Raw genomic sequence first — 571,444 nt, forward strand, 5'->3', positions numbered from 1 at the left:
GTGGGTTCCATGTGGCAGCTGGGACCCCCACATCACCTCCATCCCTGTTTGAGCATGGAGAAGGTGCATTGTACCTCCCATGTTGTGTCCTCCAGCTTTCCTCACCCTGAAAACTTAAATCAAGTGACTGATGGGAGCCACAGAAAGTCTGAGATGGATGGATGCATCTCATCTTCCACCCGTGGTATCCATCAAACCACTGGATTTTGTGTCTGGGCCCCTTTAAATAAGGCTCCTTGCTTTGCACTGGGGAGGGAAAAGAAGGGAAAAAATCGATTAAAAAGAAAAGAAGGTGAGGAAGAAAAAAGTTAATTATGTCCCACAAAAATTAAGGGAAAGAAAAATGATGTAAAAAAATCCCTTCTCGTATAAAAAGGGTATTTTATAATAGACCTTTAAAGCTTTCCATCAAGTGAAACCAACACATTTACTCCAAGTGTTAAAGAGGAGCCTTCAATCAATCAGAGAACTTCATTTTTACTCTGTAATGAATTCAATTGACCTTGGTGTTGCAAAGATTCAGCAGTGGAGGCAGGGGGGAGGCTCTGAGACACCCCCTTGTCCCAGCAGCTGCCAGGGCCAGCCTGGTCCCCTCAGGAGAACCCTGGCAGCTGCAGCCCTGCTCTGGAGCTCTGGAATTTTGGGATGCTGTGGATATGGCACTTGGGGAAGGGGACATCACTGGTAGGGCGACACTTCTGTGTGAAATCCTGAGCTGAAAGCTCTGCTCTCAAAGCAATTATCAGCAGCTAATGGGAGCTGGGAAATCTCCTCTCCCTTCCCACTGATGGAAATCCCACCTTGTCCCTACATGTTGCACATGGAAGGGCAGACACTTGATAACCCATGGAAATCAGAGGTTTTGTCACTTGCTAACCCATAGAAACCAGAGTTTGTGGCACATGGAAGGGCAGACATTTGCTCACCTGTGGTGTTGTGAGGTCCCCAGTACGAGGTGAGATGAGAATTTGACTCCATGTTCTCAGAAGGCTGATTTATTGTTTTATGATATTTTATTATGTTAAAAGAAATGCTATACTCAAACTATACTAAAGAAAGGAGACATCAGAAAGCTAGAAAAGAATGAATAATAAAAACCCATGACAGACTCAGAGAGTCTGACACAGCTGGACTGTGATTGGCTATTAATTAAAAACAATTGACACGCTGGATAAACAATGTCCAAATCACATTCCAAAGCAGCAAAACATGGAGAAGCTGAAGCTTCCCAGGAGAAGAAATCCTGACAAAGGGATTTTCATAAAATATCACGGTGACACTGACCCATGGAAATCAGAGGTTGTGGCACATGGAAATGCAGTCACTTGCTAACTCATGGAAATCAGAGTTTGTGTCATTTGGTAACCCATGGAAATCAGAGTTTTTGTCACTTGCTAACCCATGGAAATCAGAGTTTTTGTCACTTTCTAACCCATGGAAATCAGAATGTGTGGCTGCAGATTCCCCACCCATGCATATTTTGGAAGGTCACACGGATGTGGAGCCAAAGGGATTTTGGGACATGGATTAGGGGGGGAAGGACCTCAGGCCTGTGAGGTTTTTGGGGAGACAAAACCCTCTGTTTTTCCACACCAGACCCCTGAATCCCCCAGTGACACTGAAATGTCCCAACCCCACCATCAGCCACTGGTCCCAGTCCCAGGGAGGCTCTGGGAGGTGCAAACACCCAAACTCAGCTGCTCCAGGGGTGAGTGCAGCCCCCAGCCTTCCCTCTCATCTCTGCACAAGTACTGATAAAAGAGTGGCTAAAAATACAGAAAAAAGCATTTATTTCTGAGGGAAGAATCCCTTGAATTGCACCCCCGGCTAATTAACATTTATCCAAAGTGCACTCATCACAAACATACATTAACCTTTGAGGCATCCATAAGAGCAATTGGAAAATATATAATGAGAGTGGAGAGAACCCAGAGCATGAGACCTCCCCTCTGAAAATGCCACCCTGGCGTCCTCCTGGATGCATTTTCAAGCGGTTTCCCCTCAATTCCTGGTTTTTCAGTGCTCCCCAAGTGGGTCCTTGACCCCCCTGAGCTGCCCCTTCCCTGCTCAGAGCTGGGACAATCACCCACCCCCTGTTCCCCCCTCTCCTCTGGGGACCAGCGATCAGTTCCTGTGGTAAGCCCAGAGAAAAATGAAGGATTTTGTCCAAGATTTAAATTAAACCAGCAATCAATATTGCTGCTGAAAGCGGAGAAGAGCAGCCATGGTGCTGAGATGTCCTTAATGATTCCAGTCAAAGTCATTAGCAAAGTTACTTCCCTGGCTTTTTTTTTTTTTTTTTTTTAATAGTAATTGGGAATGGTGAGAGAGCCCCTCATCCTCAAGGAAAGACACAGAAACATTAAAGGCATCAGGGAAGAATTGGAGCTGGAGACATAAAAGGTGGAGTTGGTTTCCATGTGCCAGCTGGGCTGGGAGAGGGAAAATCTTCAGAAAAAAATTCTGCATTTCTTGACCCCACTTTTTACCCCATGTGGGGAGGAAATGGCTGAGTGGCCACTGCCCTCCCTCATTGAACATGAAATTAATGAGGATCGACGCTCAGCCTCGTCTGAGATTTATTTTATTTGTTTTATAGATGTTTTTACATGTAAGTATGTGTAAATAATATATAAAACATAGTATATATATGACATATTTCTAAATAATAACATGTAATCCATAAATATAAATATATATAGATATAAATAAATATATATAGATTTAAAAATATATATATGTAAAATATTAAATAGAAAACATATATTTTATATATCTGATATATTTAAATATATAACAATAAAATATAATGTACCAATAAATCATATATATTTATGTAAAATATTTATATAATATAGTTATTTGATAATGCAGTTATTTAATAATACAGTTATTTAATACCATTATTTAATATTTAGCTTAAATGCTTATTAATACAGTTATGTAATAATATACTTATGCACAATATATTTACTTACTAATAAATTTTTATATAACATATTTTATATTATCATTTTTATATTATACCTATATTTCTATATTATATTATAACATATTATATAATATATTTTATATTATATATACTATATATTATATTTTATATATTATACAATAGATATTATAATATCTAGATTTTTATCTCATAGTATTTAGTCTTTATATATAGCAAATACATATATTTATATATAGCAAATATATGTAATATACATATATTTATACCCACACCCATTATGTGTCTCCTTGGGGGTTCAGGGCTCTTTTGGGGGCTCACTGCAGGACCCCAGGAGAGGCCAGGGTGCCCCAAACTCCTCATCCTGCCCTGAGCCCAGGTGGGGCTGGGGAAGGAGAGGCTGGGCAGGATTCCCTGTGCATCCAGCACCCAACCCAGGTTTGCTCAGCACTCAGGTTCCAGTGGGATGCAATCCCCAAAATCCTCCCTGAGCCAACAAAACCTTCTGGAGCAGGAGTGGGAAGGAGCTGGGGCGTGAAACTTCCCCCAGAAAAAGCCAGGAGTGGCTGCACTGGGCTGGGATCTGCAGCAATCACCGACAATTCCAGAGGGGCTGGGTGGCACCGAGGGAAGATTGAGATGTTCTAATTACTCCTGTGAATACCAGGGGTGCTGCTGATGAGGGAGGCAGGCACATGCACATCCACACACACACAGAGCTAATTAGGGAGCAAAAACAGCAGCAAGGAGCCTGCAGGCTCACAGGGATTTATAACTGAGAAAAAAGATGGGTAAGCTGTAGGTCTGGCTGTAAACTGTGACCATGGACAAGCTGGGAGGGTTTTGATGGTCAGTGGGCAGGAGTCTGATGGTCAATGCCTAAAATTCTGATAGTCAGTGCCCAAAAATTCTGACGGTCAATGCTCCAGAGTTCTGATGGTCAGTGCCCAGAGCTCTGATGGTCAGTGTCCCAAAGTTCTGATGGTCAGTGTCCCAAAGTTCTGATGGCCATTGTCCAGAGTTGTGATGGTCAGTACCCCAGAGTTATGATGGTCATTGCTCCAGAATCCTGATGGTCACTGCTCCAGAGTTCTGATGGTCGCTGCCCCAGGGTTTTGATGGTCACTGCCCCAGGGTTTTGATGGTCAATGCCCCAGAATTTTGATGGTCACTGCTCAGGTCAGGCCAGGAGAGGACTCAAGCCACCAGCCCCAAAGACACCTCAGTCCATTGTCACAGCCTGTACCCCCAGGGCCTGGCATGGCACCATTTCCAGAATGGGATCCCTGTGGCAAATCCAGGGCTTCAGCCCCTTTCACCTGCTTGTCTAAGTCTGAAAATCATGGATGGGCTCAACAGGACATGAGGTGGTTCTTTCTGAAGAAAGAATTCTGAATTTTGGGGATTTTGGAAGGAATTTTGAATGAGGAAATACACACTGGATTCTCCAGCCCTGGCAGCTTAGCTCCTCCTCTGCACAGCCCCAAGAGCTTAGCAGGCAGCCCTGAGAAGAGGCTGAACCACACAAAAATGTACCTTGGGAGCTTGACAGCTCCATTCCAAACCCTTTTGGTGAGATTTTGTGTGGTTCTTCGTTCCTCTTTCCCAAGAGCTTTCCCCACACCTTCCCTGGATATTCCACAGCCAAGACCCTCCTGCCCACAAAATCTGTGAGCAGAGCAGAGAAAAATCTCCCTGCAGCAGCCTCATTTCATACCCATGTCTAGAGCTCTGAGCTGGAAATCAGCTGGAAATCAGCTGGAAGATCTGATTCCATCCCACCTTTCTGTCCTGACCAGTCTGAAATTCACAGGGCTCGACAGGTTACAGGTGCCTCTTTCTGTCCTTTCTGGCAGCCATGCCCTGCAGGGACCTGGAATAAAGAATTTAAGACTGCAAAACCAAAGAGGGCTTCAATCCTGGCTGGAAATGTGGGAATTCCCCAGGAAATCCAGCAGCAGAGGTGCTGTGAGCAGGGAGAGGCTGCATGGAGTGAATTCTGCAAGGGGAGGCCCAGCAGTGATGGGAAAGGAGTTCTGGTTGGCCAAAAAGTGCAGGCAGCAGCGTTTTAAATTTTTAATTATTTTTCTTTTTTAGCCTGGAGATGCAGTGCTATTATCAATGTTATCACCAATGTTATTTTTCACAGCAAGTGGCATTAATATTACCACACTTATTAATACATAAAGCTGTAGCATTTTTACTAAACCAGCTACAAAACTCTGAGTTGCAATTAATGCTGACATGAATATATTAATAATACATTAGCCCTGGTTTGTTTTGTGGCTCCCACTTCCCTGAAATCGTTTTTTGCTTTAACTCTTGATCCTGCTTGTTCAGTATTTTGGCAAGGAATGGGTCTAATCAGTGATCATAGAATCACAGAATCATTGAAGCTGGGAAAGACCTCCAAGAGCATCCAGTCCAGATCAATCCCCAGCTTGTCACCCAGTGTCACCTCCAGCAATTCCTTGGACACCTCCAGGGATGGGCACTCCAAACGTCTCTGTGCAATTCCAAGGTCTGAACACCCTTTCCATGGGGAAATTCCTGCTGGTGTCCACCCTGAGGCTCCCCTGGTGCAATGTGAATCCATTTCCTCTCCTCCTGTCCCATTCCCTGGGAGCAGAGCCCAGCCTGGGGCTGTCCCCTCCTCTCAGGAGGTTGTGGACAGAACCCATTTTTGTTGGATGCCAAACAAGGATGTGGAACAGCTTCGGTGCTGGGGGAACAACTGGCTTTTCAACAGAACCACCCAAAAAGGCACATTTCAGAGGGTTACCACAAAACAGAGGCGTGGGTGCTGCCTTGTGGGGCAGCCACCACTTCACACCCCTGGGCATGGCACCTGAGAGGAATAGTGGATTTGTGTTTCCAAACCAGCTGTGGGTCTGCTGGGAGATAAAAGAAACAATGGGAAGGATTTCACTGATTCATGAATGGAAAAAGATATTTGATTTTACAAATAAACTGCAGGTTTGCTGATAAAGAAACAACAGGGAAGAAAAACCCCTGAATTGTGTAAGAATTAAAAATTAAAAGGGAGGGTTGTACATTAGAGTTGAATCTTTGGGATCAGGCGTTTTGGGAGGTCTGAACCTCTCAAGTACCTCAGAAATGGGAAACCCCCCCTCAATTCCATCAGAATTAAATATTCAAAGGGAGGGTTGTACATTAGACTTGGATCTTTGGGATCAGGTGTTCTGGGAGGTCTGAACCTCTCAAGTACCTCAGAAATGGGGAAAGAGAGAAGGGAAATGCAGCTGGGAAATTGGGATAAAAAGGAGGCTGCGTCCTCCAAAAATTGGAGAGACCCCAGGGGATGCCCCATGGCCTCTCTCTTGATTGGAATAAAGCCAGAACGGACTCTTCTGTCTCCTTTTTGGGCATAAATCTCTGGTGTTTGTGGATGAATTTTCCTAACAGCACCCACACCAGAGCCACATGGGCCACCCCAGCAGAGCAGCCTGGCGCGGTGCTGTGTGAGCAGAGCCTCATCAATCCTGGCAGAGGGTAAGTGACGTTCTGCTGGGCTTTCTCCCAAATCACACTCATTCCTCAGGCTGCAGTCCTCCCCTGCCTTGGCAGCAGAGCTGCAGAACCGAGCAGGCACAGCTCTGTGGGCTTGTGCAGGGGGAAGGCAGCGTGACAGGAGAAATGAGGCTCTGCTGGGCTCCCAGGGAACCTCAGCGTGTCTGGGCAGGCAGAGTCAGGCATGATTGAGTTGGGAGTTACCTAAGGATGAACTGGACCTTTAGAAGAGCATGAGCCATTCATCCTGGACATCAAGAAGGATTTCTTCATGGAAAGGGCTGTCAGGAGCTGCCTAGGGAGGTTTGGAGTCCCCATCCCTGGTGGTGTCCAAGGAAGGATGTGGCACTCAGTGCTCTGGGCTGGGTGAGGCCAAGGTGGGGGTGACAATGTCAAGGTTGGACTCAATAATCATGGAGGTCTTTTCCAACCCCAATGATTCTATGGCAGAGCAGCCAGATGACATCAGCTGCCCTCCAGCCACTGCTCTGCTCCTCTGAGATGGTCACCAAAGCCTCCCTGCAACAGCTGCAGTGTGCAAAGCCACCAAGAAGCTCCTTGTGCAGTTTAGTTTTCACCCAAGGACGCAGAAATCAGCTGCTCTGGCTCAGCCCCACTGGATTTAACTCTGAAAAGCAGAATTTCCACAGTCCCACGTGGAGGAAGAGTCTGTGAGGGCTGAGGATGCCCCTGGAGCCAGGTGATGGTGCAGGAATCTCAGCTTTGGTTTTGCAGTGATGTTTCCCTGGGTGGATGAATGCTGGGAAGTCTGGAAGATTTCACAAGCAGAAGACAAACACAAGGATCAGGATTTCCTTTGTCAGTGATATCCTCAATTACTGATTTATTTGGCAGGGCCTGCAATGGGTAAGGGCTGCTGGCCATGGAAGTTACAGTACAGGAAGGGAGAAGTGAGGGAAAAGGACTTTGTAGTGCAGGAAATGGCCTGTTTGAAATGCTGATTTAGCTCGTGCCTTAGAGTAATGCAGGGAACCTCCTGCTCCCCTCTTCTATTTAGAAAACTGCTTCTTGAAACTGATAAATGCATAATGGAGAAACTTTTCATTTCCTCTGTGGTCAGGGGCAGATATCTGCATTAACAGAGATAAGAGTTTGATGTTGTGGAGAAATGCAGACTCCTGCTGTCCAGAAAGGAGACGTTAATGCAAATTCCTGTCAGCTTCCACATTTAACTAAAGTATCACTGCTCCCATCTTGTCCCAGAGAGTTCTCCCAGCAAACCTCAGCACAGAGAGATTTGATGATCTTCTGCCCTGGTGGGATGGATGGATGGATGGATGGATTGATGGATGGATGATGGATAGATGGGGGATGGATGGATGGATGGATGGATGGATGGATGGATGGATGGATGGATGGATGGATGGATGGATAGATGGGGGATGGATGGATGGATGGATGGATGGATGGATGGATGGATGGATGGATGGATGGATGGATGGATAGATGGGGGATGGATGGATGGATGGATGGATGGATGGATGGATGGATGGATGGATGGATGGATGGATAGATGGGGGATGGATGGATGGATGGATGGATGGATAGATGGGGGATGGATGGATGGATGGATGGATGGATGGATGGATGGATGATGGATGGATGGATGGATGATGGATGGATGGATGGATGGATGGATGGATGGATGGATGGATAGATGGGGGATGGATGGATGGATGGATGGATGGATGGATGGATGGATGGATGGATGGATGGATGGATGATGGATGGATGGATGGATGATGGATGGATGGATGGATGGATGGATGGATGGATTGATGGATGGATGGATGGATGGATGGATTGATGGATGGATGATGGATAGATGGGGGATGGATGAATGGATGGATGGATGGATGGATGGATGGATGGATGGATGGATGGATGGATGGATGGATTGATGGATGGATGGATGGATGGATGGATGGATGGATGGATGGATGGATGGATGGAAGGATGGATGGGGGATGGATGGATGGATGGATGGATGGATGGATGGATGGATGGATGGATGGATAGATGGGGGATGGATGGATGGATGGATGGATGGATGGATGGATGGATGGATGGCAGGCATTGGGGGTGGCAGCACTACCCTGCCCACTCCAGCCCTCAGCCCTGCTGTTTGTGCTGCCAGGTTCCCAAATCCAGGCTGGGCTAATCCCAACCCCAATCCCAACATTACTCTTGGTGCTTTACAAGGTGAAACTCACAATTTAACCGCTCCAGAACTCAGGAGTTGGACTTTGATGATCCTTGTGGGTCTCATGTGCAGATGTTGCTTCTTGAAACATTGGGTGGGGCTGGAAACCCCAGGATTGGATCTGCTGAGAGGGACAGACAGACTCCACTGCCCAGGGCAGGGCAGACACGGGGCTGCCCCTCCACCTCCAGCATCAGCTCCAGCATGCTGCTCCCTTTTCCTCTGCCAAGAAAATAGCACCTGTTTAGGAAGGCCTTTAAAGTTACCTGGCAGCAAGCTCAAATCGAGAAGAAAGCAAAACCCTCAGATCTTAAACATAAAGGATCAAAAACCCTCCTGAAAAAAAAAATTAAAAAAATCTGAAAAATTAAAGAAAAAAATCGAAAACCACACAGCTGACTTTTAACCTCTACGCTCTAAAGTCCACGGAGAAACCTCTGTTGCTATTGATTTCCATGGGAAACTCTCTGATAAGCCCCGGATGGGTGGCAGGATGAAACATGAGGATCCAGGCGGGGATCGCGACCCCGCGGCCTCCCACGTTCCACCCACACCCCGCCAACGCCAGCCTGGTGGCAGCTACTTTGAAATTCATTCTGGGCTCAAACAAGGCCAGACACGGGGTGCTCCTTGCTGTGGTTCCTTTGAATCCAAGTTTTTTTTGCAGCTGGAGCTGGGGATGGGCAGAGGAGGAGCTGTGGCTGCTGCAGCTCCCTGGGCTCGGGCTGCCGGAGCTGGCTGAGTGTAGATACTGCAAGTTGCCCAAAAATCCTCACTTATCTGGCTGGGGAGGAAGTGCTGCCTTAAATTCTGTGTGTTCAAACAGCAAACACTCTGAGTCTGGGTCTCTGAAGGGCTCTGCACACAGCACAGCCTTGTTTTTAATTTTGGAGGTTTTCCCTCCCCCTGCAATAAAAAAATTCCCTATCGTTATTCTTTTAGGATTTTTTTTCACACATTTTCCTCTTTCTTTCTCTCCTCTGGCTTCTCTCCTCTTTCTCTCCTTGCCAAGGCTTGGAGCTTTAGGCTGTGTTTTCACAAAGAGTTTAGAGGAGGAAAAGAATTCCACTGCTGTAAAACCACCAGGTTTAAAACCCCAATTTCCTTCCCAGCTCCATCACTGAATTAGAGGAGAATCCAGCCATTAGTGACTTGCAAAGGTTTATGGTGAGAATGGCTAGAGCTGAGTGGGGATTGAAGCCTGGATCTCCATTGAAACCCACTTTCACTCCCTTGCTTTGATTCCAGAGTGTATGACCTGCACTCCTGCACTGAGTGAGCTGGAAATAAGGATTGACCCTCCTTTACTTGACTAAATGAAAGATATTATCTGAAAATGTCAAAACTTGCATCAAAATGAATGAGACTTGGATGCCAAAATAGCTTTGTGTATGTGGCCCTTTAGGTCTTTATCTTGATTCAATATTCTTGGGAAGTCAGTGTGGAGTGAAGGATGGGTTTTTGTCTCAGATTTTGCTGACTAAAAGTCATGGGCTGTAGGTAAATCTCACCTGGTAATATCTTACCCGTCAGAGCCCCTTCAAAACCCTGGGTAGCACAAGCATCCATCAGGGCTGACACATTAATTCAAACAGTCTTATTTTCACATCATTTAAGGCCACTCTTCCCACTTTTGTTTTGCAATTGGAAATATTTTCGAGGCATAACACAAACCACCATCCTCACACTGCTGCCTGCAAGCACAGGGCCCTCAGGGACTGTTTGCATTCCAGTCAGAATTCACCATTTGAACGGGGTTAGATTTAATCCCATCCAAATACCCATTTTGCTGAGGAGAAAAGGAAAAATAACATTCTCTTGCTGAGACAAATCGAGCTCAGGTGATGCTGAGGGTGATGGGGGTTTCTCTGCACCTCATCTCATCTGCAGGGGGAGGTCACAGGAGCTGGGAGCTCTGGGCACAACCTCAGCTGTCAAAGTGGGATTGATGGGCAGAGATGTTCACACCCCAGATCATCCCAGTGCAGAGGGGACAGAGGATAGGCAGGATCTGCTTGGGACCAGGAGGAGATTTGCTCTGGAAGCTCATGACAACTTCAGGAAAATCAGTGGCCAACCAGACCAGCCCCAAAGGTCCTGGGTGGTCCTGCTGGGTCCCAGCAAGGTTGGTGTAGGTGACAGAGGATTTTTGTCCCTTGTTGAAGATTGCAATGCAAGATGTTTTCCCTTACCATCTGTATGACAGATTATCTTTTGTCAAGTGGGCAGTTTGCCTTATCTCTCTCTTTGAGTGACCACAATCATTCCTCCCTCGGGAGGGGACACTGCTGATAACAGCTATTGAATGTCCCTGCATGGCTGATAAGAACTACAGCATCCCATTGGCAGATGGGAGCCCAGGGGGAGGAGCCAAGCATTCCTACCCGGATAGAATCTGGAGATTCTGGAACACCAGCACCGCTTCTGCACTGGATTGCCCAGAGGAACAGCAGCTGCCTCTGCCCCTGGATCTTCAGAGGCAGAGACTGCACCTTTCTCCAGGATCCCTGCTCCAGCAGAACCAGCCCTGACACTGCAGGAGGGCTGAGCCACAATTCCAATGGCACTGCTGCCAACAGCCTGACCCACAGGGTGTCAGGTTGGGTTCTGACTCTGGCACTGTTGGTTTACTTCACTGCATTGTTTATTTTATCCTTTTATATTTTTTTCCTTTCCCTGTTGAAGAACTGTTATTTCCTGCTCCCATACTTTTGTCTGAGAGCCCCTTAATTTAAAATTTGTAGCAATTCAGAGGGGTGGGGAGGGTTTACATTCTCCATTCCAGGGGAGGCTCCTGCCTTCCTTAGCAGACTCCTGTCTTTCCAAACCAAGACATCCCTCCAGTGGGAACACAGAGGATGCCAAGGCTTGGGGCTTGGGGTGAGCAGAGAGGGAGAGGCTGGTGCTGCTCATGAGTCCCAGTTTGGGATTCAAAGGATCTTAAAGGATCTTAAAGTCATTCCAACCCCTTTCCATGGGCAAGGGCAATCTCTGCTGATTCCAGGCAGAGAGAAATTCCCGGCTGTCACTGCAAGGCTGTGCCCACAGGGATACCCCTACCAGCAGCACTGCCTGGCAGGACACAGCACTGCTCCCAAAAATCACAGACCAGGGGCACCACAAAGCTCAGCACAGGGGGCAAACGTTGCCTCTGGAGTCACTCACCCTCTTCTCTGCTGGGTTTAATTCAGTTTTCATTTTTCAGCCAGATTTGGAACACCTGAAAACCAAATTTCCTTTGAGGATCTCACAAGCTTCAGGTAGAGAGACACAAAATAGGTCCCAGATGGAAAACTGGGGATCGGCCATACAAAAAGCTGCTTTGGTCATGGGGTGAGGACCTGGGGCTCCAAGAGGGGTGGGCTGAGGTTTTCTCATTCTCTTCTTGCTGAAGCTCGGGAAAGTCCTGCTCTGGAGCTGCTACATTGCCCCCGAGCAAAGGGAGAGACTGACACCAGCCAGGGAGTCTGATCCAGCTGGTTTATGACAGGCAGAAAAGTCAAATTGCTGAAAATGAAATCTGGAAGTTAAAAAAATGGAGACATACCCAATGAAAAATGAAGCATTTACTTTCCTAACATCGATTTTTTCATCAGTTTAAAAAATGTTCATTTTGAACACTTTCTTTCTCCCATCAGTACAAAGAAATAAAATCACACTACATAATAAACATTTCCCTGCTAAAAAAGTTGATTTTGATGCAGCTCCATAGTTCATTTGTTCAGCAGTAACTGCTCCGCTGGATATTTGGATGAACATTTAGGGATGAAATTTAAGGAAAAATACTTTGCTGAGATTTTTCTTCTCCTGGGTCATATCCAGTCTGTATTTAGGGAAGGAGCAGCACCAATTTGCTTTAATGGGAAGTCAGCATTCCCCTTGCAAGCAGCACAACCAGCTGGATGTGGGCACTGCTGCATCCCCTGGGATCAGACACGACCCAGAGCTGCCCTGGTCACACCAGCTACAAACAACCTCCCTGCCAAAACGCCTCTGCTCTGCACTAATTAGAAAATTAACTTAAACAAGCATAAAATGAAGTCTATGGAGCTGAACTGTTGGACAAACAGGAGATGGAATTAAGTCCCAGGCAATGCACTGAGGGGAAGATTGGGATTGTTTGGCCTGGAGAAGAGAAAGCTCAGGGGGATTGATGGCTTCTAATTGTGGCTCCTAAAGGAGCTGCAAGAGAGATGGAGTGTGACTGTTTACAAGTGACAGGACAAGGGGGAATGGCTTCAAGCTGGAAAAGTGGAGATTTGAGTGGGATATTGGGAAGGAATTCCTCCCTGTGAGGGTGGACAGGGTGCCCAGAGAAGCTGTGGCTGCCCCTGGATCCCTTGGGGTGTCCAAAGCCAGACTGGACGGAGCTTGGAGCACCCTGGGATAGTGGAAGGTGTCCCACCTCTGTCAGGAGGAGCTTCAAGGTCCCTTCCAACCTAAACCACTCTGGGATTCTCTGGAGATGAGTTACCTTGTGCCCACACGCATCCGGTGTGGGGAAACTCCCCGGGTGTGACTCAGTTTCTCCTTGGCCACGAACCAACCTGAGCCACCTCCCAAGGGCTGAAGGCAGAGGAAAAGCCAGAGCAGAGAGGTCCCTTCAGGCTGGGGAAGTGGCTCCTGTCCTGCCCCACTCCCATTGCTGCTCCTGGAAGGAACAAACACAGCCCTGCAAACAGACACTTGATTAAGGGTTCTTAGCTCCTACATTGAAACTGAATACAAAGCTTCTTATTTTTTTTGGTCCTAAGAAGCAGAAAGGAGCTCTTGGATCCACTCCCTTTTCTCATCCCTTTGTGTGATCAATCATGGCAGCATTATTCTGCCCTCAAATGCTTCCAATGAGAGGGGATATCAAAGTGGGGTTTCCTGGGTGAGCTTTAAAATGTCTTGTGGTTTCTCAGCCCATTTTCTTCTCTTTGTGTGGTGCATCTCTCTCCCTCCTCTTCTTTTCTTCACTCCAGGAAGGCTGAGATTTCTTTTTGAGAAAAGAAGTGCTGGGTTTTTTTCTGTTTTTTTCCTCTTCTTCATTCTGCTGCTGCTTCTTTGGTGATTCCTCCTTCTTCTCCCAGGCCCCTGAAGCAGCACAAAGGGTGAAATTCTGGAGAGTTTCAGGCATCATGGGGTCCTTCCCGTGGGCTGTGGAGGGCAGAGGGTTGGAGGAAGGGCTGGCACAGACCGAGGCGAGCAACTCCTTCCAGCACAGGGCATCCATGGGCAGGAATTGTGGAAATCAGCTGGGAGGCCATGGCAGGAGCTCTCTGGCTCTGCACTGGCGGCAGAAGGGCTGGAGCTCCCAGCTGAGCCCACACAAGCGCTGAATGTCTGCAGAAGGAGACTCCTCATCCTCCCTAGGCAGCTTTCCCAGTGCTCTGACAGCCTCATGGAAGGAAGCTGTCCCTCAGTTCTTCTCTCGGGTTTTGGTTATTAATTTCTGCCCCGAGATGTGCAGGATGTCTCTGCTTCAGCCCGTGCAACTGAAGAACGAGTCTGGACTCTTCACTTTTCGGTCTTGAGGTTGTTTATTAATTCTTATCTGTAAAATTTTCTTTCTGCCCAGCCGAGGTCGGCTCAGCAGGGCAGCCACAGGCACTCTGTGTTGTCCTTGTATACTACAAACTATGTGTAACATATTTACACTTAATTCCCAATACCCATCACCTATGTTAGACAGTGCACTTCTACTCTAAACCAACCCCAAAGTGCCAACATCACTGCAGGAAATGGAGAACAAGAGGAAGAAGAAGAAGAAGAAAGTTGGACATGCCCAAATTCCTCCACCTTGTCCCCATAACGCCCATACCAAAAATCCTAAAATCTACATTTTCACCCTGTGATTATTTTGTTATTACACTATTCAAAGCTGTGTGGCTTTCAGGTCCTCATACAAAGCTGGTAACTTGCTCCAGGGGTCATAATCAAATCCCCAGGTGTTTTGGGCTTTGTGCCAGGGTCTCTGAGCCCCCTGATGGGGCCCTCAGCAACTCTGGACACCCGGAGGGATGCACTGAGTTCCAACATTCCTCCTGCTCCTTCACCAGCCCTGTCACACCCTGTCACCCAGCACAGCAGGGCTGTGACCTCCAGCAGCTCCTCCATAGCAATTAAACACCAATTTCTGAGCCCAATGTCACAAGCATCTCACCCTCAGTAACCCCAGCGGCAAACCCAGGTTCAGGGCAGAGTCTCCAGTCAGGATGATTTATTCTGGCAGTGATTAAATGATCTCAACAATATTCCAGACAGCCATCATAGATCCAAGCGTGTTTATGATGAGGACCAGGAAGAAAAAGCAATTTGTTTAGTTTGTTTTTATCAGGATGGGCCCAGACACCCCAGAGTTGTTAAGTGAAGAAAAGTCAGCTCCAAAAAAGCCAGAGCTGCTTGATTACAACAGGCACCATGAGTGGGCTTCTTCCAGCACAGCAAAAGACTTTCAAAGGGCATAAATCAAAAACTGCAGCAGCGTGAAATTTGACCAAAGCAAGTCAAATGAGGTGTCCAAAGCCCTGGGCACGAGGGGCTTTCTTTAATAGCTTTGGTGACCTTTAGGGGTGGGCAACTCTCATGAAATGAGAATTTCTCTGTTTGCATGGCTTCTCTGTAGGTAAGCCGTGTGTGTAAGCTGGGAGAAAGGGAATAAGGGAGTGCTGGGGATGGGAATCGAGCTTTGAATGAGAGCAACCAGGAGAGCTGGAGTGCCATGAACACACATCAGCTGGAAGAGCTCATGGCCTCAAACCACCCTGCAGGTCCTGCGTGACCTTGGGAAGTCACAGTGAGGATGGCAGCAGAGTTGAAGAGCTGGAACACCCCATTCCAAAGGCGCCAAGATCCAGCTATGCTCCTGCTCATGGCGCCTTTGGAATTGATTCAACACCATCACCAAAGCCTCAGGGCTCTGCTTTTCCCAGCCTGGCGCTGTCACATGGGCACATCAGACACCACAAACTCCATGTGCAGAAGCATCTTTGGTGTCCCATCCCCAGGAACAAAGCCCTGCTGAACAAACCCGCACATCCCGCGGAAGCTCGGCTTCGCCGCCAGCTCCGGGAGTGCAAAAGCACTTTGCAAATCCACACCTCATCTTCTATTCCATTTAAATGATCTACCATCTTTAGCAGGGCTGAGCCTCTCCAGAGCCTGTATCCAAGGCAACGAGAGCTACCAGGGAAAAAATGGATCCAAGAAGTTATTAAAATCACAATATCCTTTCTGAGCAAGGTAGAGATAATGAGCGTGTTCCACCATGGGCTGGCTCCCAGCTCCTGCTAGGTGCAGCTCCTGGCTGCTGACCAAACTCCAGCTTGAGGGAGGCATTTAAGATCCGGAAGTCACTGAGTGTGCTGTCCACACCTCCAGACCTCAGCCTAAACCCAGGCAGCCCCAGAATTTATTCACTGCCTGAAGAATCGCTCTCCAGTGTGGAACAGCAGCGTTTCTAAGAGTTAGGAAGGGGCCTGGATTTCAAATTTACGGATATTTGGGGAATTTTAAGGCGCTGGGGAATCGGTAGGTTGCAAGAGGAAAATGAAATAGTGCCCTTGTGGCACCTTAGATCAATGAGCCATAGGTGAGGCTGGGACACCAGGATTGCTCCTGGCTCCATTCCTTGGCATGTGCTTCCCTTTTCCACAGTGCTGGACTGTGAAGAGCCCAAACCCCGACGGTTCTGATGTTTCTGATCCCAGAAACGCCCCAGACTGGGGAGCCTTTGCTGGGAGAGGCCAGGAGCCCTGGCTGGCAGCTCCGTGTGTGCTGCATGCCAGCTCCAGTGCTGTGCTGCAGGAATGAATCACCCCGGTGGGCGCTGCCAAGCGCGTTCCTAAATCCCGGGATTAGCGGAACACGTCCGAACGCTCCGCGTGCGCCTGGCACGGGGCAGCTCCTCCCGCAGGCACGCTGAGACAGCGATCGTGGTGGAAATTTGTTTTAGAGCCTCCAGACCCTGCAGCCTCTGGTTCCATCCCAGAAACTCCCGTGGGAGTTGAAGACGAGCTCCTGCTGATTTTACAATGAAGGGCAGCTTTGCCTTGCAAGCTCAAAGTCAAAATCAGGGATTATCTTTCCTCCCCACCTCTCCAGAGTGACGCGCCACGGTAAAGATTTGATTTGCAAAGAGATTGTGCAAACATTTCCCTTTATCCATCCTCTGTTTGAGCTCAGAGATTTTAAAGCAAAAGGCTGAGCTCTCCTGGGATTTATACTGAAACCAACAGAGTCGGCTGAGCATCAATTCTATAAACTGCATCCGTATTTGCTAAAAAAAGGGACTGGATTCTCCTCAAAATAAGCCCAGGAGCAGCCAGAGAGTGGAGGTGACCATTGGAAGGGCTGCCAGTGCCTCTAGCAAACCCACAGCAAGCCTTAGTGCTGAATTCCCAAGTATAACGAGATCATTGTGGATGCTGAATTTTGCCACAAATATTTACAGAGTCGCAGTGAGCAGGTTCCAAACAGAGCCAGGTAATTAATAGGCAATTAATGCCTGGTATTAACGTGCAGGCTGACACCTAAACCACCTCCCTGGGCAAAACTGTGGCAGCTCCACCTAAGCCACCTCCCACATCTGCATTTCCTGGCTCCACCGAGGGCACCAGAGCAATTTGTACCAGCACCACTGCATCTGCACACAGTCTGTCTTGTATAATTACAGCAGCAAAACAACTGGAACACTTTATGATATTCCTCAGCTTGCAAAATTCTACCAGGATTGCTTTTAAAGTGATGATCAACCAGAATTCACAGCCTCAATCACTGAATCGTTAATTCGATGGTTTTTAGTGTATTTTTCAAATGAAATGCTCAGCAAAGAGTATTTATTCATCCTTCATTGCTTTCTAGCTGTAAAAATAATCAAATTAAATTCCACTCTCAAATTCAAACAAGACTTTAGAGGCAGAGACAGTCAAAACAAGCGTACGAGAACAGCACAAATGTTCACGGCGTTTGCCCACCCATCTCAGATCAAAACTCCAGGCTTTGATCACTGGGTTAGTTTGGCAAATCCTGCTGGAATAATAGGAGCAAAACTGCCTCATTAGAAAAGTTTGGACCTTTTTCCCTGCTTTTCCCTCACTCCAAAATCAATATTTTGGAGGCAGCGCTCGTCAGACAATGTGTCAGCAGCTTCCCCGTCACGCCGCAGCACCAAGTACCAGCACCACCTCTGTTTCTCTGAAGAGATGATCACAGCAATGCCCCAAAGGCCCAAACCTATATTTGTTTGTCTTCCTTTCATCCTCCCCGAGCTAAAATATTTATGAGGTTTCTCTAAACTGCAGGCCCGGAGGGTTTACATCTGCTGGGTTAAACACCCACACACCCGCTTGGAGCTGGTCTTTGGGCTCTGCTGCCCCTCCAGCCTTGCTGTGTGCTCTGGAATGTCCCTGTTCCTCCCCTTTCTGCTTCCTGCGGTCCCTTCCTGGTGCCCAGCACCCAGGGACAGGCTCTGGCACAAGGAGCATCACCCCAGCACCATCCTGAGGTGCCCAGGCTGTGTCCTTGGCAGGTCAGTGCCGTGACAGGGGGTCAAGCTGGCAAAGGCAAATGCAAAGCTGCTGCTATTGAGGGAATCTTCCAGGAAGCCTCCGGGCTTCTTGTCTCACGCCTGATTTGGTGCTGAGTTTACTGGAAAGTGAAAAAGGGGGAGCTAAATGAGTGGACATGTCCCTCCCTCCGCTGCCCTCAGTTTTTCTGGGGGAGCAGCGTCTGCAGCCCAAGATTTGAGGTTTAGGGGGAAGTTTTGGGGTCTCAGCCCTGTCTCAGTGATTGCATTAATTTCCTCTGCCTCCAGACAGTGACAGAGCTTGCAAGGAACCAGGAGGAATCTCCTCTGCAAGGGGCAGGAGGGGAGGGAGATTTTCCTGTTCTTTTGCCTTTTCTTAAAGGGATGCAAATAAGGGAAGCAGCAGCAATCAGGCTGCCGGCCCCAGAACAGCTTCTCTGGAGCTTATTCTCCTCACCGTGGGGGTTTGATGAAGGCAAACTTGCCCAACTCTCAGCAGCACATGCGGGAAGAGCCCGTTTCCAAGGAAACAGAGATCTTTTGCATGTCCAGCATGTGGTCAGAGGAGGAGAAAGGTTGTGAAGGCAGAGCCTGCCCTCCTCCATGGCTGCTGCTGCTTTCCTTCCCTCCCTCCTTCCCAGGCAGCATTCCCAGCTTCCCTGCAGTGCTGGGGTGCTTGTTTTTAATTTGGAGAAGTAGGAGATGAGCAAAGTTCATCTCTGCATCACCTGTACATTTTAGGGACCACAGCATCCCCCAAAAAGCAGCACCTGCAGCCATAAGGAGGCTGAAAGTCCAGGCAGGACCAGGTTGAGCCAGGAGCCAACCCCAAGGTTTTTTCACCTCTCCAGGCAGGAATAGCAGTAAAATCCTCCCTGAGATCTGTGCAGGGAGGTGTTTGCAGGGGCACAGGTTGTTTTTGGTCACCTTTTGGGGCAGATACTGCCAGATATTGCCAGAAAGTCCCCCAAAAAAGCAGCACCTGCAGCCATAAGGAGGCTGAAAGTCCAGGCAGGACCAGGTTGAGCCAGGAGCCAACCCCAAGGTTTTGCCACCTCTCCAGGCAGGAATAGCAGTAAAATCCTCCCTGAGATCTGTGCAGGGAGGCGTTGCAGGGGCACAGGTTGTTTTTGGTCACCTTTTGGGGCAGATAATGCCAGAAATGAGGGGTTTTGCCCACAACAGATGTGATCCAAGCTCTCTCCTGCTGGGAAGCTCCTGGCTCTGAGCTGTGTGTGGCTCCAAACCCGGCTGCATCTGCAGCTCCACGTTTGCAGACACTGTCTGTGTCTATAATTAATTAATGTTTGCACAGTGCTTTTAAGATAAAGTGCCATCTAAGTACCAACTATCATTATTATTAGGCCCATCGTGATTCAAAGCCATCAAAAGGCAGGAAATTGGGGGTTTAAGAGCCTGGCAGCCTGGTCACACCAGAGCTGCTGCAACTCCCAGCTTTGTGCTCAGGGTTTTTACTCGGTGGAGTGAGTTAACTCACAAACGTCAACTGGAGATTTGCAGGCTGAGCCCAGAATTTACTGATTTTGTGTCTTGAGGGGAGAAATCTCTGGTGAAAGGGACCTTTCTCAGGGAATCAGACAATAAAAATCTCCTTAATGCATTAATCCAAGGGACCTTCAAGGCCCTTTTCCCAGGCAGGTGCACCCAGGCTGGGTGGCAGCAGTGCCTGCCCTGCTTGGTGGCACCCGGGACCTGTCACTGTCACCAAGCAGGGGTTTGTCCCCTCTGTGTTCCTATTATCAGCGCTGAAAATCGACTAGAAAAGCACTAATTTCAGCTGAGTTCATTTGAAATGTCAGCCTCTAAGAGTTGGGAAGGACTAATTAGGAAGGGGGAATGGGAAGGGAAACGTGGGGAGCTTCAATTTCACTCAGTGCAGCCAACCCTGAAGGGAATCCGCAGCTCCTAATTAGCGACATGCCTTTAATTTGACTCCAAATTTGAGTCACTAACCCTGACAAAGGCTTGCTAATGCCAGGCCCAGGTGTCCTGGGGCAAGAGGCTCATTGGGGGCTTCAGTGGGTGAGTCTGGGGATGGACAAACCATCCCAACCTCTGGTTTCACTGGGGTGCAAGAGGGGCTGGAGGCTGAGACCCCTGGCGCAAGGAATAACAAAGAGGTGTCAGAAATGTCACTTTATTGCTCCTGCACTCAGTCTACCCAAGTTCTGTGCCAGGAAAGGAGAGAAAGGAAGGAGAGAGGGAGAGGAACACAGAGAAGGGAGGGCTGAGAGGGCAGAGGCTGCTGCATCCTTCCCCCAAGCCAAGGCTGGCACGCAGGTGCTGTGAGCGCTGGCACGTCCCCACCTTGTGCCTTGCCTGCTGCTCTCCACCTGGTCACCAGCAGAAAGAGAATCATTTATTCCTTTTGCTTCCAGGACTGCTTTTATCCCGTTTCAAACCTCTTTGTTTTGTGCAGGATGCTGGATCAGCACAGGCTTGGGAACAGCTCCCCTCCCTGTCTGCAAATCACAGATCTGGAGCTCAAATGGACACAACCAAATCCTACAACAACCCCTGCAGCCCCTTCCTCCATCTGTCCCACAACTCAGAGTGTTTCCAGCCCCTGCTCCATAAACCCTGAGCCGTCTTTCCAGTACCAGCATCCACGTGGGATCACAAATGCCCCAAAATGTTTGGACAAGGTTTGGACCTTCCTGTGCCTCCTGGATCCTGGAGAACCCAGCTGAGCAATTGGTGGTTCTCATAATCCAGCTGGTGTGACCCTCCTGATTCTGGGCAGTGGGGCTGAGATGGCAAAGCCAAGAGCTGGTGGGTCCTGGGCCTCCCTCCCTGTCTTAGCTTTTCCTTTCACCAAACACATGTTAGAAGGTGATCCAAAAAGTTCTTGGATTTCTGGAGGTTGTGGGACTCTGACACTGAGCTCCTTAGGGATCCATGGCCCTTGTGGAGTCCTGTGATCTCAAAAGCAGCCAGAGCCTTCAGTCCAGCTGCGCATCCCAGGAGTTTTGCTGGATTATTCCCAAAGCCTGTGTTCCTCTTCAAAACATTCCCAGGAATGGAGGAATCAGTTTCTGAAGTGTCCATTAGTTAACTGCATTCCCTGTTAAAAAAGTCATCACCGTGACTGGCTTGGATAATTTGAATTTCCCTGTTCATTATTTTAACACCTCTGTGACACATTTTTAACCCCTCTGTGACTGGTTTCTCTCAGTGCAAGCACCTGCTGTGTGCTGGAAATGCTCCTCAGAGCCCACCCAGGCTGTAGGGGGGTCCTTCCTCACCCTCAGGGTGAGGCTGAAGGCGGGATCCTGCCTCCACACTCACCCTTCACGTGCCAGGGCTGGGATGTGGTTTCAGAGCTGCCCGTGAGAACTGCTCTTAAATATCAATGCTATAATTTTATCTCCCCGCACAATTGACAGGCATATTTCAACAGTGCTATATTATCAATTATAAGCCTAACAGAGCATGTTCTCCCATCTGATTGTTGGAAAAATCACTTGTCAAGGGCTGGTAAAGACCACAGCTGTCTGAGAATCACAGAATCACAGAATACTCCTGGCTACAGACAGCCCTGTGCGAAGTTCCTGCTGTACAATGCTTTCTCTTTTGCTCCCTTTCTTCCTTTTTTTCCTCTCTGCTTTCATAGGGGAGAACTGAAAAAGGTGATTTCTGTAGTGCCTTTACCCCGACAGTGCTTCCCCCAGCAAAGCCTCAGATCCTGGCAGTGCAGTGCCAACGTTAATCAAACACTGCTAATCAAACACCGTTAATCAAACACCGTTAATCAAACGCCGTTAATCAAACATGGCTCTGGGTGTGGGGATGGCTCTGAGGGGAAGAGCTGAGACAGGACCCTTCCCTTCCTCCCAAAACAGGGGCTTTGCTGTTTTCACAGCAGGCTCCTACACAAGAGGCCATAGCCAGGGCACTCCAGTTCCTCCTGGGAGCAGAGCTGGAGCCCCATCCCTGCTTTCCCACCTCAATGAGCCCCGTCCCTGTTCTCCCACCTCAGTGGAGCCCCATCCTTTTTTTCCCACCTCATTGAAGCCCCATCCCTGTTCTCCCACCTCATTGGAGCCCCATCCCCATTTTCCCACCTCATTGAAGCCCCATCCCTGTTCTCCCAACTCAGTGGAGCCCCATCCCTTTTTTCCCACCTCAGTGGAGCTCCATCCCCATTTTCCCACCTCAGAGGGGCTCCATCCCTGTTCTCCCATCTCAGTGGAGCCCCATCCCCATTTTCCCACCTCATTGGAGCCCCATTCCTGTTTTATTGCCTCAGCTGGAGCCCCATCCCTGTTTTTCCTCCTCAGTAGAGCCACATCTCTGTTTTGCTCCCTCAGCTGGAGCCCCATCCCCATTTTCCCCTCTCAGTGGAGCCCCATCCCTGTTTTCCCACCTCAATGGAGCCCCATCCCCATTTTCCCACCTCAGCAGCACCCAGGGGCTCATCCCTGGGGCATCACCTCTCCCTGCCAGCCCTGAGATGATCCCCTCATAGCACAGGCCGTGGGTCTCCCTCGGAGATAAGGAGTGACAACATTTCCCACCACGTTCTGTGCTCTGGTGTGTCACCATCCACGAGGACATGATGCCAATTAGAGCTCCTCACAGGCAGGGCGATGCCAATTATAACCACTTACAAACAGGACGGGGGGATTTCTAATTATTAAAAAGCTTTAGCGCCTTAAAAAGCTACAACAAGAGAGTGAGAAAGAAAAGACTTAATCAGTTTTGCTTTGGAGTTGCCTCAAATTTGTAATTCAATCAAACCTCCCATAGCAGGAAGGATGTCTTTCTGATATTCACAGGAGCTTTCCAGGGGCTATAATCTCTGAGAGATTTATTCATACTTTCTGCATTAGCTTAAGACTGTTTTGGAAGAAACATCTCTCCCTCCCTCCCATCAGCAGAGCTCGAGAGAAGACATTAATATTAAAACAATTCAATTACTCTGACTCGGGGAGAACACGGGGCCTGGGGAAGGGCTGCTCGTGCCAGGCCAGCCCTCTCCTCTGTCCTGATTCCCCTGCTCCTTGTTCTCAAAGAGTTTCCTGGAAAATGGAACAGAGCCCCTGAAGAGGGAGAGGAGAGAGCCCAGCTGCCTCTCCTCGCTCACAGCTGAGGGTGGCACTGCTGTTTGTGAGCCCTGAGCTCCTGGGGACAGCCAGGTGACACCAAGGCTTCAGGGCATCCTCCCAGCCCACACTCTTCCTCCTGCAGCAGGAACCCCAAACTAATTCAATAATCCTCAAATCCCAGACAGGTTTGGGTTGGAAGGGACCTTAAAGCTCATCCCATTGCATCCTGGAAGGGCAGGGACACCTTCCACTGTCCCAGGTGACCCCAAGCCCTGGCCTGGGACAGGCAGCAGCCCAGGATTCCAGTAATTTGAGGTGCTTAAAGAGCCAGTCCTGACTTTTTGTGGTTCCAAGCCCCTGGGAGGATGGGTCCAGCCCCTTGGCCATCAGCAGCACCTGGCAGGAAGCAGCTGGGATGAGGAGGAGGAGGAGGAGGAGACTTCGAGGTGGGGAGAAGGATAGGGAGTACTTTACACTTCAAAAGACACATCATCCCCTTGCTTCACAAGATCACAAGGAAGAAGGAATAGCAAGGCTGGAGGATAGATTAACCTTCCTTCTCCCTGCTGCTTCCTTGTTCTATCCAATCCATCCTTCATGCACCAGCTAATTAAACATGAAACAAGGAGAGGGGGGTGCTGAGCCTCATCAGCTCAGCTCTACGTGCAGCACTCCTGCTGCTTCAGCCTTGCAGCAGGGAATGCTGTGGTGCAGATGGAGCTGCAGGAGAGCCACAGCATGGGGAGGCCCAGAGGGGACACCCCTGTGTGAGAAACCCTGTTTATCACACCCTGCATGGGACACCCCTCATGGGACACCTCTGCATGTGCACCCTCACAGGCAGCCCTGCCCATCTCTTACCACTCTTCTGTGCCTTTCTGTCACAGAATCCCAGAATTCCAGGATGGTTTGGGTTGAGAAGGTCCTCAAAGATTTTTCCAGGGCCACCATGGCAGGGGGCGGCACTGGAAAAATCTTTGAGGATCTTCTTTCCAACTTTCCGCTGTGCCAGGTTGTTCCAAGCCCTGTCCCATCTGGTTTTGGACACTTCCAGAGATGGGGCAGCCACAGCTTTTCTGGGAATTCCATCCCAGCCTCTCCTCATCCTCACAGCCAATATTTCTCCCCAGTATCCTATCCAACCCTGCCCTCCTTCACTGAAGCCATCCCCTCTTGTCCGGTCACCCCAGGCCCTTTCACTGAGCTGAGCTGAGAATCCCTCTCGTTGTTGCTGTAATTTCTGATGTAAGAACTCAGCCTCAGCAATCAAATCAAACCCCACAGCTCCTGATTTACAGCAGAACAGGAGCTGGAGAGGAGCATTCTCACGACCTGAGCTGGGTCCCAGTGGGGTCTCTCTGCTGCACATTTGTTCTCAGCCAGATAAATCCCACACACGACCCTGCATGGCCAAGGGAAAAGCATTTACAGAGGGAGGGCAGCTCAGACACGACCTCTGTGCACTCAGGGGATGTCCCTGTGCTGGTGATAGTAAAAGATTTTAAAATCACAGAAAATTCAGGGAGCTAGAAAGAAAGTTAGGCTTGGTAGGCCCTGGGTAATGTTAGGCCTCGTGTTTGCCAGATCATGTGAAACTGCACCTGTGTAGTCAGTATATGATAAATGATATAATTGTTAAATTATGTTGGGGGTTTGAGGGGGATCATGAGGAATCCATGCTTGGATGAAATTAATGTATGCAATAGAACAATGTAAGTTTAATAATGAATATGTAAGTTATATAATGATGGAATATAAAACATGTTCGGCCCGAAACCACGTCAGAGTCAGATTTGGGTTTGTGTACTCCAGAATAATATATAATACATATAATAATATAAGCACCTGCATAGAACCATTCTGTGATGATGTGTTCCTGAACACTAACACTGGTTTTGTTCATGAATTCACTGCAGAGACCCAACAAGCTCATTGGAAATGGAGCCTCGAGTTCCCCACACTCCCAGCTCTGCCAAGGGAGTCAGGAGTGGCACGAAATCCAGCTGATGGCAAGGAATAGGGATCAGATTTTGCAGTGGAAAGGAGTCAGGCACGCAGCTGTCACACTCATCTGCACATCTCTATCCATAAATCCAGAGCTCTGACATCTACAGCCCTCGCTATCAACATCCATATGAGAACGCAGAGGACTTGGAGAGGGAAATAACATCGCTGGGATGAGATTGTTTTATCTCCCTCCCTGGCTCTCAGGGGCGGCAGCCTGAGAGCTGGAGATGTGCAGAGCAACTGCCAGCAGAGGGGAGGGAGGCACCAACACAGGAGCCTCTCTTTTCCCTGAGGATGCTGTTATTTTTCCAGCTTGCCAGTTCCAGTGAGTGCCTGCTGCATGTGTGTGCATATGCCAGCACTCTGCCCGGGAGAAAATGTGCTTTGGAAGCATCCAGCAGAGGCACAAACACACGCAGCCAGGCTGAGGCTGCCCCAAACACAGCTTGGCATGGGCACAGGTGTTGCTTTGTTGGGTTTTTTGTAAGTTCTTTTAAGCTTTGTGATGTTTACATTTTTTGTAATAAATAATTATTGTTTTACATTGTTCTCTGGATGAGAAATTTGATGAACACTTATCTTGTCCAGTGTCATTGGAGAGGTGGCACTTTTGTAAATCTATAAATATTGGAGTCAGGAAATAAACTTCCCTTCTTTTTCTTCTTCTTACCTCAGAATCCAGTGTCTACATCGTTTTATTTCATGTCCTGTTGTAACACACAGGCAAGAAGAGGAGCTGGGATTCTGCTCCCTGCTGTGGGCATTGGTGCTTTCCTGCCATCAGGACCCATTTCTCACCTGCCAGGTGAGAGCTGGAATTCTGCTGTGCCACAGGGGTGGAAAAGGGGAGATTCCTTCATCCCTGCAGGCAGCAAGAGCAGCTCCAGGCATGGGGAAGGGCCAGGACCCAATTCACTGCCCACGCTCTTTGTGAGTTTCTATTTTTAACCTAATGATGGGTCTGTTCTGTTCCCTTCTCTGGTGTCACCTCACCAGATAACAGCAAATCCCAACCCTACACCCACCACTGGTATGAGGTGGCCAAGGAGCCTCTCAGGATTTAGGCCTGACCTCCTCCCTCCCTTTGTGACTCGGGAAAAGGGGAATAAAGAGACTTTGCAAAGGGAGGTGAGACCTTCAGGAGAGCGAGAGTGACAGACTTCTCTGGAACACGTGTGAAGCACAGTGTATTTTTATTTATCAGGGAGTCTGGAGCACAACTTGCTGCTCCCCACATCGACACCTCGGCGTGTTTGTTTCTCTGCAGAAAGGAGCCGTCTCTGCCACTCCAGATTTGGTTGCTTGGAAGAAAAGCAGGAAGTTTTTTTGTTTTTCTATTGCTGCCACCCAGCCCATTTTCTCTTGCTCTCCCTCCCTCAAACATCAATGCCTCACCTCAAAAATATCCCTGCTAGGAGTTTCCAGCTTTTGTCTGCTTCGCCAGAACAATCAGATTTTCAGGTTTTTTGTGTGCTAAAAATGTGTTTACCTTGTTATGATCCTGAGTGGGTCATTCTGAGGACTATCTAGATCTGAGGATTACATAAATCAAGTCAGACCACACGTCTGAGGCTGTGCCCAGAGCAGCAGGGCTGGCAGCTGATCAAGGCAGGGAAATGCCCTTTCAGCTCTGCTCTCACCTGGCTGAGCCTGGCTCAGCAGCTCTTCACAGAGGGCTCTTTATTCCCCAAGCTTTGCCAACACAGAGGTTTGGGTTCTGCAAGGCAGCACAATGACCTCGGAAAAGACAACAGGAATGATTTGACTGGAATGGAATCAAGGGACTGAGCTGCATTAACAACAGGAAATTGCTCAGAGAAAGAGCTTGCAATAACAGGCAGTTCTCCTGTCCCATGGCAACTGGGGATTAAGTGTGCATGTAGATAGGGGATAAACATGCAGATCTGATCTGAAAAGCAGAAATTTACCTAAAAACAGTTCCACAGTTTTCAAATCTCCCTTATCTGCAGTGTTTTTCAGAGCCACCTGCTGTTATCTCCGAGGGGCTTGCTGGTTCCACATGGGAAGGATTCACTAAGGAGGAAGGGCAGCTCCAGCTTATCCAGCATTTTCTGTCTGTCCCAGAGGTGCAGCACATCTGGAAAGGAGTGCTGGCACTCTCTGGGAGCTGCTCAGGCTCCCAAAGGAGCTTCCTTAGGAGCAAAACATTTTGTACCTTCACAGCAAGTTCCAACCCCTTCCCTGACCTTGTCTCCCAAAGGATCGGGGCATTTCCAGGGAATATCCCAAACCACAGAAAACAAACTCCACAATTGCACCCAGTGATCCCCTGAAGAAGAGAAGACCTGGATGAACCACAGGCCCAGCTGTACCCCTGAAAAATGGCACAAAATGGCTGCTGGCAGCTTTGAACTGCTGCAAGGCCTCTGAGTTCACAAAGTCCTCTCCCTGTTCACATGAAAACTTTGTCTTGAAAAGCCTGATATTGTTCTGAGGATGATCTTGACCTTCATGGGCCTTGAAGGTAAATTCCCCCTGCTTGGTTCCAGCTGTACAATGCAATTATCAGCTTATTCTAATGGAATTCACCCCAAGCAGAGAGGCAGCGTGAGGCTCCACGTGCTCAGCCAGGTTCTGTGCAGGGGCTGGGAATGAAATTCAGCTTTTTCTTCACTTCACGGGTCAATTCCAGCTCTTTCAGGCCTGCATGTGAAATCCTTTTTTAAACAATTGCTGCCTAATTAGACAACTCTGGGATCATCCCATGCTCTCAGGGCAGCAGAGTTTCCTCAGCAGCTAACAAAGAGTTCACTTTGCTTTTTCCATACCTCTGGTGCCTAAAGCCTCCCTGGACAAGAAACAACTCAAAATTATGGGCAGAGAGCTCTTGTTTCTGAAATTCCTGGCTCTTGAGAGCTCTCCACTCCTTACTGTCATATTGCTTCAGTCTTTGGTGAGGTTTCCTCTCCTTTTCCAAGTTAGCAAGGCTGTGATCAGCTAATAGCTTGAAAAGGTATCCCCTAAATTTTAACTCCTGTTGAGAGTTTCAAAAACCATCTCTGGTCTACATTTGGAGGTGTAACTTGTCCTGTGATGCCCTGAAATGTCCAAGCATTGGTTCTGAGCTGGAAGGAAATAATTAATGAGATAATTAACATGTTTGGGGGTGCTGTCAGTAGCACACCAGGTGTGCCTGCAGTGACCACCCTTCCCTGCCCTACCATGCCTGGTCACAGTGAGGGACCTCAGGAAAGCAGAGAGGTTGGAAGAGACCAGCAGTGAAAAACTGTCTGGGTTGAGCAAGAAGAGCCCCCAAATTCTGCAGCTTTGTGGTGAGGAACAATGTCTGAGTGAGTCCTGTGGCAGCCACGTCTCCATTTCACTCCCTGCATCTCCATCCAGCCCAATTCTCTTGGACAGCAAAGAGAGATGAGCAATTAGAGCCCTAATCAATAACAACCAGAGCCCTCCCTGCTCTGAGCTCCTTAATTGCCATCCTGGCATCAGGGCTGTGAAAGCAAATGGGGGCAGAGTTCCCAGTGCAAAGTGCAAACAAATCCCAGAGCAGGAGGTTCTGCTTCAAACCAGGTTTTGTTCAATACCAGCAGAGAGGGGAGTGATGGTGGTGCCTCAGGTTTTAGCTTTGATATTTTTCAGATCCTGTGCTGCTTTGGTGTGTGGGTCTGCGCTTCATATCAGGGATGGTGAGCTCTGTGCACAGAGCAGGGAGACAAAACAATTCCTGCTATAGCTGGGCACCAAGGACAAATGATCCAAATTTCAGGCCCAAAAGCACAAACAATGTGGGCTGAAGAGAGAAAATCAAGAAGGATGGGACTTCATAACCTAAAGCTGTAATTGGACAATTAACTTAAATATGCTAATGAACAAGAACTTATGAAAGAGAGAGACCTCATGACCATTTGTCCATTTTTGTGATCATTTTGGTTCATGCTGGTGCAGCCCTGGCTGGGCTCTTGTGCTGCCCAAGGTGGATCCATTGAGGAGATCCTTTTAATAAATCCCTGCTTTATTCTTTAACTCTGCCCAGCCTCTGTTCTAGCTCAGTCTTCACCAGGCATTACTGGGAGTAGATACAGGTTTGGTGCTTCTGCTGAGGATAAACCCAACCCACAGCTGGCCAGGTGTGCTCTGTGCAAATAGCATGGATGCCCACAAATCCCATTTTGTGGCATTCTCTGGGGATGTTTCCAGGCCCCACAGCCCAAACAGCACCTCCTGCCAAGGTTGCAGCCTTGGCCCTGTGGAGGCCCAGGTGACTGTGAGGAAGCAGCTGCAGGCACAGCTGCCCAGGGGTGGCCCCATCAGAGGTGGCTGGGCATCTCCAGCCACATCCAGGCCACCACCGCAGCAGGATCACATCCCATCCAACATTCCAGCAGCATTCTGGTTCCTTTCCTCAGCTGCTGAAACTGGGAAAGGGTCCAGGCAGGACTGGGTCTGTGCTGCTTTCTCTCCCCAGTCACTGCCACCAGAGAGACAATTCCCAGCCAGGCCACCTCTCCCACATCCCAATGCTCCTCAGCTCCTCCCAGGCCCAGACAACCCTGATGAATTTTCTGAAATAGCCCATATAAAACAGAAAACAAGTCTGGAAGGTTTTGTCTCTGAGGTAATTTACTAAATAGTCCATAAATGTCTAATTTAACAGGAGCCATCCTACCTTGAAATCACTGCCTGGAGAGTTCAGAAGCGTATTTCCTTTTTGTGGTAGAAGGGATAGAAAAAGAAATTCAGCAACCTCCTAAAACAGATGACTTTGTTTAAATTCCTTCCAGAATTGTGGTTTCATACCAAGAGACCCAGGCTTGCTACCAGGACATCTTTTTTCCAGGAAGATGACAATTTAATTGAGCCAGCATTCTCCATGCAGAAAAAAAGGGCATGGGGATATGTGAACTGACACAGGAGCATTTCTGTAAAACACTCACATGCTCAATGCTGAGTGTGTGCCCAGCCCTGCTCCTGCTCCTCGTGGCAGGAATGCCATGCCAGCCTGCAAACCCAAGTGCAGCTTAACAGATGAGCCTGAGGACCTCAAAGGAGCAGCAGGTCAGACCCCATCCCTCACAAACTGCCTGCTTGCCGCTGAAAGTGAGGCCAGCTCGTCCCAGATGAGGATCCATCCTAAGATTTCCTGCTGAAGCATTAAATTGGAGCTGTGTCCTCAGCAATGCTGCTCCCAGCAGAGGTGGAGGTGCCACAATCACCAGGGATCTGCTTTGCCCTTTCCCTCCACTTCAAATGTCCCATCCCAAGTGCCAAAGGTGACGTTAACAAAGCTCTGTTGTCCCTGCCCTTCTCCCTGGCTATGCTGGAAGCCTGAGGCAGCACTGAGTGAGGACTGTCAGCATTCACACTCTTGTCACTGCAGGCTCCATCTGGGACAGAAGTAAGCAGAAATTAGTGGCAGATAGGAAATAAAATCTTAATATATCCACTTGCAAGAGGGAGGTAGCTTCAGAGGGTCTGTGAGGCAAAGCAGCAGCAGCCCCTGGGTAAAATCAAGTCTTGCACAGCCAAGAGCCTCCATGGGCTGAGCAGAGCTGGAAAAGGCACCTGAGGAGCTGGGGCTGATGTGGCTGCCCAAAATCCTTCAGGATGGGGGTGATGGGGTCATTCCCACTGGTGCTGACAGCAGCACGAGGAGGTTTGGTGTCCTGGGCTGAGCACAGAGGTGAGGAACCCCAGGGCACCGTGATGGTGAGTGTGGGATGTGGTTCCTTCACCCAGGCTGCAAACAGGGCCTGAGGCCATCAGGGGGGTTTTAACAGAATAGGGGAGCACCAAAGGTTAATTCAGGTCCTGTTGTGGTCACACAGTAAGGCTTTGGCAGACTGGGAAAGGACAAATTCGTAAAATCATTATGGAATCATCAAATCCCAGAGTGGTTTGGGCTGAAGGGACATCAAATCCCAGAATGGTTTGGGTTGAAGGGACATCAAATCCCAGAATGGTTTGGGTTGAAGGGACATCAAACCTCAGAATGGTTTGGGTTGAAGGGACGTAAAATCCCAGTGTGGTTTGGGTTAGAGGAACATCAAATCCCAGAGTGGTTTGGGTTGAAAGGACATCAAATCCCAGAGTGGTTTGGGTTGAAGGGACATCAAATCCCAGAATGGTTTGGGTTGAAGGGACATCAAATCCCAGAATGTTTTGGGTTGAAGGGATGTTAAAGCTCATTCCACCCCTCTGCCACGGACAGGGACACCTTCCACTGGACATCCAGCCTGGACTTGTCCTCTGGTTTTCCCAAACCCATAAAGCACAATCCCAGCTAAAAAGGCACCACAAACTCGTCCCCACCTCTTCCCCTCCTGCAACATTTCCCATTTCAAGAGGAGAGATTATTGATTGTTCAGCTTGTTGTACAGGCTGGCATGATTTATTTAAGCATTTGCCAATAAACACCAGGATGGGAGGCTGTTTTTCCAGCATTCCCACAGTGGAGCACTAGAGGAAACAATAATCAGCCCTGTGATTGTTACTGTGGGACTTCTCCTGCCAATTACACTGAGTTACAAGTTTCAGTTATGGGATATAAAATAATTAACTTCATAAGGTCCAAGAAGAATTGCTTGCTCTCTAGGAAGGATCTTCTTCCTCTGCTTTTTTATGCCAACACAACGTATAATGACTGGAGGTTAAAAAAACACTCTGCAGACTCCACAGAACTCAGTATTTCATCACTTCAGCTGCTCAGCACCATTTTAATAACAAAAACAGGTTGTCAGGGTCATAAACCCCAGGTGAACATTCCCTTCCTGCCCACATTCCCCTGGCAGGAACAGGACTCTCAGCCAGAAGAGCACTGCATGAAAACAAAGTGCATTTAGCCACAGCTCTGGGAGATTTGTCATATAAGTTTGTGCTTAATGAAAATAAAAATCAAATTAAGGATCTTGCAAAGTCTTCCTTGGGATTTTTCAATGAGATTTAATTAAAAGTAAGCAAGGAAAAAGGAAAGCATTGCATGGACTGAGAGGAATAACGCAGAACTGCATGCAGGACAGTGTGGGCAGACACTGGGAGGGAAAATGAAGAGCAGTGAGCCCTGGTGGGGAAGGATTTTTCTCAGGGATGATTTCACCTGCTCAGAGCAGCCTGAGGGATCTCTGCAGACTGGAGCAGCCTCCTCCTATACTGGTTTAACTGGGATGGAAAGAGGGTGAGGGTCGGGATGCAACAAAAGGGTGCTGTGGATTATTGATTTATATAAAATCATGGAATCATGGGGTGGTTTGGGCTGAAAGGGACCTTAAAGTTCATCTCATTCCACCCTTCCACACTACCCCAGGGTGCTCCAAGCCCCGTCCAACCTTCCAGGGACACTTCCAGGGGCAGCCACAGCTTCTCTGGGAATTCTATCCCAGCCCCTCCCCACCCTCACAAGGAGGAATTTCTCCCTAATCTCTCACCTAAACTTCCCCTCTCTCAGTCTGACTCAGACTCACATCCATTTATTGACTCCTTTCAACCCTAATAAATATCTGAGATGTGTAGCTGAAGGTTCAGATTACATTTTGGATCCAAACTAGGTCACATTTGCTTCCAAAGCCAAAAATAAGCTCTTATTCCAAAACCATAGGATAAACAGAAGCCTTTCCATCATCATGGAGCATTCTTCAGCCTGATGTTCCTTTCAGAGCACAGACCCTCTCATGCATAAATGCCATGGTAGGACAAGGATTCAGGAGTGGCGGGTTAATGTAATAATGTTTTGCAAAATGAGAAAAATAATCAAATAAGCCCTCAAATGGAAATGTTGGCATTCACTCCCAACAGTGCAGTGTCAAAAAAGGAGATTATAATTACCTCTAAGGCTCACAACAGCAAATGCAGTTTCCCGCTGGAGTTTTACCTCTATATTAAAAAATCTCCAAATTTACACGTATTGGCTCCAATAAGCCCTGTGGAAATCCTGCACTGTAAAGCTCATAATCCTCCCCTCAGACCTCCCAGCACCAGGGGGGTGTCCCCAGCTGAGGAGCAGGAAAATCTCTGCACCCGGAGCAATTCCCTCCCTTTCATAGGATGTGCTGAGCAGCGACGACAGACGCCCGTGGATCCTCTGGGAGCCCTCAGCTGCAGGATCTGATTTCAGCTCTTACAGGGTGATAATCCCTGCTGCAACAGCCACAGGCCTGGCTAAACATGAGAGGAAAGACCCAAATTTCCAGGTGATGCCTCAGGTTTAGCTTTGATGTTTTTCAGGTTCTGTGCTGCTTTGGTGGGTGGATCTGGGGTTCAGATTAGGGGATGGTGAGCTCTGTGCACAGAGCAGGGAGACAAAACAATTCCTTCTCTAGCTGAGGACCAAGGGCAAATAATCCAAATTTCAGCCCCAAGAGCACAAACAATGGTGGAATGAAGAGAGAAAAACAAGAAGGATGAGACTTCCTAACCTAAAGCTGGAATTGGACAATTTACTCCAATATGCAAATGGAGCAGAACTGATAAAAGTGAGAGACCCCGTGACCAGGTGTCCATTTTGTGACCATTTTGGTTCATCTTGGGTGTAGCCCTGGCTGGGCTCTTGTGGATTCATCAAGGCTTTCTAATAAATCCCTACTTTATTCTAATAAATCCATACTTTTATTAGAATCCATTCTGGATTCTAATAAATCCATATTTTATCACCTGCCCAAGGTGGATCCATTGAGTCCTTTTAACAAATCCCTACTTTATTCTTTAACTCTGTCTAGTCTCTGTTCTAGGTCAGCCTTCTCAAGGCATCACAGGGGTGGGGTCTGAGCTCAGCTCAAGGGCTGGTTTTGCTCCTAAGGGAGACTCAAAGTCTTTTTTTTTTGGTTACTTCATTCCTGTTGTTCAATCCAAGGTGAAAGATCCCACCCTGCCCATTCATCCCCAGGTTATTTTCTGGCAGCTGGGCATAACCAGGGATGGAGATGGTGTCAGGAATCTCATGGGATTGCTGCTCCTGTGCTTTTAGCTCTGAGAAAAAGCTGAAGGGCTCAGAATCTTTCAGACAAGTCCCTCACACACCCAGATCCAGACACCAGTTTTGGTGTTCAGGCTTCCCAGTAACTCTTCACATTCTGCAGCTGCCTCCAGATTGGCAATTTCCTTTTAAAAACACCAGTTTTATAATGTGTCTTTAAGATCAGAAAATAAAGATGTGGAATTAAATAAAACCCGCACCAAAACAGAAAATAAAGATGTGGAATTGAATAAAACCCACACCAAAATAAAACCCATAGCAGAACCCTGTTGACCCACAGACTCCAGGACTTCAGGAGGAATTTGCAGGCAATTTTGTGGCTCCTCTCCTTTGCCTCAGCTCCAACCACAGCCTCAGCACTACTAAATGTGTTTACAAGTGGTTTTTGCTCACTCCATTGAATCAGCGTGCCCAGGGTGAGTTTCCAGGTCCTGACTTCCCCCTGGGATTTTGGGAAGGGGCTGGCTGCTGGCTGAGGTCTCTGATTTAATCACTCAACCTTACCCTTCTCCTTCATTTGCAAACCCACAAGGGCGTGTGAAGAGGTTGAGTCATCTCTGAGTCAGCTCCTCTGAGCACACAGAACCTGAGGCCAGCAGCTGCAGAAAGGGAATTTTTCTGGATGATGGAGAAGGAACCATCCTGGCACGAAAGGTCTGAGGCTCCAGGCACGGTGAGTCCTTGCAGAGGTGACTTCATTTAAAGGGAGAGTGAATCCTCCAGCAGCGCTGGGGATACGGGGAGAGGGGAAATGATGGATTTTTCCTCACTACTGACCCCAAGGAGGAGCCAGCATTCCTCAGCCTCCCCCTCTGCAGGCACCAGTGATGGAGCAGCAGGACCTGATGGGATCCCTCCTTGTGCTGCTGAGCAAGAAAACATCACAGTGTGAAAAATGTGTATTTTATGATTGGCTTTTCACAAGTATTCAAATGAATATTCTGTGTGTTGTGTTAGAAAGTGATGCTGGATTAATTCTCTTAAATAGTGTGTTAAATATAGTTTTAGGTTATAACAAAATGTTAAATAGAAACTATGCTATGTAGGATACTTTTTTAAAGAAAGGACTCACTGTGATAGCAGCCACAGGACACCTGAATCTTTCAGAGAAAGAGAATTTATTGCTCCATTGTCAGAAGAAACGAACTTCTTCCTGCCTCACTCAGGTAGGACGACACCATCAGGATTCAGAGGAAGAAGCTGACACTGCCCAGACAGAATCCTGTGTTTGAATGGAATTTATGCATCATGTATGAAGTGTATGAATATGCAACAGGTTATTGTTTTTAAGGGTTAATCCTCTGTTAATGTGGGTCCTTTTTCGGGCTTATTTTGCCCAGAAAAAGGTACCTGGACTGTCTGTAACTCTTTGTTTCTATTGTCTCATATTGTTCTAATTCAAATTGTCCAAATTGTTATTGCTCTAATTGTATCATTATTTTTATAACATTTTATTACTATTAAACTTTTAAAATTTTAAAAACAAGTGATTGGTGTTTTTCACAACAGATATCTTAGAAACAGAGAGTGGTTTGGGCATAGGGAACCCTTCAACCCAAACCATAAACCAAAACCCTTGTGGCTTTTGGAGGGACCTTAAAGATGGTCTGGTTCTAAACCCCCACCATGGGGGTTGATTTCATCTTAATATGATTAGAAAGGTTGTGAGAGCAGGGTGCTCAGGGGAAGGGTGAAATGGTGGGGCAGGAAAGATCCACAAGTTTTTGGGATAAGAACCACTCAGGGGTGACTACAGGCTGTCATGGACATATTTTCTGAAAAATTCTTTGCTAGGATTTTTTTCTCCTGAGAAGCTGAGAGGCCTCAGAGGAAAAGAAAAATCAATAATTATCTGCTGCTGTGGAATGCAACAGGTGCATCTTTGATTGGTCCATGGGAGTTGTTTTTGCTTGATGACTAATGTCAAGGCAGTGAGAAGTCACAAGATTTTATTATAATTCCTTTCTATTCCTTTCAAGCCTTCTGATGAAATCCTTTCTTCTATTTTTTTAGTATAGTTTTAGTATATTGTCTTTCAATTTAATATATATCATTTAATCACATAATATCATAATACAGACATTTTCTTTGAATATAATATAGATCATAAAATAATAAATCAGCCTTCTGAAACATGGAGTCAAGATTCTCATCTCTTCCCTTGGGATCCCTGTGAACCCCACCACAACAGGCAGATGGTGGAGGTGGAAGGAATGATGGAGCAGAAGGAGCAGAAGTGTCCCTTGCAACTGGGAGGGAGTGGAAACCAGGGCTGGAGAGGCTCTGGAGCCAAGAGCACAGCACAGGCCTCGTTCCTGGCACTGAATTCCCATGGAATTCATCCAGCCCTGATTGCAGCAGGTGTCAGAACAAACCCCTTCAATTAGAGCAAGAGAGAGAGAGGCTCGATGGGGAGGATGAGAAAATCAAGAGAGGCCATTTCATGCCAGAGCCTCTTGGATCTGGCTCTGACAGATCCCAGCTCATCCCACTGGGGTTTGATTCCTTGTTCCTCCTGCTCTTCTTCTCTTCTCTGGATTTCTGACATTTAGGGAATAACCAAATCATTCCCATTATTTGGGGAATAAATGGAGCAAAACTTCCATTTCCTCAGCTTTCCTCATTACTGCTTCTTAGGATTTTAAGTTTTCAGCCATCTGATAAATAAAAATCCTGCCTTGCCCACACAGCTCTGTGTCCTACACCCACCAACAAGTGAAAATAATAATTTTCTTATATGAAAACCAAAGAACAATCAAACAGTGTTTTTCTAGATGCCTGCTCATACTCCAAGATAGGAAATTAATTCCAGAGAGAATCAACTCCAAGGCCTGACAAACTTTTCATCCTGTAATCATTTTTCAGAGGAAGGGAAAACAAAATACATAAAACAGACAAATGGAAATATCACTAATCCCATCATGGCTGCAGAGGAAAGGGTAATAAGGAGGAAGATGACAGAGTGGAATTGTGCCACAGGGAATTTTCAGCTCAGCTTTTCCATCTCCTGAGCTTTCCTGACCACTGCCTCACCTGGGAGGCACCTGGAGCTGCCACCACCATCTGGGACAGAGGAAGATTTTGGGGTTCAGACTGAAAAATGGGGAATTTTGGTTAGATATAATAAAGGAATTGTTCCCTGTGAGGGTGGGGAGGCCCTGGATCCCTGGAAGTGTCCAAGGCCAGGTTGGACAGGGCTTGGATGGAACTGGGATAGAGGAAGGTGTCCCAGGGGATGGACTGGGGTGATCTTGAAGGTCCCTTCCAACCCAAACCACTCCATGATTCTGTGATTCTATGATTTGTGGGTTTTTATTGAATTGTAGCAGGTTTTTGTTAATACAGAATCTCATTAAGGCTGGAGAAGGCCTCCAGGATCAAGCCCAACCCTAATCCAACCATGCCCTCTAAACCACATTGTGACATGAGGAAGACAATTGCCAGCTTTCTTAGAGGAAGAAAATCCCCAATTTTGGTGGGAGTGGAAAATTTTAGGAGCATTAAAAGCCACCAGAGTGAGCATTAGACACCCACAGCCCATTTACACTGTGCACAGCAGAACTGGACTTAAACCCTGGCTTAACTGGGAGGAAAAGGTTGACATGCTTTGATGAATTAAGGTTCTTCAGAAGGAACAGAAACTCTCCTCAATAAAGCATCACTGACTCAGCTCCAAACATGAACCACCATTCAGGCAGCCCTGTCATTGAGCTGTGGCCATCTCTTCTTCCTCTCTGAAGTCTGAGGATCTGAACTGCAAAGAAATTACCCCCTCTTCCACAAAAAACCCACCCAAAACCCCCAAATCATTCCCCAAAACTAAATTTTCAAAAGTCAGCAACCAACCCTGTCAGCAAACTTTTCACATCCACCAATTATAGCTCAGCCCCCCTCACTTTGTCACTCAAGTATCACCTGCAAGATCAACCAGACCTTTATCCAAGTGTTTGGCATCTTTCTTGCAGAAAGATTTAAGGGATCTCGCAGAGAAAAGCTGTTCTCAGTTTTATTTTTCTATTTTAAGTCCTGCTTATTTAAGAATATTTGTCTCAGTGGTTAAACCCCTGATGTTTTACCTGTTGCAAAGGAGAAAAAAGCAGCAACACTTGCTCAGGAAAGTAGCTTAAAAAAAACCTCTCAGGGGTCCAAATGATTTATTCTCTCTTTGGTCCTTCAGCCTCCTCTTCTATTAAAACATGGGTGAAGTTTAGCCCTCTGAAAATTAATTGCTGACAAGTTCCTGCTATGATGTACCTCTCCAGAGGTTTTGTTGGCACCTGAGAGCTGCGGCTTTGCACATCTGTACTAAAAACTGTCTGCTGGCCATAAATCCTGCCCTCTGGTCCTTTTTATATTCCAAATGGGAGTGAGGGCCAGCTGGAGAGGGGGAATTAGCCAGGCAGGCACTTCCCAGGCAGCCACAGAGCTGGGCTGTGCCTCCAGCTAACGAGGAGGGAGAAGCAGAGACTGCCAGAGCTTTATTGATGATTTGGGACGACCATCAGAAAGCCCCAACAATAAAATCACTGTAATTGCTGCTTCGTGCATGCAGGTTAAACCTCCTCCAGCTTTCCCCATCATTTCATTTCCCCCCCTTTCCCCTTCAGGTGAAAGGAAAAAGCTGTTTTTGAGCAGAACTAAAAAACCAGCAATGCTACCACCAAGGAAAAGCTGTCAAACTCCAAGCTCAGAGAGCTCAGAACTGCTTTTGTTCTTTTGAATGGGGCAGGGAAAGAAGTAATGCATGAAAAATGGAACAAGGTGTCAGTATTTATATCCACAAAGGCAAGGCAAAGGAACAGCTCCTTGATAATGGCTTTCCTGCCACCAGCCTGGGAGCCCTCAAAGGGAGGGATAAAAGCAGGGCACGATCTGAGCAGCTCAGCTCATGCAGAGGAAGAAACTCATCTGAGACACATTATTTGCCAAGCATGACCTTTGTTGGCTTGATGGGGACCTCATGAGCTGGAGGTCTAAAGGTCTTTGGCACCTGGAGGGGGAGCAGCATCCGCCACACGAGTGGATTTCCAGCCCCACCACAACTGCTGCTTCAATTTTCCCTCTGGTTAAGAGCTGATCCTTTTGCAGGTGAGGAGAAATGAGCAGAAAATCGTGGGTGTAGCTGGGATTGACATTTTTCACTTGGCTACTGTGAATTATTTCAATTTCCTTGTCCCACCTCTGGCAGAGTTGGCAATTCCAGGAGGGAATCACTGCTCAGAGTTCTCCTCCTCACCCACCTTGTTAAAATCCTTTCTCCACAGCTTGGAATCCACATCTTGGTGCAGATGGGAGTGGAGGTCCAGGGAAGCATCACCCACCCCTTGCAAAGGAGGGCTCCAAAGTCTCCATCCCTGAGTTTATTTTAGGGGTAAGATCTTGCTTTCCCTTGCAAAACGTGGGTGTAGCTAGGATTGACATTTTGGACTTGGCTACTTTGAGTTTTTTCGATTTCCTTGTCCCACCTCTAGCAGAATTGGCAATTCCAGGAGGGAATCACTGCTCAGATGTTGTTGTTATCTTATTGTATTTCATATTTCTCGAGTCCCATACTCTTGTTATGATATTCCTAAAGTCCATACCTTCTAGCTGGTTTTCTACCATGTAGCTCTTCACTGCTGTGCAGTTCCTCATGGCTTCACAGGGGCTCCTCCTGGGCTCTCGACCCACCCCGCTTTTATCCCAGTTATCTTTGCAAGCCACAGCTGCTGCCCAACTAAGGACAGCTCCCAGCTGTGGCTCATTTAGAGCAACTAGGACCCACTTATCCAATACATAGGACTCCCCCTTTTTCTATTACTAACAGATGTATTCAAATACAATATAGATATTCAAGTACAATATATTCATTTCCTTTACAATACATGTTTTATCCCAAGACTCAAAGGCCTCATACACCACACAAGTACAATACACACAATCTTCCACAGCTCTTCAGGCTGCTACAGCTCTCAGGCTGTCCTATTTTCCACAGCTCTTCAGGCTGCAAACATCCATCACATCGGGGTCACCAACTGTTGTTGTTATCGTATTGTATTTCATATTTCTCGAGTCCCATACTCTTGTTATGATATTATTAAAGTCCATGCCTTCTAGCTGGTTTTCTACCATGTAGCTCTTCTCTGCTGTGCAGCTCCTCATGGCTTCACAGAGGCTCCTCCTGGGCTCTCAACCCACCCCCTTTTATCCCAGTTATCTTTGCAAGCCACAGCTGCTGCCCAACTAAGGGCTTCACAGCTGTGGCTCATTTAGAGCAACTAGGACCCACTTATCCAATACATAGGACTCTCACTACATTTCCCCCTTTTTCTATTACTAACAGATGTATTCAAATACAATATAGATATTCAAGTACAATATATTAATTTCCTTTACAATACATGTTTTATCCCACGACTCAAAGGCCTCATACACCACACAAGTACAATACACGCAATCTTCCACAGCTCTTCAGGCTGCCCTATTTTCCACAGCTCTTCAGGCTGCATACCTCCATCACGTCGGGGTCACCAATTGTTGTTGTTATCTTACTGTATTTCATATTTCTCGAGTCCCATACTCTTGTTATGATATTCTTGAAGTCCATGCCTTCTAGCTGGTTTTCTACCATGTAGCTCTTCTCTGCTGTGCAGCTCCTCATGACCTCACAGGAGCTCCTCCTGGCTCTCAACCCAACCCCTTTTATCCCAGTTATCTTTGCAAGCCACAGCTGCTGCCCAACTAAGGACTCCACAGCTGTGGCTCATTTAGAGCAACTAGGACCCACTTATCCAATACATAGGACTCTCACTACACTCAGAGCTCAGAGTTCTCCTCGTCACCCACCTTGTTAAAATCACCTTGTTAAAATCCTTTCTCCACAGCTTGGAATCCACATCTTGGTGCAGTTGGGAGCGGAAGTCCAGGGAAGCATCACCCACCCCTTGCAGAGGCAAAGGAGAGCTCCAAAGTCTCCATCCCTGAATTTATTTTAGGGATAAGATCTTGCTTTCCCTTGCAGAAAGCAGACACAATGAGGACATCAAGCAGCAGGGAGGAAGGGTTGTTTAGCGTGTAAACAGGAATAATAATATTATTAAAATGAGTGATGGAGAACTGAAGAGGAATATCAGGGGAAATATCCACCACAGAGAATCACTGAGCTCTGCCAGTGTCTGATGTGGAAAACACTCCTTGGCATGGGGAGAGCATCAGCCCTGCCCTGCTCCAAAGATTGCCCCAAAACCAGAGTTTTTTGGTCAAATCAAAAGCTACAAAACCTCCCAGCCTGTGCCACCTGTGTTCCCAGGGCTGAGGAGATCTGGGGAGTCTGGATCTCCTTCTACCCATGGAAAATCAGTGTTTTCATTAAGGTGAACAGCTCCTGCCTTTCCTACCTGCAAACTCTGCAGTGTTTTCCAGCAAGAGCTGCCCCAGGAATATAAACCAGGCGCATTTGTGCAGAAAGAATGACAGGATTAAGTTTTGTTTTATGTTTCCTTCCTCTCAGTGTACTCCTGATGCCAAGAAGAGATGCAGATGCAGAAGGAGTGGAATATGACTGTACAATAAAACAACAATAGGCTGGATTGAACCATTTTAGGAGAAAGAACAAATTTACAAAGGAAAAAAAACCCAACTTAAAATATAAATAGCTAAAGCAGGAGCACATCCCAAGGAAGCAGATGGTACAGTCTGTTTTACTAATTAGTTTTCAGACCCAGTTGTAGAAATTGGAAGTGATAAACAGCATTTCTCTGTCAGGATCCAAAAGTGTTTGAAACAGTCTAACAGAGTGGAGTAATTGCAGGGGAATGTTCACAGAGGGATCTGAAGTCACTATTTTAGTACAGTGTGGTTTTTATTTCTTTAAGTGAGTAGTGACAGGGCACATTCCTTCATGTGAGAAGGAAAACAGAATCAGGAAATCATGGAATGGTTTGGGTTGGAAGGGAATGTGAAGATCATCCATTCTCATCCCCCTACCATGAGCAGGGTTATCTTCCACCAGAGCAGGGTGCTCCAAGCCCTGTCCAACCTGGCCTGGGACACTTCCAGGGATGAGGCAGCCACAAATTCTCTGGGAAATCCTTCCCAGCCCTCACCACCCTCACAGGGAAGAATTTCTTCCCAATATCCCATCTGACCTTGCCCTCTGGTACTGGGAACCCATTGCCCCTTGTCCTGTCACTCCAGTTCCTGATGTAGAGTCAGTTAGAATTCATTTAATTCCGATTTTAATTAGCATTTTTTAATTATCTCCTTATTTATTCCATTCCTTTCTCCACACACACTGCCCAGGCCCTCTGACAGATGTGGTCACACTGGACAGGCCAAAGTTTGGGGGGTCCACAGACATCTCATCCTCACAGACAGCCCCCCAGTTCTTGATCCCCTCTCTGTCTGGAACACATTCCCTCAGCTCACAAGAATTAATCAATCTCCAGCTCCTGTTCTGTAGAGCAGACAAAACAAAACGTTGCAATTCCCATTTCTAGGCTCACAGATGGGCTGTGCCTTCACAGGAGCATTGACAGCCCCACCAGGCCCCCCCAGCCATCCATAATTCAGGGAGGGAAGAGAGAGGCAGAGTTTAAATTCTCCCCAAATTCATGGCTGTGCCTGCATTAATGACTTTGCAAAGGCAAGAAGAAGCAGAATTGTTCAGAACGATCCTTTCTTAGCCCAAATGCACAGAGATGGAATCAGAGAATCATTAAGGTTGGAAAAAAACTCCAAGATCATCAAGTCCAACCTTTGAAAATCTTCAAAATCTGCATGGTTTTAGTGCCTATCAAGAGAACTTTCTGCAGCCTTTCAAAAATTAGCAGAACAGCACTTTTGGGGCAGAAATCTGCAGTTTGGCATAGCAAGGATTTGTTTCCTTTTGTGTTGGAACAGGCAGTACAAAAAGAATGGGCTGACATGAACAAAGAAAGGCATTTAGGGTAAGTCAGAAACAAAGAATGGGTTTCCTTCCTGGCGGACTGTGAGGCACTGCAGGGAAAACAGCCCTGCCATGAGGAGAAATGCTAAATCCAAAGATGTTTTTTGGGAAAATGGCACCTCCAGCTCCAGCACTGAAGTATCCCCTGGCTGTAAAATTCCCACCACATCTCCACACATCACAGCAACCTCTGTTCTCAGGGCACCAGGGAGGAATGGCCTTGGATCCCTGGGAAAACCAGGTGCTTCAGGCAATCTGTTCTATTTCAAGGAGAAGAAATTCTATGAGGAAAAAGAAAGGAAAAAAAGCAAAAAAAAATCAATGATTCTCAGTTGAAAAATGGTCACAAGTCATAAATCCCATTTTGCACCAGCACAGCTGGGCTCGGTCTCTGCTCCCTCCTGCTCTCCCTGGTTGCATGGGGGGTTGAGCTCCTTGATTTCAAACAAATTTTCAGGAAGAGCAGAGCAGGCTGCTGGTAGCACACTGCACCCTGCTTTGGCTGCGCTGAAGACTTAGAAAAGCAGAGAGCTCAGGGCTTGCACCTCCAGAGCTTTGGGCAGGGCCAGCAGCACAGCCCAGGGGTAGGACCACACCAGAGACAGAATCACCACGTTGGGAAGGCTGGAAATGCCCTCCAGGATCATCAAGTCCAACTTTTGACCAAACTGTGCCCCCTTAACCACGTTGTGAAGACTTGGGACACAGGCTGTCCCTGCCACAGACACGTTTAATGAAAAATCCTTTCCTTAGGATTTTTTCTCCTGAAGAGCTGAGAGGCCTCAGGAACAAAATGTAAACATTGATTATCTGCTGCTGTGGAATGCAACAGGTGCATCTGGGATTGGTCTCATGTGGTTGTTTGTAATTAATGGCCAATCACAGTCAGCTGGCTCAGACAGAGAGTCCAAGCCACAAACCTTTGCTATCATTCCTTCCTATTCTATGCTTGGCCAGCCTTCTGATGAAATCCTTTCTTCTATTATTTTAGTATAGTTTTAATGTAATATATATCATAAAATAATAAATCAGCCTTCTGAAACATGGAGTCAGATCCTCATCTCTCCCCTCATCCTCAGACCCATGTGAACACTGTCACACTGTCCCCACAGCAGCATCTCCTGGCCCAGGACCAAAATCTGCCAAAATATTTCCAGCAGGCATTCAGGAGCCTCTCTGGCACAAACACACACCTGGAGCCATTTCTGTGCAACCATTTCTTTTTAAACCCAGCAGGAGAGAACAGCTGTATTTTATAGGGTTTAGGCTTTATGGGGAGCAGTGAATTTGTTTAATTGCAGCGTGGCAAAGGCACAGTTCTGCTTCTCACCTCCAAGGAAAAGCTGGAAAAGTGTCCAGGGCAAATTCCCCAGAGCGTGGGCAGAGCTGGTGACGTTACACACATCCTTACTTTTATTAAAAGCCTACAGTAAATGGGGATTTAATTCCATCTGCTTCTCTCAGTGCCCTCCCTGGAGTGCTCCTGTGCAGGTTAAGGTGACAGGCACAGCTTGGTTGTGGCACTCAGCCAGGGTGCTGGGCTTGCTCCAACACTGAGGGACCCAAAAGGACCCAAATGTCACCTCTTGAGTTAAAAACTTCAACACTGCAGCTCTGGAGCAATAAAAGAGCAGATGGAAGCAGGAGATCAAAGAGGTTGTGCTGCAGAGAGCTGCTTCCAGCAGAAGTTACTCAGCACCTTTTGACTTGCAAAGCATCTTATTGTGGCAGGAGGGTTGGGAGAGAAGCCTGGAATGTCAGAGTGGGGCAGGTTTATGGGGCCACAGAGCGTCACCTGCTCCAGCAGGGCCATCCCAGGGCACAGCAGAGAGCTCTGGAACAGCTTCACCTGGGAATCAGCCACATAAACTCATTTTGGGGGATGAATCCCAGAGTGGGACAGGGTTATGGGGTCACAGAGGGTCACTTGCTCCAGCAGGGCCATCCCAGGGCCCAGCAGTGTGTGCAGAGAGCTCTGGAACAGCTTCACCTGGGGATCAGCCACATAAACTCATTTTGGGGGATGAACCCCACAATCCCAGAGTATGGGACCACAGGGCCCAGCCCAAGTGCTGGGAGGTCACAGCCACCACCTGCTGATGGCACGGGGAGGGATCCTTCACTTCAGCTCATCAGGAGTTCTGCATCCCCAGCCCAGAGAGGCAACAGGGACAGCCAGGAGCCATCTGTGACCTGGCAAGGTGATGGCCTTGGTGACACCACTGGAGAATGTGGCAAAATGATTTCCTTGTGAATGAAACACAGAGAGAGCTCTGGGTCAGCTTCACCTGGGGGTCAGGACATATAAACTCATTTGGGGGATGAATCCCAGAGTGGGGCAGGGTTATGGGGCCACAGAGGCTCAGCTGGTGCCACCTCAGGGCCCAGCAGTGTGTGCAGAGGGCTCTGGAATGTCCCTAGGGAGGGACAATGCACAGCCAACCCTCCCTGGGCTCTGTTCCAGTGCCCTCAGTGCAGTTCTGCCTCCTGGGCAGGGGAATTGCCGGGCCCAGGCCCTGCCCGGGGCTCTGGGGCCATCGCTGGGCCTGCTCTGAGCTCTGCACACAGGGATGGACTGGGGACACAGGGACGGACAGGGGGACACAGGGATGGACACGGACAGCCAGGGATGGACAGGGACAGACAAGGATGGACAGGGACGAACAGGGATGGACAGAGACACACAGAGACCCAAGAGGGTCATCCAGAGACACAGAGGGCCACATGGGGACACTCAGGGACTCTCAAGGACAGACAGGGACACCCAGGGACACAACAGGGTAAGATGGGGACGCTCAGGGACACAACAGGACACCCAGGGCTGAGGGCCCCTCTCAGCATCTCCTCAGCCCCAGCCCCCTCAGCCTTTCCTGCTCCAGGCTCTCCTTCAGCTCCACAGCTTTCCAGGAACTCCTAGCCCTGTCCTGAGGAGCCCAGGAGTGGACACAGCACCCCAAGGACAGCACTGACCAGCAGATGGGACAGTGCAGCTGGGATTTGGGGTGTGACAGTGCAGCTGGGATTTGGGGTGTCACCAGCAGGTGGGATTTGAGGTGTGACCAGCAGATGGGACAGTGCAGCTGGGATTTGGGGTGCTGGGAGATCACCCCCATGGATTTCAGTCCCACTGTTCCTGCTGCCTTCAGTCTTGCAGCAAACTGCAGCATCCCAAGGCAGCTCCTTCAGCCCCACTGACCCATCCAAGCCCCAGCAGAAAAACACCCAAACCAAGCCCTGCCCCATCCCTGGAGAGGCCAGAGGTGTTCTATTTATAGAACACCTGATTGCAGCTCTCTTTGTACCCCCCCCTTTCCCATTACCTCATGTCTAGGGCTTGATTTCAATCACAGCCCTATTTTCACATAAAACCCCAGCTATTTTTAGGGCTAAGTAAGTAAATGGCTCATAAATAGCTGCTTGATTCCTACCAGTTCATGTTGCTCTTACATGTCCTACTTCTCTCCTCTGAAACTTTTGTCCCTCCCTGGTGACAACGTGTCACAGGGAGCTGTACCTTAAGTGTTTTCTAATAAAGGAAGTCAGGGAGGGAGAGGAACCAGGTTCCTGTAATTGCTTCAGCAAACAGCCCAACATGCACTTAGACAGGAGGATTAGGGGGCCTGGGTGACAACTTAATTTCACACCTCTCATGATTAGAGCTGGTAGGAGAATTGATTTCTCTCCCTGCACTGCCCACATTCCAGTTCGGAACGAGCCACCCAAACTTTTCACAAAGGATAAATGGATAGGGGAAAAATTATTTGAATTGACACAGTTTGGGTTTGCTTCAGCTAATTAAAGGCAGCATCCTAATTAAAGCAGTGTGTAAAGAGCAGAGAGAAAACACAACTGTCCTGTCCTGATGCGTCCCACCTGGATGGATTTACCTGCTCAGCCTGGAGGACGCTCTGCTCCATGAAAGAGTGTGGAATCCTCTGCTGCAGGGCTGGGGGAAGGAAGGAGCTGCCTGGTTCCTGCTGGGCAGCCCCCAAAATGTGGGTTTAAGTCACAAACCCCAAAAATGTGGATTTAAGCCCCCAAAAATGTGAATTTAAGTCACAAACCCACCCTGGGTCTGAGACGTTGGGGTGAGGAGTTGGAATATTTGACACTGCACAGGTTTCCAGCTGGGAAACAGGGACAAGCCCCCTTCCCTGCCAGGGATCCTGATTCCCCAGGGATTACTGCCCTGGAACATGTGGCACTTGGGGACAGTTGTGCCACTTCAGGCTGGGCCATTTTAGGCCCTGGAAGCTGAACATCTCCCACAACATCCATCCCAACCACCCAGCTGCAGCAGCAAGTCCCTAACCCCATACCCAGAGTTCTGTGATCCCATTGCTTATTTAAGAATAACCTTCTTTAAAGAAGCCCAGCCTGACCCCCAAACCAGGGTGAGAATGGCCTCCCCTAACCCTGAGACCTTGGAGAGACTTTAAAACACTTTAAACACTGAATAATACACCAAGCAAACTTTAAACACTGAAAAATACACCAGGCAGCAGCCAGGCCAGGAGAAGAAACTTGTTCATAATGGTGACAGCAATAAAGCTGCAGCACGATTTGCTGCTCTGTGCCACACATTTGTTTGGAGTTAATCTTATTTGCTTTTGGAGGGTTTCTCAGCTTTTCAATAAGCAGAACATGAAAGCAGTGACAGGTTCAGCAGGTGCCTCGTTCCAGCAGGGAAATCCTGCTCTGGCAGTGAAGTGCTCAAACCACAAAGAATACTCTGTGCAAATTCTCCAGCACTGCTCCCACATTTCTCTGTGCTGCCATCCCATTCCTTTGTAGGGTCCTTGGGGGTCACCCCAGCTCTGTTTGGAGCTGGGCTGAGCAATCCCCACTGCAAATCTCTGCTGGCCCAGGACCCCTGAGCTGCCCCAGGTCTCCCCCAAATCACAGTGACACCATTTCACAAGCTGTGTCACTGTGCACAATGGGGAAAAAACCCCACAACTCAGGGCCGTGGAGTCTCCAGAAACATTTTTGGGACTGCAGGAAATACAGGCAGCTGCTATTATGTCTCATCTGAGCTCTCTGTCCCAGAAAAGGGTTATCAACAACTTTATTTGTATATTTATTCTTCAGCATAGAGAGCTGTCCTAGAGAGGTGCCAAGTGACATTTGATGTGGCACCCTTAAGCTGAGAAGAATTGCTCTGTAGTTAGCAACTTAGTGTACATGTTTGCTTGTCAGGGAAGGCTACAAACCCATTTTAATTAAAAAGTGGAGCTGGGGACTGACAGCTGAACTGAGCTGCTTTGAAAAGAAGTGCTGAGAAGAGGCTGGGAAGGAGTTTTAAGTTTCTAAAATAGCCCCATGTTTTATATCAAAGGGAAAAAGGAACATCCCTCAATGGCATTTTACACAGTCAGCACAGGACAATGGACTGAAAGTTGAAGGTTCAGAATAATTCCACTTGGAATTAACTCTCCTGGGGATGTTTGTTTTATCAGCCACATCCCCAATGCTCCTTACACTCCTTACACAAGCAGCACAAATCCCCTTCCTCCCCCCAGCCATCAGAACCACGGGGCAGGGAGAGAGGAAGAAAATTGCTTTGATTTGATACACTTCAACTGGATTTGGCATTTTAAGGAATAGCTGCACTTTTCAATGGACAACAAGCTGAAAATGAAGCCCTGGGGATCCCTGCACAGCATCCTGAGGGGAAAGGGAGGAATTTCATCTCTTGCTGTCCTTTGCTGACCCCAAAACCAAGGCTGAGGACCACCAGTGGCTCTGTGCCCATCACAGTTTGATCCTACAAAAACATCTTGCACCAGCTCTCCAAGCAGCCCCTAATTGAAACATAAAACCACACTCCAGCTTTTTTATAGCACATACAAATACTGCTTCTCCTCCTGGAACATTTGAACATTCAGGGGGAGAGCGTGGATCAATAATTCCTCTATTAGATAATTGAAACATGCCTCTTGATTTACACTAATGCACTTGTTAAGCAATAAGTGATGGGGCTGTGGGCAGGTCTGCAGTGCTGGAGCTGGGCTTTGATTCATGGGCTGGCCCAGCTCATCTCAGCCAAGCCCAGCTTTGCTTTTCAGAGGGTTTTACCCACCCAACATCTGGCAGGGCAGCTGGAACCATCAGAGCAATAAACTCTGACTCTTGGATTTAAGGGGTCATTCTCTCTACTTAAATAAAAGCATTTTTAAACCTCTGCCAGCGACCAAAGAGCCCAAAGGAGGCTCCTCCAGGCAGCCCTGGTGCTGATTCCCCTTTCAGAGCCCCTGCTGACTTTTCACAGCCCAGGACAGGGCAGATCCCGTGTTCAGCAGTCCAGGGATGCTTTGAGAAGGCTGAGCTAGAACAGAGGCTGGAGAGAGTTAAAGAATAAAGCAGGGATTTATTAAAAGGATCTCTTCAATGGATCCACCTTGGGCAGCACAAGAGCCCAGCCAGGGCTGCACCCAAGATGAACCAAAATGGTCACAAAATGGACACCTGGTCATGAAGTCTCTCACTTTTATAATTTCTGATCCATTTGCATCTTGGAGTTAATTGTTCAATTACAGCTTTGTTATGCAATCCCATCCTTCTTGTTTTTCTCTCTTCAGCCCACATTGTTTGTGCTCTTGGGCCTGAGATTTGGATCATTTGTCCTTGGTCCCCAGCTAGAGCAGGAATTGTTTTGCCTCCCTTCTCTGTCCATTACCTAATCACCATCCCCTAATATGAAGCCCAGAAAGCAGCACAGAATCTGAAAAATATGAAAGCTAAAACCTGAGGCATCACCAGGGAGCCCTTCCCGAGGTCCTCACCCCAAATGCAGAGCAGGACAGCCTTGGGAAGTCCTTCCCTGACACACAGCAGGCCATGCCAAGGCCCAGCACTCAGCCAAGCAATTTGGTTCATCAAAGAGAAACATTTTGGCACTGCCTGGAGGGAGGTGGGAGCCCAGGAGCACCACAGGACACTGCAGCAGCTCAGCCCTGGCTCAGGGCACAGCTCGTGGTGCAGCTCTCATTGACTGCATCACTCCTGGCTCAAACTCCATGAAAAGTTCAGCTCAATTGTACTTTGTGGAAAGTGAAGCCATAATCAATGCATGAGCAGGCAGGCTGGTTCTGCTCCAGCACTGGGAGGATTAATTCCCATCGGATGGGAAGCAGCAGGATCTGTCTTGCACTCATTAGCTGTTACTCAGCCCCTCAAGGAGCAAACACTTCATGTGCCAGTTTTTGGTCAGAACTGCCTGATCAGTCATCCCCAGTGCCTCAGGGGAAGTCATAAATGCAGGACTTTTGCTCGCTAGAAGGGGTGGGTGCAAACATGATGCTCCAAGGTCTGCCCAGAACAGGAAACAAAACCTGGCAGAAAGGTTCACCTCGAGCTGGCTCATGAATCACCTGCAGCAGGAAGGGACCTTCAAAGGCTGTGCCCAGAGGCGCTGGCAAGCACAGCTACACAAACAAGGTTGTGAAGATCAGCTCCAAAAAGCCACCTGAGCTTTGTGGCTTCACCCCAGCCTTGCCTTTGCCTTGTTTACCCAGCAGCTCAGCCAGAAACAGGTTGGAGAATGGAGTAAATCCCTTCTGCTGCACTGGAGCAGAGGAATGGTGACCTGTGGAGCACAGCCTCCAGCTCCTCCAGAGGATCTCATCACCCTGGATTATTCACTGGGGACAACAGGAGGACAATGCCATGATTTTCCTGCCCCGAATATACAAACGTGCTCAGGCATTAAGGTGAAGCTGCCAGGCAGCCATGGGAGGTGTAATTAATAACCCCTTGCTTATTAAAGCCTCTGGCATCTTAAAGAAATGCTGACAGCATTCCATGAGCAGTCATTCCATGAGGGTGAGTCCTTCCCCAGCCCCTCCTCACAGCAGGGCCTGACTTGTGAGAGGTGGGTTTTTAATAAAAGCAAGGTGGGTTTGGGATGTACTGCAGAAATGTCACCAGGGTGTCACTCAGGGTCCACCCATACCCCCTCAGAGAAAGGACTCAAATATGCAGATTATTTGGCTCAGGTTGGTTTAAAGGCTTTTCAGTTCTTTGTATTTTCTCTTTCTGAAAGAGTAAAGGATGAGGAGTCACCTTTTCCCCCTTTGGAGGATCCCAGTGCTCCCCTCCAGCCAGGAGATAACCCTGGGGTTTGTTCAGATCTCCTCCCACTCCCCTGCTTGTCCAGCAACAGCTGAAGAAGCGCCCATGTGCTCCCAGCTCAGGACAGGAAGGTGCAAGGACATATCCCAAAGAAATTTGGATAAATAGAGCTCCCCCCACAGCACCCCAACCCTCCCAGCACAGCAGGCACCAACGATTGCACCAGCCTGGAGAGTTTCCAGCTGATGTCAAAGCCCAGCTGGACACAGTTAGCTCAGCCTAAGCCTAATTGTGCACAAAAAAATAAATCCAAAAAGCGAAAATCTGCATGTGCTTCAGTGACCAACTACTGTGAGCAGGCAGGGCCAGGGGATCTCTTCACATTCTTTGCTTCAGCAACTGCAAGTAAATACATCAACATCTCCTCAAGAGCAGAGCAGGAGTCAGGACAAGTCCCTGCAGCTGCAGGAATCTGTGGGAAGTTCCCAGCAGACTGTGCAGGCTTTATTTCTCAGGAATGAGAGGGAGGTTATGGTGACAATTAAAAATGAAGAGAGCTGGCAGAGCTGCTCTTCCTTCAGCGGGGCCCAGATCCTGGAGTTAAATGCAGGCGTTTCATGAGAAACCTGCATTGAGGTGTTAAACACAGGTGTTTTCATGCATTAAGTCAGGTTTTAAACCCAGGTGTTTCATGAGAAACCTGCATTGAGGTGTTAAACACAGGTGTTTTCATGCATTAAGTAAGGTTTTAAACCCAGGCGTTTCATGAGAAACCTGCATTGAGGTGTTAAACACAGGTGTTTTCATGCACTAAGTAAGGTTTTAAACACAGGTGTTTCATGAGAAACCTGCATTAGGTGAGGTTTTAAACCTAGATATTTTAATGAGAAACCTGCATTAAGTGAGATGTTAAACAGAGGTGTTTTCATGAGAAACCTGCATTAAGTGAGGTTTTAAACACAGATATTTTAATGAGAAACCTGCATTAGGTGAGGTGTTAAACAAAAGTATTTTCATGAGAAACCTGCATTAAATGAGGTATTAAACACAGGTATTTTAATGAGAAATTTGCTTTAAGTGAGGTCTGGGCAGCACACAAACCACTGCTGATAGGGACTGAGAATGCCAGGATGGTTTGGGTTGGAAGGAACCTCAAAGATCATCATGTTCCACCCCCTGCCATGGGCAGGGACAGCTCCCACTGTCCCAGGGTGCTCCAAGCTCCATCCAGCCTGATCTTGGATACTTCCAGGGATGGGGACTCAATCATGGTCAGCCCCAGCCTCCCTGGGAGCATCTTGAGAGGGGAGAAAAGCCAGAATCATCCTCCTTAATGAGGATCCAGCATTAATTGTGGATCTCAGTCAGGGCCAGCTGAGCTGGAAGGTGCTGAGGTGTTGCTCAGAAATGACCCAGCACTGATGGGTCTGACAGGGTGGCACCAAACCCATGGTGGCACCAAAACACCCCCATGCACAGGTCACTTGGGGTGGCAGCTCAGCTCTGGACTTTAAAGGGGACAGGGACAGCAGAGAAGCTGCAGGAGTGGCTTTGTGCCTGCACAGGACTCCAGTGCCTGCTGTGCTCTCCCTCCCAAATGAGGAGTTCACAAAAACCACAAAAACACCCCCAGGCCTTGCAGACACAATCTGCTCTGTCTCCCTTTTTTTTTTTTTTTTGGACATCCCAGGGGTATCCTTTCCCTGTCACTTTGCTGGATCAGCTCCTGAAGTGATACTTACAGGAGTTATTCAGAAAGTGAACAAGGGGTTTCAGAGTGGAACATGAAATTGCTTTTATCCGCTGCACAAAATGACAAATCAGGCAGCAGCACTGATGACTCCCTGGGAAAATCCACCTCCAAGAAGGCTCCATGAGGGTTCCTAATGCAGTCAGGGAAAGGAGGGAGGCGAAACAGGGGCCAGGAAGAGCTGCCTGGTCTCAAACATGCCCCAGAGCAAGTGTTCTCAGCTTGTTTGCTAATCCCCTGTGACCAATTGCTGAACCAAAATCTTCCTTCCCGGACAGAGAAGGGAAGAAAAAACCCAAAAAGGACAACACTTCAGCAATAAATAGGGTGTCAATTAACCATGAGAGCGTTCACCTGCACAACCAGCTCGAGGAAGAGTCAGGACAGCACAGCCCTGGTTATTGTGATCCCTGTGGAGGTGAAATGTCTGAAACCCCCAACAAGCAAAGAAAAGCTTTCACAGAGAGGTCAGTGCATCTCCTCTTCGCTAATTGGTTCTTTTTATTTAGGTAAATAAATAACAATGTCACTGTGGCTTGCAAATGGATTTGATGGAGAAATCTGTGGGGTGAGTTAATTCACAGAGCTCTGGCTCTGCTCCACCTTGTCTGGAGCAGATCACCTGGACATTTTACAGCTCTCCAGGTCCCCAATACCTGGGGGAGGAATGTAAATCTTCAGATTTGTGTTGAAAGCCAGAACTCAGGACTTTCTTAAAAGGAGGTCCCAAATGTGGGCTGTGTCCCTTCAGCCTTGGGCAGGGAGCACATCCAGCCTGGCCAGAGATGGGATGGGATTCCCTGCTCCAGGGCTCCTTCTCCCACCTCCAGCTGACCAAAATCCCATATTTTTGCTCATCATCCATATCAGACTTTAGGCTTGCAGAAGTTCCCCAGGACAGACTGACTGTCTTGATTATGCAATTAAGACATAACACAATCCCAAGGAAAGGTAGGGAAGCATCTTAACTAGATTTCCCCCCTAAAAGTTCTATTTCAATGGCATTTTAAAGAGTCAGCAAATCCAACAAAACGTTTTGAATTCTGGAGCTTCTTTAAATTTTGATGAGAGAAGGGAAAGGGAAAAGTTGCACAGGGGCTGTTTCTCAGTCACATCCAGGTTGCTGGATTAATTCCTGTGGCTGGATTTCCTTCCTCAAAGAACAGAAGAATGGAATAATTTCTTCATTTCATCATAAGCTTAATAGATGTTTTCTACAGAGAAAATCCAGGCATAGAAAGGAATTCCCTCAATACCCAATGTCAGCTTTGCAGAGCAGCAAGAATTCACTGGGAGGAAGTGCCTGGATGCAGCCAGAGCCTCTAGATTGATGCCAGGCCCTGGTGTGACCCATTGGGCACCTTCATTGTGGGCCATAAAGCACTTTGGGGTGAGCCTGTCCCTCTGTGTGTGTGCAGCAGCACCCCCAGGCTGTGGCAGCCTCCTGGGAATGGTGAGCTGAGCACACAGATGCACACATGGGCTGAAATTGCAGCTCCTGGGCGAGCTCCAAAACACAGGTGGTGATTTCTGGACACTGGATATGTTATCTGCTGAAAAGCAGAAATTACAGTGATCAAGCAGAAAGGAGAATTATTTTCCTTCCATCATCTCCCCCACTCTGGAAACCCTCAACAGGTCAGCTGCTTCCCAGCCTGCCCTGATCAATCACTGCAAACACTAAAAGCAGGGAGATATCTTCCTTCCAGCCATTTGTCAAGTGGGAGCTGGCAGGTTTTAGTCCTTTTATTAGTTCTGCTTGTGAGAGAAATTCACTTGAAGCCAATGCTTAATGCAGTGAGGACACAGCACATATTTCTGTAGGAGAGAGAGAGCTGTTATCCAGCTGGGAGCAGGGCTGGGAAGGGAATTAACAAAACCTTGGGCTGGAAGAGAAAAGAAGAGAGAAGAAGAGAGGTGTCCCTTGCCTTGACCTGCTGTCCTGGACACACATTCCTTCATGCTGCACTTCAGCCTCTCTGAAATGAGAGAGGAGAAATAAAGCAGGTGTGTGGTGGTGGAAGGAAGCAGAGAGCCTGACTTGGGGATTCTCACTGCTCAGAGTGACTTCAAGAAAATGTTAGAAAGTCTCTTTTCCCAGCCTGGTGCTGGAAGAAGGAGTCAGAGCTCTTCAGTTCCAGTCTCAAGGTTCCTTATCTATAAAATATTATCTTCTGTCCAGCTGAGGTCTGTTCAGCAGGACAGTCCAGGCACTCTGCCTGGATAAATTTTTATATTAAAAATTGCATGTAAAATATTTACAATAACTTCCCAATACCTATCACCTATGTTAGACAGTGAGCTTCTACTCCAAACCAATCCCAAAGTGCCACCATCACAGCAGAAGATGGAGGCCAAGAAGAAGAAGGAGAAAGGCTGGACACGCCCAGTTCCCTCCATCTTGCCCCCTGAACCCCCATACCAAAAACTCAAAAAATCTATTTTTCACCCTATGATAACTTCACTATTATTCTACTTAACTGTCGTGGCTTGCTGATCTTCATAAGGTTGGTCATTTGCTCCATGGGTCATGATCAAACCCACAGGGGCATTTTGGGCTCTGTGCCAGGGTCTCTGAGCCCCCTGGCAGGGATCCTGGCTGCTCAGGACAGCCAAAGGGAAGTCCTGGGTTCCAACATGAGCCCAGCACCCGCTGGTTTTCTCCTGGATGGAGAGAGAGGATCCAGAGGTGCAGCAGGGATGGTGCCACAGGCATCCCAGGGGCTTTTCACCTGTCCAAGTCCACCCAGACTGCCTGGCATGGGTTGTTAAGGCTGGAAAAGGCTTCCAGGACTGTGGTGGTGTTCACAGGGGTCCCAGGATGAGGGAAGAGATGAGAATCTTGACTCTGTGTTTCAGAAGGCTGATTTATTGTTTTATGATCTATATTATATTAAAACTGTGCTAAAAAAATAGAAGGATTTTATAAGAAGGCTGGACAAGAAAGAATGATAACAAAAACTTGTGATTCTCAGAGAGTCTGAGCCAGCTGACTGTGATTGGCCATTAATTAGAAACAACTCACATGGACCAATCCCAGATGCACCTGTTGCATTCCACAGCAGCAGATAATCAATGTTTTTCTTTCCCTCTCATCTTCTCAGGAGAAAAACTCCTAACAAAAGGATTTTTCATAAAATATCATGGCTACACAGGACCATCAAGCCCAACCTCTGATTTAATACCCCAATGGCCACTAAACCACAGCATGAAGTGCCACATCCCTGTGCCCCTCCACTGTGGCATTTCCCAGCGTCACACACAGCCCCAGAGCAGGATCAGCTGTTCCTAAACCCCTCCAATATTCTTTAAGCCTGGAGAGCTCAGGCACAGAGGGATTAAGAGAACTGCCCAGAGATCACACAGAGGAGTGCGTGTCAAATTTGGGAATGGAACTTTTATCTTTTAAAAACCTCTCTGGATCAGTGCTCAGTGGTTTATGTCAAACCTTTTTTTTTTTTTTGGGCTTTCCCCTCCCAGGCATTTACACCGTGCCCAGCCCTGCTGCTGCTGCAAACCCAGCACTTTAATAACCCCCAAAACGAGCAGAGCTGGAAGAACAGCGAGACAGGAGGATCACAAATGGGACAGAACCCATCTGGGACTGCTCTCTGCTCCCTCCTTGCTGGCAGCTCTCATTATTCTCCAGCAAGGGCAGCCGTGTTTGCCTCTCTCTCGCCTGTCAGCACGAGCTGACATTTGAGCTGTGCTGATGAGACCTACCAGGGTGAGACACATGTTTGTGGTCGCTTTGGGCGACCAACTGCCAAGGCCTTGAACTGCTCCTTTTTGATTTTCCTGCTCTCTGCTTCCCTGGCAGTTGGAGCCTGGCTGCCTCCCGGGGATCTGAGCAGGAGCAGGAGCTGCTCTCACCTCAGCCAGGCTGGGATGGGAAGGGGCTGATGCTGTGTCTGGGGGTGCAGAGATGCTGGCTCGGGGGTGGCTCTGTCCTGCTGCACCCTCAGTTTTTGGGGTTGATGCTCTGCTCTGCTCTGGGATGGGCTGATGCTGTGTCTGGGGGTGCAGAGATGCTGGTTCAGGGGTTGCTGTGTCCTGCTGCACCCTCAGTTTTTGGGGAGCACAGCCATGCTGAGCTGGTTCTGTCCCTCTATCTCCAGCAATCCTGATTAACTCCAGGCAGGGATCTGGCCCCAGAAATCCTTCCTAAGGCACGTGAGGACATTCCCTGGCAGTTGGAGCCTCTCTGCCTCCTGGGGATCTGAGCAGGAGCAGGAGCTGCTCTCGCCTCAGCCAGGCTCTGCTCTGGGATGGGCTGATGCTCTGTCTGGGGGTGCAGAGATGCTGGATCAGGGGTGGCTCTGTCCTGCTGCACCCTCAGTTTTTGGGGAGCACAGCCATGCTGAGCTGGCTCTGCCCCTCGATCTCCAGCAATCCTGATTAACTCCAGGCAGGGATCTGGCCCCAGAAATCCTTCCTAAGGCACGTGAGGACATTGCCAGGGTGAGCTCTGCCAGAAGCTGTGATTGTGATGCCACTCTTTGGCACAATGTCACTCTCCCACTTGTCCCAGTGGGGAACTGGCCGGTCCTGTGGGACTGACTGGGCAGGGAGGGGACTCTGCAGGGGGACAAGGCTGCAAATCCCATCCTCAGCACCTGGACAGTGTCTAACATCAAATTCTGTCTGAGCTGCTGTCAGTCACCAAATCCACAGTGCCTGAGCCAGCCACGTGTCACATCCCAGGTCCTGTCACATCCCAGATCCTGTCACATCCTGGGTCCTGTCACAACCTGGATCCTGTCACATCCCAGGTTCTGTCACATCCCAGGTTCTGTCACAGTTTGGATCCTGTCACATCTCAGATCCTGTCACATCCCAGGTTCTGTCACAGTTTGGATCCTGTCACATCTCAGATCCTGTCACATCCCAGGTCCTGTCACATCCCGGGTCCTGTCACATCCCGGGTCCTGTCACATCCCAGATTCTGTCACATCCTGGGTCCTGTCACAACCTGGATCCTGTCACATCCCAGATCCTGTCACATTCCAGATCCTGTCATATCCTGGATCCACTTCCCAGGTCCTGTCACATCTCAAATCCTGTCACATCCCACCCAGGTCCTGTCACATCCAGGTCCTGTCACAACCTGGATTCTGTTATGTCCCAGATCCTGTCACATTCTGGATCCTGTCACAACCTGGATCTTGTCATATCCCAGATCCTATCACATCCCAGGTCCTGGCACATCCTGGTTCCACTTCCCAGGTCCTGTCACATTCCAAATCCTGTCACATCCCAGATTCTGTCACATCCCAGATTCTGTCACATCCCAGGTCCTGTCACATCCCAAATCATGTCACATTCTGGATCCTGTCACATCCTGGATCCACATCTCAGATCCTGTCACATCCCAGATTCTGTCACATTCTGGATCCTGTCACATCCCAGATCCTGTCACATCTTGGATCCTGTCACAACCTGGATTCTGTCACATCCCAGGTCCTGTCACATCCAGTTCCTGTCACATTTTGGATCCTGTAACATGCCAAATCCTGTCACATCCCACCCAGGTCCTGTCACAACCTGGATCCTGTCACATTCCAGATCCTGTCATATCCTGGATCCACATCCCAGGTCCTGTCACATCCCAGGTCCTGTCACATCCCAGGTCAGTGGATGGGATGCTGTGGTGGTGCTGCTGTAAGTTTGGGGGATTTGCACCACAAACACTTCAGGCTCAGCTTGATTCTGCTTTGCACATTCCCTGACAATTTACATCAGTGCATAAATCAGAAATAAAGCAGAAACTCTCATTTCACTTTCATGGATGGGTTTCATATCCATTTTGCAGGAGTATAAATAACGACACAAGATGTGGGATGAAGGAAGCTTTAAGGCAGAGATCCCAGCTCATTTAACCCAGTGGAAATGTGACCTGTGTTGAAGAAAGCCCCACACTCATGACCCAAGAGAGAGGGGAATAACCAAATGACAAAAATAAACCCACAGCATGCCCAGATCATCTTCCTTAGCTTCCTCCAGCTCTAATACTCCCAGAAAAGGCAAATAAATATAACATTAAAATCCAATCTGCCCTGTGTGAGCACTGATGTGTGGCACAGATTGAGGACAGCTTGTTTTCCCCAGCATAAAGCTGGGAACGATTTCTGAACTGGAGCTGCTCTAATTAGTAAGAACATTTAGGTCAATTACATCAGTGTGCTGGCCACTACAATTACTGTTATTAATTGTATTCGATTCCACATTTGCAGCTATTAAATACAGCATCTCCCAAGTACCTGTGTGGAGTTTTAACCCAGCAGAAAACAGGGAAAAGTATTTAACACAGAGAAACGGCCAGGTAATGACAGGCTAAATCCACCCCAGCCCCATGCATCATTTATCTCCTCTCTGCGTGTGCCTGGATGATCCAGCACATGAGAGACTCAAAGGATTTGATTTCCTTCATCCTCTTTTCTCTCTGGACCAAAGTCCTCTTTCCTCTGCTGTCCTGTACATGCTGAGGCTGTTTTACTGCCCAGCCACGTGGACAGCACCTCACAAGGGCAGGACAGGTGATTTATCTCTCTCACAGGTGCCCAGAGCAGCAAAATGCTGCTTTGTGGAGGTTCTGGCCCAGCTTTCACATGGTTACAAAAGGCTTGTGCTTTCCCTCCCCCACAGCCAGGACTTTACACTCCTTAAAAAAGAAATTCACTTTGAAGAAGTGTTTCTGTGTCCTACGATGTTAAACTGCTAATGGGAAAGGAAATGTATTCATGATTCACTGTATAAAAGCAGCCTTGGAGGAATGCAGATTGTATTTTCCCTCTGCAAACATTTGATCATCCCAATAAAAGAGCAGCCCCACCTTTCCCACCAGCTCGGTAAATCACAGGGAATGGAAACAACAGGTTTATGGTTGTCACGACGGTCGTTAGCACAGGGTTTTATGGGTTCTGAGAGAGGGGGGGAGCCTGCTCACGGGCACGAGGTGCTCCTGAAGGACTGCAGGACTCTCTCGAACTCATCCTGCTGCTCCAGGCTCTGTTGAATATGGAAATGATGCTCCTGATTCAGGAGCTCCAGGCTTCCCTTCCCAGGCAGGGAATGAGCAGAGCCCAGAGGCTCCTGGCTGTTCTCCAGCCCTCATGGAAATCCCTGCACTGAGATCTCATGGCCTGGGGCTGCTGAAGCCACCCACACACCTGAGCCACTCCAGGGGACAGCTCTGAGCTGCCGCTGTTGCCATTAATTAATTCTGTAGTTTGGGATTTGAGCTTACAGCAAGGATCAAGCTTACAGCAAGGATCTACTCCATGGCTGGGGGAGAAGGCAGCTTCAGTCCAGGAGTGCTTTTTATCACCATGTCCTGGCTCCCTGAGGAGCTGGACACTCATCTGGAACCACAAAATATCCTGAACTGGAAGGGACCCACCAGAATCCTCAAATTCCACCTCCTGGGACCAGAACCTGGTACGTAACTCCTGGAGGAATCCACCTGAGCCACCAGCAGCCCTTAGGAAGGAGATCACCTCTTCCCAGGCATCTCCAGAGGGAGCTGGCAGTGAGCACCCCGGGCTTTTCCATGCCCTGAAATGTGCTGCAGCATTTTGTACCTGCAGTTTCCTCCCAGCCTCCAGAGCTCCGAGGAGACGCCGGCTGCTGCCTGGGCCATAAATCAGGCAGGGAGTGCTGAGCCAGAACGTGTGGCAGTAATTTGGGGGATGATTTAAGGTCTGAATGCTCCTCCCAAAGCCTGTTCACCCTCAGTGATGCTGACAGAGCCAGGAGCTCATGGGACAGCTCACACTGTCCCCTCCACCACCCCTCTGCCTGTAGGAGCTCTGTGTTCCTCTACCAGAAAAAATTTGCATCATCCCAGCCTGTGGATTCCCTGGCTCTGTTGGTTTCCCTCAGCTCTCAGGACACAAATCCATGCATGAACATCTCCTCACCTGCCCCACGTGAACGCAGGTGGGTGCAAAGCCCCTCACACACAGGGTAAAGTCATCCCCACTGCTCTGCCTGTGGACTGCAGACCCCTGCTCTGATTTCTCTGAGTTTCTCCCTACAAGAAGTGTCTTGCAAAGAGACCCAAACCCAGCTGACAGCGAGTCCACACTCCTGGGTTGTTCAGTGATTCGCTACCCCATTGAAAATAAAACCCCACACATTATTTTGAATTCAATTTTAATTTCCACTAAGAGATTCTGTCTCTGCTCATCTCTGCCAGGTTAAAGAGCCCTCAGGATCTGATAGTTTCTTCCTGTGAAAGTGCTTGTCCACTATAATCAAATTACCTTTTGAATTTCTTCCTGATAAGTTTAAAGAGATTTCACCACAGTGAAATATCCCTATTGTAACCATTGGAAATGGTTTTGTTTCATTGGAATCCCCTGCCACAGGAAAACTCTGTGTTCCTCTACCAGAACATCTTTCTTCCTTTCTCCACAGGATTTAACCCTCTGGAATGACTCTGTACAGTGAAATATCAGTACTGTAACCCTTGGAAGTGGTTTTGTTTGACTGGAATCCCCTGCCTGTTTTATGGGCAGCTCTGCAGATGAGCTGACGATAAAGGAGGAGGAGGAAGAGAAGTGTTTGAGCGGGGCTGGGCAGCTCCAGCTCCTGCCAACTCAGTTCTTCCCAATGAAGCACTCAGCATCTGGCAGGATTGAGATTTTGCCTATTTTTTTAAACTCTCCCCCTCCTTTTTTTACAGTATAAATGAATTTTAGCAGCAGAGTGAGGGTGCAGCGGTGCTCAGGGCAGGATGTGCTAACGAGCTGAGCCTCCCTGTCCACCTCTCCTTCTGCCTTTTCTGCATTTTAATACTTAGCCTTTTCTAAAAATAGTCCTTTTAATACAGCCTTCATAAAAAAAAAAAAGTAGTTCTTAAAGTTCTCTAAAAGCTTTGCTGTGGATTTAAGAAGCTGGGCAAAGTTGTCATGCCAGGAAATGGCAGCAGAAACACCAGAGCTGCTGGTGCAGGGCTGATCTCAGAGCCTGAGCACAAACATTCCCCACAGGGTGATGCCAAGCACAGCTGCCTCAGTAAAATAATGAAGATAATAAATCAGGGAGCCATTTAGCACCTTTTCCCCCAGTAGCTGTTCTCCATCTTCCAGCAGGCAGGGAAGGAATGCCAGATGGAAGCTGACCTGAGCCATGGGAGCAGTGAAGAGGTGTTCCAGACCAGGAGGTGTGAGGAGCTCTCTGCCTGCTTTCCCCAGGCTCAGCCACACCAGCTTTGCATCAGAAAGGTGGTGCTGCACTTCAAATTTGGGTTCCAGTCCCGCAGCTGCTTCTGAGAGGTTTCCCTCCATAACCAGGTTGGGTTCTCTGAGCAGTTCCTCGCTGGTGTGATGTCCTGAGCTCCTGCCCCACCTGAGCCAGCACAGGACCTGACCCAAGCCCTGGGCTGTTTCTGAGCTCAGTTTAACAGCACTGCACCCATTTGCAGTGTCTGTGCATTCTGGCAAGTCACAGATCTGGAGAGAAGGGCTGTGAGTGACTCAGGCTCGTGGAAATAAACTGCTTCAGAATGGACACTGTGAAAAGATTAATCTCTTTAAATTTATCAGGAAGAAATTCAAAAGGTAATTTGATTATAGTGGACAAGCACTTTCACAGGAAGAAACTATCAGATCCTGAGGGCTCTTTAACCTGGCAGAGATGAGCAGAGACAGAATCTCTTAGTGGAAATTAAAGCCAAATTTGAATTCAAAATAATGTGTGGGGTTTTATTTTCAATGGGGTAGTGAATCACTGAACAACCCAGGAGTGTGGACTCGCTGTCAGCTGGGTTTGGGTCTCTTTGCAAGACACTTCTTGTAGGGAGAAACTCAGAGAAATCAGAGCAGGGGTCTGCAGTCCACAGGCAGAGCAGTGGGGATGAATTTACCCTGTGTGTGAGGGGCTTTGCACCCACCTGCGTTCACGTGGGGCAGGTGAGGAGATGTTCATGCATGGATTTGTGTCCTGAGAGCTGAGGGAAACCAACAGAGCCAGGGAATCCACAAGCTGGGATGTTGTTTATTCCAGAAGAGGAAAACAAATATAAAGAGGACCCTCAGAAGCCACCCCAGCACAAATCCCAGAATCACAAGGATGCATCATTCCAGGTGTTCTGTCAATGGTGCTCCTGTTGGCAGGATCTCGCTCAGGAATGGAGGCACTTTAGAACCCATTATTTCCCTCCACAGCAAATTAGCAACAGAGTTTGGATGTTCATTGACAGGAAAATCTTCCCATCCTTTATAGACTCCTGGGTGGCTTCCCCCTGAATCCAAATATCACATCATTTATTTAACTTAGAGAATAAAGTAATTAATACCAGGGAGTTCTGACTGCTTGGCAGGATGTGCTGTTACAGCTAACAAATTTTATGTCTTTAGGCTTCACAGCAGAACTTGATTTAATTTGTCCCAAGGTTAAGAAAGACAGCGAGGAAATTTGATGGCTCCAGATCACAAATTCACTACAATTTATCACCTTCCCCATGTGGTGTGGACAGACACCACTTCCAGGTGGAGATGGCAGAAGTTTACTCAATCATCTTTGCTTTAATCCTGCATTCATCCATTATCTGCCACCATATGTCCCAAATATTCTGTGTCTCCCTGGGAGCTGCCTCCAGCCATGCCCAGCACCAGCCTGGCACATCCTTGGGATGAGGATCCCCCAAATTTTGGGATTATGCAATTAAGACATAACACAATCTCAAGGAAAGGTAGGGAAGCATCTTAACTAGATTTCCCCCCTAAAAGTTCTGTTTTAACAGCATTTTAAAGAGTCAGGAAATTCAACAAAATATTTTGAATTATGGAGCTTCTTTAAATTTTTGTGAGAGAAGAGAAAGGGAAAATGTTGCACAGGGGCTGTTTCTTAGTCACATCCAGGTTGCTGAATTAATTCCTGTGGCTGGATTTCCTTCCTTAAAGAACAGAAGAATGGAATAATTTCTTCATTTCATCATAAACTGATGTTTTCTACAGAGAAAATCCAGGCATAAAAGGAAGAGCACACCAGGGACACACCAGCCCTTGGGTGTGGTGGCTCTTTTGGGACACACTGGGACAATTTCCTGGGTCTCATTCTAATTATTTCTCATTAATCTGAGGGTTAATTATCTCAGGAGCCTCTGTGCCACCTCCTCCATGCTCAGAAACCTGTCACAAACCCTTGGCAATGTTTCTCCATCACAACCCAAGGCCGTGGCTGCTCCTACACAAACCACCTCACTGCTTCTTGCACTTTTTATCTCACTTAGTTCTTGTCTCTCATAATATTTAGAGGCTCTTTGGGATACAAATAGTATTGATTTGTATGTACAACCACCTAGAACAAGGAAGGTTCGAGTCCTCAGCCCAAATAATAAATAATAGTTAATATAGTTCAGACATGACCGGCCAGTTTCTACCTAAAAATGTCAATAAAGCAGGGCCATATTGATGCAAAGAGACATAAAATGTGAACTCCTTCAATCCAGGCACTTATTTGTCTCTGTTTCCGAGGCCAGGAAGGAAAGAGCTGTTAGCAGTGAATAGTATTTTATTAGCATCATAAACCCCAAGAGCAAAGTTTGTGTCACAGAGAACTGCACATGCATTTGAAGGCTTAATTTATGTTCTTGACTCCTTTTTCTTTTCTTTTTTTTTTTTTTTTCCCATAGAGGGGCATAATTTAAAATAAAGCCCAGTAGTGCCTGAGGGCACCTTTGGGTGAAGGGGATGTTGGTGCAAAACCAAACCCACACCCTACAGAAATCCTGTCTGGGAGAGTTCAGTGGAATTGGAACATAAATCCACTCTGCAGAGCTCCATGGAAGCTTCAGGAAAACCACATTTTATGTTCACCAGATACTGGGGAATGCCAACAGCCCCAAGTAGGGGAAGAAGTGACTTCCTGAGGAACTCCAACAAATTAGCAGTGGCAAACCAATGAGGACAGAAAAACCAGCATGGCTTTGGTGGCTTTCCATGAATTGGAGTTCAGCAGATCTTGAGCTGATGGGAGGCACAGCAACCACACCAGCACAGCCCCATCTCCACCCAAACCAATCCAGCACGAGGGGTCAAAACTCCTGCAGCTCCAGCTCATTCTCCTGCATTCCCAGCATTTTCCTCTGATCTGGCTCCTTTGGAGAAGGGTTGAGTTTCTGGGGATGCTTGGGAACAGATATTGCAATGCAACCACAATCAAGCCCTGGTAATCAGCAAATTACAGCTTTCCATACATCCCAAAGCTTTTAACTCCCAGCTGCTTATCATGGTGTGTTTACATGGTGACAATTCTGCAGAGCACGTTCTGTGCCTGTTCCAGAGCTGTAAACACAGCTTTAACGACCAACAGGCATTTATTTAACATTCTGCCTGTTTCAGAGAGAGAAAACAGACAAGGTGAGTGCTGGAAGCACAGAATTAAGGGTTTATGGCAAAGAAAAAGGCTGCACAAGGAGCTGTGGGAAGGCAGAACAGCATGGGGCAGCTTCTTCAGGAGCTGCCTACAGAGCAGGGAAGGTATTTGTGGCTCTGAGCAGTGAGGGGAGGCAAATCTCCTCTGTCACTGCACAAACACAAAGGTTGGGGAGTTCGGGAAAGAGCAGCCTTTGTTGGTAAAAATACTCCTAAACTCTCTGCTCAGGCAAGGGCTGCGAACTCACACAGCAGCTCTGCACCTGGGAGGGAAGCGTGGAATGAGAGCTGAGCCCAGCTCTGCTCACTCATGGCAGGAGAGACCCTGAGGGGCTGGAGAGTGTCCGGAGAAGGGAACAGAGCTGGGAAGGGGCTCAGCCTGGAGAAAAGGAGGCTCAAGGGGGACCTTGTGGCTCTGCACAGCTCCTGACAGGAGGGGACAGCCCCAGGTTGGGCTCTGCTCCCAGGGAATGGGACAGGAGGAGAGGGAACGGCCTCCAGTTGAACCAGGAGAGATTTAAATTGGATTTTAGGGAAAATTTCTCCATGGAAAGGGTGGTCAGGCATTGCCCAGGGAGGTTTGTGCCCATCCCTGGAGGTGTCCCAGGAAGAGCTGGATGTGGCACTGAGTGCTCTGAGCTGGGCATGGCTCAGCACACCCAACACAACTTTGTCACTGCCTTTGCCTTTGGAGCTCTCTCAGCACAGCCAAATGTTGTTTGCTGTTTACAGGGGCAAAACCACCCTGCAGAAAAGGCTGAAGCCCCCATTAAGACTTGATGATATTTTTAATTACCTGCTGTGTGCTGGTGCCTGGGGAGTTGCCTGCCCTTTCCAGCAGGCTCTGGAGTGCCGCGTGCTGGGCCCTTTGCTGCTCAGCCACAAGACAAATGGGGTTTGCTGCCACAGGGATTTCACTTTCAGGGCAGCAGAGCACACAAGAGCTTTAGGATGTGATTTGCAGAGCACCACAAAGGTTGGTGGTGTATTTCTTCAAATGCAAACTATTCGTATGGCCACCAAATTGGGCTGAAACAAAACTGGCAGGGTCACCACTTCCTATCTGTCCTTCTGAAGGAGAAAAGAGCAATTTCATAGTCCTGGAATGGTTGCAGGAAAAGGAAATGAGAAAGGATCATTCTACTTGTCCTCCACCTTGAAACTGCAGATATAAAATCACAGTATAGAACAGCATCTTTCTCCTTCCCCCTCTTTTTGCAATTTCTACATTTTATTTTTCTCCCTCTTTTCTTTCACAGCTTTTAACCTTACCAAATTGTCCCTCTTAAATAATAATTAACTCCCTGGTTCAGCTGGGGAAGTGCTTTAAGGCTCCAGCAATTTTATTTTCCGTGTGACGCAGTGGGAGAGGACGGGAGGGAAAAGTTAAATCAGGAGGTTCCTCAAGAGTTGCCCCTCTAGAAAAAGCATTCCATGCCTGTTCCTGGTGAAAGGATCCTGCCAGTTCCCAGAGGAACCAGCAGAGTTTGCTTGGTAATTAATGGGGAGAGAGGAGAAAAAAGGAAATACAGGAGCAGGCAATGCTGGTGCTGCGCTCTCCAAAATGTTCTCTCCTAACAGAGCTACGTCGTGAGTTATGATTCCACACAACAAAATCATGGTGACCCAGAAAAAAGAGGAGAAATTAGGTGTCCCTTGTGCTTTGGGGCTGAACACGGCACTGAACAATTTGGGGCTGCTCTGCAGCACGACATGGGTGGAAAAACCCAACCACGAAGAGTTGGAGAGCACTTCCTTTAATTACAAACTGGACCAAATAAATTACAAATTCAATCACAGCAGTGCTTGCCAACAAGGAACTCAAACACTCAGGCTCTGAGTTCCATGAATTAACTCTGAGTTCCATGAATTAGGAGAGAGCAGGATTTGTGGGGAGCCACCCTGAACCCTCCTTGTGATGCCTTGTGAGGGCTGAGCTGGAACAGAGGCTGGACAGAGTTAAAGCAGGGATTTATTAAAAGGATCTCCTCAATGGATCCACCTTGGCCAGCACAAGAGCCCAGCCAGGGCTGCAACCAAGACGAACCAAAATTGTCACAAAATGCACGACCAGTCACGAGGTCTCACTTTTAAGTTCTGCTCCATTTGCATATTGGAGTTAATTGTCCAATGTTCAGGTTATGAAGTCCCATCCTTCTTGTTTTTCTCTCTTCAGCCCACGTTGTTTCTGCTCTTTGGGCCTGAGATTTGGATCATTTGTCCTTGGTGCCCAGGAATTGTTTTGTCTCCCTGCTCTGTGCACAGAGCTCACCCTCCCCTGATATGAAGCTCAGAAGTGCACACTGAAGCAGCACAGAATCTGAAAAACATAAAAGCCAAAACCTGAGGCATCGGTTGTAATGAAATAATGAGGTCTGAAGTGGGGCAGAGTGTGCTGGGCACAGTCTGAGACACTCACTGAGAACCAGAGAAGCAGCAGAATGTTCACTCAGAGCATTTTTCTCCTGCTAAATTGCTCATTCAGCTACCTGTGTGTTGGGGAAGGGAGACCTGTTCTGCTGTAGAAGCATCTCTGTGGTTACAGAAGTGTTGACAGCAAACAAAGCAGCCTGACCTGCATCAGCCCAGGGGCTACAGCGTGTTCCAGGCACTGAGCCCTCAGGGGAGCTGGGTTCTGCACATCCCCGGTGAGAAAAGCATGTCTCAGCTTTGCCACCACTGAAACTGAGAGCAAAATCCGAGCCCTGAGGTTCCCCTGGTTCCTTGCCTCGAGCAGATAACCCAGGAGCCAGGGATTCTTAAATCCCATCCCTCTGCCAGGTCGATATCCGAGCTCTCTCCTCTTGCTGACCTATCCCACCATGAATAATGCACGAGCTGCCGGTGGGGCAGCTCTGGCTGGAGCCCGGCCAGCCAAAGGGCTCTCTCAGCAGATCAAAAGCCAATCAAGTTCATTTCAATATTTATGTTTAATCCTTCATTCTGAAATGATAAATATTTCATGCTACGCCCTTACAGGAAAGCAAAGCCAAGCAAAAGCAGAGGAGACACCGGCCCAGACAGAGCAGCTCTTTCATGCTAATTCCTGTCCAGGCAGACACAGCTCCTGATGCCATTAATATTCCTCAATCAACATGGATTATTTATTTGAGTCCTGACAGAGCCTGCAAGGACAGAGGTCAGAGCTGAGGAGCACAGGAGGCATGGAGGCAGCTTTGATTCCTGGAGCCAGGGTTCATTTGTGGAGCCACGTTTGATTCCTGCAGCCACAATTCATTCCTGCAACCATGATTCATTCCTGGAGCCAGGTTTGATTCCTGGAGCCAGGTTTGATTTCTGCAGCCTCAGTTCATTCCTGGAGCCAGGTTTGATCCCTGGAGCCAGGTTTAGGATTGATTCCTGGATCCAGGTTTGATCCCTGCAACCATGATTCATTCCTGCAACCGTGATTCATTCCTGGAGCCAGGTTTGATTCCTAGAGCCAGGTTTGGGATTCATTCCTGCAGCCAGGTTTGTTTCCTACAGCCAGGTTTGATCCCTGGAGCCATGATTCATTCCTGGAGCCGGGGTTCATTCCTGGAGCCAGGTTAGATTCCTAGAACCAGGTTTAGGATTCATTCCTGCAGCCAGGTTTGATCCCTGGAGCCAGGATTGATTTCTGGAGCCAGGTTTGATTCCTGGAGCCAGGTTTGATTCCTGGAGCCAGGTTTAGGATTAATTCCTGAAGCCAGGTTTGATTCCTGGAGCCAGGTTTAGGATTAATTCCTGGAGCCAGGTTTGATTCCTGGAGCCAGGTTTGATTCCTGGAGCCAGGTTTAGGATTCATTAGGAGCCAGGTTTGATTCCTGGAGCCAGGTTTGATTTCTGCAGCCTCAGTTCATTCCTGGAGCCAGGTTTGATCCCTGGAGCCAGGTTTAGGATTGATTCCTGGATCCAGGTTTGATCCCTGCAACCATGATTCATTCCTGCAACCATGATTCATTCCTGGAGCCAGGTTTGATTCCTAGAGCCAGGTTTGGGATTCATTCCTGCAGCCAGGTTTGTTTCCTACAGCCAGGTTTGATCCCTGGAGCCATGATTCATTCCTAAAGCCAGGTTTGATTCCTGCAGCCATGATTCATTCCTGGAGCCGGGGTTCATTCCTGGAGCCAGGTTTGATTCCTGGAGCCAGGTTTAGGATTAATTCCTGAAGCCAGGTTTGATTCCTGGAGCCAGGTTTAGGATTAATTCCTGGAGCCAGGTTTGATTCCTGGAGCCAGGTTTGATTCCTGGAGCCAGGTTTAGGATTCATTCCTGGAGCCAGGTTTGATTCCTGGAGCCACAATTCATTCCTGTAGCCAGGTTTGATTCCTAGGACCAGATTTAGGATTCATTCCTGCAGCCAGGTTTGGATCCTGCAGCCAGGTTTCATCCCTGCACCCAGGTTTCATTCCTGGGGGCTTCCACCCAGGTATCCTTTTCTGGCCTGGTGTGAGAATATCCCATGGCATCATCCTGGTGCTGGCAATGCCCAAATACCCAAATACTCTCCCCATCCCACCCTGGGATTCCCCAGGATTATCCCAACCCACAGATCCCCTCAATAAACCCCTCAATCAGGGTTTTCCCAGCAGCTCCTGTCAGAGCCCTACCAAAGGTTTGAATATTTTGATATCTGATATTTTCAGATCTATTTATCACAGCAGACAAACCCCTCAGGCTTTTTTTGCTGATAATCTCCATCACCTGTCCATTCTCCACACACTTTGACCTGGGAACAAAGCCAAGAGTGGATGCAGGAGGAGGCAGCACCCTGTGGGTTTTGTTGGCAATCAAACCCTGCCCACATGGGAAGCAGCGAGGAGGAGAACCCTGGATTAAAGAGATGTAAATGAGCTGAGGATGCAGGAGAAGCTGCTGAAAGGTAACTCAGAGTTTTCTCAGAACCCACCTGCTGGCTTCTCTAATCATGATTTAAAGGCAGCACCCAGTTCCTAACCAACAGTGTGAGGAACAAAGCCTTTTTGATGGGGATTCTGTGTTCCAGGGAGAACCATTTAATAAGTTGCACTCAGGAAGTCTCTGTTCCCAATAAAGACTTAACAAAGTTAATTAGACTAAACAGTAATTATCATGTCTCTTCATTGTTCAATTATCTTGCTGAACTGGTGTTTCCTGATTAATTTTCTGATTAAAATGTATTAAATTGAAAAGCACTTGCAAACATGAGATGACAGGCTGTCTCCCACGCAGCAGGATTTCCGGAGGTCAGGGAGGCAGGGATGGTTGGCACTCGCCCCCAAACAGGCCAGCTCCACACCCCACACAGCCAGGAGCCCAAATCAGAGCCTTCACTGATGTGATCTCCAGTTTGAGATCCACCAACTCATCCCTGGTGTGTTCCTGCCCTGCACAGCTCCTGTTGCCTCTTCCAGGCTCTCCTCTGTCCCTGCACTGAACAGAGCAGCTGGGGCCACATGCAAGGCCAGGCTGGATGGAGCTTGGAACATTCTGGGACAGTGGAAGGTGTCCCTGCCCATGGCAGGGGGTGGAACAGGATGGGCTTTAAGGTCCCTTCCAACCCAAATCAATCTGGGATTCTGGGATTCCCACTCCTCCACAATTTTACCTTTCTCTGAGGATTTTCCACAAGCACAGCTGCAGTCCCCGTGCTGGGAGGAGCCCTGCAGCACAGGAAGGGGGTCATGGAGCCCTGCAAAGCTGTTTCCAAGTCCACTTTCTCTGGACCATGGCAGGGGTGGAACAGGATGGGTTTTAAGGTCTCTTCCAACCCAAATCAATCTGGGATTCTGGGATTCCGGCTCCTGCACAATTTTACCTTTCTCTGAGGATTTTCCATGCACAAACACAGTGCAGTACAAGCCCCTGTGCTGGGAGCAGCCCTGCAGCACACGAAGGAGGTCCTGGAGCCCTGTAAAGCTGTTTCCAAGTCCACTTTCTCTCTTTCACTGGATCCCACAGTCTGGGCTCGCTGAGCTCCCACCCAGCTCAGGCTGTGCCTCCCATCTGTAAAACCCCACAGAGGAACTTTCTGCTCTCCCACCCTGACAGCAGCCAGCACAGAGGAGGAATTCCCACAGCTCAGCTCACCCATGGAATCTCTCCAGCCCAGTGAACATCTTTATGTCTGGCACTGCATGTCCTGCAGCCTCCAGCTTCGTTCTGCACTTCTCCCAGGAGCTCAGCTCCCCTCTGATTGTGTTTAACATCCCAGCCTGCCTGACCAAGGCCACCCCTTGCATCCCTCAGCCAGATTCTTTGATGGGATCAACAGATTTGCATGGATCATTCCAACCTGCAGCACTTTGGTATCAAGCAGAGACAGCTCTGGTGCTCCTGAGCCACCACAGCCTCGTTTTTCAAGGCCCTGCTTTAGTATTCACCCGTGGCAATCCAGAAATCACTGGCATTTTGAGCAGCTCCTCACACCATTTGCATATCTTTTATAAGACAAATCAGAAAAGGGGATTAATTTTCCTTTCTTCACTCGAAGATCACCTGTGGCTGGCAGGAAACAAACAAATTCATCGCCTCCTTCCCCAAATCCTTGCGATTAGGTTATTAGAGCCCCAGACTTATTATAAATTATTGAAAGGACACAGCTGAGCCCAAATCCCACAGAGGGCTCCCTTTGTCTTCCACAAGGCTGGCAATTCTTGATTAACTCCCGTGCAGCACGAGGCAGGAGGGATGAGCAGCACCGCAGACGTTCCGCGGCGCCGAGCGCGGTGCTCGGCTGTGCAGGGAATCTGAGCTCCCAGCACACAGCCCAGCAGCTACAAAGGAGTTTTCTTCCTTTTCTCCTCACCCTCTTGGAAATTCAACACAAGCATTGCTGCTGCTGCTGCTGGGACCAAGCCAGGCTGGGGGGCTTGGAAAGGCAGAGAAATGTCTGTTCCTTTTGGATATCCATCTTCAGTCAGGAGGTTCAGCTCCTGTCAACTCCACAATTTAAGGAGTTAAAGGAGTTAACTCCACAATTTCAGCTCTGAAGGAGTTAACTCCATAGCTTCAGTTCCAAGGGAGTTAACTCCACAGGTTCACCTCCAAAGGAGTTAACTCCACAGGCTGAGCTCCAAAGGGGTTAACTCCACAATTTCAGAAGTTTAAGGAGTTAACTCCATAGTTTCAGCTCCAAAGGAGTTAACTTCACAATTTCAGCTCCAAGAGAGTTAACTCCATAGTTTCAGCTCCAAGGGTGTTAACTCCCCAAGTTGAGCTCTAAAGGAGTTAACTCCATAGTTTCAGCTCCAAGGGTGTTAACTCCACAATTTCAGCTCCAAGAGAGTTAACTCCATAGGTTCAGCTCCAAAGAAGTTAAATCCACAGGTTCAGCTCCAAAGGAGTTAACTCTACAGGTTCAGCTCCAAGGGACTTAACTCCATAATTTCAGCTCCAAGGGAGTTAACTCCATAATTTCAGCTCCAAGGGAGTTAACTCTACAAGTTCAGCTCCAAAGCAGTTAACTCCATAGGTTCCAGCTCCAAAGGACTTAACTCCATAGTTCCAGCTCCAAGGGAATTATTCCATGGTCTCACACACTCCAGATATGTAAACCTGGAGGGGAGCAGCAGGGTTTGAGGTTCCTCCTGCTCAGTGCCTTGTTTTGCCCTAAGTCACTAAAAAAGCAGGGGACGTTCTGATAAGGAGTTAACTTTGTTTGTCATGTAGAAGCCTCCAAAGGGAGCTGCAGCTCAGCTAAGAATAAGTCTCTGTCTATGAGCTAAGAGCTCACACCTCCAGATAAGATAGAGACAGAAGCAGCATTTACAGCAGCTCCATCAAACACACTTAGGCTGAAGTGTTGTTACAAACACTTAGCACTGGTTTAGACTTATTCCAGAAGCCAAGCCAAAAAGAAATTGAAGCCAAATAATCCAAGTAGTTTTGCTTTTCTTTCTGATTTTAATTTTTTTTTTTATTTTAAAATAATCATATAATCATAAGAAGTGAATCCAAGGACTTCCTGAGCTATCATTTGGCAAACAGCTCCAATTATAAACCCCAAACCTAATGACTGGGCTCTGCCAGTGCCCCTCTGTGCTCACAGGAACATTTCTCCTGCACCAGGCTGAAAGGAGATGCCCACAGGGAGTTTGCTGTGAAATGCTGGATTTCAAAAGCCTGCAGCAAGTTGATTCATGTCTATTTAATTTCTCCAGGCAGTTTCACTGGAATGCTGTATATAAATCAAATCCAAGGCTAGCAGCAGAGATGGACCAAGCTGTGGAAGGACTGTATGATTTTAATTAAACTACACACACAAATCAGGCAGGAGTGAAGGTGGAAGAGGAGAGAGAGAGAGAATTCTATCACTGGGGATAAGCCAATATTTTTGAGCAGGGAAACAAATAACCATTTACTGTGAAAAGTCTGATTTCAAAAGCAGCGTTTTGTCATTGTGCTGATTTTCATAATCAATTTAAATCTGGAAGAAACCAGGCTTGAGCACAGCAAACAAAGAGCCTGAACGGAAGTTAATTAGACTGTATCAGCTCAGCCTCCTCATCCTTTACTCACTGTGGAGCTTAATGGGCTCCAGCAGGCTCTTCACTGCCAACCCCGTTTGGAGACAGCTCTGCTGGGGCCACAAGGCCATGTCCTGCAGTGTCCCGTGCAAAATCCACAATCCCAGAGTGGGGCAGGGTTAAGGGACCACAGAGGCTCAGCTGGTGCCACCTCAGGGCCCAGCAGTGTGTGCAGAGAGCTCTGGAACAGCTTCACCTGGGGTTCAGCCACATAAACCTATGTGAGGGGATGAATCCGAGAGTGGGGCAGGGTTATGGGGTCACAGAGGGTCACTTGCTCCAGCAGGGCCATCCCAGGGCCCAGCAGTGTGTGCAGAGAGCTCTGGAACAGCTTCACCTGGGGATCAGCCACATAAACTCATTTTGGGGGATGAACCCCACAATCCCAGACTGGGTAGACTGGGAGGGCCCACAGAGGCTCAGCTGGTGCCACCTCAGGGCCCGGCAGTGTGTGCAGAGAGCTCTGGGACACCTTCACCTGGGGATCTGCCACATAAACTCATTTTGGGGGATGAATCCCACAATCCCAGAATGGGGCAGGGTTATGGGACCACAGGGCCCAGCCCAAGTGCTGGGAGGTCACAGCCACCACCTGCTGATGGCACAGGGAGGGATCCTTCACTTCAGCTCATCAGGAGTTCTGCATGCCCAGCCCAGAGAGGGAACAGGGACAGCCACGAGCCATCTGTGACCTGGCCAGGCCTTGGTGACACCACTGGAGAAGGTGGCAAAATGATTTCCTTGTGAATGAAACACAGAGAGAGCTCTGGAACAGCTTCACCTGGGGATCAGCCACATAAATTCATTTGGGGGATGAATCCCAGAGTGGGGCAGGGTTATGGGGCCACAGAGGCTCAGCTGGTGCCACCTCAGGGCCCAGCAGTGTGTGCAGAGGGCTCTGGAATGTTCCTAGGGAGGGACAATGCACAGCCAACCCTCCCTGGGCTCTGTTCCAGTGCCCTCAGTGCAGTTCTGCCTCCTGGGCAGGGGAATTGCTGAGAGTTTTTGGGAGCCCAGCAGCTCTATCCCATGGCAGAAGCGTTTTCACAGCTCCCAAAACCCTGCAGCACTGGAAGGGAGCAGAGGGCTTGGCTGAGTCCAGTGTGTGGAACTAACACTGCTCTGCCAGGTGCTGCACCGGCTTTTACAGCAAAAACAAACAGGGCTGTAAAAAAGGAAGAGGCTCTCAATAAAAAAACAGGATATTTGGAGCTGAAAGGTTGTTTTCCTACTCCAAGAGAAGCTCCCACGAGGCTTGGAGTTGGTGATAGGGGCTGGAATTGTGAGGCTGTGCCAGGGAAGGGTTTAGGTTGGATTTAGGGAAGGGTTTTTCCCTCAGAGGGTGCTGGGGCACTGAAATGTCACATTCCTGAGGCGGCCAGAGCTTGGACAATGCTCCCAGGGTGGGATTCTGGGATGTGTGCACGGCCAGGGGTTGGACTGGATCATCCTCATGGGTCCCTTCCACGATTCTGTGATTTTTTTCCAGTACAGGGTTGCTCCCAGAAGAAAGAAGAGCTCTTCCAGCTTTTTCTTTCCTGCAGCACTGCAGATGCAGGTTGGCATTTTTGAAAGAACACTGGAGAATTTTCCCCACTCCTCTTTGAAAGCCCCTTTGAGTCCTGTCCTGTGGATGCGCAGAGGCCCAGAAAATGAAAGTTCTCCAGCCCTGCTCCATTCAGAACCCAAGGCAGGGAGGGTTTCTGGGGTAAATTCTCTCTTTGGGTGAGTGCTGTGCTGCCTGACAGCAGCAGCAGCTCCAGCCCAGCTGCTCCAGCCTTGCAGCTGAGCTGATCAGCAGGAAAATGGGCCTGGGCTCCATCCCTGGTGCTTCCTGAAGCGAGTCCAGCTGTGACCTGGAGATGGTCTCAGCTCATGGCCTGCCTTGGAGCTGTGCCCTGCCACCTGCCTGCCTGCTCAGGCTGCAAACTGCACCTTGGGGGCTGCCTCTGCCCCTCACAGAGCAACCCCAGCTGCAGCCTTCAGATAACGCAGAACTACAGAGAAACATCAGCCCTAAATGCTCCCAGAAGGGATTTACTCCTCCAGGCCAGTGATGCTGCTCTGGGGCTTAAATGGAGATACTGGGGAGGGAAAACCATGGATTGCATTCAAGTCCAGCCTGATCCTAAGCAAAGGAGTCATTAAGAGCTGGAATATTTCAGTAAACTCTAAATCTCAAGGAATAAATGTTCCTGGTGTCTTTACCCCAGCTGCAGCCTTCAGCTAATGCAGCACAACAGAGAAATATCAGCCCTAAATGCTCCCAGAAGGGATTTACTCCTCCAGGCCAATGATGCTGCTCTGGGGCTTAACTGGAGATACTGGGGAGGGAAAACCATGGATTGCACTGAGGTCCAGCCTGATCCCAAGCAGAGGAGTCATTAAGAGCTGGAATATTTCAATAAACCCCAAAACCTCAAGGAATAAATGTTCCTGGTGTGTTTACCCCAGCTGCAACCTTTAATGCAGCACAACAGAGAAATATCAGCATTAAATGCTTCCAGAAGGGATTTACTCCTCCAGGCCAGTGACGCTGCTTTGTACAACCATGTTGGGCACAAATGGAAATACTGGGAAGGGAAAACCATGGATTGCACTCAGGTCCAGCCTGATCCCAAGCAGAGGAGTCATTAAGAACTGGAATATTTCAATAAACCCCAAAACCTCAAGGAATAAATGTTCCTGGTGTGTTTAACAGCACACCAGCCTCCGGTGTGTGGAAAGAGCAAGGCAATTAATGAGGTAAATTTAGCACTCCAGGCTGAAGTGTGCAGCTCCCACAGCAGCTGAAACACAGCGCCTGAAATAACATTTATCAGAAAGATCAGCCTGCCTGAGCTGGGGCTGCTGCTCCTCTCACCTGGGAGCCCCTTCTCACTGCCTCACCTGTCCTCCAGGAGCCCCAGGGCAGGGATCTGAGGGTGGCTGCAGCTCACACAGAGGGTTTGGGTGCTCTTGGACACCCCTTGGAGACCCCACTGAGACCTCCTGGGCTTGTGAAGAAAATATGGAATGAGCAGATGGTGCTTTCCCCCCACTGCTCAGTCCCCACTCAGTTCAAAACCAAGGGAAGGAGAGGCCTTTTGCAAAATAAAAAGGAAAAAAGAAGTAGAAACAAAGTTTTCCAAGCTGTAGGATGCCATGGATGCAAAAGTTTTCATGGTCTCATAAACCAGCTTGTTAAATTTGTGGGACATAAGTCCTGTCAAGAAAACAGACTCACAAAGCTGATCCTCATTTCAACATTCAAGGCCAGATACCTGAATAGACAATAAAAACCACAACACCTTTAAACAGCTGGCAAACCTGACTAAATCCTGACTAAATCCTTGTATTCCACACTAGCTGTGCCATGAGAACATCAGCCATCCTGTCCAGCATAATGCAGGGCCTTCCAGTAAAATGTGACTTTTCCAAGCATTAAAAAGATTTACATGGTGTTGAATATTCAAGGACAGGCAGAGGGACTGATTATAACAATAAATGTTTGGGATGAGGTGGGAAACTTCACATTTCAGTGTTGAGAAGGTGTTCTGATTCCAAAGGGACACAGCAAGGCTTCCTTGAGTGAGTTGGCCCCTGCTTGGGCTGGGATCAGGAGGGGATCAGCAGGAACACTTAAATAATCATCATTTTCCCAGAAAAATCCCACTTTTCCCCTCAGAAGCAATGATGCCAATTGTCCCACAAAGACAGAAACCCGCCTGAAACACCACAAACACCACACCCATGGCAGGGAGGGGACACAGCAACACCCACCCCATCAACCTCAGCCTAAACCCCTCCAGTGCTGTTTATACCAGTTATTATTTCAACTTTTGGTAATTAAATATCCTCAGTTTTTATCAGAGCCACTCAAAAGCCCAGCAGTGGGGACTGCAGCTGCCTTTGAACAGATGAAATGTTTTCCCTGCCTTTGAACACACTCTGCCTGTTCCCAGTCTGTGGCCACCCAGTTTGCCCCGAGGTGCCTGGCACTGGAGTCTCCAGGATAAAAGGAGCAGCTTGGAAGTGGAATTAGTGTCCTGCATGGAAGGCTGTACTCCAGGCAGAATCAAAAGAAGAAATAAAGACCTGAGCTAAGCAAAATCTGCATGCAGATAATTAGTGAAACTTCCGAGTCTTGCCATGGAGCTTGTGGAAACAGAATATTTGGGAATCATGCAGTCTGTAGCAAGGAGAACCACTAGGTTTGAGGGCTAAAAAAAAAACATGCCTAGTTTTAAGAAAATCTAAAAAAAATTTTTGAAATAGAGTCTATTGAATTAAAAAAAAATTATAGGAAATACCTAAATGTAGGAAAAATGTAATACCAAAATATGAAGTAAAAAAAAGAATGAAGAAAATAAAATGAAGAAAAAAAAGTAATATAAAAATGAAATGAAAAAAAAAGGAATGAAGAAAAAAAGATGAAGAAAAAAAGTAATACAAAAAAATGAAGTAATAACTTAGGGAGTACAATCCACTATGAAATTTCTTGAGGGCTAGTATGGACCTGAGAATATTCTTGCTAAATCAAAAATATGCATACTGTGGTTGAGAAGCAATACATCAGACTTTCCTTAAAGGCCCATATTTATTTAGATATAAATAAATATATATATATTTATATATATATATATTTATATACATAAATATAAATATATATATATTTCCTGCCAAGCAAAGGTTTGGGGGACAGCTCCTGTGTGGGGTTGTTTTATTGTGATTTTAAAAGTGTCTGCAGGACTTTGGGTGTAACTGAGGAGTGACCTGCTGGTGCCCTGTTCTTTTGAGTTCTTCTAAGCCTTCTGATGTTTACATTCTTGTAACAAATTTTCTTTTATGTAAATAATTGTTTTGCATTCTTTTCTGGTGGAGGACAAATTTGATGGCCTGTTGGTTTGTCCAGTGTCATTGGAGAGGTGGCACTTTCACCCTGCAATCCACTGTCACTTTTGGAAATCTATAAATCTTGGAGTCAGAATTAAACTTCCCTCTTTTTTACCTTGGAGATTCCAGTGTCCACATGTTCCAGATTTCAAGGCAGGATGTGTTCTGTTACCATCCCTATGGCAGCTGTCTTTTGTCAAGTGGGCAGTTTGCCTTATCTCTCTCTTTGAGTGACCACATTCACACCTCCCTAGGGAGGGGACACCTGCTGATAACAGCTATTGAATGTCCCTGCATGGCTGATAAGAACTACAGCATCCCATTGGGAGATGGGAGCCCAGGGGGAGGAGCCAAGCATTCCTACCCGGATAGAATCTGGAGATTCTGGAACACCAGCACAGCTTCTGCACTGGATTGCCCAGAGGAACAGCAGCTGCCTCTGCCCCTGGATCTTCAGAGGCAGAGACTGCACCTTTCTCCAGGATCCCTGCTCCAGCAGAACCAGCCCTGACACTGCAGGAGGGCTGAGCCACAATTCCAATGGCACTGCTGCCAACAGCCTGACCCACAGGGTGTCAGGTTGGGTTCTGGCTCTGGCAGTGTTGGTTTAGTTCACTGCATTGTTTATTTTATCCTTTTATTTTCTTCCCTATTAAAGAACTGTTATTTCCTGCTCCCATATTTTTTGCCTGAAAGCCCCTTAATAAAAATTTATAGCAATTCAGAAAAAGGGGGAGGTTCATTTTCTCCATTTCAGGGGAGGCTCCTGCCTTCCTTATAGACTCCTGTCTTTCCAAACCAAGACACCACATTATTCTATTTCATGTCCTAAAGTGACAACCTGTCCTTGAGGCAGCCCCAAAAGCAAAGGAGGGGGACCTGCTCTTGGTGGAGAAGGTGGAAATTGCCCAATCTTATTTTCCTGCTGGCATATGCACACCCAGCCCCTGCAGCAGGGTTTGGTGAGCCTGGCACCCCCTGGCACACTCCAAAACCCCATCCCCAGGCACCCAAAGGGAACTGTGCTCCCAGCAGAGAGCCTCTTTCCAAGAAACTTCTGGGAACAAACATTTATGGCTCTCAGGCTTCAGGAGAAGCTGACAGCAGGGAGCTGCAGACCAGCCAAGTCCATGCAGGGCTCTCACAATCAGCCAACACTCACAAACATTTCCCTTCCTCCTGGAAATATTTTTCCCAACTCTCCCCTGCACTGCCAAACACTCGTTTTCCTCCTGATAAAATCACACCTGCAGCCCAGGCTGAGGCAGCTCAGTGCTGACCTCAGCTCTCTGCTCCCCAGGATCTGACAAAACCGTGAGAGCTCCTCAGATTGTGGAACAGAACATCTGTTTCCTCTGGAGCAGCTGCCACCTGGCCAGCACAGAGCTCTCCTGAGCAGACCTTACCTGCCTGTGGAGAACACAGCCCCTCTTCAGGCACCACCACAGCCCTTGAAGGGACTGGAAACACCACAGTAGCCCCAGAGGATGAGGAGGGGCTTTTTGGAGGGAGACAGGCTGCCTTCCTTATCTTTTATAGTGATGGTTTTCACAGGGGTCTGAGGAAGAGGGAAGAGGCAAGGATCTGACTCCATGTTTCAGAAGGATTGATTTATTATTTTATTATATTTATTATATTAAAACTATAATAAAAGAATAGAAGAAAGGATTTCATCAGAAGGCTGGCTAAGAATAGAAAAAGAAATAATGATAACAAAGGCTTCTGTCTCAGGCAGAGAGTCCAAGCCAGCTAACTGTGATTGGCCATTAATTAGAAACAACCACATGAGACCAATCCCAGATGCACCTGTTGCATTCCACAGCAGCAGATAACCATTGTTTACATTTTGTTCCTGAGGCCTTTCAGCTTCTCAGGAGGAAAAATCCTAAGGAAAGGATTTTTCATAAAATGTGTCTGTGACATTTTACATGTTCAATATTTGGTGGGTGATTTACTCATTGCATATTCCTTTTACTGTCCCAGGGATGGGACACTGCCAGGGATGGGGCAGCCACAGCCTCACAGGGAAGAATTTTTTCCAAATGTCTCATCTCAACCTCCTCTCAGTGTGAAGCCATTCCCCCTGTCCTGTCTCCACACGTTCTTGTAAATATTACCCATGGGGAGTCACTTGTCCCAGGTGGAAGACTTGACGCTCAGCTGGGGTGGCAGCTCTAGGAGAAATATTAAAATGCAGCTTGTGTGGCTGCAACAGAATAATCCTCATTTGGAGTTAGTTCAGGTAATTTATTTTTAAAAATTGATTTATTTTCCCCTTTCTGATTTTGGGTGTGAGGATGGTTTCTCCTGGCAAGGTATGGGAAGGGTCTGAGGACACTCCAGCCTCCCTTTGGGCAGAGGAGTTTTGTATTTGCAGAGATCCCCGTGGCAGGAAGGAATGATGAATCTGACTCCATGTTCTCAGAAGGCTGATTCATTATTTTATGATACTATATTATATTAAAGAATACTAAACCACCTAACTAAAGAATACAGAAAGGACACTTACAGAAGGCTAAAAAGATAATAATGAAAACTTGTGACTCTTTCCAGAGTCCTGACACAGCTTGGCCCTGATTGGCCAATGAGTGAAAACAACCCACTGCAGAATGCAATGAAACAATCACCTGTGGGTAAACAATGTCCAAACACATTCCACATGAGCACAACGCAGGAGAAGCAAATGAGGTAAGAATTGTTTTCCTTTTTAAACACATTCCACATGAGCACAACACAGGAGAAGCAAATGAGGTAAGAATTGTTTTCCTTTTTAAACAAATTCCACATGAGCACAACACAGGAGAAGCAAATGAGGTAAGAATTGTTTTCCTTTTTAAACAAATTCCACATGAGCACAACACGGGAGAAGCAAATGAGGTAAGAATTGTTTTCCTTTTTAAACAAATTCCACATGAGCACAACACGGGAGAAGCAAATGAAATAAGAATTGTTTTCCTTTTCTCTGAGGCTTCTCAGCTTCCCAGAAGAAAACTCCTGGGTGAAGGGATTTTTTCAGGGAATGTGAATGCCCCAGATGAGCTGCTGGGACACCTCGGTGTCACCTCTGGGGTGGGTGATGGTGGTGGGTGGCTCTCCTGAGCTCTGATACCTCAGCAGAGGGATTCCTGCTGCTGCACCTCCTCATTCTGCAGCCCCTCATGTCCCTGGAGGCAGGGATGCATCCCCTGGCACGTTCCTGCCCACGGAGTTTAGTCAGGATGTGTCCCTGGAGCCAGGCAGACACTGACTCAGGGCTGAGTCACTCCAGGCAGGGTTTATTCCCTGACTTTCACTCCTCACTGATCCTGCTGCTGCTCAGGAGCCAAGATGAGCCCTCATGAACATCGATGGTCACATATTCCACCTGGGACAAGTGACTTCTCCGTGGGTCATATTTACAAGGGCATGTGGTGACAGGACAAGCTTCACACTGAGAGGAGGTTGAGATGAGACATTTGGAAAAAATTCTTCCCTGTGAGGCTGTGGCTGCCCCATCCCTGGCAGTGTCCCACCCCTGGGAAGGTGGAAGGTGTCCCTGCCCTTAACAGGGAGTGGGATGGAATCATCTTTAATGTCCCTCCCAACCCAATTCCATGATTTTCTGTCTCTGTGATAACTGATCAGCAACAATGAAAGGAAAGAGACCATTTGGATTATAGGAATTAAAGCTTTAGAAAGGGGTAAGATAAGAAAAAGGGGAAAATGGAAAAGATATCGGCTATTCTGAAGCAAACAAAAGCCACTATAGATTAAACAAACAATGCAGCCCAAACTTCTCCTTACAGTGGTCTGACAGATAAACAGCAGCCTCCAATAATTAATTGTGTGCTGGCACAGCTGAACGAGCCACCATATGGGAGTGGTGACAAAACCACCTCTGTTTTTTGGTGGCAAATTGTGCAAATCGCCGAGTCTGTCTAGAGCTGAGAACTGACACACCTCACTCCAGAGCACACAAACCTGGGAGGGACAGGGTTCCTTGGGGGCACTGGAAATGACTCCAGGCAGAATTTAGGTTTTCATGCAGGTGAGAATTCACACACTGAGAGGACACTGCTGGGGGAAGCCCATGAGCTGTGGTCACGTCCCCTGTGCTCACTGAGGGTGGCTTTGTCACCCTCAGAGCCAAGGAGGAGGTGGCAGCATGGCCACAGGGGGAGAGGCTTGAAGGAGCACTGCAAGGGAGCCTTGGGAATGGATTTTGTGGGGCTGGTGGCAGAGCAGGAACTGCAGGAAGGAGAGGGAACATCAGCCCAGCTCAATCCTTGTGCTGACTTTCTGATTCTCCACGAGCACTGAATTTACTCATTTTATTTTCTCCAGAGGTATCCATGAAAAATTGCACTTGAAATGGCTGAAGAAAAACGATCCAGCAAAGCCAAGGAAGCATCTTGGAGATGGTCCAGCCTGGCAGAGCTGAGATGCAAATGTGGAGTGACTCTTGTGGGGTTGGGTCGGACATAAATCCACAATTGCTCAATTAAATCTGCTCCCAGTTCACACCACAGCCAGGCAGCCATGTTCCAGAGCTGGGACTGATCCTGAATTTCCCCCTGAATAAAAACAGCCCCTTGGAGAACAAAATGCTGGCACTCCACGTCACACTCACAGCTCTGCATTTTCGTTTCAAATGAGACAAAGCACCACTGTCCATTTGGCAGCCAATGATGCCCTTAAAGCCACCTGCCCCTGGCTCCATGCTCAGCCCCAGCTGCAGGCAGGGCCACACACACCTGGAGCAGCAATTAGGGGAAAGCAGAACCTCCTTGGGAGCACACAGAGAGGCTGTCCCTGACCCCAGTGGTGCCATCCCCACCCTGGGGGCAGTGCAGGACAGCTTTAATGGGCGGGTGATTCACCAGTGCAGTGTCTCTGTAATGAATTGCTCCTAACTCCCTCCTCTTCCCTCCAGGAATCCCCTGAGCACCTTTAATTTAGAAGTGCCATAATCCACTCGCCTTCTGCTGCCTCTTAAAGTTGATTTCCTCCTCGGTGCTTTGCAGCCATGACATTTTCATGCTCCTTTTGCTTGGATCACTTTGGGATGAGGAGCCATGGGCTCCTGTCTCTGCTCTGGCCCTGACATGGATTCCTTTTGAATTTTCTGCCTTTTTTTCCACAGCTCAAAGACACAGAAACTGCTGTGAGAGACTGGCACATTCCCATCTATCCCAAGCATCGTTGGAGTTTATGGGCTCACTGTACAGGAAGAAATTAGGTCATAATAAAAAATACACACCAAAAATACTCGGCCATAACAAAAATTGATCCTGCCCTATGGGATATTTTAGTGCCTCATTATGGCACCCAGAGCTCACAGAATGGTTTCACTGACAGCAGAGGGGGTTTAAATAAACCAGTGGGAACTTGCTGGCTCCAGCCCCATGAATCCTGGTTCCCCCCTGACTCCCAGCCCAGTTCCCACAGCCCGTCCTTCTGCAAAGGTGTTTCCCATCCCACAGGAACCTCCAAGATCAGGGAAACAAAATGTTTTCTTTGGTCCTTCTTTTGAAGGGGTCAGGGAGAGGATGACAGAAGAGAGAGCTGTGGATCTAAATGTCTAAACACGATTTAGGAAGAGAAGAGGAGGGTTCAGGTCACGGAGGAGGGGCTATGCTGGATTTTAGCTGTTGTATTTGTTAGTCTTTCCAGCCAGGTCAGTCACAGCTCTTTTGGCACAGTCCCCTTGTCCTTCCTCACATCTTTAATGACAACGGCAGCACAGAACTCCTGGAAAACACAAACTCTGGTCTCCAGAGCCCTCCAAAGCTCCAGCTCTCCATCCCAACCCAGCAGGGACTCAGGCCTTTTGTTTTGCTCAGATAATCCAAGGTACCTACTCCAGCTCTACACCTAATGTGGCATGTGTCTCCAGGAGATTATTTGAAGTGGTTATTTTTATTCCTGAAACCTTCAAAGGCAGAGTTATTAAGTGTATTTAAAAGGAAGAACGGGCCCAGATAAAGCAGGGATGTAATTAGTTACAAGCTACTGTACTTTGATGACAAAGCAGCATTTCTGTGGAGCAGCAGCTCGGTGGGGTGTGCTAATTACTGATAGCAGTCCCAGCCAGGGGAAGCCTGACACTCCTCTGATAAAGCAGAGCTGTCCACAACTCCACAGGCTGGGCTTAACTCGTGGGGTTGGAGCCAAAGCCTGGATTCTGTAAAACTCAGCACGTGCTGGAAAGGGCAGAGGGGAATAAAGCCCACATTTTCAGTGTAGTGAGAGGCCAGGTTACAGCCCAGGGTCCTTGAGGGACACCAGGGTGAGCAGAGGGATGGAGCCCTCCCATGAGGAAAGCGAAACCAGCTGTGAGCTCACCTGGAGAGGGGAGAGAGGAGCAGAACCTCCTCACACAGACATCCAAATATCACAGACAAGGAACACCCTCCTCACCTGGAGGAGCAGAACCTCTCCAAAGCCTTTCCTTCACACAGACACCCAAACATCAAACACATGAGGAACAGCCACTGCTCACCTGGAGAGGGAAGAGAGGAGCAGAACCTCCTCAAAGCCCTTTTTCTTGCACAGGCACCCAAACTTCACACAAGGAACAGCCCCTGCTCACCTGGCAGCCAGGTGTGTGCTAAGGGGGAGAACAGATGTGCCAGGGGTTTTGATGAACCAAGAGATAAAAATCCCCCAAACTCCACTAAACCAAAATATCAGAGCAGCCCTGTCAGGATTGATGGGATCACAGTTCCCAGCAGAGTGTCTCTGCTCCCCAGGCTAACAACCCTGCAGTGATAAAATGAAATTATCTCTCCATTCTGATGCTGGGGTGACTTTTCCAACTTATCAAAGTGATGGCCTTTCATTACAGTTTTGATAGGTTGGAGTTGTTTGGCCTCTCTGGGAGGACCTGAGGGTCTAAGGGCTGCCTTATAACTCAGTTTTGTGTCTTCAGAGTTCACCTTCTTCCTTCCAGGAGCTGCCTTCTCTCAAATCCAACTCCCAACACCAGCAGGTGATGGCTGAACGGCCATTCTGCAAACACTGAGGCGCAAATCCTTTCATCCAAGAGACATTTAAAGCCAAAACCATGAGCTGAAGGCACACAGGACACATCCATGGCTCACTGCACTGGCTCCTGATCAAGGAACTGTTTCTCCAAGGGGCAGATGAGCCATGGAAGTGCAATGTCCAAAGGCAGACAGAAAAATCACATCCTCCTCAAAGTGCAACTTTGCCACCCAAAAGTCAGGAGACACAATTTACACCCAATGTGCCTGAGGAGCAGAGCAGGGAGTGGAGCTCCAGGACCATCAGGACTGAAATGGGAACTTCCATGGGCACCAGGACATGGAATTTCCCCTGAGGATCACTGAGTGCTTCCATGGGCACCAGGACATGGAATTTCCCCTGAGGATCACTGGGTGCTTGCATAGGGAACATGGAATTTCTCCTGAGCATCACTGAGTGCTTCCATGGGCACCAGAACATGGAATTTCACCTGAGGATCACTGGGTGCTTGCATGGGGAACATGGAATTTCACTGAAGATCACCGAGTGCTTCCATGGTGAACATGGAATTTCACCTTAGGATCTCTGAGTGCTTCCCAAGACCAAAGTCTGATGGTTGTGTTGCTTCCTCCACCATTCACACATTTCCAGGAAAGTAAATTATCCAGAATGTCTTTCTGAGTACTTTAAATCCAATTATCTCCTTCCAGACTCTGTTCCAAAAGGATTTGTATTATTTCTACCCCTGACCTGAAGAGGTGATAACAAATCTCCTGACACCAGGCAGGGCAGGACCTGGAAATTTCTCTTGCCACACCAGTGATGGTTCCAGATTTCCCAGTGCAGTGAAGACAAGAAAAACAGGAACTATTTCCATATTTATTGACAAATTCAATTTACAGTCTGCTTCCCACTTTGGAGAGAATATAAATTTCCTCTCTCTGTGTATCAGTCTTTAGCAGAGGCTGGTGATGATTTCTGTGCCTGCAGACACATTTACACTGCTACAGCACATTTATAAGTAACACTTTTGAAAGAAAACCCCATTAAATTCTCCTCTTTAGGAGGGAGCTGTAAATTAGATGTTACTGAGCAGACACAGGGTAGAAGCAAACCCTGTTTGTGTGTTTGTGGCTCTGGGTCAGCCTTGCTGGGCCAGCTGAGCCTCCTGTTCTCACCCAGAGCCTGACAAGAGTTTGACTCACTTGCCCTCCTCATGTTGAAGCAGGTGAGGAAAAAAACCCAGAGAATGTTCTGGATGGTTTTATCTGGCTGTTTTAGAGCACTTGATAAAGAATTAATTCCAGTGTGAGCCCAGCCCTGCCTGGTGTGGGTTACAGCAGCACAGCTGCAGGGACCAGGTTTTGGGCCATGGGATAAAGCTGACAGAAATTCTGTTTATGGCTGGTTTCTTCTGGGAAATTCTTCCCTGTGAGGCTGGGATGGACTTCCCAGAGAAACTGGGGCTGCTCCATCCCTGGGAGTGTCCAAGGCCAGGTTGGGCAGGGCTTGGAGCAGCCTGGGATAATGGAAGTGTCCCTGCCCATGGATAATCTGAATAACCTTTAAGGTCCTTCCAACCCAAACCGTTCCATGATGCTACAAAAATTCAGGATTCTCAGTCTCACAATGTGATGCTTTTTTTGGAAAGCATTTCTTCCCCACCTACTTTTGCACTCCAGCAGTAAAAAGGTTCCTTCACCTTTGTGTTTACAAAGTGAACATGAGAAAAGAACCCTCAAGGCCAAAAAAAAAAAAAACTCAAAAAAAAAAAAAACAAAACAAAAAACCTGAAAAAATTAAAACAAACAATCCCTTCAATTCATTTTAACTGCCCTGGTGTGTGCTTACTTCATGATGGCAGGATTGCTCTGCAATGTGTTCATTTTTTTTAATAGCTGGATTGTGATGCCAACAAGGACACAGAATAAATGAGATTTGTTTTTTCTTAATATCATAGATGGGTCTTCAGCTGTAGAAACTGGCACTGCTCCTCCAGAGTTGTCAGAGCCAAATTACGCTTACTCAGGGGCTGGCCTTGGGACAAAAATATCTTTTTAATTTCCATCTTACTTCAGGAAGAGCCTTAAAAATGCCCCTTTCTGTTGCAGTCCCAGCCGAGCATTTACAGCTTTGCCAGTGGCCATCACACACTGCTAACAAATCAGGGCAGTTCTTTGGGTTGGAACAAGATTTTGGAGAATTTTTGGGGTATCCAGAGCAAAGTCAGGCCAGGCTGCTCTCCCAGAGCACCCTGTGTGACCATAATTGTGCTCATCCCCACTCTGATGGGGCTGGAGGGACCTCCTCACTTCTCAGAGTGTTATTTCCTTTAACTGAAAGATTCATCCTCTATTTTTTAGCAAGAAAACAATGAGCAGGTAGCCCTGGAAGCTGGATTTGCTGTGCGTCAATGCTCATTTAGTTGTCTCTTTCCTTCCTTCAGCAGGGCCATGGCATTTCCTTGATGTGCTGGTCAAGGTCTGCTCTTGAAGAAGTCATGAACAATTTTGGCCTCAGGCACGTGATATGGGAGAGACACTGATGATTCTGCCAGAGAAAGAGTGAGAGAAGATTTAAAACATCACCTGAGCTCTTTATTTGATAACAAATATCTTTATTTTCATGGGTTACAAAAATACCTTTAACAGGTCCTTCAATAACAATGGCCTTGCACCCTTCAATCCTCAATAAGTCACATTGGGTCAAAGAAAACTCCAACCTTGTGTGTAAATTCTTTTAATTTCTTCTCTGAATTTCTGGACAGTTTATACCCCTTTACATATAAAGAATTTAAGTTTTACCTTGTAGAATTTGCAGACAACCCCAACAAAGGAAGAGATGAGAATCTTGACTCCATGTTTTAGAAGGCTGATTTATTGTTTTATGATATATATTATGTTAAAAGAAAATTATGTATTAGAACTAGACTAAAAGAATAGAAGAAATGATTTCATCAGGAGGAAGGGAAGGGAAGGGAAGGGAAGGGAAGGGAAGGGAAGGGAAGGGAAGGGAAGGGAAGGGAAGGGAAGGGAAGGGAAGGGAAGGGAAGGGAAGGGAAGGGAAGGGAAGGGAAGGGAAGGGAAGGGAAGGGAAGGGAAGGGAAGGGAAGGAAAGGAAAGGAAAGGAAAGGAAAGGAAAGGAAAGGAAAGGAAAGGAAAGGAAAGGAAAGGAAAGGAAAGGAAAGGAAAGGAAAGGAAAGGAAAGGAAAGGAAAGGAAAGGAAAGGAAAGGAAAGGAAAGGAATAAAATCTTGTGACTCCTCACACAGGTGGCTGTCATTGGTCATCAAGTAAAAACAATCCCACATCCTGGGTAAACAATTCTCCAAATCACATTCCAAAGCAGCAAAACATGGAGAAGCTTAAGCTTCCCAGCTTCTCAGGAGAAAAGATCCTAATGAAAGGATTTTTTCATAAAATATGTCTGTGACATCACGTCTAATAAATCATGGTAGCCATGCAGGAAGTGGGAGAGGGGGAAACCTGAAGCTACCAGGAGATGAATGACAGGGACAGCAGAGCAGATGTGTGGGGATAGAAAATGAGGCCACTTCAAACTTTCTATAAAAGCAAAGAGAAGAGATTTTGGTGCAGCAGAAAGCAGCAGAGACCCAGAGCTGAGGGGTACAGGTGTGACACCCCAGCTCTGTGCTCTCAGACAGCAAAACTCAACAAGAAACAGCTCCTAACTCTGGGGAAATCAGATTATGGAGTGGTTTGGGTTGGAAGGGACGTTAGACCTATCTTGGGGACACTTCACCAGGCCAGGGGGCTCCAAGCCCTGTCCAAGCTTCCTGGGTCCAGGCCCTGCCCGGGGCTCTGGGGCCATCGCTGGGCCTGGGGCTGAGCCTGGGCCTGCTCTGAGCTCTGCACACAGGGACAGACAGGGGGACACAGGGACGGACAGGGGGACACAGGGACAGACAGGGGGACACAGGGATGGACAGGGACACAGGGATGTACAGGGGGGATACAGGGATGGACAGGGGGATACAGAGACGGACAGGGGGACACAGGGGGACACAGGGACGGACAGGGGACACAGGGATGGACAGGGATGGACAGGGGGACACAGGAACAGACAGGGGGACACAGGGACACACAGGGGGACACAGGGACACACAGGGGGACACAGCGACAGACAGGGACAGACAGGAATGGACAGGGATGGGCAGAGATGGACAGGGGCACACAGGGACAGACAGAGGGACACAGGGATGGACAGGGGGGCACAGGGAGGGACAGGGACAGACAGGGACACACAGGGACATCAGGGGACAGACAGGGACAGACAGGGGGACACAGGAACACACAGGGTGACACAGGGAGGGACAGGGGGACACAGGGACGGACAGGGACAGACAGGGGGACACAGCGACGGACAGGGACAGACAGGGGGACACAAGGACACACAGGGACCCCAAGGGACAACCAGGGACGCACAGAGACACACAGGGAGACACAGGGACAGAGAGGGGGACCCAGGGACAGACAAGAACGGTCAGGGACACACAGGGACAGACTGGGACAGACAGGGACAGACAGGGTCACCCAGGGACACCCAGAGACAGACAGGGACACCCAGGGACACCCAGGGACAGACAGGGACACCCAGGGACAGACAGGACCTTTGCCCAACAGTTGCTGCCCTCCCAGACAGGAACAGGCCTTGAGCTGCCCAATTTCCCTCCTTTCCACCCTCCTGGCCCCAGCCCTGGCTCCCTGGATGTTCCAGCCCAGGCCACCCTGCAGGGGAGGCTCCGGCTGTCCCTGCAGGACCCAGGGTGGACATTCTCCAGCACCATCTGCTGGTTTCATTTCTATTCACAGGCGAGTGACACCGCAGCCACTCCGAGAGGGAGGAACTCGTGTGCCACCTGCACCACAAGCACGCAGGTGTTTTCCTGTGAAAAACAACAGCTTTTGGTAAATGAGATGTTTTACCTGGGCAAATGTCACTGCCTGCCTGTATTTTTCAGTGTGGGATATTCCCATGGGAGAAGAAAATGTTAATTCTCACTGTATTTTTATTTGCTGATTCTTGGGAATTGTAAAATGAATTATTTTGATTATCTGGGAAAGCAATAAAGAGAGAATTTTGTGTTTTCTTTTTTTCTTTTTCTTTTTTTTTTTTTTTTTTTTTTTTTGGCAGAAACTGTTTGCTGAATCTGACCCAAATTCACAGACAGCTCTGCCTCCTCCACTCCAAAACTGCATTTCTAGTGAGTAAAACTCTTTGTCACACAAATTACCCAGGTCTGCTGCTGCCACTGAGCCACCCTCTCCTAGCAGAGTTCAGCCTGCCTGCTCCTGCTGGGCAAAACAAAGGCTTTAATTTGGGATTAATTCTCTTGGAGCTGAAGAGGGGAGGGAGGGAACATTTCCAGGCAGTGCTGGTATCAGGAGGGCTGTCTGCACTTGTCCCCTTCCCTCAGGGTTACAGCTCTGCCTCAGCCAAGGCACCACACAAATCCACATTCTCTTCCCTCATTCCTTCTCAGTGGATGAAGCAGAACAAAAATAAAGAACGCAGGTGTGGAATTGGAAATTCAGTTTGCGGCTCAGTGCCACAAGTGAACCTGTGCCCAGCATCCCCGTCCACACAGGAGATTTATGGTCAGACTGCAGGTAAAACATTGCAACTCTCAGGATACTCAATCACAGAAATAAATCAGCCAGAGACAGCCCAGAGGTTGAGGAGCAGGTAACAAACTCTGCCCACCTCTCCCTTGGGCAATGCAGCTGAGCCCTTCCCATATTTTATTCACCGTTTCACCTTTACCTGGGTGAAATGGTGAATAAAACCCTTATCACATTTTCCAGACAGGAGAGCTTTAAGTACAGCTTAGACAAGACCCCAAAATGACTTCACTGGGTTGTAGTAACCAAAATCCCAGTGCTGAACCTCCATCTGCACCACCCTGCCCTGAACCCAGGCCGAGGAACTGGAACAGCAACGCTTCACACGCTTGGGTGGCACTGAGGAGTAGGAAACCAGGTCAAGAGGCAGAACTCTGGATAAATAAAGTCACTCCATAGGAGGACTCTTCAAGAGGGTCCCCAGAGTGCTGTCACTGCAGGGACCAAGCCCTCCACACACAATTTCCATCCCTCCTCCCCTTTGTGCCCAAGCTGCCCAAAAGAGAAGCCTTGCCTTTAATCTGAGGCAAAACTGAGATCTTCACATATCACAGGAGACTTCACACACAATAGGGATGAATAGAGCATAAGAAAAAAGTAGATGGACCTAAACAGATGGATTCTATATTGGCATTAAAAGTCAAACCTCATTTTTCATCCAGTCCTGCCTGTAAAGCACTTCCGATGGAATCCGCTCAACGCAGTCGTTCCTATTTTACCCTGTGTTAGTAAATCTTCCTTTGTGACAGGGCTGGAGATAGCAATCAGTAACCTCTCTGCTCCATTCTTCCTTCACAGGCCTCCTTTTGAGGGGAATAAAGAAGAGCTCGCAGGAACAGGAGAAAAATGGGCTGATCTATTTTGCCATTAAAGCCGAGCTTGGCTTGGGGTTATCGTCAAAGCAGCTCCCCAGAGAAAAGCACATCTCACTTCTCCCCATCCCCAGCCCTGCTGCTGGCATACATCAAACTCACCAAACTGAGAAGTCAAAACAAGATTACCCCGTCCTAATAAATATTGATCACCTTACAAGTCCTTCTTTTAAAGCCCTTAATTAAACACAACACCCAACTTTGCCTGTTTCCCCGTAGAAGGGGATCAATATTTTATCATGAATGCAGCCAGAAGGAAAGAGAATTGTCCACCCTGTGTGTTCCAGGTGAGTTGTGAGGAGCCCTGGTGAGGCTCAGCCCTGCCTTGGAGCTGTGTTTGCTCCAACTCAACCAACACCACACCTTTGAGCACCTCTCTCCCTATTTCACATTAATTAATCCCTGATAGGAAGCTTGATCAGCTCCCAGGGGCTGGGAAGGGAGGCAGGCAGGCAGGGAGAGGTTCCCAAAGCTCACCCCAGTGCTCAGCACTCCTCCACTCCCAGAACAGGTCTGTGCACTCTCCTCACCCCCATTTGCACCTTCTTAGCCCGAGAAGGAGCCACAGCAGCTCGCACCGTTTGACAGGAGATATTACAGGTGTTGTCATGGCAATGATTTATGCAGGAATTAGTCACTGCAGCACTTCCACAATAGACTGAAGAACAATAGGAAAAACCACACATTTCCAAGTTCCTGTGATACAGAGGCTGAGGGTTGGGGAAAAGAGATTAAATTCCTTTCACCCCTCTGATTCCGGCGGTGACATTTAAACAGCTCAGGGACAAGTCAGTGCCTAATCATGAGTGTTATTAATAGCAATGTGACAATAACCCAAACTTCATATTAAACTCTGCTGGCAGTTGCAATTGTATATTCACTACTGGCCCATTTCTGAATTAATCGGGGATTGAGTAACAACTGGAGCAGAGAAGAAATTATTACATTTGCATTGTTATATAATGAGGAAAGAATCAGAGTTTACTGGCACTGGAGTGGTTTATCCCATGGGCCCCACTGCTGTCAAAAGTTCTGCTGACTGTTTTAAGCCATGGATCTGTGCTAGGTTATATTAAGCTTTAGGGGAAAAAAAAAAAATCACATAAAATTGTAAGAAAGAAAAAGGTTCAAAGTGTGAGCACTCAGAAGCTGGGAAACTCCAGTGCTGAAAGTGAACCACCTGAATTCCCACTTTGTTATTATTTATTGGAATTTGGTTTTTCATTGAAGGATGTGTTGGTTCATATCTATTTTGGCAAAGGCATGAGCCAGGTCAAGCAGGGCTGGCACTCAGATTTAAAATCAGAGCTTCTCCCTATAATGCAGGGAATGATTCCTGACTGCCCCATGCTGATATCTCCAATCCCCTCACTGCTCCCATCTCCTGGGAATCAGCTCTGAGGCTCCCAACAGGCAGGGTCAGAGCAGAACAAAACCCAGCCAAAGAGATGAAAAGGTTCTGTAGAGCTGAGCTTGGAAATCTGCACCTCCCAGTCTTCCTGTTCTCAGGAATTACAGTTCTCTTCTCCTCTTAATACCTGGAGCCTCAGGTGGAATTTCCCATTTTTGTGGAATTTCCCATTTTCACTGAATCACAGGGTGGTTTAGGTTGGAAGGGAGCTCAAAGTTGGCCCAACCTCCTGGGTTTGAGGCTCTCAGGGTCACACTTTCAAGCTCACTTCACATTTAACAACTTTGGCCAAATCCAAAAATGAGCCCACGGGCTGCCACTGCATTTCCCAGCCCATGGCATCAACAATCCCTACATTTCACCAGCATTCCTGAGTCAGGGCAGTCACTGCCACACTCTTCCTTCTTTGTTTTGGGAATCTTTCCCAACTTTTTTCTGGTTTCCCCATCAAACTCAGCAGTTCTGTCCAGTGAAAGCAGCTGAGCACAGAAGGTACTTGCCCAAATGACACCAGGTTGTGTGGATGCCTCTTCAGGAAAAGGAAATTTTCTCTGGTTGCTTTTCATTTGTTTCCCTTGGAATGTCTCTGAATTGAGGGAACACCTGTCAGGATTGAGGAACTGGGCAAGGAGTGGTCAGGCTTTGCCAATTTAAAGCTCTGAGCAGGAGAAAATAAACATAATTTTGTCCTTATTCTCCTTTATTCTTCCAGCCTTCTGCACCATTTCCATTCACAGGAGTGCTTTGTGCCCTCCAAATTTAACTCCTGACAGGAGAGAAAAAATAAACACAGAGCAGCTGCTGAGAATTTAGGGATGTCAATGTTCCACAGTAAACATGACAAACTTTGATGATGGGTGGGAATGCCCTTTCCCTGGAAAATCCCCAGCTTCAGGCATTTCACACTTGAAAAAAAAATACAAAACAACCAAAAACCAAAAGTATTTTGGGGGAAATATTTTGATAGGTGGCACATGGAGATGTAAATTTGGAAGAATCCAAACCAGCACTGGGCATCCCTGTGTCCTCACAGGCTCCTTGGAGCTGGCACTGAGCTGGAATTTCCTCTGTGGCACATGGAAATTCTCCAGCTGTACAAAACCTGTACAAAACCTGTACAAAACCCAGCAGCAGGAGCCCTGTGCAGCACTCAGGAATGCAGAATGGAGCTGGATGGGGGAGCACTCCTGTGTTTAGCAGAGGAAATGTTTTCCCTTCAGTGGGAAATGGAGCTGGCACTGCCATCCTGGGGAGCAGCAGATGGGACAGCAGAGCTGGGAGCCAGATCCAGGCACTTCCAGCATTTCTGCACGAGGAGCTGCTGCTGGCCAGGTGCTCCAAAAAACAGAGGTAGGCAGGGTAAAACTGCCAAGCAATCCCTCCAGGTCTGCACTCACCCTGGCTCTGCAAACAAATTTGGCAAATGTCAGAACCCAGGATGTCCCTCTGTCTGTCCTGAGCAGCCAGGACCCTGCCAGGGGGCTCAGAGCCCAAAATGCCCCTGTGGTTTTGATTATGACCCATGGAGCAAATTACCAACCTTGTATGAATATCAGCAAGCCACAACAGTTCAGGTAGAATAATAGTGAAGTTATCACAAGATGGAAAATTAGATTTTAGGGTTTTTGGTATGGGGGTTCAGGAGGCAAGATGGAGGGAACTGGGCATGTCCAGCCTTCCTCCTTCTTCTTCTTGGCCTCCATCTTCTGCTGTGATGGTGGCACTTTTGGTGGATTGGTTTAGAGTAGAAGCTCACTGTCTACCATAGGTGATAGGTATTGGGAAGTTATTGTAAACATTGTACACGTAGTTTTTAGTATAAAGACATAACACTGCCCCAGGGGCAGGCAGAGTGCCTGGAACTGTCCTGCTGGATGGACCTCGGCATGTCAGGAGAGAGAATTTTATAGATAAGATAAAATAAACAACCTTGGGACCGAGAAATGAAGAGCTCTGACTCCTTCTTCAAGCGCCGGGCTGGGAAAAGAGACTTTCCAACTTTTCTTGGGGTCACTCTGAGCAGCAGAGATCCCGACAGGCAAATTGGTAAATTCTGAGGGGAACAGAGCAGCATGGCTCTGCAGCAAGGCTCTGTTTCCAACCCAGGCTCAGCTGCTGGGATGAACCCAATGCAGCAGCAGCAGCAGCACTCAGACCCCAAAGTCAAATCAGCAACCAGAGCCCCTGCAGGAGGAGCAGGCCAGGCTTTGCCCAGTGCAAGCTGTGATCCCACTGATGTCCAAAACCCTGGGCTGCTTTGTGTCAGCTGAGAGCCAGCTCCTCATATTTTGCATTTTTCACTTTGTTTTCTCTTCCAGCTCTCCTGGCAGCACCTGCCTGCAGCAGGGAGGACTGGGGGAGCAGAACTGCCAGCCTGAGCAAACAAATGAAAAACAACCAGAGAAAATTTCCTGAAGAGGCATCCACACACCTGGTGTCATTTGGGCAAGTACCTTCTGTGCCCAGCTGCTTTCACTGGGCAGAACTGCTGAGTTTGATGGGGAAACCACAAAAAAAAAAAAAAAGATTCCCAAAACAAAGAAGGAAGAGTGTGGCAGTAACTGCCCTGACCCAGGAATGCTGGTGAAATGTAGGGATTGTTGATGCCATGGGCTGGGAAATGCAGTGGCAGGTCTTGGGATCATTTTTGGATTTGGGCAAAGTTTTAACAATGTGAAGTGAGCTTGAAAGTGTGACCCTGCTGTAGGCTTTGGGGCAGACCTATTGGGATGGTCCTGCATGGGTTTCCTGGGTCACAGTAATTGGTTGATTATTGTGCTGGATGTTCCCAGGTTTCCCGCTGGACTTGGACACCTTGCATTTGCTCTGGGTGGATTTTAGAATGACAGAATTCCCTTTTAAGCTCCCCTTTTTAGAAGGGAATTTAAAGGTCCTCCAGTTCCAACCCTTTCCAAGGGCAGGGACACTGAAGTCCTCATGGTTGTGTTCAGTTAATGGCTTTGCTCTCCCTCCTTTCTGCTTTTTGACCACTCATCCCAACCCATCCAATGTGTGATTCATTGGAGTGGAGGCTTCCAGACCTGCAGGTCAAGGACTCGTGTCAGGTCCTCCACTTTCACTGATCTGCCACTTCCTCACACAAATATCTTTCCTGGGTGGATGAAGGATGAGAATCCAAGAAGAGCATCCCAAATATCTGCCAAGCTCTGAGGAACATAAACACTCCACTGTTAAAACCTCTGATTTTAAATAATCCTGCTCTGAATTACCTCAGCACTCCTCACTTCCCTTCTCCAAGAAAAAGTCTCCTTTTGCATTTATTCCCCGAAAACCACTCCCTTCCTACACACTGACTGACACAACAATAGCTCCAAGCACAGCCCTCGGTGCTTTCCATGAGGAAATAAAGGGAGAATTTGCTCTCACAGCCCAGCCCTGCCCTTCCCAAAGCTGGGTGAGGTGGCACAGCTGCCTCTGTAATGGCACAGGGCACAATCTGACCCTGCCAGCTGAGCCCAGCTGCAAAGGGAAGGAGTTCAGCAGTTCTCCTCCAGTGGCCACTGCAGCCCAGCTGTGCTGACATTTGTTCATGCACGCACACAGGTAAAAAACAGGAGGAAAACTTGGCTGGGAACCTTGTTGGCTGACAGAGATTTTATGCAGAGCCTGGAAATCTGCAGCTCTGGACATGCCTGAGCACACAAATGCAGCGTGGCTGGGTGGGGAGAGGCACAAAGCAGGAGCTGGGTGTTTGATTTTCCTGAGGGTTTTAAGGGAAGGCTTGAGGCAACATCAGAATGTGCTAATTGGGATGGAGGAGGCAAAGGGGACTTGGCACAGAAACAGGATAAGCTGGAATCCCTTGAAACAGGAGCAGGGAGCTGCTGTCCCCTCCACTCTCTCTGTGTGACATTGTGGTGTGACGTGGATGTGACAGAGTGACAGCTGCAGAAGGCAGGCAGCAGGAGAGCCCTGATGGAAACAGAGCCACTGATGGAGCAGGGGAGGGATCAGGAACACAACGGCCAGAAGGGACCAAGGGCTGTGCCCAGAGCTCAGGGGAGCTGCAGGGCTGGGTACCTGAGTGACCCACACGGGTGTCCCAGCAATGGGGGGATCCCACAGTGACCCCCAGCACTGGGAGATCCAACAATGACTCCATCAGTACTGGGGAGATCCCATAATGATCCCGTCAGCACTAGGGGGATCTCACAGCCCTGGGGAGACCCCATAGTGACCCCAGTAGCACTGGGAGATCTCACAGCCCTGGGGAGATCCCATAATGATCCCATCCCATCTCCCAGTGCTGCGAGACCCCACAGTGACCCCACCAGTACTGGAGAGTCCCTACGACGACCCCCAGCCCTGGGGAGATCCCACAGTGACCCCATCAGCACTGGGGAGATCCCAAAGTGGCCTCATCAGTACTGGGAGATCCCACAGCAATGGGAAGATCCCACAATGATCCCCAGCACTGGGAGATCTCACAGTGACCCCATCAGTACTGGGAGATCCCACAGCACTGGGAGATCCCACAATGATCCCGAGCACTGGAGGGATCCCACAGTGACCCCATCAGCACTGGGAAGATGCCACAGCCATGGGGAGATCCCACAGTGACCACGGCATTGGGAGATCCTACAATGATCCCCAGCACTGGGAGATCCCTTAGTGACCCCAGAAACATTGGGACATCCCACAGGAATGGGAGATCCAACAATGACCCCATCAGTACTGGGTAGATCCAACAATGACTCCATCAGTACTGGGAGATCCCAACGTGACCTCATCAGTACTGGGGAGATCCCATAGCAATGGGGATATTCCACAGTGACCCCCAGCACTGGGAGATCCCACAGCAATGGGGAGATCCCAACGTGACCTCATCAGTACTGGGGAGATCCCATAGCAATGGGGAGATCCAACAATGATTCCCAGCACTGGAAGATCCCACAGAACTCGGAAGATCCTACAGTGACCCCATCAGTGCTGGGAGATCCCACAATGACCCTCAGCACTGGGCAGATCCCACAGCAATGAGGAGATCCCACAGTGACCCCATCAGTGCTGGGAGATCCCATAATGATCCCACAGCACTGGGGAGATCCCACAGAAATGGGAGATCCTACAGTGACCCCATCAGTGCTGGGAGATCCCACAATGATCCCATCAGCACTTGGAGATCCCACAGTGATCCCCCAGCTCTGGACACTTCCCACAGCACTGGGGAGATCCCCATTGCCCCCCCAGCACTGGACACCTCCCCATTGCCCCCCAGCACTGATGTCCTGCCTGTCCCCAGCCCCACTGGCAGTGCCACACTCAGAGCTGGGTCCCAGAGCCCCCTCACGGTGCCAGGGGCTCTGTGGCACTGTGACAGCAGGGTGGGTCCCCCTCCATCCTCAGCGTGAGGGAACAAGCAGAAACACTTCCAGGGAAAATGCCTTTCCCTGTGCATCCCCAATGCCATCGGGGTGGGGTATGCAAAACTGCACGAGCTCTAACGAGGTAATTACGTTGCTGCTAATGTCTTCAACTGGTCTGGCAACACACGCTGGCATGAGACCAGAAAGTTATAGCAGCAAGGTGATTAGGGACAGGTAACGGCTAAAAATACAGAGGGAGATTAATTAATAATTGATGGTGTAGGTAGAACACTGCAGAAAGTATAATTAATGCTGAACAAACTTGATATAACTCTGTCTTGTTAAAGGCTAATAAAATGTTTCAGTGCTCTTCTGCATCTGGGCTTTAAAAGCTCCTGGGATCAGCCCGTCCACTCAAGGGGGTCTGCAGGGCTGTCCTGAGCAGGGCACACCCTGCTCTGTCACCTGGGGGGTCAAAAAGGGACATTCCTGAGCACAGAGTGACACACACAGGGTGACATACACAGAGTCCTGCTGGACAGAGCCCATGGAGGATGAGCAGAGGGATGGAGCAGCTCTGCTGGGTGGAAAGACTGGGATTTTCTCTGGAGAGGAGACCAGAGGTGATCATTGTGGATGATTCTTGGGGTCTCTTCCAGCTCTGGACATCCCATGATCTCCTGAAGGGTGTCTCAGCTGCCAGCACCCCGTTATTCAGTGCCAGCACCCCATTATTCAGTGTGGTGACCCCATTGTGGATGATCCTTGGGGTCCCTTCCACCTCTGGGATCAGCCCATGACTCCCTGACTGGTGGCTCAGCTGCCATTATTATTATTATTATTATTATTATTATTATTATTATTATTATTATTATTATTCAGTCTGGTGACCTCATTGTGGATGATCCTGGGGGTCCCTTCCAGCTCTGGACATCCCATGACCCCTGACTGGTGGCTCAGCTGCCAGCACCCCATTATTCACTGCCAGCACCCCATTATTCAGTGTGGAGACCTCATTGTACATGATCCTTGGGGTCCCTTCCAGCTCTGGACACCCCATGGCCCTCTGACTGGTGGCTCAGTTGCCAGCACCCCAATATTCAGTTCTAGCACCCCATTATTCAGTGTGGATGATCCTTGGGGTCCCTTCCAGCTCCGGGACCAGCCCATGACCCCCTGACTGGTGGCTCAGCTGCCACTACCCCATTATTCAGTGCCACCACCCCATTATTCAGCCTGGGGACCCCAAACAGTGGCACTCAGGACATCCCCACCGTGACTTTGCTCTGCCCGTGTTCTGAAGGAACCCAACTCTCCGCACCCAAGCGTGAGGATTAATCAGGTTAATATTGACAAAGTGCTCTCAGCATGGAAAACTTGAGCTGCTGGGGCCTTTGTTTACTCATCTGCTAAGTCAGGAGCATAATACCCAGCCCAGAGGGCTCACAGGAGGCTTAGGGAGGTTTTGTTTGCAGAGCACTCGGAGATCCTCGACCAGAAACGCCGCAGGAACATCAAGGGTTGTTGTGCTCAGCCAGGCAGGCACTGGAGACTTCTTGGCCAGCTCTGGGTTTCAGGAATAAAGTGGGAACAAATCAAGGCTGGCTCTCAAGCCACGGCTGGCTTTGTTGTAGCAGAGGGTGAAGAACAATGGATGGACCAGGGGGGCAGAGGAGGATTCCAGCCAAGGCCAGCTGGGAATGTGATGGGCTCCCAGCCACCTCCCCCAGCAGGCCTGGCTAAAGCTGCACCCACTTGTCGCAGACATCTTTCCATTAAAAATCCTTTATTAGGATTTTTCTTCCTGAGAAGCTGAGAAGCTTCAAGAACAAAATGTAAACATTGATTATCTGCTGCTGTGGGATGCAACAGGTGCATCTGTGATTGGCCCATCTTGGATGTTTACAATTAATTGCCAATCCCAGCCCACTTAGCTTGGACTCTCTGTCTGAGACACAAACCTTTATTATTCATTCCTTTCTATTCTTAGCTTAGCCAGCCTTCTGGGATGAAATTTTCCTTCTATTCTTTAGTTTCGTTTTAATGTAATGCATATCATAAAATAATTAATCAAGCCTTCTGAACATAGAATCAACATTCCCATCTCTTCCCTCACCTGAAAATCCCTGTGAACACCGTCACACCCACTCACCTGCTTTGCAGCAAAATAGCAAATAAAGCATTTTAAACCAACATTGGTGGTTATTTCCTGGCTTCTTTCCTGCAGAACCACGAGGCTCTGCTTTAATCACCACGAGCTCCTAACGGATGCTCCAAGGTGTTTCCTTCCATCATGGGGCTCTGCCAGGTGCCTTCAGGCTCCTGAGGAATGCAGTGATGAAGGGAACTGCAGGAGGGCCTCTCCTTCTTGCTCTGAAGAGAAATGCTTCTCCTTCCTGGAGACACCTCACCCCACCAAAGCCTCCTCTGCTCGGCATAATGAGGGCATCACTCTTTGCAGGTAGTTTTTGAAGCAGCTAATTATGCTGTGCTGTTGGGAAGCTGCTGCACATTCCTCATGTTCTGGGTGATCCAGGAGAGTTTAACTAGGAATAATGGCACGGAACTGTGCAGGGAATGTATTAAGCTGAGCATCAGGCAGGGATGCACATCCTGAGGAGAGACAGGAGTGGGATTATTTTATACTGGGCAGGAGCAGCAGGATGGGAACATCTGAGGGAATTAAGGAGACCAGCTTCACACAATAAAAAGTGTGCACCCTGTCGCAGGGAAAATCCTTTCCTTAAGATTTTTCCTCCTGAAAAGCTGAGAGGCCTCAGGAACAAAATGTAAACATTGATTATCTGCTGCTGTGGAATGCAACAGGTGCATCTGGGATTGGTCCATCTTGCATGTTTGTAATTAATGGCAAATCACAGTCAGCTGGCTTGGACAGAAAGCCCAAGCCACAAACCTTTATCATTTTTTTCTGATGAAATCCTTTCTTCTATTCTTTTAGTATAGTTTTAAGGTAATATATATCATAAAATAATAAATCAAGCCTTCGGAAACATGGAGTCAGATCCTCATCTCTTCCCTCATCCTCAGACCCCTGTGAACACCGTCACAGACCCACATGCAAGGAGTAAAAGGTAAATTAATAATGAAAGAACAGCCTGGAATGGGAGAGCTGGGAAAGGGAAAACAATAAAAAGACCTTGTGTTCACTGAGCAAGGGCAGGGATCACAAATAGCCTTTCTCTCATCACATTTCAAAATTCCTGGGGCAGAGAAGGAGCAAGCACATGGAAGGACTTCTCTGGATCTCACTGTGAGGTCTCAGGGCTCCTTTGCCCAGTTTGGGAAGGTCTTGCAACACAGAGCTTGGAAAAGGCACTGAGAGCTCTTGAATTAAATCAGGAGAAAGCAAAACACACTTTCTGGCAAGCTCTAACCGAAGCAGAAAGCAAAGCGTGCAAAGGAATTCAGGAGTTTGTGCCCAAGTTTTCTGCTGTCCCCCACAAAGCCAGGGAGAAAGGAACATTTATCTGCCTGCTGACATTCTCAGGTTATGCGTGGAAGGAAGAAATCTTTTTTTATCCTGAAATTCTTCTTTTTTTTTCTTTTTTTTTCCCTCCCTGCAAGTCACATCACTTCTTTTCATCCCTGGCTAAACACTCCAAAGTTGTCAGCAGCTCAGCAGTGTTTTAACTGCTAATAACACACAGCAGCAAACACACCCCAGCAGAGCTGCTCTTTCCCCTCGCTGCTCTAATGCTCCTGACAGCCTCTTCTCCAACCTCTTCACACCCACCCGAGCTGAGCTGGCCTCTCACAGCTGACCTGGGCTCCTTGTGAGCTCCACTCCAATGCAAATATTCCTCAATTCAGCCCTGGAAATGCCGCAGTTCTCCAGGGGAGCCCAGAAGATGCACTCTGATGGATTTTAGGATGAGGTTCCAGCAGGGCTGGGTCTAATCAGCAAAAATCAGGGCTTTGCTTCCTAAGGGGTTTTGTTTTGTCTGTTTGTTTCACGTGAAAGGCAGAGCAGAACATTTGAATAACTCAGGATTAAGGAAGGATAAACCTGACCGGCAGGATTTAACAACCTCAGAGCCAGAGAGCAGTGTCAAGAATCTCAGGGAGCTCCAAGCAAACTCTGCACCAGAAGGAGATGCTGCTGACAGGCTGAGGATGCTCTGCCCTTCTGGGAAACCCAGTTAAAAATGGGGAATCCCAGCAAAAAATGGGGAAACCCAGAAAAAAAATGGGGAATCCAGGCAAAAAAATGGGGAAACCCAGCAAAAATGGGGTAACATAGCAAAAAATGGGGAAACGCAGAAAAAATACAAGGAATCCCAGCAAAAAATGGGGAAACCGAGGAAAAAATGGGGAAACCCAGCAAAAAATGGGGAAACCCAGCTAAAATGGGGTAACATAGCAAAAAAATGGGGAAACTCAGCAAAAAAATGGGGAAACTCAGCAAAAAAATAGGGAAACTCAGAATCCCAGACTGTTTTGGGTTCAAAGGGAGCTTAAAGATCATCTTTGGATGCTCTGCCCTCCTACATCTTGAGAAACCCAGCAAAAAATGGGGAATCCCAGCAAAAAAAATGGGGAATCTCAGAAAAAAATGGGGAATCTCAGCAAAAAATGGTGAAACCCAGCAAAAAATGGGGAAACTCGGCAAAAAAATGGGGGATCTCAGCAAAAAATGGGGAAACTCAGCAAAAAAATGGGGGAACTCAGCAAAAAATGGGGAAACTCAGCAAAAAAATGGGGGATCTCAGCAAAAAATGGGGAAACTCAGCAAAAAATGGGGGATCTCAGCAAAAAATGGGGAAACTCAGCAAAAAAATGGGGGATCTCAGCACAAAATGGGGAAACGCAGCAAAAAATGAGGAAATCCAGCACAAAATGGGGAATCCCAGACTGGTTTGGGTTCAAAAGGAGCTTAAAGATCATCTTGTTGGTTTGCTCCAAGCAAACCTTGCACCAGCAGAGCCTGGAGATGCTGCTCACAGGCTGAGGTTGCTCTACTGGGAATCCCAGCAAAAAAAAATGGGGAAACCCAGCAAAAAAATGGGGAAACCCAGCAAAAAATGGGGAAATCCAGCAAAAAATGGGGAAACCCAGCAAAAAAATGAGGAACTCCAGCAAAAAATGGGGAATACCAGCAAAAAATGGGGAATCCCAGAATCCCAAACTGCAACATTCCCTGAAAATAATTTAAAAAATTTTAAAAGATTTAAAAATTAAAAATTCAAAAATAAAAATAATAAAAATAATAAAAAAATCAAAAATAAAAATAATAATGATAGAGCCCCAGCCCGAATCCCAGCACCCTGTAACCCAGAGCCACCTCCACCTGCTGGCTGTGAGGCTCACCAATCACTCCCCACCCCAGGGAGGATGAAGGGTGTGAGGCTGCAAGCAAACACAAAAGGTTATTTTCATGTTTTATGCGTTTCAGGCTTTGCCTGAGGCACTCTCAGGCAGCCTGCAAAGCTGCCTGGAGTCCCTTGGTGGTTGTTAGCAGCTGGCAGGCCCAGCAAGTGGCAGCAAAATGAAGAGTTTAACTGGAAGAGTGGATTAAAAAAAAAAAAAACCAAAAAACCAACTAACCAGAACACCAAAACCAAGCTGCAGACACAGCACAGGGATGGCTCCACACAACTACAGGCTCTGAGTCATCATCATCTTCATCATCATCTTCATCCTCCTTGTCCTCGTCCTTGTCCTCTGAAATGATCACCTATAAGACGTATCCAGCAGAGTCCAGCTGCAATATTAACTACTTCTTCTTCCTCTTCCTCTTCTTCTTTTTCTTCTTTTTCTTCTTTTTCTTCTTCTTCTTCTTCTCCTCCTCCTCCTCCTCCTTCTTCTTCTCCTTCTCCTTCTCCTTCTCCTTCTCCTTCTCCTCCTTCTCCTCCTTCTCCTTCTCCTTCTCCAGGGCTGTCCCAGTAAGGACAGGAGCCACAGCCATGTCCTCACCTCCAGGAACCCTCAGATTTACAAGAAGGTTGTGATGCCTTGAGAGGAAGCTGGAGCAGAGGCTGGACAGAATTAAAGGAATAAAGTGGGGATTTATTAAAAGATATTTACAGGATCCACCTGTAAATCTCTTTTAATAGATATTTTTAGGAGCCCAGCCAGGGCTACACCCAAGACGGGCCCAGGATGGATCCAAGATGGACCCAAATCAAGAGTTTTCACACTTTTATGAGTTTTGGTCCATTTCCATATTGGGTTAACTGTCCAATTCCAGCTCAGGTTCTGCAGTCCCACCCTCCCAGTTTGTTCCCCTCCATTCCCTGCTGTTTGCACTTTTTGGGGCTGAGGCTGCAGCGGTGTCCTTGGTTCTGGGGCTGGAAATTGATTGTTCTGTGTGACCGAGCTGTGAGGAGACCTTGCTAAAACACTTTATATAAAGTTCAGAGTCACAAGCCAATGCAGAATCTGGAAAATCTGAAAGCTAAAACTTAAGGCATCAGAGGAAATGCTGATTTTTGGCAAGGGAAGGATGCAGATGAGCACATGCAGGTGCCTGCCCTCAGCTCTGCTGCCCACAGCTCTGCCCCAGCTGGGCTCAGCAGGGAGAGGTCCCCTCTTGGACCAGCAACACCTGCAACAGCAACGTGACTTCTCTCCAGGGAGAACAGGACAAAAATCACCCAAGACATTTGGATTTTGTTCTTTGCCTGTGAAATCTGACTGCTCCACACTGTCTGGGTGGTGATTGTCCTCACAAGACCCTCAGAAAAAGGACAGGACAACAATAAACTGCTGTTCAGGTTCAGGAAGCTTTATATCTCTTGGAGCAATATTTAGATGGCCTAAATCCCACCCACAAACTCTTCTGTCACCTCCAGGTTGCACGAGCACCTTTCTCAAATAAATGTGGCCCTGTGGCCCCAACCCCTGGGTTCCCCATCCCCACCAGCCCCTCAGAGCATTCTCCAGACACAATTTCAGATCAACTTCCACGGAAAAGGCCATCAATTGTGCCTAAATAAAAATTAATGACACTAATAATGAAGAGAACACACAAATCTGCAGTGAAGCTGGTGGGTATTTGGGGAGACAAATGACTCAATTAGGGAGGCTGCAGAGGAGCCCTGAACCATGGCCACGGTGAGCACAAGGCCCTGCTGCTCCCTGCAGCCAAGGGAACGGGGCCACTTTGCTTCCTGGGTTTTCCAAAAAAGCCTTTAATGGCTGTACATGGCCTGTGCTTGTCCCCCAGTCACTGCAAATGACAATAAATAATCACCAGCCTGTCACAGCTGAGGTTATGCATCGTGCAATCGACAGGAGGAGGGAAGAAAAGGGAAAAAAATAAACAACAAAACCCAAACTGAGAATCCAAATTTACCCTGCGAGGCAGGTCCAGCAGAGGTGAGCCCCAGCTCAACCTCTACAGCCTCCACCATGAGGGGCCAGGACTATCAGAGAGCAACATCTGCCTGCAGCTGCATCCCTGCCATGGCAGAAATGCCTTTGGGGCCACCTAAAAACAGAGGCCAGACAAAATTAAGGCAATAAAAATCAGTTCTATTTATTGAAAGCCTTCAGGGACATTTAGGGCATACAAAGGCCCCCAGGGGCTGCACCCAAAATGGACAATGGCTCACAGGTTTTCACACTTTTATAATTTTGATCCATTTGCATGTTGGGGGTTAATTAATTCAATTTACCCCAAATTTGCTCCCCCAACTCACTTTTGTTCACATTTCTCAAGGCTTGAGGCAGTGAGGTGTCCTTGATTGCCAGGCCTGGAGAGGAATTGTTGTGTCTGCCCAAACTGGGAAAGCAGCAGCTCACACTGTGTGTGGAGTTTGGAGTTACACACTAAAGAACTGCAGGACTACAAATATATTAAAAAATAGAAAAGCTAAAATCCTAAAGCATTAGCAGGGGGTGGGACTGGATGAGCTTTAAGGTCCCTTCCAAGCCAAACCACCCTAAAATTCGGTGATCTCTATCACAACCTGCAGCTCTAAAATCTTCCCCTGAAGGGGGAAAAGGGAAAGGGAAAGGGAAAGGGAAAGGGAAAGGGAAAGGGAAAGGGATAAGGGAAAGGGAAAGGGAAAGGGAGAGGGAGAGGGAGAGGGAGAGGGAGAGGGGGAGAGAGAAGAGAAGAGAAGAGAAGAGAAGAGAAGAGAAGAGAAGAGAAGAGAAGAGAAGAGAAGAGAAGAGAAGAGAAGAGAAGAGAAGAGAAGAGAAGAGAAGAGAAGAGAAGAGAAGAGAAGAGAAGAGAAGAGAAGAGAAGAGAAGAGAAGAGAAGAGAAGAGAAGAGAAGAGAAGATCCCCATCCCTTTCTCCTCATTGCCCTTGCTCTGAGCAGGCTCAGCACGCTGATGTGTGAGACACAAAAGCAATTTCCAGCACTACAAGGCAAATCTGCCCATCTGCAATGCCCTGGGAAGTGAATACATCCCTGTCCCTGCCTGCTGGGAAATTTCCATGGAAATGGGGCTGTGGATGCCTCCTCACAGGCTCTGTTCCCTGGTGCCCAGAATTATGCAGAATGGGCCCTTGCAGATATGAAAATCTGCCACTTTTGGCCACTCTGTGAAGTGAATTCCCTGGCTGCACAAGGAGTGACAGACAGGTGAGGGACAGTGATTGGCAGAGTCATTGAAGCAATGTCCCCTCAGTGAGGAAGGGATTGTGGAGCACCTGTATCCTCCCCAGGGACCCCGTGTCCAATCTTCCCTCTCCTGCTGCCTGCCTGCAGCTCCTCAGGGCCCACGGGAGGCAGACGTGAAGGAAAAAAACCCTAAAGCCTAAAAAAAAAACCCTAAAAAACACAGCAGGAGGGAAATGGCAGGTCCAGGGTGGGCTGGAAATAGATCACAGAATTGCCATGGAATGGTTTGGGTGGGAAAGGACCTTAAAATTTAAGATCATTCCAGCCCTGCCATGGGCAGGGACACCTTCCATTATCCCAGGGTGCTCCAAGTCCTGTCCAGCCTGACCTTGGACACTTCCAGGGATGAGGCAGCCACAGCTGCTCTGGGCATATGAGTGTTCAGCAGATCTCTCTCAAAAATTATTTATTAAATATACATTTTCTATATCCATTATATATATATATATATATATATATATATATATATAAAATATCTATATATCTAAATATTTATGTATAGATATTATATATATATTTACATTATATATATATGTGTGCATATATAAAAATACACACACACACACACATATATATATATGGGTATATATATATATAAAATGTAAATATACAATGTGTGTGTGTATTTTTTTTTTTTTTTGACACTTCCAGGGATGATGAGGCAGCCACAGCTTCTCTGGGCATATGAGTGTTCAGCAGATCTCACTCAAAAATTATTTATGGAATATACATTTAAATACATTATATATATATACATATATATATATATATATATATATATATATGTATATATATATATATATACACATTATATATATATATACACATTATATATATATATATACATTATATATATATACATACATATATATACATATTAATATATGTATATATTTTTATATATTAATATATTTATTTATTTATTTATTTATTTATTTATTTATTTATTTATGGGATATACTTTTATCATTGATATGCATTATATATATATATATATATATATATATATCAGATTCAGCAGATCTCAGATTCAGCAGATCTCTCTCAAAAATTATTTATGGAATATATATTTGTATACATTATATATATTTATATATATATAATTTTATATATAATTTTTAATATATATACATAAAAATGTAAATATACAATGTGTATTTTTTTTTAATTTTTAATATGCATTTATCCATCCCAGCACACCAGCAGGGATAAAACCTGCACCTGTTTGTGGCTGGATGCAGAGCCCTGTGGCTGTGCAGAGCATCCTGAGGAAACAGAGCCGAGCATTCCTCCGGCCCCAGAATGGCTGATCCTGGCCCGGGATCAGAGAGCAGCGATCAGGAGGCCTCAGGAGCAGAGACAGCCCTTGTTTGTAGCACTGAGATCTCCTGAGAACCCCCAAATCCTGCCCAGCCCAGCTCACAAAGCTTGGCAGGCCCTCTGGATGCTGCGCTGGGTTCAGAGCCACCACCAGGCCCTGGATGTCACCACCTGCCACCAGCAGCAGGGCCCAAAGGCCACATCCTCCCCGTGGCACAGTTGCAGAGCTTTGCTCCATCTGCCCCTGCTCAGGGGAGCCCTGCAGCTCCCAGGGCTTTGGTTGCAGTGCTAAAAACAGAAATGCAAACAGCCCCTGAGCTCATCCATTCCCAGAGCAGCCAATTTGTCCCTGGAGGCAATGGGGGGAGGGAACCAGCACTCTCCCTTCTGTTATAAAAATAACAAAAAGTGATGAATGACCCAGGCGGCCCAGGATGGGAAGCAGCAGCTTTTTCCAGCCCGAGATAAATTACTGCTGTCACTGCAGGTAGAGCTGTGATTTACCCACCATGTACCCGGGCCAACTCCTTGGCGACCCAGCCCTGCTTATCTCATCTCCAGAGGGTCTGAAATCCAAACTGAGAGCAACTGGGGAGCAGGAGGAGAGGAGAGGATGGCCAGGGATGGCAGGAGGAGCATCCACATCTCCCTGTGCTGTGTCAGAACACAGGAAATTCCTCTGGATGCCTTAAAGGGCTTGAGCCCCTGCCCAGGGGGCTCAGAGACCTTGGCACAGAGTCAAAACCACCTGTACCTTGGAAATAACAATTACCAGCCTTTATATGAAAAATTACAAGTCAAGAAAGTTTGAGTAGAATAATAGTTTGTCATGGAGTGAAAAATTGATTTTTGAGGTTTTTAGAATGGGGGCTCATCTTAAGATGGAGGAATTTGGGTGTGCCTTGTCCTTTTTCCTTCTCTGTCCTAGCCTCCATCTTCTGGGTGATGTTGGCATTTTTAGGTTGGTTTAGAGTAGAAGCTCACTGTCTAATAGGTGATAATATTGGGAAGTTATTGTAAATAGTATACACGTAGTTTTTAGTACAAAAGATAACACCAGTGTGCCTCAACCCGACCTGCCAGACAGACCTCAGCAGGTCAGAGAAAGAATTTTATAGATAAGAAACAATAAACAACCTTCTGAACAAGAATAGAAGAGTTCTGATTCCTTCTTTGACTGGGAAAAGAGAACTTCTAACACATCTTGGGGTCACTCTGACCAGCAAAGGTTCTGAGATGCAGGAAGAGCAAATCCAGGAGCTCATCTCCAGGAGGAGAATTTACAGCACACAAGGACGAGTTTCCATCATTCCCACCCCACCTATTCCCTCCTCCAAGAATTCCCAAGCGCCATCTATTGGCTTTTCTTCCCATTAACTTTCCCCAGCCCAAAGCGAGAAAAGGAACGTTCTCCTCACAGGCAGCAACTGAAGACTTGTGGTGTGGTTGTGTTTGTAGGAATGAGGGAGGAGATGAGAATCTTGACTCCATGTTTCAGAAGGCTGATTTATTATTTTATGATATATATTATATTAAAAGAAAATGTTATATTACAACTATACAAAAGAATAGAGGAAGGATTTCATCAGAAGCCTAGAAAAGAAAGGAATGGAATGGTAATAAAATCTTGTGACTGCTCACAGCCTCGACACAGGTGGCTGCCATTGGCCATCAAGTAAAAACAACCATATGAAACCAAAGATGCACGTGTTGGTGAAGCATCTCCAGACCATGTTCCACAGATAATTACTGTCTACATTTAATTTCTGAGGCCTCTCAGCTTCTCAGGAGAAAAAAAATCCCGGCAAAAGGATTTTTCATAAAATATGTGTGTGACGTTGTGGCTCAGGTGGAAAAGCTGAGAGCACACAGGAGACAATCCCAGTGCTCAGTGCTGGGTTTGCACAGGGCTGCCTGGGTTTTCCTTGCTGGTTTTATGTGCAACACCCCTTATCTGCCAGGCATCTCACCCCACCTTAATAGATTCATTTATTCAGGATGGGGAATTGATAGATTTAGTTTGATTTTTGTTTCATAAGCCTCCCTCCCCGAGCTACGTTTCTCTTTTCATTAATGTGCTGATGGAGGAATAAACTTTTAACTCCGAGGATCAGCCCTGTCAAACAGAATCTCCTCTGCTGCCTGGGAAGGGGAGGGAGCTGGGCTGGAAAAGGGCTCCCAGCCAAGGGAGCAGCCTGGCAGGTGATTTTAGGAGAGCTGCTGAATCCCATTTCCTTCCTTTCTCCGTCCTCTTCCTCCATGGAAGCTTTTAGTTGCGGTTTTTACTCGCTCCTCCGCAGTGTCTCACACAGAGCTTGCTGCAAAACCCTCCTGGGAACAGGAGTCCTTGGGGAGGGAGGGGATGGGCACAGAGTGGGGAGAAAGGCGTGGAAAAACAGAGATTTGGGCAAATATAAACGGGAGAAGGAAAGCCTGGGCTTATGGCAAGGGAAATCGCGAGAAAATCCAGCTGAAGAAATGAGTGTCTTTTATGAGGCAGTAATGATGCCCCAAAAGAAATTCCTCCTGAGCCTGACCTTCAGGAGCTGAGTTTTCTCCCAAACCTTTGGGATTGGGGTTTCTCTCCAAACCTTTGGGATTGGGTTTTCTCCCCAAAGCTTTGGGATTGGGTTTTTTCCCAACCTTTGAGATTGGGTTTTCTCTCAAACTTTGGGATTGGGTTTCCTCCCAAACCCTTTGGGATTGGGTTTTCTCCCAATCCTTTGGGATTGGGTTTTCTCCAAAACCTTTGGGACTGGGTTTTCTCCCCAAACCTTTGGGATTTGGTTTCCTCTTAAATCTTTGGGATTGGGTTTTCTCTCCAAATCTTTGGGGCTGGATTTTCTCCCAAACCTTTGGGAGTGGATTTTTTCCCCAAACCTTTGAGATTGGGTTTTCTCTCAAAACCTTTGGAATCGGTTTTTCTCTCCAAATCTTTGGGACTGGATTTTTTCCCCAAACCTTTGAGATTGGGTTTTCTCTCAAAACCATTGGGATTGGGTTTTGTCCCAAACCTTTGGGATTGGGTTTTCCCCCATCCTTTGAGATTGGGTTTTCTCCTCAACCTGTGGGATTGGGTTTTCTCCCCAAACCTTTGGCCCCAACATTTATCCAAATTCCCAACTTATCCAAACCTTTGGGATTGGGTTTTCTCTCAAAACCTTTGGGATTGGGTTTTCTCTCCAACCTTTGGGGTTGGGTTTTCTCCCCAAACCTTTGAGATTAGGTTTGGATGAATTTCCTTAGTGCTCCTCCACAAAAAGCACAGTTTATCTTCTCCCACTTTGCATAAAAGATGGAGCTTTCCCATTTTCATGCAGGCACACAGCCTGTGCTCATGCATACATTCATCCAGCTCCCCTTCCAGAGTGGATTCCTTCCGAGAGCAGATCTCTTATGGCAACGCAAACACCAAACACACAAAGATGTTTCCAGATTTTCCCCATCCCAAACACTCTTTACAGATGACACCTAAATCTGCGGGTGATCTCTTCACATCCCTGGCTCACCTTGGAAATGAAAGATCCCCAGTAAAAACCCCGCTGGACTCAGCCTGGTAAAACCAGCTGTTAAAACCAGCTGTTATTCCTCATTCCACGTTTTTGTTCCACTTTAGCAGCTTTAAGGCCAAGCAGAGCAGAGCCAAGCTCTGATCAATAGGATCTGACAATAAAGCAAGCAGCTCTTTTTCACTCCTCTGCTCAACTCTGGGCCCTTCCCATCGCTGTGCTGCAAAGGGAAAGGATCCAAACCCTTCTCCTGAAGGATCCAGGCAGGAGATGGAGCTTTGCTAATGAGAGCTTTATCCACACCAATAAAAATCCCTGGTGAGTTGGGAGTTCAGTTCTGAGTCACAGCCAGGAATTCGGGCAACGAATACAAAGGCTGAGCCAAATTAGTAAGAAAATAATGAAAATTTTCGAGCTGGGGCTATTTCTGTGCAGGAGCTGTGAGACCCAAGGGGAAAAAACAACAGAGCCCCCAAAACCCCTCATGGAGACAGATTGGCACCAGATTAAATCAATTTTCTCCTCAAAACAAATCCTCCTGAGCAGATCGAGAGGCGATGTCCCCAGTGTGACAGTGAAGGTGTTAATTCCTCTGTAAATAGGGTGTGAAATGCCACAACATCAGATGGGGTTTCTACTCACTTTGCTAATTATGTTCGTCTGTCATCGTTGCGTGGTGCAGCAGGAGAAGGGCTCGGCTCCGGGAAGCAACACACAATTTTTAGATTGGAGTGGAAAATTTGCCAGAGGCTGTTTTGTCAGAAGGGGGAAAAAAAAAAATCTAACATATGATCTACCAGCATTACTGCAAGGAGTTCTTTTTTAGAGTCCTAAGTCAGAAATCCTGCTGGGCTTACAGAGATGGACAAACAGGGGAAGCAAAGAACGAGTTCATAGTGAGCTAAGCACCCTGACATTTTCCTGACAGAACCTTGCTCTATTCCCACCGAATATTTTTGTGCAAATTTGGCTTTTTAGGTGCCACAACTGCAGCTTCACCTTGGAGCTGGCTCAGGTGCAAGGGTGACTAAATTCTGTCACTGCACAGTGCAGGGTCTGTCAGGTTGATCTGGTGGCCCCAACAGCTCCAGCTCATCCAAATTCCCATTTATTTTCTTTGGATATGCATTGGAAACCTCACTGAGCTGTGTTGGTTTGATGCAGAACCCAGAAATTTGGAAAGTTTTTCTCTTTTACAAAGGCCTGGAGTGACAGGACAAGGGTGAATGGCCTTAAGGTGAAGGAGGGCAGGGTTAGATGGGATATTGGGATAAAATTGCTCCTTGTGAGAGGATGGAATGGATTTCCCAGAGAAGCTGTGGCTGCCCCTGGATCCATGGAAGTGTCCAAGGCCAGGCTGGACAGGGTTTGGAGCAGCCTGGGACAGTGGAAGGTTTGGGGTGGGACAAATCTTTAATGTCCCTTCCCACCCAAACCATTCATTGACCCCAAACCCTTCACTGATGATCCCAAACCATTCCATGATCCCAAACCATTCCATGATCCTAATCATTCCATGATCCCAAACCATTCCATGATGATCCCAAACCATTCCATGATTCCAGACCATTCATTGATCCCAAATCATTCATTGATGATCCCAAACCATTCCATGATGATCCCTCATTCATTGACCCCAAACCATTCCATGACCCCAAACCATTCCATGATCCCAAACCATTCCATGATCCCAAACCATTCACTGACCCCAAACCATTAATTGATCCCAAACCATTGATTGATCCCAAACCATTGATTGATCCCAAACCATTCCATGATCCCAAACCATTCCCTGGCCCCATGGCTGCTGACTTTACCTCCATGCAGAAGAGGGGGCAGGGATGAATCCCTTCATTTGCCACCCTCAGTTCTCCCTCTGCCGCAATGCCAGGACCCAGGAGAGGTGGGATAATCCTGCCTCAGCCTCTCCTGCCCCATTCAGAGCCTCCTCCTCACCCCCTGGAACTTTCCAGAATGCTCCTGCCCTTCCCAGGCTCTCCCAGGGTTAGCAAGGTGGGAGGTTTGTGTGCAGGGAGTAAATAATGAGTAAATAATGCTCATTTAGGATGATGCTCTGCCTGCCACAGCCCACGGACTTTCCTCCTCCTGCCCAAACAAGGGCAGGCTCAGGGAATGAGCTGAGATTGGGAAAATAATTCTGCAGCCCCACAGAGTCCATTACAGTCCCTGGTCAGTTGTTCTGCCATTAATTCTCCTCAGAAGTAAAAAATATTCACTTCTTGATTTGAATTTCTCTCAGCTGAGCTCCTTCCTCTTGTTTTATCCCAGGAAAGGAGGAAGAAAATTACCTTTATTGACTCAGAGCAGGTTACTCCTGGTTTATTGCAGGTATACACAGGGAGAATCAGCCCCTCTGGAGTTATTGCTGATTTACAACGGGGAAGTAGGTACACAATTACTTGTGGTGATTTACAACCCAGTTACCTGTTATTTATTCTAGGTATTTAAGGGTATATCCACATGGGGGCCCTAAGGAAAATTAAACCAAATTAATTTTAAAGTAGATTAGTTAAACTGTGTGACACCATGACACAAACCCTCCTCTTCTGAATTAAAGAGGCCTTAATGCTTTGGAGTTCATCTTAACTCTGTCCCCAGTGAGAAGCAGCTCAGCCCAGGCAGTGCTACCAAGGAATTGCCAGGGCCAAGGAGGAGGAAAAAACAGCCCTGCTTCTTGGAAAAGGGATCCCTGCTGCTTTCCAGCAGGAAAAAAAAAGTGAATCCCACAAAATTCAGTGGTGCAACACCTGTGGCTTGCACTGGAGAGCCTGGGCAGGTTGTTGGAGCTCAGAACTGATCACAATTTATATGAAATTCCCATCAGCTCCTTCCCTCAGCCCTTCCCAGGCTGAAATTCTAGAGGAGGATTTATTTAACATCCCTGTTTAACACTTTAACATTCCTGTTTAACACTTTAACATCCCTGTTTAACACTTCATTCAACATTCCCGTTGAACACTTTATTTAACGTCCCTGTTGAACACTTTATTTCACGTTCCTGTTCAACATTCCCTGGTTTGGCTGCTTCATTTCTCCTCCCAGAACTTCAGTTTTTCTCAGAGGCCAAAAATTACAGAATTCTCCAATGTTTAAGGCTGGAAAACACCTCCAAGATCAAATCCAACCTCAGCTGGACTTGCTGTGCCAAGGCCTCACCATGGCCCTGCCAGGACCATTTTGGGGATGATGGGGACTGTGGAGGCTCTGGAAGAGGAGGCCACAAGTCTCCTGCACCCTCCAGGCACACAGCAGGGATGATCTGGTGGCCCTGGGAAGGGATGGGATGTCCAGCGAGGTTCCTCACAGAAGGAGTGAGGGGATTTCCAAGCAAACCCCATTGGAGCATAAGCCTGGCTGGAGCAAACAGATCGCCCCAATTCCCAGAGCCCAATCCCTGGTAGGAGGGGCAGTGCCAGCCTGGTGGGGACTGAAGTGGGGATGAGAACCCCAGGAGGGACTCCCTCAATCCCAATTGAGGGATGAGAACCCCAGGAGGGGATCCCTCATTCTGCTGAGAAAGGAGAACCCCAGGAAGGGGATCCTTCAATCCCAATTTAGAGAGGAGAACCCCAGAAAGGGATTCCTCATTCCCAGCTGTGGGATGAGAACCTCAGGACGAGATCCCTCATTCTCAGCTGAGATAGGAGAGCCCCAGAAGGGGATCTCCCATTCTACTGAGGGATGAGAACTCCAGAAGGGGATCTCTAATTTCCAACTGAGGGATGAGAATCTCAGGAGGGGATCCCTCACTTCCACCTGAGATAGGAGAACACCAGAAGGGGATCCCTCAATCCCAGCTGAGGGATGAAATCCCCAGGAAGGGATCCCTCATTCTACTGAAGGATGAGAGCTCCAGGAGGGAATCCTTCACTCCCAACTTGGAGAGGAGAACTCCAGAAAGGGATTCCTCATTCTGCTGAGAGAGGAGAGCCCCAGGAGGGGATCCCTCATTTTGCTGAGGGATGAGAACTCCAGAAAGGGATCCCTCATTCCATATTTAATTGGAACGATTCCTCATTCCAATTAAATCCCCAGGAAGGGGATCCCTCATTCCCAGCTGAGGGGTGAGAGCCAAAGGAAGGGGATCCCTCATTCTACTGAGGGATGAGAGCTCCAGAAAGGGATCCCTCACTCCCAGCTGAGAGCACATCACAGAGCTGACCATGGAAAGCCTCCATTCTCCTCCATCTTTTTTTCCAAACTCCCTTTTACCTCCTTACTCTTTTTCTTGCTCCACATCTTCCTCTCCCTTTCCCTTCCACTCTCCCACCACATTTTCCTTCTGTTTCGGGCTCCCTGCTCTGCCTCAGCTGGCTCCTGTTATTCCTTGTGCAGACAGCAGAACCTCCTCCTCTCCCCCCCACTCACTCCTCTTTTCTCTCACATCTTTCCTGTCTTCCCCGTGACCTTTTCCTCCTGCTGCTGCTCTCCCAGGCGTGCCCAGGGAATCAGAGCTGGGAGAAGCAAAATCGCCTCCCAGCCTGCCCAGGTGAGGGATGGAGGGGGACACAGAAACACCAGCAAACACCAAAACCAACAAATCACCCACAAAACATCAACAAAACATCAACAAAACATCAACAAAACCAACAAAACACCAACAAAACCAACAAAACATCAACAAAACACCAACAAAATCAACAAAACACCAGCAAACAACAAAACCAACAAAACACCCACAAAACCAACAAAACACCAACAAAACCAAGCTGGGGAAGAAACATTTTCCAGCAGAAAGAGCAAAATGTTTCTATTCTCTGTCAGCATTTAAGATTTATGAGGTTGCAACCTGAACTGGAGGTGGAAGTGGCTCTTACCACGTGACAGAATCTTCCTCAGGGCCTTTTCTTCTCCTCATTTAAGGAAAAGTCATCTCCTGGACAGAGGGAAAAGCTTTCCTGCACTAATTATGTTTGTAAGCACTGTGTCAAACTGGGCTGCACTGGGAGCACTGGTGTGGCGGTGTCCACAGGGATCCCAGGATGAGGGAAGAGATGAAAATGTTGACTCCATGTTTCAGAAGGCTGATTTATTATTTTATTATATATGATATGATATGATATGATATGATATGATATGATATGATATGATATGATATGATATGATATGATATTATTACTATACTAAAAGAATAGAAGAAAGGATTTCATCAGAAGGCTTGAAAGGAAAGGAATGGAATGAAATGGAATGATAATAAAATCTTGTGACTCTCAGAGAGTCCAAGCCAGCTGACTGTGATTGGCCATTAATTAGAAACAAACCAACATGGACCAATCCCAGATGCACCTGTTGCATTCCACAGCAGCAGATAATTATTGTTTTTCTTTTCCTCTGAGGCCTCTCAGCTTCTCAGGAGAAAAATCCTAGGAAAAGGGATTTTTCCAGAAAATATCATGGCTACACACTGCTGGTGACCTCATGGATGCTACAAAATGAGCCCTGAGAGCTGCTCAGGTGTCACCATTAGGTCAGACATGGCATACACACATGATCAAGGTCAAAGAAGAAAAAAGTTATTTTGCATGTTCTCCAGCTTATACACTCTTAACAAAGCATGATCTCAAGTCATTAACTACATCACAATAACTTATTTTATTCATTGGTGCAAAGCAATTAACGTCAATATAATTGGCAAAAGTTTTACAGAAATTTAATAATACACATTTACTTAAGCACGTAGTTTAGCTTACAAAAATATTAGTGTATCTTTTCTAATCTGTTTCCATGCTGATGGCCTTGTCTTCTTCCTTGCTATGGATACACTCAAAAACCATCAATTGTTATTTCTTTGTTAACTCAGCTTTGCTTGCAGGGCAGCTGTCAAAGCCCTCCACACTCAGGCCTGGCTCTGTGGCAGCCTCAGGATGGCTCAAGGGTCCCTCACACTCCCTGTAACCATCTCAGAGTCATAAATTCCAAATTATATTAATGACTCCAAAGATATTAATTCAAATTCCCCTTTAGATTGCAGGGCAGGAATGTGTCTGGGAGTGCTGATGAGCCAAAACAAGGGCAGCACCCAGGGAAGTGTTTGAGTCAGAATAATCTCTGGAGACCTCTTGTCTTGGAAGTGTGTGGGGTTTGGGATGTGAATTTACCTCCTGGTTTTGACTTCAGAATCTGCACCCCAGCCAGACCTCTGCTTTGGAAGGCTATGAGGGTTTGGGAAGTGAATTTATCTCCTGGTTTTGACTTCAGAATCTGCATCCCAGCCAGACCTCTTGTCTTGGAAGTGTGTGGGGTTTGGGATGTGAATTTATCTCCTGGTTTTCACTTCAGAATCTGCATCCCATCCAGACCTCTGCTTTGGAAGGCTGTGAAGGTTTGGGATGTGAATTTATCTCCTGGAAGAAGTGGAGGCCCTGTGCAGAGGGGAGGCTGTGCTTCATGGCTGCCCTCAGCACCCAAACCCCCCAACCTGCACTCCAGAGGAAGACGAAGAGTTCCTGGAACCACAAGTGCTCGATGTGAATTTAAATTCAGCTCTTAGACAGCACAGCTGGAGCAGTCCCTACATTTAAAGCTCGTCCCAGGCAGCAGCAGCAGCACCCTTTAAAATGCAGGTCAGCCTTCCTCCAAGGGTGACCTCTCCTCTCTCCTCCTGCAGTTTGAACATTGACACTGGAGTTGCATTTCCAAGACTTTCTTCAAAGGCCCGGGGATGGGAAGCTGAATTTTTTGTTCTGCTCTTTTGAAGGCTGAGTGTCTCATGAAATAACATTACAGCAGGAACTGGGAGCAGAAAAATTAACATGATCAAAGGTGGCAGAGTCTGTTAGATTTGGCAAATGCCTTATTTGATTTGGATCTGCAGCAGTGGTCGCACTGCTGTGTGCTCAGAGCCTCACACATCTGAGAGCTCTGCTTCCCCAACTTTGTGAGTAATGTACACTCACAGCTTATTGTGAAAGGGCAAAAAAAAACCCCCAACCAAATCCTCTTGCAGGCTTTAAAGCTTTTTTTTTTTTTTTTTTTTTTTTTTAATAAATGAGTGTTGTCCCAGGTGGGCAGAATGAGGATGAGGCACACTGAAGTCTGACTCAAACAGGTGTCAGACAGCCCCTAAAGGACACTTGGGACTGCTGCTGGTGGCTCCTGTGTGTCCCAGAGAATTTTTCCCCAGGGAAATATTTTTATTTTCAATATAAATGGAATGTATGTGGGATATTCAATATAAATTGAATGGAAATGTGGTATTATATAGTGCATTTCTTGTTGAATTTTCTTCCTTTCAAACAGAGGTAAGTTCAACCAGCCACCTGAATTTAGGCCACCCTTAATCTGTCCCAGGAACACACAGAGCCTAATCCCTGTTGCAGAGCTCCAGAGATTATTCTGAGGCAAAAACAACCAAAAAGCTGCTGTGGCATCACCCCTTGCTCGGAAATCCCAAATTTTCAGAGTTATTCCAACAGAAACTTGTGCATATTTTGAAATGTGGGAGATGCACGAGGTGGAAGCCCTAATCCAGGTGGCAGCACTCCTGGGGTCCCACCTGTGATTCCCAAAAGCAGAAATTTCCTCAGGGAAGCAGCAGCTGAGTCTGCACAATCCTTTAATCCCCGCGTGGAAGATCCCCATTATCTGTCCAGTACAAGACACATTATTAAGGGATTATGTTTGCAGCAGGTAAAGGTCACTTTTAATGCTTTTAATGATTTAAAAATGGATTTTTCTTTTCAGATTTACTATTTTCAAGCAGCTTGGCTGCGAAAACCCTGCCTGGTAAGTGATATGAATGAAAAGGGAGAGCTTCAGTTGCTCAGTTCTCCAAAAGAGAGCCCAAAAGGGATCAATTTTGATACATGGTGACCCAGTGCAGATGTGGGAGCCAAAAAACACAGGCCAGGATTTTAAAAACCCCTCCAAAATTCAAAACTTCCCTTAAAGAGCAAGTTCAGACATATTTGCTGTCCTCCCAGCCAGTAGCAAGTGGCTCTGGATGGCCAAATCCCATTTTTGGCTGCACAAATATCAAAGGGCCTCGTTTATTTGGTCTCTCCTGCATAAATTGGGGCAGGGAAACACAGACACCTTCCAGGGAACAATTCCTTCCCTTTCCATTGTACATTAGAGGGGAATCTTTGGGATCAGGTGTTCTGGGAAGTCTGAACCTCTCAAGTACCTCAGCAATGGAAGAGAGAAGGGCAATGCAGCTGGGAAATTGGGATAAAAAGGGAAGCTGTGTTCTCTAAAAATTTGAGAGATCCCAGAGGAATGCCCCATGGCCTCTCCCTTTATTGGAATTAAGTTCCAGGACTCCTCTGTCTCCTTTTTGGACACAAATCTCTGGTGTTTGTGGATGGATTTTCCTGAGAGCAGCAGGAAGGAGAAGGAGCAGCAGAAATGCTGCTCAGCACCATTCTCTGTCACTGATGAACCTGCCAGGTTCCTCACACAGCTCCTAAAGGACATTTGGGACAACTCCTGGTGGCTTTGGGCATTCCACAGAGCAGTTTGCTGTTACAATTCCATTTGTAATGGTAAATGAACATTACAGTGCTCCATCCCAGCTCCAAGAGCCCCAGGGATTTCCCCAAGGCACAGATCTCAGCCCTGTGAGTTTATTTGCCATGTCAAGCCTGTCCTGGAATGAAGGAAAGCCGCTCATTTCTGTGGCACCTTCCCTGCCCTGAGCCCACTGCTCCTGTCAGGCAGCAGGAGTCAAAAATCATCACATTTCCTGAAGAGTTACATAAGGAATTGATGTAAAATAAAATACTCCAAGTCCTGCTTTTGGCAAACAAGTCTGGCTGTGCTGAGGCCAGGCAGGGAGGGGACAGCAGAGGGTGACAGGCAGGGCCAGAAAGGAAAGGAAAGAAACAGAAAGGAAAGGAAAGAAACAGAAAGGAAACCTCCCTGAGCTGGGATGTGGCACTGCTCTGCACCTCTGGAATTGATAAAACTGGCAGGATTGGGATTGTCCAGCCTGGAGAAGGGAAAGTTCTTAGGGGAACCTCATTGCCCCTTCCAGTGCATTAAAAAATACCCACAAAAAAGATGGAGAGAGACTTTGGATGAGGGATGGAGGGACAGGACACAGGGAATGGCTTGGAAAGAGGAAGACTGGGTGGAACATTGGAAAAGAGGAGATTTGGGTGGGATATTGGGGAAGAGGAGATTTGGGTGGGATATTGGGGAGGAATTATTCCCTGGGAGGGTGGGAAGGGGCTGGGAATTCCCAGAGCAGCTGAGGCTGCCCCTGAAAGTGCCCAAGACCAGGCTGGACAGGGTTTGGAGCAGCTGGGACACTGGAAGGTGTCCCCGTGGCAGGGGTGGCACTGGAGCTGCTTTGGGTCCCTTCCAGCCCATTGTGGGATTCCCCTGGGGAGGTGCTGAGAAGGACAAACTGAACACCACAACCTCAGACCCACAAATCAGTTTTTTATGGCTCATTTTCAGGGCTGGAGGGTTTCCAGCTGGCTGGGCACAGCTTCCTGGTCTCCCTTCACCTCATTACTCTTTTCTCCCATTTGCTGGTGGTGGGGAAATCAATCCACGGGGTTCTGGTTTTTCAGCAGCCTTCTCCCAGCTGTGGCATCAGAACTGGCACCTCCAGTGGGGTTTATAAAACAGAAGAGTTTTCCTGTTGGAAAGGAGGAAAGTTTGACAAGAAGGTCTCACAGATATGTGTGCTTGGCAGAAAGATTTTAAAATGTAGAGTCAGAAGAAGGAACAGAGATGGAAGCAAGTTTTGGTTTTGAAGAAAAGAATTGCTGAGCCATTCTTACTGGATAACCAAGGAGGCAAAGGGAGTGTTAGTTATTATGAGGGGTGTTTATGGCTTAGAGCAAAGGATAAACCCATCCCAAACAAGAAGATGTTTTTCTCAAGCAGAAGGATAGCACAGGCAAAAAAGCCAAGCAGAAAAAAGGTCTCAGAAATTTCCACTGCAAGAAAACTGAAAAACAGCTTCTAGTTTAAACTGTAATGCACTTACTTTTAGTAACTGGAGAACAGTAACATGAATATGGTAATTACAGTAGTTATGATGGGCTATAGATAAAAGTTAAGGTATAGATTGGTTCTACTGGGTTAAGATGCTCAGCAAAGAAAAGTATAGAATGCATTGTAACCAAAAGAAAAGTATATAATGCATTGTAACCTAAACCAAAGGGTCTCCAGGCCTGCCTGCAGCAGGAGCTGACAGCTATGGGCACAGCTCTGTCACCCACCACCCTGAATTGCTGTAATGTCTTGCATGTACTAAACTGCATTTTGAAGAGCCCCTGGAGTCCCACATCTCTCATTTTGGCTCTTACAGTGGCGCCCAACGTGGGGCGCCATTAGTAAGAGCCTGAATGAGGGATGCAGGACTCCAAACCTGCCTGCAGCTGGAGCTGACAGCTGTCTATCACCCATGACCCTGGACTGCTGTAACCTCTTGGATACAATAAACTGCATTTTGGAGAGCTGTCTGGAGTTCCACATTCCTCATTCAGGCTGTTACATCTTCCCCTTTCCTGCAAGGATCTCCATTGCAATTGTGACTCCCTGAAACATTTCAAGAGCCCTTTTCAGCACAATTCAGAGCAGCAAGAAGCTCAGGTGTGGCACATTTGCAGGGATGCAACTAAAACCTTCCCCACAGCTTTGGTCAGCCTGTGATTTACAACTTAATTCCCTAAAAATGGTGGTTGGAGCATAAAAAAAGGTGACACTGGAATGAAATGTTTTCCTAAAAATGGCTGTAGGTCAAAGCACAAGGGAAAGGGAACACTGGGATGAAATGTAGGAAAAGAGAAACACACGGAAAAAGAGAGTTGGGGTAAAATAAAATCAAATCAACAGCTGCCATGTCAGTGTGTCCTGTTCTCTGAGGATGTTCAGTGACCTTAATGTCACTAAAAGGCACTTCTGTGCTGTCTCTGGCACTGACTGAACATCCAAAAGCTTCAAACCTTGTTTTCTTTTTGTGTTCAAGTCCTAAGAGAGGAAGGACAGATTGAGCTACTCCTTACCCTTCCCTTCGTACATAATTTATCAAAAATAACAACTCCCTTTTCCCTACAACTGCTTTGAAGGTTCTCTGTGTTGTGTCACAAAGAACACAAAAAAACTCCCCTTTTTACAAACACTGACAAGATTCACACCAAGATGCAAAAATCAAAGCCTGAATCCAACTGAAATTACCTCCTTATGTAACTTTTTGTTTGCAGCAATGGTGTGGATGAAGTTTGGTTGGTTTTATTCGTGTTTTTTGAGGGGATTGAGATCTTGAGGTTATTTTTCATGTTATTTGTATTAATGCTGTGCTCAGGTTCATTTATTTTCTTGGTTTTTGTTGTATGCCAGCCTCTAAGAGCCTCTGGGATGATTGTTTTGGGGTGGGGGGAAGCTGCATTTGTAATTTTTGCCCAAGGAAACTCTCCCTGCACAGACACAAACCTCAATCTCCACCTCCAGCACAACAAACACCCCATTCCACATGGATTTTCCAAAGGTAAAACAGCTGCCAAACACCCTGAGATCAGCTCCTGCTCCTCCCTGCAACACCCACTGTGGCATTCACATTTTCTGGAAAATGCCTTCACTCAGGATTTTTCTCCTGGGAAGCTGAGGAGCCTCAGAGAAAAGGAAAACAATTCTTATCTCATTTGCTTCTCCTATGTTGTGCTCATGTGGAATGTGTTTGGAGATTGTTTACCCACAGGTGATTGTTTCACTGGATTTCTGATGTGAGTTGTTTTTACTCATTGGCCAAGCTGTGTCTGGGCTCTGGTAAGTGTCATAAGTTTTCATTATTATCTTTTTAGCCCTCTGTAAGTATCCTTTCTGTATTCTTTAGTATAGCATTCTTTAATATAAAATAGTATCATAAAATAATAAATTAACCTTCTGAGAACATGGAGTGAGATTCATCATTCCTGCCTTCATCTGGGGGCAAAGCAAATAAAATACACCCACAGCTAAAAATACTCTAGCAGCAAAATTCTGGTTTTAATCTAACACTGGCCCTCAAGTGTCTCAATGTCCTTCCCAAACTGAGGGCCCAGAACTGGACACAGCCCTCGAGGTGTGGCCTCACCAGTACAGGGGCAGAGTGACCTCCCTGGTCATCCTTTTAGAGATGGAAAATGGGATAACAACATCCCCATCCTCATAACTACATTAGAATTTAATCTGCTGCTGAGAGACCCCTCAGCAAGGTCCATTTAATGCTGGGTGTGAGGAGGAGGATGAGGGTGAGAATTCCTGAAGGATTCAGCTTGAGGCTTTGGGTCCATCTCCACATGAAAGATTCCCATCAATGCTTTTATGTACCTCAAGTTTGGGAAGAACGAGAAATAAAGAAATAAAGAATATATAAATGAGAATAAAAAAGTGAGAATTTCAAGGTCTGAGCATTTGGCAGAGCCACCCTTGTCACACTCAGGTTGTGCAGGGCAGAGTCCCCAGGATGTGACAGTGACAACAAGACATGGAACCAGCTGAGGGAGATTCCCCTGCCCTAAACTGGCTCATCTCTGGAAAAAGGAAAGGTAAAAACCTGTGTCCAGATGCAACATCTTAAAGAGGAAAACGCTGGGGCTGTGCAGAACAGGATGGCAGTTCCAAAGACATCTGCTTTTGGAATATAAAAAAGATCTTTATTCCTGCTCTAAAGTGCCCATAAAACTATAAGGATCCATGAGAGGCTCCAATAAATGCACCAGATCTTTCCTACAGAGTGTGCAGAAGGATTTTTTTAAAGTGCATTTTTAATTATTAAAGTCATGAAAGCAGCATATTTCTCTGTGCAGCAGCACAAAGATGTTTTGGGGAGGAAAAGGGCCTTTTTAGGTGCAAGCCAATTTGATGAAGGTGAATTCTTTCAGGGAAAGGAGAGAAATTGCACTGGTGAATCAGCTCCCTGTGCTGTTCCTTTTGAAAAGGGTTCCTCAGAAAATAATAACTCTGGGCAGGTGATGCCCCTTCCTTGGTCCTAAAATTAAGGGCCAGACCCTGTTAAGGGATATATAAAAAGAGGTAAAAAAATCATCATGGCATCACAGGAATGGACCCACACAGGCAGCAACAGCAAAAAACCCCACAAGACTTTTCCTGGAAGCCTTAAAGAACAGAGGTGGGAATTACTGTCCCCACTTTTGTCCCAGAAAATGGCCTGGGACAAACAGCACAGAGAACAGGGAATTATTGTCACTTTTGTCCCAGAAAATGGCCTGGGACAAACAGCACAAAGGACTGGGAATTACTGTCCCCACTGTGTCCCTGAAAATGGCCTGTGCAGGGACAGGGATGGGAATTATCGTCACTTTTGTCCCTGAAAATGGCCTGGGACAAACAGCACAGAGAACAGGGGTAAGAATTACTGTCCCTACCTTTGCCCCAGAAAATGGCCTGGGACAAACAGCACAGAGGACAGGCAGTGCTGGTGGAATTACCCAGGAGTGCTGGCAGGAGAAACCCTCAAAGCAAAGCTGTTCCCACAATTTCTTGGAAAACCACAAGCTGGTTTTGGTCTGATTTCCCTGAATTTTCCCAACAATCACAATTTAGTCCCAAAGGCTCCTGACCAAGCCAAAGGCAGGCCCTGGTGGGGCTGCAGCAGAGCTGGACATGAATGTTGGTCACTCCACAGCTCCTCTGGCTCAGACAGAACTAAAAACTCAATTTAGAGTAACTCAAGAATCAGTAGAAGTGTCCAAAGGAGGCTGCAGAAATGGGGAAGGGTCTGGGGGGCACAGGAGGAGTGGGTGAGGGCACTTGGGGTGTTCAGCTGAGGGCAGAGCTCAGAGGGGCTGCAGATCCCATTCCAGGCAGGGAATTCCCTTTCCTCCTACCAAGGTGCTGCTTTGCCCGTTCTCCAGGTGGAATTTCAGGGAATTTCACCTTTTAGAGGGTCCAGAGGAGGGCCAGGAATGGTGAAGGGGCAGCTGAGGGCACTTGGAGAGGAGGAGATCGAGGGCAGAGCTCAGAGGGGCTGCAGCTCCTCCTGATGGAAAATGAGGATGGATTTAGGACAAGGCTCCTCCCCCAAGAACCTTGGAACATTCCCAAGGCTGCCAGAGCTCCAGGAGTGCTTGAAGGGTGGGATTTGGGGGTGTCTGTGCAGGGCCTGGGGCTGGAATCAATGATCCTTGACCCTTCCAGCTCATGACTGGATCATTCCATGAATTCACTCCACGATTCAAGAAATTGAATTGTGAATTGAATGGAATTAATTGAATCATCCCATGATTGAATAAATCCCCCAAATAGCCCAGAAGAGGAATCTCTCAGGAGAATCCTTCTACATCCTCACTCAGGTGTCCCCTCAGCCTCCTGGCTCCTCCACCAAGAAAATAAAGTTAACAACAGTTTCCATCTGCTGGAGGCACAGTGAGTGTAATTTAACTGAACTCTAAAAGGTGTTCACATCTGCTGATAATTAAGTTCAGCTGAGTTTCAATAAGCTGCTAAATCTGCCCAAGGAAACCCAGGAGTCCAGGGCAGAGGAGCTGGAAATTCAAAGCTGATTCCCCAATTCAAGAGCTCAAATGGAATATTAGCTTTCCTCTTTTTTAAAAGAGAGAAAAAGATACATTTACCAGTCTGAAGAAACATATAGAAAACAACAACAACAAAAAACCCTGACAAAATGACACAGCTTCCCAAACAGACAAGAAATAAAAAATTTAAACACCATTCCCTGAAATGCAAGTTGTTCCTGAACAGATGAAATAAGGGAGGGGGTGTAGAATCAAAGCCCAGAACTCTGGAGAGCGCCAAGCACTTCCCTGCTGAAGAATAAAATGCTTTCTGAAAAGGTTTTGTTGAACTCATTTATGGGTAATGTAAGTTACAGCTTAGTAGTGAGGTATAAATATTTTACATGCCACGACAAGGAGCTTTGTGCTGAGAGCCCAGGAAATGGGGAGGGGGGGTTTATTTGCCACAGTTCTGCAGGAATCAATTCCAATTGATCTGTTTGGAAGTGCCAGGGCTGCTCCCAAGGTTCCCACAGTCCCTGCTGTTGGTTTAGCTGGGTAAACTGTGGGGTTGGAAATGGCTTTTTTGTGGTTGCACAAGCAGCAAAGAGGAGCCACTTCCTTCACCTCCTCCAAGGGAAGGTGTAGTTTGTGTTGTGATTTCAGGGTTTACCCAGAACCTCGGGTTCCTCCCCTGGTGATTCCCTCCCAGGTGTGTCAGTCCCCTCTCCTTTCCCCTCCCAGCACTGTCTGTCAGTCCTGCAATTCCAGAAGGGCCCCGAGGGACTGGCAGATTCAAAGGATGCACTCTACCCCTGGCCAAGCTGGCTCTGGTTATTTGAACTTGAGCTGGGGGGTAAGAATTGACATAGAATGACAAAAAAAAGCCAAAAGAAGGGTTTTTCCAGAAGGGAGAGTTACTGCCTCTGCCCCTCAATAACCGAGCAGCTCCAGCCCCTGGGCTGGGCCCACACAGGCTTTGAGGTGATCTTCAAGGTCTGTGTCACATTAACATTTTCTGAAAAATCCCTTCCCCCAGGAGTTCTCTCCTGGGAGGCTGAGAAGCCTCAGAGAAAACAATAATTATCTCATTTGCTTCTCCTGTGTTTTGCTCCTTTGGAATTTGTTTAAAAAGGAAAACAATTTTTATCTCATTTGCTTCTCCTGTGTTGTGCTCACGTGGAATGTGTTTGGAGATTGTTTACCCACAGGTGATTGTTTCATTGGATTCTGCTGTGAGTTGTTTTCACTCTTTGGCCAATCACGGCCAGGCTGGGTCAGACTCTGGAGAGACTCACAAGTTTTCATTATTAGCTATTTAGCCTTCTGTAAGTATCCTTTCTGTATTCTTTAATATAAAATAGTATCATAAAATAATAAATTAACCTTCTGAGAACATGGAGTGAGATTCATCATTCCCGCCTTCATCTGGAGGGAACACAAACACAATAGGTGTGCACTGGGCTGGGAGGGCACAGACACAGAGTGTGAACACCGACACCCACAGAGCAGTGACAAATTCCTCCTGCTGCTGCTGCTGAGTCAGAGCCAAATGACAAATCAGTCCCAAAGCCAGGCCAGAAGTCACTTCAGAGTCCTTCAGTCCTCCCCTATTTCCCAGAACAAACTCCCATCCCTCCCAGCCTTACGGAATAGAACTGTTTAAGGAAGGACAGCTATTTTTACATTTCAATTTCTCTTGGCACGTGTCTAAGCAAAGCAACACGAACAAAAAGGACCTGTCTTCAGCTGATCATAATGCCATCAAATTAAAAGTTTATATGTTCTTTAAACACAGCAATGCCTGTCTTTGATGCCTCCACAAAACCCAAAAAGTGGCTCACAGAGGAAATCAGAGCGTGAGCAGGAGTGGAGGTGGGAACCAGGTGCATCAAAGGAGGGAAACAAGCACTGAGCTAATGAATGTAAAGGCTCTGACTTGGCTGAGTGGGATGGGATTTGTCATCCTCCAAAGCATTGTCTTTGTACTGGAAAAACAGAATATTTCAAGGTAGTTTGGGGTTTTTTAAATTTTTTTTTATTTCTAACAGGACAAAAGATGAGATGCACCACTGGCTGTCACTCTGAGGCTGGAGTTGCCACTGAATTTATCAGCTTGATGTAAGAATTTCCCCTGGAAATTCTCATCACTTTAATGCCTGCCCATTACATATTGTAATTGTGGGGTGCCCCGATGAAGGGAGGAATGATGAATCTGATTCCATGTTCTCAGAAGGCTAATTAATTATTTTAGGGGGTGAATATTTAAAAGAATACTAAAGAATATTTATATGTTCTTTAATATGTTATATTAAAGAATACTATACTAAAGAATACAGAAAGGATACTTACAGAATGCTAAAAAGATGATAATAATGAAAATAATAAACTATAATAATGAAATATAAAAGACAATAATGAAAACTCGTGACTCTTTTCAGAGTCCTGACATAGCTTAGCACTGATTGGCCGCAGAGTGAAAACAACTCTCAGCAGAATCCAATGAAACAATCACCTGTGGGTAAACAATCTCCAAACACATTCCAAAGGAACAAAACACAGGAGAAGCAAATGAAATAAGAACTGTTTTCCTTTTTAAACACATTCCAACGGAGCAAAACACAGGAGAAGCAAATGAGATAATTATTGTTTTCGTTTTTCTCTGAGGCTTCTCAGCTTCCCAGGAGAAAAATCCTGGGTGAAGGGATTTTTCAGGGAATGTGAATGCCACACATTACACAGCAGGAAGCACCACAGTCATTCCCAAGAGAAAACTGCATCCTAAAGGTTCCTTACTCCCCACTCCATCCCATCCTCCTGGGAATGGAGTGAGGAACCACTGGAAACACCTCAGCAGGGGATGAAGCTGCCTCATCCTCACCTGGAGACTCAGAATCCCACCTGGATGGGGCTCCCTGGCAGGTGAGGTGATCCTGTAGCTCACCCTGCTCCTAAAAACCTCAGGCTCCCCTGATTCCGTGGCATCATTTCCCAGGATGTGCTAAAATTAGGGGGGGGGAAAGGTGCCCTGATTGAAATTCACCCTCCAGGCAGGCTCATTTCAGAAACTGCAGCTACACACTCTGAAAACATTTTGGTCTGGAAAATCTTATGAGATTCCAAATGTTTTATACATTTTACTGCTGAGTGGGCAAGAAATACAGACTTGTCCTTTCAATTTTATCAGCTCGTGTTCAAAATGATGGAGAACAGGGAGAGCTGTGACAGGGAGGCTGCTGGAGCTCTGCTGCAATTTGGGAAGTGTTGGGGTTCTCATCAGGCCCCTGCTGAAGATTTAGGGCTGCTCCTATTTTACCAAGCCTCACTCCTGCACACCACAGTTCACTGGAATTGTGTCCTGTGCTGGGAATAAGAGAAATAAATAAACCCAAACCAGACACAAAATAGAAGTCACCTCCATGATGAGCACCCTTCCCTGGCAACAGCCTCATTGCCTTCTCCTCTCAGCTAGAAAAAAGAAAAAAAAAATCTAATTGCAGCAGCACATTTAGAAGGGGAAATAAAAGGCTTTTTATGCTGCTGCTGCTGCCCACAGGGTTAACATTTGCAAAGGGCTGAGAAAGAGCCTGAGGACATTGTAATTAACGGCTCTGAGGGCTCCTCCCAGCACTCTCGGGGTCACCGAGGTTCCCGCAGCTCTTTGGGCTCCACAGAATTCCAGCACATCCCGATTGTTCCAAAAAAACCACGAGCCTGGCTGGGGCTCTGAGCTGAGGGATGCAAAGCTGCAGCACCCAGCAGCACAGCCTTGCTGCAGGACCTGCCTCAAGCTGTGCCACGGGAGGTTTAGATCACGTTTTAGGGACAGAATTTGTCACCAAAAGGGTTGTACAGCATTGGAATGGGCTGCTCAGGGCAGTGGTGGAGTCACCATCCCTGGAAAGGCTCAGAAATGTGTGGATGTGACACTGGGGACATGGCTTAGAGGTGAGCACTGTGGTGCTGCTGGGCTGAGGGTTAGACTTGGAGATCTTAAAGGTCTTTGCCAGATTTATGGATTTATGAACCATCTCCCAGAGGCCTTGGGATCTCCCTTGAGCTCTTCTCAGGGACAGCAGCACCTCCCTGCATGCCAGGAGTGACAGCCACCCTGTGTGTGCCCTTCTCCAGGTGCTCAGGAGCATCACACCTCCTTCCATTCATGCCAGGAGGGAGCACGTGGTGACAGCCACCCTGTCCCTGCCCTCCTCCAGGTGCTCAGGAGGATCTCAGCCCCTTCTCTGCATGCCAGGAGTGACAGCCACCCTGTGTGTGCCCTTCTCCAGGCACCCAGGAGCATCTCAGCTCCTTCCCTGCAATCCAGGAGGGAGAACACGGTGAGAGCCACCCTGTCCCTGCTCTTCTCCAGGCACCCAGGAGCATCTTCAGCCCCTCCCCTGCATGCCAGGAGTGACAATCACCCTGAGTGTGCCCTCCTCCACGTACCCAGGAAGATCAGAGCTCCTTCCCTGCATCCCAGGAGGGAGAGCCACCCTGTCCCTGCCCTTTTCCTGGTACCCAGGAGGATCACAGCCCCTTTCCTGCATCCCAGGAACATCACAGCTCCTTCCCTGCATGGCAGGAGTGACAACCACCCTGTGTGTGCCTTCTCCAGGTACCCAGGAGGATCCCAGCTCCTTCCCCGCATCCCAGGAGTGAGAGCCACCCTGTGTGTGCCCTCCTCCAGGTACCCAGGAGCATCACAGCTCCTTCCTGCCCTTCTCCAGGTACCCAGGAGCATCACAGGTCCTTCCTGCCCTTCTCCAGGTACCCAGGAGCATCACAGGTCCTTCCTGCCCTTCTCCAGGTACCCAGGAGCATCACAGCTCCTTCCTGCCCTTCTCCAGGTACCCAGGATTATCACAGCTCCTTCCTGCCCTTTTCCAGGTACCCAGGATTATCACAACCCCTTCCCTTCATGCCAGAGCAGGCCTGGCTCTCAAATCCTTCTTTCTGCCTGTAAAGGGTACAAGTTTGCTAAGATGAAATCAAGGAAGAATGAACGTGGAGCGTTCAGGAGAAATTTCCATCCCCGGCACACCTCCCTCACTCCCGTGCCTGCCTCATTAAGGAGGTTTCAATGAAATCCTTTCAAAAGCACATGGCACAAAAACAATGGAGTGATTGCAGTTTGTGAGGCGCTGGGATGCAATTAGCATATGAACATCAAAATGCTTCTGCAACCTTCAGCAGCTCCCTGCTGTCTATATCTTTTTACATTCCCAGGTTTTGGGGGGTTTTGGGGTTTATTTTTTTGCAATTTTATGCCAATTCCTACCCCTCAAGTGAACCTGAAATAAGCAGGGCCAGGTAGGGCAGGGCTTGGAACTGGTCTGGTGGAAATGTCCCTGCCTTGGAATGAGATGTGTTTGGAGGTCCCTTCCAAGCCAAACTGTTCCAGGATTTTGTGAACAGCAGGAAAAGTGTCCTGGGAGTGGTGCCAAGCAGCAGAAACTCCCAGGGGATTATCCAGGGGTTCCTGTCACCACCCAGGAGCCCCAGAGCACAGGGTTCAGGTGACATGGACAGGTGAATAAAGTGTCACCACTTGGAACATCAGCCCAGGTCTGGAGACAGCTGCTTCTCCTGGGATCTGTCAGGGACAAAGCTTAAGGGGTTTGGATCTTCACTCCCTTGACACACACAGGAGCTCCCTGGGCACAGACCAGGGGTGCAAACAATGAAATCTTTTGTAAATGTCACTGAGTGTGATATGGAGTGTGCAGATCACTGAGTGTGACACAGAATGTGCAGATCCTGGGTGTGATTTAGAGTGTGCAGATCCTGTGTGTGACACAGAATATGCAGATCCCTGGTGTGACAGAGTGTGCAAATCCCTGGGTGTGATTTGGAATGTGCAGATCCCTGGGTGTGACACAGAGAGTGCAAATCCCTGGTGTGACAGAGTGTGCAGATCCCTGGTGTGACACAGAAAGTGGAAATCCTGGGTGTGATACAGAATGTGCAGATTCTGGGTGTGATTTGGATTGTGCAGATCCCTGGGTGACACAGAGTGTGCAGATCCCTGGTGTGACAGAGTGTGCAAATCTCTGGGTGTGATTTGGAATGTGCAGATCCCTGGGTGTGACACAGAGAATGCAAATCCTTGGTGTGACAAAATGTGCAGATCCCTGGTGTGACACAGAGTGTGCACATCCCTGGGTGTGATTTAGGGTGTGCAGATCCCTGGTGTGATTTAGGGTGTGCAGATCCCTGAGTGTGATTTAGGGTGTGCAGATCCCTGGTGTGATTTGGAATGTGCAGATCCCTGGTGTGACACAGAGTGTGCAGATTCTGGGTGTGATTTGGATTGTGCAGATCCCTGGGTGACACAGAATGTGCAGATCCTGATGTGACACAGAGTGTGCAGATCCCTGGTGTGACCCAGAAAGTGGAAATCCTGGGTGTGATACAGAATGTGCAGATTCTGGGTGTGATTTGGAGTGTGCAAATCCTGGGTGTGACACAGAGTGTCACACATATTCTGGGTGTGGCAGAGTGTGTAGATCACTGAGTGTGACAGTGTGTGCACATCCCTGGGCGTGATTTGGAGTGTGCAAATCCTGGGTGTGACAGAATGTGCAGATCCTGGATGTGACACAGAAAATGCAGGTCCCTGGGTGTGGTTTGGAGCGTGCAGACCCCTGGGTGTGGTTTGGAGTGGGCAAACCCCTGGGTGTGCCCCAGAAATGTGTGCAGCTGCCTTTGCTCACCCACACCAACACAAACTGCTCTGACCCATCCAGGCACACCCAGAGCAGCCCTGCCCAGCAGGGCTGGGGGAATGAGGGGCTGGAAGTGCCCAAGGCCAGGCCTGTGCCTCTACAACTCATCTCCATGTGGAAATCCATAGGGAAAACTCAATATTCCCTGTTCCAACCCCATTTCCCCAGAGTGGCTCCATGGCTGGGGCAGGAAGGGCAACACTGGCAGCACTTCCTGGGCACTGATGGCGTTTCTGGAAAAGTCTGGTGTTCAGGTGACTTCAAATGGGCATAAATAATTAAAATAAACCCCCTGCACACGTTGGACAGGGTGGGGGAAACAAAAAGAGGCTGCAAAACACCTTGTGTTTATTTAAAAACTCACTTTAAATCTACCAGGAGTAGAAATAATGCAGTTAATTTAGAAATCCTTTCATTTTGGAAGCCCCAGGACAAACAGATTGGGAGCTGCAACTCTCTGGGTGTCACCAAGGGTGCTGCACATACACCAAGGCCTGAGATGCAAAAAAGCAGGAAAGGATTTTTATTTATGGCTCATCCAGCACATTATTGTACCTTGCATTAAAGATCCATCCCCAAGCTGGTCAGATTGATTCCTCCCCTTTGCATTAATGCACAAACAAAGAAATTATTGTCATTTCTCAGTGCAGAGTGGCCCTGGCATGCAGTGCTGTTGAAGCTGTAGCACAAACACTTGCAGCTCTCAGAGAACACAACAGCCAGGAGAAGGTCACCTGCCAGGTCACAGATTTTTCCTTTTACCTTGTTCACTCAATAACTGCAATTTCTGCCTTTTTTCCCCCTGATGTTTGTACATTCCCCCGTGCCCTTTGTGGTGTGTGTGATTTTCCAGATTAGCATCCAGCCCTCTGTTGTCCAAATGACAAGTTCCACTCCAGTAAAAGCCACACCCTGCATTTTGGGGCAATTTGGGGGAGGTGCTGTTTCAATCCTGGGCTGGATGGAAGACACAGCACCTCTGACTCCTTCTGCAGAGGCAGAAAATGCTTTTGGGCCTGCAGGGGTTGCACAATGAGATGCAGAGCCAGATTTGATATCCTGGAATGTGATATCAGCCAGATTTGATATCCTGGGATGTGATATCAGCCATATTTGCCATACTGGGATGTGGTTATCAGCTGGATTTGCCATCCTGGAATGTGGTATCAGCTGGATTTGCCATCCTGGGATGTCATTATCAATTATTTGCCATCTTGGAATTTGATTATGAGCTGGATTTACCATCCTGGGATGTGGTATCAGCCAGATTTGATATCCTGGAATGTGGTATCAGTCAAATTTGATATCCTGGGATGTGATATCAGCCAGATTTGAGATCCTGGGATGTGATTATCAGCCAGATTTGCCATCCTGCCTCCTGCCCACTGCTAACACCTTGAGGCTGACCTTCCTCATGTGATTGCCACATTCCAGAGGGTCAGTCCTGTGCCAAAGCCCTGAGCCCATCTGACCCAGGGGAGTGCTCCCAGCATCTCCCTTATTTTGGACATTGCAGAGAGCCACAGGGATGAATCCCACATGTGGATTATGATCCAGAGCTCAGCTGAGCCCAACAGAGGATCCTCACACCCCATAAACCAGAATCCTCCACAAAACCAGGAAAATATTCATAATTCCATTGTGGTTGTCTCCCCAAAGCAAATTCCAGAGTTTTCCAGGGGAATTTCCTTGGAGCAGAGAAATCCAGCCCTCCCCACCCCTGGCACCATGGGCAGAGCAGGAGTCCTGGCTGTTGGAGCTGCTGCTGGTTCTATGAGGATTCTTCTGAAGTTCTTTCCAAGCCCTGTTTTGGCAACCAGCCAGCACTATTTGCTTCTCAGGCAGAGGATATGGAATTACCGTAAATTATATTGAAAAATTAGATTTATTCACCGCTGTGATAATTGATCTCCCCAATCGGTCTCGGAGAGTTAGCAGCTGGTAAGAAAATAAAATGCAATTTAAATTTTTATTTATTTTTCAAACCCCCCCGCTTTAATTCAAGTGTGACAACAAACAAGGGGGAGAGGAGAGGGTGAGTTTCTCACTTGCCAGTCCTCATATTAAATCCTGATGATAAGAAGACAAAGCAAGAGGTGATTGCAGAGGTGGATCAGAAATTCACAGTTTGCTGGCATTAACCAGCACAGGCTCTGCAGGGGGGTTTGATACCCTTGCTCATAATTATGTGTAATTGTAGCTCAGCCCTGAGCAAAGGGATTATGGCCAAGGACGTGCCTGGAGTAGAATCCCCAGGCTGGGCTGTCACTCTGCTGGAGCTGCTGCTATTGATGCTGACAAACCAACATTCCACAAGTGACTCGAGGAATTCAGCTCCTCTGTCAAAGCCTCTGTAACTGGGCCCATCAAATCTCTGAGTGTTTTCTCTCAGGCCCTCAGACGGAGAAGAACCAGCCCCAAAATCTGGCGTTGGTGATGGCTCCTCTCATTAAGGCTCTTCTCTGTCAGCCCCTGCTCAAATCACATCACACATTACAGATGGAGACAGGATTTGGGTTTTACACCGAGATTAGCTCTGAGGAAATGTATTTTTATCTGCTGGGAGCAGAAAGAAAGAACTCCATAATTCACCATAACCCAATCACTTACAAAGTGATTGGCCAAACTGCGTTTGCAAGGGCTTGAAAAATCTCACGCTGTCATGAGTAATAAAATAAGAGTGATAATCCTGCTCCCTGGCTGAAGGGAGCACAGCAATGGACACGTCATTGAAAGGCAGGAGAATGGTGTGAGGGAGAGAGGGAGATCCTGGCTGGAGCCAGGGCAGTCTGGCAGCTCCATTTACAGCAGCAGATAAACACCACAACATCCTAAAACTGCCAACCCTGCAATTTCCAGCGTGGAGCAACTCTGACTTCATTTCACAGAATCTCTGATGCTGGATGTTCTGGTCTGAAAGCAAAACCAATGAGAGGCTCCAAGTCAGAAATACAATTTATTAGGAAAAGAAAAAAAAACCAACAAAACCTAAAATACATGCAATAATACAAAAGAAAAACCACTGACAGAGTCAGAACACAACTTGACACCCTGTTGGTCAGGGTGTTGGTACAGTTCAATGGGAATTGTGGCTGCAGTCCTCTTGGAGTGTCAGATGTGGTTCTGTTGGAGCAGGGATCTTGTAGAAAGGTGTAGTCTTCCTCAGAAAATCCATTGGAAAAGGCAGATACTCCTCTGGGAATCCAGTGGAGAAGCTGTGCTGGTGTCCCAAAACCTCAGTTTATATCCAGGTAGGAATGCTTGGCTCCTCTGAGGGCTGTTCTGGTGTCCCAAAACCTCAGTTTATATCCAGGTAGGAATGCTTGGTTCCTCTGAAGGCTGTTCTGGTGTCCCCAAACCTCAGATTATATCCAGGTAGGAATGCTTGGCTCCTCTGAAGGCTGTTCTGGTGTCCCCAAACCTCAGATTATATCCAGGTAGGAATGCTTGGTTCCTCTGAAGGCTGTTCTGGTGTCCCCAAACCTCAGATTATATCCAGGTAGGAATGCTTGGCTCCTCTGAGGGCTGTTCTGGTGTCCCAAACCCTCAGATTATACCCAGGTAGGAATGCTTGGTTCCTCTGAAGGCTGTTCTGGTGTCCCAAACCCTCAGATTATACCCAGGTAGGAATGCTTGGTTCCTCTGAGGGCTGTTCTGGTGTCCCAAACCCTCAGATTATACCCAGGTAGGAATGCTTGGCTCCTCTGAAGGCTGTTCTTGTGTCCCCAAACCTCAGATTATATCCAGGTAGGAATGCTTGGCTCCTCCCTCTGGGTGGAGCATCTCCAATGGGATGATGGAATTTTATCAGCCATGCAGTGACATTCAATGGCCCATTAACAGCAGATTCTCCTCAGAGGGAGGATTGGTTTGTGGAAGAGATAAAGAAAATTGCCCAATGAACAGAAGATAACTGCCACACCCCTAACAGATGGCAATAGAATACAAATGGCACTGCAATCTAGGGCACTGGAAAAGCCCTGCAAGGCCACCAAACCCAACCTGTGATCAATCCCCACCCTGTCACTGAGTGCCACCTCCAGCCCATCCTCGGACACCTCCAGGGATGGGGAATCCAAACCTGCCCATTTCCCTCTGTCCCTCCGGGGCATGAGGAGCAGGGAGGTTTGGGGGAATTGGGCACTGAAAGGGAGGTTTGGAAAGATCCAGATCTGCCCCAGCCAGTGTGGGAAACAGAGGGGGAAACAGAAGGGAATAGAAAAAATTAGAAGGATACAGAAGGAAACAGAAGGAAACAGAAGGAAAACAGAAGAAAATAAAAGGAAAGAAAGAAACAGAAGAAAATAAAGGAAACAGAAGAAAATAAAAGGAAACAGAAGGCCTGACCCTGACACTCAGGCCAGCAAGTCAGACTGAAATGTTTCACCAATAATTCATGACTATTGGACAAATATAATTCATGCTGGCTGTGTTAGAAGCTTTGATACATCAGGAAACAAATTATTAGCCAGAGTGACCTTTTATTTTTTAAATTATACCAAAGAAATAAAAAACAGGGCAGAGAATCCTAATGTAGCAGTAGCACCACTAAAACCCAACCTTTCTGGTGGCACACAGAGGGTTAATCAGTCTGAGAATTCAAAATCATTTTCTTCCACACTTGTGCTGTGGCATTTACACAGATTATCAGTGGGGTACAGCAACAAGAGCAGATCATGTAGCTTAAAAAATACATTATTTATATATATATAATATATATAATAGCATGTAATAAAATAACAAGCACCCAGGCAGGCCAAGTGTATTTTTGTTCTCTAATCTTCACATCCAGAAGCCACCTCACTCGCAGGATCATCCTTCTCTGTCTGCAGTATTGTTCCAGCAGTTGAGTAGGTTAAGAACATTTGTATTATTATTATTATTCCCACTATTTCTGATTTACATGCTAATAGTTATCTAGCAGTTCAAATCTCAATTAGGAGCCCACACAGGCAAGAGCAGCACAATTCACGGCGAGGTTGTAAATGTGGAAATGTACTCAGGCTCACAATGAAGGCAGCTCATCACCCAGCACTGGGGTTTAGTATTATTAATTTGGTGTCATTGAAAGGCTTCAGAGTGCTTGCTTCAATTAATGCACGCTCCTGGATACATTGGCTGCTTTTTATTGTGATGGATTTTATGTTTCAATCACACAAAGTTGCCCAGGGCCTTTCAGCGGGGCTTTTTTTTTTTTTTTTTTTTTCTTTCATAGAATCAAGGAGAATGAAATGTGTTGGTCCATCAGCACCTCTCCATCAGGATTTGCCTCACCAGTACTTGGGATGGAGCAAACCCTGAAAAACTGATACAAAAAATGGAATTCCCCAAGCCAGTCCTGAGCAAGAGGTGAGGAGGCTAAATGGGGATTAATTATTGCCTGGATAAACTCCCATCCCTTAAAATCACATCATCATCATCATAATCATCATTATCATCAAGTCCTCATCCGGAACTTCCCAATTCTTCCGTACACCTTTGGAAAAATCCTGTTGTCCTCCAACACTCAGTTTTTCCTGGTTTTTCCCAATTTTTTGGGCTTCTCAGCAAGGCCAGCATGACCTGCAGTGCACTGAGGGCTGTGGAAAAATCTTGTTATCCTCCAGCGCTCAGTTTTTCCTGGTTTTTCCCATTTTTTTTTTGCTTCTCAGCATGGCCAGCATGACCTGCAGTGCACTGAGGGCTGTGAGAAGAGGAGGAAGAGCCAAGGGCAGCACCAACCTCTGCAGAAAAAGCACAAACACTGAAACAAAGGGAGCTCAGCCCGGCTGAGGATAGAGCCGACTCCTCCTGCTTATTTAGGATGTTTTAGTCATGGTGTCAACAGGTTATTGGGACATGATTTCAGTGCTGTGTCCCCCAGCACGGTGACAAGAGCCACCTCAGCAGCTTCTGACACGCAGGAGCCTCTCCTTCCTCCCTTCCTGCAACCTGCAGGTAATTATCCACAAGGGCAGAGCCCCAGGAAAAGCCATTTCTCACTCCACTGCTGCTCAAGGGCCAGCGGGTTAAACAAGAGATGGAAAACCTCGGGGAGCTGCTCTCCTGCTCCTCCTGTGCACGTGGGGGCCGTGTCCTCCACCCCAGGCAGGGTTTGGAGGGGGTTGATGACACCCTGGGGAGGGAATGAATTGGCAGCAGCACAGGAGCGATCCAGCTTGTGGGCAAATAACTGTCGCAGACATCTTGTATGAAAAATCCTTTCCTTGGGATTTTTCCTCCTGAGAAGTTGAAAGGCCTCAGGAACAAAATGTAAACATTGATTATCTGCTGCTGTGGGATGCAACAGGTAGATCTTTGATTGGCCCATGTTGGATATTTCTAATTAATGGCCAATCACAGCCCAGCTGACTCAGACAGAAAGTCCAAGCCACAAGCCTTTCTTATCATTCCTTCTTTTTCTATTCTTAGCCAGCCTTCTGATGAAATCCTTTCTTCTATTCTTTTAGTATAGTTTTAATGTAATATATATCATAAAATAATAAATCACACCTTCTGAAACACAGAGTCAGATCCTCATCTCTTCCCTCATCCTGAGACCCCTGTGAACACCATCACAAATAACAGCTGCAAGGAGGGAGGAATTGGGTAAAAATACTGCTGAAAATGTTTTTGTAACAGCCACTAAGCAAGAAAACAGGTTTTGGGGGAAATCACATTCCAATTTAGCCAACTGCAATATTGGAAGTGTTTAAGGACCAGTGTAACCCCACAGAGCTTCTGCTTCCACAGGCACTGGAGAGAATCCCTTCCTGGGACAAGGAGTATTTGCAGATGGAAAATCCACGCTCCTTCCCACCAACCACCTCTGAAGGACTCTAAAAATGCAGAAAACAGCCCCAAAAGGAAGCAGAGCAAACAAAAGGAATGGCAGGGCTGGAGCAGCACAGGCTCCTCCGGGGTTCCTGCCTGGATTTTGGCACCTCCTGAGCAAAGCAAAGGATCCAAGCACTGGAGTGCTCACCAGAGCCCTGTGACCATCAGCCCTGCCAGGACTCCACAGGATTAAACACGACTCAAAGAAGGTTTCTTAATCGTGACTTATTGCTATGGTAACAGCAGGCAGGCAAAGGGAATTATGCAAGGTCCACCCCAGGGGTGGGAGAGGGAGAGGCAGCTCCGCTCACTGAACACCTGGAGCTCAACAGGTGAGGCAGGGAGGGAGAACAGAGAGAAAAACCTGGTTTTCCCCACTAATCAGCAGCTCAATAATTAATCTTGCAGAGGCACCTGGAAGCACAATCTTTCCCTGGACCACTGGGCTTGGTGATGTACAAAGCACAGGCAGCTCAGAGAAAGAATTTTGGTTGTAAATCAAAAGGCTGAGGGAATTGGGATTGTTCAGAATGGGAAACAGAAGATTTGGGGTGCCCTAATTTTGGCTTTGCAGTGCCTGAAGGGAGCCCACAAGAGGATGGCAGGGGGTGGAAGGAAAGAATCCATGAGGTCCCTTGGAACCCAACTCATCCTGTGATCACATCTTGCAATAAACATCAAGTTTCTCACTCCTGAAGTGAAAGAGAATGAATTTACCCCAAACCATGGATTTCCCTACTTGGACATTCCCTTAAAGCCTGGATGGGGTAGGGCACTCTCCCTGGGCTGTCAACACAGAAATGGAGCTATTATTGTTATTTCCGGGCTTTGTTTCACACCACAGCCTCCAAAAAGCACTTGTTGCTTTATAAGAGGGGGAATAAAACCCCTTTTATATCCCTACAAGGAAATGATTAGATAATTACTCAGCACTAAAGCAGAACACATAAGAAAGTGCTGTTCTCATCATCATTCCTTGAAGCATCTTGTCATTATTATTAAGAAATGATCTATTTGTGCCAGGCTAATTCATATGGATTGTAATTCCAGGACATAAATTACCCTGCCATGTGTACTCAGAGCAGAGAAACAGCAGCAGAGGTGCTGAATGTTCAAACCAATTTGCTAACAGGCTTTTCCTCCCCAACCTACTGCCCTCCTTTCTAATCTGCTGCATCCCAAAGAGTTTCCAAGGGCAGATATCCATATATATTTATTAGAAGGCCGTGCCCTAAAACATTTGAGGTTACCTCTTGGAACTTATTCACAGGCTCTGTCACAGGGAGAGTGGTTTAATGGTGCAGGAAATACATCTCTATAAAGCTGTGTACATCCTGCTTTAGTGGTGACACACACATTATGGTCCATCAAATAAGTAAATTAATTTAGTGCATGTGAAGGAGGATGGGAGCAAACAGAGAATTCCTCTTGTGGAACTCATTGCAAGCACCAAGCTCCTCTTTCCTTGTCTACAACCACTGGACAGCTTCCAGGAGTTTTCCAGAGTGGCCCAAAAATCCACACAAAGTGTCTGGAAGGTTCTGGGAAGGCTGGGACTGAACTTCTCAAGTCTCAGTGGTCAAAGAGTTTTTCCTCCTTGCCCACCTGGCACCCGTTCCAAGGTGAGGAACTGCAGGGACTTCTCCCCACAAAAGGATGACAAATTCCTCATCCCTCATGTCCCAGACTGCAAGGCAGGATGCGTTCTATTACCATCTGTATGGCAGTTCTCTTTTGTCAAGTGGGCAGCTTTCCTTATCTCTCTCTGAGTGATCACAATCACTCCTCCCTCCAGGAGACACCTGCTGATAACAGCTATGGAATGTCCCTGCATGGCTGATAAGAACTACAGCATCCCATTGGGAGATGGGAGCCCAGGGGGAGGAGCCAAGCATTCCTACCCGGATAGAATCTGGAGATCCTGGAACACCAGCACGGCTTCTGCACTGGATTGCCCAGAGGAACAGCAGCTGCCTCTGCCCCTGGATCTTCAGAGGCAGAGACTGCACCTTTCTCCAGGATCCCTGCTCCAGCAGAACCAGCCCTGACACTGCAGGAGGGCTGAGCCACAATTCCAATGGCACTGCTGCCACCAGCCTGACCCACAGGGTGTCAGGTTGGGTTCTGACTCTGGCAGGGTTGGTTTAGTTCACTGCATTGTTCATTTTATCCTTTTATTTTCTTCCCTACTAAAGAACTGTTATTTCCTGCTCCTGTAATTTTTGTTCCCTGAGAGCCCCTTAATTTAAAATTTATAATGATTTGGAGAGGGCAGGGGTTTCATTTTCTCCTGCTTTCCTTAGCAGGCACCTGTCTTTCCAAACCAAGACACCTCCCCATCAGAACCTTTCTCCTCATGCTCTGAGCACAGATGGATCAGCTCTAACTGCCTTGGGTATTTTATTTATTTATTTTTTTAAAGCCATGTTTCACTTTCTTCAACCATTTCTCACCGAGAGGGCGAACAGAGGCGAATTTCAAACAACCCCGAGCTGTGACTTCGCTGCCTTTGGCATTTCCCAGCCCTGTTCTCACTCTGTTAAACACCAGCTCTTTGCAGGGGGGGAACTGGGGGCTGACAATCCGTGGCTTTGCATAACAAAAACCCCGTTTAGCCGAGCAGTGGGGGACGGAGACACTTCAGGAAACCAGATAATCCAGAAACTGGTGCTAATAAGTTATTGACTTTCCCACTGCTCTTCCAGGAGCAGCTCATGGCTTCCTGTAATCGCTTTGCTTCCACCCTCAGAGTCCAGCTGTGGCTCTTGGAAGAGCTCATTTATGGCAGCTTGTGATAATGGGATATTTTAGCAATGTCAGCTTTTGCACAAGATATAAAAATCCACCGATTTACTGCCCCCTGCTCCCAGTGCAATCAGAAAAGGCAAAGAAACCCATAAAGTGTGTCTCAGTCACGTTGAGGTGAACACGACTCCCCTTTCCTGTCCTGCCCGGGTTTCGATCCAGTTCCGAGTGAGAGGAATGGTGGATTTGTCTTTCCAAACAAGCTGTGGGTCTGCTGGGAGATAAAACCAGCATTGGGAGAGAAAAGAAATAACGCGAAGGATTCCACTGATTGGTGAATGGAAAAAGATATTTGATTTTACAAATAAACTTTAGGTTTGCTGAGAAATGAAATTAGATATTGAAAAATGAAAGAAACAATGGGGAAGAAACCCCCCTAAATTCTGGAAGAATTAGAAATGAAAAGGGAGGGTTGTACATTAGAGTTGGATCTTTGGGATCAGGTGTTCTGGGAAGTCTGAACCTCTCAAGCACCTCAGAAATGGGGAAAGAGAGAAGGGAAATGCAGCTGGGAAATTGGGATAAAAAGGAGGCTGCATCCTCCAAAAATTGGGGAGACCCCAGGGGAAATGCCCCATGGCCTCTGCCTTGATTGGAATAAAGTTCCAGGACTCCTCTGTCTCCTTTGTAGACACAGAACTTCAGTGTTTGTGGATGAATTTTCCTGACACCTGCCAGGCACAGGGACCCGTAGCTGGAAGAGGCTATTTCTACTCCCGTCTCTGACTCTGACCTCTCTTTGTCCTGCCCCAAAACCAATTTGTTACCAGACAAAATCCCACCAGGACCACACAGATCCTGTTCTTCCCCCAGCCTGTTTGGGCTCCTGGGGTTTCACCTCCCTGGTGCAGGATCTGTTTTTCCCCTTGCTGAATTCCAGAGAGTTCTCTGTACCCACCTTTGCAGCATTCTGGGGTTCTCCTCCCAGTTTTGTCCCACTGAGGAGGCTCCTGCCCCTTCAGCAACTTGGAATTCACATTTATTTATTGATAAATAAATTCAGAGCCCAGCACTGAACCTTGAATAGCCACAGAACTACTTCTGCTTCCACTCCTGACCTGGTTCTCCAGGACACCCCCACAGCTGGAGCTAAATTTTAAATTTTGAGGCTTTCAATCAGGCAGCTTGAGCCCAGCCAGATGAGGCTTTGGAATTGCTGGTTCCTGGATTTATCTGGGTGAAATTCAGGGCAGTTCTCAGCGCTGCAGCTGTGAGCAGATGTGACACAGGCAGCTCTCCCCTCTAATTGCACCAGACTGCATCTTCTTGGGGACCTGGAGTCTCTTCTGCTGCCTTTCCAAAGCACCTGGCACAGCAACATGTTGATGCAAGGAAGCTCCCAGGCAAGGATCTGATGCTAATTAAAAAGATGAGCGCGCCAGACCTTCAGTCTATAAATCAACAACATCCCCTGCCACAACCACACAGTCAATTTACAGCAGCTGGGCTCTTACTGGGGGGAGTCACACTCCAGCACCAGGCAGAGATGCCCACAGGTAACCCCAAAAAATGCTTCATATGGAGCAGGGAAAAAATGCTTTGATGGCAGGGCAGGAGGAGAACATTTTTGGGGCTGGTGGCACTTGGGAAGCTCTCCTGTAACGTGGGAAGGTCAGGAAAGGCTGCAGAAGAAGCAGGGTCTCTCCAGCAGCTGCCCTGCTAATGAGGCACATCCATCTCCACCCAGCACAGCCAGTGTCTTTCTGCCTTTGGTGCAGCTGATTTAGGAAAAGCAAGACTGGCACATCGGTGTTTTCAATAAATCCTGACTAAATAATCACAGCTGGGCCCTTCTGCCCTTAAAAGCTGAACATTTTCTACAGTAGCGAGGGAAGTTGATCTTGATATGATGGCAGGAGGGAGAAGGGAGGCAGGGAAGACTCCCTGCATTTGGAAGGAGAAAATAATAAATTTATTTCCCCCCTTTAACTGAGGCAGCTTTTACAGCCAAGCTAAAACACTGCAGGGACTCCTGGGGATCAGATCCTGTCAAAGGTTTGCATTTCATGGCTGAGCTTTGAAAGGTGAGGGCAGAGCATTTGCTGGGAGACAGAATGATAACTTCGTCCTTCAGGCTGAAATAACAGAGCTGAACACATTTCCACTCACACAGGAGCAGAATCTCCAGGATAAAGGATGAGAGGGTGAGGATGTGTGCACTGGAGGAGAAGCAGAACACACAACATCACTGGGAGGGTCACAGGGGACATTCAGTGCCCCTGGCAGGAGGCACTCAGGGGCTGGGCAGTGCTTGACCTGCTGGGCTCTGAAAGCAGGAATTGTTTAACACAGAATCACTTTGGGTTGGGAGGGGGCTTAAATCCCATGCTGTTCCATCTGCCACCATCCCAGGGAGGATTGGAATCCCAGAAGAGTTTGGGCTGAAAAAGACATTAAAGCTCATCCCATCCCACTCCCACAACTTCCACTGTCCCAAGCCCCAGTGTCCAACTGGCCTTGGACACTTGCAGGGGTGGGAATTATGAGGCCTGATAACAACCCTGCCCTTCAGGGCTCAAAGTTTGTGAGATGAGCTGAAGGAGGAAGAGCTGATCCACCAAAAAACCCTCCAGTGGCTCCATCCCAGGGAGAGCAGCAGGGGAGAAATCAATAACCCGAGCAAGAAACTGTAATAACAGCTGACATTTATCCAGCGTGGATAGCCAGGTGTCCCCAAACACTTGACAGATATTACAGGCTGAGCTGATTTACAAGCAGGGATCTGGCTCCTTGCACAGCATCGATTGTCACGCTGAGGCGAAGGAGATCCTGGGGATTTTGTGGTAACCTTCAGGCACTGTTCACTCCTGTGGGTTTTGTGGTAATCTTCATCCACCTGTCCACTCCTGTGGGTTTTGTGGCAATCTTCATCCACCTGTCCACTCGATTTTGTGGCTATCTTCATCAACCTGTCCACTCCAGGTGTGTGTATGTGTCCACTCCTGTAGGTTTTGTGGTAATCTTCATCCACCTGTCCACTCCTGGGGATTTTGTGGCTATCTTCATCCACCTGTCCACTCCAGGTGTGTGTATGTGTCCACTCCTGTGGGTTTTGTGGTAACATTCAGGATTTTGTGGTAACCTTCAGCACTGTCCTCTCCTGGGGATTTTGTGGTAACCTTCAGGCACCTCTCCTGTAGATTTTGTGGTAATCTTCAGGCACTCTCCACTTCTGTGGGTTTTGTGGTAATCTTCAGCTACCTGTCCACTCCTGTAAATTTTGTGCTAACTTTTAGGATTTTTGGTAACCTTCAGCCACCTCTCCACTCCTGAGGAATTTTTTTGGTAACCTTCAGCCACCTGTCCACACCTGTGGATTTTGTGGTAACCTTCAGGATTTTATGGTAACCTTCAGGCATTTTATGGTAACTCTCCACTCCTGTGGGTTTTTTGGTAATCTTCATCCACCTGTCCACTCCTGTGGGTTTTGTGGTAACCTTCAGGATTTTGTGGTAACCTTCAGCACTGTCCACTTCTGGGGATTTTGTGGTAATCTTCATCTATCTGTCCACCCCTGTGGGTTTTGTGGTAACTTTCAGCTACCTCTCCACTCCTGTGGGCTTTGTGGTAACCTTCAGCACTGTCCTCACCATCCTTAAGCTCCTTCTGGATAAACAAACCAGCATTAAGTTTTCCAGCATCCTAACCATAATTGGGGAAGAAAATTAAAATCTCACTGCTATTTATTGAGCATTATAAAAGTGACTGTGTCAGGCCTAACAAGCATCATTAGTTCCACTGAGAAACCTTTCAGCTCCATGCAGGAACCAGAGCTTGGTTAAACACCCATTGAGATGTTGTTGCCCAAGTCAGATTTTGTGATTTCTCAGATTTCGCATCTCAACAGGCTTTCCCTAATTTGCCAGTCACCAAGAGCAAGCCCTAAACCCCCAAAAAAAGAGCACACAGAAGGATTTTTGGCAGCTCCCAGTGCCTAAAGCAGGGTTAGGGTGACTTCATGTGCTCTCCTTATACGAAAAGCTCTGCATACAAGGGATGTTATGAAGGAAAACAATGAGGAGCCAGGTAAAGGAGCTTGGATGACAGAAATTCTGCTGAATTTTCTCCCCAATGTCAACTTTGTCCAGTGTTCTCCAGGAGGCAGGGATTGGGGTGGTGGCAGTGGCTGCTCTCACCCTCCAGCTGCTCTGATTTAGGGATTTTGTGTTCCCTCCTCAGCAATGAAAACACAAGGAAATTTATCAATGAAAAGCAATGAGGAGCAACTCCTAAACCCCCAAAAAAGAGCCCACAGAAGGATTTTTGGCAGCTCCCAGTGCCTAAAACAGGGTTAGGGTGACTTCATGTGCTCTCCTCATATGAAAAGCTCTGCACATGAGGAACATTATGAAGGAAAAGCAATGAGGAGCCAGGTAAAGAAGCTTGGATGACAGAAATTCTGCCGAATTTTCTCCCCAATGTCAACTTTGTCCAGTGTTCTCCAGGAGGCAAGGATTGGGGTGGTGGCAGTGGCTGCTCTCACCCTCCAGCTGCTCTGATTTAGGGATTTTGAGTTCCCTCCCCAGCTCTGGGGTCTCTCCAGCTGCTCCCTGAGACCAAGGGAGCTGTGTTATCACTCACCCTCCCCAAAGCCTGCACAGCAAACAGCCAGCCTGGGAGGATTTACGAGGAACACACCAAGCCCAAATCCCCCTTGTTAAAGTTTATTGCTATGGCAAATCTCTGCTGCAGAGGGAGGTTGTTGTAGCAACGCTCTGCCACGATTTTAACTTCACCTCTTCTCTCCTCCTGGCCCCAGAGGTCTCATCTCAGTCAGGTGGCAGAGGCAGGGGATGCCCTGCACAGCTCCCTGGACCTTTTCTCTCTCCTGTTTCCCCAGCATTTCCCATCCATCACTGGCAGTTCTGCATTTTTTATGGAGAAAAGCACTGAAAACACATTACAAACACACCCACTGCCAAAGCAGCTCCCCAGAAAGTTAAGGATGCAGCCTCCAACAGTTTGAATTAAGCTTTTTTTCCCCTTCCTTATCCATTATGGATTTAGGTTAAGAAGAAAACTCTTCATGGACACCTACCTAAACCCAGGTGTGTTTTGACTGTTTACGGTGGATATAATATATATATATATATATATAAAAAATATATATATATGCATAAAATATATATTAAATATATAATATATATAAATTATATAATATATACACAAATATATATAATATATATTATATATTATAATAATTACAATATTATAATAACAACTTGAATAACCACATTTATTGTGGTTATTCAGTTTGTTATTATTATTATTTGTTATTATTATTACCCAGAGAAGAGGGTGCAGACGCTTCCACCACTCCTGTTAGCAAAAATATTCCCTTTGGTCCTTCCAATCTTCAGTGAATTTCACCGGAAGGAGCCAGACAAACCCACAGATCCTTTTCGTTCACCTCTACACCTCATTCAGCTGTAGCCTCGTGTTCCCTGCATGAAAAACCCAAATTCCAGAAAATGAATTCGGGTTGAAAACCCAAAATGAGAAACCAGCACTCCCATCTTAACACAAGCTCTAAATAACATCTCCCTTTCCTTCCCCTGCTTTTTCATCTTCCTTAACTGCACGCTACATTTCTTCCCTGCAAACACCCAATTTAGATGGCATCAGGAGGTGCTAACAAAAAATGCTTCACTGTCTTGTCAGCAGATTACAGAAAGGCGTCTCATTCAAATTTATCCAGTTGGAAACAGAAGTAATTGATGTGAACTTGAAAAATAGATGATTTGGAAGAAGGGGGGGTGGGGGAAGCAGTCTCACCAGCATTGCTGTTCCACCCAGCTCGTCCCTCAGTCCTCACCCGGGGCTGGGTAATCAGGAGCTCCATTATCACCTCCCCTCCCCACGTTTAGCTCGGGCACAAGGAGCCGGAGGAGGACAAGGTGTAAATGCAGGTGCTGTGCTGGTTCTGCTAGCTGAAATCCAAGCAAAAAAAGCAAATATTAATTAGGAGAGGGGCTGTGTGTGCCCAAGCAAGGATGGTGTCTGAGGGGGAACTGAGGTCCCTGCTCCTCCTCCTCTGTGTGACGGTGTTCACAGGGGTTCTTGGATGAGGGAAGAGATGAGGATCTGACTCCATGTTTCAGAAGGCTTGATTTATTATTTTATTATATATATTATATTAAAACTATGCTAAAAGAATAGAAAAAAGGATTTCATCAGAAGGCTGGCTAAGAATAGAAAAAGAAGGAATGATAACAAAGCCTCTGTCTCAGAGAGAGAGTCCAAGCCAGCTGACTGTGACTGACCATTAATTACAAACAACCACGAGACCAATCCCAGATGCACCTGTTGCATTCCACAGCAGCAGATAATCATCGTTTACATTTTGTTCCTGAGGCCTTTCAGCTTCTCAGGAGGAAAAATCCCAAGGAAAGAATTTTTCATAAAACATGTCTGTGACACCTCTGTCCCTTCTGACAGTGACAGCTTCATTTCCAAAGGCAGGAGAACAGGGAAGATGGGAATCCCAGAAGAGTTTGGGCTGGAAAAGACATTAAAGCTCATGCAGTGCCACCCTGCCATGGCAGGGACACCTTCCACTGTCCCAGGTGTCCCTGTCCAACCTGGCCTTGGGCACTCCCAGGGACACAGGGGCAGCCATAGCTGCTCTGGAAATCCATTCCAGCCCCTCCCCACCCTCCCAGGGAACAATTCCTTCCCAATATCCCATCTAGCCCTACCCTCTCTCAGTTTAAAGCCATTTTCCCCCATCCTGCCATGCCCTTGTAAAAACTCCAGGAGTGGTGACTCCTGAGGGACACAGGCCGGGCATTAGAGAGAGGCCTTGAAAATGGGGACACAAGGGGCAATGTAGGAGAGAAGAGACAAAGGACAGGAGATGACAGTGAAGGCCCAGGGCTGTAAACAACTCATCTCTAGCACAGAAATGCAAATTCTGAGCAGAAAAGGGACAGGAAAACAGAGGCATGAGTTTACACTGGACTGGCATTCCAGCAGTCTCCTCTCTGGAGACACAGCAGCACTCAGTGATCCCCAGTGCTCTAGGCACCAGGAATGTCCCAGAATTTCTCACCAAACACCTCCCAAAGCAGCAGTCCCTGATCCCCAGGGCTCCAGGAATGTCCCAGCATTTCCCAAACACCTTCCAAAGCACCAGGAACGTCCCAGCATTTTCCACCAAACACCGAGGAGATGCCAACACCAAGCACAGCACAAGGCCTGACACTCCCTTCCCATCTCCCAGGTCAGAACCTGACTCTGAACCACCACAGCAAATCAAAGCTCTTTTCCCAAGACCCAGAAGAAGCTGTGGTTGAACACTGACATTTCCCTCATGCAGCCGCATCATTGTATTAAAATCAGAATTTGTGTGATCAGCTCTCCTCATCCCAGCTAAACAACCCCTCCCAGCCCTGCAGAAGTGCAAAGCAACTCCCTCCAAAGCACAATTTGAAATTATTGTTATTTCTATTGCACAGAGACCCCCAGGTGAGAGCACAACCAGAACAGGTGTTGCACATCCTTTATTTCAATTAAACACTGGAATAGGGAGAGCAGCCCAAGGCTGCAGGGTGCCAAATTAGAAAATTGCATGGCAAACACAAATAAAATGTATCAGATTCATTCAGGTGAGGCTCACAGGAAGGTGGCTGGCTGCTCCTCAGGGCAGCTCTGCTCTGAAGGAATGAGGCTGTGGATTCTCAGGGAAAACTCCTCTCACAGTGGTGACATTTTCTGCTGAAGGGGAGGAACAAATCCTGCCCCAGATGGACCCTCCCAGGTTTGACTGGGACTGTCACAGAGCTGAGAACTGAACTCAGGGAACTGCTGTTGAACATCCACACAGGAGCCCAAAGGAAAAATATCCTTTGGAAGGATATTTTTCCTGCAGACCTTTAATTTTGGGAAGGAAAAATGGACTGAACCAGAAGCTCTCTGCTACCTGCCCAATACAAGCACACGACATCACTTTCCAAAGGCAGCTCACCTGGAAATGGGACTTTTAAAACTCAGCCCTAACACTTTGTCATCCTCTGCTCCACATTCTGAGGTCCTGCATCAAAGCAGATAAATAAAGCACCCAACTCCACACCCACGCTGCCAATAAACTGGGAATTTTTTTTGCCTTGAGATGGAGCCATTCCAGAAGGGAAGCAACATTTACAAAAGCTGACACTGATTTTGGGAGAAATATATTTGGAACAGTGGAAACATGGCACTAAAATCCTCCTCTCCTTTTCTTTGAAATTCAAAACCCCAACACAGCCCTTTTCCTCAAATTCCTCCCCAGGAAGATGAAGCCAATTTTCCAGCATCCCAATGAATATTTCAAAGTGTTTCCTTAAACTAATTGGTGCCCATTATCATGGAATTAAACGCCAAATGGATTGAAGGCAATTGAGCCTCGTCACTCTTCATTATTCTCTTTTCCCCAAAGACTTTGCTGATTTTGAACTCCTCTGACCCTTGGGCTTTCAGACAGGTTTGCTGACAGGTTGTCTCACAGCAGGAATGCTCGAGGAAAGGTCCAGAAACTGCAGAGGGCAGAAGGGACAGGTGGGGAGGCAAGATCCGTGAGAAACAGCTCCAGAGGGAATTCCAGCACACTGGGAACGTGCTCCAACCGGTTTGGATCCGAAAGGAATGGTGGATTTGTCTTTCTAAACAAGCTGAGGGTCTGCTGGGAGATAAAAAAAAAAAAAAAAAAAACAATGGGAAGGATTCCACTGATTGGTGAATGGAAAAAGATATTTGATTTTACAAATAAAGTTTAGGTTTGCTGAGAAATGAAACTGGATACTGAAACATGAAAGAAGCAATGGGGAAGAAAACCCCCAAATTCTGTAAGAATTAAAAATTCAAAGGGAGGGTTGTACATTAGAGGGAAATCTTCTGTGTCAGGTGTTGTGGGAAGTCTGAACCTCTCAAGTACCTCAGAAATGGGGGAAAAGCCCTAAATTACACAGGAATTAAAAATTAAATGGGAGGGTTGTACATTAGAGGGGAATCTTTGGGATCAGGTGTTCTGGGAAGTCTGAACCTCTCAAGTACTTCAGAAATGGGGAAAGAGAGAAGGGAAATGCAGCTGGGAAATTGGGGTAAAAAGGAGGCTGCGTTCTCCAAAAATGTGAGAGACCCAAGGGGATGTCCCATGGCCTCTCCTTTGATTGGAATAAAGTTCCAGGACTCCTCTGTCTCCTTTTTGGGCACAAACCTCTGGTGTTGGTGGATGAATTTTCCTGACACATCCAGCCCCTGCCTTCCCCTGTTTGTAACCCACACACTGACCCAGAGCCTGGCTCCTGCTGTCCTTGCTACTCACTGCATGGGCTTTTCCCTGCTAAATCCCACAATTTACCTCCCAACCCAATCCCTGGATGCATCCCTGCTCCCCAGAACCCTGCCTGGTGGACAAAGTGCTGGGGCAGGGCAGCACAACCTTCAACAGCAGCACTTCACCTTGCCCTCATCTCCAAAACACAACTGAAGGGCTTGAGATTTCTAAATGTAAATCCTGACACAAGCAACAGGTGACAATTAAATTCTGCCTTTTCCTGCTGCCACAGCCATTCCACCTAGCCAGAACCACTGTGATTTTTCCTTCAGGTCCCACCCCACTTTGTTTTTTGCTTTTTCTCCTTGTTTCAGGCAAACCAAAGCCTTCAGGACAGCAGCACTGAGCAGCTGCTTGCTCACCAAAGAGCCGAAGTGGGCACTGGCACCTCTTAAACCCTGGCACACAGAACTATTTATTACTCCTCTGAAAGGCTCCCAGGGAAGCTTTTGTGGCTGAAATGTGTCTTTTTCCCCTTTTCCAGAAAGGAAGAAAACAAACTCAAGCAACTATTACAGGCAGCTTCCTATTTATTGCCACCTCCTCCAGCAGTGTGCACAGGGGACTTTGGTGAGGAACTCCAGGAATTGGGATATTTCCTGATTTTGCCACTGATCCTGGGTGGGGTTGTGCATTTTATTATGTTAGAGGTGAGGCAGTAATCTTCTGTTACTTATATTTGTATTTTTAGTTTTCCAGTAAAGAACTGGAAAACTATTCCTATTCCCATATCTTTACCTGAGAGCCTTTTAATTTCAAAATTATAATAATTTGGAGGGAGGGGGTTTATATTTTCCATTTCAGAGGAGGGTTCTGCCTTCCTTAAGCAGACACCTGGCTTTTCCAAACAAGACAGCCACCCACACTCAGGCACTGACCACTGCACTAAATGGGACTCTGCTGGTCTGCTCTGGACCTGGGATTTTCTCACAGAATTTCTTTTGGGAAAAGAAAATCTCTTTGGATGAACAGGCAGGGCTTTGAAGGAGGCCTGAGGAGTGATCTCAAGGCATGCTGAGCTCAGCCTTCCCCCCTCCCACACGGGGCTTTTGTTCACTGGCTGTTTACAGCCCAGAATTATTGTCACTGTAAATGTTGGATCACGAGGCTGGAATTGAGGGAAGGATTCCTGCTTTGTTTGTGGCTCCCTCCTCTGTTGCCCACCTTTCCCCCCCTCCAGCTTTGGTTGTGTTCCTCATTCAGTTTATGTGACACGTTGAAGCCTCAGAGGGAGCAGAGCTATGGCAACACGAGTTGTGCAGCTAATCCCTGATGCAGAGTGCTAAAAATCACACCAGGCAGCAGCACAGCAATTCAGCAGAGCAGCCCTGCTTTCATTCATGCTGAACTCGTGGGAAGAAAGCCCCAGAAATTCTGGATGACAGGGAAAAATCTCAGGTGCAGTGGGTTGGTGAAGCTGGAGCTTGGCCAAGGGAGGGGGTGGGAATGGGGCCTGGAAGGGTCAGACCAGCCTGGAAACCCAGGAGGAAAAACAGGAAGAAAATCAACCTGGAAAATACCAAACCAGCCTGGAAACCAAGGAAGAAAAACATGGAAAACACCAGATGAGCCAGGAAACCCAGGAAGAAAAATCAACCTGGAAAATATCACACCAGCCTGGAAACCCAGGAAGAAAACCAACCTGGAAAACACCAAACCAGCCTGGAAACTCAGGAAGAAAACCAACCTGGAAAACATCACCCCAGCCTGGAAACCCAGGAAAAAAAAAAAAAACAAAAAAACAACCTGGAAGAAAAACTAACATGGAAAGCACCAAACCAGCCTGGAAACCCAGGAAGAAAAACCAGCCTGGAAAACACCAAACCAACCTGGAAACTCAGGAAGAAAAACCAACCTGGAACCTGGAAACCCAGGAAGAAAACCAACCTGGAAAACACCAGACCAGCCTGGAAACCCAAGAAGAAAAACTAACATGGAAAACACCAGAGCAACCTGGAAATCCAGGAAAAAAAACAACCTGGAAAACATCACACCAACCTGGAAACCCAGGGAAAAAACAACAAGAAATAGCAGAGGCTGTAAAAGTGGCTGGAAATTGGTAAAGACTCCCTTCTGCTGCATTTCTGCTCCAGGTCACTGTTTCTGCTCATGTCCAGGTGCTGTGGGACAGCAGGAAACTGCTCCTAGCTGGGGAAAAAATAGGAATTAAATAATGGGGAAAAAATAGGAATGAAACAATAGCAAAAAAATAGGAAACAAAAAAGAATTAAACACTGTACACAGTTAAAAAAAAAAAAAACAAAAAAAAAACAAAACCAAGCAAAAAACCCCAAAAAAACAAAAACCCCCAAAACAAAACCAAAAAACCCCCACAAACAAACAGAAAAAAAAACCAAAAAAAAACCCCAAAAAAAGCCAAGGGAAAATCAGGGAAGCAAAGCTCCCTTGTGCTCTCCATTCAGCTCTGCACTGGGAATTAATCCATGATTCACAACTTCCCATCCGTGGGCTGAGAACCAACTGCTTATGAATGAATATTTTTGCAAACTGAAGAACGTGCAAGGTCTACTCTAGGACAGCTTTGCCACCAAAACCACAACTTTACAACCAACAGCTGAGCCCCAAAAGAGCTGCACGGACTCACCCCAACCTTCACCTCCTTCAGTTGCTGAAGGGCCCACAAATTATGGGATTATGGAACAATTCCTGCCCTCCCCAGCCATAAATATTTTATTCTTGCATTATTTTATTCCTGGCCAGGGTTTGGGTGTGTGGCCACCACACAGACCCCAATCCAAAGCTTCTCCACTTATTTATACATTTTTAGCAAATAAAGAAATTACCAATCACTGGCTCTAAGCCACACAATTCTCTTCATCAATCAGCATTTATTGATTATTTTCTTGCTCTTCCCACTCATCCTTTAGTCCTCTTATCAGCAGGGATTTTGCACCTTTCCAGGCCTTGATCTCCTCTGTATCTCCTGGTTACTCCAACAACCTCCAAGTGCCATAAATTTGAGCTCCCAGATCTCCAAATCCCTTTGGTTGAGTTTGTTGCAACTGATCAACGTTGCTTTCAGTAAATTTCAGCTTTGAGATGATTTAAAATCAAAGATCTCAATGAGGGCCTGTGAGGAAACTCAACTGGTGCTGGCTGCAAGTGGGCACTGCTCACCATCAATTAAAACACTCATTAAAATGTATTAAACAAAGTTATTTCTAGTATTTTAGTCTTACTGAACTTCAGGGAGATGGGTGTGGGACAGAAAGGGGAAGGGGAGGGAAAGGGAATGGGAATAAAAAGGAAGGGGAGGGACCTCCATGGCTTGGCTGGCAGGAGGTTCCAGAACATTCTGCAGACTCCTGGAAGCTCAGCAGCTTTGGGATTCACCTCCCCTGACTCCTGAGGGTAAGTTTTGTTCTGTTTTCACTTTGGGGAAAGTTTGTTTTTTTCCCTCTGGTTCCATGTAAGGGGATGTTTTGGGAGCAATGGATGTGTGTGGTGAGTTCTCCATGGAAGTTGTTCATGTCACAAATCCATGTCAGGATTTGCAGTCAGATCTTCAAACTTCAGGTGTGCAGGAGCGAATTTGGAGTAGAATGAGCTCCTGAGGAACTGGGTTTGCTGAGCAGGTACCTTTTTGTCAGATCCACATCTCTGGAATGGGTCCTGTTCTCCAGGTCCCTCTCCTTAGAGTTGATGTTTTCTTCTTCTTAATTCCCCTTATTCATTTAATGCTATTTTTGCCAATTTCCTTATTAATCTAATTTAATTCTTTTATTTTATGAGTCAACTTCAGCTGGGGATTGGCTTTGCAACACCTGCCTTGTGCTGAGTGTGGAAAATTCTCTGTGCTCAGGTGTTTTTCATTTGAGCTCTGGTTTAGGCTGGAGAGAACAGAACAGAAGCAAAGTTTCCCCCACTTTTATTAGGAAATAAAGCAGTGCAATTTGGCTGATTCTGCTGCTGGAGACTTGAGGGAAGGAGAGGTGTGAGCACCTGGAAAAATCCCTGATGAGCCTTTCAGCTTGCATAGGAACATGCAAATAAAGTGGTTTTAGGAGCCATGTGGAGAATTTTACTTTGTTCAAGCTGCACCTCAACATCTGCTGGGTACCTGGGCTGCCTCAAACCACAGGGACCAGCTCTGTGTTTTCAGTGCTTTTGGAAATCCTGCTGCTCTGCCTTGTGCTGCTGTTTTTATTCCAGCAGTGCCTGTGATGTGCTGGGTGCAGGTTTAGGAATTTGTGTAAAAAAAATGGAAATAGGAGGTGCAAGGTAGGAACACGTTCCCATCAAATCCTCCTGGCTTCTCCGTGGGAAGCTGCGATGTTTAATTCATTTGTGAACAAAAATTGGATGTGTGGGGGAAGCCCAGGGATTCCTGAGCATGGCAAAAGAACCTTAGGAAAAAAATCAGTGGGGTTTGAGGAGGAGGATGAGGGACAAAGCTCATCCTGAAGGGTCCTGACTGAGCTCTGGAATTGTGGAGTGGTTCCCTGACAGAAGCAGCTCGTCCTTGCCTGTTTCCAGGACAGGAAAAGTCAATTTTTACATGTGCTGCTGATAAACTCTGAGCCTCTCTGCTATCACTTTATGCATGTCAGGATTTGTCAGGGGAGGAAAGCAGATTATTGCAGATACTGCAGAGCAAGGGGCTCCCCACTGTGGCTTTGGGATCAGCCCTGGGTGGGCACAGAGCAGCTGGGAAAGGGTTTTTTTTTTTGGTCCTGTGCAGGTGAGGCTGAAAATACCCCCAGTGCAGACAGAAAATGCTTTTTGTGCTGTCTGACATAAATTGGGAAGCACATCTCCTGAATTTCCAGGTGCTGAGCAAAATCTGCTTTCTTTACCTGTTGGAACTTTTTGGTAAATGGAGTCTGTCCTTGGGACTGAGGTGTTGGTGGCTCCACAGACCTGGCAGAGCATCTGGAGCTGACAAAAGTGCTAAATACACAAAAGCCTCCTTTCTTCCTGGGAGAATCCATGGCAGGAAGCTTCAGTAATCCACAGAACCCCCCAAACAGTCTGAAGATTCCTTTAATGGAATAGTTCCAGCTAATACAACAATACATTCCACCCAGAAAACAGGAACTAAATCCATCCATGGGAATTAACTGAGAGTATCTGAGGTAACTTAATTATTTACCTAATTCTGAGCTTTGCCTCTACCTGGGGGCTCTCATTGTTTCCCCATTTGCAAAGAGCAGCTTTGGAGCCTGGGTAAAATTTACTTTAGATGGATTGAAACAAGAATAAATAGAGCAACAGAAGTGAAATCTTTATTTAGAGCAGGTGTGCTGGGCTCCTCTCTGCCACGCCACATTAATCCAGCCTGCAGCCACCACAGCTGCCCTGGCAGAGCTGCAAACCTGGCAGCACAGAGGGGCAGCAGCAAGAAGGGCTTGGAAATCCTCAATTCCAACAAGCCCATTGGAAATTCTCTGTGGTTTTGATTCCTTAGATGCAGTTTCTGTTTTAAAAAGGATTGGGAAGGAGTTTCGGGTTACTTCAAAGCAGTGCTCAGGGTAGAAATGTGATTTTCTGTGGCCTGGAGAGGATGGTCGGGTCCTGTGTGGTACAGCAGGGTTTTTAGTCTCTTGGAGTCTGTTCTCTGAGAAAACCAAGCTTAGGAAAGCTCAGCCCTGCCATGTCCTCTCTTTTGGGGCATTTATTGCCTCTCCTGAGGATGTTCCCAAATCAGCAGGGCCTGGTCTGGGGTTCAGTGTGGAGCAGAAATGCTGAAATCCTCAAGGGGAGGAAAAAGCAGGTGAGGGAGTGGAGGTGATCTCTTCTCCTGGTGATAGCCAAAACTCCTGGCCAAATTCCTGCTGAAACCTGATTAACACAGATCACTTACTTAAGATTCTCTGTTACGGTATTTTAAGGAATTTTTCTTGTTCCAAGTTCCATTCAAGCTAAAATTTTGCCCTGGGAAGAGAAGGAGTTTTTTATAGCTTTGGTTTTTCTGTCAATATCGAAGCTGGTCAGTAAAACAATTATCTTAATTTCTCTGTTGCATGTTACTCCTCACATTTTCCAGCTCATGGGATGGGGTTTGTTTCCTAAAAAGCAAAGATGCAGAAAGGCTTTTGGCTCCTGTGTTGGGATGAGTAATTAGAGTGGTGACTGACAGTGAAAAGCAGGAGGTTTTTTGGAAGCACAGAGGGTTGGAAAATCATTCCTGCCTGAGCAGGAAAGAGGAGGGGCCTTGGAGAAGGGGTGAGCTTTGTTTACAGTCTCCTGAGCAAAGGTGAGAGATCTGAGCAGTGAAAAGTTCAGCAGTGATAGACTTGTTAAAAGTTGCCCTTGACTGCTTACGGGCATCAGCTTAATTTAAATGTAATAAAAACCTAAAAGGGAAAATTAAGATGCAGAAAGCACTTGAAAAGCCTGTCTGAAGACATCTGCAAAATGGTTTTATTCCCAGCAAATATAAGAAAACTGTTTGGGTTTTTTATTGTCAAACAATAATTGTGCCTCCATTTATAAAACAGCTTTTACAACCAAATCTCTTTTCATAGATTGCTTCCAAAACAACGCAGGAGTTGATTTATTTTTAAACCCTGTGCCCATAACCCTCTCCTGTGTGCTGAGGGAGCATCTCTGTGGTGGCAGGAAGGGAGGTTTGGCTGGGGCACAGCAGGGCAGGGACCCCTCAGCCCCTTTCCCTGGAGCCACGAGTTGTTCTGCTCAGGGCACTTTGATCTCCAGCTGCACCAAGGGAAATACAGGTTGGGTATCAGGAAAATATTTTTTATGGAAAGAGTGATAAAGGTCTGGAATGTTCTGCCCAAAGAGGTGGTGGAGTCACCATCCCTAAGAGTGTTTAACAAAGCCTGGATGTGGCACTGGGTGCCAAGGTTGAGTTGAGATGTTGGGGCTGGGTTGGACTCGATGATCTTGAAGGTCTCTTCCAACCTGGTCATTCTGAAATTCTGGGAATTCTGGGAATTTGTGTTTCCTGGGCATTCCTGGGGTGTTTGTTCTGTCCAGGGAGGTGGTGGGGTCACCATCCCTGGGGGTGTTTAACAAAGCCTGGATGTGGCACTGGCTTCCAGGGTTTAGTTGAGGTGTTGGGGCATGGACTTGATAATCTTGAAGGTCTCTTCCAGCCTGGTGATTCTGTGATCTCACTTGGGTGCTTTTCCTTCCCTCAACCCAGCCCTTTCCCAGTGCTTTTCCCAGCCCAGCTTTGCCCAGCTCCCTGTGGTCCCAGCTCTCTCCTGTGATCATTTGAGCAGAGACAGAGCTGTGCATTCCACTTCACTTCCCAACCACTGAAAATGCAGTGATCTTCTTGCAATAAATACAAAGCAGAGGTGCCTGTTTTCCATACCCTCTAAAAATCCCCCTGCTGTCTCCAGAGAAGGAGAAATGCTTCTGTCACACAGACTGACAGACACAGCCCAGGCAGACCTCTGGATCTGGGAATATTTTAATTCATTTATATAATTTAAAAATAATTTTTATATTTTTAAAATAATTTATATAATTTTAATATTTATAAATTTTATATTTTTATGTTTTATAGGATTTATATTTATACTTTAAGCAATAGATGATTGGTGTTGAGGTGTAGGAGCTGTCTGAGCTGTACAAACCCCTCTGGATTCAGCTGGAGATGTGAGGCCACAGCCGCAGCTGTGCACAATATTTGGGATTTTCTGTGAGGGGTGAAATGGCCACTGCTCTAATGATCTGCATTTCTCTGTCCTCTGCTGATGGCAGCTGTGAAATGAGGAGGTTCTGACCCGTTTACTTGCCTGTGTCTGATGTCAGGAAAGCAAAACAATGCCAGAAGCCCCAAGAATCCTGACTTGGGCTTTGTGCTTAGAAGGCAGGAACTGAATCTTTCCCTGGGCGAGGAACTTGAAACCTACAGCCAATTAATAACTGCTGTAAAATAGTGCTTTAGTCTGGAAATGCTGACAGAGAATTCAGTGCACCTTATGGAGGGCAGGGGGGTTACACATTAATTAATTAAGTTTTGGAAAGCCTGTAATCCTTGGACAAAGGGCTCTGTAAATGTAATATGCAACAGCTATTACTGCAAGCTCCTGTGGTTTCACATGGGCTGGGGACAGGGGTGCCTTCAAAAGAGAATCCCTGAGGTGACCAGCTTGGGAATGGTGGGAGGTGACACTGGATGAGCTTTAGCTCCTTTCCAACCCAAATCATTCCGTGGTCCTTCAGCAGGGAGAGCCTGGCTGGTGTTGGGGTCAGGCAGGAGGCTCCAAGTTGTTTTTTCTGGGCTGAGTTTGGGATTTGGGTTTTTGGGACTCCTGGGGCTACCTGGGAAGGTGTGTGGCATTCAAAGTCTCTGAACATGGTCCCTTCACCCAGGGTTTTTTTCTCCTGGGCAGCTGAGAAGCCTCAGAGAAAAGGAAAACAATTCTTATCTCATTTGCTTCTCCGGTGTTTTGCTCATGTGGAATGTGTTTAAAAAGGGAAACAGTTCTTATCTCATTTGCTTCTCCTGTGTTGTGCTCATGTGTGGAATGTGCTTGGAGATTGTTTACCCACAGGTGATTGTTTCATTGGATTCTGCTGTGAGTTGTTTCCACTTTTTGGCCAATTGGGGCCAAGCTGTGTCAAGATTCTGGAAACAGTCAGGAGTTTTCATTATTATTTTTTTAGCCTTAGGAGACCCTTCTGGAGTGGTTTTGTATCAGAAAAGAGAGACCCACTGGATCTTTTCGGTCTTCAGGTTCTGGTTTATTGTTATCTTACCCAGAGTTTTGCGTGCTGTCCACACCAGGCTCAGCGTGCTGGAAAAGCACCACAAAATGGCCAACAATCTCTTGTTCCAAGGTCTTTTAAAGCTAAACTGTCTAATTAAGAACTGACACCTAGATTATTTCCCTTTTAACCCAATAACTGATCCCAATGTCGACTTTTCTGCCCAATTACAAAATGCCACCCAAACCCATGAAGAAGAAACCCCAGGATGACACCCTGTGCCCTCCATCTTGCTTCTATCCACTGCATGCTAAAAATCTTAACACCTAAATTTCCCTAAATTATTTCTCTATTTTCCTTATTTCCCTAATTATCCCTAAACCTAAATTATCACTTCAGTGACACACCTACACTACTCCCTATAATCTATTTCACACTTTTGTGGATTCTGGTCTGTTCTGGAGTTTAGAAAACTTTCTCTATGAACGAAGAGTCAAAGTCAGAGCTCCCCTGGGGATTAAGGCACCCCAGAGCAGACAGGGGAATATTCCCAGGATTTCCACACTGTATTCTTTAGTTCAGTATAGTATTCTTTAATTAAGACAGTGTAATAAATTAATAAATTAGCCTTCTGAGAACATAGAGTCCGATTTGTCATTCCTTCCTTCATGCATTTACAATAAAAGTGCTGCTAAAGCCTGGCTCTGCTGGATTTCATTCCTGCCATGGATATCAGACCAGAAATAACCAGGGGTGCTCTGTGTTGGGAGGAACATCAGCATTGCTGCAGCCAGAACAGTGCTGAGGAATTGCAAACAAATCACTCTGGGCTTCAGGTACAAGCTCAGCTCTTGCTGTACAGGTTGGGCTGGCCTGAGGGATGTTTTGACAGACTTAAATGCCGGAGTGGAAGCTCAGATGCAGTGATTTGGGTTCACTGGAGCTTGAAACAGCCCGGGAGCAGAAGGTTGGATTCTGTCTGGTTTGGGAGGGGCTAAAAGATTTCATCCTTCATTTCCACAAGTTTGCGTATCAGAATCCAGGTGAAACCTTGAGCTTTTCCACTGACCAGGGTAAATCTTAAATTGCAGTGAGAATGATGGAACTGAGCTGAGGTGTCCCAGGGCAGCAGTGAATCTCAAATAAACTGTTTTGCAAAGAAACAGTTTATTTGAATTGTTGAATTGTTGTTTATATGAATTGTTTCTGGGCTGAATCTTTGTTCCATTGGCCCCACCTCCCCTGTTGGAAAACCTTGGCCACTCAAGCCATGCTGCCACTCCAGGGGAGGATTTCCAGGACCTGGAGAGTTTCTTTGATGAACTTTTTCCTGCAGCTGTAGTTTTGCATTTGCTTGATGAATCCTCTCCCTAGCACATGCTCAATGCTTGGATGAATGAGTTATTTAAGTGTATTTGAAGGTTATGACAGACACCTGTAAACAGACAGATATTGATAAAAATGTCATTTGGAGGCTGATCTGGGCTTTTCTTGCAATCCAATTACTTGTGATGGCGAGGAGCCCAGAGCTCCCAGCTCTGTGCAATAACCCAGAGTGTGATGGACAGGATGCCCTCAGAGGGGGCAGGAGCAGGGCCTGGTTCACCTCTGGCTCCAGGAGTTCATGGACACATTTGTAATTCACAGCAGAGCAAAAGGAACTGACTCCAGATGTGTCCACGGGCTCCTTGTGTCAGCTGCAGGTGCTGAGGGATCCAGCCTGAGCTGCTCCTGAGGGCTTCCAAAATTGAATGACGGCACTGGGATTGTGGCTGTGGAGTTGATTAGAATAAATTTTAAAAATTAATAAAATTATATCAATAATAATATGATAAAATAATAAATTCGCTTCTGAGAACATGGAGTCAGATTTCATCATTCCTTCCTTCATCTGGGAACCCCACAAATACAACACTGCAGGTCCATCCAGCCACTGATGTTCTTGACCTCTTGGTGTCCTGAGAGGAATCTCTCCCTCTTGTTATTGTCAGGAAAATCCATCCACAAACACCAGAGGTTTATGGCCAAAAAGGAGACAGAGGAGTCCTGGAACTTTATTCCAATCAAGGCAGAGGCCATGGGGCATCCCCTGGGATCTCTCCAATTTTTAAAGGATGCGGCCTCCTTTTTATCCCAGTTTCCCAGCTGCATTTCCCTTCTCTCTTTCCCCATTTCTGAGGTACTTGAGAGGTTCAGACTTCCCAGAATACCTGATCCCAAAGATTCCCCTCTAATGTACAACCCTCCCTTTGAATTTTTGATTCTTACGGAATTTAGGGCTTTTTCTTCCCCATTGTTTCTTTGCTCTCTCAATGTTTAATTTCATTTCTCAGAAACCTAAAGTTTATTTGTAAAAGCAAAACTCTTTTTCCATTCACCAGTCAGTGGAATCCTTCCCGTTTCGTTTATCTCCCAGTGCTGGTTTTATCTCCCAGCAGCCCCACAGCTGGTTTGGAAAGACAAATCCACCATTCCTCTCATTTGTGAGGTTTTCCTTTGCAGTTTGAAGTTTATTGTGGCTGTGGAAGTGCTTTGAAAGATGCAGCCTCCTTTTTATCTCAATTTCCCTTCTCTCTTTCCCCATTTCTGTGATACTTGAAGGGTTCAGAGTTCCCAGAACGCTTGATCCCAAAAATTCCCCTCTAATGTACAACCCTCCCTTTTCATTTTTAATTCCTATGGAATTTGGGGGTTTTCCCCATTGTTTCTTTCCTCTCTCAATGTTTAATTTCATTTCTCAGCAAACCTAAACTTTATTTGTAAAATCAAATATCTTTTTCCAGTCACCAATCAGTGGAATCCTTCCCGTTGCTTCTTTTATCTCCCAGTGCTGATTTTATCTCCCAGCAGCCCCACAGGTGGTTTGGAAAGACAAATCCACCACTCCTGTCATTCTCTTCCTCCAGGGTGGGGAGTGATGGGGTGGGGATGGAGGTGGTTGTGCTGTGCAGTTCTCGGGCAGGGCTGCAGTCCAGAGCTGCCTGCAGTGCAATGATTGTTCGGTGGCACTGTGAGCATTCAGAGAAGCGAAAACAAAAAGCCAAGGTTAATGGAAGTTGCATTTCATCTGGATTGCTCTTATTTCCTGTTTTATAAGCTCGTGCTGCATGCAGGTGCTTGGCTTATATCTTCATGCTGTCAATAAAGGCAACGTGTTTGAGCAGACAGGATTAATGCAGATTTTAAGGGCTATATTTAGAAGTAATTTAGCTATCATCAGTCAGAAGGGTGGGGAGAGATCTGATGGTTATTCATACAGATTGAATATTCTATTGATAGAGATACTTATTAACCCTAACCGTGTCTTTCCAGCGTGTTTTCAGGTCTTGGACAAGGAAAAAAATTGAATTTTTTTGTTTTCAGTTTGAGAGAGAGGCAGAATTCAGGTGCTGGGGTGGGCTTGGAGGGAAGCAGGGGGTGCTCAGTGGGACCCTGAATGGGAGCCCTGGTGCTGGGTGGTGGCAGTGGGACAGGGACAGGAGCAGGGAGGGGCTGCCCGGTGGGCAGGGTGGCACAGGTGCTCAGGGTGTTCAGAATCTGGAAAGGTGTTTGAATTTTTGTTCCTGATTGAGCAGCAAATGGACAAGCTCAGAGCAAACCTTGCCCTTTTTTTCCTTTTCCTTTTTTTTCATTTTTTCCCCTTTTCCTTTTCCTGTTTTTCCCCTTTTTTCCTTTTTGCCCTTTTTCCTTTTTGCCCTTTTTCCTTTCCTTTCCCTTTTTTCCTTTTCCTTTTTTTCCTTTTCCTTTTTTTCCTTTTCCTTTTTTTCCTTTTCCTTTTTTTTCCTTTTCCTTTTTTTCCTTTTCCTTTTTTTCCTTTTCCTTTTTTTCCTTTTCCTTTTTTTCCTTTTCCTTTTTTCTTTTTCCTTTTTTTTCCTTTTCCTTTTTTTTCTTTTCCTTTTTCCTTTTCCTTTTTTTCCTTTTCCTTTTTTTCCTTTCCCTTTTTTTCCTTTCCCTTTTTTCCTTTTTCCTTTTTTTTCCTTTTCCTTTTTTTTCTTTTCCTTTTTTTCCTTTTCCTTTTTTTTCCTTTTCCTTTTTTTCCTTTTCCTTTTTTTCCTTTTCCTTTTTTCCTTTCCCTTTTTTTCCTTTCCCTTTTTTTCCTTTCCCTTTTTTTCCTTTCCCTTTTTTTCCTTTCCCTTTTTTCCTTTCCCTTTTTTCCTTTCCCTTTTCCTTTTTTTCCCTTTTCCTTTTTTTTCCTTTTCCCTTTTTTCCTTTCCCTTTTCCTTTTTTTCCTTTTCCTTTTTTTCCTTTTCCTTTTTTTCTTTTCCTTTTTTTCCTTTTTTTCCCTTTTCCTTTTTTTCCCTTTTCCTTTTTTCCTTTTTCATTTTTTCCCTTTTCCTCTTTTTTCTTTTTCCCTTTTTTCCTTTCCCTTTTTATTTTCCTTTTTTTCCTTTATCCCTTTTCCCTTTTTCCCTTTTTGTTTTTCCCTTTTCCTCTTTTTCCTTTTTTTCCTTTTCCTTTTCCTCTTTTTTCCTTTCTTCCTTTTCCTTTCTTCCTTTTCCCTTTTCCTTTCTTCCTTTTCCCTTTTCCTTTCTTCCTTTTCCCTTTTCCTTTCTTCCTTTTCCCTTTTCCTTTTTCCTTTTCTTTTTCCTTTTTTTTCCTTTTCCTTTTTTTCCTTTTCCTTTTTTCTTTTCATTTTTTTCCTTTTCCTTTTTTTTCCTTTTCCTTTTTTCCCTTTCCCTTTTCCTTTTTTTCCCTTTTCCTTTTTTCCCTTTTCCTTTTTTCCCTTTTCCTTTTTTCCCTTTTCCTTTTTTTCCTTTCCCTTTTTTCCTTTCCCTTTTTTCCTTTCCCTTTTCCTTTTTTTCTTTTCCTTTTTTTCTTTTCCTTTTTTTCTTTTCCTTTTTTTCTTTTCCTTTTTTTCTTTTCCTTTTTTTCTTTTCCTTTTTTTCTTTTCCTTTTTTTCTTTTCCTTTTTTTCTTTTCCTTTTTTTCTTTTCCTTTTTTTCTTTTCCTTTTTTTCTTTTCCTTTTTTTCTTTTCCTTTTTTTTCCTTTTTTTCCTTTTTCATTTTTTCCCTTTTCCTCTTTTTTCTTTTTCCCTTTTTTCTTTTTCCCTTTTTTCTTTTTCCCTTTTTTCTTTCCCTTTTTATTTTCCTTTTTTTCCTTTATTCCTTTTCCTTTTTTTTTCCCTTTTTGTTTTTCCCTTTTCCTCTTTTTTCCTTTTTTCCCTTTTCCTTTTCCTTTTTCCTTTTCCTTTTTCCTTTTCCTTTTTCCTTTTCCTTTTTCCTTTTCCTTTTTCCTTTTCCTTTTTCCTTTTCCTTTTTCCTTTTCCTTTTCCTTTTCCTTTTTCCTTTTTCCTTTTCCTTTTTCCTTTTTCCTTTTCCTTTTTCCTTTTTCCTTTCCCTTTTTCCTTCCCCTTTTTCCTTCCCCTTTTTCCTTCCCCTTTTTCCTTCCCCTTTTTCCTTCCCCTTTTTCCTTCCCCTTTTTCCTTCCCCTTTTTCCTTCCCCTTTTTCCTTCCCCTTTTTCCTTCCCCTTTTTCCTTTTCTTTTTTTTTCCTTTTCCTTTCATTTATTTTCTTTTTTTTTTCCCCTTTTTTCCCCCAGTCCCTGCAATTCCATCCCTGTTCCCAAAGCCCCTGCCCTGCACTCAGTTCACTGAGCAGAGATTTCATTTCAGATAGTGCAGCCACCGCTCTCAGCTTCCAGGAGCATTTGTAAAATGGAATTACCAGAAATAATCACGGTGATTAACATACAGAGGTAGGGGAAAAAAAGGGGAAGATTAATTACAAAGCTGTAATTCATCTGCAAATACGAACAGTGAGGGAAGCTGGAGGAGTTCAGCAGCGCTGAGATGCTCTCAGGGTGGGCACCCATGGAATTTGGGCTTTTCAGGAAGAAGGGAGGAACCTGAGGCACTGAGCTGGAGAATCACAGGTGTTCGATATCCAGAAAATCAGACGGGAATGGGATCTGAAAGCCCTGCCATGAGCAGGGGACAGAAACCCCTTTTCATTCCGCTGAGTGTTTTGTGCGTCAGAATTTGTAGAAGTTGCCCAGGAGCGGTGGCACTGCTGAGCAATGACTCTGTCTCCGGGCTGTGAGCAGCTCCGGGTGGTTTTATGACGGGAGGAGGGTCTGGAGGCGATGGGAGGCTGCACAAAGCTGCTCCTCCCAGGGCAGGGGTTTCAGGTTTATTACCTCCAGTGTAGGGGAGGGCTGATTCCTACAACTAATTGCCTTTTTTTTTTTTTTTTTTTTTTTTTTCCTGAAGATGCAAGCGCTTGATAATGGTGGTAATTAACACCGTAGAAACAAGGTCAAACCCAAGAACATTACCCACTAAAAGTCACTTTCCCGAAAGTCATGGCAAATTCATTGCCTTGGAGTAGCTTTATAAAAAGAAGAAGAAAAAAAAAAAAAGGAGGCAACTGATGATGAGCTGTTTGAATTATGTAAATGCTCAGGTATCCATGGGGTTTGACCTTTTTGCAGATGTAATTTAGCATTCAAGACACTGTCATCTTGCTGCCAAAGTCAAATTAGATGCTTGCTACTGCAATTGATAGCTGATAGCAGATCTCCTTGCAGAACAGGCAGTCCAGAGAGGCAGGGATGTGTTTGCTGCAGGGCTGGGGAGCTGCGTTCTGAAATACAAACTGCTGGAAGGGTTCTGGATGCGGTTCAGGTGAGCTGTGTGCCCTTAGAAAAACATTCACCTCCTTCCTGAGGTGGTTACACCCCACTGGCAGCGTCCACAGGCCTGGAGGTGGCTCAGGAGCTCTCCAGGATTGGTTTGGGGTTGCTTTTCCCAGTGGGATGGCTCCTGGACACAGCAGTGGGATTCCCGTGGCACATTCTGTGGTGCCATTCTGCAAGATTTGATTTCTACACGATTCTGCACCATTTCCTGGGGCAAAAAAAAATCTACAAGATTTTAGTGCCCAGAACTGCTGCATTTCCACACGAGGGTCAGAGGACTCCTAAGCCAAGTGAAGGCTTTTTGGGAATGATTTTGTCCATGAAATGCAACCCCAAAGATTGATATCCATGAAATGAAACCCCAAAGTTTGATGTCCATGCGGTGCAACCCCAAAGATTGCTGCCCATGAAGGGCAGCCCCAAGGATTGATGCTCATGAAGTGCAACCCCAAAGATTGATATCCATGAAATGCATTCCAAAAGATTGATATCCATGAAAAATGCAGCCCCAAAAATTGCTGCCCCTGAAGGGCAGCCCCAAAGATTGATGCCCATGAAGGGCAGCCCCAAGGATTGATGCTCATGAAGTTCAACCCCAAAGACTGATATCCATGAAATGCATTCCAAAAGATTGATATCCATGAAAAATGCAGCCCCAAAAATTGCTGCCCATGAAGTTCAACCCCAAAAATTGCTGCCCCTGAAGGGCAACCCCAAATTCGTGCAGGCTGCTGCTGTCCCCAGCCCCTGGATTTTGGGGTTTTTTGTGTTTTTCTCTTTTGGCCGATACAGCAAAGCCTCCCTGAAGCTGTGGTTGCCCAGGTACCACTCCCTGGCCAGAACAGTTATCCCAGGACTTCTGATCCTTTCCTGGCTTCTGTGCAGCACCTGGGAGTGTTTTGGGTTCAGGTGTCCCTCAGCAAACTCAGGCAGGAGAAGGAATGGAGTGACAGGAGAGGGGAATGGCCTTTAACTGAAGGGTGCCAGGGTTAGATGGGAATTTGGGAAGAAAATCTTCCCTGTGAGGGTGGGGAATGGATTTCCCAGCAAAGCTGTGGTGCCTCCATCCCTGGGAGTGTCCCAGGCCAGGCTGGAGCAGTGGAGATGCCCCTGCCCATGGAGAGGTGGGATGGGATCACCCTCAAATCCCTCCCAGCCCAGCCCAGTGTGTGACTGGAAATGCAGCCACAGGGACACGAGGGACAGCCAGGGAGCAGCTCTGGGCTTCCTGGAGCCTGTGCCAGGCAGCAAATCCCTGGGAAGGAGCAGGGGTGGAAGCTGAGGCTCTGTGTGTCCCTGGCTGTGTTTTGCCCCAGTAATCCCCCTGAAGTTGCTCTGGCACCACATCCCTGGAATTGCTCCTCGGCTGCTGCCGGGGGTAACTTTGGACCTGCTGCAGCTGTAGCTGCTCAAGCGCTCCCCACCCTTGTGCCTTCAGCTTCTGCTGCTCAAAACTGAGAATTTGCCGGGTGGCATTTACCCCACCAACTCCTTTTCCCTTTCTAAAGGCTTATTTTGGGCTGGGGGCTGCCCTGACCCCAGTTTTCCCCAGTTGTGACTGGGTGTGAGCTCTTCCCTGGCTGCAGCTGTGCTGCTCTTGCTGTTTCATGGTTCACCTCCAATGCAGGGTTTGCATTTCATGCTTCATTATTCTTCCCTCCCCGTTGCGTGGCCATTTGTAAACTGAAGGTGAACTACACGATGTGTTCCTGCCAGGCATGCAGAGAGCACAGATCCTGAGGAAAATCTGGAAATCTTTCCCCTCTTGGATGTTGGGGCGATGTTTTTGAGGGTGGTTTTTACCACTGGCACTCCCTGCTGTCCCTGCCCTGCTCCAGGATCTCTGGGTGGAGGTTTTAGCTGAGGGATTTTCCTTCAGGGTGAGGATTCTGCTGGGATGAGGGAGGGAAAGGCCTGTCCTGGAGTTGGAGGTGCCCATCGTGGCTAATGCCAGCCCTGCTGTGGCTCTGCAGGTTATATTATGTTATGTTATATTATATTATGTTATGTTATGTTAATTATATATCATGCTGTCCCACAGATCCCAGTTCTCAGGAGGTTTTCCCATAAAACCACTTCAGTTTCCAGCCTGGAAATGCTGCAGGAGGAGCTGATGGAGCAGGGCTGGGTCAGATTAACTCAGTTTTACCCCATTTGGTGCGATTCTCCAGAGCTGGGCACTGAGAGCTGGGACAGGCAGTGCTGTCCCACAGATCCCAGTTCCCAGGAGGTTTTCCCATAAAACCACTCCAGTTTCCAGGCTGGAAATGCTGCAGAAGGAGCTGATGGGGCTGGGCTGGGTCAGGGTAACTCAGCTTTATCCCTACTTGATGCAGTTCTCCAGATCTGGGCAGTTCTGCTAAACTCCATCCTGTGCAGTGGGACAGTGCTGTCCCACAGATCCCAGTTCCCAGGGGGTTTTCCCATAAAACCACTCCAGTTTCCAGGCTGGAAATGCTGCAGAAGGAGCTGATGGAGCAGGGCTGGGTCAGATTAACTCGGTTTTACCCTCACTTTGTGCCATGCTCCAGATCTGGGCAGTGCTGCCTGTGCTGTGGGAGCTGGGACAGTGCTGTCCCACAGATCCCAGTTTCCAGGGGGTTTTCCAGTGAAACCACTGCAGTTTCCAGCTGGAAATGCTGCAGGAGGAGCTGATGGAGCTGGGCTGGGTGTGGTTTACTCAGTTTTATCCCCATTTGGTGCAATTCTCCAGATCTGGACAGTGCTGCCAGCACCAGCCTGGGCAGTGGGAGCTGGGACAGGCAGTTCTGTTCCACAAATCCCAGTTCTCAAGAGGTTTTCCAATGAAGCCACTCCAGTTTCCAGCTGAAAATGCTGCAGGAGGAGCTGATGGGGCTGGGCTGGGTCAGGGTAACTCAGCTTTATCCCTACTTGATGCAGTTCTCCAGATCTGGGCAGTTCTGCTAAACTCCATCCTGTGCAGTGGGACAGTGCTGTCCCACAGATCCCAGTTCCCAGGGGGTTTTCCCATAAAACCACTCCAGTTTCCAGGCTGGAAATGCTGCAGAAGGAGCTGATGGAGCAGGGCTGGGTCAGATTAACTCGGTTTTACCCTCACTTTGTGCCATGCTCCAGATCTGGGCAGTGCTGCCTGTGCTGTGGGAGCTGGGACAGTGCTGTCCCACAGATCCCAGTTTCCAGGGGGTTTTCCAGTGAAACCACTGCAGTTTCCAGCTGGAAATGCTGCAGGAGGAGCTGATGGAGCTGGGCTGGGTGTGGTTTACTCAGTTTTATCCCCATTTGGTGCAATTCTCCAGATCTGGACAGTGCTGCCAGCACCAGCCTGGGCAGTGGGAGCTGGGACAGGCAGTTCTGTTCCACAAATCCCAGTTCTCAAGAGGTTTTCCAATGAAGCCACTCCAGTTTCCAGCTGAAAATGCTGCAGGAGGAGCTGATGGGGCTGGGCTGGGTCAGGGTAACTCAGCTTTTATCCCTACTTGATGCAGTTCTCCAGATCTGGGCAGTTCTGCTAAACTCCATCCTGTGCAGTGGGACAGTGCTGTTCCACAGATCCCAGTTCCCAGGGGGTTTTCCAGTGAAACCACTGCAGTTTCCAGCTGGAAATGCTGCAGGAGGAGCTGATGGAGCTGGGCTGGGTGTGGTTAACTCAGTTTTATCCCCATTTGGTGCAATTCTCCAGATCTGGACAGTGCTGCCAGCACCAGCCTGGGCAGTGTCAGGCTGTCCTACTGATCCCAGTTCCCAGGGGGTTTTCCCATAAAACCACTCCAGTTTCCAGGCTGGAAATGCTGCAGAAGGAGGTGATGGAGCTGGGCTGGGTCAAAATAACTCAGCTTTGCCCCCACCAGAGCCTGAGTTCCCTTTTTGAGCATCCCAGGGATGAGCTCCCCGGAGCAGCCGAGATAAGGAGGATTCCTTGGCCAGGATTAACTTGTCCTGACAAAAAACCATTTCCCAGCCAGGCAGGGCTGGCTTTTACCCTGGAGCTGTGCCTGCAGAGCAGAGACAGAATAATTTTTGCTCATTAAAACCAAGATTTGATAGCAAAGCTGCCTTTCCCCCCCCCCCCCCCCTCATCTGGGCTGCCCAGCACAGACACAAAGAATTAACTGGAGGAAAACCCAACTGCACAGGAGTTTGTTCTCCCTGCCAGATCCAGACAATTAAGGATGCTCCTATCTTGGCATCTGCACTATTATCTCCTCGTGTTTCTGTGTTTGGTGTTATCTACTCGTGTTGCTGGTGGTTGGAGCCTTATTTATGGATAAAATAATTCTGGTTGTATCGAATTTTGCTGCTGTTTTCTGGCCCTGCCAGTGGGGTTTGTGAGAAGGAGAATCCCCTGAAAGGGACAAAAAGGGTTGCATGAATATATAGGGAGGTGCAGAGTCCAAAATTGCCACAAAATGAGTTGATTTACATTATAACACCCCCATTTTTTCCCCTGTGTCCCTCCTGGCTTTGGCCAGGAATATCAGCCTCCACAAGCTGTAGTTTGGATAAAAGATCTCTTGCAATTGAGATCTTTTCCTCCTCCCTTTTTACAAGATGTTTCTTTCTGGGTGAATGGTTGGGCTTCAGCTTACAAAATATGGAGGGGAAAATAGTAAAGTCAATAAACTCTTCATTTGCACCCAATTGAATCCCCAGTTGATAAGTGGCATCTTCAGAGAGCAAGACAAGGGATGGCAGCAGCAGCAAGGAGTCATTTTTAACGAAAAAAACCTCTCAGAAATGAGCTGCTATTTACAGGGCTCAGTGCAGTGGTTAATAGTCATTCATGAAATCACACAATAAAATCCAAGTGCGTTGTCAGCTCTGTCACAGTGACATTGAGCTGTACAGGTAATGTACAGCAGCTTCACGTTACACCCTGTGAGTTCAGGTTTTAGCTAAAATTAGCTTTGTTTTCTCCTTTTAAACAGGAGATAAAATTCAGGCTGGAGCAGAGGAGACAGAGGAGAAGGATTTCTTCAGCTGGAGAAATGAAATTAGGACTCTTTAACTATTCTGTTGCTCCAACTAAAGCTTCTAGCTCAGTTTTATGGTGTTTTGTACTGGTCTAAGCCATGTCTGTCAGTTTTTTCAGTATACTCCACCAAAACTACCTCAGAGCTGGGATTCAGATGTGTTCTCCCAATGTAGGGAAAGCTCAGGGGTTTGCAGCTCCTGTTTGGCCCCAGTTTTTGTGGGGTTTTTAAAATGCCACCCATGAGATGAGGGGGCTCCCATGAATCCAGTGTCATCCCTTGGCCCCTGAAATGTTCATTTAATAAATGGGTGCTGGCACAGGCAGCTGAGGAGCTGCTGGGGAAAGAGCTGAGTAAGTGCTGAGGATGCTGAGAGCATCCTCAGAGAAAATGGCTCTGTCAGGCTTTGCTGGGCTCAATTGTCCCAGATTTTGGGCAAAAACAGTCAGGAAGTTGGGATCATGGAAAATCCTGGCTTGGAAAGGATCCACACTTGAACCAAAAACGACCTGATTGGTTTCAGGGCAGGAATCTTGGTGCCAAGCCCTCCTCACTTCATGGCTGGATGCTGTGTGGTGTCCCTGGAATTCTCAGTCCACTCTGATTTGTAAAGGGTATCACAGCTTGTTCTTGCCATAATGTGTTTATTTTCTCTTCCTTCCAGCAGATGTTAAGCAATTAGAGAACATGGCAGAGCAACATATTTATACAAATGAAAGGAAGTGAGGAATAAATGCTTGGAATATTGTGCTTCCTAATAAGATTAATTCAGGAGTGCACAAATGGGGAAGGATAGCCCCAGCAGCACGTGGGCATTTGCAAGAAAACTCATTAACAGGGGGGAATAATTACACCCCATGGCTCCGATTTTGAATCCATTGGAGAAGATGGAATTGTGCAGGATGTTTAGGATCAGGTGGGAAGAGGGGTGGAGCTGTTTCCAGGATTTTTTAGGGAATTTTTAGCAGGTGTGGATGCTGTAGTGAGCAGGATGGTGGGCTGAGCCCTTCGTCAAAAAATTTTCCTCCTCTGCCAGGGGAAAAAATTGGGAAAATGGTAGGAAATCTCCCTACCAGTGTCTGAAGATTTGCACAGGACTGCAATAGCCAGGATTAAAATCACTCCTCCTTCCCCTGTTTTTTGGAATCCCTGTCAAATCCCTCAGAACCACTGGCAGCCAGCTTGGAGCAGTTTCTCATGGATGCAAGAAGCTGCTCTCAAAATCTTGTGTTGTGAGCCAGGAGGTTGGAATTGGAGCTGGGAGTGAGCCTTTAACTAATGTTCATCTGCTTCAGCGTGAACAAATGAACTGGAGAGAAGGAGAATTTGCTCTGATAGCACCAAATTCTGCGTGAAAATGGGGTTTGAATTAGGGCTGCAGGAGCAGTGGTAGGTGGGCAAACCACTGAACTATTAATCCCGGGATGATTTGTCTGTAAAAAAATATAATCTTGTTTAAAATTAAAACAAAACCAAACCAACAAACAAAACAGCCATGACACCCCAACCAGTGTTGGCCAATTAACTGGAATTTTTGAGGGAGAATCTCTGGTTTAGGGACTGTTCCATGAATAGGAGTTGTGGGGCAAAGGCACAAATAAGGCAGGGGCTGGGTTGAAGGATTCCTGTGCAGGGACAGGATGTGCTGGCAGTGAACATTTGGAATGGCATGCCTGGATCTCTGTTTTGCTCAGGAAATCACTGAATGTGCACTAAAGCATCCAAGGAGTCTTTGCCCAGGGCGGGCTCAGCTCCACCTCTGCCAGCTGTGTGCCAGATGTGGGCAGATGTTCTGGCTCTGCCTCGGGCTGGGGAATGGACTGGGTGACCTTTGGGGCCTCCTTCCCTCCGTCCCTGCACTCAGAGTGAGCGTGAGAGCACCAGGAGAGCACAGAGCTGTGGCATTCACATCCTCTGAAAAATCCCTTCAACCAGGATTTTTCTCCTGGGAAGCTGAGAAACCTCAGAGAAAAGGAAAACGATTCTTTGCTCATTTGCTTCTCCGTTGTTCTGCTCCTTTGGAATGTGTTTTAAAAAGAAAACAATTCTTATCTCATTTGCTTCTCCTGTGTTGTGCTCATGAGGAATGTGTTTGGAGATTGTTTACCCACAGGTGATTGTTTCATTGGATTCTGCTGTGAGTTGTTTTGACTTTTTGGCCAATCAGGGCCAAGCTGTGTCAGGACTCTGGAAAGAGTCACAAGTTTTCATTATTATCTTTTTAGTATTCAGTAAGTATCAATATAATATAATATAATGTAATGTAATATAATGTAATGTAATATAATGTAATGTAATATAATGTAATGTAATGTAATGTAATGTAATGTAATATAATGTAATGTAATATAATGTAATGTAATATAATGTAATGTAATATAATGTAATGTAATGTAATGTAATGTAATATAATATAATATAATATATGTACTATGATATTAATATAATAATATTATATTACATTATATTACATTATATTATATTACATTATATTACATTATATTACATTATATTACATTATATTACATTATATTGTATTATATTGTATTATATTATATTATATTATATTATATTATATTATATTATATTATATTATATTATATTATATTATATTATATTATATTATATTATATTATATTATTTTTGCTTTAATATGTTTTCATATAGTATAGTAGTATATAATATAATATTCAATATCATTTAATATAATACAGTATTATAATATACTATAATTATATCATCTATTATATATAATTAATATATAATATATTTATTATTTAATATAGTAAATATAATATTTTTAAAATATAGTCTTATTAAATAATAAATTAGCCTTCTGAGAACATGGGGTCAGATGCATCATTCCTGCCTTCATCAGGGCATCCGTGCAAACACAACATAGTAGGAAGGGCTGGGATGGATTTGGATGCTCCCTGCTCTTCCTCCCTCAGCTGGATTCTTCTCTCATCCCAGGAGATGCTGCCTGCCCTGGGGTAGATGTTCAGTCACAATCTCTGCCCAGCTCTGCTTTGGCAGCAACATCTCTGAAAGATGAGCAGGGGCGAGTTTCAGAAGAGGAGATAAAATTCCCAAACCTTGCGTGTGTTCTGAGTGTGCTGCTCCTGTCAGATGGATTTCCCTGTTCAGCAGCACTGACACCCCCCTGCACCTGCAGCTGGATTTGATAAATCCAGCCTGGAATCTGCTCCCTGCACGAGATCCTGGTAGTACAAGGTTCCTACCCATGTCTGTCACTGTTGGGAGGGCAGTGTTTAAAGCACAGCTGGGAGGCTGCAGTGATGCCTCAGGTTTGAGCTTTGATATTTTTCAGATTCTGTGCTGCTTTAGTCTGTACTTCTGAGCTTCCTATCAGGGGAATGGTGAGCTCTGTGCACAGAGCAGGGAGACAAAACAATTCCTGCTCCAGCTGGGGAACAAGGACAAATGATCCAGATCTCAGGCCCAAGAGCAGAAAGAGCGCAGGCTGAAGAGAGAAAAACAAGAAGGATGGGACTGCATGGGCTAAAGCTGGAATTGGACAATGAACTCCAAGATGCAAGTGGAGCAGAACTTATGAAAGTGACCAGTTGAGCATTTTGTGTCCATTTTGGTTCATGTTTGGTGTAGCCCTGGCTGGGCTCTTCTGCCCAAGGTGCACCCATTGAGGCCTTTTAATAAATCCCTGCTTTATTCTGTAACTCTGTCTAGTCTCAGTTCTAAGCCAGCCTTCACCAGGCATCAGCAGGAGTTTGAGGTGCAGGAACTCGTTCCTGGCTCATCAACACCAATGAGCCGCCTCCAACATGTGAGCCTGGCAGCTCGGAGCAGCTGGAAGTGTCAGTCCTGAAGGGTCTGGGTTCACAATTCCACGTTTGCTCACTGTGCCAGCCACAGCACGTCCTGAATCACAGCACAATCAGCTCCTGGGAGCGTTCTGGTAGTCTGGTCCCAGAGGAAAGGAGTCCAGATCAGCAGCACTGTTTGGGTGGGTTTGCTGCAAGGCTTCCATGCAGATGAGGTGACTCAAAGCAGGAATGATGCATCCAACTCCATGTTCTCAGAAGGCTGATACTATATTATATTAAAGAATACTATACTGACTATACTAAAGAATACAGAAAGGATACAGACAGAAGGCTAAAAAGATAATAATGAAAACTCCTGACTCTTTCCAGAGTCCTGACACAGCTTGGCCCCAATTGGCCAAAAAGTGAAAACAACTCACAGCAGAATCCAGTGAAACAATCACCTGTGGGTAAACAATCTCCAAACACATTGCACAGGAGCACAACACAGGAGAAGCAAATGGGGTAAGCATTGTTTTCCTTTTCTCTGAGGTTTCTCAGCTTTCCCACCTCAGTGATCCTGGAATTCCATTCCATGATTTGCTGATGTTCCATGACTTGATGATAAAATTCCATGATCTCTTGAAGCATCTCCAGGCCTGTCACACCCTGATCCTTTTCCTGGTGAAAGGAGCTGCTGGCAGCACAAAAATCAGGGAGAAACTGGGCTGCCATGGGCAAAATCTCACCTCCATTCCTCACCAAATGTGCAGGAAATCCCAAAAACTCTCCTGGCATTCCAATACCTGACCTGTTCCTTGTTTCCTTGTGTCCCACTCTTTCTCCTTACACGTATTGACCGTTGGCTCTGGAGTGCTCCAGAAAATAACCAGCTGTTCCCTTAAGTGGATTTGGTCAATCCCTCAAGCTGACAGATGATTTTTATTATGTACTATTACTTAATGAACTCTTTTGTGGCAAATGTAATTCAATACAGATCCTGATTCCCAGTTTGTCATCAGTCCTTTTACAAAGGAAGAAAAATGGGAAAGGACTTGATGATTCCTTTATCTTGTTATGCTAATTGTGTTAGGAATATTGGAGGAAAACAGGCAGTGCATTGAACAGGAGAAAAGTCCAAGCTTCTACTCCACTTAAAGAAAATGGGAATTTACTGGGGCAGAACAAACCTGGCTTAAGCCAATGAAATTCTGCTCCAAGTTCTGGGTTAGAAAACCATAAGTAAATAATTATTTTGCTCTGTAAAATTATTTTTCAAAGGAACCTTGTAGCAGCAACAATAGAAGGAGTGGATCCTGCAAGAGAATCTTGGGGAAAATTCAGCAATGAGTTAGAAAAGAAATCAGAATTTTGCCCAGGGAGTTTCATGTGACATCCTGCAGTGATGGAATGCACTGGAAGGGAGTTTGGGAATTGGTCAAGGCAGAGGAAAAGTTTTATGACTTTTGTGCCCTCCAGATCCTGGTTTGTGTCCCTGAGAATTTATTTTCTTGTGGTTTGTGCCCTTAAACTGGATGGATGAAGCCTTTGAGTTCTGACTTCCCAGAATTCAGGTTTTTTTTTATTTGTAAAATGGGGGTGATTCCTCTTTCCTGTCTCTTACAGAGGTTTGGGAGAAATGTGTTGGGAAAAGCTGGAAATTTGGATTTCCAGGTATGAGTAAAAAGTTCCTGAGAACTGGAATATTTCTGTAGGTCCATGTGGGAGCACAGCCATGAGGTGAATAATGAGGAAAAAAGGAAAAAAAAAATGATGAGAATCTTCATTGGGTGTCTTTAGTCCCATGCTGGAAACAGGGCAGGAACTGTGGGAGAGAAGTTGTGTAATCCTGCAAAACACAGCAGGAATTCTGAGTGGAGAAACCATGTAACCCTGTGCTGGAAATGAGCAATTGTGGGTGGAGAATTTGTGTAATCCTGTTGGAACAGGGCAGGAATTCTGCATGGAGAACCCGTGTAATTCTGCTGAAATAAAGCAGGAATTCTGGGGAGAGAAACCATGTAATCCTGGTGAAATAAGGCTGGAATTTTTGGGAGAGAAGTTGTGTAATCCTGGTGAAACAGGGCAGGAATTCTGGGGAGGGACACTGTGTAATCCTGGTGAAATAAAGGAGGAATTTTAGGGAGAGAAGCTGTGTAAATCCTGCTGAAACAGGGCAGGAATTCTGCATGTAGAACCGTGTAATCCTTGTGAAATAAAGCAGGAATTCTGGGGAAAGAAGCTGTGTAATCCTGGTGAAATAAAGGAGGAATTTTAGGGAGAGAAGCTCTGTAATCCTGGTGAAACAGGACAAGAATTCTGCATGGACAATCTGTGTAATTCTGCTGAAATAAAGCAGGAATTTTGGGGAGAGAACTTGGTTATCCTGGTGGAATAAGGGAGGAATTCTAGGGAGAGAAGCTATGTAGTTCTGCTGAAATAAGGCAGGAATTTTGGGGAGAAAATCCACGTAATCCTGCTGAAACAAGGCAGGAATTTTTGGGAGGGAACTTGTGTAATCCTGGTGAAATAATGCAGGAATTCTGTGTGGAGAAACTGTTATCCTGGTGAAATAAGGCTGTAATTTTTGGGAGAGAACCTCTTGTAATCTTGGTGAAATAAGGCAGGAATTCTGGGAAGAGAACCTGTGTTATCCTGGTGAAATAAAGCAGGAATTCTGCATGGAGAAGCTGTGTAATCCTGCTGAAATAAGGCAGGGATTCTGTGTGGAGAATCCATGTTTTCCTGATGAAATAAGGCAGGGATTCTGTGTGGAGAATCCATGTTATCCTGGTGAAATAAGGCAGGAATTCTGTGTGGAGAACCCATGTTATCCTGGTGAAATAAGGCAGGAATTCTGTGTGGAGAACCCACGTTATCCTGGTGAAATAAGGCAGGGATTCTGTGTGGAAAATCCATGTTTTCCTGCTGAAATAAGGCAGGAATTCTGTGTGGAGAACCTGTGCAATCCTGGTGAAATAAGGCAGGAATTGTGGTTATTGAATCCATTTAACCCTGCCTTGGTGTCCCAGTGTTCCTGACTGAGCAGAGCTGTGGTTTCCATTCCTTGTTGATGCTCCATCCTCCTTCCTTTGGGGCCTGGAGGGAGCTTGGCTGATCCTCAGCTCCCCGAATTCCAGCTGAACATACCCCAGGGATGGATCCAGTGCAGGCTGCTTGTGCCTAAAAATTCAATATTGATGAAATCCTGGTTGGAAAGGACCTTAAATCCCACCCAGTGCCATGGACAGGGACACCTTCCACCATCCCAGGTTGCTCCAAACCCCATCCAGTCTGGCCTGGGGCACTTCCAGGGACGGGATATGACAGATGGACTCTTTATTGGTGTCCTCCCTCTCGTTTTTCCACTTTTGAGAGGCTGTGAGTTCGTGGTTTCTGCTGCTGGTGGGAGTTTGGATGGGATTTGGGATTTCTCCCAGCTGCCTGCCTTGGTGTTCATTCCACAGCTTGGTTGATGTCCCCTCTGTCCCTTTCCCCACAAGGTGAGGAGAGTGAGGAATGTTGTGGGAACACAGGAGGTTCCTAATTGCTTGTCTCATTTAGCTGAGTTGAATTTCTGGCTTGCAGCCGCGTGCGGAGGGGAAAAAAAAAATAAAAAAAGGGCCAGTGGGCACATCTTGCCAAGGCATGAATTCCTCCTTATAAATTGTCCTAGAGCACCTCAGCCATCTGGGTAACCCAAAATAGATGGTGATGCAGAGGAACCGTGAGGGCTGAAGCAGTTCTGATGTGCAGAATGTCACCTGGAGGATCGCTGTGAGATTGTTTATCCAGCCCACAGGAGTAAACAGACTCTGAGTTTTATACCGGCTGCACCACGACCTGCTGCTGTTTACATGAAAGGGATTAGAAGGGAAAGAAAAGCTGAATTTTTTTAAATACAGGAGGAGAGAACAAATCTGGTGTTGGTGTATCAGGGGCTAAATCTGAATTTCAGTGAATCGGAGTGGTTTGGGTTGGGAGGGAACTTAAAACTCATCCCATTGCATCCCCCTGTCCCAGGCTGCTCCAAGCCCTGTCCCACCAGGAAAATCCTCCAGTTTTTAATTGAATTATGACCCACATTGAAGCCATTAGGAAGTGTTTTGCCTGAAGAGGTGAAGCACATTTGGACCTGCAGCTCCTCCAGGAGTGAAGGTTCTCCACCTTCTGTAGGACCTGTAACTACCTGCAAAACACTCAGGCTTTTCCAGCCCTGCAGAGTTAATTCTCATTTTGACCTCTACAGGTGCAATATCCTCTTAAGCCAACCCTAAATGTGAATTTTAGGGCTCAGTGGTGCTGGGTGAAACTCACACTCAGATTTTTGTAGAGTTAATTCCCATTTTGACCTTACAGGTGAGTCTCCTCTTAAGCCATGCCTGAATGTTAATCTGGGAACTGACTCAGTGATGGTGGGTAAAACAATCAGATCTTTGTAGAGTTAATTCCCATTTTGACCTCTACACGTGCAGTATCCTCTTAAGTCAGGACTAAATGTGACTTTGGGAGCTGACTCAGTGATGCTGGGTGAAATATTCAGATCTTTGTAGAGTTAAGTCCCATTTTAAGCTTGACTGTTGCAATATCCTCTTAAGCCAGGACTAAATGTGAATTTTGGAGCAGCCTGACTCAGTGATGCTGAGTGAAACACTCAGATCTCTGTAGAGTTAATTCCCACTTTAAGCTGGACTGGTGCAATATCCTCTTAAGCCAAGGTTAAATGTGAATTTGGGAGCTGACTCAGTGGTGCTGGGTGAAACACACACTCAGATCTTTGTCACTGCCCTGAGTCACTGGTGCTGAGGCTGGGTGAGACTTTGCTGGTGATTTGTTGTGACGGGGCTCCCAGAGGCTGTAAAATCTCATTTAATCAGTCTGGTACCTCTGACCCAGCCAAGTGGCTGCAACAGAGCAGCTCCAGCCCGGATGGGAGGAAGCAGAGCTGCTCTGCTTCAAGCTCAGAGCCTTGAAATTCCCAAGAGAAACAACCCAAGGGGATATAATTAAGCATATATATATATATAAAATATAATTCCACATCCAAGCTTTAGAGTTTGGATGTGGAATTATATTTTATATTTTATATATTTTATATATTATATATATTTTATATTTTAAGTTTTTTATAATATATAATATATAATATATTATATATTATGTATTATGTATTATATATTATATATTATATATTATATATTATATATTATATATTATATATTATATATTATATATTATATATTATATATTATATATTATATATTATATATTATATATTATATATTATATATCATATAATAGATGTGGAATTTTGTTTTATATATTTTATTTTTTTTATTTTTATATTATTATCTCTTAGATAATATAAAACATATAACATATAACATATAACATATAACATATAACATATAACATATATAATATATAATATATAATATATAATGTATAATGTATAATGTATAATGTATAATATATAATAGTTTCTTTACTATTAAAACTCCATTTTTAAACTCTGGATTAACAGGAGTTGGAGGGAATAAGGCAGGAGCAAGTCAAGGGATATAATTAGGCATATATATATATAATATAAAATATAATTCCGCATCCAAGCTTTTTAGTTTGAATACAGAATTATATTTTATATTTTATATTTTATATTTTATGTTTTATATTTTATATTTTATATTTTATATCTTATATTTTATATTATACATTATACATTATACGTTATACGTTATACATTATATATTATATATTATATATTATATATTATATATTATATATTATATATTATATATTATATATTATATATTATATATTATATATTATATATTTAATAGTTTCTTCACTATTAAAACTCCATTTTTAAACTCAGGATTAACAGGAGTTTGAAGGAATAAGGCAGGACCCAGTCATGCACCACCCAGGCATTGAGTGTTTTGTGTTAATCTCTCTCTGAACACACAAATAAAGTCCCTATCTCTGAAATTTCCCAGCCAAGTCTCTTCTTCTATCAACCATCTTTATTGCACCAGCACTCAATTCTGAGCAGCTCAGGCATTTTTCATAAATAAAACATTTTTATTATTTGTCTCCATCTTCTCATACAGAAAAAAAAATAAAAGAGAGAAGAAAAAAGCCCCCTTCTTATTCTGTCATCCTTAAAAAATTCATTTCAGATGAATTGTCATCCAGCTGTTCCTCACCCTATAAATCATAGGGGATTATTGGAGATGGAAATGTTCACTTTGGGGAAAACATGAAGTCCTTCTAGGACTCTGGGACTTTGATAAATGGCAGCTTTTCCTCACAATACCAGGACAGGAACACTGAATTCCCTGAAAATTTTGCAGAGTTGAGGTTTGTCCCTGCGGCTTCTCCAGGAATTTAACCCAGGAATTCAGTCCAGCTTCAGGGGATTACCTCAAACCTCCAAATTATTTCTTTCTCTTCCTCATAATGGAGCTCCTAGGAGCTTTTATCCATTTCTGGCTGGGTTTTTTTACATTCTGTTTTTTGGGAAGGTGATCCAGAGGGAAGAATGAGCTTTTTCTCTCTGTCCCATATCTTCATATTTTGTAGGACAGGGATCCTCAATTTGGTTCTTTTGCAAATCTCACTGTTGTGCCCCAAGTCTGTGAGTTGTTCTGCTCTCTCCTCACCAAATCTGAGTCTGTTTTATTCCCTAAAAGAGTGGGAAATTTGAATACTTGGAAAAACTGGGAAAGAGAGAGGGATGCTCAGCCTTGGCCACTGCTGGGAATAAATGCAGTAGAAAATCTGAAGAGCTTGAATTAATTTTTTCCTGCAGTGTTGCAGGAGCTCCTATAAAACAACACAAGGTTAAAGGTGTTAATAAAAATGCAATTTCTTCATTATCTCTGGGATATTTGCAGTTGGGAGGACATTCTTGGCCTGTCAGCAAAGTCTGGTTCAGGTCAGTTACTGAAGTTGTGCAACACAGCCCCAAAAGTTGGGAATTAGCAGAGAAATCCCCTTGGAGGGCCATGAAACTCTCACCTGGAATTTCCTGAGTTTTTGAGGAATTTCTTGAAAAATTGAGACCAAATGAGGTTGAGAAATAGAACCAAATGTGAGAATTTTCTTGAGAATTTGAGACCAAATGGGGTTGTAGGAATAGAATCAAATCTGAGGAATTTCCTGAGAATTTGAGACCAAAAGAGATTGTAGGAATAGAACCAAATGCGAGAAGTTTCCTGAGAATTTGTGACCAAATGAAATTGTAGAAATAGAACCTGATTTGAGGAATTTTCTGAGGAATTGAGACCAAATGAGGTTGTAGGAATAGAACCAAATGTGAGGAATTTCCTGAGAATTTGAGACAAAATGAGGTTGTAGGAATAGAACCAAATTTGAAGCATTTCCTGAGAATTTGAGACCAAATGAAATTGTAGAAATAGAACGTAATTTGAGGAATTTTTTTTGGGAATTGAGACCAGATGAGATTGTAGGAATGGAACCAAATGTGAGGAATTGAGACCAAATGAGGTTGTAGGAATAGAACCCAACACTCTGCCCAAAGCTCAGAGCTCTCTGGGATGAGGATGCTGCAAAGGAGAATTGGAGAACCTCCTGTCCAGGATTCTGGAGTGAATTCATCACTCTGGAGGTGTGAGACACCTCCAGACAGGTGGATTCTGCTCCACTTCAACAAGAGGGAAATCCTGGATTAAATATTAGAGAAAAGTGGCATTGAAGCCCCTGGCAGGGAGCACAATTCCTGAGTGGAAAATGCCATTCCAGCACTTTGCAGACCTGGGCTGGGCATCACCACAGAGCAAATATTGCAGTGGGGACCCTCCAAACCCCCCAGATTCCTCTGGGATTGAAGAATTTTGTGTTCCTTGAAGAGGGATTGAAGAGTTTTGTGTTCCTTGCAGAGGGATTGAAGAGTTCTGTGTTCCTTGCAAGGGGATTGAAATTTTGTGTTCCTTGCAGAGGGACTGAAGAATTCTGTGTTCCTTGAAGAGGGATTGAAGAATTTTGTGTTTCTTGCAGAGGGATTGAAGAGTTTTGTGTTCCTTGTAGAGGAATTGAAGTTTTGTGTTCCTTGTAGAGGGATTCAAGTTCTGTGTTCCTTGCAGAAGAGTTCTGTGTTCCTTGCAGAGGGATTGAAGAGTTTTGTGTTCCTTGTAGAGGGATTCAAGTTTTGTGTTCCTTGCAGTGGGTTTGAAGAGTTCTGTGTTCCTTGCAAGGGGATTGAAGAATTCTGTGTTCCTTGAAGAGGGATTGAAGAATTTTGTGTTCCTTGCAGAGGGTTTGAAGAGTTCTGTGTTTCTTGCAGAGGGATTGATGAGTTTTGTGTTCCTTGTAGAGGGATTGAAGAGTTTTGTGTTCCTTGTAGAGGAATTGAAGTTTTGTGTTCCTTGCAGAGGGATTGAAGAGTTCTGTGTTCCTTGCAGAGGGATTGAAATTTTGTGTTCCTTGCAGAAGAGTTCTGTGTTCCTTGCAGAGGGATTGAAGAGTTCTGTGTTCCTTGCAAAGGGATTGAAGTTTTGTGTTCCTTGCAAAGGGATTGAAGTTTTGTGTTCCTTTAAGCCATATCCACCTGCCTGTGATGGTCACCTGCTCCAAATCCCAATCCTTGTGCTTCCTTCCCCCAAACCCCCATTGAAATTCCGGTTTGCTGCTGCCATGTTCAATAATTTAACGTGTTATCAATTTACTCCTCATAGCTGCAGGGAATGACTGATGCTCTGTGCACACACTATGGGCACATCTATGGCTCATAAACAGCTCAAGTTAGGAAATTCTAAATTGTAAATGTATCTAATTATCTCTAATCATAGGCTCACTGTAATTAGTGGGATGCTGGCTCCCCTCTATTTTTAAAGAACAGAGATATTCTCTGTAATAAAAACCTCAACAGATTTGTGCCATGGGTATGAAAATAGAACATTGTTAGGTTATTTTTGAGTACAGAAACAACTTTCTGCCCCATTTTCTCAAAGGGATTCCTGTCTGGTGGTTTCACAGGCTGCAGCTTTCCCCTTCTGTTCCTCCATGGCTTCATCTGGAAAATTCTCTGTTTCCTCAGCTGTGAAGTTATTTTTTGGAAGGTAAAATACAATTTAACACTTCCACATCCCAAGCAGGACAGGCCAGGCTTGCAGGATGTTTTGTTGGGATGTTTAGGAAGTGGCCACGTGTTAATTCTTGTTGATTGTGAGCTGGATTTGTCAATTTTACTTTTCTATTTCGGGAGCACACAGTAAATATTATCCAATTAATGTGAAGAGCATCCTTCCCTCTCTCCCCATTATTTGTCCTGTGAAACATGATTTGGCATAAATTTTTCTGTGCTAAATTCAGCTTTTCTTTGTGAAGATCAGCTGTTTACAGTAGCTTCCCTATAACACTTTAATTTTCAATTTTGCTCCTTTGAATGCTGCTTTCGCTTCTTCCTGTAAATATTTTGATGTGTCTCTGGTTGTTTTCCTTTAAATGTTGTGGGGAAGCAAAAGCAGCAGCTGCTTTGGGTGCTTCAGAATTTGAAGTAGTCGGGTTTCATGGGACACACTTTTCCCAAAGAAAATTGGTTGTGGTGGAAGAAAGTGGAAATTGTTTGTTTCAACAGGAGGAGGATGCACCCTGTGCCTCAGGCTTTGCTTCAACAGGTGATTCCTTGGCAAAGGTGTGGGATCTGGATGGGAGAGGATCTGAAATCAGCTCAGCTCATCCCAGCTTTCCCCATCCCAGGGTCACTTTCCCTATCCAGGGACACCTTTCCCTACTCCAGGGATGCCTTTCCCTGTCCCAGGGTCACCTTTTCCGTCCCAGGGTCACCTTTCCCTGTCCCAGGGTCACCTTTCCCTATCTCAGGGACATTTTCCCTATTTCAGGGTCACTTTCCCTATCTAGGGACACTTTCCCTATCCCAGGAGCACTTTTCCTATCCCAGGGACACTTTCCCTGTTCCAGGGACACTTTCCCTGTTCTAGGGACCTCTTTCCCTGTCCCAGGGATGCCTTTCCCTATTCAGGGACACTTTCCCTATCCCAGGGACACCTTTCCCTATCCCAGGGACATTTTCCCTTTCCCAGGTAGCTCCAAGCCCTGTCCAGCCAGGCTTTGGACACTTCCAAGGATGGCACAACCCCATCCTCCCAGTGCCAGGCCCTCCTCACCCTCACAGGGAAGGATTTTCTCCCCAAACCCACCCCACAAATCACCTCGGGGATCCTGTTGTGGTTCCTGGGGAGAATTCCGAGCAGAATTTTAGCGAGGGGCAAGCGGGACATGGAAAAACGGGATAAAATCAGCGGGGAATGTGTCCCTGCAGCCCGGCTGGGCTGCGGGTGGCAGTGCAGAGCAGGATTTGTGTCCTCGCAGGGATTGGGAGTGTAGGGAGAGGTGATGTAGCAAGGTGAGACTCCTTGGAACCCCAGCATCCCTCCCTGGGGGATGAGGAGTTGGGGGTGCCAGGGATGGTTTGTGCCGTGCTCATGGCAATTTGTCCTTCCTGTTAATATAAACAGCATTTTTTCTTAATTATTATTCTCTTAATTATTCTGGAGACCGCTCAACCCTAAACCTCCGGGTTTATTTTTGGTGATGTAAACCTGCTCGGGAGGAACCCCTGGATTTGGAATAGCTGCCATACAATTACCCGGCAAAAAAGTGGGATTTTGGCTCTTCAATTCCTTTTTTTTATGCCTGTGGTGCATGCAGGGCTCTTGGCTCAGCCCCTGCCCTGCAGCAGCCCCAGCACAGGATGCGATTTTGGGCAGGGGGACATCTCAGGGTGGTGTGAGGGGACAGCGGCTGATGGAGCCGTGGCCCGGAGCTTTCCCTGAGGGAGCTGTGCCTGTGCACAATCGGGGCTGTTTGAATTGATGCTGCAGCTTAAACAGACATAAAGCAACTCTTTCATGTGCCAGCCGCGGTTGCCTTGGCTCTTGGCAGCGGCTCCCGGTGTGGGCAGTGCGAGGATTGAAATGCAGAGGGGACAGAGGGACAGACAAGGAGGATTGAGCCCAGATCTGCGGAGCCCCCTCGATCTATAATTTGGGTTTTTTTAGCTGTCAAATAAGCTCATTCAAGGCAACCGGAACACGGCCGAAGAAGGCGGTTTTGCAGCAAGAAACTGCAGCAAATGCGAGGCCGGGGGAGCAGGGGGATGGGTGCCAGGGCAGCCCCTGAGGTGGCCCCGGTAGGCCCGGGGGGAGCGGCCCGGGCCCGCTCTGGGAACGGGGGGAACCAGCCCGGCCCCGCATCCCGGGGGGAAATCGGGATGGACAGGGGGAAAAAAGGGGATAACAGGGCTGGAGAGGGGGTGTGGGGCTGGCAGACACCCCCTGTGTTCCCCAGGGGTTCGGGGGAGAGCGGCGGCTCCGAGGCTGTCACGAACGTGAAGTCGGTGCTTGGCGAGGAGGGGGAGGGATGCTCGAGCGTTTTCCAGAGTGCCTTTTTCTTCGTTATTTATTTATTTCCTTAAGCTCTGGTGTCATGTTCGAGTTGTTTTCCTTGTCCCTGGATCTGAGCATCATTAGCAAGATAATGAAGTTCCCGAATGTGGCGTTAAGTGGCTGCATTCCCATTCCTCCCTCCCTTTTCCCCATCTTGCCTGCAGCTCCAGGGACCGGCGTACCGGGAGATGTTAAAACAAAAACAAGGGGAGGTGCTGCTGGTGATGGGGGAGAAAAGGGGCTCTGCCAGCCCTGCCAAGCCCCCCTGTTGGCTCTGGGGAGGGGGGCACAGCCTTTCCCACCTCCAGGATGCCCCTGGACCAGTCCCACCAGTATCAGGGACAAGGCACAGACAGGGAAAAGGGAGAGGAGGGGAGGGGGGGTTTCTGTCGTGATCCGTGTTTGCAACAAAATTCGCCTCATCACAAGAATTGTGTCAATAGCATCAGGTTGTTTATGGGGGGAAGGAGGGGGGTGAGTAACAGGGATGTGTGCGAGAGAGAGAAATGGGGGTGGGGGGGCTCGTTCTTTATCTAGAAACTATGAAAAATAAACGCGCTGTGGGGCTGGATGCCGGGGTTTGGGGTGGGTAACACAGCATCCCCTTCCTCCCTTATCCACAACACCCCCCTGGCCCGGCATCCAGAGAAGGAACAAAGCTCCGGGAACGATTAATCAAGTGGCTTAATAAAAAAAAAAAAAAAAAAAAAAAAAAAAAAAAAAAAAAAAAAAGAAGTATAAATCCCTGCGGGCTGCGTGGTGCTGGTGGTGCTGCTGCTGCCGAGGAGCTGGCTCTGAGACAGCCACCGGGAGGGACGCGCCAGCCCTCCCCTGCTCTCCTCTCCTCTCTTCTCCTCTCCTCGCCTTCCCTCTCCTCTCCTCTCTCCCCGAGCTGCTGCCACACTTGGTTCATTCCAGCTGCAGAAGCTCAGAGCCTTCCATGCGGTGGGATTTTTTTTTCCTCCTCCCGGGCTGAAAAAAAAAAAAAATTAAGGGGGAAAAAAATATATAAATCAAAATCACAAGCCTGACCCGCTTCCCCTTCACCTCCCCCTTCCTCCTTCCTTTCTCCTCTTCATCCAGCCGAGCCGAGGACCATCCCAATCGCCGAGGGGAAGGAAAAAAGGGGGCAAAACCCAAGAGCGGCGAGCAGCGGACCCCCAGCACGCCCCATTGGTGCCGCTGCCCTTTGACATGCAACCTTGCTTGGCATGGGACCGGCCGGGATGCAGCTGCAGCTTCGGGAGGCACTGCTGGCAGCTGGGCATGGTGGCACTGCTGGCGGCCGAGGGCAGCGCCTGGAGCCGGGCACTGCTGCTCTCGCTGGGGCTGCTGGCAGGATCGGCCATGGGTGAGTGCCGCGGGCAACTTCGGCCGGGGAGCTCCGGGTGCAGAGCCCGCTGCGCGGGGATGGAGCCCGGCAGGGAGCGGGGTGCGGGGGGTGGCACTGGGGGGTGGCACTGGGGGGGTGGCAGTAGGCTGTGTGCCGCTGGGGTGGTGGCATTGGGGTGTGTGCCACCGGAGTGGTGGCAGTGAGGTGATAGCGGTAGGCGGTGTGGCACTGGGGTGATGGCACTAGGGTGGCACTCACTGGGGTGTGTGGCACTGAGTTGGTGGCACTGAGCTCTGTGGCACTGGGGTGGTGGCAATAGGCTGTGTGCTGCTGGGGTGACAGCACTGTGGTGATGGCAGTGAGGTGGTGGCTCTGGGGTGTGTGGTACTGAGGTGATGGCACTGAGCTGTATGGCACTGAGGTGGTAGCAATAGCCTCTGTGGCACTGGGGTGGTAGCAATAGGCTGTGTGGCACTAGGATGGTGGCAATAGGCTGTGTGCCACTGGGGTGGTGGCACTGAGCTATGTGGCACTGGGGTGGTGTTAGCAATAGGCTCTGTGGCACTGGGGTGGTGGCACTGGGGTGACAGCAATAGGCTGTGTGATGCTGAGGTGGTGGCACTGAGCTGTGTACCACTGGGGTGGTGGCACCGGGGTGATGGCAATAGGTTGTGTGCCACCGGGGTGATGGTACTGGGATGGTAGCAATAGGCTGTTTGGCACTGGGATGATGGCACTGTGGTGGTGGCACTGAGGTGCTGGCACTGGAGTGGTGGCACTGTGCTGTGTGGCACTGGGGTGGTGACACTGTGCTGTGTGGCACTGGAGTGGTGACACTGTGCTGTGTTGCACTGGGGTGGTGGCACTGAGGTGCTGGCACACTGTGCCCTGGCACCTTGGGTGTTTGATCGTTTGATCCAGACTCTGGAGCTGCATCCTTCAGGAGCAGCAGTTTTCCCCCAGCGCTGCCGTGTGAGGAAGGCTCTGGTTCTCCATGATCTCATTCCCCTGCTCTGCTGGGTCAGGTTTGGGATGAGCTGCTTCAGGAGCTGCTGATGTGCAGCATGACTGTGAAAAATGCCAGCACTGCTCTCCCCTCTGCCTTTCCCTGGCATCTCAGTTCAGGATTTCACTGCCCTGCTGCTTGCCCACAGCTGATAGAACAGATTTCTGGATGCCTTGCATGAAGATGGAAGCACTTTCCTCCTTTTCCTCTTGCCTTCCCAGTTGAATATCTCTTATATATGAGCTGGCTGGCCTCAGCAGCCTGGTTTTTATGAAATATGCATGGTTGGGCTTGAAAGCAGAAGAAGACTTGAATTTGGGGGCAGTTTGCTTTGTGTCTCCTGCTTCATTTCCACAGCTGCCCTTGCAGCCAAAGCAGATCCAGGGAGTGAAGTTTATTTCTGGTGTAAACAGCAAATATTTAGGGACTGTCCTTCTGTGTGTGTAGGAGGGGGAAGAGTGGGAGAGCTTGGCAGTGGCTGCTCTCCACACTGTGCAGTGCCCCCATTTCCAAGTTTCCAAGTCCTGTTGTCTTGTCTGCTGTATCCTAGGCTGGAGGAATGTGTGTTTGGGTGTTGATGTGTATGAAAGCTCCTTGGCTTTGGGGTTTTTGTTCTTTTGGTTTGTTTTTCCTTTTTTTTTTTGTTTTTTTTTTTTTTTTGTAGGAAAAACTTTATCTGGAATGCAAGGCTGATTTTATTATGTAAGGCAGGTTTCCTTTCAGGGGCTGGGGGATGAGGATTAACTGCTGCTCCTGAGCACTCTTGCAGTGGAGCTGAACAGTTCTGCTGACTGGGAGCATCTGTGAGGAAAGGCTGTAAACCCACCCAAAACAACCTACAGGTCCTTAATAAAGGCTGAATATTTATTTTGGTGGCTATTTTTCATCTCTCCAGCATGAACATTCAGCCTGTGCACAGAGGAAAACCCTTCCAGCAGCTTCTGTTGAGCTTTCCTCATGCGAGCACACTGATGGAGAGATACCTAAATCTCAGATTTACTCTACCAGGGGCTTACAGCTTTTTCTCTTCTTCTGAGCTGTCTGTGGCTTACTCATACTAGATCTTCACTCTGTACCTCACTGAGCATTTAATCCTTTCTTCTCAGGCCCCTGCTCCCTCCTGTCTGCATTTTGAGCTCTCTGTTCTGGATCCTTCAGCCAGAGGTTGCTGCTCTGGGTTGTTTTGCTTTGTGAGCAGAAGACCTGCGAAAGCTTTTTAGCCCTCAGATGGTTTTTTATCTGCATCAGAGCCGGAGGCATTGATCAATAAGTCCCCTCTTTAGATGGTGAAACCCCAGCAAGGATGTTTTAGTGAGAGCAGGGTGCCAGCTCGGGCGTCAGTGCCTGGCGCTGGGTGGGCAGGGAGGGAGGGGAGGCACCCGCCCTTTGCAGGTCACTGTGGGTTTGGGGTGCAGTTCCTGGCAATGATTTCAGCCTGTTCTGAGTGCTGAACCCCTGTGGAACAAAGTTCCAAGAGCTCCAGGCTCTCCCGTTCCGGGGCTGAGCAGGGAGCAGTAGCCAGGAGCTCCCATAGTGTGGCAGCAGAGCTGTGTGCGTGGAGCCATCAGGCTGGAGTTCACAGAAAAAGGGGAGAAACCCTCCTTCCATCGCATCACCTGGGCCCTGCCTGCCCAGAAATGTCCTTCTGAAACCCAGCACGGGGTTTGGGGTGCCCTCAGGTGCTGCCGTGTCCCAGGGCAGGTTGATGGAAATTCCCTTGGGGGAAGGATGGAGCTGGAGCGGAGGGAACGTGGTGCCTGATAAAGAGAACTTCACTGTGGCTGTGGAAATGTTTTGTGAGGTTCTCCCTTCCAGTTTGAAGTTTATTGTGGATATGGAAGTGCTTTGTGTTAGGAAAATCCATCCCCAAACACCAGAGGTTTGTGTCCAAAGAGGAATCCTGGAACTTTATTCCAGTAAAGGGAGAGGCCATGGGGCATCCCCTGGGATGTCTTGAGAGAAACCCTGCTCCCATCTCATCACCTGGGCCCTGCCTGCCCAGAAATGTCCTTCTGAAACCCAGCACGGGGTTTGGGGTGCCCTGAGGTGCTGCTGTGTCCCAGGGCAGGGTGATGGAGCTTCCCTTGGGGGAAGGATGGAGCTGGAGCAGAGGGAAGATGGTGCCGGGTGGTGGGAACTTCATTGCGCTTATGGAAGTGCTTTGTGAGGTTCCTTCTTCCAGTTTGAAGTTATTGTGATTATGGAAGTGCTTTGTGAGGTTCTCCCTTCCAGTTTGAAGTTTATTGTGGATGTGAAAGGTGTTTTGTGTGAGGAAAATCCATCCACAAACACCAGAGGTTTGTGTCCAAAGAGGAGACAGAGGAGTCTTGGAACTTTATTCCAATCAAGGCAGAGGCCATGGGGCATCCCCTGGGATCTCTCACATTTTTTGGAGGATGCAGCCTCCTTTTTATCCCAATTTCCCAGCTGCATTTCCCTTCTCTCTTTCCCCGTTTCTGAGGTACTTGAGAGGTTCAGACTCCCCAGAACACCTGATCCCAAAGATTCCCCTCTAATGTACAACCTTCCCTTTGAATTTTTGATTCTTACAGAATTTAGGGGTTTTTCTTCCCCATTGTTTCTTTCATATTTCAATATCCAATTTCATTTCTCCACAAACCTGCAGTTTATTTGTAAAATCAAATATCTCTTTCCATTCATGAATCAGTGGAATCCTTCCCATTGTTTCTTTTCTCTCCCAGTGCTGGTTTTATCTCCCAGCAGCCCCACAGCTTGTTTGGAAACACAAATCCCCCATCCCTCTCATTTGTGAGGTTCCTCCTTCCAGTTTGAAGTTTATTGTGGCTTTGGAAGTGCTCTGTGAGGTTCTCCCTTGCAGTTTGAAGGCTGCAGTGATGATTTCACAGGGATAAGATGGGCTGAGGGCTCTGGATTTTTCCTTTTGGCTGTGGGTTGGTGCTGAGCCCTGTCTGGGCTCTGGAGTGTGATGGTTCTGGAATTCTGTCTGATGATTCTGGAATTCTGTCTGTTGATTCTGGAATTCTGTGTTGATTGTCAGTCAGGTGGGCACAGCAATGCTGCTCCCCCCTTTCTGGTATTTTCAGGGGAATCAGCTCAGCTCCAGCACTGCAAGGTGAATCAGGGGCATGTGGAGGGTGTGGATAAACACAGATAAAACACATTTTAATGGCCTGTTCTAAAAGGGTCTTGACACCATTATTTACACACTGTGCTTTATTAGTAGCACCTTGCTTGGTACTGGGTTAAGGGAGGATGCAGCAGCTTGAAACAGCAGCTCATCAGTTTTAAACCCCTGTAATTATTATTTCTTCTCAATGGAAAACAGTTTTTTTCCAGACTTCTCTTCTAAAGCTGCCTGTGAATTTTGTTTATGATGGATTTGTGTCCCAGGTGTGGCTGAGTGTTGACCAGGGGATGTCAGTGCTGTGGGATGAGCAGAACTGAGCATTCCTCACTTCTCTGCACCCAGGGAATGGATCCTGCTCTCAGCCCCTTCCAGCAGCATTCCAGGGATTTCCAGCCATGGAATTATTGCTGCCCTTCTCAGCTTTCTGAGAGCCCAGCTGGGTGGGAAATGCCAAATTTCACAGCTGTGCTTCTGTTCCTGCTGCTGCCCTCCCAACCCCTGCCAGAATTTGGCCTGGATCTTGACCAGAGGAAATTGTTATGATAATGTTGAGGGTTAGTTGGGGGCAAGGTCAGGCAGCCTTAACTGGTTTTGAGCCCACAGCATTGCAAGCGAAGTCTTTTAAACTCCATTTTTATCAGGAGTATCCTGAGACACAGGGCTGGAGTAATTTTTCACAGGCTTTAGTGAAATTATAACAAAGCTCTGTTTAGCTGAGTGGATTTTAAATAATACTTCTTTACTCTCCTCCATGTTTCCAGGCATTGGGAGGTTCAGAAACACCATGAATAGGCCTAAATTTAAATTAGGCTTTTTTTTTTTTCTTTTCCCCCAACAGAAAATAGAGCAAATTCAAATGGAAAGGGAGAGATAAGACTTTAAGGGCTACAAAAAAAAAAAAAAAAGGGAAATGATTAAGTAGTAAAGATTCTCTAGTGCTGGAATTGTTGAGTGCAGCATTGAGCTGTCTCTTTGACGTGCACAGAAATGTCAGGGGTGCTGGAATCCCATTGATTGGATCCAATATCCAGTGAGGAATGATGGGAAGGGAAAGGGAAGAATCAGGATTTAAGGGGAGTTTAAACCAGGTGAGGCTTTTTTTGCTCCACTGGTGTTGGTGTGTGAATTACCAGCAGTGTCATTTCCTGAGGTGTAAACACCCAAAATCCCAGATCAGTGAGGTTGGAAAGGCCCTCCCAGATCACAGAATCCAAACTGAGCCCAATCCCCACCTTGTCCCCATCCCACAGCCCTGAGTGTCACATCCAGACCTCCTTGGACACCTCAGGGATGAAATTCCAGCACCTCCCTGAGTTGTGATGTCTGACCACCCCTTCCATGCAGAAATTCCTCCTGGATGCACCTGGAGGTGGCACAGGGAACATTCCAAACTATCAACAAGCATTGTGTGTAATTCTGGAGTGAAAGATGGAAAATCGCAGCCCAGAGGGGCTTTTTTCCAGAATTCTGCTTGCCAAGCAAGGATTGCCTTAGGAGGACACAAGAAAAAGCCAGCCTGGATTGTGTGGGCACCACCAGGGCACGACTGGAGCTGCAGCCAAATCCTCACCAGAAAAATTTCTCAATCCTTGCTGATGTTTCAGCTTTTTCCTCTGTTAACCCTGAGTGTCCTCAGAAGGGAACTCCTCTTTCCATGCAACCAGCAGGAAACCCACAGCACCCCATTTCCTGCTGGGGTAAAAAGGCTTTTCCACTCCTGTTTCGCTCCTGGGCAGTGAAGTGAACAGGGCAGGAGACTTTTTCTACTTTTAATGCCTTTATTAAAGGTGATCAGCTCAAGACTGGGAAGCTCGATGGGTCTGCAGTCTCCATCTCTTGTAGGGTGAAGAAGAGGAGGAGGAGGAAAATGCAGCTTTGTCCACTAAAGGGCAGAGCTGGGGGTCCCATCCTCACAAGAGTTAACCCTCAGGGCTGTCATCCAGGGTCTTGGCCTCAGCTGAAGTCTTCTTGCTCAGGGTGAGGGGCTGCAAAGGTTCTCAGCATCTCTGCAGGCTCAGCACTCTGTTCCTCACGTCCAGACATCACTGTAATCTCTTAATTCTCGTTGTTTTTGGGGTCTTTTCGGTAAATTTGATTAGGTTCTTTCCCATGGCATGCTGGTCTCGAGGCTGTTTTGCATCTTCTCTGATGTCCCCTCCACCTATGGTCTGGGGAGAAGGACAACTTAGCTTCAGGCAGGGTTATACCAATACAAAAGAAGCAATTTATGAGAATGGCTGCTGATTACAATATCAAACAGGTAGAACTTTACTTTAGCAGCCACTGGTTTAACTGGTTTTGCAGCTCTTTTATTTTTTTTCCCCCAAAAATTGGCAGAATTTTGTTTATAACAGGCGTAGCCCCCCCGGTTTCTCAACCCTCAGGGCTGTCATCCAGGGTCTTGCCCTCAGCTGAAGTCTTCTTGCTCAGGATGAGGGGCCACAAAAGTTCTCAGCATCTCTGCAGGCTCAGCACTCCGTTCCTCACATCCAGACATCATTCTAATATCTTAATTCTGTATTGGCTCGTTGTTTTTGGGGTCTCTTCTGTAAATTTGATGAGGTTCTTTCCCATGGCTTGCTGATCTCCAGGCTGTTTTGCATCTTCTCTGATGCCCTCCTCCTACCGTGTGGGGAGAAGGACAGCTTAGCTTCAGGCAGGGTTATACCGATATAAAAGAAGCAATTTACGAGAATGGCCGCTGATTACAATGACAAACAGGTAGAACTTTACTTTAGCAGCAACTGGTTTTGCAACTCTTTTTTTTCCCCCAAAAAATTTGGCAGATTTTTATTTATAACAGGCCGAGCAGTGGGTGCTCCAGGAGGTGCTGGAAGTCAGGGAAGGAGGCAGGAGCAGGAGGGCCTGGCCAAGGTCACCCAGCAGGAGCAGCCTGGATGTCACTCCTGCGTCATCCCACGCTGAGCACCAGCACGGGGATGTGATGCTGCAGCTCCTGAGGTGGTTTTTGAGAAGCCTCCCTGCTGCAGATGAGCTTGGAGCTGTGTCTGTGCAAAGGCATTTTCACAGTGGTTACACTGGAACAGAACAATTCCTGCATCCATTTATCAAAATGTCTGTGATTCCCATTTCCAGACAGATAAACCAACGGTGAATCTCAAATAAAGGTGTCTTTGTCCAGAACGTTTTAACACAAAAGGAAGGGAAGATTTGTTCCCCTGACCTCTGGGACGGGAAGTCTGTTCTGCCCTGCTGAAATGGCTTTATTTGGGTTTCATCCACCTGCCTTGCTGCTTTGTTTCAGTGGAACATTTTACCTGGTGCTCAGCTGTCACTTCAGTGCAGAGCAGGGCACGGTCACAGGCTGGTAATCCCAGCCCCAGCTGCATGAGGAGGTGCAAGGAGGGCTGGAATAGCCAGCAAAGATGAGTTAATCACAGGCAGAGAATTAACCACAACTGGGGATTTGCTGCTTCAGTGCTCTGCTGTTATTTGCACACTCCCCTGACTTGCAGGAGCTGTCAGAGCCCAGTTCCTGCTGCCTCCCCTGGCTGGGGGCACTGGGGGATTTTCCCTTGCCCACCCCTATGTGAAAAATGCATTTTTATAATGGGCCTTTCACAAATATTTAAATGAATATTATATGTGTTGTGTTAGAAAGTGATGCTGGATTAATTTTTTTAAGTAGTGTGTTAAATATAGTTTTAGGTTATAATGTTAAAATAGGAACTATGTCTGTGGGGTATTTTTTTAAAAGAAAAAATATCCCACAGACATGAGGAACTTGCACCAGATAGCAGCCACAGGACACCTAAATCCTTCAGAGAAAAAGAATTTATTGCTCTCTTATTAGAAGAAATTAACTTTATTCCATGTTAGGATTAAGAAGAAGAAGTTGACACTGACCAGACAGAATCCTGTGTTTGAATGGAATTTATGCATCATGTATGAGGTGTATGAATATGCAACAGGCTGTTGCTTTTAAGGTTAATCCTCTGTTAATTTGGGTCCTTTTTTTGGGCTTATTTTGCCCAGAAAGAGGTACCTGGACTGTGCATAACTCTTTGTTTTCACTGTCTCATATTCTCCTAAATCCTAATTGTCCACATTTTTATTCCTCTAATTATATTCCTATTTTTATAACCATTTTATTACTATTGAACTTCAAAATTTTTCAAAAACAAGTGATTGGCGTTTTTCACACCTACAGCGGGGATAAACAGAATTTGCAAAATGATTTACAGATTTATTCTGCAGAGAGAGATCTTGGGATGTTTGTGAGGAGCTTTCAGCAGGTACAAATTGCACGAGGTTGATTAACTGCTCAACTTTTATGTGCTCTTGGTTCTCTCCCTTGATTGCGTGGAGGGAATTCAACCATTTCATGTACAATTTGGGATTAATTGTGAATGACATTTTGAGGTGAAAGTTGTCTGTCTGCCACTGAACTTCAAGCAGCATTGTCAAAAAAAGTCAGGAATAAAACCAAGCGCAGTTACCGTTGCGGGAATGATTTGCACAGCTCCTGTAATTCGCACAGAATTTTGTATTTTTTTATACCTTTAGATCCATGTTTTATGCAAAGACTGCAGCTTTTAAAAGCAAAGTGTGCTCACCAGAGATGGGGAGGTGTGCCCTGAGAATTTGCCAGATGCATCAGGGAATTGGATGCTGGGTATTGGCACAGAGGATGCTCTGGACCTTCTGAATTTAACCTGCCACACACTCTGCCTTTGAAGCAGTTCCTTAAATTATGTGAGCTCCAGCTTCTTGCCCATGGAGGGGGAAAAGCAGTGCTGTACTAATAGTATTATCTAATTAATTATGAAGATGAATGCCTGCAGGATGGCAGAGATCAAATGGAGAACTTGTTTCCTTGTTACGGTTCCTGTTATTTATCAGCAGTTTATCAATATTTTGTTTAGTTAATTTAGTGAAAGCAGAGTTTGAAATAAGATTTTTTTTTTTCCTGGTGGCATTTATGTCATTACTTTTGGAGTTGCATGGCCTGAGGTGGAGTTGAAAACAGGAGGAGTGGGATTTTAGGGACAGGAGGAATGGGATTTTAGGGATAGAGGAATGGGATTTTAGGCACAGGAGGAATGGGATTTTAGGGACAGGAGGAATGGGATTTTAGGGACAGGAGGAATGGGATTTTAGGGACAGGAGGAGTGGGATTTTAGGCATGGGAGAAATGGGATTTTAGGGACAGGAGGAGTGGGATTTTAGGGACAGGAAGAGTGGGATTTTAGGGACAGGAGGAGTGGGATTTTAGGGACAGGAGGAATGGGATTTTAGGGACAGGAGGAATGGGATTTTAGGGATAGGAGGAATGGGATTTTAGGGACAGGAGGAATGGGATTTCAGGGACAGGAGGAATGGGATTTTAGGCATGGGAGCAATGGGATTTTAGGGACAGGAGGAATGGGATTTTAGGCATGGGAGGAGTGGGATTTTAGGGATAGGAGGAATGGGATTTTAGGGACAGGAGGAGTGAGATTTTAGGGACAGGAGGAGTGGGATTTTAGGCACAGGAGCAATGGGATTTTAGGCACAGGAGGAGTGGGATTTTAGGTGCAGGAGGAGTGGGATTTTAGGCATGGGAGGAATGGGATTTTAGGGACAGGAGGAGTGAGATTTTAGGGACAGGAGGATGGGATTTTAGGCACAGGAGCAATGAGATTTTAATCACAGGAACAATGGGATTTTAGGTGCAGGAGCAATGGGATTTTAGGAACAGGAGCAACGGGATTTTAGGAAGTTTGCTGAGGAGCTTTGTGCTGGGGTGTGGTGGCTCACATTGGGTCACATCCTGTCCCCAATCCTTCACTTTCCATGTGTTTAAATCCATAAATTCCATCAGAATTCTCCCCTCCTCTCACTGCTATGGGCAGGGGAAGCTCTGCACCTTGCAGGGGCTGTAGAGAGCTGCTAAACTCAGGGGTACAGAAAATTGCAGCTCATTTCTCCTCTGACAAAAGGCACAATTCAATGTTCCCTTTCCCCTTTATCCACCAAATAATAACACCCAGAAAAATCCATTTCCTCCTGGGAAGGGGAGGAAAACATCCCATCCTGCAGGAGGATAATGGAGCTGGTGCTTTTCCAGAGGTGATGCCATTTTTAAAGATGCTCCTTGCATCCCACAGCATATTGTTTATATCCCTCTATTGTTGTTTTGTCTCCATTAGGGAAAGGTTAGGCACAATCCTGGACACTGGGCAGCTGTCAGCAGCATTCCCAAGGGGCTCTCATTAAAGTTAAGCACCACTTGGGTTGTTAATATTAAAATAAGGTTCACCTGCTGGAATTATGAAGGGTTTGAAGGATGGGGAGTTTGTCCCTCGTTGTGTGGGGACTTTTGTCCCTGAGATGCTTTAGGATTTTGGTTTTTCTATTTTTCATATATTTGTAATCCTGCAGTTCTTTAGTTTATAACCCTAAACTCCATACACAGTGTGAGCTGACGCTTTCCCATTTTGGGCAGACACAATGTCATGGTTTGCCATGAGAGATATTTAGGGAAGTGATGCAAACCTCAAAACCTCAAAATTAAACCTCAAAACCACTAAACCCAACAATTCCTCTCCAGGCCTGGCAATCAAGGACACCTCAGGCCCCAAGAGATGGAAACAAAAGTGAGTTAGGGGAGCAAACTTGGGGTCAATGACTTCATTAGCTGAAGCTGTAATTGGAATTAATTAACCTCCCAATATATCCCTCTTTTGGATGGGATGAGATTTAAGGTCTCTTTTGGGTGGGATGGGATGAGGTTTAAAGTCTCTTTTGGATGGGATAGGATGGGATTTACAGTCTCTTTTGGGTGGGAAGGGAGGAGATGTAAGGTTTCTTGTGGATGAGACTGGATGAGGTTTAAGGTCTCTTGGGTGGGATGGGATTTAAGGTCTCTTTTGGATGGGATGAGATGGGATGAGGTTTAAGATCTCTTTTGGGTGGGATGGGATGAGATTTAAGGTCTCTTGAATGGGATGGGATTTAAGGTCTCTTTTGGGTGGGATGGGATGATGTTTAAGGTCTCTTTTGGATGGGATGGGATGAGATTTAAGGTCTCTTTTGGGTGGGATTGGATGAGATTTAAGGTCTCTTGAATGGGATGGGATTTAAGGTCTCTTTTGGGTGGGATGGGATGATGTTTAAGGTCTCTTTTGGATGGGATGAGATTTAAGGTATCTTTTGGATGGAATGAGATTTAAGGTCTCTTTTGGATGGGATGAGGTTAAAGATCTCTTTCGGATATGATGGAATGAGGTTTTGGGTCTCTTTTGAGTGGAAATGGATGAGATTTAAGGTCTCTTTTCACCCCAAACCATTCCAGGATCCTGTTTTTAACTTGGCCCTGTTGTCTCACTGACCCAGGGCCCATCTCCAGAGGCACAGGCAGGGCTGGTTCTCACCCTGGGCAAGATTAAAGGCAGAAAAACCAACCCTGCAAGGCCCCTGCTGTTGTCACCTCTTGGTAAACACCTGCACTTCTTCCTACTGAATTAACCAAATTCATTTAGCAAGAGCAAGTTCATTTTGCTGGCTTTCAAATGCCGGCTTAGGGGAGGCTCTGTCATTTGTTCCTCCTGGGAGCACTTCCCAATCTTAAATTAGAGAACAAATGATGACCTTTTTTTACCCAGGAGTCCAACACGGAGGGCTGTTACAGGCAGTTTTTTGCCTTTTTTCTTCCATGAAATGCAGTTAACAAATGAGACTTTTGACAAAAAATCCCCAATTTGAACGTAGAAGTCGATTCAATTCACCCCCTGTTAGCTCCTTGATTGAGAGCTATGTAGATTGAAGAAGAAAGGTATTGATCTGCTTTGGGGATTGAAAACTAAGATGAAGTGGAATATGTCTGTGGGTGAAAATGAGGTTTTAAATGGATGGAGGAGGCGGGAGAAAAATAAAACACAATGTGATGTTAATAGGAAGGAGTTTTGGGTTTCTCTGGTGGTTCTGCAGGGGTGGAGAGGACACAGGATGCTGAAGTTGTACAAGTCATGGAAAATCAGTGTTTGGCTCTAAATTGGGTCAAAACAGCCCCAAAAAATTCTGATTTTGGGCTATCAGAGCATCCATCAGTTCCCAAATCCTGTTTGGACAGAGAGACATCCCTTGTTGAACAGAGCTGACAGATTTCAGTGCCCTGAAATCTGATCTTTAACATCCCCTCCCAACCATTCCACCATTCCCTGAAATAAAAATTGAGATTTTGCCATTGCAAATGTGAAACTCAGGTCTAAATGAACTGAAAAAAATCATTATAATTGAAATGTTTCACTCTTTCTCCAGATAATCTGCTAGGAGCCTTCTGTATCTATTATTCTTTGGGGCATGTGACTGGCTTGTTTTTTTGGCTCATTGGGTGAAGTGAATTATTAACTTTTATTTATTAACTTTCCTCTGTACTGTCAACTCCAGGTGACTTTCATTGATTGCTCAAGGTGACAAGGAGGCATTAGGTAATAAATATCAAGTGCTGCAATACTTAAAGGAAGTGAATATGAAAGTGCTGTTAACGGAATCAAGTAAAAATTGGATTTATACCCCTAACAAAAATTCCCAGGAGAAATTGCTTTCTGTTGGACTCCTTTTGTAATTCAAATCCAATCACACAAGTGTGAGCTGCTGTAATACAATTGCCTGGCACAGAGAGGGGTTTTTGTTGGAAGGTCTCAGAGCACTTGTAAACACACAGAACATTTCACTTCGCGGAGCGTGGGGAGACGAGGATGGTGGTGCAAGAGTGAAGAGCTTTTAATAAGTGCAGTCTCTGCCTTGTTCCGAGTGATATTTTTAATTTAGTTCAGATCTGGAGGTGTGAGATGCTGGGGATGGCAGTGGGCGAAGTGGTTTCTTCTGTTTTGGCTGCTGCAGAGCTCCTCTGGGTCCCTGAGGGATGGAAAGGGTCTGTGGCCTCTCTGCCAGCACCAAAAGGGGATTTGTGTAACTTCTGGGCTTTTTAGGGAGTAAAAAAAAGCATGAAAATACAAGCTGGTTCATGAATTGATGTGTAAAATTCTAAATTAGAATCCAAAACATGGTGGGAAGGGGGAAGAAACCCCATGGAACTCCCTCAGATGAAGAAGAACTTTCCAGTGCAGATTTGCTTCTAAAGGAGCTCTGCCCACTGTGCTCCCTTTAAACCATCAGGATGGAATTGTTGATATTGGGAGAATTCCAATATCAAAGGATGGAATTGTTGATACTGGGAGAATTCCAAGGGCTGAGGGCTTGGAAATTCTTAGGGAGTTGGGATTTGGAGCCCAACATCTCCCTTGGGCCTTGAGGGAACATTGAATTTTACAGCTGGACACAGAGCTCCAGTGGCAAAGGGAATTTTAAGTGTTTAATGGTGACAAAAAGAGACCAATAATGAAAGATTTTCACGAGGAATTCTTTAATTTTGGCTCCCCTATGACTTGAGATGGATTTCACCTTGAATCTTCCTTCACCTTCTTCAATTTTTATTTTCTTTTTTTTTTTTTTTTTTTGAGATAATCCTAACACCCGAGACGAAAATGCCTTCGAGCCCCCTGGATAAACCATTTAAATGCAAATATTATTTTACCGCAAAATAATTGAAATACAAATTGAAAAAATTTGTTTTGGCGATAATAATTAGCACCTTGTAAATGAGACTGGGTAAAAAAATGCTGCACATGAGTGGGAGTCCATTTGCAGACACTGGGAAAAAAAGTTTCTCATCAAATTACCTTCTGTTTTCTGAGTTTTATTTCAACTGGGGGTTGAGATGATCTGTGTCATTTTTACAGATATCTGCAGTGGAGGTGAGAAAAAAAATGAAATCTTTGCTGTGTTCATCTCAGAGAGAAAATAACAGTAAAATTTTCAGAAGGTTTTGGATCAGGCTGAACATTTTAATTGAGGCTCTGACTTTCAGGACGAGATTTTTAAGGATATTGAGATGGTAAAATAAGTGGAGACTTGCCCAGGGGGGGTTTATAAAGGAAATTTGGCTGCACAGCTCAGGTGGGGTTAGGAAGGCTCCAGAGGATTATAAAATATTTGTAAACCTGGGGCTCTGAAATTCCTTTGGAAAGGATTTGTGAACTTGGGTTTGGTTTTGTGGCATTTGTCACAAATGTGTCACCAAGGGGATCAGTCAGAGCATCCCAGCTCCCATCTCAGTGGCTTTGCCACATCTTAAACCAGATTTTTTTGGAGGATAAATCTTGGTTTGACAGGAAAAGTGCAGAGGAGCTTTGAGGTCCCATCCCAGGCAAAGCATTCAGCAATTCTGAAGTTGAATCCTCAAAAGCACTGGAGGAGCTGAGAGGCCACAGAGGGAATTCCCAGTGGGGCTGTTCCTCACCCCAGAATCTGCGTTGTGAAAAATGCCTATTTTATGAAAAACAGACAAAAAAAAGGAGAAAATTTTGAAAAATTTATGAAAAATGAAAACTCTGAAAAATTGATGAAAAATTTGATGAAAATTTTTTATTGGCTTTTCGCAAATATTGGAATGAATATTGTATGTGTTGTGTTAGAAAGTGATGCTGGATTAATTCCCTTAAGTAGTGTGTTAAATAGAGTTTTAGGTTGTAACAAAATGTTAAAATAGAAACGATGTATGTGGGATATTTTTTTAAAGAAAGGAATGAGGTACTTGCAGCAGATAGCAGCCACAGGACACCTAAATCTTTCAGAGAAAAAGGATTTATTGCTCCATTATCAGAAGAAATGAACTGTTTTTGCTGTCAGGATTCAGAGGAAGAAGTTGACACTGACCAGACAGAATCCTGTGTTTGAATGGAATTTATGCATCATGTATGACGTGTATGAATATGCAACAGGTTATTGTTTTTAAGGGTTAATCCTCTGTTAATATGGGTCCTTTTTTTTAGGCTTATTTTGCCCAGAAAGAGGTACCTGGACTGTCTGTAACTCTTTGTTTTTATTGTCTTATATTGTCCTAATCCAAATTGTCCAAATTCTTGTTACTCTAATTATATTGCTATTTTTATAACCATTTTAGAACTATTAAAATTTTCGAAACAAGTGATTGGCATTTTTCACGTGCATTAATTGGGCAATGCCTGTGGAATGTCTGGAGATGGAAACAGCTCCAGAAGTTCCTGGGTTTATCATCCTGTGGAGAGGAGCAGCCAAAATTGCTCAAGAGACAATTCTGGAAGGGGAAAGGTTTGAAGGAAGGAAATGACATCCCTGGAGGAGGAGATGTCTGAATTTCCTGGCTGAATGTTGGGATGATTCCTGGAGCTGAGCAGGTGATTCCAGGGGATGGTTGCCCTGTCAGGAGGAGCTGGAGCTGCTCCCTGTGTGCCTGTGCTTAGCACCTGAGCCTGGGCTGCCTCTGCCATGGAAATTTGGGATGAACCACCCTGATGCTGCGGCTTTAGCAAGGTTTCCAAACCCTGCTCCTTCATTTTCTGCCCTTCAGGCTTCCTTCAACACCCCCAGCAGCTTTCTGCACAAACCAGGGAAGTTTTCCTATTGAGTGGAACAAGGGATTTGTCTTTCCAAACAAGCTGAGGGTCTGCTGGGAGGTAAAAGAAACAACGGGAAGGATTCCACTGATTGGTGAATGGAAAAAGGGATTTGATTTTACAAATAAAGTTTAGGTTGGCTGAGAAATGAAATTAGACATTGAAAGGTGAAAGAAACAATGGGGAGGAAAAACCCCTAAATTCTGGAAGAATTAAAAATCCAAAGGGAGGGTTGTACGTTAGCGGGAAATCTTAGGAATCAGGTGTTCTGGGAAGTTGGAACCCCTCAAATACCTCAGAAATGGGGAAAAACCCCTAAATTCCCTAACAATTAAAAGGGAGGCTTGTACATTGGAGGGAAATCTTCTGTATCAGGTGTTGTGGGACGTCTGAACCTCCCAAGTACCTCAGAAATGGGAGAAAAACCCCTAAATTCCATAATAATTCAAAATTAAAAGGGAGGGTTGTACATTAGAGGGGAATCTTTGGGATCAGGAGTTCTGGGAAGTCTGAACCTCTCAAGTACCTCAGAAATGGGGAAAGAGAGAAGGAAAATGCAGCTGGGAAACTGGGGTAAAAAGGAGGCTGCGTCCTCCAAAAATCTGAGAGACCCCAGGGGAATCCTCCATGGCCTCTGCCTTGCTTGGAATAAAGTTCCAGGACTCCTCTGTCTCCTTTTTGGGCATAAATCTCTGGTGTTTGTGGATGAATTTTTTGGTTTTTTTGTGCTCGGGGTGTGGGGTGAATTGTGTGACACAACTCCAGGATTTCACCTGAATCTGAAGCTGCTGCAGTGCCACAGGGGCCAGACTTGAAATGTGGAACATGTGTACCAAGAAATGGATTTGCTGAGAAGTGGAGAGGGCAGAAACCTGGCATTGTGTTTAAAGTCTTATCAACTGGGGCTGCTTAATTTGATTTTTCAAGCGTTGTTCTTCCCGGGGTGCTCAGGTTTTTTGTTTGCTTGGGGTTTTTGGGCTGTGAATGTCTGAACTCCTTCAGCTCTGTGGAAATCAGTGGGCCTGGCAGAACCAATGTCCCTTGTTCTCATGCCAAAGGCACCAAATAAATTCACTTTTGTCACAGCACAGACACACCTGTGCTTAGATGGGTCCAGCACAGAGGAATTTGCTGGTTTGCCTGCAGAAAGCTCAGGGGTTTTTTCCTCAATTTTTCCTGGACTTTTGAAAGAAATTTTTCCTCATATCCAACTTGAACCTCCTCCTAATTAGGAAAATCAGGTTATTTTCCCAATATCCAACCTCCCCTCCTCCTGGCAGGGAGGAAAACTCAATTTCCCTGTGTGGTTTTCAGGTGTGTGGTGGCTCAGTTGGGGCTTCTGTAGAATCCCAAACGTGTAGGAAATTTTCATAACTGTCCAGGACAACATTTTTGATTGGGAAAGGAAGGGAGAGCGCACTAGGGATGAGTTTTGCATCTTTTTTTCCTCTTCTTCCTGCTTGGGAAGGCCTGAAAAAGGAATTGCTGGGCTGGAGCAATTGCAGAAAAGAAAGAAATTCAAAAGAAATTTTTCCTCACATCCAACCTGAACCTCCTCCTAATTAGGAAAATCAGGTTATTTTCCCAATATCCAACCTCCCCTCCTCCTGGCAGGGAGGAAAACTCAATTTCCCTGTGTGGTTTTCAGGTGTGTGGTGGCTCAGTTGGGGCTTCTGTAGAATCCCAAACGTGTAGGAAATTTTCATAACTGTCCAGGACAACATTTTTGATTGGGAAAGGAAGGGAGTGTGTGAGAAAATTTGTTACAAGAATGTAAACATCAGAAGGCTTAGAAAATCGTAAAAAAAATCACGGTGGTTCTTCTGGGCTTGGCAGAGCTGAATTCAGCTGAAATGCACTTTTTTTTTTGGTGCCCTTGCATTGCCCAGCTCATCACTCCCCGTGCTCAGGCTCTATCTGAGATGGAAATCATCCCCTTGATGATGCTCTTGGATCCACGGGCTTTTGATGAAGTTACAGTTAATGGAATGACTCTGCATTATTTATTACCCAGCAGGCTTTGATAGGAGGCTGGAGGTTAAGCTCCAGCTCGGAGAAGGTGAATCCTGAGGGCAGCAAGGCTCCCATTGATCAAGTGTGGAGGAATCAGATTTGCAGGCGTGAAAAGCACCAAGCACTTGTTTTTTTAAAATTTTAAAAGTAATAAAATTATAAAAATGGGAATAAAAGTTATAAAAATAGGAATTAAGGTTAAAAAAAATAGGAATTAAAGTTATAAAAATAGGACTATAATTAGAGTAATAAAAATTTGGACAGTTAGGATTTAGGACAATATGAGACAATAAAAACAAAGAGTTTTGGACAGTCCAGGTACCCTTTCTGGGCAAAATAAGCCCAAAAAAGGACCCACTTTAACAGAGGATTAACCCTTAAAAGCAACAGCCTGTTGCATATTCATACACCTCATACATGATGCATAAATTCCATTCAAACACAGGATTCTGTCTGGTCAGTGTCAGCTTCTTCCTCTGAATCCTAACAGCATCTTCAGGGCTGAGCAAGGCAGGAAGAAGTTCATTTCTTCTGATAATGGAGCAATAAATTCTCTTTCTCTATCTATCACTCTGCTATCATTCTACTCAAACTCTTGCGGCTTGTAAATCTTCACACAAAGTTGGTAATTGTTTCCATGGGCTAAAATTGAAGGCAGAGGTGTTTGTGACTCCCTGCCAATGGCTCTAAGCCCCCTGCCAGGGTCTGGAATCACCCAGGGCAGCCAGAGGGATGTCCTGACACTGGTAAATGATGCACAGCACTAAACAATGGCCACAGGAACGTTTTTCCTATTTAGGAGGCAGTGCAGACAGTGAGGGGTTGGTGTGGGTGGGTTTGGAGAGCTCTGAGCATTGGGGTGTGTGATGGTGTTCACAGGGGTCTGAGGATGAGGGAAGAGACGAGGATCTGACTCCATGTTTCAGAAGGCTTGATTGATTATTTTATGGTATATATTCTATTAAAACTATACTAAAAGAATAGAAGAAAGGATTTCATCAGAAGGCTGGCTAAGAAAAGAATAAGAAAGAATGATAACAAAGGTTTGTGGCTCGGACTCTCTGACTGTGATTGGCCATTAATTAGAAACAACCACACGAGACCAAACCCAGATGCACCTGTTGCATTCCACAGCAGCAGATAATCAATGTTTGCATTTTGTTCCTGAGGCCTCCTAGCTTCTCAGGAGGAAAAATGCTAAGGAAAGGATTTTCCATAAAAGATGTCTGTGACAGGGGTGAGGTGAGCAAACCTTGGAGGGGCTGCTGGACAAGCAGGGTTTGCCCCTGGTGTTTCAGTGTTTGCCTGTGCATTTCAGTTTTGCTGGGGAAAGGTTTTTTTTATGTGCCTGTGGTTGTGGAATGGGCTGTAGAACAACAGGGAATAACAGCATTTCTGTGTGAGTAACAGTAACTACAGCAAATGGCAAAACCCCAAACTGCTGCATTAGGGAGGAGGCAGCCATGGATCCTCCATAAATGATGCTGCTGAGAGCAAGGCACTGTGCATGATTTGATATTTGTTCCTGCTGAATGGTGCAGTGACCATGCATCAGCGTTTGCTAAATTAGATTTTGTTTCTGCCGAGGAACAAAGTGCAGCGACTTGTATTTCAGGAAGCACTTCAGAGATAAATTCAGTCTCCCTCTCTCTCAAGCACTGCCTGGATAATAACATGGTGTAAACCAACAGCTACAATTCTTCCTTGCTCTACACCCCCCTGGATCTGGCCTGGGATTGAAGTTTAAGGAATTGCAAGTAGGTGGAAGATGATTTTTCCCCACTGGTTTCCTTTGCACTTGTCACATCAGAAAACGCCTTTGTTTGTTGTTGTTGTTGTTGTTTACCTCCTGGCAGAGGGGGAGGTTTGTAGTGACACATTTTGGATGTTCAGGTTTATCTCAGTCTGGAGCTGCTGGAATTCCCTGTCAGGCAGGGCTGGGAGGGAGCAGCCGCCAGGGCAGCTCGTTTGTGTTGCTTATTTGAAAGGAATTACAAAAATCCTGTTGCTGTGAGTGTTCTACCATGGCTGAATCTCCCGTTTCTCCTGGTGGGTTTGGTCAGGGTGCAGTGACTGTCACACTGCCACCTCTGGGACACTGGGCTGAGCTCTGGAGCTGCTTCAGGGTCCCTCTAAATCTGCAGTGACTGGCACCAGAACAGTGCTGGCTCATGTGTCGAGATGGCTTTGGATTTACAGTGGAAATAAAACCTCCCCCGAGTCTCTGCCTCCACTCCTGGAGCTTGTCCTGTCAAAAGAACTCTGCTCTGGAGCACAAGGATGTGGTTCCTGCTCCTGCCACCCTTCCTTTCTCTGCATGGCAGCCCCACACTGAAGCCTGGGGGGTTTGGAGCTCTCCTCTGCTCTGCTGATATTTATTTTTCACTGCAGTGTCTGGTCACGTTAAGTTTTTTACCATGTGGATTAAACTCTGTGTTACAAACTGCAGTTCTTCTGTGAGGGTAGTGCAGAGTAAATATTCCATCATTTCCCTGGTGAGGAGCCCAGGGTGAAGCCAGTTAGTCTGGGGGTTGTTCAGAGAGTGCCTGTTGCACAAAAGAACTCTTGGAAGTGGAGATGTGGTTGAACCAATGTGTGAAAAAATGGAGAAATGGAGTCACCAGCGGTGAATTACAGTGGTGGTGTCCCAGATAAAGAAACGCAAAGTGCTGTGGGTTTCCTTAAAGGATTCAATGGGTTTGGAGGTGCATTCCAGCCTAAATGATCCCGTGAAGATCCTGAATGATGATCCCCTAAATGATGATTCCTTAAATGATGATCTCCTAAATGATGATCCTCTAAATGGTGATTCTCTAAATGATGATTTCCTAAATGGTGATGCTGTAAATTGTGATCACCTAAGTGGTGATCCCCTACATGATGACCCCCTAAATGATGATCCCCTAAATGGTGATGCCCTTAAATGATGATCCCCTAAATGATGATTCCCTCAGTGATGATCCCCTAAATGATGATGGCTTAAATGATGATTCCCTAAATTATGATATCCTAAATAATGATGCTCTAAATGATGATCCCCTCAGTGATGATCCCCTAAATGATGATGCCCTCAATGATGATGCCCTAAATGATAATCCTCTAAATGTTGATCTCCTAAATGGCAATGCCAAAATGGTGGTCACCTAAATGATGATTCTCTAAATGATGATTCTGTAAATGGTGATCCCCCTGAATGATGATGCCTTAAATATTGATGCCCTATATCATGACCCCCTAAATGGTGATCCCCTAAATAAGGATGCCCTAAATGATGATCCCCTAAATGATGATCCCTTAAATTATGATTCCCTAAATGATGATGCCCTAAATGTTGATCCCCTAAATGATGATCCCTTAAATTATGATTCCCTAAATGATGATGCCCTCAATGATGATGCCCTCAATGATGATCCCCTAAATTATGATCCCCTAAGTGATGATCCCCTAAATGATGATCCCCTCAATGCTGATGCCCTCAGTGACCCCTCGTCCTTGTCTGCAATTCCTGCCCCAAAGCAGAGCTGAGGGATTCATTTCAGGGCCCCACTCCCAGCAAAGCACTCTCCAGAATTGAGAGGAGGTGCTGGCAGAGCCCAGCCTGGCCTCAGCTCTGGTTTTCCTCCCTCCCAAATGGGACAAATGCCCACAAACCCATCCCTGTGATGAGCCCAGGGGGTCCCACCCTCTGGAATGTCAGCCCATGGAGAAGGGATGAGGAGCTGGAACACCCCCAGGAGCACCCCTCAGATTATGGGGGATGATGATGCAGCATTCCCATCCCTGGGGGAGGAATTGAAGGTTCCTCCTGTCAGACTTTGGGATGGGAAGAAAGTGCCAGAAATTTTGGGAGAATTTTGTCCTCTGTCAACCCCAAATCCACCTGGAACTTGCGCAGCACAGGCACCGGCGCTGCCCTTTCATATCTTTCTGCTTGTTTGTGCTCCTGGGCCAAAGGGATAAAGGGAGTTGTTTCTGCAATCTTCACAGGAGAAATTTTGAATTTCAGATAAGGTTTTGTCAGTCAAGGATGAGCTGAACTAACTCAGACCTGGAAGCAAATGATAGAACACATAAATTCCCTCAGCTTCCCGGATTTCTTTCCCTGCCTGATGACTTTTTCCAGCAATGTCCAATATAAATGAAGTCCTCTGCTATTACAGCTATTACAGAATATATTACTGCCCAGTTTGGCAGCTTTTGCAAAGCTGTGCTTTGTTTGCAATAAGCAATTTTCTTTTATCTGTGCCCAGAGCACCTCTGGGTCAACGTCGTGAACATGCAAATATTTCAGTAGATTGATTGGATACATCATAAAACTCTGCCTTATTTTTCTATTATTTATTTGTTCTTTCAGATAGATTTATGTCCATTTGTGGCACAGGCACTGGCTGGGGAAGGATGGGCTGAGTTTGTGGATTTTGGAGCTTCCCTATGACCTTGGAAGTGTTTGGAACATGGTGTCTGTGACCTTGAATTTATTTCCTGAGCTTTGTGCAGCCTTGGTAGCTTTTACACCATCGGGAAATTGAGAGATACAGCCTCTTTAATTTCCCATTTGCCTTAAATTGTTCTGATGAACTTATGATTAAAATAAAAATGAGCAGGAGGGACAGTTCAATATCCCCCTGCTGCTTATTGAGCGTGGCTGAGGTTGGAGAAAGGATTCGACTGAATTGGAGAACAGAGCTCGTGGATCTTTGGTTCTTAAACCAAACTGGGCTTCATTTGACTCCTGTGTGATCACAGGAATATTCCCACTCCTGTGCAGCTTTCTGGCACTGAGCTTTTCCAGTGAACTCCCCAAAAGAAATGGAGCCCAAGTGGAGGAGGGAGGCGGATTCGTCTCTTGGGTAGTGACAAAAAGCCAGGTGCTACAGAAATGCAAAATACTCCAGACAAGGAATCCTGTGCCTCCCTCACTTTAATCCCTGGTGGATTGTGGGGCTGTCCTGCCTCTCATTGATCCAATAAACGTGCTACAAAAAGATTCCCTGGGTAGTAAATAGGATGGGCTGTCTCAGATTCATAAAACTCTGTCTTGCAGGGAGAAGTTCCACAGGAGCGTTTTTTGCACCCAAAGTAGGTCAATCTAATTATAATTGCCTTTAATGAGCACCACTCTGCAGCTCTGTACCTGTAGCTGCTTGGCACTCAGAAGTGCAAATGCCTTTGAGAAAAAAAGAAGGAAAAAAAAAAAGCAAGGAGAAATCAAAGAAGTAATTTCTACTCTAATGCATTTCGACTTGAAAGCCTCTGTTGTCCCCATCAGCAGGGTAAACAATGCAGCATGGGTGGGAAAAGCTGGAGCAGCAGCTCAGGGGATAAAGGTGAAACTCAGATTTTGGGCCATGGGGTTGACCCTTCAGCTGTCTGGAATTTGGCTTTGTGTGGAGGAATTGGTCCAGTCTAAAGCAATGAGGATTGGAGCAGTTTGGAGCGAGTTTTTTGTGCCTCCGGAGGAATGGGTTTGAGGGAGGTTTGAGGTGTTTCTCTGGTGTGAGAGGAGGGGAATGGATTGGAGGAGGTTTGAGGTGTTTCTCTGGTGTTACAGGAGGGAAATGGATTTCAGGGAGGTTTGAGGTGTTTCTCTGGTGTTACAGGAGGGAAATGGATTTCAGGGAGGTTTGAGGTGTTTCTCTGGTGTTACAGGAGGGAAATGGATTTCAGGGAGGTTTGAGGTGTTTCTCTGGTGTTACATGAGGGGAGTTTTGTTCTCTGCAGCTTTGCAGCAGCTCCTCAGAGGTACTGACTGAAGATTTTCTGTGTGTTGAGGCAGAATGAGGAGCACAAACCTGAGAGGAGCCAGCAGTCCCCCAAGGCAGGGTCTGGCCAGTGATTTCTGCCCTGTGTGCCCCCATCAGGTCTGACAGGGGTGTGAGTGCTGCTGCTGCTGTTTTTTGTTCCAGTGAGCCATTCCCAGGAAGGGTTGGAGGGCACCTTACACAGGATGGTTTGTTTGGTCAAACCTTGCACTGTGTCCTGCTCTTTTTGGAGTCAGGACAGGTTTGTGGCTGACCTTTGGCCATGCAGGTGATTTCACAGGTTTGAGGCTACCTTGGTGGCTCAGCCTGGCACTCCTTGGGGTCCCTTCTGCTTTCTCAGGGTGAGGGAGGGATGTGGCACTGCCTGCACACTCAGCCCTTCTTCTGCCTGTGGCCAGGTGGAAATGGGGGAGAAGGAGAGAATCAGCTCTGGAATTGTCCCTGGAACTGGGAGAGAAGGGGACAATCAGCTCTGGCATTGTCCCTGGAACTGGGGGAGAAGGGGACAATCAGCTCTGGCATTGTCCCTGGAACTGGGGGAGAAGGAGAGAACCAGCTGTGGCATTGTCCCTGGAATTGGGTGAGAAGGGGACGCTCTGCTCTGTCACTGTCCCTGTGCTGTGCCCCAGCAGGGCCTGGCACCTGGCAGGGTGCAATCCCAAATGGCCAGGGTGTGATGGGAGAGCTCTGGGTGTTGTGCTGGGCTGGGGAAGGGTGCCTGAGGAAGGAGCTGTCCCCAGGGCCAGGCTGCAGCTGTGAATAATCCAGCTGTGCTCACAGCTGTGCTCTGTGGGCAGCAGAGCCCAGGGTGTGCCTGGGGCTTTGGGCTCCACATCCCTGCAGGGAGGAGGCCAAAACTCCATCCTCAGATTTTCCTCTTCTCTATTTCTCCTAGTGGGAAGAGCCCTGTGTGCTCTGTTGGGATGCTGACAACATTCAATGCTCACCTCTGACTTTGTGCCTTTTTGTGTTTTTTTTCTCTTGGCAGCCCAGAACTGCAGTCACACATTGCAGGGCCCAAACGGGACAATACAGAGCCCAGGCTTTCCCTATGGATACCCCAATTATGCAAACTGCACGTGGACAATCACTGCTGAGGAGCAGAACAGGATACAGCTCGTTTTCCAGTCCTTTGCATTAGAGGAAGATTTTGATGTATTATCCATCTACGATGGGCTGCCTGAGCAGGGCAATCTGAGAACGAGGTACAGTTGTTCATTACAGTGATGTTTATCAACATTTCCCCCCTTCCTGCCACTGGGATTAAATCTGCCCTTGGATTGTTGATGCTGCAATAAACTGGGAGTGTTTCTCCATGAGCAGTTCTTACAGTTGTTTTGATTTCTTAGCTCTTGATAAGGCTTGAAATGTTTCTCTGAACTCCTGACAGTAATGATTTAGCCAGGCTCGTCCCAGACATCCAGAGGAGTTAATTAGGAAATGGAGCAGGAGGGAAGCAGAGTTAATGTGCACAGAGCTTCCCTCAGTCCAGAGGAGACTCCTGGATGGGAGGATGGATTGTGGCGTTCGGTGACAGCTCTGCCAAAGCCTTTGTGGGTTTTCCCAAAACATCTGGGCTGGTCCTTAACCCCCAGTGCATCCAGCAGCAGGACAGGGCTGCATTCCCTCCCATTGCTGGATCTCATTGCGGTGAGAAGTGTTCAATAATCCAGTTTAGTAGTGCTAGGAGAATTAATCCACAAACAGCAGAGGTTTGTGGCCAAAAAGGAGACAGAGGAGTCCTGGAACTTTATTCCAATAAAGGCAGAGGCCATGGGGCATTCCCCTGGGATCTCTCCAATTTTTAAAGGATGCGGCCTCCTTTTTATCCCAATTTCCCAGCTGCATTTCCCTTCTCTCTTTCCCCATTTCTGAGGTACTTGAGAGGTTCAGACTTCCCAGAACTCCTGATCCCAAAGATTCAACTCTAATGTACAACCCTCCCTTTGAATATTTAATTCTGATGGAATTCAGGGGTTTTTCCCCATTTCTGAGGTACTTGAGAGGTTCAGACTTCCCACAACACCTGATCCCAAAGATTCCCCTCTAATCTACAACCCTCCCGTTGAATTTTTAGTTCTTACAGAATTTAGGGGTTTTTCTTCCCCGTTGTTTCTTTCACCTTTCAGTGTTCATTTCTCAGCAAACCTAAAGTTTATTTGTAAAATCAAATCTCTTTTTCCATTCATCAATGGAGTGGAATCCTTCCCATTGTTTCTTTTCTTTCCCAGTGCTGGTTTTACCTCCCACAGCTGGTTTGGAAAGACAAATCCACTATAGGAAAACTCCCCATGGTTTCTCCAGTGAGGCTCCCAGTGTAAAAGAAAGTTTTGTGGGAGGCTGATTTTGCTGTGTTGCTGTGGCAGCATCCAGGCTCTGAATCCCTGGAATTCTGAATGCAGGATTCTGCAGCCCTGGAAATGGATTTTCCTTCAAAGCCCTCGAGTTCAGGACAAATCCATTGACCTCAGTGTCTTGTCTGACCCGAGTGGAACATCTGAGCTGCACCCTGGTGGAAATCAGCTCTTTATGTAGATTATTTCAGTTATGCAAATAAATCATCTCCTCATTTGGCAACTGTGCTTGAGAATCACTTTAATTATGGGACCTGGGTGGTTTAATCAGGAGGTTCAGTGCTTTGCTTTGGGGATAATGGAAAGGTGGAAAATTTGGGGGTAAAATCCAGCTCAGGAAACTTTGTGTGGTGAGAAGTTAATGCTGCTCTGAGATCCTCACTGGAATATTCTGGTTGTAAATAAAAGTAGGAGAAAGGAACCTCCCAAGTGTGAGCTGGGGATCTGCACTAAGGGAGGGTGAGGAGGCAGAAAATGTTCCCCCTCTGCCTCCCTGGTGAAATTCAGGTGAGTTTGGGCAGGTGAACGTGAGCTGGGGGTGGAACCAGCAGCAAAATCCACCTGGGAATGTTCCAGCTGTGAGCTCAGGAAATGGAGTGTATTTAGGGCAGGAAAGGGGAATAAAGGGGGCAAATTAAGGGGATTTCTAAAGGTCTGAAAGCACTTAGAGAGGGCTCAGCAAAGTGACAGAACTCTTGCATGGTGGGCATTTACTTTCTTCCCTTGTACATTTCTGGATTAGTAATTAATAATTTCTAATTTGTTTTAGTTCTAATTAATAATTAGGAATTAGGAATAAAGGGGGCAAATAAAGAGAGGGATTTCTAAAGGTTTGAAAGCACTTAGAGAGGGCAAAGATGAACTCTTGCATGGTGGACAATTGTTTTCTTCCCTTGAACATTTGTTTTCTTCCCTTGGACATTTGCTTTTTTTCCCATGGGCATTTCTGGATTAGTAATTAATAATTTTTAATTAATAATTAGGAATTAAGGGGGCAAATAAAGAGGGGGATTTCTAAAGATCTGAAAGCACTTGGAGAGGGCTCAGCAAAGTGAAGGATGAACTCCTGCATGGTGGATACTTGATTTCTTCCCTTGGACATTTGCTTTCTTCCCTTGGACATTTCTGGATTAGTAATTAATAATTTCTAATTAGTTTCGTTCTAATTAATAATTAATTAATAATTAGTAATTAGTAATTTCCAAACCCTGGAAACTGGCTGGCTCCTTTGGGCTGTTTCATGTCTCATCTCCTTGTTCACCAATTTCAGTGTTTGGACAATGCTCTGATGCACGGGGGGGATTGTTGGGGTGTCCCCTGATCCCTGTGGGACCCTTCCACCTCAGGAGACCCCAGGTGTTATTTTTATTACTGCATCAATCTCACCTCATTAAACTCTTAACTGTTCCCTAACACTGGGTTACTCTTTTCTCCCTCTTTCTCTCTTTTTTCTCTTTCTCATGGCCATCAATTTTGCTTTTTTTTCCTGCCTGCTCTCCAAATGTTCTCCATTCATCACTGAGGTGCAGCCCTGAAGATGGATGGCCACGTGTCACTCATCACAGCTCACCCAAAATGAGCTGTGAGCAAGGGGAAAAGACGGGACAACTCGATTTCTTTGCTGCTTTCCCCTCCCAAACTTCTATTTTTGAGCATCCCCCATTCATTTGTGGTCCTTCCCAACCCAGACCATCCCAGGATTTCCTGGGAAGGGGTTAATGTTGTGTTCATCATGTGCTGGCAAACACCCTCTTGTCTTGCAATTTAATGTGGTGTGAAGGTTCCCTAATAGAATAAGAGCAGCCCTAATCCAATGAGGCATTTGCTAATAAACAGCTTTACTGGATATTAGGGAATTTGCCTTTCGTGTTTGTGATGAGGACGTGAATATTAAATGGCTTTCAGTGCCTTAATTTAGACATCCAGGGCTGTTGTCATCTCTCAGTGCCATGACTTTGCTTTGTTTGCTAAAATCAGAGCCTGTTTCCAAATCTTTGCTATTTCAGCTTCTCTGGAATAATTTGGTTTTTAGAATCCTGCAGTGGGTTGGGTTGGAAGGGAAGTTCAATTCCATCTCATTCCATCCTCTGCCATGGGCAGGGACCTTCCACTGTCCCAGGCTGTCCAACCTGGCTTTGGACATTTCAGGGATCCAGGGGCAGCCACAGCTTCTTGGGCAACCTGTGCCAGAGCCTCTCAACCCTCACAGGGCGGGATTTTTTCCTCATTTATAACTTAAACTTCCCTTTTTTCAGTTGGAACTTTCCTCCTTGTCCACTGGAATTTTCCCAGCTCCTGGCTTTCAGCAGGAACCACTGTGGGGGGGAATTTTCTGTGAAACCTGAGAGCTGTAGATTGTAATTGTATCATTATAATTCTTATATTCATAATATAATTATAATTAATCATGAGATACAATATATATAATAATATAATTTATAATGTTATCTATAATATATAATGTTACATTATTGTTACATAATATATAATATATATATTATATAAACATATAATATATATAATATATATGGTTATATATATTATATATATTGTTCTAATATAATATAAAATGTTATCTATATTATAACATTATATATTATAATGTTACATATAATATATAGAATATAGAATACAAAATATAGAATACAAAATATGCAATATAAAATATACAATATAGAATATAAAATATATTATGTAAGATATATAATATAGAATATATTATATAAAATATATAGTAGAATATATATTATATAATATAATATGTAATATATATAATATAATATATAATATAATATAAAATATAATATATATAATGTATATAGTTATATTTATAACCTAATATACAATATTATAACAATATAATCATAATAATTATATTTGGTGGCTGCACAGTTTTCTCTTCCTTGATGAGGGACATCAATATTTGCTTCCTATCCAGGACTTCCCCTTCTCTTGAGCTCATTACCCCAGACCAGATCCTTCCCAAATCCTCTTCCCCCAAGTTCCCAGCTGCTGTGGGATGCTGTGGAGCCCTGCGGTTATTCCAGAACATTCTTTGCCCAGTTCCCTTTGTGCCCTGTGATTGTGGCATTGTTCCCAGGTCGCTCCAATCAGGTTCCCTTCCTGATTGCCTTCCCACTGTGCTGGGCTCAGAAACTCAGCACACACCTGACTGCAATTTGAATTCTTGGGGTTGTTTGTGGCTCTGAGATTGCTGTGGGATTTGGGAGAGGCTCTGCACCTCTTTGTGTCAGGCTCTTGTTCTGTGACATCCCCAGAGTGGGCAACCACAGAGCCACGTGGCTTCCCCCAGCTGTTTCATCTGCCAGTAATTTGCAGCACCCCTTTAATGTGAGAATCATAAATCACTTGCAAATTCCCTGATTTGAAGCTTCGGGCTTGTACTCAGATCCAAGGAAAACACATTTCTAGTCTCCCTGTGAGTCGGTCGTTGTAGCTCCCTAATTCTGTTTTCCCAGTGAGACCTGCTGAATTTACACTCCAAATGGAAGTGGTCAGCTTAGAAAATCAGATTTTTTTTTCTTTTTTTTCCTTCCAGAGATGTTCAGAAAAGCCCAAGGGGACAGAATGGGATGTTTCTCCCAGCAGAGATTCCTCATTTGTAAATGTGCTGAGCATTGCTGGGGTTTCTCAGGCTCTTCCAACCCCTGGGCTTCCCTTCCCACCTGTTGTGGGCAGGGAATTCTGTCATCCTCTGGTCTCTTCTCTGTTCAAACAAAACATTTCAGTGATGCTGGGTTTATTTGCTTGAGAAAAATGTTTGTTTGAGACTGTGCATGCAGAGGAAAAAACTCCCAGAGCCTTGCAGAGCCCACATTTCCACAGGCATCGCTGGGAGGAACAACAAATTCCAATTTATTGACACATCTGGGAGGAACCTGCAGAAATTCCTGTTCCTGCAGAGTGTGCAGGGTCTGGGGGAACATTTGCACTCATAACTGTAATGGGGTTCAGTAAGAGCCTGAGTGAGGGCTGTGGGACTCCAGGAGTCTCTTCAAAATGCAGTTTATTGTATCCAAGAAATAACAGCAGTCCAGGGTGGTGGGTGACAGAGCTGTGCCCACAGCTGTCAGCTCCAGCTGCAGGCAGCCCTGGAGACCCTTGGTTTTGGTCACAATGCATTCTGTACTTTCCTTTTGGTCACAATGCATTCTGCACTTTTCTTTGTTGAGCATCTCAATACAGCAGGACCAATCTATACCTTAACTTTTATCTATAGCCCATCATAACTACTGTAATTGCCATATTCATGTTCCTGTTCTCCAGTCACTAAAAGTCAGTACATTGCAGTTTAAGCTAGAAGTTGTTTTTTAGTTTTCTTGCAGTGGAAGATTCTGAGACCTTTTTTCTACTTGCCACATCAGCAGGCTTGTTTGCCTGTGCTCTCTTTCTGCTTGGTAAAAACATCTTCTTGTTTGGGGTGGGTTTATCCATAAAAACCCCTTCTCACTAACACACCCTTTGCCTCCTTGGTTATCCAGTAACGGCTCAGCAATTAATTTCTTCTAGATCAAAACTTGCTTCCATCTCTATTCCTTCTTCGGATTCTACATTAAAAAAAAAATCCTTCCGCCAAGCACACATATGTGTGAGACCTTCTTGTCAAACTTTCATCCTCCCCAGCAGGGTTCTGTGCAGACCCTGCTTCCCTTGCAGCTCACGTCCCACATCTCCCAGTGCCTCCTCAAGCTGCTCCCAGATCCTCATCCCTCTTCCCTGACAAGTGGCTGAAGAGGGAGGAGAAGGATTGCCATCAATCTGCTGTGTGAGCAATTCAGAACCACGTCTTGGGCCATATTTAATTGAGTGGAAGTTGAAGGATTTGGTTTGAACCCTGGAAATGATGTGATCTTTGTGATAAGAGCAGAGTTATCTCCAACCTGACCTAATTTACAGCTGCAGCAGGAATTACCTGCACCTTGCATGTTTCTCTTGATAACCTTTTAATTACTCTTTGAAAAAGCAGCCTGGGTGACTTGTACTTAATTACCAATCACGAGCACAAAGCTTTTGATCTTAAAAACAGCAAAAGGAGGAGGAGAGGAAGGGGCAAAAAAAGGGAGGAGGAAAGGAAGGGACGAAAAAGGAGGAGAGGAATGGACAAAGGGAGGAGAGAGTTCCCCCAGTGTTCCTGTGGCTTGCAGAGATGCAAATTTGGGGTGAAATGACATCTTGGGGGTCAGTCCTGATAAAGAAAAAATCCTGGGGTTCAGTTCTGGTAAAGGAAAAATCGTGGGGTTCAGTTCTGGTAAAGAAAAAAATCCTGGAGTTCAATCTTGGTAAAGAAAAAAAAAATCCTGGGATTCTGGCCTGGTATAGAAAAAAATCATGGAGTTCTGTCCTGGTAAAGAAACAAATCCTGGGGTTCAATTCTGGTAAAGAAAAAAAATCCTGAGATTCTGTCCTGGTAAAGAAAAAATCCTCAGGTTCAATTCTGGTAAAGAAAAAATCCTGAGGTTCAATTCTGGTAAAGGAAAACCTGGAGTTCAGTCCTGGTAAAGAAAAAAATCCTGGGGTTCTGTCCTGGTAAAGAAAAAATCCTGAGGTTCAGTTCTGGTAAAGAAAAGAATCCAGGAGTTCAGTCCTGGTAAGGAAATTCCTGGAAAACCAGCATTTGTCAGCTGGGAATGCACAGAGCTCGTGTTTGGAGTTTGTGTTGAGTCACCTCTGGCCCAGTGCAATATTCCTTTGTCACTGCCTCATGTCTCCAAGGTGACTACAGTTCTTTTTGCTAAGGAGAAGGATAAATAAAGCAGAGGGCCAGCTAAATCCTTTGTCACCTTTAGTAAACATCCCAGCCCCACCTCCCTCTCCCCCTCAGCACAGCCTTTTGTCACTTCCCATTAACTCCATGGGAAAAGAAACACAACAAAACCCCACTTAAATTTATGTTCTCTGCTGTGTGGGATAAAATCCACTTAATTTGTGGTTTTTTTCTCTCTGGGAAGAGCAGGGTTTGAGCTGCTCCAGCAGCTCCAGGACCCTTCAGCAGTGTCCCTGTTTTGTTGTGAGGAAGTGCTGAGTGTTTAAACTCTGTCTGCAGGATAATTGATGAAACTGGAGCTGAAAGTCTGGGAGAGGTAATGGAGTTAATGCAACTGCAGCAGGGCTCTGCAATTTCAGTGCAGTTTTTCCATATTTATTAGCCGAGGGTGCATCAGGAGGAGTGATAAAAGCAGCTGATTCAATCAGAGTGGGAGCTTTTTTCCCTGGCACTGTGGGGAATGTTGGAGGCTCAGGAGGAGCCTTGGCAGGGATATTTTGGCAGCCTCTGCAGAGGTGGGGATGGAGAGGTTTTGTGCTGGTTTAGGGGTTAAAGGAGGTGCTCACACCTCTGAGGTGAGACACACAGAGATGTTCTTATAATAATAATAATAATAATCATCATCATCATCATCCTCCTCCTCCTCCTTCTCCTCCTTAAGTAATAATGAATATGTTCCTTAAATAATAATAATTATATTACTATATAATAATACATTATATGTTATTCTATATTATTCTATATTATTCTATATTATTCTATATTATTCTATATTATTCTATATTCTATATAAAAATATATATTATTATATAAAAATATTCTTTAAATAATAATGAATATGTTCCTTAAATAATAATTATTATATTATTATATAATATCTTACATATTATCATGTATTAATATATATTATATATTATATATTATATATTATATATTATATATTATATATTATATATTATATATTATATATTATATATTATATACAATATATATTATATAATATATATTGTGTAATATATTATTATATAAAAATATTCCCTAGATCATAATGAATGTGTTCCTATAATAATAATAATAATTATGATCATCATCATCATCATCCTTAAATAAGAATGAATATGTTCCTTAAATAATAATTATTATATTATTATATTGTTATATAATAATACATTATATATTATTATATATTAATATATATAATATAATATATTATATAATATATAATATATAATATATAATATATAATATATAATATATAATATATAATATATAATATATTATATAATATATAATATATAATATATTATATATTATATATTATATATTATATATTATATATTATATATATTATATATATTATATATATTATAATATATATTATATATTATTATATTAAAATATTCCTTAAGTAATAATGAATGTGATGTTATTATTATCATTATTATTGTTGTTGTTGTTATTGCTATTGCTATTGCTATTGTTATTATTTTCTTTAATTATTTAATAATAATTTTAACCAAATAATGGTTTGGTTAAAATGATTCAAAACCAATGTCCCTTTGAGCCCGCGAGCAGGGTGGTGGCACTGCCCTCTGTGTGCTTTGGTGCCAGCATGGGGAGGGCAGGGCAGCAGAGGCTGTGGGGCACAGGCAGAGCCCTGGCTGGGCTGGGATCCCTCCCAGGAGCAGGGCTCAGTCCTGCCCAGAGCCCAGGAGCTGCTCTGCTCCCTGGGCACATCCCTTATCAGCTTTCCCAGCTGTAAAATGACATAATCCCAGAATCACAGCGAGCTGCTGGCCTGACAACCTCTCCATCCTGCCTTCCTTGCCTTCCAAGCTGTGTCAGACATTTGTGCCTTTCTGCAGGCTGTGGAGCTCTGAATTCCTGCTCTGCCGGGCTGCTGGAGCTCTGGCTCTTCCCAACACCTCCACTGTGGCCACACTTGTGCCTTGCTCCCCACTTGCCCTGTGTTCAGCAATAAACAAACCTGGAAGCAAAATAAACACCCCCTGTGATTTCCAGGGCGTTCCAAGAACCTCTTTTTCCCATTTACTCCATTTCACACCCCTGGTGACTTTTTCCTTTTTGCTTTATTTTTTTTTCCTTTTTTTTTTTTTTTTTTTTGAAGAAAGACAGAAATAACCCCAATCTGCCAAGTTCTGAATTGAAGCTGCTGAGCCGTGCTTGGGCTGTATCCAAACTTGCCTTTGTTTACTCAGAATGTCAGCTCGGATTTGCCAGGGGGGTGACTGAGATTTGATGAACTTTTCCTGTGAATTTGTGTTTTTCTTCCTCTTGGTTTGTCATAATGAGGCTGAGAACGGAGGTGCCACAGTTGGATTTCATGGAATTTGTGGAAGGGTTTGGGTGGGAAGGGAATTAAAGCTCCTCCCAGGGCTGGGACAAAATCCCACTGCAAATCCCAGGAAATCTTGGAAAAAACCAGCATGGAAGGGATGTGAGAGAAAGAATAAATCACATCCAACTCCACGCTCTTCCCAGTCCATTGCATTGCATGGAAAATCAAATTTACTGAAATTTGATGCTCACTACCTGTCCCCAGCCTGAGCCATGAAGGCCTCATATATCTGAGCTGGCTCTGGGCTCTATAAATAACACTTTTCTAGTGGGAATTGACCCAAACCCTGCTTTAAACAAGTGGAGAAATCCATCCAGGCTGGGATTTATGAGCTCTGTCAGTGTCCCCCGAGCCCGTGTTGGTTAATGAAGCTTTGTCAGTGTCAGGGGTAAGCAAAGGGCTCCTGGGCCTTGATGGATTGTGCTTGGCTTGGGAAAAGGAGGGAAAATGCAGCTCGTTCCTGAGACTGAGAGCTGTGCTGGATAAAATTCCTGGGAAAATTGGTGGTGTTATGGCACTGGGAGACGTTAAGGAACAGAAAAAAATGAGGTTTTGTTGCCCTTTGCTTGTGTACTGTCATGGGAAGAAAAATAAAAGTAGTGAATGTCAGAACCAGTGGATTGTGCTGTTTTGGAATCAGTTCTCCAGCAGCTGGGATGGGATAGAATTTGCCATGTGAGGGAAATGTGAGGGAAATGTGAGTGAAATGTGAGCAGATCCAAGCACTCCTGTGCAGGTGTTTGTTCTGTGCCCGACTCCCAAACAGCAGCAGTTGGGTTCTGAGCACAAATCCCTCCACCAGCTTGGCTAAATCCAACTGGGAGCTGTTCTTGTGTCACTGCAGGATCCTTTTAAGTTGCTTGAGAGTTGATTTTTTTTTTTTTTTTTTTTTTTTTTTTTTTGGTCCAGAGCATCATTTCAGCCTTGCAGGGCTGCAAATGAAAGGACAACTATCTCAGTGACACCAGTGAGCTGTGCCTGGAGGACAGAGCTGCCTTTTAAGTGTCTGCAGCATTTGGGAGCTGGGAGTGCTCTCAGATCATGCTCTGCTTGTTTTATTGATGATTAATGAGAGCCTTCGTGTCCATGGGCTCTGGAAAAAAGCTGACATCTCGCTGTAATTGTGTTTTTCTTTAATAAATACAGGGGGAAAAAAAAAATCTAACAGAGCCGCTGAGGGGGGAAATTCCTGCCCCAGCCAAGCCTGAGGAAATGCCAGGAGAGAGAGACAGAGCTGGCTGCTGAGGGGTGGCTTTTATCCACAGCCACTGGCAATGGGAAATTCTGCAGCAAGGAGAGGGGATGAGAGGTGTGAGGGAGGCTGAGGCAGCAGCACCTGGGCTGAGGGATGCTCTCAGCACCTCCTCAGCCCAACCTTTCCTGCTCCAGGCCCTTCCTTCTTGGGGTCTTTCTTTGTTAAAAGTCTCTTTTCCCACACGAGTGCTTGAAGAATGAGTTGGAGATCTTCATTTCTCGGTCTCAAGGTTGTTTATTGTGTCATATCCATAAAATTCTTTCTCCTGCCCTGCTGAGGTCTGTCCAGCAGGACAGTTCCAGGCACTCTGCCTGCCCCCAGGGCAGTGTTATGTCTTTATACTAAAAACTACCTGTACAATATTTACAGTTACTTCCCAATACCTATCACCTATGTTAGACAGTGAGCTTCTACTCTAAACCAATCCAAAAGTGCCACCATCACAGCAGAAGATGGAGGCCAAGAAGAAGGACGAGAAAGGCTGGACATGCCCAGATTCCTCCATCTTGCCCCCGAGATTGTTAAATGTCTCTTTTCCCAGCCTGGCACTTGAAGAATGAGTTGGAGATATTCAGTTCTCAGTCTCAAGGTTGTTTATTGTTTCTTATCTATAAAATTCTTTTTTCTGGGCTGCCGAGGTCCATCCAGCAGGACAGTCAAAAGCACTCTGCCGGCCCCCAGGACAGTGTTGTTATCTTTTCATACTAAAAACTGTAATGTCTACAATTACTTTCCAATACCTATCACCTATGTTAGACAGTGAGCTTCTACTCTAAACCAATCTAAAAGTGCCACCATCACAGCAGGAGATGGAGGCCAAGAAGAAGAAGGAGAAAGGCTGGACATGCCCAGTTCCCTCCATCTTGCCTCCATATAAAAAACCCCAAATTCTACTTTTTCACCCTGTCATAACTTCACTAATATTCTACCTAAAGTGTTGTGGCTTGCAGATCTTCATACAAGGTTGGTAATTTGCTCCAGGGGTCATAATCAAACCCACAGGTGTTTTGGGCTCTGTGCCAGGGTCTCTGAGCCCCCTGGGTTCTGGGTTCTGACACTTTCTCAGCTCTGCAGCACTCCAGGAGCTCCTGGAGGATCCAGATGTGCACAAGCCCTCCAGATGTGCCCCAGGGCTGGCCAGAGGGGCAGCATCCCCTCCCTCCCACCTGCCCTGCAAGGATCATCACCCCAGGGTGGTGCAGGGGTGCCAGGCTGCTGTCACTCACCCTGCACACAGCGAGCATTGTGCCTCATTTGATGGGCAAATTTTCCCTAATAGGTGCCTTGAAATGACAGGCAGGAAAAAGCTCACCGAGCTCTGGGGTGCTGTAATTTAATGCTGGGTTAAATGACACAATCCAGTGCATTTTCATTAGATGTTCTGAGACACTTCTCCAGCATTTATGCTTTAAAGGCTGCTGGATTGCCAGCTGCAATAACTGTTTTGATTGCAGCCTGAGCTGATGGTGGGCATCCTACCAGAAAAATAATGGGCTGGGCTTTAATTATGGCACCTGCGCTCCCCAAGTGCGTCAGCAGGGCCCTGCTGCGTCCAAGGGATGGCAAAATGTGCAACAGATGGAGCTGAGGGGGGCTTGGAACGGGCCTGGGGGGGTGTTGGGGTTTGGGGGATAAAGAAATGTTCAGGTGTGGCTGGATGGTGCTGAGCAGAGCAGCCAGGGGGGCTCTGAATGGGCTCAGCTCCTGTCAGAGACTGGGGACAGGGGCACTTTGCCATGGGTGCTGTGGGGTCCAGAGGGGCTGCAGAGATCCAGGGAAGGCTGGAAAACTCCTGCTGGAGCTGAGGGGGCTCAGCTTGGAGAAAAAGAGGATTAGGAGGGTGTAAGAGCCGAAATGAGGGATGTGGGACTCCAGGCTGCTCTCCAAAATGCAGTTTGTTCCATCCAAGAGGTTACAGCAGTCCAGGGTGGTGGGTGACAGAGCTGTGCCCACAGCTGTCAGCTCCAGCTGCAGGCAGGCCTGGAGACCCTTTGGTTTAGGTTACAATGCATTATATACTTTTCTTTTGGTTACAATGCATTATTTACTTTTCTTTTGGTTACAATGCATTATTTACTTTTCTTTGCTGAACATCTTAATACAGCAGAACCAATCTATACCTTAACTTTTATCTATAGCCTATCATAACTACTATAATTACCATATTCATGTTCCTGTTCTCCAGTCACTAAAAGTTAGTACATTACAGTTTAAGCTAGAAGTTGTTTTTCAGTTTTCTTGCAGTGGAAAATTCGGAGACCTTTTTTCTACTTGCAACTTTGCTGACTTGTTTGCCTGTGCTCTCTTTCTGCTTAGTAAAAACATCTTCTTGTTTGAGATGGGTTTATCCATAAAAACCCCTTCTAACTAACACACCCTTTGCCTCCTTGGTTATCCAGTAAGACTGGCTCAGCAGTTCTTTTCTTCTCTATCAAAACTTGCTTTAATTTCTATTCCTTCTTCAGATTCTACATTTAAAAATCTTTCTGCTAAGCACACATATCTGTGAGACTTTCTTGCCAAACTTTCATCCTTCCCAACAGGAGGGACCTTGTGGCTCTGCACAACTCCTGACAGGAGGGGACAGCCCCAGGTTGGGCTCTGCTCCCAGGGAATGGGACAGGAGGAGAGGGAACGGCCTCAGGATGAATAGGAGAGGTTTAAATTGGATTTTAGGGAGAGTTTCTCCATGGAAAGGATGGTCAGGCATTGCCCAGGGAGGTTTGGAGGTGGCCAGGGAAGGGCTGGATGTGGCACTTGGGGACAAAGTGGGGATTGGGCACAGCTTGGATTGTCCTGGAGGGCTTTTCCAATCTCCCTTATTGTGGGATTCTGTCCCATCCCCTCATGGCAGGTGGGCTTTCTCACCTGTGGAAGGTGCTTCTCACTGCCATCACCTCTCCCAAAACTGATTTTTCCTGCTGCAAATTGACAGCAAACCAGGAAGATTTGCCTCGTTTGTGGCACACCTGAAGCAGAGCACGAGGGATGCAAAGAGAGCAGAGGATTTCTGGCTTGATTTGTTTGGATATATTGATTTTTTTGCAAGGGCAAGCTTATCAAGCAGCATTTCTGGCGCTGGCTTCGTTTGGTTCCTCGCTGCAGGAGCAGAATTAAGCCAATGAAAACCACACTGCAGATCTCACACAATCAGCACTGGCTCCGAGCACGTTAAGGGGATAATCACTCAATAATCCATTTGGCTGGAGGTACAGAAGGAATGGAATATGATTATTCCTGCTGTTATTACTGCCCTCACCTCCATAAAAACAAGGAGTGGAGTTTGCTGCTTCCTTGCCTTGTTAGTTTGTGGTTTTTTTGTGTTTGTTGCCCTGAAGATCAGCAATGTCAGAATTGCTGTTTGGTGGGGAGTGATTCCTTGTTCTGTCTGCATTTTCCCTGGTTTAAATCCCTCAGATTTAGGGAGGAGGGCAGGAGAACAGTTACCAAGCAGGGATTCCTGCCAATGCTGCCTGTCCTGGGGCTTTGGAACAGCAGAGCTGAGCTTTTGAACATGGCCGTGGTAAATGATTGTTCTTCAAGGGGATGCTGCCTTGGACAAGACAAGGACATCAGAGAAGACAAAAAAAAAAAATCAGATTTGTGTGTTGGCTGGAGGCTTGAGAGGAGAGAAGTGGCTTTTGTTGTGATTTCAGTGAGGAGCAGGAGCAGCTCCGGCTCATTCCCAGGGCAGGAGCAGCCAGGAGGGATTTATTTCCCTGTCTGAAGCAGCATCTCCTGCTTCCTCCTGCCTGAGTTTGCTTTCAGTGGAGCCACCTGTGATGTTCCGTGGGCTGAGGGGATTTTTGGTGGGTGGGGAGCAGGGTTTGGTGCCTTTGGTGCTGCTCTGCTGGTTGGGACACACAAGGGAACATCTGAGGGTCAGAGCTGCTTGGATTATCAATTTATAGAGGTTCCTCAGGAAATTGTGTCTCCAGCCAGTGTGGGTTGTGAGTACAAGCTCAGTTTATCAATTTCTAGAGGTTCTCATGGAAATTTTCTCTCTAACCAGTGTGGGCTCTGAGAACCAGCTCAGTTTATCAGATTCTAGAGGTTCCTCTGGAAATCCTCTCTCCACTCAGTGTGGGCTCTGAGAACAAGCTCAGTTAGCAAATTCTAGAGGTTCTCATGGAAATTTTCTTTACACTCAATGTGGGTTCTGAGAGCAAGCTCAGTTTATCAGTTTCTAGAGATTCTCATGGAAATTGTGTCTCCAGTCATTGTAAGCTCTGAGAACGAGCTCAGTTATCAATTTCTAGAGGTTCTCATGGAAATTTTGTCTCTAGCCAGTGTGGGTTGTGAGTACAAGCTCAGTTTATCAATTTCTAGAGGTTCTCCTGGAAATTCTCTCTCCAATCAGTGTGGGTTGTGAGTACAAGCTCAGTTTATCAATTTCTAGAGATTCTCATGGAAATTGTGTCTCTGCTCAATGTGGGCTCTGAGAACAGCTCAGCTTATCAATTTCTAGAAGTTCTAATTGTGTCTCCAACCAGGGTAAGCTCTGAGAACAGCTCAGTTTATCAATTTCCTCTGAAAATTGTCTCTCCAGACAGGGTGAGCTCAGTTTATGAATTTCTAGAGGTCCTCATGGAAATTTTCTCTACAGCCAATGTGGGTTGTGAGAACAAGCGCAGTTTAACAATTTGTAAAGGAATTTGTAAAGGTTCTCAAGGAAATTGTCTCTCCAGCCAGTGTGGCTTCTGAGAACAAGCTGAGTTTATCAATTGCTAGAGGTTCTCATGGCAAATATCTCTCCAGCCAGTGTGAGTTGTGAGAACAAGCTCAGTTATCAATTTCTAGATGTTCTCATGGAAATTTTCAGCCAGTGTGGGCTCTGAGAACAAGCTCAGTTTATCAATTTCTAGAGCTTCTCCTGGAAATTCTCTCTCCAGCCATTGTGGGCTCTGAGCACAAGCTCAGTGACAATTTCATGCCCTCGTGCACAAGAATTTCTCTCTTAAAGCCCTGTTAGTAGAAAACAGCAGTTGTGCTGGAATAAATGCTGCAGGGCAGTGTTGTTTCAGGTAACATTTAATTCCCGTGGCTCCTGGGGGACAGCAGCTCTTCCTTACAGGTAAAGGACATGTTCCTGCTGCCCTGAATTAAAAGCAACATCTGCAAAGTGTTCTCCCCTCTGTGAGCAGAATCCACGATGCAAAAAGCTCAGCTCAGAGGGAGCAGATCCACTCTGGGTAATGAAAAGGCATTAAAAAATTCCTCTGTGGTGGTGTGGGCTGATCAGGGGAAGATAAATCAGGTTCTGCTTTTATTAAAGCTGGTCCAGGCATTTCCTGGATTATTTTTTTTTTTTTAATGTTTCAGCAGGCCACTCTAATTAAACTGCCAAATTAATTAATAAAAAACAATGACACTTCCACTCAGCACAGTAAAAACTGAATCCTTCTGGCTCCTGGAAGCTCTGATTGTTAATAAACAGGAGCAATTGTCCTTCCAGCTTGTCCAGAGCGTGGGTTTTATGCTGCGGGCTGGTCAGTGCTGCTGTGCTGACATTAAAACTTAAATCATGGGCTGGCAACTCCGTGAGCTCTGCCAATAACTGGAAATTTTGCTTCAATAAAGTTCTCAGGCAGAGCCTGTCAGCTCTCATCACTCAGAGCTCAAATGTGTGTGAAAAAATATTTAGGTTTGCTCAAAGAGGAGGAAATTCCCTCACTGTCTCAGGGGCTGGTGATGACTTTGAGCAGGAATTGCTTGGGCTGGGTGCTCAGAGAAATTTAAATTTAAATTTAAACTCCCCAAATCTGGTTTTATTCTGTGGGTGCCTTTTCATTCTGTGTGAAGAGAGGAAATTCCCTGAATGAAATAACATTTACAGGTATTTCCTAAAGGGGCAGAGAGCTTTATATCCTGGTGATCCTGTGCCCCTCCTGGCACAAAGTCTGCCTGGATAAACCTCAGAGTGTGTTGTAAGAAGCTTTAAATTCTCTTTTTTCTTGTTTATCTCGTGCTACTCCTGCCCTTGTGATCCCTTGAGCACTCCTGATCCCAAATGATACCAAATTCCTTCAGTTCCTGCTGCTCCTGTGGTTTGTGAAGGTTTGGGTTTGGGACAGCTCAGGGATGGATCCTGAATTCCTGGTCCCAGTAATGTCAAGCAGGAATCCACTCTGGGATTGCTTTAAACTGGAAATCTGGCCAGGAATCCCCTTGGCCACGTGTAAGGAGGTTTGGAAGTTGTAAAATTGTCATTTTGGTCAACAAGCTGCTCTGGGGATGGCTCAGCACCAGGGGTTTGTGTTTGGGATTAATGCAAATCAGCAATAAACAGGATTTTATAATAACATCAGTTGTCATGTAGCTGTGAGCCCATAAGGGAAGCAGGTGGGAGTTCCTGGATTTGTCCAGTTTTATTTTCTGCTCTTCACTCTGATTTGTGCCCATGTCCTGGGGATTCCTGCAGCCCCTCTGGTGCAGCAATTTCCTGGCTGTGAGCTTGGATTTTTACCTCAGGGAGGAGGTGGGAACCATCCTTTGGTACATTTTGGATCTGTGCCCACATGAAACCCCCATCCTTGTCCTGGGGAGGACTCCCAGAACCTTCCAGCCTTTTCCATGCCAAACACTCTGCAGGCACCACTCTGAAGGCTTTAATTTGTTGTTAACATCCATTTTTTGCCTGGTTTTGGGTTCAGTTTGTTGAACACTTGAGTCAGATTTTTACTCCAAGGTTCTCAAGATATTTTAAGCATTATTGAACAAAGCCCTGGGCTCACTCAGCACCCCAAAATCTCTGTCCCAGGGCTGGGTTTGTGGAGTGTCCCAGGGCAGGTGTTGGTGACCAAGGGGTGAAACAGGGAGAGGTTTGGGACAGGAGCAGTGAGGAACCACAGAAGTGGAGAAAACCCATGGAAAGCTGTGAAAAAATGTGAAAAATTACAGGAGCGGTTCCTGAGGGCAGGCAGGAGGTGGGAAAAGCCCAGGATTTGTTGCTCTCTGGCTGTCCCAGATGTTCTGGAGCTCTGAGCTCCTCCAGGAGAGGGATGGGATCAACCCTACTGTGGATTTTTGTAGGGCAGTGATGAGTGTGACCTCGTGTGGGTTTTTTTTTGTCAGGCCAGAAGTGATGAGTGTGACAGCGCTATGGGTTTTTGTAGGGCAGCAGTGGTGAGTGTGACTTTGTGTGGGTTTTTCCTGGTCAGTGTGACTTCACTGTGGGTTTTCTGCAGGTCAGAAGTGGTGTGTGACCTTGTCGTGGGTTTTCTTGGTGAGTGTGACCCTGCTGTGGGTTTTTCAGGTCAGAAGTGACGAGTGTGACCATGCTATGGGGTTTTGTGGGGCAGCAATGGCGAGTGTAACCTCACTGTGAGATTTTCCTGCTGAGGCTGACCTTGTGTGGGTTTTGTAGGGCAGAAATGACGATTGTGACCTTGCTGTGGTTTTTTCCTGGTGGGAACTGACCTTGTGTGGGTTTTTGTACGGCAGCAATGGTCAGTATGTGTGGGGGGACACACAGTATGGGTGAATGAAGGTAATGGAGAATGTAATCTTGTCCCCCTACGAGTTGCAGCTGGAACCAATTACTAAGATTAGTAATAGGCCACACCTGTAGCCAATAAGAACAATGGTACAAAAGAGTGGATTGGTGGGATCTGGAGTAATTTGGCTGCTGCAAGGCCCAAGAACAGTCAGTGCTTAGAGGAGCTGCCTGTGAGAAACACTGAGGAGGTACAAAATTCTGGCACTATGGAATCCTTGCACTTTAATGATAATAGAGCTGTTGTGATATACAAGACAACAAGCATGGCCTTGGGTGGGTTTTTTGCCAGGTCAGAAGTGACGAGTGTGACCATGCTATGGGGTTTTGTGGGGCAGCAATGGCGAGTGTGACCTCACTGTGAGATTTTCCTGCTGAGGCTGACCTTGTGTGGGTTTTGTAGGGCAGAAATGATGATTGTGACCTTGCTGTGGTTTTTTCCTGGTGGGAACTGACCTTGTGTGGGCTTTTGTAGGGCAGCAATGGTCAGTATGTGTGGGGGGACACACACTATGGGTGAATGAAGGTAATGGAGAATGTAATCTTGTCCCCCTACGAGTTGCAGCTGGAACCAATTACTAAGATTAGTAACAGGCCACACCTGTAGCCAATAAGAACAATGGTACAAAAGAGTGGATTGGTGGGACCTGGAGTAATTTGGCTGCTGCAAGGTTTAAGAACAGTCAGTGCTTAGAGGAGCTGCCTGTGAGAAACATTGAGGAGGTACAAAACTCTGGCACTATGGAATCCTTGCACTTCAATGATAATAGAGCTGTTGTGATATATAAGACAACAAGCGTGGCCTTGGGCGGGTTTTTTGTCAGGTCAGAAGTGATGAATGTGACCTTGCTGTGGGTTTTTCAGGTCAGAAGTGATGAGTGTGACCGTGCTATGGGGTTTTGTAGGGCAGCAATGGCGAGTGTGACCTCACTGTGAGATTTTCCTGCTGAGGCTGACCTTGTGTGGGTTTTGTAGGGCAGAAATGATGAGTGTGACCTTGCTGTGGTTTTTTCCTGGTGGGACTGACCTTGTGTGGGTTTTGTAGGGCAGCAATGGTCAGTATGTGTGGGGGGGACACACAGTATGGGTGAATGAAGGTAATGGAGAATGTAATCTTGTCCCCCTACGAGTTGCAGCTGGAACCAATTACTAAGATTAGTAACAGGCCACACCTGTAGCCAATAAGAACAACGGTACAAAAGAGTGGATTGGTGGGATCTGGAGTAATTTGGCTGCTGCAAGGCCCAAGAACAGTCAGTGCTTAGAGGCGCTGCCTGTGAGAAACATTGAGGAGGTACAAAACTCTGGCACTGTGGAATCCTTGCACCATAATGATAATAGAGCTGTTGTGATATATAAGACAACAAGCGTGGCCTTGGGCGGGTTTTTTGTCAGGTCAGAAGTGATGAATGTGACCTTGCTGTGGGTTTTTCAGGTCAGAAGTGATGAGTGTGACCATGCTATGGGGTTTTGTGGGGCAGCAATGGCGAGTGTGACCTCACTGTGAGATTTTCCTGCTGAGGCTGACCTTGTGTGGGTTTTGTAGGGCAGAAATGATGATTGTGGCCTTGCTGTGGTTTTTTCCTGGTGGGATCTGACCTTGTGTGGGTTTTGTAGGGCAGCAATGGTCAGTATGTGTGGGGGGACACACAGTATGGGTGAATGAAGGTAATGGAGAATGTAATCTTGTCCCCCTACGAGTTACAGCTGGAACCAATTACTAAGATTAGTAACAGGCCACACCTGTAGCCAATAAGAACAATGGTACAAAAGAGTGGATTGGTGGGATCTGGAGTAATTTGGCTGCTGCAAGGCCCAAGAACAGTCAGTGCTTAGAGGAGCTGCCTGTGAGAAACATTGAGGAGGTACAAAACTCTGGCACTGTGGAATCCTTGCACCATAATGATAATAGAGCTGTTGTGATATATAAGACAACAAGCGTGGCCTTGGGTGGGTTTTTTGCCAGGTCAGAAGTGATGAGTGTGACCATGCTATGGGGTTTTGTGGGGCAGCAATGGCGAGTGTGACCTCACTGTGAGTTTTTCCTGCTGAGGCTGACCTTGTGTGGGTTTTGTAGGGCAGAAATGACGATTGTGACCTTGCTGTGGTTTTTTCCTGGTGGGAACTGACCTTGTGTGGGCTTTTGTAGGGCAGCAATGGTCAGTATGTGTGGGGGGACACACAGTATGGGTGAATGAAGGTAATGGAGAATGTAATCTTGTCCCCCTACGAGTTGCAGCTGGAACCAATTACTAAGATTAGTAACAGGCCACACCTGTAGCCAATAAGAACAATGGTACAAAAGAGTGGATTGGTGGGACCTGGAGTAATTTGGCTGCTGCAAGGTTTAAGAACAGTCAGTGCTTAGAGGAGCTGCCTGTGAGAAACATTGAGGAGGTACAAAACTCTGGCACTGTGGAATCCTTGCACCATAATAATAATAGAGCTGTTGTGATATATAAGACAACAAGCGTGGCCTTGTGTGGGTTTTTTGCCAGGTCAGAAGTGATGAATGTGACCTTGCTGTGGGTTTTTCAGGTCAGAAGTGATGAGTGTGACCGTGCTATGGGGTTTTGTAAGGCAGCAATGGCGAGTGTGACCTCACTGTGAGTTTTTCCTGCTGAGGCTGACCTTGTGTGGGTTTTGTAGGGCAGAAATGATAATTGTGACCTTGCTGTGGTTTTTTCCTGGTGGGACTGACCTTGTGTGGGTTTCCCTGGTGGGGCTGACCTGGCTGTGGGTTTTTTCCAGGTTAGAAGTGGTGAATGTGTGGGCTTTTGTAGGGCAACAATGATGAGTGTGACCTTGTGTGTGTTTTCTTGGTGAGTGTGACCTCACTGTGGGTTTTCCCTGGTGGGACTGACCTTGCGTGGGTTTTTCCTGGTAAGTGTGACCTCACTATGGGTTTTTCCTGGTGGGGCTGACCTCACTGTGGGTTTCCCTGGTGGGACTGACCTCACTGTGGGTTTTTCCTAGTGGGGCTGACCTTGCTATGGACTTTTGTAGGGCCGCAATGGTGATTGTGACCTTGTGTGGATTACTCTGGTGAGTGTGACCTCGCTGTGGGTTTTCCCTGGTGGGGCTGACCTTGCTATGGACTTTTTTAAGGCAGTGCTGAGTTGTGATCTCACTATGGGTTTTTCTACTGAATTTGACCTTGTGTGTGTGTTTTTCCCGATGAGTGTGACCTGCCTTTGGGTTTTCCCTGGTGGGGCTGACCTCACTGGGGATTTTTCCCTACGAGTGCCACCTTGTGTGGGTTTTCCCTGTGATTGTGACCTCTCTGTGGGTTTTCCCTGTTGTGCCTGACCCTGCGTGTGTTTCTGCAGGCTGACAGGGTTCCAGCTGCCTGCTCCCATCGTCAGCACGGGCCTGGTGCTGTCCCTGTGGCTCATCAGTGACTATGCCGTCAGTGCCCAAGGCTTCCAGGCCAGCTACGAGGGTGAGTCCAGGAGGGGCTGGGATTGCACCTGGGAGGTGGGAACTGAGCTGCAGGGTCCGCACCATGAGCTGCACATCTCTGCCTCACTGTTGTGTCATTTAATCTGGTGTTTTTTCAGCACTTAAATTGCTGATTCCTTCCAGCAGAGTGGTTTTTTTTTTGTTAAAAGTGTGCTCTGGCTGAATTCCCTGGAATTCTGTTCAGGCAGGTGAGGATGTAAGGGCAGGTGAAGGTTTTGGGATAGATGAGGATGTCAGGAGACAGGTGAAGATTTGGGGGCAGATGAGGTTTTTGGGACAGGTGAGGATTTTGGGATAAGTGAGGATATCAGGACAAGTGAAGGTTTTGGAGCAGCTGAGGATGTCAGGACAGGTAAAGGTTTTGGGATAGGTGGAAGTTTTGGAATAGGTGAGGATGTCAGGACAAAGATGTTGGGGCAGGTGAGGATGTTAGAGCAGGTGAAGCTTTTGGAGCAGCTGAGGATGTCAGGACAGGTGAAAGTTTTGGGCACATGAGGCTGTTGGGACAGATGAGGATATCAGAGCAGGTGGAGGTTTTGGGACAGGTGAAGGTTTTGGGTAGGTGAAATTTTTGGGACAAGTGAGGATGTTAGAACAGGTGAAGGTTTTGGGACAGGTGAGGATTTTGAGCCTAGGTGAAGCTGTTGGGGCGGGTGAGGATTTTGGGATAGATGAAGGTTTTGGGATAGGTAAGGATGTCAGGGTAGGTGAAGGTTTTGGTGCAGGTGAGGATTTTGGGACAGGTGATATCAGAGCAGTTGAAGATTTTGGGTAGGTGGAGGTTTTGGTGCATGTGAGGATTTTGGGATGGGTGAGGATGTCAGGATAGGTGAAGATTTGGGGGCAGGTGAAGATTTTAGGACAGGTGATCTCACCCATTGGGAGGAAAGTCAAATCCATTTACAAAACCGCTTTCCCCCCCCAAAATTTTCCCAATTTGTTTCATCCTTTTCCATCTGCAGCCCCTGTGCTGTAGAACCCCTGTCAGTCTCTGTGTGAGACCCTCCCAAATCCTGGGGCAGAGGACACGCTGCTGCTTTTTGCACTTTCTTGACATTTCCAGTTCATTTTTTTGGCATTTACACACAGCTCCTTGTACACTTTGTAATGTTCTTTTATTACCTTGATGCTGCAGGAAATGTTGTACAAAGGCTGGGGCCAGGGCTGCCCTTTAGTCACACACATCTGAAACGATCTGGGCTTTGTTTGACTGGTGATTAGGAGGCTTTCAAAGCTCTAACTGAAAGGGGAAAATAAATGTATTTAAAACTTAACCTGAGCCACAGTGACAGAGAGAGCGTTGGCATAAATCAGAGTTTTGCTCTGAGGGTAGGAGAAGGGTTCACTTGCTGAAATACCACCCTGAGCCTGCCCCAAAGGAAATTATTCATATTTTGGGTGTTAATTAAGGCTGAAGGAGTGATTGTGATTCAGTTCTTTGGGTGCTGGATTCCAAAATGCAGGGAGTTCTCAGAAATTTGGGCCTGGAAGCCAAAGCTTAGAATTAAAGCCAGGATTTGATCTGAGACCTTGGGAAAAGCTCCCAAACTGAGGTGCTGGAAATGAGAATATGGATTTTAGGGTTTAAACAGAGACACATGAAGTTAAGAAGAGGAAAATTTAGAGTTTTGGAGTTTAAGATCTAGAAAAAAATAAAAGTAATTACAAAGGAGTTTGGAATGCAGTGGTGTAGGTCTGTGTCATTGGCCAACACTGTTGCATGGGTTCATAATATGAAATATTTAAGGATTGGGTCAAAAATAGAAATATCCTTGTTAGCAATGTTTTATCGATCAATAAATCCTTAAAACATCTTGTAACTAAAGAGTGTTGTGACCTCCTGGCCCATGATGTAACAATGTGAGCCAAACTCACCCTTTGTGCCTGTGGAGAAGACAAAAACAAATCTAAAAACTCAAAAGTCCCATCCATAACTCATTCAAAATCCCTTCCAAAATCCACATACCTGGGAATCTTGGTTTGATTTGTGGGATTTTAGTTTATTTGGGTCTGTGGGATGTTACTTTATTTGGATTTGTGGGATTTCAGTTAATTTGAGTTTGTGGCATTTTAGTTTATAGGGGTTTCTGGGAGTTTGTTCATTTTAGGTTTGTGGTATTTTAGTTCATTTGGGTTTTTGGGTTTTACTTTATTTGTGTTTTTGGGATTTTAGGTCATTTGGATTTTTGGGTTTTAGTTCATTTGGCTTTGTGGGATTTTACTTTATTTGGGTCTGTGAGATTTTAGTTCATTTAGATTTGTGGGGTTTTGCTCTATTTGGGTCTGTGGGATTTTACTCTATTTGGGTTTGTTGGGGTTTTATTTATTTGGCTTTGTGAGATTTTAGTTTATAGGATTTTCTGGGATTTTACTCTATTTGGATTTGTGGTTTTTAGTTTGGTTTGCCTTTGTTTGCTTTGGATTTTCCTCCACCAAGGACACTCCCAGTCTACCAAACCCAGCAGCTCATTTGGGCAACTTTTAGACAAAAATCTCCGTTATTGGGTCCCCAAATCCCACAAGAACTCAAACTGATCCCACAACAGAGCCAAACTCCAGTTGGGAAAAGGGAGAAGTGCAGCAGCTTAAAAATGTGGGAATGGAGCCCCCAAAATCCCATTTGGGGAGAGGAGAGAGCCTTGGACCAGCACAAAAATGATTTAGGGGCTGCTGTGGAAAAAGGACTGAGGAACTGAAAATCTGTCAGCATTTCTTGGAAAATTGGGAGAGCAGAGAGGATTTCATTTCCATTTCAATAAAATGCTTTGATCTCAAGGTAATTTTTTTACTTAGGAGCTTCCAGGAAACACCAGCAGTTCAGGGAGCTCCGTTTTCAGCACGTCTCATTTAGAAAATATCGAAATTAAATGCTTTCATGCTTTTAGCATCCCTAAATTTGTTTTTTCTCCCTGTTTACTGTCCCTTGAATTCAACATGATTTCCTAATTAGCCCTGTTCACCCTCAGACTGGGGGATTTTTCCTTCTTTTCTCACTAAAGGATTTTTTCTTTTTTCCTAGCCCCAACCCAGCTGTGGAGTCCTGAATTTCCTTTCAGCTGCAGATTTTATTTTTTTTTTGGAGCCAGTTATAAATAATCCCAGTTAAATTTGACTGGGTTGTGAATCTTGACAGCCTCATCTGGTGGAAAAAATATCTTCTAAAAATGTAGAAATGCCCATTTTTAATTTTTCTTTTTGCTTGTCCTGGAAGATGTGTGAGGGTGGAATTAATTCCTGTCCTTGCTGCCTCACACCTGAGGAATTCACTCAGAGCTGACTTCAAATAAATCAGGCAAATTTGAGTGAGAGGAAAAGTGACACAAATTCCACAGAAATAATAAAAATAAAGCAGGGGATGCAGAGCAGGTGGTTTATTTGTTTACGAATGAAGGGATAAAAGAAGATTAAATTATTAAAGTAAATTCAGTTATTATAGAGCCACCACCTCTGGGTGCTGTTAGAGCAGAGGATGACAAATAAAAAGGGATTTAAGGAAAAACACAATTGTGGAAGTTTTGGGGTTGGAAAAAACCTTCCCAAATCCAACTTTGGGGCAATCCCCAAGCAGAGCATGGGGGTTTATTTTCAGTTATATCCTTGTCAGGACACAATTTATAAATCTAATTGTAGAAGAAGGATATAAATATATATAAAAAAGGGGTGAAAATATATGATATATGATATATGATATATGATATATGATATATGATATATGATATATGATATATGATATATACTTTTATATATAGATATAGGTGAAAATCTATTTTTAAAGGATAGAGATAAAAACCGATATTAAAAATTAATATTTTAAATATAAATTGATATAAAATACGCCTGTATTTAAGTAAAATAAAAATGAAGAGGGCTCTGTAAAAGTAGAGGTATGCAAGAATGTCAGATGCAATTTTTTTGGAAAAACTCAATTGTGGAACTTAGAATTTTAATTTTAGGGTGGGTTTTTTTCTTTTTGGTAGTCTGGATTTTTCCTCCCCAAAAGCAAAATTCAGTGGGAGTTCCTGGAGGGACCCAGGACCCTTTTTTAAAGGGATATAAAGTGACTATTAAAAAAAAATATATAAAAATATTTTAAAATTATATATACATAAAAAACATAAAGTACATTACATTTAAGTAAAATATTTTAAAAAACGCCTTTTTTAAGGAATCTTCCTCTTTGTAACTTAATATTTTAATTAAAATTAAAATTTTAATATTAGGGCGGGGTTTTTGTTGGTGGTCTGGATTTCTCCCTCCCCAAAAAAAGCAGAATTCAGTGGGAATTCCTGGGTTGTAGCAGGGCCCTGTGGATCCCCGAGGAAATCCAGGGGATGAAACTTTTCCCTTCCCAAGACATCGATGGCAGCTGCAGCGAATTCTCGCAGCAAACACTGATTGAAAAGGAGCAATTAGGGCTGCACCAACACTGCTCATTTTCAGGAATTAGAGGCGTTAAATCCCCCGGGAAAGGAGCTGGAGCTGTTTGGAGATAAATACTGGGCTCATTCTTCACAGGCTCTTTGCAGAGTTGTGCAAACAGATGGAGAAAATACAATTAAATTGTGTTTTTATTGCTGCTTCCGTCCCTCTCGGAGCATTCCTGGCTCTGGGGTTTTTTTGGGGATGTTGTTGCTGCAATTCTCCCTTTTCCCAGCTGGAGTTTGGCTCTGTTGTGGGATCAGTTTGAGTTCTTGTGGGACTTGAGGACCCAATAACGGAGATTTTTGTCTAAAAGTTGCCCAAATGAGCTGCTGGGTTTGGTAGGCTGGGAGTGTCCTTGGTGGAGGAAAACCCAAAGCAAACAAAGGCAAACCAAACTAAAAACCACAAATCCAAATGAAGTAAAATCCTAAAAATCCAAATGAACTAAAGTCCCACAAACGCAAATAATCTAAAATCTCACAGACCCCAATAAAGAAAAAAAACCCAAAATCAAACAAATTAAAATCTTACAAAAGAAATTAAAAACCCACAAAGCCAACCAGCCAGAAAATCCACAAAAGCAAAACAAATAAGCCACAAAGCTTATTTGTTATTATAAATTAAGAACCACAAACTCAAATAAATGAAAAGACTCAAAACAAACCAAAACCCACAAATCCAAAGAAAGTAAAAACCACAAACCAAATAAACTAAAAACCACACATCCAAATTAAACTAAAAACCACTAAACCAACCAAATTAAAATCCACAAAACCCAAACAAATAAAAAACCCAAATTAAAAACCACAAACCCAAATGAAGACCACAAACCCAAATAAACTAAAAACTGCTAAACAAACACAAAACCCAAACTAAAGAACAAATGAAGCCAAACAAACTAAAAACCCACAAACCAAACAAACTGAAAACCACAAAACCAATCAAATTAAAATCCATAAACCCCAAACTAATTCTCCACAAGCCCAAACAAGCAAAAAACCCAAATGAAACTCCACAAACCCAAATAAACGAAAGACCACAAACTAAATAAACAAAAAAACCACAAACCATCCCAACCCCTCCAACCCTCCCAGGGAATAATTCCATCCCAATTCCTGACCAAAGCCTTCAGCTGAGACAAATTTTATCACCTTTTAACAATTTTATTGCTTTCAGATTCCTCCTGAGCTTCAGGACTGTCTGACATCCTGTGGTGTTTGGAAAGTGGGGAAACAATTCCTGAATATCCTGAATATTTATTGGATTTTCCTCATCCCTTCTCCTGAGCTGTGCTCAGTTAGGAAAATCAAGTTTGTAGCCCCTTCACAGCTTGTGGTGATAAATCCAAGGAGCAAACAGCATGGCAGGCCGTAAAATCCTGGATTTTGGGGTGTGCCAGCACAGGAACTTTAATTTGCTGGTTTTTTGTGGGTTTTTTTTTCCCTGGATTCCATGGAAAAGCAGGAGAGCAGGGCAGGACTGTCAATAGTATTGAGTGCCAGGGCTGTTGTGCACAGGGCAGTGTCTGCAGGAGGAGCTGGATAATTAGATTTCAAGCCTAGCCCTGCATTGATTGTGTCCCCAATTAAGTGGTTTCCACCTCATATCAAACATTTGGTTTGCCTTGAGCAGGTTTTTCATGGGGAATTTTACTTTTTCCGTGCCCCTGGTCACAACCTGCAGCTCCTGGTCCATTTCCATGTGCCACGGGTTGGGAAATGAAGGATTTGGCACAAAAATTCCCTGGCAGTGACGTGTGTGGGGTGGTGGATGGGAATCTGCAATCAGAATCCCTCACCTGGGCTTTTTATCCCAAATTAACCCCAATTCCTGCTGGTGCTTGGGGTCTGTGCCAGCACTGGGAGAACTGATGTGAATAAAAACCTTTACTTTGGGTCAAAAAACACCCCAAAATATCCCCTCCTGCAGCATTTAGACAGCAGTCGCTGTTTTCTGGCCAACTCCCAGAGCACAGCAAAGCCACCTGAGAGATCCAAGGCTGCCTTTTAAATCCTATTTAGCTGTTTATTTCCACTTTGCTGCTGAACAAAACAACAACAAAAAAAAAAGGACAGAACAGAGCTGGAATTGTTCTCCTGGTCACCAGCACATTGCAGGCAGTGCCACTCCAGCCTTGCCAGGGGAGGGAATGGCAAATTGGCATGGCAGGGGTGATGCAGTTTTATTTTTTTTGCCAGCCTTGGCAGGAGCTGTTTGAGTGCTGCTCCGTGGTGTCCAATAAATTTGGGGATGTAAAACGCAGCCAGGTGTCTGCCCTGAGCAGGGGTGATGAGCTCAGGGCTGCAGCAGGTGCTCAGGAACTCATAAAACAAAAAAAATCTTGATTAGAGAGTGAAGGGATAAATGGGAATTTGGCTGTGCTGGGAATTTAGCTGGGTTTCCCTGGGAATTTGGGGGTTTTGTTCATGAATTCACAATTTTAGGTGGGGAAAGGGACAGAAAGGAGGATTGGGGATGTTCACTGAGCTTGGATCTGGATCCAGGAGCTTCCCATGAGTTCCCAAAGTCAAATATCCTTGGGGTGGGTGCAGGAGCTGCAGCTGAGAGAGGGGAAACGCCTTAAAAACTGAATTTCCATGGATTTTCCTGCCTGTGCCTCTCCTGTGAGCCTGTGACCCTCAGCTGGTGTTTCCAAAGGATCTTCCTGGTGGAGTCAACTCATCCAGAACATTCCTCAGGGTGGGAGCACCTGGATTTTGGGTTTCCTGAGGCGCAGGATGGGCTGAGCTTGGTGCTGCATCACTGAGCACAACACACCAGCAGGGAAATAAAACCTCAGGATTCAGATTTCCAGAGCTCAGAGTTCAGATTTCCAAAGCTCCAGGAGTGCTCAGTGGGATTTTTGGTGCTGTGGGGATTTTTTGAGCTGTAAAATCCTGGAATCCTTGTCCTGGGAATGGCACTGACCAGGATTTATTGGGGATTTCTGTCCTGGAAGCTGGGGTTTGGTGCTGTGGATGTGCTGCTCCTGCGTGTTCCTGTTGTTCCAATGAAGACAGAAGGAAAATTCCCACTTAAATCCATGTGGATTTGGGATTTTCCTGCTTTTCACCCCCAATCCAGCCAACAGAGCCAGGTCCCTGAGTGTTCCCACTGCTCCAATGAAGGCAGAGAGAAAAATCCCTCTGAAATCAGTGTGAATTTGGGATTTTCCTGTGTTTCCCCTCCCAATCAGGATTTAATGGCTGTGGATTTGCTGCTCCTATTCCTTTTGCTCTTCCCATTTTTCCAATGAGGGCAGAGGGAAAAATCCCACTGAAATCCATGTGGATTTGGAATTTTCCTGCTTTCCCCTTCCCAATCAGGATTTAGTGGCTGCAGATGTGCTGCTCTTGCTGTCCCTGAGTGTTCCCAATTTTCCAGCGAGGGCAGAAGGAAAAATCTCACTGAAATCCATTTGAATTTGGGATTTTCCTGCTTTTCACCCCAATCCAGCCAACAGAGCCAGGTCCCTGAGTGTTCCCACTGCTCCAATGAAGGCAGAGAGAAAAATCCCTCTGAAATCAGTGTGAATTTGGGATTTTCCTGCGTTTCCCCTCCCAATCAGGATTGAGTGGCTGTGGATTTGCTGCTCCCATTCCTTTTGCTCTTCCCATTTTTCCAACGAGGGCAGAGGGAAAAATCCCCCATAAATCCATGTGGTTTTGGGGATTTTCCTGCTTTTCTCCCCCAATCCAGAGCCACATCCCAGGGCTGGATAATTTTCTCCCCATCAGGATCCTCTCCAGGGAAGGAAGAGTCAAACCTTCCTCTTTTTTTTTATTTTTTTCTTTTATTTTTTTTCCCTTTTTCCTTTTTAGCCACACAAAAGATTTTTATTACTTCAATGAGCTTCCAGCCAGTCTGCTTTAATATCCCACTAATTGATTTTAAGGCTTGGAAGCAGCAGAGCTAATTAGCATTTGCTGACTCAGCCCCAAGCCCCCCTCCCTCAGATATTGACCCGCGTTTGCTGCAGCCCTAAATGAAGTCGGGGGAATATTAAGTGTCTCCTATTGGCGTGTGATTTGCATATGCAAATGAGCCCAATCAGGAGGCTCTATTAAAGCATTTAAGCAAATTCAAGTGACACTTGCAGTGAAGGAGCTGCCACTCCTGGCTGAGGGAGGAGAGGGAAAAACAGTGCAGGAGCCTCTGAGTGAGCTCTGGAGCTCAAATTTGTCCCATTTTACTGCTTGAATTTTCCCCATTTTGGTGCTTTAATTTTCCCCGTTTTGGTGCTGAATTTGGTCCGTTTTGTTGCTTTAATTTTTCCCATTTTGGTGCTGAATTTGGTCCATTTTGATGCCTCATTTGTCCTGTGATGGTACTTTAATTTTTCCCATTATGCTGCTTTAATTTTTCACATTTTGGTGCTGAATTTGTCTCGTTTTGGTGCTGATTTTGGCCCATTTTGGTGCTTTAAGTTGGTCAGTTTTGATGCTTAATTTCTCCCATTTCGATGCTGAATTTGGCCCATTATGGTGCTTGAGTTTGGCCCATTTTGGTGCTGAATTTGTCCCATTTTACTGCTTTAATTTTTCCCATTTTGGTGCTGAATTTGTCCAATTTTACTTCTTGAATTTGGTCCATTTTGGTGCCTTAATTTGGCCCATTTTGCTGCTTGAATTGTTCCCATTTTGTTGCTGAATTTGGCCCATTTTGGTGCTGAATTTATCCAGTTTTACTGCTTCAGTTTGGCACACTTTGGTGTTTTAATTTGGTCAGTTTTGGTGCTGAATATGTCCAATTTTACTGCTTGAATTTTCCCCATTTTGGTACTTTAATTTTTCCCATTTTGGTGCTGAATTTTTCCCATTTTGGTGCTTGAATTTTTCCCATTTTGCTGCTTAATTTGGCCCATTATGGTTCTTTAATTTGTCCCATTTTGATGCTTAATTTGGTGCATTTTGGTGCTGAATATGTCCAGCTTTACTGCTTGAGTTTGGCCCATTTTTGTGCTTAATTTTTCCCATTTTGGTACTGAGCTTGTCCAGTTTTACTGCTTGAATTTGGCCAACTTTGGTACTTAATTTGGCTCATTTTGGTGCTGAATTTGGCCCATGTTGGTGCTTAATTTTTCCCATTATGGTGCTTTAATTTGGTCCATTTTGATGCTTGAATTTTACCCATTTTGGTGCTGAATTTGTCCCATTATGGTTCTTTATTTTGGCCCATTTTGGTGCTGAATTTTTCCCATTTTGATGCTGATTTGACCCATTTTACTGCTGAATCATTCCATTTGCATCAAACACATCCATTAATATATATAAATCCAGGTGTTTCTCCTCTTTTGGATCAAACCCCCACATCCAAATCTTTATGATCCCAACAAATCCCATGAAATTCTGGGAGCACTTTTCATCCTGATGGGGGGAAAAATATGAGCTCATTCAATTCCAGAGAGCTTCTGGTGCCAAAGCAAGGGAGAAGAACAACAAAAAAAAATCCCATTTTTTCTGCCTGGGAATGGGCAGTGAGCAGTGCAGAATGGAGGGAGGGGAATTTGGCAGCTCTGATGTTATTCCACAAACAGGCAGCGTGGCACGGCTGGATATTTTCAGCTTTGCACAAAAGCTGAGGGGAAAGAAAGAGGCTGGGTAAAAAAAGCTTGGGGAAAATGGGTTCCAAATAACCCATTCAGAGCCCAAAACTGAGTCCAGAGCAGTTTTCCTTTTTTTGTTCCTCCCTGGTGGCTTTTAGGAAGAATTTGTCCTTAAATTACTTATTTATTACTGGAATTTAAGTGGAATTTTTATCTGACTTTCCTCTGGGAGTGTGGAAATTCCATCTCCTGGTTGAAGGGACAAATCTGAATTTCCCAAAATGAATTGTGAAATGCCGATTTGTGAAATGAATGGATTACTTTGCCCTGGCCTCGTGGAGGAAGCAGATTTTCAGGAATATTTCTTTCCTCTCATTTTTTCCCCATTTTTGTTTCATTCTGGTGCGTTTTCCCCATAGCTGGGTGTCCCATTTGTACAAATCCACATCATTTATCCTGGATTTGGGATCATCTCCTGCTTCAGCCTCTTCCCAACCCCTCCATCCCTTTCAGAGCCCAAAACTGAGTCCAGAGCAGTTTTCCCTTTTTTGTTCCTCACTGATGGTTTTTAGGAAGAATTTGTCCTTAAATTACTTATTTATTCTTGTGAAGCATCTGGAATTTTAACTGGAATTTTTATCTGACTTTCCTCTGGGAGTGTGGAAATTCCTTCTCCTGGTTGGGTCCCAGAATTCATATTCCAGACATTTTCTTATATATTTAAAAATATTTATAGATTTAATGCTGTAAACTAAACCAGAGGAATATTTTTTTTTCCATTTAAAATACATTGGAATAATGATTATTGTTTTTAACCTGCTCCTCAGTGCCAACTCTCATCCTATAAAATTAAGCCAGGAGCACAGAATAGGAGGGAAAATTTATTTATTCCCTACTTATTTATTTATTATAAAATTTATTTATTCCCTATTTATTTATCCCCTAATAATCCCATTCATTGTGTTTTGATGGGAATTCCCAACCAAGTCTTGGTGGTTTTATCCCAAACCATCTCCCAGCATTTCAGTAATGGGATTTTGTGTCCTCAGGCTGCTAAAGAAGGAATTCAGCAGGAAAAAAAAAAAAACAAAAACTTCCTGGAAGTCAAATTCCTGTTCTACATTTGTAATTCTGCATGAGCAGACCCAGAGCAGCTGGAATTTGGATATTTTACAGAAAAATCCGTGTTCTGCTGCAAGGGCAATGGAGCAGAGCACAACAAAGCCCTGGAGCAATTTGTGTGAGCAGCAATTGGAGCCCTGAAATTCCCCCTGGAAATTCCAGGGGCAGCCTTGGAAGCAGTGGCTGGGAGTAGAGCAGGGATATTCGGATTTTTTTTTTTGTGGAGAAAACAGCTGGGAAAGGAAATTTTTGGGATCTTAGAGAAGGGTCAGATTGTGTTGGGCCTGTGCAGGTTGTGCAGCCCATGAAACTCTGATTTTTGTGGAATTCTGGGATTTGCAGAAGAAGATTCAGGGCAGTTGGGAGGTTTTTTATTTGGGTTTTTTATTTGGGTTCAGTCCAGCCCTTTCTCTTCCCCCTTACTCTGAGTCCTTTAAAGCAGATCTGAGTCCTGTTTCCATGACAATGTTTGTACAGTGGATGCTTTGCAGTATGGATATATAGATTTTTTTTCATTTGTAACAACTCCCCTGCATGAATTCCTGGTGTGTTTAAGGTCTCCTTCAGCTGTTTGGAACATTTATTCCAAATTTTATACATATATATACAGACACATATATATGTGAAATATATCTATATCTATATCTATAGATATATATATCTATATCTATATCTATATCTATATATATATATATATATATATATATCTATATATATCTATATATATCTATATCTATCTATATAATTAAATCTATATTTTTATATCTATATTATATATAAAAATATAGATATAATTAAATATTCTGTTATCGATATTGTATATTAATATAGAATATATAATTCTATATTAATATAGAATATAGATAATAGATTAATATTATATACATTAATATGATGTGTCATCTATTAATCTAGTATCTGTATTTTATATTAATACAATTCAGTTATTTCATCTTCCAGTAATTTCGGCAACAAAGTGAAGAATTCACCAAAATCAGAAAAATTTCCTGTAAATTCCCCAATTTTGTGCAGAAATTAATTGATATATTAATACAAAAATTATGTGTTATAATTTCTGTTACATATTACATATATTATATATTTTATATATTTTTATATATCATATATAGATATCATTATCTATTATATATTATATGTCAGATATTATATATAACATTGTATCTATCACATATAATATATATCATATATCATAATGATATATCATATAATATTATATATATTCCTATTATATATTCATGTATTTACACATTATATGTTATATATAATACATTGTATGTTATATATATTATATATTATATATTATATGTTATATATCATATATAATGTTAGCTGTTATATGTTATATAATATATAATCTATAATATATTATATATTGATGTAGTATATTATATATATTATATATTATATATGGTATATGGTATATGATATATGGTATATTATATATACTATATACTATATACTATATGATATACTACATACTACATACTATATTATATATTATATATACTATATTATATATTATATATTATATATTATATATTATATATTATATATTATATATTATATATTATATATTATATATTATATATTATATATTATATATCATATCCTGCCTTGCATTCTGGCACAGCAAAGGTGCAGAAATCAGGAGAAATTCCCATCCCTGACCTGATTCAGGCACTGGGGAGATCCAAGTGCAGCTGAAGGAGCTGAGCCCTCCCCAGACTCTGCTTGTGCTGAGCCCTGGGCGTGTTTTTATGACATAATTGGATCACTTGAGCTGTGTTTGCAGTGAAGGGGATGAAATTACCATCTGGAGGTTTGGGGTTTTTTATTTTTCATCAGTTATGACCACAAATTAATAATGAGTCTGCGGAGCTGGCGGCAGCTGGTGACCAGAATTGCTGTGGCAGCTCTGTGGGCTGTTTGTGGCGCCATCCTTGGGATGGTTTTGGTTCCTGGGTGTTGAATGGAGGTGCCTGCACTGCCAGCTCAGCCTCCTTTGGCTTTTGGTGTCACATTTTGATGTCAGGCATGTGATATTTCATGGTATTTGCCCTTGCAGCCCTGCCCATTGCAGAGGGGGCTGTGAGCCCAGGAATGCAGTGACGCAGTGCAATATTTATTTCTTTCACATTTTATTTATTTATTTAGCAGATGGAGCTGGCTGCACCCCCCCACTCCTGGGTGAGGAGCCAGCAGCCAGAGCAGATCAATGAGCAGCTGAACAATGTGGCCTCTAAAGTTGGAAGTGGCTTTTTTCCCCCAGAACAAAGAGTGTTCCATGGCCAGGGCTGGCTGCAGGGAGGAGCTGAGCAGACCAACACTGGCACCCAGTGTCTGTGTGGCATCAGTTCACACTGAGCAGGGCAGCTCAGGCTGGTCCCACACTGAGGATGTGGGTCTGAGGATGAGGATCTGACTCCATGTTTCAGAAGGCTTGATTTATTGTTTTATGATATATATGATATTGAAACTATACTAAAAGAATAGAAGAAAAAATTTCATCAGAAGGCTGGCTAAGAATAGAATAGGAAGGAATGATAGCAAAGGTTTGTGGCTCAGACTTTCTGTCCCAGCCAGCTGACTGTGATTGGCCATTAATTAGAAACAACCACATGAGAGCAATCCCAGATGCACCTGTTGCATTCCACAGCAGCAGATAATCATTGTTTACATTTTGTTCCTGAGACCTCTCAGCTTCTCAGGAGGAAACATCTTAAGGAAAGGATTTTCTATTAAAGATGTCTGCAACACCCTGGCAGTTCAGCTCCTCTCTGCTCCCCTCTGGGGCCTGGAGAGGCTGCCTGGAACAGGGGCTGGACAGAGTAAGGGAATAATTTAAATTATTATTTATTTATTGAAAGGTTTTTACAGGATCCACCTTGGGCAGCACAAGGACATTTCCCCGTCTCTCCCAAGAGCCTGAGGCTACCCCCAATATGTACCCTGAGGTTTATAACTTATAAAACTTCTTTAAGTTTTATTTCTTATAGGGGTTAATTGTGCAATTCCAGCTGCAGGTGATGCAGTCCCACCCTCCCAGGTTGCTCCCCTCCATTCCCTGCTGTTTGCATTTTTTGGGGCTGAAGCTGCAGTGGTGTCCTTGGTTCTGGGGCTGGAAATTGATTGTGGGACTGAGCTGTGAGAAGAACTTGCTAAAACACTTTATATGGAGTTCAGAAATAGGGTTTATATTATTAGGGTGTATACAATGCAGTATAAAATCTGAAAAATATGAAAGTTAAAATTCAAGGCATCAGTTTGGTGCCTGCTGTGATCTCCTGGTGCTGCACTTTTCCCACTCAGAGCAGTGAGGTGGTGTCTTTGTTTTACTGATGGTAGAAAAGTTCAGATACAGAGAGGTGAAAGAATCAATGGGAATAACCATAAATTCCATAGAAATTCCACAGATTGTTACTCACTCAAACTGTGCTGAATCTCTGGATTTGGAGGGAAAAAAAAGAGACACAAGGAAAAGAAAAAGGGGGGAACATCAGAAGGGGGTCTGTGTTAGATTTGGGAAATCTGAACCTCTCAAATACCTCAGCCAGTGGGGAAGGAGAGAGGGAAATGCAGATGGGAAATGGGGATAAAAAGGAGGCTGCGTCCTCTAAAAAATGTGAAATGTCCCATGGAGAATCCCCCATGGCCTCTCCCTTGATTGGAATAAAGTTCCAGGACTCCTCTGTCTCCTTTTGGACACAATCCTCTGGTGTTTGTGGATGGATTTTCCTGGCACCATGCTATGGTTAACCCTGGGCTCAGGGAGGGAGGGAGGGAGGCAATGCAGCCCCAACCTCTCCTCCCTGGGGAAAGGTTTTGGAGTCACTCTGCAGCTGTTAAATGCCAGTTCAGTGGAGCTTTTAAACACACACTTCCAGCGTTGCTGCTCAGCAAAAACACTTCAGCACCTCCTTTAAAGGGAGCTGTGCTCGAGTGTTGTGGCTCTGGGAGGTTGGAGCTGTTCAGGGGGATAAAACAGCACTGGGAGAGAAAAGGAGCAATGGGAAGGATTCCACTGATTGATAACGGAAAAGGATATTTGATTTTACAGATAAACTTTAGGTTGGTTGAGAAATGAAATTAGACATTGAAAGGTGAAAGAAACAATGGGGAAGAAAAACCCCCTGAATTCTGTAAGAATTAAAAATTCAAAGGGAGGGTTGTACATTAGAGGGGAATCTTAGGAATTTGGTGTTCTGGGAAGTCTGAACCTCTCAAGTACCTCAGAAATGGGAAAAAACCCCTAAATTCTGTAAGAATTAAAAATTAAAAGGGAGGGTTGTACATAGGAAGGAAATCTTCTGTATCAGGAATTTTGGGAAGTCTGAACCTCTCAAGTACCTCAGAAATGGGCAAATAGGGAAGGGAAATGCAGCTGGGAAATTGGGATAAAAAGGAGGCTGCATCCTCCAAAAATTTGAGTGGAATGCCCCATGGCCTCTGTCTTGATTGGAATAAAGTTCCAGGACTCCTCTGTCTCCTTTTTGGATACAAATCTCTGCTGTTTCTGTATTAATCTGATCCTGATGAGGATTTAATCAAAGCCAAGCCCCTCCTCTCCCAGCCTCTGGGATATCCTTGGAAGTTGCTCTGAACTTGCTCAGAAGTTGCTGAGGCAAGTTCCAGAAAGGGAAATTGAAAACTTGAGTTTCCAAAAAGGAAAAAAAATAAAATAAAAATCCACCCAAAAAGGACCAGAACTACTCCCACAAACAAGATGGATGATAAACCATTATCCAAAAGTGACTTTCTGGCTGGTTTTTAGTGAACAGAGAAATATTGGAGAACGGGGGGAAAAAGTAGTTTCCATTTAGTTTTATCTCTGGCTGTACTGGAAACAAATCATGGCATGAAAAGAAAAAGGGATAAAATGAAATGAAAACGATCCCATTTATTTCCTTTGCTGTAGCACACTCTGGACAGTTCTTGTGAAGATTAAAACTCTTCTGAACTGGAGCAGATTGTGCTAAAACACTGCTGAAATATCTCAGACAGCCCTGGAGTATCCCTGGAGCACTTGGCCCAAAAATTATGGATGGAGAATGAGAGGAAATGGTTCTGTGTGGATCCCTCCTCCACTCTCCACATCTTCCATGGGTGCCCACTTCATTTTTGAATTGTGATGGAAATCTTGGATATTCTCTTAGAAATGTGGATCTTAGAAATCGTAGAAATCTGGATATTCTCTTTAAAAAATCTGATTTTTCCCTTGAATTTCTTGGATCCAGTGCTTTTTCCCTTTTTCCCTTTCTGAATGTTTTTTTCCCTTTTTTCCCTTTCTTTCCCTTTTTAATGTTTTTTTTCCCTTTTTTAATGTTTTTTTTTTTTTCCTTTTTTTCCCCTTTTCTTTTTGTTTTTTTTTTTTTCCCCCTCTTCTTTCCCTGCTGACAATTGAGAGCATTTGGGAGAGGCTGATGTAATGAGGCTGGATGCGTTGTGATGGTGGGACTGTGGCCAAGGATGCGTTGAGTCACATCTAATGACTTAAAAACTCCTAATTAATTTCGAATGAACTGGAACAAGGAGGCTCAGCTTGACGAGCACCAGGTTGTGAAAGGCTCCTGATGCTGGAAACTCGCACTGGAGCCACCCTGGGATGAGAAAAAGTTGGGAGCAGCCTGGTTAAAAAGGGTGGAAAGGAATGGATGTGAGGGCTGAAGGCGGATGGGAGGGAGGTTCTGGTGTGGATCAGCAGATCTGGGAGCTCAGGAGAGCAGGGAGAAAGGGAGGAAAGAATGAGAAACAGGGAGAAATGGATGAGAAAAATGAGAGAAACAGGGAGAAATGGATGAGAGAAACAGGGAGAAATGGAGGTGAAAAATGAAAAACGGAGAAATGGAGGTGAAAAATGAGAAGCGGGCAGAAAAGGAGGTAAAACAGGAGAAACAGAGAAATAGAGGTAAAAAATGAGAAACGGAGAAAAGGAGGCAAAAAAGTGAGAAGCGGGAAGAAAAGGAGGTAAAACATGAGAATTAGGGAGAAATGAATGAGAAACAGGGAGAAAGGGAGGTAAAAAGGAGAATCAGGGAGAAAGGGAGGTAAAAAATGAGAGAAAGGGAGAGAAGAAGGTAAAAAGTAAGATAAAGGGGAAAATGGAGGTAAAACATGAGGATCAGGGAGAAAGGGAGGTAAAAAGTGAGAATCAGGGAGAAATGGGGGTAAAACATGAGAAGCAGGGAGAAATGGAGGTAAAAAAAGAGAATCAGGAAAAAATGGATGAGAAACAGGGAGAAAGGGAGGTAAAACATGAGAATCAGGGAGAAAGGGGGGTAAAAATGAGGATCGGGGAGAAATGGAGGCAAAAAACGAGAATCAGGGATAAATGGGGGTAAAACATGAGAATCAGGGAGAAAGGGAGGTAAAGAATGAGAATCAGGGAGAAAAGGGGTTAAAAAACATTGATCAGGGAAACAAGGTGCTAAAACATGAGAAGCAGGGAGAAATAGAGGTAAAAGTGAGAAACAGGGAGAAATGGAGGTGAAAAATGAGAGGTAGGGAGAAATGGAAGTAAAAAATGAGAATCAGGGAGAAAAAAGGCCTGAATGGATCCAGCTTGGGCAGCGCAAGAGCCCAGCCAGGGCTGCACCCAAGATGAACCAAAATGGTCACAAAATGCATGACTGGTTACAAAGTCTCTCACTTTTATCAATTCTGCTCCATTTGCATCTTGGAGTTCATTGTCCCATTCCAGCTTTAGCCCAGGCAGTCCCATCCTTGTTTTCCTCTCTTCATTCCACATTGTTTCTGCTCTTGGGCCTGAGATTTGGATCATTTGTCCTTGGTGCCCAGCTGGAGCAGGAATTGTTTTGTCTCCCTGCTCTGTGCACAGAGCTCACCATCCCTGATATGAACCCCTCACCCACCCACTAAAGCAGCACAGAACCTGAAAAATATAAAAATTAAACCCTGAGGCATCAGTTTCTTGCTGAGGTGTCGTCGCTGGTGCACCAGGCCATTGTCACCTGGTGTCACAGTCGTGGTTCTGCCCTGGTTCTGCTGGGTCTGGGCTGGCCTTTAGCACCCCCAGAGTGGCTCCTGTGCTGGGTCACCTTCAGGGAGGTGTCCTGAGCCCAGCCAGCGCTGGGACAGTGACATTGCAGGTGCACCAGGATAATCCCATTGCCTTTCCTCTGTCGTAAAATCAGATCAGCCTTTGGCAGCTGTTCAGGTGCGGACAAATGAAATAAACTGCTCAGAATTCATCATGGGAAGGAGCAGAAAATCGGTAACAGGACCTTCCCTTCATCCCCACAAATCTCTGGATGTACTCCCAACCCCTCTGGAGTCATTTTTGTCTCTCCATCAGCAGGAATTTGAAGACCTCCTGCACTTGGGTGATTTAAAAACCCCAATCCAAGCTCCCTGCAGCGACCCAGGGCAATGGGGGGTTAATGCTGCTCCCCACAAAGCTGCTGTGGAGCAAGATCTGAAATGTGCAGGCAGCTCAGTGAAGCAGAATTTTAATCTGAGATCTGTTTTTCAAGTCTGATTTTAAGATCCCATGCAGGTCAGGGTTGTCTGATTCTTCACAGTTCATTAAGTAGAGAGCAGCTCGTGGTGGAGATTGACTTTTAAAAATGATGGATTTTTATTTATAGAGGAGTTCTACTCATTAATTTTAAGGGATGGAAGCATAAAAGCAGGAATGGGTTCATTAAAAAAAAAAAAAAAGTGACATTGGTAATTTAATTAAATTGGGGGTTTGAGGATCATTACAAGAAATGAAATGTTGGTTCTGGGCTGCTTTTCCACCTGCTTGGATTTGAGAGCAGCCCCTGCTCCCAGAACCTGCCTGGGCAGGAAAATTTCCTGGTGGAACTTCCCAGCTCCAGGGGCTTTGGAGGAGGATGAAAATAATGGCTTTGGGGGGCAAGAAATGGGGTCAGGAGCCCCCCTGCTGCTGCTTTGGGGGCTGGAACCCTGAAACTGGGCTTGGGGACTCTCAGGTGTGACCTGTGACATTCTCTGTCCCTAACCCAACCCTGCTTCCCTCTAATGGGTCATTCTCGATTATTCTGTTTTTCCTGATGATTTACTCAACCCTGTGAAAATTCCCAGTCCCTAACCCAACCCTGCTTTTCTCAAATTGATCATTCTGTTTTCAGTGATGATTATTCCGTTTTTCCTGAGGATTTAGCTCAGCCCTGTGAAAATTCCCATTCCCAACCCAACCCTGCTTTTCTCAAATTGATTATTCTTCATTATTCCATTTTTCCTGAGGATTTACCTCAGCCCCCTGTCCCTAACCCAACCCTGCTTTTCTCACATTGATCATTTTGTTTTCAGTGATGATTATTCCATTTTTCCTGAAGGTTTAGCTCAGCCCTGTGACAATTCCCAGTCCCTGACCCAACGCTCCTTCCCTCAAATGCGTTATTCTCGATTATTCCGTTTTTCCTGACGATTTACTCAACGCTGTGAAAATTCCCAGTCCCTAACCCAACCCTGCTTTCCTCAAATTGATTATTCTGTTTTCAATGACAATTATTCTGTTTTTCCTGAGGATTTAGCTCAGCCCTGTGACAATTCCCTGTCCCTAACCCAACCCTGCTTCCCTCAAATGGATTATTCTTGATTATTCAATTTTTCCTAAGGATTTAGCTCAGCCCTGTGAAAATTCCCAGTCCCTAACCCAACCCTGCTTCCCTCTAATGGATTATTCTTCATTATTCCATTTTTCCTGAGGATTTACCTCAGCCCCCAGTCCCTAACCCAACCCTGCTTTTCTCAAATTGATTATTCTGTTTTCAGTGACAATTATTCTGTTTTTCCCAACGATTTACTCAACCCTATGAACATTCCCAGTTCCTAACCCAGCCCTGTTTCCCTCAAATGCGTTATTCTCGATTATTCCGTTTTTCCTGACGATTTACTCAATGCTGTGAAAATTCCCAGTCCCTAACCCAACCCTGCTTTCCTCAAATTGATTATTCTGTTTTCAGTGATGATTATTCCGTTTTTCCTGAGGATTTAGCTCAGCCCTGTGACAATCCCCTGTCCCTAACCCAACCCCGCTTCCCTCTAATGGATTATTCTTCATTATTCCATTTTTCCTAAGGATTTAGCTCAGCCCTGTGACAATTCCCAGCCCCTAACCCAACGCTGCTTCCCTCAAATTGATCATTCTGTTTTCAGAGAGGATTTTCCTGTTTTCCCTGAGGATCTGTCTCATTCCCTGTCCCTTCCCTTGCAGCCCTGCCCAGCCACACGTGCGGGAACCCGGGGCGGCTGCGGAACGGGGTGCAGCAGGGAACCACCTTCAGCATCGGGGACAGGGTCAGGTACAGCTGCAACCCCGGCTTCTTCCTGGAGGGCCACGCCCTGCTCACCTGCCAGGCCAGCTCGGGACAAGGAGCCTCCTGGGACTTCCCTCTGCCCGTCTGCAGAGGTGAGGAGATACCCGAAAATGGGGGTTGAGATGGTTGGGGTGGGGTCGTTGGGTTTGAAAGGGTTAAAACCCGACTCTTAAGAACCAGCTCTTCAAAATTAACCCTTAAAGATTAAGCCTTAAAAAGCAACCCTTAAAAACCAACCCTTAAAAAGCATCTCTTAAAAAGAAATCCTTAAAAACCAACCCTTAGAAATCAACCCTTAAAAAGCAACCCTTGAAAACCAACTCTTAAAAACCAACCCTTAAAAAGCATCTCTTAAAAAGAAATCCTTAAAAGCCAACCCTTGGAAATCAACCCTTCAAAATCAACCCTTAAAAAGCAACTCTTGAAAATTAACCCTTCAAAACTAACCTTAAAAACTAACCCTTAAAAGCCAACCCTTTAAAAGCATTTCTTAAAAAGAAATCCTTAAAAACCAGCTCTTAGAAATCAACCCATAAAAACTAACCCTTAGAATGAACTCTTAAAATCAACCCTTAACGACTAACCCTTAAAAAGCAACTCTTAAAAAGAAACCCTTCAAAACCAACCTTAAAAAGCAACCCTTAAAAACCAAGCCTTAAAAAGCAACTCTTAGAAATCAACCCTTAAAAACTAACCCTTCAAAATCAACCCTTCAAAACTAACCCTTCAAAATCAACCCTTCAAAATCAACCCATACAAAACCAATCCTCAAAACCCAACCCTTAAAAACCAACCCTTAAAAACTAACCCTTCAAAATCAACCCTTCAAAATCAACCCATACAAAACCAACCCTCAAAAACCAACCCTTCAAAACCAAATGCGGTGGCTTTAGTTGAAACCAGAAGAAATGTTAGAAATCATAACCATAACCCAGCCCCTACCCAACAACTGATTAAAAAAACCTAAAAGAACCCAGAAGAAGAGCCCAGCCCCACAGCAAAGCTACCCAGCCCAGCCTAACCAAAACAAAACCCAAATTATGTTACCTCTTAACCAACCAGAAGAAAAAACAGAAGTTCCCAAGTATCTTTCATCTTTAACACGTGTTTTTTCACAAAAGCAGATACAACTTTCTAGTAACTAAAAGCTTTGCATCACTTCCATAAATATCTCCCATACAAAAACAAAACCACCAACCCTTAAAAAGCAACTCTTAAAAACCAACCCTTCAAAATTAACTCTTAAAAATCAACCCTTAAAAACCAGCCCTAAATGGGAAAGTAAACCTGGTGTGGTTGTTGGGTTTTGGGTTGTGGTTGTTGGGTTTTGGGTTGTGGTTAATGGGTTTTTGATGGGTTCCTCAAGGCTGTTGGGTTTTGGGGGAATAATGGGAAGGTTGTGAAGGGGTCGGGGTGTTGGGAATGGGGCACAGCCGCTTTAGCTGCGGTTTCTTGGTCCCTGGACAGTTAAATTAAATTAAATTTAAAAATAAAACGAAGTGGGGAAAAAACCCCAATTTTATAAGTGGTAGGACAAAGGGGGGTGGCTTTAAACTGAAAGAGAGTGGGTTTAGATTAAATATTAGGAGAAAATTCCTCCCTCTGAGGAACTGGGATTGATTTCCTGGAGAAGCTGTGGTTGCTCCATCCCTGGAAATGTCCAAGGCCAGGTTGGAGCAACCTGGGATTGTGGAAAGTGTCCCTGCCCATGGAATGGGGTGAAAGGAGATGATCCTGAAGCTCCAAACCAACCATGATCCCATGATTATCCCAAAAATCAGGCGCCTCCCCAAGCCTGCAGGTTTTCCAGCTCAAACACTGGAAATGGAACTGGATTTTCTGCTTCCCAGTGCCAGATTCCCTCTCCTGTGGCACATCCCAGGGTGGCTGTGGTGCTGTGCTGCAGGAAAGGTGGATTTGTGCAGGGCTGGAATGTTCCCTGCCTTGGAGGAGGTAAAACAATTTATACTGAAAATTTATACTGAACTATTTATACTGAAAATTTATACAGAACAATTTATACTGAAAATTTAAACTGAAAAATTTATACTGAAAATTTATACTGAATTTATATGAACAATTTATGCTGAAACCAATTCCCAACTCCTGCCGGTTTAAGGGCAGGGAAACTTCAAAATTCCTTTATCAGTTCAGCCTTGCTAATTGTGCTCCCAGGGGGGGCTGGGGAGTGTGTAAACACACAAATATCTGTGTTCTTCCACCAAAAACATTTGCTGCTGCTCCTGAAGTCTCTTCCCCTCGATTCCCTGTGCACTTGAGCAGAGCATCTCCTATTGATTGCTTTTATTGACTCTGCCTGAGCGATCAATCAGCCCCTGGGCCGTGGAGCTGCGCCTTCAAGTGAGCAAATATTGGTTGCTTGGGGTGTTTTTAATGCTCCCTTGGATGGGTTACAGGTGCAGAGGTGTGTTGTGACTGTCGTTGGGGTTTGTTTGGGGTATTTCCCTGCTGGTTTGGGGTCAGGAGTGTTCAGGGGAAGGGTCAGAGTGATTTGAGAGAGTGCTGCTTATTCCTGGTGGTTTTTATGATCAGTTATGATGATTTTCTTTCTCCAAATTAGGATGGTCTTTGCCAATTTTATAATACTTTTTTTAAAATTCAATTTTATTTTTTGAGTTTCTCTGGAGGTGAAATACTCATAGAATCAAGGGATGAAGGATCCCTTGCACAGATCCCCCAGAATTCCACCTTGAAAGTGATGTCCAAACATTCCTGGAGCTCTGGCAGCCTTGGGAATGTTCCCATTCCCTGGGCAGCCTGGGCAGTGCCCAGCACCCTCTGGGTGCCCTAAATCCACCCTAATATTCCATCAGGAGGAGCTGCAGCCCCTCTGAGCTCTGCCCTCAATCTTCTCCTCTCCAAGTGCCCTCAGCTGCCCCTTCACCATTCCTGGCCCTCCTCTGGACCCTCTAAAAGGTGAAATTCCCTGAAATTCCACCTTGAGAATGGGCAAAGCAGCACCTTGGTGGGAGAAGAGGGAATTCCCTGCCTGGAGGGAGCAGTTCCCTCTGCTCTGACAGCATTTCCCAGAGTCTCCTCCTTGCCCAGCTTCGCTCAGCATTTGTGGAGGAAACCCCAGGGAGGGAGGGATTAATCCTGACCCCAGCTGGTGCTGGAGCTGAGGGTTGGCACCATTTCCATTGCTGAGATCCCCTCTCCAGCTGGAGGAGAAACCCAGCTTTGCATTTCCACCCTGAAGTGCCAAACTTGTGTTTGATTTCAACGCTGCCCTTCCAGCCTGGAGCCCAGCACTGGGGCTGGTGGCACCTGAGCTGCTCCAGGGAGGAGGAGGATCCAGGGAATGGCTCCAAGGGCAGCACAAAATCTGCTTTTCAGCTGCTCTGGTGGAGCTGTGCCTGCAGCTGAGTTTGCATCTATGATTCCTTGTGAAGGCTGGGCTAGAAGAGAGGCTGGGCAGAGCGAAAGAATAAAGCAGGGATTTATTAAAAGGATCTCCTCAATGGATCCACCTTGGGCAGCACAAGAGCCCAGCCAGGGCTGCACCAAAGATGAACCAAAATGGTCACAAAATGGACACCTGGTCACGAGGTCTCTCACTTTTATTAATTCTGCTCCATTTGCATATTGGGGTTCATTGTCCAATTCCAGCTTTAGCCCATCCAATCCCATCCTGCTTGTTTTTCTCTCTCCAGCCCACGTTGTTTGTGCTCTTGGGCTGAGATTTGGATCATTTGTCCTTGGTGCCCAGCTGGAGCAGGAATTGTTTTGTCTCCCTGCTCTGTGCACAGAGCTCACCATCCCTGATATGAACCCCAGACCCACACACGAAAGCAGACAGAACCTGAGAAATGCAAAAGCCAAACCTGAGGCATCATCTCCATCCTTAAGAGTGGGCAGTGACACCCCCTGCCCCAAAGGGGGTTTGGCTGTGTCTTGGTTTGGAAAGCCAGGAGCCTGCTAAGGAAGGGAGTGGCCTCCCCTGAAATGGAGAAAATGAACCCCTCCCTTTTTCTGAATTGCTATAAATTTTAAATTAAGGGGCTCTCAGGCAAAAAATATGGGAGCAGGAAATAACAGTTCTGTAATAGGGAAGAAAATAAAAAGATAAACAATGCAGTGAACTAAACCAGCACTGCCAGAGTCAGAACCCAACCTGACACCCTGTGGGTCAGGCTGTTGGCAGCAGTGCCATTGGAATTGTGGCTCAGCCCTCCTGCAGTGTCAGAGCTGGTTCTGCTGGAGCAGGGATCCTGGAGAAAGGTGCAGTCTCTGCCTCTGAAGATCCAGGGGAAGAAGAGGCAGCTGCTGTTCCTCTGGGCAATCCAGTGCAGAAGCTGTGCTGGTGTTCCAGAATCTCCAGATTCTATCCGAGTAGGAATGTTTGAAATCTCCAGATTATATCCAGGTGGGAATGTTTGAAATCTCCAGATTCTATCCAGGTAGGAATGTTTGAAATCTCCAGATTATATCTGGGTAGGAATGTTTGAAATCTCAGTTTATATCCGGGTAGGAATGTTTGAAATCTCCAGATTATATCTGGGTAGGAATGTTTGAAATCTCAGTTTATATCCAGGTAGGAATGTTTGAAACCTCCAGATTATATCCAGGTAGGAATGTTTGAAATCTCCAGATTATATCTGGGTAGGAATGTTTGAAATCTCCAGATTCTATCCAGGTAGGAATGTTTGAAATCTCCAGATTATATCTGGGTAGGAATGTTTGAAATCTCAGTTTATATCCGGGTAGGAATGTTTGAAATCTCCAGATTCTATCCGGGTAGGAATGCTTGGCTCCTCCCTCTGGGCTCACATCTCCCAGTGGGATGCTGTAGTTCTTATCAGCCATGCAGGGACATTCAATACCTGTTATCAGCAGATGTCTCCCTAGTTGTGGAAGAGATAAGGAAAACTGCCCACTTAACAGAAGACAACTGCCATACAGATGGTGGTAAACAGAATACAATTTGCTGATAAGCAGAATACAATTCTGATGATAAATAGAATACAGTTCTGATGGTGAACAGAGTACAATTTGCTTGGCAATCCAGGGCAGGCTGGGACTTTGGGCTGGACTTTGGGACCTTTGGGCATTCAGGGCTCACCCTGGCCTTTGTTTCAGCTGATGATGCCTGCGGAGGGACCCTGCGGGGCCAGAGCGGGATCATCTCCAGCCCCCACTTCCCCCTGGAGTATGGCAACAATGCAGACTGCACCTGGACCATCCTGGCCGAGCCTGGGGACACCATTGCCCTGGTGTTCATGGATTTCCAGCTGGAGGATGGATATGATGTTCTGGAAGTTGCTGGCACGGAGGGATCCTCGCTCTGGTAGGTTCCTGCTCCGTTCGTTCCTTGTAGGGTGGTGCCTTGTGGGGTACTCATGGCCTGTGTGGGCACAGCCAAACTTCACTGGGGGCTCAGAGGGAGAAGTTTGGGCCTGAAGGAGGGGAAATTGCCAATTATTCCCCGTGGTTTCCTTCTGGAAGGTGGGATTTGCTTGGTAAACTCAGCAGTGAGCATTGGCTGCTCTGAGTCCTGATGTCTGCAGTGAGAGTCGTGGTGTGGCTGGGTAGAAAAAATATTTAAAAATAAAAAACCCAAACAAAATCACCCAACCTCTGAGACCCCCTCAAACCCTGCCACACTCAAGCCTTGGTTTTGCTGAATGTTCTGATGCTTGCTAAACCCATTGATGTTGATGAACTTCTAGAAATGTTTCACCAGATCCACTTGTCCCTGGGAAAGGGGGCAGAATTCCAATCCCCCTCTCATCCCAGAGATTGCCTGGAAACTTTTCTCAGAAATATTGCTTGAATTTGGGATAAAAGCCAATATTTCCAATATTAAGGAGCCACCCCAGTGCTCTGAAGGCAGGGGAAATAAGGATCTGCAGAGGGAATTTGATGTGTTCCTCCTGTTGGTTTTATAGCAAAGGACATGGTGATCACCTTCAAAGGGTTAAAAGTCCTGATTGGCAGCAAGTGGAAGGTCCTGGAAGTTAGATTTGAACCCAGAATCCCTCTGGAAGGGAAGAATGAAGCTTTTGTAATAATCAGGTGTTGCCTGGGATTATCAGCAGCGAGTTAAATTGTGATTATTTGTGAGGATCCTGTTGCAAATCCCATTTATTTGAGTGATTTATCCTGGCTGGCAATTCTGAGGGAACAGCATTGGAGTGTTTAGGGTGTATTGATGGGAGGGAAGTTGCCATTTACCACGTCCCAATTGTTTACTGTTCCCAGGCCCCTTTGGAAAATTAGATGTTGCTGTTTGATGAAAAAAAAGCCTGGGCTGGTTTTATTAGAATGCATTAATATTTTAGGGCACTGGTGGTTCGTAGGCACTCAGCTGTGCTGGCTGGGAAGATGGATGGAGCTGGTTAAAAAACATTATTCAGCCTGGAGGTGTTGCCAAAGCAGAGCTGTGTCTTGTCATGTCAAAAATAAAACAAAGCCTGGCAGAGGGAACCTGCTGGGGGGAAAAAAAAATTAATTAATTAATAAAATTAATAAACTCCTCGTAAATACAGCAGGGGAAAAAATACTTTAAATTGTGGGGAATGTAAGCCTGGCTTTGAGCTGAGCCTGTAGTGCACACACAGTTGTTAAAACTGAGATTAAAGCCTGGTTTTACAGGTGTCACTTTGGGGTTCATTGGAGGGACGAATGATGGATTTGCATCCCTGCTCCCTTCAGCCCTTTTTGGGATCCCCGGGCTCCAGCAGCAGGAATTCCCCCTTGGCAGAAACTGTTCCTGCTTTTTGTGGTGCATCCCCGAATTTCCCATCCCTAAATTTCACATCCCTGAATTCACATCCCCGAATTTCACATCCCCAAATTAATTTCCCATCCCTGAATTTCCCATCCCCGAATTTTCCATCCCTGAATTTTTCATCCCTGAATTTCCCATCCCTGAATTCCATATCCCTCAATTTCCCATCACCGAATTTCCCATCCCTCAATTTCCCATCCCTCAATTTCCCATCCCCGAATTTCCCATCCCCGAATTTCCCATCCCTGAATTTCCCATCCCCGAATTTCCCATCCCAGAATTTTCACATCCCAGAATTTCCACATCCCAGAATTTCCCATCCCCAAATTTCCCATCCCTGAATTTCCAGCCAGCCCCAGCCCATTCCAGGCCATCTCATTTCTCATTCCTGAAGGAAACTTTGCAGTCCCACAAGTGGAATTGCAAAGAACTCTTGTTTGGAATTTCATCTCTCCGAGCTGGCCCGGTAATTAAATTCAGATGAGTCAGTTCTCAATAATTTTTGCCCGTAGGGGGAAAAAAACCTGGTGCTCCTGTCTCATCTTTAACCATGCTGATGTGATTCAGCGGGAAAAGAGAGCTCAAACCCCTTTTTCCCTCTTCTGCCTATGAAAAAAACCGGATTTTAATTATTGGTAATAGGGCAGAGAGACTCGCAGCCAATTCTCTTGAAGCCTCTCACAGCTGAATATTTCAAATATTTCATTTTCTGAGCATTCTGAGTAGTTTTAGTCATGGCCAGGGCTGGGCACAAATAAACAAAATTCAATTTCATCAGGAGGATAATTCCTGTGTGTTTCCAAGCTAGGGAATGGCACCTAATGATGATATTTATGAGCCCATTAACTCAGCACTTCAAGTAACCTTGACTTGACCTGCTCTTAGAAAAACCTGCATTACCATTCACCCTCCCAGCTTTAAAAATGGATTTTTTGGGCTTCTTTTTTACGAGCCAGCTTGCTTTAAGTGCCTTCCCATTGATCCCACATGCTGGAGAATCCTGAGCTGGGTTTCCTTTGCTCCCCAACCTGTTGGATGTGAATCCTGCAGGAAGAATTCCAAGGGAGCAGTTTTGAGGCAGATTAATAAAATCACACTTTTACAGCTCTTATAGCCCGGGCACCTTGGGCCCAGATTGCCTTGAGAGGGGAGAAGTAAAATCCTAAAAGCAGGAAAGGGGAAGGAGCAGGGTGGGATGAGCCTGTGGGGTGGTTGATTTAAAAACAAGGTTTTCCAGATATTTTATATCCATGGATGGGAGGGAGGGACTGGGATTTTCATTGGGAATTGTCTCTGATCTGCCTGGGATGTTCCAGAGCTTCAGGAGATGTTTCTGATTGGAAAATTTAGGTGGGAATTTTACTTTTAGGATGGAGAAGGTTGCTTTAATAATGAGGCTTTCCAGATCTTTTCTATCCATGGTGTGTTTTGGATGGGGTGGAAGAGACTGGGATTTTCATTGGGAATTGTCTCTGATCTGTCTGGGATGTTCCGGAGCTTCAGGAGATGTTTCTGATTGGAAAATTTGTTTAAATTTATTTTGAAGACTTTTAGGATGGAGATGGTTGCTTTAATAACGAGGCTTTCTAGATTTTTTCAATCCTTGGTGTTTTTTGGAAGGGGTGGGAGGGACTGGGATTTTCATTGGGAATTGTGCTGCTGTTGCTGTGTCGTGGGCTTCAGATCACAGAATGCTCTGAGCCTTTTTGGGGTTTATTTTAGGAAAGTTGCATCAGCTGTCACATTGCCCCAATGCCTCCCACTCCTTGAGCCTTTCCCTGTCATTCCCCCTGGGATCCAGTTTCTGCTCCTTGATTTTCTCTTGATAAATCCCATGCTGAGGGAATGTGGTGGGAGAAGCAGGGCTGCAAGCGAGGAGCAGCCAAATCCTGGGAGTTTATTCCTGTCTGAGTTCAGTTCCTCCCCCTCAGTGCCTCGTCTTCCTTTTGCCTCTCCAACCTTGGCGCTGCATTTTCATCCCTTGCACAAAATCTTTACTTCTCCTCTGTTTTTTTTTGTTTGTTTGTTTGTTTTTTTTTGGTTTTTTTTTTGTGTAAAATTCCTTTTGGCTTCATGCTGTGATTCCCTGGAAAAGGAACCTGCCCCAACACGTGCATGTGAATTATTGCGCTCATTTGAAGCACAGCTGTGCCAGATGTGAAGGCAGCACAGGCACCTCAGGGTGCTCCAGATGTTGAGCAGTAGGTGAAAACAAAAGTGCCCATGTACCTGGTGAGCCTGTGAGAACCAAGAACCTTGGAATTCCACTTCCTCTGGTTGATTTTATGAGTGTTTTTCTGGAACTGAGCTCAGGGGACCCCTTGAGGCCATCAGCCCTTCCTGGAGCAGCATTTCTGAAATTCTCTTGTCTTCTCAGACCCTTTGGGGCCATCAGTCCTTCCTGGAGGAACATTTCTGAAATTCTGTTGTTTTCTGAGATCCCTTGTATCCATCAGCCCTTCCTGGGAGAGCATTTCTGAAATTCTCTCGTTTTCTGAGACCCTTTGGGGCCATCAGCCCTTCCTGGAGCAGCATTCCTGAAATTCTCTCATTTCCATGTTCCTGAGACCGTTTGGATCCATCTGGAGGACCATTTCTGATCATGTCTCTTGTTTCTCTGTTTCTGAGACCCTCTGAACCCATCAGTCCTTTCCAGAGCAGCATTTGTGAAGTTCTCTCTCATTCCCATGCTCCTGAGACTCTTTGGATTCATCAGCCCTTTCTGGAGCAGTATTTCTGAAATTCTCTTGTTTCCTGAGACCCCTTGGATCCATCAGCCCTTTCTGGAGCAGCATTTTTGAGGTTCTCTGTGTTTTTATTGAGACCCCTTGGATCCATCAGCCCTTTCTGGAAGAGCATTTCTGAAATTCTCTCATTTTATGAGACCCTTTGGGGCCATCAGCCCTTCCTGGAGCAGCATTTCTGAAATTCTCTCATTTCCATGTTCCTGAGACCCTTTGGGGCCATCAGCCCCTTCTGGAGCAGCATTCGTGAAATCTCCTCCTTTCCATGTTCTCTGATTTCCCTGTTTGAGAAGAGTTTGGGGGAAGATTTTTGCAGGAGCCATCAGCCCTTTCTGGAACAGCATTTTTGAGGTTCTCTCTTTTTTCTTGAGACCCTTTGGATTCACCAGCCCGTTCTGGAGCAGCATTTTTTAAGGTTCTTTCTTGTTTTCTGAGACCCCTTGGATCCATCAGCCCTTTCTGGAGCAGCAGAAAAATGAAATCCCCTCGTTCCCATGTTCTCTGATTTCCCTATTTGGTGGAAGATTTTTTTGCAGGAACCATCAGCATTTCAGCAGCTCCTCTCAACTCCCTTTCCCCATCCCTACGTGCAGCTGACCCTTCCCTCCCCAGCACCTCAATCTGTCTCTAAGTGGTTCCCAAAAGTCATTAAAAGCTCTGGGATGCTCTGGGATTCCCTCATCCCATCCCTCTGGCCAGCCCCTCTCTCTGCACACGCCTTGTGCTCTCAGAGCTGCGGGTCCTGGAGGTCGCAGCTTCACATGGAGCTGCTGATGGGGTGCTGAAAAGCTCCTCAGTGGGAGCTCCTAATGAACCAACCCCTTTTCTTTCCATCAAAGCGGCTTCTGATCCTGCCGTGGTGGCCTCGGTGCTTTCAGCTCCTGGTTTTCATCTCGGAGCTGCCTGTGAAGTCCACGCAAGGGCTCTGGCTCCAGAGAGAGGATTTTGTGCTTTGGGATGTGTTCCTGGTGAAAAATGCACATCTTATGATTGGTTTTTTGCAAATATTCAAATGAATATTATGTGTGTTATGTTAGAAAGTTATGTTGGATTAATTTTTTAAGTAGTGTGTTAAATACAGTTTTAGGTTATAACAAAATATTAAAATAGAAACGATGTATGTGGGATTTTTTTTAAAGAAAGGAATGAGGGACTTGCACCAGATAGCAGCCACAGGACACCTAAATCTTTCATAAAAAAAAGAATTTATTGCTCCATTATCAGAAGAAATAAAATTCTTCCCACCTTGCTCAGTCCTGAAGACACCATCAGGATTCAGAGGGTGAAAAACACCCATCACTTGTTTTTAAATTTTTAAAAGTTTAATGGTAATAAAATGATTATAAAAATAGTAATACAATTAGAGTAATAATAATTTGGACAATTTTAATTAGGACAATATGAGACAATAAATACAAAGAGTTATGGACAGTCCAAGTATCTTTTCTGGGCAGCACAAGCCTAAAAAAGGACCCACGTTAACAGAGGATTAACCCTTAAAAAACAACAACCTGTTGCATATTCAAACACCTCGTACATGATACATAAATTCCTGGGAGTGGTGGTGGGGAAATTCCAGCTCTTGGAATTCCTGCACTCCAGGTTTTATTTGAAGATGGATTTCCTCTGTGAAGAGCAGCAATTTGTGGGTCAGGGATCTGTTTTGTCCTGCTGGAGCTCTGGATTGCAGGAGGCAGAACTGGTGCCTTCCAACCATCCCTGAGCATCCTTGGTGCTGGTGGCAAGTTCAGGGATTGGGAATGTTTTGGACTGAGAGGTTTGTGCTGCCACATTGTCCCAGAGCTCCTGGCACTGCTGGGAATGCTGGAAGGAAGGAGAAGGTGGGATTGGGAGGAGTTCCATACGTGGTGGATTTTCCTGGAAGGAAGGGGAAGGTGGGAATTTTGAGGAGTTCCATAGCTGGTGGATATTCCTGGAGGGAAGGGAAGGTGGGAATTGGAGGAGCTCCATAGCTGGAAATGCTGGAAGGAAGGGGAAGGAAGGATTTGGAGGAGTTCCATAGCTGGTGGATATTCCTGGAGGGAAGGGGAAGGTGGGATTTGGAGGAGTTCCATAGCTGGTGGATTTTCCTCAAGGTGGGATTTGGAGCAGTTCCATAGCTGGTGGTGGATTTTTCTGGAAGGAAGAGAAGGTGGGATTTGGAGAAGTTCCATAGCTGGAAATGCTGGAAGGAAGGGGAAGGAAGGATTGGGAGGAGTTCCATAGCTGGTGGATATTCCTGTAGGGAAGGGGAAGGTGGGATTTGGAGGAATTCTGTAGGTGGTGGTGGATTTTCCGGGAAGGAAGAGAAGGTGGGATTTGGAGGAGTTCCATAGCTGGTGGATTTTCCTCAAGGTGGGATTTGGAGGAGTTCCATAGCTGGTGATTTTCCTCAAGGTGGGATTTGGAGGAGTTCCATAGCTGGTGAATTTTCCTCAAGGTGGGATTTGGAGCAGTTCCATAGTTGGTGGATATTCCTGGAGGGAAGGTGGGATTTGGAGGAATTCTGTAGCTAGTGGTGGATTTTCCTGGAAGGAAGAGAAGGTGGGATTTGGAGGAGTTCCATAGATGGTGGATTTTCCTCAAGGTGGGATTTGGAGGAGTTCCATAGCTGGTGAGTATTCCTGTAGGGAAGGGAAGGTGGGATTTGGAGGAGCTCCATAGCTGGAAATGCTGGAAGGAAGGGGAAGGAGGGATTTGGAGGAGTTCCATAGTTTGTGGATTTTCCTGGAAGGAAGGAGAAGGTGGGATATGGAGGGGTTCCATAGCTGGTGGATATTCCTGAAGGGAAGGGGAAGGTTTCAGCCTGAACGTGGAGCAGCAGAACCCGCTGCTCCCTGCTCCTGGCTGCCATTCCTTCTCCTGGGAAGCATCTGCTTCCCAAATCCTGCCCTGGGACATGGCAGGGACAGACAGAACCCTGTGACAAGGCCCCATGACCTCTCCCCTTCAATCCAATCAAACAGGATCACATCCCATCCCACTTTCCCCCCAGAGTTACTTTTCCATGCATTAACGTGATGAATTCCATTTGCTGCATGGTGGAAAGCTTTTAATGAATATTCAGACTGGGAAGGAGATGCTTTTAGGCTGAAAATGACCCTGATAATGGTTAAATTGCCCTTTTTATCCCAATTTGTCCTTTCTTTGTTGTTTGGTCACCTCAGGGGCGAAGATCTCCGTGGAAAGGTCAATGCTGTGTGATCCTGAATCCCAAGGGATGAGAGGCAGGGAAGCCTGTAATAGCAGAGGGAAAAAAAAAAAAAAACCCTGAAGGTCATTAATTCTTAATTTCTTCCTGTGTTTGTCCTGCAAACACACGTTTGAAGAATAAAAAAAGAAAGAAGTTTTTGCAAGAAGCCTCAATAGCTGTAATCTAAAAAGAGTTTTGGTTTTTTTTGTTTTTTTTTTTTGATACTGAGACTGAGTCTGACACGCCTGGCTGGAAGCTGAGAAAAATATTGGAACCTCCTTCAGGATGTGACCCAAAATATAGACTGTAAAAGCAGTGAATAATACCCAGATTTGGCAGGGGAAGGAGGCTTGAAGGAAGTGCAGATGATGTTTCGGGTTGTAAAAAGTCGGATATTTGGGATTCTCTTTAAAACACTGTCACAGCAGAACACTGATTGCTCCCAGCTAAAGCAAGGATTTGGACAAACGTTGGTGGGAAAGATCAGTGCCTTCACTCTGAGGTGTTCCAGGAGCTGTCTGTGCCTTTTTGCCTTTTTTTTATTTTTTTTTTTTTTCATGTTCAGACACCAATTGCTGTCATTTTCACGCCGCTGGGCTGAGCTGTGCCTGTGCAGGGAGGTCTCTCCTTGCACAGGGATCCAGGGAGCTGCGTTTTGGTGTCAGGATGTGTCTGCCAGAGCTGATAACACCCGTGTTCTACACCCCTCCCTTATCTGCAGCTTCAAAGGGAGCAGCGCAGACACCTCGGATGCTTTCAAAGGCCTCTCCCTGCTGGGCTTTCTGCAGGCCCCACTCAGGGATGTTTTTCTGCTATTTACAAGTTGTTTCAAGGATGGAATCACTTTGTTTTCAGACGTCAGCTGCCTCACAAAATGTGGTTTAAATGCTCTTTGCCTGCTGGATTTTGCCTGGCTGGCTTTGCTGCAGCTGCTCCCAGCACATTTCCCTTCCCTGGGCTCGGTTTCCATCACTCCCTGCAGCTGGGAATCACCACTGCTGGATCCATTCCGTGCTGGATTCATCCCTCTGCCCTTAAAATGATTTTTTAGGGGATGTCTGAGCATCAGGGGAGGAGAATATCAGCGTTTCAAAGAGTAGGGAAACACCAAGGTGCCTTGGTGCAGCTCCTCATGAGAGGGCAGAGGAAACAAAGTGTGGCCACAGCATGGAAAAAACGAAGTCAGAAATTGGAATTGTGTTCCCAGAGCTGGGATTTGTTAATCTTGATGTGTTTTCAGAGCTGAGTTATTGTATCATTTACTCCTGGTGTATTTATAGAGTTGGCTGTTGTATCTGTTAATCTTGGCCTATTTTCAGAACTGGGTTGTGGTATCTGTTACTCCTAGGTGTATTTTCAGAGTTAGGCTGTTGTATCTGTTACTCCTGGTGTATTTATAGAGCTGGGCTGTTCCATCCGTTACTCCTGGTGTATTTTCAAAGCTGGATTGTTGTATCTATTATTCCTGGTGTATTTTCAGAGCTGGGCTGTTCTATCTGTTACTCCTGGTGTATTTTCAGAGCTGGATTGTTGTATCTGTTAATCCTGCTGTATTTTCAGAGTTGGGCTGTTGTATCTGTTACTCCTGGTGTATTTATAGAGTTGGGCTGTTGGATCTCTTACACCTGGTCTATTTTCAGAGCTGAGTTATTGTATCTGTTACTCCTGGTGTATTTATAGAGCTGGGCTGTTGTATCTGTTACTCCTGGTGTATTTTCAGAACTGGATTGTTGTATCTGTTACTCCTGGTGTATTTTCAGAACTGGATTGTTGTATCTGTTACTCCTGGTGTATTTATAGAGTTGGGCTGTTGGATCTCTTACACCTGGTCTATTTTCAGAGCTGAGTTATTGTATCTGTTACTCCTGGTGTATTTATAGAGCTGAGTTATTGTATCTGTTACTCCTGGTGTATTTATAGAGCTGGGCTGTTGTATCTGTTACTCCTGGTGTATTTTCAGAGTTGGGCTGTTGTATCCGTTACTCCTGGTATATTTTCAGAGCTGGATTGTTGTATCTGTTAATCCCGGTGTATTTTCAGAGTTGGGCTGTTGTATCTCTTATTCCTGGTGTATTTTCAGAGCTGAGTTACTGTATCTGTTACTCCTGGTGTATTTTCAGAACTGGATTGTTGTATCTGTTACTCCTGCTGTATTTATAGAGCTGGGCTGTTGTATGTGTTACTCCTGGTGTATTTATAGAGTTGGGCTGTTGGATCTGTTACTCCTGGTGTATTTATAGAGCTGGGTTGTTGGATCTGTTACTCCTGCTGTATTTATAGAGCTGGGTTGTTGGATCTGTTACTCCTGGTGTATTTATAGAGCTGGGTTGTTGGATCTGTTACTCCTGGTGTATTTATAGAGCTGGGTTGTTGGATCTGTTACTCCTGGTGTATTTATAGAGCTGGGTTGTTGGATCTGTTACTCCTGGTGTATTTATAGAGTTGGGCTGTTGGATCTGTTACTCCTGGTGTGTTTTCAGAGCTTGGCACAGTTCTGTTCTGTTCTGGCCTGGCAGGTTGGGATCTCCTCAGCTCCTGCTGGGCTTGGCTGTGACACTTTTGGCTGTGTCACAGTGGGCAGGGGTTGATTTTTGCCTCCCAGGGACCTTTCTGGTGCCTGGGTTTGGAGTGGGGATCAGGGAAGATGCCCAGTAAATATTGGAGGATTAGGAATGAACAAAATGCTGTTGGCAGCTCATGTCCAAGGATTGCTTTGCTGGCTGGAATTCCCACAGAATCCTGGAAGGGTTTGGGTTGGAAGGGACCTTAAATCCCTTAAATTCCATCCTACTCCACCCTCTGCCATGGCAGGGACACCTTACACTGTCCCAGATTGCCCCAAGCCCCATCCAGCCTGGCCTGGGACACTTCCAGGGCTGGAACATCCACAGTTTCTCTGGAAAATGCAATAAAAACCCCAAAAACTCCACCAGCCCTCTCTGTTCTTTTAAAACAATCCCATTCCTTTGATAATTCCCAGCTGGAGCACAGGGGAAATACCCATCTCTTCCTGCTCTCCTTTATCCCTTTGTCTTTCTCCTACTCTTTCTAAATTAATTTTATAATCATCCTCAAATTAGCTTTTTTAGCCAGAATTACCTGCATTAAAGATCTCCCTTAAAAAAAAAAGGAAAGCATAAAGGTAATTAATAGCTTCAGTTATTGTAATGTGGCTTAGCTTGTGCTTTTTCTCTTGGAAAAACCTGGTTTTGATAAGTCAGCTGTTCTTAAAAGGGAGGGAAAAAAAATAACAGAAGTGCTTCAGGCTGGAAGGAATTTGGAAATCAGGTTGTTCCCTGTAATGTCAGAGAATAAATTACCCCCATTGATCCTGGAGCAGTGCCCCGTGCTCCAAGCAGCCCTGTGGGAAGGGGAGTGCTCAGAGAGGATTTGGGGTTTTTTTCTTTTTTTTTTTTTTGCCCAGTCACAGGAGCTCAGTGTGAGTTTAAAATCCAAAGGATATTTGTTCAAAGCCACACTGGAATTTCTGGAGCCTGGAAGTGAATCAAAGGCAAAGGGGAAAGCAAAGGGAAATCTTGAAAGAGGTTTGAGAGCTGCTGTGTGATGGGTGAGGGGGAGGCTGGGGATGGCAGAGCTGGTTTGGGACAGGGACGGGGACAGGGACGGGGACAGGGATGGGGACAGGAGCTGCTCCCAGCCCTGGAGCTCTGGGTCCTGGCCCAGGGAGGGACAGGAGGGCACTGGGGATGCTCAGGGGTCTCTGCTGCTCCTCTGGATTCCCTCCTGCTGCTGGGCAGGGGTGCTGTGCCCAGGTGGGTGCTGTGCCCAGGTGGGTGCTGTGCCAGGAGTTTTCTGTGCCCAGGTGGATCCTGTATCTAGATGGGAACTGTGCCCAGGTGGGTGCTGCTCTTAGGTGGGTGCTGTGCCCAGATGGGTGCTGTGCCCTGGTGGGTGCTGTGCCCAAGTGGGTGCTGGGGCAGGTAGATCATGTATCCAGGTGTGTCATGTGCCCAGGTGGGTGCTCTGGGCAGGTGGGTGCCGTTCCAGAAGTTTTCTGTGCCAGGTGGATCCTGTATCTAGATGGGAGCTGTGCCCAGGTGGGTGCTGCTCTTAGGTGGGTGCTGTGCCCAGATGGGTGCTGTGCCAGGAGTTGTCTGTGCCAGGTGGATCCTGTATCTAGATGGGAGCTGTGCCCAGGTGGGTGCTGCTCTTAGGTGGGTGCTGTGCCCAGGTAGATGCTGTGCCAGGAGTTTTCCGTGCCCAGGTGGATCCTGTATCTAGATGGGAGCTGTGCTCAGGTAGATGCTGTGCCCTCAGGGTGCTGTGCCCAAGTGGGTGCTGGGGCAGGTAGATCATGTATCCAGGTGTGTCATGTGCCCGGGTGGGTGCTCTGGGCAGGCGGGTGCTGTTCCAGAAGTTTTCTGTGCCAGGTGGATCCTGTACCCAGGTGTATTCTGTGCCCAGGTAGAGGCTGTGTCCTGTGCCCAGGTGGGAGCTGTGCCAAGAGTTTTCAATGCCCAAATGGATCCTGTATCTAGGTGGGTGCTGTGCCCAGGTGGGTCCTTGGCAGGTGGGTGCTATGCCAGGTGAATCCTGTAACCAGGTTTGTTCTGTGCCCAGGTAGAGGCTGTGCACTGTGCCCAGGTATGTCCTGTGCCCAGATGGGTGCTGGGGCAGGTAGATCCTGTATCCAGGTGTGTTCTGTGCCCAGGTGGGTGCTGTGTCCTGTGCCCAGGTAGATTCTATGTCCTGTGCCCAGGTGGATCCTGTACCCAGGTGTGTTCTGTGCCCAGGTAGATTCTGTGCCCAGGTGTGTTCTATGCCCAGGTAGATCCTGTGTCCTGTGCCCAGGTGGTAGCTGTGCCCAGGTGGGTGCTGTGCCCTGTGCCCAGGTGGATCCTGTACCCAGGTGTGTTCTGTGCCCAGGTAGATTCTGTGCCCTGTGCCCAGGTGGATGCTGGGGCAGGTGGATCCTGTATCCAGGTGTGTTCTGTGCCCAGGTAGATCCTGTGCCGTGTGCCCAGGTAGATCCTGTGCCCAGGTGGGTGCCCACCCCTGCTGTTGTTGTTGCCAGTTCTGCTGCCCCAGTGCAAACTGGAGCATTCCCAGTGAAACCTCCCCTGTTTTGCATTTCCCCGCAGCTCAGCAGTGCCTGGATGCCCATTCCAGCCCTGGCACTTGGCAATGTGCCCTGGCACCCTGGCTGAGAGCTGGGCTTGGGAAGGGGCTCCTGATCCAGGGAACCCCCCTGGTTCCCCCTCTTTCCCATTTATTTGATGTGCACAAGCTCAGGAAAAATCCGCTGCTCTTCTGAACTCTGATTTTTCACCCTCTGATTTCACCCTCGTCCTCAACTGAAGAGAGGAAAAAGCTCCTGAGTCTGATGGCTGCACTTGATCATCTTAAAAGTCCTTTCCAGCCTTAACAATTCCCTGATCTGTGTTGCCACATTGCCTCAAAAACCCATTTAAAAGCAGAAATGTTGAAGCAGGAGGGGCTGTGCTCAATATCTGCCCCCCCAGAAAGTCAAAAGCAGAACAATCTCAGTGACTGGCATTTAGAACATTCTGTCATTGATTATTTTTTCCTCTCAAGGCTTTTAAGGAACTATAGATTTTTTAGCCTGAAATTAATATATCGGAATTTTTGTGGGCAGAATAAAACCCTCATTAAATTTTGCAATGTATCAAACAGCTTGCAATTAAAATTCATTTTGAAGTGAGTTAGCAGAAGTTTTGTTAATGTTTAACATCTTTATGGGTGTCATTCTTTGTAAATTTGGACTAATTGAGTCCAAAGGGACAAACTCACGGATTCTGCATTTGCTGTGGATGCCAGGCCTTGCTTTGCTTTTGGCATTTTTCCCCTTCCTTTATGCAACTTCTGATTTTAGCAAGTTGCCAGGAAAGTAACTTATTTTCTTTTTTTTTTCTGCCCAACTGCCAAGAATCCATCTTCCTAAATCTCAGAAAAGCTGCAGCAAATCTCTGGGAAAGACAAGCAAGGCTCCACTGACTCCAAGGTGTTTCCTGCTGGGAAGTTTAGGAGATTCCAAATTGGATTTTTTTTAGGTTTTCCTTCTAAAAATGTTGCTCAGAACAAGCTGCTCTGGGCATGTAAAAGCCTTGGCTGGTTGTTCCCTGAAACTTGGAGGTTTCCTTGACTGGGACATAAACCAGCTTGAAACATTTTGGAATTGGGAATTTTCATGTTTCTTACTCCACTTGAATATTTTCTGCCAAAACAGTTTATAGGGAGCAGGAAAAGCAGTGGAAAATATTTCAGAGTGTTTGGAATCCCAGACCAGAACCTGACCTGGCAGAGCTTTAAAATCCCCCTGGACTTGCAGGTGAGGAGGGGTCAGAATTTGCAGAGTTGTTGTTTTGAAGAGTCTTCCCAGCAAAACCCAAATTTTAATCCAAATTGAACCCAAATTTAATCCAAACCATGGAAAAAATCTGGAGCAGGCTCTGCCAGGGCTGCACTCCTCAAACATCAGCAACATCCAGCTCAGAACAGGCTCTTAATGGCACTTTATTGATTGAAAAGGGAGAGAGTTCATCTAAACTGTGGATAATTCTGGGAATTTCCAGAATTAGGAAATGGATTTGGCTGCTCTGAGGCTGCACCAAGTTTGATTTAAAGGCAGCAGCACAAATAAAATTGTCACTGCTGGGGCTGCTCTCATCCTACAGGTTCTTGTCAGATGTCCTGGCTTGAGTTGAGCAGGGAAGATGCAAAAAAGATGCTCAGATCCTCCAAAAAAAGATGCTCAGATGTTCCTAGAACATTGGAATTCCACAGAATTCCAGGCTGGCTGCAGCCCAGGTTGCTGCTGGTGGCACTGGTGGCGTGTCCTGGCTGGTTCAGGAGCTCAGGGCTCTGCCAGGTCCATGGAATCTCCCCTCCCCTGTGGCAGAATGTGAAATTTCCTCTGAACTGCTCAGGATTGTCCCTTTTTTCCCTTTTTCCAGGGTGGAAATGTGGCCATGGGGTCCCTCAGCTGCTCCCAGAGATTTGTGCTCCACCCCATCTCCCGCACCGTTAATGAACACAACATCACTGGCCCCACAGTTTGAAAGTGGATTTTCATTTTTCCCCCAGCCGAAAGTAGACTCCATATCTGCTCCTTTCCCAGAATTCTGCTTCATTGCCACCTCAAGAACGTTTCAGGATTTTTTTATCTGATCAAACCCTTGGAAATAAGGAATGATAGGCAAGTGAGCAGTGACACAACTCACATCAGCTGAGCGGAGAAGGTGCAGATTGATCTCTGAGGAGCTGGGAGAGCAAGAGAAGCTCAGAGCAGCAAAGGGCAGACAGAAAGCAGCTTTAAAAAGCAGGAAATAATAAAGCAGAACCCACTGGCAGCACTCAAGAGTTGCTGCAGTTGGAAAGAATTCACGTTGTGTTAAGGTCACCCACAGAGGCTCCTTACAAAGGACATTTTGCCCTTGTGCAGTTCTTGTTCTGCTGCCTTGGCAGCTGGGATCTGTGCCCTGGGGTGTTGGGAGCTCTTCGTGGAGCAGCCCCAGAGCCTGCTCAGCTCAGGTTGTGATGCTCAGCCCTGCCAGGGCTTTGGTGGGGCAGAGGGATGAGTTTGGTGTGCCTGGGAGGCAGGGCTGGGACTGAGGCAGGGATTGGGGTCAGCCTGCCAGGTTTGTGTGTTCACAGGGGTCTTAGGATGAGGGAAGAGATGTAGATCTGACTCCATATTTCTGAAGGCTTGATTTATTATTTTAAGATATATATTCTTTTAAGATATATATTATTTTAAGGTATATATTACATTAAAACTACACTGAAGGAATAGAGGAAAAGGTTTTATCTCAGAAGGCTGGCTAAGCTAAGAATAGAAAAGAATTATAACAAAGGCAGCTGTCCAGACTCTCTGTCCGAGACAGCTGCTGTGATTGGCCATTAATTGTAAACATCCAAGATGGGCCAATCCCAGATGCACCTGTTGCATTCCACAGCAGCAGATAATCAATGTTTACATTTTGTTCCTGAGGCCTCTCAGCTTCTCAGGAGGAAAAAAATCCCAAGGAAAGGATTTTCATGAAAAGATGTCTGCGACAGGTTTGGTGACCCCTGGCCAGTGGGGAGAGTGTTCTTCTCTTCACACACTGCCAGGCACAGGGTGGAGGTGTTGGTGTCAGGAAAATCCATCCACAAACAGCAGAGGTTTGTGTCCAAAAAGGAGACAGAGGAGCCCTGGAACTTCATTCCAATAAAGGCAGAGGCCATGGGGCATCCCCTGGGGTCTCTCCAATTTTTGGAGGATGCAGCCTCCTTTTTATCCCAATTTCCCAGCTGAATTTCCCTTCTCTCTTTCCTCACTGCCTGAGGTACTTGAGAGGTTCAGACTTCCCAGAACACCTGATCCCAAAGATTCCCCTCTAATGTCCAACCCTCCCTTTTCATTTTTAATCCTTACAGAATTTAGGGGTTTTTTATTTTTCCAATTTCCCAGCTGCATTTCCTTCTCTTCTCTTCTCTTCTCTTTCCCCACTGGCTGAAGTATTTGAGAGGCACAAACTTCCCAAATCACCTAATCCAGACACCCTTCTAATGTGTACCCCCCCATTTTTTTCTTTTCCTTGTGTCAATCAGTGGAATTCCCATGGAATTAATGGTTCTTCCCATTGTTTCTTTCATCTCTCTGCATCTAACTTGATTTATCAGCAGACCCACAGTGTATTTGTAAAGACAAATCCCCCATTCCTTTCACTAGGGTGTGCAGGGCCAGGAGCTGGACTTTGATGGTCTCTGTGTGTTCCTTCCAGAATATTCCATGATTCCATAGTACCCAGGAGAGGAATCACATCCTGGTGTAGCCAGTAACATGGATTGTCCAAATCAATTTGTCACCATTTTCAAGATGCCAGCTTTGCCATCCCCATCTCAGTCACACCCAACTGGGACTGTGCAGCTGATGGGAAAGGGATAGAAAATGAACTTTGTCAAATCAAGCCATTTCTTAAACATCATTAATCCCATTTTACCTGGTGGTTGGAGTCTCCTTCAAGGTTATCTGATGACAGATTTATTTTTTATGTAGAAAATAAATGAATATTTTTTGACACTAGAATGGTTTGGGTTGGAAGGGGTTTAAAGATAATTTAATTCCAACCCCAGCCATAATGTGGATATTCTTAATCTGGGGTGTTTTACAGATTCTGTGGTATTTGACACATTCTGGGGTGTTTGACACATTCTGGGGTGTTTGATGAGAGCTGCAGTTCCCACCCCTGCCTGATCGAGCTCGAATGTTGTGGCTTTAAGTGGAATGAGGAAATTCACGAGCCAACCCGTATTTTATCAGTGTAAATGATGAATTCTGGGAAAGCCAAAACTGGGGCTGTCAAGCTGCTGCTCCACTTGTACTTCTGAGAGCTCAGCTGCTGATTTTTTTTGGGGGGGAAATGAAAAGAAACAGATGGGTTTGGAGTTCGATGGGGGCGGCACATTATGGAAAACCTGCTCCATGATCTCATCTCAAACTGGGGCTGGGGATTCCCTGTCCCCCAGGAGTGCAGGGCAAGGAGCATCATCTGTGCTGCCCCTGGGAGTGGGAGAGGTGGAAAATCACGTTGGGAGCATCATCTGCGCTGCCCCTGGGAGTGGGAGAGGTGGAAAATCGCGTTGGGAGCATCCCTGGCGTGGGCCAGGCCGTGCTGGGTGTGGAAGGAACTCGTTCCTGTGGTGATCTGTGATGTAAATCAAAGCTAACAAGGGGGGCAGGGTGTGCTGCCTCTGCAGCACGCTGTGCAGATGGGGATGAGCTCGGGGATGTTCAATCTGTGCCTTCCTGCCTGCGAGATGGGCTTCAAAGAGCCGAGCTGTTGTTCCCCTCGCCGCGGTCCTGGTGGCTCTGAGCTCTCGTGGCTTTTTGGTCCCATTAAAATCAAGCTGTGAACAGACGCAGGTTATTGATTCTTGAGAGCAGGAGGATCCTTTGGCAGGCAGTTAATGAGCAGAGAACTCTTCCAGGCTCTGATTTTTCAAAGGGTGTTGAAGTTGTAACATCTCAGTTAACGCGTGACAAGGAGCCTGCAAAGCCTTGCAGTCATCCAGAATTAATCTGTTCCTAAGTGGGGGTTTAGGGATGGCTTCTGCCAGGTTTGGCTGCTGTGGATTGGTCCCAAAAATCTTTTTTTTTTTTTTTGGGGAGAGGAGAGAGAAGAGGGTCCCCCTCCAATCCCTTCTTGCTGAGAGGAATGGTGGATTTGTCTTTCCAAACAAGCTGTGGGTCTGCTGGGAGATAAAAGAAACAATGACTCCACTGATTGGTGAATGGAAAAAGAGATTTGATTTGACAAATAAACTTTAGGTTTGCTGAGAAATGAAATTAGACATGGGAAGATGAAAGAAACAGTGGGGAAGAAAAACCCCTACATTCCATAAGAATTAAAAATGAAAAGGGAGGGTTGTACATTAGAGGGGAATCTTTGGGGTCAGGTGTTCTGGGAAGTCTGAACCTCTCAAGTACCTCAGAAATGGGGAAAGAGAGAAGGGAAATGCAGCTGGGAAATTGGGATAAAAAGGAGGCTGTGTTCTCCAAAAATCTGAGAGACCCCAGGGGAATGCCCCATGGCCTCTGCCTTGATTGGAATAAAGTTCCAGGACTCCTCTGTCTCCTTTTTGGCCACAAACCTCTGCTGTTTGTGGATGGATTTCCCTAACATTTCTGTAGGGAATCACTGGGGTGACTCTTATCACCCTCTGGGGACACTGACACAAACTCAGCCCCAAAGCTGCTCCTTCAAAGGCTCAGATCCTCACTGCAGCCTCCCGAAAGAATTGCAGGGCTCGGTTTGGGGTGTTTGGTTTGGTGCCAAGCCGTGGGATACTCCTGGTGTATCCATGAGCACAGACAAGGCCACGTGTGGGAGCATCAGTGCAGAGAAATTTATTAAATAATTCTGCTGTTCACGAGTCCTCCAGTGCTATTGCTGCCACACAAGAGCATCTCGTGCACACAAAAAGGAAAATTGCTGGCATGAGGAGAGTGGAGCTGGCTGAGGGAGGGGGGCTGAAGTGCCATTGTTCCCTCAGAACAAGAGGAGATCTCTTCAGAGGCACAGCTCTCGTGTTCTCAATGGGACCACGAGTGCAGCAGCCACGTCTTGGTGCTTTTGTGCTCAATAATTGGATTTTTTCGTTTGGGTGCAGGAGAGTACAGAAAATTCTGGGTTGTTTACCCAAATTTTGAAGTCCCAGATGTGTGTCTTGTGCCTTGATCGGACACCTGTGGTGGCAGATGTGTGTTTGTGCCCCTGGTCAGGCACGGGGAGGTGGATTTCAGAGGAATTTGGATAAAGATCTGTCACTCCTGGCTTTTCCCTTCTGCTCTGAAACTCATCCCCTTTGAAGCCCCCACATGGAGAGGACAGGGACAGCAAATCCCATCCTGGACAGCTCCCAGGTGCTTCCATGTAGCTGGTCTGAAGGGAAGGTTGTCCAGGCAATTTCCAAGGTGTTTTAAAATCCTTTTTCCTGGAGCAGTGACAACGCAGGCAGCATTATGATAAAAGTGACATTCCTGGGTCTGTAACAATGCCATTAACGTTAGTTCTGAGCACATGAAAAAGGTGCCGAGGCTCCCAACGAGCCAAAATTGTGCCAATACTGAGAGAAACCATTTTCTGCAGTTGGTTTATTGCAGGTTTTAAGCACAGTGTGAAAGCAGAGGAAGGAACCCACCCCAGGCCCCCGAGATACTTTCCCCCCATAATATCCATATTTATCACCTACCCCCCTCCTCCATCAGCTGCCTGCAGCTCTTCCAAGATCGTTGTTTCCTCTCTGCTGCTGGAAGGCATCTCCCAAATTGTTATTTCTCCTTGTTAATGCTTTGCTCTCACAGTTATTTCCATCTCCAGTCTCCACACCATTAGTGGGAAACACATCCAGGTGGATAACGACCAATTTCAGCACACTGTTTCCCATCCCTTCCTGTTTTCCTGTCACTAGAAGATTTCCTGCTGCAGATAACTGGAATTTTATTGTGTGTTCAGAGCTGGCAGAGTTGTCCCTCAGCCTCTCAGGTGGCATTTCAGCTGAAGAGACTGGTGGGAATGGCCAGACTGGGAGTTTATTGGGGTGTCCTTGTAAAAAAACGAATATTTTCAGGCAGAGCTGCAGGAATTTGGAACCATTCCTCAGGACCAGTCCTGTGTAATGGGTTCAATTGAGTGGAACTCATGTTCCAACTTCCCTGGGCCTGATTTTGCCTGAGTGCCACTTGTTTATGGAGCTCGCAGGCTGAGGGATGGGGGAACGCAAAGATTCCGTGGAAAGCGTAATTGGCTGGGTGATATCTGGGGCCTTTCTGACCACTTCATATTTGTAACGTGCCAAAAATAGCTGCTCCTTCTGCTGGAGCCACGGCTGCTGCAGCTGGGAATAGATTTTAATTGATGGATCCTGTCAAGCTCTCAGTGGCTGTGCAGGCAGGAGAACCATTAAAGTGAATTTTCTTGTCCCTGCTCACTTCAACACTCTGCTACCAGCTCATGGCAGCCTTGCACTTTTCCCTTAATATCTCCAGATTTTGTATCTGTGTCCTAGGGCCATATCCCAGGGTTTTAGGTTTCCCAGCAGGGAGAGCTGCTGGACATGGGCTTTGTGTCCTGGTGGTACCAATGTGCAAAGACCTGACAGAATCATGTGTGTGGAATAAGGGACAGAAAATCCTCAGGAGTTGTGTGGAATAAGGGACAGGAGCACCTCAGGAGTTGTGTGGAATGAGGGACAGGAACAGCTCAGGAACTGCGTGGAATGAGGGACAGGAACAGCTCGGGAGTTGTGTGGAATAAGGGACAGGAGCACCACAGGAGTTGTGTGGAATGAGGGACAGGAACTCATCAGGAGCTGTGTCGAATAAGGGACAGGAACACCTCAGGAGTTGTTTTCTGGAGACTTTTGGAGCCTGGGGAAAATGTGGCATTGGCCTGGGACTCTGGGATGTGACTTTGTGTGGGAATAGGCTGTGATCATCCCTAAAGGCACATGGACAAAGGCTGTGGTCAAGAGGAGAAACCTCTGAGGCTGCTCCAGCAGGGTCAGGGAGCTGTGTGGGTTTTGGCTCTGAGTTTTTGCACCTTCCCAAGGCTTTTTCCTGCAAAAGCCATGTTTCTGTGTTCCTGCACCCTCCTGCTTTCCCATCTGCATTCACTGTGCCTCCTCCTCAGCTCCAGGACCTGATGTTAGAGGACCAAAATCCCTCCTTTGCAGAAGGAGCCTATTGTAACTCCTGGTTTGGAGGAGTCATCACTGTTCTTGTGGGTGTGCAGGAACATCCATCCCCAGCCTCCCTGGTACCTACAACAACAGCAGCTCCACTAAACTCAAGTTCCTGCCCTGCCCAGAGACACCACAGCGGGCCAGGGTTTGCTGCAATAACAACTTGGAACTTTATTGGGGCTTTCCAAGGAACTGCAATCTCAGGTACAAAGAGCCATCTCAGGTAGGAAGTGCCATCGCATGTAGGAACCGCAGTCACATGCAGGAACTGCAGTCACAGGTAGGACAGGAGGAAATTCCGCAGGTTGGCCGCCTTGGTGGTGAAGGAGATCATGAGGTTCTTCATGGCCCTCCTCCGGCTGGACATCCTCGGCCTGCTCCGGCTCCTGGGCCTGTAGCGGATCCTCCTGCGGATCCTCCTGCCCTTGAGGCGCTCGGCCGCCTCCTTGTACATCTCCTTGTCTTCCTCGGGCAGCCTGCGCCACATCCTGCCCAGCTTCTTGGCCGTCTGCACCACGGTCATGTTGGGGTAGAGCCTCTGCATCCGCCGGCGGTGCCTCTCCATGAAGAGGAAGAAGGGCGGCAGCGCGCGCCCGGAGGACCTGAAGTGGACGCTCTTGGCGAAGCGCCGTCCCCTTCTGGCCCTGAACCTGGAGCGCACCCTCAAGGATCTTCTCCGGAGCATGCGGCCGGGCCTTTGGATGGTGATGCGGAAGAGCATGGTGGTGCTGGGCCGCCGGCCCGAGCGCACCGGCCGGGCCATGGCCACACGGGGCCGGCCGGGCTGGGCCGCTCCTCCTGCTGCTGCTGCTGCCTGGAGCTCCTCTGCGGGGACGCTGTGAGGAGAGCCAGACTGTGCTGCCCCTCAGCACTGCTGCCGGAGCGCACTGAGACACAACAGGCCCTCAGCAGGCCCACAACAGGCCGCAGCGTCACCGCAGCGCTGTGACGTCAACAGCCAGCAGCCAATCAGGATGGGACAGGCTGGCTCCTTGCAATGCTATTGGCTGGAGGGAGTGCTGATGTCATAGTTGGCGTGGTGGAATGGGTTTGGGTTGGGGTGGGAAAGCTTCTGTGGGTGGAATGTTGGGGTGGGTGGTGGCGATGGCACTAGGCCCTGGGCCTGGCCTGCTTTGGGACACGAGGGTCCCAAAGCCAAGCAGGACAGGCCAGGCTTGATCTCTGTAACTCTGTGGGCTTGAAGGATGTGCTGATGTCATCGTCGTGGTGGCAGACCAGATCTTGGATGAGTTGGGAGCGTTCCATGGATGGAATTTCGGGTGACATCACTGTGCAGTGGGAAAATGAAGTTCCCAAAGCCGAGCAGGACAGGCCAGGCCTGGTGGTCCCTGTGGCTGTATGGTGTCATCGTCATGGTGGCAGAGCAGATCTTGGATGAGTTGTGGACATTCCATGGATGGAATTTTGGAATGTGCCGTGGTGACTGGGCCTTTGGGACATGAGAGTCCCAAAGCTGAGCATGATGGGCCAGGCCTGGTCCCTGTCGCTCTGTGGGCTTGAGGGATGTGTTGATGTCATCACCATAGGGGCAGAGCAGATCTTGGATAAGCTGGGGGCATTCTGTGGGTGGAATTTTGGGATGTGCTGTGGTGACATGTGGTCCCCTGAGCAAACCAGAGGGAGCCAGGCCTGATCCCTGTAACCCTTTGGGCTGGAGGGATGTGGTGATGTCACAGTCATGGTGATGTCACAGCCATGTGATGGAGCAGTTTGGTGGAGTTGGGAACACTCCATGAACAGAATTTTGGGATGTGCCCTGGTGACATCACTGCCTTGGTGACATCAGGTCTCCCAAGCCCATCAGAAGGAGCCACATCCTCTTCCTGTTCCCCTGCTTGCTGGAGGGATGTGGTGATGTCACAGCCATGATGATGTCACAGTGATGGTGGTGATGTCATGGCCATGATGGTGACATCACATCCCTTCACCCAGGCCCCCCCTGCTCCAGCACCAGGATTTTGGCTCCATTTCTCACCCAGTGTTTTACAAACTTGTAACACCCAAGGAGGGAAGTGGAGCCCTCGGATTTTTTGTCATGATAAAATGTGGAGCCGCCGTTCGCCGCTGCGAGGTGGCAGCTGATAATGGGAAAATGGTTTAGTAGCAGCCCTAAAAATAATTGTCTGTGACAGCTGTTCCTTGGTTCCTGTCAGGAAAACCACTGTTATTTAAATCCACAGCCCTTGGACTCCATGGCTAATTTATTTGGGTGGACTTTTCATTAATTTGAAAGGTTCTGCGGGTTTAAAAGCCTTCATTAATTACGCTTTAGCAGATGGGAATGCAATAACGTTCTGCAGGTTTGTCTGGGAAGAAAAGAAATTCCCAGTGGTTTGTTTGGTTGTTTCCAAAAGGTGAAATCAGTCGTTCCCAGGCAGAGGTGAGCTTGGCTGTCCCTGTCAGAATTCTTGTGACTGAGGACAGGACTATGAATAAAACAAATTGAAATTTTGACCACTCATTCTGAGTACAAGGTGATTTATTGAAGTTCCCAGTAGTGTTAAATATTCATATGTAGCCGATTGCATAAGTACTAAATTATGAAACAGCCCCTGTTCTGTGGAACTTGTCTCTCTGAAAGGTGAAGATGGGGGAGGAGAAGCCTTGGAAGTTGGGAGTCATCCCTGAGTTACACATGGATAACTCTGGAATTGTGTGATTCCAGCACAATTAGGATTTGTGTAACTGCTGGGCTGGTTAATCCTGGCAGAGAGGGGCAAAATCCAGCCTGGACAGAACTGGGCTTCCCACTCCCCCTGCTGTGTTTACTCCAGTTGTTTTCCAGTGGCCTCAGCCTGGTAAATAAACTCAGTTTGTCCCACCAGCCTCGTTCCTTTCATGTCCCTGCTTTCCCTTTGAGTGGAGAGGGTGATTTGCATTCCATTTATCTCTTCCTTCCCTTGTTTCCTTTGCTCTCCAAAGAGAACCTGCCCTGGTGATTATTCTGGGGCAGTGAAATAATTTCATTCCAGCAGTCACAGGTCCCTTCAGCAGGTGCTTTATTATCTCAATAATTCAGCCTAAGAGACTTTCCAGCCTCCCCAATTCCCACAGTTCAGGAGCTACAAATAAAACTCTTTTGCTCTTTCCTTGATTTGGTTTATTTAGCCTTTTTTTTTTTTTCCTGTGTTCTTTCCAGATCCTCCCCAGGAATTATATTTAAATGTGGAATTGATGCTGTTCAGCCCAATTGCCTTAAGGGGTGCATTGTGTTAAAATGCACATAAAGGCAGAGCTGTCCCACTTGGGCTGGGTCATTTATAAAATTCACTTTGAATCGAGGCCATTTATCTGAATTCAGCACAATGTTTGCTCATGTCCCTGGATTACCTACATACTCCATCAAAATAGGTCGTTTAGGTCCAGGGAAATCTGGGCTGGAAGTGCTGGAATAAACACAGGGCACTGCTGGGGTGGGACAAATCCATCGATCCTTTCTCCAACATGGGGTTGGGTTTAACCCACCACCACTTTTATGGGGTCTCTGCACCAGAGAGAGCAGAATGAAGCACCTTTGTTGCTCCAGTTTCCTCTTTTATTGGAGGATTTTCATGTGGAACAGTGATTGTTAAGGACAAGTCATTTGTGGGGAGCAGAGCCCAGGAAAACCAGGCTTTGGACACGGTCAGACACTGCAGAGCTTTTCCTGTGGCTGCTCCAGGTATTTGTTAAATCATGGGAATACATAAAGAGATCCTGGAATTGGTGATTCAGGGGGATTTGTGTCCGTTTTCCTGCCTGAAGCTGAACGAGGCCTGTGGCTGTGCTGGGACCTTCTCAGTGCCCTGATCTCATCCAGATGTGTCCTGAGGTTGCCCAGACCTGATCAGGAAGGAGAGATTTTGCCACCAGTCCTGGCAGAAATTAAACCTTGCTTGTGGACCTGTTTGGATTCGCAGTAAAAAGCAGAATTTGCAAAGCTTGTATTTAGCAGATAATATTGTACCCAAAGGGGCAAAATAGAAAAAAAAAATAAAACCACAAAAAAACAACCACAAAATGCCACCAAAATGCCCAGAAACCCTTTGGCCACTGCTCTGCCTGCCCTATTAGGTAATGAGCGTTGATGAAGGGATGGAATTGGCTCCAGTTTGCTGAGGTGGGTGAAAATTCCATGCCAGGAGGAATAACGTCAAAGGCAAGCCAGGAAAATTAACAGGAGGAGAAGACTCTCCATGAATTGCAATTAAAGTTGAGGTAAAGCTGTTGCCAGAGCGCTCCAGCAGCGCTCCCAGCCCTTCCTTGTCAGGAGCAATCCTTGGAATACACAGCAGCTCCTCATTGGAAATAACAAGTTTTTACTGTTACTTTTAAAAAAGCTGGGAGTGAAAACAGCCTCTTGACAGAAACCATCAGGACACACCAGAAAAAAAAATAAAAATAGAAACAAACCCCCTAAAAAGCTAAGCGGGAAGATGAGAAAAATGTCACAGCTCGTAATGATGTTAATTAGGAGGTAAATGAATGTTGACATTTGAGAGCTGAGCTGAAAGGATCAGACGTGTGAAGGTGTGGAGGATCTGTGTGGAGTCTGATGGAGGGAGAAGCTGAAATGTCTGGAAGATTCCCATTCCTCCAGGAGCAGGAGAAAGGAAAAGGTTCAGCATTTTCTTGGTTGGTTCTCATAATTACACTGGGTGAATCCAGCTTTTAAAAGCTTCGTGTCTTGGACTCTTCCCTCTGATTTGGGGTGGCAGGAAAAGGTCTCAGCATGGGGATGGAGCCTTAAAAGTCCCAAGGTGAATAGAAAATACTGTATTTTATAATCTGGTGATATTTGGGTGGATTTTTGCATTTATTACAGGTACAGGTGCTCTCAGGTGTGTAGAGCTGAGCTCTGAAGCTCTGTTTGAATCCCAGCAGGTCCCTGTGTAGCTCAGGCGGTTCCCTTCAGCCCAATCTTGGTGCCTTAGCTGGTTTTGTGTTTTGTGGTGGGTTTTGGGCTGTGTTTTGTGATTTTCCCTTGTGTAAAGCAAAGGGGAGTAGAACCATGGAATCGTTGGGTGGGTTGGAAGGTGTGGAATACACGGGACATGTCCTTCCCCCTTTTGTTGTTTTCTTCTGTTAAGGTCAAATCCTTTCAATCCATTCCTTGAGAATTCCTTGAATCCTCATTGTGCCTAAATTCCAGAGCCTGGGAGATTTGACTTTTGGCTTTGAAAATGAGGAATCCTTCCCCTCAGGAATTCATCCCATGCTGCCATCCATCCCTCCTGCAGTGCTGAGGGTCACCCTGGTGGTTTTTCAAACAATAACTTTTATTCCATTTTTTTTTATAATTTCCCCAGTCTCCTTTTTCATGCTGTGAAATCAGGGATCAGGGAGGTCTGTGTCCTAAAATTTGGGGCTGCTCAGCAGATGTTCCCCCATCTTTAGGGCCTTGTGCTGCCAGCTTCTCCTGGGAATGCTGCAGTGCACCACAAGAATCTCCCTGGAGGTGCGTTGCCCTTGACCTGCTCACTCTGTCCTCAAACCCAATTTATCCCCTTTGCAAACCCTGTGGATTTTATGCTCCCAGCTCCCTCCTTTTCCTCCTTTATTGTCCTGGTGGGGAGTGAAAGGGACAGGAGGGGAATGGTGCCTCTCAAAAGCTGCCAGACCTTCAGCTGCATGTCATAAACCCGTTCCTTTCTCTACAATTCACACCATGTTGCCTTTTATTCCTCATCCTTTTTACTGTGAGTAGTTACTCCTGTTTCCCACTTTAATGCAATTATACCACACTTCTCCTTTCCCATCTCCCAGGAAGCTGCCCAGCCATTACATGGCATTAAATGGAATAATTGCAAGATTAGGTTCCTTCGGCCTGGCCATAAAAAATGCCATTACAGAGGAGCTGCAGGAGAGCGCCTGGAAAATCAGGCTTTGAGGCTGAAAGCTCTGCAGGGATATTTTTATTGTTATTGTCCACCCCAGGGCCTCTGGGAGAAGGAAGCCAAGAGCATTTCTGGGCATTTTGTCCTCTGAGGAAGGAGTGAAGGCAGGAGTGGCTTCATGTGGGGCGAGTGGGATCAGCTGGGCTCTAGGTTGTTGTCTCCAGTGAGAATTAAAAATATAAATTGTCATCCCTAGAGGCACATCTGGAGAGCTTATCCAGCTCTGGGATCCTTGGGACAGCAGGGCCAGGAGCTCCTGGAGAGCTGTGGAGCTGAAGGAGGGCCTGGAGCAGGAAAGGCTGAAGGGGCTGGGGCTGAGGAGATGCTGAGAGGGGCCCTCAGCCCTTGATGTCCTGTGTGTCCCTGAGTGTCCCCATGTGTCCCTGGGTGACCCTGTTGGAACCTTGGGTGTCCCTGCATGTCTCTGTCTGTTCCTAGGTGTCCCTGTCTATCCCTGGGTGTCTCTGAGTGTTCCCATGTGTTTGTGGGTGACCCTATTGTGACCCTGTCCGTCCCTGTGTCCCCCTGTCCGTCCCTGTGTCCCCCTGTCCGTCCCTGTGTGCAGAGCTCAGAGCAGGCCCAGCGATGGCCCCAGAGCCCCGGGCAGGGCCTGGACCCAGCAATTCCCCTGCCCAGGAGGCAGAACTGCACTGAGGGCACTGGAACAGAGCCCAGGGAGGGTTGGCTGTGCATTGTCCCTCCCTAGGGACATTCCAGAGCCCTCTGCACACACTGCTGGGCCCTGAGGTGGCACCAGCTGAGCCTCTGTGGCCCCATAACCCTGCCCCACTCTGGGATTGTGGGGTTCATCCCCCAAAATGAGTTTATGTGGCTGAACCCCAGGTGAAGGTGCCCCAGAGCTCTCTGCACACACTGCTGGGCCCTGAGGTGGCACCAGCTGAGCCTCTGTGGCCCCATAACCCTGCCCCACTCTGGGATTGTGGGGTTCATCCCCCAAAATGAGTTTATGTGGCTGATCCCCAGGTGAAGCTGTTCCAGAGCTCTCTCTGTGTTTCATTCACAAGGAAATCATTTTGCCACCTTCTCCAGTGGTGTCACCAAGGCCAGGTCACAGATGGCTCGTGGCTGTCCCTGTTCCCTTTCTGGGCTGGGGATGTAGAACTCCTGATGAGCTGAAGTGACCTCCCATCACTTGAGCCTTGTCACCATCTTCCCTCTGCTTTATCCTGAGCTCTCCTCAGGTGGAGCTGGCTCTGGTGGCACCCCCAGAGCAGGGAGGGACACAAAGGACGGCAGAGCCACCTGTGAGTGAGGGCAGGGGACTGATAAGGAGCTGATTTGGGAGGAGTGACTTGAAACCCTGCATGGAAATGTGGGAGTGCTGAGTCCCCAGATAAGATGTGGGCAGGTGAGATAACAAAGGTTCAGGAGGGCTGATCCTGGGAATATTTCCTGAGAGCAGCTGTGTTCAGGGGGAATTTCTGCCTGCTTTTCCCTGATAGGGAGGTGACCTCCCTCTGCTGAGGTTTGGGGTTGATATTTGGATAATATTTGTCAACAGAACAAACTAAACACCGCCTTGATTTGTGTGATTTGTGTTCTAACTCACCTGCTGTTTGTAACGGGCATTTTCATGAGAGAGGCAGCCAGGGGAGGGTGTGTAATTTAATCTCCTGGCTGTAAAAATCCATTTCTGCTCGTACTTGTTGATAATGTAACTGTGACACAGCAAATATGAAATGACTCGAGTGCTCTTTGATGGAGTTGTCATAATGAAGGGTGATCTGTACCCACAGGTACAGGATGCTGCTCACAGTTTGATGGACAACTGGAACAATCGGGGATTTTTTTCCCTTTTTTTTGTGTGTTGATTGTCCTTCAAATATTAACAACATTTTTTTATAGCTGCCCTCTCTGCAGTACTTTCACCTGCAGTTGTCCAGGGCTCTATAAAATAACCATTGTTGTTTGAACTAAAGAAAAACTGACTGGAGGAGAAAGACCAGGTTTGGATCAGGGTGGATTTGTTCCAAGGAATTCCAAGGGCAGAGCAGGATCTCCTGTAAAATGAACATTTTCTGTGATCATCAGCTCCTTTCAGGAGTACAGATGAAATCCTTGGAGATGTAGATTTTTGAAAAAGCACAGAAATTACCCTTGGAATGAAACCAAACCTGCAAATCCTGGCTGGTTTTGCCTGATTTGGTACCTGGGGAAATGAGTGCCATGAGGGAGGGCTGGAAATGGACAGTGAAGGGTTTGGGATGTGGGAAAATCTCTGCCTGGAGAGGCTGGGCTGTGTTCTGGGGAATGCAGGCACTGGGAGAGCTCCTGGGTGATGTCTGGGGGTGATTCCTGGACAAATTAAACCCTGCTGGAATAAATTAAATCCTTCCTGTGCTCCCCCCATTGCTGTTGGATGTTGTGGTGTCTCTGTGGGAGCTGATTTTGCTGTGGTCAAGGGAAATCTGACCTGTTGGCTGGAAAGGAACATTTCCCTGGCTGGAAAGGAACATTTCCATGGCTGAAAAGGAACATTTCCATGAGCTGTGAGGGCTGTTCAGTGCTCAGAGGAGCTGGTGGCCAGCAGCTGCTGGCTCATGTCCCTAAGGTGGCACAGGCAGCTGCCAGCCAGGAGAAGGTGCTGCAGGCACTGCAGGAGTTTGGAATTCTCAGCTGATCCCACATTTTCTTGCCCTGGAGGAGATCCTGCTGCTCTTCTGGAGCCACAGCAGCATCCCAGCACTGTGTCAGGCATTCCATCCAGCCCTTTCCCCCCACAGCCCTGGGAGCACTGGTTTCCCACTGGGATTCCCCTGAAGAGCTCTGGGGCACTCAGGGCTGTTCAGAGTTAATAATGTTCAGTTCTCATTAAGGATGATGTAATTAATTCACACATAAGGCAGCCTTGACACAGATCCTGCAAAACTCTCAGCCCTTCACAGAATCAGATAATCCTGCAATGGTTTGGGTTGGGATGGAACTTAAAATTCTTTTCATTCACCCCCCTGCCATGGGCAGGGACATCTTCCACTATCCCAGGTTGCTCCAAATCCTTTCCAGGCTGGCCGGGGACACCCCCAGGGATGGAGCAGCCTGTGCTGTGTCCCAGGGGTGCACGGGAAGAGGCAGCAGATGAGGAGTGGGAATAAGGAAGGGATAAGGAATGGGAGTGTGGCAGCAGCTGGTGGAGATTTCAGCCCTTGCCGTGTGCCAGGCTGTCCTGCCTGTCACCAGTGATTGGATGTGCTCAGGCAGTTTCCAGAAGGTTCTGTTGGTGGCCTGTGTCTGTGTGTCCAGCTGAGAGGCACAGACAGAGCGACATTCTCCCTATGAGCATCCCTCCTCAGGACCTTTCCTGGTGTTCCTGTGTCCCTGACCATGCTGGATTTGTCCCATTCTCCTTAGAATCCCTCAGCCTCAGGATGCTCCTCCCCAAGGTCCTCTCTGCTGTTCCTGACCGTGCTGGATTTGTCCCTTCTCCTCTGTGACCATCCCACCTCAGAATGCTCCTCTCCAAGGCCCTTTCCTGGTGTTCCTGGCCATGATGGATTTGTCCCATTAGAATCCATCAACCCCAGGATGCTCCCCAAAGCCTTCTCCTGTTGTCTCTGGTGTCCCTGGCCATGATGGATTTATCCCATTCCCCCTGTGACCATCCCACCCCAGGATGCTCCTCCCCAAAACTCTCTCCTGATGTTCCTGGTGTCCCTGGCTGTGCTGGGTTTGTCCCACTATCCCTGTGACCATCCCACCCCGGGATGCTCCTCCCCAGAGACCTTTCTGGTGTTCCTGGTGTCCCTGGCCATGCTGGATTTGTCCCATTCCCCCTGTGACCATCCTACCCCAGGATGCTCCCCAAACCCCTCTCCTGGTGTTCCTGACCATTCTGGATTTGTCCCATTCTCCCTGTGACCATCCCATTCCAGGATGCTCCTCCCCAAGCCCCTTTGTGGTGTCCCTGACCACGCTGGGTTTGTCCCACTGTCCCTGTGACCATCCCATTCCAGGATGCTCCTCCCCAAACCCCTTTGTGGTGTCCCTGGCCATGCTGGATTTGTCCCATTCCCCCTGTGACCATCCTACCCCAGGATGCTCCTCCCCAGACCCCTTTCTGGTGTTCCTGACCATGCTGGATTTGTCCCACTGTCCCTGTGACCATCCTACCCCAGGATGCTCCTCCCCAAACCCCTCTCCTGGTGTCCCTGACCACGCTGGGTTTGTCCCACTGTCCCTGTGACCATCCCATTCCAGGATGCTCCTCCCCAAACCCCTCTCCTGGTGTCCCTGGTCACGCTGGGTTTGTCACCAGCTCCTGGCACTCAGCTCTGAGTCCTTTCTTGCTGCTTCTGGAAGGCTTTGGGAAGAAGAATGGCTCTGCTTCTCCCAGACAGAGAGCAGCTGTTCCTGGCAAAGGCTGCCCTGGGATTTGTGCCAGTGAAATCTCTGCTCCTCCTGTGTCCAACTCCACCAGCTAAAGCCATTGGTACCCAGCAGACAGCGTGAAACTGCCTGAATTAACAAATTCCACCCCCTGCTCCCAGCTTTGGGTGGAGCACAGACTTTCAGGTGCTTCCCCGGGATTTGTGGAGCTTTCTGGAGGTGAAATCACCCCTCAGATTGATGCGGTTTTCTGGACTCCGCAGTTTGCTCCAATCCATCTGTGTGACCTTGGCTGATTCTCTGCCTCCTTCCCATGTTTTACCAGTGGCAGGTGGAAGGTTTTTTTTTGGGATTTGGCAGGCTGTGCCCTGTCTGGGGTGTGAAATAAGAATTGTGCACAGTGAGGAGATTTTAATGAGCATTTTGTAATGGCCTGAGTGCATCGGGCATCTTTTGTCTAAGGAGGAAACAAAAGAGCACTGGGAACTTTATAAATCCACCTGAAAACTTGATAAACCCTCCTGGGATCTTGATAAACCCACCTGGGATCTTTTATAAACCCACCTGGGAATTCCTGGCTGGCTGAAGGTGAGAGCACAGGGGCAGGTGGAATTTAAAATGAATATTTTTTCCCCTTTCCTGAGAGCTCTCAGCCAGGGAATCTCCAAAGGATTTGCTGCTGGAATGTTTGGATGGACTCACTTTGCTCCTGAGAAGGCTCCACTTGATCCTCAGAAACAACAATTTATTCACTGGTGGTGAATTCCAGCAATTCTCTCAATAGCAAACACATTGAAAATGGATTTTTTTCTGAAGAATTCACCCAAAATGATGAGGCCAGGGCTGTTTTATGCTCTCCTGCTGGAGTTATTCAGTAGCTCCCTAAATAAATAGGATGTTGCAAACACCTTTTGACAATTTCTTTCTTGGCAGGAAGAGCCAAAGCAGGGTTGGAAAGGATGAGTTTGGAAAGGAGTAAAAGGGGAAAAAACAAAGTTTTATTTCTCTGATAGTTTCATGGAATGGAAGTTACTGAAAAGCACCTTTCTTGTCCCTGCTGCTGTTAAATTAAAGCTCCAGCATGAATTTATCAGGGAATGAAATCTCAGAGCTTCCTGTAGGCTTTAAACAGGTGACTCCTTTTTTTTTATTTTTTATTTTCTTGAAGAGTCATTGAGGACAAGGTGGAATTCGGGGCAGAAGTGAGAATTTAGCTGAACAATTTGTTGCTGGCACCTCTCACAGGGCTCCCACATCCTGGCAGAGGAAGGATTTATTGCTTTGCAGGTCTCCTGTGGAATAATGCAGTGTAAAATGACAATGTCAAAGCAAGTTAAGGATCTGCTTCCTTCTGAGAGACTTCCCTGCAATAATCCTGTGTATTAAACTTGTGGAGACACTGCAGGAATTACCAGGGGGACCATTTGGAGCAAAAGGCTGCTCCTTCAACATCATCATTACCCAGGCTTTGCTCCCTCATAAAAATCCCTCTCAGTGATCCCAGATAATCTCTTCTGTTGCTGTCTTTTATTTTTTTTTAGTGTAACTCAGCACCAAGCTGCCCTTCTGAGGGGAGGGAAGGAGTTCTGAACACCCTGCTGTGGTGGAAGGTGGCCCTTGCCATGGTGGATAATCCTTGAGCTCCTTCCAACCAAACCATGCTGGGATTTTGGGGAAAACTGGATTTTTGTAGGGGCAGGATTGAGGCAGAAGAGGAAGGAGCTGGGATGGGAGAGGCCTTTATGCCCCTGGAGTTGAGAGGGGTCAGAGACAAACTGGGAGTGCTGCTGCACTTGGTGGCATCATTAAATTGTGAGGAGCTCCTCAATGCTCACCTCTAATCCTCTTTTCACTGCTCTCTAGCTAAATGCAGGACCTGGGGGGGAAAAAAAGAAAAAATAACCCAAAAACCCAAAACCCAAAAAACAACAACATATTAATGTCTGATGGGAGCTGAGGGACAGGAGGGAAGAGGACAGGGCTGAACCCACACCTGGTGGGGCTAATGTGGAGAATGAATTTTTAAAAAATTCTTAAAACTTGGCAGAAGGTTGACACAGAGTGTATTTGTGTGTAAACGTTGAGTTTAGAAATGTTCTGGAACAGGATAGATGTTGTTGAGAGACAAATTGAATTAGAAACAAGTCTTAAAGGATGGTCTTGTAAAAAAGACTAGATGTGTTGGAGAAATGGAGTTATAAAAGATTTATTGTGTTAGGATTTATGAAGGGTAATTTTAGATGATTGGTTTTAAGGTATTTGTAGTATGGTGTGGTAAAAGTTGATAGTTAAGAAATATTTCTAGTATATATTACAGTAAAATAATATATACTATAAATATTAATATTATCTATTAATATTATCTATTAATATTATCTATTAACTATTATATGTAATATATTTTATATATTATATATAGAGAGATATTTATAGTATATATTGTAGTAATATAATATATACTATAAATATATAGTATAATATATACTATAATATATATAATATATTATATATAATATAGTATATACTGTATAATATATTGTATAGTATATATACTATAATATATATATTTATGGTATATATTATATATATTATATACTATATGTGTACAAATATTTTTAGTATATATTATGACTAGGAAATAGTTGGTTATTGATTCTGATAGTGTGAGTTGTAATATATATATAATATATTGATAGTTGATAGTTAAGAAATATTTCTAGTATATATTACAGTAAAATAATATATACTATAAATATTAATATTATATATTAATATTATCTATAATCTATATATTATATATTTTATATATTATATATAGAGATATTTATAGTATATATTGTAGTAATATAATATATACTATAAATATATAGTATAATATATACTATAATATATCTAGTATATTATATATAATATAGTATATACTGTATAATATATTGTATAATATAGATACTATAATATATATATTTATGGTGTATATTATATATATTATATACTACATGTGTAGAAATATTTTTAGTATATATTATGACTAGGAAATAGTTGTTTCTTTATTCTGATAGTGTGAATTGTAATATATATATATAATATATTGATAGTCGATAGTTAAGAAATATTTATAGTATATATTATAGTAATATAATATACACTATAAATATATATATTTATAGTACATATTATATATATTTTATATATATACTATATATATATATAGAAATACAGTATATATTGTGACTAGGAAACAGTTGGTTATTGATTGCGATAGTGTGAATTGTAACACTTGCATTGTCTTACTTTTTAAATGAGACTGAAAAGGGAATAAAAGTTTTTTCAAACGCATCTCTGGGTCAGAAAAGGCCTTAATCCGACAGAGCTGCCACCAGGCAGGGTCACTTCCAGCGGGTTTGTCACTTCCAGCGAGGCTGTTCCATTATTAAAGTGACATCCTGGGGGCAGCCGGGATCAGCTCAGCCCCTGCCGCGTGTCTGGAGCTCAGCTGAGGTGACCTGATTGTGCTCCGGTCCCCGGGGGCAGCAACTTCTGTGCCCGGTGAGCTGGAAAAGAGCCAGGATGCAGCTCCAGAATCTCCTTTGCAGCTTCTTGGGCTCCCTCTGCAGATTTTATTGGGCTGAAACATCCACCCCCCTCCTGTAAGAATGAGGGATGAGGGACTCCAGGTGTCCCTTCAAAATGCAGTTTATTGTATCTGATAGGAAAATCTCTCCACAAACACCAAAGGTTTATGTCCAGAAAGGAGACAGAGGAGTCCTGGAACTTTATTCCAATCAAGGCAGAGGCCATGGGGCATCCCCTGGGGTCTCCCCAATTTTTGGAGGATGCAGCCTCCTTTTTATCCCAATTTCCCAGCTGCATTTCCCTTCTCTCTTTCCCCATTTCTGAGGTACTTGAGAGGTTCAGACTTCCCAGAACACCTGATCCCAAAGATTCCCCTCTAATGAACAACCCTCCCTTTGAATTTTTGATTCTTACAGAATTTAGGGGTTTTTCTTCCCCATTGTTTCTTTCACCTTTCAATGTCTTTTGCCATTTTTTGCCAATGTCTTTCACCTTTTTCCATTCATCAATCAGCGGAATCCTTCCCATTGTTTCTTTTATCTCCCAGTGCTGGTTTTATCCACCAGCAGACCCACAGCTGGTTTGGAAAGACAAATCCACTGTTCCTCTCATATCCAAGAGTTACAACAGTCCAGGGTGGTGGGTGACAGAGCTGTGCCCACAGCTGTCAGCTCCAGCTGCAGGCAGCCCTGGAGACCCTGGGTTTAGGTTACAAATGCATTCTATACTTTTCTTTTGGTCACAATGCATTCTGCACTTTTCTTTGCTGAGCATCTCAATACAGCAGAACCAATCTATACCTTAACTTTTATCTATAGCCTATCATAACTACTGTAATTGCCATATTCATGTTCCTGTTCTCCAGTCACTAAAAGTTAGTACATTACAGTTTAAGCTAGAAGTTGTTTTTCAGTTTTCTTGAAGTGGAAAATTCTGAGACCTTTTTTCTACTTGCAACATTTGCTGCCTTGTTTGCCTGTGCTCTCTTTCTGCTTGGTAAAATCATCTTGTTTGGGGTGGGTTTATCCATAAAAACCCCTTCTAACTAACACACCCTTGATTATTCTTGGTTATCTAGTAAGACTGGCTCAGCAATTCTTTTCTTCTCTGACAAAACTTGCTTTCATTTCTATTCCTTCTTCAAATTCTACATTTAAAAATCTTTCTGGTAAGCACACACATCTGTGAGACCTTCTTGTCAAACTTTCATCCTTCCCAACACCCTCCCTGCCTCTCCAGGCTCAGTTTGGCAGTAAAACTCCGGGTTTAATGGAATTTAAGTGCATTGTTAAGGTGACAAAGCCGGGAGTGAGGCTGCCCTGCGCGGAGAGCTGGTTGTTATTTATCTGCTGATAAACACAGCCCTGCTTCTTATCAGCACATCTCCCCCTGCCTGCCCGGGGAAAACAATCTCTGCAGCTCTGATATCCAAGCTTCAGAGGAAATTCTAATAAAGCTGTAGCAGATTTGCAATGCTGAGCATTAGAGAGCCTCAGTTGCATTCTGTTGTGCTGAATTAGGGGTGGTTGGCTCTGAATGGAATAAATCTAATCGTGTTTGTCACCTTGCTGTGGTGTGACTGGAACCAAGCTCTGGTTTCAGGCTGGGAGTGTGTGGGAAGTGCTTTGCTTCTGTCACTTGCCTTCTTTAAATTGGGTAATTAGCGAGGGTGGGATTCATTATTTGATTATTTTAATTGCCAGGAGCACAAAGGTCTCCCTTTGGCTGCAGCAGTGGCAGGGGAGGAGGAAGAACCTGATTTCCCTTCTGGGATAATTGAGGTTGGAAAAGCTCACCAAGGTCACCCAGCCCAGTTTGTGACCAGATTTTGTCCCCACCCACATCCAGACCTACCCTGGACACCTCCAGGGATGGGAGCTCCAAAACTGGGCAGCTCCAAGGCCTGACCTTATATTGTGCCATTAATTGTGCCGTTAATTGTAGCATTAATTCATTAATGAGCATCCTAGTTGAGCTTGTCTGCTCTCTTAAACAAAATACACTTAAGCAGGAGGAATTTCCTCATGGGAAGAGTGCTCAGGCCTTGTAATTCCCATTATTTTTGGGGAATGAGGAGTGCACTGCTCCTCCTGCAGGAAAAATCTTGTTTCAGTCTGCCTGTGGGGTTAAGATGGGTCTTAAAAACTCCCAAACTCCCAGTGGGGAATGGAATTTTAGCCTTAAAACATTCCAGGGAAGGAAGAGAGGCCTGGAGGGGGCACATCCTTCCAAGCAGAATCCCTGGCTGCTCCCACAAGTTCCTTTGCCTCGTTTGTAGGGTTTTTTTACACAATTCCCTACAAGCAGAGGAGTTCCATGAGCCAAGCTGCTCTTCCCAAGGTATGGGGGTGATTGGGGGTCTGTCCCTGCCCTTCCTGAGGCACCTGCAGACTCTGGAGCAGAGTGAAGGTGCAGGAGAGGAGGAACAATAACTGATCTAATGATTCATTTTACTTGTAAAAGTCCACAGCGAGGAGAAGTCTCCTGCGACCCAGAAATGAGGTCTAGAGGTGCTTAAGTATATTTTGTTTAAGAGAGCAGACAAGCTCAAATAAGATGTTCAGAATTAATGGTACAGCTCTCCTGATAATTTCAGGAGAGGTTTGGATGAAAAGTTAAAAATACAGGTGAAGTGAATAATAATACACAGGGAGATGAAGAGCTGCTGAGAGGTGTCCCTGAGTCGTAGTGAGAGGGAAATGAGTCAGAATTGGCAGGAAATCAGTGGAATAAAGGCTGGGAGGGAAAAGGAGGCTCAGAGTGGGCTGGGGATGGAGATCAGGGTAAAATTTGGGCTGGGCTCTGCTCTGTGCTCTCAACAATTCTGGTTAAACTGAGCAGCCAGTTGTGGATGGTGGAATTCCAGAATGGTTTGGGTTGGGTTGGGTTGGGAAGGGCCTTAAATCCCATCCAGAGCCACCCCATCCATGGGCAGGGGCACATTCCATTATCCCAGTTGCTCCAACCTATCCTGGGGCATTCCAGGGATGATCCAGGTGTGTTCTTCTCCTTGGATTTTGTGTTGACTGCCAGCCTTGGTTCCTCCATCCATGGAGATGCTGCTGGGATCTTCCTTTGGCTCCTCCATCCATGGAGATGCTGCTGGGATCTTCCTTTGGCTCCTCCATCCATGGAGATGCTGTTGGGATCTCCACTTGGCTCTTCCATCCATGGAAAAGCTCCTGGGGTCTCCTTTGGCTCCTCCATCCATGGAAAAGCTGCTGGGATCTCCCCGTGGCTTCTCCATCCATGGGAAAACTTTTAGGATCTCCCTTTGACTCCTCCATCCATGGAGATGCTGCTGGGATCTCTCTTCCTCCTCCTCCTCCTCTCAGCCACTCCAGTGGGTCTCACTGTTGGGTTAAACACAGCAAAGGAAGGAAAAGGTGGATCTGAGCTCCAGGAAGATGAAATTTCAGGGAGATTCACCCAAAATTTGTGGTGGAGGCTCCAGAAGGAGCCAGGACTCAGCCTGGCTGATGTCAGGGATTATCAGCAGAGATCTGAGGGGTGTCAAAACAGAGAATAAATGAACAGAGAGGTTAAATAAATCCATAAAATCAGTTCAAGGGAAAAAAAAAAAAAAAAGATAGAACATCCCCAGTGATGTGCCTTGCTTTTATTTGGTGCTGGTGTTTGACTGCACCCCAATTCTGGGCAGCACCAGACCATCAGGACACCTTCAAATTCATATTTAAATCCATCATCTCACATATTTCACCTGAAATAGCAAGATTTCAGATGGAATTCCTGCCTTTAGTCGTGCCTTTGACTCCTGCACGGGGTTTGCAGCATCCACACCAGGAATTCTCATCTTATTTGGGTCCATTTAAGAAGAACTAATGGCCAGATTGCTGATAATCAAATTTCAGGGTGCTCCAAATCTGTGTGCAAACATCTCCTGCTCCTCCAGTGCTTCTGCCTCACTTTGTGACACTTTATTGTTTTTTTTTTTTTCCCTTCCTTTTCTTCCTCTCTGCGTGGAAACAAATTAAAGCAAGAATTGGGATTGTAAATAGATAATGGGACGTGAATGCAGAGTAATCAGTGCCAGCCATGTACAGCCATACTAATTGTGCCAGGGGAGGGAAAGGGATAAATATTTCATGCCTGGATTCAGTGGGAAGTGAGAGAGCAAGGAAAGAAATAAAAAAGAGTTGAGAAGGCCTCACTTCAGTGCTTTTTCTTCAAAAAGAGGAGTTTTGATGACATTAACCCCTCCTTGTTTTGAATTGAGGAATTTTGTTTAGTGTGGAGGGTTTGGTGTCACACAAAGGAAAAACATCTCAGGTCTGGGATAAATTCATCCTTCAAGGATGTGCTGATCAAAACCAAATCCAGGGATCTGGGACAGGAGAAGTTGAGCCTCATTCAGGCAGCTTTGCTTCATTCTTGTCTGTTTTTTATCTCAGGCAGTTGAATTACAACTGTGAAAGGGAAATTTGGCTCTGCATAGCTAAAGATCATTCCTGAGGGGTTTGCTGCTGCAGAATAAACAATGAAATGGCCCTTGAGGGGTGAAAACATTGAATTTAAGGGTGTTGTCGTAAAAACCAGCCAGGAGAACTTCCTCAGGATGGGTTTGGGGCGTCTCGTGTTTGATCTCAGCCCCAAATCTGGGTTTGGGGCACCCCATGTTTGATCTCAGCCCCAAATCTGGGCTTGGGGCACCCCATGTTTGATATCAGCCCCAAATCTGGGCTTGAGGCATCCCATGTTTGATATCAGCCCCAAATCTGGGTTTGGGGCTCCCCGTGTTTGATATCAGCCCCAAATCTGTTTGTTTGAACTCGGTTCTTTGAGGAAGTTTCCAATTCAATGGGTTCAGCTGCCTTGGAGTTCCCCAAGGATGGCAAAAAGCCACAGAGGATCCATTTCTGCTCCACCTCCTCTTCCTGAAAGGGCTGGGGAACAGAGATGGAGACAATCCATGGAGAAATGATTGGGAACAACCTTAAATCCCAGTCTTAAATCATCCCAGAGCGCTGCAGGATCCAGGCACGGGATAATCCAGGGTTTGGATTGTACTGTAGGTGGCAGAGATGCTTTAGTTATGCACTAATCACCCTGCCAGCTCATTAAGGGGCTGGGAGCACAGAGATGCCATTAATTAATGCAGCCAATTCCAGCCTGAGGTCACCTCTGGATGGGCTGGGTGGCTGAAGGACTCTTCAGGTGCTCCATGGGCTGCCAGATCTGCTGCTAAATAATGTTTAATAATCAAATCTGAATTATCCTCCGGATGGAACAGATTCCCAGGATCCTTTTGCCTTTGTTAAAAAAAGCAGGGGGTGTTGGGATGTCAAAAAAGAATGTTGGAATAGTAAAAATGGGGTGTTGAAATGGCAATAAAAGGTGTTGGATGCCAATGAAAGGTGTTGGAAGGCCAATAATGGGTGTTGAAATTGCACTAATTTTTAAATAAGTGATAATTGGGGATTAAAGTGATTAACTTTCATTAGCAGGAACAGAGAGAGCATTGGTGTCCCCACCATGGTGAATGTCACCATTGTGGACCTCAGTCTGAGTTTGAAGTGTTGTTCCAGTCTACAACTTGGTTTGGGACAAAACTCAGCCAGGAATTGTGAGCTGGAGTTAAAAATGAAGCAAACAACATCATATTTTAAAGGAAATAAAATTATAAACAGATATGAAGGGCTGCTGCTGGGTTCTGCAGCTGCCCACCTCTGATCCTGGCTGGAATCTTCCTCAGGTCAGGATTGGTCATAAATAAAATAAAAATTAAAGATGTTCTTGCCATCCTTTCCCTTCCTGAGTTAAAATAAACAAGATTTTGTAGTGGGGTTAACCAAATATGAAGAGATGAGCTTGGAAATGTTCTGTGCCTTAGGAAAAAGGACTGGGAACCTCTGTAATGACAAACATGGAGCTCTCAGCTGGGAATCCCATCAGGAACGTGGGGCTGGAGGCAGCCCTGAAGTGGGGAGGGGGCTCTCCTTGGCTGTGTGGTACCCACAGAGGAGTCCCCAGACTCCTGGGGGAGGAGGATTGGCCTGGAGAGGGGGATTTGGGGTGTCCTGGCGTGGTCCTGACGTGCCTCTGCTGCTTTGCTCTCTTGCAGGTTCACTGGGATGAATTTGCCAGCCCCTGTGATCAGCAGTAAAAATTGGCTGAGGCTGCACTTCACCTCTGATGGCAACCACAGGCAGAAGGGCTTCAGTGCCCAGTACCAAGGTAAGGAGGGAGAATTAAATGCCCTGGCCTGGCCTCACCCACCCCAGCCAGCCTCTGTCACCTATTCCACAATCATTCCAGTTTGATTTCCTCATTCCTCAATTTCACAAATCATTCCAGTTTGATTTCCTCATTCACCTATTCCACAATCATTCTGATTTGATTTCCTCATTCCTCATTCACCTATTCCACAATCATTCCGGTTTGATTTCCTCATTCACCCATTTCACCACCATTCTGGTTTTATTTCCCCTTGCGGCCACCCTAGAAAACGACTCCAACTCTAATTAACTCTAATGGTTTATAAAAACATTGGTCTTGTAAGCCAAAGATTGAAGACTAGAGCTGTAAGGGGATAGAATATAAGAAAATAAAGAGGGTGTAGAAAGAACATGGGTCTTTTAAGCCAAAGATTGAAGACTAAAGCTATAAGAATATAAGAAAATAAAGATGGTGATCTTGCCCCTAAGGAGTTGCAGCTGGGCCTAATTAGCAAAGATTAGGAACAGGCCTGCCTTTAACAGGCCACAGCTGTACCCAATGAGGAGAAGAGTGCTATAAAAGAGTGGGTGGGTGGTTGAGAAGGGAACTGGGGGCAGTTGGTTGCTTTGTGGAGAAGAAAGAGTCAGAGCTGTGAGGAGCTGCCCATGAGGAACACTGAGCAGGTATGAAACCTTTGTGATAAGATGACACCATAAACCTTTCTTAGAGTTACCCCACCATTTCAGGAAAAAAGGATTCAAACCTTCATTTCCAACTCCCAAAGCTGATTTTTAGGCTTAACTTCTTCCTACCCCCTAAACAACCTGAATTGCCCCTTGAGATAAGGGGCACACAGCAGCTCCAACACCACAAACAAGTCAACAACAACCCTCAGCCCCCGTTTTAGAGTAACCCCAGCCAGGAATCCCCAGCTGCCTCCCTGTATGGCCCCGCTACTGTTATTTTCCAGCTGGAATCCCCCAAAGTGTGGTTTTCATAGAAAAACCCAGCCTGGTTTGGGTTGGGAGTGACCTTAAAGCCTATCTACTGACAAGTCCACTGTCCCAGGGTACTCCAGGTCCCCTCTTGGCCTTGGACACTCCTAGAGATTGAGGAGCTTCTCTAGGAAATCCATCTCAGCCCCTCCTCACCCTCACAGGGCAGAATTCAGGATTGGGATAAAGATTTCAGGATGGGAATGCTCAGGTGCTGTTGAGGAGATCCTTTGGCAGTGAAGATTCTGCTCCTGGTGGGACCAGAATGGAAGGAGTGGATTCCTTGGAAGTATTCTCACCACTCCTGTGGTGTTTGTGAAGGAGGTTGTGGGTGCAGGATCCATGAGAGGGGAGTGAAGCAGGGAAGGAGCAGGAATGGTTTGTCCCCTCCAAGGGCTCAGGGGAGCTCTGCAGGTTTGCTCTCAAGAGGCTTTTGCTGGGAAAAAGCTCTGGAGAGGAGTCAAGGGAAAGGGAGAGGATTTTCTTTTCCTTGGATAAATCCACAGAGCTGCCTCGTTTGGGTGTTCCCAGGCTGTTCTTAGCAGGGCTGTCATGGCCTCAACAAATGAACCACATCGTTATTTAACTTCCCCGCTTTCCTTGAACCTGTAAATCACTTTAAACTGCAAGAAAAAACAAGGAAAAAAGGACTTTAAACAAGGAAAAAAACCCCTTTTGTTGTTGCTGTGCAGCATAAATGTCTGGGAAAAGCAGCTTCCCTTTGGATGGCTTTTCCCTGGCTGTCAGGATTGCAGCTTCCTCCAAAGCACCTGTCTGAGTCAGCCTTTCCCTGCACAGCAAAGTCAGGGTGAATGTCCTCATTCCTCTGCTCAGAGAAATGTCAGGGGGTTTAGGGGATGAACTGAGGATGGAGTGTTGGAAATGAACTGAACTCCCCATTCTGAGCTGGAATCCAGGCAGGACCTCAGCCCAGCTGCCAGAGGGGACCTGCTCTCGTTTTCCCACTGTTTTTGTGGAGTTTGGCAGCTTCTTTCTGCCTTTCAATGCTTAAAAACCCAGCAAAGCAAGCAGCCAAGCAGTGAAGACTCCCAGGGATGAAGGGAAGGTGTCTGCAGGCAGTGGGATGTGTAGGACAGGAGATGCTGATACTTTAAAAACCTCCCTGTAACCCTTTCCACAACCTGGCCTGGCCATAAATATTTCAGTGGCGATAAATCCCTACAAAACAGGCCGTGTAATTCCACAGCAAGCACAGCAGCTGAAATGCATTTTTCATCAGGAGAGCTGAATCAGGATGGGCCAGGAGAAGCAAGGGGAGGCTTTAGGGTGGCTCTAATTTGCTGTCTGTTTTCCAGAGACGTGCCTGTACATCATTTATGAACCCCCTGGGTCCTCTGGGACGGGGTCTGGCTTTGCTGATAATCTATAAGAAAACAATTTCCCTTCCAGCTTGTTTAAATTGATCCTGAGTTTTGCAGAACACCTTCTCTGTCTGTTCCCCCTCTGCTCTCCCTAATCCGTGTCCTCATTTGGAAATCACTTTAGGAATGTAAAAGCAAGGTTAGATGCAATCAGGCTGTGGAGAGGGTTTTTTTTGTTGTTGTTGTTGAACACAGCAAATTCATTTTGTTCCCTTCCTGGGAGAGTTAAATATTTCCCTTTTCCCTTTCATTAAGGTGAATCTTGATTTTTGCAAATGTTTTTTCCCCATGTAAGGAAGTCAAAGGGACTGGGAGAAATGTGTGCAGAGAATTATTTTTAAAAATTATTTTTTATTTTCCTCCCCATCCTGTCTCCTCAAAAAGGTGGAAGAAAATAACCTAGAAGTTTTTAATCAGGTGAGGTGGCAGCACCTCAGTGTCCCCCCCCCCCCCCCCCCCCCATCAGAGGAGCTGGGTGGGAATTTATGAAATCAGAGGGTTTTGGGAAAGCTGCAAAAGGCTGGAATTGGAGAGATGGAAATGCTGCTGCCCCTCTCTGCACATGTTTTATGGCAGAACTTGGCTCCCTAATTGCTCTGGAGCTGATTGGTACCAACACATAATTGCAGCTTTTATCGATCTCCCCGCCCCGGCCGCTTCCCTTCCGCACGGGAGGAAGATAAATGGGATGAGCTCCAGCCCTGCACAGGACAGAGCTGCCTCCTTCAGGGAGGGGCTGGGGAGCTCCCTGCTGCTCACCAGAGACACCTCAATGGCTTGGTGAGGGAATCATGGAACCTTGGAATGGTTTGGAATGGGTTTAAATCCCATCCAGTTCCACCCCTGCCATGGACAGCGACCTCCCAGTTTCCCAGGATTCTCCCAGCCCCATTCATGGCTTTGGTCTGCAGATCTGTCCATGGGTAGATCTGTGGTTCTACCCATGGATGGATCAGTCTGGGTTCTGTTTGGACAGATCTTTGTCCCTCTTTGTGCTGGATCTCATCTTGGATCTTCTACTCTTTATCCTGGATTTTCCCCTCTTCATCCTTATCTCCCAATCCTCTCCTTGGTTCTCCTACTCCTCATTCTGGATCTCCCACTGCTTGTTGTGAATCTCCCACTCCTCATCCTGGATCTTCCCCTCCTCATTTTCAGTCTTCCCTTTTTCATCTTGGATCTTCCATTCCTCACCTTGGATCTTCTATTTCACTTCTTGGATGTCCCACTGCTTGTCTTGGATCTTCCACTCTTCATCCTGATCTTCCATTCCTCATCTTGGATCTTCCACTCTTTATCCTGATCTTTCATTCCTCATCCTGATCTCCCGTTTCTCATCTTGTATCTTCTATTCTTTATCCTGGATCTTCCCCTCTTCATCCTTTTCTCCTACTCTTCTTGGATCTCCCATTCCTCGTCTTAGATCTTCTCCTCATTTTTGATCTTCTTGTCATTTTCAGTCTTCCTCCTTTCATCTTGGATCTTCCACTCTTCATCCTGATCTTCCATTCCTCATTTTGGATCTTCTCCTTTTCATCTTGGATCTTTCCCCTCCTCATCCTGGATCTCCCCCTCCTCATCTTGGGTCTTCCATTTCCCATCTTGGATCTCACCCTGGATCACACCCTTGGGTTCCAAAGGGATTTTTGCCTCCTGCCATGAGACCTATGGAGTCTCCTGGGCAATTCTGGATAATCCCAGTGCTTGTGCAGGCTCTGAGTCCCAAAGATCCATTGCTCAGGCTGCCAAAAGAGGGATTTTTCCAAAGAGTTGCATTTGAGGGGGTTTCTCTTCACTTCCAAGAACCCCTGTGAGCATCCTGCTGCTGAACCATCCCAGCAGGAGGGAGAGATCCAGGCAGGATTTAGATTTAACAGCAATTCCCCCAACAAAGAGAGCAGAGCTTCATGGAATAGATTTTTTTTTTTCCTGTTGCTGCTGCTGAAACACTGTTTTCCAAATTAAAAATAAATAAATGTCTGCTTAAATCCTCATTTAGAGCAACATGAAGTGGTTTGAAAGGAACAGCCCGGCCTGCCTGCCATGCTGGCAGAGCTTTGTAATGTCATCTCTCAAATCTGACAGGATGCTGAGTATTCCATTAGATCTGTTGGATGTGTGTGAGCAGCAAAAGCCTCCAGAAAACAGGAGTTTCTGTTCATCCAATTATCCTGACACAGTCCTTTGTAGTACTGCTCCACATTCCAATTTACAAACAAAGTAGATTTTCAAATACAGGATTTTTGAGGGCGGGGAGTGGGAGAATTGTTCTTATTTGTTTAAATTTTTTTTTAAAAAGCACGAAACAAGTGGTGCTTTGCTGTGCCTGGTTCTGATCTAAATGGAGTCATTTGTAAAGTCTGACTTCCATCATTAGGGCTCCAAAATGAAGGATGAGGAGGAGAGGATGCAGTGATTGCTCTTTATCAATTTATCTTCACCAATTTATCTTTATCAATTCTCCTGGAAAGGGACATGGTGCAATTAGGGGAGGAGATGTTTCCTGGGGATGCAGCTTGGGCTCTGAATTTTGGGATTGCTGCTCAGTGTTGAGTGTCTTGTTCTCATTGCTGAGGGGTTTGGGAGCCAGGTTTTCCATCAGGAACGGGGTTGGAGGGGGATTTTTGTTGGATGGCTCTGGGAGAACCTTGGTTCGAAATGTGTCCTTGAAAAATTTTCAAGCCTGGCTGTATCCAAATTTTGAATTCCCCCATGCCAGAGAATCCTGGAGTGGTTTGGGTTGGAAGAGACCTTAAAATTCTTCTGATTGCACCCTCTGGCACCTTCTCCTGGATTTGGGATGTTCAGCACTGGGGAGATCCCTGCAGGTTGCTGTGTCCTCATGGAGGAGTTCCCCAGGATTTCTCATCCCATCCATGGTGCCACCATCAGCTTTGGTGGGCTTCACCAATGCTTGGGAAGCTTTTCTTGGCCTCTAAATTCCCTTTGTGGGGCACAAATCATCCGAGCTGAGCTTTTTGTTTGCGTGGAGAGTTGGGAACCTTCCCTGGGGGCTGGGTGTGGAGAATACCAAATTGGGGATTATTTTGTGAAGCTCGTGCCCCAAAGCACAACCACAGAGCAGAGACTTAGAGGCTGCAGGGTCCCAACACACATCCTTGGAAAATTCAAACCAAAATCCAAATTCAGCCTTGGAAACTTGGAATTGCCTGGATTTTATTGCCTGGGAGGGAATTTTGGGGTATCCCTGTGTTGGCTTGGAAAAAGCTGGAAAATCACTACAGGAATGTCTGCCGCTATTTTATTTGAAGCAGAAATAGATTTTTTTACCCCAAAAAAGTGAGTTTTAGCAGCCCCAAGTCCCTTTTTTTTTTTTTATCCATTGATATCACATTTATTAAAAACCTTGAGATCAGGCTGGAAATCTCCTGTGATTCCCATCCACGTGGGACCTTTGGGGCATCCCAAGCCCTGCTGCTTTTTCTTCCTCCTGCTGCACTTGCAGGTGGATTTGGAGCAAAAAGAAACAAAGAGTTCGATTTGCTTTGACAGCAGCCTGCTGTTAATTAGTTTTCCCTTCTTAAATTAATAAAAAAAGACAGCTGCCCTGAACAGATTGAAGCTGCTGAGGAAGACAGGAGCAGCAGCAGCAGCTTTTCCTCATGAATATTTTCCAGCTAAAAATTTTTTTTTGAAGTTCTTGCTGCTTTATTTAAAGAGAAAGCCAAAAGCTGTGAGGAAATGATGAGTGAAAAGCTGCACCCAGCATCTCCCTCAAAGCAGCACCTCAGGTGAGCTTCAAGGAGCCTCCCCCTGTCTGAGCCTCCTGCAGCAGCTGTTCCAAACAGGTTCTTTTTGAGCCCAAAAAAAAAAACCCCAGCACGATTAAAAAACCCCTCTTTAGTTACATGGGTAATTCTTCTTGACAGCTTTGTCTTAGGAATGTGCTAATTTAGGGATGAAAGCCTGACAAGATGAAGAACGTGGGGAAGAAGGGTTTGAAGTGGGTTTCTCCAAGGATAAGGGCTGGCTCGTCAGGAAAAGGCTCCCAGAAAGTGATTTGGACACTGAGTAATCCCAATTCCTGTTGGGTTATCCTAAATCCTCACAGTGAAGGCTCTTTCATCCCAAATCCTGCAGTGGGGGCTGGGTTATCCCAGTTCCTGTTGGAACTATCCCAATTCCTGTTGAGTTATCCCAATTCCTGTTAGAATTATCCCAATTCTTCTTGGGTTATCCCAATTCCTGCAGTGAGGGTTTGGTTTGTCCCAATTCCTGTTGAGTTATCCCAGTTCCTGTCAGAATTATCCCAGTTCTTGTTGGGTTATCCCAATTCCTGCAGTGAGGGTTGGGTTATCCCAATTCCTGTTCAGATTATCCCAATTCCTGTTGGGTTATCCCAGTTCCTGTTGGAATTATCCAGTTCCTGTTGGTTTATCCCAATTCCTGCAGGGGAGGCTGGGTTATCCCAATTCCTGTTGGAATTATCCCAATTCCTGCAATGAGGGCTGGGTTATCCCAGTTCCTGTTGGAATTATCCCAGTTCCTGATGGGTTATCCCAAATCCTGCAGTGGAGGCTATTTTATCCCAGTTCCTGCAGAGGAGGCTGGGTTATCCCAAATCTGCTTGGAATTATCCTAGTTCCTGTTGGAATTATCCCAGTTCCAGTTGGGTTATCCCTAATCCTGCCATGGAGACTTTTTAATCCCAGTTCCTGCAGTGAGGGCTGGGTTATTCCCATTCCTGCTGGGTTATCCCAGTTCCTGTTGGAATTATCCCAATTCTTGTTGGGTTATCCCAGTTCCTGCAGTGAGGGCTGAGTTATCCCAATTCCTGTTGGAATTATCCCAGTTCCTCTTGTGTTATCCCAATTCCTCTTGGAATTACCCCAGTTCCTGTTGGGTTATCCCAATTCCTGCAGTGAGTGTTGAGTTATCCCAATTCCTGATGGAATTATCCCAATTCCTATTGGGTTATCCCAAATCCTGCAATGAGGGCTGGGTTTTCCCAGTTCCTGTTGGAATTACCCCAATTCCTGTTGGGTTACCCCAGTTCCTGTTGGGTTACCCCAGTTCCTCTTGTGTTATCCCAATTCCTCTTGGAATTACCCCAGTTCCTGTTGGGTTATCCCAATTCCTGCAGTGAGTGTTGAGTTATCCCAATTCCTATTGGGTTATCCCAAATCCTGCAATGAGGGCTGGGTTTTCCCAGTTTCTTTTGGAATTACTCCAATTCCTATTGGGTTGCCCCAATTCCTGTTGGAATTACCCCAGTTCCTTTTGGAATTACCCCAATTCCTGTTGGGTTATCCCAATTCCTGCAGTGAGTGTTGAGTTATCCCAATTCCTGCAATGAGGGCTGGGTTTTCCCAGTTTCTTTTGGAATTACTCCAATTCCTATTGGGTTACCCCAGTTCCTTTTGGAATTACCCCAGTTCCTTTTGGAATTACCCCAATTCCTGTTGGGTTATCCCAATTCCTGCTCTTTGATCCCATTTCCTCACAGCAGAGGCTGGTTTTTTTTTTCCCAACTCCTGCCTCTGGAAGCTGCAATGATCCCAAATCCAGGTGTTTGTGCTGCTCCCAGATGGTTCTGCCAGGTGGGGTTTGTGTCAAACCCTGGGGGTGGAGGCAGCAGCAGCCAAATCCAGAGCAGGAAAACAAATTGCTGCTCCCTGGTGTGAGAAAAAGGATGGGGCCCTTGGAGATGGATGAATTCTTGTTCCCTTTCCTGGTTTTTCCCCTCTTCTGGTGGAATTTTGGATCAGGGAGGGAATGGTCACACTTGGGGAGGAGTCCGCCAGGTGTGGAGCTCCAGGCTGATATTTCCCTTGGCCAATAATGGGGTTTAATTTTATTTTCTTGCTTTTTTGCTGCTGTTTGTTCACACCAGCTCTGCAGTTTTTAGGTACTGAGTGCTCCCCTGGAATGGCTCTGCTGTGTAATGGGTTCATGGGATAAATTCCAGAAAAATTGGGGGCAACCAGCTCAGCATTTTCCTCTCAGCATCCTGAAGCTCCTCAGAGCTTCCCTTTTGCTTGTCTCCCATTTTTAGTGGGTTACAGAGGAGTTGAACCCCATTTTTATTTTGAAATTAAACCTCTCCAAAGCCCTAACATAGAAAAACAAACCCCTGCTGGTTTTGAGCAGTGAGGATAAGCTGATCCCAAAGGGAGGGATGCAGGATGTGGGTGATTCACGTTTTTATTTTTAAAATAAAAACTTGACAATCCCTGAAGCTCAGCTCAACTTTTCCCTCTTTTTTTCCTTTGTTTCTCACCCCTGCAGTCAAGAAGCAGATGGAGCTCAAGTCCAGAGGGGTGAAACTCATGCCCAGCAAGGACAACAACCAGAAGACATCAGTGTGTAAGTTTTTCTGGCTCTTCCTCGCTGTCTTTTTTGATAACAATCTCCTGGAACATTTCATTGGACTTTCCAGTAATCTCTAAAACTTCGCCACTCTGAAAAGTTTGGGTGCTTTTCCCTCTTCCCTCTGCATTTCTGCATCACTTCCCTCCTCCCAGTGCTCTGGTCACAAGCATTTACTAACTCCTGGAAGGGTGCAAGGCTTGGATTTTCTGCATTTGGTTGATTCTGTGCTCCAAGGTTGTGGTTTTAGGCTCCTTTTAGTGGGGAAAACAAAGAAATTTGGGATTGGGAATGGTGTTATCGCTGTAAATAAGGAGCAGGGATAAGGAACAACCTTAAAAACAGAAAATTCACAGAGGCAGTCACAGCGTCTTCCTTTCTCTATTTGAGTTTTATTTCATTTTCCCTGCAGAAAAATCATAATTCTGGGCTTGGAATGCTGATTTTTCAGGTTCTAGTGCTGATTTTTCAGGTTGCAATGCTGATTTTTCAAGTGTAGTGCTTGGTGTGTCAGGGGCAGAACATTGGGGTCACTGCTGTACCTCCCTCGGGCAGGTGGGAAATATTTCAGTTTCCCATCAGGTTCTTCCCAAATCAAGAGGAAAATCTGTGGTTTTTGTCCCTGAATCTTGGGCTCTTTCTAAAATGAAACAGGAGGGATCTGCCTGGGAGTTAATATTATTGTGGATTCAAATGGGAGCAGGATGGAGCATTTTTCCAAATGGATTTTAGGGGAGAAGCTGGAATTGCTCATTTTGTTGCACAGCCCATTACCCCCGTCAGAGAGGAGCATTTGCACAGCTCAGCTGGGTGGATTTGTCATACAAAATTCAGAAAAATGCATGGACTAGAGCAGAATTGGTGGATTTTGCATACAAAATTCAGAAAAATGCAGAGACTTGATCAGAATTGGTGGATTTTGCATACAAAACTCAGAAAAATGCATGGACTGGATCAGAATCATGCCTCTGGAAGGAGAGTTTCCCTCCCAGCTCCCAGGAGAATTTTTAGGCTCTGTTTTATTGGGAGCAAAACCCAAAAAGGTGAAAAACAACCCAAAATCTCCAGAGCAGAAAACACGGGGGGGTGTGTTCAGGGGAAAATAATTCAATTTTTAAGGGAATTATCCTTTAAAATGGAGTCCTGGCTGGGTGATACATTCCTTGCCAGGAAGAATTTATTGGAATAAACATCCCAGTGCCCTTTACTGAATTGGAAAATTCCCCTGGCTGGGTGTGGAGACTGAGGGGTGTGTTTGGAGTAGGGGGATTTTGGGGGATTTTTGCCCTGGATTTTGGGGAATTTTGGGGAAAGGAGTGAAATAATTGATTTAACAAAGCATTGTGGTGCTAAAATACACAAAATTCCCATTTTTCCTTCCTGGGAATGGCCTTTGGAGCAGTTTTACCCATTTTTAATGCACTGAGGTGAGGAGGACACAGCAGCTGCATTCCCTTTCCTGCAGATCCTGCACTTCTGAGGAGGAAAAATAGGAATTCATTCCCCCTGCCTGGTTTATCCCATCCCAAGGGGCTCAGAGCTGCCAAATGGAAGCTCAAATCCTGAGGACAGCTCAGGCTGGAAGTTGTTGAGCTGGAATAATGGGAATGGGATGGTGGCCCCATTCCATGGTCCTTGTCACCCTCCAGCTCCTTCTCCATGCCCTGCTCTCCATCAGATCTGGATTTTCCCTATTTTTGGAGCTTTCTGCTCCCACAGGGAATTCCCAGCTGCAGAAGTGCTGATTCCCAAGGAGATGGCACCAGGAAAATCAGGTTTTTATTTTATTTTTATTTTTTTTGCAATCCTCATCTGCTCTGCTCCCTGCTGGATTTGCAGGGTTGGCTGAGCCCCTTTGTGCTCCCAAACCTCCATGAGCTGAGTTTGCATCACAGATAATTCCAAAGAAATTTCCTATTCCAGAGCAATTTCCAGTTGCTGTGGCTCAAATACCAGAAATTCAGGAATTTTTGTGTCTCTTGGTATCACTTAAAGCTCTGCCACAAAATCCTAAAATTTTTAAGGCTGGAAAAGATCAAGTCCAACCTTCAAGTCCCTGTTTTATTTTTGATTATTCCTACCAGCAATATTTTATTTTCAAGTACTGTTTGCTAAAACTTGGCCTAAAATCCTCCCTGGAGGGATTCACTCTTAAATCCTGCAGGTTTTTGGGTTTGGGATTGCCTGGTCAGATTAAACCTGGTGTGTTTTGTGTGAAAATGTAGTGATGTAACAGCTGCTTGTGTTATTGCAGGGAAAAAATCCATAAAAATTCAAAATTCTATGGGGACGTGCTGCTTGTGCTCAGTTGTAGTGGATTGTGTTTGTTTTAAATCATAATTAAGTGCTTTGTACTGCTCACCATCAGTCGAATTATTTGGAAATCTTGCTTGAATCTCTTCTGGAGGGGTGATAATACTGAGAGACAAATAAATTAGGTAGAAGAAAGAGTTTGAGATTTTAGGCCATATTTTGGAGGTTGTTTCTGGCACTGAAAGCAGAATGTAAATGTGGATATTCCAGGTCTCACAATGGGGAAATTGTGGTGGTTTGGATTTAAAAAACAGCATCCAAGTGGATTTTGTGGTGTTTGGGTGAGGCCCACCAGGAGAGGCGCTGGGTGAAGGACTTGGAAGTTCTGTGTGTGTCCAGATGGGTCAAAATCTGCCTTGCAAAGTCATTTTTTGGGGTGGGTTGAGCAGTTTTTAGGTCTCAAGTGTGTGGGAGTTGCTGGATTTTGAGGAGATGTTTGTGGGACAAGGAGCCACCTGAGGCCTTGTGGGTGAAGGACTGGAATGTCTAGGTGTGTCCAGCTTGGTCAAAATCTGATTTGCAATGTCATTTTTTGGGGTGGGTTGAGCAGGTTTTAGGTCTTAGCCAAGTGTGTGGGAATTTCTGGATTTTGGAAAGATGTCTGTGGGACACAGGAGCCACCTGGGACTTGGGTGAAGGACTGGAACTTCTGTGTGTGTGCAGCTGGGTCAAAATCTCCTTTGCAAAGTTATTTTTTGGGGTGGGTTGAGCATTTTTTAGGTCTTAGCCAGGTCTGTGGGAATTCCTGGATTTTGGGGAGATGTTTGTGGGACAAGGAGCCTCCTGAGGCCTTGTGGGTGAAGGCCTGGAAGGGCTTGGGTGAAGGACTGCAACTTCTGTGTGTGTCCAGCTCGATCAAAATCCGCCTTGCAAAGTCATTTTTGGGGTGTGTTGAGCAGATTTTAGGTCTCAGCCAAGTGTGTGGGAGTTCCTGGATTTTGGGGAGCCATCTGGGGCCTGGGGACAAGCTGTGCTTGGCTTGGGTGGGACAGCCTGAAATGCTCAGGGAATTCTGCACTTCTGGGAGTGCTTCATCTTCTGAGCTGTTCTGGAACATTCCCAGCTGGGAAATAAACTGGGGTTTGGCGCTCTCATGGTAGAACATTCCCAGCTGAGAAATTGGGGTTTGGAGCTTTCCTGGTGGAACATTCCCAGCTGGTAATTTGGGGTTTGGAACATTCCCAGATGGGAATTTGGGGTTTGGAACATTGCCAGCTGGGAATTTGGGGTTTGGAGCTTTCCTGGTGGAACATTCCCAGCTGGGAAATTGGGGTTTGGAGGTCTCATGGTGGAACATTCCCAGCTGGGATTGGATTTTCCCAGTGTCAGGACCTGGCTGTGACCTTTTCACTCTTGGTGTTGTTAAATTTGGGGGTGTTCAGTGTCTGGGTTGGTGTCACTGAGGTTCTGGAATAACTTCTTCCTTAATTTTTTGGGTGCTGAAGGAACTTTGGGGGTTGGAAATGCAGCTGGACCTCGTTGGGGTGAGCCCTGCACCCCTAAATCAGCTCCAAGCTCTCTGGCCTGATTTTTGAGATCTTTCCTGGAAGTTTGCATGGAATTACCCTGGTGTGACCACTCAGATTAACCCTTTAAACCATCTAATTCCTGCTGGAGTCCTTCCCATCACCTCCTTTCACTGGATTCCTCATGCTGAGAAATGCTGGGGCTTTGTCAAAGGTTTTTTTTTTTTTTAGGTGCTGCTTTGTTTTGTAGCTCTGAAATTCAGCAAGAAATTGTCCCTTGGGAATCTGTCAGTGAAGTTTTCTTATTAAGAGAGGCAAAACTAAAGAGGATTTTAACAGTGAATTCCAGTGGCAAACTGAACAATCAGAACTGGCTGTCACTGAATTCACGAGGAGGGAGAAATTGAAAAAATCAGGAGGATGAGGGGATGGAAAACCAATCCCATGTTGGGGGAGAGAATTCCTGAGTTTCTAATGCAGACATTGAGCAGTTCATCACAATTTTTTTCTAGTAATCTTGAAGGGTTTATTTGGGAATGGCCCAGCCCAGGTGAAACTTTGGGAAGGTGAACACAGCAAATTCTCAGCATGACAAATCCATTTTGTAACCTTTGGGCTCCTCTATTTGTGTGTGTGTGCTCAAAACAAAAGCTAGAGAACAAAAATTTCTGTAAATTAGCAGCTCGAATATTCATCTACTCCTTTTCTTTCACTTTCTTTAAAAGAGAAATTCCCCAACTCCCAGGATATGGAGATATCTTCCCTCAGCTTTATCTTCCCTGTTCTCTGCTTTATCTGTTCGTGTTTTTAGGTGTTAATGAATCTCCACTAATGAGACATGAGCTGGGTTTGGGCCTCAGCATTGGGGGTGACAAACTTTCCTCTTGGGCCTTCCTTTTCCTGGGATCTGGGATTGTTTCTCTTTGTTTTCCTGGGATTGTTTCTCTTTGTTTTCCTGGGAGCTGGGATTGTTTCTTCCCAAAATTTTGAATTCCAGGCTCCATTTTTATCTGCTATGGGAATAATCACTGGGTGTGGCAGCAGTGCCCACTCTGGGGGTACAAAAGGGGTGATCTGAGGGGGATCTGACCATGGGAGGAGGAATTTGCTGTGGGAATGGGATTTTTCCTTGGATGAAGAGTTCCCAGGTCGTTAATTCTAAATATTGGATGGTCTTGGCTTTGTGTGTGTGGGTGTGGTTGTTACAGGTGTGTGTGGTCAGGGGGGTTTTTACAGAGGAAAATCAGGAATTTGAGCACTTCCTTTCACTCCCACATGCCTTTGGGACATAAAACCTCTTTGGGTTCTTCATCCTGAGGTGAATTTTCCTTGTTTTGGAGCTGTTTGTGCACAGGGTGCAGGGAAGGAACCCAAGGAGGGTGGTGTCACCTGGGGACTTTGTTCAGCCAAACTTTTCCTGTCAGAAGCTGGGAGTTGAATCCGTGCGCTCTCCCTTCCTTCACTGAATTGATTCCTGATTCCTGATTTGGAATCCTCTGGGCTGGTGAAAAGTGACAAAGCAAAGTTTGGAGTTACAGAAAATGTAGGGATGTCAAATTCTGCTTTGGTGCTGCTGATTGAGCTTTACCAAGGGTTATTGTGGTGGTGTTCACAGGGGTCCCAGGATGAGGGAAGAGATGAGAATCTTGACTCCATGTTTCAGAAGGCTGATTTTTTATTTTAGGATACATATTTATTAAAAGAAAATGATATATTAAAACTTACTAAAATAATAGAAGAAAGGACTTCATCAGAAGAAAGTAAAGGGGAAAGGAAAGGAATAAAATCTTGTGACTGCTCACAGCCTCGACACAGGTGGCTGTCATTGGTCATCAAATAAAACAAATTTCACGTGCTGGGTAAACAGTTCTCCAAATCACATTCCAAAGCAGCAAAACATGGAGAAGCTGAAGCTTCCCAGCTTCTCAGGAGAAAAGATCCTAATAAAAGGATTTTTCATAAAATATGTCTGTGGCAGGTTAGGGACATGGAAAATGGGAAAATAATCTCTCACAGGTTGTTTTCCATATGAATTCATAGCTCTGTCACCTCTGTGCCCTCCCACACACAGAGGAGGGCACCAGAGCCTCCTGTGGGGACAATCCCAGCCCCATCCCTGCTCCAGCACGGTGGGAAGGGAGGAAAAATGGGCCTTAAAAAGGAAATTCCTATAAAGAACTTGAAGGGCATCAGAAGAGTGTTAGTGCTGAGGAGAAGCTGAAGTATTTTTGGGATCAGCAAAATTGGGAAGCATCCTCCTTGTAGGAACAGCTGTAGCTGGGGATGCCCCAGGGGTTAATTCCAAATAATGGATGGTCCTGGCTTTGTGTGTGTCCAGTGTGGGTGGATTCTCCCCATGGATTCTCCCATTTCCCCTGCAGGGCTCCAGCTGCTGAGCCATGAGAAATGGGCTGGTGTCACCTCAGTGTCACCCTCCTCCTTTGGGGCACCATGCTTGGAATAAAACTGGGATTTTCTTCCCTGTAATCCAGTGCTGGGCAGAGGTGGGATGGAAATTGGGGTTGTTTCAGTGGTTCAGCGTGTGGAATGTGGAATTTTGGGGCTGTGCTTCCCCAGGAGCCTCATCCCGTGCCATGAGCCATCAGGGAATGGAGTTTTTTGGCTGAGAAACGTGCTGTAGGCTTGGATGAGAAGAAAACCAAATCCCATCGAGTTCCTGTGGCAAAATCCCCCTTTTGTCCTTTATTGCTGTGCTGGAATTCAGCCTGGAAATCAGGATTGTGCCAGGGCTGAGGGACCCCCAGGTTCCCCCACCCTGAACCCTCCTTTGCACCTTGAGAGGGCTGGAAATGGGGAGGGTGGAGCTGGGACCTTTCTTCAGTGCTGGCCAGCACCCCATGGATTTCATGTTTGTTGGCATCCAGGTTGCTCCATAAATTTTTCTCCATGTTCCAACTAAATGACTTGGCTTTCAAACCCTCGACTTGCATCTCCCTCTCCTTTCTCCCTCTCGTTCTGTGCTTGGTTTTTCCCTCCCTGGGATCACTCCCTGCCTTTTCATGGAGTTGTTTTCTTTCCCTGGCACCCTGGGCTGGGTTTGGAGGGCTCTGAGATCACCTTCGAGGGTGGCAGGTGGAGTTTTAATCAAACAGGCTCTGTGATTGGTGTCATTTAGCAGAATGGAAAAAATACCAAAAAATCAACTTTTTCCAGAGGTATTTCTGTAGTGGAATGGAGGGGAAACTGTGTCCCTAGCTGGCATTTCCTAGCAAACACTCAGGTGTGTAAACTGAGCAGGATATTTGTTTCCAAAGCTGTTGTTTTTGTGGAATAAAACATTGAGGTTTCTGAGCTCCCAGTTGCCATTTTTCTCGCCACATCCACCAAGCCAGCTGCTGAAAGAATTGTTCCTTTTGCTATTCTGTCTCTGTATGTGCTGTTTTTTTGCTTTGTAGTAACTCAGGTTGGTGTGTCCCAGGGACATAATTTGTGTCCAGACCCTGGGATTCCTGAGAGAGGCAAAAGGATAGGCAACGATTTTAGGTAAGAACATTTTCTGTTTTATTCTGTGCATGAGCTCCTGGGTGTGCTCCTGGTGTTGGGGGGCTCTGTTTGCTCTGTCCCCCTCCCAAAATCCTGCCCAGTTTTGGGGAACACGTGTGTAAAACCCTTGCTGTGTGTGCTGTTCCACAAAGATCTCTTGGAGTGTTTTTATCCTTTCCCAATCCAGGTTTTGTGCTGTCATCCCTCCCCTGGAAAAACCGAAACAGCCAAAAGAAAAAAATCACTTTTCAAATTAGCTCAAACCCCAGCATGGCCCTGCCCTTAGAGAATTTGAGGTGGCTGAGGTTCCTTGTCACTGAGCCTGTGTGGTGCCAGCTAATTGGGGTTTAGGAAGTTTAAACCAGAGTGTTCCTTTCCAGTTCCCAGTTTTGCTTTGCAGGGATGCCCCAGCTGCTGGTGGCCATGGGGAATCAATATTTCATCTGATTCTGCTGCCCAGGGTGGTTTTGCTCATGGAAAGTGTCTCTCAATCAAATCCCAGACTGTCAAATCCTCCTCAAGTCCAGCAGAGGAAAGGGAATCCCAACAGTCCCTAAATTCTATGGGATGAATTCCCAACTCTGATTGTGTCACCTCAGTGAACAAAGCTCAGAATCCGAACCACAGAACAAAGAGCAGAACTCTCAGCAGTTGATAAAGATTTTTATTTCACTTTATGAGAATTCTGAATGTGTCCTCTCTCAGAGCTGTGGGTGAAATTCCCACTGAAATGTTGCTAAAATTTGGGATTCCAGGAGCTGTTTTGCTCATGGAAAGTGTCTCTCTGTTAAATCCCAGTCTATCAAATTCTCCTCAAATCCAGCAAAGGAGAGAGGGCAGAAGAAAGGGAATCCCAACAGTCCCTAAATTCCACGGGATGAATTCCCAGCTGCTGATTGTGTTACCCCAGTGAACAAAGCTCAGAATCCAAACCACAGAACAAAGAGCAGAACTCTCAGCAGTTGATAAAGAATTTTATTTCACTTTATGACAACGCTGAGCACGTCCTCTCCCAGGATGAAATTCCCACTGAAATGTCACTAAAATTTGGGATTTGGGCATCAGCACCTGGGGCAAACCCAGCAGAGGGGAGGCAGAGCTGGTCCCTCCTCCCTTCCTGCTGCCTGCAGGGCCAGGGGATGGCTCTGGCCCCAAATCCTGGGGTGCAGGAGCTGGCTGATGTCCCCTGTGTCCCCTCTCCAGGCTGGGCTCCAGCATCCAGTTCTCCTGCAACGAGGGCTACGACCTGCAGGGCTCCAAGAGCATCACCTGCAAGAGAGTCAGCGACATCATCGTGGCCTGGAGCGACCACCGGCCTGTCTGCAGAGGTGAGGGCTCTGCCTGCCAGGATTTGGGGATTTTTGGGAATTCCCAGCTCCTTCCTGTCCCTTTTTCATCAGCCATCCTGCCCTTGGGTCAAATCTCAGAGTGGTTTGGGTTGGAGGAACCATCCTTCTCCTTTCACTGTCCCTTTCACATTGAGAACCATCCTTCTCCTTTCACTGTCCCTCCAGACTGGCCTTGGACACTCCCAGGGATCCAGGGGAAGTCTGACTGAATTTTGGGCTTTTTAGTAATTCTAGTTCCTTCCTGTTCCTTTTCCATCACCCATCCTGCCCTCAGGTCAAATCCCAGAATGGTTTGGGTTGGACCATCCTGCTCCTTCCACTGTCCCTCCATGCTGTTCTTGGAACCTCCCAGGGATGTGACAGCCTGAGGGGGCTCAGCTTGGCAGGATTTTGGGATTTGTGGGAATTCTCAGCTCCTTCTTGTCCCTTTTCCATCACCCATCCTGCCCTCAGTCAAATAATCCCAGAATGGTTTGGGTAGGACCATCCTGCTCCTTCCATTGTCCCTCCAAGCTGGCCTTGGACACTCCCAGGGATTCAGGGGGAGTCTGAGGGGGCTCAGCCTGGCTGGATTTTGGGATTTTTAGGAATTCCCAGCTCCTTCCTGTCCATTTCTCACTCATCGTGCCTTCAGGTCGAATCTCAGAATGGTTTGGGTTGGAGGGACCTTCAGGACCATCCTGTTCTTACCACTGTCCCTCCATGCTGGCCTTGGACACTCCCAGGAATTCAGAGGGAATCTGAGGGGCTCAGCTTGGCTGGATTTGGGGATTTTTAGGAATTCCCAGCTCCTTTCTGTCCATTTCTCACCCATCCTGCCCTCAGGTCAAATCTCAGAGTGGTTTGGGTTGGAGGGACCTTCAGGACCATCCTGCTCCTTCCATTGTCCCTCCAAGCTGGCCTTGGACATTCCCAGGAATTCAGAGGGAATCTGAGGGGCTCAGCTTGGCTGGATTTGGGGATTTTTGGGAATTCCCAGCTCCTTCCTGTCCATTTCTCACCCATCCTGCCCTCAGGTCATCCTTTGGCCAGGTCAGAGAGTCCCAGAGGGGTTTGGGTTGGGAGGAACCTTAAGGAAAATGTTGTTCCATGGGCAGGGAGACCTTCCCCATCCCAGGCTGGCTTTGGACACTTCCAAGGATGGGGCACCCAAATTTCTCTCTGGGAAATCTTCCTCAGGGCCTCCTCACCCTCACTTTAAAGCTTTTTTCAGCCTCTGTTTCTGCACCTCCTTTTCCCCTCACAGACTCCTCCATCAATGTCCCTAAATCCCTTCCTTTCCCTCTCTCCAGAACATTCTTTTAATTCAGGAATGTCAAACCTGAGCAGGATCACCCCTCTCGTTATCCCAGGTGTTTTCTCCCCTCTCCTCCTTCTCCTGTAAGAGGAAAGACAGGAATAAAACCTGGAAAAGCAGAGCTGGAGGGAGATTTTTAACTGGAAATATGAAATTTTGGGGCTGTGCTTCCCCAGGAGCCTCATCCTGTGCCATGAGCCATCAGGGAATGGAATTTTTTTCTCATTTTTCCCATTTTGCCCTTGGCCATTTTGTTTTCATTCCCTCTCTGAAATGTCACATTGTGATATTTGTAATGCTAATAAAGAACAACTTGTAATATTTTTAATTGAATCCCTTTAAAGCTCTTTAAGTCATAAATAAGGAGGGTTTTTTTCCCCAGTTCTTTTTTTCTTTAATTTCATCTGCAGATTTTTTCAGGGCTTTGGAATCTCATGTAATTCTTGAAACAAGCCTGGAATAAATTGAATCAGTGTAAGAGGATATTTGGCATAAATATGTGACACTGTAAAGGAAATTTATGGTGTCCTCCTGCAAGAGATAAGAAAGGATTTGCCAGCATTATTCTGTTTCTGTGAATCAACTTAATATTTTTTTAGCTGCTGACTTTCATATTTTGGGGGGTTTTTTTCTATTTAAAAAGTTTCAATTTTATTTCAGCTTTCTGCCGATTTTTCTCCCAGTTTGTGGCATTTTTTAAATTGGGTTTCTCTAAAATTCCAGAGTCAGTCCCACATTTTAACCCCTTGGGTTTCAATAATTTCTTAATCTCCAGTAAGAAAACTTTGGGGGAAAGTTCTCTTCCCACAGCTTGGCCAGGAGATGATTTTTTTTTTTTTTCCAAAGGAAAAAAAAAATACCCAAAAAGCTTTGCAGACTCCACAAATGCAAATACATCTCCAAAATTAAATCCTACATTTAAATAAATAAATAAACGTCAACAATAAATTAATTTTGAGGCTCCATCACAGCAGAGGATATTTCCAGAACCAGGATTTTTTTCCCCACTTTTTTTTGTGTGGAATATTTCAGCTAAATATTACATCAAAGGCATTCCACAGGCAAAATTTTCCCTGCTTAAGCACTTTTTCCAGTTTTTCCTTTACCTGAGATGTTTTGAAGATGCAGAGCTGAGTTTCCACCTTAGTTCTGAGCCCACAGAAGGAAACCAGCTGATAAATACTTAATAATGACCTAATAAATCCCGGCTGTGCAGTGTTTTGGGGGTTTGATGTGCAGGAAGAAAGGGAATGGGATTTTTTGGGGACATCAGGAAGGAGATGTGTCATTCCTGGCCTGGATGGGGAAGGGTTTTTGTGAGGGGAAAAAAGGAAATAAATCAATGTGAGCATAGAGAGTTGGGTGTTGGTCTGAGGGGAAGTGGGAACAAGGATTGATGGAATTGGGGTTTGGTGGGATCGCTGTTTGATGGGATCAGGGTTTGTTGGGATCATGGGTTGATGGGATTGGGGTTTATTGGGATCGTATTTGGGTATGATCAGGAGTTGTTGGGATCAGGTTTGGGTGAGATCAGGGTTTGCTGGGATCAGGGTTTGTTTGGATCAGGAATTACTGGGATCAGGTTTGGGTTGGTTCAGGAGTTGTTGGCATCAGGGTTTTATGGGTTCGGGGTTGTTGCGATTAGGGTTTGTTGGGATCATGGATTGTTGGGGAATTAGGTTTGATGGGATCAGGGGTTGATGGGATCGGAGGTTGTTGGGATTAGATTTGGGTGAGATCAGGGGTTGTTGGGATCTGGGTTTGATGGGATCAGGGGTTGTTGGGATCTGGGTTTGATGGGATCGGATTTGGGTGAGATCAGTGATTGATGGGATCAGGGAATTGTTGGCATCAGGATTTCATGGGATCAGAGGTTGTTAGGATCATGGATTGTTGGGGATCAGGTTTGGGTGAAATCAGGGTTTGTTGAGATCAGAGGTTGATGGGATCAGAGATTGTTGGCATCAGGCATTGATGGGATCAGGGACTATTAGGATTGGGGCTTGGTGGGATCAGTGATTGATGGGATCGGGGTTTGATGGGATCAGTGATTGACGGTGTCAAGGTTTGATTGGATCAGGGGTTTTTAGGATCAAGCGTTGATGGCCCCACTCCTCACAGAGAAACCCCTCATTTTCACCGCCCCGGTGTAAAAAAGGAGCAGTGTAGGCCGCGAAAACACCAAATTCTCCATTTTTTTCCCCCTCTTCCCTTTTCCACCTCCTCCCGCCTCCATCCCAAGCTCATCCCTCCTGCTGCCCCCCCAGCAGTGCTGAGTGTCCCCGTTTGTGTCCCCAGCCAGGATGTGTGACACGTACCTGCGCGGGCCCAGCGGCGTCATCACGTCCCCCAACTACCCCGTGCAGTACGACAACAACGCCTACTGCGTGTGGGTCATCACCGCCCTCAACCCCGCCAAGGTGAGCTGGGGGGCTTGGCCTGGACAGACGGACACTCAGGGGTCACCTCGTCACCCTCCAAAACTCCTGAGTGAGGAACCACTGAGGGAGCTGGGGGGGCTTGGCCTGGACAGACGGACACTCGGGGGTCACCTCATCACCCTGCACAACCCCTGAGTGAGGAACCACTGAGGGAGATGGGTGGGCTTGGCCTGGACAGACGGACACTCAGGGGTCACCTTGTCACCCTGCACAACCCCTGAGTGAGGAACCACTGAGGGAGATGGGTGGGCTTGGCCTGGACAGACGGACACTCGGGGGTCACCTCGTCACCCTGCACAACCCCTGAGTGAGGAACCACTGAGGGAGATGGGTGGGCTTGGCCTGGACAGACAGACACTCAGGGGTCACCTCGTCACCCTCCAAAACCCCTGAGTGAGGAACCACTGAGGGAGATGGGTGGGCTTGGCCTGGACAGACGGACACTCAGGGGTCACCTCGTCACCCTCCAAAACTCCTGAGTGAGGAACCACTGAGGGAGATGGGTGGGCTTGGCCTGGACAGATGGACACTCAGGGGTCACCTCGTCACCCTGCACAACCCCTGAGTGAGGAACCACTGAGGGAGATGGGTGGGCTTGGCCTGGACAGACGGACACTCAGGGGTCACCTTGTCACCCTGCACAACCCTTGAGTGAGGAACCACTGAGGGAGATGGGTGGGCTTGGCCTGGACAGACGGACACTCAGGGGTCACCTCGTCACCCTGCACAACCCCTGAGTGAGGAACCACTGAGGGAGATGGGTGGGCTTGGCCTGGACAGACGGACACTCAGGGGTCACCTCATCACCCTCCAAAGCTCCTGGAAGGTGGCTGTGCTTCTGGGGCCTCAGCTTGCGAAGGATGTTGGGAGCTCATCCAGAGAGGCTGGGAGCACAAACCCTGTGAGGAACCACTGAGGGACAAAAGGAGGCTCAGGTGTCACCTCATCACCCTCCACAACCCCTGAAAGGTGGCTCTGCTTCTGGGCCCTCAGCTTGGAAAGAATTTTGGGACTTGAGCTGATCTAGAGGGGCTGGGAGCACAAACCCTGTGAGGAACCATTGAGGGAGGTGGGGATGTTTGTCCTGCACAAAAGGACACTCAGGGGTCACCTCATCACCCTCCAAACTCCCTGAAAGGTGCCTGTGCTTCTGGACCTTCGATTTGGGAAGGATTTTGGGATTTCTGAGCCCATCCAGAGGGGCTGGGAACACAAACCCTTTGAGGAACCACTGAGGGACAAAAGGAGGCTCAGGGGTGCCCTCATCACTCTCTGCAGCTCCTGAAAGGTGCCTGTGCTCCTGGGCCCTCTGTTTGGGAAGGATTTTGGAACTCTTGAGCTGATCGAGAGGGGCTGGGAACACAAACCCTGTGAGGAACCACTGAGGGAGTTGGGGTTGTTTGTCCTGGACAAATGGAGACTCAGGGGTGCCCTCATCACCCTCCTGAAAGGTGCCTGTGCTTCTGGGCCCTCAGTCTGGGAGGGATGTTGGGATTCTTGAGCTCATCCAGAGGGGCTGGGAACACAAACCCTTTGAGGAACCACTGAGGGAGCTCAGCCTGGACAAAGGGACACTCAGGGGTCACCTCATCACCCTCCACAACCCCTGAAAGGTGGCTGTGCTTCCAGACAATTCCAGACACCTCCAAACTCATCCAGACAAATCCAGAAACATCCAGACACTTTCAAACGCATCCAGAAAATTCCAGACACCTGCAGGCCCTTCCAAACACTTCCAGACACATCCAGAAACATCCAGACACTTTCAAACGCATCCAGACCTCTCCAAACAAATCCAGACATTTTCAAACTCGTCCAGACACATCCAGATGCTTCCAAATATTCCAAACTCATCCAGACACATCCAAGCACATCCAGGAACATCCAGACAAATCCAGACACCTCCAAACATATCCATGCACATCCAGATGCAGACAATTCCAGACATCTCCAAACTCATCCAAACCCCTCCAAACACATCCAGACCCCTCCAAACACATCCAGACTCCTCCACCATCCAAGGTTGCTCCAAGCCCTCTCCACCTTGGCCCTGGACACTTCCAGGGTTCTACGTTTTCCAGCCCCTCCTCACCCTCACATCTGGGTTTTTTCAGCCCCCCAGGCTCAGTTTCTGTCCCCACACAGACTCTTCCTCATATTTCCCCAGCTGTCCTGAAATCCCTGCCCTTCCCTCCCTGCTGAAGGCTCGTTTAGTTCAGGGTTGTAATTAAAAGTGAGTGTAATTACTTGCAATCGAAGCCCCTTTGATATCTGGTGTGGGGAGGTGCCCAGCTCATCAGGGCAGGGAGGCTGTGCCAGGAATGCTGATTTTTTTTCCAATTTTTTCCCCTTTATCCAGCAGGATTTCAGCCCCCAAGGGCAGAGGAGTGAGGTTTGGGTCTATCTCATGCTATTTATGCAGTATTGTGAATTTATTGACATTTTTGCACTGGTTTAAATTTAAATATGAGCCCTGGCTCTCCTTGTAATGGGGTGAGACTGGAAAAAGCTGTGAGGGCACCAAACACTCAATTCCCATTGCCAGGGGAAAATGGACAGGGATTGATCATTGCCAGGCCAGGGCAGTCACACATGTACAGAAATGAGATTGAAATTGGTCAAATCCATCCATTTTCAGATTTCCCAACAAGGAACTGCAGGTTCTGCTCTGTCATCCACAGAAATATGGAAATTTGTCAGCTGTGAGAGGAGATCCCTTTGCCTTTGAAATGATAAATAGCTTTAATTAATTCAATTAATGTCAATTTTTGAAGGATTTTTTGAGGTGTTTGAGTGTTTCAGTGTCGTTTACAGGGAGGGAAAACCTAAAGCAGGGAAGAAAAGCAGCAAATCCTTTAGGAAGTCCACAACTCTCCCTGCTTTCCTAAATCTTAAAAAAGATTGGAATTGGTCAAATCCGTTCATTTTAAGATTTCCCAGCTTGGATCAGAGATTCCACAGCCCAAGGAACTGCAGGTTCTGCTCTGTCATACACTGAAATATGGAAATTTTTGAGCTGTGAGAGGAGATCCCATTGCCTTTGCCTTTGAAATGATAAACAGCTTTAATTAATTCAATTAATGTCAGGTTTTGAGGGATTTTTCTCGGGTTTAGGTGTTTCAGTGTGGTTTACAGGGAGGGAAAACCTCTCCTGAAGCAGGGAAGAAAAAAACAGCAACTCCTGTGGGAAGGCCACAGCTCTCCCTGCTTTCCTAAATCCTAAAGGAGATTGGAATTGGTCAAATCCATGAATTTTAGGATTTCCCAACAAGGAACTGCAGGTTCTGCTCCATCATCCACAGAAATATGGAAATTTGTCAGCTGGAAGAGGAGATCCCATTGCCTTTGAAATGATAAATAGCTTTAATTAATTCAATTCATGTCACTTTTTGAAGGGATTCTTTTGGTTTTAGGTGTTTCGTGGTGGAAACTTTAATTTCCAGGTTGGGAGAAGCTCTCCTGGAGCAGGGAGGGTTGGGAGGAAAGCACCAAATCCTTTGGGAAGGTCACCCTGCTTGTCCCTCAGGGATGATCCCAGCATTTCCTGGCTGAGGGAAGGATTGGGGATGAATTACTTCCAATAATTCCCATAAAATACCTGGAAATAATATTTTGTAAATTTTTTTTTGTAATCTTTTCATGGTCTCAGTGGTTTTTTGATCAGCTCCTGTTCCATGGGGCTTTGGAAGAAGCAGGGAGCTGAATTTAGGAATTATTTGCAAGTCTTCTGCTCTATATTTGTTAAAAAAAGAGCCTGAGACCCACTGAGCCCCAAAATCCCCTCCAAATTTACAATTTTCCCCTCAAAATTGGGAATTTTGCATCCACAGGGCTGAGGCCTCCTCATTGACAAATTGGGATTTTTTTTCCTCTGCAGAGTGGGAACATCAAAACCTCTTTTGGGAATATTCAGGGTTTTTTTTAGCTGAGCCCTGGTGCTTTGGGAATTAATTCCAACCACAGTGGGGAAAAGAAATCTCTGGGGAGCTGAGAAATGCATATGATAATTGGGAAATTTGCATAAAAGTTATTTCTGGCCTTTTTTTTTTTGACATAATGGGTGTTGCTGGTTGAGGTTTCTCCTGGGGTTATTCCCAAAAAAAGCCACGTCCAAGCTGATGGAGGGAGAAGGGGATGATTTATCCCAAAATGAGGGGGAAATTCTGGAGCCTGAGGGGCAGGGAAATGAGGAATGAGCTTGGAAAGCTTCAGGTTACAGCTGCTGGAGTGAATTATTGTGGATTTTTCTCCTCAAAATGTGACTGAACTTCCAATCACTTTGCAATCAGGAGTTTCGTCCCATTCTCCCATTTTCCTGGCTTTGCTGTCACTTTAGCAGTTCCAGTTTTGGGGGTGCTGGTGGCTCGCTGTCTCTTTAACAAATCATAAAATAATTAAATTAAATTAATTACATTTCCAACTTTCAGAGAAAAAAAATTCCAAAACTCAGGAAAATGAGTAAATAAATACAATATTAAAAAAAAAAAAAAAAACAAACGGGAAATGGGGAAATAAACACAATATCCAACATAAAAAGCAAACCAGGAAATGGGTAAATAAATACAATGGGTAAATAAATACAATATTAAAAAAAAACAAACCAGGAAAATGGGTAAATAAATACAATATTAAAAAAAAACAAAAAAACAAACCAGGAAAATGGGTAAATAAACACAATATTTAAAAAAACAAACCAGGAAAATGGGTAAATAAACACAATATTAACAAAAAAAACCAAAACAAAACGGAAAATAGATAAATAAATACAACGTTAAAAAAACCAACAGGAAAATGGGTAAATAAATACAGTATTTAAAAAAACAGGAAAATGGGTAAATAAATACAGTATTTTTAAAAAAGCCAGGAAAGTGGGTAAATAAGTACAATATTAAAAAAAAAAAAACAGGAAAATAGATAAATAAGTACAATATTAAAAAACCCCAAAAAACAAACAGGAAAATGGGTAAATAAATACAATATATATTAAAAAAAGGAAAATGGGTAAATAAGTACAATATAAAAAAAGAATAGGAAAACGGGTAAATAAATACAATATTCAAAAAAACAAAAAGGAAAATAGGTAAATAAATACAATGGGTAAATAAATACAAGCTTGTAAAGCTTCAGGTTAGAACTGCACGAGCTGCCGTTCTGTTACTCCAGCAGATCCAGGTTTGGGGTGCTGGTAGCTCCCTGGCTCTTTAACAAAAATCATCAATAAATATAAATCATAAAAAAATTCGATTAAATTAATTACATTTCCAGTTTTCAGAGGAAAAAAAAACCAAAACAAAAACTAATAAAAAACCAAGAAAAACCACCCAACTTTTGGGGATGTTTTGGAGATTTCAATGCTCTTGGAAGCTGCTGCGGGATCCACGAGCAGGGCTTGGTGTTAATTGATGAACTAATTACGTTAATTGTGTTTTTGGCAGGTGATTAAACTCACCTTCGAGGAATTCGAGCTGGAGAGAGGCTACGACACCCTGACAGTGGGGGACGGAGGCCAGGTCGGAGACCAGAAATCCGTGCTCTATGTGTGAGTACCAGCTCCTCAATTCTCTCTTGTGGGAATGCACCTGGCCAGGTGGGGCTGAGGGTTTAGGATGCAGGGATCCAGTGGGTTTTGGGGCTGGTTGTCACTTTTGGGGACAGAAAATTGGATTTCCTTCAATTGTTCCCTCTGTGTTTTATGTGTGAGCACCATCCTTCAGGATTGCACCTGGTCAGGTGGGGCTGAGGGCTTGGGATGCAGGGATCCAGTGGGTTTAGGGATATATTTTTTTTTTTGTGGTTTTCTGTCACTTTGGGGACAGAAAATTGTCCCCTCTGAGCTTTGTGTGTGAATTCCAATTCCCCAGTTTTCTCCTGCAGGAATGCACCTGACCAGGTGGGGCTGAGGATTTAGGATGCAGGGATCCAGTGGGTTTTGGGGCTGGTTGTCACTTTTGGGACAGAAAATTGGATTTCCTTCAATTGTTCCCTCTGTGTTTTATGTGTGAGTAGCAGAATGCACCTGGCGAGGTGGGGCTGAGTGTTTAGGATGCAGGGATCCAGTGGGTTTTGGGGCTGGTTGTCACTTTGGAGACAGAAAATTGTCCCATCTGTGCTATATGTGTGAGCTCCAATACCCCAATTTTCTCCTGAGGGAATGTACCTGGTCAGGTGAGGTTGTGGACTTGGCAGGCAGGGATCTGGTGGTTTTAGGGCTTTTTTTTTAGTGGTTTTCTGTCACTTTGGGGACAGAAAATTGTCCCATCTGTGCTATATGTGTGAGCTCCAATACCCCAATTTTCTCCTGAGGGAATGTACCTGGCCAGGTGCAGCTGAGGGCTTGGCACACAGGGATCCAGTGGTTTTAGGGCTTTTTTTAGTGTTCTTTTGTCACTTTGGGGACAGAAAATTTTCTTTTCTGTGCTTTACGTGTGAAAACCAATTCCCCAATTTTCTCCTGTGGGAATGCACCTGGCCAGATGAGGTTGTGGGCTTGGGATGCAGGGATCCAGTTTTAGGAGTTTTTTTAAGTGGTTTTCTGTCACTTTTGGGGACAGAAAATTGTCCCCACTGTGCTTTATGTGTGACTACCAGTTCCCCAATTCTGTCCTGCAGGAATGCACCTGGCCAGGTGGTGCTGATGCAAATTTGGAATATCTGTGGCTGAGCAAGGTGCAGTGCCTGGAATCTTTTCCCAGGAAATTTTCAGTGAATTCCTCCTGCTAATCCTTCCAGGGATATATATATATTTTTAATAATCTGGGAGGATTAATTGAAAAGTAATGAAGTGGAAGAGAGCTGTGAAGACCACAGTGCTAATTAACGTGCTTGAAAACCCATGGATCACTTTTTCCAGAGTTTTCTGCCCACTCTTAGCTGGATTATTCAGGAAAAATACCTGGATACAAAGTGAGGTTTCTTTGGGAGAATCAAAATGCAGCAACTCCTGTCAAAGGCAATAATTCTGATTTTTTTCCTTGGCTGTTGAGGAGCTCAGCCCTGCTGCCTTCCCAGTCAAGGAATGCACTTGAGGGGAGATGCAGAGCAGCAAATTCCACCCCAAACTGAGCTGGGAAGGATTCTTTTCCAGGCTCATTCCCAAATGAAAATGGGAGCAGAGCAGATTTTTAGGCTGTAGGAATTTAATTTTCTGAATTAACAAGCACCCAAATCAATCCTCCACCCCAGCTTGTTAAAAGTGGGGTGGCAAAGGATACAGAAAGCTTTGAAGCTCCTTTTCCTGGTGTTTTTTTCCTCTTGGAGTTTTCCTCATTCCTGCCTGGCTGCTGCTTCAATAAATAAACTGAGAATCAACAATAACACTCCTGAACATCTCTGGGATGCAAAGCAGGCACTAAAACAAGATCACTTCTTCATTTAACAGCACCCTGAGATCAATAAAATCCTGCTGCAGGTCAGGGAAATCAGAGCAGAGGCGGGGGCAGAGCTTGGCTGGGATTGTGATTGCAGGAAAAACAAAACAAAAACCACTCCAGGTTCAGAGGCTGGGCATGGTGTCCCTGTCCCTGGGGCCTGTGAGGGACAGGGACGGGGCCTGGATGGGCAGGACAGATCTGTGATGCCCAGGGTGGCCCCATTTCCCTGAGATCCCTGCCCTGGAGAGGAGCTGGCACTTGGCAGGGAGCAGAGTTAATGTCACCTGCACTGGGAGGTGACAGAATCCTGGGATGGTTTGGGGTAGAAGGACCTTAAAGCTCATCCAGCCATGTCAGGGACACTTTCCACTGTGCCAGGGTGCTCCAAGCCTGTCCAGCCTGGCCTTGGGCACTGCCAGGGATCCAGGGACAGCCACAGCTGCTCTGGGCACCCTGTGCCAGGGCCTGCTCACCCTCACAGCCAGGAATTCCTCCCCCAAATCCTACAAAAGTCTCCCTTTTTCCAGTTAGAAGCCATTCCCCTTTTCCTGGCACTGCAGTTCTGGTGCTGAGTCCTTCTCCAGCTCTCCTGGCACGAGCTGTGAGGGCTCCACTCAACTTTCCCTTCTCCAGGATGAACATTCCCAGCCTGGATCCTGTCCCTTTATCAGCCTCACATCTCTCCTCTGGCAGGGGCAATTTCCCCCCAAAATCTCACCCAATTCTCCCCTTTTGAATTCATCCCCCCTTGTTCTGGCACTGCAGTTCCTGGTGCTGAGTCCTTCTCCAGCTCTCCTGGCAGGTGTTCTGAGGGCTCCACTCACTCTTCCCTTCTCCAGGCTAAACATTCCCAACATTCCCAGCCTGGATCCTGTCCCTTTATCAGCCTCACACCTCTCCTCTGGCAGGAGCAATTTCCCCCCAAAATCTCACCCAATTCTCCCCTTTTGAATTCATTCCCCCTTGTCCTGGCACTGCAGTTCCTGAAGTTGCTGTGAGGGCTCCACTGATCTTTCCTTCTCCAGGCTGAGCATTCCCAACTCTCCCAACCTGGATCACATCTCTCCTCTGACAGGAGCAATTTCTTCCCAAAATCCCACCCAATTCTCCCCTTTTCCCGTTTGAATTAATTCCCCCTTTTCCTGGCACTGCAGTTCGGGTGCTGAGTCCCTCTCCAGCTCTCCTGACAGCTGCTCTGAGGGCTCCACTGAACATCCCCTAATCCAGGCTGAGCATTCCCAACTTTCCCAACCCGGATCACATCCCTCCTCTGGCAGGAGCAATTTCTCCCCAAAATCCCACCCAATTCTCCAATTTTCCACTTTGAGTTCATTCCCCCTTGTCCTGGCCCTGCAGTTCTGGTGCTGAGTCCCTCTCCAGCTCTCCTGACAGGAGCTCTGAGGGCTCCGCTCACTCTTCCCTTCTTCAGGCTGAACATTCCCAGCTTTCCAAGCCTGGCTCCTGTCCCTTTATCAGCCTCACATCCCTCTGCTCCAACAATTCCCTGTCCCCTTCTGCTGAGTTTACTTTTATCCAGGAGCCTTTCAAGTGCTGCTGTTGTAGCTGGGACCAGACCCAACCCAGAGCTGAACACATCAATTGGGATTTATTTAAACCCTGCAGAAAAGATTAAAAAAAAAAAAACAAACCCTCTCACCCCTCTCCACTTGCTGTTAATTTCTGAATTTCTCGCAGATAATACCTGAGCAGAAACAGGATAATCACAACATTAAACACAGGCAACACAAGAGCCCTGCTCCTGGAATAATCATCCCACCCACACAAACGCTGCTCCTGGGAAGGGAGGCAGGAGCTGAGCTCCATCTGCCTGTGCCAAAGATGCTCCTGTGGGTGGGGGATAAAGCTCTGAAGCTGTGCTGAGGTGATTAATCCCAGAGGCTGAATGAGCCTCGTTAATAGGGGGAGATCTCAATGATATTTCCCTCAATCTCAGCCCTCCTGGGAGGATGCTGAGGGGAAGGCAGAGCCCTGATCCTGCTGGGATTAGTGGCACTTCTCAGGGGCTCAGGGGTGTTCAGCACGTTTGGATTCTCAAAGGCTCACAGGGTTTTCAGCCCATTTGGGGCTCCTGCTGGTGACGAGGTCTCTGCTGTTGAGATGACCCCAAGGTGTTAGAAAGTCTCTTTTTCCCAGCCCTGAGACCCAAGAAGAAGTCAGGATTCCTTGGTTCTCCTTCTCAAGGTTGTTTATTTTTCCTTACCTGTCTGGCCAGTCAGGTTGTGGCACACTGACCACCCTTGGGGTGGTGTGAACTTTTTATACTAAGAACTACGTGTACTTTATTTACAATATTTTTCCAATACCTATCACCTATGTTAGACAGCGAGCTTTTACCTTAAACCAATCTAAAAGTGCCAATATCACAGCAGAAGATTGAGGCCAAGAAGAAGGAGGACAGATCACACCCAGATTCCTCCATCTTGCCTCTTGAACCCCCATTCTAAAAACTGCAAAATTCTACTTTTTCACCTGGTGATAAATTCACTATCATTCTACTCAAACTCTTGTGGCTTTTACATCTTCACACAAAGTTGGTAATTGTTTCCATGGGTTAAAATCAAAGGCACTGTGGGTTTTGATTCCGTGCCAAGGTCTCTGAGCCCCCTTCCAGGGTCTGGAATAACCCAGGGCAGCCAGAGGAATGTTCTGGATTCTGACACTCTGGGTGCTTTTTTCCTTTCCTAGAAACTTCTCTCAGGGCAGCAATGGAGCAGGGAATGGATGGGAAGTCATTTTCTGTGCTCCTGCAAACTGCTGCGAGGGCAGTTCAGGGGATTCAGTCACTCAGGGCTCACTTTGGCTCCTGGGAATTTGATTTCTTTGCTGATGTTTTGCCTCAGCGAGCAGGGAAACGATTCCTTTGGCTGCTGGGTGATCTGATCCAACAACAGCAGGGAATTGTAATTATTGCACTGAGGGTGGTGGGGCAAGACTGAACATGGAGGGATTTTCACCAGGCTCCAAAATCTCCCAGGTTTTTGGGGTGATTCTTAATTAGTTTGGCATTTCCTTCTCCTGCGGAGTCCTTTATTTGAGGGTGATGAATCTGAGGCCACTTTGAGGCTGTTTTTATTCTATTATTATGTATTCTATTATATTTTCTATAATCACACAATATTTATATATTATTCATAGTTATATAATAGTTTACATTATATTATGGTTTTATATTATATCTTTATTATATTATCATATTATTATCTATTATATCATTATGGTTTTATTTATATTATTATATAAATTTAATTATTATATTGTATTGTATTATATTGTATTTTATTATATTGTATTCTATTGTATTATATTATATTGTATTGTATTATATTGTATTATATTATAATATTTAATTAATATAATATATAATTTAATAACAGTATAATTTACTGATATATAATTAATATAACCATAAAATACTTTAAATCATTATTATTTTAACTAATTTTTATATATTACGTTATTTTAATTTATTTTTCTTACTTGTTTTTGCAGCCTGACAGGCACCACAGTCCCTGACCTCATTGTCAGCACCCAGCACCAGATGTGGCTCCTGTTCCAGACCGACAGTGTCAGCAACCTGCTGGGCTTCAAAGCCACCTACGAAGGTAACCCAGGCTCCTCCCTCCCAATTCCCCTTTTCCCAAAATATCAGGGACCAGCTGAGTGCAGGGATTGGGGAGAAAAGGGAGCCCCTGTAAATAAATCAAAAGTCAATGTAGATATTGGGGAGAAGAGGGAGCCCCTGTAAATAAATCAAAAATCAGTGCAGGGATTGGGGAGAAAAGGGAGCCCCTCTAAATAAAACAAAAATCAATGTAGATATTGGGGAGAAAAGGGAACTCCTAAATAAAACAAAAATCAGTGCAGATATTGGGGAGAAAAGGGAGCTCCTCTAAGTAAAACAAAAATCAGTGCAGATATTGGGGAGAAAAGGGAGCTCCTCTAGATAAATCAAAAATCAATGTAGATATTGGGGAGAAAAGGGAGCCGCTCTAAATAAATCAAAAATCAATGTAGATATTGGGGAGAAAAGGGAGCTTCTCTAAATAAATCAAAACTCTGCAAGTTTGGTTTTATTTTTTTTTTCCTTTAGTTTCCTTTCCCATCCAAGCTGGCTGGGTGGGGGCTGTCCTGTTGCCACTTCAGGTGTTTTATTGGGAAAAAAAATGTAAATTTCTGGTAGAAACAGATTGTGCCTGTGGGAGGGGATGGGATGGGGAATCTCTGGTTCCAGCAGATCTCTGGTGTCAACTGGGCTCTTTCAGGTGAAATCAAAGTTAATAGAAGTTAATATTGGGATTTTTTTAAAAAAATCTTCCCAGAATGCAGCAAAATGTGAGTGATCAAGTCTGGCCTAAGCTTGTGTTTGCTGTTGTCACGGGTGTTGGGATGTTCTGACCCCATGGAGAGGTGGAACAGGATGGGCTTTCTAAGCTCCTTCCAACCCAAACCAGTCTGGGATTCCCTGAAGGAGATAAAAAAGAATCTAAAGAGGAAACACAGCAAGGAGGGGGTGAATTAAAAGGAAAAATCCCTTCCTGCCCCTCCCTGCCACTCAAAAACATCAGAGCAGAGCAGGTGCAGCACTGGGCCTGGCTTTGCTAGGACCAGGAAAATTATTGTAAATAAACCCTCTCCTGAGCTTTAGGCCAGGCTTAAACACCAGAACATCTTGGCAAAAAGAGCTCAAAGCCCTTTTGTGGCTCCTGCTTTGTGACAAACTCAAGCCATTAAATTTCATTTAAATTAAATTAAATTTAATGGGAGAGCAGAGCAACAGGGATGGAAACCCCTTGGCCTCCTGAGAGATCCCAACACCAACAAACAGCGGGGCAGGAGATGCAGAACCTAAAATATTATAAATCCAGGGCTGGATTCCCACCTGGATAATTGGCAAAAGAGCTGCAGGAAGCAGCAGCTCATCCCAGCAAAGTTTGAAAAAAGAAAATTAAAATCCTTATTCCTTCTGCTGAAGAACTGGAGTTTATTCCAAGCAAGAGCATAAAGGTAAATCAATTGTATCAATTCCTGTGGCAAGATGAAAAAGTTTGATGAAAAGCACAAAGGGCAGGGGAGGAAATCTCCAGCTCCAGCCCTGCAGAGCTCCTAAGCCTCTTTAGCACCGTGGGGCTGAATTCCAGCTCTCCACAGCCAAAGCCTTGCTCAGCACTCCCCTGACAATAAACAGCTTTTAATCATCCCCTGCCTGCAGCAGGGGGCTCAGACCTGACTCAGCTCCTTCCCAATTCCAGCAGAAATCCAAATTAAATTACTGTGGGAGCGCCCATAAATCTGGTTTTAATTTGAAATTCTGGCTTTCTATTAAAACAATGCGACAGTGAATTACAATTTGGCTTTGTTCTGCTTTTTGGTGGGGTTTTTTGTGATGTTTCTGTTCTTACCACAGGAATTTATAAAATTCATTTACATTTATGCTGTTGCTTGGCATAAACTCAGGTTCATCAGTAGAAGAAATAAAGGTTGAATGGGCTGGGAATTCTGCAGGAATATCCTGATGGATGTTGAAGGCACCAGCTCCAGGGCAAGTTTTCCCAACAAATCACCCAATTTCATTCATTCTTGGAGGCAAAAACTAAAAGGCAACAGAAACACCCTCCTCTAAATTCCTACCTGATGGCATAAGCTTTAATTAATTAAACCAAGGTCATTTAAGTACAAAATCCTGAGTGTGAGGTAAAATCCTTTGGGCTGGAATGAGATAAAAATGGGATCATTTTCATTCATTCTTGGAGGCAAAAACTAAAGTGCAACAAAAACACCCTGGTCTTGATTCCTCCATATTCTTACCTGACACCATTAGCTTTAATTAATTAATTAAGCCAAGGTCATTTAAGTACAAAATCCTGAGTGTGAGGTAGAATCCTTTGGGCTGGAATGAGATAAAAATGGGATCATTTTCATTCATTCTTGGAGGCAGAAACTAAAGGCAACAGAAACACCCTCCTCCTTAAATTCCTACCTGACACCATAAGCATTAATTAATTAAGCAGGTTCATTTAAGTACAAAACTTGTGTGTGAGGTAAAATATTTTCCTGGGTGTTTCCTGACTGGGGATGAGATTTGTGGGGTTTTCACAGTCTCAAAAATCCTTCACCCTGTGGCTACCCCTTCCAGAAACCTGAGTTTGACTTGCTGGCAGCTCCAAAAATCCTCATTTTCCCTCAGAAAAAAAATCCTCATTTTCCCTCAGAAAAAAAATCCTCATTTTCCCCTCAGAAAAATCTTCCTTTCCCCCCAGAAAAATCATCATTTTCCCCTCAGAAAAATCCTAATTTTCCCCCACTTTCCTCCTGCAAGAGCAGGAATTCCCAGGGATGAGCAGCCTGGATTTGGGGCGGTGTGAGGGAGTTTTTTTTCTCATTCCTCACCCAATTTCCCACCCACCACCCTCAGCCAAACATCACAAAGAACTCTGCAAAATTCCTGCTGCTACATTTTTTCCCTCAGAAAATGCAGTTTTGTCAAAAAATTTCCCCTTGTATGAATAATATTTGATGGAGAAAGCTGTGAAAGATTCATGTCAACTTGTTTCCCTTCAATAATGTCAAAACACTTGGTTTGGATGTTCTTGTTTAGTTTTGACTTTTATTATTCTAATGTGGAAGTGATTTTACTTTAAACATTCATCAGGAGGAATGTTTCAATCTTATTGAAGTAACATGTTTTGATATTTTTGAATCACTCCTTTTTCTTTTTTATTTTTTTTAATGGAACTTCTGCCCTGCTCAATATTTCATGGATTTTACTCCCTCACACAAAGAAATGCAGGAACCAGGGGATTTTTCTCAGGTCAAAAAATGGAATTTCCGAATAAATTCAATTTCCTGACCTCTGTGAGGTGATGAAACCTTCGAGCTGTGTTTGCCTGCTGCTGACAAGGAGAGGGTGGGAATTGGGAGCTCTATTTCCTCATTTTCCTCCCATTTTTAACCCACTTATTTGAGTTGGGGTCGTGCAGAGTGACAGGAAAGGGTGAGGAGGGAGGAGACCCTGCAGTGATGTCTTGATTCTCTCTCATCCAAGGGTCAAAATGCTGATTTTACCTCACTTGGCTGCGTTTTTTTTTTTTTGAGCTCCTGATGCCCTCAGCACATCCTGATTTTACTGATGCTGCACATTCCCAGCTCCCTTTGGAATTCCAACTCTGGAAATTCTGCTTTTCCCCAAGCTGGAGCTGCTTGGTGCAGAATTCCTGTGATTCCCATCCCTGCAGCTGAGGGAAACATTTGGGGCTGGCTCCGGGGTTTTGGCATCTCTGACCCTTCTGGGGAAGCTCCTTCAGGAGGATGGGGCTGCCACGGCTCAGGCAGGAATTTTTTGTGTCCATTTGTGGAGTTTTGGGGCTGCCAGAATGGGAATTTTTTGTGTCCATGTGTGGAGTTTTGGGGCTGCCACAATGGGAATTTTTTGTGTCCATTTGTGGAGGAGTTTTGGGGCTGCCACAATGAGAATTTCTTGTGTCCACGTGTGGAATTTTGGGGCTGCCAGGATGGGGTCAGGCATAAATTTTTTGTGTTGGTGTGTGGTGTTTTGGGGCTGCCAAAATTAGGAATTTTTTGTGTCCATGTATAGAAGTTTTGGGGCTGCCAGGATGGGAATTTTTGCGTCCATTTGGGGCTGCCATCATGGAATTTTTTATGTCCATTTTTGGAATTTTGGGGCTGCCACAATGGGAATTTTTTATGTCCATGTGTAGAAGTTTTGGGGCTGCCAAGATGGCAATTTTTAATATCCATTTGTGCAGGCATTTCGGGGCTGCCAGGATAGGAATTTTTTGTGTTCATGTGTGGAATTTTGGGACTGCCAGGATAGGGTCAGGCAGGAACTTTTTGTGTCCATTTGTGGAGGAGTTTCAGGGCTGCCAGGATGGGAATTTTTTATGTCCATGTGTGGAATTTTAGGGCTGCAGTGATGGGGTCAGGCGGGAATTTTTTGTGTCCATGTGTGGAATTTTGGGGCTGCCAAAATGGGAATTTTTATTTCCACTTGTGGAGTTTTAGGGCTGCCATCCCTGGCACTTGCTGACTGCATTTCCAGGTTCCAGGGTGTGGAAGGGAAGGGATGACAGCCCTGGGTGTTCTGAGTGGCAGCAGGGAGCATCCCCAGCCCCCAGGTCCCCGTCAGACACGCTGATAAATGTTCCACATCCACTCCCTCCCATCCCAGCTCGTTGCTATTCCTTGGGTTTTCCAGCTGAATTTTCATTTCATGCTAAGCACTGTTGGCCTTGTGCATTTTTCAGGGAAGGAATGAACAGTTCAGTGCAGCTTTAACACCCAAAATTTTCATTTTCCATCCCTAATGTGCAAGTGCAGCTCCTAAACAGTCGGATTTGGAAAGTGTGCAGGAAGATCTGTAAATCCTGGCAAAGTGCTTTCACTGAGAGGCAAAAAAACCTCAGCCTGTTTCATGAAAACTTTTAATATTAATTTATGTTAAATTATTTTGGGGATGCTTCATTAGCTAGCAGTGAGTTTTCAGCTCGAGATGCAGCAGAAGCTCCGTGACTTCTGCTCAAAATACACCTGGATGTGGAGTTGCCTGGAGCCAGAATAATAATGAGGGTGCTTGTTGTTATTCCAGCCAAATTGGGATATTAGAGGGAGTCATGCAAATCTCAGCTCCCGTGGTTTGCCTCTGTAAAGGAAGTGTCAGAAAAGAGATTTCCAATTTGGTGCAAGAAATTGGAAACGGGGAGGAAAAAGACAGCGAGACTGATCAGAGATGATGGGGATAAAAACCAGGGGAGTGTGGAGCAGATAAATAATGTGGGAACACTCAGGAGGAATGAAGGAGTGAAGTTTTTGGGGATAAAAACCAGAGGATTGGGAGAGTAGAGGAACTTGGGGCAGATAAATTATGTGAGAACACTCAGAAAGAATGAAGGAATGAAGTTTTTGGGGCTGAAAACCAGAGGATTTGGAGAGGAGTGAGGAGGAGATAAATAATGTGGGAAAACTCAGGAGGAATGAAATTTTTGGGGATAAAAACCAAAGGACTGGGAGAGGAGAGTGGAGCACATAAATAATGTGGGAACACTAAAGAGGAATGAAGGAATGAAGTTTTTGGAGCTAATAATGATCCAGGGCAGGGAGCCTTTTGGATATGGGATTGAGGGGAGCAGGAGATAACAGGAAATTGTGTCTGGGGTTTATTTGGAGTGCAGATGAGAGAGGGATTAACTCTGTGTGGGGACAAGGCAGGAATGGGAATGGGGTTTAGGAGAGAATCGGGGTTGGAATGCCACAACCTGTGGGGGCTGCACCAGCTGGGCCTCAGCCCCTTCCCCACACCCAAAATCTCTCTTCCAGCCCCTTCCCACACCCAGATTCTGTTTTCTCTCTTCCAACTCCTTCCCCACACCCAAACCCTGTGTTTTCTCTCTTCCAGCCTCTTCCCCACAGCAAATTTTTTTCATCCAGCCCTTCCCAAACCCAAATTTTGTGTTCTTTCTCTTCCAGCCCTTTCCCTACACCCAAATTCTCTCTTCCAGCCCCTTCCCATACCCCAATCCTATGTTCTCCCTTCCAGCCTCTTCTCCACACCCAAATTTTGTGTTCTCTCTCTTCCAGCCCTTTTCTCACACCCAAATTCTTTCTTCCAACCCCTTCCCACACTCAAATCCCATTTTCTCTCTTCCAGCCCCTTTCCCGCACCCAGATTCTCTGTTCCCTCTTCCAACACCCTAACCCTGTGTTCTTTCTCTTCCACCCTCTTCCCCACACCCAAATTCCTGTTTTCTGTCTTCCAACCCGTTCCCCACACCCAGATTCTCTGTTTCCTCCCTCCCAGCCCCTTCCCTCACCCGACCCCGTGTTTGTTTTTCATTGCAGAGATTGACCAGGGCAGCTGTGGGGATCCCGGCGTCCCCGCCTTCGGCCGCCGCGAGGGCTCCCGCTTCCGCCACGGGGACACCCTGCACTTCCAGTGCCAGCCCGCCTTCGAGCTCAAGGGCCACAAAAGCATCACCTGCCAAAAGAGCAGCCAGTGGTCTGCTCAGAAACCTGTGTGTGTTTGTAAGTGGGTCAGCAGCTCCAGGGCAGCACCGATGGGTGCCCTCTGAGGGGACGCCGAGGCGGTGGCACCTGCCCGGTGGCACCTTCAGCCAGCCTGGGGACAGGTTTGGGGTCTTCACTGGGCAGGGCTGGGGAGATTTATGCTCTGCTGGGCTCTCCCTGCCTTGCCCTGAGAGAAAATTAAGTCCTTGGTGGTCAGCACAGACAGGACATGGCCAAATTCACAATTTAAACCTGGGGTCTCTTTGTAGAGATGGATTTGGGCTGTGCTGGGGTCTCTCGGCATTGTCCTGAGGGAAAATCAGCCCTTGGTGGACAGGACCCAGCAAATTCCAGATTTAAACATGGATTCTCTTTGCAAAGAGAGATTTGGGCTGTGCTGGGCTCCCCCTGCCTTGTCCTAAGGGGAAAATCAACCCTTGGTGGCCATGGCACAGAAAGGATTCAGCAAATTCCAGATTTAAACCTGGATTCTCTTTGCAGAGAGAAATTTGGGCTGTGCTGGGCTCCCCCTCCCTTGTCCTGAGGGAAAATTAGCCCTTGGTGGACAGGACCCAGCAAATTCACAATTTAAACCTGAATTCTCTTCATAAAGAAAGTTTTGGGCTGTTTTTGGCTCTCCCTGCCTTGTCACGAGGCAAAAACCAGTCCTTGGTGGTCAGCACAGACAGGACACGGCCAAATTCACAACTTAAACCTGAATTCTCTTTTTACCCCCTCATTTCTCCCTCATGATCCGACCCTCTCCAGGCTCCCTCCTGCGGGGCCTCAGTTTTTCCTTGGTTGCCCCATTCTCAGCAGATTTGGGATGTTCTGCTCTCTGTGGTGACTCAGGATCACATTTTGGGGTGGAAATGGGAGTTCTGCACAGTCCCTGTGGGGTTTCCATGCTCTCAGTGTCCTCTGTTGATACATTGAGCAATTTGCTTTATTGCCCTGACAGGACCTTCCTGCAGGAATTTTCCCCCAGAGTTTTCCCTCTGTTTCCCCCAGCTGGTGATAACCTCACTCTTCTTTTTATCTCCTTTTCTACTTTTTTTTTTTAATCTCCTTTTCTACTTTTGTTGGCTCTGTTAAAATCTGGGCCTTGTTGGAGCAGGGGAGTGAGGCTGAACCTGAAAAAAAACCAGGAAAATGCAGTTGAGGGAGGGGAAAATGGAGAGAGAGAAAGCAAAAATGTTCTTTTTAGAAGTTCAGGTGCCAAACTGGGTGGAATTCCAGTGAAAATGTGGTGTGACAGGAGCTAATCCATGAAAAGGATGGAGCTGGGGGGGAAGAAAACAGATTTTGCAGAGGGTCTGGAGAGTTGGGAGAAAATTGGGGGTCATGGAGAAGGGGGAGAACCAGTTTGGATTCAGTGCCTTTATTTTCAAATATTTATTTAAGCTCAGAGAAATGCCTGGGGAAAGGAAGCAATTCCTCTGAGTCCTCCCTTTTCCAGCTGCCATCCCTCCCTTCCTGTTTGGTTTATTTTATTTGTAAGCAAATCAGCTGGAGATGCTGCTGAAAAAATAAATATTGGAGTTTTTCCTGGGAGGTGGGAAGTGTTGGACTGGTTCTGTGCTGGTTTTTCCTTTTAATTTCTTGGAATTTCAGGTAAATTTGGACAAGTTGGTGGGGTTGAGGCTGGTGCTGAGAGTTTGAAATGAGGATAAACCTGTGGTTTGTGCTCAGGGCAGCAGGACTGGGTGATAACAGAGTAAAAAAGAGATTTTTGGTAAAATAGGATTATTGGTGTTGATCAAATCAAGCCCCATAAATGCAAAGCATGGCAGGAATCTTTCAGTTCAAATAATTCCGGTGTGATCTGTTCTCTGTGGCTCTTGCGATATTCATGGTTCAACAACACAATGTGCAGGCAGTGGGAAAAATATGAAAAATATCTCACAGACCCCTCCTGACCTTCACTCCTGATTTATTGTGGAGCAGGAGGGGTCACAAAATGGACAAAAAGGACAAAATGTGTCTGAATTCCAGGTGGGAAATGTTGGGAGAACATCAGATGTGAGGGGGGGAAATGAGGGAACCCCTTTGCTTCTGTGAAATTTGGGGTTTGGGGGGTTTGTTTCTTTGAAATTTGGGGGTTATTTCTTTGAAATTTGGCTGTTGGGGGGTTGTTCCTGTGGAATTTGGGGAGTCTGGTTGATTTTGGGGTGTCTGGGGTTGTGTTCCTCTTAAATATGGATGTCTGGGTGTTTGATTCTGTAAAATATCAGTTTCTGGGTGTCCGTTTCTGTACAATTTAGGTGTCTGAATGTTTGTTTCTGTCCAATTTGGGTGTCAGGGTATCTGTTCCTGTACTTTGTGGGTGTCTGGGTGTTTATTTCTGTACAGTTTGAGTGCCTGGGTGTTTATTTCTATACAACTTGCGAGTCTGGGTGTTTATTTCTGTACAATTTGAGTGTCTGGGATCTGTTTCTGTACAATTTTAGTGTCTGCATGGCTGTTTCTGTGCAATTGTGTGTATCTGGCTGTTTGTTCCTGTTCCATCTGGGTGTCTGTTCCTGTTCAGTGTGGGTGTCTGAGTGTTTATTTTTGTACAATTTAGGTATTTGGGTGTCTGTTTCTGTGAGATTTGGATGGCTGGGTGTCTGTTCCTGTTCAATGTGAGTGTCTGAATGTTTTTTCCCCTGTTAAATTTGGGTGTTTGAGTGTCTGTTCCTGTTAAATTTGGGTGCCTGGGAGTTTATTTCTGTACAATTCAGATGTCTAGGTGTCTATTCCTGTTCAGTTTGAGTGTGTGAGTGTTTATTTCTGTACCATTTGGGCATCTAGGTGTTTGTATCTGTAGTTTGGGTGTCTTTCTGTACAATTTGAGTGTCTGGCTGTGGGTGATGGCAGAAATTCATCTCTCTGTCCTGCACCATCCTGGCCCTGCTTGAACCAGCTCCATAATTCTGTTGTTTGCTTTAAAAATGGCATTTCCAGGGTTGGGGGATGTGGTGTCTGTCACAGGCCAGGGCAGTTCCCCACCCAGAACTGGATTTTGGACAGAATTTGTTCCTTTTTCTCAGCAAAACAGGCTTGGGGGGGGCATTGGATAAATATCCCTGAAGGAAAACCCTTGTGCTCTGATTTAGGGATGGAATATCCTGTGGCTGAGGAGATAATTCAGTTTATAAGCAGAGATTCAGCTCCATAATTCCAGCTCTGGAGCTGCCTCCACTGAGGATGGAGATGTGGGGAGGGAGAGATCCAGGGTGGGAATTGCTTTTCAAACATCCTCATGTGGAGTAGAGGAAAAAAAACCCCTCATTTTCTGGTTTTATTTGTCCCCAAAATTCACTTCAGGAGGCTTATTTGACAGAAAGAACAGGGCCCTGGTGCTCCTGGGGGGGTTCTGCAGTGAGAGAATCTTTCAAGGATCTTTGTTCTTCCCTTCCCTTCTCCTCCTTCCTTTCCCAAATTTTCACCCTGCATTTCCCTCTGGATGCTTGACCCGTGCCAGGCAGCGCCGTCATTTTCCATGAGGGATGATTGTGGCACTTGGAGTGACAATAAATGTCATTGTCACCTCCTTGGGCAGAGTTTCTGCCTTGGTTCAGGTGCCCTCTGCCAGGTCTGGGAGAATCATTCCAGAATTTCTGCTGCAGCTTCAGCTTGTTGGGATCGCACTTGGAAAATTCAGGTTTTTCTGGACCCGCCTCGTGTTTGACAGGGAATTTAATGGTGGGGGAGTAAAAGGAGAGGAGTAAAAGGAGTGGATTTGGGCCCCAAAATTCTTGGGAATGGGAAGGGTCTGCACTGACCCCAGCAGGTTTGGGTTGGTTGGCGTCGCTCAGCAGTTTTGGGATCATTGTGGTCATTACTGGGAAAGTTTGGGGATAAATCTGGGAATGTTTGGATGGATTGGGAGCCAACACATTCATTTCTGGACATGTTTGGGTTTGGGATTCATGTGGTCATTTCTAGGAATGTTTGAATGGATTTGGGATTCATGTGGTCATTCCTGGAAATATTTGAATGGATTTGGGATTCGTATGGTCGTTCCTAGGAAAGTTTAGGGATAAATCTGAGAATGTTTGGATGGATTGGGAGCCAACACATTCATTTCTGGAAATGTTTGAGTTTGGGATTCATGTGGTCATTCTGAATGAAACATGTTCATTTCTGGAAATATTTGAGTAGGTTTGAGATTCATGTGATCATTCCTAGGAATGTTTGGGTTTGGGGATAAATCTGAGAAAGTTTGAATGGATTGGGAGTAAACACATTCATTTCTGGACATGTTTGGGTTTGGGATTCATGTGGTCATTCCTGGTAGTGTTTGAATGGATTTGGGATTAATGTGGTTGTTCCTGGGAATGTTTGATTTGGTTTGGGAATGTTGGATTTGGTTTGGGATTCATGTGGTCATTCCTGGGAATGTTTGATTGGGTTTGGGATCAATCTGTTCATTCCTGGGAATATTTGAATGGATTTGGGATTCGTATGGTCGTTCCTAGGAAAGTTTAGGGATAAATCTGGGAATGTTTGGATGGATTGGGAGCCAACACATTCATTTCTGGAAATGTTTGAGTTTGGGATTCATGTGGTCATTCCTGGGAGTGTTTGATTTAATTTGGATTCATGTGGTCATTCCTGGGAGTGTTTGAATGGATTGAGGATTAACATGTTCATTTCTGGGAGTGTTTGAATGGATTGGGAACAAATCTATTCGTTCCTGGCAGTGTTTGATTCCATTTGGGGATAAATCTGTTCATTTCTGATTGGGGATTGGGGATAAACGTGTTCATTGCTGGTTGGTTTTGAATGGACTGGGGATAAATGTGTTCATTCCTGGGAATGTGTGAGTGGATTTGGGATAAATGTGTTTGTTCCTGGGTTTGTTTTTTTTAACACATCTTCATTCGTGGGAATATTTGGAGGGATTGGGAACAAATGGGGATAAATGTATTCATTGCTGGGTATATTTTAATGGATTTGGGATAAATGTGTTCATTAACATCCCAGATATTCCTGTCAAAAACTCTGCCACAGGGGAAGTGGTGACTGCCCAAAAGTGTCCCCCCAGCCCCTGAGGGACAGTCCCATGCAGCATTGGCAGGGGGAGGTGAACAGCAGCACCATGAGACTTTTTTGGGCCAAAAAAAATCCCCACAAACTTCCACCTTCTTGTGGCCACTGCAAAAATTCCCAAGGGAGCTGCTGGGAGAGGAAGAGCTCTGTTGGAAATCATGGGAAGGTGCAGAAGCCTTTCAGGAGCAGATGGCTGCAGGATCCAGCCCGGTCCCAGCGGGGATCAGCAGCTCCCAGTTAAGTTTTAAAAAACTTCAGCTCCTTCCCAAAGCCAAGCCCTGCTCCTGCTGGAGTGGGTGGCAGTGAAACCTGCTCTTCTCTGCACATCTATTTTAAATTCAGTGATATTTTCCTCAAGATTTGCTTCCCAAAACCTGCCTGGTTTTCATTATTCTCCTCATACCTGCAGTCCCACCCCCGGACTGAGCTGAGTTTTGTTGCTCTGAAGTAACAAAACCCTCCTGGTTAATTTTGTTCCAAACTCCTTCCCTCACCTCCCACCTGCCCTGAGGTGCCACAGGGTTTTCAGGAGGAAGAGGCACCATGAGATGCAGATTTTTAAAATTTTTTTTCCCCCTTGGAATAACAGATACAGAAAGAGGAAAATAGAAAATGTGAAGAACTTTGCTGCCCAGCTGGAGCAGTGCCCTGAGCTTCCAGCACTGTCCTGCTTTCCCAGCCCATCACCAAGGAGGAATTTTTGGAGAAAAGGAAATGCAAAGCAGAATTCATGTCTCCCAACTCTCTCCCAAGAGGTCTGTGGGGAGCAGGATCTGAAAACTGAGAGGAAAGTCAAGAATTTTGGATTGTTTCCATGGAAACTGCTGCTGTTCCAGGGATTCCTTGTTTGGTTTTCAGCTCCTGACCCCGCTCCCATGGTGTGACCTCACTTTGGGATCAGCCCTGGGTTCTCCTGAAGGATGAGCAGGGAATGGAGGCAGGAACAGGAGGAAAGAGGTGGGATCTGGGAAGGGAGAATAAAAGAGAAAGAGAAGAGAGAAAAGAGAAAGAGAGGAAAGAGAAGAGAAAAGAGAGAGGAAAGAGAAGAGAGAAATGAGAAGAGAGAAAAGAAAAGAGAAAGAGAGGAAAGAGAAGAGAGGAGAGAGAAGAGAGGAAAGAGAGAAAAGAGAGAGAGAAGAGAGGAAAGAGAGAAAAGGGAGAGAAGAGAGGAAAGAGAGAAAAGAGAGAGGAAAGAGAAGAGAGAAGAGAGAAAAGAGAAAGAGAGGAAAGAGAAAAGAGAAAGAAAGAGAGGAAAGAGAAGAGAAAAGAAAAACAGAAGAGAGAAAAGAGAAACAGAAAAGAGAAGGAGAAGAGAGAACTGCAGGAATTTCTCCTGCCTGCTCCATGTTCACATCCATATCCCTCTCCCAAAAAAAGAACCAAGGAGCTGCTCCTTCCTTGTTTCACTGCTCTAAACCAAGCAGAATCCTGGTGCTGCTTGTGATAACGTGAACAAATCCCTGTGCTGGTTCATTCATGCCATGGTCTCGCTGCTCTGTGTCTGCTGTGATTTATTCTGTATTTAATAAAGGGATTTTTCTCATTGCCTTTGCAGTAATTGGTCAGCAATAAGGATTATTGGCAAATGTAGCAATTATCGACAAATAAAAAAAAAAATTATTGACACAGGCAGCTTTGTAAACAGGCCCCTGTGCTGTGCACATAATGAAATGGCCTCTGCTGGCATTTAACAAGGGTAATGAATATTAATTGCAGCCAGGGCTGCTGATGGGCAGCTGCAGGCAGCAGGGCTGGCCTCTGTCGTGCTGGGGATGGCTCCTGCTGCTCAGGGCTCTTGGGGATGCTTCAGGTGCAGCTGGGCTGTCTCCATCCTCTTCCTCCTGACAGCCTGGCCCTGCCTGTGACACGCAGTTAAACAGCTCCTGGTTTGTCCCAGTGTGCAGCTGCAGGGAGGCTGGAGGAGCAGGGCTGAAACCTCCTTCCAAGTGAGGGAAAACCTCCTTTGAAGTGAAGAAAAACCTCCCTCCATAGTGAGGAAAAATCTTCCACAGAGAAGGAAAACCTTCTTCCATGGTAAGGAAAAATCTCCTTCCACAAGGAGGGAAAAACTTCTTCCAAGTGAAGAAAAACCCCCTTCCAAGTGAGGGAAAACCTCCTTCCATAGTGAAGAAAAGCCTTCCACAGAGAAGAAAAACCTTCCCCAGCAAGGAAAAACCTTCTTCCAAGTGAAGAAAAATCTTCCACATAGAGGAAAAACCTTCTTCCAAAGCAATGGAAAACCTCCTTCCAAGTGAAGAAAAATCTTTCACGGAGAAGGAAAACCTCCTTCTATGGTAAGGAAAAACCTCCTTCCAGAGAGAGGAAAGATTTCATTCCACAGTGAAGAAAAATCTTCCACAGAGAAGAAAAACCTCCTTCCATAGTGAGGGAAAATCTCCTTCCATGGTGAGGGAAAACCTTCCACAGTGAGCAAGAACCTCCTTCCAAGTGAAGAAAAGCCTTTCACAGAAGAAAAACCTCCTTCCAAGTGAGGGAAAACCTCCTTCCACAGCAATGGAAAACCTCCATCCATAGTGAAGAAAAATCTTCCACAGAGAAGGAAAACCTCCTTCCATGGTAAGGAAAAATCTCCTTCCAGAGAGAGGAAAGATTTCCTTCCAAGTGAGGGAAAACCTCCTTCCATAGTGAAGAAAAGCCTTCCACAGAGAAGAAAAATCTTCCACAGCAAGGAAAAACCTTCTTCCATAGCAATGGAAAACCTCCTTCCAAGTGAAGAAAAATCTTCTACAAAGAGGGAAAACCTCCGTCCATGGTAAGGAAAAATCTCCTTCCAGAGATAGGAAAATTTCATTCCACAGTGAAGAAAAATCTTCCACAGAGAAGGAAAACCTCCTTCCAAGTGAAGAAAAGCCTTTCACAGAAGAAAAACCTCCTTCCATAGTGAGGGAAAATCTCCTTCCATGGTGAGGGAAAACCTTCCACAGTGAGCAAGAACCTCCTTCCAAGCGAAGAAAAGTCTTTCACAGAAGAGAAACCTCCTTCCAAGTGAGGGAAAACCTCCTTCCACAGCAATGGAAAACCTCCATCCATAGTGAAGAAAAATCTTCTACAAAGAGGGAAAATCTCCTTCCATGGTAAGGAAAAATCTCCTTCCAGAGAGAGGAAAAATTTCCTTCCACAGAGAAGAAAAACCCCCTTCCAAGTGAGGGAAAACCTCCTTCCATAGTGAAGAAAAGCCTTCCACAGAGAAGAAAAATCTTCCACAGCAATGGAAAACCTTCTTCCAAGTGAAGAAAAATGTTCTACAAAGAGGGAAAATCTCCTTCCCTGGTAAGGAAAAAATCTCCTTCCAGAGACAGGAAAAATTTCATTCCACAGTGAAGAAAAATCTTCCACAGAGAAGGAAAACCTCCTTCCACATAAGGAAAAATCTCCTTCCAGAGAGAAGAAAAATCTCCTTTCACAGAGAGGAAAAATCTCCTTCCGCAGTGAGGGAAAACCTTGCACAGAGAAGGAGAACCTCCTTCCATGATAAGGAAAAATCTCTTTCTAGAGAGAAAAAAAATCTCCTTTTATGGCAAGGAAAACCTCCTTCTACAGTGAAGAAAAATTTTCCACAAAGAGAGAAAACCCTCCTTCCACAGAGACCAAAAATCTCCTTCCGGAGAGAGGAAAAACTTCCTTCCACAGTGAAGAAAAATCTTCCTCATAGAAGAAAACCCTCCTTCTGCAGTGAAGGAAAACCTTCCACAGAGAGGGAAAACCTCTTTCCACAGTGAGGTAAAACTTCCTTCCACAGTGAGGGGAAACCTCCTTCCAAATGAGGGAAAACCTCCTCTGCCTCACAAGATGAAGAAAATCATCCTCTCACAGCCACCATGGTGTTGTTCATGAACCCTGTGGCTCCCTGGGCTGGGTGTTCCCCTCTGGGATGTGATTCCAGCTCCCCTCTCCATCAAGGGCAGCTTTTTCCTGGCCACAGCTTGGCCCTCCAGCTCCAACTCGCTTTTCTCCTCGCTGATCTTACGGAAAATCAAAATCCTCGTTTACTTCCCTGCAGTGGAGACTCTTGGAGGTTGTTTTTTTTTTTTGTATCAGCTCCTCTTTATAATCTGTCACTTTGTTTTATCTGGCAAAGGTTAATTTTATATTCTTCCCTCGCTCTGCTCCTCTCCCCTTTGTCAGCAAGTCCTTTGTTGTTTTATTTTCTGAACTGGCGACTGCACCTCTCTCTTGCTGGGCTGCTGGAGGTCCTGGCTGAATGCTAATTCACCCCTTTGGATTTAAAAATTTAGAGGAGACACCTCATCCCTGCTGCTGAGACATTTCCCTGGGTGCAAATGAATTTATTTTCAATTTTCCTCAGGCAGATTACACCGTGCTTATGCTGACAGAATTATTTGACAGCATCCCCTGATATTTCAGCGTCTGGTAGAGAGAGAGAGAGAGAGCCCAGAAAAAAAAAAATCCTGAGGATGTTTTGCAGTTTGTTTTCTCTTTAATCTGCTCTCTTTGTGGCTTTGAGAGCAGGGAATGGATTGTGCAGCTCCGTGGCCTTGATAACGTCACGGGAACATCCGAATTATTTGATCCCAGCCCATTAAGTGGTGAGGGGACACAGAGGGAAAATAACAGAGGGAGGCAGAGCAGTGATCCAAATAATTGTCTAAACGCCAACCCCAAGCCAAGCTCATCCTCTGTGCCAGGAATTAGGGAGATGGATGTTCCCAATAATGGGTTTTACCAGGGGTGGCGGTGGGGAAAAGGGATGAGCAAAGCATCCGTACATAAAATATCCCAAAGTTTGGGCAGGTAGCACTCCAAAGGCAGCCTTGCCTTCCCGAATTCATGGGCCTTGGCAGCTGCAGCTTGGGATGGATTGAACCCCTGGAGAGCTTGAAGGGTTTTTCATGCATGTTGTGCCCCTCAGCTTCGTTTTAAACATGGTTTTAATTATTTCCGTGGCTTTTTGGGAACCAGCAGAAATCAGGGGTTTATTTGTGGTGGGAAGAGCTTCTCCTCCTCCAGGGCTGCAGATTCCTCTGGTTTGTCCCAAACCTCAGCGTTTGGGAACGTTCTTGGGCAGTTCCACCTCTCCCAGTGCTCAGCCAGGTGTGAACGACTTCCCAAGGACGCAGACAAAGCAAATTAACTCCCAGCTCCTTCTCCAGGCACTCCATTTGTCCCACAAATACTCCCTGGTGTGCACGGAAGGAGTTTGATGAATGCAGAGGGGGAAAAACGAGCTCAGCAGATGGAAAGGGCAGATTTTATTGTGAGCAAACCCCCGAGGAGCCTGGAGCACCCTGGGGATGGATGTGTCACCTGTGGGTGACAGAGCTGAGCCAGGGACAGCAGCAGGGGAGGCTGGAGCAGTGCCCAGAGTGGCTGAGATGGTTCCTTGCTCCAGGTTCTGTGGGATTGTGCTGGGATGTGGCCACAGCAAAAAAAAAAAAAAAATAAAAGTTGAGGCAAAATCTGGCTGGTTCCATGCTGGTTTTGTTTTGCACCAGCTCAAGTCACTCACTGGATTTTTGGGAGTTTTCCTGAGAGAATTCACCGGGAAAATGCCAGATCCCACCTAAGAGGCATTTTCTTCCTGCTGTTAAATGAAACTGGAAGGGACTGGAAAATGGCAAATCCACCCAAAGTCCTGAGGAATGGGTGCTTTTCTTATCCCAATAATAAAATATTCTGATGTAGTGGTGACCAAAAGATTCGCATTCAGTGGCGACCAAAATATTTGGATTTAGTGATGACCAAGAGATTCTGATTCAATGGTGACCAAAAGGTTCTGATTTAGTGGTGGCCAAAGATTCAGATTCAGTGATGACCAAAAGATTTGGATTCAGTGATGACCAAAAGATTCTGATTTACTGATAACCAGAATATTCTGATTCAGTGGTAACCAAAGGCTTCCCTGCTGCTCCTGTGAGGGAGGGAATTAAGTAAAAAAATAGAAGGGAATTAATGGAAGATCCAGGATGGTGTTTTCCCCTCCTGGTTTTTGATGCACATGAAATGCTGATATTTCTGTGATGGCAGAATTTCTGTCAGTGGGCTCTGGCCTGCTGGAAATCACATTTTCCCTCCTGAGGCAGCCTCAGAGCAGGAGCTGGGACTATCCCAGCCAGGGGGCTGAGGGCAGGGCCAGCTGTGGGGACTGATGCCACTTTCCCTTTGCAGTTTCCTGCTTTTTCAACTTCACCAGCCCGTCGGGGACCGTGCTGTCGCCCAACTACCCCGAGGAGTACGGGAGCAGCCTGCACTGCGTGTGGCTGATCATCGCCAACCCCGAGAGCCGCATCCACCTGGCCTTCAACGACTTCGACGTGGAGCCCCAGTTTGATTTCCTGGCCGTCAAGGACGGTGCCACAGCTGAATCCCCCGTGCTGGGCACCTTCTCAGGGAGCCACATCCCCTCCTCGCTGACCAGCAGCGGCCACGTGGCCAGGCTGGAGTTCCAGACTGACCACTCCATGGAGAAGAGAGGGTTCAACATCACCTTCACCAGTGAGTGTGTGTTGGGTTTGTGTGGCGGGGAGGGATGGTGCAAATTTTATATATATATATATTTTTTTTTTTATATATGTATATATATTTTTTATATATGTATATATGTATGTATATGTATATATATGTATATGTGTGTATATGTATATATAATATATACATATATATATCATATATACATATACTATATATATACTATATAAAATATTATATATATTTATATATAGTTTATATATATATATTTATATATAAACTATATTTATATATATAGTTTATTTATATTTATATATAGTTTATATATAATATAAAATATTATTTATATTTATATATATTATATATATACACTATATAAAATATTATATATATTTATATATATTTATATAGTATATATATTATATATATACTATATGAAATATTATATTTTACAGTATATTATATATAATACAATATATATAATATATATTATATGCATATTATACATAGAAATATATAACACATATATTATATATAATCATAAAGTTAGCCATCTTGTCAGAAGGTTAACTTTATGTTCATTACTTATGATTATGTTATTTTATGATTGTATATTATATGATTACTTTATGATTGTGTCTTATATATTATTACTTTATGATCATATATAATATATAATCTTGTATTTCATATTAATTAATATGTATTAGTTATTACTTTATTATTACATATTATATAATATATCTTACATTTTTATTATTTATGATTATATATTATATTACTTTATGATGATATATTATATATTAATTATTATAATCTGGGCGTGTCCTCCTCCTCCTGTCACTGGGAAGGGGAAAAATTCAATTTTCCTCAATTAGCGGGTGCAACATCCTCATTTTGGGGACAGCGTTGTGGGGAGGGTACAAAAAGTTGCTGATTCTCCTGTTTTCTGTCTCTCTCCCGCTGCTGGCAGCGTTCCGGCACAACGAGTGCCCGGACCCCGGCGTGCCGGTGAACGGGAAGCGCTTTGGGGACAGCCTGCAGCTGGGCAGCTCCGTGTCCTTCCTGTGTGACGAGGGCTTCATCCGCACCCACGGCGCCGAGAGCGTCACCTGCGTCCTGCAGGAGGGCAGCGTGGTGTGGGACAACGCCGTGCTGCGCTGCGAAGGTGAGCCCCAGCTCCTGCCTGCTGCCCATGGGCTGGTTTGGGGTGTTAAAGATCCCATCTCGGCTCTTCCTGTGGGTGTTGTTAGGAAAATCCATCCACAAACACCAGAGGTTTATGGCCAAAAACGAGACAGGGGAGTCCTTTTTGAGAGATCCTCTGGGATCTCTCAGATTTTTGGAGAACGCATCTTCGTTTTTATCCCAATTTCCCAGCTGCATTTCCCTTCTCTCTTTCCCCATACCTGAGAGGTTCAGACTTCCCAAAGATTCCCCTCTAATGTACAAGCCTCCCTTTGAATTTTTAATTCTTACAGAATTTAGAGGTTTTTCCCCATTTCTGAGGTACTTCAGAGGTTCAGACTTCCCAAAGATTCCCCTCTTAATGTACAACCCTCCCTTTGAATTTCTAATTCTTACAGAATTTAGAGGTTTTTCCCCATTTCTGAGGTACCTGAGAGGTTCAGACTTACCAAAGATTCCCCTCTAATGTACAGCCCTCCATTTGAATTTTTAATTCTTACAGAATTTAGAGGTTTTTCCCCATTTCTGAGGTACCTGAGAGGTTCAGACTTCCCAAAGATTCCCCTCTAATGTACAGCCCTCCCTTTGAATTTTCAATTCTTACAGAATTTAGAGGTTTTTCCCCATTTCTGAGGTACTTCAGAGGTTCAGACTTCCCAGAACACCTGATCCCAAAGATTTACCTCTAACGTATAACCCTCCCTTTTAATTTTTAATTCTTATGGAATTTAGGGGTTTTTCCCCATTTCCTCCTCCTCCTCTCCTCCTCTTCTTCTCTCCAGGTGAACATTCCTTCAGGGAATGAAATTTTGGGGGGAATTTTGCAGCCTTTTGGGGTCCAGAATCAGGGATCTGCCTGTCAGGGTCTCACTCTCACATTCCACAGTGTCCAGCCAACACCTTCCAGGATTTTCCACCCCTTTGGAAGGAGGAGTTTGCTGGGGAGAAAATTTCAGTTCAAATATTCCTGAGCTCTGTTTATTTTCCAATTTTTTTGGTGTGGAATGAACGCTGGGGAATATTTTTATTGTGGCTTTTTGATGATTTGATGATCAGTTCTTGTTACAGCAGGTGTTTTTCTAATAACAATAATAATAATAATAATAAAAAGTTGTGGTTTAGTGATGCCTCAAAGCTTCCCTGCTGCTCCTGTCAGGGAGGGAATGAAACAAAAAGGAATGGAAGATCCAGGGTGATGTTTTCCCATCCTGGTTTTTGATCCATGTAAAATATCTGATATTTGTGTCATGACAGAAGTTCTCTCAATGGGCTCTGGCAGCTGGGAGACAAAAATTCTGCGTTTCCATCTCCTGGCCACAACAGCCAACCCTGCCATGGGGGGAGCTGGGCTGAATTAAAGGCTTTAATTCACATTTCAAAGCTTTTTTAAGACTTTCAAGCCTCTGCTCTGGAAAAAAGAAGTGAAGAAGGAGCTCATTAGGACTGAAAATCTTCCTGTGCCCTGTGTTCTCAGGGAAGTGATGCTCTGCTCTGGTATTTGCAGCAATTTGAATAACAAGTGCTGAGCTCTTGAGAAGCAGCCCTGGAATATTGAGAAATAATTGGAGTAATTGGCCCTGCATTGCCTGAGCAGCAGGAATTGCACAGTCCTGGCCATTGTCTTTGGGATTGAAGGAAGGAATCAATTGTTTTCAACAGCTTTTATAGAATAAAAAGCTGGACTTTTTGTATTCTGAAATAATTTTGCTCCTGTCAAAATGTAGGTTTAATTCAGGGCTCCTGTTCCTTTCAAAGCACAAGCCTTGAAATTTACATTTTTTAAAGTATGGAAGGGAAACATTCATTAAATAATACACTTCTAATCAACTTTTATATGTGATAACCTTCTGCCTTCTCCTCCTGATCACTCTGGTGATTTCTTTGACTCACCCTTCAGTCTGGACCTTTTAATTACCCTTTTTAAGCAAGGAGAAAAGCTCAGAGATCTAAAATCCTGAAAAAATAAATTAATGGGAATGAAGGAGACAGAGAAAAGGGTGGAAATCCTGACAGGAGACCAAGCACAGCTTTGGGGCAGAAAGGAAAAAATAATTGCTTTGGAGCCAGCTGAGCTCAAATGACTGATCTGTCACCCTTGAGAGCAGCAGGGGAGATTTGGGGATGGGATTGGCACATTTTGGGGTGGTACAAGGGCATGGGGTCATGCACATTGGCATTGGGACTGGAACATTTTGGGGTGGCAGAGGGGCATGGTGACATTGGAATTGGCACATTTTTGGGTGGCACATTTTGGGGTGGAACAGTGACATTGGGGCTGGCACATTTTGGGGTGGCACAAGGACATGGGGATTGGCACATTTTGGGGTGGCACAGTGACATTGGGACTGGCACATTTTGGGGTGGCACAAGGACATGGGGATTGGCACATTTTGGGGTGGCACAGGGACATTGGGGCTGGCACATTGTGGGGTGGCACAAGGACATTGGGACTGGCACATTTTGGGGTGGCACAGTGACATTGGAATTGGCACATTTTGGGGTGGCACAAGGGCACAGTGACGTTGGGATTGGCACATTTTGGGGTGCCACAAGGACATGGCGATTGGCACATTTTGGGGTGGCACAGGGACATTGGGACTGGCACATTTTGGGGTGGCACAAGGGCACAGTGACGTTGGGATTGGCACATTTTGGCGTGCCACAAGGACATTGGGATTATCACATTTTGGGGTGGCACAAGGACATGGCGATCGGCACATTTTGGGGTGCCACAAGGACATGGGGATTATCACATTTTGGGGTGGCACAGGGGCACAGTGACATTGGGGTGACTCCTTAGTGGACAAACCTGGCGGTTTATGGGATTTTTGTCCCTCTGGCCTCTCAGACCTTGTGTCTTTTTCCCAGAAAATGCCAAGAAGTTCCTGCAGCTCCTGCTGGTGGCACTGGGGACCACGGGGTGGATTTAATGCCCTGCTCTGGTGACATCCCTGGTGGCAGCAAAGCCATGACTCAATTAGCAGGGCTGGGAGGGATTTTTCTGGCACCTGAAATGCCAAGTGACCTTGCAGTGTCCTCTGCTTTTATATCCAATCATTATTTTACACCCCGAGCAGGGCCCAAGGTCAGCCCTGCTGGCTCTCAGGGGGGCCCTGGCTGCACTTGGAGCTGAAACTGCAATTTCTGAGCAGTAAATGTTGGTTTTCCATCTGGCTCCGGTGATTTTGAACTCGTGGTGGGGACAGAAATGCAGGGAAGGGGTTTTAAAAGTGGGGACATCTCATGGTGCTGCAGCTCTGTCGCAATTTTCACCCCAATTTTAAAGATGTGTTTGGAGGTGGATGAGCCTGAAGGTCTTTTCCAGCCGGGATAATTGTGTGGATTTGTGTCCTTTTTGTGTCCTCAGCACCCTGTGGGGGCCACCTGACGTCACCCAGTGGCACCATCCTGTCCCCAGGCTGGCCTGGCTTCTACAAGGACTCGCTGAGCTGTGCCTGGGTCATCGAGGCCCAGCCTGGCTACCCCATCAAGATCACCTTTGACAGGTGCTCACCACCTTGGGCAGCCCCAAAATTCCCTGGTTCTTAACCCAAATTCCCTGCTCTGCCCTCAGATTCCCTGTTCTCCCCCCCAAATTCCCTGCTCTGCCCCCAAATTCCCTGCTCTGCCCCTAAATTCCCTGCTCTGCCCCCAAATTCCCTGGTTCTGCCCCCAAATTCTCTGGTTCTGCCCCCAAATTCCCAGCTCTGCCCCCAAATTCCGTGGTTCTGCCCCAAATTCCCTGCTCTGCCCCCAAATTCCCTGGTTCTGCCCCCAAATTCCCAGCTCTGCCCCCAAATTCCCAGCTCTGCCCCAAATTCCCAGCTCTGCCCCCAAATTCCGTGGTTCTGCCCCAAATTCCCTGCTCTGCCCCCAAATTCCCTGGTTCTGCCCCCAAATTCCCTGCTCTGCCCCCAAATTCCCTGGTTCTGCCCCCAAATTCCCTGCTCTGCCCCCAAATTCCCTGTTCTGCCGCCAAATTCCCTGCTCTGCCCCTAAATTCCCTGCTCTGCCCCCAAATTCTCTGGTTCTGCCCCCAAATTCCCAGCTCTGCCCCCAAATTCCGTGGTTCTGCCCCAAATTCCCTGCTCTGCCCCCAAATTCCCTGGTTCTGCCCCCAAATTCCCAGCTCTGCCCCCAAATTCCGTGGTTCTGCCCCAAATTCCCAGCTCTGCCCCCAAATTCCCAGCTCTGCCCCCAAATTCCCAGCTCTGCCCCCGGATTCCCTGGTTCTGCCCCCAAATTCCCTGCTCCGACCCCAAATTCCCTGCATTTTTGTGTGAGGTGCCCCCAGTGAGACGCTCAGGCAGAAGAAAGGACCCAGCCCTGCCCCTTTTGGTGGTTCCAGGAGGGAATGAGGAGAAGGGAGCAGTGCTGGGGTTTCATTTTCCTCCTGTCCCTCTCAGGTTCAAGACGGAGGTGAATTATGACACCCTGGAGGTGAGGGATGGCCGCTCCTACTCCTCTCCCCTGATTGGGGTCTATGATGGCACCCAGGTGCCCCAGTTCCTGATCAGCACCAGCAACCACCTCTACCTCCTGTTCACCACGGACAAGAGCCACTCTGACATCGGCTTCCAGATCAGATATGAAAGTAAGGGCCCCTTGTTCATGGAATTCCCTGCAATTCCCTGCAATTCCCAATCTCCAGCAGCACCACGGCCTCCTCAGGGCACCCTGGGTTTTGTTTTCCCCTGTGCCAGGCAGCTCACACTGCTCAAGGGAGGTGCTGCCAGTGGAGGAGCAGTTTCTGCTTTTCCTGGCATCCCAGACTGGTTTGGCCTCCCTTCCTTTGGGGGAATTCCCTCTCTCCATCCCCTCATTTCAGGGATTTCCCTCTCTCCATCCCCTCATTTCAGGGATTTCCCTCTCTTCATCCCCTCATTTCAGGGAATTCCCTCTCTCCATCCCCTCATTTCAGGGATTTTCCTCTCTCCATCCCCTCATTTCAGGGATTTCCCTCTCTCCATCCCCTCATTTCAGGGATTTCCCTCTCTCCATCCTCTTACTTTGAGGATTTCCCTCTCTCCCTTTCCTCCTCTCACTTTGAGCATTTCCCTCACTCCATCCTCTTACTTTCAGGATTTTCCTCTCTCCCTTTCCTTCTCTCACTTTCAGGATTTCCCTCTCTCCCTTTCCTCCTCTCATTTCAGGGATTTCTTTCTCTCCATTCCCTCATTTCAGGGATTTCTTTCTCTCCCTTTCCTCCTCTCACTTTGAGGATTTCCCTCTCTTTATCCTCTCACTTTTGGGATTTCCCTCTCTCCCTTTCCTCCTCTCACTTGGACCATTTCCCTCTCTTTATCCTCTCACTTTTGGGATTTTTCTCTGTCCGTTTCCTCCCCTCCCTTGAGGCAATCTCCTCATTTCAGGGATTTCCCTCTCTCCATCCCCTCCCTTGAGGAATTCCCTCTCTCCCTTCCACCCTCTGACCTTGGGGACAACCACCAACATTTGTGTCAATCCCCTGGGTGGGCTGAGCTTCCCCTGAGCCCCTCAGTGCCCACCTGAGTGCTGTGCCCTGCTCTCTGTGCCCAGCTGTGAAGCTGCAGTCTGACCACTGCCTGGACCCTGGCATCCCAGTGAACGGGCAGCGCCACGGCAACGATTTCTACGTGGGAGCCCTGGTGACATTCAGCTGTGACCCTGGCTACACCCTGAGTGACACTGAGGCCCTGGAGTGTGAGCCCAACTTCCAGTGGAGCCGGCCCCTGCCCAGCTGTGAGGGTGAGGAAACTGATTCAGGATGTTCTTGGGGTTGGGAGGCAGAGCTGAGCTCATAGGGTGGGAACATCCAGAGGTGGAGCCCACAGTGGTTCCAGCTGCTGGAAACCTTCCCATGCAGACCCACTGCCAAAGCAGCAGCTGGAGAGCTCCCAGTGGCATGAAATCCATGGGTCTTGTTGGATTTTGGTGGGTCTGTCCATGGATTTTGTTGGATTTTCCTCTTTTGGTTGGATCCCACAGAGATGGTGGTTCCAGCTGCTGGAAACCCTGGAAACCCTTCCCCTGCAGACCCACTAACAAAGCAGCAGCTGGAAAGCTCCAAGTGGTGCTTAATCCATGGGTTTTGGTGGGTCTGTCCATGGATTTTGTTGGATTTTGTCATTTGGGTTGATTGGATTTGGGTCGATCATTCTCTTTTGTTGGATTTTCCTCTTTTTGTTGGTTCCACCTGCTGGAAACCATTCCCCTGCACACCCACTGCCAAAGCAGCAGCTGGAAAGTTCCCAATGGCATTTAATCCATGGGTTTTGGGGATCTATCCAGTATTTTGTTGGATTTTGTCCAACAAAACCCAATTTGGGTTGATTGGATTTGGGTCGATCATTCTCTTTTGTTGGATTTTCCTCTTTTTGTTGGATCCCACAGGGATGGTGGTTCCACCTGCTGGAATCCCTTCCCATGCAGACCCACTGCCAAAGCAGCAGCTGGAGAGCTCCCAGTTTCATGTTTAATCCATGGGTTTTATTGGATTTTGGGGATCTATCCATGTAGATAGATTTTGTTTATTTAGATATTTCCTGCCTATATTTCCTTATTTGGGTTTAGCCCCTCCCACATGTCCTTATTTGGTTTAAGCCCTTCCCACATTTCCTTATTTGGGTTTAGCCCCACCCACATTCTCTTATTTGGGTTTAGCCCCTCCCACATGCCCTTATTTGGGTTTAGCCCTGCCCACATTCCCTTATTTGGGTTTTGGCCTTGCCCACATGTCCTTATTTGGGTTTAGCCCTGCCCACATTCCCTTTTTGGATTTAGCCCCTCCCACAAATTTGTTTATTTATAAATCCCACCATCTCTGTGGGAAAAGAGGAAAATCCAACAAAATCCATGGACAGACCCACCAAAATCCAACAAGACCCATGGATTTAATGCCACTGGGAGCCAATTTTGTTGGATTAAAACCCAATTTGGGTTGATTGGATTTGGGTCGATCATTCTCTTTTGTTGGATTTTCCTGGGTTGGGTTTTGCTTTTACTTTTTCCTCCCAGCTTGTGAAAGATTCTGGATTATTGAACTCTTTCTCTCCTATTTTTTTGTGTTTTTAGCTCTCTGTGGGGGCTACATCCGTGGCTCCAGTGGCACCATCCTCTCCCCAGGCTTCCCTGATTTTTATCCCAACAACTTGAACTGCACGTGGACCATAGAAACATCCCATGGCAAAGGTGAGGAGAGGACTGAGGCAGTGGGAGAGAAACTTTTCCCTGTGGGGATCCACGAGTTCCTCTCAGGAATGATGATTCCATTGTCCCTGGACAAAATCCAGAGGGTTTTGATGTCACCTCTTCATCCTTTTAAAGGGAAAATTCTTATCAAGCAGAGCTTTGTGTTATCTCCTGTTCCAGACCTTTGTGGCCCCATCCTGAAAGTCAGGATGTGGATGCAGAGATCCTGACACCATTCCCTGTCCCAGAGAGGGATCTGCCCCTCCTGAGGGATTTCTGGAGGTGCTCAGCTCCTCCTCTCCAAGGTTTTTTGGGAATATCTCCCACATGGCCACCACACGAGTCCTGGAATTGCCCCAACTGCTCCAACAATTATTTTCTTGTGACACTTTATGGACTCCCAGGCTGTGCAAGTGGAGTTTAAAAGCAGTTTAATTTTAAAGGTATTTAAATGCCTAAAGAGAGACCATTATTTTTAATCTCACTGCTTCAAAGTGATTTCTTTTCTCCTTTAATTTGTTTTGCTGTTTCTTCTGCAGAGAATGGGGGGAGAAAAAAAAAAGCCCAACCTCGTGTTTGCAGAGATGTTTTGTGCCACAGTAAATTGCAGACCAGATTAAAGGTTTAATTGGTCACAAATCCTTAAAAATGAGTTTATAATTAGCCCTTTTTGCTACAGTTCCACGACCCTTCAGTGCTGGAGGAGCCTTGTGCCCTCTGCTTGGAGTTTTTACTTTAAAAAACTTGGAATTTGGGCATGTTCTCCAGGATAACTGAATTATTCTTGTGCTGATTCCAGAGGGGTGATGTTATTTCTGTTCCTTAAGCTGGGTTTGCTAAAACTGAGGGTTTAAATTTGCTGTCAGAGGAGAATAAAGTCATTTTGCATTCCCCACATCCCAGTTTTCAAGTCAGATCTATTTCTGTTTTGTGCTTCTGGTAGAAATAGCAAAACAATTTGGAAACTCTTGGAAGTTTCCTGCTTTTGTGGAATTTTGCGGACTAAAAACATGTTCTCCACAGAATGGATATAAAGAATGAATTATCAAGGTCAGTCCTGAGCTTTGGATATAAAAATCCTTTTGGGACAATAAAGGGCAGTGAGGGATAAATTGTGGGATGATCCCACAATTCCTTCATTCCCAATCCCATGGGAAAAGCTCCTTGTTGGTTTCCAGCCTCTCTGACCTTCACTTCTTGGAAGGGAAGAGCTCCATGTGAGCAGCAAAGCTCCAGGAAAAACTTGGAGAGGGCCAGGGATAAATAAATGGAATATTCAGCTGGAATTGGATGCTGTGGGGTTGGATATTGGGTCTCCAGAGCTTTCCCTGATCTCCAGAAATTAATAGGGAATGGGCAGCAAGGAGGAGAATCTTCCTCTGGGCTTTTTTTTGCAGGTTTCCTGCTGTTTCTTTGGGATGTTGTGTTTTGGGAATGGTGGCATGCAGAGCAAGGGAATTCTTGGGAATTATTTGGGTTATTGGGTTAATTATTATTTTATAATTATAATTATTTGGGAATTGTTGGGTTAAATGAAATAACCTGGTCAAACCAAGCAGGGATCTCTCCCAAATTCCATCCTGGGGTTTCCTGGAGGGTTCTGAGCAGGATCAATCCCAATCCCACACGAGCAGAGGCTCAGGAGCCTGCCCTGGGCTGGGAGATCAGCATGGAAAAATCCATCTAAATGCAAAAAGGCTTTTTATTGCTTGGCATCTCCCTGCCTTGTTAAGTCAGTGTGACAATGCTCTAACAGAGTTCCTGAGCTCACATCCTGCCTGGCTCCTGCTCTCACTGCTGTTTTTTGTGATTTTTTTTTTTTTGTATTATTTTATTTCCAAGCTGGAATTATTTTCCAGAGAATGAGTGTTTCTAATGGTGTTTGAATTCCAGCATGAAAAATCACCTCGCTGGAGGCTCCTGCAGGAGCCTGAAGTGCTTCCCATTGTGTGTCTGGAGGTGTGAAGGGGACTTTAAGTAATCCATTACTCCTCTCTGGCTCATTTACAAATGCAGCAAGGTCACAGCCTTCTCCCCAAATGTTTCAAATCGTTCAAATTGAATTTGGGAGGAAGAGGCAAAATAGTTTTGCTGTGTTTGGCTGGCATTTCCATGGCTGGAGCTGCTGTGGGGTTTATTTTGAGCAAGAAAAGGTGAATAAAAGTAGGGTTTAGGGGAAGGTGTCCCCTCCCATGGGACAGCCCTACCACATTCCCTTATTTGGGTTTTAGCCCCACCCACATTCCTTTATTTGGGTTTTAGCCCCACCCACATTCCCATATTTGGGGTTAGCCCATCCCACATACCCTTATTTGGGTTAAGCCCCTCCCACATTTCCTTATTTGGGTTTAGCCCCTCCCACATGTCCTTATTTGGGTTAAGCCCTTCCCACATTTCCTTATTTGGGTTTAGCCACACCCACATTCTCTTATTTGGGTTTAGCCCTGCCCACATTCCCTTATTTGGGTTTAAGCCCTGCCCACCTTCCCTTATTTGGGTTTTAGTCCTGCCCTCATTTCCTTATTTGGGTTTAGCCCCTCCCACATGTCCTTATTTAGGTTGAGCCCCTCCTGCATTTCCTTCCTTGGGTTTAGCCCCACCCACATTGTCTTATTTGGGTTTAGCCCCACCCACATTCTCTTATTTGGGTTTAGCCTTGCCCACATTTCCTAATTTGTGTTTAGCCCCTCCCACATGTCCTTATTTAGGTTGAGCCCCTCCTGCATTTCCTTATTTGGGTTTAGCCCCTCCCATATTTCCTTATTTGGGTTTTAGCCCTGCCCACATTCCCTTATTTGGGTTTAAGCCTTGCCCTCCTTCCCTTATTTGGGTTTTAGCCCTGCCCACATTCCCTTTTTGGGTTTAGCCCCTCCCACATTGCCTTATTTGGGTGACAGCCATGCCCACATTCCCTTATTTGGGTTTAGCCCCTCCCACATCTCCTTTTTTGGGATTTAGCCCTGCCCACATTCCCTTATTTGGGTTTAGCCATGCCCACATGTAGGAGGATGGAATAAAACCATTTTTAAGGTCATTTCCCACCCAAATCATTCCATGAGTCTCTGGTTCAGCCCATCATGGGAAGGTCCTTGCAGCTGCACCTCTGACACACTTCTGGGAGAGCCTCCCTGACCTTGAGGCTGGGATTCAATCCTGGTTTTCCAGGCAGGAATTCCTTCTGGAACACGCTCATTTTTGAGCCCTCCCAGCTCCAGCCTCGCTGCTCTCCATTTAAAAGTCACTTTTAGAATAAAAGGCTCCCCTGACAAGGGCACAAGAATCCAACATTTCCAGAGCCTGGCCCTGCTCCCACACCCCAGATTTAGGGTTTTTATTGGTTTCACTTCCACCAGACCCAAATCCACCATTTCAGTGTGATTTTCGCCCTGCCCTCAGTGGGGAGCTGGGGTTGGGCACTGGGATGACTCCACCTGTGGTTTCCCCTCTCTCTGCAGGCGTGTTCTTCACCTTCCACACGTTCCACCTGGAGAACGGGCACGATTACCTGCTGATCACGGAGAACTCCAGCTTTGCCCAGCCCCTGCAGCAGCTGACGGGCTCGCGGCTGCCGGCGCCGCTCAGCGCGGGGCTCTTCGGCAACTTCTCGGCCCAGATCCGCCTCATCTCCGACTTCTCCATGTCCTACGAGGGCTTCAACATCACCTTCTCAGGTGACAGCAGCTGCCCGAGCCTTCCCTATGTGCTTCCCTTCCCTCTGTGCCTTCCTTCTTTTCCTTATCTTCTTTCCCTCCCTCCTCCCTTCTCCTCCTTTCCTCCCTTTCCTTTTCCTGCCTTTCCTTTCCTCCCTTTCCTTTCTCTCCTTCCTCTTTTCCTCCCTTTCCTTTTCTCTCTTTCCTTTTCCTTCTTTTACCTTCCTTCCTTCCTCTTTTCCTTCCTTTCGTTTTCCTCCCTTCTCTTTTCCCTCCTTCCCCTTTTCCTCCCTTTTCTCCCTTCCCTTTTCCTCTTTCCCCTTTTCCTCCTTCCCCTTTCCTCCCTTTCCTTTTCCTCTCTTTTCTTTTCTCCCTTTCCTTTTCCTCCCTTTCCTTTCCTCCTTTTCCCTCTAATTCCTTTCCTTTTCCTCCTTTGCCCTTTTCCTCCCTTTCCTTTCCTCCTTTCCCTTTCCCTCCTTCCTTTTCTGCTCCCTTTCCTTTTCCCCCCTTTCCTGCTTTTCCCCCTTTCCCTCCTTTTCCCGTTTCCCCTCCTTCCTCCCTTTTTCCTTTTCCATAGTAGCAGATGGGAGCCCCCTCCTGCTGCACCCAGCAGGGCTCTGATCCAGATTTTCCTGACTCCAGGACTCAGGAGGAGGCTGAGGGAAACAATCCCTGCCCAGAGAAGTCCCAGCAATCCCTTGCTGAGCTGTGCTTGCTCAACCCTCACGGTGATGGTGGCTTTGAGTGGGTGTGCTGATCCAAAATGCAGATTTTTCAAAGGAAATCCTGATTTTTCAGCAGCTGTCTGTCAGGAGGAGTGTGAGGACTTGGAGAGGGACCCAAAAAAGGGACATGTGGCACTGCAGGGCAGCTCATGGCACTGGGGCAGCCTCTGCTTGAAGGGCAGGAGGTGTTTGATTGTGTCTTCTGGGCTGGAGTCCTCCAAATGACTCCCAAGTGCTGCCATTCCAGGGAATGTCAATCTTTGCTGCCTGAGTGCCCCAGAAGCAATTCCCTACCACAAGCAATGAAGGGCAGGAGCTTTATTGCTGTTCTTCCCTCTGTCCCCATGTCCTTCCCAGTCCTGTGCTGCCACTCCAGCACCCAGGGAAGGAGAGAAATTCCCATTTTTCCTGTGGAGCTTGGTCTGGCACCCTCCCTGACGGGCAGAGCTGTTGCCATAGATGCAGCTGAAACCTGGTTCCCAGTGCCTTTGTTCCTGGCCTCTGAAGTCAGGGATTTGCATGTGGAAACCAGTCAGAAAATTTCCAATTAACTCCCATTTTGATGAGGGGAAAATGGCTTTTTGCCTTTCAAAAGCTCGCCTCTAATTATAACTCTCATTTTCAGTGTATTTCAAGGTTTCTTTCCTATCTTGAAAAGCAAAACCAGGAGTCAGTTCTATTTTTAGCTGCCTTTACATATATATATGTTAACATACAGGCTTTGGACTTGGAGATTTTACCAAAAACACCCTCAAAAGAATTTTCCTTCAGGCTGCTTTGGGGTCAGAGATTTGAGTTTGGCTGTTGGCCAGAATCCTACGTGACCTTTCTTGGAGCAGCAGCCTCAGTGTCCTCCTGCATTCCCTGAGCAGGATCATCCATTTCGAGGATTAGAAAAGGAGAGGCAGCAGAAATCCCACCCGGATCAATCCATCCTCTCTGGGCTGCAGCACAGGGACAGTGACAAATCCCCATCGCTGTCACTGTGACAGGGACTGGGACTTGTTGCCTTTGGAGGTGGTTGGGATCCAGGTGCTGGGAGGGAGATGTAGGTGGAGGGGGAAATTGGAATCCTCATGGGTTCACTGAAACTGGATCAAAGCTCAGAGATCCCTTGGATCCTTGTGGCATTTAGAGGGAGGACAGAATCCCTGAGCTGTAGGCTGGGGGTGAAATCCAGGTGGGTTTTCATGGCTTGGAATCCTCATGGATTCACTGCAGCTGGATCAAAGCTCCCTCAGACCCTTTTGTCCTCTCCAGGGGGGGACAGAACCCTGAGTTTTAGGCTGGAGTGAAATCCAGGTGGATTTTCATAGCTTAGAATGCTCATGGATTCACTGCGGCTGGGTCAAGGCTGCTTTGGATCCTTGTGTTCTCTCTGTGGAGGGCAGACCCCCTGAGCTGTAGGTTGGGGTGAAATCCAGGTGGGTTTTCATGGCCCAAACAGGATTCCATCCTCATTTTTCCATCCTCCCTGGAAAATGCAGCTGGATCAATGCTCAGAGCTCCCTTGAATCGTTGTGTCTTCTCTAGAGAGTACAGACCCCTGAGTTGTAGGTTGGAGTGAAATCCAGGTGGATTTTCGTAGCTTAGAATTGTCATGGATTCACTGCAGCTGGATCAAACCTCCTTTGGATCCTTGTGTCCTTTCCAGGGAGGAGAGAACCCCTGAGTTATAGGTTGGGGTTGGAATCCAGGTGGGTTTTCATGGTTTGGAATCCTCATGGATTCACTGCAGCTAAATCAAGGCTCAGAGCTCCACTGGATCCTCATGTCATTTACAGGAAGAACAGAATCCTTGCGCTGTAGGTTGGAGATGAAATCCAGATGGATTTTCATGGCTTGGAGTCCTCATGGGTTCACTGCAGCTGGATCAAAGCTCCCTTAGATCCTTGTGTCCTCTCTCTGGAGGACAGAACCCCTGAGTTTTAGATTGGGTTGAAATCCAGGTGGGTTTTCATGGTTCGGAATCCTCATGGATTCACTGCGGCTGGATCAAAGTTCAGAGCTCCCTTGGCTCCTCATGTTCATGTCTGTCCTCCTCTCCATGGAGGACAGAACCCCTGAGTTTTAGGTTGGGGTGAAACCCAGTGGATTTTCATGGCCCAAACAGGATTCCATCCTCATTTTTCCATCCTCCCTGCAAAATGCAGCTGGATCAAGGCTCAGAGCTCCCTTGGATCGTCATGTCATTTACAGGAAGAACAGAATCCTTGAGCTGTAGGTTGGGGTGAAATCCAGGTGGGTTTTCATGGCCCAAACGGGATTCCATCCTCATGGGTTTGCTGCAGCTGTATCAAGGCTCAGAACTCCCTTGGACCCTCATCTCCTCTCCGTGGAGGACAGAACCCACCTCCCATCCCTCAACCCCCCATTTTTCCCCTCCAGAGTACGACCTGGAGCCGTGTGACGAGCCCGAGGTGCCGGCCTACAGCATCAGGAAGGGGCTGCAGTTCGGGGTGGGGGACGTGCTGAGCTTCTCGTGCTTCCCCGGGTACCGGCTGGAGGGCGCGGCGCGCATCACCTGCCTGGGCGGGCGGCGGCGAGTGTGGAGTGCGCCTCTGCCAAGGTGTGTTGGTAGGTGGTCATGTGCTTTCATTTTGCTTGGCTGGCCCCCGCTGTGCTGCACTCCTGAGGTGGGCAGGGATGGGTGGGTGATGTCCCTGGGATGGGTGATACCTCCTGGGATGGAGGGGCAACGTCTCCTGGATGGGTGACGTCCCCCAGGATGGTTGGGAGCACCCCTGCGGTGGGTGACATCCCTGGGATGAAGGAGTGTCATCGCCCAGGATGGTTGGGAGCACCCCTAGGACGGGTGACATTTCTGGGATGGGTGGGTGACATCCCCCAGGATGGATGGGAGCACCCCTGGGATGGAGGGGTGACATCCCTTGGGATGGGTGACATGCCCTGGGATGGATGGGAGCACCTCTGGGATGGAGGGGTGGCATCCCTTGGGATGGGTGACATGCCCTGGGATGGATGGGAGACCTTCCTGGGATGGGTGATATTCCTGGGATGGGGGGGTAATATCCCCTGGGATCGATGCAAACACCCCTGGGATGGGTGGCATCCTCCAAAATGGATGGGAGCACCCCTAGGATGAGTGACGTCCCCTGGGATGGATGGGTGACATTCCTGAGATGAGTGACATCTCTGGGATGGATGGGAGCAGCCCTGGGATGGATGGGGTGACATCCCTGGGATGGATGGGGTGGCATCCCCTAGGATGGTTGGGAGCATCCCTGGGATGGATGGGAACTGGGATGGGTGGCATTCCCTGGGATGGAGGGGTGACATCCCCCAGAGCAGATGCGAGCACTCCTGGGATTGGTGATGTCCCCCAAGGTGGATGGGTGACATCCCCTGGATGAGTGACATCCCCCAGAGGGGATAGAAGCCCCCCTGGGATGGGTGACACCCCCCAGGATGGGACCAATCCACAGCAGGGATGGGGAGATGCTCCAGGCCCTGGCAGAAAGATGTCACTCTTATTTTTTGGTGTAGAATTTCAGTAGAAAATCGTTCCCAGCTCTGCTCGCCCAGAGCCTGAGGATTCCTCCAGATCAGCCAGGGCAGGGCTCTCACTGGTGGCCAGACCTGCTCAGGAGATTGTCCTGAGCTCTGGGTGACCCTTGAGGGAGAATTTCAGGGCAAAGCTGCCCAGCAGAGCCAGCTGTGCTGCTGAATTTCCAGCTCTGGGGCCTCATCCTGCTGGGACAGGCAGGAGTAACAATCAGGCTGCAGATAAAGCTCATCAGGGGAATGAAAATCAAACTAAAAAATCATTTCCAGAGCTTTGAACTGGAGCCTCAGACAGCAGCACTGAGTGGACAACCCTGGCTGCTGTTCCTGGCTCAGAATTAACAGCTTGGCTTGATCAGAGCAGGGCAGACTCAGGGCTGATGGCCCAGAGCTCTGTGGCAGGGTGACAGCCCTGTCACAGTGTCCCCCGTGCTGCTCAGATCTGCCTGGACAGGGATGGAGAAGGGAGACGGACTCATTAAGATCACAGGAGGTTTAATTGCTTCTCCAGACGCTCTGCATTCAGCTCCTGTCCTAGAGATGCTCTGGGGAGGGCTCAGAGTGGTTTTTGTTCCTTTGTCCAAGCCCTGTGGCCAGGACAGCTCCCTGAGATGTCCCCAGCGTTGTCCCCGGGGAATCTGTGCCAATATTCAGCTTTTCATCCCTGGCGAGAGCAGAGGACCCAGAGTCTCCTCCAGAGAGCCTCCTCTGGGTGCATCTGCTGCTTAACCCTTCCCTGGAGGAGCAGCAGAGCCAGGAGCTGCCCTGGCATGGTTCCCTCACCTGGGATGGCTCCTCCAGCTCCAGGAGCTGCCCTGGGATGGTTCCTTCAGCTCCAGGAGCTGTCCTGGGATGGTTCCCTCACCTGGGATGGTTCCTTCAGCTCCAGGAGCTGTCCTGGGATGGTTCCCTCACCTGGGATGGTTCCTTCAGCTCCAGGAGCTTCCCTGGGATGGTTCCCTGACCTGGGATGGTTCCTTGAGCTCCAGGAGCTGCTCTGGGATGGTTTCCTCAGCTCCAGGAGCTGCTCTGGGATGGTTCCCTCAGCTCCAGAAGCTGCTCTGGGGTGGTTCCCTCACCTGGGATGGTTCCTTCAGCTCCAGGAGCTGCCCTGGGATGGTTCCCTCACCTGGGATGGTTCCTTCAGCTCCAGGAGCTGCTCTGGGATGGTGTCCTCACATGGGATGGTTTCCTCATCATCCAGGATCTGCTCTGGGATGGTTCCCTCACCTGGGATGGTTCCTTCATCTCCAGGAGCTGCCCTGGCATGGTTCCCTCACCTGGGATGGTTCCTTGAGCTCCAGGAGCTGTCCTGGGATGGTTCCCTCACCTGGGATGGTTCCTTGAGCTCCAGCAGCTGCTCTGGGATGGTTCCTTCATCTCCAGGAGCTTCCCTGGGATGGTTCCCTCACCTGGGATGGTTCCCTCAGGTCCAGGAGTTGTTCTGGGAGGGTTTCCTGACCTGGGATGGTTCCCTCATCTCCAGGAGCTTCCCTGGGATGGTTTCCTCACCTGGGATGGTTCCCTCAGCTCCAGGAGCTAGGAGGACTCAGGGACATTAGATTGATCCCAAAACCTGCTCTCAGGGGGACTTTTGGAGTGCCCATCCCCAGGCCTGCGTGCAGAGCCCCAGAGGAGCAGGCAGCCAGTGTTTGACAGCAGAAAATCCTGCAGGGTAAACAGGCTGGGAAAACAGTGAGTCACGGCTGGCTCGTGTGGGAGCTCGGCAGGAGGAACAGAAAATCCTCAGCGTGGGGTTGTTCTGAGCAGATCCACACGAATTTATAAGGATTCGTACAGGTCTACATCCATTTCCCACAGATTTTCTGCAGATCCACGCAGATGTCACAGAGACTCACACAGATTTATATTTGCACAGATTACTCACAGATCCCCCCCCCATATTTCCCACAGATTTCCCACAGATCCACACACATTTCACAGAGATTCACACAGATTTATATTTGCACAGATTTCCCACAGATCCCCCACAGATTCCCCCAAATTCTCACAGATTTCCCACAGATCCACATAAATTTCACAGAGATTCACACACATTTACACAGATCCCCTCCAGATTCACCCAAATTCCCCCAGATTTCCCACAGATCCACTCACATTTCACAGAGATTCACACAGATTTATGTTTGCACAGATTTCCCACAGATCCCCCACAGATTCCCCCAAATTCTCACAGATCCACACAGATTTCACAGTGCTTCACACAGATTTACATTTACACAGATTCACCCAAACTCCTACAGATTCCCCACAAATTCCCCACAGATTTCCCACAGATTGACATAGATTTATATTTACAAATATCCCCCACAGATCCCCCCAAAATTCCCACAGATTTCCCACAGATCCACACACATTTCACAGAGATTCACACACAGTTACACAGATCCCCTCCAGATTCACCCAAATTCCCCCAGATTTCCCACAGATCCACTCACATTTCACAGAGATTCACACAGATTTATATTTGCACAGATTTCCCACAGATCCCCCACAGATTCCCCCAAATTCTCACAGATCCACACAGATTTCACAGTGCTTCACACAGATTTACATTTACACAGATTCACCCAAATTCCTACAGATTCCCCACAAATTCCCCGCAGATCTCACAGAGATTGACATAGATTTATATTTACAAATATCCCCCACAGATCCCCCCAAATTCCCACAGATTTCCCACAGATCCACACACATTTCACAGAGATTCACAGAGATTTAAATTTACACAGACTCCTCCCCAAATTCCCCCCCAGATTTACATTTACACAGATTCTGAAAGAGGAGAGAAGCCTGGCTAGGAAAATTTGATGGGAAAGGGGACAGTCTGCAGGTTGTAGTGAACCACAGCAGGTTGCAGTGAATAGCAAGAGATTGTCGTGAATAACAACAGGTTGTAGCGAGTAACAAGAAGTTGTAGTGAGTACCAAGAGGTTGTAGTGAATACCAGCAGGTTGTAGTGAGTAACAACAGGTCATAGTGAGTAACAAGAAGTTGTAGTGAGTAGCAAGAGGTTGTAGTGAATACCAGCAGGTTGTAGTGAATAACAAGAGGTCATAGTGAGTAACAAGAGGTTGTAGTGAATACCAGCAGGTTGTAGTGAATACCAGCAGGTTGTAGTGAATAACAAGAGGTCATAGTGAGTACCAAGAGGTTGTAGTGAGTACCAAGAGGTTGTAGTGAATACCAGCAAATTGTAGTGAATAACAACAGGTCATAGTGAGTACCAAGAGGTTGTAGTGAGTACCAAGAGGTTGTAGTGAATACCAGCAGGTTGTAGTGAATAACAAGAGGTCATAGTGAGTAACAAGAGGTTGTAGTGAATGCCAACAGGTTGTAGTGAGTATCAAGAGGTTGTAGTGAATACCAGCAGGTTGTAGTGAATAACAACAGTTCATAGTGAGTAACAAGAGGTTGTAGTAAATGCCAACAGGTTGTGGTGAGTAACAAGACGTTGTAGCGAATACCAGCAGGTTGTAGAGAGTAACAAGAGATTGTGGTAAATAACAACAGGTTGTAGTAAATACCAACAGGGAGAAGGCGTCTCCTTGCTGCTGCAGGAGGGGCTGAGCAGCTGTGGCCTTCAGAGGCGCCTCCTGCATGTGTGCTGTGGCCAGCAGACGCGTGGGGTCACTGAAATGTGCCTTTGTGTCTCGCTGCAGCTGAGTGTGGCTCCTCGGTGACGGGCACCCAGGGTGTGCTGCTGTCCCCCAACTACCCCCTGAACTACAACAACAACCACGAGTGCATCTACTCCATCCAGAGCCAGCCTGGCAAGGGCATCCAGCTGAAAGCCAGGACGTTCGAGCTGGAGGCAGGAGATGTCCTCAAGGTAATTCCGGCTCGGGCAGTGGAGAGCAATGTCTCGAAATGCTCAAAAATTCTCATGGGATTGGGTGGGAGTGGTCACCGTGTCATCCCAGTGCCATGGAGGGATTCCCATGGCCGTTTGGAATGCCAGATTTCCCCCAGACCAGCTAAACTTCAGCACCCACCTGTGGAATGCACAGGGAAAACTCCTCATTCACCAGAAAGGCTCTAAGATTTTGATGGGATTAGATGGGAGTGACCTCTGTGTCATCCCAGTGCCATGGAATGATTGCCGTGGCAGATTTCTCCCAGACCAGCTAATCTTCAGCTCTCACCTGTGGAATTGCACAGGAAAAATTCCTCATCCACCAGAACAGCTCTAAAATGCTCATGGGATTAGGTAGGAGTGACCTGTGTCATCCCAATGCCATGGAGTGATTCCATGGCAGTTTGGAAGCCCACATTTCTCCCAGACCAGCTAATCTTCAGCTCTCACCTGTGGGTTTGCACAGGAAAAATTCCTCATCCATCCAAAAGACTCTAAAATTTTGGTGGGAACAACCTCTGTGTCATCCCAGTGATTCCATGGCAGTTTGGAAGCCCAAATTTCCCCCAGACCAGCTAAACTTCGGCTCCCACCTGTGGAATTGCCCAGGAAAAACTCCTCATCCATCAGAATAGTGAGGGTTTGAGCATTATTTCAGTGCTTTGAAGAATCAAGGCTGGTTTGTCCCAAAAAAAAGGGGCTGATTGAAATGCAGAACTCCAGACTCTTCTGAGATTATTCAAGCTGCAGGACTCTGTGGAGAAGGAGACAAATCCAGGCTGAGTTTTTCTTTTTTTATTAACCAAAGGAATGGTTTTGAAGGAGGCATTAATATTGCAAGGATGTGCTGAGCCATCTTCCCAGGAATCCTCTGTCCTCATTGAAGTGTCACACTCCAGGAGAGGCGTAATCCACGTTTCCAGCTCACAAATGACTGGAAAGGGAGAAAGATTTCCTGTTAGTGCAAGGAATGTACTCCTTGTCAGAGGAATTACATTTTCTCAGTAGGTTTGTCATCAGCTGCTCATCTGAGGAAAGTTCCTATCGATCTCCACTGGTGAGGAGCTGCTCTTGGTCCTCACAAAAGGAAGAAAAAAAACCCCATTTGTGTTTTTCTTAAATCAAGGCTCATCTCTGAGTCAGTCTGGGGCTAAAATGTGAATTTTTAGCAGCTGATCCTTGGGAAAGAGAACTGAGGAGATGCAGCCCAGTGTGCAGAGTAAATCAGGGCTGAGGAGGAGAGTGCAGATCCTCCAGGGTGGAAATGCTGCTCCTCAGGTGGGCAGCACTGTGGAGTTCCATCAAATCAGACTTTTAGTTTGATATCCTGGATCTCAGCTCACATTGCCTGAAGGATTTGTCCCTGTTTGCACTTGTGGATCCAGGAACCACTCCTGGATCACCTGTGGGACAAATCCTGGAGGGTTGGAGTTGCTTTTCCAGCCTGAAGCTGGAATTCAGAGTGGGGTTGGTTCTTTCCTTCCCTTTTCCCTCCAATACCCAGGATCAGCTCAGTGCCAGGAGCAAATTCCTTGATTTGAGCTGACCCCAAATCAGGGCATTTATCAGGAGCTGCTGGCTCTTTTATCAGGAGCTGCTGGCTCTTCCCAAAAAAAAAAAAAAACCCAAAGGACAAACCCAGGGTGTTGCTGTGAGCAGATCAGGGACTAGGTGGGATGAATTCCTCAATAATTTCTCTTTTCTAGAGCTCAGTGAAACTGCAGAGAAATCCTGGAATGGTTTGGGGTGGGAAGGGACCTTAAGGAAATCCTGGAATGGTTTGGGTGGGAAGAGACCTTAAGGAGATCCTGGAATGGTTTGGGGTGGGAAGGGCCTTAAGGAAATCCTGGAATGGTTTGGGTGGGAAGGGACCTTAAGGAAATCCTGGAATGGTTTGGGTGGGAAGAGACCTTAAGGAAATCCTGGAATGGTTTGGGTGGGAAGGGACCTTAAGGAAATCCTGGAATGGTTTGGGTGGGAAGGGACCTTAAGGAAATCCTGGAATGGTTTGGGTGGGAAGAGACCTTAAGGAAATCCTGGAATGGTTTGTGTTGGAAGGGATCTTAAGGATCATCCATGGGCAGGGACACCTTCCACTGTCCCAGGTTGTTCCAAGCCCTGTCCAACCTGGCCTTGGACACTTGCAGGGATGCAGGAGCAGCCAGAGCCCCTCTGGGCAGTGATGGTTTGATCCCAGGAATGGCTTTTCCAGGCTGGATTTCTTGTTCCCCCGCCAGGTCTACGATGGCACCAACAGCTCTGCCCGGCTGCTGGGCACCTTCAGCCGCTCGGAGCTGCTGGGCACCAGCATCAACAGCACCTCCAGCTCCATGTGGCTGGAGTTCATCACCGACACTGCCAACACCAGCAAGGGCTTCGAGCTGCAGTTCTCCAGTGAGTTCCAATCCCACGGGTCGAGGTGTTTTTTTGTGGTTTTGTGTTGCACACGAGCAAAGAGTCCTTTCTGGGGTGGTCTTGTACCCAAAGTGGAGTTGGAGTGTGGGAGAGCACAGAATCCCAGGATTACTGAGGGTGGGAAAGCCCTCCAAGCCCTCCCAGTCCAAGCTGTGCCTGATCCCCAGCTTGTCACTGAATGCCACCTCCAGCCATTCCTTGGACACCTCCAGGGATGGGCACAGCCCCTTCCAACCCTTTCCATGAAGAAATTCCTCCTGATATCCAACCTGACCTCCCCTGGCACAGCTCAAGGCTGTTTCCTCTTCTCCTGTCCCTATTCCCTGGGATCTGATCAAACCTTTCCTGTCGAGCCTGTAGCGATCCCGAAATCCAGATCAAAACTCCAACATTAATTAAAATCCCTCTGATTTCCAACACGGCCCCTTTGGTCCCCAACAAATCATTGTAAGAAGAAAACCCCACCATGGCTTTGAGTGAAACCCTCCTGGCTGTGAAATCCCCAGTGCCAACAGCTGCCCTTGCTCCCTGTGCAGGTTTTGAGCTCATCAAGTGCGAGGACCCCGGCGTGCCCCAGTTTGGGTACAAGGTGCACGACGAGGGACACTTTGCTGGCAGCTCAGTGTCCTTCAGCTGTGACCCTGGCTACACCCTGAGAGGCACCAGGGTGCTGGTGTGCCTGACTGGAGAGAGGAGAGCCTGGGACCAGCCCCTGCCGACCTGTGTGGGTGAGACACCTTCTTCTCCTTCTTCTCCTTATTCTCCTCCTCCTTCTCTTCATTCTCCTCCTTATTCACGTTCTCCTTATTCTCCTCCTTCTCCTTCTTTTTCTCCTCCTTCTCCTTCTCCTTCTCCTTCTCCTTCTCCTTCTCCTTCTCCTTCTCCTTCTCCTTCTCCTTCTCCTTCTCCTTCTCCTTCTCCTTCTCCTTCTCCTTCTCCTTCTCCTTCTCCTTCTCCTTCTCCTTCTCCTTCTCCTTCTCCTTCTCCTCCTTCTCCTTCTCCTCCTCCTCCTCCTCCTCCTCCTTCCTCCTTCTCCAGGAGAGATTTCCTGGGATCCCACCCCCTGAACATCCTTGGTCCCTGCTTTGCTGATCCGCTGACATTAACTCTGCTGTTAATTGCATCTGCACTAATTGAGCTGTGTGTGGTGAGGTCCTCAAGATGGAGACACCTCCAGCTCCTCCAGCACTCTCCAGACCGAGATTTGGATCACACACCCTGAACGCCCTTGGTCCCACACCCTATCCTACAAAAAATGGTCCTACCCTGACCATTTTTTTGTCCTAGCTTTGCTGATCCATTGACATTAACTGCTATTAATTACTCCCATCTACGCTAATTAAGTTGTGGTGAGGATCCTCTGTGAGGCATCTCGAGGTGGAGACACCTCCTGCTCCTCCAGAACCTCCAGGAAATTATTTCCTTGTGGATTCCATGCCCTGACCACGCTTTGCTGATCCATTGACATTAACTCTGCTGTTAATTGCATCTGCACTAATTAAGGTGTCTGTGGTGAGGGTCCTTGAGATGGAAAAACTTCCTGGAAGTGATTTCCTTGGATGCCACTCCCTGGCCACCTTCTGTCCCTGCTTTGCTCATCCATGTGACATTAACTCTCCTATTAATTGCATCTGCACTAATTAAGTTGAGGTGAGGCTCCTCTCTGAGGCATCTCGAGATGGAGACACCTCCTGCACCTCCAGGAAATTGGATTCCCCACCCTGACCACCCTTTGCTGATCCGTGGACATTAACTCTGCTGTTAATTGCCCATCTGCACTAATTAACGTGGTGAGGCTCCTGTATGAGACAGAGAGCACCTGAAGCAGCTTTAGCATGAAACCCTCTGCCCTAAACCCACATTTGACAAGGGATTTTTGCTTCCTTGTGCTGTTCCAGCCCTGTCCTTTCACTCTGGACATGCTGAAGTGAGTGTCACCTCCTGATAGTGACGCCAACGTGTGTCCTGCGTGACAGCTCAGAGCCAGGTTTATTTCAGAGCTGCCTGACACCTGATCCCATCCCCAGACATTTCAATTCCCTTTGCAGAGTTCCCTTTTCACCTGCAGCTCTTCCAAATTCCGGTTTGGGGTTCTGTGTGTTAAATGAATGGGGCTGATTGCTGATTCCTGTCCTGCCGTGCCCAGGACATGGGGGAGTTGTTGGACACCGAGTCCCCTGGGAGATCTCCACACCCAGGGATGTGCTCAGCCCCTGGCACTCCGTGTTCCCTCTCCCAGGAGGCAGGGCCAGTCCTTGGCTGGGATTTTTTACATTTATTGATGTGAAAAGATAAATCTCCGTCATTTGTGCGTTTTCTTAACCTTCAGCCTGTTTGCTCTTCGTGTGTTGGATATGAGGCCGTGTCTGAGCGTGTGGAAATTAAAAAGAAATGAAAGAAAACGGAAAGAAATGAAAATTGCAGAATTTGAATGGATATGTTATGGAAATTACTCCAAATCCTCACATTCTTTGCAGTTCATTTACAGCGACATTTACAAGTTCTTTGCCTTCTTATCCTTCATTTTCTGATGAATCCAAGCAGAGGAGCAGAGCTCCTTCACCCCCACGTGTGGAGCAGGGAATCAGGATCCTGACAGGCTCTGCTTTTGCTCCCTGGGGATTCAGAAATGTGCAGGGAAGCTTTGCCAGGTGTTCAGAAATGCAGAATAACTCTGATAACTCAGCTGAATTCAACAATTCCCTTCATCTTTGTAAGCTTTTAGAATCCCTGGAAAAAGCCAGGAATAATCTCTGTTGCAAGGTGGGATTGTTGCCACGCAAGAGCCACAAAAAGCCGCAAATCTCCTCCCTAACCCCACAAATATTTTTGTTCCAGCTGAGTGTGGAGGGACAATCAGAGGAGAGACCTCGGGACGGATCCTTTCTCCAGGATACCCAACTCCCTACGACCACAACCTCAACTGCATCTGGACCATCGAGGCAGAGCCTGGGTGCACCATTGGGTGAGCTGGGCTCCTGTGGTTTGGCTTCTTTCCCACTTGGAGCTGGTTTTTTCAAAAAAAATCCCCACGGATTTCTCACAGAAACAAAGGTCAAAAATTAAATAAAGCAAAGGAGGAGAAGCTGAGGGACAAGCAGGGAGAAGTCACTGCGTTGGTTCCAGAATCGGGGAATGGTTTAGGATGGGATTGGGGATTTATGGGGTTTATTTCCCAGGTTGCTCAGAGCCCCCTGTGGCATCACTGCTCCTCTGTTTTCGGCCCTGGGTGGTGACACCAGGCCATGTCCTGGTCCTGCCCATGGTGTTCCTCAGCTCAAACATCCCTGATGAGCTTTGGTGCCCATGGAACAGCTTCCCACCCCTCTCCTTAATGGGATGCATCCAGAATCAAACCCTTTTTTCCACCTGATTAATGAGGAACATCCCAAAAGTGCTGAATGGCCACACAATCCTGGAATGGGGGTCTTGTAGGAAATCACAGGGAATGTCCCAAGATCCAGGGAATTCCTTCTCCCTGATCCTTCCCATCTGCCCCACCACCCCCTCAGTGATGTTTGCCAAACCCTTCAGGGCTGTCCTGGGTGTTCCCAGAGATTCCAGGCTGGCCAAAACCCACAAAAAACTGGAAAATTTGGGCAAGCTAAGCTTTGACTGAGTGGGATTTGAGGGGGAGAATTGCACCTTAAAAGTTCTGAATAACAACAACAACAATAATAGTGATGGTAATGATAAATAATAGTAATAGTAATAATAGTAATAATAGTAATATAATAATAATAATAATAATAATAATAATAATAATAATAATAATAATAATAATAATAATAATAATAATAATAATAATAATAATAATCCTCTCCCATCAGAGTTCCCAGTGCTTCTCAGCCATTCCTGGCTCATCCCAAGCCTGTTGCTGTTCCATCCTGAATTCCTTCCCTCTCCATCCCATTTTCTCCTCCCTGCTGCCTCAGCACCCATCCCAGCACAGCCTGTCCCTCAGGGTGAGCTCTGTGCTGCTTTTAGCCCGTGGAGTTCTGCTGGAGGCAGGTTTGGCCTGGTGTTTTCATTTTTATTTCATGCAGAAATTCCTCCATTAGCGCTGCCCTTCAGAATGGCTCAATAATGGATGGGCTTGGGTGTGAACAGAGGAGGAAAAGCACAGCCAAAGCAGCTGAATCCCTGCACAGGCAGCTTCCACTTGAAATCTCCTCTATTTTTATTCTCGTGGAAAAGTTTTTTATAGGACAGAGGAGAGAGGTCCCTTTTTCCTCCCCCATCCAAAGGCTGCTTCAGCAACTTTGCTCTTGTAATCCCTAAAAGCATGAGCAGAGATTTGGGATCAACCAAAGGCTTGGAAGAGGCCAGCAGTGAAAGGAGAAGGTTCTGGAAGGTGTCAGAGCCCCACACACCTGGTGACCCTGCCTTTCCCAGGGATCAGAGCTCCCTCTCCCTGCCCCTTTCATCTCCCAGCTCCAGCAGCAGCACGGCTGATCTCAGGGGAGTGGAGAGAGCACATTCCCAGCAACTTCATTTTTATGGTAATCCATTGGAAAAATAATCCTCTTCACGCATGATACAATTGCATAAAGCTCTCATTTATAACTTACATGAAAATTAATCACCAGAGCTTTTGGAATGAAGCTGTAGCTGCGCAGCACGAGGGGAAGGGCAGGGGGGTGAGACAGCGAGAAAAATGAGTCTGCACCTCAGAGCCATGGAAGGGAAAGGGCTGCTCTTGCACAGGGGGCTTGGAGTGCCTTGGTTGGGCTGGAGGAGAGGAGGAAGAGGAGGAAAAGGAGGAGGTTGTGCTGGAAAATGGATGGAAATTCCTTACCCAGCTGGGAGCAGAGGACACAGAGACATGGCAGAGTTGTGGCCAATCCCTCATCCCAGTGTTGTAAAATTCCACTGATGTTGTTAATTCCCATTTTCGTGGGTATTGACAGGTTCCACTTTGCAGAGTTTCATCTGAAAACAGCAGTGAGAAAATACCCAGAGCTGGAAGGGACCCACAGGCATCAAGGGTTGTTCACACTCAGGGTAGAGCTGGGCTCTCCTCTCTGCTCCTTGCTAAGCTGGCAGAACTTCCCCACTCTCACACTTATATAAATATAATCTCTCCAGTTTTTAATTTGGTTGTTAGTTTTGGTTTGGTTTGGGTGTTGGGGTTTGGGGTTTTTTTGTTTGTTTTTTTTTGGTTTTGGTTTGTTGGGTTTTTTTGTTTGTTGGTTTGGATTGGGTTGTTGGTTTTTTTTTTTGTTTTGTTTTTTTGTTTTGTTTTTTGGTGTTTTTTTGTTTGTTTGTTTTTTGGGGTTTGTTTGTTTGCTTGTTTGTTTGTGATTCTTTTTGTTTGTTTTGTTTGGGGGGGGGGGGGTTTGTGATTTTTTTTTGTTTGTTTTTTACTGCATTTCCATGCCTGTAATTGGGAAATTGGGATTGTCAGAGTGCAGGAATAGAACTCCTTTCCTCTCAGGAATAGAACTCTTTTCCCTTCAGGAATAAAACTCCTTTCCCCTCAGGAATAAAATTCCTTTCTCTTCAGGAATAGAACTCCTTTCCTCTCAGGAATAAAACTCCTTTCCCCTCAGGAATAAAATTCCGTTCCCCTCCATTGTCTGCTACAGCAGGGGCCGTGCCTGGTCTCACACCTCAGGCTGAGGGAGAAGCTGAGATGTGAATGTGGAATAGCTGGATTTGCTCCAGAGAGCTCCAGATCTGATACCCCAGCAGATTCCAGCCTGATCACCTGGATCATCCAGGTGTTCTCCCCCTGAATTTGTTTTTTCTCAGCTAAAAGGGGGTGATTTAGGCAGCCCTGGAGTTGCTGGTGGCAGTTCCAGGGTGTCCCCCCCAGCCCAGCTCAACCCCTGGCAGCCTCTCCCTGATCCCAAGGTCTCCAGGGATGAGTTTTTAGCTTTTCCCAGCAGTTCTGGCTCACTGGGCCCAGTTAAGGCTGGGAACAAACGTAATCACAGCAAGGCAGCCGTGGAGAACGGCTCTGCACCATCCATCCTGATTTTCCTCAGGCCTGGCTTTATTTCTCTTTGCTCAAGGTCTCTGCTTGGGAGATTTATGATTCAGCTCTTTTGGTTTCTCCCAGCTTCTCTGGGCATCATTTTGTTCCTGAGGATTTTGCAGTGGGGCTTTTTTCTTTTTTTTTTTTTCTCCCCCTTTTTTTATGGCTCTCCCCTGATTTATTTATGTTTGCCCCAGATAAATGGGAAAGCAGCCAAGTGAAAGCTTCCCTGTTTGCCTCTGTGGGCTGGCAGGGATTTCAGCACAGCACCTGATGGGTTTATTTTTTAGAGAAGTTTTTTTTCTGTTTCTAGGTTTCTGTCCCCGTTTCACACTGGGGTTGAGTTGCCCATGCTTGGCCTGATTTTGTTGTGCCAGAGGGAAAATGGGGCAGTGACAAACAGGGACAGGGAAATTCCTCCTGTCCAGGTGGGATTGGAGGGCAGGAGTGGAAGGGATCAGCTCCATCAAATTTTCTGAAAAATCCCTTCACCAGGATTCCTTCTCCTGGGAAGCTCAGAAGCCTCAGATGAAAATGAAAACAATTCTTGTCTGATTAGCTTCTCCTGTGTTTTGCTGCTTTGGAATGTAATTTAGAGATTGTTTATCCAACAGGTGCTTGTTTCGTTGGTTTCATGTGGATTGTTTTAACTTGATGACCAGTCATGGTCAGGCTGTGTTGGACTCTGGAAAGAGTCACGAGATTCATTTTTATCTTTTAGCTTTCTGTCTGTATCCTTTCTCTATTCTTTGGTGTAGTTTAGTATAATTTATATCATATATAGGACATAATATTTAGTAGTAATAATAATAATGATTTTTAAATAGTATGATGTAAATTATATAATATATATAATGTTTAAACATATGTAAATATATATAATATAATATAATATAATATAATATAATATAATATAATATAATATAATATAATATAATATAATATAATATAATATAATATAATATAATATAATATATAAATTTAGTAATGATGTAACATAAAATTTAGTATAATTTATATAATATAATAACATAAAATACCCAATTAGCCTTCTAAAAACAGGGAGTCAAATTCAAGACTCAAAAAATACCACAACAAACCACACTCCAGGCCTGAATTCCAGATGAAACACCACATTCTGTGTCAGCCTGGCTGCCTGAACTTGGCACAAACCACACTCCACGCCTGAATTTCGGGTGTTTTTTGCCCCTCAGGCTCCATTTCATGGTTTTCCACACCGAGGAGTTCCACGACGTGCTGCGGATCTGGGACGGGCCGGTGGAGAACGGGATCCTGCTGAAGGAGATGAGCGGCTCAGGGCTGCCTGGGGACATCCACAGCACCTTCAACTCCGTCATCCTGCAGTTCAACACCGACTTCTTCACCAGCAAGCAGGGCTTTGCCATCCAGTTCTCAGGTGGGATGGGCAGGGGTTCCTCAAAATCCTGACCAGACCCAGAGGGAAACCCCAGCCAAACCTCAGCCCTGCAGACATATTAATTTCAATTATTTAGGGTGATATATTCCAATATTTATGGAATGTTCAGGTTTGTGCAGCTGTTTTGGAGTGATAAAAACAGAGAGTGGTTGGGTGAGTGATGATGTGACTTTGCCTGGACTGAGGCACATTGAAACATCTTCCCAAGTTTGGGTTTTCTGTTTTTTCTTTCCATAGCTTTCTGTCTAGGGTGTCTTGCTTGGCTGGAGGAACAAGGCAGCATTTTGGGGAGAATTTCTGCTGGGTTTCAGAGCTTTGGGATGACCCAGACAGAGGCAGAGCTTTGTGTTACGCAGCACAGCGGTGCCATCCTGGGTGTTTTTTGCCAGATTTTTGTGTCTTATCCTGCCAGGAAGGACCAGCCTGGGCTGTTAACTTCCTTATCTCCAGCTGCACAGAAAGAGAGGGATTTCCTCTGGCTCTTTCAAGAGCAGCTTTCTCTAAACTGCCTGGCTGTAACAGACTCTCATCAACTTAGCAGGAAATAAGCTCCTGATCTGGAGCTGGGCTTTATTGACTGCTCCTGCTCAAAGCCTTTGTTCAGCAGGTGTGACTAAGCAGCCAGACCTGAGCTCAGACCTGTCCACTTTGGGATCTTGGGAGCTTTAATGAGGTGGATAAGCTCACAAAACTCCTATTACTCCAGGATTTTCCCTGCTGGTAAATCCATGTGCTGTTGGCAGACCTTGAGCTCAGGCAGCAGCGAAGCTTTGCCTGTCCCCAGCTCAGGGGACATCTCAGACCTCAAAGAGAGGCAGCAACAAGTCTGGAAAGGAAACAAACACATTTCTGAAAGGTCAGGCTTGATGCTTCACAGATCTTGAGGCTAAATTTCTCTGGCACTCAGGGGAAAGCGTGAAGTGCTGGTGGCTGAGTTGATTTTGCAGCATGTGCCTTGGCACAGAACTCTCCAAAAGCACCGTGGAGGATCAGTGGGTGTCTGGCCTGATGGAGTAAACAGCCACGTGCACAATTCTACATCAAAGCTGCTCCCTGGGTGCTGCTCTTGAACTTGCTGGTCCCCAGAGCCTTTCCCAGCTGGAGTGGCAGATGCTCAGTGCAAAGGGAAAAGCACTTTTTGTGTGTGGGGGAACTTCGTGGGATGCTGAGGGAGGAGGGATGGGGAAACAAGGCATGACCTGGATGTCTGGGTAAGGACAGAGCCTGAGGGCAGGCAGTGCTGCAGGCCTGGTGTTAATAAACATTAATATTCAGGAGTGCTTTTAATGTCCTGCAGTGTCCACAGCCACGTCCTGCAACGACCCAGGAATCCCCCAGAACGGGAGCCGGAGCGGGGACAGCAGGGAGGCCGGGGACTCCATCACCTTCCAGTGCAACCCCGGCTACAGCCTGCAAGGGGAGGCCCAGATCACCTGTGTGCAGATCCAGAACAGGTTCTTCTGGCAGCCAGACCCTCCCACCTGCACAGGTACGGGCACAGAGCCATGGTCTGGGCACAGGGACACAGATCTGAGCCCATGGACACACAGTCCTGTCCTGGCATGGGGACACAGATCCATGGTCTGGGCACAGGGACACTGATTTGTGACCTGGGCACAGGGACACAGGGCCTGTCCTGAATCCATGGACACAGGGTCCTGTCCTGGCACAGGGACACTGATCTGTGACCTGGGCACACAGACACAAATCTGTGACCTGAATCCATGGACACAAGATCCATGTCCTGAATCCATGCACACAGGGCCATGTTCTGGGCACAGGGACACAGATCTGTGACCTGAGCACAGGGACACAGGGCCCTGCCCTGGCACATGGACACATATCCATGACCTGAATCCATGGACAGATCCCTGTCCTGAATCTGTGGACACAGATCCCTGTCCTGAATCCATGGACACAGATCCATGATCTGGGCCCAGGGACACAGATCCGTTATCTGAGCACATGGACACAGGTCTGTCATCTGAATCCATGGACATAGATCCATGATCTGAGCCCAGGGATGCAGATCCATGTCCTGGGCACATGGACACAGATCCCTGTGCTAAATCTGTGGACACAGATCCATGTTTTAAACCCATGGACACAGATCTGTGACCTGAATTCATGGACACAGATCCATGACCTGAATCCATGGACACAGATCCCTGTTCTGAGCCCACGGACACAAATCCATGTCCTGAACCCATGTACACAGGTCCATGTTCTAAACCCATGGACACAGATCCCTGTCCTGAATTCATGGACACAGATCCACGTCCTAAACCCATGGACACAGATTCACATCCTGAACCCTGTTATAAAATTTCACTCCATACATCTTAAAAAATTAGGAAATATTTTTTAAAAAAATATCCTTCAGGTCTCCAGAGCTGTGATTAAAAAAGCTGATTTTCTAACACTTCAAATTGTACTTCAAATTATACTTCAGTTGTTTATAGGGGTTTTTTTTTTTTACTAGCCAATTTTAATATGAAGTGACAAAGGATCTGGAGGAATAATCAGTGAAATATCAGTAACTGGGGGAGAGGCAGCTTGGTTGGAGCTAAACTGGGAAAACTCAGTGTTAAATTTAGAGCTGATTGGGGGTATTTAGCATTTCAGATGCATTTCCCCCTCTTTGTGGCACCACTGTGAAACAATCCAGGCTGGGAGAGCCCCAGGAGGTTTGGGCCATTTGAAGTTTGCATCCCTCCCAGTCCCAGGCAGCACTGGCTGGGTCCAGCTCCTGCTTCAAATCCTTTGGAGACTCTGGGTGGGATTTTCAAAGGAATCCGAGGGTGTTGAACACTTGTCTCCCTCAGGCTTTTCAAAAATGAGTCCTTAGATTTCAGTTTCTGCAGAGTTTTCCCCTGACATTACAGTCTGGGAGGGGAAAAGCACCCTTGGGGTTAAAATTGGGGTGAATGGGTACAGAGGAGGTGCTGATGTGTTCTTCCAAGGCATTTTTGGGGGGACTTTCAGCCAAATTTCCCTGTGGTGTGGTTTCCAGAAGGATAACATTTCTCTATTTTTGGACTTGAAAAAGCTCTCTAATCCATACTATGGCATTTCTAGACCAGCCCCACTGGGTTTTACCTGATCTTTTTCCTGATATTTTTCTTTATCAAAGCCCACAGGGCAATCCCACATGCTCACTCCTTCATGGAAAATGTGTCCAAGATTTATCTCATCATTTTTGTCCCATCCCAGCTCATTTCCCACTCTGTAGCTGCTGTTAGACCCCCCTACAGGTTGTGCTCTCTTTGCTCTCATCCCATCCCAATGTGGGAAGTTTGGTGGTTTCTCCAAGGTATTTTTGGGGGACTTTCAGCCAAATTTTCCATATCTGTGCTGTGGTTTCCAGGTGTGTCCCAGGAGGATGACATTTCTCCATTTTTGGACTTGAAAAAGCTCTCTAATCCCTACTATGGCATTTCTAGACCAGCCCCACTGGGTTTTACCTGATATTTTTTTTATCAAATTCCACATGCTCACTCCTTCATGGAAAATGTTTCCAAGATTTATCCCATCATTTTTATCCCATCCCAGTTCATTTCCCACTCTTTATCTGCTCTCAGACCCCCTTCCTTTCACCCCAAATACGTGAGGGCCGATCTGAGAAACCTCCAAGCCCTCACAAAGAGCCTGCATAATAAAAAACTGTCAGGAAAAATATCAGTCGTGTTTTGCCACGGTGAGAAACACGAGCAGGCACTTTGAGCCTTAAAAAAGCAATAATTGATTTTTCAATCAGCTTGGCATTTAATGTGCTGGGAAGTGGAGTAAACACGACGGAGCCATTTAGGCCCAGACGTGTTTTCACCTCATTACAGGCGAGCAGGCCTTGACAGGGACTTCCATAAATGCAGCAGAAAAGTGGAATTTCTCCCTCTCTCCCCCTCTTGGCACTTCACTTATGGGTTTTGGGAAGGTCCTGGTGGCATCCAGAGATCTTTGCGGTGTTTGGCAGAGCCCTCACCTGGCAGAGCCACCACAACCTCATGTCCTACATGAACCTCAGTGTCACGTCCCACCAAAATACCCCACAAGGATTCTGTGCTATCTCAATCCCCCCTGTCTGTCACATCTCCTTTTTTTATTCCATTCCTGCTTTCCATTCGATGCTTTGGAAGTCTGTGTGCTCCAAATTGTGAAAAACGCCAATCACTTGTTTTTAAAATTTTAAAAGCTTAATAGTAATAAAATGGTTATAAAAATAGTAATACAATTAGAATTCATTAATATTAATTCTATTCTATATAATAATTATTAATATGAATTAATAATAATTTGGTCTAATTGAATTAGGACAATATGAGACAATAAAGACAAAGAGTTACCAACGTCCAGGTACCTTTTCTGGGCAGCATGAGCCTGAAAAAGGACACAGTTAACAAACGATTAACCCTTAAAAAATAACCTGTTGTATATTCATACACCTCATACATGATGCATAAATTCCATTCAAACACAGGATTCTGTCTGGTCAGTGCCAACTTTTTCCTCTGAATCTTAACAGCGCCTTTGAGGTGGGAAGAATTTCATTTCTTCTGATAATGGACCAATAAATTCTTTTTCTCTGAAAGATTTAGGTGTCCTGTGGCTGCTATCCCGCTGCGAGTCCTTTCTTTAAAAAAGTATCCTACATAGCATAGTTTCTATTTTAACATTTTTTATAATCTAAAACTATATTTAACACAGTACTTAAGAGAATTAATCCAGCATTACTTCCTAACACAACACATATAATATTCATCTGAATATTTGCAAAAAGCCAATCATAAAATACGCATTTTTCACAAAAGGCTCACCCTTGGTGGTTTTCCTGCAGCTCCGTGTGGCGGGATCCTGACAGGCCCGGCTGGGGTGATCCTGTCCCCACAGTACCCAGAGCCATATCCCCCAGGGAAGGAGTGTGACTGGAAGCTGACAGTGTCCCCTGACTATGTCATTGCCCTGGTGTTCAGCGTGTGAGTACACAAGGGTTTGGTGCCATGGCCTTGGGGAGGGGACACATGGTTTGGTGCCATGGCCACAGAGAGGGGAGGGAGGATCTGGGTGTGGCTGCCTGAACTCTGGGAAGGAACCAACCCAAAGCTGATGGAGCTGTCCCAGGCCCCTGGATAATCTGTTCCCAGACATTTTTTTGGTGAGGAGATCCTCTTATTCCAGCTGCAGTTCCTCTTTGATAGACAGAACATTGTCACAGTCATATTTTCTGGAAAAATCCCTTTGGCCAGGATTCTTCTCCTGGGGAGCTGAGAAGTCTCAGAGAAAAATTAAAACAATAATTATCTGATTTGCTTCTCCTGTGTTTTGCTTCTTTGGAATGTGTTTGGAGAGGGTTTACCCACAGGTGATTGTTTCATTGGTTTCTGCTGGGAGTTGTTTTCACTCTTTGGCCAATCAGGGCCAAGCTGTGTCAGGACTCTGGAGAGAGTCACGAGTTTTCATTATTATCTCTTTAGCCTTCTGTATTCTTTAGTGTAGTTTAGTTTGCATTCTTTAATATAATACAGTATCATAAAATAATAAATCAGCCTTCTAAGAACATGGAGTCAGATTCATCATTCCTTCCACCCCACAAATACAACAGAACATGATGTGGCACAGCCCAGGAATCCCTGCAGCAGCTGCAGCTCTGAGACCAACCCCATCCCAACCCCTTGACTCCATCCCTACTCCTGGATCCCTCACTCATGGGATGGAGGCTGGAATTTCCTCTGCCTGGCAGGATTTTGGAGCAGGAGCAGCTGTCAGGAATCTCCTGCCTAGCAGGATTTTGGAGCAGGAGCAGCCAATCCCTGCCCTGAGCTTCCACATCCCAGAACATCAACCCCGCGTTCTCCAGGGACGTGTCCTGACCCCAAGCTCTCCTCCTTTGCTTTTGCAGCTTCAGCCTGGAGCCTGGCTACGATTTCCTGCACATCTACGACGGGCCTGACTCCCTGAGCCCCCTGATTGGGAGTTTTTATGGCTCCCAGCTGCCAGAGAGGATCGAGAGCAGCAGCAACAGCCTTTTCCTGGCGTTCCGGAGCGACGCCTCCGTCAGCAACGCCGGCTTCGTCATCGAGTACACAGGTGAGGGCTGGGGGCTCAGCAGCTACCTGGGGCTTTCCCTCTGCTTATTCCCACGTTATTCCACTTGTTGGAACAACTGGAGAGGCTCTTGGTGCTGTGGAAAAGTCCTGCCAGGGGGAGCTCTGGTGTTTTGGCACCCCTGAAGCAGAGGGTGGAGAAGGGGAGGGAGGGAGTCCTTCTTGCCAAAAGCAGTGGGAAGAGAGAGGGAGGTGAGGAGGGATGAAAAAGGAAAATAGAAAAAGTGGTGCTCAAAAGTGTCCAAAATCTGTGCATAAAGACTCCGCCAGCAGCTACTTGGGGCTCTGCTTATTCCCAGATTATTCCACCTCTTTGGAACAAGTGGAGAGGCTCTAGATGTTGTAGAAAACTTCTGCCAGGGGGAATTCTGGTCTTTTGGCACCCCCAAAGCAGAGGGTGGAGAAAAGAAGGAGGAGAGTTCCTCTTGCCCAAAGCAGTGGGAACAGAGAGAGAGTTGAAGAGGAATGAAACAGGAAAAGAGGAAAAGTGGTGCCCAGAGTGTCCCAAATTTGTGCATGAAGACCCCACAGAGCCAGGAGAACCCAGGATTTCAGGATTTAAAGGCTGAGGATACAAATGTGTGATGGGCAGTGGGGGTTGACCAGTCTGTGGCTTCCAAAACAGGGAATTGGTGCTCTGAGGAAAAGGAAAAATCCCATCTTTTTGTGCCCCATTCATTTGGATCACCTGGTGCAGCTGCTGTGGACAGGAAACCGTGGGATCACCTGATTTTTCATGCAGAGAAGCAAAAGAAAAACCTGTGGGCTTTACAGTTTCCTGTTCCTTCTTTCCACACCTTCCCCAAAATCTGAGAGCCCCTGATTTAATGCTTAAGCACACTTGAATTGTTCCCAGAGCCACTGCTCTCAGAAAAGCCCTTGTCTTTAATGAGCAATTTCCAAATGACAAAAGAGCAGGATTAATCAAAGCCTCTAATTATATTGCAGGCAGGGAAAAAAAAACTAAAGAAAAGAAAAACCCAAAAAAAAAAGCTGTTAGAAGAAGGAAAAAAATATCTTAAGTCCTGACAGCTCTGTAGTGTTCTCTGGAGTTTTTATGTGGAAATGGGATTTTAAACTCTGCAGGAAGAGAATTTTGCACTCTGTACCTGCCAGGAGGGTGGAGCAAGGTGGGGTTTGGCCTCTGCTCCCAGGGAACAGGGACAGGGTGAGAGGGAACAGCCTCAAGTTGTGCCAGGGGAGGCTCAGGTTGGACATGAGCAGGAATTTCTGCATGGAAAAGGTTCCAGGCCTTGGAAAGGGTGGAATCCCCACCCCGGAGGTGTCCAGGAATAAATGAAAGGATCCCACTCTGGTTTGGGTTGGAAAGGATTTTAAAACCCATCCATAGGCAGGGACAGACACCTTCCACCATCCCAGATTGCTCCAGTTCCATCCAGCCTGGCCTTGGACCCTTCCAGGGATGGGAAATCCAGGATTTCTCTGTGCCAGATGGAGATTTCTCCCCATCTCAAATATGATTTGTCCTTGTAGCACTCCTTGTGGCTGGTGACAGGGTGGGCATGGGTCACAGCTTGAGCTCGATGGTCCTGAAGGGATTTTCCAGCCTCAGCAATCCTGGGATTGTGTGAAATCAGAGTTTTGATTTGGCTTATGGTCCTTCAAGACCCCACTGAACCCAGGGGAACCCAGGATTTCAGGATTCAAAGGCTGAGGATACAAATGTGTGATGGGCAGTGGGGGTTCCCCAGTCTGTGGCTCCCAAAAAGGAGAGTTTGGATTTTGGGTGCCAGGGTGGGAACTGGAGCCTCCCTTCTCCCAGAATCCAAACCAAATCCCAAATCCACACCCTGCAAATGGTGCCAGTGCTTGTGAAAATCCCACACATTCCCAAGTGAAAAAAATCCTAAAAAAAAAAATCCCATTGCACTGATCAAAGCAGCAGAGGAGCTGCTGCCCGAGGAATAAAAATCCTGGGAAATTTATTTTTTAACTTTTTTTTTATACTTTTTAAAAAATTTTATCTCTTTCCCTGCAGAGAACCCCCGGGAGTCCTGCTTTGACCCAGGCTCCATCAAGAATGGCACCAGGGTGGGCACGGACCTGAAGCTGGGCTCCACCATCACCTTCTACTGTGATGGGGGCTACGACATCGAGGGGGGCCCCACCCTCACCTGTGTGATGGGAGGGGATGGGAAACCCACCTGGAACAAGCCACGCCCCACCTGTACAGGTAAATCCCACAGGGAGGGGCTGGGGGCGGGATCTGCCCAGAGCTGGACCCCTCAGTGCATCCCCCGTGGAAAACTGGGGCTTAATTCACAGGGGTTTTCTCAGTTTTTCCCTAATTTTTTTAGGGGTTTTACCAGGAATTAGTTTTCATTTTTCAGGGGTTTAACAGCTCTTTTTTTTAAAGAAAGAACTGATTTTTGGGAATTTTTTTGAGTTTTTTTTTGGAGACAGGAAGCTGGACGTGGCTGATTCAGTGCCTGGCACAGGGCAGGAGTCAGGAATCCACTTAAACCCTGGCTAAGCCTGATCCTTGCTAATCCAAACCCTCAATCCTGGGTGTTCCTGAGCAGGGGCAGAGCTCAGTGACAAAACAAGGGGTTTTTCCTTAGGGTTTCTCTGTGATCATTTTATTTTCTTTTCTGACTTTATAGTTTGCAGTCAGACTTGAGCTGAGAAGGGGATCAAGAGGCAGCTGGTGGGGAGTAGGAGTGAAATCCCTAATTTGGGAAGGTTTTGTCAGGGAAAACTGAGGAAAGGTGGCAAAAGGAGCTCATGCCCAGGTGTGAGGTGGGGAACAGAGCAAATCCCACATTAATCAGAGGTTTGATAATTCCAGCACAAACTCAGGGTGGGATAAACCTGATTTTTCCAATGAGAACGTTCAGGGAGCAGCACCTGGAGCAGGGGATGGTGGCTGGGGACATTTCCAGGCTCCAGGGGTGCTCCATGATCCTTTTCCCTTGCAGCTCCCTGTGGAGGGCAGTACACAGGCTCAGATGGAGTCGTCCTGTCCCCAAATTATCCCCAAAACTACACCAGTGGCCAGGTGTGCCTGTACTCCATCGTCGTGCCCAAGGACTATGGTACCATGCTTGGAATTTTCATGGGATTCTCTTCTTATTTGCTGGGTTTTTAATGATAATGTTTCTAAGTTCATCCAGAACTGGAGATAAGGAAGATGGGAGAGTAGCAGGAGGTGCTGTTGGGTGCTCTTTGTGCTGGAGTCAGAGAAAATTCTGGATTTGTCCAATTTCGTCCATTGCAGCTAGTCAATAATTATTGTTCCTCAGTGGAATTTTGAACCTCGTGTTGCCTAGGAAGGGAAAGGAGATGAGTCACAGAAAATTCCCAGAGGGCTGGGAATCAGTGGGAAAATGTTGAGTTAATGAACCCAGGGGGGGCTGGTGCTGCCTCTGGAATTTGGGGATAAATAAAAGGCTCCCATTTTTCCAGGCTGGAATAAAGGCAGCTGAAACACAGGACAGAGATGGTGCTGGGAAAATAGATCCCAGTTTGGAATGGTGGGGGTCCTGGGGGTCCGGGCCAGGGGTTGGACTGGATGGTCCTTGGGGTCTGGTTCAGCTCAGGGGACTCTCTGAGTCCATGAAAGTGCCTTGGCCCCATGGGCTGGGTGTGGAGGGTGGTGTAGGGACAGCAGTGGAGTGGCAGTGGGGTCATCAGTGGGGTGATAGTGGGGACAGCAATGGGATGGCAGTAGGATGGTGGCAGGGGGATGGGAGTGGGATGACAGCAGTGGGGTCATCAGTGGGGACAGCACTGGGATGGAATGGGGATGACATTGGGGATGATGGTGTGATGACCCTGGGGACAGCAGTGTGGTGACACTGGGCACAGCAGCGGGATGGCAGTGTGATGACACTGGGGACAGCAATATGGGGACAGCAGTGTGGTGGCACTGGGGACAGCAGCGTGGTGACACTGGGGACAGCAGCGTGGTGACACTGGGGACAGCAGTGGGATGGCATTGGGACAGCAGTGTGATGACATTGGGCACGGCAGTATGGTGGCACTGGGGATAGCAGTGTGGTGGCACTGGGGACGGCAGTGGGATGGCAATGGAACAGCAGTGTGATGACATTGGGCGCAGCAGTGTGGTGGCACTGGGGATAGCAGTGTGATGACATTGGGCACAGCAGTGTGGTTATACTGGGGACAGCAGTGTGATGGCAGCGTGGTGGCACTGGGGACAGCAGTGTGGTGATGCTGGGGACAGCAGCATGGTGACACTGGGGATAGCAGTGTGGTGGCACTGGGGACAGCAGTGGAATGGCATTGGGGACAGCAGTGTGGTGGCACTGGGGATAGCAGTGTGATGGCAGCGTGGTGGCACTGGGGACAGCAGCGTGGTGATGCTGGGGACAGCAGTGTGATGACATTGGGGACAGCAGTGGGATGGCAGTGTGGTGACACTGGGGACAGCAGCGTGGTGGCACTGGGGACAGCAGTGGCCGGTGCCAGCCCTGTCCCTGTCCCTGTCCCCACAGTGCTCTTCGGGCAGTTTGCCTTTTTCCAGACGGCGCTCAATGACGTGGTGGAGGTGCACGATGGCCCCACGGAGCACTCACGGCTGCTCAGCTCCCTCTCAGGCTCTCACTCAGGTAGGGAGCTGCCCCTGTCCCCTCTCCCTGTCCCTGTCACTGCTGGGGACAGCAGCTTTGGCACAGCTGTCACCCAACACCCGCTCCCTGTGGCTCATTCCTTCACCTCTGTGTCTCTCCTGTTTTCCCTCCTCCCCATCCAGGGGAATCTTTGCCATTGGCCACCACCAACCAGATCCTCATCAAATTCAGCTCCAGGGGTCAATCCACAGCCAAAGGCTTTCATTTTGTCTACCAAGGTGAGTTCAGGTGTGTTCTGGAAGTGTCCTTGGGTCATTCCCAGGGGTGTCCTGAGTGTCCTGAGCTGCTTTTGGTGTCTGGGGGTTCTGAGCATGGAAAATCACAGGGAATTAGGATTCCTTTGGGAGCAGAGCTCTGGCAGGGCTGCTCTGGGCGCTTTGTATTCTGCCCTTTCATTCCCACTCAGCCTGAACCCTGCACATCCCAGGATTACCATCACCCCCATCCTGGCGTGCCCGGAGTCACACAGGGAATTTGGGGATTTATCCCCCAGCAATTCTCCCCAGTGGCATTTTTAGCACTTTCGCTGGGTGTAAGCAGCTGAAATCCCGTCTGGCAGCTCGGAAATCCTCCCTGTGTGCGTGTCACAGGCTCGGGGCTGTCACACTGCTGCCCCTTGATCCTTTCAGTAACAGCTTTGTGCTGCGCTGGGCGAGAACAGCTCGGGGATTTTATGGGAGTAAATAAGAAATGATGCACGGAACAGTGGGAAAGCAGAAGGGATTTCTCACCCACGTGCTCCCTGGAGTTATCTGTGGGAACATCCAGGCTTTTTGCTGCAGAGAGGGGACAGACACTGGCACGACCTGAGCCTTCTGCAGGGGTGAAGCAAAGCATGGTTTGGATTTTGGAGTAGTTAGAGATCTGTTCTCTTGAATTCCTGCCTAATGAGTGTGAAACAGCCGTGGTTGTGATTGTAATCTTCAAAGAGCTCAGCAGAACAAAGGTTTTGATGAAAGCAGGGAAGGTTTCCTCCTCCCTCCTGCAAGAGCTGCACGGGAAGCAAGGGGAAAAGGGCGATCCTGATTTGAATCTGCCTGGCCAGACTCTAATTAGCTAAACACTCATAAATTTAAAGCAACTCAGAGGAAAATATTAATTGAATTCTTCCTTGGCAATAGACCTGGGATTTTTGATGAGTTTTTCTCCTCACTTATCTGCCAGACTCATTCCTGTCTTTGACTGTAATTCCCAGTATTTGACAGAAATATCAACAATTTCAGCACCATCACAACTTAAATCCCCCTTTTCTCTCTTTTCCAAAGATGATTTTTTTCCCATTTACTGTTCCTTCATGACCATGAGGCCCAGGGAGTTGAGGAACCCAAAGGAACTCCTGCATTAGGTGACAAAACAATGTTTTGGGAAGCCACTGCCAAATCCTTTGGTTCCCCTGGGTAAAAACAACCTTTTGGTGTGGGGAAAGTTCTCTGGAAGGAGGCAGTGGGGGGATTCTGGATGTCCCAGCTGCTTTTATTTCAGGTATAGAATCATTAAATCATTAAAGTTGAAAAAAACCTCCAAGATCTTCAAGTCCAACCTTCATCCAGGGTGCCCCCATGCCCACCCAGCTGTGTCACCAAGTGTCACCTCCACTTGTTCTGGCATGGAGCCACTTGAACTCAGATCACCTGAACTGGTAGAACTGGGAATGAAATGTTCTTTTTTTCTCTTGTCAGTGGTCATGCTTGGGTTCAGCTCACTTTTGGGGTTTAGGTGCTTTGGGATTTAGGAATGATCAGTCAATGGTCATGCTTGGATTAAGCCAATCTTCAGGATTTAGATGCTTAGGGGTTTTGGAGTAATCACTCAATGGTCATGCCTGGATTAAGCCAATCTTTAGGATTTAGGTATAATCAGTCAATGGTCATGATTGGATTTGACCGATTTTTGGGATTTAGATACAATCACTCAATGGTCCTGCTTGGATTAAGCCAATCTTTGGGATTTAAATAAAATCAAGCTGTGGTTATGCTTGGATTCATCCTCTCTTAGTGATTTAGATACTTTGGGGTTTTAGATAAAATCAGTCAGTGGCCAAGTTTGGCTTCAGCCCTTCCTTGGGGTTTAGGTACAATTGGTCAATGGTCAAGTTTGGATTCAGCCCCGATACTTTAAGGTTTTAGATACAATCAGTCAATGGCCAAGTTTGGATTTAGCTCTTCATTGGGATTTAGATACTTTGGGGTTTAAGTACAATCAGTCAATGGTCATGTTTGGATTCAACCCTGATACTTCAGGTTTTTAGATACAATCAGTCAATGGTCAAGTTTGCATTCAACCCCTCGTTGGGGTTTAGATACAGTCAATGGCCAAGTTTGAATTCAGCCCTTCCTTTGGGATTTAGATACTTTGGGGTTTATGTACAATCAGCCAATGATCATGTTTGGATTCAGCCCCAATACTTTAGATTTTTAGGAACAGTCAATGGCCAAGTTTAGATTCAGCCCCTCCTTGGGATTTAGGTACAATCAGTCAATGGCCAAGTTTGGATTCAGCCCCTCCTTGGAGTTTAAATACTTTGAGATTTAGGCACAATCAGTCAGTGGCCAAGTTTGAATTCAGCCCTTCCTTTGGATTTGGATACTTTGGGGTTTAGGTACAATCAGCCAATGGTCATGTTTGGATTCAACCCCCTTGGGATTTAAGTACAATCAGCCAATGGTCATGTTTGGATTCAGCCCCTCTTTGGGGTTTAGGTACAATCAGCCAATGGTTGTGTTTGGATTCAGCCCCTCTTTGGGGTTTAGGTACAATCAGCCAGTGGCCAAGTTTGGATTCAGCCACCCTTTGGGATTTGAACACTTTGGGGTTTAGGTACAATCATTCAGTAATCATGTTTGGATTCACCCCTGACACTTCAGGCTTTAGGTACAACCGCTCAACACTCAAGTCTGCACCCAGCACCTCTCCGCCTTCAGACACTCAGTAATTCCAGTGCAAAACAGACAAATCTTCTCTCCGCCATCTCCCTGCCAGCACTAACTGTGTTTTGTGTGTGTGCCCTCCCCCGTGTGCCAGCCGTGCCCCGCACCAGCGCCACGCAGTGCAGCTCGGTGCCGGAGCCGCGGCACGGCCGGCGCCTGGGCAGCGACTTCGCCGTGGGCGCGCTGGTGCGCTTCGAGTGCAGCCCCGGCTACAGCCTCAGGGGCTCCCCTGCCATCCAGTGCCTGGCCATGCCCGGGGCCCTGGCCCAGTGGAACGCCTCCGTCCCCACCTGCGTGGGTAGGTGCCACCTTGGTTTCCTAAAGTTTTTCTGAGTTTTCTGGTGTTTGCGTTCTTGTCGCGCGCTTTATGTAAATGACTTATTGTTCTGCGTTCTTTTATGGAGGAGGGGAAATTTGATGGGCTGTTGGTTTGTCCAGTGTCATTGGAGAGGTGGCACTGTCACCCTCCAATCCACTTTTGGAAATCTATAAGTGTTAGAAATTAAAAGCTCTCTTTTTACCTTGAAAAGAGCAGCATGTCCGTGGCGTTTTATTTCAAGAGGAGAAATCTGATGGGCTGTTGGTTTGTCCAGTGCCATTGGAGAGGTGGCACTGTCACCCTCCAATCCACTGTCACTTTTGGAAATTTATAAATGTTAGAGTCAGAAATTAAAAGCTCTCTTTTTACCTTGAAAAGAGTTTTTTTAAGTTTTTCTGAGCTTTCTGATGTTTGCGTTCTTGTCGCACGCTTTATGTAAATGACTTATTGTTCTGCGTTCTTTTATGGAGGAGGGGAAATTTGATGGGCTGTTGGTTTGTCCAGTGTCATTGGAGAGGTGGCACTGTCGCCCTCCAATCCACTTTTGGAAATCTATAAGTGTTAGAAATTAAAAGCTCTCTTTTTACCTTGAAAAGAGCAGCGTGTCCACATCGTTTTATTTCCTGTAGCAACATGTAGGTGGCACTGAGGAAGGTGGGAGCAGGGTGGGTGGCACTGGGAATGTTGTTGGGAGTGGTGCCAGTCTCTAGGTTGTCCTGAAAGGGGACAGGGGTTGGATGTTGGTGGTATTTGTGGGTCTCTTCCAGCTTGAAGAAACATCAACAGCAAAACAAAGCACTAATGAATTGAAATACAAATGAATGAAATGTTAAAAATTTCTTTAGAACCTCTTGTGGTTCTGTCCAGAGAGGTTGTGGCTGCCCCATCCCTGGAAGTGTCCAAGGCCAGGCTGGACAGGGATTGGAACAACCTGGGATAGTGGAAGAGGTCTGGGTGAAGTGATTTGGGGATCTTTAAGGTCCCTTCCCACCCAAACTGTTCCATGGTTGTCTGATAAAATACAAAGCCCAGCCTGGCTCTAAATAAGAACAGTTTAACCCCAAATTCCAGGGAATTGACATTTTTGATCCAGTACTCTTGTGAGATCTGGGACAGCATCTCAAATAAATCAGATCTGGCTGAAAGCTGCCTTCAAATCCTCTGAAGGAGAGGATGAAGATCATCCTTGTGTGCTCCCCACACCCAAGGAATGTGCCAAAAGTTGCATGAAAAAGTTACTGGAAAGAGGATTATTCCAACAAATCTCATCCTTAAATCACAACCAGCTCTCGATTTCTTGTCATTTTAACGATGTATTTTTTTTTTAGCAAAACCAATTCCTTGTGCTTTCCTCCTGGCAGTGCCCTGCGGGGGGAACCTGACGGAGAGGAAAGGAACCATCCTGTCCCCAGGCTTCCCTGAGCCCTACCTGAACAGCCTCAACTGCGTGTGGAAGATCACAGTGCCCGAGGGAGCAGGGATCCAGGTACAGCCAGGACAGACAGCAGGACACTCGGGGTGTGCTGCTCTCACACGATGGGAAATTGCTGCTCCTCCTAGGACAGGGATGGGTTGATGTGGAATTCTCTGGAATCAGGGATTTATTTATTTACAGCCAGGATTAGGCAGGGACTCATTGGTGATGTTTATTGATGTTTATTGACGGTGTTCACAGGGGTCTTCGGATGAGGGAAGAGATGAGGATCTGACTCCATGTTTCAGAAGGCTTGCTTTATTATTTCATGATATATATTCTATTCTATTAACTATACTAAAAGAATAGAACGATTTCATCAGAAGGTTAGCTAAGAATAGAAAAAGAAGGAATGATGACAAAAGCTTCTGTCTTGGACAGACAGTCTGAGCCAGTTCACTGTGATTGGCCATTAATCAGAAACAACCACATGAGCCCAATCCCAGATGCACCTGTTGCATTCCACAGCAGCAGATAATCAATGTTTACATTTTGTTCCTGAGGCCTTTCAGCTTCTCAGGAGGAAAAATCCTAAGGAAAGGATTTTCCATAAAATATCACGGCTGCAGCTTGTGACCAGGCAAGGAGCTGTGCCAGGGGAGGGGCAGGTTGGATTTAGGGAAAGGTTCTTCTTCCCCCAGAGGGTGTTTGGGCACTGCCATGGTCCCCAGGGGATGGGCACAGCCCTGAGGATGCCAGAGCTCCAGGAGCATTGCCAGGGAGGCACAGGGTGGGATTTGGGAACAGCAGGACTGTGGTCCCTCAGTGTGACCCTTACTCTGGCACAAAAGAGGGAGAATTTGGGTTAAATTTTAGTTTTTTATTATGATTGTCCAATGAGACTGTGGATGCTCCAGCCCTGGAAGTGCCCAAGACCAGGTTGAGCAGGGCTTCCAACCTGTTCCACTTTTGGATAGTGGGAGATGTTCCTGCCCACAGCAGAGATTTAGGAATGAGATGAGCTTTAAAACTCATCCCAAACCCTTAAAATTCTTTGGGTCCCCCACCAGTGCTGAGGTCTGCACTTCCACATCTGTCACCAGGATCTGCTGTCATCTGGTCACGACCCATCAGCTTCCCTGGGTCTTCCAGGAAGGCAAAAAAAGCCCTTGGAGAAAGATTTTGGCTTTTCAGGACCTGAAACAGCTGCAGGGAGGGGTCTCAGTGCAGCCCCCAGGGAGGGAATGACCACAGAGCTGGAGCTGGATCCATCCTGGCTCCACTTCCTTTGCCTTCTCCATTATTAGATCTTAATTCCAGCATCGCTTTACCCCCCTTTTTACACAACAATTAAAGGTTAAACAACTGTAAATCAGGGAAGGAGGTGAAATTGAAGCTTTCTTGGTAGCAGCACTCAGGAGCAGGATTTTTATGTAATCAGGGTAGAAGCTGGCACTTCTGCCATGAATTATTCATTCCCGGAGCAAACCTTCCTGAGTGAATTAATTTATACACGTGGCAGTAAATAGATGCAGATCCCTTGTGAATCCACATGTCAGACTAGAATTAGGACCTTAAAAATGTTTATTCCGTTAAGCTGGAGGAGGGGGGGAGAGAGGAGAATAAATAATTTAGGCGGTGTAAGAGCAAACAAAACGCTCATTCTCACTCCGCTTCCAATAATGTAAATCACGATAGGGGTGTAATGAGGCAGGAAAAAAGGGAAGAAAAGGGTCAGTGATGGCTCCGTGGGGGTCACTGAGATTCCTGCTGGGTGAACTCCACTCACTTTCTGCTAAAAAACAAAATATTTGGGAGGAACTTTACAGCCAGTTTTATTACCCGGAGTAAATCAAGGAGAAAATGGGTTTCAATGGCTGGAGTGGGGGCCTTGATTTTGGTTTTATTATTTGTTACTTTATTTTATTTTGGTTTTATTATTTATTTTATTTTCAAACGGGGGGTTTTGATTTGATGTGCAGCAAAGCAGGGGTAAGTGGGGAATTGGGGTGGATGAGGAAATCAGGGAATAAGATTTGGGGAGAAAGGGAGAAGGTTCGCATGTGTGTAGTCAAAGTTTGAGGGCAGTGAAATCTCCTCAATGCTCATTTTTCTCAATTTTCCAGCACACTCCTTGTTTGGAGCCAAGCTGTACAACTCATTTATGCTCCTGATTTAAGATTCCTCTTGGATTTGTTTTTTTTTGGTTTTTTTTTTTTGCCTGCCAGTTTAATTTGAGATACCCAACGTTTGAAAATCTCATCCAGACCTTCCAGCTTAAATCTGAATTTTCCCCCAAAACAGGTGGTTTTTACCCAGGTTTTCTGCCTCACTCTCATCCCATTCACCAAACTCGGGTTTTTAATGGGACACTGTAAGCTTTGAACCATCAGCATTTAGGATTTAGGCAAAATCCCTGTTAATGGTAAACAAAGCTGAGCAATTCCTTGGAGATCCTCACTCAAGCACGAGCTGCTTTTCGGTATAAATGCAGATTTTTCAGCTCTGCCTTTCTGTATAAATGCAGATTTCTCAGCTCTCCTGATGTTTCTCATCCAAGGATTTCTGTTGTTGTTCCAACTAATGGAGCCAAGTGACTTCCTAAGGCCTCCAAACCTTGTGGGGCATGGCAGGGAAAGGTGAAATCTGAAAATGCACTCGAGTGGTCCCACTAAAAGCTGAGGAACAAGGCTGGAACTTGATTGGATTTTTAAAATCCTGTTGTTTAATGTGAGGTGGTTTTTGGGTTTATTTTATCTCATGGTTGCTGCTGGTTGCTCTCATTTGAAAGGGCTCAAAGTCTTCAGGGGTTTCTCCAAATAGGGGGGGGAAAGCTGGGATTTTCAGCAGCTGTAAATGAGCTGGGCAGTTCCAGGAGCTCTGGAGCAGCAGCAGAAAATAACATTTCTATTTGGAAGTTTGGGGGGAAATAGCTGGAAAATCCCAGTGGGAACAGTCAAAGGCAGAATTCTCCAAATTTTGCCAGTGTTGAACCCCCAGAGTGTGTAAACTCAATTAGTCGCCCTTTAATTGCTGTTAATTTGATTTATTTCGATCATTTCAATTTTTTTTCTTTGTTTTGTTTCTCTCTGCAGATCCAGGTGATCAGTTTTGTCACAGAGCAGAACTGGGATTCCCTGGAAGTGTTTGATGGAGGAGACAACACAGCCACCATGCTGGGGAGCTTCTCTGGTACGTGGCCCTCGAGCCCATCAGTTCCTGCCTCATCTCATTCACCTCACAAAATTAAACTTTAAAAAAGCATCAAAAGCCAGGAATGGATTTCAGGGGAATCATGTGCTCTGTTGGGTTGGGAATTTCAGCTCCATCTGCCTTGTGGGAAGGGTTGAGAGGGAGCCTTAAACACGAAACCAGTGGGGTTTTATTCCTGGAAATGGGAATTCCCTCAGCTCTGCTGGGATGTGAGGCCACCACACCTGGCAGGGTGACCTGACCTTGATGTCCCCAGAATGGGTGAAAGGCTGCAAAGCAAACTCTTATTTTTCCTTGGATTTTCTGTATTTCCTTTGGAATCCATGTGTTTTTCCTTGAATTGTGGCTTTTAGCAGAGCAGACTCCAGGAGCTTTGAGAGCCTTTCAAATTCAGCACCACTGGCAGAACAATGGCCCAAAACCTCATTTATTTTTCAAATGTGCCCAAAATGCCCTGATCTAGGCAGGAGAAGGGTCTGGGATGGAGCTGCCTTGTCCTGCTGCTGCAGCAGCTTCCAGGGGATGAAGGAATCCCGAATTTTCCCAAATTTTCCTGAATTTTCCCAGACCTGTGCTCCACCCACGCTGTTTCCCATCCCTTGGTGCTTTTTCTCTGTCGGTGGCCAAGCTCCACAGGCTGAAATCCAGGAAAGGATTTCAGGAAAGGCCCTGGGTATTTCTCAATTGGCCTCGTTAGAAAGAACCTGATCATTTTAAAAGTTGAATAGGAAATGTAATATCAAATATTAAAATAATATTGTATATCATTGTTTTATTATATTTCATATATTATAATAAAATATATTGTATATAATATATAATATATAATATATAATATATAATATATAATATATAATATATAATATATATTATTTATAATATATTATATATTATATAATGTATATTATATATTATATATTATATATTATATATTATATATTATATATTATATATTAATAATATATAATAGTAATATATGATGTGTAATATATAATATCTATGATTATATAATATATTATTATATTATCTATTAATAATATATAATAATATGTTTATTATTATTTAAAATATGCTTTTAGAAATAATAAGAATAGCAATAAGATGGTTAAAAAAATAGTAATACAATTAGAGTAATAATAATTTGGACAATTTGGATTAGGACAATATGAGACAATACAAACAAAGAGTTAAGGACAGTCTGGGTACCTTTTTCTGAGCAGCATAAACTCGAAAAAGGACCCACATTAACAGAGGATTAACCCTTAAAAACAATAACCTGTTGCATATTCATACACTTCATCCATGATGCATAAATTCCATTCAAACACAGGATTCTGTCTGGTCAGTGCCAACTTCTTCCTCTGAATCCTGATGGTGCCTTCAAGCCTGAGCAAGGCAGGAAGAAGTTCATTTCTTCTGATAATGGAGCAATAAATTCTCTTTCTCTGAAAGATTTAGGTGTCCTGTGGCTGCAAGTCCTTTCTTTAAAAAAATATCTTACATACCATAGTTTCTATTTTAACATTTTGTTATAACCTAAAACTATATTTAGCACACTACTTAAGAGAATTCATCCAGCATCACTTTCTAACACATCCCATATAATATTCATTTGAATATTTGCCAAAAGCCAATCATAAAATACACATTTTTCACAGGGAGATGGAGCCCATGGGTCTGTGTGTGGCTGGAGCAGAACAGCCCAGAGAATTATGGAATATCCCCTGTCACTGTCACATTTTCTGAAAACTCCCTTTGCCCAGGATTTTTCTCCTGGGAAGCTGAGAAGCCTCAGAGAAAAAGGAAAACAATAATTATCTCATTTGCTTCTCCTGTGTTTTGCTGCTTTGGAATGTGGTTTGGACATTGTTTATCCAACTGGTCACTGTTTGGTTCCATGCGAATTGTTTTTACTTAATGACCAATCATGGTTAGGCTGAGTCAGGGCTCTGTTAAACCTTTCATGTTAAACCTTTCTCTATTCTTTAGTATAGTTTTAATATAGCATTTATTTCTATATTTAGCACCCTACTTAAGAGAATTCATCCAGCATCACTTTCTAACACATCCCATATAACATCCATTTGAATATTTGCCAGAAGCCAATCATCAAACAGGCATTTCTCACACTCTCCCCTTGCCTTTGTGCTCCTCTTGTTTTGCCAGGAACCACAGTGCCTGCGCTGCTCAACAGCACTTCAAACCAGCTCTATCTGCATTTCTATTCCGACATCAGCGTCTCTGCCGCCGGCTTTCACCTGGAATACAAAAGTAAGAGCAGCTCCAGCCTTGATCCCGCAGCTCCTGCCAGATGGGGAGGTGCCTGCAGGGCTGGGGAGGTGGGGGAAGGAGCTGCTGTGGCTCCCTGCTCTCAGGGAGGGAGTGATAAATAGAGGAAAGATGGAACAGAGGGGTGGGATGAGCCTGGTGGCAGCTTTTTGTGGCACAAAAAGGGTTAAAAAAATCCGTGGGTGCAAGGCTGGGATCTGGGTTTGGGAAGTGCTGCTTGCCAGGGACTTCCAGCTCTTGGCATTCCCTGATGGAACCAGCAGGTCTGGAGATGTTCTCATCCCAAAAATCCTGGCTGGAAGGGTCCTCAGAGGTCATCCCCTGAGGAAAGCAGGGTCAGAACGGAGATGAAACTCAATTTGAGCATTTTGATGGAGCCTGAGCTTGGAAAAAGTGCAGGGATGGGGCTGCACAAAGAGCCTGGGCAGGCTCTGCTCACAGCTGAGGGCTGAACTCCATGTTGTCAGTGTTATCAGTGTTATCAGTGTTATCAGGGTGGGTTTTCTGCAGTATTTTAGTGGGTGTTGGGGATGTTCCCCTCCCTCACTGCTGGATGTGCTCCTGTCCCCACAGCCCCAGCACCCTGAGCTGCCCGGGGCACATTCCTGGATCCAGGAATTGCTGTGCTGTGTGCTCAGAGCCCTGCACAGGAGCATTCCCAAGGTGGTTGATCCATCCTCCTTGTCCAAGGGCACCTTGGCACAACCTCTGGAAGCTCTGAGGTGGTGTGGGCACCCCTCCTTTACAAAAACACCTTAAAAACATCTTTAATGTCCCCTCCAACCCAAATTCTGTGGTGGGGTGGAGCACCTGAGTGGGTTCCTGGTTAGGGATGATCCCAGCACCTCCTGGAATGGCAGCATTTTGCTCCCAGCAAGGCTCATGCCAGTTTTTTTTTTGGGAATACAGACCCCAGCACGTGGCTAAATGTGATCCTAGCCAGAGAATGTGTTTTCAAAAAGAAATCCCCAGTGGTGAGAGAACAAACCTGAGTGAGGCAGGGAAGAGAATCCTTTGGGAAATCACTGTCAGGTTTGGATGGGGATGACAAAAACTCATTTTCCCCTGGGTTTGTGTTTGATTCCTGATGTCTGATCAGGAGAGGTGCAGCAGCCCAGCTGCAGGGGAGGTGGGGGTGCCTGTTATTTTGGATAACACTGGCAGAGAATCCTGGAATATCCTGAGCTGGAAGGATCCACCAGCATCATCCAGTCCAACCCTGGCCCTGCACAGGTATCCCAGCAATCCCACCCTGTCCAAACCTTCCTGGAGCTCTTGGGATTGCTCCCATTCTCTGGGGAGCCTGGGGAGAATTTAGGATTTCCCTAAATCCATCCTAAACATTTTGGGGTTGGTTATCCTGCAGAGCCAGGAGTGGGGTGGATGATCCTTGCAGGTCCCAGCTCAGGATATTCCATGATTTTTCCCAGCTCTGCTGCTGGTGAGGGTGAGCCTGGGCTGGTGGGAGGGAGTTGGGTGATTTAGGAGCCTTCCCACCCCAACCAGTGTGAGATTCCCTGCCATGGCACAGCTGGGGCTGCTTTAGAGCCAAGCAGCACTAAAACCTTCCAGGATTTGCTGCCTTTACTCACTGAAACCCTGTCCATTATTGAATCCAGCAGGATTACAGCCACCACAGGATTGGGAGAGAATAAATGTGCCCAGCCTGTGCTCTGGGAGCTGCAGGAATCCTCTGGCTGTGACTCTGTTTCTTCTCCAGCTCTATTCCAGTCGATAAATCCTTTGAGCACCCTCCTGCAAAAATCATGGCCAGGTTTTTCATGAGCCTGGGGATTATCAGCCCTGTCTGTTTCCTTGGCTGAGGAAATTAATAGGTGTTGATTTTCAGGGCAGCTGGAAATGATGTGATTTCTGCTCTGTTTGTACAATTGGAATCTCCCAGCTCTGAGCCCTGGGTTGGGGTTTTTTTGTGTTTTTTTCTGGGAGGAAGTTGGGAGAGATGAGCTCAAACAGGGGAGGAAAACTCAGGTTTCTCCCTCACTGTGGCACTCAGGCTGAGCTCTTACCTCTGCATGCTCCAAAGCCAGGAACAATTTGGGACTGAGTGAAAGGCACTGATGTGAAGGAGAAGTTATTTAAAGCCATTTTCCCTGCTGCCTCTCTGAAGGTCAAGCAGCACATCCAGGAGCAGGGAGGGAAGCGTGACTGGGCTTTGGGAGGAGACTCAGCCTCTCCTTGCTCCTTTTCTCTTTTATTTTCCCCCTGCCTGGGGCTCTGTGGGGAGCAGGAGCCCTTGCAGGGATGCAGGAGGTTATGATGGAGAGGAGCCTGCAGGATTCATTTTATCTCCCTGAGATGTGCAGAGGGGGAGATGGGAGATGGATGGAGAGGAGAAAATGTGGGAAATGGAGAGAAAAAAATGTGGGAAAAGGAGAGAGATGTGGGTTATGGAAGGAAAAGAAGAAGGAAAGGGAAGGGAAGGGAAGGGAAGGGAAGGGAAGGGAAGGGAAGGGAAGGGAAGGGAAGGGAAGGAAAGGAAAGGAAAGGAAAGGAAAGGAAAGGAAAGGAAAGGAAAGGAAAGGAAAGGAAAGGAAAGGAAAGGAAAGGAAAGGAAAGGAAAGGAAAGGAAAGGAAAGGAAAGGAAAGGAAAGGAAAGGAAAGGAAAGGAAAGGAAAGGAAAGGAAAGGAAAGGAAAGGAAAGGGAAAATGAGAGGGAAAGAGAAGGAATAGGAAAGGAGAAACAAAAGGAAAGGAGAAAGGAAGAAGGGAAGGGAAGGAGAGCCCATCACCTCTCATGAGATGTTACAGGTTGTTAGTTGGGTTTGCAGCAGGATATTCCCAGCTGTAAATGTGGGGATGGAAATGGGCTGTCCCTGGAGAATCCATAATAAACAGAATTCCCCTACCAGAGTATGCGGTGGCAAACAGGAGCAGGATAGAACACAAAGCGTGTTCCCATCCCTGCAGCCCCCAGCACAGCCCCAGCCCCACTCCCTGAGCTCCCTTCTCCCCACAGCCGTGGGTCTCTCCAGCTGCCCGGAGCCCGCCGTTCCCGGCAATGGGCTGAAGATCGGCGAGCGCTACCTGGTGAACGACGTGGTGTCCTTCCAGTGCGAGCCGGGCTACGCCCTGCAGGTACAGCCGCAGCTCCCTGCTTCTCCAGACCCTGCACTGCCCCACGGTGGGACCCTGAGCTCCTTATGAAGTGTTTTAGCAAGGTCTCCTCACAGCTCGCTCACACAGAACAATCCTTTTCCTCTCCTCAGTCCCGCAGCACAATCCTTTTCCAGCCCCAGAACCAAGGACACCGCTGCAGCTTCAGCCCCAAAAAGTGCAAGCAGCAGGGAATGGAGGGGAGCAAACTGGGAGGGTGGGACTGCAGAACCTGAGCTGGAATTGGACGGTTATCCCCATATGGAAGTGGACCAAAATTTATGAAAGTGTGAAAATTTGTGACTCGGGGTCCATCTTGGATCCATCCTGAGTCCATCTCCAGCCTTGTGCTGCCCAAGGTGTCTCCTGTAAAAACCTTCTAATAAATCCCTCGTTTATTCCTGTAACTCTGTTCCAGGTCCTTGAGCATTACCAGAAGGACTCCTGCTTTTCTGGGTTCCCTATATTCTTTACACATCTATTTCTACCTCTGTTGTAACATTTGTGGTCAGTCCCAGTATTTTTCCCTGCCTTTTCCCGAGGCAGAAAGACAAAACACATTCCAGAGCTCCAGGCTGGGGGTCCCAGGTTCCTGTTCTTCCTTGGCTCTTCCAAGATTTTAACCAGCTCTTGGAGACACAAAGTTTAGTCCCTGATGAGGGAGAGGATTCAGAGATGGTTGAATTACCTCACTATTTATGATTATTTTTGTCAATTATGCTAATTTGCTAAATTTGTACCACTGTATTCACTCCCCCCCTTAGAGGAGTGGGCATTTTATGGACATTTTTCCATATCTTCCTCCAATAACGACCAGCCTTTAGATGACCTCCTACACCAATATTATCTCCAGAGATAATCCCCAAGTGTGAAAGATCATCTCCAAATCCAGTTGTTCATTCCTACATTCTTTAAAGCATCATTTTTCTGGTTCCCCACATGCAACAGGCATCTCCCTCTGGGTCAGATCCATCTTGCAGGGAATTTTTTCCTTCCAGGACAGGGAGGGGCTCTCTCCCTTTGTTTTCCATCCACCTCCCAAACCCCTGTTTTGTTTTCCATCCCTGCAGGGCCACTCTCACATCTCCTGCATGCCGGCACGGTGCGCCGCTGGAATACCCTCCACCCCTCTGCATTGGTAAGGAATCAACTTCTTTCTACCTGGCTGATATTTATAACACTTCCTTAAAATAAAACAAGGCTAAAGAGCTGATTTAGAGAAATTTCAGGTTGGTTCTGCAAGTGTGAGGAAACATTGGGTTGCCAGGGAAATTGTGCACGAGAAGTCCCCGTGGGCTGCCTGGAGTGCTTTGTTTTGGATGTTACGGATGTGGCTCTAGTACAAAATGTGAAACACAGAATTATCCCCCATTCAGAAGGGAAAACCTCCAATTTCCTCGTGCTGGATGCAGGCTGGTTTTATGGCTTGAGGATTTTTTTTTTTTTCCATCTGAAGCGTGGTTTATTTTTGTGGAATGTGTTTGATAACCACCAAAGCTGCTGCTTTCACTGGGGCCTGGTCTCTCCCAGCATCCCAACTTGCTGTGGCCACTCTGCTGTCCACAGGTCACTTGTCCAGGTCACTGTTTACCCTCAGATCTGTTCAGATGTTCAGGCCTGGACATTCCATTTTCCCTGTGGAAAAGGCCTGGAGGTGAATGGAACTTGCAGGAGGTTTTTAAAAATTATTTTCAGTCATTTGCTTTTAGCAAATGTAGATGTTTAATATTCATATTGCACATTTTGCAGCTCTGAGAGAGACATTTATGCATTTAATAGCTTTAGTTAACAGTTATTTTGGGCTCCTGCTGTTCCAGCTTACATCATTTGGCTTTAAAGTAATTATAAGAGCCAACAGTTCTTTTATCTGATGATCTGCAGGCCAGGAATAAATGGAGAGATATTTCCAGGAGAATGACTGAGCTAAAGGGCCCATTCCCTTGGGAGCTGCTCTGAATGGAAGCAGAAGTCCTTGGGCTCAGCTGGGAGATCCCAGCATGGAGGAGGATCCCAAAAGCTGCCAAACCACAAGTTTTGTTCTTTGTATCAGCACCAGCCCCCCAACCCAGAAGGATTTTGGCTGTGCCTGTATTTTCCCCTCCTTGGGAAAGGTCAGGCAGCTGCAGAGAGGCAGAAAAACATCTGGAGCCACCCCTGGAGGAGTGAGTGTCACCTTTGTGGGTGTGACAGTGCTGGGGCTCTGCCCTGTGCCCACCAGAGCCCCTGCTCCAAGCACAGTTTGATTTTCTCCTGGCCTGCTTCCTCCGGCTGCTGGGCACCTAAATAATTCAGCAGCAGTTCTATTAAAGAGCCATTAGGAGGGAAAAGAAAGAGAAATCTTCTGGGAGAAACCTCGTTAGGAGCAGGTCTGGGCTGATGAGATATTGGACAAAGAGCCTGTGCCTGGCTGTGACAGCGAGTTAGAGAACACCTGGCTGGATTCAGCTGGGTGCTGCTGCTGGGACCACGTGGAGGTCATCCAGATAAGCGTGAGGAGGTGCTGTCAGTGCTGCAGTTTCATGTGATGCCTTTTGTAAACATATTTTTGTGCTGTCGTGGCTGGCTGGCAGTGGGCTGCAGGCAGCGAGCAAACACTCCGTGCTGGATTTATCAGTGACAGACTGCCCAGAGATTGGCAGGGGAATGGAGAGGCTGTAACTGGGGTCAGAATAGCATCACTCAGCTTCTTCACAGTCATTGTTTGAGCTGGTGAAGATGTCAAGCAAGTGCTGGTGCCTGGTTTGATGCAATGTCTGTGGGCAGAGCAGGTGTCCATCCCCTCTGTCACTGCTCACATCTGGCTTTCCCTTTCTGGTGGCCCAAACTGGATCCCTGGGCTCAGTCTTCATCTCCCAAGGGCAGGAGAAAGGCACATCCATTCCTGATGTGGCCCTGGAAGCTTGGTGCTGGTTCCTTTTTATCAGCTGAGTCGTTAATTCCTTCATTTCCCATGGCCCTCACCCAGGCAAGCCCCTCAGGGATCCTGTCACTGGATCCTGACCATGAACCCTGTTGTTCTTCCAGCCCAGTGTGGAGGAACAGCAGAAGAGATGGAAGGAGTGCTCCTGAGCCCAGGATTCCCGGGAAATTACCCCAGCAACCTGGACTGCACGTGGAGGATCCTGCTGCCTGTGGGGTTTGGTGAGAGAGATGGGTTTGGGTTGGTGCCATCACAGAAGAGGGGCTGAAAAAAATCAGAGAATCCCTGACTGGTTTGGATTGGGAAGAACCTCAAGATCATCTCATTCCACCCCCTGCCAGGGGACCTATCCCAAAGAGCTCCAAGCCCCATCCAACCTGGCCTGGGGCACTGCCAGGGATCCAGGGGTAGCCACAGCTGCTCTGGGCACCCTAAACCAGGACTTCCCCACCTTCCCAGGGAGGAATTCCTTCCTAAGCTCCACTCCAAAGCTCCTCTGAGTCAGTTTGAAGGCACTCTGTGTCCCCAGGGCAGTTAAAGTCCTGCTGAGTGTCCAGGGTGTCCTGGGCTGTGCAGGTGGGCAGTGCTGGGGTTGGAGCTAGGGTTGGGATTGGGATTGAAACCAGGGTAAGAGCTGGGGTTGGGGTTGGGGTTGGAGCTGGGATTGGAGCTGGGAATGGTGTTGGGATTGAAACCAGGGTTGGAGCTGGGGTTGGTGCTGATGTTGGGCTTGGGGTTGGAGCTGGGATTGGAGCTGGGATTGAAACCAGGGTAAGAGCTGGGGTTGGTGCTGATGTTGGGGTTGGAGCTTGGTTTAAAGCTGGGGTTGGGACCAGGGTTGATACTGCGGTTGGAGCTGGGGTTGGTGCTGGTGTTGGTGCTGGGGTTGGAGCTGGGTTTGGTATTGGGATTGGAGCCAGGGTTGATGCTGATGTTAGGGTTGGTTCTGCTATTGGAGCTGGGGTTAGTGCTGATGTTGGTGCTGGGGTTGGTGCTGGGTTTGGTATTGGGATTGGAGCCAGGGTCAGTGCTGATTTTTGGGTTGGGATTGGAGCTGGGTTTGATATTGGGATTGGAACCAGGGTTGATGATGTTGGGGTTGGTGCTGGTGTTGGAGTTGGAGTTAGTCTGATGTTGGAGCTGGGTTTAGTATTGAGATTGGAACTGAGGTGAGTGCTGGTGTGAGTGCTGCTGTTGGAGCTGGTGCCGGTGCAAAACCTCAGCTGCAATTTTAGAGCCCAACTCCTCCTTCCCCCCTCTGCAGGTGCCCACATCCAGTTCCTGAACTTCTCCACGGAGCCCAACCACGACTTTGTGGAGATCCGGAACGGGCCCTACGACACCAGCGGCGTCATCGGGCGCTTCAGCGGCGCCGAGCTGCCCGGCTCGCTGCTCTCCACCTCCCACGAGACCACCGTCTACTTCCACAGCGACCACTCCCAGAACAAACCCGGCTTCAAGCTGGAGTACCAGGGTGAGCAGGGACAGCCCTGCCCCGGGGGTGGCGGTTCTTGAGTTGACTCCGTGGATGTTGAGTTAACTCCACGGTTTTTGAGTTGAGTTAATTCTGTGATTGTTGAGTTAATTCTGTGGTGGTTGAGTTGACTCCATGGTGATTGAGTTAACTCCATGGTGATTGAGTTAACTCTGTGGTTGTTGAGTTAATTCCATTGTTTTTGAGTTAATTCTGTGATTGTTGAGTTAACTCTGTGGTTGTTGAGTTAACTCCCTGGGTGTTGAGTTAGCTCCATGGTTGTTGAGTTAATTACGTTAATTCTGGGGTTGTTGACTCAATTCCATTGTTGTTGAGTTAACTCCGTGGGTTTGAGTTAAGTCTGTGTTTTTTGAGTTAACTCCATGGTTGTTGAGTTAATTCTGTGATGGTTGAGTTAATTCCGTGGTTGTTAACTCCATGGGTTTGAATTAAGTCTGTGTTTTTTGAGTTAACTCTGTGGTTGTTGAGTTTATTCTGTGATTGTTGAGTTAATTCCGTGGTTGTTGAGTTAACTCCATGGGTTTGAATTAAGTCTGTGTTTTTTGAGTTAACTCCATGGTTGTTGAGTTAATTCAGTGGTTATTGAGTTAACTCTGTGGTGGTTGAATTAATTCTGTGATTGTTGAGTTCATTCCGTGGTTGTTGAGTTAATTCTGTGACTGTTGAGTTAACTCCGTGGTTGTTGATTTAATTCAGTGGTTGTTGAGTTAATTCAGTGGTTATTGAATTAATTCTGTGGTTGTTGAGTTAACTCCATAGTTGTTGACTCCCAACCTCCCCGGGCACCCCCTTCCAACCCTTTCCACGGCAAAATTCCTCCTGAACTCCATCCTGCCCCCTCCCCTGGCACAGCTTGAGGCCGTTTCTCCTTGCCCTGTCCCTTTTTCCCTGGGAAATAAAACACAAACACAAATCCCCGTTGTGTTTCCCCAGCCTACGAGCTGCAGGAATGCCCCGACCCGGAGCCCTTTGCCAACGGCGTGGTGAGAGGAGCTGGCTACAACGTCGGCCAGTCCATCTCCTTCGAGTGCCTGCCTGGCTACCAGCTCATCGGGCACCCCGTGCTCACCTGCCAGCACGGCACCAACAGGAACTGGGACCACCCCCTGCCCAGGTGTGAAGGTACGGCCTGGGCTCACCTGGGCACCTTGGCATGGGCTGGGAGCAAAGGTGTGGCTGGGAATGAGCTCTTGGAGGGATCCATGAGGTGTTTTGGTGAATATTTGGGGTGTTTCAGCAGCTTCTGAGAGGGGTTTGAGTCTTGAGCACCAACAGGAACTGGGACCACCCCTTGCCCAGGTGTGAAGGTACAGCCTGGGCTCACCTGGGCACGGCACTTCAGCTCCTTGGGATGGGCTGGGTTTGCTCTGGGAGCAAAGGTGTGGATGGGAATGAGCTCTTGGAGGGATCCATGAGGTGTTTTGGTGAATATTTGGGGTGTTTCGGCAGCTTCTGATGGGGGTCTTGGGGAGTCTTGAGCACCAACAGGAACTGGGACCATCCCCTGCCCAGGTGTGAAGATACAGCCTGGGCTCACCTGGGCACGGCACTTCAGCTCCTTGGGATGGGCTGGGTTTGCTCTGGGAGCAAAGGTGTGGATGGGAATGAGCTCTTGGAGGGAATTGTGGTCTCCATGAGGTGTTTTGGTGAATATTTCGGGTGTTTCGAGGGGTTTGAGTCTTGTGGTGTGGGTAAGGAGAATTTGTGTCTCTCACCTTCCTGCTGGAGCTGTTATCGCTGTGTGGCACAGTCCAGGGGCCTTGGAGTGATAATTCCTTGCTGCTTTATGCCCTCAACAACATCCAGCTTCCATTGGTTTAGCTCTGATAAATAAAAATAATCACTGATAAAAGAGTCTTGCAGCTCTGAGGACTCTGTGTGTGTCCCTGTCTGTCTCCTTCATGGGCATCTCCAGGTGGGAGATCCTCAGGAATCTTCCAAGGTGTTTTTTTTTTTCTGAAAACTGTGCTCAGAGGACTCTGCAGGCTGAAGATTCACAATCCAGGCATCCAAATTCTCTTTTCCAACCCTCCCATGGCTGTTTCAGCCGTTCACACCCTCGGGCTGCTGGCCGGAATTCTGTGGGATTTGCTTCCAGAAGGGTTTCAGGTGAACCTTTGAGAAGTTCAGGGCTGCTTATTGAAGATTTCCCAGCCCATTTCCCAGGAGCACTGACCTTTATCCCAGCTCTGGCTCTGCAGGAGCTGTGCAAGGAGGGAGAGAGGTGATATTTGCCCTCTTGTAAGTCCTTGAACCCCAGAGAACACAAAGAGCTGAATCCTCAGCTGCTCTTTCAATGCTTGCAGCAGAGAGGAATTATTTCAGGCAAGTTAGGAAAAAATCTGGATTTTTCTGTATGCAGAATTGTTACTTTTGTACCAAAAAAAAAAAAAAAGGAATAAAAATGGGATATAAGGATGTTTAAGGGGATGTTTCCTCACAAGATTTGTGTTTCTCTCTGCTCCCCTGCAGTGCCTTGTGGGGGCAATGTCACAGCCCAGAATGGGACAGTTTACTCTCCTGGCTTCCCCAACCAGTACCCAAATTCCCAGGATTGCACCTGGCTGCTGACGGTGCCCGTGGGATACGGGATCCACCTGAACTTCACCCTGCTGCAGACAGAGCCCTACAACGACTTCATCACTGTCTGGTGGGTGCAGGGGGTCACTCCAAGGACTCATTTTGGGAAATAATCCTGCCTTTGAAACAGCAGCAACTGAGAATGGGACCCCTGGGATCCCCTTTGCAGGCTGGGAGCTTCTGGTGTTTTGGAGAAAAGAAGAGAAATTAAAAATCTTTTGAGCTTTCTTTCAATATGAATAAATAAAAATATTATTTATAATGATGATCTCCATTATTTATTTAGAATGGAGATTATCAGCTTCAGGTAGCCACTCTGATTAAAGAGTTTGTGACCAAAGTTTGAGCTTGTAGCACTCAAAGTCTGACCTTCAGAATATCCCCTGGTATTATTTATTAAGAATGGAGATTATCAACTTCAGGTAGCCAGGGGAGCTCTGATTAAAGAGTTTGTGACCAAAGTTTGAGCCTGTAGCACTCAAAAGTCTGACCTTCAGAATATCCCCTGGTATTCTGGAGGGGATATTCAGAATCCATGATTTGCTGGGCAAACAGGGAGTGAAATTCCTTTGGGAAATAATTCCTAATTCCTCAGTTTTTGAGATTAAAAAAGAAATTTGTGTTTCTGATTGCCCAGCTGGGAGCCAGGAGAAGTTGTAGGGGCTTGAATTGGAGCAGGGGTTGTGAAATGTGGATGCGGGGAAGGGAAAGGAAAGCCTAGGTTGGCTTCCTAGGCTTAAATCCTTGGAAAAATCAATTTTTCCTTGTGTTCCTGCCATCAGGGATGGGCCCCAGCAAACAGCCCCACAGCTGGGGGTGTTCACAGGCAACTCAGCCAAGAAATCTGCCCAGAGCTCCTCCAACCAGGTCCTGCTGAAATTCCACAGCGACGGCGCCAACGGGGGCATCTTCGCCATCTACTTCTATGGTCTGAGCTGCTGCTTCCCTTGGGGGAAAATGTTGGGAATATTGGGGAATAGATCTGGGAAAATGCAAAAAAAATACCCTTTTACCCCAAGTTTTCCACAGTTTTTCAGCCCAGTTTTTTTTAATGAAGTTTTTCAGGCTGGGTTTCCCAAGGAAGTTTTTCAGACGAGTTTTTCTCCACAAAGTTTATCAAATCAGGTTTTTTCCAGGAAGTTTTTCAGCTCAGATTTTTCCCTCGAAGTTTATCAAACCAAGTTTTTTTCTGGGAAGTTTTTCAGCCCAGTTTCTTTTTCCACAAACTTTATCAAACCAAGTTTTTTCCAGGAGGTTTTTCAGTCCATTTTTTCCCACAAAATCTTTCAAACCAGTTTTTTCTAGAAAGTTTTTAGTCTAGGAATTTCCTTGTGGAAAAGGAGGAATTTCCTGGTGGTAAGGGAAGGATTTTCCTTGGAGAGAGGGAGGAGTTTCCTTGCGGGGAGGGAGGAATTTCCTCATGGAAATGGAGGAATTTCCTTGTGGAAAATGAGGATTTTCCTGGTAGAAAAGGAGAATTTCCTTGTGGGGAAAGAGGAATTTCCTAATGGAAAAAGCAGAATTTCCTGGTGGAAAGACAGGAATTTCCTGGTGGAGAGGGAGGAATTTCCTCATGGAAAAGGAAGAATTTCCTTGTGGCGAGGGAGGAATATCCTGATGGAGAGGAAGGAATTTCCTGGTGGAAAGGGAGGAATTTCCCTGCTTCCATCGTGGCTGCCCTCAGGATGTTCTGCTCCTCCCTTGCTTTCCAGCTTTCCAGCTTTTCCGCTGCCAGCCTCCCACCATGGTTCCCAACGCCGAGATCATCACAGAGAACGAGGAGTTCAACATTGGTAAAGCCTTCCCTCATCCTCCTCATCCTCATTCCCCTTTTTGAATTGCATTTCCCCACTCCCATCCCTGTTTTCCATCCCTTCCCAGGTGACATCGTCAGGTACCGCTGCCTCCCTGGCTTCACCCTGATCGGGAACGAAATCCTCACCTGCAAACTGGGCACCCACCTGCAGTTTGAGGGACCCCCACCCACCTGTGAAGGTAAAACTTCCACAAATCCCACATTTCCCTGCTCAGGGAAGGAGCTGGGGGAGGTTTTTTGGCACATTTTTCATCCTTGGGGTTCGTTTTCCCATTTTTAGGAGTGTGGGATTTTTGGGAGGAGGGAGTGAGATCATCCCTGAGCGGGAATTGGAGTTCTCATGTCCCAGTTTGGGATCCCAGTTTGGGATTCTTTGAGCCCCAGGGATCAAGGCACTGGGGATGGTTTGTTGGCTGCTTTTTGCTCCTTTCTTTGAGTGTGACAATTTGTGGGATTTTGGAATGAGGGAGTGAGACCCTCCCTGAGCAGGAATTGGAGTTCTCATGCCCCAGTTAACAGTTCCATGGGACATGAGCTGTGGTTTTAGCTTTTGTTCCAGCAAAGTTTTCAGATATTCCTGGAGAGGTTTTTGTGCCTCAGGAGAATTCTGCTCGTTTTGGGAGAGGTCAAGGCATTGGGAATTGTTTGTTGGCTTTGCTGCTTTTTGCTCCTTTCTTGGAATGTGACAGTTGTTGGGATTTGTGGGATTTTGGGATTCTTTGAGCTCCAGGGTCAAGGTATTGGGAATTATTTATTGGCTTTGCTGCTTTTTAGCTCCTTTCTTGGAGTGTGACAATTGTTGGGGTTTGTGGGATTTTGGGAGGAGGGAGTGAGACCCTCCCTGAGCAGGAATTGGAGTTCTCATGTCCAGTTTGGGACCCCGTTTTGGGATTCTTTGAGCCCCAGGGATCAAGGCATTGGGAATGGTTTGTTGGCTTTGCTGCTTCTTGTTCCTGTGACAAAATTGTTGGGATTTGTGGGATTTTGGGATTCTTTGAGCCCCAGGGATCAAGGCATTGGGAATGGTGTGTTGGCTGCTTTTTGCTCCTTTCTTTCAGTGTGACAGTTTTTGGGATTTGTGGGATATGGGGATTCTTTGAGCCCCAGGGATCAAAGCAGTGGGAATGGTTAGTTGGCTTTGCTGCTTTTTGCTCCTTTCCTTAAGTGTGACAATTTTTGGGATTTGGGGATTCTTTGAGCCCCAGGGATCAGGGAGTGCAGGGGTCGTGCTCTGCCTTGAGCTGGCTCATCAGGACAGACCTTGTGCTTCCATCCTTCCTCTGAAAAATGTTCATTCCCACTGAATGTCCATCTCCATCCCCAGTGCACTGCCCCATGAACCAGCTGATGACGGATTCCACCGGGGTGATCCTGAGCCAGAGCTTCCTGGGCAGTTACCCCCACTTCCAGACCTGCTCCTGGGTGGTGAAGGTGGAGCCAGGCTACAACATCTCCCTCACCATCGAGTACTTCCTCAGCGAGAAGCAGTTCGATGAGTTTGAAATCTTTGATGGTGAGTGATTCCCCCCTCTGCCCTGCCTCCCATCCCAAACCTTCCTGGGGTTCCATGATCCCAACCAGTCAAGGGGGAAGGAGCATTCCAGGGCCAGCTTCCCACCTGGAACCTCCTGCTGGCCTTCCAGAAAGCTCCTCACTGATTCCTGGCATAAGGAAACAGCTACAATTTGATTTTTTTGGGATGGATCTGAAGGATTTTTTCAAGGGGCAGGAGTTGGGTGTGATGGTGTTCACAGGGGTCTCAGGATGAGGGAAGAGATGAGGATCTGACTCCATGTTTCAGAAGGCTTGATTTATTATTTTATTATATATATAATATTAAAGAATACTATACTAAGCTGTACTAAAGAATACAGAAAGGATACTTACAAGCTAAAAAGATAATAATGAAAACTCGTGACTCTTTCCAGAGTCCTGACACAGCTTGGCTCTGGTTGCCCAAAAAGTGAAAACAACTCACAGCAGATATCAATGAAACAATCACCTGTGGGTAAACAATCTCCAAACACGTTCCAGATGAGCAAAACACGGGAGAAGCAAATGAAATAAGAATTGTTTTCCTTTTTAAACACATTCCAATGGAGCAAAACACAGGCGAAGCAAATCGGAGAATTATTATTTTCCTTTTTCTCTGAGGCTTCTCAGCTTCCCAGGAGAAAAATCCTGGGGCGAAGGGATTTTTCAAAAAATAATGTGAATGCCACACTGTGACTTGTCCCTTCTCCCTGTCCCCTGTTCCTGGCAGGTCCCTCAGGGCAGAGCCCCCTGCTGCTGTCCCTCAGTGGGAATTACTCAGCCCCTCTGACCGTCACCAGCAGCGGGAACAGCGTTTTCCTGCGCTGGTCCTCCGACCATGCCTACAACAGGAAAGGCTTCAAAATCCGCTACTCTGGTGAGTCCCAGCTGCCTCTGCCAGCAGCAGGAGCAGCTCCAGAGCCAGGAGGATCCATGGGATTCCTGCAGAGATCCAGCTGGCAGGGCAGGAGCTGCCAAGGCAGGGAAGGCGCAAAGCCGGGTGTGTTCCAAGCTGGGGATGTTGGAAAGGCAGGGTCTGTCCAGGAGAAACCTTGGAGCTTTGGCTCAGTCTCAACCAATCTGTAACAATCAGGATTGTGGGATCACAGTCAGGAGAAATTCCAGGGAGAAACCTTGGAGCTTTGGCTCATTTCCCAACCACTCTTCAGAACCAGAAGCCTGATGTGGAGAGTCATTGATGCCAGGGACTGGATATTGGGAGAGGTTTCTGGATGACGGGGTGGCCAGAAAACTCTGTTCAGGCTTTTCTCAGCAAATGAATTAAGGAATATTCAATTACCAGGAATGACTCCTTATTCCTGGAGCTGGCTGAGGCTCAGACCAGAGCCCTGTGCACCATCCCTGCTTCGACTCTGCGTTTCTCCGTCGCCGATTTTTGTTTTGGGATTTCTGGGGAAGCTCGGTGTAATTCCTGGGAGTGGAAGGGAGTGACCCTGCTGCTGACTGGTTTTCTTTTCCCTGCCCCCCTTGCCAGCTCCCTACTGCAGCCTCCCCCAGCCCCCAGCCCACGGGATGATCCTGAGCCACTCCGGGCTGCGCCCCGGCAGCTCCGTGCGCTTCGGCTGCGACGCCGGCTACCGCCTGGTGGGACACAGCACCTCCACCTGCAGCCAGCACCCCCAGGGCCACTTCCACTGGAGGGAAGCCATCCCCCTGTGCCAAGGTGGGAGCAGGGATGGGTTGGGATCGAGTTCTGAGAGTCCCTGGAAAAGCAGGGGGAAAAAAAAATAAATATTGGAATTGGGTAATGTTGGGAGCAGGCTCGGAGCGCTGAGGGTGATCCTCCTCTGCAAGGCTTTGGGAATAGATGGCAAAGAGGAAAAGGAATGACTGGGAGCTGGAAAAGAGCAGCAGGGAAAAGGTTGGATTTTCCAGGTGCTTTCTGTTCTCTGGGAGAGCCATTGGTATTCAGCCTGGCACCCAGCACCCCCAGGGCCACTTCCACTGGAGGGAAGCCATCCCCCTGTGCCAAGGTGGGAGCAGGGATGGGTTGGGATCGAGTTTTGAGAGTCCCTGGAAAACCAGGGGGAAAAAATATATATTAGAATTGGGTAATTGGGTGTTGAGAACCAGCTTGTAGTGCTGAGGGTTATCCTTGTCTCCAAGGCTTTGGGAATAGATGGCAAAGAGGAAAAGGAAAATGACTGGGAGCTGGAAAAGAGCAGCAGGGAAAAGGTTGGATTTTCCAGGTGCTTTCTGTTCCCTGGGAGAGCCATTGGTATTCAGCCTGGCAGCCTGTCTAGACATCAGGCCTTGGAGAGGGATTGGCCAGCCCTGAGCTCGCTGCAGTGACACTCCTGTCACCATCAGTGCCAACAGGGGTGGGGTTGATCCTGCCTCTGGAGCTGCTGACACCTCTCAGAATTCACCTGCCAGCTGCTCTGGAACCCTGCTCCGTGCTGGGGCAGGAGTGGGACAAAAGCTGAGCCTTGCATGGCAAATGCAAATTAAGTAGAGTGATAGTGAATTTATCACAGGGTGAAAAAGTAGATTTTGGGGTTTTTAGAATGGAGGTTCAGTGGGCAAGATGGAGGGATTTGGGTGCGTCCAGCCTTTCTCCTTCTTCTTCTTGGCCTCCATCTTCTGCTGTGATGGTGGCACTTACAGATTGGTTTAGAGTAGAAGCTCAGTGTCTAACATAGGTGATAGGTATTGGAAAGTTATTGTAAATAATGTACATGTAGTTTTTAGTATAAAAAGATAACAGCACTGCCCTGGGGGTGGCCAGAGTGTCTTGGACTGTCTTGCTGAGCAAGCATCAGCTGGACAAGAGGAAGAATTTTATAGCTAAGGAACAATAAACAACCTTGAGACTGAGAAATGAAGAGCCCAGACTCCTTCTTCAAGCACCAGACTGGGAAAAGAGACTTTCTAGCATTTCTTGGGGTCACTCTGACAAGCCAGAGACACCAACAATCCTTTATGAAGGGTGGGCACTCCCAGTAGGAAAGTTCGGGATCCGGGATTGCGGTTTGGGATAAAACCAGCAGCTCCCCGATTTTTATTTAATGTTTAAGATGTGTTTTCTCTTCCCAGCTCTCTCCTGTGGCATTCCCAGAGCCCCAAGGAACGGGGTTGTCTTTGGGAAGGAGTACACGGTGGGCACCAAGGCCGTGTACCAGTGCAACGAGGGGTTCCAGCTGCAGCCGGGCGCCGAGCCCAGCACCGAGTGCCTGCAGGATGGAGTGTGGAGCAACGGGAACCAGCCCCCTCTGTGCCTGGGTGAGTGGGGACTGGGGCTGCCCACACAGCAGTGAGGCCTTTGGGGGCTGCCTGAAACACAGGCCAAACAAAATTTAGAAGTATAAAGCAGTTCTATTTATTGAAGGGTTTTCAGGTACATTTAGGGCAGACGAAGCTCCCCAGGGGCTGCACCCAAAATGGGCAATGGGTCATAGTTTTTCACACTTTTATAAGTTTGATCCGTTTGCATATTGGGGGTTAATCTTCCAGTTAACTTCAGGTAACAAAGTCATTTTCACAGAAAGAGTGGTCAAATACTGGAATCATCTGGCCAGGGAGGTGGTGGAGTCACCATCCCTCGATGTGTTTAAAAAAAGACTGGATGTGGCACTTGGTGCCATGATGTAGTTGAGGTGTTAGAACATGGGTTGGACTCGATGATCTTAAAGGTCTCTTCCAACCTAGAAATTCTGTGATTCCGTGATTTACCCCAAGTTTGCTCCCCCAAACCCACTTTTGTTTCCATTTCTCAAGGCCTGAGACAATGAGGTGTCCTTGATTCCCATTTTATGATTTTAACCCCATTGCAAGGCATTTTTCTCTTTGGGTTTCAGGCAACATCACCACTTACAACATTATCCCCAAAATTTTCCTTTTAATTCTCAACAACAGCCTCACCAGAGGATACATCCCTTGTGGTGGTGTTCACAGGGGTCCCAGATGAGAATCTTGACTCCAGGTTTCAGAAGGCTGATTTATTATTTTATGATATATATTATATTAAAAGAAAATTATATACTAAAAGAATAGAAGAAAGGATTTCATCAGAAGGCTGGAAAAGGAAGGGAGAGGAATGATAATAAAATCTTGTGACTGACCAGAGAGTCCAAGACAGCTGGGCTGTGATTGGCCATTAATTAAAAACAACCACATGAGACCAATCACCAATCATCTGTTGCATTCCACAGCAGCAGATAACCGTTGTTTACATTTCATTTCTGAGGCTTCTCAGCTTCTCAGGAGAAAAAATCCTGGCAAAAAGATTTTTCATAAAACATGCCCATGACACACCCCTCATTAAAAACCCACCACACTGGGACTTTTTTGGGGGGGTTAAAACCTCACTGAACCAACTCTGTGGGCCATTTTCCCTGTGCCATTTTCCCTGTGCTATTTTCCCTGGGCCATTTTCCGCGTGCCATTTTCTGTGTGCCATTTCCTGTGTTCCATTTTCCCTGTGCCATTTCCCACCTGCCATTTCCCACGTGCCATTTCCTGTGTTCCATTTCCTGCGTGCCATTTTCCCTGTGCCATTTTCCGCGCACCATTTTCTGTGTGCCATTTCCTTTGTGCCATTTTCCCTGTGCCATTTTCCGCGCACCATTTTCCATGTGCCATTTCCTTTGTGCCATTTTCCATGTGCCATTTCCTGCGTGCCATTTCCTGCGTGCCATTTTCCCTGTGCCATTTTCCCTGTGCCATTTCCCTGTGCCATTTCCCACGTGCCATTTCCCCTATGCCATTTCCCTTGTGCCATTTCCCACATGCCATTTCCCATGTGCCATTTCCTGTGTGCCATTTTCCCTGTGCCATTTCCCGCGTTCCATTTCCCATGTGCCATTTCCTTTGTGCCATTTCCCACATGCCATTTCCCTGTGCCATTTCCTGTGTGCCATTTTCCCTGTGCCATTTTCCCTGTGCCATTTCCCACGTGCCATTTCCCTGTGCCATTTCCCATGTGCCATTTCCTTTGTGCCATTTCCCACATGCCATTTCCCTGTGCCATTTCCTGTGTGCCATTTCCCGTGTGCCATTTCCCGCGTTCCATTTCCCACGTGCCATTTTCCGCATGCCATTTCCCATGTGCCATTTCCCACATGCCATTTCCCTGTGCCATTTTCCATGTGCCATTTTCCCTGTGCCATTTTCCCTGTGTGCCATTTCCCTGTGCTATTTCCCATGTGCCATTTCCCTGTGCCATTTTCCCTGTGTGCCATTCCCGTGTGCCATTCCCGTGTGCCATTTCCCTGTGCCATTTCCCGTGTGCCATTTCCCGTGTGCCATTTCCCACATGCCATTTCCCTGTGCCATTTCCCGTGTGCCATTTCCCGCGTGCCATTTTCCTGTGCCATTTTCCCTGTGCCATTTTCCGCACACCATTTTCCATGTGCCATTTCCCTGTGCCATTTTCCCTGTGCCATTTCCCATGTGCCATTTTCCGCGCACCATTTTCCATGTGCCATTTCCTGTGACATTTCCCTGTGCCATTTTCCCCGTGTGCCATTCCCGCGTGCCATTTCCCGCATGCCATTTCCTGCGTGCCATTTTCCCTGTGTGCCATTTCCCTGTGCCATTTCCCTTGTGCCATTTCCCTGTGCCATTTTCCGCGCACCATTTTCCCTGTGCCATTCCTGTGTGCCATTTCCCGTGTGCCATTTCCCGTGTGCCATTTCCCGTGTCCCATTTCCCGTGTCCCAATTCCCCCCCCCAGCTGTGACGTGTCCCGACGTGGGCAGCATCGCGGTGGAGCACGGCCGCTGGCGCCTCACCTACGAGGTGCAGTACCACTACAACGCCCAGCTGATGCTCATCTGCGACCCTGGCTACTACTACACGGGCCAGAGGGTCATCCGCTGCCAGGCCAACGGCACCTGGAGCATCGGGCAGCCCGTGCCCACCTGCAAAAGTAAGGGCAGGGGCACCCCAGGGTGGCACCGGGGGCTGGGGTTGGGTTTGGGGTCAGTAAATGCCAACCTCGGGGGATTCAGGGTGGTGCTGGTGGGTGGTCATGGATAATCAAGGAGATGGTGTCCTTTGGGTACGGGATGGAATGGTTTGGTGGGGATTTGGGAGGAAATCTTTCTCCCTGCCCCCTGGGAGGGCAGGGAGGGGCTGGGATGGATTTCACTGGGCAGCATCACCAGGGGCTGATTTTGTGTTTGGGCTCAGCGAATGCCAACCTTGGGGGTTTCAGGCTGGTGCTGGTGGGTGACCGTACCTTTGGGTACAGGATGGGATGGTCTGGTGCAGATTTTGGGAAGAAATCCATCCCTGGAAAGGCAGGGAGGGACTGGGGTGGATTTCACAAGGCTGGTTTTATATTTGGACTCAGCAAATGCCAACCTTGGGGGTTTTAGGGTGGTGCTGGTGGGTGGCCATGGATAATCAAAGAGATGGTGCCCTTTGGGTACAGGATGGAATGGTTTGGTGTGGATTTTGGGAGGAAATCGGTGCAGATTTTTGGAGGAAATCCATCCCTGAGAGGCCAGGGAAAGGCTGGGATGGATTTCCCAGAGCAGCATCATCAGGGGCTGGTTTTATGTTTGGGCTCAGTAAATCCCAGACCTGAGGGTTTCAGGATGATGCTGGTGGTGGATACCAAGGAGATGGTGCCCTTTGGGTACAGGATGGGATGGTTTGGTGCAGATTTTGGGGAGGAAATCCATCCCTGGGAGGGCAGGATGGTGCTGGAATGGATTTCCTAGAGGAGCTGTGGCTGCCCCATCCCTTCCAACCCACCCCATCCCTGGAAGTGTCCAGTCCATGTTGGAGCAAACTGGGATCACGGAAGGTGTCCCTGCTGTGGGGTAGAACACAATTACTCCTGGCTGCAGCTGAGGTGGAGACAGCAGAGCTGCTGGAAGGGATTGGGATGCAGGGAGATGCCTGGAAGTGATTCCTGGTTTAATCCCAGCACTTCCCTGGGATCTCAAGCCCTTCAGCTCAGCTGTTGCTGTGGGGTCCCAGCAGCTCCTCTGCCACAGCTGCTCTGAAGTGAGGGCTTTTAAGGAGGGAAAATAAAGAATTCTGCTGTCAAGCCTCAGCTCTCACACAAACACCAGGTTTACAAGGGTAACAGTGTCACCTGCAAATCAAACCCAACGGGGCACGCCAGCGGCTCTCAGTTGTTCTGACACCACTGCTGTGCTTTGCCTCTCTCCCTTTGTCAGAGGTGCAGGGTTTTTCTCTCCAAGTGCAGACAGAGGCTGCAAAGCCTCTCCTTCCCTGCTGCCTGCCTTTGTGTGTGGAGCTGTGACTGCTGGTGTGGGTGACAGATGTACTTCTCCCCCTGCCAGCTCTTCCTCTGGATCCGGGAGCAGGAGCCTGACCTCCTTTTGTTCCCTCAGCCTTATTGCCACCTAAATCCAAGTGACAGCATCTTGGCAGTGCCCCGAGGTCAGCAGCACCCAGCGGGAGCTCTGCAGGCTTGGCAGAGCTTGAAGGCAGAGAAAATGAAGATAAAGCCAAGAGTTCTGAGGGGGAGGTTGGGTTTGCAAGAGGCTCCTGCATCCCACAAACCCAGCTGGGATCTGCAGATCTTGGGATTTCGGCTTGTGGGGGAAAGCTGGGTGTCACTTTTAATTATGAACTTTCTGCCATTCCAAGGTCAGGCTGGACAGGGCTTGGAGCAGCCTGGCCTAATGGGAGATGTCCCCATCATGGCCTTTAAGGTCCCTTCCATGATTCTGTGGGTTTTCTGGGAATCAGGCTTAATGACAGAGAAATATTCCTGTCTGAGGAAGTTCTGGTGTTGAACTCCTTTGGTTCCTTCCCAGCCTGTCTTTAGTGCTTCCCTCGTGTCCTGAAGCATAAATATGAACAGCTCTTATTTTTGTCACCTCGTCTAAGATGGCTCTGGAATTATCACAATTCCTGGGATTATTTAATGAACTTCCCCACTCCAGCAGCAACTCCTGGTGCCGTGCCTGGATGCATTCCTTCAGAACCCAACCTGTTCTCTCACTAATCCTTTGGGTTCCGTCCTAGTTATCTCCTGTGGGGACCTGCCCACGCCTCCCAACGGGAACAAGATCGGGACCCTCACCAGCTACGGGGCCACTGCCATCTTCTCCTGCAACACTGGCTACACCCTGGTGGGCTCCCGGGTCAGGGAGTGCATGGCCAACGGGCTCTGGAGCGGGGCTGAGGTCAGGTGTCTGGGTAGGTACCTTTGGGAAGCTCCTGTGGCATCCATGGGTGTGGGAAAGGCTCCTTGGGAGGGAGCAGGGGGTTTAGGGACTGACATCCACCCTGCGGGGTTTGAAGGGGGTGTAAAAGGGAGGCAGAGTTGGATTCCTGCATCCTCCACAGGCGTGAGGTGTTGGGAGAGTTTTGGGGTGAGGATAGTTGGTTGGGACTGCAGAGTGTTGAGGTGACAGCCTGGAGGTGAAAGAGAACGGGTGTGGATGGATATTGGGGTGGATTCTTCCCTATAAAGAGCATGGAATGGATTGGCCAGAGAAGGTGGGGCTGCCCCATGCCTGGAGGTGTCCAAGGAGAGGTTAGACATGGCATGGTGGAAGCCTGTGGACAGCCCTTGCTTTCCTTTCCAACCCAACCCAGTCTGGGCATTGTGAACCCCCATCCATGCCCAGAGAAGCTGTGGCTGCCCCATCCACAGCTGGAAGTGTCCAAGGAGAGGTTGGACAGGGCTTGGAGTAACCAGGGATGGTGGAAAGTGTCCCTGTGGACAACCCTTATGGTCCCTTCCAACCTAAACCAGTCTGGGCATTGTGAACCCCATCCATGCCCAGAGAAGCTGTGGATGCCCCATCCCTGGAGGTGTCCAAGGAGAAGTTGAATGGACAGGGCTTGGTGGAAGGGGTCCCTATGAACAACCCTTATGTTCCATTCCAACCCAACCCAGTCTGGGCATCGCGAGCCCCATCCATGCCCAGAGAAGCTACAGCTGCTAGAAGTGTCCAAGGAGAGGTTGGACAGGGCTTGGAATGACCAGGGATGGCGGAAGGTGTCTTTGTGGACAACCCTTGCATTCCCACCCAGTCTGGGCTTCTCCTCACCCCAACCCCACAGAGATCCGGGCGATGCTTCCTTTGCTGGGCTCTCCAGCTGATTGCTGCTGTTCTGTCCCCTCCAGCCGGGCACTGTGGCGTGCCCAGCCCCATTGTGAACGGGCAGATCAACGGGGAGAACTACAACTACCGTGGCAGCGTGGTGTACCAGTGCCAGCCCGGCTTCCGCCTCATCGGCATGTCCGTGCGCATCTGCCAGCAGGACCACCGCTGGTCCGGGAAAACGCCTGTCTGTGTGCGTAAGTATTGTCATTGCTTCACCCCGGGGGGACATCCCGGCCTGCAAGGGGTTGGGGAAGGGGCTGGGCAGAGCTCACCCCCCCAAAGTGTGGGGTGGTTGAGGTGTGAGGCGGTCGTGCACGCACATTCGGGGTGTTTTGCTATCGAAGCTCCATTTTCTTCAAGCAGGGAAAACACCTATTCTTTATTCACATAACTCATTTTTATGCAGTTTTACAGACCTCATGTGTCTTTCCAATTGGTTAGTAGCTTTCTGGCTAATTACTTTATTGGTTACTGTTCATCAAATCTTTCTGTTCTTAAATTCTTGTGTGCGTCAGTACTTGTCATTCCTTCAGCCCTGAGGGGACATCCCAGCCTGGAGGGCCTGGAAGGGTTTGGGCAGAGCTCACACCCACGAGGTGTGGGATGACCATGCACACATCTTTGGGATGTTTTGTTATCAAGACTCCATTTTCTTCATGCAGGAAAAATCCTATTCTTTATTCCCATAACTCATTTTTATGTAGTTTTAGTCACACAACTCGTGTGTGACTCCAGTTGGTTGGCAGCTTTCTGGCCAATTACTTTATTGGTTAATAAAAGGTATTTTACTTGTCCATCAAATCTTTCTGTTCTTAAATTCTTGTGTTCATCAGTACTTGCCATTCCTTCAGCCATGGGGGGACAGGGAGAGAGGGAGGGAACAACAGAGTTTGGGATGTCTGGGGTGGTGTGGGGTTAAGAGCAGGAGCTGGGATTTTTGGAGAGGGATACATGGTGTAAATCAGCAGGATCCTGGCACTCGGCTGCATGGAGAGGGATGTAGGGAATTCCTGGATGCAGGGAGTTCCTGGAGCAAATAAAACCTAAAAATAAATCCCTTTGTCTCACTATGATCCTGTATCTCAGCATAGCAGTCCCCAAATCTTTGGGTTTTGGGATTGATGTGGGGGTTTTTTATGCTCTCCTACCTCCAGAACTTTTTTGCAATGAATAATCCACTTTTTCTCCAGGAATAAATCCAGTGACATTTCCATTTTGTCCTTGCAGCCATCACCTGTGGCCACCCTGGCAACCCCCCCAACGGCCTCACCCAGGGCTCCCAGTTCAACCTCAACGACGTGGCCAAATTCCAGTGCAACCCTGGGTTCCGCCTGGAGGGAGCTTCCCAATCCCAGTGCCTGGCCAACGGCCAGTGGAGCAGCACCCTGCCCTCCTGCCGAGGTCAGTCTGGCCGTCCTTGGGGATTCCTCCATGATCCCAAGCCAGAAATCCCTGGAAACCACCCAGGGGATGTGGCTGGAGATGCCAGGGATGCTGTAAATCCCACGGGATTTCCTCACCTCGATGCGTTCTCCAAGGAGTTGGAGCGTGTTGGAAATTTGGGATCAGACCCAAATTTGGGCTCAGATGGTGTTAAAGGCAGGCACAGATCAGATCAAATTTGGGATCAGCCCCAAATTTGGGGTCAGAGGGTGTTAAAGGCAGGCACAGCCCTACAAACACACCCTGCTGGTCGCAATCCATGTCCATGGAAAATCAGGATCTCTCCTCTGCTCCCCCCCAAATCACCTTGTCCAGCCTCCTCATTTATTTTCCCAGGAAATATCTTCCCACAGCTTTGTGCAGACCCCTTTTCCCTCTTTCCCCATGGGATCAGCACTCAGGTTCACTTCCCAAATCACCTCCCATTCCTGCACTCCCTCCCTCTGCATCCCCCTAATCCAGGATCTCTGGCCATGCTGGATTATCAATTATCCCCAAAAAAATCCCGGTTTGGGATCAGTTATTCCCAGCTGGATAATATCAATCCCAATTTGGAGATCCAGCCTCTGCTGCTGGATGACAACCTATAGGATTCCCTGGACTCCCTTTTTCACAAGAAATTTTTCCACTCCCACCCTCAAAAATCTCAGAGGGGAGGGGGTTGGAATAAAAAACCTTAAATCAGCATAAAATCTTCAACTTCCCACCATTTTTTTTTTTTTTTTCAAAACCCCACATTTTCTGCCTCACTTTTCGCTTCCCATTATTTTCTGGGTGTTGTTCTGTTGTCTGTTTGCAGTTGTGAACTGTTCTGACCCCGGGCACCTGGAAAACAGCGTGCGGCAAGTGCAGCCGAGCGGCCCGCACAGGTTCAGCTTCGGCACCACCGTGTCCTATCAGTGCAGCCACGGATTTTATCTGTTGGGGACGCACGTCCTGACGTGCCAGGGCGATGGCACGTGGGACAGAGCCCTCCCCCAGTGCCTTTGTAAGTGGCCCCAACCCTCTCCCCTGTCCAGCCCATCTTGTGGGGGTCAGCAGTGAGGGAAAGTTCATCAACCCCAAAAAAATCCACATGGGAATGGTCCCAGTGGTTTCAGGAGCTTCACAGGGAAGGGGGTTTGGGGTTTGAGGAAAGGATTCTGCTGGAGGGGGTTCTCTTTGTAAGGACAGGTGGATCTCGTTGGATTTTAGGGGTTCCAGGTGGAATCCTAATGAATTTTAGGGTTTGAGGAAAAGGGGCATTCTCTGTGTAGGGAGAGGTGGATCCTGATGGATTTTGGGAGATTCCAGGTGGAATTCCTATGGGTTTTGGGGTTTGAGGAGAGGATCCTGCTGGAGGCATTCTCTGTATAGGAACAGGCAGATCCCAATGAATTTTGGGGATTCTGAATGGAATCCTAATGAATTTTGGGGTTTGAGGAAAGGATCCTGCTGGAAGGCATTCTCTGTGTAGGGACAGGTGGATCCTGATGGATTTTGGGGATTCCAGGTGGAATCCTAATGAATTTTGATGTTCGAGGAGAGGATCCTGCTAGGGACGTTCTCTTTGTAAGGACAGGCAGATCCCAATGGATTTTGGGTGTTCCAGGTGGAATCCTGATGGGTTTTGGGGGTTGAGGAGAGGATCCTGCTGGAGGGCATTCTCTATGTAGGGACAGGCAGATCCTGATGGATTTGGGGGTTCCAGGTGGAATCCTGATGGGTTTTGGGGTTTGAGGAGAGGATTCAGCTGGGATAGTACAGGTGGAGAGGGCAGGAGCAGCTCTGGAGCACAGGGAGAGCTCACCTGAGTGGCTGAGGGTGCACCTGGGTGAGTGAGGGCTTACCTGAGTGAGGGCTCACCTGAGTGAGTGGGTCCCAGTCTTACACTGGGAATTTGGGATCCAGAGTGGATTTTAGCTGCCTTAGGGAGGTGCAGGCAGGAGCAGCCCCACCCCAGCATGACCAGTTTGTCCCTTTGGGCACTAAACCAGCTGCAATCCCATTCCCTGCCCAGCTCCAGAAATTCCAGTTGGCTTCAGCTGTTCCAAAGCTGGGATTGTTCCTTTTGTCTTTTTTCACGTTTATCCCTCCACACCAAATCCTACCGAGCAGTTTTGGGCACGTTTTCCTTTCCTTTTGTCCTCTCCTCACCCCTTGCATGGATCCTGGGGAGCTGGTGAGTGATGATCCATATTCTCACAGCTGGGAGGGAATTCCTGTCAAAACCCCAATCCCAGGCTCCCTCAGCCCCCTTGAGTACAAGGGATTTCCTTCCTCCATTTTATCTCCCGTAAATTGTTGGGATTTGGAGGATTTGTTGACATTTGGAAACCCACGTCAGTTTTACCACTGATTCTTTGGATTTCTGGGTTTCTAATTTAAAAAAAAAAGGAGATTTTCCTATGTTTTTGTTTCCTGTGTGTTGAACTTGCCTGTGAGGATGGGGAGGCTTTGGCACATGTGCCAAGAGCAGCTGGAAGTGTCCCCATCCCTGGAAGTGTCCAAGGCCAGGCTGGACAGGGCTTGGAGCAACCTGGGATAGGGAAAACCATCCCTGCCCATGGAAAGGGTTGGAATTAACTGACATTTAAGGTGCCCCCAAGCCAGAATTCTGGATCCCCGGGTGCTGAAGCCGTGTCTCTGTTGCAGTGGTGTCGTGTGGCCACCCCGGGTCCCCTCCCCACGCGCAGATCTCGGGGGACAAGCACACGGTGGGCTCCGTGGTCAGGTACAGCTGCCTGGGCCGGCGCACGCTGGTGGGCAATGCCACGAGGATGTGCCAGCTGGACGGGCGCTGGAGCGGCTCCCTGCCACACTGCTCGGGTGAGGGGGCTTGGGGAGGGCATTGGGGGGCACACAGACACCGGCAGCTGGCCGTGGTCACCCCGCCGTGGTCACCCAGCCATGGTCATACGTTTATGGTCACTTGTTCATGGTCACCCAGGCATGGTCACCAGTTCATGATCATCTGTTTATGGTCACCCATTCATGGTCACCTGTTCGTGGTCACCCAGCCATGGTCAGCTAGCCATGGTCATCCATTTATAGTCACCATGGTCACCCAGCCATGGTCACCTAGCCATGGTCACCTGTTCATGGTCACCCAGCCGTGGTCAGTCAGCCATGGTCATCCATTAATGGTCACCCATTCATGGTCACCTGTTCTTTGTCACCTTTTCATGGTCACCCAGCCATGGTCACCCGTTTATGGTCATCCATTCATGGTGACTCGTTCATGGTCATCACCTCCCACCCATTGTCACCTACTCCTTGTGCCTTGAGACGCCTTCAGACCTTTCCTGAACTTCCCTGAACTTCCCTTCCTTAGATGTCCCCAACCCTTCCTTTTCCCCTTTTCCCCTTTTCCCCTTTTTCCCTTTTCCCCTTTCCCCTTTTCCCCTTTTCCCTTTCCTCTTTCCCCTTTTCCCTTTTCCCTTTCCCCTTTCCCCTTCCCTTCCTCCCATGCTCCAAGCCCTCCTTCTTCCCTGAGTCCCAGCTGCTCAGGGCTGGCTTGGAGCACATGGGAATTCCTTCATGGAGGGGAAACATCCCTGGGGCTGATGCTGGAGCCTCCACCTTGGGATTCAGGAATTGTGACCGTGTTTGCACCCAGCTCAAAACCAGGGGGGGGGTCACCAGGGGATGTTTAATCTGGAATTCCACCGCTCTGCTGAGGGCGGCGAGGGACAGGAGCCACCATCCGCGGTGGCTCTGGTGACTCTGTGCTCTCCTGGCAGGGGGCAGCCAGGGCGTGTGTGGCGACCCCGGGATCCCTTCACACGGGATCGGGCTGGGGGACGCCTTCGGCGTGGGCAGCGTGGTGCGGTTCAGCTGCGAGCCCGGCTACTCCCTGCGCGGCTCCTCCGAGAGGCTCTGCCACGCCAACGGCTCCTGGAGCGGCACGCAGCCCGAGTGCGAAGGTACTGCCGGCGCACGGGGCTCTTCTGTGTCCCCAGAGCTGTTCTGCTGTCCCCTGAATCACTCTGATGTCTCCAGGGCTGTTCTGGTGTCCCTAGGACTGCCCCCGTGTTCCCAGAGCTGTTCCACCATCCTCAGGACTGCCCCAGTGTCCCCAGAATTGCTCTGAGGTCCCCAGAGCTGCCCCAGTGTCCCCAGAGCTCTTCTGGTGTCCCCAGAGCTGCCCCAGTGTCCCCAGAGCTCTTCTGGTGTCCACAGAGCTGCCCCACTATCCCCAGAGCTCTTCTGGTACCTCCAGAACTGCCCTGGTGTCCCCAGAGTTGTTCTGGTGTCCCCAGGACTATCCCGGTGTCCCCAGAATTGCTCTGATGTCCCCAGAGCTGCCCCAGTGTCCCCAGAATTGCTCTGATGCCCCCAGCACTGCCCTGGTGTCCCCAGAGCTATTCTGGTGTCCTCAGGACTGCTCCAGTGTCCCCAGAGCTATTCTGCTGTCCCCGGAGCTGCCCTGGTGTCTCCAGAACACCTCCAGTGTCCCCAGAGCTGCCCTGGGGTCCCCAGGACTGCCCAGGTGTCCCCAGAATTATTCTGGTGTCCCCAGAGCTGTCCCAGTGTCCCCAGAGCTGTTCTGGTGTCCCCAGAGCTGTCCCAGTGTCCCCAGAGCTGCCCCGGTGTCCTCAGGACTGCCTCAGTGTCCCCAGAACCATTCTGGTGTCCTCAGAGCTGCCCCGGTATCCCCAGGGCTGTTCTAGTGTCCCCAGAGCTATTCTGATGTCCCCAGAGCTGCTCAGGTGTCTCCAGAATGCCTCCAGTGTCCCCAGAACTGCTCCAGTGTCCCCAGGATTGCCCTGATGTCCCTAGAATTCCTCTGATATCCTCAGGACTGCTCTGATGTCCCCAGAATGGCTGTGGTGTCCCCAGAAGTGTTCTCATGTCCCCAGAAGTGTTCTCATGTCCCCAGAACTTGCCTTTCCTGAGCACAGGCAACGCAGGAGGAGCCCCTCGGAGCCCTGGGGGTCGGTTTGTGCTTTCTGGGTGATTTTAATTGAATTTCCCCGTTTCCCCTGGCAGTGATTTCCTGCGGGAACCCCGGGACTCCCAGCAATGCCAGGGTGATCTTCAACGACGGCCTGGTGTTCTCCAGCTCCATCATCTACCAGTGCAGGGAGGGTTATTACTCCACTGGGGTGCTGAGCAGGCACTGCACCGTCAATGGCACCTGGACTGGGACCAGCCCCGAGTGCACTGGTGAGCACTGGTGGCCGCCTCAGGGTTTTAACTTTGATATTTCTCAGGTTCTGTGCTGCTTTAGTGGGTGGGTCTGGGGTTCATATCAGGGGTGGTGAGCTCTGTGCACAGAGCAGGGAGACAAAGCAATTCCTGTTCCAGCTGGGGAACCAAGGACAAATGATCCAAATCACAGGCTGCAAACCTGCTCCACATTTAACTGGTTAAACCCCACCTGGAAAAAAAACATTCAGGACCGTCCCAGGCGTAATTCCAGCTGCCAGGAATTCTCCTTTTCCCCTTCCTTGGCAGTGATCAACTGTGGAGACCCCGGCGTGCCGGCCAACGGGCTGAGGCTGGGCAGTGACTTCACCTACAACAAATCCGTGGTGTTCCAGTGCACTCCCGGCTTCATGATGGAGTCAGACAGAGCTGCTGCCCTCACCTGCACCAAAGACCGCACCTGGAATGGCACCAAACCCGTCTGCAAGGGTAAGGAACCCTGCAGGACACAAGTTTTGGAGGCCACCAGAGTTTCCCTGGAAGCCTGGCTGGGCGTTCCTCATCTCCTTCATTCCACGCACAAAGTTTGGCATTTGTCAGGGAAGCAGCAACACTTTGCTGTGCTCGGGGCTATCAATCTGTGCCTGGCAGGGAGGGAAGGAGTTGCTGCTCTCCTTCAAAGCCCAGGGAGTAAAGTGATTTTGCACAAAAAACTCGGATCAGGCTCAGATGAAATATTGTGTTTTTCCAGCAGACGCTGTGCTGGCATCACCCAGAAACATCTGAAAAATGTTTCCTGCGAGTCTTTTCATTATTCTGAGATGGCTCCTGTGGTTCAGAGATAGAAAAGGGAAATAGGAAAACAGTGGCTGGGCAGGCTGGATCTGTTTTCTTCACCCCCCAGCGCAGATAAAATGTGTGGCAGCATCTCTGCATTCCTTTAAAAATCTGGAAAATTCACCTGTCACGGAGCTGATATAAAAACAGGCCACATAAAAACCCTCAAATGCACTCCAGCTCCTTCAGAGGCTGTAAAGAGCAATTCTTCCTCTCCTTTTTCATCCTCGGCACTGAGCAAATGCTGCAGAAATGATCCAGAATGTGGCCAAGAGTCTCATTTGGAGGCACAGGTTTGGCTGCTCTGAGCTGAAGAGCAGAGTGCTGCAAAAATGTCATCTCCAAACACCCCAGAGTGGGTGAAAACCCGACAGGTTGTGGCTTCAACTGCTCGTCTGAGCCTCAGCCAGGTTGTCCAAAATGTGTGAATCTTCGGGGAAATCTGGGATGAGCTTTCACACCATGTCAGGGCAGATTTTTACCTTCAGCTGAGAATGAGCATTGACTTCAAAATCGGATTTGTGGAGATGCTGAGGGGAAAGTTCTTCCCCCAGAGGGTGGTGGGTCACTGAGCAGAGCCCCAGGATCTCAAGGAATATTTGGACAACGCGCTCAGGGATGCACAGGGTGGGATTTTGGGATGTCTGTGCAGGGCCAGGGCTTGGATGATCCTCATGGATCCCTTCCCATGGGATATTTCATTATTTGAGATTTAACTCCAAACTTCGAAGGGTTTGACCCCACTTTGTGCCAATCCTGGGAGATGCTCTTGGAGAGCAGGAGGTGACTTCGCCCCTGTGTGGAATTTGCTTGTTAATGGAAATAATTAAGACGTGGAGAGACCTGACTCGGCTTTTCCTTTTCCTTTTCCTTTTCCTTTTCCTTTTCCTTTTCCTTTTCCTTTTCCTTTTCCTTTTCCTTTTCCTTTTCCTTTTCCTTTTCCTTTTCCTTTTCCTTTTCCTTTTCCTTTTCCTTTTCCTTTTCCTTTTCCTTTTCCTTTTTTCCTTGTCCTATTCCTTCTCCTCCTTTTCTTGTCCTTCTTCTCCTCCTTTTCCTCCTTCTCCTTCTCCTCCTTCTTCTCCTTCCTCTCCTCCTTCTTCTCCTTTTCCTCCTTCTTCTCCTGTTCCTTCTTCTCTTTGTCATCCTCCTTTTTCCATTTCCTCCTTTTCCTCCTTCTCCTTCCTTTTCCTCCTCCCCCAGCCATCACCTGCAGAGCTCCCCAGGCCATTCCCAACGGGAAGGTGGTGGGGTCAGATTTCAGCTGGGGTTCCAGCGTCAGCTACGCCTGCCTGGAGGGTTACCAGCTGTCCCTGCCCGCCGTGCTCACCTGCGAGGGCAACGGCTCCTGGAGCGGGGAGATCCCCCAGTGCTTCCGTGAGTAGCCACCTGCCCTCTCCTCCACCAGGATTCTGCTTCAAATCCAGCTTTTTAGGGCTTTTTCCAAGTTTTTTCCCCAAGCTCTGCGTCACTGAGCAGCACAGGTTCTTGCTGTGCTTTGTGCCCCGTTAATAAATGGAGTTTTCCAGCAGCTGGAGTGGGGAATTTTTGGTGCTATGGGGATGGTTCAAGAGTTTGGAGCCAAAGTCTGGCTGCTCTCCCACCTGCTTGGTTTTTTGGGAACTTTGGTTTGGCATCTGTGAAGTGCAGGCAGGGACACAGGTGGTCACTCTACCCCTGTGACAGAGGGGCGATGCCACATTTGGGATGAATCCAGGCATTTTCCATGTTCCTGCCTACAAAACATCCTCAGAACTGGGTGTTTGCCCTCAGTGACCCAATCTTCTGCAATCAGCACTCCTGGAACTGCCGAAAAAATCCTGGGGCAAAAGGCACCGTGTTGCGGCAGAACGTGTTGCAGCAGAAGTTGGGAATGTTTTGTGAAGGCTGGGTGGGTTGATACAACAGCAAACACCAAAAAAAAAAGAGAATTAAAAAAAGGGAATTAGCATCTCCTGATGCTAAAGGCAGCTCTGAGTCCCTTTTCCAGCTGCACAATATCCATTTTCATATTAAATCCCACAAACCCCTCACTGTTCCTCACACCTTTCCCAGGATCCGGGATAATTAGTGGGCTTTCCGTGTGATACAGAGCCAAGGAACAAAGTGACACCGTGCAATTAAGGGAGAGAAAAAAGAGGGGGGAAGAAAAGGGAAATCCGGGGGAGAAGGTGGAAGTTAATTAACAACCATCGACAAAAGGAGATAATTACAAGGAATGCAGCCAGCAGCACCTTCAGCCACCCCTGATTCCCAAGCTGATCATGGAGTTGGATGGGCTGTGATGGGATGTGGCATTCCCGAGGGCTCTGTGGCCACCTCCTTGTCCCTTTGCCGTTGCAGCCGTGTTCTGTGGGGACCCGGGCACCCCAGCCCAGGGCAGGAGGGAGGACAGAGGCTTCACCTACCGCTCGTCTGTGTCCTTCTCCTGCCTGGCCCCGCTGGTGCTCGTGGGGTCGGCGCGCAGGTTCTGCCAGTCCGACGGCACCTGGAGCGGGACCCAGCCCAGCTGCATCGGTGAGGGGGGCTCAGTGAAGGGTTTGGGGGCTCCCTTCACCTCCAGTCCCAACCCTTTGGGGGTCCTTGCGGGACAGGGTGGGAGCAGAGGGCAGGGAGGAGAGCGGGGTGACCGTGGTGCTTTGTTTTGGTGTCGTGAGGGTCCCCAGGATGAGGTGAGAGATGGGAATTGACTCTCAAGTTCTCAGAAAGCTGATTTATTATATTATGAAATTATATTAATATATATTATATTAAATTTATATTAAATTTATATTAAATCTATATTAAAATTATATTATATTTATATTAAAATTATATTATATTATATTATATTATATTACATTATATTATACATTATATATTTATATTTATATATTAATATTAATAAAATTGTATTTATAAATATAATTATAATAATATATTTATTATAGATACAATATAGATATATTAATTATACTATATTATATATTTATTAATTAATTATATTCTAATTATAATATAAATATCATATTAAACATATTTCTAAATATGTTATTATAGTTATATATAAATATAATTATATAATAAATATAAATTATATATATTTATATATTAAAATTATATTATATTATATTATATTATATTATATTATATTATATTATATTATATTATATTATATTATATTATATTATATTATATTATATTATATTGCATTACATTATATTATATATATTATATTATATTACATTACATTACATTACATTATATTACAATATATTATATGAAAATGCTATACTAAAACTATACTAAACAAAGAGAAAGGAGACATCAGAAGGCCAGAAAATAATTAATAATAAAAACCCATGACAGACTCAGAGAGTCCAACACAGCCAGCTGTGATTGGTCGTTAATTAAAAACAATTCACATGTTGGGATAAACAATCTCCAGGCCACATCCCAGAGGAGCAAAACATGGAGAAGCTGAAGCTTCCCAGCTTCTCAGGAGAAGGGATTTGTCATGAAATATCATGGTGCCAGTGCTTGGAGCTTCGGGATGGTCCCTGGGAGCAGAGGGCATGGTGTGGCTGTCAGGAAGGGCTGTCCTGATCCAAGGTGTGTGTTCCCAGTTTTTCTCCTGAGGGATGAAGTGCCTCTGGTTGCTTTGTGCTGCAGCAGGCAGGGATTTAAGGAGCAGGAAGATCCGTGTGTTCTCCTTGTTGCTGTGTGTTCCTTCAGAGGCAAATCCCATTTGTGTTCTAGAGGTACAGCAGGACCCGTGTGCCTGGAGGGCCTCTGAGCTTTCCCATAAATCCTTTCCCTGTTTTTAACAGATCCCAGCCTCACGACGTGTGCAGATCCTGGAGTGCCTCTTTTTGGGATGCAGAACAATTCCCAGGGATACCAGGTATGGCCATGGAAGAGGGGTGTGCCACAAAGCCAGCCCTGCTCTGTCCTTGGCCTGGATTCACGTGTCCTCCCATGGATTCACATGTTATCCCATGGATTAACATGTTCTCCCATGAATTCCTCTGTTATCCCATGGATTAACATGTTCTCCCGTGGATTCACATATTCTTCCATGGATTCACGTGTCCTCCCATGGATTCCTGTGTTATCCTATGGATTCACATGTTATCCCGTGGATTAACATGTTCTCCCATTAATTCCTCTGTTATCCCATGGATTCACATGTTCTCCCGTGGATTCACATATTCTGCCATGGATTCGCGTGTTCTCCCATGGATTCCTGTGTTATCCTATGGATTCACATATTCTCCCATGGATTCACGTGTTCTCCCATGGATTCCTGTGTTATCCCATCGATTATTGTGTTCTCCCATGGATTCACGTTTCCTCTCATGGATTATTTTGTTCTCCCATGCATCCATGTCCTTCCATGGATTAATGTTTCCTGCCATGGATTCCTGTGTCCTTCCATGAGTTAATGCCTCCTGTCATGGATTCACATGTTAGCCTGTGGATTCACATGTTCTCCCATGGATTCATGTCTCCCCTGATGCATTAATGTCTTTTCCCATGAATTCATGTCCTTCTTCCATGGATTCTTGCATCTTTCCATGGATTGTTGTGTCCTCCCATAAGTTCATGTCCCCTTTCATGGATTCTTGTGTTATCCCATGGATTCCTGTGGCCTTCCATGGATTAATGTCCCATCCCATGGATTCATGAGTCCTTCCACGGATTAATGTCTCATCCCATAGATTAATGTGTCCTTCCATGGATTAATGTCTCATCCCATGGATTCATGTGTCCTTCCATGGATTCCTGTCTCCTCCTGGGAGCAGGACACCCCAATGTGCTCCTTTTGCCCTCAGAGTGGGTTTGCACAGCATTAATTAGGCAGTGCATTGTATCTGAAATTAATTACGCTGCTAATTAATAGTTTCTGCTATTCACATTAATTCCCATTAATTTTCAGGCCAAATCCTGCAGGTGCTTTTGCTAATCCCATCTCTCATCCAGCAGGAAATCGTTGGAATGGGGACAAAAATCCCACAGTGGCTCGCTTGGGGGGCTCCATTCCCACCCATTCCCTGCTGGGATAGTGGATGCCAGAGTGGATCCTTCCATTTCCCTGTTAATTAGTCACCTTAATCTTGAAGTTTAATTCATTTATTTTATGCTTAATTAATTTGGAGACACCATAAATGGGATTTTTGCTCAGCTGGGAGTGGAGCTGCTCCCGTGAGGGGTGAGGTGGTGACAAGGGGTTGGAATGAAGGTCTGGGAATCCCTGGGAAGCTGAGTGATTGTCTCCTGTTGGGACAGGTGGGAAGCATCCTGTTCTTCAGGTGCCAGAAGGGATATCTCCTGCAGGGCTCCACCACCAGGACCTGCCTGCCCAACCTGACGTGGAGCGGCGTCCAGCCCGACTGCGTCCGTGAGTCCTGGGAATGCCACAGGGAGCTGGGGCCCTCAGCCAGGCTCTGCAAAAGGAATCCTTGCAGGAAATGTGTTGCATTTTAGGGAGAACTGGGGATTGCAAAGGCAGTTTTTAGTCTGGCACTCAGTTCTGGGCTCAGAGGTGCTTCAGCAACTTTTGGTTTTGTCTTTTTCCCTTAAAAATGGGGGTGGCCAATCCCGATATTCAGCTCATCAGCTGGAGCCTGGTTCAGCTTTCAGGAGCAGAAACCCAGCATGGGAAGCTCTTCCAACTGGGAAAAATCCCTGTGAGCTGTGGTGTTGAAACTCCTCAGGAGGGTTCCCCTGTTGCTGTCACGGTGTCACTTCTCACTCTCCCCGTGCCCACCTGGGTGGTTTCTCTCACCTGTTCTCCCTGTCCTCTCCAGCCCACCACTGCAAGCAGCCTGAGACCCCATCCCATGCCAACGTGGGTGCCCTGGACCTGCCCTCCCTGGGCTACACCTTGATCTACTCCTGCCAGAGCGGCTTCTACCTCACCGGGGGCTCCGAGCACCGCACCTGCAAAGCCGACGGCAGCTGGACAGGGAAGCCCCCCATCTGCCTGGGTGAGGGGCTGGCAGCACCAGCTGGGCTCTGACACCCTCCCCAGGCTCTCAGGTTGTGGAGATCCTGGGCCTTGAGGTGCTTCAGAGGTGGTTTTCAGCCTGCAGATAAACCCCAGATGCAGTTCTGGAGTCAGAACTCCATGGAAGGAGAGGGGAGGTGTTTTCAGCTGTGATTTTGTTCCCTTAAAAGTTGTGGGATGGCCCAGCCTGATTTTCATTTTGTAGGAGGGTCTCCATCATTGGTCTCCACTGCAGAATCCCAGAACATGGTTGGAAAAGGCCTTTGCGGTCATCAAGTCCAACCTGTGACCCAACACTCAGGTGCCACCTCCAAAGAGCCACCTGGGGATCTTCTGGGGAGTTTTTGGGTCTAGAAGAATCTGAACAGGACAAAAATTGTTTTTCCCCCTCACATTTTACCTGCCACAGAGTCTTGGATGAGGAACAGATGAGGAACATGTTCTGATCCATTGAAATGAAGCCCTGTAGCTCTCCTGGAGTGTGACCCTGGATACTTTCCTGGAGCAGAGGGAAAGGCAGGACAGGTTGGGGACAGTGGCTGAAAGGCAGAGAGGGACCTGAGGGTGCTGAGGGACAGGAGCTGGCCATGAGCCAGGTGTGCCCATGGTGGATCAGGGATGGAGCAGCAGGAGCAGAAGAGGGATTGTCCCCTGTCCTGGGCACTGGTGAGGGACACCCCAAGTGCTGTGTCCAGTTCTGAAACATGGAGAGGCTGGAGAGTGTCCAGGGAAAGGAACAGAGCTGGAAAAGTCCTGATGGAGCTGAGGGGGCTCAGCCTGGAGAAAAGGAGGCTCAGGGGGGACCTTGTGGCTCTGCACAGCTCCTGACAGGAGGGGACAGCCCCAGGTTGGGCTCTGCTCCCAGGGAGCAGGGACAGTAGGAGAGGGAATGGCCTCAGGCTGAGCCAGGGCAGTTTGGGGTTGGATTTTAGTGAAAATTTCTGCACAGAAAGGCTGGTCAGACCTTGGCAGGGGCTGCACAGAGAGGTTTGGAGCTGCCAAGGAAAGCCTGGATGTGGCACTCAGAGCTCTGGGCTGGGTGACAAGGTGGGCATCGGGAACAGCCTGGGCTCTGTGACCTTGGGGGGCCTTTCCAGCCTCAGGAATTCTGGGGTGGGCAGTGCCAGACCCCACAACACAATACAATACAATGCAATGCAATGCAATGCAATGGACTACAATACAATACAATACCATACCATACAATACAACACAATACAATGCAATGCAATGCACTACAATACAATGCAATGCAATGCAATGCACTACAATACAATACAATACCATACCAGACAATACAATGCAATGCACTACAATGCAATGCAATGCAATGCACTACAATACAATACAATACAATACCATACCATACAATACAATGCAATGCAATGCAATACAATGCAATGCAATGCAATGCAATGCACTACAATACAATACAATACCATACCATACAATGCAATGCAATGCAATATAATGCAATGCTGACCAGCTGTGCTTTGTCCCCTGTCCCAGCCGATGTCCGGCCCAGTGGGAGACCCGTGGGCACCGCGCGGGAGCCGCCGCTCGCCAAGGCCTCAGGTGAGGCTCAGGGGGCTCCTCCCCATGGGCACAGCCCTGATACCCCCTCAGATCCACCCTCCTGAATGCCCTCCTCTGTGTGGAAAATGCCAGTCGCTTGGTTTTAAAGTTTTGAAAGTTTAATGGTAATAAAATGGTTATAAAAATAGTAATATAATTTGAGTAACAATGATTTGGACAATTTGGATTAGGACGATATGAAACAATAGAGACAAAGAGTTATGGACAGTCTATGTACCCAAAAAAGGACCCACATTAACAGAGGATTAGCCTTTATAAGCAATAGCCTGTTGCATATTCATACACTTCATACATGATGCATAAATTTCATTCAAACACAGGATTCTGTCTGGTCAGTGCCTACTTCTTCCTCTAAATCCTAACAGCACCTTGGAGGTGGGAAGAAGTTCGTTTCTTCTGATAAGAGGAATAAATTCTGTTTCTCTGAAAGATTCAGGTGTCTTGTGGCTGCTGTCTCACTACGAGTCCTTTCTTTAAAAAAGTATCCTACATAGCATCGTTTTTATTTTAGCATTTTGTTATAACCTAAAACTATATTTAACAGTGCTTAAGAGAATTAATCCAGCATCACTTTCTAACACAACACATATAATATTCATTTTAATATTTGTGAAAAGCCAATCATAAAATACATGCATTTTTCACACTCTGGAAACTGCCATGTGCCCCATCCTATTCCCTGGAGAACAAACAGGAACCTTACAGGAGCTGGACATCAAGATCCATATCTCTCCCCACAGCATTCCAGCCCTTCCTGTACATTTATCCTTTTTTATTTTAAGTTTTCCTAATAAGTTTATTTGAACTTTCTCTAATAAATTATTTTGGGGCTGGTTTGTTTTTTAAACTATCCTTGTGTTTTTGGTCACAACAGCCAAGTTAAAGTCACTGGTTTTGGCTTTGTCCCTCATGGTGATGGCTCAGAGCAGGTGAGATTTAAGATACTTAAAATACAAAATATTTTTAAATATTAAATTTTTAAAACAATCTAATTATTATCAGTGAATTCAAAGAAAGCAGAAATCCTGCTCTGTTTTATTTTTTCCCCCTGAAAAAATGGAAATGCTGCTGGGTTGGTATTTTCTTTCACATCTCCCACTGCTGTAATTCCAGTGCCTGCAGATGTGTTTGCAAGGAATTCCCTGTGGAAAGGCTCCTACGAGTACATGGGGAAGAAGCAGCCAGCCATGCTCTCTGTCACCAGCTTTGACCCTGCCACCAGCAAGGTCAACGCCACCTTGATTGACCACAGCGGGGTGGAGCTCCAGGTGTCAGGTGAGGGACAGACAATGTGACCTTTGGGAGGGGGTGGCATTGGCACTGCCAGGGCAGTTCCCTGTGTCCCCATCCCTCTGGATGTCCAGAGTTGCCAAGGACTCTGCCTGGGGGCTCGGAGACCCTGGCACACAGCCCAGAACACCTGGGGATTTGACTTTGACCCCTGGAGCAAGTTACCAGCTTTGTATGAGGACCTGAAAGTCACACAGCTTTGAATAGTGTAATAACAAAATAATCACAGGGTGAAAATGTAGATTTTAGGATTTTTGGTATGGGGGTTATGGGGACAAGATGGAGGAACTTGGGCATGTCCAGCCTTTCTTCTTCTTCCTCTTGTTCTCCATTTTCTGCAGTGATGTTGGCACTTTGGGGTTGGTTTAGAGTAGAAGTGCACTGTCTAACATAGGTGATGGGTATTGGAAATTAAGTGTAAATATGTTATACGTAGTTTGTAGTATAAAAGGACAACACAGAGTGCCTGTGGCTGCCCTGCTGAGCAGATCTCGGCTGGGCAGAAAGAAAATTTTATAGGTAAGAATTAATAAACAACCTCAAGACAGAAAAGTGAAGAGTCCAGACTCGTTCTTCAGTTGCACGGGCTGAAGCAGAGACATCCTGCACATCTCGGGGCAGCAATTAACAACCAAAACCCCAGAGCACAGCTGGGATGTTGTGATAAAAGCCAATTCTCGATTGGATAGGTTATATTTTATAGGATTATGAAAGGTTATGTTATATATAATACTATAAAATATAACCTATGTATATTTTATAGTATTATCAGTACTGTGTCAAATCTTCCTGGTGGACAATACATTCATGCTTAATTTATGGGTCAGTACAAGGTATTTTGCATATTTGTCAAACTTCTGTATTTTTAGTTAGTTTACATATTTTTTCTACTGATTCTCATGAGACAGCTATTATTGTTTATACTGGTGCAATTATTTTTCACTCTAGGAATAGATTTTTGTGTTAATGAATCTTTCATACCAAGATTGTTTTCTCATGGGAACTTGCAGCTATTAATTTAGGCCTGATTTTATGAGGCCTTTCTTTTATAATTTCTCTTCCTGTCTGCATCACTGGGACACCTCTAGGGCTGTGTCCAGTTCTGGTCACTCATGGCCAGAGAGACATTGAGGGGCTGGAGTGTGTCCAGAGAAGGGAATGGAGCTGGAAAAGGGTTTGGAGAACTCCTGGTGGGGCTCAGGGGGCTCCCCACAACTCCCTGACGGGAGAGGGGTCAGGCTCTGCTGCCAGGATGAAACAGCCTCAATCTGTGCCAGGTTGGATTTTAGGGAATATTTCTCCATGGAAACACCTTGAAGCTGCCCAGGGATGTTTGGAGTGCCCATCCCTAGAGGTGTCCAAGGTAGGACTTGGAGCTTTTGGGTAAAAACCATGAAATTATGTGAGCTGGACTTTGATGATCCTTAGGGGTCCCTTCCAGCTCATGATTCCGTGAGTGCTCCATGTCCCTGCCCTCCTGAATATTAATTAAATATTCAGTTGAGTCCTTTCCCATGTGGAAAATACCTTCAGTATCCTGGGCTGTGTTTCCCACCACCAACTCAAATCCTGACGTAGTTTCTCTGCTCTCCCACTCAATTATTTCAAACCAGAGCTGACAAAATCCCTATTTTTTTCCAGGGATTTACAAGAAGGAAGACGTGCACCTGCTGCTCCAGGTGTACCAGATCATGGGGCCACTGGAGATCTTTGCCAACAAGTTCAGGAATGACAAATGGGCCCTGGATGGACACGTGAGTGAACAAAACCCACCCTGCCATGGCTGTCCCAGCCTGGATTTCCCTTCCCTGGAGCTGAGGGATAATTCCCAGAGCTGGGAGGGGACATGTGGCACTTTTCCAGCAGGTGACAGCTCCTCCTGCAGCTGGGGGTTGGTTTTATTGCCCTGGGGTTTGGAATCCATCGTCTCCCAGATAATGCTGGAGGAGAAACCAACAGGATTTGTTCCCTGTGGGTGTTTTACATCTGCTCAACATCTTGCTGGAAAAGCTGATTTTCCCTACTCCTCACCCTTTACCTGTGTCTGGGAGTTTCCCAAACCCTTTAGGGTTCCAATGGAGCTTGGAAAAAATGTGGATCCAACGGACCCATGGCCACTTTTCTCCCTCTCCCTCTGGAATCAGCAATGTCCTCTCCAGTTTATCACAAACAAGATTTTTTAGCTTCCCTTCCTTTGACAATGGAGAATTTTCAGCTGTTGGGTGGTGAAACTTCTTCAAAAATGCCAGAATCTTCTGGGGAATTGCATCAAATTAATGCGATTGGAAGGGGCTGGGATGAACTGGGTGTTAAATCCAGGGGAAAATTGGATAAACCCATTGATTTCCACTCTCCACAGGTCTCGTCGGAGTCCTCGAGTGGCACCTTCGTGTACCAGGGCTTTGTGCGTGGCAAAGGCTTCGGGCAGTTTGGCCTCCAGAGACTTGGTAAAATTCCTTGGATTTGCACTTTTCCCCTCGATTCCAGAAGCTCCATTTTGGCCTGGTTGGGGGTTTCCAGGCAGGGAATTTTTCTCCAATCCCTCACTTGAATTTTTGGCGCTTTTCGAGTTCTGCTGAACTTGGTGTGAGGTTTGTGGGAGGCAAACAGCACAAAACAAATAGCACAAAACAAACATCACAAGGATAAAATTTATAATTTGGGAATAAAATGAGGAATAACCAGGCTGCTGTCCGAAGCAGGGAGAGTTTGGAAGCACAAACAACACCTGGAATTTTTTTTTACCAAATTCCCAGATCCCTGCCAAGCCCAAATCCCGTTCTCATCACAGCAAGTGTCTCCATCAGAAATCACAGAGGCTCTTGGGAGCTTAAACCCCCCAAAGTTTAAGCTCCTAAATACCACTTAAAGCATAGTTTGAGCTCTTTAATCCCTCAGGATTGCTGGAATCTCATCACCTTTATGGATGCACGTTTTTGCAGCATTTCAGAGTCTCCTCAAAGCCCAACTTCATGCATCCACGTTGGACTTTTTTGGCAAAATAAATCAATTTATATCTCTCTTTAATTGCAGATGTAAATAAATTATGAGACCTAATAGGCTGGATCTCCATCCTTGCACATCCATTTTTAAATTCCATTTTCCAGCACCACTTCACTCATTTTGCTGCTGGTGCCACCTGTACTTTGAGCCACAGCCTTTTCCCCCAGCAGGGGTTTGGAAATGTGGGAAATGTGAAAGGAAAATGAAGGAAATGTGTTTCTTTCTGCTGTGTTGCAGACATCAGCATGATGGAAAATGATCCTGAATCCATAGGCCACCACTTTGCATCCAACAGCAGCTCCGTGGCAGCCGCCATCCTTGTGCCTTTCATCGCCCTGATTATTGCAGGGTTTGTGCTTTATCTCTACAAACACAGGTGGGTTTGGGGCAAGAATCCCAAAAGCTGAAAGAAATTCAGGGATTTGAGAGAAATATCAGTGAGCTGGGCTTAAAATCCCTTCCTTTAAGGCTGGTTTAATTCAGGAGGTGGGACAAAAACAGAAGGTTTGGGAGGTTATTGCAGGGTTTGTGCTTTATCTCTGCAAACATGGTTTTGGGGGAAGAATTCCAAAAGGTGAAAGAAATTTAGGGATTTGAGAGATATATCCGTGAGCTGGGCTTAAAATTCCCACCTTTAGAAATGGTTTCATTCAGGAGATGGGACAGCAACAAAGAGGGTTTGGGAGATTGGGAGAGTAATTCCAAAAGGTGAAAGAAATTCAGGGATTTGAGAGGAGTATCAGTGAGCTGGGCTTCGAATCCTCCTTTTAGGGCTGGTTTAATTCAGGAGGTGGGAAAAATAAAGCATTTCTTTGGATTTGGGATTTGGGAGAGGAGAGCAATGGTTTTTCTGGCCATTAATGGGATTTGTGGCTACATTGGGGAGGTTAAAAAGCAAATTCCCCCCCCTCCCCATGGCTTTGAATGTGGTGTAAATTCAGTTTTGTCCTGATCAATGCTGCAAACCCCCAGATGGATTTTCCTGCCCCATCCCCACGGGTTTCCCCTGTCAGTGCCCTCCCTCAGGGCTGTCATCTTGATTTCTTAAGATTTTCTAAGCCTTCTGAGTTTACATTCTTGTAACAAACTTTCTCACACACTTTCTGTAAATAACTCATTGTTTTGCATTCTTTTATGGAGGAGGAGAAATTTGCTGGACTGTTGGTTTGTCCAGCGTCATTGGAGAGGTGGCACTTTCACCCTCCAACCCGCTGTCACTTTTGGAAACATATAAATTTTAGAATCAGAAGATAAATTTCCCTTTTTTCACCTTGAAAGCAGCACTGTGCGTGCATTGTGTGTTCCGTGTCCTGTAGTGACATCACCTGTGTGGGTTTTGTCCCCGATGCCACAGGAGGAGACCCAAAGTCCCGTTCAACGGCTACGCCGGCCACGAGAACACCAACGTGAGGGGCACCTTTGAGAACCCCATGTACGACAGGAACCTGCAGCCCTCAGACATCATGGCAGGCGAGGCCGAGTTCACAGTGAGCACGGTGTGCACGGCCGTATAGCGCCGGCCCCGCGCGGTGAGTGGGACACGGCCACCCCGCGGCCACCGGCGGGCCCTCAGGGCTGTGGGGCCATGGGATGAGGGGAGGTGGAAGGGCTTGGGGGCATGGAGTGTGTGGGGAGGTGGAAGGGTTTCCACAGGATCATGGAATGTGGGGATTTGGAAGGGTTTGGGGTCATGGAGTGTGGGGATTTGGAAGGGTTTGGGGTCATGGAGTGTGGGGATTTGGAAGGGTTCTCATGGGATCATGGAGTGTGGGGAGTTGGAAGGGTTCTCATGGGATCCTGGAGTGCAGGGAGTTGGAAGGGTTCTCTTGGGATCATGGAATGTGTGGGGAGGTGGAAGGGTTCTTATGGGATCATGGAGTGTGTGGGGAGTTGGAAGGGTTCCCATGGGATCATCATGGGATCATAGAATGAGGGGAATTGGAAGGGTTTGGGATCACGGAGTGAGTAGAGATGGAAGGGCTTGGGGGCATGGAGTGTGTGGGGAGGTGGAAGGGTTTCCACAGGCTCATGGAATGTGGGGATTTGGAAGGGTTTGGGGTCATGGAGTGTGGGGATTTGGAAGGGTTCTCATGGGATCATGGAGTGCAGGGAGTTGGAAGGGTTCTCATGGGATCATGGAACATGGGCAGTTGGAAGGGTTCTTATGGGAATCTTCATGGGATCATGGAGTGCAGGGAGTTGGAAGGGTTTTCATGGGATCATGGAGTGCAGGGAGTTGGAAGGGTTTTCATGAGATCATGGAGTGCAGGGAGTTGGAAGGGTTCTCTTGGGATCATGGAACATGGGCAGTTGGAAGGTTCTTATGGGAATCTTCATGGGATCATGGAATGCTTGGAGCACAAGCCATATGAAGAATGACTGAGGGAGCTGGGGTTGTTCAGCCTGGAGAAAAGGAGACTAAGGGGTGACCTCATCACCCTCTACAACTTCCTGAAGGGTGGCTGTGGTGAGCTGGGGGTCGGTCTCTTTCTCCGGGCGACAACAGATAGAACAAGAGGACACAGTCTCAAGCTGCGTCAAGGGAGATGCAAGTTAGAATTAAGAAGGAAGTATTTTACAGAAAGAGTGGTCAGATACTGGAATCATCTACCCAGTGAGGTGGTGGAGTCATCATCCCTCGAAGAGTTCAAAAAAAGACTGGATGTGGCACTTGCTGCCATGATCTAGTTGAATAGTTAGAACATGGGTTGGACTTGATGATCTTATAGGTCTCTTCCAGCCTTGAATTTCTGTGATTCTTTGAGTTGGAAGGGTTTTCATGGGGTCATGGAGTGGAGGGAGTTGGAAGGGTTCTCTTGGGATCATGGAATGTGTGGGGAGGTGGAAGGGTTCTGATGGGATCGTGGAATGTGGGGAGTTAAAAGGGTTTCCATGGGATTATGGAACATGGGGAGTTGGAAGGGTACCCATGGGATCATCATGGGATCATAGAATGAGGGGAATTGGAAGGGTTTGGGATCACGGAGTGAGTAGAGTTGGAAGGGCTTGGGGTCATGGAGTGAGTGGGGAGGTGGAAGGGTTCTCTTGGGATTATGGAACATGGGGAGTTGGAAGGATTCTCATGAGATCGTGGAATGTTGGAGAGTTGGAAGGGTTTGGGGTCGTGGAGTGTGTGGGGAGTTGGAAGGGTTCTCATGGGATCATGGAATGTGGGGAGTTGGTTTGGAATCATGGAATGTGTGGAGTTCCATGGGATCATGGATTGTGGGGAGTTGGAAGGGGTTGGGATCATGGAACGTGGAGTTGGAAGGGTTTGGGATCATGGAATGCATGGAGTTGGAAGGGTTTTCATGGGATTGTGGAGTACAGGGAATTGGAAGGGTTCTAATGGGATCATGGAGTGTGTGGAGTTGGAAGGGTTCTCATAGGATTGTGGCATGTGGGGAGTTGGAAGGGTTTGGGATCATGGAACATGGGGAGTTGGAAGGGTTCTCGTGGGATCATGGAATGTGTGGGGAGTTGGAAGGGTTTGGGATCATGGAATGTGTGGGGTTGGAAGGGTTCTCATGGGATCATGGAATGCAGGGAATATTCCATCTGGAATGTTCCAATTTTAGGACACCAAAGCCCCTTCCCCAGAATTTCCATGTGCCATGACCAACCCCCTTGCTTCCCCAGATTCCCGTGGCCGGTGTCCAGCGTGGATGACATTCCCACCTCACCATCCATCCATCCCCTCCCCACCTCCCTGCTCCCGCCCCGCCGAGGCCGCGGGGAAGCTGCTGCACCTCCCTGGAATTCCCGAGGGGCTGCTGGATCCACCTCCAACCTCCATCCTGCTGGATCTCCAAGCCAAAGGTTCTGCTCCGGCCCCGCTCCCAGACCTCGGGAAGGCCTGCTGGTGGGAAGGCTTTCCCCAGCCTCCCAAACTTTGGGAAGAGCTTGGGCCACAAAGAGGTTGTGCACAAGGTGCTGGATTCTGTGGAAAACACCTGGATGGGACAGGATGAGGATTTGTGTGTCTGGGTTATTTTTTTGGTTGGATTTTCTACCCCAGGGCTTGAGCAGAGGAAGGGTTTTGAAAGTGGAGCTTTCCAAACCTTGGGAAGCTTTTCCCCTCTTCCCTGTGTTTGGTTTTCCTTTGGGCATTCCTGGCTGGATTTATGGATAACACCTGGATGGGACAAGATGAGGATTTGGGGTTTCTGTATTTGGGGTTCTGGGTCATTTCTTGGTTGGATTTTTTTACCCCAGGGCTTGAGCAGAGGAAGGGTTTTCAAATGCAAAACTTGGGAAGCTTTTCCCCTCTTCCCTGTGTTTCATTTTCCTTTGGGCATTCCTGGCTGAATTTATGGATAACACCTGGATGGGACAGGATGAGGATTTGGGGTTTCTGCATTTGGGTCTCTGGGTTATTTCTGTGTTGGATTTTCTACCCCAGGAAGAGTTTTCCAAATGGGACCTTCCCAAAAGTTTCCCTTTTCCCTGTGTTTGATTTTCCTTTGGGCATTCCCAGCTGGGTTTTTTCCTGCCCCATGTTCCCCCTGATTTGAGCTGGACCCAAATCCCTGATCAGGAATTCACTGCCAGGTGATTCCTGAAGGGACAGGAATATCCAAAGGGACAAAAATCCTCTCTGAAAAGAGCTCAACACTAATTCCCCCAAAAGCTTCCCAAATCCTTTGCCCTTTCCAGACTGATCTTCCAAAGGGCAATGCCAGAAGAGTTTTAATTGCCATCCTGAGCTGTTCCCTTTATTTCCCAGGGGCACTGAGGTTTCCTGGGATTTTGTGGGAGCAGGGAAGGCTCTGGATCCTTGTGATCCAAAGTTTGCTTGGAGTCACTTTTTTCAGGATCAGGGGAGGCAGAAGTGCCATTCCCAGGTCACTGAGTCCAGGAGGCTCCGAGGAAAATCAGGATGAACCCTTTGGAATGGGGGTTTCCATCCATGCTCCAGTTCCAGCATGGATCTTCTCCTCCCTGAAGCTTTGCCTGGGATAATCTGGGAATTTTTGTTGGTTTATCCTTGATTTTCTGGGTGTAAATACATCAGTATTTTATTTTTGTTACTCCTGGCTCTCCCACAGGGAGCAGAATTCCCAGCCTGCCAAAAAATGCCACCTGTCCTCCCAAAAATGTCACTTCTCCTAAAAATCCCACCAAGGTGCTCTGATTTCTCCCTGGGAAGTGGGAGCTGGATCCTGAGCCCTGATCCAGGGTGGGCAGGGGTCAGGGAAATGTTCCCACATGGATTTAGGGAGGATCCCAGGGTGAAATTCCATGGGCAGATGGATTGGGATGGTGTCAATCCCATTGGGACTCCAAAGGAATATTCCCCTCTTCCCTTGTCCCCCTTCCATCCTCCCAGGGCTGGAACCAGGCTGGGATAATCCCTTGGAATCCTTGGATCCCACCCTGCCTCCACTGGGCTCTCCTGGCCCATCCCTGATCTTTTCCAAGCTCCATTATCCCTAAAAACCCCATAACCCACCCCAAACCCCTGCCCTACCACGTCCCAATCCCAATTCCAGGCCCCAAAATTCCAACAATCCCTGGAAGCAGAGCTTGGATCCATCCAGGCTCTTCCCCAAATTCCAGGGAATCCTCCCACACCTGGCTCCCACTCATTCCATGGAAAATCCAGGAGAAATTCATGTCAGGAGTGCAAAATAAATCCAAAATATTTAAAACCACCCAGGCAGGGAGAAGGGGGAGCTTGACTTTAATGGAATTTGCTGCTTTGGATCCATGAATTCCCTACTCCTGCTGTTGTCCAAGGAAGTGGGAAAAGGGGTTTATCCCATTTTTTTGCAAGCTGGCTGAGATCTGCTCCATGCCATTCTCCATCCTTGTGCCCAGAGGACTTGCATATGGTAAAAAAAAAAAAAAATGGGAAAAAGGGGAAAAAAATGAAAATAAAAGGGAAAAAAAATGAAGAAAAAAGGAAAAAAATGAAGAAAAAAAAGGGAAAAAATGAGAAAAAGATAAAAAACCACAAAAAAAGCTCAAATCCCTCTTTTGTACAGAGATATATTTTTATTAATTAAAAGTTTGTACAGCTAAAAAATAAATAAAAAAACAAAATGTAATTTTTTTTTCATTATCGTAGGGAAAAACAAGAACAAAAAAAAGTAGTGGAAAAAAAATCAGCTTTTTTTTGTAAATGTAATAAAGTGTATAAATGGTTTCCATAAAAATGTACATATGGAATCTCTCCATGCCCCTGGCTTGTCTGCAGAATTCCCAGTTAATTTATCTGTCTCTGTATATGAGGCTTTTCCGTGTGTTCCCGGCGTTCCCTGCGGAATTTCAAAGCTATTTTCGATTTTGGACTTCCAAATAATAAAAAAATCTCGATTTTTGCATTGCTTTTTCTTAACAGCCCCCTGGTGCTTTTTTGTCCTTTTCTTTCTTTTGGGGTTTTTTAGGGGGGTTTTTTGTTTTGTTTTTTGGTTTGGGGTTTTTTTTATTTGGTTGGTTTTGTTTGGGTTGTTTTGTTTTTTGGTTGGTTTTTTGGTTTGGTTTGGGTTTTTTGGGGGGTTTTTTGGGGTGGTTTTTTGGGTTTTGTTGGTTTTTTTGAAAGGGTGTGTGAATTCCAAAAGTTTTATCCCGGAATTTTCAGGATGTGCACTCACCATTCATGCAAGGATGGATTTTCCCGACTTTTCCAGCACATCACGATTTCAGGAAAGGGGAAAATCCGAGCAAATTGGGTGGAGTTGCAAGAATGGATTTGGTTTTTCCAGCGGGGTTTATCATCAGTATCCCACGGGAAAGGAGAACGGGACCCTTCCCGCTTCCCAACCTCCGCATTCCTTTTCAAGGAGCCCCAATTTGCCTTAATGAGGTTTTAATTAACGCCTCCTCTCTCTCCGTGCCCGGTGATTGGCAGGAATTAAGTCGGGATCGAGGAAATTTGGGATGAAAAAGGCCCTGGAGGATCTTTGATGTCCCGCGGCTGCTCCCGTGTGGATTTGATGCTCCCTTGCCTTTTTTGGGGGCTTTTCAGACTCTTCATCCTTGGATTTATCCTTGGATTTGTCCCCTCCTTGGCTCGGTTTATCCAAAATAAGGGTCAGGGAGGGAGCTGAGGTTTTTTGGGATGGGGTTCCTTGGGATTTTGGGGCAGCAGAAAGGATCGTGCTGGATTTCCATGGATTCAGGAGGAGGGAAGAGGATCCAAACGCTTTTGGAGCTTCCCAGAGGAGCTGGGGCTGCCCCATCCCTGGAATGTCCGAGCTTGGAGCAGCCTGGGATGGTGGGAGCTGTCCATGGTCATGGAATTTTGGGTGGAATGGGATCATCCTTAAGGTTCCTTCCAACCCAAACCATTCCAGGATTCTTCCTTCTTCCAATTCCCAAAATTTCCCTCAGTATTTGGGGTATTCTTCCTTCTTCCAATTCCCAAAATTTCCCTCAGTATTTGGGGTATTCTTTCTTCTTCCAATTCCCAAAATTTCCCTCAGTATTTGGGGTATTCTTTCTTCTTCCAATTCCCAAAGCTTCCCTCAGTATTTGGGGTTTAATCCCCAACCCAGGCTCGGCTTTTTTGGGGGCGTTCTTCAGGAGAAAATCCCTCATTTCCCAAGCTTTTCTTTTGCCGCCAAGTTCCAGCCCTGGAATCTCCTCCAGAACAGGGATTTGGTGCTTTTCCAAAGCTTTCCCAACCCCTCTGGAAGGAAAGATCCCAAAAATCTCCCCTGGCTCCTCCAGCAGCTGCTGATTGAGGGAGAGACCAGCAGGGAAAATGGGAGAGCTGGAGCTTCCACTGGGAATATTTTGGGGGAAAAAAACGGGGAGAGACTAGCAGAGAAACTGGAAGGAGCTGGAGCTGCCACTTGGGAATATTTTGGGGAGAAAAACCAGGGAAAGACCAGCAAAACATCCACCAGGAAAAAAAAATCCATGGACAAAGAAGCAGGACAGGAGCTGGAGCATTTTTTGGGAGGAATAGAACTGGGAGAACTGGAAGGAGCTGGAGCATCCACTGGGAACCTTTTGGGGGTAAAAATAGGAAAGGACCATCAGGGAAATTGAGGATTTTTTCAGGAATATCCCACGGGATTCCTCAGCAGGGATTCCTGCCCTGATGGCAAGAGTTGGCTCATCCCAAAATAAAAATCTGGGAGATATTTTTAATTAGGATTTTCTCCTTTGAAAATGAATCCCAATTCCTTCCATCTGCCAGCCTGGAATATTCCAAGCTCCAGTAAAAACAAGTGGGAAACTCCCCGTGAGGAGAGTGAAAGTGCAGGAGGGACGGAAAAGATGGAATCATTGCCTTCTCCCACCTGGGATTTATAAAATAAACTATCAATTAAATATCTCTTTAATTAAATGTCACTTGAAAGATCACCTTAACTCAGCCTGAGGATGGAGGGATGAAGGGGTGTCAGGGATAATAATAATAATAATAATGATAATAATTCTAAATCCAGGAATTATTGCTCCATTTGCCCTTTCCAGCGGCGATTCCAGCTGATTGTGGAACAAATCCTTGGGAAGCCTTGGGAATCTTTGGCCTCTCTCCCATTAAAGGGTGATAAAATTCAGATAAAATCCCCTTCCAGACTGGAGGGGCGTGGTTGCATCTTCCCAAGGGAATTCAGGGTGAGGGAGGTTAAAAGGGAGATGGCACAGAGGGGAGTTCTGTGCTCCTTTTCCCTTTATTCCCTTTTTTTTACCCCTTTTTTTCCTCTTTTTTCCCCCCTTTTTTTTCTCCTTTTTTTCCCTTTCCTCCCCCTTTTCTTCTCCCCTTCCCCCTCCCCCTTTTTCCCCTTTTTTTTTCCTCCTTTTTCTCCCTTTTTTTTCCCAATTTTTTCCCTTCTCCTTCGCAATTCCCGGGTTTTTCAGCAGGGAGAACACGGCTCATCAGCAGAACCGAGCCGCTGGGATTGTAACTATTGATTTTTCCCTGTTTTCACCACTTCTCAGTGCCTGGAAAACATCACTGGAGCCAACACTGGGCACTTTGGGACAGCTTTGGGATTGCAGGCGCTGTCCCAGAGCATTCCTTTGGAAATCTGCCAGGAAATCTGGCAAAAAATGGGAAAAATTGTTTAAAATCTGTTTTTAGGCACAAAAAAAAAAAAAAGAGCTCAGGGTGAGGCTGACGGAGCTGCTTGAACCTGGAGTAGCTTTGCCCTGGATGTGGGATCAGATGGGAGGAGCTGCCACAATCAGCAAAATTCCCAATTATTTTTGGGAATTCACACTCTGGAGGGCCAAACCACTTGGAATTGGACACAAATCCATGGATTAACTGCACCACTCCCACCTGCCAGGAGCTGGAGCACCTGGATGTGGCCCCTTGATCCCAGCTCTGAACTTCCTGGCATCCATGGCAAGATGGTCCTTAAGGTCCCTTCCATCCCAAACCCCAATTCTTCTTGGGAATTCACACCCTGGGCAGCCAAAGCGCTTGGAATTGGACACAAATCCATGGATTAACTGCACCATTCCCACCTGGCAGGAGATGGAGCACCTGGATGTGGCCCCTTGATCCCAGCTCTGAATTTCCCAATCTTGCTGGAAGCAGCTCCTGGCTGCTGGCACTGCCACCTCAGAAGGTTCTGGCTCCAAAAATCCATTCCCTGCTGGATTTGGGATTTTTTTTCCCCTCCATTTTCTCGTTGGTGCTGCCATTCCTTCTGCTGGGAATGGAGAGATTTCAAGCAGGAGCAGCTTCATCCCAAACCAGCAGCTCATTCCTCACAGGAATGTCATGATCCTGTGATGGATGAAAGATTCCCAAGCACAACTTGGGAAGAGTTCAAGGCCGGGATGGAAAAACCATGGCAGGATGTTCCTTAAAAAGTCCTTTTCATCCCAAACCCCTCTGGAATTCTCTGCTGCTCCCAAGGAATGATTTTAGGGCAGGACGGTGATGCCAAGCTGGGCTGGGCTGAGCTCCTTTGGAAAAACCTTTGGAAAACAGATGGGAACAAAATGGTGTTGGCAGCAGAGAGAGGTTTAAGGATATCACATCCCAAATTTTGGCAGCCCAAGGAGGTGACCGGAGCAGGGAAAGCTGCCAGGATTTGAGGGCAAAGCAGCGAAAATCACAACAGGAATCTTGGGAATTGGGGCTTTGGGAATTCCTCAGAAGTGCTGGGACTGAACCCCACCCTGCAGCCTCTGCCAATGTCTGGGGGTTAATTAATGCCACAACAAACCCTCATTAAGAGGCTTAATTAATATGATTTCATTTACAGACAGGAGGCAGCTGTTCATGCTTCCCACGGAGGGAGGGCTGTGCCAGGAATTGTCCTGCAGGGATACCTGGGATGGGATCTGGGGTCAGGTTTGGGTGCAGAGGGAGGGGATCCAACATTCCAGCCATATCCCCAAGGGTTTTCCCAGCCCTCATCCCATCAGCAGCATCCCCGTCCGTGGGCTCCATGGCAGGACGGATGTGGGAAGGTTGGATTTGATGATTCTGGAGGTCTTTTCCAACCATGATAATTCCATGATTCCCATGTTTTCCATCCCTGTTTTCTGCCTGGCTGCCACCCTATTGGAAAAAGGCTCCCAGTATTACCAGTTAGATTGTGCCTGGGCCAGTCTGACCCTCGCTGCTGGGCCAAAGGCAGCAACTGCGGTGTATCACCCCAGAGATACCTTGGCTTGCTGGTGGTTGCAGCTGGGCACTGAACAAGTCCAGGCTTGTTAGGAACCCCGTTTACCTCACGAGGAACAGCTTCAGGCGATGGTGAAGAGAAAAAGGAGAGGATTCTGCTGGAGGGTTTATATCCAGAGGTTTATTCCATGGTTACAGAGGTCTGAACGTGAGCAACTGCTCCAACAGAATCCCCCCGCATGGTCTGATCACCTTTTAAGCTCAGGGACAGGGGGAGGGGAGGGACAGGTGAGCCACCAACCAGGTGAGAGGGGCAGGGTCTCAGGGGAAGATGACACCCAGACAGGCCAATGACCCCTGGGCCTGAGGGGCATCCTTTGAACTTGACCAAGCACACGACGCCTTGCTGGATGTTCAGCCTGATTGTCAGGACTCACTCAGCATGGGGGCAAGGGGGAAGGGAGAGAGGCACAGGCACACCTGGGGGGATGACCTGGAAGGCCAAAATGGGACATTACAGCACACCACAACACCACCCCTGTGTGTGACACCTCTGTCCCCTCCTGTCACTGCCAGGCCAATCCTGCCCTTCCCCACCTTTAATTTGGGCTCTCAGGATTTTCCAGCCTCATTCCCGCAGCCAATTCCATGGAAATGGGTGGAAGTGAATTCCCTGTGACTCCCCATTCCCTCCTCTCACCCTGCAGGAATCTTGGAGCTGTTTTGGGCAGAGCATCCAAAATTTGCCCTTTTTTTTTTCCTGGAGAAGCTTCCTGAACTTTAAGCATCCTGCTTGTGGAGCTGGGAGAACCTTCCTGGTGTTTTGATGGAGTTTGGGATTAATTTATCCCAGATCCTACAACATTCCAGCAGAACGATACACCTTAAAAACGAATCCCTTTCTTAGGAGGCAAAAAAAAAAAAAAAAATCAAACCCATCAAACAATAATCTAAGAATAAAAATCAGGAATTTTATGGCACCTCCAATAACGAACTCCGTCCTCAGAAGCTCATTTACGTATTTAAGCCCTTGTTTAATATTCTAATTAGCAGTTAATCAGCTATCGAGAGAGAACAAACGGTGATTAGCTCATCTTCACCTCCTCCAGGTGATTTGGGCTCATCAGCTCCACGAAACTTTCCTGATATTCCTGAATTATTCATGGCCACGGGAATGTCCCGGGGTGGGATTTCAGGCGCATAACCGAGGGGGACACGGTGCCTTTTGGGGAAAAGGATGCTTTGGATGGGATTTGGGGGGAAAATTCCTCGCTGGGTGCGTGGGAAGGGGCTGGAATGGATATTTCAGGGGAGCTGTGGTTGCCACATTCCTGGAAGTGTCCAAGGCCAGGTTGGAACAACTTGGGATAATGGAAGGTGTCCCTGCCCGTTTAATTTAATTATTCCAAGCTACCATTTATCCCGATTCTTCCTCTTTTCCCACTGTTTTCCAAGGAGCTGGGAAACAAAGGAAAGCTCCTGCAGGAGGTCTCAGGTCTGGAGGAGGAACTAGTGCAATCCCAAAGGGATTCCTCAATTCTCTTTCCCTTCTTCCCTTTTTCCTTTCCCATCCCACTGAAGGCGGGCAGGACGCTGCCCTCCTCCCTCCGTATTCCCAGGGAGCAGATTCTCAAAACTCTTGGAATAATTTGGAAAGATTCCACCTGGTTTTGCCTGGAAAAGAAGCCTTGCCTGGCCAGGGTTTGGATCTTGAGGTTTGGCTGTCTGGGAGCAGGGATCAGCTGAGGTGACAAGGACTGGGCTGGCTCCCAGGAGAATGCATGAGGCACGAGCAGGTGGGAGAGAGAGAGGCAGGAGCTCCAGACAGCTGCTTCCCGGAATTTTAATTAATTCCCGAGCTTTTTAGTCTTCCCAGACGCCGGCTTTGCCAGGCTCTGGATTGCTGGCGCCTGCCAGGATGGATCAGGAAGGTCAGAGCTGCTCCTTGCCGAGCAGAGCTCCCGCACTGCTGCCCTCAGCGATTTTGGGGAAGCTCTGCTGGCTCTGGAAGGTGCAGGATCAGCTGGAGCAGCGTCCCCAGATGTGCTGGAGCTCATCCCATCCCATCCCATCCCATCCCATCCCATCCCATCCCATCCCATCCCATCCCATCCCATCCCATCCCATCCCATCCCATCCCATCCCATCCCATCCCATTCCCATCCCATCCCATCCCATCCCATCCCATCCCATCCCATCCCATCCCATCCCATCCCATCCCATCCCAGGCTGTGCTGAGTGAGGGATTGAGGAGCTCCCGAGGATTTCTGGATCCTCCTGGATGTTCCACAGAGCTTTTTCCTGCTCCATCCTGGGAAGTGGCTTTTCCCTGTCCCAGGAATAAAACTCATCCCTGATCCCACCTGGAAGTGACTTTTTCCTTCTCCAGGACCAAAACTCAGCCCTGATCCCACCTGGAAGTGGCTTTTCCCTGTTCCGAGACAAAAATTCAGCCCCGATCCTTCCTAGAAGTGGCTTTTTCCTGCTCCAGGACCAAACTCAGCCCTGATCCCTCCCGGAAGTGGCTTTTATCTGCTTAGCCCCTGATCCCACCTGGAAGTGGCTTTCCCTGCTCCCGGACCTAAACTCAGCCCCTGATCCTTCCTTAAGTGGCTTTTCCCAATTCCAGGACCAAAACCCAGCCCCTGATCCTTCCTGGAAGTGGCTTTTTCCTGCTCCAAGACCAAAAGTCTGCCCTGATCCCACCTGGAAATGACTTTTCCCTGTCCCAGGACCCAAATTCAGCCCCTGATCCCACCTGGAAGTGGCTTTTTCCTGCTCCAGGACCTGAATTCAGCCCTGATCCCACCTAGAAGTGGCTTTTCCCTATTCCAGGACCAAAATTCAGCCCTGATTCCTCCTGAAGTGACTTTTCCCTGCTCCAGGACCAAAACTCGACCCCTGATCCCACCTGGAAGTGTTTTTTCCCAATCCCAGGACCAAAACTCGACCCCTGATCCCACCTAGAAGTGTTTTTTTTATGTTCCAGGACCACAACTCAGCTCCCAGCCCTTCCATGTCCATCCCAAAAGCAAGAAGGGCTCAAAGGAAGGGAATTCCCCCTTTTCCCCCCTCAGCCCGGCGCCGAGGGATGCTCCAGCCCCTTCCAGAAGGAAATCCGCGTTTTTCGGGAATATCTCAGGCTGGAAGAGCCAATTCCACGGGCTGGCAGCTCCCTCTCGTGGGGAGAAAAGGCAGGAAGAGCTGGGATGTGGCCCAGATGTGCGGCACAGCTGGAGCGGGATTCCCCGAGGGGTCGGAAAATGGGAATTTTTTTTTTCCAGTGGGAATAAAGACACTTTATAGAACTTTTGAGACTTTAAACTTAGGGCTGTCTAATTAGACAGAGACTAAAAAGCCTAACCTAAGCAATTCACTAGATAAAGAAGAGAACAAAGGAAATAATTGCTTTTATAGAGTGTTTTAGTAAGACTAAAAACCTCTTGCCCCTAGCTCAGTTTTTATCTGAAAAAACTTTATTTTACCTTTATTAAAACTTTTCTGTTTCCAATACTACCTCAGAAGCCATTCTACTAATTTTATGTCAACTTCTACCCTCAAAATTCTGCACCCCACCACAGCCTTGCTTAAATCCAAAGAAATCCACAGATAATTCCACTTATTAAGAATTCAGTTTGGTTTTATTGTCCATTTTTCCAAAAGTTAGTGTTTTCCTCAACACAATTATAAAATATCCCTATTTTACAAAGATTTACAGCTCTGGGAGTGACCAAGTTGGAGCTGGGAATTCTCTTAAATAATCAAACCATGATTTTGGTTTTGGGGGTGGGGCTTGAAAAATTCCAATTTAAAAAAGAAAAGGGAAGGCTAAAAATGGAATTTCCACCAGCTCCTTCAAACATCACAGGGAATTATAAAATTTGTTCCAATTTTTTTGTTTGTTTTTTTTGGGAAAGGGCGCCAGGAGCAGATTTGAAACCACATGGATGGAAACAGGATTAGAGGCCCTGATTCTGGTTTACATAAAGACCCCTTTACAGATTCTGGCAGCACAGAGGAACCGTAAAGTGTATTTAAATAAAATTTATGCTGCCAGAACTGTGTAAAAAAAAATCAAGTCCCAAAATTAACATTTTAGGGCTGTGTTTTCCCTGCTGTCCACCCTCATGCCAGAACCGGGAATGTGAGGCCGCTTCTCGCAGTGTTCTGGTCATTTTTGGAAGGGATTTTCATGAGGGAATTACTCAGAATGAGGGGCAGCACAGAGGAACTCTAAAGTATAGTTAAATAGAATTTATGCTACCAGAACTGAGTAAAAAAAAATCAAGTCCCAAAATTAACAATTTAAGGCTGTGTTTTCCCTGCTGTCCACCCTCACACCATAACCGGGAAAGTGCGGCAGCTTCTCCTTGTGGGATTGCAGTGTTGTGGTCACTTTGGGAAGGGATTTTCCTTAGGAAATTGCTCAGAACGGAGCAACCCTAAAGTGTATTTAAATCAAATTTATACCCACTATAAGATTTTTTTATGCTGCCAGAACTGTGTAAAAGAAAATCAGGTCCCGAAATTAACAATTTAAGGCTGCGTTTTCCCCCGCCTCCACCCTCACACCAAGAAGCGGGAAAGCGCGGAAACTTCTCCCTGTGGGATTGCAGTGTTGCGGTCACTTTGGGAAGGGATTTTCACGGGGAATCGCTCAGAACGAGGGGCCCTTGACGCTGCCCGGCTCCGTGAGGCGGGCGGCCGCGTAGGCCGAGGCTGCCAGGCAGGCGGCGGGCTCGCAGAAGCCGGGCAGGCCCGCGGGCCCCGGCAGCCCCGGCCGGCCCGCCTCGCCCGGGGAGCCCGGCTGGCCCCGCTCGCCCGCCTTGCCGTCCACAGCGTGGCCGGGGATGCCCGGGAGACCTGGAAAGGCAACGGGGTGAGGTGGGTGGGGTGCTGAGAATCAAGATGAGATGCTGAGAAATAGGGGGTTTCCCCTCAGAAATAGGGGTTTTTCCTCAAAAATACGGATTTTTTTCCTCAGAAATATGGATTTTTCCCGGAGCAATAGGGATTTCCCCCTCAGAAATAGGAGGTTTTCCCTCAGAAATAATAGGAATTTTTCCTGAGAAATAGGGATTTTCTCCTCAGAAATAATAAGGATTTTTCCTTGAGAAATAATAGGGATTTTTTTTTTCCCTCAGAATCAGGGATTTCCCCTCAGAAATAATAGGGATTTTTTTTCCCCTGAGAAATAATAGGGATTTTTCCCTGAAAAATAGGGGTTTTCCCTCAGAAATAGGGATTTCTTTTTCCCTTCAGAATTAGGGATTTTTCCCTCAGAAATAGAGATTTTCTCCTCAGAAATAATAGGGATTTTTCTCTGATAAATAATAGGTTTTTTTCTATGAGAAATAGGGGTTTTCCCTCAGAAATACAGCATTTTTCCCTGAGAAATAATAGGAATTTTTCTCTGAGAAATAGGGACTTTTTTTCCCTGATCAATATGTATTTTCCCTCAGAAATATATATTTTCCCCTGAGAAATAGGGTTTTTTTCCCTCAGAAATAGGGATTTTTTTTTTCCCTGAGCAATAATAGGGACTTTTCTCTGAAAAATAGGGATGAAGTTGAGGTTTTGTGGGAAGAGCTTGTGCAGGTTTTATGGAATGAACTTGGGCCTGTTTTGTGGAAGGATCCTGGGCAGGTTTTATGGAATAAACTTGAGCAGATTTACAGGATGAGCCTGGGCAGTTTTTGTGGGATGAACCTGTGCAAATTTTGTGGGATAAACCTGAGCAGGTTTTGTGGATGAACCCGGGCAGGTTTTGTGGGATGGATCAGAAGGTCCCCAGCCACCGCTGGGCTCATCACCCCACGGTGACAAAGGCCACCTGGGGACACCTGGTCTCACCTGGGATCCCTGGAGGACCTGGCATTCCCGGGTGGCCACGGCCAACCTCTCCCCGCTCGCCCTTCTCTCCTCTCTTCCCTGTGGGTACAAAAAGGAGGGAAGGACTCCATGGCAACCCTGGATGGGTGATCAGCGATGGGGACAAACATGGCAGGGCCACCCCAGGAGGGTTTGCACCTGGCACCATGTCACCACCACCCACCTTTGGGTCCGACATTGCCGATCTGCCCGGCAGCTCCCAAGATTCCGGGGACACCTCGGGGTCCCATGGGGCCGTGGGGTCCCTGATCACCGGGTGGCCCTGGGGGGCCGGGGGGACCGGGGGGTCCCGTGGCCCCGACCCCGCCCAGGGCGGCTCTCTTGGCGCTCACGGCCACCTCTGCCAGCTGCTCTGTGGGGCAGACAGGGGCCGGGATGGGATCCACGGGGTGGGATCCATGGGGTGGGATCCATGGGATCCATAGGGTGGGATCCATGGGGTGGGATCCATGGAATCCATGGGATGGGATCCATAGGAAGAGATCCATGGGGTGGGATCCATAGGATTCATGGGGTGGGATCCATGGGATCCATGGTACTCATGGGATCCATGGGATGGGACCCATGGGATGAGATCCATGGGATGGGAACCATGGAATCCATGGGATGGGATCCATAGGGTGAGGTCCATGGGGAGGGGATTCCACCGGATCCATGGGGTGGGATCCATGGGATGCAATCCATAGGAAGAGATCCATGGGATGAGATCCATGGGATGGGATCCATGGGATGGGATCCATAGGATTCATGGGGTGGGATCCACGGGATCCATGGGATTCATGGGATCCATGAGATGGGACCCATGGGATGGGAACCATGGAATCCATGGGATGGGATCCATAGGGTGAGATCCATGGGGAGGGGATTCCACCGGATCCATGGGGAGGGGATCCATGGGATGGAATCCATAGGAAGAGATCCATGGGATGGGATCCATGAGGTGGGATCCATAGGATCTATGGGATGGGACCCATGGGATTCATGGGATCCATGGGATGGGACCCATGGGATGGGATCCATAGGGTGAGATCCATGGGGAGGGGATTCCACTGGATCCATGGGGTGGGATCCATGGGATGGAATCCATAGGAAGAGATCCATGGGATGGGAACAATGGGATCCATAGGGTGGGATCTATAGGAAGAGATCCACATGGGATCCATGGGATGGGATCCACTGGATCCATGAGGTGGGATCCATGGGATCCATGGGGTGTGGCGGTCCCACTCCGCCCTCACCTTGCAGCATCTTCAGCACCACGTCCACGATGTGCTGGTCCCCAGCGTCCCGGCCCTGCCAGGAAGGGAATTTCGCTCCTTTCGTCCCCTCCCAGAGCCCTTCCCAGCCCAAATCCCAATCCCCATCCCCTCCCTGCATCCCAGGTCACCTTCCCACCCTGCTTTCCTCTGTTCTGTCCCAAGTACTCCACGCTCAGCTCACTCCATGCATCCCCTCATGGCATTGGAGTCCAAATTGAGATTTTTAGGGAAAAATCCCAACCCTGCAAATCCCTTCTGCTGGCTAATTTATACAGGGACAGTTTTTGGATGCCATACACAGTGGAAAGACAGAATTCCTCCCCAGGAAAGCAGGATCCCATCTTCCTGAGTGGAACAGCAGCGTGTTCCCAGAGGAGCTGGGTGGGAAGCAGAGGCAATTCCTGCCGAGCAGGGAGGGTGAGGAGGTTTGTAGGATCGGGATACTCACGGCTGTGCCCCTCGGGCCCGGCATTCCCGGCACTCCACGCTCCCCCACCAGCCCCCGCGGGCCGGGCGGGCCGGGATAGCCCCGAATTCCCGGCGCTCCTGCATCCCCCGAGGGGCCGGGAAAGCCGAGCTCTCCCTGGATGCCTTGCTGAGGAGGGATGGAGAGAGAGGGGCATGAGGGGCTCAGGCTGTGCTGAGCATGGGGGCTGCACCCCCAGAGCCCAAAATGTCCCAAAAAGCACGGGCAGGGCTGGGTCCCAAACTGGGCTGGGGGTGAACCCAGGCTGGATCCCAAAAATTGGGGCTGGATCCCAAATGGGGCTGGGGCTGAATCCAGGGTTGGATCCCAAAAATTGGGGCTGGATTCCATACGGGGCTGGGGCTGAATCAAGGCCTGGATCCCAGAAATTGGGGCTGGGGCTGAATCCAGGCTTGGATCCCAAAAATTGGGGCTGAACTTGAATCTAGGGCTGGATCCCAAAATGGAGCTGAGGCTGAATCCAGCACTGGATCCCCAAACAGGCCTGAGCCTGAACCTGGTGCTGAGCCCAGAACCGAGCCTGAATTCAGGGTTTAACCCCAAGGAGGAGCTGAGCCTGAATCCAGGGCTGATCATGGTCACTGGCTCCCATCTCCAGGGAAAATATTCCCCCAGCACATCAGCAGGGAAGACCCAGCTGAGGATCCCACAAATCCTCCCAAGTTTTGGGGTCCCCTCGGTCCCAAATTCCCCATCACTCACCTGTCCTTTGGGTCCTGGCTCTCCTGACTCCCCCTGGGGACAGAGGACACAGAAAAGGCGATGAGGACACAGCAGGGATTTAGGGTTGGCATTTAATGCCAGGCAGGATCCCCCAGCATGGCAAGGGATCCACCAACATTCCAAGAATCTTCTAGAAACACTCACCTTCTCTCCCTTGAGCCCTGCCAGGCCGTGGACACCTGGATCTCCCTAAAGGAAAGGCAAGGAGAGAAGGGAACATTCCCAAAGGGGAAATTCATGGAGAAAGTGCCCGGAGCCAGTGTTAAACCCAGCTCTGTTAACCCAGCTCAGTTAACCCAGCTCTGTTAAACCCATCTCTGTTAATCCCAGCTCTGTCAAACCCAGCTCTGTTAACCCAGCTCTGTTAAACCCAGCACTGTTAACCCAGCTCTGTTAACCCAGCTCTGTTAACCCAGCTCAGTTAACCCAGCTCTGTTAAACCCAGCTGTGTAAATCCCAGCTCTGTTAACCCAGCTCTGTTAAACCCAGCTCTGTTAACCCACCTCTGTTAAACCCAGCTCTGTTAAACCCAGCTGTGTAAATCCCACCTCTGTTAATCCCAGCTCTGTTAATCCAGCTCTGCTAACCCAGCTCTGTTAACCCATCTCTGTTAATCCCATCTCTGTTAATCCCAGCTCTGTTAACCCAGCTCTGTTAGTCCCAGCTCTGTTAGTCCCAGCTCTGTTAACCCAGCTCTGTTAACCCAGCTCTGTTAACCCAGCTCTGTTAATCCCAGCTGGGATGAACTCACAGTGCTGCCTTTGGGGCCGGTTTTCCCTGGAGAGCCCTGGGAAAGGAAGAAGTGGGATCAGCCCAGCTCAGAGCAGCGTCCCCTGGAAGCCACCCTGCTGTCCCCAGAGCTGTCACCTTGTCTCCTTTGACTCCAGGCAAGCCTTGGGGTCCTGGGATGCCTGGTGGGCCCTGCTCACCCTTTGGGCCCTGGAAATCCAAGGAATATGGGAAAATGAATGAGAGGAGACAATGGGAAGACTTTTACCCATCAGGGAATCATCCCCAAGGCATTGAGGTGCAGCTCCTCATCCTCCAGCGTCCAACCTTCCCTAAATCCCAGCTCTGAGGGGACACAGGGCACAAAACCATGGAGAATCCATGCCCAGAGCAGTGATTTTCCATGGATGGATTCCTGTCCAGAGGAAAAGCACCAAAAATCCGATTGTTGCTGTTTTTCCAGTGCAGGAAAGCTCTGGAGAGGGGCTGGGCACTCCTGGGAGGGGAGGAAATTCCTGTCCCAGCTGGGGTCCCGTTAATCCCTGAGCTATTCCCTAATCCCCCGGCAGGGCAGGCATGGGACTGACCCCAGAGCAAAGGGGGAGGTCTGGCTGTGCCCCACTGACCCCAAAGCCAGGCTTGGAACCCCACATCCCGGGCTGAGTGTCCCCTGTGTGCCAGCCGGGATTTGGGGACAGCTGAGAGCATCTCCCATGTCCCAGAGTGGCTTTGGGGACAATTCAGAGCCTGTCCCATGTCCCAGCCCCTCTCTGGGGACATCTCAGAGCATCCCCCGTGTCCCACAGTGGCTTTGGGGATATCTCAGAGCATTCCCCGTGTCCCACAGTGGCTTTGGGGACAACTCAGAGCATTCCCCGTGTCCCAGAGTGGCTTTGGGGACAACTGAGAGCCTGTCCCATGTCACAGAGTGGCTTTGGGGACAACTGAGAGCATCCCCCGTGTCCCACAGTGGCTTTGGAGACATCTCAGAGCATCCCCCGTGTCCCACAGTGGCTTTGGGGACAATTCAGAGCATTCCCTCTGTCCCAGAGTGGCTCTGGGGACACCTGAGAGCCTGTCCCATGTCCCAGCTCCTCTCTGGGCACATTGCAGAGCATCTCCTGTGTCCCAGCCTGGATTTGGGGACAATTCAGAGCATGTCCCATGTCCCAGCCCAGCTTTGGGGACAATTCACCGGCTTTGGGGACAATTCAGAGCATTCCCCATGTCCCACAGTGGCTTTAGGGACAACTCAGAACGTTCCCCATGTCCCAGCGCGGCTTTGGGGACAATTCAGAGCATTCCCTCTGCTCCAGAGTGGCTTTGGGGACAACTCAGAGCCTGTCCCATGTCCCAGCTCCTCTCTGGGGACATCGCAGAGCATCTCCTGTGTCCCAGCCTGGATTTGGGGACAATTCAGAGCATGTCCCATGTCCCAGCCCAGCTTTGGGGACAATTCACCGGCTTTGGGGACAATTCAGAGCATTCCCCATGTCCCAGAGTGGCTTTGGGGACAATTCAGAGCATTCCCTCTGCTCCAGAGTGGCTTTGGGGACAACTCAGAGCCTGTCCCATGTCCCAGCTCCTCTCTGGGGACATCTCAGAGCATCTCCCATGTCCCAGCCCAGCTTTGGGGACAACTCACCGCCTCTGGGGACAACTCACCGCTCTGCCCTGCTCTCCCGGAGGTCCCACGAGGCCACGCTCGCCCCTGTCACCCTGCGGGAAGGAGCGGAGTCAGGGCCACCCCTCCTGGCACTGCCACCCCCCCGCGGTGTCCCCAACTCACCTTCGGCCCGGGGACACCCTGCGGGCCCTGCTCACCCCGAGGTCCGGGCTCGCCCTAAAAACGGGAGAGAAAATCCCACAGCAATGGGATCGACGGGCGTGGTGCGCTCCTTGTCCTTCCCCGAGGCAGGGGTGGCCCTGTCCTTGTCACCAGGGTGGTGGCAGGAGCAGGGTGGCAACGAAGCGCCCGATTCTGCTTTGAGCTCGCAGGAAACGGGAAATAAAAGGGAAAAAGAGAGAGCCGAGCCCCGAGGCTGTCCCCGGGAGGGACACGGCGACATCTCGGTACTTACAAGCTGCCCTGGGGCACCGGTGGCACCGGGGTGGCCCCGAGGACCTGATTCACCCTGTGAAGGGAGAGAGACGGGGGTCAGAGGGGACAGGGGGGGACAGGGGGACAGGAAAGGGACAAGAGCCGCGGGGTGGATGCTCAGAGGCGTCACCCACCTTGTCACCGGGGCCACCTTTGCTTCCGGGCTGGCCTGGCAATCCCTAAGGGAACAAAGCTGGGATCAACCCTGGGCACAGCTCAGTGTCCCCTCGGGGTGCTGACCCTGGCACAGGGTGTCACCCTGGCACAGCTCAGTGTCCCCATGGGGTGCTGGCCCTGGCACAGAGTGACACTCCTGGGCACAGCTCAGTGTCCCCTCAGGGTGCTGGCCCTGGCACAGAGTGACACTCCTGGGCACAGCTCAGTGTCCCCATGGGGTGCTGGCCCTGGCACAGGGTGTCACCCCTGGCACGGCTCAATGTCCTCACAGGGTGCTGGCCCTGGCACCCTGGCAAAGGGCTGTCACCCCTCAGGGGACAGCCTGGCGGGTCCCTCACTCACAGCTTGTCCCCGGTGTCCCGGCGTTCCCGGGCGTCCGGCCTGTCCTGTGCCACCCTGCGAGGGACAGAGGGGGTGTCACCAGGAACGGGGTGCCCACAAGGGACATTGTTCCCTTTGCCATTCCCGTTTTTCCCACGGGTGGCATTCCCTCACCTTCACTCCTGGGATCCCTGGGGTGCCATCCTTGCCATCGATGCCCGGCAGACCCTGAAAAGGGACAAGAGCCATTCATGGGACACCTTAAAGGGACTCAAAGGCTCACGGTGGGGACAAGAAAATGTGGGGAGGGAAAGGAACATTCCAGGTGCGTGTGCTGGAGGGGACAAGGACACACGATGGCACAGCCAGGGATGGGCAGGGCACAGGTGCCACCAGCTGTACTCACATTCTCCCCCTTGGGGCCGATGTCACCCTGGGGTCCCCTGATGCCACGGCCACCCTAGAGCAGGAGGGGACAAGTGTCAGTGTCCTGCTGGTGCAGGGGACAGGCCTGGGAGCTGGAGATGCCCCTCGAGGGCACCGAGGGAACAGGGCCAAGCTGGGGAAAAGGGGACACTGGCACGGGGGGTGTCACCTACCAGCTCTCCCTTGTCACCAGGGCTCCCAGGCGGTCCCTTGGGGCCTTCCCTGCCCTGCAGGAGAGAGGAACACAAGGATTGAGCAGGGCAGAGTGGCACCCCAGAGCAGGCGGGGCTGAGGGAGGGGACACCCACCGGCCTCCCAGCGGCTCCAATGCTCCCAACCATGCCCTTGTAGCCAGCAGGGCCCTGGAATGAGAGCATGGAAAGGTCAATTCCCACCCCAACCCATCCCTGCACCCCTGAGACGGCCCAGCACGGAGGGATGATGATGATGATGATGATACTGGGAATGATCTCGGTGGCATCTGGAGCCCGGAGCCAGGGGATGCCACCCGCACTCACCGTCTCCCCTTTGGGTCCTGCCATGCCAGGGTACCCCCTGAGGCCCTGAGGTCCCTGCAGGGAAGGAAACACAGCAAATTCAGCTGGGAATAAAACCAACCCAGGGGGAATGTGGGATCTCAGCACCTCAGGACTGAGGTGTAGAGTCACCAAGACCACCCTTGGGGGGCTCGGAGGTCCTGGAATGTTGCCAGAAGTGTCTGGTGGCTGGACTTTGATCCTACACGGGAGACAACACCTGTATGAGGATGGGAGGATTTCACTGGGTGAATGGTGAAGGGATAAGTTAATTAGAGTGTGAAACACAGGGTTTAGGATTTCTGTACAGGGGGGTCTAGAGAAGTAAGATGGAGGAATTGGGGCGTGTCCTGTCCTTCTTCTTCTTCTTCTTGGCCTCCATCTTCTGTGGTGATGTTGGCACTTTGGGATTGGTTCTTACTAAAAGTGCACTGGTCAATAAGGGTGAAAGGTATTGGGAAAAATGATAAATATTGTATACGTAGTTTTGAGTATAAAGATAAGTGACCGCCCCGGGGGCTCTCAGTGTGCTCATGGCTGGCTGCTGTGCTCTGTCGGGCCGAGAGAAAATCTTGTAGATAAAAAACTAATAAACACTGAAGACCGAGAAAAAACCTGAAGCCTCTTTTCGTCCTTTGGAGCGCGGGCTGCCCAAGGCCATCCCCGAGCCTTTCCAGGTCATTAAAACAGCCAAGACAGCGACAGGGGAAGCAGCAATTACAGCAAAACCCAACACCGGGAATCCAAACACGAGGAATTCCAGTCCCTCCTAATTCCAGAGCCCCCAGCAGGTGCTTTTCCAGCTGTCAATTCCATAACTCCAAACTGCAGCCACGTCCCTGGGCCACAGCTCTTGGCTTGAAAGCAGTTTTGCCCTTTCCTGGCCTGCAGGGCTCAGCCCAGTAATTGTTTTTCATCTTCAAAGTGCTCTGAGAATTCCCGTGGCTTTAATTCCCCCCCGGGGCAAGGGGGACTCAGGGGACAGCAGGGATTTATCCCAAATTATCCTGGGAACAGCCCAGGTGCCCATGGAGCTCTGCAGAGGGAGAGGTGGTGGCATCCATGGCTGGGAGAGGGATGGGATGGAGGCTTTGCTTCAGCAGGGACAGGCTGGTGTCACCTCCCTGGTGTCTGGGGACAAGGACAAAGAGGCCACCCCCAGATCCTGCAGCACTTGGGGGACAGAGGAAAAGAGGAATGAAGGATTTACCGGAGGGCCTGGGACTCCTTGTTCTCCAGAGGCACCAACGTCCCCCTTGGGGCCCTGGGAATGGAGAGAAAAGGGAATGTTGGAGGGAGAGGGGACACAAAGCAGCCTGGGGACACCACAGCACCCACCTGGCACCCAGCAGGGGATGGGGACAGGTGGCCCTGCCCAGGAACCACCCTGGGAAGGCCACCCTGGTCTCCCATTCCCACATTGTTCATTTTCCTCTTTCCTCCCTTCTTCATTTCCCTTCCTAAAACTCCTTCACTGGGTCCAGCCCCACAGGGACCACCACACTTGGATCCTGCTGGGATCCAGCTGAGATACAGCTGAGATCCTGCAGGGATCCTGCTGGGATCTGCTGAGATCCTCCTGGGATCCTGCTGAGATCTGGTGGGGATTCTGCTGGGATCCTGCTGAGACCCTGCAGGGATCCTGCTGGGATGTGGTGGGGACCATGCTGAGATCCTCCTGGGACCCTGCTGGGATCCTGCTGGGATCTGGTGGGGATCCTGCAGGGATCTGGTTGTGATCCTGCTGTGATCTGGGCAGGATTTGGCTGAGATCCTGCTGAAATCCTACTGGGATCCTGTTGAGATTCAGCTGGGATCCATCTGGGATTTGGCTGGGATCTGCTGAGATTCTGCTGAAATCCTGCAGAGATCCTGCTGGGATCTGGCTGGGATTTGGCTGAAATCCTGCTGAGATCCTGCTGAAATCCTACTGAGATCCTGCTGGGATCCTACTGGGATCCGTGTGAGATTTGGCTGGGATCTGGTGGAGATCTTGCTGGTATCTAGCTGAGATCTTGAGAGGATCTTCCTGAGACCCTGCTGAGATCCTGCTGCTATCTGGCTGAGGTCTGGTGGGGATCCAGCTGGGATCCAGCTGGGATCTGCTGGGGCACTCACCGGCTCTCCCTGCTTTCCAGGCTCTCCGAGGGCACCAGGGCGGCCTCTGTGTCCCTGAGTGGGGAGAGAGAAAATCCGTGAGGAAAATCCCTGGCACAGCTGCAGGGTGGTGGTGGCACCATCCTGGTGGCCACGTCCCACAGAGCCCCCACTGGCACCACATCCCACCCTAGGGTGCCCGCTGGGGACGTGGTGGGGCTCAGAATCCCACTGGGGACATTGGGGGACTCAAAATCCCAATAGGGGCATTGAGGAGCTCAGAATCCCACTGGGGACATGGAACAGGTTCAGAATCCCAATAGGGGCATTGAGGGACTCGGAATCCCAATGGGGACATTGGGGGGCTCAAAATCCCAATAGGGGCATTGAGGGGCTCAGAATCCCAATGGGGACATTGGGGCGCTCGGAATCCCATCAGTGACATTGGGGGATTCAAAATCCCACTGGTGACATTGAGGGGCTCAGAATCCCACTGGGGACATTGGGGGACTCAAAATCCCACAGGTGACACTGGGGGACTCAAAATCCCGATAGGGACATTGAGGAGCTCAGAATTCCAGTAGGAACATTTGGGGGGGAGGGTTCAGAATCCCACAGATGACATTGGGGAGCTCAGAATCCCACTGGGGAAATGGAACAGGTTCAGAATCCCAATGGGGACATTGAGGGGCTTCAGAATGCCACTGGGGACATTGAGGGGCTCAAAATCCCAATAGGGACATTGAGGGGATTTCAGAATCCCACAGGTGACAATGGGGAGCTCAGAATTCTACTGGTGACATTGATGAGTGGGGACATCCCACTGAGGACATTTTTGGGGGGGTTCAGAATCCCACAGGTGACATGGAATGGGCTCAAAATCCCACTGGGGACATTGGGGAGGTTCAGAATCCCACAGGTGACATGGAATGGGCTCAAAATCCCACCGGGGACATTCAGAATCCCACAGGTGACATCCTGAGCTGGGGTTGGGGCTTTGGCACAGGGTGCCACCCCCAGGAAGGGCCTGGGGACCCACAGGACCTTTCCTCCAGGCCTCCTTGTCCTGCTACTCCAGAGATCCAGAGAAGGATCCTGGAGGTGACAATTCCCGTTTTTTCCCCCCCATGGCATCTCCAGGACTTCCTTACCTTCAGTCCCTGCAGTCCCTGGGGGCCTTTGGGACCTGGGGGGCAGCTGGTGGGACACTGGGAGGAGAGGAAGGACAAGGATGAGTTGGGAATGACCTGGAGAAGGCCAGGAAGAGGGGACACAGTGGGGGACAAGGTGACGGCAGCTCTCACCAGGAAATCAGCGCTGCCTTCCACGCCTTGGAGGTGTCCTGGGAGTCCCTGCAGGGAAGGAAACCATCAGAATTCCAGGATTTTGCATCAGGAGCAGGAAACAAGGAGTGAGGTGGGAGGGGAGAGCCAGAGCCCAAATTCCAGCCCCAATCCCCAGGATGAGCCTGGGGAAGCTTCTCCCTCCTGGGGGATACTCACAGGTTTCCCTGGAGGGCCTGGGGGACCCCTTGGGCCGTCGGGTCCGGGGTCACCCTAGGAAGGAAGGCCAGGAAAGGAGAATTTGGGATGAGGAGGGGAGGTGGAGAGCCAGGATGTCCCAGCAGGAATGGGGACATGCCCAGGGTGATGGCACCCAGGGAACCTCCATTCCCACGTTTCAGGATCATCCCTGGAGCCCTGGAGGGCACAGGAATGGGGACATCCCAGGGTGATGGCACCAAGGGAACCTCCATTCCCACGTTTCAGGATCATCCCAGAAGCCGTGGAGGACACAGGAATGGGGACATGCCCAGGGTGATGGCACCAAGGGAACCTCCATTCCCACGTTTCAGGATCATCCCAGGAGCCCTGGAGGGCACAGGAATGGGGACATCCCAGGGTGATGGCACCAAGGGAACCTCCATTCCCACGTTTCAGGATCATCCCAGGAGCCCTGGAGGGCACAGGAGCAGCTCCTGGTGGAAGGAGGGGAAGTTCCAAGGTGGGGAAGTTCCTCCCTGTCCCCTCCTGACTCCTCACCTTGGGTCCCAGCACTCCAATCTCCCCAGGAAGTCCAACCTGGCCTGGAAGCCCCTTAGGGAGAAAGGGAGAGAAATTCATGGAGTGAGAGAGGCCCCATCCTGATTCCTGCCCTCCGAGCTTTGAGCTCCTCCTGCACAATTCCATCCCAGCCCCATGTGGCACTTACAGGAGGTCCTGGCAGTGAAGGACCCTGTGACAAAAAAAAAAACAAAATTATAATTGTTTCAAATTCCCCAAATCCTCCAGAATTCCCGTTTCAAGGAGAGCAATTCCCACCCCACCACCAAGGATGGGACTTGAGGGGGGCGCCCACCCCACCCATGGGAGCAGCAGATACTCACAGGGAGCCCTGGTGGCCCTGGGAGTCCGGGCTGGCCCTGCCAGGACACAAGAGGAGAGTCAGGAGCTGGAAAAGGAGGATCTGCTCTGGCAGCTGCTCCAATTCCCCCTGCCTGGGTGCAGCCTCGGGGCCAGAAATTCCACCAGGGAGTTCCTGCACCCATGGGTCCCTTCCAGAGTGATGGGGATGGGCCCAGGATGGGGCTGGGGGGGGAAGGTGGGATCCTTGGAAAGGTGGAAACTTGGGATCTTTGGAAAGGTGGGAAATTGGGAAGGTGGGAAATTGGAAATGTGGAAATTTGGGAAGGTGGGATCCTTAGAAAGGTGGAAATTTGGGAAGGTGGGATCTTTGAAAATGTGGAAATTTGGGAAGGTGGGACCTTGGGAAGGTGGGACCTTGGGAAGGGGGACTTTGGGAAGGTGGGACCTTGGGAATGTGGAAATTTGGGAAGGTGGGACCTCGGGAAGGTGGGAGACTGGGAATGAAGGAGCTTGGGAAGGTGGAAATTGGGGAAGGTCGGAAATTTGGAAAGGTGGGAATTTGGGAAGGTGGAAATTCGGGAAGGCTGGAAAGGTGGGATGGTGGGAAATTAGTAAGGTGGAAATTTGGGAAGGTTGGAAATTGGGAAGGTGGGATCCTTGGAGAGGTGGGAATTTGGGGAAGGTGGGAATTAGGGAATGAGGGATCCTGGGATGAGGAGGATCTGCCCCTCACTCACTTTGGTTCCCGGCCTGCCAGTGGCTCCTGGCTCCCCTTTGGCTCCCGTCAGGCCCTGCATGGGAAGAGACCCCGCGATTATTCCCACTCCTCCTCCTCTCCAGGCAGGAATTCTTGCTGGGTTGGATCCCTCAGGAATTTCACAGCACAGGGACGCCCTGCAGGGACCCCCACACAGCCCTGGGCACACCCAGCCCTGGCAGGGACACGTGGGCAGCTCCACCCATCCCTGACCCTGGTTTTACCCCTGGGATGGGGCAGAACCTCCCCAGGCGCCCATCACACCCCCAGGGGACCTGGGGACAGCCAGGGTGGGGTGGCAGCTCCGTCCCCTTCCTGCCACCACCTCTGTCAGGCTGTGCCAGGGAGGGGACAATGGCAAAGTCACCGGTGCCACCTCATGGGTGCCCAGAAAGTGGGGACAGTGGGGGACACTTCAGATTTATCCTGGAGGAAACAAGAGGAGCTCTGCTGGGATTCCAAAGGTGGCAAGGGGTGGAAAAGCAACTCCAAAGCTCTTTTGGGGTTCCCAATGTGGGCAGGAGTGGCAGAAGCTCTTCTGGGATCCCCAAGGTGGGAGGGGATGGCAGAAACAATTCCCAAGTTTTCTTTTGGGATCCCCAAGGTGGGAAGGGATGGCAGAAACTCTTTTAGGATACCCAGTGTGGAAAGGAGTGGCAGAAACTCTTTTGGGATTCCCAATGTGAGAGGGAGTAGAAGAAGCAATTCCCAATCTCTTTTGGAATTCCCAAGTTCTTTTGGAATCCCAGTTTGGGATGGGGTGACAGAAACTCTTTTGCGATCCCCAAAGTGGGCAGGAGTGCCAGAAGCTCTTTTGGGATGTCCAAGGTGGGAGGGGATGGCAGAAACAATTCCCAAGTTTTCTTTTGGGATTCCCAAGGTGGGAAGGGATGGCAGAAGCTCTTTTAGGATTCCCAATGTGGAAAGGAGTGGCAGAAACTCTTTTGGGATTCCCAATGTGAGAGGGAGTAGAAAAAGCAATTCCCAAGCTCTTTTGGGATCCCCAAGGTGGGAGAGGGTGGAAGAAGCAATTCCCAATCTCTTCTGGGATTCCCAAGTTCTTTTGGAATCCCAATTTGGGATGGGGTGACAGAAACTCTTTTGGGATCCCCAAAGTGGGCAGGAGTGGCAGAAGCTCTTTTGGGATCCCCAAGGTGGGAGGGGATGGCAGAAACAATTCCCAAGTTTTTTTTGGGATCCCCAAGGTGGGAGGGGATGGCAGAAACAATTCCCAAGTTTTTTTTTTTTGGGATCCCCAAGGTGGGAGGGGATGGCAGAAACAATTCCCAAGGGGTTTTTTTGGGGATTCCCAAGGTGGGAAGGGATGGCAGAAGCTCTTTTGGGATTCCCAATGTGAGAGGGAGTAGAAGAAGCAATTCCCAAGCTCTTTTGGGATCCCCAAGGTGGAAGGGGGTGGAAGAAGCAATTCCCAAGTTTTTTTCGGGATCCCCAAGGTGGGAGAGGATGGCAGAAACAATTCCCAAGTTTCTTTTGGGATTCCCAAGGTGGGAAGGGATGGCAGAAGCTCTTTTAGGATTCCCAATGTGGAAAGGAGTGGCAGAAGCTCTTTTGGGATCCCCAAGGTGATCAGGAATGGCAGAAGCTCTTTTGGCACCCCCAAGGTGAAAAGGGGACGGCAGAAGCAATTCCCAAGCTCTTTTGGGATTCCCAATCTCTTTTGGGATCCCCAAGGTGGGAGGGGATGGAACAAGCAATTCCCAATCTCTTTTGGGATCCCCAAGGTGGGCAGCAGTGCCAGAAGCTCTTCCCGAGCCCTGCTGTGATCCTAAAGGTGGAAAAGGGCATCAAAAGCTCTTCCCGAGCTCATTTGGGATTCCCAAAGTGCTTCCAGCTCCTGTCCAAAGGGATTTGGGCACGTTTTGATGTGGGGCAGACCCTGGGGACAGGAGCAGCTTGCTGTGACCCCACAGACACGAGGGGACAGGGGACACTTCTCACATCAATTCCAGGCTTTCCTGGGGGTCCATCCGGGCCAGGGGCTCCAGGGTCACCCTTGACACCCTGGAAAAACGAAAAAATTTTTGGGATTAGGTGGGAAGAAAGGCCCATGGAAGGAGCAGGATCCTACTGAGGGATGGGGTGGGTACTCACCGGGGAGCCGGCAGATCCTGCAGGGCCTTTGTCACCCTGGGGAAAGGGAGAGGTGGCAAAGGGATGGGGAACCCCAAAAAACCCAACCTGGGGACCCCAATCCCTGCCCTGCTCCTGGGACAGGGGGGAGCTGCTGGATCCCACAGGCAGGGCAGGATGGGGCCGGGGTTGGGTTTTTTGGGGTTTATGACAGTTTTAGTAGGGTTTTTTGAGGGTTTTTTGGGGTTTTTGAGGGGTTTTTTGGGGGGGTTTTGTGGGGGTTTTATTGGAGATTTTGTGAGGGTTTTCTTGAGGTTTGGGAGGGTTTTTTTGGGGTTTTGGGAGGGTTGAGCTGGGGTTTTGTGAGGGGGAATTGGTGAAGGTTGTACTAGGGTTTTGTGAGGGTTTTATTGGGGTTTGTGAGGGGTTTTGGGGTTTTGTGAGGGTTTTATTGGGGTTTGTGAGGGGTTTTGGGGGTTTGTGGGGGTTTTATTGGGGTTTGTTAGGGGTTTTGGAGGTTTGTGGGGGTTTTACTGGGGTTTTGTGAGGGTTTTTTGGCGTTTTGGGAGGGGGAATTGGTGAAGGTTGTACCAGGGTTTTGTGAGGGTTTTATTGGGGTTTGTTAGGGGTTTTGGGGGTTTGTGGGGGTTTTATTGGGGTTTGTTAGGGGTTTTGGAGGTTTGTGGGGGTTTTATTGGGGTTTTGTGAGGGTTTTTTGGCGTTTTGGGAGGGGGAATTGGTGAAGGTTGTACCAGGGTTTTGTGAGGGTTTTATTGGGGTTTGTTAGGGGTTTTGGGGGTTTATGGGGGTTTTATTGGGGTTTGTTAGGGGTTTTGGAGGTTTGTGGGGGTTTTATTGGGGTTTTGGGAGGGTTTTTTGGCATTTTGGGAGGGGGAATTGGTGAAGGTTGTGCTGGGATTTTGTGAGGGTTTTATTGGGGTTTGGGAGGGTTTTACTGGGATTTTGGGAGGGTTTGATGGGGTTTCTGAGGGGGCTTTTGTGGGGTTTCCAGTGGGATTTTGTGAGGGTTCTGCTGAGGTTTTTGTGAGGGGTTTGCTGGGGTTTGTGAAGTGGGATTTTGTGAGGGTTTTACTGGATTTTTGTGAGGGTTGTTCTGGGGTTTTGTGAGGGTTGTTCTGGCGTTTCTGAAGCGCTGTGGCTGCTCTGGGTATAAATAACACTAAAATAACACCACATCCTGGAGAAAGGGCACTTTCTGCTGCCTCACAGGGCTCCCCTCTGTTCGGGCCCCCATCCCACAACCCGTGGAGGATCCAGAGCCCCAATCCCCCCCAAATCCCTCTGCAGAACCCCACTGGGACATCCCTGTCCCCCTACCAGGTCTCCCTTTCACCTCTGGGGTTCTCCCTGCCCCAACCATCCCCCAGTACACCTCAACCTCCCCATCCCCAATTCCCCAAAAACCAATCCCACCCAAAATTCCTCTTGGAGCTCAGTGGGCACCTCTGGGGTGCTCCCTGCCCCAATCATCCCCCCAAAAACCAATCGCACCCCCAATTCCCCAGCTGTGGATGCGGCTGGATTTGGGGTGCAGCACCAAACCGAGCTGGGGCTGCTCTGTGTGCCCTAAATCAGGAGTGGGAACAGCACGGAGAGGCACCCCCGGCCCTGTGCCACTCACAATGTCCCTTTTGTGCTCCGTGTCCCCTCCCTCCCTCCCTCCCTCCCTCCCACAGGTTCCTGCTCACTCACATCGATGCCATCAGCTCCTGGCACTCCTGGGGGACCAGGGGGCCCTCGTGGGCCAGGCTCTCCTGGTGGCCCTCGCTGTGGGGAGAAGGGATGGGATCCACGTCAGGAAGGACCCCGAGATGTGCTGGGAATCCAGTTCCAGGGAGATGGGATGGAGACACCCCGAGGGATCAGAGCTCTGCCCCTCATGTGGGGCACGGATGGGGAAATGCAGGATTTCTCCCCCTGGCACCTCCAGCTCCTCACTCCCTGCCCGGTTTCGATCCCGTTTCTCCCATCCCCTGCTCTGGTGTCCATGGGGAGCAGAGCGGGGTCTCCATGGGGTGGTGGCAGCGTTTTTACCCCTCCTTCCTCTCTCCCTGGTGCGCGAGGATGTCCTGTCCTGACAGAGCAGGATCTCCAGGGGATGAAATTTTTACCCCATCTCTGTTCTCTCTTTCCCTGGTATCCAAGCATCTCCTGCCCCAACAAAGCAGGGATCTCCATTGGATGAAATTTTTACCCCATTTCTGCTCCCTCTTTCCCTGGTATCCAAGGATCTCCTGCCCCAAAGGAGGAGGGATCTCCATGGGATGAAACTTTTACCCCATCTCTGCTCTCTCTTTCCTTGGTATCTGAGGATCTCCTGCCCTGATAAAGCAGGATCTCCATGGAATGACATTTTTACCCCACCTCTGCTCCATCTTTCCCTGATATCCAGAGATCTCCTGCCCCCATGGAGTGGGATCTCCATGGGATGAAATTTTTACCCCATTTCTGCTCTCTCTTTCCTTGGTATCCAAGCATCTCCTGCCCTGATGGAGCAGGATCTCCATGGGATGAAACTTTTACCCCATTTCTGCTCCCTCTTTCCCTGATGTCCAAAGATCTCCTGTCCCCATGGAGCAGGATCTCCATGGGATTCAATTTTTACCCCACCTCTGCTCCATCTTTCCCTGATATCCAGAGATCTCCTGCCCCCATGGAGTGGGATCTCCATTGGATGAAATTTTTACTCTATTTCTGCTCCCTCTTTCCCTGGTATCCAAGGATCTCCCTGCCCCGACGGAGCAGGATCTCCACGAGATGACATTTTTACCCCATTTCTGCTCCCTCTTTTCATGGTGCCCACGGATCTCCTGCCCCAAAGGAGGAGGGATCTCCATGGGATGACATTTTTACCCCATCTCTGCTCCCTTTTTCCCTGGCATCCAAGGATCTCCTGCCCCAACAGAGCAGGAACTCCATGGGATGAAATTTTTACCCCATCTCTGCTCTCTTTTTCCCCTTTGCTCCTGCCTGCATGGAGCAGAATCTCCATGGGATGACAATTTTACCCCATTTCTGCTCTCTTTTTCCCTGGCATCCAAGGATCTCCTGCCCCAACAGAGCAGGGATCTCCATGGGATGAAATTTTTACCCCATCTCTGCTCCCTCTTTCCCCTTTGCTCCTGCCTGGATGGAGCAGGCACTCCAAGCATTTCTACCCCATCTCTGTCCCCACTTTCCTACCACTCCCAGATCCGGGTGTCCATGGGGTGACAGCAGCATTTCCAAGACCCCTTTTTTATCTCAGATTAAAGGGATTTCTGGGAGCCCTGTCAGGATTCACCCCCAGGACGAGGCGGGGACCCCCAGCCCCTGCGTGAGAGCTCTCCCTGGGCCAGGCTGGCTCTGCTCCCAGGCTCCAGACAAAAGCTCCATTCAGGGAAGCTCCCAGAGGCTGCTCCTGCCTTTGAGGTTTGCACAGGACTCGGCAAAGAAACCTCTGTTACCCTAACAGGGAGTTCAGGGGGGAAGAGATTCCAGAGCTGAACACTGAAGCCTTGGTGTGCCTGGAAATGGGGAGTAAATGGTGGCTGGGCTGCACTCCTGCAGCTCCAATTAATTAAAAAAATTAATATAAATGGAAGGAATAAATGTAGGAATTGTATATGTATAAATATAAGGAATTATAATGTATAAATATAAGGAATCAATGGAAATCTATAGGGGTGAGAGGTGCTGCTGGTTCAGGTACAGAAAGGAGAGCCCCAGCTCCACTCCTGCTGCTCTTCCAGCCTCCCAGGCTGGATTAATTAAAAAATCAATATAAATGTAAGGAATAAACGTAGGAATTAATATAAATATAAGGAATCAATGGAAATGCCTTTGAGGTTTGCACAGGACTCGGCAAAGAAACCTCTGTTATCCTGACAGGGAGTTCAGGGGGGAAGAGATTCCAGAGCTGAACACTGAAGCCTTGGTGTGCCTGGAAATGGGGAGTAAACGATGGCACTCCTGCAGCTCCAATTAATTTAAAAAATTAATATAAATGGAAGGAATAAATGTAGGAATTAATATAAATATAAGGAATCAATGGAAATCTATAGGGGTGAGAGGTGCTGCTGGTTCATGTACAGAAAGGAGAGCCCCAGCTCCACTCCTGCTGCTCTTCCAGCCTCCCAGGCTGGATTAATTAAAAAATCAATATAAATGTAAGGAATAAATGTAGGAATTAATACAAATATAAGGAATCAATGTAAATCTGTAGGGGTGAGAGGTGCTGCTGGTTCATGCACAGAAAGGAGAGCCCCAGCTCCACCTTGGATCAATCCCTGAGCCCATTCCTGGCATCTCCCCTGAATGGCACCTTTGTGCTGCCCGAGGAATGAATTCCAAAGGGTTCCTTGTTCCCAAAATTCCCACATCCCCCCTGCCCTCACAAACCCATGGGGACCCCGGGGGGGTTTAGGAAGGAGTTGTCCCCCAATTTGCAACAGGCAGCTCAGGAACTACATGAAAAATTCCCCAAAACCTCTAAAACCTGATATTTTTTTTTGCAGCTATAAGACAAGGAACCACATGGAAAAGTTCCCCCAAACCTCTAAAATCTGGGGGGGTTGTTTGTTTGTTTGTTTGTTTGTTTGTTTTGCAGCTATAAGGCAAGGAACCACATGGAAAAATTCCCCAAAACCTCTAAACCCTGAATTTTTTTCGCAGCTATAAGACAAGGAACCACATGGAAAAATTCCCCCAAACCTCTAAAATCTGGGGAGGGTTTTTTGTTTGTTTGTTTGTTTGTTTGTTTTTTGCAGCTATAAGACAAGGAACCACATGGAAAAATTCCCCAAAACCTCTAAACCCTGAATTTTTTTCACAGCTATAAGACAAGGAACCACATGGAAAAATTCCCCAAAACCTCTAAACCCTGATATTTTTTTTTGCAGCTATAAGACACGGAACCACATGGAAAAATTCCCTCAAAACCTCTAAAATCTGATATTTTTTTTGCAGCTATAAGACAAGGAACCACATGGAAAAATTCCCCAAAACCTCTAAAATCTGATATTTTTTTTGCAGCTATAACACAAGGAACCACATGGAAAAATTCCCCCAAATCTCTAAAACCTGATTTTTTTTTTTTATTTTTTTTTTCAGCTGTAAGACAATGAACCACCAAGTCTGCACTGAGAGGTGTCTGGAAGGTCTCGGAGGTGTCTGGGGACCCCCAGATGGAGCCCTGAGACCACCCCAAGAGTGTCAGAGATCCCCAGCCCTGCTCAGAACGGATCTGCAGCACATCCCAGGAAAGCAGGAGCAGAAAAAATAACCAGTAGGGAAGACAAAGCCCCCCCACTGCTGCTGCAGGGGGGAAAATCAAATTAAAATGGTTTAGCAAAGTTAATTTAAAGTCTGCACGGAGACATCTCTGGCGGGTGGGGGCTGCGGCTGTTCCCACATTCCCAGGAAGGAAAAACAAGGGGGAATAAACCCAAAGGGCTCAGCACTGCGAGGGAGCGGAGACGGGGAATGTCCCCCCTGCAATTCCATCTTCACCCCCTTCTCCATCCCCTTCTCCATCCCCTTCTTCATCCCCTTCTTCATCCCTGCTCCATCCTCTTCTCCATCCTCTTCCCCATCCTCTTCTCCATCCCCATCTCAGCCCGGGAATGGAGCGCGGCACTTACGAGCTGGGCCAGGCAGAGGCAGGAGGCTTGGAGCAGGAGCCAGAGCTGCGACACCAGCGTGGTGGCACGGGCCATGGCAGCGGGGCTGGCACCGAGCGGGGCTGGCACCGAGCGGGGCTGGCACCGAGCGGGGCTGGCACCGAGCGCGGCGGGCACCGAGCGAGCGCCGGCTCGCAGCGCTCCGGGACACCGGGAGGGCCGGGCGAGGAGGAGGAGGAGGAGGAGGAGGAGGAGGAGGAGGAGGAGGAGGAGGAAGGGGCTCATGAATATGGAGCAGTGGGATGAGGGCAGGTCCCCGCCCCTCTCAGGTGAGAGCCGTGGCGATTCTGGGCTGGATGGAGACAGAGTTTGGCACGGTGGTGACAGAGTTTGGCACGGTGGGGACGGGATTTGGCAGGATGGGGACAGAGTTTGGCATGGTGGGGACAGAGTTTGGCAGGATGGGGACAGAGTTTGGCACGGTGGGGACAGAATTTGACACAGCGGTGACAGGATTTGGCCACAATGGTGACAAAATTTGGCATGATGAGGACAGGAATTGGCACGCTGGGGACAGAGTTTGGCACGATGGGGACGGAGTTTGGCAGAATAGGGACAGGAATTGGCAACATGGGGACAGAGTTTGGCACGATGGGGACGGGATTTGGCAGGATGGGGACAGAGTTTGGCACGGTGGGGACAGAGTTTGGCAGGATGGGGACAGAGTTTGGCATGGTGGGGACGGGATTTGCCGGGATGGGGACAGAGTTTGGCACGGTGGGGACAGAATTTGACACAGCGGTGACAGGATTTGGCCACAATGGTGACAAAATTTGGCATGATGAGGACAGGAATTGGCACGCTGGGGACAGAGTTTGGCACGATGGGGACGGAGTTTGGCAGAATAGGGACAGGAATTGGCAACATGGGGACAGAGTTTGGCAGGATGGGGACAGGATTTGGCACGGTGGGGACAGGATTTGGCACGGTGGGGACAGAGTTTGGCAGGATGGGGACAGAGTTTGGCATGGTGGGGACGGGATCTGGCAGGATGGGGACAGAGTTTGGCAGGGTGGTGACAGAATTTGACACAGCGGTGACAGGATTTGGCACAATGGTGACAAAATTTGGCATGATGAGGACAGGAATTGGCACGCTGGGGACAGAGTTTGGCACGATGGGGACAGTTTGGCAGGATGGGGACAGGATTTGGCATGGTGGTAACAGAGTTTGGCAGGATGGGGACAGGATTTAGTACGATGGGGACTGGATTTGGCACGGTGGGGACAGAATTTGGCAAACTGGGGACAGAGTTTGGCATGGTGGGGACAGGAATTGGCAAAATGGAGACAGGAATTGGCACGAGGAGGATAGGTTTTGGCACGGTGGTGACAGAATTTGACACGATGGGGACAGGAATTGGCAAAATGGGGACAGAGTTTGGCATGGTGGGGACAGTTTGGCACAGTGGTGACAGAGTTTGGCATGGTGGTGGCAGAATTTGGCACGGTGGTGACAAAGTTTGGCACGATGATGACATACTTTGCCACAACGGGGACACAGTTTGGCACAGATAAGAGGCTGGAACAGGACAGGGACGAACTCAGGAGCTGCTGCCAGGGCCAGCCCGGCCAGGCCGTCCCAGGATGTCCCCACGGTGTCCCCATCACGGCACCATCGCAGCGCCACCGGGCGTTGTGGCTGCAGGTGACGTGGGGACAGCACTGGGAACCAGCTCCTGCCACCCCCGGGGGGATTCTGCCCCAATTGTCACCCTCGGGATGTCCCCAGGGAAGGGAAGGGAAGGGAAGGGAAGGGAAGGGAAGGGAAGGGAAGGGAAGGGAAGGGAAGGGAAGGGAAGGGAAGGGAAGGGAAGGGAAGGGAAGGGAAGGGAAGGGAAGGGAAGGGAAGGGAAGGGAAGGGAAGGGAAGGGGGGTGTCACAGTGGCAGTTCCGTGGGGGGATGGATGTCCCACTCACATCCCCATTTCCCATCCCCATTCCCAGTTCCCGCCTTCGCCAGCAGCCGCCCCCATTCCCTGAGAACACGGGATGATTCATTTGACCCTTTCCTCCTCCTCCTCCTCCTCCTCCTCCTCCTCCTCCTCCCATCCACAGAGCGCCGCTGATTCATCCATCGCCTCTGGGGGCTGCTCGGCAGCGCTCTGGGCTGGCACAGGGGCCGGGCACGCACGGCCCGGTTGGAACCGGGGATGCCCCGCGATCGCTCCTGGATCGTTCTTCCTCACACAGGGAAGCGATTCCATCAAAACCTGAGGGGTTTGGGGCAAAAAAGAAAAAAAAAAAAGGAGCATTTGGGAGCATCTCCTTGAGGATCGCTGCTGGGATGCTCCTGCTGTGCCCCCGTGTGTCCCAGCGCTGTCCCTTTCTGGGACACCAGTGTCACTTTTGGCAGGATTATGTAATTCCGGCTGTTTTCTCAGAGCGCTTCAGGGACAGATTTCTGTCTCCTGTCGGTGCCATTGCTCGTTTTATCGCGGCTTTTCTGCTACTGCCCGTCCTGAAATTCTCTCCTGCACTGCCAGGTCCCTCTCCAGGCCAAGCGACAGCACCCCAGGGTCCCCCAAAATCCTCACCCAACATCCCTGAGCCCCCCAAACCCCACACACAGCACCTCTGTACCCCTGAGTCCTCCCCAATCCCATATCCAGCACTTCCGAGCCTGCAAAACCCCAAATCCCTGGACCCCCACCCAGCATCCCAGCACCCCTGAGCCCCCCAAAATCTTCCACCCAGCACCCCTGAGCCCCCCAAAACCCCACATAAAGCATCTCTGTACCCCTTTTTTCAGCAGAAAACCCCCTGAGCCCTCCAAAATCCCACATAAAGCATCTCTGTACCCCTTCTTTCAGCAGAAAACCCCTGAGCCCCCCAAAATCCCCCATCAATCCCCCATCCAGCCCCTCTGAGCCCCCCAAAATCCCACATACAGCACCCCTGAGCACCCCTGAGCTTCCCAAAGCCCCCAAACCCCCCGCCCAGCCCCTCCAGACCCCCAAAATCCCCTATCCATCCCTTCTGAGCCCCCTCAAATCCCCCCTTCCCCTGCCTGCCCCCCATTGTCCCCCCCACTCTCATCACGTGACCCTCCCCATTCATACCCTCCATAGCCCCGCCCCCTCTCTCCTTATTGGCTTCCTCCCGCGCACCGCAACCAATCACCGCCCAGCACCGGCTGCGCGCGGAGGGGGCGTCGCCGCGCGGGGCCGGCGCTGATTGGCTCCTCCCCCGGGCGTAGCCCCGCCCATAGCGGAAGCAGGAAGCGGGCGGGCCGGCCGTGACCCGCGGGCGGGCAGCGCCGGCCGCGCCATGACGGGAAAATCGGTGCGGGACGTGGAGCGCTACCAGGCGGTGCTGGCCGGGCTGCTGGCCGAGGACGAGAACAAGTTCTGCGCCGACTGCCAGGCCAAAGGTAGCGCGGATGGGCGCCGGGGCCTGCGGAGCCCGCGCCGCACCGGATGCACCCCCCCCCCCGCCTCCATCCAAGCGCACCGGCCTCGCCGCTCGGTGCTCCCCGGTGCGGCCGCTCCGCTGAGGGTTGGGCGGTCTGGTGGGGATGGTGGGGATGGGTCCCGCGGTGGTGGTGGCGGGGAGACAGCGGTGTTGGCCCGGTGGTTACGGGGGTTGTGCGGGGGAAGAGGCTGAGGCAGCCCGGGGGGATCGGGGGCGAGAACGGGGTGGGTTTGAGGGCATAAATGGGGTGGATTTGGGGCAGAGAATAGAGGGGTCTGGGGGCAAGAGCAGGGTGGGTCTGGGGGCAAGAGCAGAGTGGGTTTGAGGGCAAGAATGGGGTGGGTTTGGGGCAGAGAGCGATGGGGTTTGGGGGCAAGAGCGGGGTGGGTTTGGGGCATAAATGGGGTGGGTTTGGGGCAGAGAGCGATGGGGTTTGGGGGCAAGAGCGGGGTGGGTTTGGGGGCGAGAGCAGAGTGGATTTGGGGCAGAGAATAGAGGGGTTTGGGGGCAAGAGCGGGGTGGGTTTGGGGGCAAGAGCGGGGTGGGTTTGGGGGCAAGAGCGGGGTGGGTTTGGGGGCAAGAGCTGGGTGGGTTTGGGGGCAAGAGCTGGGTGGGTTTGGGGGCAAGAATGGATTTGGTTTGGGGGCAAGAATGGGATGGGTTTGGGGCAGAAAACAGGGTGGTTTTAGGGGAAAGAAGCCGGTGGTTTTAGGGGAAAGAACTCCGAGGTTTGAGAGGGAGAATAGGACGGTTTCAGGAGGAAGAACTCCGTGGTATTGGGTGGGAGAATGGGGTGATTTTGAGGAAAAGAACTGGATGGGTCTGGGGGCAAGAATGGGGTGGGTTTGCGGGAGAGAACAGGGTGGTTTTGGGGCGAGAATAGGGGGGATTTAGGGGAAAGAACCTGGTGGTTTTAAGGGTAAGAACTTTGTGGTTTGAGAGGGAGAATAGGATGGTTTTGGGAGGAAGAACACGCTGGTTTTGGCTGGGAGAATGGGATGGGTTTGGGGCAGAGAAGAGAGTGGATTTGGGGCAAAGAACAGGGTGGTTTTAGTGGAAAGAACCCGGTGGTTTTAGGGGAAAGAACTCCGTGGTTTGAGAGGGAGAATAGGATGGTTTTGGGGGAAAGAACCCGATGGTTTTGGGTGGGAGAATGGGATGGTTTTGGGGGCACGACGTGGTTGTTTTGGGGGAAAGAACCTGGTGGTTTGAGAAGGAGAACGGGGTGGGTTTTGGGGCAATAACCCGGTGGTTTTGATAGAAAGAACCCGGTGGTTTTAGGGAAAAGAACTCCGTGGTTTGAGAGGGAGAACAGGCTGTGTTGGGGGAGAGAGCACGGTGGTTTTGGGGGAGAGAACACGGTGGTTTTGGGGGAAAGAACGCCGTGGTTTTAGGGCCACAACAGGGTGGTTTTGGGGGAGAGAACCCGGTGGTTTTGGGTAGAAAACCCGCAGATTTTTGGCCGCAGCCCCGCTGGGTTTGGTGCGAGTCGCACCGGGAGGAGCTGCGGTTCCCGAGGGGAGATGGGGAGGGAGCGGCCCCAAATCTCCCTGGAAATTGGGAATTGTGGGAATCCCGGGAAACAGCCCGGAGTGGGTGGGGACCTCTCCTGAAAGGGGGAAGAAGGAGGGCCGGGAAAAGCCGTGGCTGTGGAATCGAGGGAATGCCAGCTGGGGAGTCACATCCTGTCACCTGGGGCTGGAATGCTGTGAGCACAGGGAGGGAGCTGTGACCTCACCTTGGGATCATGGACCGCTGATGGAATTCAGATTTCTGTCCTCCTTTCCCACCTGGATATTCCCTGTGAGCGTGGTGAATCCTCTGGCACAGCAATCTGTGGCTTCCCCATCCCTGGAATTGTTCAAGAAAGGGACAGGAGGAGCTTTAAGGTCCTTCCCAGCCCAAACTATTCCATATTTTCTCATTTTTGTCCTCTTTTCCCCCTGGATTTTCCCTGTTAGGATGGTGAAGCCCTGGCACAGGAATCTGTGACTTCCCCATCCCTGGAATTGTTCAAGTGGAAGTCACAGGAGGAGCTTTAAGGTCCTTCCCAACCCAAACCATTCCATATTTTCTCATTTTTGTCCTCTCCTCCCACCTGGATTTTCCCTGTGAGGCCCTGGCACAGCAATCTGTGGCTTCCCCATCCCTGGAATTATTCAAGAAAGGGACAGGAGGAGCTTTAAGGTCCCTCCCAACCCAAACCATTCCATATTTTCTCATTGTTGTCCTCTTCTCCCACCTGGATTTTCCCTGTGAGGGTGAATCTGTCACAGGAATCTGTGGCCTCCCCATCCCTGGAATTCTTCAAGGCCAGTCTGGGATAGTGGAGGAGCTTTCAGGTCCCTCCCAACCCAAAACATTCCATGTTTTTCTCATTTTCCAAGGTGTGTTATGACCCTGTGCTATCTCACAGAGGAAATGTTGAAATTCCAAAGGAATAAACTGTTCCTTGTCCCCCTGTGGTTGCTGCTTTGTTTTCCCTGCAGCAAAAGAGTTAAAAGTTGCCCCGAAATCCTGTTTTAATGAGCTGCCATAATCTCTTGGAGATCTGGACTTGAGCCTCTGTTTCCCAAGAGCTGCTGGAATTGAACTTGGAGGAGGGATTGGCCAAATCCATCAGTAAACAAAGGGCTTGGTCACCTCAGTGTGACCTCCAAAACCGCACAGCCCCCCTTGAACAACGTTCAGAATTAGAGAATTATTATTTATTTTCACCCCACCTGCTTGGAGCACGCCTGGTGGTGGTGGTGGAGATCAGGGTGTTCCTCCCCTGTGCCAATCCTTTATCTCCTGGAGGGCAGAAATAGCTCCTTGATCTCAGCTCCCAAGCTTGGGAGAGGGCAAATTCCACCAAAATGGGGAAAAAAAATTCAACCCCACATCTCAGGGTGATGGAGCTTCTCCTGCTCAGGATTCCAATGAATTAATTATCATCGTTTTAATGAAGCTCTGGTGGGGATTTGAGCCTTTCCAAAGCTGGAAGCTGCTCCTGGCTGGGATTGCAGCAATCCTGGAGAGCAGCCTGGGGCTGTCCCCAGCTCCCTGATCCACTAATTACCCCCTGCACTAATGAGATTCCTGGCACTGGGAAATCTGCTCCTCCAGGGCACGTGGGAGCCGGCTCTGCCCACAGCTCCAGGGATTTGCTGCAGTTTTGGGGCAGTTTTGGTGCTTTTGGTGAATGGAGCTGTCTCTGCCAAGAGTTCCAGGGAGAATTTTGCATTTTTGGGACAGTTTTGGTGCTTTTGGTGAATGGAGCTGTCTCTGCCCAGAGTTCCAGGGGAGAATTTTGCATTTTTGGGACAGTTTTGGTGCTTTTGGTGAATGGAGCTGTCTCTGCCCAGAGTTCCAAGGATTTGCTTCAGTTTTGGGGCAGTTTTGGTACTTTTGATCAATGTGGTGCCATGGGAGCTGTCTCTGCATGGAGCTTCAGGGAATTCCTGAAGTTTTTGGGCAGTTTTGGGGCACTTTTGGTGAATGGAGCTGTCTCTGCCCAGAGTCCCAGAGAATTGCTGCAGTTTTGGGGCAGTTTTGGTACTTTAGGTGAATGGAGCTGTCTCTGCCTGAAGCTCCAAGGATTTGCTTCAGTTTTGGGGCAGTTTTGGTACTTTTGATCAAATGTGGTACCACAGGAGCTGTCTCTGCGTGGAGCTCCAAGGAATTCCTGAAGTTTTGGGGCACTTTTGCTAATTGAAACTGTCTCTGCTCAGAGTTCCAAGAAATTGCTGCAGTTTTGGGGCAGTTTTGGGGCACTTTTGGTGAATGGAGCTGTCTCTGCCCAAAGCTCCAAGGAATTGCAGCAGTTTTGGGGCAGTTTTGGTACTTTAGGTGAATGGAGCTGTCTCTGCCTGAAGCTCCAAGGAATTCCAGCAGTTTTGGGGCAGTTTTGGGCAGTTTGGGTACTTCTAGTAAATGGAGCTGTCTCTGCCCAAAGCTCCAAGGAATTCCTGCAGTTTTGGGGCAGTTTGGGTACTTTTGATCAATGTGGTGCCATGGGAGCTGTCTCTGCATGGAGCTTCAGGGAATTCCTGCAGTTTTGGGGCAGTTTTGGGGCAGTTTGGGTACTTTTAGTAAATGGAGCTGTCTCTGCCCGGAGCTCCAAGGATTTGCAGCAGTTTTGGGGCAGTTTTGGTACTTTTGGTGAACATGGAGCTCTCCCAGCTCTGATGCCAAGGAATTCCTGACGTTCTCCTGGAATAACTTCAACAATCCACTCTGCCCATGGAAAGGAGCCCCTTTAGGGCCCTCAGCACTTCCAGGCGTGTCTGGAAGCAAAGCTGGGCAGGGGCTGGAGCAAACTGGGACAGTGGGAAATGTGAATTAAATTAACTTTAAAGCCCTTCCCACCCCAGCCAGCGTGAGATTCTGTGAAATCCCAGGGTGGTTTTGCTGCTGCAAGAGCTGCTCAGAGTTGTTGTTTTGCAGGAAATGGGGTGAAATCTCTTCACTCTCTTCCTCTTTTTGTTGCCAACTTTGTGTTTGGGGGAACTGGGAGAGCAGAGCCAGGGCAGGGTGGGTTCTAAATCCTCTCCTTGGAGGTTTTTGCTGTGGGAATCACTTGGAAAAAACACTTGGAGAGAGCAGCACTTGGTGGGATTTGTGCTGCTGGTGCCATTCCAAGGGTGCTGAGCATCCAGCAGCACATTCCCTGCTTGGAATGTGGGATCCTGGAGCTGGGATGGCTGAGGGAGGGAGGGGTGAGGTGAAATCTTCATTGGGATTTGGAAGATTTGAGTGGCACAGAGCGGATCCGTTGCTGCTCCTACGGGTGCTCTGCACCCCCAGCTAATTGTGTTTGGTTCTCTCCTTCTCCCAAATTGTTCCCTCTGCTCTCCAGCCCCATCCATGCATCCAGCAGGCTCTGTGGATCCCTTGGAGCAGGAGCAGAGGTTCCCCAGAGGTTCCCCAGAGGTTCAGGTTGCCCCTGTGCTCCCCCCTGCTCTGTCTGGCTCTTCATCCCTTTGCCTTGTGACACCCATGGGTTGCAGGCTCTGAAAAAAAACGCGACATTCTCACTCCAAATTGGTGTTTCCTTCAATGCAGCAGGCCTGAGGTGAAGCTCCACAAACTTCATCAGAGCAGGGCTGGTGCCAGGTGATTTTGCTTTCTGTGGATGTTAAAATCCCTAGGAATTTCAGGTTGCCCCTGTGCTCCCCCCCTTGGTCTGTTTGGCTCTTCCCTTCATCCCTTTGTCCTGTGAGATCCATGGGCCTAAATCCATCCCTTGTGTGCTGAGGGGTTAGCTGGGAGAAGTGCTGCTGAACACTTAAATTAAGGTTTAATTCTTCACCAAAAAAAGAAAAAAAAAAATGGAGTAGGATTGGGGAAATCCTTGCGCAGAGGTGGGTAAATATGGGATGGGAAGGGGGAAAAGCTTGGGGTGCAGTAGGTGCTGTAAGAAAGTTGATTTATTATTATTATTTTATGGGAGAGCTGCTTTAGTCCAGCCTAACTCCTGTTAATCCCAACCAAATATTCCCTGAAAATCTGCGTGACTCAACTCCTCCTCCTCCTCCAGCAGCCTCTTGAGCTGCAGCTGAATTCCCTCTGCAGGCAGAGCAATTCCAAGAGGAACTTTTTAAAATAGCTGCTGCTGGAACAGCTGCATGGCCGGGAGGAGGATGAGGATGGAAGGGGAGTGGTGCAGCCTGTGCCTGCAAAAACCCCAAATGGAGGGGCTGGAACTGCTCAGCTCAGCTTAGGAAATCTGGGATGAGGAGAAAGCTCAGCTTTAGGCAAGGGAATCTTTGCCAGAGGGATCCATGTGGGTTGTGTGTGTTTGAATCCTCAGCTGCAGCCACAATATTCTGGCATCTTCCATTATTCTGCTTTTGGTGCACAAAGGGAGTGGAAATGCTCCAAAATTCACTTTATCCCTCTGGAATCTTCACCTCAGCAGGGCAAAACTGGGAGAGGACACAGCTCTGTCCTGCCTGGAGCTGGAGGAGGATGAGGATGGCAGTGCTGATGGACTGGGAGTGGTGCAGCCTGTGAGGGGTTGGAACTGCTCAGCTCAGCTTAGGAAATCTGGGATGAGGAGAAAGCTCAGCTTTAGGCAAGGGAATCTTTGCCAGAGGGATCCATGTGGGTTTTGTGTTTATTATTCTGCTTTTCTGATCTTCCCAGTCCAAATCTGGTGCACAAATGGATTGGAAATGCTCCAAAATTCACTTTATCCCTCTGGAATCTTCACCTCAGCAGGGTAAAACTGGGAGAGGACACAGCTCTGTCCTGTCTGGAGCTGCAACTTCCCACTCAAGCAAGGGGAAAAAAGCATCAGTGCTCCCAACAGGGGTTTAGTGTGGAATTAGTTGTAGGAAGATCCCTTTTAAGCAGAGCTCTGAGTCACACTTGGCCCTACATCTGCCAGAAATAGGGAGATAATCCTGGGCTCTGTGTGCTGACCCACCTGGGGATGGAGGTGGGAAAAGAAAATTTCCCTCCCTCCACAAAAAAAGAAAAATAAAACTCCACATGATGATTCCCAGCTGGAGTAAAGTTTGTTCCTATAGAAACTGCCAGGAGTTATGTAAGGAAATGGCAGCTGCAGTGCAAGGGGAGCTCGTGCTCCAAAATGCAAAGTAGGTCTTGAAACCCAGCAAAAAGTCAGGAATAGCTCAGGGCTCCTCCAGGTTGGTCCCTGGTAGTGATTGTTCCCTGTGTCCCAGGAAATCTGGGACAAAATTGGAGCTTTTAGGAGGAGCTGGCTTGAACTTGGAGCAGTGAGTGCAAGGCTGGGTTTACTTAGACCTTAATAAATTGGTTTTTCTCTATTTTTGGCAATATATGCCATTCCTTCGTGCCCCTTTCCGAAGGAATTTCAAGGCCTGTTTACCTCATGAAAATCACTATTATTATAATCAAGATATTAATTAATATTATTATGATTGTCATGTTTAGCTCTAGATACTGCAAAAATTCTCAACCCATCAAAAACTGACCCAGGACCTTCCTCTGCTCAGAGCTTTGTTAAGAACTTGGTGACTTCTAAAACATCCCTTAAATTAAATTAGAAAACAGATTCTAAATATTTTCAACACCAAGTGATGAATTAAAAACATCTTAAAAAGCAGCAAAATTCTATTTACAGCATCAGAAGTCTTTTAGTGATGGCAGAACTTCCACCCTGCTGCTCTGTTTACAGGTGCACCTATCACCCAAATTATTTGCATTTCATGGAAATTCAAACCTCCTTGGAATCTGCAGTTTCTAGGATTGGCTGATGTGTGGTTTTGCTCCAAAAATGAAGCCACAGGAAGTCCATGGCTTGTGGAACTGACTGATTTTTTTTTTATTTTTTTGATGTATATTTATATTTTTAAGCTGTGTCACCATCAGCGTTGATGATGTCACCCAGTTGTTTTTCATGGATCCTGGTGATAAAACTGCTTGAAATTGTCCCTGTCACCTTTTTTATTGACTGAAGGAACATCCAACCCTTTCTGCAGCAGCAGGAAAGCTCCACCCTGCTGTTCACAGAAAATTTCATTTCCTCCACCTGCACTTCAAAGAACACGATGGTAGCAGTGATAAAACTGCTCATCTTTACTCAAAAACACACAAATCTTGAGCTTCAAGGCCACAGGGCCCTCAAATATTGGATATTTTTTGCTAAACTAAAAGATTTTCTGGCAGAAATCAGAGCCAGCACCTTTGTTTTTCTTGCCAAATGTGGTTGAGGCCTGTGATAACTGTGTGTGGGGAAAAAAAAAAGAAAATAAAACCCCTAAACAGCCGTTTCTTCTTTCAAAGGATGGTATAAAACTGAAATTTTGGGTGATTAAACTGCTTGATCAGGTGTAGATTTTTATCAAACACCTTTTGTGGATGTTAAAATGAGGGTTTGGCTTTAGAATCCCCTGAGAGCTGCACAAATCCATCAGTCTGGGCCTAAATCTGCGAGTGCAGCAGGGATTAATCCCAAATCCGAGGTGGATCCCTGATCCCTGCAGCAGGACCAGTTATTAATAGTGTTAATAACCAAATAACATCATTTAAGTGGGTTTTTGGGGTTTCCTTTGGTTCCCCCAAGTGCAGAACAGACGTTTCCAGCAAAGAGCAGAGGAAGTTTTGCAAGAGAGGCTTTGAGCTGATGAATGGCAGAAAATCCTTGAGCAATTTCTTTCCAAAACAAGGAAACCACAAAGCAGAGGAACCTCTGGGATCCTGAGTTCTTTCCTCCTTTGACTCTGCAAAAAAAAAAAAAATGAGGATTATTCAGCTTGGACTCGAGGAAATTTTTCCCTGCTGAAAAGCTGAGGGTGTGGATAACCCCTGGCAGGCCGGATTTTCTTGTTCCAGGGAGAATTCCCCACATCCCTTTTCCTTGTGGGTTTTTAGAGTTTCCTTAAGTTCCCCCAACTCCTGGAAGTGCAGAACAGACATTTCTAGCAAAGAGCAGAGGAAGTTGTTTTGTCACAGCTCTGAGCAGATGAATGGCAGAAAATCCTTGAGCAATTTCTTTCCAGAACAAGGAAACCACAAAGCAGAGGAACCTCTTGGACGTTCTTTCCTCCTTTGACTCTGCAAAAAAAAAAATGAGGATTATTCAGCTTGGACTTGAGGAAATTTGTCCCTGGTGAAAAGCTGAGGGAAATCCTGGCATAGATTTTCTTGTTCCAGGGAGAATTCCCCACATCCCTTTTCTTCAGCTGGATGGTTCCACAGCCAGACATGGAGCATTTTTTGGGATCCATGGAAGAAGCTACTCATTTCCATTGGGAATATTCTGATGTTCCCTCAATCCTGCCCATGGAAGCAGCTCCTTTTTTTCCTGCTCTTCCTTTTCCAAGGAGCTGTGGTTTTGCAGCCAGCTCCTGGTTTATTTTTAAACGCTTTCTGCAGAGTTATTACAGCAAAAAAAAAAGTTGCCTCAGGAACTTGGGCCAGAATTTGGTGCCTGAGTGAAGGGTGAGGAGTGAATCCCCTCAGGATTTCTCAATTAAAACCACTCCAGGGTGTGAACTTGGAGCAAGAGACTCATTTGGAGCAGGCTCCTCAGGCTGGGAGTTGGAAAGGGAATTAGGCTGGGGGTTTTAAAGGGAATTAGGATCCTTTTCAGTCATTCAGATTATTCAGCAGCCCTTGGAGCATTCGTGAGCAGCATTAGATGGGGACTGGAGCTGGCACGAGCAGCTTGGTATGTGGAGTTTGTTTTGACAGGCTGGGATGTGAAACAGGCTCTGGAATTGTCTCCTGGAGCTGGGCACTGAATCCCTGCTGGATCCTCCTCCCTTGGGAATGTTCAGGAAAATTGGGAATGAAAATTCACTGAGCAAGGGATGCTTTGGGGTTTGTGATCCTCCTGCCAGGCCAGGCTCTGAAAAATGTTGGGTTTCTCACTCCAAATTGATGTTTCCTTCAATCCAGGAGGGATTTGTGCAGGCCTGAGGTGAAGCTCCACGAACTTCCTCAGAGCTGGGTTGGTGCCAGGTGATTTGCTTTCCATGGATGTTAAAATCACCCCTAGCATCATAAAATCAGACATAAAATCATCATAAAGCTGAGTCAAAAGTGGCAAGGCTGGCACTGGAGCAAACTCCCAGTTTTCCATGTGGGAATGGAGTTTCCATTTTGGCCTGGTGGCTCTGAGGGCCCTCAGCCTCAGGGGAATTGATTTTAGCACATCAACCTGAGGATTCATGCAAGAAACAAATTTTTTTTTAGTGGTTTAAGGAGCTGAATGTTTCTGTTGGCCTTGTCCTCAACCCTCTGGAGATAAATAAATCCATAATTCCCTGTGCCAGGAGGGTGAGGTGCCCCTGTCCTGGTGGGTGTCAGGGTGTGCCCACTTTTTGTGAGGGGTGATAATTCCCCCAGGCAGCTCGGCAGTGCTGATTAAAGCTGCCCCGTTGTTATTTATTGATATAAACCCATTTTTCTCAGAAAAATGATCCCCTAAGCTCCAACCCAGGTGTTTTTCCCCCTTTATCACTGAAGCTGCTGCAGAGTCTGAGCTGGGCTTGGGTTTTGAGGAAGTGAAAGCCACATCTGGAGATGCCACCTGGAGCTTTTTCCAGTCTAGTCACCTTGAAAAGAGCTGTGAAACCCTGGGGAAATGCCTGCAAAAAGCCCTAAAACGCAAATTCTGACTCGCTGGGCACTTGCAGGAAGATTTTTTTTTTTCAGTGGGAGATGTTCCAGTGTGAGCTGCTCCAAAGAGGGAAGTGGGAGGTTGTTTACATCTGCACCAAACCCTTCCCCCCTCCCACAACCTCAGGGCTTTAGGAGACATTTTAAAAGAACATTTTTAGAAGGCATTTGAAGGTTAAAGTGTTGGTTTGGTTAAGCTCGGTGTCTGGGAAGGGGATATTGGATCCAACCTGACCCCAGCAGGGTTTGCTGTGGCTGCAGGATTGGGGAGATTTTTGGAAAATTCAGATTTCCTCCCAGTCTGTGAAAACCAACCCCACATCTCCCAGATCCTCTATTCCCTTTAGGTTTGAAACCTTTCCTGCAGCACCTTCTGGCTGTGCAAGGACACCCAAATCCCAGCTGGAATCTCCCCAGGGAACAGCTCACCCCTGGTTGTGTAATGAGTTTATTGCTGGGAGGGGCTCAAAAACCCCCTAAATATTAATTTTAATTTAAATATAACCAAGCTGCTGCATCTTGGCTCTCCCAGAATTTGGATTTAGGAGTTGCAGCACATTCCAGATGTGGTTCCCTTATTGTCCCAGACCCCTGAGGGGACGCTGGAGCAGCAGGAGGATGTGACATTAACCCTGAGTCATGTTTTAGTGGGAGTTTGTGGTGGCCTGAGCTGGTCCATGTGACAAACCCAGTGAGCTGATTACTCCAGGAGCTGCCCATTAATCCTTTTAGTCCTATCAAGGCTAAATTTATCTGGAGTTTTAAATCTAACCTTGAATCTCATGATAATCCTGCCAGCAGTCTCACGTTAGAGAGCCCTGGGAGAGAATTCCATGCAGAAATCACAGGAAGGATCCTGGCTAAAGGTTTTATTCCCATTTTTTGGGTATATTCAGGTGGTGCTGAAGTTGTGGGTTTTGCTTTGATAATAAAGGAGGTAATAAAGGGACTGAGGTGTAGGCAAGAAGTGAATTTCTCAGCTCCATTAAATTGATATCATTCCCAAAGGCCACTCCTGGAGAGGGAAAAAGCAGCAAATAATGGCAGAAAAAGGCCAGAAAATTTAATAAAGGCATTTTAAAGTGAATTCCCTGGAAGAAGTGCTGGAGTTACCTGTTGGAGGTTGGATACCTGTGCTCTGGAAGGGTCTCTGAGTGCATTATCAGCTCCAAATCCCTCAGGATTTCCTCAAGAACAGGAATTAAACTGTTAACAGCATCTCCAATACAGCACTGCTTTTTTAGGGCTCTGAAATTACACTTTCCCCCTCTTCCCCCTCCCACCTCCCTCTCATTAACTCGAGGCTCTGCTATTTTATCTGTGGCAAGGAAAGCAGGATAACTCTTCATCATCCAGAAGAATGTGTGGGAAAAAGAGCTGGTGGAGGATGTTTGATCCCTGATTCTGTGTTTTCCCAGTTTCTCATGCACTGGGACACCAGTTTGGGCTGGGAGCTGGGAGAAAAGGGTTTCATTTTAAAATATTCCTAAAATATTCAGGATTGAGGGTCTGGGAGAGGGATGGGAATTCCTGTGGATCTCTGTATGCCCTTCTGGGATTCCTGGGTGCATCTGAGCTCCTTAATCTTTCCCTTCTGGATGTTTTTTATCCCTAGCATGATCTCCCATCCGCACCTTGGAGCTGTCCTGCATGAAAACCAGGAATGTCTGGCCTTAATCAATGCCTTGATTTTATTTTATTTTGACCCAGGCAAAGCAAATAATGTCCATCACAGCTGTGGAAACTGGAGTGAACTGATCATTCCTTCATTCCTTGGGCTGGGATTGGTTTTGGGGCCAAATCCTGGGCTCAGTGCTTGGTCCTGGCTCAGCTGGGAATTCCTTCCCAGCACTGAGGAGATTTGAAGATGCTGAGTGGTTTGGTTTGGTTTTTTTTTTGTTTGTTTGGGTTTTTTTGTTTTTGTTTTGTTTTTTGGGTTTTTGTTGCTGTAGGGAATATTCTGGAGCTGATTCCAGGTTATTCAGGAAAAAAAAAGCAGGATCACAGACAGGGCAGAGTTCAGGGGATTGGAGTTTTTTAGGTGGTTTAAATTCCTCTTTTCTTCCCTCTTCTTGTGTAGAGGGAAGAGGGAGGCAATAAATCAGGGACAATGATTGGAGATCTTAGAAGGATTTTATCCAATTCCTTCCTCAGAGCAGGAAAAACGCAAAAAGTTACCTCAAATTCAGCTTTTTTCTGAGGGATTTTACATCTGAGGGGTTTTAGATCAAGGTGTGAGCTTTTCTTGGTGAAATCAGGAATTTTTTCCCGCATGTCAGTGATTTTTTTCCCCTCACATAAAGAAAAGGACAAAACTGTTTAAATTCTTGATTTTTTTCTCTCTTGGAGCTGTTTGGTTTGTGTAGATGGAAGAGAGAGGCAATAAATAATCAGGGATAATGATTAGAGAAGATCTTGGAAGGATTTTATCCAATTCCTTCCTCAGAGCAGGAAAAACGCAAAAAATTTACCTCAAATTCAGCTTTTTCTGAGGGATTTTATATCTGAGGGGTTTTAGATCAGTAACAGCACCAGGTGAGAGCTTTTTCTTGGTGAAATCAGGAACTTTTTCCCTCATGTCAGTGATTTTTCCCTCATAGAAAAGGACAACAAAGCCGTTAAATTTGTGATTTCTTTCCTCTTCCTCTTGGAGCTGTTTGGTTTGTGTAGATGGAAGAGGGAGGAAATAAATCAAGGATAATAACTGGAGGAGATCTTGGAAGGACCTTGTCCAGTTCCTTGCTCAGAGCAAGAAAAATGCAAAAATTTACCTCAAATTCAGCTTTTTCTGAGGGATTTTAGATCTGAGGGGTTTCAGATGAGTAACAGCACCAGGTGTGAGCTTTTTCTTGGTGAAATCAGGAACTTTTTCCCTCACAGAAAGAAAAGGACAACAAAACTGTTTAAATTCTTTATTTTTTCCCCTCTTGGAGCTGTTTGATTTATGTGGAAGAGGGAGGCAATAAATCCCCAAGGATAAGGATTGGGAACATCCTCCTGATGTGGAATTCCAGTTTCCAGCCTGGATGAGAATCCAAAGGCTTCAATCCCAGTTCACTTGGTGCAGTTTCCCAGTTCCTCCAGGCAAAAGCAAAAATAAAAAAGGGTTGGATTGGTGGGAAACCCTTTCCTGTCTCTTCCCAGGGCCACGATGGGCATCCTGGAATATTGGGGTGTTCATCTGCATCCGCTGTGCTGGGATCCACAGGAACCTGGGAGTTCACATATCCAGGGTCAAATCCGTCAACCTCGACCAGTGGACACAGGAACAGATCCAGGTGAGGGCTGGGATAAACCATTGAGGGTTTTTTTTTTTAAATAAACCAAGCCAGAGTAGCTCAAAAAAAATGGGGAAAGTAGAGGAGGAAGAGTAATTCTAGCTGGGATAGGTTGGGAGGGAAAAGAGCAATAAAATTTCCTCATTCCAAGCTGGACAAACAGCAGAGAGTAAAGCTTAAGGAGCTGCAAATCTCTGTTAAATTACCAATTCCTGCTTCCCACCTCTCCTTCCAGAGGGATTTTTGGGTTGCTAACAGGATATTTATCCTGCCTTGGATTAAAAATTGCTTAGAATTGGCAAATGGGGTGGGTGGGGATTGGAGCAGCTGCCTTAGCATCCCCTGGGGGGGTGAAAATGGCTTTGAGGAGGATCCCCCTTTTCTGGATTTCTCTTCTTTGTCAGCTTGGGATGCTGTGGGAGAGCTTTAATGTTTGGGAAAGGAGAATTTGAAGGAGTTTTTTTGGATTTCAGTGCGTGCAGGAGATGGGGAATGGCAAAGCCAATCGTCTCTACGAAGCCTACCTGCCCGAGAACTTCCGGAGGCCCCAGACAGACCAGCATCCTTTTTATTCCTGGAAAAATGTGGAAATTCCATGGAAATTTCCATCCTGGAGCTGTGTGGTTAAACCTCCCTGAAGGAGAAGTTGTTCCTGTGGGGAGGGAATGGGAATGAAGGGATTGGGGTGGAGAACTGGGACACCAAGGTGACCACAGGAGGCTTCTCCTTTGTTTAGATCCTGCTTGGTTTGGGACAATAAAAAACTGGGAAATATTCACTCTGAAATTCTCAGTTTGGAAGAGCAAAGAGAATTTTGCTTTTATTTTTGGCTTAAATGGGGAAAAAAATGCACTGGTAAGGAAAATAACCCTTAAAATCCCTTTTTTTTTTTCCAGTGGGATTTATCTCATTCAGATCTCTGAGATTTCAGAGTGAACCCAAAAGCTGCAGGTTTTGAAGGGAATGAGAGTGAATATTCCAAAGGCTCCATGGAGACCTAATTGTGACCTTCCAGGACCTGAAGGAGCTGCAAGAGAGATGATTTATAAAGGACAGAATAGAGGAGGTGGATTTTGGTAGAGGTGGGATTTTGGGAAGAAATTCTTCCCTGTGAGGGTGAGGAGGGGCTGGAATGGATGTCCCCAAAAAAATTGTAGCTGCCCCATCCCTGCAAGTGTTCCCTAGGCTGGATGGAGTTTGGGATAGTGGAAGGTGCCCCTGCCCATGGGATTTAAGGTCCCTTCCAACCCAGACCAGGCTGGGAATTCTCTGATGGAATTTTCAGTGCTTCAGCTGTAACTCCCACCTTGCAGGAATGCAGGAATGCTGAGTAAGCAGGGATAGAATGATGTGAACCTAGAAAATCCCACAAAAACACCTTTCCACCATCATTTTTTTTGAGTTAATCTGGTACCTGAGGTGGTTTTTGAGGTGCAGAATCCTGTTGTGACCACTGTGATGTGAATGTGCTGAGGGGATGCTTGGGACAAACAAAAAAAAAAACAATGGAGAAAACACAGCAAGAGCTTAAATCCTGATTTAATTCCCTTTTTATAGCACTGAAATAACCTGAAATAACCCAGGGGCAGAAACTGAGTTGGGATCCAGCAATAAATTATTTTAAGAAAGTTACTGCTGGAAATGCTCTTTAAACAATGATTTAATTTAGTTACAGCCTGTACCTTGTTCCTCCCTGTCAAATAAGTCTTCTATTCTGGAATCCTTTGTCCTTAACCAGCTGCTGTAGAGCTGTGGAGAGTTTTATCCGGGATAAATATGAGAAAAAGAAATATATGGACAGAAGCATCGACATCAACGCCTTCAGGGTGAGTATGGAGGCCCAAAATTGTGATTAAAACAAAATATTGAAATATAAATATTGAAATATTCTCCTGTGTCAGGAGAAATCCCTTCTCCAGAGCTGTTTGAACTTCATGGAGTGAATTCCTCAGGAGATTTAAAGGTGCTGAGTGGGTTTTGTTGTAGGGAATATTCTAGAATATTCAGGGAATATTCCAGGGAAAAAAGCAGGATCACAGACAGGGCAGAGCTCAGGGGGTTGGAGTTTTTTGGGTGGTTTAAATTCCTGTTTTCTTCCCTCATCTTCATCTCACTGATTGGTTTGTGTGGATGGATGTCTCACATTGGAGGAGGCCTTGGAAAGGATTTTATCCAATTCCTTCCTCAGAGCAGGAAAAATGCAAAAATTTACCTCAAATTCAGCTGTTTTGGAGGGATTTTATATCTGAGGGGTTTTAGATCAGTAACAGCACCAGGTGAGAGCTTTTTCTTGGTGCAATCATGAATTTTTTCCCTCATGTCTGTGATTATTTCCTTCACAGAAAGAAAAGGTCAACAAAACTGTTTAAATTCTTGATTTTTTCCCTCTTGAAGATGTTTGGTTTGTGTGGATGGAAGAGAGAGAAAATAAAACAGGGATAATGATTGGAGGAGATTTGTAAAGGCCTTGTCCAGTCCTTGCTCAGAGCAGGAAAAATGCAAAATATTACCTCAAATTCAGCTTTTTCTGAGGGATTTTAGGTCTGAAGGGTTTTAGAGCAGTAACAGCACCAGGTGAGAGCTTTTTCTTGATGTAATCAGGAACTTTTTCCTTCATGACTGTGATATTTTCCCTCACAGTAAGAAAAGGATAACAAAACTGTTTCAATTCTTGATTTTTTTCCCTCTTGGAAATTTTTGGTTTGTGTGGATAGAAGAGGGAGGAAATAAATCCAGAATAATCATTGGAGGAGATCTTGGAAGGGCCTTGTCCAATCCTTGCTCAGAGCAGGAAAAATGCAAAAATTTACCTCAAATTCTACTTTTTTGGAGGGATTTTAGATCTGAAGTGTTTTAGATCAGTAACATCACTGGGTGAGAGATTTTTCTTGGTGAAATCAGGAAATTTTTCCCTCATGTTACTGTTTTTTTTCCCCTCACAGAAAGAAAAGGACGACAAATGGAAAAGGACCAACGAGTCGGAAAGAAAACTGGAACCCATCATCTTTGAGAAGGTGAAAATGGTAAGATCAGGAAGAAAAACCACGGAGGCACCCCTGAGGCAGAGCAGAGGGATTCCAGCCTCCTCTGGGAGCATTTTTCTGGCCTCAGTCACAGCCTGGGTGCTTTGAGTCACTGGTGGGAGTTTGTTTTGCTCTGCTCCCCAGACACTGAGCAGATGTGCAGGTTGGAATCCAGCTCTTCCCTGCTGCTTTTTCCACCTCCAGCAGCTGCTTCTCCCTGGTTTAGAGCCTGCTTGGATTTGACAATTGGGACAATAAAATCTGAGAAATACTCACTCTGAAATTCTCATTTTGGAAAGAGCAAAGAGAATTTTAATATATTTTTTACTTAAATCCACTGGGGAAAAAAAAAGGAGATTTTAAGGGTTAATCTTATTAAAAACCATTTCAGAGTGATCCCAAAAGCTGCACAAGATTTGTGTTGTTTCTTTTCCCCCCAGCCTCAAAAGAAAGATGAAACGCAGCAATCCAGGAAAAGTTCCCCCAAATCTGAGCCAGTCATGGACTTGCTTGGCCTGGGTAAGAGAAATTGGTGTGGAAATTGTGGGGATTTGAGGGGTTTCAGTCCTAATTTTCCCTGTCAGATGAACAATTCCAGGAATATTCAGCTTGGGAAGAGTTTTCCACGTGTTTCCCTTTTTCCTGAAGCCTGTGATTTTCCAGGAGCAGCTGGAGCTCCTCAAATTCCCACAATTTCTACAATTATGTGGAAATTGTGGGAATTTGAGTAGTTCCAGTGCTAATTTTCCCTGTCAGGTGAACAATTCCAGGAATCCTGTAGGAATATTCAACTTGGGAAGTGTTTTGCATGTGTTTCCTTTTTTCCTGGAGCCTGTGGTGTCAGGAGCAGCTGGAGCTTTATGGGGTTTTGTGGGAATTTGAGGGGTTTCAGGCCTGATTTTCCCTTCAGGTGAACAGTTCCAGGAATCCTGCAGGAATATTCAGCTTGGGAAGAGTTTTCCATGTGTTCCCCTTTTTCCCGGAGCCTGTGGTGTCCAGGAGCGCCTGGAGCTTTATGGGACAAACAGAACCCAGGGGAGCTTCCAAATCCTGCTCCAGGCCCTCCCCAGCTCCAGAGGGATGAGGGAGGTGGGGATCACATCAGAGGGGTGTGGGTGGGATGGCACAGAGGTGTCCCCAGGCTGGGATCACATCCAGGACATCTCTGTCCCCTGCAGACGCCCCAGTGACAACGCCCGTCACCAACGGCCGGCCCAGCAGCCTGGAGAAGGACCTGGACCTCTTTGCATCCATGGGATCCAGCTCAGACTCCTCCAGGAAGGTGAGCTGGGAGTGCTGGGGCTTGGAAAAGCCTGGTTGGGTCGTAGAACCACGGGGTCATTTGGGATGGAAGGGACATTAAAGAGCAGGGACGTCTTGCGCTGTGCCAGGGTGCTCCAAGCTGGTCTTGGACACTTGCAGGGATGGGGAATCCATCTGGGAATGCAGGGTTTCACCACACACATCAGCTGTCTGTCCTAAACCTTGCTTCATCCAAATTTCTTAATTAAATCCTGAAATCTTCCATGTTGAAGAATGAAGAATCTCCCTCTTCATTCCCACAGCTGTGCCACTGTTCTCACCACACACATCAACTGTCCTGAATGTTCCTTCATCTAAATGTCCCTTAATTAAATCCTGAAATCTCCCTCCTCCATGTTGAAGAATGAAAAATCTCCCTCTTCCATTCCCACATCTCCCTCTTCCCTTCCCCTAAACCTTGCTTCTTCTAAATTTCCCTTCATTAAATCCTGAAATCTCCCTCTTCCACATTGAAGAATGAAGAATCTCCCTCTTCCATTCCCACATCTGGGAATGCTGTGCCACTGTTTTACCATCAAACACACGTCAACCATCTGCCCTAAATGTTCCTTCATCTAAATTTCCCTTAATTACATCTTGAAATCTCCCTCTTCAGTGTTGAAGAAGGAGGAATCTCCCTCTTCCATTCCCACGTCTCCCTCTTCCATTCCTCTAAACCTTGCTTCATCTAATTTCTCTTAATTAAATCCTGAAATCTCTCTCTTCCATTCGCAGATCTGGGAATGCTGTGCCACTGTTTCACCACACACAACTGTGTGCTCTAAACCTTGCTTCATTTAAATTTCTTAATTAAATCCTGAAATCTCTCTTTTCCATGGCCCCAGCACATCCCTGTGTGTGGATGGATATTCCCCTTTCCCTCATGCTGAGTTTTGCCCTGATCCTATCTGTCTGTCTGTCCCAGGTTGTTGGTTCCATGCCAACCTCTGGAAGCGCCGGCTCCGTTCCCGAAAATCTGAATCTGTTCCCGGAGCCCGGAGGCAAAGGGGAGGAGGTGGGGAAGAAGCAGCTCTCCAAAGACTCCATCCTGTCCCTGTACGGCTCCCAGACGTCCCAGGTGCCAGCACAAGGTAACCCTGGCGTGAGCTGGGACCTGAAGAGGGTGGGTTGGTGTCCTGGGGGTGACAAACTTCAGGAGAAATGGGAATGTGGGTGATCCCTAAGAATCCAGAATGGGGTGGGTGGGAAGGGAATGTGAAGCTCATCCTGTTCCAGCCATGCACTTTCCACGATCCCAGGGTGCTCCAAAGCCTTTTCCAACCTAGCCTTGGGCATTTCCAGGGATGGAGCAGCCACAGCTTCTCTGGGAAATCCATTGCAGTCCCTCACGGGGAGGAATTCCATCCCAATATCCAACCCTGCCCTTTAGCTCTGGGAATTGGGGAGGAATTCCATCCCAATATCCAACACTGCCCTTTAGCTCTGGGAACTGCCGAGGAATTCCATCCCAATATCCAACACTGCCCTTTAGCTCTGGGAATTGGGGAGGAATTCCATCCCAATATCCAACACTGCCCTTTAGCTCTGGGAACTGGGGAGGAATTCCATCCCAATATCCAACACTGCCCTTTAGCTCTGGGAATTGGGGAGGAATTCCATCCCAATATCCGACCCAAACCTGTCCTGTGGCACTGGGAATCAGGGAGGAATTCCCTCCCAATATGCAACCCAAATCTGCCCTTTAGCATGGAGAATTGGGGAGGAATTCTGTTCCAATATCCAACCCAACCCTGTCCTTTAGCTCTGAGAATCAGGGAGGAATCCCTTCCCAATATCCAACCCTGTCCTTTAGGACTGGGAATCAGGAAGGAATTCCATCCCAATATCCAACCCAACCCTCTGGCACTGGGATCAGCGAGGAATTCCCTCCCAATATCCAACCCAAATCTGCCCTTTAGCATGGGAAATAGGAGAGGAATTCCAGCCAATATCCAAACCTGCCCTCTGGCACTGGGAATGAGGGAGGAATTCCATCCCAATATCCAAACCAACCCTCTGGCACTGGGGATCAGGGAGGAATTCCAATATCCAACCCAAATCTACACTTTAGCTCTGGGAATCAGAGAGGAATCCCTGCCCAATATCCAACCCAGCCCTCTGGCACTGGGGATCCCTTCCCAGTATCCAACCCAAATCTGCCCTTTAGCACTGGGAATGAGGGAGGAATTCCATCCTAATACCCAAATCTGCCCTTTAGCACCAGGAATTGGGGAGGAATTCCATCCCAGTATCCAACCCAACCCTTTGGCACTGGGAATGAGGGAGAAATTCCATCCCAATACCCAACCCAACCCTCTGGCACTGAGAACCCATTCCTGCGTTTCACTGCCCAAATTCCCTCTCCATCTTCACTGACAACTGTGACCACCACAAAGAACAGCTCAGCCTGGCCATCCCCACCCAGGCTGTGGCTGGAATTGTGCCCTCCCAATGCCCTGCACTGAGCCACCTCTCCCTGCTCCCTCCCTTTTCCCAGGAGCCATGTTCATGGCGCCGGCTCAGCTGGGCTACCCCGCCGCTCCCTACGCCGCCTTCCCGGGGGTGCCCCCTTCCAGCAGCATGATGGGGGGCTTGATGGCCCCTTCCGTGGGCATGCTGGCCCAGCCTGGAGCTGCTGGCATGGTGGCACCCGTGGCCATCCCCGCAGGCTACGTGGGCAACGTGCTGGGCGTTCCCAACGGGATGATGGGGACGCAGCAGCCCGGGTACGTGGCCGCGGTGCCCCAGGCCGTGTACGGGGTGCAGCCGACGCAGCAGCTGCAGTGGAACCTCGCCCAGGTGAGGGACAGGCTCCTGGAGGGGTTTTTCCAGGGTTTTTCTGGGAGTTGGGAAGGGGAGGAATGAGGGGGTGTGCAGGGGTTGGGGTTGGGGTGGGATCGGGTGAATCGGGCTGGGTTGGGTTGGGTTGGGGAGGGGGGAATGGGAGAGCCTGGGGATACCAGGGGGGGTCAGGGTGGGGAAGAATTCCAGAGGGTGAGTCCAATCCCAGCCTCATCTCCCATGGGGTGGGGACTCCAGAATTCCCTGGGCAATTCCAAGGCCTGCCCACCCTTTCCATGGAGAAATTCCTGCTGATATCTTGAGAACCCCGAAGTCCTCCCATACCTGGGGACTACAGAATTCCCTGGGCAATTCCTAGTCCTGCTCACCTTTTCCATGGGGAAGTTCCTGCTGATGTCCATCCTGTCCTGAAGTCCTCTCATACCTGGGGACACCAAAATTCCCAAGGCAATTCCTAGTCCTGCTCACCTTTTCCATGGGGAAATTCCTGCCCTGAAATCCTCCCATACCTGGAGATGCCAAACTTCCTTGGAAAAATTCTAAAGCCTGACCACGTTTTCCATGGAGAAATTCCTGCCCCGAAATCCTCCCATGAGGACCCTGAAGTCCTCCCATACCTGAAGACTCCAAAATTCCCTGGGCAATTCCTAGTCCTGCTCACCCTTTCCCTAGGGAAATTCCTGCTGCTATCCTGAGAACCCTGAAATCCTTCCATACCTGAGGACTCCAAAATTCCTTTGGCAATTCCTAGTCTTGCTCACCTTTTCCATGGGGAAATTCCTGCCCTGAAATCCTCCCATACCTGAAGACTCCAAACCTCCTTGGAAAAATTCTAAAGCCTGCCCACCCTTTCCATGGGGAAATTCCTGCTGATATCTTGAGAACCCTGAAATCCTCTCATACCTGGGGACTCCAGAATTCCCAGGGCAATTCCAAGGCCTGTTCACCTTTTCCATGGGGAAATTCCTGCCCTGAAATCCTCCCATACCTGGGGACTCCAAACCTCCTTGGGTAATTCCTAGTCCTGCTCACCTTTTCCATGGGGAAGTTCCTGCTGATGTCCATCCTCTCCTGAAATCCTCCCATACCTGGGGACTCCAGAATTCCCAGGGCAATTCCTAGTCTTGCTCACGTTTTCCATGGGGAAATTCCTGCCCTGAAATCCTCTCATACCTGGGGACTCCAGAATTCCCTGGGCAATTCCTAGTCCTGCTCACCCTTTCCATGGAGAAATTCCTGCTGATGTCCATCCTGTCCTGAAATCCTCTCATACCTGGGGACTCCAAAATTCCCTGGGCAATTCCAAGGCCTGTTCACCTTTTCCATGGGGAAGTTCCTGCTGCTGTCCTGCAGTCCCCCATGTTGGGCAGCCAGCCCTGCTCCCCTTCAGGGCTCTGCTGGTTTTGGGAGCCCTGGGCACTGTCCTGGCCCATCCCTGACCTCTCTCCTGTCCCGTTTGCAGATGACCCAGCAGATGGCTGGCATGAACTTCTATGGAGCCAACGGAATGATGGGCTATGGACAGTCCATGGGAGGAGGAGGAGGAGGAGGAGGAGCCCAGGGCAGCAACCCCTCCCTGAGCTCCCCGCTGTGGAAATGAGCCCTCGCTCGCACGCGACCATTTCTGCCTTTGTTCTGTTCTCCAGACCTGCTCCATGAGACATTCAGGGGTTTTTTGCTTTCAGGTTTTGCGGGGGGGTACCCAGCCCAACCTGAATATTTTGTGGGGTTTATTTTTTTTCCATCCCTGAGCTCCATCTCTGCCTTTCCACTGTCACAGCCACGGGGACAGCGGGGTGGCAACGCCACCACGAGCTCAGCCCCGTCCTCAGCACAGTCAATGCACACAGGGGAGGGGAAACCTCCCTGCACAAAGCTCCACCAGAGCTCCTGGGTAGCACTCGATGCCCTGCTGGGCACCTGGGCACAGGTGGGACTGGGAAATCTGGACTGAATCCTGCCCAGAAAGCTGGGATTTCTCACTTCAACTTGCAGTGTTAGATTTATTTTATTTTTGGGGGTTTTTTTTTTTTTGTTTTTTGTTTTTTTTTTTTGGGGGAGGTGGGTGGGGGAACTGATTTGGTGCTGAGGAACTGGATTGAAGCCGAGCCCAGGGGCAAGCAAGCCTTGCTACCTCCTCCCTCGAGGGGAGCTCTCCCTGCTCCCACCCTCCTTGGAACCAAAGTCCTTGGGAAAAGCCCCTCTGCCACCCACCCACCCACCCTGAGCAAGCAGGAATCTCGCCCAGAGTGGGGGCAAAGCCGATGGAATGTGACAAACTTGCACTCCAGAGGGAATTTTCTGCCTGCCGTTAAGATTCGATGGAATTTCACCATTTCAACAATCTTAACCAGAGTTAATTCTCCAGGGGGGGGCCCAGAGCCCCTGTGCAAGTTTTCTTACACTTTTAAAAATGATTCTGACATCCTAATTTATACTTTTTTCATATTTTTTTTTTCTGTTCTTGTTTTCGTTGTCGTTGTTCCTGTGTAAAATCCTGGTTCCTCCCTTTCCTGGCTCGCTTGGGACATTTTAATCTTAGGCAGATTTTCTTTTCTCATCTCCAGTAGAACCCAAAACTGCTTCAAAAAGTCAGCAAGAAGTCGGACTTGTGGTCTGCTCTCTCCTGTGGATATGTAAATTCCCAAATAAAATATTGCAGTGGACTCCTGTGGTGCTGGTGGTCACTCCAGGTGTGGGGATTTAGGGGATTTCATCCCAAAATTCAGCCCAGATTCCCCTCTGCTTTTGGGCTCTGTCCCAAATGCCAGGGAGCTGAGGGAGCACAGCCAGGCCTGGAAGAATCCAAAGTTGACACTTTTATATACAAACCCCTCAGCTTTGGGATGGGGGGGAAGGTGGAGCAGAATTCCTGCAGCTGCTGGGATGGAATGATTCCATTCCAGCTTTAATTCCATCATTCCGACCATTTAAAACTCGGGTTTAACAAAACCTCGTCCAAAAATGTGAAGGAACAGGGAGAATCAGGGAATTGTGGAACTGCAGGATGGTTTGGGTCCCATTCCATTCACCCCCTGCTCCTTTCCCCATCCCAGATTTTTCCTTTGGTGGAGCAGCCACAGCTTCCCTGGGGATTTCACCCCAAAATCCCTCCCAACCCTCCCCATTCCCATTTTTCCTGTCCATTCCCATTTTTCCTGTCCCTCCCCATTTTTCTTGGGAAGCTGGAGGGGATTTGGGAACCAGGGATGCTTTGGGGTCTTTTATTCATTATGGGATTTCTTTCCTCAATTCAAACCTGCTTTTTCATGAAAAAAAAAAAAAAATATATATATATATTTATTCCATCCCCCTCTTTCCCAGAGTATCCATGAGGAGTTTTGGGATAATTTTTTTTTTAATTTTTTGGGGGGGAAAAACTCAACTCAAGCACAAGCAAAAAGTTTTCAAGCTGGCTTTAATCATCTCCACTTGCTGCCCCAATACTGTACATGCAAAGCCAATTAAAAGGTGAATAATTCAGCTTTTCCTCCCTTTGTTTTGTTGGTTTTTTTTTTTGGGGGGGAGGAAAACGTCAGGAATATTTTACAAAACAACGTGCGCCCTCAGAGCCGCCAGTCCCGCAGATAGAAACCACAAAAATACGAGAGTTTGACATTTAAGAAAGGACCACACACACACATAGAAAACGGGACAGGACACAGGTAGAAAATCCCATTTGCTCGTTTTTTTTGAAATATTCCCACTTTTCTGTCGCCATCCCAAACCCGTCCCCCTGCTCTTGGAGGGGCTCCAAGGATGCTCCAGGTCCCCCCTGGCCGGTGATTTTTGGGGAGGGTGGAGTTGTGGAATGGGAGGAATCTGTCATTAAACCCAGCCGAGCGTCAGTCGTTCAATGATGCTCCCAGAAATCCTAAAATCTGCTCCCAGAAACCCTGAAATATCCAAGGAAAATCTTCCCCTGCCTCTCCCTTCCACCTTCTCAATCAGTGCTAATTAACTCGTGCTTAATTAAGCTCTGACACTTCCCCCCTCCTCTCCTTTCATGCAAATTTTGGGGGATTTGAGGCTAAAATGTGAAGGATTTTCAAATCCTTGTGGGGTTTTGCACTCTCAGCCCCGTCCCTCCTTTCAGCCTCAGCTTCCAAGGGTTTGGAATTTCTGCAATATTCCACTGCAATATTCCAAGGGTTTGGAATTTCTGCAATATTCCACTGCAATATTCCAAGGGTTCGGAATTTCTGCAATATTCCAAGGGTTTGGAATTTCTGCAATATTCCACTGCAATATTCCAAGGGTTCGGAATTTCTGTCAGAGCTCTCCTTGCCTTTAATCCCTCATCATTCCCATCCTTTTCTTCCCTTTTGTTTTATTTTTAATGGACCCAAACCAGTCTGGAATCCCACAATTTTATTCCCCCACAAACTTTTTAGGGGGAATCTGGCTTGAAAGATTCTTGTTCTGGATAAAATCCTTTCCATTTGGAATGGAAATCCAGAATTTTTGCATGGTTTCAACATTTCCAAACTTCCCTTTGCCCACTCCTAAAAATCCATCAGAGTTTTTTTCCCTTTTTTTATTTCCCTGGTGCTGCTGCCAACCTGAATTCCAGGAGAAATTCCCAACTTTCTTTTTCCCATCCTTTTTCCCATCCTTTTCTTCCCTTTCATTTTATTTTTAATGGACCCAAACCAGTCTGGAATCCCACAATTTTATTCCCCACAAACTTTTTAGGGGAATCTGCTTGAAAGATTTCTAATTCTGGATAAAATCCCTTCTATTTGGAATAGAAATCTAGAATTTTTGGATGGAATAAACACTCCCAAACTTCCCTTTGCCCGCTCCTAAAAATCCATCAGAGTTTTTTCCCCTTTTTTTATTTCCCTGGTGCTGCTGCCAACCTGAATTCCAGGAGAAATTCCCAACTTTCTTTTTCCCTTTTTTAGGTGTAAACTTGAGGGATTAATGACAGATTCCAGAGTCCTGGATCACCCTGAACATTCCAGGCATGAATTCTGTGATGATGATGATGATGATGATGATGATGATGGGATGGGGAAGATTCTCTCCTTTCATGAAAAGATCAAAGCCCTTTAAGAAAACAAGGCCACCGACTTCAAAAGTGCTCTGAACATTCAGGGGCTCCCCCTTGGGGTCGGGAATTCCTTTGGGATATTCCCTGGGGTGGGATTTGTGCCCCTCCAAGGGCATTGGAAAGGGATTTCTGCCCTTCAAAGGGCTTTGGAAAAGGATTTGTGCCCTTCCAATGCCTTTGGAGAGAATTTAGAGAGGGATTTGTGCCCCTCCAAGGGCACTGGAAAATGATTTGTGCCCCTCCAATGTCTTTGAGAGCGATTTGGAAAAGGATTTCTGCCCCTCCAAGGGCTTTGGAGAGGGAATTGTGCCCTTCCAAGGCATTTGGAAAAGGATTTTTGCCCCTCCGAGGGCTTTGTGCCTTCCAAGGGCATTGGAAAAGAATTTCTGCCCTGGAAAAGGATTTTGTGCCCTTCCAAGGGATTTGGAAAGGGATTTGTGCCCCTCCAAGAGCACTGGAGAGGGATTTGTTCCCTTCCAATGGCTTTGGAGAGGAATTTAGAGAGGGATTTGTGTCCCTCCAAGGGCATTGGAAAAAAGATTTGTGCCCTTCCAAGGGATCTGTGCCCTCTCAAGGGCACTGGAAAAAGATTTGTGCCCCTCCAATGTCTTTGGAGAGAGATTTGGAAAAGGATTTCTGCCCTCCAAGGGCTTTGGAGAGGGAATTGTGCCCCTTCCAAGGCATTTGGAAAGGATTTTTGCCCCTCCGAGGGCTTTGTGCCCTTCCAAGGGCATTGGAAAAGAATTCTGCCCCTCCAAGGGCTTTGGAAAGGGATTTGTGCCCTTCTAAGGGATTTGGAGAGGGATTTGTGCCCATCCAATGTCTTTGGACAGGGATTTGGAAAGGGATTTGTGCCCCTCCAAGGGCTTTGGAGAGGGAATTGTGCCTTTCCAAGGGCATTGTAAAGAGATTTCTGCCCCTCCAAGGGCATTGGAAAAGAATTTCTGCCCCTCCAAGGGCATTGAAAAGGATTTGTGCCCCTCCAAGAGCACTGGAGAAGGATTTGGAGAGGGATTTGTGCCCTTCCAATGGCTTTGGAGAGGAATTTAGAGGGATTTGTGCCCCTCCAAGGGCATTGGAAAGGGATTTGTGCCCTTCCAAAGGATTTGTGCCCCTCCAAGGACATTGGAGAGGGAATTGTGCCTTTCCAAGGGCTTTGGAAAAGGATTTCTTCCCATCCAAGGCCTTTGGAGAGGAAATTGTGCCCCCCCAGGGGCTTTGGAGAGGAATTTGGAAAAGGATTTCTGCCCTTCCAAAGGCTTTGGAGAGGGATTTGTGCCCCTCCAAGGGCTTTGTGCCCCTTCCAAGGGCTTTGGAAAAGGATTTCTGCCCTTCCCAAGGGCTTTGGAGAGGGATTTGTGCCCTCCAAGACATTTGTGCCCTCCCAAGGGCCGGGGAGCAGCGCTGGATTTCGGAGTCGAGCCCTCGCCCACTCCTGGGAAGGTTTTGGGGGGCTCAGGGCAGCCCTGGAGACACAAAAGGTGGCAAAGGGGCACAGGGATCCCTCTGGATCATCCCTCCAAGCCCAGGATCCCTCTGGATCACCCCCCCGCCCCAGGATTCCCTTCCCTCGGGCTCAAATCCCAAAGGGAGCAGGGTTGGAGCTGCCCACCCCAACCATGGATTGCTTTTCATTCCACGGGGAAGAACAAAACCAAAAACAACCAAAAAAAAAAAAAAAAACCAAAAAAACCTGGATGTGGCCAAGTGCACAAGCTCTGGGTCCTAAAGGAATGGGGAAAAGTGGGAGAAGGGAAGGATCTGAGGAAAAGGGAAGGATCCAAGGAAAAGGGAAGGATGAGGTATAGCAACCAGCGGAGCTCCAGGCCCTGGGATCTCCTGGATTCTCCTGGATCCTCCTGGAGTCCATCCCGGTGTTCCTGAGGGATGCTCGGGGGTCCCACCACGTGGAGGTTCCTCACACCAACACTTGGACACTTCTCTGTGTCTTTTTCAACCCCAAAATCTTCCTCGGTGAGCGGGATTGTCCCCTCAGAGTGACCCCCAAAATCCAACCCTGTTATTTGGGATGCTTTTCTTGTTTTTTTTTTTTTTATTTCCCTAAAAAGTCTTTCCTGCAGCTTTTCAACTCCTGAAAGTGATTTTCACACCTTTAACCAACCAGCCAAGGATTGGGAGGGGGTTTCTCCATGAAAAAAAACAGAAATCCTGGCCTGTCCATGGAAGTGTCCAGGATGGGGCTTGGAGCAGCCTCTGAGGGGCTGGAATTTGATGGATTTTTGTCTTTCCCACCCAAACCAGCTTGGGATTTGTGGAGCAGAGGGAAAACTTCAGTTGGAACATTGGGAAAGGCCTTGCTGCCCTTGGAAAACCCTGCTGGAATTCTCCAGAATTCTCCAGATCCATCTGCAGCCGTGGAATCCCCAGGGAAAACAGGAGAGATCTTTCCATCCATGAGGAAAAACAAATTCAGGTTGGATTCAGTTCCTTCATTCTGGTATTTTCCCAACCCAATCCAGAGGTTCTCACATCCAGGAATTTCCCATCCAGAAAGAAAGAAACCTCTGATTTAACTGGAAAAAAAAATATTTTCCACCTGTTTTTTTCTGTGAGGGAAAAAAATCCTTCCTGGGATTTGTAAATCCAGGTGGGAATGGTGGGCTCCAGGCTGGATTTCCTAAATTTTGGTGTCAGGCAGTGAACAGAAAGGATTCCCTGTCAGCCCAAGGGAATCCTGATCCCATTCCTGAGGAATTCCTGCTCTGGGTGGAATTCAGAGCTGGGAAAGGTGGAGAGGATTTTTGGGGATTTTTTTCCTCCCCTCTCTGGTGCTCTGTGGCAGTAGATTCAGGGATTTGCCGCTGGATTCCATTGGATTTTGGGAATTCTCCACCCAAACCTCCTCTCCCAGGTTTCTCAGCGTGCCCTGGTGGTGATGGAACAGCAGCTGCATCCCAAATTCTTGGAAATTTTCCCTGGATTTTGCCAAATCTGGTGCATTCCAAACCAGGCATAACTCAAGCCTGGAATTTTGGAGTGTTCTCTGCGCTTTGTGTGAGTTTTGTCAGCTTTCAGAGGATGTTCCAGCATCATCCCAAGATTTTTATTTATTTTTTTATCAAATCCATCCTCGTGATTCCAGCTGGGGGTTTGGATTTCAGTGCTGGCAGTGTCAGGTGGGGGCTGCTCCTCTCTGCTGGGGGCTGGGTGTGAAATGTGCTGCAAAACTGATGTAATTCCATATTTATTCCTCTTTCTAGGAAAAAGAAAAAAAAAAATCTCTGGCAAATCCAGCGATTTGGATTTCTTTTCTTGATAGGGAATAGAGAAAATCATTGAGCTCTAAATTCCTTCCAGGGAATTTTGCAAAATCGAATTGCACGTCAAAAAAAAATGCCCTTTGTGAGAGAAAACATTCCCCCAGAAAAACAACAAAAATCCAACTTTGGAGTGCAGGAATTTATCCTGGGACGGAATTCACTTCCTCAGGAGCTGGCACGGGGCTCAGTTTGGGATTTCTGGGTGTCTTGGCCGTGTTTTTCTCCTTGTTTGAGGAAGGAAAACGTCTGACACGAGCTCCTGAGGGGTTGAGAAATGAGAAGTTGATGTTGCAACCCCCAGCGTGGCACAATCCCGGTTTCTCCCCCCAGTTTGGGTTTCCCACACCAGTTTGAGGTCGGGTCGTTCCTGCTGGCAGCTCCTGGGGCACTGGGAGGGAAGGAGGGAATGTTTTCCTGGATTTTGGTGTCACTCCGTGGCGTTCACCCCTCCCATGGAGGGCTGCACTTTGTCCTTGTCACCGCCAACTCACAAAAACCAAAATCTTTGGGTTTTCCTCATTCCCGGGTGGAATCTCACCGGGATTTTTCCCAGCAGAAAAACAGAAATGCTTATGCTGGCCTCGGGGAACGCATGGTGGCTCCCCCAACTCATCCTCATGAAACAAAATCTTTGGGTTTTCCTCATTCCCAGCTGGAATTTCACCGGGATTTTTCCAGCAGAAAGCCAGGGAAGCTTGTGCTGGCCTTGAAGAGCACGTGGTGGTTCCCCCAATTCATTCTTGTGAGCCAAAATCTTTGGGTTTTCCTCATTCCCAGGTGGAATTTCACCAGGATTTTTCCAGCAGAAAGCCAGGGATGCTTCTGCTGGCCCTGGGGAGTGCGTGGTGGTCATCCTCAAAAAAAATCTTTGGGTTTTCCTCGTTCCCAGGTGGAATTTCACTAAAATCTCACCAAAAGTCCTCACAAAAATCTTTGGGTTTTCCTCATTCCCATGTGAATTTTCACCAGGATTTTTCCAGCAGAAAGCCAGGGAGCTTGTGTTGGCCTTGGGGAACACATGGTGGCTCCCCCAGTTCATCCTCGTGAACCAAAATCTTTGGGTTTTCCTCGTTCCCAGGTGGAGTTTCATTGGGATTTTCCCCACCACAAATCAGGGATGTTTGTGCTGACCCGGGGGAGTGCGTGGCAGTCATCCTCAACTCATCCTCACAAAAATCTTTGGCTTTTCCTCATTCCCAGGTGGAATTTCGCTGCGATTTTTCCAAAGCCAGAGGTGCTTGTGCTGGCCCTGGGGAGTGCCTGGTGGCTCCCCCAGTTCATCCTTGCGAGCCAAAATCTTTGTGTTTTCCTCGTTCCCAGGTGGAATTTCACTAAAAATCTCACCAAAAAATCCTCACAAAAAAAATCTTTGTGTCTTCCTCGTTCCCGGGTGGAATTTCACTAAAATCTCACAAAAAAAAATCCTCACAAAAAAAATCTTTGTGTTTTCCTTGTTCCCAGGTGAAATTTCACTAAAAATCTCACAAAAAAAATCCTCACAAAAAAAATCTTTGTGTTTTCCTCGTTCCCAGGTGAAATTTCACTAAAAATCTCACAAAAAAATCCTCACCAAAAAAATCTTTGTGTTTTCCTCGTTCCCAGGTGAAATTTCACTAAAAATCTCACAAAAAAAATCCTCACAAAAAAAATCTTTGTGTTTTCCTCGTTCCCAGGTGGAATTCCACTGGGATTTTTCCAGCAGAAAACCAAGAAACCAAGAAAACCACAAAACCAAGCTCGTGCTGGCCGTGGTGGCCGCGCTCTGCTGATTCCCCCGCCCCTGCTCCCGTCAGGCGCGGCCGTGGGATGTTCCTGGGATGTTCCTGGGATGTTCCTGGGATGTTCCTGGGATGTTCCTGGGATGTTCCTGGGATGTTCCTGGCAGCCAGGACGGAGCGGGGAATGCGGGGAATGTGGGAAGCTGTGCCCACGCCAGCAGCACAAGGTCCCTGCTCAGCTCCCTGCTCTGCCCACGCTCCTGCTCCGTGCCTGGGATGATCCCACCGCTCAGAGTCGGAGTTTTCCCGTCAGAACCAAGTTGGTGAAGCCAGAGGGAAGAGCAGCAGCTCGGAGGAGCAGGAAGCTTTTCCTTTCGGGATGCTTTCCCTCATGGAGAGTCAAAAATCTGGCGCAGGTTGAGCCTCTTGGAATTCTGTTTGCTGTGATTCCGTGCTGGCTTCGTGGAATTGCTCCGTGCTCGGGAGGGAACATCGAGTCCAGGCTGTTGTTTGTTCCTGTCTCAGCACTCAGGGCACTGAGTTTGTTCCCCAAACCACCAGAGATTCAGGACATCCCATATTCCCAGAGGTCTCCATCCAGGAATCACAGCCCGAACTCCTCCTCCTCGGATTTCATTCTTCACGGTGGGAAAAGATGAACTTTTCCCCATCCCAGCTCTGCAGGATCCAGACAATTCCCTTCTGGGTGGTTTGGAGTTGGCAAAGTCCCAGCAGCAGCTCCAAGTCCCCGCCACGATGGCACCAAAGTTGTGGCAGTGCCAGGTGGATTGGCCACAGCACAGAGTCCTGCTGGCCACGGCTTTGGGGCTGTGGAATCCCAAGTGTGGCTTTGGAGACCTCAAAGTTGGAGTCTGGAGACCCCAAATTTGGAATTTGTAGACCCCAAAGTTGGGATTTGTAGACCTGCAGATCTGGTTGGTAGGCTCCCAAGTTTGGGGATTTGTGGACCCCAAGATTTGGGGTTGTGGAACTTTGGGGTTATGGAACCCCAGGTTTGGGTTGGTGGAACCCCAGTTTGAGTTGGTGGAACCCCAGTTTGGGGCTTGTGGACCCCAAGGTTTGGATTTCTGAACCCTCAGGTTTGGATTTATGATTGCCCAGATCTGGATTTGTGAACCCCCAAGTTTGGGGTTGTGGAACTTTGGGGTTATGGAACCTCAGGTTTGGGTTGGTGGAACCTCAGTTTTGGGTTGGTGGAACCCCTGGTTTGGGCTTGTGGACCCCAAGATTTGGGATTGTGGAACTTTGGGGTTATGGAACCCCAGGTTTGGGTTGGTGGAACCCCAGACTTGAGGTTATGGAACACCAAGTTGGGTTTTTGAGCCCCCAGATTTGGGGTTATGCAACCCCAGAATTGGGGTCGTGGACCTCAAGGTTTGGATTTGTGAACCCTCAGGTTTGGGTTTGTGGAGCCCTGGGACTGGATTTATGATTCCTCCCCCAGATTTGGATTTGTGGACCCCGGATTTGGGGTTGAGGACTCCCAGGTTTGGTTTTTATGGAGCCCCAGGTTTGGGGTTGGGTTTGTGGAGGGAACAGCTTCATCCCAAGAGTCTTTTCCTTCAGGTTTGGGTTTGTTCTGCTGTGGCTGAGCTGGTTCTTCATTCCCGGCGCCACCAGGAGAAGCCCGGGTGGGTTTGTTGTGCTCTGTGCATCGTGGAATTCTGTGTTTTGCCAAGAAATAATCCTATAAAAACCCCCAAACCATGCTGTGGGGTGCTTTGTGGTGAAGACTGAAGGTCAGAGCCAGCCCCATGAAATTCCCCATGAACCTCTTGTCCTCTTCCAGTCTCCTCAACTTCTGGTGTTGTCGGGATTTTGTTCCTTCTCTCTTGGGAACTGATCCTTCAGGACAGTCATTGGATTTAGGAAATATTTGATGAAGAAACCAAGAGTTTCTAGTGGTGTCTCCCCTGAGTAATTTCAGCAAATTTCAATAGGCACCTTCAAAAAAAGCTTCCGTGAATTCCCGGGTTTGCTACAAGAACTGGATCCCATCGGAGGGAACCAAAATGCTGCTTGGGAAAAACAAACAAAACGAACAAAAAAAACCCCAAAAACGCTCACCCCGCTAAGGAACTCCTCTGTCTGCCCCCCGAATCCCAGAGCTGCCCTTGAGGTGTCCCCCTGGGGAGAACCAGGGTTGGATTCTGCTCCTGCTTGGAATTCAAACATCCAGGAGGGAATCCCAGCCCTCCAGAAGGGTGTCCCAAGCCCAAGGATGTCCCAGACCTCGAGGGGAGCGTGATGGAGCCTGGGAAGGGAATCCCAGAACTTGGGAAGGGAATCCAGAGCTTGAGAATCCCAGAGTTTGGGAATCCCAGAGCTTGGGAAGGGAATCCCAGAGTTTGGGAAGGGAATCCCACAGCTTGAGGAGGACAGCCTGGTCTGGAGGAGGAGGAGAAGAAGATCCCAGCTCCAAGGAGGGCATCTCCAGGAGGGGATCCAAGATCTTGGGAAGGTCATCCCAGCCCTCAGGGAAGGAATCCCAAGCTCGAGGAGAGCATTCCAGACCTCAAGGAGAACATCCCAACCCCAGCAGGGACTTCCCAGACCCCAAAGAGGGACAGCCAAACCTCAAGGAGGACATCCGAGATCTGAGGAGAGCGTTCCAGCTCCATGGAGAACAACTCAGTTCCAAGGAGGACATCCCACCTCCAAGGAGAGTGGTCCAGCTCCATGGAGAACAACTCATTTCCAAGGAGGACATCTCAGCTCCGAGGAGAACATTCCAGACCTCAAGGAGAACATCTCAGCTCCAAGGAGGAGATCCCAGCTCCAAGGAGAGCATTCCAGACCTCGAAGAGAACATCTCTGCTCCAAGGAGGAGATCCCAGCTCCAAGGAGAGCATTCCAGACCTCGAAGAGAACATCTCTGCTCCAAGGAGGACATTTCAGCTCCAAGGAGGACATGACATCTCAGCTCCAAGGAGAGCATTCCAGACCTCAAGGAGGACATCTCTGCTCCAAGGAGGATAACTCAGCTCCAAGAAGAGTATTCCAGACCTCGAGAAGAACATCTCAATTCCAAGGAGAACATTCCTGCTCCAAGGAGAACATTCCTGCTCCAAGGAGAACATCTCAGCTCCAAGGAGGACATCCCGGCTCCAAGGAGAGCATTCCAGACCTCGAGGAGAGCATCCCAGCCCTCCAGCTGGGAAGGAGAGGGCTGGGAGGCAGGTGATCCACCAGGAGCCTGATGTATCTGCTCCGTTGTGTCACCTTCTCCTTCCTCCTCCCACGACGCATTCCCAGAGTTTGTCCTTTGGGTCTGGTTTTGGCCACACACGAGGAGAAGCCCAGTGGACACTGAGGGGAGGCCAGCGCCCCTTTCCCTGTCCCCTCTTGCTTTGGCAATGGTCACAGGCTACATGCTCCCGGGAAAACCCAAAAAAACCCAAAAAATTGGGGGAAAAAACACGTAAAAAAAAAAGGCAGGGAAATGGCCACCAAAAGTGCTGGGAAAGCGACCAAACGGGATGAGACTGGCAGATGTTCCCGGTCCACCCGGAGTTCTCTTGGGTATTGCAGTGAATGTGTTGTTAGCACGTGGCAAAGCTACATAAGAGAAGATGCTACATTCCTTGGAAAACAAAAAAATAGTGCTGAGTTGGATCTGCTCTGAGTCCGGTGGGGTTTTCCCCTTGGAAAGCCACCTCTTCCTGGGAGGCAGGGAAAGGAGACCTCAAGGAGGGCATTCCAGATCCCAAAGAGGCCATCCAGACCTTGAGGAGAGCATTCCAGATCCCCAAGAGGCCATCCAGACCTTGAGGAGAGCATTCCAGATCCCCAAGAGGCCATCCCAACCTCGAGGAGAGCATTCCAGATCCCAAAGAGGCCATCCAGACCTCAAGGAGAGCATTCCAGATCCCAAAGAGGTCATCCCAGACCTCAAGGAGGGCATTCCAGATGCCAAAGAGGTCATCCCAACCTCGAGGAGAGCGTCCCAAACTTGAGGAAACCATCCCAAGGCCGAGACAGATAAAGGGACCTCGTCCTCAGCCAGGCTCTGGTTGGGAGAGAGCTGGGAGCTCCCAGGACGAGGTTTGGGAACAGTCTTGGGGTCGTTGGCAGTCGCAGCCCTCAGGGGGAATTTTCACCTCTCCTTCCCCCCTGCCTCACACCCAGTCCTTGCTCCCTCTCCCTTCCCAGGGAGGGCGTCCAGTGGGGGAAGGAGATTGAAAATTAAAAAAAAAAAAAAAAGGAAAAAAAAACCCCAAAAAAATAAGGATATTTACAGCTCTCCACGACCAGTTCTGCAAGGTTTCCTTGGATGTCTCCTGGCCCATCCCAGCCTCTACGGGCAGGAGGGGCTGGTGGAGCTCTCCAGGGAGGACTGGGAGAGGCGCCGGGTCAGGGGTCCGATGCTGGAGTCGGCCAGGGAGGAGGTTGGGAAGAGTTTGTACCAGCCCGAGACGGCGCTGGAGAGATCCAGCTCCTCCAGGATGATCTGGGCCATCCCCATGAAGCACTTGTGGTCCATGCGCCCGTAATCGCCCCAGACGATCACCTGCGGGCAGGGAACGGGTGATGGAGATGGGAGCTGTGGGGAAATCCTGCCCAGATGGAGGAACCACGCTTGGGAAGGTCTGAGGGGCGGCAGGAAGGGCTCTGGGGATCCGTGGAATTGCTCCTCTCACCCTGTCAGGGTGAGGAGGTCCCAACCTCAAGGAGACCATCCCAACCCCGAGGAGAACATCCCAAACTTGAAGACACCATCCCAACCCCAAGGAGAGTATCCCAACCCCAAGCAGGGCATCCCAGACCTTGAGGAGAACATCCCTCCTCAAGGAGGGCATTTCAGATCCCAAAGAGGCCATCCCAACCTCGAGGAGATCATCCCAACCCCAAGCAGGGCATTCCAGACCTCCAGGAAAGCATGGTGGACCTCAAGGAGAACATCCCAACCTCAAGGAGAGCATCCCAAACTGAAGGAAACCATCCCAACCCTGAGGAGAGCATCCCAACTCCAAGAAGGGCATTCCAGAGCTTGAGGAGAGCATCCCAACCTCAAGGAGATCATTCCAGATCCCAAAGAGGCCATCCCAACCTCAAGGAGAGCATCCCAAACTTGAGAAAACCGTCCCAACCCCAAGGAGAATATCCCAACCCCAAGCAGGGCATCCCAGACCTCCAGGAAAACGTCCTGGACCTCAAGGAGAACATCCCAACCCCAGGGAGACCATCCCAAATCTAAGCAAACCATTCCAGACTTTGAGGAGAACATTCCCATAGAGAACATCCCAACCCCAAGCAGGGCATTCCAGACCCCAAGGAGGGCACCCAGACTTCAAGGAGAACATCCCAGACCTTGAGGAGAACATCCCAACGCCCCAAGGCATTCCAGACCCCAAGGAGGGCACCCAGACCTCAAGGAGAACATCCCATCTCCAAGGAGGGCATCCCAGCCCACAGAAGCTGTGGCTGTCCCACCCCTGGCAGTGTCCCAGGAAAGGCTGGATGGGGCTCAGAGCCACCTGGCACAGGGGAAGGTGTCCCTGCCCACCTGCAGGACTTTGCCCTGGGGACTCTCCTCGAAGAGCAGGGGCTGCTGGTACGAGGGGTCGCAGGTTTTCTTCACCACCTTGGTCTTCTTCTTGGCCAGGCAGACGCCGTTCTCCAGCAGGTACACCTTCACATAGGTGGCTGCCGTGGGAAACAGGGACAAGCAGGGACGTGGAGCAGGATCCTGGGGTGATCCCACCATGGCACCCACCCTGTCCCTCCACAGCCACCTACCAGGGATGCACTTGGAGCCCATCTTTGGGATGAGCCCCCTGGCCTGGATCACGTCCACCTCGAGCTGCCCGTTGCGGTCAGCCATGCCCACGTGGACATCTCCTGCAAGGGGGGACACGCCTTCAGGGCCCTGCCTGATGGTCACCTCCCCCTGGGGACGGCCACAGCCCCAGGTCCCCACCACCAGTGGGATCTGGGCACCCTCACACACAGAGTCCCACTGGAGGCCTGGTTTGTTGGGAACTGGGGGCTGGGGAGGAGCTTGGAGAGATTTGGGTGGGAGCTCCTCCAGCCCATTGGTTCCATCCTTGTCACTGGGATTTTATCCCTCATGGTGGGAATAGGGCTGGGATTTACCCAGGCTGGGTGATCCCCAGGAAAAGGAGAGGTTGGGACAGGAGGGATCAGGGGCCAGGAACTCTCAGGGGTCCAACCACGCCTTTCCCTTTTCCCTTTCCCTTTTCCCTTTCCCCTTTCCCTTTTCCCCTTTCTCTTCCCCTTTCCCTTTCCCTTTCCCTTTCCCTTTCCCTTTCCCTTTCCCTTTCCCTTTCCCTTTCCCTTTCCCTTTCCCTTTCCCGTTCCCCTTTCCCCTTTCCCTTTCCTCCCTTTCCCTTTCCCTTTCCCTTTCCCTTTCCCTTTCCCTTTCCCTTTCCCTTTTCCCTTTCCCTTTTCCCTTTTCCCTTTCCCTTTTCCCCTTTCTCTTCCCCTTTCCCTTTCCCTTTCCCTTTCCCTTTCCCTTTCCCTTTCCCTTTTCCCTTTCCCTTTCCCTTTTCCCTTTCCCTTTTCCCCTTTCCCATTCCCCTTTCCCTTTCCCTTTCCCTTTCCCTTTCCCTTTCCCTTTCCCTTTCCCTTTCCCTTTCCCTTTCCCTTTCCCTTTCCCCTTTCCCTTTTCCCCTTTCCCGTTCCCCTTTCCCCTTTCTCCTTTCCCCTTTCCCCTTTCCTTTTCCCTTTTTCCTTTCCCCTTTCCCATTTCCATTTCCCCTTTCCCCTTCCCTGAATTTCCTTCCTTCTGGAATTTACTCAGGACCATCTCCCAGTACCACAGGGACAGGGGACACAGGACAGGGGACACCAAGCAGCTCTTCCCATTCCCAGCATCTCCAGCCCAGCAGGATCAGGATCCACCTTGGGGTTTGTCCCCAGCTGCTGCTGCTGGCTGAGAATTCACACTTAGGGCGCAACTTTTGATCTCCATTTGGGATTCCAGAGGGAAAAGAGGGACAAAAGGTGAGGGTTTGGCTCCAGGATGCTCGAAAAGGAAGCCCAGGGAAGAGGAAGCCTTGGGAAAAGGCAGAGCTGCTGCTTCTCAGGGATGCCCTGCCCTGAGCCCTGCTCCCCTGTGTTGCAGACATCTTTTCATGAAAAATCCTTTCCTTAAGATGTTTCCTCCTGAGAAGCTGTGAGGCCTCAGAAACAAAATGTAAACATTGATTATCTGCTGCTGTGGAATGCAACAGGTGCATCTGTGATTGGTCTCGTGGTTGTTTCTAATTAATGGCCAATCACAGCTGGCTTGGACTCTGTCTGAGACACAAGCTTTTGTTATCATTCCTTCCTATTCTATTCTTAGCCAGCCTTGTGATGAAACCTTTTCTTCTATTCTTTTAGTATAGTTTTAAAGTAATATATATCACAAAATAATAAATCAAGCCTTCTGAAACATGGAGTCAGATCCTCATCTCTTCCCCAATCTGAAAACCCCCGTGAACACCGTTCATGGGGCAGAGCAATCCCAAACACCCCGGGATGTGCTGGGACGGAGCCTTGGGAATGAACACTCGGCCTTTTGGAATAAACACGCGGCTTCTCCCCCCCTTCCCTTCCTCGGGAGCCTCCCCTGCTCACCCATCGGGGGGGTCGCCAGGGTTTGCCGCCCCACGAGCTGCCCCGGCCCCAGCCCGTCGAGGAAATCGCTGAACTGGCTCTCGGCTCCCAGCCGCGTGGTGGGGAAGATGAACCTGCAAAGGATTTTCACGGAGTGGAGCATCCCAGTGCCGGCAGGGCTCCCGGTGCCCTTGCCCATCCCTGCCCCGTTCCTTACGTGCCGTCGGAGCTGTTGCTGTTGGTGCTGCCGTCCGTGGACTCCCGGCTGCCCTGCCGGGTCACCCTGGTCCTCATCTCCACGGCGATGCCGGTCTCGGTGCTCCTGCGGATGGTGCTGCGCAGCTTTTTGGGGCCGCCCTCTGCAATTGGAGACGGGATCAGCTCCAGCTCCTGCCCCCAGCCCTTCCCTGCCTTCCTGGTTTCCTTCATTTCCATCATTCCTGGTTTCCATCATTCCAGGGAGTTCTGGACCCTTCCCTGGGTGAATTCCCACGGGATCCTGCATGGACACACCCCGGTGCGCCAGGAGAAGAGAGCCAGGGGCTGGCTCCGTGTCCCCATGTCCCCGTGTCCCCATTCCATCTGCCACAGCCTCACTCTGTCCCAGTTTTGGATGGCTGAGGGTCCTCTCTGCAACTGAGACCTGCCCCACTCACCCCACAAGAGCTGGCACCATCCATTGGCCTCCAAAGTCCCCATGCCAGAGGGGACGGGAACCCAAAATGCCACAGCCACAATGCTCCTGATGTCCCCTTTCTCCATCCCCTTGTCCTCCAAAACCCTTGTCCCCATATCAGAGGGGACAACCTGCAATGCCACAGCCCCAATGCTCCTGATGTCCCCTTTCTCCACCCTCCCTGTGCCCCTGTCCCCATACCAGAGGGGACAGCAACCTGCAGGCGTGGGCACAACCCCAAAGCTGCCTGATGTCCCCTTGGCCTCCAAAATCACCATGTCCTTGTCCCCATACCAGAGGGGACAACCCAAAATGCCACCTTGTGGGGACAGCCCCAACACCACCTGATGTCCCCTTGGCCTCCAAAACTCCCCTGTCCCCATGCCAGAGGGGACAGCAATCCACGATATCAGAGCCTCCTGATGTCCCCTTTCTCCATGCCCTTGTCCTCCAAAATCCTTGTCCCCATATCAGAGGGGACAACCCGCAATGCCACAGCCCCAGTGCTACTGATGTCCCCTTTCTCCACACCATTGGCCTCCAAAATTCCTGTCCCCATGCCAGAGGGGACAATCTGCAGTGCCACAGGTGTGGGCACAGCCCCAGCACCACCTGATGTCCCCTTCCCTCCACCCCCTCCCCTGCTGGTGGCAGATGGCAGCAGGAGGAGGAGGAGGATGGCACGGGCAGCCACCCCTGGCACTGTCCCCGGGCCCTGCTGTGTGACCATGTGTGAGTGGTGGCATTGCCAGCTTTGTCCTGCTCCTTCAGGGCTGTCCCCAAGTAAGGGTTTGCCCGGTCCTGGCACCTCCCTGGAACTGCCTTAAAATGTAGAGAAAAATTAACTGGGGAGTGATTGAAGCTGTTAGAATTATAAAATGTATATAAATATAATTATATTGTGATATAATATTATAATATATGCATTATATAGATATTATATATATATTTATAATATATTATACATATAGCATATGTTATATGCAGTATATTATATACATATATTATATAATATGTATTCTATAGATGTAATATATATAATATATAATATATAATATATAATATATAATATATTATATATTATATATTATATATTATATATTATATATTATATATTATATATTATATAACATACCGTATTATAATATAAGGCATTTGGGTGCCCTTTTTTTGGGGTGTCATTTTTTAGGTGCAGTTTTTTGGGTGTAGATTTTCTGGATGTCATTTTCAGGTGTAGGTTTTTTTAGGTGCCATTTTTGGGGGTGTCATTTTTTTGGGTGTCATATTTAGGCACCATTTTTGGGGTGTCTTTTTTGGGTGTCATTTTCAGGCACCATTTCTCAAGCACCATTTTTAGATGCCACCATCACACGTGGGCAACCAAATCATTCCTGGTGGCCACCTCAAGCCCCACGAGGGGGATCAGGGCGGCCTCTCACCGGTCTGGTTGACCTGCAGGGTCATTTTTTGTTGGGTGCCATTTTTGGGCGTCGTTTTTTTGGGTGTCATTTTTGGGCACAATTTTTCTGGCGCCATTTTGGGTATAGTTTTTTTGGGTGTCATTTTTGAGGTGTCATTTTTGGATGTAATTTTTAGGTGTCATTTCTGGGGTGACATTTTTGGGTGTAGTTTTTTGGGTGTCATTTTCAGGCACCATTTCCCAGGCACCATTTTTTAGACGCCTCCATCACACGCAAGCAACCAAATCATGCCTGGTGGGGGATCATGGTGGCCTCTCACTGGTCTGGTTGAGCTGCAGGGTCATTTTTGGGGTGTGTTTTTTTTTTGAGTGTCATTTTTAGGCACCATTTTTGGATGTCTTTTTTTAGGTATAGTTTATTGGGCGCCATTTTCAGGCGCCGTTTCTCAGGCACCATTTTTCAACGCCACCATGACATGCGGGCAACGAAACCATGCCTGGTGGCCACCTCAAGCCTCATGAGGGGGATCAGGGTGGCCTCTCACTGGTCTGGTTGACCTGCAGGGTCATTTTTTGTTGGGTGCCATTTTTGGGCCTTGTTTTTTTGGGTGTCATTTTCAGGCACCATTTCCCAGGCGCCATTTTTTAGACGCCTCCATCACACGCAAGCAACCAAATCATGCCTGGTGGGGGATCATGGTGGCCTCTCACCGGTCTGGTTGAGCTGCAGGGTGCTCTTGCTCCACTGGGACAGCCCCACGATGGCCACCATCTTGGCGCCCAGGCTGGAGCGCCGCTTCTTGCTGGCGGTGACGGTGACGGAGACGGAGTCGGCGCTGCCGCGCGCGCTCTTCTCCAGGCTGTACATCTCGCCGCTGATGCTGGAGCTGCGCACCACATTCCGGGCAGACGAGGAGCTGGCATCCCCGTTGAACATGGTCAGCGCGCCCGCCGGCACCGGCACCGGCTCTGCTGCCCGGGATCAGCTGCGGGGACAAGTTGGGGGACGTTCAGGGGTTGTTGGCATCGGTGCCACGGAAGGGTTAAAAAAATCCAGGAAGTTCAGGTGGGCATGACCCGCTGAGGGGTGGAAATTAGGGGAGGGTTTTTCCCATTGGGAACTCTCCAGGCTCGCTCAGGAGCATTCCCAAGGATGCCAGAGCTCCAGGGATGCACAGGGTGGGGTTTTGGGGTATCTCTGCAGGGTTGGATGATTTTGTGGGTTCCTAATCTCAATATATTTCGAGATTTTTCTCCCACCCATGGGAGCAGCAGGAAGGAACTCCCCATGCTCCCTCAGGAGCATTCCCAAGGCTGCTAGAACTCTAGGATTGCTTGAACACCACTCCCAGGGATGGGATTTCGGGGTGTCTGTGCAGAATCAGGGGTTGGACTGGGTGATCTTTGTGGGTTCCTTTAATCTCAGTATATTCCAAGATTTTTCCCCCACCCATGGAAGCAGAACGAAGGGACCTCCCCAGGCTCGCTCAGGAGCATTCCCAAGGCTCCCAGAGCTCCAGGGATGCCCAGGGATGGGATTTTGGGGTGTCTTCACAGGACCAGGGGTTGGATTGGATGATCCTTGTGGGTTCCTTTAATCTCAGTATATTTCAAGATTTTTCCCCCACCCATGGGAGCAGCAGGAAGGGGTGAGGAACCCTGGGGTGAACATCCAGCCCCGCCTCAGCTCCCTGCAGGACCCAGACACTCCCAACATCCAGGAGACACCTGGATGGGCAGAAGAAGGCTCTGAGTGCCACCAGCCTGCCCAGCCAGGGGTGAGGGGTCCCTTGGGTACATCCAGAATCACATCCAGCCAAGTTTTCCCTGCACATCCCCTTCTTCCAAACATTCCACATCTGCACATCTGCAGGTGATGGGGTGGGAATCCCTGGATGGGAGCACCAGGGGTGGGTGGCAGAGCTCCCACACGGCCCTGCTGCCTTCCCTTGGCCATGAATATTTAAAACTCCAGCAGGACGGAGCATCCATCTTCCAGGGCAAGGTGAATTATTAACTGCAGGCCAAGTGAAGCCACTTTGTGATAATGGATGGAGGCAGCGCCTGGAAAAATGTTTCCCTTTCAGGAGAGAGGGATGGGAGTGGGGCAGGGTGGGGGCTCTGCTGGGATGAGACCTGATGGGAATCATGGACGAGGCCTGGCAGGAGCTGTGGGATCAGCTCCAGCACCGCTGAACTCGTGGATTTATCAATGGCAGGGCTGAGTGGGTGATTGGTCATTAATATCATTAATTAATGGCTGGGGTTTTCCCTCCTGGCTCTGGCCAGGCATTGACCCACGGCCTTGCCCCCACTCCTGGTGCCCAGGGGGGCTCAGCACCGACCCCAGCTCCAGAGGGATGGAGCCCTGGGATAAAGCTGCTGGTGTGGGATGTATCCCAGCTGGATATATCCACTCCAGAGGGATGGAGCCCTGGGATAAAAGCTTTGGTGTGGGATGTATCCCAGCTCCAGAGGGATGGAGCCCTTGGATAAAGCCATCAGTGTGGGATGAGCCCCAGTCCAGAGGGATGGATCCTCTGGGATGAAGCTGTTGGTGTGGGATGTATCCCAGCTCCAGAGGGATGGATCTCTGGGATAAAGCCATTGGGATGAACCTCAGCTCCAGAGGGATGGAGCCCTGGGATAAAAGCTTTGGTGTGGGATGTATCCCAGCTCCAGAGGGATGGAGCCCTCGGCACCAGCTGCATTCCCAGCTCTGGATCCGCCCCATCACAACCCCATGCCGACGCCCAGCACCTCCTCAAGGAGGGGTCAGGGCTGATCTGCTGCCTTGGGGACCTTTGGGGTGACGCTTCCCAATGCCACCCGCCGCTCTCCGGCTCCAAACCTGCTGCAAGCCCTGAGTTTTCCCTTAGGATGCACTCGACACAGGGAATGCATCCCAAACACCTCCCCGTGCCTCAGTTTCCCCACCAGCAACCCCGGCTGAGGCTGTGCCTGAACAAACACAAATCCCTCTGCACCAGGGCTCAGCCAGGCCCAGCCCAGGCCCCTCCATGCTCCGGGTGAGAAATCCCTGTGAGAACCCAGCCCTGCAGGGCCAGGAGAGCACACAGGGCTCCTGTTGCTGCTCCCCACTGCCTGCTCCAGAGAGCACCAGGCTCTGGTGGGAGCAAATTAGATCAGGAGAGCAGAGCGCTAATGGGATCATCGCCAATGCAACACACACAGGGATAATCCACTGCAAAGGAAGCCGAGCGGCTCCTCAGCCCCAAGGGAGGATTTGCTTTCCCCTGCCCGTGGTTTTACCCCGTATCTCCCTGCACAATCTGTTTCTGCCCAGAGTGGGTGCTGGGTGGGGGGTTCAGGGGTGCCTGGTGCTGAGATGAGCTGGGCTGGAGATTGGGTTTGTGTGCTGGAGAGTGTGGCTGTCACGGCTGAGCCGGCCTTGGCACGGCCACAGCATCCTTGGCACGGCCACAGCATCCTCAGTATCACCACAGCATCCTTGGCATGGCCACAGCATCCTCAGTATCATCACAGCATCCTTGGCACGGCCACAGCATCCCCAGCACTACCACAGTGCCCTTAGCACGGCCACAGCATCCTCAGAATCACCACAGCATCCTCAGTATCACCACAGTGCCCTCAGCACGGCCACAGTGCCCTCAGTATCACCACAGCATCCTTGGCATGGCCACAGAATCCTCAGTATGGCCACAGCATCCTCAGCACCACCACAACATCCTTGGCATGGCCACAGCATCCTGAGCACCACCACAGTGCCCTCAGCATGGCCACAGCAACTTCAGCATGGCCACAGCATCCTCAGTATGGCCACAGTGCCCTCAGCACCACCACAGCGTCCTCAGTATGGCCACAGTGCCCTCAGCACCACCACAATGCCCTCAGCATGGTCACAGCATCACTGATGCCACCACAAAATCCTTGGCACAGCCACAGCATCTTTGGTGCCACCACAGCACCCTCGGCATGGCCACGGCATCCTCAGCATCACCACGGCACCCTCAGCACCACCACAGTGCCCTCAGCATGGCCACAGCATCCTTGGCACGGCCACAGAAACCTCAGCATGGCCACAGCATCCTCAGCATGGCCACAGCACCCTTGGTACCACCACAGCATCCTCAGCACCACCACAGTGCCCTCAGCATGGCCACAGCATCCTTGGCACGGCCACGGCATCCTCAGTATGGTCACAGCATCCTTGGTACCAGCACAGCGTCCTCAGCACCACCACAGCATCCTCTCAGCACGGCCACGGCACCCCTGATGCCACCACAGCACCCTCACCACAGTCACAGCATCCTTGGTGTCACCACAGCACCTTCAGCATGGCCACAGCATCTCTGGCACGGCCATGGCACCCCTGATGTCACCACAGCCCCCTCGACGCCACCGCAGCCCCCTCAGCCCCGCCGCGGAACCCCCAGCCCCGCTCTGCCCCTGCCCCTTCCCGGCAGCGCGGGGAGAGCCGGGGAACCGCAGATCTTTCCCCTCCAACACCCATTTCCCGTTGCCCTCCGTGTGTTCATCCCCGGATCCCGAGCCAGGGATGCTCGGAGCCATCCGCCGTGACGCCGCATCCATCCCCGCCGCGGGAACCGCGTCCCGAGCTCCCGGGGCAGCGCCGCAGCCCCCGCAGCGCTCACCGCCGCCACGCTCCGTCCTTGCGGGAAACACCGAGCACCGGCAGCCCCCGGGAGCTCCCCGGCGAGCCCGAGGGACGCGCGGAGCCCGAGGGATGCACCGGCAGCCGTGTCATGGCTGGAGCATCCCCGGTGGATGAGCGCAAGCGGCAGGAAAATCGGGATCCCTGTTGCGTGTGGATGGCGGGGGCCGAGCTCTGCCCCTCCCCGCTGGTGGCACCCCCAAAAAAAAATATTAAAATAAAATAAGAGATGGAGGCGTCTTACCGGCCCTGCGCCGGGGAGGAGGAGGAGGAGGAGGAAGCTCGGCTCAGCTTCCCAGCCCCATCCCGGCCGGATCCGGAGGGTGCCAGGGCGGGTGAAGCTTTCCAGGGTTCTGGAGAGCCGGGGCTGTGCTGGCGCTGCTTCAGCATCTCCCTCAGCATCTCCATGGTTACACGGCTGACCCAGTTCTCCTCCCAGCCCCGAGCAGGGCCACAGTGGTCCAGCGGGGTGGGATGGGCTGGGAGCATCCCTGGGCTGGGATTCGGGGAGCTGATGACACCCCTGGATCCCTACGGATGCTGTGGGGATGGGAAAAGTGGGGCTCGAGGCAGGACAAGGGGGCACAGGTGACCGGGCAGTGCCAGGGGGGCTGCGGGTGTGGGAAGGGACAACCTGAGGCTGGGAGGCAGTGATGGCCCCAAATATGGCACAGAAACAGGGAATGAGGGGCAAAATATTGATGGGAAAAATGGGAAAAGCTCTGGAGAAGGAGGGAACAGCCCCGCAGGTGCCCCCACACAGGTGGGAAAGGAGGAGGAGGAGGAGGAAGAAGGTGCTAAATGAGCACGGTGGGGGTGGCTGGGAATGCTGCCTTGCCAGGGAAAGGAGGCAGAGGGATTTTGGGAGCTGTTTGCTCCCTCAAAACCATCAAGGAAAAACAGGGCTGGAAACCCTGGCAGCGGGGCAGGAAATTCTTCCTGTCCTCGTGAGGCTGGGGCTGCCTCGAGCCTGGAGGGAGAGCACTGAAAACTGCATGTCTGGAGCAGGTAAGCCCTAAAATCAGCTTTTTTTGGGAGTAAAAAGGTTACCAGAGCTGCCACCCCAAGGCCCTGTCTGGGCAACAGCACACCAGGACAAGCTGCAGCATCCCAGCTCCCACACGCCTGCTCCTGCAGGAATTTGGGAATAAGGCAAGGCTTATTTCCCCTAAAAGTGTTTCATCCTAATTAATCGCTTCAGCTTTGATAGGCAGCTGCTTGTATAATTTTAATTGCCCAACAAGGGCTATAATTGGGTGCACGTGAGCTGGGAATTTGGGAGGAACTCCAGGTCCTGGAATTCAGCTTCTCCTGGCTCAGGCAGGTTAGCAAAGTTCTGTCCTGGCTGGGATTTGCCGCAGGTGCAGCGTTATTGCTGCTGCTGCATCAGCTTAAAATTAAAGGATGGGTCCAAATGTGCTCAGTTCCTTGGGAAAGTTGGGAAGTTTGGATGGGGCTGTGCACTGGGAGCACCAGTGGGGTCCAGACTGGGAGCACCAAGGGGATCTAAACTGGGAGCACCCCTGGGACCCAGACTGGGAGCACCAGTGGGATCCACATTGGGAGCACCAGTGGGATCCATACTGGGAGCACCAGAGGGATGCAGACTGGGAACACCACTGGAATCCAGACAGGAGGACCACTGGGATCCAGGCTGGGAGGACCAGTGGGATCCAAACTGGGAGCACCAGTGGGATCCACATTGGGAGCATCGGTGGGATCTGTACTGGGAGCACCAGTGGGATCCAGACTGGGAGCACCAGTGGAATCCAGACAGGAGGATCAATGAGATCCGTACTGGGAGCACCAGTAGAACCCGTACTGGGAGCACCAGGGGGATCCAAACTGGGAGGACCAGGCTGGGAGCACCAGTGGGATCCAAACTGGGAGCACCAGTGGGATCCAAACTGGGAGTCACAGCCCATCATGGGATCTCCAGGCACCAGCGACACAGGAGAAGTGTCCCATGGGAATCTTCCTGAGCCCTGCTGTGTCCAACCACACCTTGCTCATGGCAATTCCCTTTCCATGCCCATTCCCAGGGGATGGGGCCACCTCTGGATGCCTCAGCTCCAGGAGGATCCAGTGGGATCCTCCATGGGGAACCAGCGGAACACAGAATCCTGCAGCCACTCCATGCCCATCTTGGGAAGGTGGGACAGGTGTGGAATCCCAGCCCATCCATGCTGGAGCCCTGCCTGGTGGGGAAGGGGCTGCAGGACAGCAGAGGCTGCGCCCTGGCCACGCTGTCCCTGTCCCCCGTGTCCCTGCGTGACGTCTGCGCCCGGGTAAATCAGATCTGTGCTGAATCCCAGCGTTTCCTTGGCAACATCAAGGAATCCGAGGAGCAAAAGCCACCCGGCAGGGCCAGGCTGGGGGACAGCCAGCGCCCGCCGAGCCCAACTGGCCACCAGAGCCACGGGGACACTGCGGCAAGCACCGGCCATTCCCGATGGTCCAACCCATCCTGGAGATAATCCAGAGCGTGGATAATCTGCTCTGGTGGTACCTCAGTGCTGGTTGTGGCCACCATGGGCGGCTGGGGACAGAGCTGGGGACACACAGGAGCTGGCACTGTGGGCAGTGGGACGCTGCAGCCGCGTGGCCCCAAAAAATGGGGCAGCTCCGTGGGGGTGCAAGAAACCTGGGATGGGTTTGGGATGGGGTGGCCCCACTCAGATGCTGAGCCTTGTGCTGGTGGCACTGAGGGCTGGCAGGGCTGGGGGTGACGTCCCTGATGTCCCTGGCACAGAGGGAAGGTGGAGAGGAGCTTTTCCCGTTCCGGCTGCCGCTGCCTTTCCGGCTCCGAGCTCTGCAATGCAGCTCGCAGGGCTCGGCTGCTGTGTGTGAATCCCATCAATATTTCATGGAGCTGCTTCCTCCAGGGGAAGGGCTGCTCTCAGCTCCGGCTTTCTGCTGCTCCTACCAGCAGGGAACATCTGATCTCCTTCCAGCAGCACCCAGCACATCGCCCTGGTCCTCCCCATTCCACGTTGGCAAATATCCCTGCACCTTCCAGGAGCTCTGGATCCGAAAATCCCTCAAGTTCCACTCTTGGCACCTGCCCAGTGCTCCTGGGGTCTCCAGGGATGAGCCACCAGCTCTAGGATGGGTCACAGAACCCAGCCACGTCCCCAGATCCACATCCAGCAGCGGGATGTGCCAACAGCCTGGCTGTATCTGATATTCCCTGCCCCATCCATCTCACAGATCCCAGCTGGCTCCCGAGCCCAGCAGGAGCCGGGGGTGAGCAGCTTTGTTTGCAGAAAAAGTTGCTTTTTTAACTGCTAAGGCTGCACAATTATTCCCGAGCTTCTTCAGGGATCAGCAGAAAACTTGGGAAGAGTTTTGGGAGCCGGAGAGGTGCCAGGAGAGGGCAGAGCCTGCGGCAAACACCCCTCAGCATGGCACGGGGAGCTTTGGTGGCTTTCTGGGAGTGCCAGCAGCTCCTGCGTCCCTGGAAGAGCTCCTGGGATGGGATGAGGGACACGGGATGGTCCCAGCAAGGTGCTGCTCCCCAGAGCACTTGTGAGAAGATAAGGCCAAAAGCTTTGGTGTTGCTTCACCCCCCAACAACTAAAATCTGCACAATTCCCAATTTCTAGAGCAAAACTTCCATCTCCGGTTGTTTTTTTGTCTGTGGAAAGGATGAGGAGCTTGGAGAGGCTCCCAACAGAGAGGAAGGAGCTCCTGATCCTGACAGGCAGCAGGAGGAGCGGGGCTGTCAATCCCTTCCCAATAATTCCTAACTGAGGCTCTCTCCCTGCTCGTTGGAGACGTGGTGACAAAACATTTGAAGTGCCTTGACAGGGACGCCAAGAGCTGCTGTCACACAGCTCCGGTTTTAATCAGCAGCGAAATTAGGGATTTTCATCACCTTAAACTGCATTTTGTAGCCGTGTGAGGCTTCCCAAAGGGCTGTGCTGCAGCGGGAGCCCACGGAGAGCTGAGCTCCGGGGACGGCAGCAGCTCGGGGTGGATGGAAAAGGGGGGGATTCACCCCCGGATTTGGGGCCAAGCTGCCGCAATGTCACCCTCTGTCCCTGTGCCACAAAGGCTGGAATGGGGACACAGCGAGAGGCTGGAGCGAGGGAGGCGGCAGGAGTTTGGCCTCACAAAGGGATGGAAGATGGAGCAGAGGGAGAGAGGTGTGAGCACAGCGGGAGCGGCCTTGGGGAGGGGTTGGAGCGGGAGGAAACGGGCACAGGAGAGCTGGGGATGGAGAGGGGAGCTGAGAGCAGCCAGGGGATGAAAACGGGGATGGTTTGGGAATGAAAATATAAGGAATGAAAATAGAGATGGTTTGGGAATGGCTGGGGAACAAAACCAAGGATGGTGTGGGAATGGGTAGGGATGAACACAGGGATGGTTTGGGAATGAAAGCAGGGATAGTTTGGGAATGAAACCGGGGATCCTGGGAATGGCTGGGGGATGAACACAGGGATGGTTTGGGAATGAAAGCAGGGATGGTGTGGGAATGGCTGGGGGATGAAACAAGGGATGGTGTGGGAATGGCTGGGGGATGAACACAGGGATGGTTTGGGAGCAGCCAGGGGATGAAAACGGGGATGGTTTGGGAATGAAAGCAGGGATGGTTTGGGAATGGCTGGGGGTGAACACAGGGATGGTGTGGGAATGGCTGGGGGATGAACACAGGGATGGTTTGGGAGCAGCCAGGGGATGAAAACAGGGATAGTTTGGGAATGAAAATAGGGAATGAAAATAGAGATGGTTTGGGAATGGCTGGGGAACAACACCAAGGATGGTGTGGGAATGGGTAGGGGTGAACACAGGGATGGTTTGGGAGCAGCCAGGGGATGAAAGCAGAGATCGTTTGGGAATGAAAGCAGGGATGGTTTGGGAATGAAACCGGGGATCCTGGGAATGGCTGGGGGATGAACACAGGGATGGTTTGGGAATGAAAGCAGGGATGGTTTGGGAATGGCTGGGGGATGAACACAGGGATGGTTTGGGAATGAAAGCAGGGATGGTTTGGGAATGGCTGGGGGATGAAACAAGGGATGGTGTGGGAATGGCTAGGGATGAACACAGGGATGGTTTGGGAGCAGCCAAGGGATGAAATCAGGGATAGTTTGGGAGTGAAAACAGGGAATGAAAATAGGGATGGTTTGGGAATGAAACCAGGGATGGTTTGGGAATGGCTAGGGATGAACACAGGGGTGGTTTGGGAGCAGCCAGGGGATGAACAGAGATGGTTTGGGAATGAAAATAGGGATGGTTTGGGAATGGCCAGGGAATAAAAATAGGGATGGTTTGGGAGCAGCCAGGGGATGAACACAGGGATGGTTTGGGAATGAAACCAGGGATGGTTTCGGAATGGCTGGGGATGAACACAGGGATGGTTTGGGAGCAGCTGGGGGACAAAACCAGGGATGGTTTGGGAATGGCTGGGGATGAAAGCAGGAGTGGTTTGGGAATGGTTGGGGGACAAAAACAGGGATAGCTTGGGAATGGCCAAGGAATGAAAATAGGGATGGTTTGGAAGTAGCCAGATGATAAAGCCAGGGATGGTTTGGGAGCGGCTGGGGGATGAAAGCAGGGATGGTTTGAAAATGGCCAAGGTGATGAGGCAGGAATGGTTTGGGAGCAGCCAAGGGATCAGCCAGGGATGGTTGAGGAACAGCCAGGGGACGAAAACAGGGATAATTTGGGAATGGCCAGGGGATGCAGCCAGGGATGGTTTGGGAACAGCCGGGAGATCAGGCAGGGATGGTTTGGGAATGGCCAGATCAGGCAGGGATGGTTTGGGAATGGCCAGATCAGGCAGGGATGGTTTGGGAGCGGCCGGGAGATCAGGCAGGGATGGTTTGGGAACAGCCAGGAGATCAGGCAGGGATGGTTTGGGAACAGTCAGATCAGGGAGGGATGGTTTGGGAGCAGCCAGATCAGGCAGGGATGGTTTGGGAGCAGCCAGATCAGGCAGGGATGGTTTGGGAACGGCCAGATCAGGCAGGGATGGTTTGGGAACAGCCAGGGCTGGTTTGGGCAGGTGCTCCCCCATCCTGTGCTAGCAGAACACCCCCAGGCTCCCGTGCCTGGCAGCAAAGCCCATCCCGTGCTCTCGGAGCATCCGCAGCCTCCCACACCCAGCTCACAATGGAAGGAAACAAGTGGCGCAGCCTGGGATGTTCCCTGGGCACCCAGAGATGGGGTTCAGCCTTGGGAGCCCCTTTCCCGTGGGTCCCAGACCCCTGGGAGTGGCCACTGCCCACCACAGAACCCATCAAACCCCTGAAGGTGGGCACTGCCCACCACAGAGCCTCTCAGACGCCCGGGAATGGGCACTGCCCACCACAGAGCCTCTCAGATGCCTTTAGGGTGGGCACTGATCATCACAGAGTCCCATCAAACCCCTGAGGGTGGGCACTGACCATCACACTGCCCATCACAGAGCCCCTCAGACCCTCGAAATGGGCACTGCCCACCACAGAGCCCCTCAGAATGGGCACTGCCCACCACAGAGCCCCTCAGACCCCCGGGAATGGGCACTGCCCACCACAGAGCCCCTCACAGCCACCACCTCCCGTGAGGGCCACCCTCAATGCCACCTCCCACACAGTGGCCCTGGGGACCATTCTGGGGCACAGAGGGGACCCTGTGGCCAGCCAGGCCTGAGCCCCTCGGGGTGCCAGGGTGATGCCCTCGGGTGATGCCCACGGGCTGTCCCCACTTGTTGTGCCCCTGGTTGTGGCACCAGGGAGAGCACAGGAGCTCTGCCCATCCCGGGGCATCGCCTCACTCCTCCTCACCCCTTCCCGAACAATTTTCCCTCCAGAACCCACCCCAGCACCTGCCCCAAACCCCAGGGAAGGCAGAGGAAGCTCTGGACGGAGGAAGAGACAAATCCCCGCACAAATCCCAGCCTGGAGCCGCCGGGAAGCCGCGGGACGAGCCGAGCCCGCTGCGATGCCCCGGGGCAAACCCTTCCCGCTTCTCCCGCTCCCCATCCCGGTTTTCCCGGCGCTGGCACCGGCGTGCACGGGACGGGCTTGACGTCAACGGGGCTTTCAGCGGGATGATGGATGGCACGGGAAGGCGCTCCCGGTGCCGAGCCGCCGGCCGGGAAGCTCTGCCCGCCCCGCACCGGGAGAAGCTCCGGGGAACCGGCCCGGGAACCCCTCGGGAACGGGGGGAAAGCGCGGCCGCAGCGATGATTTTGGGGGGCTCGCATCGCCGCTCATGATTTAGGGGTGCCGTGGGGCACGGGGGGATCCCGGTGTTGTCCCCACGCGGATCAAAACCCCCTCGTTTCCTTCCCTCCATCCCTCCTCCCGGAGCGCGCATCCCGCTCTGCTCGCCGGTACCGGGCATCCCCAAATTCCCCATCCCCACATCAAATTCCCCATCCCCAAATCAAATTCCCCATCCCCAAATCAAATTCCCCATCCCCCAAATGAATTCCCCGTCCCCGGGGATGCTCCGGGGCAGGTGCGGCCCCGCTCGGCCCGCTGCCCGCGGGGCTGTGGCCGCTGTCCCGGAGCTCCGCACCCCGCGGGCACTCACCCACCGCTGCCGCCGCCGCCGCCGCCGCCGCCGCCCGTGCCCGCTCCTCCCCCGGCCCCGGCGGGCTGCTGGGAGCGGCGGGCGGGGGAGCCCCGGGCCCGGCCCCGACGGTCCGGGCGGAGCGGGGAGGAAGCGGCGGCTCCCCGGGGGAACGGGCGGTCGGAGCCCGAAGGGCAGCGGCAGCAGCGTGCGGCCGTCAGGTGGGTCCTGAGGGGTGGTGGAAGGAGCGCTGGGTGCCCGGGAGGCTCCAGATGGACGCTACAGCCTTCAAGGGGATCGTACAGGCGGGAGCTGGAGCCCAAAAATCTCCAGATGGACCCTACAGCCTTCGGGTGGAGTCTGGAGCCATTCAGCAGAGCTTGGGAGCCACCAGAGGGATCCTAAACCCAGCAATTCAACGCCAAGAGGCACCAGCTGGACCCTAAACCCAGCGATTCAACCCCAAGGGGTACCAGATGGACCCTAAACCCAGCGATTCAACCCTAAGAGCCACCAGATGGATCCTACACCCGGCAACTGAACCCCAAGGGGTACCAGAGGGACCCTACACCGAGCAATTGAACCTCAAGAGGTACCAGATGGACCCTACACTGAGCAATTGAACCCCAAGGGGTACCAGAGGGACCCTACACCGAGCAATTGAACCCCAAGGGGTACCAGATGGACCCTAAACCCAGCGATTCAACCCCAAGAGCCACCAGATGGATCCTACACCCAGCAACTGAACCCCAAGAGGCACCAGAGGGACCCTACACCCAGCAATTGAACCCCAAGGGGTACCAGATGAAGCTTGCACCCTTCAATGAGACTCTACACCCATCAATGGGACCCCAAGAGCCACCACCTGGATCCCAAACCCAGCAACTGAACCCCAAGAGCCACCAGAGGGACCCTACACCCAGCAATTGAACCTCAAGAGGTACCAGATGGAGCCGGCACCTTTCAATGAGACCCTACAGCCCTCAGTTGAACCCCAAGAGCCTCCAGCTGCACCCTATACCCATCAACTGGACCCTACACCCATTAACCAAACCCCAAGAGCCTCCAGTTGGACCCTACACCCATCAGCTGGGCCCCAAGAGCCTCAGGTTGAATCCAATACCTATCAATTTAACTTTGCACCCATTAATTGGACCCCAAGAGCCTCCAGTTGGACCCTACACCATCAATGGGACCCCAAGAGCCCCAGCCAGACCCTACACCCATTAATTGGACCCCAAGAGCCCCCAGCCAGACCCTACCCCATTAATTGGACCCCAAGAGCCCCAGCCAGACCCTACCCCATTAATTGGACCCCAAGAGCCTCCAGTTGGACCCTACACCCATTAATTGGACCCCAAGAGCCCCAACCAGACCCTACACCCATTAATTGGACCCCAAGAGCCTCCAGTTGGACCCCACATCCAACCACTGGGCCCTACACCCATCAAACCAACCCCAAAGCCCTCAGCCAGACCCCAGACCCTCCCAGCTGGAACTCAAACCCCTCCAGCTGGACCCTCCAGCCACCAGTTGGACCCTGGAGCTGCCACCTGTCCCTCCTGTCCCAGCTGGACCCCAAGAGCAACACCAACACCCCCCTGCTGTCCCCTGCACCCCAAGAGTCCCCAGCCAGACCCCCAGGACCTCAGAGCTGGAGCCCTCAGCTGATCCTGCTGAGCTGGGCTTTGGGAACGCCGCTGGAGCAGCCATGGGGACACCATGGGGACACCGTGGGGACACCGTGGGGACATTGGGGTGCTCTGGATGCTGCCGAAGGAGGAGGTTTGGGCGCAGAGGTGGCGGTTCCAGCGCTGCCCTTGGACTCACCTTGGCTGCCGGGATCCAAACACCGATTTCCCTCCAGGCAGCGTCTCCTGCTCCCGGTGGATTCCTGCGGGGTGAATTCCTGCTCTCCCTGCGTTGCCTCTGCCGGCTGACATGGAGCCACGTGCCAGGAGCAAAGCTTCCTTCGCCGCCTTTAACTCTGTCCCTCCCTAAAATCCTACAATTCCCAGCTCTCCATCCCACGGGCAGCACCTCGGGCTGCACGGGGTATTCCCAATGCTGGGATTAGGGCCTGGCTGGGCAGAGATTTGGGGTTGGGGTGGCTCAGGGAGTGCAAGCATCCATCGGTGCAGGGAGGATTGGGATAATTCCCTCCTGTGCTGGAGGGATGCAGCAGGAAAGCTGCTTCAGGAACAGGAATAGCTGAAAGAACTAAATATGGAAACTTGGATAAAGCAGCGCTGAAGGAGGGAGATGGTTTCCTAACGGGATTCAAAGCATATAAACAAACTCAGGGAGGAGGGAGGTTGTCCAGAGGGGCCTTGGTGAGGAAGAGTTTGGAGAACCAGCTGGAATTCTCTCAGCAGGGAAGGCTTTTCCGTGAAATTTCCAGCTTTGTGGAGGAAGTGCCACCCCTGGGAACACATTGTCGGGGGTGAAGAGATAATGAAAAAACCAGCCCTAAAAGATTCTCTGTGGGATTTTTTTTCCAGCTGCTTTTTGATGATAGGAGTGGAGATCTCAGTTCCATTGGAAGCTTTTTGCTCCCTTTGGTTTTTCTGGGATCACCACCCTCACACCGGGAAAGCTTTGGCACTGCAGACTCCAGGCTGTGTGGCACCGATTTCCTGGGAATTTCTTCCCTGGATGGACAAACCCCAAAGCTCAGAAGTGCCCTGAGATCCCATCAGAGCTCTCCCATCTCCAATGTCTCTTAATTCCTTAAGGAGCTCGGCTTTGCCGGCTCCTCATCACCTCCTGCTTTCCCTTTTGGGTTTGTGCCGGCGCCACGGGGCGGCTTAACGCGATTATCCCGCCACAACGGCCCTAAGAGGATTCCAGCCTCGGCTCAGGGTGGGGACAGGGATGATCCTGCTGCACGGAGGTGGGGGAGCCTGTGAGGGTGACCCCGGGATCTGCAGCCCCCGCGGGTGCCACGAGCTGCCGTTCCTTGGCGTAGGGTGGGAAATGCTCATGGGTGGATCCTGGAGAGAGGGGAGATGGAGACACAGGGAAAGGGTGGGAATGTCGGCGCTCTGGGGAGTCCTGGGGCTTCCCAGGAGGTTTTGGGACTTCTCAGGGAGCTCCTGAAGCTTTCCAGAGGGCTGAGGTTTTGCAGGAGGGTCCTGGAGCTGCTCTGGAGCATCCTGGAGCTTCCCAGGAATGTCCTGAAGCTGCCCAGGGAGGTGCTGGGGGCTCCCAGGAGAGTCCTGGAGTTGCCCAGGAAGGTGTTGGTGCTTTCCGGGTTTAGGACATCTCAGGGAGGTCCTGAAGCTTTCCAGAGGGCTCAGGCTTCCAGGAGGGTCCTGGAGCTGCTCTGGAACACTCTGGAGCTTCCCGGGAATGTCCTAGGGCTGCCCAGGGAGGTGCTGGAGCTTTCCAAAGGACTGAGATTTCCCAAAAGGATCCTGGAGCTGTCCTGGGGTATCCTGGGGTTTCCCAGGAGGGTCCTGGGGATTCCCAGGGCTGTCCTGGAGCTTTCCAAAAGACTGAGCCTTCCCAGAAAGGTTCTGGAGCTCTTCTGGGGCATCCTGGGGCTTCCCAGGAGATTTTGGGACTTCCCAGGATGTTCCTGGAGTTTTCCAGAAAACCGAGATTTCCCAGAAGGGTTCTGGAGCTGTTCTGGGGCTCCCCAGGAGATTTTGGGGCTTCCCAGGAGGTTCCTGGAGCTCTCCAGAGGACTGAGGCTTCCCAAAAAGATCCTGGAGCTGCTCTGGAGGCTCTGAGGATGCTCTGGAGGTCCTGCAGCTGCATTTAGAGAAGGAGAAGCTGCACCTGGAGAAGGGTTATGGAAAGGGGCTGGTTTAGGGCAGGATTGGGAATCCCAAGGGGGAATAACCCTGCCCTGGGATGGTGCCAGTCCCTGCCCTGGCTGTGGGATGAGCCCTGGCCCCTCTGGAAGTGCCCAGCGGGATGAGTTCTGCAGCTGGGTCAGCTCCTTGCCTGCTGGAGGCCGTGTCCCACTTCTGGCAGGAGCAGGAGCCGTGTGGAGACCTGGAAAAATCTCCTGGCAGGAGCAATCAGGTCACCAGTGCTCACCAGTTGGATACTGGGACAGCCAGGGGGTTGAACTGGGTGCTCTCCTGGGAAATCCTCTCCCCAGCAAAGGAGGAATATTGGGAATGAGGCCTCCCAGTCAGAGTATCTCAGCTTCCAGGGCTGATCCTAAAGTTTTGGGGGATTTTTCCTGATTCCTGTCAGCTCTTTGTTAGGAAATGAGGGCTGGGAGAATGAGGGAGAGCAGGATTCCTTTGGGAATTCCCATCTGGAGCTGAAAAGGGAAAATTTCCCAGAACACAGATTCAAACCTGAGCACAAAAGGGATCTGGACCCTGGATCATCCCTCAGGAATTTTGGGCTCCCAAGGGATCATCTGGCAACGCCCATAGCTCAAATTATCTTCCCAGGGGTTTCATTTCAAAGCAGAAGGGTTAAAAAATTCAATGTCCAGGCACAAATATATTCCTAAATATCCTTAAATATCCTTAAATATTATATGGATCATCCCAGCTAGGACAGGCACCAGGTGGAAGGTGACACAAAGGGTCAGGCCGCAAAACCTGGCCCTAAATGGCTCCTTTTTCCTGCAGATCCATAAAGCAGCGTGCCCGTGCCCAGAAAGAATTTCTCTCCAGGTTTTCCCGTGCCTGTGGATTTGTGCTTGTTTGGGATCAATCCAGAGTGCTGCTGGAACGGGAATCCCGGGGGATGGCGGGGGCTGAGCTGGGAAGGGCCAGCCCGGTCCTTCCTCCATCCCAAACAAACCCCACAGCTCCCAAATCCACTCTGGGGTGCAGGGGGAAGTGTTGGAGGGATGGGATGAGCAGGTGGAAGGTGCTGGATGGGTCCAAACTCATGAAAAGCGCCGCTAAATTTGTGCTAAATCACTTTCTCCTTTATTTTTTTTTTTCCCCTCCTTGTTTCTTGTTTTCCTTGGCTGCTGCACGTTCCGGGCAGGCTGACAGGGAGCTCTGTGGAGCTGCAATCCCTGTGGGAAAAGCTGAGCAGCTCCAGACAATGGATCCATTGCTGCTGGGAAAGGGAGCAGGTGGGGAGGAAACGGAGCCGCACAAAGAGGATGATGAGGAGGAGGAGGAAGAGGAGGAGGAGCAAGGGGGGATTGTCCAGAAATCCCTGGAGAGGGGCTGGATGCGAGCTGGGTGCTCTGACAGCTGGGCCTGGCAGCAGCAGCAGCAGCAGGGCTGGGTAATGAATTAATAAATGAGGCTTTTCCCAGGGAATTGTGGGGATGGATCAGAAGGAAATGGAAATGGCTCAGAAATTCGGGAATTCAAAAAAAAAAAAAACAACCCCAAAGTGGAGCAGATTTAAGGATTTCCAGGAAAGCTGCCCCATCCTGGGAAAGGTTCAATTCCAGGCTGGAGCATCCTGGGATAGTGGGAGGGAGGTGGGATTGGATGATCCTGAATGTCCTTCCAAGCCAAACCACTCCATGGTCCCGACTTTTATTTCTCTTGGCTGCCTTGCAAGTGCCCTCAGGCTCAAGAGCTCCAATAAAACTGCAGGAATTTCGCTGTGAGATATTTCCCACTCCAGTGCCAGCACAGAGCTCCCAGCCCACGGAGGACACAGAAATTTGTCCCATTTCCTCCATTTCTTCCACAAAACCCACAAATCCCAAATCCCTGTGCTTGCAGGCAATGGGATTTTGTCCTTTAGCAGGGCAGACCCAGCCAGCAATTTTGGGAAGGGTGACTGGAAGTGCAGCAGCCCCGTGGGATCTGACTTTCCTTTCTCATCCCAACCAATATTTCAAAGGGATTTTATTTTTATAACCTGAACAATGACATTAAAAACGCTATTTAAAAAAAGAAACTTGGCCAGGCTGCAAATTGGGCCACCAGAAGGACAATGAGGAGGCAAAAAGATGGAGTCGCTCCTAAAGAAAAGTGAATTTTTTTAATGGGAAAAATCCTGAGGCAAGCATGAATCACCTCTGAGTGTGTCCTGGAGCCAGGAAATTTGGGAACTGGGAGAGCTGGCAGGAGAAGGGCACAGACTTTGGCTTGAAGCAGCTCCAGGATGGCAGGAGAAAATCTGGATTCACTGGAATGTCCCTGGATGATCCCTGGGATTGCACTGCCAGGGATACCCTGGTGGAGTTGCTGGTAAGTGGATGTGCAAAAAAATTCTGTTGGAAATGCAAAAAATTACTTTGTTGGTCTATTAATTGACTCGATTAATCTATTAAAGCAGAATTCCAGAGATTCCAGAGCCCTGCAGGAAAGGAGAAGGCAATTCCCAAATGAGGGGCTGGGAATGAGGCAGCAGCTCCAGCCCTCTGTGGCTTTGAGGAAAAGTTTAAAGGAAAATATAAATCCCCTCATTTTCCTCATGAAAATATAAATCCCCTCACTAATTTTCCTCATTATTCCCATTGGATCTCATTCCAGAACTAAAGAATTTCAGGGGAACATCAAGGCAGCCTTTTCTTCCCCTCACTTTGGTGCTGCTTTTGGGCTTTTTTCCTGATTATCAGATTCCTCGAGTCTCCACTTAAATAGAAAAAGCATCTCTAATTCCTTTATCTATTTAAGTCGATTTCAGGAATATTTTTCTCCCACAGTGTGAACAATCAGAACTCTGTGGTCTCCCAGATATGTAAAATAGTTCTTTTTCTTCTTTTGTGGGCAGATATACTTAAGCTACATAATGGGACGCTGAGAGTGAGTCAACTCAGGAACACTGGATATATTTAAATTCCATTTCAAACTAACTCCTATTAAAAAAAAAAAAATTCCCAGAAAATGCCAAATCCTGGTGTCAAAAAAAGTTCATTGCAACTCACACAGAGAAAGCATTTATATGCAACATCTTTAACAACTTTATTTACCACGCAATTTATTACGAGGATACCTGACAGAGAAGCAAACAAGCTTGGAAAACATCACAGTATTTCTTTTTATTTTTTTAATAAAGCAGGAAAAACACTGCAAAACTAAATACGAGGCCTAAAGGTGGACAGGTGGGGGTTTAGGACAGGACAGATCTATGACAGAACAGGAGTCTGGCTGCCTCTAAAGGCATTGTCGCTCCTGAGATGCCTCCACGTTTGTCCTGGTCCCTCACGGTTTGTCCTGGTCCCTCACGGTTTGTCCCCGTCCCTCGCCGTCCATCAAGTTTGTCCCCGTCCCTCCTGGTCCCTCACGGTTTGTCCCGGTCCCTCAGGTTTGTCCCGGTACCTGCCGGTTTGTCCCCGTCCCTCATGGTCCCTCAGGTCTGTCCCTGTCCCTCACGGTCCCTCAGGTTTATCCCCGTCCCTCACGATCCCTCAGGTTCGTCCCTGTCTCTGCCGGTTTGTCTCGGTCCCTCAGGTTTGTCCCCGTCCCTCAGTTTGTCCCTGTTTCTGTCCCCGTCCCTCCCGGTGTGCCCGGCTCCCTCACGATCCCTCAGGTTCCTCCCCGTCCCTCACGGTCCCCCCGCCCACTCCCGCCCAAAACCGCAAATCTCGCGAGATCCCCGCCGGGTCACGCGCCCGCGCGCGCCGCCGCGGCCCAGCCCGGGGAGGGGAAGGGACGCGAGAGGGGGGGAACGACAAAAAAAGGGCGGAGCCTCCGCCCCGCCGCCTCACGGCCCCGCCGCCATCTTGTTTCTCGGCCGCTCGGCGCTCACTCCGCTCCGGCCGCCCCCCCTTTTCCCCCCCCCGCCTCCCGCCGGCCGCGCCGGAGGCAGCGCGGGCAGCGGGCGGAGCAGGCGGAGGTCGCGGCGCCGGCCGCCCCGGTGAGTACGCGGGGAGCGCGGCGGGGGGGAGGCGGCGGCGGCGGCCCGTGAGGGGGCGCGGGGCGGGGGCGGCCCGAGGGGTCCTTGCGGCCCCCCCTCAGCAACGGCCGCGTTGCGATTGGCTGGGCCGCGGCGCGCGCGCTGATTGGCCCGCGAGGGGGAGGCGGGCGCGGGGAGGTGGGCGCTGATTGGCTGGCTGGGTGCGGACCGGGGAGAGGACAGCGAGCGGACCGTTGTCCCGCGCGGGCGCTGGGTGGGGGGGGCGGCGGGGCCGGGGCAGGCCCGGGCGGGCTCGGGAATGGCGGAGCCCGGAACCCCCGGCCTGAGAGCCGACATTCGGGGCTGGCAGCGTCCAGGACCCCCCGGTTTGAGAGCCGGGATTCGGGGCTGGCAGTGCCCGGGAACCCCCAGGCCTGAGAGCCGAGATTCGGGGCTGGCAGCGCCCGGAACCCCCGGCCTGAGAACCGGGATTCAGGGCTGGCAGTGCCCGGAACACCCCGGTTTGAGAGCCGGGATTCGGGGCTGGCAGCGCCCGGGACCTCCCGGTTCGAGAGCCGAGATGCGGCGCTGGCAGTGCCCGGAACCCCCAGGCCTGAGAGCCGAGATGCGGGGCTGGCAGTGCCCGGAACCCCCGGTTCGAGAGCCGAGATTCGGGGCTGGCAGTGCCCGGAACCCCCGGCCTGAGAACCGGGATTCAGGGCTGGCAGTGCCCGTAACACCCCGGGTTGAGAGCCGGGATTCTGGGCTGGTGGTGCCCGGGATCCCCGGGCCGTGAGCTGAAATTCGGGGCTGGCAGCGCCCGGAACCCGCGGCTCGAGAGCCGAGACTCGGGGCTGGCAGTGCCCGGGAACCCCGGCCTGAGAACCGGGATTCAGGGCTGGCAGTGCCCGGGGAACGCGCTGCCTCACGGCCGGCGGGCAGAACAGAGCGCGGAGGCCTCCCGGTGTTTTCCCGGTGGGATTTACCGGGCCTCCACACGGGATGTGCTCCCCAGAAGGGTCCAAACCAAGGTGGATAAAGCCTTGACCCTTTAAAGCTGATGAGCTTTAGGGTCTCTTTCACCCAAAGCGTTCCTGGTTCTGTGATTCCAAGGCAGGCTGCGATCCTGAGAAGTCAGTGGGTAAAGAGGAGCTCGGATGTTCAGGTTTAATTTGAATTTAAGAAGGAATTCTTGACTGTGAGCGTGGTGAGGGGCTGGAATGGATTTCCCAGGGCAGCTGTGGCTGCCCCTGCATCCCTGGAAGTGTTCAAGGCCAGGTTGGAGCACCCTGGGACAATGGAAGATGTCCCTGCTATGGCAGGGGGTGGCACTCGGTGATTTTTCTGAGTGATTTTTTAGTGAGTGGAATATTTTCCATGGATTTGGGAATAAATCTTCCCTGTCTCCATTGCTGAGCACGCACAATTCAAAGCTCATGAGCTCCTCCCTTTTCCCTCCAGTCCTACAAACCAAACCATCAAACTTCCTTGCCAACATCAGAGCCTTTCCTTCGGATTTTCCTGAAATGAGATTTTGGTTTTGGACGGGGCTGTTCCTGCTGGGTGTGTTTGTCCTCATGCTCTGTGACAGCCTCAGCTCACCTGGGCATTGTGGTGACAACAGTGTCCCAGCAGGGACAGCATCCCAGGAATTCCTGGAAGTGCCTCAGTGACAGCTCCAGGGGGCTGAACATTCCTTTCTCCCCTTTTTTTCCCAGAAGTTTTTTCTGTAATTCATGGAATGGTTGCAGTTGGGAGGGACCTTCCACTGTCCCAGGTTGTGCCAGCCTGGCCTTGGGCACTGCCAGGGGTCCAGGGGCACCCCAATTTCTCTGGGAATTCCATCCCAACCCCTCCCAAGACAAATTCATTCCCAAATTTAATCCAAACCCTGTGTGATTTCACAGCAACAGCTGCAATGATTGAAATAAACCCTTTAGGCTTCCCAAATTAATTTAGTTGTTTTTTTTTTTTTTTTTCTCAAATAAACCCTTTACTGTAGAGACTTCCAAAATTAATTTGGGGTTTTTATCCTCCACAAATAAACTTGTTATTGTAGGGACTTCAAAAATTATTTGGGGTTTTTATCCCCCACAAATAAATCTGTTACTGCAGAACTTCCCAATATTTATTTGGGGATTTTTCCCCCTACAGATAAATCTGTTACTGTAGGGCTCTCCAAATTAATTTGGGGTTTTTACCCTGCACAAATAGACCTTTAGGGTTGGGTCTCCCAAGATTAATTTGGGGTTTTTATCCCCCTAAAATAAACCCATTATTGCATAATTTATTTGGGGTTTTTATCTCCCCACAGATAAATCTGTTACTGTAGGGTTCCCAAAATTAATTTGGGGTTTTTATCCCCCCACAAATAAATCCATTACTGTAGGGTTCCCAAAATTAATTTGGGGTTTTTATCTTCCCCATAAATAAACCCTTTACTGTGTGACCTCCCAAAATTTATTTGGGGTTTTATCCCCCACAAATAAACCCATTACTGCAGAACTTCCTATAATTAATTTGGGGTTTTTATCTCCCCACAAATAAATCTGTTAACTAGGTCTTCCCAAAATTAATTGGGGTTTTTATCCCCCTACAAATAAACCCATTACTGCATAATTTATTTGGGGTTTTTATCTCCCCACAAATAAATCTGTTACTGTAGGGATCCTAAAATTTATTTGGGGTTTTTATTTCCTCCATAAATAAACCCTTTCCTGTTTTTTTTTTCCCCATAAATAACTCCTTTACTGTAGAACTTCCCAAAATTAATTTGGGATTTTTTCCCCCCACAAATAAACCTTTTATTGTCGAGCTTCCCAAAATGAATTTGGGGTTTTTATCATCCTACAAATAAACCCATTAGTGCAGAACTTCCCATCATTAATTTAGGGTTTTTCCTCCTCACAAATAAACCTGTTACTGTAGGTCTTCCCAAAATTCATTTGGGGTTTTTATCCCCCACAAATAAATCTGTTACTGTAGGGATCCCAAAATTTATTTGGGGTTTTTATTTCCCCCATAAATAAAACCTTTCCTGTTTTTTTCCCCCCACAAATAACCCTTTTATTGTAGAACTTCCCAGAATTAATTTGGGGTTTTTTCCCCCACAAATAATCCCTATCCTGGTTTTTTTTCCCCCACAAATAAACCTTTTATTGTAGAACTTCCCATAATTAATTTGGAGTTTTTATGCCCCCCACAAATAAACCCTTTATTGTAGAGCTTCCCAAAATTAATTTGGGGTTTTTATTGCCATGAAGAATTATTAAACACTCTGGGAGCAGCTTTAGGACCCTTGGGATGTGCCAGAGCCCAGGAAAATGTGTTTGGGCAGTCAGAATTGCACAATTCCAGGCAGAAATTCCCGTTTTGCAGGAAAGGTGCTGCATTTGTTTTTCATTCCACCCAAAGTACCTCACATAACTCCAATAGTCAGAATTCCACAGCTTCCAGGCTGTTTTTATCTCAGGAATGCCACAGGAAGAGAACACGGTGTATTTATTTTTATTTAAGGCCGTGTTTTAACCAATTCTATTCCCCCAAATCATCAGGAAGATTTATTTTTAAATTAATCTCTCCTCGTTATCAGATTCAGAGTGATTTAATCTGCAGGGCTTGGCTGTGCTTCCCAATATTTTTCTCCTTGGATAATCCTGTCAGCAGGAAATTATAGAATTATAGGTTGGAATTAGAGCTGGAAATCCATGGTGGTGATGTTGATAAAATGGGGATTTCTGCATTTAGAGATGTCCCATAATATATATTTAATATATAATATGTAATATATAATATGTAATATATAATATGTAATATATAATATGTAATATATAATATATAGTATATAATACAATATATATAATATATAATATATAATATATAATATATAATATATAATATATAATATATAACATATAACATATAATATCAGAGGAGACATAATATAATAGAACATATCAGGGAATATATAAAAATAATAATATATAATATAACGTAATATATTATAATATCATTATATAGTATAATATAGTATAATTAATATAATGTTAATATTATGTAATATTATATATTATAATATATATAATATCAGAGGATATATTGTAATATAATGTAATGTAATGCAATATAATATAATATAATATAATATAATATAATATAATATAATATAATATAATATAATATAATATAATATAATATAATATAATATAATATAATAATCTGCCAAAGGGTGACAGAGGATGGAGCCAGGCTCTGATCAGGGTCAGGCCGAGGAACAGCGGCCATAAATTCATAAATTAACATAATAACCCACACATTAATTCATAATAAACCACAGCGAGTTCCTCCTCACCCCGAGGAAGAACAACATCCCACGGGGCTGGCAGAGCTCCCTCTGGGGACATCCCAAGGCCACCTGGAGCTGTCCCAGTGTCACCTGCTCCTCCTTGGGAGGGGTTTTGGGGCTGGTTCGTCTCCGGAATTCCCAAAATTTCAGGAATTCGGGGCTCGGAGCACGTGCGGCCCCGCGCCCCGCCGGGAAGGTGTGGCGGGAACCGCCGTGATTGACAGGCGCGCCGCCCAATCAGCGGCCGTCCACTCCCGCCTCCTCAGGCGTTTGAATAGGAGGCGAGGCGGCCAATCGGGGCGGGGCTGAGGGGCGGGGCTTGCCTGACCCCTGCGGCCGCCGCTCAAGGTAACTTTAAAGCAGGAAGCGGCCGGCGAGGCTGCGCCGCGGCGCCGACCAATGGGCGAGCTCGACCGCGGGGCGCGCAGCCAATGGGAGAGCTCGAGCGCGGGGCGCGCGGCCAATGGGCGCGGGCGCGGGGCGGGCCGGGCGCGCGCAGCGGGGCGCGCGGGGCCGCCGCCGTTAAAGGGGCCGCGGGCACGGCCCGGCCCGGGGGGCCCCGGCGGCTCCCGGGGTCACTCAAAGACAAAGCCATGGCGGGGAACCCCCGGCCGCGGGCACGGCCGGCGGTGAGTCCTGGGCGCCGCCGCTACGGTGGCGGCGGGGGAGGGCGGCCCGTACGCCGGGGCCAGGCCGCGGCGGCGGGGGATGCTCGTGCGTGCCGGTGCGGGTTGGGGGGGGGGGCGCGGCGGGACGTGGTTCAACCCTCAGCGGTTCAACCCTCAGCGCTCCGCACCGAGCCTCCCGCATCGCCGGTAACACCGTGAGGGCAGCGCTGAGGAGGGGGCGGACAAAGCAGCGGGGGTGCCCCGAGCGCGGCGGGGGCTCCGCGGTGCCCTTGGCCCGGCCGCCATCACCCCGCGGGGCCGGGGGGCGACAGCGGAGCCGCGGCACCCCCGAACCCCTCAGCGGCGCTGGCGGCTCTTTGTTGTCGTTTTCGTGGGGAAATCGGTACCGAAGGTCACGGGGAGAGCGGGGCTCGGAGGATCTGAGGGGTTCCGTGGTCGCGGCGAGCCCCGCGCCGGGCGCGCTCCGCTGCCGGCCCCGGCTCAGCCCCAACTTGGAGCGGGGCCTGCACGAGTGACCTTGAAATGCCAGCGCTGCGAGCCGGCACTCTGAAGGACAAAGTTTGTTTGCGGCACTTTGGACCGAAAAAAAAAAAAAAAATTAAAAAAAAAATAAATAAAAGAAGAAGGGAAAAAAAACGGAGCCGAGGGCATCAAGGACATGGGGATAGTCCCGGCTTGGATTAAAGTTGGGTTTGTGAGCGTTCTGTGGGTGTTGCTGCTCTTCCCAGGGTGAAAAATCTGAAAAATCACATTTTTTCCCTCTCTTCCTTGAGGTTAAAAGCGCTGCTTTGTGTAATTAATAATAATTAATTGCTAAAACTTCATGGAAGGGTTTTAGGCTGAGGGTGCAGGGCCTTGAGGCTGAGCTTTGCCTCCTGTCAGGCTCTGCTGAGCTTTGAGTTTGGGCTTTAATTCCAAATTAACGCTGCCAGTGCCTCATCCTGGGGTTATTTTATTACTTAACATGATCACAATTTCAATAAAAAAATGAATAAGAGCAGAAATATCCCTAAAAATCAGATTTTAATAATTTAAGGAATGTTGGAGGAACTTCTGGAGCCGCCTGTGGGCCGGGATTGGAGAATTCCCCGTGAGCATGAAGGTCATTGGCAGCATCTTGAAGCAAAAAGAAGAAATTTCAATTTATTTCCTTAAAAATAATTTCTTTTTTCCCCCTAGAATAATTAATTTCCCTAGAAATTAGGATTTATCCGGCTTTTTAAGTGTTGGCAGTGTATTCAGCAACCTACAGAATAAAAAATTCAAATTAAGATCTTAATTCCACCCAAAATTTGGAATATTTTGCTGCTTTTATATTTCAGGAATAATCATTTCTGCTCGATCTTTTTAGGTCAAGAGCAGCAAGAAATCTGGAAATGGATTTATTAACAAATAAATAATTTATTTATTAATTATTTTTTATTATAATTTCAGGTTTGTTTAAATTTTTTCCAGCTTTGGAGGGGTAGGAAGGGCCCATTTTAAGGAGTGAGTTTGGAATTTTTTAGTTTTATTCTCTATATGAGTTGGATTTCTTTAATTTTATATTAAAATTTGCCCTATAAATTGGATTTTCAACTTTATTCTCTACATGAGTTTGATTTCTTAATTTTATCCCTTATAATTTGGATTTTTTAACTTAATTCTCTAGGAGTTTGATTTTTAATTTTATTCTCTAAAAGTTTGATTTTCTCCTTTTATTCTCCCTATGAATTTGATTTTTTTAGTTTTATTCTCTATAAATTTGATTTTTTAATTTTGTATCCCCCTATAATTTGGATTTTATCTCCTATAATTTGGATTTATTAACTTATTCTCTCAAAGTTTGATTTTTAAATTTTATTCTCTATGGGCTTGATTTTATTTTATTTTTATTCCCTATGAGTTGGATTTTTTTAGTTTTATTCCCTATAATTTGATTTTTTTAACTTTATATTCCCTATAATTTGGATTTTATCCCCTATAATTTGGATTTTTTACCTGTATTCTCCAGAAGTTTAATTTTAAATTTAATTCTCTACAAGTTTGATTTTTTAACCTTTATTCCCTATATAAATTTGATTTTTTAAGTTTTATTCTCTCTAAATTATTCCCAAAAGATGAAGGGATTTTCTTGGATTTTCTATTTTTTCCTCAAATCAGAGCAGGATAAATTTCCAAATATTGGGAATTTAGGATTTGCTTGGCTTCTTACACATAGGAAACTTGGTAAAAATTTAAAATCACGTTTAAAATTAAATTAAATTTTAAAAAATTAAAATTTGTGCCACTGCCCTCACTGAATGGGCAGTGACATTCCCTGTCTGCAAATCCTTGTAAATATTTGGATAAATTTCCAAATATTGAAAATTTTAGATTTGTTTGCTACTTACACAGGGGGAAATTGGTAAAAATTTAAAATCACGTTTAAAATTGAATTAAATAAATAAATTTTTAATAATTATTTTTTATTTTTAATAATTTTTTTAAATGCCCTCACTGGATGGGCAGTGACATTCCCTGTCTGCAAATCCTTTAAAATATTTGGATAATTTTCCAAATATTTGAAAATTTTAGATTTGTTGGCTTCTTACACAGGGTGAAGTTGGCAAAAATTTAAAATCACATTTAAAATTGAATTAAATAAATAAATTATTTAATAATTATTTTTGAATTTTAAATATTTTTTAAATGCCCTCACTGGATGGGCATTGACGTTCCCTGTCTGCAAATCCTTGTAAATATTTGGATAATTTTCCAAATATTTGAAAATTTTAGATTTGTTTGCTTCTTACACAGGGCGAACTTGGTAAAAATTTAAAATCACATTTAAAATTAAATGAAATTTTTAAAAATTACAATTTGTGCCACTGTCCTCACTGGATGGGCAGTGACATTCCCTGTCTGCAAATCCTTTGAAATATTTGGATAATTTTCCAAATATCTGAAAATTTTAGATTTTTTTGCTACTTACACAGGGGGAACTTGGTAAAAATTTAAAATCACATTTAAAATTAAATGAAATTTAAAAAATTTCAAACTTGTCCTCACTGGCTGGGGGCATTTTCCCCATCCCACCTCCCTTGGGACCTGGTGATTTTCCAAGGAAATAACTCAGGTTGGAAATGCAAGCTCTGAGATTTTGGGATTTTATTTGGGATTTTTCCCCTTGGGTTGGGACAGATTTTCCAAGCAGCTCCATTTGGCTGCTCCCCTTTCCCAGGGTACCCAAAAAAAAGGCAGAAAAAGCAAAAAATAACCCCAAAAAATCCCATCCAGAGGCTCCTTCACGCTTCCTTTGCTCTCCACGAAGCGAAACCCTCGCAGGTTTTGTCAGGATTTGGGAATTTTGATGTTTTGATGTTTGCCACAGGTGTCGTGCTCTGCTGGGTGGAAAATCTGCAGCAGCTGTTGGGATGTTCCTGGGATCAGCAAAGCTTCAGCTTTTCCTGCTTTTTCTTTTTCTGGAAAAAATAAAATGATTTCCTGCCTGGAGAGGATGGGGTTGGAGGTGAATCCTGGTTTTCCTGGGATTCAGTTCATCATCCAGTCCAACCCTGAACAATCCCTGGGGGTGCCCAGGGTCTGGATGATCCTTGAGGAACCTTCCAGAATATTCCAGCTGGGCTGGGATGTTCTGAACCACCCAAAATCCAAAATCCAGGCTGGGAGAGTCCTGATGAGGAGATCCATGGACACAGCTCTGAAGGAAACAAAATCCTTCCCAAAAATCCAACCCTGGCCAGCAATGAATGATGGAAAAGCTTTCCAAGGGGATGGGAACATTCCCAAGGTTCTCAGAGCTCCAGGAATGGTTGGACACCACTCTGGGGATGCCCGGGGTCTGGATGATCCTTGAGGAACCTTCCAGGATATTCCAGATGTTCTGAACCACCCAAAATCCAGGCTGGGAGAATCCCAATGAGGAGCTCCATGGACACAGCTCTGAAGGAAAAACCTTCCCAAAAATCCAACCCTGGCCAGGAAGGAATGGGAGAAAAGTTTTCCAAGGGAATGGGAACATTCCCAAGGCTGCCAGAGCTCCAGGAATGGTTGGACACCACTCTTAGGGTGCCCAAGGTCTGGATGATCCTTGAGGAACCTTCCAGGATATTCCAGATGTAAAAAACCTTTCCCAAAAATCCAACCCTGGCCAGTAGGGAATGATGGAAAAGCTTTCCAAGGGAATGAAAACATTCCCAAAGCTGCCAGAGCTCCAGGAAGGTCTGGACACCACTCCTAGGGTTCAGGAGCTGGATGATCCTTGAGGAACCTCCCAGGATATTCCAGATGTTCTGAACCACCCAAAATCCAGGCTGGGAGAATCCCAATGAGGAGATCCATGGACACAAATCTGAAGGAAAAAAACTTCCCAAAAAAACCAGCAGGGAATGAGGGAAAAGCTTTCCAAGGGAATGAGAACATTCCCAAGGTTCTCAGAGCTCCAGGAATGGTTGGACACCACTCTGGGGGTGCCCAGGGTGTGGATGATCCTTGAGGAACCTTCCAGGATATTCCAGCTGTGCTGGGATGGGCTGAACACCCAAATCCAGGCTGGGTGAATCCCAATGAGGAGATCCATGGACACAACTCTGAAGGAAAAAAACTTCCCAAAAACCAGCAGGGAATGATGGAAAAGCTTTCCAAGGGAATGAGAACATTCCCAAGGTTCTCAGAGCTCCAGGAATGGTTGGACACCACTCTGGGGATGCCCAGGGTGGGATTGTTCAGGCTTGGACTGGATGATCCTTGAGGAACCTTCCAGGATATTCCAGCTGAGCTGAACCACCCGAAATCCAGGCTGGGAGAATCCCAATGAGGAGCTCCATGGACGAAAATCTGAAGGAAAAAAACTTCCCAAAAATCCAACCCTGGCCAGGAAGGAATGATGGAAGAGCTTTCCAAGGGAATGGGGACATTCCCAAGGTTCTCAGAGCTCCAGGAATGGTTGGACACCACTCTGGGGGTGCCCAGGGTGTGGATGATCCTTGAGGATCCTTCCAGGATATTCCAGCTGGGCTGAACCACCCAAAATCCAGGCTGGGAGAATCCCAATGAGGAGATCCATGGACACAACTCTGAAGGAAACAAAGCTTCCCAAAAAACAGCAGGGAGTGATGGAAAAGCTTTCCAAGGGAATGGGAACATTCCCAAGGTTCTCAGAGTTCCAGGAAGGTCTGGACACCACTCCTAGGGTTCAGGAGCTGGATGATCCTTGAGGAACCTTTCAGGATATTCCAGATGTTCTGAACCACCCAAAATCCAGGCTGGGAGAATCCCAGTGAGGAGATCCATGGATGGATGAAGGAATGGATGAATCCATGGAAAGATGGATGGATGGATGGATGGATGGATGGATGGATGGATGGATGGATGGATGGATGGATGGATGGAGAGATGGAGAGATGGACAGATCCATGGATGGACAAAGGAATGGACAAATCCATGGAGGGATCCATGGATGGATGGATGGATGGATGGATGGACAAAGGGATGGATGGATCCATGGATGGATGGATGGACAAAGGGATGGATGAATCCATAGAGATCCATGGATGGATGAATGGATGAAGGAATGGATGGATCCATGGAGAGATGGACAGATCCATGGATGGATGGATGGACAAAGGGATGCATAAATCCATGGAGGGATCCAAGGATGGATGGACAGATAGAAGGAAGGATGGATGGATCCATAGATCAATACATGGATGAATAGATGGATGGATGGATGGATGGATGGATGGATGGATGGATGGATGGATGGATGATGGATGGATGGATGGATGATGGATGGATGGATGGATGAAGGGATGGATAGATGGGGGATGGATGGATGGATGGATGGATGGATGGATGGATGGATGGATGGATGGATGGATGGATGATGGATGGATGACAGATGGATGACAGATGGATGGATGAAGGGATGGATGGATGGATGGATGGATGGATGGATGGATGGATGGATGGATGGATGACAGATGGATGGATGGATGGATGGATGACAGATGGATGGATGGATGGATGGATGGATGGATGGATGGATGGATGGATGGATGGATGGATGGATGGATGGATGGATGGATGGATGGACAAAGGAATGCATAAATCCATGGAGGGATCCATGGATGGATGGATCCATAGATCAATCCATGGATGAATAGATGGATGGATGGATGGATGGATCCATGGATCCATAGCTCCAACCTGGCCTTGGACACTTCCAAGGATGAGGCAACCACAACTTGTGTGGGAAATCCATCCCAACCCTTTACAGGAAGGAATTTCTTCCCAATCTTTAACCTAAACCACTCCTGGCTGTTCCTCCTCCTGTTCCTTTCCTGTTTTTTATGGGTTTTTCCTGTTTTTTTCCTCTCCAGGTGCCAGGATGTCCACGGATGGTGGCTTTGGCACGGGGAACAGCGATGCCCAGCAGAGCCTGCAGAGCTTCTGGCCACGGGTGATGGAGGAGATCCGCAACCTCACCGTGGTGAGCACCCCAGGGCTGGGATATTCCCAGAAAAAATGGGAAAATTCCTGTCAAAGCTCAGCTTCCTGCTCTGGAATCTGGAAAATTGGGAGTTTCTTTGGGTTTAGGAAGTGAGGAATAATCCCTCAGCCAGGAATCTCAAAAAAAAAAAAACCCCAAAAATGGAGATGGAATTGTAGCAGAGTCATAAAATCATGGAGTGGTTTAGCCTGGAAAAGATCATCATGGTTATCCCTGTCCCTTGGGAATTAAAATAGAACCAGGTGCGTCCCCAGGGTTGGGATGTTCCCAGAAAAACAGGAAAAATTCCCAGTTTCCTGCTCTGGAATCTGGGAAATTGGGTGATTCTATGGGATAAGGGGGTTAGGAAGTGAGGAATAATCCAGGAATCTCCAAAAAATGGAGTTGGAATTGTAGCAGAGTCATAAAATCATGGAATGGTTTAGCTTGGAAAAGATCTTCAGGATTTTCCCTGTTCCTTGGGAGTTAAAATAGAACCATGAGGATCCCCAGGTTTGGGATATTCCCAGAAAAAATGGGAAAAATCTCAGCTTCCTGCTCTGGGATCAGGGAAATTGGGTGTTTTTATGGTTTAAGGGGGTTTAGGAAATGAGGAATAATCAGGCAGGGGGGATAAAAATGGAATTGTAGCAGAGTCATAAATCATGGAATGGTTTAGCCTGGAAAAGATCATCAGGGTTATCCCTGTCCCTTGGGAATGGGGAATTAAAATAGAACCATGAGGATCCCCAGGGTTGAGATATTCCCAGAAAAAAAAGGGAAAAATCCCTGTTAAAGCTCAGCTTCCTGCTCTGGGATCTGGGAAATTTGGTGTTCCATGGGTTTAGGGGGTTTAGGAAGTGAGGAATAATCCCTCAGCCAGGAATCGCAAAAAATCGAAAAAATGGAGATGGAATTGTAGCGGAGTCATAAAATCATGGAGTGGTTTAGCTTGGAAAAGATCTTCAGGATTTTCCCTGTTCCTTGGGAATTAAAATAGAACCATGAGCATCCCCAGAGCTGGGATATTCCCAGAAAAACAAAGAAAAATTCCTCTCAGAGTTCAGCTTGAACCTGTTCCTACTCTAGGATCTGGGAAATTTGGAAATTTGGTGTTTCTGTGGGATAAGGGGGTTTAGGGAGTGAGGAATAATCCCTGAGCCAGGAATCTCCAAAAAGCAAAAAAAAAAAATGGAGATGGAATTGTAGCAGAGTCATAAAATCATGGAATGGTTTAGTTTGGAAAAGATTTTTAGGGTTATCCCTGTCCCCTGAGCACAGAAAATGGGAATTAAAACAGAACCATTCCAAGTCTTCCTTAGGAAGTGTGAAATTAAATTCCTTGGGAATACAACCATTCCAGTTCTTCCTTGGCAATTCCACTATCCCAATTAAAATATTTAGATTTGGAGAAAAATTAGGCTCCAAGCCTCATCCTGCCCTGAAGTGTTGAAATCACTGAAATTCCAAATGTGTTATCAGGTATGTTATTAAATTAAAGATATTTAATTAAAAAATCCCATCTAGGTTGAGATTAACAACTGGACTAAGGGAATTCTTTTTTTCTTTCCATCTCCACAAGAGATGTAGGAACAAGAGCACATAATAAAAATGACTTTTGAAGGGAGATTGATGCATTCCTATGATCCAGAAATCACATTTTAAATCACTTCAAGATGCTTTAAATGCAGCTGAAAACAAAAGAATTCCAAGTCCAATCCAGGCACTTCAAACCCCAAAGCCACCAGGCCCAGGATAAGCTGATTTTTATATTTTTTCTGATCTTTTTTCTGTTTGTTTTTTTTTTTTTTTTTTTTTTTTTTTTTTTTTTTTTGCTGTGTGCAGATAGTTGATTAAAGAAACAGATGTAGAAATTTGTATTCATAACCAGAATTCTCTTTCAGCACAGAGAATTCTTGGGAGCTGGAGTTTCATCTCCACATGAAAGGATTTTTTTATTATTATTATTATTATTATACAGTTTATCAAGGATGGGCAGCTTCATTTTCAACTCTGGGATCCATTTATTGCTCTGGAGTCACTGGGAGTGGAGCTGAGGGCAGGAAGGAAAACAGGAAAAGATTCCAGCACTGTGGGATCATCAATTTATTGAAATTTATTGAAATTTATTCTGTTTATTATTAAAATTGGTCCTGTGTTGGTCCCTGATTTTTGAGGATTGAGGGCAAGGAAGGAAAAGGGATAACAGCAAAAGATCCCAATGCTGTGGAATCAAATCCTGAAATTTATTCTGTTTATTATTAAAATTATTCCTGTGTTGGTCTCTGATTTTTGGGAACTGAGGCAGGGAAGGAATAGAGATAACAGGAAAAGATCCCAACTCTGTGGAATCAAATCCTGAAATGTCTTCTGTTTATTATTAAAATTTTAAAATTAAAATTAATTGTGTTGGTCCCTGATTTTTGGGGACCGAGGCAAGAAAGGAAAAGGGATAAAAGGAAATTATCCCAATGCTGGAATCATCAATTCTACAAAACACTGATTGTTTTAACATTTTTTTACCTTTATTTTTAATTAAATATCAGTAAAAAGTCTCCCCAATCTCTCTGCAGAAAGATTTCAGGGTTCAGGAGCTGCCCTTGGCTCGGATTAAGAAGATCATGAAGCTGGATGAAGATGTGAAGGTATATTCAGGGTTTTTATCTGGAATTTATGATCCTGAAAAAAGGATTTATGATCCTTTTCCTGGATATTTTACCCTTTGTTCCTTGAGTTTCATTATTCTTCTCATTATTATTATTTTTAAAGTGTTTTTTAGCAAAATTCCCTTTGCCTTGTCTAATTAAACTGAGCTGGGAAAGCAGAAATATTTGAGATTTTGATTTTGATTTTGCAGTTTTATTTTCTTGTGATAAATACCACTTTAAGGGTATAATAAATACAAAAATAATTCTGGCTATTTCCTGTTTTCCCTAATGCTTAACTGTCTCCTCTCAAGTTCCTTCTTTGTTTTTCTCCTCTCTCACAAAGATTTAGAGTGATTTTTATGCCACCTAATTCCATTTTTATGGAAAAAAGAAAAATAATTCAGGTGGATAACCTGGGTTTGAGCCCAGTAGATTGACATCACTTAAATTTGTGCCATTTTTAAATTTTTTTTATGGAAAATTAAGCAGCAATTCAGGTGGATAACCTGGGTTTGATCCCAGTATTTGGGATTTTGATGACAAGGACACACAAATTGATGAAAACTCATCCCTGGTTTTTTATTTGGAAAACTGTCACTTAATTCCTGAGGGAAAAGAGAATTTTTTGTCTTTTTTTCTTTATTTTTTTCCCTCCTCAGTGTGACACCATCCTCCTGTCAGGACATCCCTCAATTTAAATGAGATCCTGAAAATTCTCTATTCAAACTCCCTGAGAAAGATTCCCAGACTTCTGAGGGCCCAACTCAGTGTCTGAACCAGAGAAAAAAGCCAAATTTGTGATGATAAAAGGAAAAATAAGATTTTAAGGCAGAGTGAAAGAGCAGGGAAAGTCTCTGGCCTGTCTGGAATATTCCTATTTAAAGATTAATTAATAATCATTAATGCCAAGGCAGCTGCTAACCAAACTGCTTCATTTGAATTAAATTGGAGCCAGATATTTTTTAAAAAGGAAATTTGGTGAAAAATATACAAACAATTCTCTTTAGAGAATATTTTAGATACCCAGAAAAAATTTTAGATACCCAACTCTTCTTAACTCAGTCACACCTGAGGAAATCCTGAGGTAAATCTCTCCTTTCATTTGAATTAAATTGGAGCCAGATAGTTTTTAAAAAGGAAATTTGGTGAAAAAAATACAAACAGTTCTCTTTAGAGAATATTTTAGATACTGAAAACTCTTCCTCCATAATCTTAACTCAGTCACACCTGAGGAAATCCTGAGGTAAAAACTCCCCCTTCATTTAAGTTAAATTGGAGCCAGATATTTTTTAAGGAAGAGGAAATTTGATGGAAAAAATACAAACATTTCTCTTTAGAGAATATTTTAGATACCCAGAGAATAAACTGGAGCCAGATATTTTTTAAGAAAAGGAAATTTGGTGAAAAAAAATACAAACATGTCTTTTAGAGAATATTTTAGATACCCAAAACTCTGCTTCCATAATCTTAACTCAGTCACACCCGAGGAAATCCTGAGGTAAAAATTCCCCCAAATTCCCATTTAACCACCCAGTTTCCACTCAGGCAATGCAATTCCTCTTTTTACCATTAGAATTGAGTGGTAAAATTGACAATAATGTGATTTTGTGGCAGATGATCAGTGCAGAAGCCCCTGTGCTGTTTGCAAAAGCTGCTCAGATTTTCATCACCGAGCTCACCCTGCGAGCCTGGATCCACACAGAGGACAACAAACGCAGGACCCTGCAGGTAAAGGAGCTCCCAAATCCCTTCCCCGCTCCTTGTTTCCATGTTTTGTACACAGAACTGCCCAGTTGAAAGAGATTTTTTGTTAATTTAATTAAAATAAACTCGCCCAAACGCAAATCTCCATCTCTCAGCTGATGGTGAACCTGCTGGAACAGCTGCAGACTCTGCAGGTAAAGGAGCTCCCAAATCCCTTCCCCACTCCTTGTTTCCATGTTTTGTACACAGAACTGCCCAGTTGAAAGAGGTTTTTTGTTAATTTAATTAAAATAAACCCACCCAAACACAAATCTCCATGTCTCAGCTGATTGTGACCTGCTGGAGCAGCTGCAGCTGTTGAATTTCTGGTTGATTTTTGTTGTTCATTGTGAGCTAAATTTGTAGAGGTTCACTTTGTGGTGATGGAAATGTGGAGGTGAAAATAAAAATAAAACAAAATATAAATTATTGGGTCTTGGAGAGACTCCTCAATAATATCCATTGGGTCTTGTGGAGAATCCATTTCCTCAATAATACTCAATTTTTTAGTGGTTGAATAATAAAATGTAACTCTTAAATAAAGAGTATAATGTAATTATTAAGGTCATTTTATGGAAAAAAAAAGTGGAGGTTTTCACTTTTAGTCTTACATATTAAGCAGAATTACTGGAAAATGTAACAACCATTAATTCAGGCCCTCAGGTCAGGGAAAAATTTGGATATTCAGGCCCACATCAGCTCTTCTGTCCCTGGGCAGGAATTGCTGATTTAGAGGCAGGCACCCATGACTGGGATCCATTAAACTGGGCTAAACTTGCTAAAAACCTTTTTTATTGCACATTTTAGTGGCTTTGCTCAGCACAAAACTGAATTTCCACCCGCTGGGACCTGCAGGAGACATTCCCCCCTTTTTCCCCTCAGCTTTAAACACCTCTAATTCCATTTATCCACTGCCAAACCCTGAATTCCTCCTGGAGCTGAGGAAAGTTTTTCCTTTTGTTGTTGCAGAGGAATGACATTGCCATGGCAATCACCAAATTTGATCAGTTTGATTTCCTGATCGATATTGTCCCCAGGGATGAGCTGAAGCCTCCAAAAAGGCAGGTGAGAAACAAAAATTCTGCAATTTTTATCCTTTTCTCAGCCTGGTTTCACCCTCTGATGAAAACAGAGGTGATCAAACAACACAGATTTAAACATGAGGTTTGTTCTTCTCTGTTTTATTTCCTGTGGTTTTCAGGTTCTTAAATTCTTTAATTTAATGTCTTTAAATTCTTTAATTTCATAGTTTTAAATTCTTTATTTCATGATTTAAAATTCTTAAATTTCAAGTTCTTAAATTCTTTAATTTCATGGTTTTAAATTCTTTAATATCATGGTTTTAAATACTTTAATTTCAGGTTCTTAAATTCTTTCATTTCAAGTTTTTAAATTCTTTCGTTTCAAGTTCTTAAATTTTTAAATTTCAGGTTCTTAAATTCTTAAATGTCATGGTTTTAAATTATTTAAGTTCATGTTCTTAAATTCTTTAATGTTATGTTTTTAAATTCTTTGACTTCAAGTTCTTAAATTCTTTAGTTTCAGATTCTTAGATTCTTTCAAGTTCTTAAATTCTTTAATGTCATGCTTTTAAATTCTTTAATTTAAAGGAGGTTCTTTAATTTCAAATGTTTAAATTCTTTTGTTTCGAGTTTTCAAATTTTTAAATTTCAGGTTCTTAAATTCTTAAATTTCAGGTTCTTAAGTTCTTAAATAAAAATAAAATTCTTCAATAAAAATTGATAAATAAAACTAAAACCCACTGGGTTTTTATGGAAATAAAGATTTAGTGGAGACCACACCAGCCTGACCAACGACCCAAACCCACTCCTGCACAGTTCTGATCCCAAATGGAGCCAGTGGGAAGAATTTTATTGGGAAAAAAAAATTATTTTTTGTACATTTTGGGTTGAAAAATCCCTTTCCTGCATCTTTTGGGGCAGTCAGTGCCTCTGTAAACATCCTTGACTGGAAGCTGGAAGGTTCTGGAAGGAGCTTTCAGTCGGATGTTTACAGCAGCAGGCTGCTGCTCTCAGCTGGGCTGCAGGGATTCCTCACCCCCTTCCTGCTGGATAAAACCTCTGGGATCCCCTCAAGGTTTGGGGAATTCTGCTCCTTCAATAATTAAAAAAAAAAAATTATTGTTTATTATTGTTTAAACAACTCCTTTCTGCTACTTCTGAAGGTTTGCAGTGTGGAAAAATTTAAGTTGTCCCAAAAATCTGAGGGAGTTGGGACCTTATGGAACAGCTTGGCTTGGAAGTTTGTTTCTAAAATTGAATTTTTTCCCCTTTTCCACTCTAAATCCTGGCTAGCATGGAAAATTCTGTCTGCTCTGAGTGTGCAGAGCAGCATTCCCATTTGGAGCTGGATTTTGGAGGCTGGTGCTGCTCCTGAGTGACAATGAAGGGGGGGAATAAAATCCAAACCTCTTCCTTTGGGATGTTGCCCTGAGCTGGCTTTAAATTCCCATCCTGATTTCCAGAAGGTCTAGAAAATTAGGAAAACATGTCCCAAAATCTGGGAGAATCCATCCTGCTGCTCCTGGGGTTAAAATCAGCATGCCAGGTGTGCTGAGAACTCAACATAAAATAGAAATACCTACAGAAATCCTCACGATTCCTCCCAAACTCATTAGTTTGGTGTTAATTAAAAGACAAAAACTTCTTTTACAGTTGGAATCATTGAAATTTCTATTCTGGCGTTGGAAATTTCATTGAAAATAATGAAAACACTTTTCCATGTCCCAAAATCTGGGAGAGTCCATCCTGCTGCTCCTGGGGTTAAAATCAACATGCCAGGTGTGCTGGGAACTCAAAATAAAATAGAAATACCGACAGAAATCCTCATGATTCCTCCCAAACTCATTAGTTTAGTTTGGTGTTAATTAAAAGGCAAAAAACTTCTTTTACAGTTGGAACCATTGAAATTTCCATTCTGGCACTGGAAATCCACTTTATTTTTTTTTATTATTATTATCCTTGAGGTGCCTCATTCCTGCACTTTTGTATTTTTAGCAGGGAAAGCATTCCCTGTGTTTTCTCCTTGCTTGATTCCCATCAGGACCTTGTGATTACACAACATCCAAGCTCAGGAATCCAAGGAATTTTCCTGGAGCACTTGAGGAGTGTTTTCCAGCATCTGGGATAATTTCTGATCCATGGAATTTTGGGTGGAAATGAGAAATGAGGTTTGGGGAGATGTTCCTCAGCCACCTGTGATCACCAGGAATGCTTTGTCCAGCAGCAAAAGTTAAATGGAGAATGTAAAAATGCAGATTAAGAATTTACAAAGAAAATCCTGTGGAAAAGCTGGATTTATTTTAATTTTCTTTAAATTTTTCCTGCTGTTACAATCTGTATTTATCTCTTCTCTGACAAAGCAGTGTTGCTTTTTGGAGGAGCTGGAAATAAAATCCTGATGTTGTGTTGCTCTGAGAGCTCCAGCTTGGAAATAAAAGATGTCAAATGCTGGCATAGGAGGAGTGGAAGCAAATTTCGATTTAAAGCCATTCCTGCAAACAGGATTGAGCATCCTGCAATAAATGCTCAGGGGAGTCTCAGTGGCCTTCATTATTCCAGGATTCAGCTGGAATTGGGGATTGGAGCTCTCCAGAAATAACCCAAGGACTGGGCTGAGAGCTGCCCTAGCTCTGCTTCATTGCACACCTGCCTGGTGAAAATATATTTGAATATATTGAATATTATTATTATTATTCCTTCCTTCAGAGGAATGGGAATAACAGGAGCTGCAGGAGTAGGAAATGTTGTGTTTGGTGGTGCTTGTGATGATGTTTGCCCTCAGAGCCAGGCTCAAAGTTGGTCTTTTTTTACAACCAGCTGGGATCTGTTGAATTTTCGGGATTCTTACTCTGGGAAACCTCCAGAGTTGTTCTGCTCTCCAAAAAACAACTTCTAAGCCAACAAACTCCTCAGTCCAGCCTGCTGCTCACCCAGTTTAATGTGAATTTTCCTTTCCTGCCCAGCTGGTTCTACTGGAGGGGAAGCCTGAGAAATTCAGGGATTCCAGCAGGCTGCTGGAGTGGGAATGTCCCATGTTGTAGCACGTGTAAACATCCTACACTCTCATATATTTGAGTACATTGAATATTGAATATTGTTACTCCTTTCTTCAGAGGAATGGGAATAACAGGGAGCTGCAGGAGTTGGAAATGTTGTGTTTAGTGGTGCTTGTGATAATGTTTGCCCTCAGAGCCAGGCTCAAAGTTGGTCTTTTTTTACAACCAGCTGGGATCAGTTGAATTTTCGGGATTCCTACTCTGGGAAACCTCCAGAGTTGTTCTGCTCTCCAAAAAGCAACTTCTAAGCCAACAAACTCCTCAGTCCAGCCTGCTGCTCACCCAGTTTAATGTGAATTTTCCTTTTCCTGCCCAGCTGGATCAACTGGAGGGGAATCCATGAGAAATTCAGGGATTCCAGCAGGCTGCTGGAGTGGGAATGTCCCATGTTGTAGCACGTGTAAACATCCTACACTCTCAGCTGTGAACTCGAGGTGGCTGGGAGAGGATTGTTTACGCCTTCTGCCATGGAGTGAACGTCTGGGAGCTGCATCTGCCCTCACCCAACTGCTCTGAGGAGCTCAGCAATTCTGATCCTGGAGTATTTGCATCCCAAAATCTCTGAATATCATGGAATATTGTTGATCATGAGGGGTTTGTCTCTGCTGAGGTGAAAGAAAGCAGAGGAAGGGAGGCAGAGCAGATCCTCTGGTTCTTCCCACAGCAGGGAATGTTTGTCAGCCTGGAAAAGCTGGGTTTAAATAAATAACTGCAGGCACAACAGTGAGCATCAAATCATGATTTAATTGATGACAGAGCTCGGTGAAAGGTGGGGAATGAGCTCAGGATGAGGGGTTGGGTGGCTCTGTCAGTTTTCCTGGGGTGTTTGCATGGAATTCACCCATGAGGAAGTTCCATGGCTTTCAGCTCTGGCAGTTTGATTCATTTCCTCGAGGTGCTGAGGGTTTTAAGGCTCATTATCCACACTTTATTGGGAACACTCCTGATTTCCACAGAGCTGAATAATGGAGCTTTTACCAGCTCACCCTGACTGTTGAAGTGTTCTGAGGGACTTTACTATTGGGGGGCTTCTATTCACTTTTATCTCGTGGAACAAGGGTTCAAAACCCCGAATGAGGGAGGTGTTGAAGCTTCTTTGCCAGGGGATGTGTCTGGGGAGATGTTTGGCCATAGTGCAGGTGGGTGCCACGTTCCCCTGCCCAGGAGGAGGTGCACCAAGCGCCTGATTTCCACAGAGCTCAACAATGGAGCTTTTACCAGCTCACCCTGACTTGTTTGAAGTGTTCTGAGGGAGATGTTGAAGCTCCTTTGCCAGGGGATGTGTCTGGTGCAATGTTTGGCTGTGGGGCAGGTGGGATCCATGTTCCTATCCCCATTCCTGGTGTTTCCCTGCAGGTGCAGCAGGCACCTGATTTCCACAGAGCTCAACAATGGAGCTTTTACCAGCTCACCCTGACTTGTTCGAAGCGTTCTGAGGGAGATGTTGAAGCTCCTTTGCCAGGGGATGTGTTTGGGGGGGATGTTTGGCCGTGGGTGCCATGTTCCCATGCCCTGTTTCCCTGCAGGAGGAGGTGTACCAGGGCACCTGATTTCCACAGAGCTCAACAACCAAACTTTTACCAGCTTACCCTGGCTTGTGTGAAGTGTTCTGAGGGAGATGTTGAAGCTGCTCCTTTGCCAGGGGATGTGTCTGGGGGGGATGTTTGGCCATGTTCCCATGCCCTGTTTCCCTGCAGGAGGAGGTGCGCCAGGCCGTCACCCCGGCCGAGCCCGTGCAGTATTACTTCACCCTGGCCCAGCAGCCAGCAGCAGTGCAGGTGCAGGGCCAGCAGCAGGGCCAGCAGACCACCACGGCCACCACCACCATCCAACCGGGCCAGATCATCATTGCCCAGCCCCAGCAGGGCCAGGTGAGCCAGGCCTGAGGGAATCATCAGGGATGGATTGCTCAGGAACATGAGTGACAGTGAGGAAATCATGGGTTTAATCCTTGGGTTGGATTGGGTTGGGTTGGGTTGGGTTGGGTTGGGTTGGGTTGGGTTGGGTTGGGAGGGAAAGAACTGAAATCTCACCCTGGTCCAATCCTTGCCCTGCCTTACCTTGGACGTTCCTGTGGGACAACCTCAGCTCTCCTAAGCCAAATGTGGTTCCTGGTCCTGTTCCTGGGTCAGATCCTCCAGGACAGAGTCCTCAGGGATGGATTGCTCAGGAACATCAGTGTCAGCATGGAAATCATGGGTTTAATCCATGGGTTGGGAGGGAAGGAACTGAAATCTCACCCTGGTCTGTGATCAGGGACCCAAGTTGTTCAATCCTTGTCCTGCCTTACCTTGACCATTTCTGTGGGACAACCTCAGCTCTCCTGGGCCAAATGGAATTCCTGGTCCTGTTCCTGGGTCAGATCTTCTAGGAAAGTGCCTCACCCAGGCTCTGAGCTCCATCTGTGGTGGTTTAATCTGGGTCTAGGACAGGCCTGCCCTAACCCCAGCCCCAGTAGGGCCAAGCGAGCCAGGCCTGAGGGAAATCCTCAGGGATGGATTGCTCAGGAACATCAGTGACAGCATGGAAATCATGGGTTTAATTCTTCCAAGAGGGAAGGAACTGAAATCTCACCCTGTTCCATGATCAGGGACCTTCCAAGGTGTTCCAGGGATTGTCCCAAATTGTTGCAGTCCTCGTCCTGCCTTACCTTGGACATTTCTGTGGGACAACCTCAGCTCTCCTGGGCCAAATGGAATTCCTGGTCCTGTTCCTGGGTCAGATCTTCTAGGAAAATGCCTCACCAAACTCTGAGCTCCATCTGTGGTATTTTAATCCCCACAATTTATGGGTGTAGGACAGACCTTCCCCAACCCAGCAGCATCAGTGGGTGTAGGACAGGCCTGCCCCAACCCCAGCAATGAGCAGGCCCAGCTGAGCCAGGGGAGTCCTCAGGATTGCTCAGGAACATCAGTGACAGTAGGGAAATCATGGGTTAAATCCATGGGTTGGGAGGGAAGGAACTGAAATCTCACCTGTTCCATGATCAAGGACCTTCCAGGGTGTTTCTTCTAGGGCCATCCCAAGTTGTTCCAATCCTGCCTTACCTTGGACATTTCTGTGGGACAGCCTCAGCTTTTCAGGGCCAAATGGGATTCCTGGTCTGTTCCTGGGTCAGGTCTTCTAGGAAAGTGCTTCACCCAGGCTCTGAGCTCCATCTGTGGTGTTTTAATCCCCACACTTTATGGGTGTAGGACAGACCTGCCCCAACCCAGCAGCAATCAGTGGGTGTAGGACAGGCTCAGCCTGCCCCAATCCTGACATATCACAGATTTCCCACCTCCTGATGCTCACCTTTGTTCATTTTTTGTGCAGACCACCCCTGTGACCATGCAGGTGGGAGAGGGGCAGCAGGTGCAGATCGTGCAGGCCCAGCCCCAGGGCCAGAGCCAGCAGGCTCAGAGCGGCACAGGACAAACCATGCAAGTGATGCAGCAAATCATCACCAACACGGGAGAAATCCAACAAATCCCGGTAAGATTTGGCCAGGAATAAAGGTGGAGAAGTCTCCCTGAGCAAATTTGTGAGCATGAGGCTTGTTTCTGTTTGCTTTGTTAACTGGCAGAGGAAGTTTGGATTGAGTGGTGTGGTTCCTGCACTTAGAAAAACCAACCAAGGGGGAAATAAATCTTCACTCATTTAATCCAGACTCATTGCCCACCCCAAACACCTTCCCCTGAGTGAAATAGTTGGGATTAGGAAGCAATAAATCAAATATTTCCTGGCTAAAACCTCAGTTCTTCACCACAGCCTGCTTTGAATAAATGAGAATTCATTTCTTTTGCCTTTACTTGGTTGTGCCTCTGCAATCTGAAATCGTGACCTGGCAGGCTGAGTGGGAAAGTTGCCATCTGGGAGTTATTAATAAACTTTGATGTTAAAAGAAATATTTCTCCAAAATATTTGGAGCTGGTTGGAGAAATGGCTTTGCAGAACCAGGAGATTTTTTTTCTGGTTCCTCACTTTCACATCAGCCTTAAAAATGAGATTTTGGGTGCCCAATGTAACCCAAACTTTCTGAAATGTGTCTTAAGTAAACACAGAAGTAAAAAAAAAACACATTAACTTAGAATTACAACAAAGCTGTGTCTTTTGGTTCCCAGCTGGAAAATACCACACCTGTTAGAGGAAAAAATAAATAAAAATCAGCCAGATCTGTGTTCCAAAGGTCACCCAAGGCCAGGCTTTGCACTTGGATTTCAGTTTTGCTGTGAAATTGGAGCTTTCACAGAGGTTTTGCCTTTCCAGCCTTGCTGAGCTTCCCTCTGTGGTCAGAGCATCTTGGAAAGGGTTTGGATTGGGGCAGTGCCAGATTTTTCCAGCTCTTTTCATCTCTTGACTCTTCAGCTGATTCCTGCTGCCTTGAGGTGTTGATCAGAAAGGAAGAAATTCCCAAATTGTCTTTTTTACTACAAGGAACTCTTTTTCTTCTCTTCATTTTCTTGTCCTTTTCTTTCTTTTCTTTTTTCTCTTCTTTTCCTTATGAAAATCTCTCTGAGAGATTTGTTCCTCAAAGAATTATGGAAAATCTCCAGCAGATCCTCAGCAAGAAAAGAACAGCTCAGATTTATCTCCAGGAACTCCAGAAAGGGGCTTGGACATCTCTTGGGAGCAAGAATTCCTTACAAAGGAGCCAAAACCTCCTGAAGAAAATCCAGGGGGATCCTTTGGGAAGTGATGCTGTGGTTTTGGACAGACTGGAGGCGTTTTGGGGTCTGGTTTTGACCAAGAATTTGCTTTTTTCTCCCTCTTTCCTGGCATTGTGGGAGAACAGGGAGCTGTGGCTGCTCCCCAGGAGCTGCCAGGGGTTGGAGTTTGGAATCTTTTCGGGAATACCTGCATCTCTGACAGCTCCAAGACTGAATTTGGGATGGAATAATCCAAATTTCCAGCCACCCATCCAGCAGAAATCCTATTTGCCTGCAACCAAGAGGATTTTTCTATTGAAGAGCCACAGTTGGTGCTGAAGGAACTTCCAGCAAGTGAAATAAAATAAAACTTGGAGAAAAACTTGGATTTGGCTCCACAGAATTCCAGTCCTTGATCTGTTCTGCTCTTCCTGCTTTGCTTTTATTTTTTTCCCTTTATTTTTTTCCTTTTATTTCCTTTCTCTTTTGGCACAATCAGAGCCATCTTCTGTCAGCTCTGTGCACTCTGAGGGCTCAGAATGAATCTTGGATCACCCAAACAGAGTTGGAAACTCTCCTGAAACTGGAATTACCTCTGGAATGTTGAGAGCATCTTACTCCTGATTTTCCACATGTTCCTGCTGCTGTGCACACTCCCTGCTGCTCTTTATTCCAGAAATAAAGTGGAAAAGTGAATTTTTAACAGGGAAAAACTGGAAGTGAATCCATCAATGAAGTGATAATTGTTTGGCCATATGAATTTTATGTTAAATTTGATCTTTGTCTTACCCAGGCCTCATTTTAGGCAGGTTCTTTTAGAGTTTCCTCTCCTTGCTGAAAGAACTTTTCCCAAATCTCTTCCATCATTTAATGATGTAATTAAAACCTAATTCCCCCAGCATGGAAAACTTGATCTCCCTGCAGTTCTCAAGGCAGAAACAAAATTTTTATTGAATTTTATTGCTCAGGGGGAGTTTTATTTGCTCTTGAAATAGTTTTGGAGCTTTCAGACACAAATGAGAGAGTTGGTGCCAGCACCGTGTGCCAGGCACTTCTTTTATCAGTCAGCAGTTTTTTAGAGTGTTCTGTGTGTTCTTTCTCTTAAAAAGAAAAAAAACCACCTTTTTTTTGGTATGAAATAACCCTTAAAGCTGAATTTCAATGTTGTAAAGTTAAATAACAGAAGGAAAATCCAGCAGTGGTATCTGTGACATTTTTATTGCTCTCAGGTGTGTATTAACTCTATTTTCTTCATGTCCCACATTCCCAAGCATCCAAATTTAGGTGATTTAAGGAATAAATTTGGGGTTGAATCTCTCACACAAATCACAGACACCAAAAAGCTGAAACTTGTGCCAGGTGGGACTTGACAGGTGTGAGCAGAGAGCTGCCTGCAAAGGCTCCAAAAATATCTTTGGGGTTTGAAATCTCTGCTGGCTTTGTTTGTGGGGAAAATTCCTGTTTATTTTTTAATTTTTGGCAGGATATGATTGATAGGGGTGCAGGATTTGATAGGGGTGCAGGATTTGATAGGGGTGCAGGATATGTTAGGCCTTCAAAGCCTCCAAAAATATCTTTGGGGTTTGCCATCTCTGCTGGCTTTATTTATGGGGAAAATTCCTGTTTATTCTTTAATTTTTGGCAGGATATGATTGGTTGGGGTGCAAAATAAGATAGGAGTGCAGGATTTGATAGGGGTTCAAGATTTGATACAGATTTGATGGCAGGATATGTTAGGCCTTCAAAGCCTCCAAAAATATTTTTGGTTTTTGCAATCTCTGTGGGGAAAATTCCTGTTTATTCCTTAATTTTTGGTAGAATATGATTGATTGGGGTGCAAAATAAGATAGGAGTGCAGGATTTGATAGGGGTGCAGGATTTGATAAGGAGTGCAGGATTTGATAGGGATGCAGGATATGTTAGGCCTTCAAAGCCTCCAAAAATATTTTTGGTTTTTGCAGTCTCTGTGGGGAAAATTCCTGTTTATTCTTTAATTTTTGGGAGGATATGATTGATTGGGGTGCAAAATAAGATAGAAGTGCAGGATTTGATAGGGATGTAAGATTTGATAGGGGTGCAGGATCTGATAGGGATGCAGGATTTGATAGGGGTGCAGGATCTGATAGGCCTTCAAAGGCTCCAAAAATATTTTTGGTTTTTGCAATCTCTGTGGGGAAAATTCCTGTTTATTCCTTAATTTTTGGGAGGATATGATTGATTGGGGTGAAAAATAAGATAGGAGTGCAGGATTTGATAAGGGGTGCAGGATTTGATAAGGGGTGCAGGATCTGATAGGGGTGCAGGATATGTTAGGCCTTCAAAGCCTCCAAAAATATTTTTGGTTTTTGCAATCTCTGTGGGGAAAATTCCTGTTTATTCCTTAATTTTTGGGAGGATATGATTGATTGGGGTGCAAAATAAGATAGGAGTGCAGGATTTGATGAGGAGTGCAGGATTTGATAGAGGTTCAGGATATGATTTGGTGTTTTCAGCTCCTAACAGTTGATGTGAAACGCTGCCTCAAAGGAGTAAAACTTAATCCTTGTAACCAAAATTGCTTCCAAATCCTTGAGAAACTGAGCCATTAATATGCTTTAGCTACTAACTGACCCTTCCCAGGCTGGAAAAAAAAGGAGGAATGTGGTGCCTCAGGGATACCCAGGAGCTCTGTGCCCCTGGGGTTTTACCTTTGATTCAGAATTCCGTCGAGCTCCAGGGCAAAGCTCCCCAATAACTCCAGCTCCCGTGGTGGAATCGAGCAGGGAATTTTTGCTGTGTGTTGAGGGTGCAGAGTGACCTGTTTCATTTTCTTTCCCTGCCCCCTCCACCTGTCTCCAGGTGCAGTTGAATGCTGGCCAGCTGCAGTATATCCGCTTAGCCCAACCCGTGTCAGGCACCCAGGTAGTCCAGGGGCAGATCCAGACGCTTGCAACCAATGCACAGCAGGTATGCACTCCACAGAGCTGCCTCCAAGGCTTCTTCC

General features: G+C 47.5%; 6 protein-coding genes across 9 annotated transcripts in view; 3 read left to right on the forward strand and 3 right to left on the reverse strand.

Moving 5' to 3' along the window:
- The first annotated feature begins 188,695 nt into the window (after positions 1-188,695).
- On the forward strand, positions 188,696-450,541 carry CSMD2 (CUB and Sushi multiple domains 2). The gene is given in 74 exon segments (XM_063177637.1): positions 188,696-188,852; positions 188,991-189,258; positions 213,560-213,776; positions 235,149-235,261; positions 255,591-255,785; positions 260,794-261,001; positions 301,487-301,599; positions 310,208-310,285; positions 317,484-317,571; positions 318,775-318,899; positions 322,516-322,637; positions 328,094-328,197; positions 333,539-333,651; positions 339,902-340,084; positions 351,251-351,577; positions 352,524-352,718; positions 356,106-356,244; positions 357,145-357,332; positions 358,277-358,465; positions 359,792-359,908; positions 363,364-363,579; positions 366,672-366,860; positions 371,492-371,661; positions 373,923-374,079; positions 374,637-374,828; positions 376,939-377,065; positions 381,295-381,497; positions 382,816-383,007; positions 386,353-386,491; positions 387,415-387,602; positions 389,619-389,813; positions 390,559-390,675; positions 392,098-392,211; positions 392,355-392,450; positions 395,254-395,457; positions 396,840-396,964; positions 399,988-400,084; positions 402,272-402,376; positions 405,372-405,490; positions 406,579-406,603; positions 406,606-406,620; positions 406,623-406,646; positions 408,533-408,649; positions 409,693-409,902; positions 410,857-411,045; positions 412,396-412,573; positions 413,286-413,431; positions 414,216-414,296; positions 414,385-414,498; positions 415,644-415,832; positions 416,583-416,729; positions 417,348-417,536; positions 418,910-419,095; positions 421,548-421,742; positions 423,824-423,997; positions 424,935-425,108; positions 426,142-426,315; positions 427,157-427,345; positions 428,992-429,165; positions 430,080-430,262; positions 431,329-431,505; positions 431,797-431,976; positions 433,525-433,698; positions 434,665-434,838; positions 436,131-436,204; positions 437,590-437,701; positions 438,111-438,290; positions 439,820-439,885; positions 441,020-441,181; positions 442,838-442,950; positions 443,556-443,643; positions 444,437-444,575; positions 445,554-445,728; positions 447,839-450,541. Coding segments are annotated over 72 exon segments (10,788 nt in total). The 5' UTR covers positions 188,696-188,852; positions 188,991-189,101; the 3' UTR covers positions 445,714-445,728; positions 447,839-450,541.
- Positions 450,542-458,361: 7,820 nt separating this feature from the next.
- Positions 458,362-480,488, reverse strand: COL9A2 (collagen type IX alpha 2 chain). The gene is made up of 32 exons (XM_063177373.1): positions 480,344-480,488; positions 476,415-476,489; positions 474,723-474,758; positions 474,570-474,632; positions 472,591-472,644; positions 471,874-471,909; positions 471,699-471,722; positions 471,530-471,583; positions 470,990-471,043; positions 470,792-470,839; positions 470,639-470,695; positions 469,509-469,562; positions 468,601-468,654; positions 467,373-467,426; positions 467,163-467,216; positions 467,028-467,081; positions 466,835-466,888; positions 466,603-466,656; positions 466,450-466,503; positions 466,065-466,109; positions 465,911-465,964; positions 465,619-465,672; positions 465,495-465,548; positions 463,968-464,039; positions 463,852-463,887; positions 463,245-463,289; positions 463,080-463,112; positions 462,339-462,485; positions 461,870-461,924; positions 460,795-460,983; positions 460,593-460,670; positions 458,362-459,602 (listed from the first exon to the last, which is right to left on the reverse strand). Exons 1-32 carry the CDS (start codon positions 480,416-480,418, stop codon positions 459,397-459,399), a joined length of 2,076 nt encoding a protein of 691 aa, XP_063033443.1. The 5' UTR covers positions 480,419-480,488; the 3' UTR covers positions 458,362-459,396.
- A 3,123-nt stretch (positions 480,489-483,611) lies between these two features.
- SMAP2 (small ArfGAP2) lies at positions 483,612-506,961 on the forward strand. Its single transcript, XM_063177375.1, has 10 exons — positions 483,612-483,754; positions 497,035-497,168; positions 497,642-497,727; positions 498,916-498,994; positions 500,111-500,191; positions 500,632-500,710; positions 501,370-501,473; positions 502,419-502,584; positions 503,991-504,292; positions 505,758-506,961. Exons 1-10 carry the CDS (start codon positions 483,652-483,654, stop codon positions 505,893-505,895), a joined length of 1,272 nt encoding a protein of 423 aa, XP_063033445.1. The 5' UTR covers positions 483,612-483,651; the 3' UTR covers positions 505,896-506,961.
- Positions 506,962-508,995: 2,034 nt separating this feature from the next.
- LOC134429957 (uncharacterized) lies at positions 508,996-510,985 on the reverse strand. Its single transcript, XM_063177379.1, has 2 exons — positions 510,072-510,985; positions 508,996-509,711 (listed from the first exon to the last, which is right to left on the reverse strand). The coding sequence occupies exons 1-2, from the start codon at positions 510,723-510,725 to the stop codon at positions 509,373-509,375; spliced, it is 993 nt and encodes a 330-aa protein (XP_063033449.1). The 5' UTR covers positions 510,726-510,985; the 3' UTR covers positions 508,996-509,372.
- Positions 510,986-516,201: 5,216 nt separating this feature from the next.
- Positions 516,202-538,160, reverse strand: RIMS3 (regulating synaptic membrane exocytosis 3). Of its 2 annotated transcripts, none has more exons than XM_063177380.1 (7): positions 538,021-538,160; positions 524,742-525,016; positions 522,152-522,293; positions 521,956-522,068; positions 520,111-520,212; positions 519,878-520,017; positions 516,202-518,881 (listed from the first exon to the last, which is right to left on the reverse strand). In XM_063177380.1, exons 2-7 carry the CDS (start codon positions 524,965-524,967, stop codon positions 518,669-518,671), a joined length of 936 nt encoding a protein of 311 aa, XP_063033450.1. In that variant the 5' UTR covers positions 524,968-525,016; positions 538,021-538,160; the 3' UTR covers positions 516,202-518,668. The 2 variants fall into 2 exon arrangements, with proteins under 2 accessions (XP_063033450.1, XP_063033451.1); XM_063177381.1 differs by lacking the exon at positions 538,021-538,160 and adding an exon at positions 528,932-529,038.
- Positions 538,161-543,877: 5,717 nt separating this feature from the next.
- Positions 543,878-571,444, forward strand: part of NFYC (nuclear transcription factor Y subunit gamma) — a 29,702-nt gene continuing 2,135 nt past the window's right edge. Inside the window, exons 1-8 of one of the 3 annotated variants that reach the window (XM_063177377.1) lie at positions 543,878-543,939; positions 555,255-555,364; positions 557,938-558,009; positions 559,627-559,740; positions 560,725-560,820; positions 565,531-565,704; positions 567,149-567,307; positions 571,300-571,407. In XM_063177377.1, the coding sequence (XP_063033447.1) occupies positions 555,263-555,364; positions 557,938-558,009; positions 559,627-559,740; positions 560,725-560,820; positions 565,531-565,704; positions 567,149-567,307; positions 571,300-571,407 (825 nt within the window). In that variant the 5' untranslated portion in view covers positions 543,878-543,939; positions 555,255-555,262. Of the gene's footprint in view, positions 543,940-548,783; positions 548,893-555,254; positions 555,365-557,937; positions 558,010-559,626; positions 559,741-560,724; positions 560,821-565,530; positions 565,705-567,148; positions 567,308-571,299; positions 571,408-571,444 lie in introns of those variants that run through there. The other 2 variants (XM_063177376.1, XM_063177378.1) reach the window with 2 other exon arrangements.

Source organism: Melospiza melodia, chromosome 27, assembly GCF_035770615.1.
Source record: "Melospiza melodia melodia isolate bMelMel2 chromosome 27, bMelMel2.pri, whole genome shotgun sequence".
Lineage (NCBI taxonomy): Eukaryota > Metazoa > Chordata > Aves > Passeriformes > Passerellidae > Melospiza > Melospiza melodia.

Excerpts from the sequence above, each read along its gene's own strand:
- COL9A2 (XM_063177373.1), bottom strand. The coding sequence starts at position 480,418 with ATGGCCCGTGCCACCACGCTGGTGTCGCAGCTCTGGCTCCTGCTCCAA. Across the intron at positions 474,633-474,722 it reads CAGGATCTGCCGGCTCCCCG|GGTGTCAAGGGTGACCCTGG; the intron begins GTGAGTACCCAC and ends TCGTTTTTCCAG. Across the intron at positions 468,655-469,508 it reads CTGGAAAGCAGGGAGAGCCG|GGCCCCAAGGGGGACGTTGG; the intron begins GTGAGTGCCCCA and ends CTCCATTCCCAG.
- RIMS3 (XM_063177380.1), bottom strand. The coding sequence starts at position 524,967 with ATGTTCAACGGGGATGCCAGCTCCTCGTCTGCCCGGAATGTGGTGCGC. Across the intron at positions 522,294-524,741 it reads CCTGCAGCTCAACCAGACCG|AGGGCGGCCCCAAAAAGCTG; the intron begins GTGAGAGGCCAC and ends CTCCAATTGCAG. Across the intron at positions 520,018-520,110 it reads GGGCTCCAAGTGCATCCCTG|CCACCTATGTGAAGGTGTAC; the intron begins GTAGGTGGCTGT and ends TTCCCACGGCAG.
- LOC134429957 (XM_063177379.1), bottom strand. The coding sequence starts at position 510,725 with ATGTCTTGGAGGGCACAAATCCCTCTCCAAAGCCCTTGGGAAGGGCAG. Across the intron at positions 509,712-510,071 it reads TTTCCAATGCCCTTGGAAGG|GCACAAAGCCCTCGGAGGGG; the intron begins GCACAAAGCCCT and ends TGCCCTTGGAAG.
- SMAP2 (XM_063177375.1), top strand. The coding sequence starts at position 483,652 with ATGACGGGAAAATCGGTGCGGGACGTGGAGCGCTACCAGGCGGTGCTG. Across the intron at positions 497,169-497,641 it reads GGACACAGGAACAGATCCAG|TGCGTGCAGGAGATGGGGAA; the intron begins GTGAGGGCTGGG and ends TTTGGATTTCAG. Across the intron at positions 500,192-500,631 it reads TCTTTGAGAAGGTGAAAATG|CCTCAAAAGAAAGATGAAAC; the intron begins GTAAGATCAGGA and ends TTTTCCCCCCAG.